Source organism: Nomia melanderi, chromosome 3, assembly GCF_051020985.1.
Source record: "Nomia melanderi isolate GNS246 chromosome 3, iyNomMela1, whole genome shotgun sequence".
Taxonomy (NCBI): Eukaryota; Metazoa; Arthropoda; class Insecta; order Hymenoptera; family Halictidae; genus Nomia; species Nomia melanderi.
In genome coordinates, this window is record NC_135001.1 from 20,639,276 (window position 1) to 21,113,652 (window position 474,377).

The 474,377-nt window shown below is 42.2% G+C and overlaps 16 protein-coding genes and 2 long non-coding RNA genes across 56 annotated transcripts; 10 read left to right on the plus strand and 8 right to left on the minus strand.

Moving 5' to 3' along the window:
• Positions 1 to 486: 486 nt before the first annotated feature.
• On the plus strand, positions 487 to 78,888 carry 5-HT2A (5-hydroxytryptamine receptor 2A). Of its 2 annotated transcripts, none has more exons than XM_031982082.2 (7): positions 487 to 1,967; positions 28,606 to 29,356; positions 31,025 to 31,313; positions 68,584 to 68,808; positions 72,205 to 72,511; positions 76,192 to 76,488; positions 78,076 to 78,888. In XM_031982082.2, exons 2-7 carry the CDS (start codon positions 29,051 to 29,053, stop codon positions 78,293 to 78,295), a joined length of 1,644 nt encoding a protein of 547 aa, XP_031837942.1. In that variant the 5' UTR covers positions 487 to 1,967; positions 28,606 to 29,050; the 3' UTR covers positions 78,296 to 78,888. The 2 variants fall into 2 exon arrangements, with proteins under 2 accessions (XP_031837942.1, XP_076221869.1); XM_076365754.1 differs by having other exon boundaries at positions 487 to 971.
• A 695-nt stretch (positions 78,889 to 79,583) lies between these two features.
• Positions 79,584 to 279,559, minus strand: HnRNP-K (Heterogeneous nuclear ribonucleoprotein K). 5 transcript variants are annotated; one of them, XM_076365867.1, is made up of 13 exons: positions 279,422 to 279,559; positions 220,495 to 220,552; positions 201,218 to 201,267; positions 172,105 to 172,220; positions 165,342 to 165,398; positions 160,229 to 160,272; positions 146,811 to 146,934; positions 145,796 to 145,906; positions 89,153 to 89,281; positions 87,473 to 87,902; positions 86,738 to 86,892; positions 86,474 to 86,643; positions 79,584 to 84,670 (listed from the first exon to the last, which is right to left on the minus strand). In XM_076365867.1, exons 4-13 carry the CDS (start codon positions 172,213 to 172,215, stop codon positions 84,643 to 84,645), a joined length of 1,359 nt encoding a protein of 452 aa, XP_076221982.1. In that variant the 5' UTR covers positions 172,216 to 172,220; positions 201,218 to 201,267; positions 220,495 to 220,552; positions 279,422 to 279,559; the 3' UTR covers positions 79,584 to 84,642. The 5 variants fall into 5 exon arrangements, with proteins under 5 accessions (XP_076221982.1, XP_076221986.1, XP_076221983.1 ...); XM_076365871.1 differs by having other exon boundaries at positions 146,862 to 146,934; positions 279,422 to 279,557; XM_076365868.1 differs by lacking the exon at positions 279,422 to 279,559 and adding an exon at positions 225,590 to 225,830.
• LOC116429319 (cytochrome b5) lies at positions 96,137 to 103,693 on the plus strand. 4 transcript variants are annotated; one of them, XM_031982133.2, is made up of 3 exons: positions 96,137 to 96,307; positions 98,570 to 98,881; positions 101,404 to 103,693. In XM_031982133.2, exons 2-3 carry the CDS (start codon positions 98,617 to 98,619, stop codon positions 101,538 to 101,540), a joined length of 402 nt encoding a protein of 133 aa, XP_031837993.2. In that variant the 5' UTR covers positions 96,137 to 96,307; positions 98,570 to 98,616; the 3' UTR covers positions 101,541 to 103,693. The 4 variants fall into 4 exon arrangements, with proteins under 4 accessions (XP_031837993.2, XP_031837998.2, XP_031837997.2 ...); XM_031982138.2 differs by having other exon boundaries at positions 98,570 to 98,875; XM_031982137.2 differs by lacking the exon at positions 96,137 to 96,307 and adding an exon at positions 96,711 to 97,202.
• Positions 104,656 to 105,960, plus strand: LOC143174367 (uncharacterized). Its single transcript, XR_012998214.1, has 3 exons — positions 104,656 to 105,210; positions 105,290 to 105,515; positions 105,592 to 105,960. It is a non-coding gene; the product is annotated as an uncharacterized LOC143174367 (long non-coding RNA).
• On the plus strand, positions 107,847 to 115,367 carry LOC116429320 (cytochrome b5). 4 transcript variants are annotated; one of them, XM_031982139.2, is made up of 2 exons: positions 107,847 to 108,219; positions 114,705 to 115,367. In XM_031982139.2, exon 2 carries the CDS (start codon positions 114,750 to 114,752, stop codon positions 115,140 to 115,142), a length of 393 nt encoding a protein of 130 aa, XP_031837999.1. In that variant the 5' UTR covers positions 107,847 to 108,219; positions 114,705 to 114,749; the 3' UTR covers positions 115,143 to 115,367. The 4 variants fall into 4 exon arrangements, with proteins under 4 accessions (XP_031837999.1, XP_076221987.1, XP_031838000.1 ...); XM_076365872.1 differs by lacking the exon at positions 107,847 to 108,219 and adding an exon at positions 108,339 to 108,556; XM_031982140.2 differs by lacking the exon at positions 107,847 to 108,219 and adding an exon at positions 108,916 to 108,939.
• LOC143174368 (uncharacterized) lies at positions 268,306 to 276,374 on the plus strand. Of its 4 annotated transcripts, XR_012998220.1 has the most exons (6): positions 268,307 to 268,962; positions 269,554 to 269,642; positions 269,754 to 269,938; positions 270,004 to 270,066; positions 270,281 to 270,397; positions 275,847 to 276,374. It is a non-coding gene; the product is annotated as an uncharacterized LOC143174368 (long non-coding RNA). The 4 variants fall into 4 exon arrangements; XR_012998219.1 differs by having other exon boundaries at positions 268,306 to 268,962; positions 269,754 to 270,066; XR_012998217.1 differs by having other exon boundaries at positions 268,306 to 268,962; positions 270,004 to 270,397.
• Positions 279,560 to 279,932: 373 nt separating the features above from the next.
• On the plus strand, positions 279,933 to 280,613 carry LOC143174346 (uncharacterized). Its single transcript, XM_076365749.1, has 3 exons — positions 279,933 to 279,945; positions 279,990 to 280,396; positions 280,470 to 280,613. Exons 1-3 carry the CDS (start codon positions 279,933 to 279,935, stop codon positions 280,611 to 280,613), a joined length of 564 nt encoding a protein of 187 aa, XP_076221864.1.
• Positions 280,614 to 280,781: 168 nt separating this feature from the next.
• Positions 280,782 to 285,612, minus strand: LOC116429209 (uncharacterized). Of its 2 annotated transcripts, none has more exons than XM_031981894.2 (3): positions 285,345 to 285,612; positions 281,133 to 281,336; positions 280,782 to 281,057 (listed from the first exon to the last, which is right to left on the minus strand). In XM_031981894.2, the coding sequence occupies exons 1-3, from the start codon at positions 285,437 to 285,439 to the stop codon at positions 280,790 to 280,792; spliced, it is 567 nt and encodes a 188-aa protein (XP_031837754.1). In that variant the 5' UTR covers positions 285,440 to 285,612; the 3' UTR covers positions 280,782 to 280,789. The 2 variants fall into 2 exon arrangements, with proteins under 2 accessions (XP_031837754.1, XP_031837753.2); XM_031981893.2 differs by lacking the exon at positions 285,345 to 285,612 and adding an exon at positions 281,803 to 282,925.
• A 7,001-nt stretch (positions 285,613 to 292,613) lies between these two features.
• Positions 292,614 to 296,677, plus strand: LOC116429284 (uncharacterized). The gene is made up of 5 exons (XM_076366175.1): positions 292,614 to 292,719; positions 292,976 to 293,369; positions 294,559 to 294,732; positions 296,140 to 296,361; positions 296,538 to 296,677. Exons 1-5 carry the CDS (start codon positions 292,711 to 292,713, stop codon positions 296,675 to 296,677), a joined length of 939 nt encoding a protein of 312 aa, XP_076222290.1. The 5' UTR covers positions 292,614 to 292,710.
• A 95-nt stretch (positions 296,678 to 296,772) lies between these two features.
• On the minus strand, positions 296,773 to 304,817 carry LOC116429359 (ATP-binding cassette sub-family A member 17). Of its 2 annotated transcripts, none has more exons than XM_076366164.1 (25): positions 304,669 to 304,817; positions 304,196 to 304,512; positions 303,452 to 304,102; positions 303,067 to 303,365; positions 302,588 to 302,987; positions 302,349 to 302,516; positions 302,072 to 302,259; positions 301,828 to 301,992; positions 301,662 to 301,770; positions 301,432 to 301,586; positions 301,202 to 301,363; positions 301,063 to 301,134; positions 300,845 to 300,983; positions 300,521 to 300,758; positions 300,286 to 300,445; positions 299,997 to 300,213; positions 299,421 to 299,939; positions 299,214 to 299,339; positions 298,908 to 299,126; positions 298,573 to 298,848; positions 298,196 to 298,494; positions 297,986 to 298,133; positions 297,702 to 297,912; positions 297,410 to 297,623; positions 296,773 to 297,332 (listed from the first exon to the last, which is right to left on the minus strand). In XM_076366164.1, the coding sequence occupies exons 3-25, from the start codon at positions 303,768 to 303,770 to the stop codon at positions 297,120 to 297,122; spliced, it is 5,016 nt and encodes a 1,671-aa protein (XP_076222279.1). In that variant the 5' UTR covers positions 303,771 to 304,102; positions 304,196 to 304,512; positions 304,669 to 304,817; the 3' UTR covers positions 296,773 to 297,119. The 2 variants fall into 2 exon arrangements, with proteins under 2 accessions (XP_076222279.1, XP_031838095.1); XM_031982235.2 differs by having other exon boundaries at positions 298,570 to 298,848.
• mi (cyclin E-interacting protein minus) lies at positions 304,742 to 307,897 on the plus strand. Its single transcript, XM_031982239.2, has 5 exons — positions 304,742 to 304,911; positions 305,371 to 306,103; positions 306,186 to 306,461; positions 306,533 to 307,034; positions 307,117 to 307,897. Exons 2-5 carry the CDS (start codon positions 305,379 to 305,381, stop codon positions 307,339 to 307,341), a joined length of 1,728 nt encoding a protein of 575 aa, XP_031838099.1. The 5' UTR covers positions 304,742 to 304,911; positions 305,371 to 305,378; the 3' UTR covers positions 307,342 to 307,897.
• On the minus strand, positions 307,632 to 319,215 carry tacc (transforming acidic coiled-coil protein). 4 transcript variants are annotated; one of them, XM_031982236.2, is made up of 6 exons: positions 319,075 to 319,215; positions 309,370 to 310,996; positions 308,942 to 309,246; positions 308,560 to 308,789; positions 308,178 to 308,489; positions 307,632 to 308,106 (listed from the first exon to the last, which is right to left on the minus strand). In XM_031982236.2, the coding sequence occupies exons 1-6, from the start codon at positions 319,183 to 319,185 to the stop codon at positions 307,911 to 307,913; spliced, it is 2,781 nt and encodes a 926-aa protein (XP_031838096.2). In that variant the 5' UTR covers positions 319,186 to 319,215; the 3' UTR covers positions 307,632 to 307,910. The 4 variants fall into 4 exon arrangements, with proteins under 4 accessions (XP_031838096.2, XP_031838097.2, XP_031838098.2 ...); XM_031982237.2 differs by lacking the exon at positions 319,075 to 319,215 and adding an exon at positions 311,689 to 311,850; XM_031982238.2 differs by lacking the exon at positions 319,075 to 319,215 and adding an exon at positions 311,361 to 311,496.
• Positions 311,966 to 327,691, plus strand: lft (Limb expression 1 family member lowfat). 8 transcript variants are annotated; one of them, XM_076366168.1, is made up of 6 exons: positions 311,966 to 312,120; positions 324,262 to 324,404; positions 324,500 to 324,842; positions 325,378 to 325,875; positions 326,069 to 326,256; positions 326,323 to 327,690. In XM_076366168.1, exons 5-6 carry the CDS (start codon positions 326,100 to 326,102, stop codon positions 327,141 to 327,143), a joined length of 978 nt encoding a protein of 325 aa, XP_076222283.1. In that variant the 5' UTR covers positions 311,966 to 312,120; positions 324,262 to 324,404; positions 324,500 to 324,842; positions 325,378 to 325,875; positions 326,069 to 326,099; the 3' UTR covers positions 327,144 to 327,690. The 8 variants fall into 8 exon arrangements, with proteins under 8 accessions (XP_076222283.1, XP_076222287.1, XP_076222284.1 ...); XM_076366170.1 differs by lacking the exon at positions 311,966 to 312,120 and having other exon boundaries at positions 323,669 to 324,404; positions 325,378 to 325,675; positions 325,824 to 325,875; XM_076366173.1 differs by lacking the exon at positions 311,966 to 312,120 and having other exon boundaries at positions 323,669 to 324,404; positions 326,323 to 326,669; positions 326,739 to 327,677.
• Positions 319,827 to 322,777, minus strand: CycE (cyclin E). Its single transcript, XM_031982240.2, has 3 exons — positions 322,627 to 322,777; positions 321,548 to 322,160; positions 319,827 to 321,469 (listed from the first exon to the last, which is right to left on the minus strand). The coding sequence occupies exons 1-3, from the start codon at positions 322,638 to 322,640 to the stop codon at positions 320,723 to 320,725; spliced, it is 1,374 nt and encodes a 457-aa protein (XP_031838100.1). The 5' UTR covers positions 322,641 to 322,777; the 3' UTR covers positions 319,827 to 320,722.
• An 8-nt stretch (positions 327,692 to 327,699) lies between the features above and the next one.
• Positions 327,700 to 329,450, minus strand: ClpP (Caseinolytic protease proteolytic subunit). Of its 2 annotated transcripts, none has more exons than XM_031982248.2 (5): positions 329,307 to 329,450; positions 328,773 to 328,940; positions 328,506 to 328,640; positions 328,014 to 328,404; positions 327,700 to 327,954 (listed from the first exon to the last, which is right to left on the minus strand). In XM_031982248.2, exons 2-5 carry the CDS (start codon positions 328,809 to 328,811, stop codon positions 327,800 to 327,802), a joined length of 720 nt encoding a protein of 239 aa, XP_031838108.1. In that variant the 5' UTR covers positions 328,812 to 328,940; positions 329,307 to 329,450; the 3' UTR covers positions 327,700 to 327,799. The 2 variants fall into 2 exon arrangements, with proteins under 2 accessions (XP_031838108.1, XP_031838107.1); XM_031982247.2 differs by having other exon boundaries at positions 329,161 to 329,307.
• A 230-nt stretch (positions 329,451 to 329,680) lies between these two features.
• Positions 329,681 to 330,138, plus strand: mRpL36 (mitochondrial ribosomal protein L36). Its single transcript, XM_076366174.1, has one exon. It carries the CDS (start codon positions 329,681 to 329,683, stop codon positions 330,074 to 330,076), a length of 396 nt encoding a protein of 131 aa, XP_076222289.1. The 3' UTR covers positions 330,077 to 330,138.
• Positions 330,139 to 330,957: 819 nt separating this feature from the next.
• On the minus strand, positions 330,958 to 339,692 carry LOC116429283 (adenylate cyclase type 10). Its single transcript, XM_076365750.1, is given in 29 exon segments — positions 330,958 to 331,509; positions 331,584 to 331,695; positions 331,773 to 331,912; positions 331,982 to 332,180; positions 332,251 to 332,540; positions 332,612 to 332,748; positions 332,824 to 333,165; positions 333,234 to 333,349; positions 333,409 to 333,525; positions 333,528 to 333,841; positions 333,901 to 333,982; positions 334,196 to 334,345; positions 334,658 to 334,798; positions 334,880 to 335,030; positions 335,087 to 335,177; positions 335,253 to 335,405; positions 335,533 to 335,624; positions 335,956 to 336,377; positions 336,462 to 336,586; positions 336,683 to 336,841; positions 336,903 to 337,030; positions 337,274 to 337,577; positions 337,637 to 337,852; positions 338,012 to 338,272; positions 338,348 to 338,471; positions 338,635 to 338,910; positions 339,043 to 339,210; positions 339,303 to 339,378; positions 339,591 to 339,692. Coding segments are annotated over 29 exon segments (5,322 nt in total). The 5' UTR covers positions 339,654 to 339,692; the 3' UTR covers positions 330,958 to 331,136.
• Positions 339,693 to 349,365: 9,673 nt separating this feature from the next.
• On the minus strand, positions 349,366 to 465,775 carry brp (ELKS/RAB6-interacting/CAST family member bruchpilot). Of its 12 annotated transcripts, none has more exons than XM_076366155.1 (24): positions 462,472 to 465,773; positions 413,613 to 413,762; positions 407,603 to 407,699; positions 404,916 to 405,043; positions 386,771 to 387,196; positions 376,027 to 376,038; positions 371,573 to 371,740; positions 370,032 to 370,199; positions 366,371 to 366,634; positions 364,831 to 365,196; positions 361,352 to 361,654; positions 361,116 to 361,268; positions 360,700 to 360,888; positions 360,489 to 360,628; positions 357,535 to 359,773; positions 355,694 to 355,951; positions 354,716 to 354,903; positions 354,570 to 354,627; positions 351,638 to 352,604; positions 350,858 to 351,426; positions 350,591 to 350,751; positions 350,378 to 350,525; positions 349,912 to 350,096; positions 349,366 to 349,500 (listed from the first exon to the last, which is right to left on the minus strand). In XM_076366155.1, exons 1-24 carry the CDS (start codon positions 463,255 to 463,257, stop codon positions 349,422 to 349,424), a joined length of 8,202 nt encoding a protein of 2,733 aa, XP_076222270.1. In that variant the 5' UTR covers positions 463,258 to 465,773; the 3' UTR covers positions 349,366 to 349,421. The 12 variants fall into 12 exon arrangements, with proteins under 12 accessions (XP_076222270.1, XP_076222272.1, XP_076222274.1 ...); XM_076366157.1 differs by having other exon boundaries at positions 404,916 to 404,971; positions 462,472 to 465,772; XM_076366159.1 differs by lacking the exon at positions 413,613 to 413,762 and having other exon boundaries at positions 404,916 to 404,971.
• Between the last annotated feature and the right edge of the window lie 8,602 nt (positions 465,776 to 474,377).

A 474,377-nucleotide genomic window follows, 5' to 3' on the forward strand; every position in this document is an offset into this window, starting at 1 on the left:
ACAATTAGGGTTAATTGAGCAACATGCGAGTTAAGATACAATACAATTAAAATCTCAATGCGATCTTATAATTCCTCTAGAAAAATATCAAAAGATCAACTGAACTATTCGTTACTTGTCACGGGGTTTTCCAATGAAGTTTTTTAAAATCTCTAGATGATAGTCGTAAACACTCAATTTTATGTTTATTTTGTTTTTCTATACTTTAAAGATACTATTAATTCAAGAAAGTCTTATCTCGACTACTTTACTCAGAATAACTGACAAATGCTCATTATTATTACTATACACACGGTGTGCAATCGGCCTCGAATAGTTTAAACGGGGTCCTACCGTACTCGCAAAAAGCGGAAGAAGAAAGAATGTTTCGTGCCTCGAAACGAAAGGAAGTTTTGGCGCGCGACGCAGCCCTCCCTCTCTCTCACCCTTCTCTGTCTCACTCCCGTGACCGTCGCTCAGCAGCTCGGTCTTCAGTGCGATCCACGCGGCCCGACCGCGAGGATGTGTTTCCGTGAGAATGTATGTCGATCGAGTTCCCATTCACTACCGCGAGAAACGTAAAACAACCGATCCTTTCTTCCCGAAGAGGCCTTGAAGAGAATCCTCCAACCAATCCACCCAACGTTGCGTCGCAAGCTGAACGTAAACGGTGATCGTCGAGGATTTCAAAACACGGACAAATCGATACAAACATCGGTGTAACGTTACTATTTTCAATGGAAAAATTTCTCTCCTCGGTATCGAAGTTCCTCGAGTTGCAACTTGGTGCATGCAACGAATATGGACACTTGTGCGTGTACTCCGATTCGTTGATCTCCGGGACAGCCTGCAGGTGTCACGGTTCCGGGCACTCGGACATTCCGGAACAGCATTCCCGTCGAACGAAGAGTTTCCATTCCGGGACCGTCTTCCAGAACGCAAAGAATCGCCGACATCCCGATCAACGATAAGACAATCTCGTAGGATCTTCGGTACCGAAATTTTCTTGTTCGCATTTCCGCGACGCCGAACATCCGTGAATTTCTGTTGCTCGAAACCGCGAACTTTTCTGTTGGAATCTCCGGGGAACTCGACGAAATTCTCGGAACTCGGGGAACCGCGACGGTACGGAATAAAACGGTTTTTACGATCGAAATTAACGTCGGGAGCTCGTTACGGAGGGAACACAATGGGACGCGTAGCTGTTCGAACTGTCCAATAAAACAATGATTCCGTTTCGACGCATTCTTAAGCAGTTATTTGTCTAACTCGAGATCCTTGATACACTAAAACAATACCTCTCTTACGAACCTATTTAATCAGATTCACGCGTCAACAGGAAACTCGAACACTATCCAATCGACATTGATTCCCAACAATATAATTTCCAACCAATTACAATCTCCTCGAACAACTACAACTCATTCTTCAACCGCATTCGTTAGCCATAACAGCGGCGGTGTCTGCGCGAGGGAAACGCGAAACCGGAAGTGAGCAGCAACGCGCGCGAACCGGCTGAAACGGATTCGAAGCTCGCGGCGAGCTCCGTGAATTGCCCGCTTTCGAGGCCGCATTGGAATTCAGAGGGACTCGAAAACGGCCCGGCATCCCGATCGGCGTCCACTCGAGACTTAATGAACCCTCTCCCGGCGATCCGTCTCGCGGATTCATACCTTTCGACGCGGTTCGGCCCGAGACACCGGGCAGGAGCGATCGTTACCGCGCTCCCGCTGGAATTTCGTGCTATTTAAAATTCAAATCGTCCTCGGGACACCGTGCGCCGTCGACCGGTACGTTCTTTCGACGGTCGATCATCGAATTAGGAGAACTTTCCAGTGCCGTGAGTTGTGATTCGCAATTTCGTCGGAGAAACAAAGTGTCGGGGTAGAGGACGACGTGATCGGCGTCGCGAAGAATTCGGGGAGGAGAGAGGAGAGAACTGGCGAAGTTGAAAGCCGCGGATCGACAGGAAGATAAGCCCGAAGAATGTGAGTAGGACGGTTCAAGTTATCCCGGGGCGACTCTGACATTTTCTATTCTTCGGCGCGGCGGTTTTTAGAAGCTGTCCTTTTAATCCCGCGGGAATAGCTGCCGCGACAACGGACCTAGGGAGAATATAAAAAGATTCTTCGCGAACGGCTTGTATTATAGCGATAGGCGAAGTTTGAGGTCGGAGAGCAGTTTCGAACTCGGCGTTGTAAGTTGGAATTAACCCTTTGCACTCGAGAGGTGACTCAGTCACCGCTTGATTCGATGCAAACTATAGAATTTGATATTTAACGTTAAACGCCACGTAAATCTTAAGTTTTCCCATAGAGTTTGTCTTTTGTAGCAAAGAAAAGTAGGAATTATGAATTGTTTGCGTTAGACTATCGACTTAGTTGCCTTAGTAAACATTTTAATTTCACATCGGTTGTCTTGGATGTTACGGTTGTTTTTTAGTCATTCGGAAGCGTCAGTCACCAGTGACTGACATGGCGCTTAAAGTGGTAATATTGAACTGTGTACAGTACATTGAGGCGGTCGAAGCAGCTTCGACCGAATGACTAAATAGCCTTGCAGTTATCGAGTTCCAGAAGATGTACAAACAATGGAAAAAGCGCTGGTAACGGTGTATTGATTCGGAACGGACATATTTTGAAGATTATTAAATCCATGTAGATATTTTCACTGAATTTTTTTTTATGACTTCAGTACCGATACTTATTGGACAAACCGTGTACATCGGTCTATGAAATAGACTTTGTCTCTCAATTTACTTGTGATTTTTCTTTGAGTTCGTTTAGAAAAATATCGTCTTTGTATAGTTAGGAAACGTTATTTCATTGGTTGTCTTATAAGTTACAAATTATTTTCTTGTCATTTGGATGCTCCGGTCATCGGAGATCCCGTGGCAGTCAACGTGTTAAGGAACAATGTTATTTTACGTCAATATTTCATATACTAATGGATTCTATTGAGTTTAATATCGAATATCAAACTTTTAGATAACTTTCGAGTACAAAGAATTAATACTCGTCGAATATTCGGAATATTTGATCATCTAATTTGAAGGAAAGGAAATGATGGGTAACATGGGTAATTTAATTGTAATCATTCTTATTTTCTTTCTATTGTTCGGGATAACTTCAAGTACACGAAAGATCGATAATCCATTTATACTTCGTTAACCGAGAAAATCCATTATTTTATAGAGTATTTACTTATAAACGTTAGCGAATGACTTGTAAAACTGAAGTACAGCCTCTTTTATTTACCTCATTCTCGTTTCGAGGTCGTAATCGAGACTACTTCGACAGTATTTCTTTTCTCCGTTAGTTCGCTCAAGAACGTGATTAATTCAAATGGCAAATGAAATTCAACGCAGCGCAGGCACCAGCTGGAATATCTTTCTATTCATCGTCCAGTAATGGCGAGGATTCTATCCTAACGAAGTGCAGCACCGCGAAAACGAATCTGTTGCCCCTTTATAACCCAATCTGGCCCGGAAGTACAAGCAATTTGTATCATCTCGTCGTTCATTCCTTTTTTGTGCTCTTGTTATCGATGGAAAAACATGGCGGCGCGCCTCGTGCACCGACGCGGCAAATTTTTGCGAAGCCCTCCGCCGCTCTGTGCACCATTTATATTTCGTTATTGCTGCATATTTCTTTTCGTAACAGAGAAGCCCTTGTATAAAATAGTTTTTACTTGAAATCAATAATACCAACGGAAAAGTGGTAGTTGGCTTTCCAGAAAATTGCACCGTTTGAATACGCAACGGTTGGAAATACAATGGCTGAAAATATTCGAGATTACGTACGTACGCCAGACCTTTCTCTCACTGAAACTTAGATTCTAGTTCGCGGAAAGTACACGGAACGTACCAAATTGAAAAACGATGAAGGGTACAGCGTAAGGTTCAATGTTCAACAAGTGTTGCGTCCAATTGTTCCAAAAGATGCCTAACGCTGTTCTACCGATGATAATTTATACGCGTTCCCGCGAACGCTGCAACCTGTTGACAACGCCTTAATATATTACCAGTTACTGAGCAGTTTCACACCGATCTAACATCAATATACACAATCAACTACTATAATTTCTTTCTTGATCTCGATAGGACTATATAATTATTCGTAATTTAAAAAAGAAGAACAAAACTCGATTATTCCACGCTGCGTTTAGTAAACACTATAACTGCCAGCAGAAAAACAATGTCGAATTCGGAACTGAAAGAATTGACATTTACATCCCTTACATTCCATGTCAAATCAAATCAAAATTTAATTATAGGTCAAAGGGTTAAAAAGCTCTCAAATCCCATGATGAATGTCTCTACTTATTCAGTGCGTTATCGATGACTCACGGAGATTAACCTCTTGCCCTACGAGTGAGACTCGTGAAGATTTTCAACATGACTCAACAAATATATATTACTCAGTTCATTCGAGTTCAAAGTAAATATCATTCCTCATCAACTATTATACTTAAAAGGAAATATTATTCTTTTTTTTCCAATAAATTATTAATGACAACGTAGCCGTATCGATCAGAGTTGAGAAATAAATCATAGGCCAAGGGGTTAAGTAGAGTGTCGCAAAGTAATGTACGCGTTATCTGTTTAAATCTCTAATAAATAGGTAACGAGGACATATGCTTGTCCTCTTTTCCCAATAAATTATTAATGACAAAGCAGCCGTATCGACCACGGTTGAGAAATCGTAGGCCAAGGGGTTAATCCCATCAAATCGGACACAATAACGTCGGTGAAAGTTAGATCACCCATAAACATGCCGAGAGAGTCGTGAAACGTTCATCGAAACGAGAGCTCGTCGCCTCGGTGGATGTTTTTTTATCTATCCGGTGCAATTGAACAACAGATTGCCAACCGAAAAGGACGTCGTCGCCATCTTTGATTAGCGGGGACGAAAAAGGACGACTTCAACTCGCCTTTCATCGCGCAAATTCGTCCCCGCCGCCGCGCGTAAGGTCACAATCGGATCGTGACGAATTAGTCGACGTTTCATGGGGGCGAAGAGGTCGGCGAGGACGATCGTAAAAGAGACGCGCGAAGAAAAGGCTGCGCCCTCGACGTCAATTCGACATCCATGGGATTTTAAGTGCCTCCACCTACCTGCGTTCTATTTGATTAACCGTGTCCGTGACGCGCAACGAAATTATATTTCCTTTGCCGGTGTCGAGACACCAATAAATAGCGTAGCCCGTGAGATCAAGCTTTAACCGGATCACGTTTAATGCTCTCCCCTCCCCCTCCCGTTCAACCCTTCCCCGTGTCTTCCCCCCTATCGATGAATCGTTCATCCTCCATCGGGAATCTTCCCGGAGACGCGCGGATGAGAATTTTATTTCTCCTCAATAGCGGAATCGGTTGTCGCAAAGGCATTCCGACCCTTGCGCAGATTGATGCAGAAATATTTTCTAAGTGAAATGCAAAAGGAATCGAGTTCTCGGGGAACGCTCGCGATTCGATTGTGGCGTACCGGTGGCACTGGCAGAATTGATTTATACGCGTTCGCATGATAAAGCGAATGAAACTTTATTCGAGGGTTGATTTGATTAGAATCCTGCGCGAGGCTTAAGCGAATTCGTTTATTTATCGGTCGTATAATAATTCTGGAAATATCGACGGTAAGAAGGTAACGGCAGTCGTAAAATGCCAAGTTCCCGAGATGGGCGCATTACAATTTCTTTGGGAAGTTCTAGGAAAGAAATGATCTACGCTTCAATGTAGCAGACATTAAGAAGTTTATTAATGCTCGCAGTACGTAAAACGCGAAAAGTTTCCTCATACGGAAGCTCGTATCGATGTCGTCAAAGCTTCTCGTAATTCTTATAGTTTGATTAATTGCTCGAAGAATCGAACATTCGGTGCCCGCCGAGGTCGATGCGACTATCCAATCGGAGCGTCGAAGGAAACCCGAATACAGGGAAACGAGGAGAGTCGACTTGGGATCTCCGATACGGAAGTCCAGCAAAGTTTCCGATATTTCATCGATCGCGCCGCGTTATGCAGGCCACGCCGCCGCGTCGCTTTGATCGAACAAACGCCAAGGGACTAATTAATTCAGGTCGAAAAGTGACCGTCACCGAATTAAATATTATTCGGCAGCGCGTCCACGCCGTTGCGCGAACGCAGCGAATTCCGTAAATTATCCCGCGGCCGATCCCGTTCGCGCGTGCGTTCGCGCGCTCGAATACGAAATTGCGCTGCGGCGCCGCGTCGAACACTCCCCCCCGCCGCGGCGCGACGTTAGTTATTGCACTGTAATTTTGTCAAGCCGGTGCCCCCGCTGCACGATTAACATTCACGGTTTGGCCGTGGCACGCGGAACCTCCGGAAAATCCACGAAAAGGTTCTTCCCTTCGAACGACGCCGGAATAACGGCCGCGTAAAGCTCGTAAACTCGTGCATAAAAGCCGGCCGTAAAATCGCCCGGATTTCGTGGTGCAACAGCTTTTTAACTTTGTTTAGGGGAAACCCCCGTGAGAAACGGACCGGCATAATGGCGCGATTAATTCCCCACTCGGCCTCCTTTCGTTAACAACGATCAGATTCGGCGGCCGGGTGTCATAAAATATTCGAGGATTAATCAGCGGCTTGATAAATCGCCGGGCGAGTCGCGGACGAGGGTAAATGGACCGGGAGCGGAACGAGCCGCGCCGGGAATTAATCGGGAACGCTAGCGGCGCGGGTTAACGTGGCTTTTTTAAAGTGCGGATAATTATTCGTTATCGGGTTGTCGGGTTCGCTGTTATTTCGTTGACGGTTGTCCCCCGTTGGATTCGCTTCGAGCGATTTCTTGTTGGGATTTCGTGGATTGGAGAGTTATTTTTTGTGTACGGGACATTACATTCGGTGGAATGAATTAGTTTATTTGAGATAGCCACCGCATTGCGGACATTTATGTAATTGTTGAAGACAAATATCATGTGGTAAGCCCAGCAAGTTGGGTTGGATACAATGTATATATTTTATACTTGTACGACTCTCACATTAAATAATTATTGTTTATTAAATATATTAATCCCCTTTAAATAATTATACATTTATTAGAATATAACGTATTTGATTAACACTAGGTTTACGGGCATTTATTGTACACTTCATTCTATTATTCCTAAAAGATTTGATGCTGGTTTATTTAGATTGTGGAAATTGGAGGAAATCGGCGTAAACATTTACAAAATAATAATCCTAAAATCCAATATGCGTCAATTTGACGCGTTCCGTAAACCTAGTGTTAATAACAATTAATATCAATTAATTATTAAATAATTAATATAAACTCTAAGAAACCGAAAGAGGTTTTCTATCCGAGCGAAAAAATTTTTCGTATATATGGCAAAGACCGAACATACTTAAAAAAAAAAATTGTTCGAATGAAATAAAATATAATATATATATATATTATTATTATTATTATATATAAAATTGAGGTGTCCTAAGAGAAATATACTAAAAGTATATACATAAGAAATATATATTATGTTAAATATGAAATTGTGTCCTTTGCAAACAGCTTCAGTTCGTTCGAACACACGAATCATTGAGAAATATATTGTGCCTCGCGAAGTCGAACGTATTGCAAATGCAACTGCATCCGCAGTCCAATGATAACAAATTGTTCTATAATTCTGTCCCTTAACGACTGTTGCCAACAGAACTATCAACCGACGGTGAAATCGGGCACACCGGAATTGGCCCACGTGTCGGGGGACGTAATATTCTCGAAAACCATTGGATCGAGAAACGCGGTACCGCAATTTATTTAAATCCGCTAAAACATTAACAGAGTCGACAGATCCGCGGGTATTACATATTTATTCGAAATCAGAATTTCTGATCAATCTCGCAGTCACCGGGCGGCGGCGGCCGGCGCAGCGGCCAGCGTGTTAATTCCCGGGATCACGGTGTCCGTCCGTCGGCGTATTCCATTTACAAACTTTGAGCGTCGTCGGCGGGATTTACAAACCTGTTCGATTGTTTGAAGCGTCGGTTTCGGCTCGTTGAGCAGGGAATTCGACGAAAGTTTCGGATGAGCGCCGTAGAATTTCCTTCTCGCCTCCTCCTCCTCCGTTCGGACCGTACTTCGAAAATCGAATTGCGACCTGCACCTACGAGCGAACTGGGAATTCCCATCGCGATAGGTTGTTACGTCCTGTTTCACTGTAATAACTATTTACATGTCATCATAGACGATTCTTCTTGTTCTTCCTCTTATCGTTACTATCAGCACTTTCATCTTCTTCATGTTTAATCAAAAAATTGACATACTCAGCCGAATGACAAAAATTTGTTTCACAAACATTCAGTGTTGGTCAAGTAAGGAACATTTCTCCTTTGGTAGTTGTGTTTTCGGATCTAAATAAATTTAACACTACAACTACCGAGTATTTAATAAGATTAATATGCAATTCCCATAAAAATTGTAACAATAGATTATTTTCAGTTTCTTCAGACATTCATTATAGTACTCAAATGAATCTATTTATTATCAAAAACATTTCGAATATTCAATGCTTCGAAGATATCAATAATTGCTAAACAAAAAATCGAAACCAGTCAAATAAAAAAAATTGTCCCAAATAGAGTCTCCAAAGGCCCCGTTTCCCAAGGTTTCCTTATTCCAAAAAGGAACTAAAGCAGCTTTAGAATAAAATTAACTAAGAATTCCAAGACTTCATATTTTCCTAGTTGGACAAGAACCCAACTGAATTCGGTAAATTCTCCCGTATGTTGTGGCAACGTAACAGGGTACACGTCGATCCAGAATTCCGTAGCTTGTCCGACGTTTTATGAGCTCGTTGGTAATAGAGGATTCGAAATACTCTACAGCAGCCTCTAGATCCGAATTGCCTTTGCTTTTATCCCTTTGTGATCGAAAGTGTTCTCGGGATTTCACTGTTGAACTCGCATCGACGTTTAATTCGATTATCCAATTTATTCAATTCGGAAATAAATCGAACGTTCGTTTACCTCAATTACAATTTACTCTCTTATTTGAACACGCTTGGAACACCTAAATTGTTGTATTGTATGATACAATCTTAACATTTCGAGTAATCGTGGTAATTAGATACAGCATAATTGAAACTGTTCAAATGAATTTATATTGGAATGAAACTGAACACCGTGTCTACCGAGTCAATCGAATCGACTCGATTAATATCAACATTAATTTCCTCTATCAATCGGTAACATACTTGAAAATCGCCTTTAACCTTCAATCTTCCTATTCCATAGACTTTACCTAAATTGCTATATTGCATGATACAATGTTAACCCTATGAGCAGAATTTTTGTTCACGATTATAACAAAATCTATGCAGTAGAAAATTAATAAATATCCACATATGAACACAAATTAATAATGTATTCAATAGTTTTAATAATCTCATCAAACGAATATATTTCGTAACTTTCAAGTTACAATGACGTGAAACTTTCACACCTGAGCATACAAAACTTGTAGTTAACTGATTACTTTATTCATCACTTCCGGTGCAAAATGAAATAAATCAACAAGATGCCAATATACTGATACGTGACTTCAAAGTTACACGAGCCTACAGAGGGTTAACATTTCGAGTAATCGTGGTAATTAGATACAGCATAATTGAAACTGTTCAAATGAATTTCCATTGGAACAAAACTGAACACCGAGTCCACCTCGACACAGGACAGCACAGCAAATTGCTCTCGAGAATAAAACAATCCGGCGAAGTATGTTATATGTCCGCGGTTTGCAGTAAAAACCGTAATATTGTTCCACGGGGAAATAGTTTTTCCTACCGTGTAACTCTTCCTCTCTCTCCTCCGCCGACTGTCCCCCTCTCTCCTCATTGGCTGATATTTTTCACGAGGTTTCATGTCGCGTTCGCTTCTCGCGGTTCGCGGGAAACGTTGGTCTCATAAAATTTTCACCGTTCAATGTATCAGATCTACGATCCGCCGCTAAAAGATCGTCGTAACTCGTCGCGATGACGAGTATCCAGTCGGTTCTTTGGTCGTTATTAGGGTCGTAAGGTCGGTTTTATAGGAAATTATGGCAGGGATTCATTTACTCGTTTACAACGCACCGTCCTAGAGGCACGGCTCGTGTTGCGCCACTTCATCGAGGAATCGAATGACGCGGCAATCGGTGCTCTGTGTTTCGGAGATTGTAATTGTTCGACTGACCAATTTAACTGATTAAAATTCCCTCTGTTTTGTGACTATTGATCCGGAACATGAGCGGGGTTCACTTTAAGCGTGAACCGCCGGCCGACAGACAACGGTATCGGGTCTGTCACTCGACCCTGTAATGAACGCTGCAATGCTAGTTACACGTTCAATCTACTTTTCTCGAAATACGCCATGCGAAAACAGTGGAAAATGAGAACCTGTCGGTCTGTTAGTACTTTATTAATCTGTAATAGAAAGTCGAGTCTTTACTTTCTTCGCAAGTTTAACACTAGAACTACCAACGAAATCAAGTGTCCAAATTTTCTTATACAGACTGGGAAATTTCAATAAATAAACTTTCTCAGTTCATAATAATCAATCAGTAAATAAACTTCCTATCTTCCCATACCGTAGTTTACATATTATCAAATAAATTTATTTAACATCTCAGAGAAACCATACTATATTTTTCTCATTCATAATAATCAATCAATAAATAAATTTTCTATCTTCCCATATCGTTTACATATTATAAAATAAATTTATTTAACATCTCAGAGAAACCATACTATATTTTTCTCAGTTCATAATATTCAACAATAAATAAACTTTCTATCTTCCCATATCGTTTACATATTATCAAATAAATTTATTTAACATCTCAGAAAAACCATACTCACTATATTCGCGGGAAAAGAGACTCGGGTCACTTCGATCTAGTTGATCCCACTAGTTCCAACGTTAATGATTGCTTACGACTATCAAATTTATTCCCTTCGTAAACGATGACAGCGGAGACCGCGCTGAACACGATCGTCCTCCATATTTTAACTTGTTTTCCGCAATTCGTACCAAATTACCCGGTTAACGGGTCAAGGATACCGTGTCTAGGGAAAAATACAGGGCGCGAGTGGTCTCGTAAGGAGGAGAAAGGGGGACGAATTGCCCGAATAAATGAAGGTAAGACAAGACAAATAACCGGAGGGCAATGGAAATGATTAAACAACGCGGGGACCGGGTTCAACAAGTAAAAACGCGGCAGTTGTTAAACGCGGAGCGACAGTATCGCTGTCATTGGCCTTAGTAACCTCCGCTGGTGTGTCATATCTCGTTATCGAGTCGTATTATTTTCCGTGCTCGGTCCCGCTAACAAATTACATCCGTATCACGCTCCCATCGGTCGATGTCCAATCAGCTGGGTCCAAGTTCTGCTCCCCGTCGCTACAGCTGAACGGCCGATGCACTTTGCCCGTGATACCGCGTGCGCTCGTGATACACATTCGCCAATCTAACGCACCAGTCCCGCGCTGCGATTCGGCTCGTTTTACGCCACAGCGTTCGCCTGTCGAACCTTTGCGATCGTTTGTGACAGCTGTTGTTGCATCCTTAAATATTGGAATGATTATTTATCATCGACTTCTGTTTCTGATTATCGTTATCCGCATTATTAACCGTTTGAGTGCTGTTTATCAGTATCAATTATAATTTTGTTACTATATTCTTCAAGAGATAGATCGAAGTAAATTTATTTGAATGTTACTTTTTGATAGTTTTTTGTAACACAATATTTGTGATCTCATTAGATAACTATTCTTATTAATTCTTTTGCATACACATCCATTTACTTCCGCATTTTTGGTAAATATCTACGAAAGTTTAGCATTCAAACGGTTAAGCCTTAGCATTTCAGGTTGTTTTGTGATCTATCAGCAACTGCACTAATTTTTATAGTATTCCTAGCGAAAATGAGAAATGCTATATTTCTTCGATCTATTTTTCTTCTTAGTAGAAAATTTGGGTGTACGGAAAATCGAATAATTTTATGGTGGTTTCTTTAAGATTCATTGAAATATTTAATATTATAACTGATGCATTGGAGCTTACAGAGTTCAAAGGGTTAAATTTTCTATCATATAAAATTTTCAATTTAATATTAAACTTAATATTTAATCAGAAAGTAATGAATAGTTTTACTGAAAAATATTATCGAGTTCAAAGGGTTAATACAAACATTACTGGTACTGCCATTCCACGAATACCTTTGCTGCTATTACCACTGCGGTTAATTACAAGAATCTGCTTTATACTGCAAACCATCTGACAATCCTACGTCTAATTGTCCAACATTTCCTCTTTCCAGTCCCAGATTCATTTCCCAAAATTCCTCCACCTCAAAACTAAAGCTCGAACAGACCAACGTCCAACACGGGTCAACCTAACCAACTAAAACAAATCACTAAAAATCTCAGTTCATATTCCATCAATCATCCGAGAACCCAACAAAATTCCAGAGAATTCTCCGTGTGTACAACAATCGTGATCGAAGAATGCCAATAATCGCCCCTGAATATTCCAGCTCCAATCCACAAACAAGCTTATCACGCAATAAAGTTTTACCGAATTTCGGCGAATAGTTCGGAACTCCGATTCGGGGTTGCGCTCGGAATTGCCGCGCGTCCGATCCGCTCGCGGCGCGGCGGATTTTACGAGGGAGCCGTATTGCGGCGAAACACGCGGCCCCGCTCGCGTCGCCGATTATCGTTCGAACGTTCTCGCGAAACGAAGTTGCGCAAACCCGCCGCGCGATAAATCGCGACTCGCGCGCGTGGCCCTTCGGCGCGAGGGATCCGCGGGCTTGTTAGTCCGTCCGCGGCGCGGCGGCCGGTTAATCGGAGCCGCTGGGAAATGTCTTCTCGCTCGGAAACGGGAATCTCGTTTGCGAAACGTCGCTCGCCGTCTCGGTAATTGCGAAAGTAATTAAACATAACGCGCGAGGCGCTCGGACGTTTACGGCAGGGAAGCCGGAATACTGGCGCGGTTTTTAATTAGAAATAACCGGAGACGGACGTTGAAAGACCATTCCCGTCTCTAATCACGGCCGCGGAACTCGCGTCCCGCCGATTCCCAGCTGCGAATCGTGGTTTTCGAATTAAAAAGGCGTATGTTGAGCGCGTGACTCGATACTTGATCCATAAACCGAAGCGTTATTCGAGATCGCACTTGAAATCGCAATCTCTTTCGCTTTGATGGGTCTTTTAAATGTTTTTCTTGGGATGTCACGTCTGTAATTTTGTAGATGTCGGGTTGTGACATCCTGGAAGGTCAATTTGGAAGCAGTATTTTTGTTTGACAGGAAACTGATATGAAAGAGTATTCAATATATTCGAATATATTTATGTCATACTTATATGTGGGTTGGATGCAATGAAAAATAAGAAAAATCTGTTGAACTGTACAGAAATGACTGTAAATGATTCCTGAGATTGAAAGAACTGTTTTTTCTGGTAGGATTGATAATATTGTTTTCCTTGGGCTGTCACGTCTGTAATTTTGTAGAAGATGTCAGGCTGTGACGTAGGTAGATCGGTTGCAAGAATGAGCATGATCGTAGTTTGAGAATTTCATTGACTTATGGAATATACGTATGATTGCGATATTTCTTGGTCAATTTGGAAGCAGTAGTTTGACAGGAAACTGATACGAGTGTTCAATATATTTGAATATATTTATATGATATTTATATGTGGGTTGGATGCAATGAAAAAAAAAATCTGTTGAATTGTACAGAAATGATTGTGATTTCTGAGATTAAGAGAACTCTTTTCTCTCGTAGGATTGGTAATATTGTAAACTGGGACAGTTTATTTGTCGTAAAAGGCAAAGACTTTTTCATGGAACTGTAAGAACAAATATGGTGGGTATGTAAAGGAGAATGGCGAAAAAAATGGGGATGAAACGTACTGTTCCGGTATTACAGATAAGTCGGCGGAAGTGGATCGTAAAGTTCAAACCGATCAGCAGTAAACAACGATCGTTCGAGTTCAGACTGGCCGAAAACAATATTTTTGGGTCAGATCCCCTCGCGTGCCTTCCCGCGATTTACAAAATTGCGTTTCCGAGACGTTGACAGATATTCCCATCGCCTCGCATGCTTCCGTACTTTTATTCCCACCCTAAAATTCGAATTGTCTACAGCAACATTCCACCATATGTTTTCGAAATCCCCATTTCTACAGTAAACCTAGGAATTCTCTAAATTTTGCAACAGCGAATTTGCATATTTCCTCACATATTGCATCCATAATTCCACCATATATTTTCGAAGTCCCCATTTCTACAGTAAACTTGAGAATTTCGAATTCTCCAAATTTTGCAACAACGAATTTGCATGTTTCCTTACACATTGCATCCATAATTCCATCATATATTTAAAAAATCTCCATTTCTACAGTAAACCTTAGTATTTCGAATTCTCCAAATTTTGCAACAGTGAATCTGCATATTTCCTCACACATTGCATTCATAATTCCACCATATATTTTCGAAGTCCCCATTTTTCTAGCAAAACTGAGAATTTTCACTGCTCAAAATGTTACAATAATTAAATTGCAATGTACTTATACATTTCACGCACGTAGCAACCATTTGTGAACCTCCTCTCCGCACGAAAAGAAGCTTTCAAAATTTAATTCATTTCAGTGGTTGATGATACATAAACAGACGATTTCAAGGTAATTCATTATTCTCGAAAAGATAACGCATCTGAGGGTTAATCGACATCACCGCACGTTACCAGAAATTCTGTACCGGGCCGCAGCAAATTAATATCGACGCGTCACCGCCGAGCCGCGACCATGTACATCCATGTAGCTGTATACGCGTGTACCCGGGGCAATGAAAGCTCGACCCGCGATTTCGGCCATGGGAAATTCATTGATTTCATTAGATCCCTTTGTCCCTTCATTGTGTTTGTATTTGATTCCGCTGTCCTACGCAGCTGTCCGCTTTAACCAGGACTAATCGCATTTTTAATCCGAGGAAACATGAAACCGAGCGAACTTTAACCTGTTAACACTAGGTTTACGGGCATTTTAGATGTAGAAATAGACAATCAGGATTTATATTCGTGTAATTGGATCAAAGAAAACCGATTAACATTTACCAAATAATGTTTATAAAATTCAATCTGCGTCAAATTGACGCGTTCCGTAAACCTAGTGTTAACTGTGGAATCTTTGAAAAATCTCTAATTGTAAGGGCAATAAAGTTAAACGATGAAGCATATACTTGTCAAACGAGATATGCACCTATGATATGTGTTAATGAAAAATTCAAGCAAAATGAAGAATTACGTGTTTATCGGAAGAAATAAGTAACTCATCGTTGAAAAACTTAGTATCATTTTGAATTTCAAGATGACGTGTATACTCGAACGCAGTTAACTGGTTAAGAGAATACCCAGAGCTCTCCACGTCTTATGTATACTTTAACAATAGAACTACCGAGCAGTTATATAGACTTTCTGAAATTTTTCTATCAAAACTTCTAGAGTGCATCGAGACTTTAACATTAGCACTATCGAGCATTTAACCCTTTGAACTCTGTAGGCTCCAATGCACCAGTTATAATATTAAATATTTTAATGAATCTTAAAGAAACTACCCTACAATTATTAGATTTTTCACACATCCAAATTTTGTACTAAGAAGGAGAATAAAAGATCGAAGGAATGTTATAGTACTTCTCATTTTCGCTAGGGATACTATAAAAATTAGTTGCAGTTGCTGATAGATGACAAAACCATCTGGAGTGCTAAGGGTTGATAATTCCGAAACAGTATCACGAATTGCTTTCCATTCGTTTTTCTGGAGAAATATGAAAGATTTCTTGTTAGACGGGCGCTTCGTGCCGACAGAATCGAGTTCGACGGATTCGTTTTTCTCTTGGTGGCGGACGAAGAAGTCCTCTCACCTCCTCCTTCGCCGACGAAACGGCAACCGGAGGAAGTGTCCGTCCTTTCATTACCCCGACCCCTTTCGAGTTTGCACTTGCAGCCACTGCTAATCAGGGTTGTTTAATTAGAGACGTCTTATTTTGAATGGATGGCTCCGCGGTCGATAGCGTGGGCTGTCTGGAATTTCGAGCGAAGTAGCTGTTCTCCTCATGTTTATAAATCATCCTGAATCGACTCCCCTTTGAGGAGCTGCCCTACGACCGTTTGTGACCTTTCGGAGCTGCTCCCCGGCAGAGCTTGCTCTACCCCCAGTAACGAGCAACGGCCAATGAGGAATTTCATTCCAAGACGTAAGAATTTTGAAATAACGAAACTAGGTATTTCACTTCGTACCAATTTAACAGTAGAACCACCGCACCAGTCGGTATGACTGCTTTCAATTCTCTTGTTTCGCAGTTATTGATATTTTAAAAGCATAGAATATTCGGAGTGATCTTGAAAATAAATAGCTTCACTTGAATATTATAACGAATGTCTGAAGAAACCGAAAACAAACGATTGATATGTAATCCCTACAAAAATTGTAACAATAAATTATCAGTCGTTTTAAATCCGTGGTTCTAGTGTTAAAAACATAGAATATTCGAAATCATCTTGAAAATAAATAGTGTCACTTAATTACTATAACGAATGTCTGAAGAAACTGAAAATAATCTATTACAATTTTCATAAGAATCACATATTAACCCTTTACACTCGGGAGGTAACTCTCACCACTTGATTTGACGCAGTAAAACTATAAAATATGATATTTAATGTTGAACTTTGTATAACGCCTCAATACGTGAAATAAAATAGCTTTTTTTTCTTAATATGCATTTATTCTCCCTTCGAGTTAATTTTAAGGAATATCGTCTTCACCTCGTCAACAAATGTTAAATATTTCTATCGACAAATTTCCGAGTGCAAAGGGTTAATCCTATTAAATTCCCGGTAGTTCTAGCGTTGAAAATGAAGAGAGGCAAGAGGGGACGTCCACTCGCGACGCTCAGTCCCATCTTCATTTCTTCACATGTAATTCTCCTTTGTTTCGCTTTGATCTTTCATTAAAGTATACTCTACGCGCATTCGTCCTGCGTTCGACGAGTACACGCTCCATTTTTCGATTTTATTTCGCGCAGAACCAGAGGTTTTTCCAACTGAATTCCACGGTTAACCGGTTAAAATGGAAATCCGAAAAGAATTGCGATGTGTAAAGTAACTAATGACACTTGTAGCAACTAGACAATAGCATAACCCAACAAGTTTCGTATCGAATCGTTAATAATTATTTCCAATTATCTTCGCTACGAAAGGATAAAGTGTCCGGTATCATAGAGAACGTTGAAAATTCTGGTGGCATAGTTGACATGTCGAGTTCGATTGTTTCGAGGCATCGCAGTCGGCGTATTTAGTTCGCGGCGTGCGCAATAAGCTCCCTAAATTCCTCCCTAACGTTCAAAGAAAATTCTCGCGACAGAGGCGGCGCTAATTAAGTTGAATCCGGCATGCCTCTATTCGGTATAGCCGCGTTCGTCTCGCTACGTAAATTAGTAACCGCCGCATCCCCCCGTAATTAATGCGATCAGATTCAGCGGCGAGCAGCTTTAAATCCCCGGCACCGCTGTTTCACGGTTAAATTGCGCCTCTGAGCAGATTGATCGACGTTCGAGCCGCTAATCGGTAATCCGTTCGAAGCATAACGACGTTTTCCGACTTTTCGATGCGTCCGATCGACACGCATTACCGTCTGTCTCGCGTATCTCGGGCTGATAATGACCCGGGGTGCTTACCTCGTTAGCCCGGGCATGACGAGTTTACTCGTCGGTTATAATCAATCGCGTTGTTCGATAATCACGTTGTTCCTTGTTGATTTAGATACTCGGGGAACGGTGAATCCGAATTGATGGCGTTTATGGATGAACTACTTTCCAGTTATACGAAATGGAAATCTCAAATTTAGGTTGAAATGAAATCTATGTGGCAAAACGATTTATAGAATACGACAGTTACTTGCTGACACCTCGAGAATAGTGAATCTAGTTTTATGATACTTTTGAATATATCACTTCTCAATGATCCAAATTGAAAGCTTGTATTTAGCTTAATTACTTAATTATGGAAATATAGAGAATTGAATTACTTAATTGTACAAATAAAGAGAATTGTATTACTCAATTATACAAACAAAGAGAATTGAATTACTCAATTATACAAATAAAGAGAATTGAATTACTCAATTATACAAATAAAGAGAATTGAATTACTTAATTATACAAATAAAGAGAATTGAATTACTCAATTATAGAAATAAAGAGAATTGAATTACTTAATTATACAAATAAAGAGAATTGAATTACTTAATTATACAAATAAAGAGAATTGAATTACTCAATTATAGAAATAAAGAGAATTGAATTACTTAATTATACAAATAAAGAGAATAGAATTACTCAATTATAGAAATAAAGAGAATTGAATTACTTAATTATACAAATAAAGAGAATTGAATTACTTAATTATACAAATAAAGAGAATAGAATTACTCAATTATAGAAATAAAGAGAATTGAATTACTCAATTATACAAACAAAGAGTAACGAATTACTCAATTACACAAATAAAGAGGCAAACCTTCCAAAGAATAAGATTCACGGAATAGTCATTCCTAATTGACGCAGATACGTACCTCAAGTATACCGAATCCAATTACGCGGTATCCAAAAATAAATTATTCTCCAGCTATCCTATACTATGAAAAGCGTAGAATTTCGGTTCCTTGATTACGCGAGTAAGAAAGGAGGAAGCTTCCAAGCAGTAAGGGGATTTACAGAATACACTGTTGCTCGTCGGAAAGAATCCCAAACGTCGTGTAGCTTTGACAGACGTGAGCAACGATAACGACGAACCCCGCTGGATCCCCCGATTTCTCGGGCAAAGCATTTTCTTCTGTCAATTACGCGGACGACGTTCGGGAGGGTCGCCCCGGGAAAGCGTAAGAAAGGGCACGGACATCGATTTCGCGGCGATGCGAAACGAAAAGAGATTACAGCTTAAAGTGAAGAATTACCGGGCTTATTAAAAATCTAAACTCCGTTTCCCGGTGAATCGAGCGACGCGCTTTCCAGCGAGTTTCAGCGTCGCGACGGGGAACATCCTGATGTATATTTCATTCCAGATCGATGGGGCGCGAGGACGGGGGTTCCTTTTGCCGCGAGGACCGCGCTTAACCTCTTTACCGCGCGATTAAATACCACGAGCCGGGACAAAAGAACCGTCCCCCTTTCACCTGGAAATAACAGTTTGAAATATTTCTTCGTGCCGCGTTCAACCACCCCTATTACGCCAGAAGAATGCGCCGCTTTTTTTGTTCATCCATCGCGCGGGGTGAATTCGTATGAAAGACATAGAGCCGGAGAAACGTGGAAAAATGGATAAATGAGAAAGAAAGACGTATAGAATGGAATAAGACATTTATGTGTACCGAGAGGGTAACAGGAATGAATGTATCTTTAAAGACAAGGCGAGGGAAGGATGGAATTGTGAGAAAATCTGTGGAATGGGAAGATTGAAGTTTAAAGGCGATTTTCAAGGATGTTACCGATTGATAGAGGAAATTAACGTTGATATTAATCGAGTCGATTCGATTGACTATTATTAGGTTAATACAGTTAACCCTTAGCACTCCAGATGGTTTTGTCATCTATCAGCGACTGCAACTAATTTTTATAGTATCCCTAGCGAAAATGGGAAATGCTATAACATTTCTTAGATCTTTTGTTTTCCTTGTTAGTGCTAAATTTGGATGTGTGAAAAATCTATGAAGAATCTTTCATACTTCTCGAGAAAAATGAGTGGAAAGCAATTCGTGATACTGTTTCGGAATTATCAACCCTTAGCACTCCAGATGGTTTTGTCATCTGTCAGCGACTGCAACTAATTTTTATAGTATTCCTAGCGAAAATGAGAAATGCTATAATATTTCTTCGGTCTTTTATTCTCCTTCTTAGTACAAAATTTGAATGTGTGGAAAATCTAATAATTTTAGGATAGTGTCTTTAAGATTCATTAAAATATTTAATGTTACAACTGGTGCATTGGAGCCTACAGAGTTCAAAGGATTAACCCTTTGCACTCGAGGAGCGCCTTACAGTCGCCACCTGATTTGACGCAACAAACTTATAAAACTTTCAATTCAAGATTAATCCTTTGCGAGCGATGTCGGCATTTCGGTGAGATGAAATGTTCATGCTTCGAAGACTAAATCGCAAACAGATGATTTAATTACTCAAACAGTAGGAGATTAGCACGTAGTTTCTGTTTTTTTTACTATGTGAGCGGTTGGTATATAATTTAGCTCCATCTGCTAAAGATGTTTATGTTTCAAAGTGTCAACACATAAAACATCGAAGTAAAGTTCTGTCTCTTAATTTATATAATATAATCAATTGTATTAGTTGCGAAGAATATCGTTAATATTTAATCAGAGAGTAACGAATATTTTCAATGAAAAATATTGTCGAGTGCAAATGGTTAATAGGTAACGGCAACTTCAGTATTTATCGAACAGACTTTGAAACAGTTCATAGCATCGTGTACGCGCACCGCTCGCGTCTATTTGCCACGGGAAACCATCCCGCTAATCGAACCGTGGACTCTCCAAAATCCGCTCGTGTTTTTCTACAAAGCAATCCGATCACGGTTTCACGTTCCCGGCTGTTTTATTCAGTACCAGCGGATCTAAATGTCAAGGGTCACGTCACTGATCCGCGGACCCAGCATGCAATCCTCTCGCGAACTTCGATGGAATAAATGCGCTGCCAGCTGTAATGATGCGAGTCATGTGCATATTTCTTTTGGGAAATCAATCTTTCGTTGAGTCAGCGGAAGTTCAACACTACGAACGCACGATTTTATGTAACAAAATACACGGAATGAAAGAAACGCGATATGTTCGCGAATAATCATCGTTCAATTGAATGAATCATATTGTTGGGATCCGGGTGAATGACGCGAAGTCCGATTCGTTAATAATAATTATATTTCAACGTATTCTCCAGATATAACACATCGAACGACGCGGAGACAATTTCGGACAGACCGTTAACCAACGGGGTTGAAAGAATAACTATCCTAGAGATTCCAATTCTTATATACTAAGCTTTTCGCTAAGGAGGGGATGTCGGTGACCCTTGGTACCCGATGACTCGTTATAGATAACTAGTCCTGGACGAGACATTTGTGTATTTTATCTAGGATTTTGGACTTGTGAAAAACATGCTAAGATATTTTGGACGCGGGTCTAGGACGCTTATCTATGCGTCGTTAGGTTGGTCATCCAACAATATTGATTTGGTCGGGGTCACCGGTGACTCCTACGGTATTTAACCTGTTAATGTCAACCCCGGTCACATTATTCGACACAGGAACTCGTTCGCGGCCGACTTTCGTGTCACGGTCCATTTCGGCCGGAATTTAATGCGCCGCCCTCGTCGACCGCCCCCTAATTCAATCAGCAAATCGCCGCGAACTTTTCTCATTTCGGCCGAGATTTCTTTTGTTTCCCGGCACGTTACTGACCGATTCATTTCCCTCCGTCGAAGAACGCCCCCGGAATTCCGCGTTCCTTACTCAATTACACGATTGTTCGCCGGACAACGTTGCTCGGCATCGTTCACCTGATTAACACGTTCGCACCGGCCACTCTTCGTAATTACAAGATTCCGCAGAATGCAACGTGACCTCTGTATGAAATATTAATGAACTCCGACAATGGAGTCTCGCCGGTCCGTCCGATGTTGCACTTTGAATACGAACGCGGAAAAAATTAATTGCTTTTCCTTACGCGGAATATGTTACGACGTAACGCTCGTTGGAAATGAAATTTAATGTAGTCGTCGCCGGGTGAGTCTAAGAATATTCGTCGAACGCGGGACGAATGCGCCTAGGTTATGATTTAGTGAAAAACCAAAGAAAATCAAACAAGAATTGCATGAATGAAAAAATAAACAATTCATCGTTGGAAGAAATAGTATCATTTCGAGCTTCAGGATGACGTGTATACTCGCCATAGCAATTAATTGGTTAAAGCACAGTAGTGTCTTCTCTGTTTTTCGGTATTCTACGTCTCGTTAGTTTGTAATTTTCATTCTGTTACTGATGAAACATTTCAAATTGACCCACACGTGTAAAAGACCAACGGTTCTCTAAAATAGAAAATTACATTTTGTTCCTCTTTGTAATTGTCATTCTGTTACTAACCAAACATTTCAAATTGACCCTCATATTTAAAAGGCCAACGGTTCCCTAAAATAGAAAACTACATTTTCTATTTTACCAGAAATTGTACCACATGTGGTACACGTTAATTTTTGTAACAAAACATTTTCAAGGGACACATGGTTAAAAATAGCTGTATTACAAAGCACCGAAAACATGAAGAAACGATATGAAATTATATAAAATTAAAAAAAAACTTGAATATAACTTAATATTTTATATAAAAAATCAATACAGTTCATAAGCAAAATATGACCGAAATTTCCCACACGTGTAAAAGACCAACGGTTCCCTAAAATAGAAAATTACATTTTCTTCCTCTTCGTAATTGTCATTCCATTACCAATCAAACATTTCGAATTGACCCTCATATTTAAAAGACCAACGGTTCCCTAAAATAGAAAATTACATTTTGTTACTCTTTTGAAATTATTCGAGACTTTGTTCGCTCGCCGAAGAGGGTACAAAGTGCTTTATGCCGCTCGTAAAACATGTATCCGGTAATATGGAGCATCTCCGCGCCGCCTACGAGACGCCGGGCACATTTTTATTTCGCCCGGAGAGCTTCCTTCGAGGGGCGGCTAAGTCGGTGAAAGGGTTGCGAGCAGAAATTACACGACTGCTCTAATTCGAGGCTTATCGATGCTCTCGGGTCGTGTCTCGAAGCCATACGAGAACGGGTTCTTTGTACAGGGCCACTTTCCGGCCAGAGATGACCATTCCCGCTTTTGTCCCTAAGCCGGCCCATTGTCCCAGCGACAACGCCACTGACTCGGGACAAGAATTTGTTTGCTCGCTGTCAAAGGAGCGAGGACCCTAATGAGGACCGACCGATTCCCCGAAGCGACTTCGGGCTGGGCGTGTTCCGTTAATCGCACGAAGCGGACGACGCAACGTTTTTTTTCCGTAGTCCGTTGTTCGCGAATAAATTCATTTGTTTAATGATCTTCGGTGGAAGCGCTTACGCAACTTTCGACTGTGGAAGTCAGGAAAATTTTTGGTTGATTAGAGGCGGATTATACGATTATTGTTGGTTAATAATTAATTATAAAGCGAGCAGGAGTGGAACTGTGTTGGTAAAATTATGAAAATATTGGATTGAGAAAAGGATTATCATGAGATTATCGTTGGTTAATCATTAAAAAAGTGAACAGCTCGGGAGAGTGCAATCATATTGTTGGAAATTATGAAAATATTGGATCGGGAAAAGGATTATGTGGCATGGGATTACCGTTGGTTAATAAATAATTTAAAAAGTGAGAAGATCGGGAGAGGGTGAAATTGTATTGTGGGAGTTATGAGAATGTTACACTCGCGAGTAAATGAATCATTATGAAATCATCGTTGGTTAACAATTAATTAAGAAACGAGAAGTTCTAAATATCAGTGTATAAGTAATTGACGAAATAAAATGATAATACTATTCACATTCTTTACCTATATACAATTAACCCTTTGAACTCTGTAGGCTCTAATATTGCACCAGGAATAATATTAGTTATTTTAATGAACCTTAAAGAAACTATCCTAAAATTTGATTTTCCACCTAGCCAAATTTTTTACTAAGAAGGAGAATAAAAGATCGAAGGAATGTTACAGCATTCCTCATTTTCGCTAGGAGTACTATAAAAATTAGTTGCAGTTGCTGATAGATTACAAAACAACCTGAGGTGCTAAGGGTTAATTAAAATTCTTTGAAGAAATACACCCTTCTGATATTGATAAGAAATTATAAATAATTCAGTTGAATGCTTTGGTAGTTCCAATTTTAACCCTTTGAACTCTGTAGGCTCCAATATTGCACCAGTTATAATATTAAATATTTTAATGAATCTTAAAGAAACTACCCTAAAATTATTAGATTTTCCACACATCCAAATTTTTTACTAACAAGGAAAATAAAAGAGCATTCCTCATTTTCGCTAGGAGTACTATAAAAATTAGTTGCAGTTGCTGATGGACTACAAAAGAACCTGGAGTGCTAAGGGTTAAAAGCGGCGCATAGACGTAGAGAACCGTTGCAGCGACGTATCCTTTGAAACGTGAAACAAATTTGTTTCGTTTCCCTGGAGGACTGTTCGTTCCCGATGCGAACCGCGGATTTTCATAAAATGTCCCGGAAGAAAGAGTATCAATTACGGGCTGGTTTCGAAACTTTTTCCCCGTGAGCCGGCCTCGGTTTCGTTGCGAGGGAAACTTCGGCCAAGTATCGACGCTGAAAAACGTGAAGCCTCGCGGCGTGCAACGTGCATAGTCTACGTGAAATATTATTGAAAGTTGTTACTGTTTATCAAGGCCGGCTATTCCGTCGGGATAAGATTGAAATTTATGAATACTCCTACTAGTAATTATTCATCTTTGTTACATACTGCCGACTGTGCTAACATTTGTTTGCAGCATTCGTTCCTTTTAGATGTTATTTACCACTGTTTTTACTGGTAATAGTAATAGTCATTTGGTTTTATTGTTTTTATATTTATCTGTTGCCTACTTACGACTATTGTTTTTTTAGTCTGTACTTTAGTGGTAATAATAGTTATTCGTTTTATTGCATAAATCCGAGGATACTTATCTTCACTGGAATCGTCAGTTTTATTAGATATCTATTATATGTTTATATAATATTTTTTATTTATCTGTTATGTATTATCTGTTATATACTATTTTCTATCTACTCTATCTACTCTATCTACTCTATCTACTCTATCTACTCTATCTACCCTATCTACTCTATCTACCCATCTACTCCATCTATTCTATCTATCCTATCGATTCTATCTATTCTACCTATTCTATATTTATATTACTCTTATATATCTATTGTATATACCATTTTCCTTGCTATACATTTGTCCCACAGAACACTAGATCCTCTCCCACGCTTATTCTCACATCACCCACGTCTTTTAACTTTCCTCCTGCTCCTCCTCCTTCCGTCCTTTCTGACTTGCCCACTCTATTACCTTCCTGTTATCTATTCTCTCTACTTCCATCTCTTACAGCTATAGAGAATGTTTCCAATATCGCAGTACAAAAGGAGCAAGGTTAAAACAGCGACTCTGCAATTTATCCGGCTCCTCCACCCTAAGCAGCAATTTCGCTCTATCTACCGGAGGGGTAGAGGCTAACAAACCGTGTTCCTCTCCACTTTGCTATATTCTTAAATCACTCTAACCTTGAGACGATAGCCGGTGACCACGTTACGCGATCCAGCAACCACTCCTCGCGGAGACGTTTATTCGACAAAGGCTAGTCAAAGCCAGAAATGGCCAGCACTCGTTGCGCAACGTCCGGCGCTGCCTTAAAACTGAGAGTACCATTGTTCCTGGAGGGTAACCTTTGCCAGAAGTGCCGCGTCTGGCCGCGCAGCTATTATCCCAGAATCTTTCAGCAGACCGCGGTCCGCTTACGGAACTCAACCGCCCTGAAATGTGTCAGAGACATTTTTCCGAAAATCGAGGCCGCGCGTTTCCGTTAGTTTCGTGGCTCGTAGATCAAAGCTTCGACTTAACCTCTTACACTTGCAAAGTGACTCAATCGCCACTAGATTCGATATTGAGAAATCATAAAATCTCGTATGCAACATTAACCCTTTGCACTCGAGAGGTGACTCTCAGTCACCACTTGATTCGATAGAATAAAACTATCAAGTGGAATATTTAATATTTCAAATGGAACTTTGCATTTAAGCAGATTGAATCGCAAACGAATGATTGAATTACTCAAACAAGAGGCCAGCGCGAAGTTTCTTTTCTATTGATTATGCAATTCGTAGATAATTAGTGAAATATTGAAATAAAACTCCTTCGTTGCTTAATTTATCTATGAATTATCGTTACATTAGTTTCAAACTATCGCCTGTATCTCGTCAGAAAATGTTGAATATTTCCATTGGAAAACTTTCGAGTGCAAAGGGTTAAACTTTGTATATCGCATCGATACGTGAAACATTTGTAAGATAATCTCAGCGAACGGAAAGTCTACCCCCATGTGGTAAATTAATTTTTTACGCTGAACTATATAGTGACTCGTCACATTGATCATGCAACTAAAGTTACGGCTAACATGTTTCTACACGCACAAAATTCGTATAAATCCTATTGTCCAATAATTCATTGTTACAATTTTTATAGCGATTACATATCAATCGTTTTGTTTTCGGCTTCTTCAAACATTCATTACAGTATTCAAGAGCTGTTTATTTTCAAGATCATTTCAGATATTCAATGCTTTTGAGATACCAATAACAGCTAAACAGAAAAATCAGTCATTTTGACTGGTACGGTAGTTCTAGTGTTAAAATCACATCGAGAAACCAACGCAGAGACAACCGAAGACCCGAACGCAATTGATATTTATTATCATTCGGTCGTCTGTTAGTTATCCCAGCGTTTCCCCATCCGCGCAAATTAATCTACGGTCTGCCAGAAATTCGATCGAGATCAAAACCCGCCGTTTATTTTCCTTCGAACGTAACGATGCGTTTCCGGGCAAGGTCGCCTTGTCCGCGTAAACACCGACGCGTCAGCGCCGATCTCGCCTCCGGGGAACGTCGGGCCGACGGGACGGGCGCGCGGGGGGAAACAATTTCCCCGGGGCGTACGTCCGGCGAAAGTTTAAGGAAATCCATAAATGGGGCGGCTTATCGGTGGCAATCATCGCGGGCCGCTTCCTCCTTCGGCCGGCGAAACGTGATTTATCGAGCGGCTTCCGGCCGGAGATACATATCGACACCGATGTCACCTTAAGCCCGCCTTTAACGTCCGATCGATCCAATATTATTATATCTGCCTCGATCCTTGGGCGACGCTCTTTGAATAAAATAGAAGCCGCCCGGATCGCGGGAAATATCTCGCCGCTTCCAGATTTCGTTCAAGGCTTTCCACTCGAGTTTGTGTCTCGCGCCGCATTAGCATCGATTCCGTCAACTATTTCTCTTCCCGCTGCCCCCCCTCTCGTACCTTCGCCTCATAATCCTCAATAAATATTCCATCCAGAGCGCCGAGAGGAACTTTGATGTCTAGATAAGACGAGCGCGGAGAAAGTGTCGGAAAGTGTAAGCGATCCGCTTCGATTCCTCGCTTTTGATTGAAAATATTTTTCGTGTTCATCTCGGTGTTTCGCGATGTAGATCATTGTTTCAATCGAGATCAAGGTAACTCCGGTTATGGAGAAGTTTATTCCGATGATATCTTGGCTTTTTAATTTACTTGTTATTTAACCAGTTAACTGTGGAATTTAGGAAAAACCTCTCGTTCGCGCAATAATATTGAAAAATGGAGCGTGTACTCGTCGAACGCAGGACGAATGCGCGTAGAGTATATTTTAATGGAAGATCAAAGCGAAACAGATGAATTACATGTTTATGTGAAAAAATCAAGAATTCATGAATTCGTGACAGCAGCCGGTAAAGTGTTAACCCTTTGAACTCGAGAGCCTTTCAGTCGCCGTTTGATTCGACCCAAGAGAATGATAAAACTTAAAATTCAATATTAAATTGTTATATCGAAGTAAAATAGTTCTGCCACTTAATTTATGCAAGATATCTCTTTCTGTTAATTGTAAGAAATATCATCGACGTTTCATCAGAAAATAATGAATATTCGTTAAGAAAAATATTCTCGAGTGCAAGGGTTAAAATATCGTATACTTCATTCCACATCCTGCCCAATGAATTTCATTCAAACATCGTAAACAAAGAAGCTCTCCGTTTCGCCCGTTGGTCACGTACAAAATTCATTCGCCGCCTATGGAACAGCACAGCAAACTATTCACCCGTGAATGACAATAACAGAAGAAACCGGAAAGATAACTTATCATCATATCCCAAGATAAATAACGAAACGAACGATCTCCAGTTCGGAAACAGGAAAATCCCAGGCACTTGCATCCGACGCGCGAATAAGTCGCCTGAAGATCCTTGCGATCATTCACGCCGTCGCAGCGCGTTGAAACGACTGACACGCGAACGGTTGAATATTTATAGATCTCCGAAGTCCGCCATGAATCTCCGAAGTCCCGGCAAACGACGCGTCCCCCGGAACATCATACTTCCTTGATCCCGGATCGCGCTCGCCCTCGGAAACCGGAAAAAAGGAGTAAAGGGCCATGAAACATTCGGACCGTCGAAACAGCGAAGCCTCGGAGGTCTCCTTCGGGAGAGGTCGTTGTAGTTTCGAAACGACCCCGGCTCTCTCCGGCCGAATATTTCTTGCTAGTCCGTGGGCCGCGTCGTTTCCGATTCAACGGCGGAGGTGTTCGGCGGGTCGGAAGGTCGGGGCGGGGACGGGCTCCATATCGCGGGCCGTGGGGTCGGGCTAATAATGCCGGCCGTGGGCGGGCGCGGGGGGACGGCGATAAATCGATTCCTCGGGGGAGAAGTTGAAACTGTCATCGTTTGTTCTAGATGGAGGAGAGGGCTGAATAATCGGCGGGCCGATCCCGGTGATTGCGAGTAGTACAGCCGGTCGTAAAGTCGGCCCTGAAGAATCCATAAACCGGGGTCTCCGGATCGGTGCCGCTGAATAAACGCGAGAAGCCGGCGGGCTGCGGGTCTTCTTGGTCAATTTCGAGCGCCGGCGCCCGGGATGGGGTGCGTTTTACGAGGCACGCGCCGGACCCGGAAAGGACCTCGTCTCGCGGCTGCTCGCTGTACTAAAGGCCCTTGAAGATCGGCGAGCTCTGAAGATCTTGGTCGATCGTCGACTATGCGGAGCTGCGATCGAGGAAGTCCGGGAAACTGGACGAGATAGAGCGTTCGCGGTCCGATGAATCGGTGATCTGATCTGGTTCGGAGGAGGACAGCTTCGGAGAGGACAAATGTAGCTGGGTTTGATACCGAGGACATCGAAATGGAGGGGAATTTGACCATGTGGACGGAGTCGAATTTGACCGCCATGCTGCACCAGGTCCCGTGTAATGATAGCTTCCTGGGGTGTTTAGAGGACTGTGGGCCTGGTTTGTTCGGATTCGATCATCTTTGCATGGTGGAGAGGGGCAGCTTCACGTCCTCCATGACGCTGCTCTGTCGGCCGTGCGATTATTCCTGCGACATGAACGTCTCGCTGGTACTCAGCGGCCTGGAGAGCATCGAGGGAGTGTTCCTGTCGAGGATACCGAGGTTCAGGGAGTGCAACGAGACTGCGTTCGGGAATCAGGTAAATTAGAGTAGGTGTACCGGGGATTGTTCCTGCGGCAAGCTCCGTTATTATAGAGATCCGGATAGATGTACGGTGCGTTACTCGCGCGAGCCTGCCGATGTGCATTAATTCTGTTATTATGGGACTGAGCGCGAGTGCGCGTTTCATCTTGCGCCTCTTCGTTTTTAACAGAACTACCGGGAATTTGAGAGGATTAACCCTTTGCACTCGGAAATTTCTCGATAGAAATATTTAACATTTTTTAACGAGGCGAAGACGATATTCTTTAAAATTCGAAGGGGAAACACGTGAGTCTTTGTACAATGCGTCGACGTGTAAAATATTAAAATGACAGCTTCTTTCTTTAACTTATGTACGATTTCTCGTTGAGTCAGTTTGAAAGAATGTCGTTGGTATTTCATTAAAAAATGTTGAGTATTTCTAATAAAAAACTTCTGGAGCGCAAAGGGTTAATAATTGCGGAACAGACAAATCGAAACTATAAAATTTGATACTTAATATTAAACTTCGTACAACGCATCAATTTGAGGAATATTCAAACAAAACAGCTTTGTCCCTCGATGTAAGTGTGATTTCTCGTCGAGTTAGTTTTGCGAAATATCCTCTCTATCTTATCAGACGTTAAAATATTTCTAATGCAAAACTTACGAGTGCAAAGGGTTAAGTCATAGACCACTCACGTGAGTAACGCACATATAACTATATTTCATCCAAAAATTTAGAATCGACTTAGAGTCTAGCTTGAATTTATGTACGAAATATTTATATGATACCAGCACAATAATCGGACACTACGAACGTCCATAAAATTAATCATATTTCACAACAATTTCACTCATCGAAGAACTCATGCCTTTTACGAAGCACTTTCTTAAACGGAGTACAAACGTTAGCGAGCCACTTGGAACGCGATTACCTCGACTTCCCAACGTTTAATTTGCCCCGTCATTTCCTCGGCGATTCGGTCCCACGGGTTCCCTGTCCCGTCGTCGACGGAAAAATCCCGCGACGACGTCGAGAACTCGCGAATTCGTTTACGCGGAAGATTAACATTCACAAGAACGAAGCTGTTGAACACGGGACTTACGTATCCGCGTCGTTCCGAGCGACGCAGTCGTCGCGGGAATGAAAATTCATTAATACAACCGGTACCACCGTCCACGCTCTTCCCGTTCCCGCGGGAATCGTCTTAATTAATGCGAGCCCCCGGATTCGAGCGAGCGAAACTCGGAGTTCGGGAGCCGGCGAAAAAATTTCCCCGCGAATCGAACGGAACTTCGTCCGTGAAAGTTGCGCCGCGCGTCGCTCCTCGCCGGGAGGATGTTTATGCAAATTTCATTTTTACAGGCGACTCTTCAAGAAAGTAAAGTTCAGGGAAATTTTCGCTCGCCGCGGTAATAGTTCCCGCTGATAATGAGAATCAGAAACTCCATTAGATTCTATTGAGTCCCCGTGCATCGCTGATTCTCGGGGAATCGCATAATGATCCCGGAATGTGACTCATCGATCGAGTTAACTATTCTCAATTTTTTCTCGATTTTTCATCGATTTCGAGAGAAAACCCCGAGAAACTGCGGGTTCGTCGGAGGCACTTCCGTGATTACGTCGGCTTGTCCGAGCGATGCGTTTTTCGCCGAACTTCCGACGATCTCGTTACGTTCGCAGATCTTGGAATGCACGCCGACCAACTCGACGACGGAGGATCTCGCCGTCTCCTGCTCGCACAGGTCGAAACTCGGCTCGACGGCGAGGGGCCGCCGATTCGACTGGAGCTTCCTCTTCGTCGCGGTGTTCATCGTGGCGGGCGGCCTGGGCAACATACTGGTCTGCCTCGCGGTGGGACTCGACAGGAGGCTGCACAACGTCACGAATTACTTTCTCTTGTCCCTGGCCGTCGCCGATCTACTCGTCAGCTTGTTCGTGATGCCACTGGGCGCCATACAGGGATTCCTGGGTGAGTTCTTGGTCCCTAGTACGGTAGACGGTAGATTAATTGGGGTTACCGTGGGATTTGCGAACACTTGTTTAGAGTAATTTCGGTTAATCGCCATTTTTCGATGAGTTTTCAAACACTGATACCGTAAGACTTGAATTAATCGGGATTTCTGACTGAATTCTCGAATACTAATACAATTGACCTTAGATTAATCAAGATTTCTGGTGGACTTTTTAGATATTTATTCGCAGCAATTTCGGTTAACCGGTATTTTTTGATGAGTTTTCAAACACTGATACCGTAAGACTTGAATTAATCGGGATTTCTGACTGAATTCTCGAATACTAATACAATTGACCTTAGATTAATCAAGATTTCTGGTGGACTTTTTAGATATTTATTCAGAGTAATCTCGGTTAACCAGCATTTTTTGATGAGTTATTGAACATTGATACCGTAAAACTTGAATTAATCGGGATTTCTGACTGAATTCTCGAATACTAATACAGTTGACCTTAGATTAACACGTTGAATGCCGCACGATTTCATGGCGGAAAATGCACAAAATGGAAAAAATTAAATATTAAATCATCCGATTGAATTGCATTACTATAACCGTACATCCATCTAGCTGAACGTCACCGCATCAGATAGTATTATTTATAATATAGAAATATTTTTCGAGCGAACTGAAGTAAGTCGATTAATTGGGATTTCTGACTGAATTCTCGAATACTAATACAGTTGACCATAGATTAATCAAGATTTCTGTGGGACTTTTTAGATACTAATTCAGAGTAATCTCTGTTAACCGGCATTTTTCGGTAAATTCTTGAACATTAATACACTAAGCCTTCGAATAACCGAGTCACAATTCGTCACGATCTAAATTAGTGAAAGTCTATTTCAATAGAATATCAATAATTTCGATTATCAGATAGTTTCCCAAAATCTGTACTATCAAACTTTACGAATATACTTTGAACAATTTCTCCTCAAGTATCTATTTCTCTAGGCAGTTAGTCGCCCAATTAAATCGGATAATTGAGACTCTACTGTAATTTGAGGAGGTTCTGAAATTAAATGGTAATAGGAGGAAGATGGGGGCAAAGGAATAGGGGAGCTTTTCGTCCGGGTTCTGTTATTTGACTCGTCAGTGAGGATTTCTAGCAGATCCCGGCTTGAGACGGTTTGACAGTGAGTTACGGTTTAGATAGAAATGTGTCGGAGACTGAGTAGAATCGAGGAAGGTGTTTAGCTTTTCGTAGTCCTCTAGAGATGCTGCCGAATCCAATTTTCTCCCGAGTTGTTTTTTCCTTAAATTAAACTAAACTCAAGTTTAAATTTCAAAATCTATTTTCTTCTCACATTTCTAAAGTGCAAACATCACTACAATTTTCTCAGCTAAAATTAAATGTTATTTTACTATTATCAATCGTTAAACTTCAAGATAAATACGTCAAACGTAGAATTCTCCTTCTCCCCAATATAAACGATAAAATAATTCTAGCGCAATTCGGAAGAATTCGTACTACAAAGGTTTAACCCTTTGCACTCGAAAGTTTTTCACTAGAAATATTCAACATTCTCCGATGAGATACAGACGATGTTCTTCGAAGCTAATTAACGAGGAAACATATATAAGTTAACACTTAGGCGACTAAAAAGAACTATAACTACAACCTCCTCCATTATCTTCAATTGAACTCATTCAATCAATTCGGTTAGAAACCGTGTTTTGTAGAAACAAGAATCGCATTCGATGAACTGCAAATAATCCGACTTCAAGACTTACTAAACAACAAAAGAAAAGATAAACAGAATAAAAGGCAATACGTTGCTAAGTGAAAAATGAGAGATCTCCCCATTCGGTTGGCTAAGTGTTAAGAAGGAAAGTTATTTTATTTCAATATTCCACATATCGATGCATCATGCAAAGCTTAATATTATATATTAGACTTTATAATTCTTAAATCAACTCAAGTGATGACTAAGAGTCACCTCTCGAGTGCAAAGGGATATTAAGCTTCGTATAATGCATCGAAACGTGAAGTATTGGAATAAAATGGCTTTGTTTCTTGATTTATGTATGTTCTCTCCTCAGTTCGTTTCAAATAACGTCTTACCGTAAAACGTTGAATATTTCCAGTGGAAAGTTTTCGAGTGCAAAGGATTAATAATTCCATCATTTCCCTACATCCTCACAGAAAGCAATCGAATAAACCTCGCTGGTGGCTCAATTTATTCCCGAGCAAACAGGGAAGTTTGCCAATACGTCTGCGTATGACTTACCGTCCCCACTTACTTCAAACGGAAACGCGGACGCGAGTCCGTGAATTCCGGAAGGCAACTTCCTCGAGAATCGAAGCCAGCGTATTAAAACTTTACTCCGTGCCGTCGGCTTGTTTGTTCCTCGCGCGGACCGCCGAGCTCGATACCCAATGAATAAAAATATAATATAATATTTTCGAATTCGCTCGGCGCCGGGGGGTTTCCGGTTAAAAGGAAATCGACGTTTCGGCGTCGAATATCCGACCGGCGCAAAAACACGGGCGCTCGGTCGACGCCTGGCTCTCGTCGGAAAATGAGCGACACCGTTCCCCGTTCGGCTCCGTCGGGATAAAACGAGAAAAAACCGCGACGGAAATCGGCGAAACAAAAACGCCCGAACGATCCGGCTGTTCCCAGTTTCTGGGCGGACCTTCAAAGGGGTCTGTTTACGCGGCCCCGAATTTGCATCGAACGCTCGGAGTTTCGGGACTGTATCGGATTGCGGCGTTCCCACCTTTCGCTCGGTGTAACGGGAGTATCGCGCGGTTTGGATTAACGCCAGCTCCCCGGCGAACAAAAGAGGAGCGATCGGTCGGCGAAATTCAAGTAATTACCGGGCGTTGGCAAAGTTTCGCGACAACGCGGCGGATCCGATTGGCCGCGAAATTTTACGCCTAAACGGGGCACCGGTGATTGGGAATGACTCGAGCCTCGTTCCAAGAAACGCTATCGCGCTGCGGAAATAGGAATCGATACGTATTGCGCATCAGATTTTTACTTCGGGGATTAAAGGTTGGAATGATCGAGGGAGATTTCTAGATTTGTTACGAAGTAGTGGGAATATGTAGTTTAGTTGGTTGAAATATCGTTTTATTAATATTGAATCGAATATTGTATTTATTGCTATGAATATTCGAGATTTTGATCGATGGAATATAAATCAAATATCGTTCGTTATGATTAACATCTGAGATTTAGGAAGATTCAGATTTCTAAATCAATTGTTTATATTCATACTTATTTATTGCTATTGATACTAGGTTTACGGGACGCGTCAAATTGACGCATATTGGATTTTAGAAATATTTTGTAAATGTTTACGCCGATTTTGATTGATGCGATCACACTGACATGTACCCCAATTACCTACTATCGAATCTCCAGTTTCCGCAATCTAAATAAACGAGCATCGATTCTTTTAGGAATAATAGAATGAAGTGTACAATAAATGCCCGTAAACCTAGTGTTAATATCCGAAAGGTTCTCGAAACTTCAGAATTCTAAATCAAATATCACTTCCAAGAGTAAATTCTTTTCCACTAAACGATGGACGATAACAGTACAGACCCTATATCTGTGGTATCGATGGAAAATAATTGTTTCTCATTGATCAGATACAAGCGAATGAGTCCGGCGTTTCGACTAACTGGCTGATACGTTGCCGGCGCTCAGGATTTAACCCTTTCGCGACAGCGCACCTGTACCATTTTTCGCCACTTTTCGCGACAGTGCAACTGACCATACTTTGTCGTCGTTCGAAGCGCAAGTGAACCATACCTCGCCACCAATGTATTTACAGCTTTACCTTGAGTTCGCTATTGAAATAAAATAATAATACAAAAAAACCAATAAGTAACTGCCGTATCTAGACAGCGTCAGCCGTTGCAAAATAATAAACGACTGTCGTATATAATCGGCGTCAGCCTCTGTTGACCAAAAAGTGGCTGCCCTATGTACACCCGTCGCGAAAGGGTTAAATGTCTCTCAGGTCGCCGGCGCTCAATGTGTTGAAACAGCCCGTAGAATGCAATATCCTCCGGACGATAACGTGACAAACTTAGACGCCGCCCGAGGAAATCGTTCAGTCTTCCGAACGGCGATTCGCTGGTCGGTATTTGCGGGATTAATTCTCGAAAATGTCCGGTTTCGGATGGTTCTCGTTCCCGCGGCGGTGCGATGCGAGGAATTCAAATTTCTGGGGCCGAAGGGAAACTTCGGACGAGTCGCGGGGGGTAATTGCGCGGCCTCCGGACGCGGGGGCGCACTCAACTTGAATAAACTCGGCCCGGGATTCCCGGTGCAGGGTCGAGCGGCCTCTCCGCGGTCGAGCCCGGCTTTTAAACATTTTTCCCGGCCGCCCGCGGACCACCGGCAACTTTGACGGGGCTGGCAACGTAGGATTTTTCCCAGAGTGAAAGTGTGTCGGGACGAATGCTCGGCATAGGTCGTATCGGGTGTCGTAAATTAAAGAATGCGAAGAGTGGGACGAATGCTTGAGAAACCTTGAGTGAAGGAAACTCGCGCGAAAGAATGCGCGGGCCTGAATGCATCGCCAAGGGTTTGCGAGATGTTGAGTTGCCAAAGAAAACGCGCTCGTGAGAGAAAGGAGAGAGTGGGAGCGAGGAAGAATCAGAAAGAAAAAGAGAGAAAACAAAGAGAATGGAAGAAAAAACGAGGAAGTGAAAGAGAGGTTGAGATTTATAAAAGTGATTAACATAATTGGAACGTACTTTGTAAGTCGCGTTCGTTAAGTTAACTACTTTCATTATATTTTCCTTCGTTTTCCCTTCGCTGGCAAACTCTTTTTGTTCATTGTGTAAGTTCCTTCGAGTTCGTTGCCCCCTTCCCGCGGTACCACGTGGGACTCCCCTAAAAATCATCCCGTAGTTTCCCGGAAGAACGGTGGAATTATAAAGCGGCGAACCCGATAAGTTGAGCGTCGACGGGGAAACTGGCCGGAGAACTTCGGAATCCGACGCGTCCGCGAACTTTCCGGATTGCGCCGCGCCGAAAGTGCTCGACCGTGCTCCGGGTATCGTGTCCGGTTTAATTCGCTTTCGATAACCGAAGTCCGGCAAACTGGAATAAGTCGAGAGTTCCTTCGAAGTCGATAGGAATGTCCGCTCGCCGACGGGGAGATCAATATTTTGTTTCGCTCGTTGTCGACGTCGTCGTCGTTTTTTTCTTAGCTCGCGTTGAACGGGGAACGAGACTGAGAGGGGATCGATGAAGTTGAAAAGCAAGGTGGAGAACCCTTTTGGGATGCTCGCGGTGGATTTAAAAGCCGGCGCCGAGATAAATATTATCCGACGACTCCGAGGCTCGGATTATTTTGTACTTGAAGCATTCTTCGCGACATTGTGAACGCTGCGCGCAAATGGGATTGAGCAAATAATAAACGTGGATTTATTCAGCGAATTACAGCGAGCCCTTTTCAGAACTGCTCTGAGGAGCAGAATTGAATGAGGTGAATTTCCTGATGAAGATCGCAAGGGCATTATTGGATTAATGAGATACTCCTCGATAAGTTGAGCACTTTCGTGGGATGTTTATGGGTATTAGCCTTTTGCTCGGTGATATATTTCATTATAAATATTCATTGCTTTCCGATGAAATATTAATAGTATTTTTGCAACGTAAACAGTAGAAAGTGTTCTATTTCAATACTTCATGCGTACTCTACACAAAATATATAATATAAAATAATATAATATAATATAAAATATATAAAATATATAAAATATATAATATAATATAATATAATATAAAATATAATATAATATATATAAATATATATAATATTATATATAAATATTTATATATTTTGTGTAGTGTACATGAAGTATTGAAACAGAATACTTTCTACCGCTTACGTTATATATATAAATATATAATAATATTATATATAATATATAAATATATATAAATATATATAAATATATATATATATATTATATTACATATTTTATATATAAATATATGAATACAACAAAATATAATAAAAATAATATTAACCTTTAAATTTTCTAATTCCGCTGCCTTGAATCAAACAGCAACTAAGCCTCCGATCCCAAGTGGTTAACTCTACCATCGGTCAATCAACTTTCCTCAAATCCTTCTCTAAAACCTCTAAGCGTCCATATCGAGTTTTCGAAAGACCCCTCCACTAATCTCCCAAATAATTTCCCAGAGAAGCATTCGTTACCCGAATAACTGTAAAAGACATATTCAAGAACGGATCATCTCGCCTCGCTCAGTTCCTAAACGCAGTTCGCGCGGAACGTAATCCAACTTTTAATGCAACTCGTTCTCGCGCGGCTCCTCGAAGACAATCAACGTTCAATATTCCGCCGACAATATTCCCCGGAGCACATGGTACGAGTAACTCCCGAGCAGACGCGTCAGAGTCCTCTCCAGCGCCTTCAATTATCTCGGAAACAGGTCGCTGCAAGAAACGCTTTCATTCTGCGCATTCCCGAGGCGAGTCGCCTACAAAATTCAGTTCCCGTTACCGTCGGCCGGCGTTGTTCGTCAAAGGCTCGAGGAATCCGCCGCCGGATCACAAAGGGCGGATCCGCGTTGATTAAAGACGCTCCGAGGAGGACGCGGATTCGGCGCAATCATAACTCGCGTCGGAACGCAGCCGATCGAATTAGATTAGAGCGTTCCCGTTCGCAACCGTTCACCGACTGTCGGTCGGATTTAATCCGACTTACAAATCCGGATAAACGTCGCGCGATAAGCGACGAGGGAAATGCGACCACCCCGCGGCGAAAGGCAGCTGGAAACATCGAAGTCGAGTCGAGCGATCGGAGGGATCGAGCCGCTGACAGACGATTCGCGTTCAGGTCGATTCCAGGTTGAGTGATAGAAAGGAGGCTGCGGCGCCAGGTGAACCGGAAGTAACGCGACGTCGCGGCTACGAAGTTTCATCCCTACAAAGTTTAGCCGGGAATTTACTTATTGGAAATCCGATGCGTAATTTATTCTGGATACTGGCGGGAACGCTTCGACGGGGAAGTTTTCTTTTCGCGATTGTGTCTCGGAGATCGGTTGTTCGGGAAGGAGGATATTGGAACTGTGGATCTTTGTTTCTGACAATTTTAACCCTTGACGAAGGTTGTTCGAAATGTAAGGAACTTTCAACGGACGAAGATGAATTGTATATCGATCACTCGAACAATGGAAAAATAGGAAACTCTTGATGTTTCGGTAACTGAATCATTTGTTTGCTATTCGGTGCTCCAAATATGAAAATGACGTCCGTTCGCAAAGGGTTGAGGTTCGCGTGATCTATAGATACGCGAAATATCGAAGTAGTCACTTAACTTGTGTGTGTTCTCTCGTTTGGTTCGTTTCGAGGAGTGTGTAACTTATTGCTAAATGTTGAATATTTCTAGTGAAATATGAAATATTCCAAGTGCAAAGGGATAATTGACTTAATTGATTGATAAAGTCAAATTTAATGGTAATTTTAGCTTAAACAGCTGAGATTATTTGGATGACAGTTGAACAGGTTCTTCTTCATTTTTGTATAAATATTATACAAGCGCATTTAGCAAGTCTCGATTCATTTATATTTAATTCACGTATTGCTGCATCGACTCGATTAATCAATTTTCCGATTTGAAGGCGAGTCGAATGAACGTCGCCGAACGCGTTAACACGTGCCGTGCATCGGAAATTTCGGTTATATTTTGCTTATGAACTGTATTGAGCTTTCTAATAAAATAACAAATTACATTCAAGTTTCTGGTCATTTTTATATATTTTGATATTGTTTCTCTATGTTTTCACTGCTTTGTAACCAGTTGTGTTAACCAGTTACCTGCGTTCGACGAGTATACACGTCATCTTAAAATCAAAATGGTAATTCTTTCAACGATAAATTATTCATTTCTTCAGATAAGCATGTAATTCCAGTTCGTTTTGCTGTAACGTTTTGTTAGAATATATCACAGGTTCTAACAAACATTGGCGTGTACCACATGTGGCACACGTGGCACGGAACGTGTTAATAACGAGGGCAAATCCAGGGAAGCGCGAATCTAAGGTAACCCTATTTCCTCGGTTCCGTTAACGAGAAACCAAACGTCGACCGTTCCCGTGCGCTCAGCGTTATCGGGACAAAGACTAATATTCGCGGGAACGCCGTGACTTGCGGTTCGAGGGAACGGCCATGGAAATTCGTGGAAACGAACGGAAGCGAAGAACGAACCGGAGAACTGGTCGCGTCACGGGGCGCGCTCGCTCGAGGCTCCGCGACCTCTCGGATTTCGTTCGGTAACGCGATCCGGTAGCACGAGTCGTCGGCGACGGAGAACACGGCGACGCGAACGAAAGTGCAAGGTTCACGGGAACGCGGACCGTGTCCGCCTCAAGTGATCAAGGTCAATATTTGCGCAGACCGTCCGTCCGCGGACCGAGGCAATCTACTCGCCGGCGAAACGAGAAAATTCCTCGATCGCTTTCGCACGTACGGAATATATTTAGATTGCGGATTGTTTATGAAAATTCGGATTCCAGCGCGGGATTGGCTGCAGTTTTAGAAATTCCGGCGGAGTTTCGATCGTTGATTATCGGGAAAACTCGATCATTCGTGTATTCTATACTTGGTTGAAGAGTTTTCATGGACACTATTAACTAATTAACTATGTTTGACGAGTATACGCGTCATAGAAATGTTAACACTAGTCAACTATACTCAACATAGAAATGTCAACACTGGTTAACACTAGAACTAGAAATAGATTATTTTCGGTTTCTTCATACGTTCAATATAGTATTCGAGTGAAACTATTTCCAAAATCATTTCGGATGTTCATGCTTTGGAGATATCAATAATAAAATCAATATCAATAAACAAACGAACCGGAAACAGTCGTTTTGACTGTTACGGTGGGTCTTCAATTTTAATTATTCATCGAGTAATGCTCATCAAGTTTCTCTTGAAAAGTATTATTTTAGCATTTACAAATTTCTCTATAAATATTCTTCAATTAGCTCAGATAATGGAGTTTCTATTGTTTCATTCGTCGCGTTATGAATTCTACTATGTGTGATCTATATTGTGCCCAGTCTATCAAGACTGCAGACTGATTCATTTTCTTCGACGGAGAGAACGTATAAGAAAAACAGCATCTCTGAAACATTTCGTATAATCCGAGCGAGATAGAGACATGCGAGGGGGAAATAAAGACAGAATAAGATAGAGAGGTAGAAGCGCTAAGAGTAGTCGCATCAGAGGTTTCTTACGCGCCTGGAAAATTTACTTCGGCCAGCACGTGGGATACCGCGGTGAGTTATTCGTTTCCCCGAGGTATTTGCACCGGTGAGAAACAGCGAAAAGTTCTGAGTCCGAGGCTCGATAAATGCCACGGCGAACACTGTCACGTCGCACCGAGTGCTCCTGGTTATTTTCCCAGTAGCCACCGCGAGGTAGTACCATTTCTTCGAAGAACTTCTATCGTAACTCTCTATCCATAGACAATTAACTATATTCATGTTATTTAAGTATTTTAACTAATTATTAGTAAACTATATTTTAAAACTCATTTCAAATAAAATATCGTAATAGCACAGAGTTATCGAGGAAAAGATGCGAAAGAAATTCGGAGTGCAAAGGGTTAATATTCTCCTCCACTAATATTCATTATTCTCTGATTAAATATCAATGATATCTTTTACAACTAACGTAAAGAAATACCTTGCATAAATTAAGTGACGTAACTATTTCATTTCGATGTTCCATGTGTTCGTACATTATATAAAATTTAATATTGAATTTTACAATTTTCGTGCTTCAAATCAGATGACTAGAAAGCTCTCGAGTGCAAAGGGTTAATAATTTTTCCTCTATCTCCGCTACAGAGAGAATACCTAAAACGCTGACGCCTTTCGTCAACGTGTTAACGGCGACACAAAAATAACCGAACGTCCCAGCGCACCGTTCGAATAACCCAACGGCAGACAATAGATAACTCTCCGATGGCGCAAGAATCGGCTCCACCGCAAATCCCACGGTAATCGAGTCGCTTGTCCGAATCGGTACCGCAAACTCTCCATGGAGATCCGTAACGAGATCGCACGAGGAACGCGGCGACTAACGAGGCAGCTCGCGGCGGGAACGACGACCGTACGTCGGCCGCGAAGTGTCGTTTTTACCTGGCCGAAAATCCGCGGCGGATTTCCATTTTTGACAAGCAGAAAAACCGAACCGCGCGCGGAGAGTATCGGCCGGTCACCTATAAAAACGAAATATATCTCAATTGCGGCCGGCGCAGCTGCTGCGCCCGCCGATCCCGTTTCCCTCTCGCTCGCTGCCCACCTGTCCTCTCCGTTCCTCCACCCTCCCCCGCGCCGGCAACCCCTTTTTTTCGACAGCCCCATTTATCAGGTTACAGCGGACCTTGCCGCGCGGATCCTCGAATCTCGCGGAAACAATAAATTCTCGGTGTTTCACCGCTGGAATACGGTCGCGCTCCATTTTCCCGCGGAGACGCGCTGATTCGCCACGACGACCCGCTGGGTCGAAGGGAATTAATCTAAATGAACGAAATTAGCGCAGTGTTTAAACAAGAGGGAGTCCTGCTGAGAACACTGGACGTTACATGCGAGGTTAATCTTGTTGTCTTCGTCTAAATTTGTTTCGTTGAGTATTTTATTTATTTCCAGGTGATCGATGGGTTATTGCCGTGTGTAATGGAATTGAGGGGTGAATGAAGAAGTTTTAGGTTGATAGTATTAACTCTTTGCATTTCAGAAGTTTTTTATTGGAAATACTCGATATTTTCTAATGAGATGATATTTTCTGAGATTGAATTGAGAAATCGCATAGCATTGAGGAAAACTATTTTCTTTCAATATTCTATATATTGATACGTTATACATAGTTTAACACTAGAAGAGGATTTAATACGACTGATATCTAATCCCTATAAAAATTCTAATAGATTAAAAAATATAAAATCTAATTTTATAATATTAATATTTTATTAAATACATATATATACTCCTAGCTCTCGATTACTCAAGATCCACCCTTTCATTATCTATAATATTGTAACACTATAATATCAACGAATATTCTTCGAATTCATTTTTCAGTCACAAAAGAACTCCAGGATATTCATCATTCTCGCGAATCTCCGTAGTTTTATTCCGAACCAGCCTAAAACAGGCTAGCTACAGGATGCTTCGCCGGTCAAATTCGAAAAATCGTGAAAAATCGTGTCCTCGTTGACGAGACTCGCCGAGTTCGCGAAAGAGCGGGACGCAACGCGGCTCGCACGTGTATTTACGCGTCTCGACGGTGAATAAAACGTGACCGCCGGACGAGAGAGCTCGCTCGCGCCCGCTCGCACGGTTAATTGCAATTTACCCGACACTACAGGTGAAACTATGAAGCGCCGTGACCCGAATTTCCCGGCGAGGTTTATAACGGGGCCACCGCCGCCGCCGCGCGCCGGTCATTATGGTGCCCGCCCGGCGAAACTTCGCCGGATCGCTTTGTATCGCGAAACTCGCGCAGTTTATGGGGACAGAACATTAGCACGTTCGCGAGCAACTGCGCGATAATAGGCTCCTATACATGTTTCATGTGTTCCGCCGGGCAGTCTTATCTGGGGAATGATTCAGTGCCGGGGACCTGTTAACCGAGCATGACGGGACCGTTTTTGGGACGTCGGAGTGGCCAACGTAGCATTCTGTAAGATTTTCAATGTGTACCGTGCAGGAGAGGTGTAATAAGGAATACTCTCGGTTTTAATACACTTTTGACCCTTTGCACTCGAGAGGTGACTGATTGGTCACCTTTGATTCGATATAATAAAATTATCAAGTCGAATATTTAATGGTTCAAATGGAACTTTGCACTGCTATGTGAAATATTGAAATAAAAGTTCTTCGTTGCTTAATTTATCTATTAATTATCGTTAAATTAAACTATCGGCTATATCTCGTCAGAAAATGTTGAATATTTCCATTGAAAAACTTTCGAGTGCAAAGGGTTAATCCATCCGAGATTTCCGAGAATTCCAGCGAGATCAGATGTTCATATCTGGAAAACTAAGTCGCGAATAAATGATTTAATTAGTGAAACAGCGAGATATCAGCACGTAGTTTCCTACTTTCCGATTAATTAAGCAATCGGTATATAATTTCACTTCATCTGTCGAAGGTTTTGTACATTTCAAAGAACCTTCGTCCATAAAAGGTTAAAATCCAGATACATGAATGTTGGGCATTTTTATTTTGTCCAGCTTAGCATTAGTAATAATTCAACAGTTTCTATATTATAAATAACGCTACCTAATGCGTCGACATTCAGCTAGATGAACGAGCAATAATGATAATTCAATCAGATGATTCAATATTATATTTCATCCATTTTGTGTAGTTTGCTCTATGAAGTCGTGCGGTATTCAACGTGTTAATCAGGAAATAGCTAATTGGTTTATCCTTCTAAAAGTTTAACACATGCTCGTCTGCGAGGAGTTCATACGTATAGAAACGAAATTTTGTTTGTGAAATTGATCATGGACTGCGATTATTTTTGTTAGAAACTAAAGGCAATTTTTTCAGCGATGGCAATAAATGTAAGACACGATAGAGACAGAACTTGAAAATTTCAGATTTAAAAAATAATTGTAACAATGCATTCGGACGTCAAACGCAAGAAACTTGAAGGAGAAATTTCCATTTCATAAAACTTTCGTAGACGCTAATTCGATTGCCAAGCGTAATAACGGATGATTTTCAAAGGCAATTTTTTCAGCAATGGCAATAACGTTAGTGACACGATAGAGGTAGAACCTGAAAATTGCAGATTTAAGAAATAATTGTACCGATGCATTCGGACGCGACCAGGGTACGTCAAACGCAAGAAGCTCGAAGGAGAAATTTCCATTTCATAAAACTTTCGTAGACGCTAATTCGATTGCCAGGCGTAATAATGGATGATTTTCAAAGGCCTGGGATTCTCTGTCCGTGTTCGTTCATTTCGAAATTTTCATAAGGTCTCAAGTATTCCGGTCCACGGTTTGAAACATTCCTCCGACACGCGATCGTCCGGGGGAATGAATTGAAGCCGACGGTTAGGCGAAGGCGGAAGATCACAGGGCACGGAACAACACCGTTGAATTTTGCATCGATAGGAGGGGAAGTTGGGTCCGGGTTAATTAACGAAAATTAAAGTGCACTTGAGAGTGTCGTTAGTTCGGTCTAATTTACTGTCCCCGACAGTTCATTTCGGCGAACACGACCGCCACCGTAATACGGGGAAACTTTCCATAAGCGGAAGTGGACCGCGTCCGGTCTCTAACGAACTGGTATGTGTACACCGAGCTAAACCAATATTTTCCTGAATAAACTATACTCCCTTGCGCTCCGGGGATCGCACTATCACGGAGACGATTATTCTCGGGTGCGATCATTCTCGGAAACCCAAGGACGGTTATTAGATTCCCGGAACGTAAGGAAATAAAGGATACGGAATATAGAACGAACCGTTTTCAAATTAACCCTCTGTAGTCTCGTGTGACTTTGAAGTCACGCATCAACGTACCGGGTTAAATTGACTTATTTAATTTTTTATTGCAAAACTTAAATTTTTGTACACGCAGGCGTTTACGTTCAACGTCGTTGTAACTTCAAAGTTACAAAATATATTTCAATAAAATTATTGAAACTATTGAATACATTGTTAATTTGTGTTCATACGTTGATATTTATTAATTTTACACTGCATAAATTTTGTTACATTCACGAAACAAAATTCTACGTCAATTTCTAATTTTTCCACGTGAAATTCAATCGCTTAATTCTATGCCATTTCCATTCTACACTTATAAATTAAAATTTAAAATTAATTAAAAATAAATATAGTACTGTAGTATAGTAAAAATAACTATTGTATACTATGGTATAGTATATACTATAACTATAGTTACTATAGTATAGTAAAAATAAATATATACAGCTAAAGTATTCTCGATAATGTAGAACTATGTTGACAGTCTCAGATATGTTGATATGATTAATTAAAGGTGATAATTGAACTCGTCTTGTCTAGGTAACAAACAGGGATACGCCATGAAGAGTACATAAACGGCAAAAGAGATTAAAAACGCTAAGAATACAACGTTGAATCAGAGAGAAGCTAATTTTCCGTTCCCATTCAGTTGAACGCGCGAATTTTAAACTGGCGTTTAAACGCAGAAGGATCTCCTCGCGAGCTGTTTGAAAGGTTTCACCGTGACCGTACCCAGGAATAACTGAACCCAATGTACATATAGAACGGCGCGCAACGATTTTACAAGCACCGCTTTCCGAATGAGCTAATTAATGAATCCCTGCGAAGGAGTTCGCATCAAAGGCCGACTGTTTCGATGGTAAGAGATTATATATAGTCTCACTGAGCAGTGTTAGCAGTTATTCTTCTGGGCGGGTAGTGAAGCCGGCGAGGGAACCCTTCGGGCTTCCATACACGTTCAAACTTAAGGCGATGCAGACATCGCTACAAACGATCGGTTTCTTCTAAAGTTTCGTGATACGTGTTACGCTAAAACAGAGTGAAATCGACTCAAATTCATCGTTTGTAAAATTCATGTTGATTTACAAACAAATCGCTCTAGTCTGATCCTACCGAAAGTTCTTTAATTTAAAGTCTTCTAAAGTTCAATGTATATGTTACGCTAAAACACAGTGAAATCGACTCAAACCTATCGTTTCTAAAATTCATATTGATTTACAAACAAATCGCTCTAGTCTAATCCTAGCGAAAGTTCTTTAATCTAAAGTCTTCTAAAGTTCATTATATATGTTACGCTAAAACAAGGAGTGAAAACGACTCAAATCCATCGTTTGCAAAATTCATGTTGATTTACAAACAAATCGCTCTAGTCTAATCCTATCGAAAATTTTTTAACCTAAAGTCTTCTAAAGTTCATTATATATGTTACGCTAAAACGAAGAATGAAAACGACTCAAACCCATCATTATACTATTATACTATATAATACATCTGTTATACTGTTGTGAGATTTTTAGTTTTAGCGACAACAAGCACAGGTATATTTGTATTTTTATTTAAATGGACTATAACTGATTAGAATTAAATTAAACTATTTATCTTAATCTATTCTACGCAATATTACACTGTTCCACGCTAGTCCACTCTGTCCCGATCCTCTCAACTCGCGAAACTACACTATTCTAGAAAGGCCTTAAAATCATCTTAACACATTGAGCGCCGGCGTTCAATGTGTTAAATACTAATCCCATCAAGACGGCGCATGATTTTGCAGGCCATCATCGGCCGCCTGCGAACCACCTGAGTTGAAGTGGCCTGGTCGTAACGGTCCGAGAATACCTGCGGTATCCGGCCTTACGCGTCGCACCCCACACTATTACACCATCAATTATCTATTGATGCATAATCCATTGTACTATTACAGTACCATGTTTATTATACTGCTGTACTATCAGAGCTTTGATAACTTTGATCTATTCTAAGATATTCTATCAAACCCAATTAACATTAGTTGAAGTTACTCAAAATGACTGGTTTCGATTTGTTTGTTTAGCAATTATTGATATCTTCGAAGCATTGAATATCCGAAATGATCTTGAAAATAAATAGTGTCACTTCAATACTATAACGAATGTCTGAAGAAACCGAAAACGAAACGATTGATATGTAATTCCTATAAAAATTGTCACAATAAATTATCAATCATTTTAAATCCGTAGTTCTAGTGTTAAAAGCATGGAATATTCGAAATCATCAAAATAAATAGTATCACTTGAATACTATAACAAATATCTGAAGAAACTGAAAATAATCTGTCACAATTTTTATAGGAATTACATATTAATCGTATTAAATGCTCGGTAGCAATTCTACCGTTAAAGTAAACACCGTACACATCTATTTACTCCATCTCCCTCGCCAGTGGTCTTACCGGGAAGTATCCACTGACGAGCGTCGATCAACGAATTGTACCGTTCTTCTGAACACGACTCGGTGGACAATGTCGGACACGGTAGCCGGACAAGATCGAATCGGTCCAGCCTGGTGGAAGGTGTCTCTCCGTCCTTCTCTTTCGCCATCGAACAGCCAATTCTCGCGAGCACCACTCCAGGCCGATCGAGTTCAAGCCACTTGCAGCGTATTAACGCGAAATTACGCGATAGACAGGCGTCACACTGGTTTCGCTGGAGAATTCGAGCCTCGGTCCGGTTGTCATGTTGTATAATGGATGGACCGCGGTCTCGGTAACGAGGACCGTCCTCCAATCTGGCCAATTTCAGTCCTCTACTGATAACTGTTCCGCGGATGATGATTTTGCTTAGAATACGAATATTAATTGTTTCGTATAATCTTCGACCAGGTGATTCTTTATTGTGATGTTCTTGTGATCGATCATAGATTCGACGAAGAGTTGAATTACTATTTAACATTCGTTATGATATTAACGGCTTAATTAACGGGAAAATATTCCTATTGGACACGGCTCTCACCCGAAAGTTAAAAATGAATGTAATAATATTCTAGGCCGTGAAAGCATCAAAGACTACTAAGGGCTTAATTGTACTTGTGTTCGATCGTAGATTCGATAAAGTACAATTAAGCTGTTAATATCATAACGAATGTCAAATAGTAATTCAACTCTTAATTATCTTAATTATCTTAATAAAATAGTAATTCAACGATTAAATATCGAACTTTACAATTTCGCCGTGTCGAATCAATCAAGAGAGGCGCCTCTAGAGTGCAAAGTTCGATATTTAATATTAAACTTTTACGCTGCGAATTTTTTTTACTTTTTTCATTCAATAAGTCTGTATTATTGTAATGTTTGATTTGAAATGCATTTTGGAAAATCGTTAGTTTATAGAAAGCAGTGTGAACAATCCTTTTCACTAATAATATTGAAAACAACATAAGAACGTAATATATTTTAAAGATATCTCGACAAAGAAGCACACGAAGAAAATGTTGAAATAAAATAGTTTTGTTCCTGAATTTAAGTGCGATTTCTGGAGAAGTCAGTTTCAGAAAATATCGCTTGTATCTCATTGGAAAATATTGAGTCTTTCCACTGGAAAACCACTGGAATGCAAAGGGCTGAGAACCAAGTATCGGTTGTCTTAAACGTTTTCTCGTTTATGTCACCATCATCAATCTTATGATACTGTACCAAATATTCCGACACTCAATATAGTGTCAACCCCTTGACCTATGATTTCTTTCTCAACTCTGATCGATACGACTACTTTGTCATTAATAATTGGAAAATGAGAAAAATTCTGAGCATGTGCCTATATTTCCTTTTAACTATAACAGTTGATGAGGAATAATATTTACTTTGAATTCGAATGAACTGAGTAATATATATTTGTTGAATCATGAAAATCTTCACGAGTCTCACTCGTAAGGCAAAGGGTTAAACTATAACGAAAACCAATATTCTTATTCAAACTTACACCTACTAAACAATAACCCGCTAATTAAACAACCAAAAGAAGACCCTTAATCTTCTCGGACCAAATGAAATCACACAGTCCCCACAACGAACGAAATAAACCACAAAATCATCCTTCCCGACTCGAACGCAGCGACGAAAATCCCAGGAACCGTCGCGCCGTGGAAATTAAAAATTTCAAGAACGCCCAGGTAAATGAAGAACCATAGAACGACATTTTCGTGGGAAATTCAAAGCGAGAACGGAGCATCTGGCGTCCCGGTTGCGCGCGGGAGAGCCAGCGGCGCGCACGTCGATCCGGAATTCCGAGCCGGAACAGGCGGATCGAGCCGGAACTTTCGATCGACGGGCCGTGCACGTACACGTGTCACATACGATTACACGTGAGGGCACGCGCCCGGCCCCCGTGTACCGTGTGTGTACGTAAATAAACGAGTAAATAGGAATTCTGCTCGTGCCTGCCGTACCTTTCGACCCCGTGGCCCTCTGACAAGCCGAAATTTTTCATTTTTCGGGGCTCGTCGCACGCTCCAGTTCTCAAAAGTGAAACCGACGAGAGAAAAAGCCAGAAAGGCCGAGCCGCCGACTATTTGTGACTGCGGGATTGCTCCCTCGCGACACCGGGCGCAATAGGAATTACAATAACTTCGATTCAGCTGGCCGCTGTAGCAGAGTCAAAGGAAAAATCGGCTCTCTGCGGTGGATAGGAAAAGATAGCTTTTCTAACTATGCCGCAGAGCTTGATATAGTTAGTGTAAGTTTCTTGAAAAGAAGGGTAGCAGTTTTTTTCATAGGAGTTACCTCTTTTCGGTGGAGAAAAGAATTCTCTGGCGAAGATAAGTGGCCAACCTAGATTACTCGGTTACGCTCATCGCCGTATTGTCGTTTCGCATCCTATTTTCTTAGATATTTTTTAACACTAGGTTTACGGGCATTTATTGTACACTTCATTCTATTATTCTTAAAAGAATTGATGTTTGTTTATTTAGATTGTGGAAATTGGAGATTTGATAGTAGGTAATTGGGGTATGTCAGTGTGATCGCATCAATCAAAATCGGCGTAAATATTTATAAAATAATATTTCTAAAATCCAATATGCGTCAATTTGACGCGTTCCGTTAACCTAGTGTCAACACTAGAACTACCGTACCAGACAAAATGACTGGTTTCGATTGTTTTGTTTCAGAATTATTAATATCTTCAAAGCATTGAATATTCGAAATGATCTTGAAAATAAGTAGCTTCACTTGAATACTATAATGAATGTTTGAAGAAACCGAAAACAAAGCGACTGATATGTAATCCCTATAAAAATTGTAACAATAAATTATCAATCGTTCTAAATCCGTGGTACTTCTAGTGTTAAAAGCATAGAATATTCGAAATGATCTTGAAAATAAATAGTGTCACTTGAATACTATAATGAATGTTTGAAGAAACCGAAAATAATTTATTGTTACAATTTTTATAGGGGTTAATAACACTCTGAACATGCCAATCGATCATTAACCTAAATCAACAAACAAATGTCAGTATCCATTTTTTACTGGAAGTTATCATAGAAAACGACATTACCCATGATGACCTAATATATTACTCCACGGGATCACGGTGCTACGGAAATCCGTAAGTTCAGAGGTCAGTAGAGATTGCTTCCGAACGATCCGAGATCGACTATCTCAGCATCTGTTAAATCCAGGAGCAATTCTCCGTCCTTCGAGGAGGCGAGAAGGGTCCGTAGAAGGAAAGTAAGGTAGAAAGGCTGATGCCCAGGGATTTATATAGAAAGTAGTCCCATCCAGCTCGATAATGTTTTTATCTTCAATCCCCTAAACATTCCAAATATCTTCTAACAAAGAACCGACTACGATGAAGATTGGATAATGGGTCACAAATCAGCACCGAAATGTAGCAATTACGAACGGGTTCGAAATGTTCCGGTTATCCAAAGTTTACCGTAACTTCGTTACCGGCAAGCCGTTTGAGCAAAATATTCATCCCAACTGCGCGCAGAGAATTAAAATAAAAACAATTGTTTACCTCGTTCCGGAAGGAGCGCGCTGAATATCAAACAGCTCGCGCCAACGTAAACACCTCGATACACAATCGAGTACGCGAGTCGTTTGCCGAATGAATATGCAAAAACTGGCGCCGGCGAGATTTCCGCTCGAGCGGGACGAGTCGAGTGAATAACTGATGTTCCTTAATTAGACCGTCGAAACGGGAAGACCTCGCGCGGCTCGGCGAAGATTCCCGCTGAAACCGTTCCGGCACTTCCGTATTCATTTCGCGACGGAGTCGGAAACAGGTTTGTTAATTGAAACATTTTTACGGTTTCCGTGGGGGCGAAGGAACGGCGCCCTTTGAACCCTCGGCAGCGAACCGGAGGATTTTCGCCGAGCGTCACCGTAATCTACCGCGCGCGGGAAAATTGAATCGGTCAGCCGTGGCGGAACGAGGAAACGGCCTGGAGCGTGCGCGAATAAAGATTTCGATCCCGTACGGATCACCGGATTACGGGGTATATGGGGAACAGAGGTGGTGCATGGCGGGACGTCCCCGTTAGGAAAACATCGGCGATAACTCAATTTCCACGACTCCTAAGGGCTAACCTGAACCCTACCCTTCCGCTGCCTCTGTGTTATCGTTGGGATAATTGCGTCCTTTTAATCGGGACTGCTTGTGCTGCCGCTTTTGGAAAACAAGATGGATATTAACCCTTTGCACTCGAGAGTGACTCACTCGCCACCTGATTGCATATAGTGAAACTATAAAATTTGATATTTAATATTATACCTCGTATAACTCGTCAGTTTAAAAAATATTGAAATAAAATTACTTTGTTCCTCAACGTACCTTGAAATAAAATTACTTTGTTCCTCAATGTACCTTGAAATAAAATTACTTTGCTCCTCAATAATGTAAGGGTTAACACTAAACCTACCAAACGGATCAAAATGACACATTCCTCATTTCTTCTTTGTGCAATTATTAACACTTTGCGCTCGGAAGCTTTTCGCTAGAAACATTCGACACTTTCCTATGAGACGTAGATAACATTATTTAAAACAAAGTCATTTTATAGAAATATTTCACATGTTGATTTCTTATGATTTCTTTCGCAACTGTGTTCGATGAAGATTATAGTTAACCCTTTGCACTCGAAAGTTCTCTGCTAGAAATATTCAACGCTCTTTGATAAAATATAGACGATGCTTGTCGCGACTAATGTAAATAATTTAATCGATGAATTAACGCACAAAGTAATTTACTTCGATATTTCACATAATGATGCGTTAAACAAAGTTTAGCATTAAACATGAAACTTTATAATTTTACTGTATCAAACCATGCGGTGACCGAGAGTCACCTGCCGAGTGCAAAGGGTTAATATTCGATTAAGAAATTAAAAGCATTCGACTATCATTCTGCGTTTGCTCTAGAGTATAGAATTACCACAGGTATAGAATATTTATGAAAATATTGCTAAACGAATGAAATTAGTTCGGTGAAACTGTTGAGGTGCGCCAGACGGTAAAGTAATCAGTACTAAAAGGGTTAATCCCCAATGGCGTAACTGTCCGATATGTATTGTAATAATGTCGCATGTATCGCACACAAACACACACAAACACACACACACACACACACACACGAAACAGAGCGACAGGGACAGTATCGGCGGCAGGGGCTAGTCGCCGGGACTTTAATCTACTTTCAGTGGAGAAACATCGACGCAACTTGTGTAGGGAAGGAGATATTTCATTTCGCAGGGGTCAACGAGTTCCCTCGTGAACCGCCGCCGCTCCATTGATCGGCGAAATAAAACAGTGACCGGTCCATCGATATCGGGAAGGGTTCGATGATGTCTGATCAATGGCTGGGAGTACTTACTGTGAGTTTAACCTACTTCTCCGTCGAGGAGCTTCGGGACGTTTTGTGAAAGAAAGAAGGGATTTCGTTTTACCGGAGTGGTCGAGGGTCTCTTGACGGACTATTACGCTCGTTTCATTCAGACTGTATTTTACTTTAACGATTCCCTGCCTGGACACTTGTCACCGCTGTCGGAGCATTCTAATGAAAGCTGAAGATCTCCTCATTTCAATAATCGAGGAACCTATTCTCCGTTCAAATCACGGAAGCTTCGGTTAACTCTCAGCGTCGGCGTTCCGTCGGTTCCTCTGAATTCTTCTTTCTACATTGTACGTGCTACCGTAATTTCTTAATGGCTTCGACTCTTGAAAATTCTTTACGGTTATCTATAACGCTAGGACTACCGAGTATTTAATACATTGCGTACCGGTAACGAGAAATCTTGTTTTCATATAAAGACACTTCGCTAATTACCACAGTATTGAAAAAGATAAATAGATAATCAATTCTAATTAAATTTTATATTTTTCAATGCTGTGGTAATTAACGAAGTTGCATAGCTGAGTGTCTTTATAACGAGGTTTCTCGTTACCGGTACGCAATGTGTGAAATACTCAATAGTCCTAGTGTTGTAGATAATCGTGAAAAATATATTACATAACAATATGATATCTGAGTTTTTCTATGTATAGTGACCTGAGTGAAAATTGCCATCACAATTGAGTTTTCTGAAAATTAGTCGGTACGCAATGTGTTAATACGATGATATGTGATCCTTATAAAAATTGTGACAGTAGATTATTTTCAGTTTCTTCAGACATTCATTATAGTACTCAAGTGGAACTATTTATTTTCAAAATCATTTCGAATATTCAATGCTTTGAGAATATCAATAATTGCGGAACGAGAAAGCTGAAACCAGTCATGTGTTAAATGGTTATGATAGAATCTCTTAGAATAAATCATAGTTATCAAATGATCAAGTTACCTCTGATAATATAGCAATATAATAAACATGATACTGTAATAATGCAACGAATTATCAACAGATATTTATTTTCAGAATTATTTCGAATATTCAATGCTTTGAGAATATCAATAACTGCGAAACGAGAAAACCGAAACCAAACATTTTAACTGGTGCGGTAGTTCCAGCGTTAATTCTGGAAAACAGAATGCATAAGTTAAATAATAAACGAATACTGAAGATACTAGAAGTTTAACTTCCTCGCATAAATGTCTCATTCCCTAACGTATTACTTTAGTCTCGATGTTCCGTTCAAAATGCACAAATTACTCTCGTAAAAATACATGAAACATACTCTAATAAAGTGAAGTCTCTGGTAGCCCTTCTCGCAGAAGGTCGATCTCTTTCCTCGAAATCAAGCTCCGCCTTTTCAGAAGCTCGTTCCCCCGCTTTAGTCATTCAGATTGCCCCGATACCGGGTTAGATTCGCCTGTATATTTTCGCGTCACGTCTCCGGTATTCCCAGTCGTGGTTTCCGGCGGCGGTGGAACGAGGCCGGCCGCAGAACCCTAAGCGTTAATGTCGGTGCTCTGCTATCCCCGAAAAGTTCGATTTCCAGCAGTTCGATACGTCCCGAACGTAACAAAATTCCGGGTAAAACAATTTGACATTGCTCTCTCTCGGCGATAAATATTGTTTCTCATCCCCCCGGCGCCGTTGATCGCGGTTCTCGCGATGAAACGTTTCCTCTCAGCTATTCTGTTTGCTTCCAGCGTGCTCGTTAATTAATCCCTTTTAATCTGTCCGGTGATTTTCTGGTCGTTCTAACGAGATCTCGTGAAATTTCACCGAATTACACCTTCCGGGCAACAGCAGCGATAATATTCTACACCGGAGATATCGCGTTTGCGCGATTAACGATTGCCGGAAAGTCGGCCGTAACGAAAAACGCGGCAATCTGTACGCTTTACTAGAACGCGATGCGCATTGAATCAACGTTAATGCCCGCCGTCGCGTGTAATCGTCGCGTCGCCACGTTCCCGCGAGTCCTATTATTATTGGCCGTGGGTAATTTAATCCAGTACTTACGCGGCGACTTTGCGCCGCGATATGTTAACCCTTTTGCGGACGAAGATTCTTTGAAATGTACGAAACCAGCAGCTGAAGTTAAATTATACATACCTGGCAAATCGTAGATACAAATATTCAATGTTATCGTTTGCGGTACTATCTGTTTTCGCGTCGTTTCGTTTTCTGCTTTACTTTTATAGCGTTCTGTATATTCAAGAAATTTTTCTCTGAAACAATCGCTATGATGAATTTAGTAGCCTTCAACTCCATTAATTCATCGTTTTCTAGATAACTTTACCATGTCAAAAACGAGTTTAACTTATTTAACAATTAACCCTTAGTGGACGAAGATTCTTTGAAATATACGAAACCTTCAGTAGCTGAAGTTAAATTATATATCGATTGCTTAAATGATAGAAGGAACAGAAATTATACACAGATTTCTTGCTGTTTGAGTAATTGAATCATTTGTTTGAGACTTACTCTTTCAAATATGGAAATTTCATCTCGCCGAAATGTCGACGTTCGTCCGCAAAGGGTTAACTGTAATTCGGATGCTGAACGTTATTACTATGTCCTTTTCCTTTCGATTTTAATTTACATCTGTTCCGATCTCCGCCGTTCGTTTGCATAAATTCGAAATTTAGTTTTGCGTTTGATATTTATGTTACGGTGGGCCACCTTTGCTTCGCTTCGCGTGTTTTCTTCTTCTCTTTCGATATTTCTCGTTCAAGGTAAGTATTAAACCGAAGAATAGAGAAACGAATCGAATAATTATACTAATTTGTAGTGGGCGAGATTTCTGAGGGATTCGGTAGCAATAGTTTCAAATTAAGATTAGATTTATTTCGAATTAGAAATTTGGAGAATTCATCACTCAAGGTATTCTACATTTCTGCATCATTTACCCGAAAAGTGCTAGCGTCGCTCTCAGCGACTCTTTATTTTTTATAGCAATAAATACAACAGAAGATATGAAAAGTTCCATTGATGTTTATCGCTATCAAAGATAAAGAGTCACTGATGACGACGCTGGCACTTGTTGGCCAAACTTCCAGCATTGGCAGTCTAAGGGTTATTCAGAAAAATGAATTCGACGTCTTTTAACCTCTGAGAGTATCAATTTATACACATTACCAGTCTAATTATTCTTATCACACCTGTCGAGAAGCTTCGGAAGACCTACAAGCGAAAAGTTCCAGGCAACTCGGTCCTCAGGAGTTGAACCAGTCAGGCGTTAAAAAAGATTGAAGTGGATCGAGATGACCGGCCCGTGTTTCGTCTATTTGGCACTCTGAGGCAGCTCCTCCACGAACACTTTCAAATTTCGACGCGACAATATGGAGGAGCGAGGTAACGGGCTCGTTTAATGGGTCGCTGGAAGGAAAGGAAGATTGAAATCGCCTCGTTGCGAATTACTCCTCGCGACCCGCCGCCATTTTCGAGGGCCGGCCGAATCATGGACGCGAGGGAACCTGTGTGCTCGATGTCGCTGAAGAGCCGCCCCGTGAAAACTGCGAGCGTCGATGGGGACCGAGTTTTCTCGCTGCTAACGAGCCGTCGAACTCCAATTTCCATAAAGTGCCGGCCGTTAAAAATCGATTATTTATTTTTGCTGGACCGGCTGAAGGCTGTTCCCAAACTGGAGGGCTGTTTGCTTCGATGATGAAGGACCGGCCGCCGTCGTTCGAATTATTAATGTGTTCATAATTATTTCTGCCCCTCTTCATCTCATGTTGTCGTATATTTAGATCAACGCGACACGAACTCGAGGCTAAAAATATTTCTCTTTATTCGTTGCTTGAGGCGTTGGTGGAAATAAGCTTTGAGACTTATGTTGACTATGTTTATGCACTCGATGTTTCAGCTTTTGATTTTTGTAAATGACGTTATTCTTCTTATTCCTTTTTTGTATCTTCAGGTGTGTCGTACCATTTTTATAAGTATCATTTATCATAAAGTTATTCTATATGAATATTTCACGTATCGATACGAAACTTATATACAACACTTTGTAATTTCGTTGTAACAAAAATGGCGATTAACCCTTTGCACTCGAGAGGTGAGTCACCATTCGATTTGACACTGCAAAATTATGAAATGAACATTTAGTATTTTAAACGAAACTTTCTATTGCTATGTGAAATATTCAGATAAAATAGCTTTGCTGCTTAATTTCTCTGTGAATTATCGTTGAATTCGTTTCAAACGATGTCGACTATATCTCGTTGGAAAATGTTGAATATTTCCAGGCAAAAGCTTTCGAGTGCAAAGGGTTAAGAGTCACCTCTCGAGTGCAAACGCTTAATCAGTTCTAACCCAGACTTATCTCCGCGAAACCATGAGTATCACATAAACTTCGAAATTCTCTATCAACGCGTTAAAATTCATAATCAAAAATTCGGAGGAAGCATCATACACAGTTTCTACCTCCATCTGTACACGTATTTCCACTCTACGTTGCGCCATTGCAAAATTAACGAGATCGCAGGAGAGATTGGAATTCTTTAACGGATAGTTGGAGAAGAATTTCGAGCATAGTCGGTAGTACCTTAAGGAAGCCGGCAAGGAGATGTATCTTTCATAACATTCGATGCTATAAGCTTGTCTGCCAAAGGGTGGTTTCGTGTAATCTCTTTAAAAAAACATCCCTCTAGTCGACGACCGCGATATATGATAATCCATAACGTTATTACCTTATTTCACGGCGGGCTCTACCAAGGGATAAACTTCCTCTTACAAAGGAATTTTCCGCGAGGCTCTGGCCGCTCTCGAAAACGTCCTGTCCCGCGCAGCCGTGGGATTCTTGCTGTTTCGCCATGGCTTTCGCTCCCTCAGGATACCAGCCGATGATCCGGGCCGCACAAAGACCGCCGGAAAATTCCATTTCGCCGTCGCGCAAGCGCCCGCCGCTTTTAACTTCGTCAACGGAGTTTCTTTCTCGCGTGCGCGAAATTATAATGCCGTTCTACGAGCACTAGACCTCCATTTCCACGATGTGACCGGATGACAGCGCCGCCGGTCGCGCGGACAACGCGCAAATTTGATCGCGAGGCCGCTCAGACTCCACTTTGCCTCTGGTTAGCCCCGTTTCGCGTGAAAGTAAAGACGGTAGGCGTGCAGGTGACGAATTTGGATTTTAATCCGTGGAAATTTGAATTGAGTGTCTTGTGAGTTTGGGAAATGACGCGTATTTAATGCTGGAACTGTCGAGTAGTTAGATGAATTAGAGACAAGTTAAATATGTTACTTTGTTTTACAAATTTTTAGAAATTCCTGTCTTAATTCGATGTATTCGATTCTGAATTGTCAACTCTTGATTTTTAATCCTCAACTCTCAATTTCCAGCTCTCAGCGCTCATTTCTGAATTCTCGACTTTCAACTTTCAATTCTCGACTCTCAACTCTCAGCTCTCAACTCACAACTCTCAACTCTTAGCACTCAACTCTCATTTCTGAATTCTGAACTCTTAACTCTCAATTTCCAGCTCTCAACTCTCAATTCTGAACTCTCGACTTTCAACCTTCAATTCTCGACTCTCAACTCTCAACTCTCAGCTCTCAACTCACAACTCCCAACTCTTAGCTCTCAACTCTCATTTCTGAATTCTGAACTCTTAACTCTCAATTTCCAGCTCTCAACTCTCATTTCTGAACTCTCGACTTTCAACCTTCAATTCTCGACTCTCAACTCTCAACTCTCATTTCTGAATTCTCAACTCTTAACTCTTAATTCCCAGCTCTGAACTCTCATTACCGAATTCCCAACTCAACTGCCAACTCTCAATCTTCCACATCGGCATAATTCCATTAACAATAAAACAAAAATTATCAAATTCCATTTCAACGCACTCAATAATTCTCCCGTGACTACACATTCCCCGTGGCACTTCTTTATTTTAATCCACATCCAAAATCAAATGCTCTATTCCCTTAAACAACTTAAAAAAAACCCTTACCTCTTTACAACCGAACTCGCAACAGTTCACTGGCAACAGCGATCGCGGAGTCAGCCTTCGACTAGAATCTATCTGATAAAATGATTCTTAAGCGGATCCGTGGCGTTAAAAATTCCGATCTCGTCTCCGTCGAAAGTGAACGTTGTCTCGGAAAAAAGGAAGGGGAGAGTGGGAGTAAGCGCAAGATGAAAGGTGAGGGGTTAGAGAGAAAGGGCCGGGGATAAACTCGGAGGGCAGATAATTTTTCCCGAATTACGGTCACGGATAACCGGAGCGCTCGGAGGCGGAGGAACGTTGTAGCTTTATTTGCCGAGAAAACTTCCCCTATTCTCGTCGGCGTCCCGCGAGTTTCGGCTAGACAAAGATAAGACGGATTCGGAGCAGGATCGGATATTGCGTCGAGTCCCACGGTCCTCCCACTATCGAATGCTCGATTTATCTCGCGCGAAACCTAACCCCGAACATTCCTGTCACGGAGACTCCCCCCTCTCCCGCTTGTCGCTCCACTGCGACCCGCGAACCTGTTTATTTCGTATTTCGAGGGAATATCGAATATTGTAATCCGGATTCGACGTCGTGATTCGCGCTACAGCGAGGGTGGTGATGGGATGAAACTGTTGTGCGCTGAGTGGGAAGATAGACTATAGTCGGCTGGCACTCCTTTGCCGTCGCTCGGCCTTTCAGAGATATTGCGGAATGCTGATTGTAGTGCCATTACTTTTCTTTACCGCTTAATTACTATTTATTCTACCTGGAGCTAAGGATTCGAGTTTGAGGAAATACCAACGGATCTAAATTAAATTGTGGTCGCTGTGGGCGTTGGAAATACTTAACATTTTCCAACTAGACGAAAATGATATTTTTTGAAATTAACTCAAAGAGAAATCGCAAGTTTTTATCCCAATATCTCACGCACCGATGCATTATACACGGTCCAATATCAAATATCAAATTTTATAATTTTACTTCATCAAATCAGGCGATTCTCAGTCGCTGTTTGACTGAACGCAACAAAATTGTTAAATGAAAAATTCAATATGAAATGTTGAATAAGGTATTAACGCATGTTTATGCAAGATGTTCCTTTATGTAAGTTGCAGATAATATTGTTAAACATTTCGTCGGAGAATAATGAATGTCTGTAATGAAAAGTATTGTCGAGTGCAAATGGTTAAATCTTCCTCCGAGCCGTCCCCGAAGTCTGATCGACGCTGAAGCGAATCTTCTCCCGTGCAAAACGCGTGTCATCGTTCGATACATAAATAATGCATGCCGGCGTTGTTCCCACGCACAAAGAACTCCCTTCTGTGACAAATAGATGAGATTCCCGAGGCTTTGCCGAGACTACCGGGACTAGATCGTCAGCGGGGGGCAAACGAGGTAGACGAAGATCGAGTTCACGAGGCAACGATTTACTAAACGAATTTCTCGTTTTATCTTATAAACCTGGCACACATACACGCGAGATTTAACACATTACTGGCAACGAGAAATCTCGTTTTTATATAGAGATGTATGGTATATATATTAAAATTAACTTGCAAGCGTGTACTGCTAGCACATAACATTCTCGAAACAGAAATTAACTCTTTGCACCCGAAAGTTCTTCCCTAGAAATATACAACGTTGTTTCAATGAGATATAAACGACGTGGGTTAACCCTTTGCACTCGGAAGCTTCTCACTAGAAATGTTTAACATTCTTGAAACTAACTCGAAGGGAAGTCGCAAGTATATCGAGGAACAAAGCTACTTTATTCCAATATTTCACGTATCAAGGTATTATACAAAGATCAACACTAAATATAGGTTTTTAAAATTTTATATTTCAGTCGAATCAAATGATGACTGAGAGTCGCCTTCCGAGTGCAAAGGTTTAACCCTTTGCGGACGAATGTCGTCACTTTGCCGAGATCTAACGTTCATGTTTGTAATATTGCAAATTGCATACAGTTTGAATGATTTAATGGCTCAAATAGCAATAGATCAGTGCGTAGTTTCCTCTTTCTCTATTATTTAACCCTTTGCCGTACAATGACGAGTGAGACTTGTGATGAAGATTTCTAAACTAATTTACCAAGAATCAATGTTATTCATTACCCACGGATCAAAACAAACAACTATATTATATTCAAACGAAACTTCCGCTTGAAGTAGAATGGAAAATTTTGCTATTTTTCTTTTAAATTACCGATAGTAAAATGTTGCACGAGCTCAGCGAAAATAAATAGTACGTCAAGCGGTTAAGCATCCGATATATATTTTGGAATCTGTCGAAGGTTTTGTGTTCTTTGAAGAAAGTCGCAGACAAATGATTCCACTGTTCAAACAGCAAGAAACCAGTACATAATTTCCTTATCCTATATTACTCAAGAATTCGACGTGTGATTTGGCAGAATCTACAGAAGGTTCTCAATACTTTAGAGAATCTTCGTAAAGGTGAATCTTCAAAAGTGACGAAGGAGATTGATGACGGTCCAGGTGGTCGGATCTTAAACGTTCACTAGAAAGTTCGACCGACGTAAAGATCCAACCGTTTTACAAGCAAGGAAATGAAAAAGTTGCGTCACCGATCTAGTCGAGGGGAACTGTTACAAGATTACGCGACTATCCAAGAACAGTGTAACGGTACACGAGAGTTCATCGTTGAATATGAAAATTTCGCGTACCTGCACTTGGGACACAAAACGGTGTCGCGGACTGCCGTCCGGAATATTTTCCCTGGATGTTCAACCTGACTAGCAAGAAGAAGTTTCTTCGAAGCGCGCCGCTGCCCGCGCAAGTAGTGCGAGTCAACGGGTCGAGCTACTGTACTGGATTTGACTACTACGTGTCGCGAAACATTCAACGGGACGACGAACGTCTTCGAGAAACTCTGGGAACGCGCCCGATGGAAATTGTAGGTGAATTTTCTGTCAGCGAGTTTTTTCTGGCCGCGTTTTTGGCAAGGACGGCATAGAGGACTAACGTGCGGAGAATGGCAATGTAATGCCAGCGGACGAATTGAACGGTTGGCGAGATGGTAGTGCATTGTAGGAATGTAACGAATTTACGGTGCTGAGAATTTGAATGTGTTCAATGGTTTGTTTGTCATTTATGAGTGTTAGTGTCATTTGTGCAATATCTGTAATATTAACGCTTACTCCAGATGGTTTTGTAATCTATCAGCAACTAATTTTTATAGTATCCCTAGCGGAGATGAAAAATGCTATAACATTTCTTAGATCTTTTATTTTCCTTCTTAGTGCAAAATTTGAGTGTGTGGAAAATCTATGAAGAATCTTTCATACTTCTCGAGAAAAATGAATGGAAAGCAATTCGTGATACTGTTTCGGAATTATCAACCCTTAGCACTCCAGATGGTTTTGTAATCTATCAGCAACTAATTTTTATTTAGCGAAGATGAAAAATGCTAAAATATTTCTTAGATCTTTTATTTTCCTCTTTAGTGCAAAATTTGGATATGTGAAAAATCTAATATTTGTAGTTTCTTTAAGATTCATTAAAATATTTAATATTATTCCTGGTGCAATATTAGAGCCTATAGAGTTCAAAAATTAAACTACTGTAAATGCAAGTAATATACAATGTGGTATTAATCAAAAGTCCATGTAATATCTTTTGCGAGATCTTTTCAGTAATAATAAGGAAATTATTATTACTAGAATTGTTATTAACTTAATATTATTATTATAATTATTTCTTATTATTTAACTTATTACTACTATCCTGTCAAAGACGTAACACGAATGGAAGATTTTTCAACCAGACAAAACAGATACTATCTCCGAACCGATGTTCGTTCGCTGCACCGGCCATCCGTGAACAGTCGTGCTCCCGGGAACAAATAGAAAAATCTGCTCACCCCGTGTAATCTGTACGAATGATGTGAAATAGGTCCGACAGAAATCCTCCTTGTTCAACTAGGACAAATATGTATAGCACAGGTTTTTAATTTCACGACAACGAGAAGTACGCATTCGCATCATCATGGACGACGGACTAGCCCTCCGTGCTTTTATTTTCGGCCAGGTTTTAATGAAAATCCCGGGAAGGTTCGCAAAGAAAGAGGAAAAATATTCACGCTGAAAACGACTGGCTCGTTGCGAACCTTTTATTTTCGCGTTCTACGAAAACCGGATAGGAAAGCGCGGCCACCGCGACGTCGCTCGTGTCTCGGCCGTTACACGCGATTCGCTGATTGGCCAAATCGGTTAACTCCACTTTCCACATTCTTTGATATCCAATCTTCAAACCGTTCGATCAGCTCTTAACCGTTTACATTTAAAAGGAACCTCCTCGTCATTAACCGTTTGGCTGCTGACGGATTTTTTCGGACATATGCCAAAACTGCGGCTCTAATTGCGCGTGTATGGAGAAAATGGAAAACACTTTTCATACAATAAACTCACTTATATTGCATTGCGACAACAACAATTTTTAAAAATACCATTTATTTACTTAAATGTGTTTTAACTCATGTGGATAAAATTAGTAAAAAGCACTTATAACTCACTGAAATTAACACAAATGATTTTTTATGATCCTTTACACGAGTGATTTGCTGTACAAAGCGCGTGAATTCCCTTTTTACAAATATAGCAAATTAATTTTGAACGAATAAAAAAGCGAACTCTTCGCAATTTTGACAAAACATGAGAGGAGCGCGACAGCGCTCTTCAGCAGTCAAACAGTTAAACTTGGTACTACAAAAAAACAGAAATACTTTTGGTCATACAACAATTGAACTCTACGAAGAATTCTTTTGCTTAAATTGTGGATTGTTTGCAATCGTTATTTACAACATAGTGGGTAATACTGTAAACATATAATCATAGAGTATTTCAAAATTTCCACTAAATTACAGTGACTGCATTGAAACTCTTGGTAGAAATGATAAATTCACCACATTTGACGCTGCACGTTTCTCTTCGTCCAGCATTTTCTTAGCCGAGATTAAATTCTCTCTAATGCACTGTGGAAAATTTCGTTGGACTGGCAAAATATTCCGTTCTCATGAAACGAGACCTCGCGCGGCTCTCCTCCTCCAATACTTCGCCGAGTTTGGTTTTCAGGCCGCAATTAGTCCGAGGTTGCCGGTTAGCCGTAAGCAAAAATTTCCACGGAGGCGTTATTAATTCGAGACTGCCGCGGGATACCGGCAACTCCGCGCCCAAGGAATTTCATTAGATACAAAATTATGCGAGCAAGTGTGTCCCACGGCTGCGCGGAACACGGTTACGCGTGTCACCTGTCGATCCACGGTATTGAGGAGCAACGAAGGCAACGGAGCACGCGTTCCTCGCCACCCTTGTGCTTCCAGACTCTGTTCTCGATCCATAATGTTCGTTGAAATGACTAACTTTAATGTATGTTCGATTCAGCTTTGCATATCTCGCATTCGTTATGCGTGTAATTCATTATTGCCTTTGTTGAACGCGTTTCGAGAATGCTGGTGTAATGTGCTTTATATAAATATGTTTTGAAATGAAATTATATTGAAAATAAAAATTTGGGAATATTTGGGTTGTAGTAGCATTGGAATGTCTGCCAAGATGCGTAGGTACAAAGGTGTCTAGATGCATAGATGCAAAAATGCATAGATACAAAGATGCCTAGATACAAAGGTGCCTAGATACAAAGATGTATAGATAGAAAGATGCCTAGATACAAAGATGCCTAGATACAAAAATGTCTAGATAGAAAGATGCCTAGATACAAAGGTGCTTAGATGCAAAAATACTTAGATGCAAGGATGTCTAGATGCAAAGATGCCTAGATGCCTAGATGCCTAGATGTCTAAATGCCTAGATGCCTAGATGCCTAGGTGCCTAGGTGCCTAGATGCCTAGGTGCCTAGGTGCCTAGATGCCTAGATTCCTAGGTGCCTAGGTGCCTAGATGCCTAGTTTCCTAGGTGCCTAGATGCCTAGATGCCTAGATGCCTAGATGCCTAGATACAAAGATGCCTAGATACAAAGATGCCTAGATACAAAGGTGCCTAGATACAAAGGTGCTTAGATACAAAGGTGCCTAGATACAAAGATGCCTAGATAGAAAGATGCCTAGATGCAAAGATGCCTAGATATTAAGATGCCTAGATACAAAGGTGCTTAGATGCAAAAATACTTAGATGCAAGGATGTCTAGATGCAAAGATGCCTAGATGCCTAGATGCCTAGATGCCCAGATGCCTAGATGCATAAAGATTCACAAATTCAAAGACGTAAAGATTTACAATTGCACATATGCACAAATGCACAGATACCACAACAATAATAATCAATCTCCGGATGTTTACGCAAATCTAGATTTTCCTACTTCGAAGCGCGTTGGACAGAGACGTGAAAGCATATTGAAACCATGCATTTGCAGGGACTACTCTATCCTTCGTTCCTATCGATTACCATACGTTTATTTCACCGAGACATCATCGAAACAAAGACACGTTGTGAAACACAGCGACCGCCCGTTGTCCGGCTCAGATATCCAGCGGAGATTGAATGAACCAGAAATGGAACACGACCGTCCGATGAAATCTCGATGATTCTGAGTCGAGGAAGTTGCTCAGCCCAGCCACGGAAACGCGATGCAACAGCTGAATTCGGAACAAAAACGACTGCCATGTAAACGAACCGCTGACGTTGACGTTCTTTGATGTCGCTCGCTCGCGCGATCGGTTCAGATCAACGAATCTACGCGTTATACCCTTTCGAGATGTCGTTATGAGAATCATGCGACTTTCGTTTTCATTTCTGTCGATGGCTCTCGGTTGCATTAAAACGATATATCATTTTGACTGAATTCTTCGAAAGCTTCATTCAACTCCTAGATTATATAACTTCCAACCTCTCATTTCTGAGTTCTAACTTCTAACTGAACACATTGCGTACTGGTAACTTGGTATGCAACTTTGCTGACTACTACAGCATTGAAAAAAATATTAAATTTAATTCGAATTGATTATCTATTTGAAATATATCACATAACAATATATCTGAACTTTTCTAGGTATAGCGATGTAAGTTGATCTCACTGAATTCTGTTTTCAATTCTGTTTTCTGAAAATAAATCTGTACGCGATGTGTTCACTTAATTGAACATTTAACCATCCAGATGATTCAACATTTTATCTACCAGTAACATTTTATCCACCACATCAAATTCAAATGTCTAAAATAGAAACTTGCAATTGAAGAATTAAATGATCTAATCACTAAAACATCGGTAGATTTCTTATTTCCTAATATTCACGAATTCAGTATTTCATTTAGTTTTCTATGCAGAAGACTCTTTTCCCAAAAATCCTCACCTCTAAATTTTAACAGTGATTAAAAGAAATATTTTATCCACCAATGTTCGTTCAACGGTCATTTCAACTTCGAGAAGCTTCGAAGGAGGAATGCGGGTAAAAGAGTACAAGATTGAAATATATGGTTCCCAGATTGATTGAACGCTTTGTTACGCGTCGTTCCGCGCGAACGGTACTCGCACTGATTGTAAATCCTGCGCGGAATATAAGAAGACTCTCACAGTGTCCGATTTCAGCGCGGTCCGCGACAACAGCGAGCACGTGTGACGCAGACTAGCCGGCGACGGGAAGCTGAACCTGCCACAGAAACTGTGTTTGCCGCTCCTCTTCGATCCGGTAAACAGTTTACCACGTGGACGGCCGTCTTCGCTGCTTGAGTCGTTTAAATTCGAGACAATAAAACATTATCGGGAAACCGTGGAGAAGATTCGACGTCTTATCTTCTTAACTACTTCCAACAACTTCGCGGCGACCTCCGTCGGAAGCGCCGACTGCTTCTTAATCCAATAACAACACTTATTAATTGCTGAACCTTGTTTCACCGTTCAACAACAATTTCTTTATCTTCCGGACGCTTCGACTAACTTCGCCACTTATTAATCAATTTGCCCTTCTAATTGCGTTAAGAGTTTGCTCGGAAGATCCAGATGTTTCTTACAATTCTCTCTTCGGTTTTTATATATTCTTTGTATTTTACCTTAACATGTTGTTTCGTTATGTGACATAAAAATTAGATTCTTCTCGGTATTGTTAAGACTCGATCCCTCGGTTCGTGGATCTCAGGTCCGGAGATAAACTTTCCGCGATCTTTACGAGCAACGAACGCGTTGTACCGAAGGAAAACGGGTTGAAAGCAGCGCATCAACGGCTTCCAGTTAATTGTTAGGTTATTACAAGTTTCCCGAGGGAAATACGATTCCTCTAACGTGACTCACCGCTGCCCGAAGAGCCGGGCAAAATGGCGGACCCGCGCGCGAGCAGCGGCCATAACTTCGCTCCACGGTTTCCCACAGATCTCGAGAATAACACATCGGGACCCGAAAACCGTTAGCCGGATGAATGAGAAAATGAGAAACTAAATGGATAAAGTCATCATATACTTTATTCATTTTATTAACCACTTAATCAATTCCTTGCCGCATTGTTTTCTTCATGACTAAATTCATTTAACTAATTTTCTCATCAATAACCTGCAAAAAATTTCAACGAATCTTCTATTTGCTATAAATGCATATTTTCTTTGAAGGCAAAATATCAATGATAACGTAATAATGTTTACCTTCGATCTTTATACAACAATCTAGCTTAATAAACAAACTATAAATCGCAAAACTAAATCGGAGAATAGGAGACGTTTCTTAATCTCCCTCGAAATTACTTAGCGAACTCGAAACTCCGAAATACCAGAGTTATTTACCGTGTCCCTTATCACGATGACAATTAATCGAAATCGAGAAACTGTTCTCGCCGCTAACGAGACATTGTGTACGGACATATCGAACATACCCGAAGGGTGAATGGGGGAAAATTTGGAACTAAATAGCTGCCGAGAGACTGGTGCGATAGCGGGAGAGAATTATTCCCCGATCGCGAATTATTCAGGACATCCGGCTAACAATGGCGTTCAACTAAGAAGCCAGGGTTCGCGCGACAGTCAGCGCGACAAACCGCAGCCGGAAGTTCCAATACGTTCTCAAATCAAATGTTTCTGAGTTTATTATCTTTATATTCGGCTCCTCGTATTTAACCACTTGCGCTGGAAATGAATTCGGAAATTTGGCTAAGTCTCCTGCGAGGAATTTTGTTTTTACCTATTTTACACTGATACGTACACTTATTCTATTTGTTAACACGTTCACACCGTGTAATTTCCACTGTAATCATTCCTTTTATTCTCATACGTGACTGAGACTCACACCGTGGTATTCGTTATAAAAACACGTGATACAATTAGGGTTAACCCTTTGCGGACGGAGATTCTTTGAAAAGTACAAAACCTTCAACGAATGAAGCAGAATTTCATATTAATTGCTTAAATAATAGCAAAAACTACATGCCAATCTCTTGCTGTCCAAGTGATTAAATCATTTGCCTGCGACTCAGTCTTCCAAATATGAACGTTTCATCTCACAAACATCGACGTTCGTCCGCAAAGGGTTAAATTCTAATAACACTATCCTTCCATTCTTCCAATTTATAGAACAAGTTTCAGTTTGTCTCACGTACGCGCGACATTCGCGCTCAATTAAATGCCCTTTCCCCGCCAAAGGAGCCTCGCTGAAAGCAGTCTGATTCGTATTCCATCGATCCCCGTATTTTTCCGCTCGAGCCTCGAGTTTCGCCGGAGTCGGGCCGGTTCCCTTGACAAAACCCCGGCGATACTTTTCGAATCAGTTCGATTCATATGAAAATCCTCGAATATTATTCGTCCCCGAGACCTCCGATCCGTCCGGCGTCCCTTCGGACGTCCGAGGCGGGACCCCGAATCGTAGATCCCCGAACGGGAAGCGCGATTCCACTGATTTACGAGGTCGGTCTCGGGCCTCAGCTGGATCACCGTTTTCTGTTGCAGGATACTGGCCGTTCGGCGTGATCTGGTGCAACGTGTACGTGACGTGCGACGTGCTCGCGTGCTCCGCGAGCATAATGCACATGTGCTTCATCTCGCTGGGCCGTTATCTGGGCATCCGGAATCCGCTGCGGACGAGGCACACCGCCACCAAGCGGATGGTCGGCTTCAAGATCGCGGCCGTCTGGCTGCTCGCCATGTTGGTCTCTAGTTCCATTACAGTGTTAGGTAAACTCTCGCCCCTAATCTTCCTTCGTTTGAATCCGGCAGCAGCTGATTTCCACGTTTAATCCCTCGTCTTACAACGAACCCACTCTGCGGCTCTCCGCGAGCTCCGGGTGTACAGAATGTTTCAAAAATACGTGTCGCGACCAACGTGACTCTGCATATTTCATTCGATGCGAAAGGATGTGAGGATCGCGAAATTCTGACCTTGAAAAAATGCTTGAAATGCATTGCTGCAAAGTGTTCTACTGCATTGTGGAAGTAAACTGTGAAATGATGCATTGGATTTTGACAATGAGTACAGGATCTAGCGATAAAGGATTTTTTACTAGAACTACCGTGTTAGTCAAAATGACTGGTTTCGATTTTTTTATTTAGCAATTGATGTCTTCGAAGCATTGAATATTCGAAATTATCTTGAAAATCAGTAGTTTTGCTATTCTTTAAAATTAACTCAGAAGAAACTGAAAATAATCTATTGTTAAAATTTTTATAGGAATCGCATATTAATTGTATTAAATGCTCGGTAGTTCTAGTGTTAACACTAAACTTTCCATCGCATCGAAGTGAAATCGATGGTGGTCGTGACGCCTTCTTTCGGAACACCCTGTATCTACATGGACCCGCGGAAAGTTGCAAATAGACTGCGGATCTTCGCACGAAGTCAGAATTTCCTGAAGCAGTTTAAAGAGACAAGGGTCGAATAGAAAATTCTCTCGGAGATCTTAACGAGGTGAAAATCAACTGGAAAGCAGAAAATTCGCAGTCTATTTGAAAGATGCAAGTCGCAGCTGTTAATGCACTTTATTTTTGATTCACTGGTAGTATTAAAGAATGCAGGTTCGTTTAACCCTTTGCGGACGACTGTCGACATTTCGGCGAGATGAAATGCTCGTATTTTGAAGAATAAGTTGCAGACAAATGATTTACTTACTCGGACAGCAAGAGATCATTAAGCATTCGATATATAATTCAGCTTTATCTGCTAAAGGTCTTGTATATTTCAAAGAATCTTCGTTCGCAAAGGAGTAAGCTTCGTAATTCAGGTTAACCCTTTGCACTCCGAACTTCTTTCGCATCTTTTCCTCGATCACTCTGTATTATTACATTTTATTTGAAATGCACTTGAAAAAATAGTTACTCTGTACAGAGCAGTGCAAACGATTCTTCTCGCTGATAATATCGAAAATAACATAATAATTATTTTTAAAATATCTCGACAAAGAATCACACCAATGAACAAAACTGATGTCGAGTCACGCTCGACATTGGAGCGCAAAGGGTTAAGTAAATTTCCCTACGGCACATTTTACAGAATAGTATATAAATAAATTAATTAACAAACCGTTGACACAAGCCTACTCGGAATAGATCGCTAATCTTACATTCAACGGAGAGCGAGCTCGAATAAAATTTCAGTCAAATAAGAATCTTAGTGCAGTTCAAAGTTGATCTCATCGCGCTTATCGGAGCATTGAACTTCAGAAAGTTTCGCTCGCAGATAACTGGTGAACGATAAAGAATGCCTGGCAGTGGCGTTATCGCGAGAGACAGAGATCGTCGAAGCAGATTCGAAACAGAGAACATCGAGTTAACTATCGCGAGACGAGGGATAAATAATTCATAACGCTCGCGTGAATGATACGAGGATAAACCCGATAAGACGCCTTTGTATTTTACCAACAGATTTTCCCAGCAATACAGTCAAACTTGTTTTTGTATGGTGGATAGGAACCGCATAAAAAAAACCGCGCAAAACATGTTCAGAAATTTACGAAATAGTGAGAAAGTGCTTTCAAACAAGATAAGTAATTAACCGTTTGAGTGCTGAGGAGCGCTATAGTTTGTCAGTATCAATTATAATTTTCTTACTGTTTTTCAAGAAATAAATCAAAGTAAATTTATTTGAATAAATGTTATTTTTTGATATTTCTTTTGTAACAACTGCAAGGAAGAATAGAAAAGATGTATCGAAATTTATTCAAGACAAAAAATTGAAAAAGTGTACAATTAAAATTTGATTTAAATAATTAATCAATTAAAAAATTATTTGATTTTTTTTAGCCGGTTTTTTTAAAAAAAACTGCGTTAAGGGATATTTTTAAACCATATCACAATAAACGTACTCATTATTTTTCATAGTAATACTGTTTCTGCCCACTGCACCTCCGAAACTTCAAAATTACTACAAAAAGGACTGCACAAAACAAGTTTGACTGTATTGCTCTCCCTCCAATCCTCTGCCTCTCCTTGTCGCTCTCTCTGTCTCCTTCTAATCGAACTTCTCTCCTTGTCGACGATTCGCTCCATCAACGATCTGTGATCCTAGTAAAAGGAGTCTAAAAGTAACAGCATGGTATGAACGGAGTAGAACGCTGAATCCTCTATCCTCTTCGCACAGTGATGCTATCCTCGTCTACATGCTCCTCGCATTATGTTCGCCTAGTCCGCGTTGAGGTGACGTAACGTAACAGGAGCGCATAACCGGAGCTAGTCGCCTAACCGTCCATCCTTCTCGCACGATCTTGTCTCCTTGTCTTCGAACCTCCACCGACGTCCTGTGCTCCTAGTAACAAAAAGTCGAATTTTGACGAAATTGCACAACAAGTTGTACGGAGTCGTATAGCCAGACGGCGCCGATGAATCTTGCCGCTCCGCGCGACGTGACTCGTGGTTCCAACGGCAAGAATCATTTGTGCGTCTGAGAAGATTAATGTGACTGTTTTCAGATGGATAATGTGTATAATTGAAAGTCATTGGAATATCACGCGAATAATAGTGACGCGTGATCGTTGTTTGAGAGTTGATTATTAATAATTAATGGTTCAATGATTCAGTAAGTTTATAGTCGAACGATTCATAATGATTCGGTAATAGTCGCTTAGGATTACGTAGTAGTTTAGACTGTCTATGTTCCGCAAGTGGATAATAAAAAATTGATTTATACGTACTTTAACCCGGTTGGCTGTCAACAATCATCGGCTGGTATCACGTAACTCACTAGCTGAAAGTATTATAAATGATTTTATCCGCTTCTCTTCTTCTTCTTCTTATTATTATTATTATATATACAATTGAGATTCTCTAATGGGCTTCTAAGCTTAATCTCGCTGTTACAATCTCTAAATTCATTAAATGATACCAACATAACGCCTTTGCGCTGAATAATTTAACCCTTTGCACTCGGAAATTTTTCGCTAGAAATATTTAACATTTTTCGACGAGGCGAAGACGATATTCTTTAAAATTAACTCAAAGGCAAAACACAAGTATATTAAGGAACAAAGCTATTTTATTCCAATATTTCATTATGTATCACATTCTATAGTTTTACTCTATCAAATTATCCACTCTCGAGTGGAAAGGGTTAAATGTCGTGACTGCAATTTTATTCCGCAGGTATAATCAATTCCGTGAACATCATGCCGCGTCCGAGCACGTGCGTGATAAACAATAGAACGTTCTTCGTGTTCGGATCGTTGATCGCCTTCTACATCCCCATGATCGTGATGGTGGCCACGTACGTTCTAACGGTGCCGTTGCTGAGGCAGCAGGCGCGTTTCGTCGCCGAACACCCGGAACGAAATCAGTTCCGCAGATTAGGGGGCAGATACGCATCGACCAAGGCGTCCACGACCACCTCGAGCACCGCGTCCCTGACCACGCGACACGCCTGGAGGATCTCCGGTGGCACCGGAAGCGACAGGTGAACAATTTAGAAGAAACTTAATGAGCCGCTGAAACAATAGCTCATTTAACGCTGAAACTACCAGACGGCTCAAACGACCCATGTCTGATGTCTTTTTTTTCCAATTAGTAGAAAGGTAACAAATCTCTGAGAAATTATTGAAGAAATTCATTTAGCACTATGAAAATTGAATTGTAAATCAATTAACGTCTGAACAGATGCACTCTTTGAGTTTCTATAGCGAAATTTTAAAGTCAATTGAACTGCTGGTAGTTTTAGTTTTTGTCTTCTTCTTGCAATTATTAGAAAGGTAACAAATCTCTGAGAAATTATTGAAGAAATTCATTTAGCACTACGCAAATTGAATTGTAAATCAATTAATGTGAACAGATGCACTCTTTGAGTTTCTATAGCGAAATTTTAAAGTCAATTGAACTGCTGGTAGTTTTAGTGTTAACACGTTGCGTACTGGTAACGAGAAATCTCGTTATAAAGACACTTAGCTATGCGACTTCGCTAATTACAGCATTGAGAAATATAACATTTGATTCGAATTGACTAAACAGTGTTAAACAGATGTCTTTTATTGTATGGACACTCGTTCAGCAATGACCATGGTAAATATCTTGTGTTTGTACACTGTTTAAAGTTCAATCCCTGATTGTCTTACACGTATTCGTCTATCAAGCTTCGTATAACCACGAAGAAACGAAAAGATGACCGGTTACCAGGTTACTAGGAAAAGCGAACGCAATTTCGCAACCGCGAGGACTATGCGGCAACGGCGCTGGAACGCCGGTTTATGACACGTCCAATGACAGTCCCAGAAAACTGACGCGAGACACACGATCGAATGAAATGCATCGAGGAAGACAGTATTCGGCAGACTGCTACCGTGACGGACCGAAGTTGCGCGAAATTATATTCTTGTCCAGCTGGCATTCCCGCTTATTCGATATTCCGAGCGTCGCGCGCGGCCGGATTTGCGACGATAACTCCGTAAATATTGACTGTCGGAGAAATGTATGCGGATGAGAACCGAATAACGCGCCGGCGAAACAGATTTCCAGTTATATCGGCAACAGTCGGTATTTTAAACGCAAACGCGATTCCCTGGCAGCGAGGTTCCTCTTTCGTGCGAGGGAATTGCGCATCGGTGGATACGAACGCTTCGAACAGTCAGCGAGGAATAAAACTGAACTCACTTTTTAAATATTATTGTCTGATGGAATCGTGACTGGAATTGTATCCGTTGATATCGAAGGATGAACGCGTGGACGTATCGGAGCGACAGATACCAGTGAATCGATCACTTTTCTAATAAGAAACAGTAGTTTTCGATTTAACTAAGTATCGAGCTGTATAATTCGCAACCTCCTTCGTCTGATAACTGCTTGCAATCGAGACATTTGATTCAACTGAAACTATAACATTTGAAATTCAATATTAACCCTTTGCGGACGAATGTCGACATTTCGGCGAGATGAAATGTTCACGTTTGGAAGACTAAGTCGCAGACAAGTGATTTGATTACTCGACAGTTAGAGATCAGCACGTAGTTTCCTTTTCTTCTATTGATTAAGCGTTTGATAGATAATCTAGCTTCGTCTATTGAAGGTTTTATACATTTCTAAAAACTTTTGTCCGCAAAGGGTTAAGGTTTGAATAAGGTATCAACGCATAAAAAACATAGAGCTAAAATAGTTCTGTCTCAAAACTTACGCGAGAGTGTTCTCTATGTTAGTTGCAAATTTTATTATAAACATTTCATCGGAGAATAGTGAAGAGAGTATTATCGAGTGCAAAGGGGTAAACGTATCAGGTGTTCCAGGAATGGTGGTACAATCGTTGATCGGTCCCTTATTCACTCAAAATCCTTAGTTAGATCAAATTGTTGGGACACCTTGTGCGTAACAAACGCCAGAAGCCGGGCGAAGCCAAACCGCAGCTAAATTTCACTGTGAACAGGACCGACGGTACATCCAGAAGTCCAAGCAATTCGAAACTGGTGCCGAAAGTGGATCATGCCACTCTAACGACAGATAACATCGTCTACGAAACAAGAAACTTCACTCGGAAGTTTTGAGGCTGCCGTTTAACCTCAGACTGCCCATTCTCTGTCTCGAATGTGATCTATAATTCGCTTTTAAATAGCCTTTAACACTTGATTATGTTTGTAATGATAATTTTCTGAGCAAAAATCAGTGCACCGGGAAATGATCTATTGTATGAGGTGGGTCATGGAGAAGTAGCCTGCTTCCGATGCGGGCGCCATGTTTGGAGGCAGTGTCGCGAGACAAACTGCCAGTCAAGCCCTTTGAACTCTGTAGGCTTCGATATTGCATCAGGAATAATATTAGATATTTTAATGAATCTTAAAGAAACTACAATTATTAACCCTTTGCACTCCAAAGTTTTTTACTAGAAATGTTTAATATTCACTGATGAGATACAGATGATGTCCTTTGAAACTAATTAATGAGAAAACATGTATAAATTACGAAGGAAAGTTATTTTATTTCAATATTCCATATATTGATGCATCGTGCAAAGCTTAATATTATATATGAGACTTCATAATTTTGCAAATCAAATCGAGTGGTAACAGAGTCACCTCTCGAGTGCAAAGGGTTAAATTTTTCACACATCCAAATTTTGCGCTAAGAAGGAAAATAAAAGATTTAAAGAATGTTATAGCATTTTTCATTTTCGCTGGGGATACTATAAAAATTAGTTGCAGTTGCTGATTAATTACAAAAAAACCTTGAGTGCTAAGGGTTGATAATTTCGAAACAGTATCACGAATTGCTTTCCATTCGTTTTTCTCGAGAAGTATGAAAGATATTTCATAGATTTTTCACACATATTGTACATCGCGTTTGGAAGACGACGTTCATTTTTGTTGCTCGTTAATCTTGTCATCTTATCAATATATTTAGGTGCTCCTCCACGAACCAACTTGTAGAATATCCCGGAGTAGCCGCGCAACAGACATCATAAACGAGATTGGCCTTGCATTAACGTGTCACCGAGTTACAAGTGACGAAGGTGGATTAGCCTTGGAACACGAATGGCTATTTGCAAATGCAAATGGGGGCCGGGACAATTCGGCCGGCCGAAATCGCTGAAAATTCCTCGTCGGGTTGATATTTGACCCTATGCACTCGGAAATTTTTCACTGGAAATATTTCAAGATTTCCTAATGGGATAAAGACGATATTTTATTAAACTAACTCGAAGAGAAATTACACGTACATCGAGGAACGAAGCTATTTTATTTCAATATTTCTCAAATTGATGCATTATACAGGGTATAATATTAAATAAAAAATTTCATAGTTTTACTGTATGAAATCAAATGATGAGTAAGAGGCACCTTTCAAGTGCAAAGTTTATATCTTCCTAAATCTCAGATGTTAATCATAACGAACATATTTGATTTGTATTCCTAAATCGGTCGAAATCTCGAATATTCATAGCAATAAATACAATATTCGATTCAGTATTAATAGAACGACATTTCAACCGATAAAACTACATCCTCCCAATACTTCGTAACAAATCTAAAAATCTCCCATCGATTCCAACTTTTAATCCCCGACGAAGTAAAAATCTCATGTACAACACGTATCGATTCGTATTTACAGCGCGATAGCTAATTATACACAAAACTACATTCGAACAATTGATCTTACTAGGTTTATAACGGCACGAGCGAAGGGCAGATCACTGGCAGCGAACGCAGTGGCGACGGAGCAGAAGGCCAGCAAGGTCCTAGGTCTAGTCTTCTTCACGTTCGTCCTCTGCTGGGCGCCATTCTTCCTCCTGAATATCTTTTTCGCCGCGTGCCCGGAGTGCCCGGTGCCCGGTCACGTCGTGGACACGTGTCTGTGGCTGGGATACGTGTCCTCCACCATCAACCCGGTCATTTATACCGTCTTTAACAAGACATTCAGGGCGGCGTTCATCAGACTGTTGAAATGCAAATGTTCTAGGTAAGCCAGTAAAATAAGACAAGAAAAGATCCACTGTTGCCGAGCAATTCTTCGCCGTTGTTCGATGATCAATGATACTTTTTATGTTTCCTTTGTGAAACTGAAACAGAATGGATGCCAGGAATCCTATATGGTTCAAGTCGATACGTATGGCCGAAGATAAATGACAGAGCAAGTCTCGCATCGCTACTTCCTCTGTAGGATAGTTCGACGGAGTAATTAATCATATCGAAAGCAAAAACGGATTCGTTTGGCATCCACGATTTGATCGATCCCTAAGATCCGTCGTGAACGTTTGGAACTAATCTAGAAATTGAAACTATTCGAAATTGTATAAACGAAGATAGTAATTATTTGAAGGATAATGTTTCATATTAAATCTAATGAAACCTACTTCTGTTTGTTCGCTGGATTTGCTCTTAGAAGAATGATTCAGCATAATTTATTAACACTGGAACTACCGAGCTTTTAATACGATTAGTATGCAATTCCTATAAAAATTGTGACAATAGATTATTTTCAGTTTCTTCAGACATTCATTATAGTGCTCAAATGAAGCTATTTATTTTCAAAATCATTTCGAATATTCGATGCTTCGAAGATATCAATTTATCGAAACCAGTCATTTTGACTGGTACGGTAGTTCTAGTGTTGACCCTTTGCGCACGAATTTCCGCATTTGAGATGAAATTTTCATATTTGGAATGCTAAGTCACAAAGGGGTGATTTAATTACTCGAACAGCAAGAAGTCAGTACGTAGTTTCCTTTTCCAATTATCTAAGCAATCGATATATAATTTAGCTTCATCTGCTAAACATTTCCTGTACTTCAAGGGATCTTCGTCCGCAAAGGGTTAACCCTTTGCACTCGAAAGTTTTTTACTAGAAATATTCAATATTCTCTGATGAGATACAGACGATGTCCTTTGAAACTAATTAATGAGAAATCACATATAAATTAAGAAGGAGAGTTATTTTATTTCAATATTCCATGTATTGGTGCATCATACAATGCATAATTATATATATAAGAATATAATTTTGCAAATCAAATCAAGTGGTAACTGAGAGTCACCTCTCGAGTGCAAAGGGTTAAATATGACTGCCAACCAACGATATACAGTTGAATATTGAATATCAAATTTTATAGTTTTACTACATGAAATCAAGTGGTGACTGAGAGTGACCTCTCGAGTGCAAAGGGTTAACCCTTTACGCTCGAAAGTTTTTCACTTGAAATATTCTATACTTTCTAATTTGACATAGACGAGATTCTTTAAAATGAATTTAACAAGAATAGTATATAAATTAGGTAAAGAAACTATTTTCTTTTAATATCCCACGCACTGATGCAATATACAAATGTTAACGGTGAATCCGATAATTTATAACTTTGCAAATCAAATCAACTGGTGACTGAGAGTCACCTGTCGAGTGCAAAGGGTTAAAGTTCCTACGCGAAACAGAGTTTCGTTATGACAGTGTAGACTGTGAACGCGTTAAAAATTGCATCATCATTGTTTAACTTTCCACGATGCGCGTGTCAGCTCGTTAACGAAGGTTCCCGGTGGGAAAATATTTTTCCAGGCTGGCGAGACCGGAGAGATATCGCTCGGTGACGGAAGGTGGACGCAACGCGATGAGCCTGTGCACCCCGACAGCCCTTCCCCTAGCCATTAGTCTTCAGGGTACGTCGTTGTTGACGCCGACGCCGAACCCGACGACGACGCCGACGTCAGGAAGCTCGTACGTGACGATGATGCATCGGGAGCCGAGATTTATGTGCCGCGACACGCCCCCGTCGTGAACGCGAACGCCGTTCTCGAGTAGAGTGCAAGATGCTTGCGCTTTAACGGTGCCATTTTTGTTCCCCCTGCCGAGAATTTGGAAGTTCTCGTCGCGAAATGTTTCGAGGAACCACGAAGAAACGTCTATTTCACCTGCGACCCGGTAGAGTTGATCGATTCCCACGAACGTCTGTGAAACGATCGACGAACGATCGATATGAACGGACGCGAGACATTTGGGTACGTAATTAGGAAGTCGCCGCGGGCGTTGCTGGTCGAACGACGAAGGATGATTCAAGAGAGAACTGTTAATAACGATCCTCGAAAGTCACTTTAATTCTCAACACGAGTATCCCTGTGCCCGAAGAAGCTCGACCTTAATAGAAAACTCAGCTGCGAACTGTGTAACCCGTAAAGTACCATGAATGTATCTCGATGTGATCAAAGGACGAATTACTTTGTCGGAACTGGCCCTCACCCTTTCGGGGATGATTCTCTGGAGAATAGACAAGAGGAGGGAATCGTTCTGTACCTATTGTTGTTGAACCAAAGATTAACGATAAGTTCAAGTGTACGTAGAGAGGGTATCAAAGAATTGACGAAATAAAGTAACTTTAACTATCGACAGTCTTCTTTGAGATCATTATTTATAACTACCCTTCGTCGAAGATCCATTCCTCTCTGTTCGATATTAACCATTCGAGACCGATTGCACACCGTGTGTGCAATAATGACACTGGAACTACCGAGCTTTTAATACGATTAATATGTAATCCATATAAAAATTGTAACGATAGATTATTGTTAGTTTTTTTAGACATTCATTATAGTATTCAAGTGACACTATTTATTTTCAAGATCATTCCGAATATCTATGCTTTTGAAATATCAATAACTGCGAAGAGAATTGAAACCAGTCATTCCGACTGGTACGGTGGTTCTACTGTTAAATTGGGACGAAACTATTTATTTTCCTATTTGAATTATTTAATATTTAGAATGCATCGAATTTCCTTTAACACCAGAACTACCGAGCATTTAATACGATGAATATGCAATTCCTATAAAAATTGTAACAATAGATCATTTTCAGTTTCTTCAGGCGTTCATTATAGTACTGAAATGATACTATTTATTTTCAAAATCATTTCGAATATTCAATGCTTCGATGATATCAGTAATTGCTAAATAAAATAATCGAAACCTGTCATCTTGACTGATACGTAGTTCTAGTGATAATATCCTTATGTCCTCTCCTAGGAACCGTGTTCGAAAAAATCCATCTCGAATATATTAACAAACACGAAATAATCATTCCCATTTCGCCTTCATTTGTACTAACTTTTATTTGACAAATAAAAAGTATCCATTACAAATAATTGTAAACTGTATATCTTATATAGTACACACATCGTGATTCGAGTTTTTCGACTCTCGTTCTTTCTTTCTTTCTTTCTTTCTTTCTTTCTTTCTTTCTCTCTCTCTCTCTCTCTCCCTCTCGTTCACCCGTAATATATTTTCATTAAACATACGCTAACTCACTCTCTTTCTCTCCCCGCGGTTCGACCGTTCATGGGTCACGGTCCAAACTCTCTATCGCCTCCCGAAGGGGTTGTTTTCCTGATCCGCGCGCTTACACGCACACAAAAACGCACCTAATTCTCTCCCTCTCACGCATTTCGTGTGTGGGTGTGTACAGCTGTGTCCGTCTGCGTGTCCCCGTTCGTCTGTTTCTCAAATTCGCGAGCGAACGTGATCCTTGTCGCGAAATTCGCGGCCGAAAGCTGGGAAAATGTTTTGCACCCCCGAGCGACCGATATTATTTCACGGTCCAGCGGATCGCCATTTTCCATTCACTTCTCATCTCCGGGAAATTCCTGAAAACGATGGATCACCCTATTCGCGGCTAAACGTCGCTCGTGCCTGCAAAATACCGTCCAATCATCTTCACTGCTGGAGTTAGGGGTGTACGAGAACTCGGAAATATGGGGGTAGGAATTTTTTGGAGTTAGACAGGTCCGGAAGATATTGTATTTCGAGACTGGAAAATATTGGGATCCTGAAATATGCTTCTGGAATAGTTTAGAATTCTTCAATGTATACCAAGGTTGGAAACAATAATGAAACTGAATTAATTAAATTAACCCTTAGCACTCCAATTTGTTTTGTAATCTATCAGCAACTGCAACTAATTTTTATTGTATTGCTAACGAAAATGAGAAATGCAACATTTCTTCGATCTTTTATTTTCCTTCTTAGTACAAAATTTGGATTAAAATCTAATTTTAGGGTAGTTTCTTTAAAATTCATTAAAACATTTAATACTATAACGATATTGGAGCCTAGAGTTCAAAGGGTTAATATCCCATTGTATGTCAAAACAGTTCTACTTCGTTACATGAAATTTGAAAATCGCGTAGGAACACAATATTAATAAATTCCATACTATTACGCAAAACATAGAAAATGTGATTTTCATAATATTCATCAGGCAAAACCATCTATAAAACATTCTATTCTCGTTATATTTAAAAAAACGTAAATTCTATAAGAAACGTTTTGAAAGTAGAAATTCTGGGAATCTATATTTTCAGGTCTCGAAATATCTTCAGAACTTGCCTGACTAGTACTAATTACTTTATCCTCTATTTCCGAGTCGTCGCACGCGACGAATACGAATCAACGAGAAAATCAATTTCAAGTTCCATTTGTCGCGGTCGCGATTGAGAAACAAAGAAACGCGAGCCACGCGACTATCAGAGACAGGAGGATGTGTGTCTGTATGTTTGTGTTGTGGCTCGATCGTTAAACCTAAGAGAATGGTGTAAGGGTTGAGGGTTGGCTCCAGGAACCAAGGAGTCGTAGTTTCATTGAGATGCGTAAAAAAATGCCCTTTGTATATAGCGTCACCCTGGCAAGGAGGGACTCTGGTTTCTATCTTATATACTCATTTTGTTTTACTCGTTTACTCGGTTTCATTCAATGATCTCTTCGCGATGGGACTGAATTGCAGCATCGGGGGATAGAGGAGAGAGAGGTAAGGGGTGCTGCGAGATTTCCTCAGGCCACGGCGTTGCCCTTCACCTGTTAACTGGGAAACGTTTCCTCTTAAAAACGTATGAGCTCTTCATTGGCCAAACCGAACTCCGTTTGTTGAGTTTTCAAAAATTCTATCGTCGAATCAGTTGATTAGTTCTTCGAACTTTTACATTTAACCTGTTAACTGTGGAATCTTGTTTGAAAAATCTCTAATTGGGCAATATAGTTAATGAAGCGTATACTTGTCAAACGCAGATGTTCACTTATGATATGTGTTAATGAAAAATTCAAGCAAAATAAAGAGTTACATGTTTATCTAAGGAAATAAATAATTTATCGTTGAAAAACTTAGTATTATTTTGAATTTCGAGATGACGTGTATACTCGTCGAACGCAGTTAACTGGTTAAAGTTCTTTATCTGCGTTCAGTGCCACGAAATAATCCTTTGGCCCAAAGTTGCAATAATGGTAAAGGTAAATTTAAAGATATCTCATGTACGATAAAGTAAAGTAGATTCTACGTTCACTTGTTTTCCCGTTTAACACTAGAACTACGTACCAGTAAAGATGACTGGTTTTGATCTTTTGTTTCGCAATTATCTTAAAAGCATTCAATAATTCAAATGATCCTGAAAATAGTTTCATTTCAATACTATAATGAATGTCTAAAAAACTGACAATCTATTATTACAATTTTTATACGGATTACATATTAATCGTATCAAATACTCGGTAGTTCTAGTGTTAGAGAAATTTATAATCACTGTATAATATTGCATTACGTTTGAATAACTTTTCGTGGAGTTAATCGATCTGGCTAATGAGGAGTACATATATCGAAGGGAAATTTTCTTTATCTTGCAAAGAACACGAATAGTTTGTCAGCGAGTGAACAGAGGAGATAAATCATTCTCGTGTAACACAGGTCAAAGGTGAATCTTCCGGTACTCCGGTTAACAGGTTCCGGAAAGGAAAGAGGACGAGTTCGTTCTTTAGTTTAGGTCGGCTCGTGGACTTCTCACGCGGCACACATTCGTTCCGAAAATACGCGATTCGGCGTGCAACCCCTGAAACGGTACACCCTGTACAGGTCAGACATCTTGGACACGAGAATCTTCAGAAATGACGACAGAGTTGCATCGATGACAGAGAGGCGACGTAACGTTCGCTCGTTACAGAAAAATTCATACGAAAATGATTGAATACAATCGATTTATTCGGGACTCAAGGAATTCGGTAATAAAAAATATCATCATCAGGCCTTAGTTTCGTTTAGTTTCGATTTCCTTCGCATCGGCAGTCGAACGCGCCCAAGCACGTAAACTGCGAGTAAAGAATAAGACGAACGATACAGGGTGAAAATCGATCACGCCATTCTGCGTCGTTCCGTTTTCCAACGACAACTCTTATCGCTGACATCCCGAAATTCGACAACTGTACAGACGACAGGGTGTCCCCTTTCAGGCCTATTAGACCAAGTATTCGATGTTCGATACGGTAAACTTGAACAACAGCGAACGGCAACGGTCTCGTCGATCGAATTTGAAAAGAAACGGATTCCTTGGTGCCGCTTAGTGTCGCGAGACGTCTCGACTCGTCGTTCTTCAAGTTTAGCGTTCCCAGTGTGGCTTCTTAAACATGTACTTTGTTTTTTTTCTCTTTTCTTTTTTAATAACTTTCTATGCACAGTGTCAGACTTCGTTGCAAGTTGATTCATTTCATTCCATCCTTCCGTTCCTCAGCGTCAATATTCTCTTTTTTTTTTTGATTCCATCACACCGCGATTCGTCAGCCCGATGGTGCTTCCTATATATTTTCTCTTTCACGCTGTTTTATTTTTTTTTTGCTCTTACTATAATCCTAGGACACTTAACGATTCTACCGCGCGAAATTAAGGAGACGCTCGGTATTAAACGCGCGCTCGATTATCTACGAATAAGGGGTGTCATTAGTACAAGAGACTTGGGGGAGGGGAAGTGGAATATAATTAATGCAAAAATTATTCTTATTGACAATCGTACAGTAATCATAATAATTATAATAATAATAATTATAATAATAATAATAATAATAATAATCATGATGCAACAGCAGAAACGTGGTACGTGGCGATTAAGGAAAGGGAAAGGATATTTGTTAGTGGTGTCGTACGTTCTCTCCATTCTTCTTCATCTTCGTCTTTACTCTCTTCATCATTTCTATCTTTCCGTCATCTTTTTCGATACTCTTCTTTTTTTTTCTCTCTTTCTTTATATGTATATACAAAATTTCTTTCGCGTACTACAATAATCCTATCTGGGTTTCTTTGTCTCCTCTCTCGGCGGGTCCGTCCCTTCCTTTGATTTAGCCGCAACATTTTCCACTGATTCTTAGCTCATCGGCCTTCAACCCTTTCGCTACGGAAATCAACGCGTCACGGTGGGTAGGTTTCGAAATTTCTTTTTTTCTCCGTCGAAGCAATTCCTCCACAGTGGAATACTGCGCGCGCGTGCGAACGTTTACGAATTTGCTTCGTAAGCCGATGTTGTACTCCGTACGATTACGTGTATACACGCATGATTACCAATGCGTGTACCGTGTGTGTGTATATATATATATATGTGTGTGCCTCGTGTATGGATATTAACCACTCGGATATGGTTCCCGTAGCGAGAGGCCGAAGAAAAAAATAGTAGACAATGATGTGTGCGCTTTTAAAAGTCATTTGCTCAGGAGGACCGTCACGATCCCGACGGTCCCGGTGAATCCTCTGATTAAAAGGGGATTGACAAAAAAAAAGATAAACGCGAGTGGGGGGAGGGGAAAATAAAAGGGGGAAAAAGTAATTATCAAAGCTCGTCCGGAGCCGTCGACAAAAAGTTACGCGGTACAAAACGATCGAAAAAAAAGACAGGGCGGGGGGCGGGAAAAAAGAGAAACGCATACGCGAGAACGATGATTCTTTTCTTTTTTTTTGTAGGCGTGCGAACGGTGCCCTTTCTTTGGCCTTTTTTGGACGAGGATCGTTGATTCTCAAATGGGACAGGCGCGGAGCCAATACATCTCGTGTTGTTCCGGTTTTCTTGACGGTTATCGACGGGTTCATCGAATACAATGGAAAAATTCTGATCTCTCCTTGGTTGTGTGTGTGTCCCGGTCTTGACATTTCTTCCTGAGAGAGGCTTTATTCATTCGGCGACGCGCGAGCTGGGCGCGCCTTCGTTTATGGTTCCAGTATCCACTTTTCTTTTCGTTTAGTCGCGCGAATATGCTTGCCCGTTTGCGAAGTATCCTTAAAAAAATTACAAACGCATCTTTGGCTCCCCCCGAATGCTTCCCTCACCACGTCCTAATAATGGTCTGCATTCTCGTGCACGCTGCAACAGAAAACACGGGAGACTTGTAGTTAGACTGACAAGAGTACTCGGATGAATTATGAAAAAGATCCGTGGAATTAAATAAAACAGCCTCCTGTTAACTGGTCTAAGTTCACACTCATTTTCTAACAATCTGTAATTTTCTCATTTGTGATACGAAACATAGTGATTTTATCAGTCGACTTATTTTAAATGGTTAATTCAAACTACAATCCATACGAATGCTTACTGATGAAAATTTGCCGGTTAACGGGGTAATCTACTTAGCGCTTAGGTATTATTCAGAGATTACAATAGTAATTCAATGTTATGCATAAACAAAAATAAATGGGTTTTACATCAAGGAATATTTAAAAGAAACCAATGAAACATTACATTCTATGAAGACGGATATCGAAATGTGAATACTGGTGGCAAATGGAAAACCTAACCTATGCTGACTGTACTGTAGCTCTTTACTTTAGTCACTATACACTGTACAGAGAAAACTGTCCCTAAGCTGTACAACAGAAAAACAAGTGTCGTATTGAGTTCGTCGAGCAAAACGGATCCGCAGGGTTGATGTTAGTTCCAAAAGCAGGTCTCGGAAGCCGACGATCGCGAGTGCCTTCGTAGGATGATTAGTGATTCCTTGTTACATCGAAAGTAGAACAACAAAATCACTAGTCTTCCATACAACGGCACTCGATTTAAGTCCCCCACTGCGTTGATCTAGTAGATCTTCGCTTCTCTCTCTCTCTCTCTCTCTCTCCCTCTCTCTTAATCTCTTTCCCTTTTCCTACAGCGTTTCCTCTCTGACAGCTCCATTCCGATTTTGTTCCTCCACCATCGCGCGAATGTTACGCATTTTTTTCTCTTCTTCGTTTGGTTAGTGGATTTTGTGTTAATTTCTTCGTGCAGGATGGAGACGACACGATGCGCTCCGGCGCGGCGATGCGTCAAGCGAAATTAGTTGCATTGGCTGATGTAAAACTTGATAATGATATGCTGATTGTTATACATATTATCGGCCATGACAAGCGAAAGATGTTAATTGTGACATATCGGCAATGTTATCTGAAGCGTATTTCCGTTGAGTTGCGGTCGCATGTACTTACATTATTATGAACACAGCAGATACAGATTGATTCAGAGTGCTAAATAAGGACGAACGAATTTTAACCTGTCAATTTGTCATTTATACTCGAATACATTTTTCTATATTTATCATTATAGCGTAACTGGTTTTGAGAACATTCTCATTTATCTCAACGACCAGACTCTGACAGATTAAATTTCGTTTCAGGAGCTAACTTGTTATCTAACGCATTATCAAACACACGCTCGGCACATATCTAGCTTAAATATTTCACTAAAAATCTCAACGCTCGTTAACTGAAATCATTTTTTCATTAATATTCTGTTATTATATAACTTTGAACTTTGAATGTTACACGAGCAACACTGTCGTAGAGACTAGGCAAACACTGATCGATAAATTTCATACATTGATGCAAACATAGTTTCTTGCGTACCAGTTTACCATAAAATTAAGTCGAATGGAAAAAGTTTCCCTAATCAAGCGTTCTGTCTATCTAGATTAAAATAAAGACTCTCGGAATTCTCACGTTGCTTCTTAAGTTCTGAAAAGTCATGCATGCGTGCGTAGGTAAGAACGTGTTATGAATAAAACACCTGCATTTTATTACTCAATTACGTCTATAGCTCGCATTTTAATTTCTAAGCGTATCTTCTGCGGTCGAAGCATCACTTAACAGCGCTGCCTAGATAGAGGAACGAGAATGTAACGGAACAGATAATAACCTCTGCTGGAGCAGGTACTGGGCCATTTGTATCTGACTGGGTAATCCGGTAATGGTGATGATACGATCGTTGCTACCAGACAACGGCTCGTCTATAGTAATACCAGCACCACTGTCCGATCTGATTTTCCGGATTCTGGCACCGCCCTTGCCGATAATGGCACCGGCGAGCTGAAACACACACCGAACAGACATTAGCTACTGACAGACTTGTCTACAGCATTAGTGACTCGTACACAGGATTCTTTAACTGTTGTCCACTTACGTCTTTGGGTATGGTGACCTGGGTGCTAGTCTTGCTGCCACCCATGTTGCCTTGGTTGCCCTGGTTATTGCCACCCATTGGTGGGCCACTCATACCAGAATTCCCTCCACCGCCCAAACCATTTGGTGCTCCTCCTTGCATGCCCCAGCCATCGCCTAAACAAAGTACAGGAATTATTAAAATCATATGATCATTATGATAACTACATCTAACTGTATTAAAACCTAACCAAAGCAATAAACTCAAAATACTGACATGTGGGAATAATAATAAAGTGAAACATTGGAACACTAATTTAGTAGAAGACACTATAGAGCCAAGAAAAGACATACTATCAACTGAAGGATTTTAACAATATATTTAAAACAATGAAGCTTGCAAGAGACAAAACTATACAAGAGAAAGGAGTTGACAAACATAACAAGCTTCAATAAACCTTCAATATATTAACTCTGTGCTCCTATGTCGAGCGTGACTCGACATCAGTTTTATTCACAGGTGTGATTCTTTCTCAAGATATTTTTAAAATGGATTATATTGTTATGTTATTTTCAATATTATTAGTAAGAAGAATCGTTTACACTGCTCGCTAAATATCAAAATGATACTGAGTTATCGAGGAAAAATTGCAAACAAAATTCGGAGTGCAAAGGGTTAATAAAAAAATAAGACAAAACGCTCCGAGAAACTTCGTGGCATTCGTCCCTTGCGATTCTTCAAGCTCGATCTCCTTACCATTATAGTTTCCACCCCCGTAAGGTGGCGGGCCGCTTCTGTTGCCGCCGTATCCACCTCGGCCACCCTCGTAGCCTCCTCCGCCGCCGCCTCCGCTGCCACGATTGCCCCCGAAGCCGCGATCGGGCGGCCCACCAGACATTCCACCTCCACCGCCGCCACCGCCGCCTCCGCCACGGGGTCCACCCCTAGGTGGTGGCGCAAAATCGCGATTCCAGTCCGGTGCAGTGCTGCGGCTGTCGTGTCTCGGTATCATACCGCCGCCGCCGCCACCTCCGCGGCCACCGCCGCCACCGCGACCACCCGGACCGCCGAAACCACCCCCTTTACCCTGGCCGCCCTCTCCGCTGCCATAACCGCCGTAATCGTCCGCATAATAGTCGTCGAAGTTGTGAGGGTCATAGGGGTTGTTCACACCCTTCAGTGGAGACTAAACAGAAATAACAATGATGAGAGTTTACTTCGCATTAGAGAATTTGTTTGCAATAAATAGACCTTGGATTTTAGTCAGTTAACTGTGTTTGACGAGTATAAGCGTCATAGAAATGTTAACACTAGAACTACCGAGCATTTCATGCGATTGATGTGTAATCCCTATAAAAATTGTAACAATTTTCGGTTTCTTCTAACGTTCATTGTAGTATTCGAGTGAAACTATTTATTTTCAAGATCATTTCGAATATTCAATGCTTTGGAGATATCAATAATAAAATCAATATCAATAAACAAATGAACCGAAAACAGTCGTTTTAACTGTTACGGTAGGTCTAGCGTTAATGAGTTAACTGTGACGAATATACACGTCATCGTGAAGCTTGACATGATATTAATTCTTTCATGAATTCTTGATTTTTTCAAATAAACATGTAATTCTTTTGTTTCGCTTTGATCAATCATCGAAATATACTCTACGTGCATTCGACCTGCGTTCGACGAGTACACGCTCCATTTTTCGTTTTTATTGCGCGCAGAACCAGAGGTTTTTCCAACTAAATTCCACAGTCAACTTGTTAATTGGATGCTAAACAACTTTTTTGGATATTTACAAAAAATGCGGAAGTGATTGGATGTGTATGCAAAAGAATTAATGAGAGTATTTATCTAATTAGATCACAAATATTGTTATTACAAAAAGATATCAAAAAATAACATTTATTCAAATAAATTCACTCTGATTTATCTCTTGAAGAATATAGTAAGAAAATTATAATTGATACTGATAATGCGTTCATGGGAAATTTGAAACTGCTAAATTGCCAAAATCCGCAAGAATACATAAAACATTTCCATCTCGCCCGGAATTGGTAAATTATGTTTTATAACATTTGCAAGGGGGAACCATCATTTGTCGTTCTTCTATCTGTTTATAAAATTATCAATTTGCATGCAGATTAATTATATACGACGGATAATCAGCGATGCCGGAGGCGCAGCGAGTACGCACGAAAGGAAAAGTGAAATGTACGAAAACGGAACACAAATGGTTAATGAACTTCCGTTAACATTTACAATTAGTTTGAATTGCAAAGGAGCCTTTGTTCTTTCGCTGAATTTCCCAATACTAGGAGAATCAGCTGCAATTTCACTTTGTAATTCGATTTCATTCGCGAACGCTACTGACGTTATAAAACGAACGACACGGAATCCGATAAATCGGTGACATGAATTTCTCGAACTTACAGTTTTAATAGTTGCGATCAGCTCACGGATGCACTCTATGCACGTGTTCGGTTTCCCGCAGATACTGATCAAACGGTCGGTGCTGTGAGGACAACAGTGCGAGTATATTTTAATCCTCGCGCCAGTTTTCTGTAACAGAAACAAAAATCGACATTTAGATTGATCATCTAACAGACACGAAGAAACGCATTTGCTTTGCTTATTTATAATATTATCATATTTATGAGTGGGTATATCATCGATAATTACAGTGTGCAGCGGTAATTATTTCTCAATCTCCTCGTTACAGTGCATATCTCCATTTTTTACACAATGAAATATAACATAGTTTACAAGAAGAACTTTGGATCGATCACGCACGTGCACGTCACAGCTCAGGACGAGCAGATTTAATCTGAGGTGCTCCGAGGCGGAAAGGTTAAGAATACTATCTACTGGGGCGTGTTAACACGTTGACTGCCATAGTCATCGATGACCGGTGATTCCGAATTGCTTACAAACGGTTGCAATACATAACACGATTAACACTAGGTTTACGGACGTATTGTCCGGTTTACTCTGTTGTTCCTAGAAAAATGTTCGATCATTTAGATCTTGGAAATTAGGGATTTAATATTAGGTTATTACGATATGTATTCTTGTAACTGCATCAACCAAAACCGACATGAACGTTTGCCAAGTAATGTTTATAAATTCAGTATGCGTCAAATTGAGGCACTCCGTAAACCTAGTGTTAATATCGAATGTTTAATACAATAACTAGATAATAGCATAACGTAAGAATTATGATATTATATAATTAATCATTGTTTTAAATTAAGAGTGCCTTCATTAACCCCAAGAAGCATTGGATTTTACTTTTTTCCAGTTTGTCAAGCATACCTTATACTATGCAATGTTATACGATAGCGCATATCTTGAAAGCATTGTAATGAATGCAACATGTCAAGTCAACTGACACTCACAGCGCAAACAATTCATAGAATGAGCAACTAGATAACAATCTAACGTAAGTACAATGCCAAATGATTAACATCTGAAGCCATGAACTGCGAAACAGCGCAAGTCAACCAATCAACATTTCCAGAAAATCAATTCTTTTCATCTTCGTCCACTCGTTCACAATCTATTTTATTCATGTCCGATTTTTATCGATGCAGGTATCGGCAACACATACACCTGCGTCACGTGTACACTTTCAATATAACGTGTATATTTCGTATCTTTCAAGTTACAGTGACGTTAAACTTTCATGCCTGAGCGTACAAAAGTTAACTGATTACTTAATTTTATTTAACACTTCAAGTGCAAAATGAAATAAATCCACAAGATGCCAATACACTAACATATGACTTCAAAGTTACATGGGCCTACAGAGGGTTAATTTCAAAGAACATAGTCTTCGCCTCGTCAAAAAATGTGAAATATTTCTATCGAGAAATTTCCGAGGGCAAAGGGTTTACGACTCATACAGACAACGTTAAAAAGTGGACTGTTCTGGAATTCATAACTTCGATTATTTCTATTGCATAATTCCTCTTAATCTCCGACGCGAAAGAATAAACGATACACAAGACCCCAAGCTGTCCGTGTCAGTCGACGTGTCAAAGATCACGGGGGAGTAATTTCGCGTCTTATCGAGACACCGTGGCGCACCGATCCGATCCGGCGAAAGTGAAACCTCTCGTCGCGTTCCTCGGCTCGATAACTCGCGCGAGCAATTGCTGGCCGACGATGGGCGGATCGCGTGCCACGAGTTGCTTAAACGGTCGAGAGAGCCCCCTCCATCCGCCCGCCGGCCGTCAGTCCGCTCGAGATCGTACCCTCGGAGACAGGGTCGGGTTAAAGGCGGTGAACCTGATCATTCGGTCACCTTTAATCTCTCTTTCGTCCCCCTGCGCTCGCTCGCTCGCTACCCCGTCGGCCGGCCGACGCGTGTTCCGCTCCGGGGAACGCTGCGAACAGTCCCGATGCGATTATCGCGCCGAAACCACCACCCACGCACCCCCGAGAAAACGAAATACATCGTGGTAACTAAAATTAGCGGTCGCTCGAGCTACCCGACGAATCTCGCTAACTTCGAGACTCGTCGTGACTTTCAACCCTACCGCTGTTACTCCTTGCTCTACATTTACTTTGGCAGGAACGTTCGAGGTGACATTGTGGTTTATCGCGAAATTTTGAAAATTATTTAATCTTCGAGTGAATTTCATTTGTCGGATTAGGTTATCGCGTAGATAACGCGGATTCTCTGTACTCCTTCGGCTGTTGACGAGAATATTTTTATCATCTGATTATCGTGTATTGATACGTGATAGGCGATGGAGGAGGATAAGCGGTAGATTAACCCTTTGAACTCTGGAGGCTCCAATATTGCACCAGTTGTAATATTGAATATTTTAATGAATCTGAAACTACCCTAAAATTATTCGATTTTCCACACATCCGAATTTTGTACTAAGGAAAATAAAAGATCGAAGAAATGTTGCATTTCTGATTTTCGCTAGGAATACTATAAAAATTAGTTGCAATTACTGATAGATTCCAAAACCATCTGGAGTGCTAAGGGTTAAACAAGAGTTCTATTTATATCAATTCTTAACCTCTTAGGCACGATGCGCCACTATAGTGGCTCCCTCGCTACCAATATATCAAACATCATACCCAATCATATTACTAATTATTAAAGTAAATTGTTAAAGTTAAATTACGTGTATCACATCTTTAAGGAAAATGATAATTTCAAAATTCAGCCGTGACTAAGAGGTTAAGTATAAAAGAAGTGTACAGAAGACATGATTAATTTGCATCATTTACCAGGAAATTCCGAGTTCCAATTACGATCAATTACGAAAGTCGCCCTTAGCCGTCAGAGTGAATTTTAAACTGGGTAATTAAGGTTGACTCGTGAAATCTAAAATTTAATCGAATTTTTTTATCAGGGTTAACGTGAATTATATGCCGTCGTAATGGGGATTGTTAATTGAACAGCGCCGCGGTGATCTATAAGGTTTTTAACGTCAGACTCCCACCCCGTTTGGAAAGGGGGCCGTGTCCCGGCGAACTTTGAAACAAAGTTGGGTCGCGTGATTTTTTTCCCGGGGGTTGTAGTGTTATTATTCGAGGCGATAAGGGAGCAGAGAGATCGTAACCGAGCCGCGAAACGGTGAGGGAAGTCGGGGGTGATGTAAAGATAACGCGGTGCCCCTTGTTGTTAGGGGCCTAATGGCACGTTTCGCGGCACGGGGAGAGGGCTCGATTGCTTCGAGCCCAACGATAATCGAGTCGAAGGAGTTTCTTGGAAACAACGGACCGAGTAATTTTTCAAATGCTCCTCGCGATGGCTTCCTGGTCGCTCCCGTTCCATCGCGGTTTCGTGTCGATCGATGGCCAGCAACTATAACCCTTTGAACTCTGTAGGCTCCAATATTGCGCCGGGAATAGTATTCGATATTTTAATGAATCTTACGGAAACTACCCTACAACTATCCCTTTGCACTCGAGAGGTGACTCTCAGTCACTTGATTTGATTTGCAAAATTATAAAGTCTTATATATAATATTTGCATGATGCATCAATATATGGAATATTGAAATAAAATAACTCTCACCACTTGATTTCATACAGTAAAACTATAAAATTTGATATTTAATATTGAACTTCGTATAATACATGAATTTGAGAAATATTCAAACAAAATAGCTTTGTCCTTCGATGTAAGTATGATTTCTCGTCTAGTTTCACGAAATATCCTCTCCATCCCATCAGAAAATCTTAAAATATTTCTAATGAAATACTTCCGAGTGCAAAGGGTTAACCCTTAGCACTCCAGATGGTTTTGTAATCTATCAGCAACTGCAACTAGTTTTTACAGTATCCACAGCGAGAATGAAAAATGCTATAACATTCCTTAGATCTTTTATTTTCTTTCTTAGTGCAAAATTTGGATGTGTGAAACATCTAATAACCCTTTGCACTCGAGAGTTTTTCACTAGAAATATTCCATATTCTTCGATGAGATACAGACGATGTTCTTTGAAACTAATTAACGAGAAAACATGTATAAATTAAGTGTGATGCATCGGTGCGTGAAATATTAGGATAAAAAAGCTCTGTTCCTCAATTTACCTTTGATTTCTCTTCGAATCCATTCAAAAAAACCTCGTTTTTGTCTAGTTAGGAAATATTAAGTATTTCTAACGAAATACTTCCGAGTGCAAAGGGTTAAGCACCGACAGAACCGACTTCCCGAAGCCCGGACCCGTTTACGGCGCGGACCGTAAGCTTCTGCTCGAACTTCCAACAAAACCGCTCAAACGAGACCCTCCTCTTCGCCTTCGGACGCAGTTCAAGCGCAAAAAGATCTATTCTTTGTCCGGGCAGAGCGGCGATTAACTTTCGTTGCACTCGAGTCGCTTGCTACTTCCTGGAAGCGCGGGGAATCGCTTGCGAAAAACTTTGCCGGCAGCTGCCGGGAGTAGAGAGGATCTTCCTTTAATTGTTTTTGCGGAAATTGCGGCAATGCTTCTTTCTATGTAAATTCCATTTCCCCGTTAACACTGGAACTACCGTAACGGTCAAAATGACTGGTCTCGATTCTTTTGTTTAGCAATTATTCGTATCTTCGAAGCATTGAATCATCGAAATGATTTTGAAAATATATAATTTCACTTGAACACTATGATGAATGTCTAAAGAAACTGAAAATCTATTGTCACAATTTTTATAGGAATTGCATATTAATCGTATTAAATGCTCGGTAGTTCTAGTGTTAATGGAAATTCGATGTATTCTAAATATTTTACTATTTCAATCACTAACTATGCTATGTTCTCCGAATGTTTTCTAACACTAGAACTACGTAGCAGTCAAAATGACTGGTTTTGGTTTTTTTATTTAGCAATTATTGATATCTTCGAAGCTTTGAATATTCGAAATGATTTTAAAAATAAATAGTTTCATTTGAATACTACAACGAATGCCTGAAGAAACTCAAAATAACCTATTGTTACAGTTTTCATAAGAATTGCATATTAATCGTATTAAATGCTCGGTAGTTCTAGTGTTAAAAGCATTGAATATTCGAAATGATTTTGAAAATAAATAGCTCCACTTAAGTACTATAACGAATGTCTGAAGAAACTGAAAATAATCTATTGTTAGTTTTCATAGGAACTGCATATTAATCGTGTTAAATGCTCGGTAGTTCTAGCGTTAACAGGAATGTAAAGAAAATAATTGAAAAAAAAAGCTCTTAAAATCTTCAATTTTCCTATCTCCAGCCGAATGTTTGTATTATAACGTCGATGAAATACAACCGACAGAAATTAAATCTTTAATTTCAACGAGGAATCTGTTTTATCAATTAAACGCGAGGATTTTTAAGCTGACTGAAGCCGAGCGGCGACGACGAGTTAACTCGCTCTTCCCGGCGAAAGGATTAATTCTGAAAGAGTTAAACTGGACGGAAATCTCGTCGACGTTAACGATTCTAAGATTTTCCCAATCAGACTCCCCGGAGACTGGATTCCACGGGCAACGAAGTTACGATACTATCGACCCGGTGCGATTCGATTATATTCGACCGTCGGGAGCCAGTTAAAACGGCATCAGCGTCTACCTCGATTGGCTGAGACAACAACGACCGTCTATAGTTTAATCATTAATTAACGGAGCGCCGAAGAATCGGGAATGAGGAAGCAGAGGAAATCCGGAGGTGGAAAGCTTGCTGGAGAGAAGAATTTTTAAGCGGAAACAATGAAGTATCGAATTTATTTATCAGCTCTTAGTAAGTTTCAGGAAAACAGGGAAATCTAAGAAATTGTAACGTCATCGTTAGCACTGTAATTTTTTTTTATCAAAATCAGAAGAATAGGATTTTTGAGAGTTAAAACTTTATATCAATTTTACTCGCAATTTAGGAACGATCAAAATAGTTTTCACGATCTGAATAAATTGTGAAATAGGAATTTTTCAAACGGTACATTCTGGTTCGTCTGCTAGATCTAGTGTTGTTTTGATTTTTTTGTTCCGCAATTATTGATATCTCAAAGGCATTGAATATTCAAAATTATCTTGAAAATCAGTAGTTTCACTTGACTACTATAATGACCGTCCGAAGAAACTGAAAATAATCTATTGTTATAATTTTTATGGGAATTATATATTAACCCTTTGCACTCCGAAGTTTTTCACTTATAAATATTCTAATTTAAATTAGAAACATTCTATACTTTCTAATTTGACACAGACGAGATTCTTTAAAATGAATTTAACAAGAATAGTATATTAATCGTCTTAAACACACGGTAGTTCTACTGCTAAAGAAGTGAAACTGAATAAAAACGCATCCATAAAACACAGAAAAATTCACAGCGTCGAAAATTCCAAGTTAAATGAACGTAATAAAATGAAAAACCCCGAATTACCTCTAGTAGTAAATGATTCAAAAATTAAAAAATATCGAGTCCCCGAGTAACATTGTTATCAACCTGTTAACTAAAGAATCGTTATTCGACGAAGCATCGACGAGTTCGCGAAGCACCGAGCACGGTTCTTCGACCAAAAAAAAAAAAAAACAGGAAAAAGAGCAGACTAAAAACAGAGGAAAAAGGAAAACAATTTGTCAGCGGCAGGGGGCAGAGCGTCATTGTCCAGCCGGCGGAGTATCGCGTTGCACGGCAAACTCGATGCTTAATAGGCGGCGCTCATTAACCGGGGAAACCTTCTGCGGTTATTTATTCGAGAGCGACGAGGGCGAATGATAATTGCCGGATTTTTGTTACTTTTCCCCCGCGGTGGTTCCCCCCGGGGGCGGTGTAAACGGCGCGGCAACAACGGGGCCGGCCGTGCGTTGACAAATTGAATTCGCCCGGTGCCGATAGTTTAATCAAGGACTCATTGATCGCTGAACGCAATTTCATTCTGTGCAAATGAGTGTTGACCGCCGGTCCATGCATTTTCATGAAATCATTATTAAGCGGGACTGCGGGATACAACTTCGGAAACCGACGCAAAAGCTGTTGAACTGTCCGCCGTCGGGGATACTCAGTACGACGTCGGGCCGCGATCGGTTAAGGTCAATCGAGGGAAATCATTTCGCCGCCGAGGGGACACTCAGTGCGCACTCAGGGAAGTGACCGAGTGGGAACGCAGGTGAGCTTATCTGGCCGAGATTAACGGACTCGATCCGCCGTAGAATCTGGGTAAAAGGTTTCGGGTGTTTTCGACGTTTTTAGGTTAAACAGTTTCGGCGAATTGGCCCTTTAACCGGTTAACCCTTTGCACTTCGAAGTATTTCGTTAGCAGTACTTCATATTTTCGAACTGGATAAAGACGATGGTTTTTTTTTAATTCAAAGAGAAATCACAGGTAAATTGAGAAACAAAGCTTTCTTCGTTATACATAGTTTGATATTGAATATTAAATTTTCTAATTTTCCTGCGTCAAATCAAATGGTACTGACGGTCACCTCTCGAGTGCGAAAGGTTAACTGTGTTCGACGAGTATACACGTCATCTTGAAACTCTTAACCCTTTGCACTCGAAAGGTGACTCTCAGTCGTCACTTGATTTGATACAGCGAAACTATGAAGTTGAATATTCAGTGTTTTACATTAAATTGTGTATCGCAATGTGAAATATTTAAATAAAATAGCTTTGTTTCTTAATGTATCCGTGAATTCTCGTTAAATTAGTTTCAAACAATGTCGTCTGTATTTCATCAGAAAATGTCAAAGGGTCAATGCTAACATTTCAACGGATTATTTATTCTTCGAGACAAACGTGTAATTCTTCTTCGCTTTAGTTTTTCATTATTTGATTTTATTGCGCGCAAAGAGAGTTTTCAAACTGAATTCCACACTTAACTGGTTAACTGTCGAATTCAATTCAGGAAATCGTTCCTAAATTATACGAACTAGAACATTGTTCCTGTTATTTGTTGTTACTCGTAAACGCTTTCAATTAGAAATGATTTAGAGATTCACAGTTACGGAGTTAATAGTTGACTTTATACTGAGTCATCTTGCTGAAGATTTTGAACTCGATGTGTGAGTATTGTTCAAGTGATGTAAAATATACTTTAATACACTAGTAAGCATCTTTTCTTGCTGGGAGATTATTACAAAGCGAATTAGCAGCAGCATCATCGAACAAATAAAGGAATAACGTAACACGATTAGAAATGGTATACTAGATGATTGGAATATTTGGGAAAATTACTTTCTAAACCATCAAAATCAGTTTCCTCGTCCGTCGATTCTCGAATACTTCCAGAGCACCTAGTATATCGAGAACACCGGTGAGTCCGCGTAAACCTGGAATTTTCAATCGGAGACGTCGCGCATCACGATGACGGCGCATTCCTTCCGGCTAGACAACTCGTTTGAAATTCGTTGAATAACAATTTTCACGGAAAATCTACTTCGACATAGGTCCGAGGAACGTTGCAACGTATCGTACGCGAGGAAACTCGTCGACGGCCACGAGAAATCGAAAGAGTTGGCCTAGAAACGAACTTTCACGGTCGAGAGGGGGGCAGCGAAGAATAGAAAAGGAAGGTCGCCGATCAGACCTCGGCTAAAACCCGAGTCGGCTTTTCTTCTTCCGGTGTCAGTCGTCCCAGTTGCTGTTTTCCCTTTTAAAACACGGTGCCCGCAATGTTATCGCGATCGGGGCTCGAATAGAGGTTCGGAGAAGTGTCTATCGCGCTCGAACGCGGAATATTTGTCTCCCGATGAAACCTGCCTTCGTTTCGAACCGTGTCGCCTCTGTTCGCCGAAGTGTCGCCTTTCTGCGTGCTGATCTGGAGGAATTCGTTTCATTCGTTAACGCTAGAACTGCCTATAAATTTGTGCAATTTATTTACAATTTCATATGAAGATTGTCGGAGCACGTTTCTTGAGATTTGAAGCGAAATTTATTTTGGTGTTTCCCACGAAGGGATTCTCGTAATTTCGATAATTGTGAAATAGAAATTTTCGAACGGGTCATTTTGATTCAATTAGTGATTCTAGTGTTAATCAACGAATCACGAGATAACGGAATTTAACACTAGAACTACCGTACCAGTCAAAATGACTGGTTTTGGTTTTTTTGTTTCGGAATTATTGATATCTTCGAAGCATTGAATATTCGAAATGATTTTGAAAATAGATAGTTTCCCTAGACTACTATAATGAATGTCTAAAGAAACTGAAAATCTATTGTTACAATTTCTACAGAAATTGCATATTAATCGTATCAAATGCTCGGTAGTTCTAGTGTTAAATATTATCGAATCATATTTAGCCCGGAGAACGTCACAGTAGAAAACAACGATCATCGTGATAAGGCGGTTTCCAACGATAACTACTTTCGATTGGGAAATTTATCGGGCGCAATTCCTCGCCAAGTTTCCTTTCCTTTCTGCGAGCAGATTCGGAGGACTTCGATCGGGAGGGAAGAGATCCGGAATTTTGAGAGATGTCGAATGTGTACACGGCGGAGGAGGTGGCCAAGCACAATCGCGAGGGTGACCTGTGGATGATTTACAAGGACGGCGTGTACGACTTGACGAAATTCTTCAAGGAACACCCCGGCGGGGAGGAGCCGCTGTTGCAGCAGGCTGGAAAGGATGGCACCAAGTGTTTCGACGATATCGGGCACAGCGGCGAGGCGGTGCAGCTGCGGGAGACGTATAAAATCGGCACCGTCACGGGCACGATTCCTGCTGGGTCATCCGGTACTGGTAACGCCACTTTGCGATACGTTCGATGAGTTTAACTCTTAACCCTTTTAGTGCCGGGCGAAAAATGGGCACCCGAGCGAAGATAACCGGACGAATTTACTAAGGTTTGGGAAGAAGCTCATAGAAACCAAGATAAAAATGATATTAATTCAAAAAGCAACGTTCTCCTGCAATGAAATTAAACCATTTATAATGTATTATAAATTTATTTCGAGATAGAGTTCTCCAATGCGAATAGTAAGGCGCTATTGGATGAACGATATATCGTCGCTGGCACTAAAAGGGTTAATAGTCCTATGTCGAGTCAGACATTGTTTTTCTCGTGTCGATGCTTAGAAAATAATTCTACGTCAATTTTGAATTTTTACACGTGAAATTCAATCGCTCAATTCTATGCCGTTTCCATACTACACTTCTAGAATTGAAATTTGAAATTAATTAAAAATAACATAGGACTATGTTACCGCGATTCTTCTAAAAAAATGAGAAATGTCACCAGTGTACAGCTAAAGTATTCTTGATGATGTAGAACTGTGTTGACAGTCTCAGATGTGTTGATGTGATTAATTGAAGGTGATAATTGAACTCTTGTCTAGGTAACAAACAGGGATACGCCAACATTCTGTTTTATTGCAACCTCTACCTGTTTTAACAGTTTTTTCTATATTTATTTGTAGTATCACAATTGTATTTAAAGGTGACATTTCAGTCACTCCCAAATATTCTTGAATAAATAAATAGAATGTCGTATTAAGCTGTAATTGAATGAACTAACGTCGACGTGAACCTCAATCTGAGAAACCAAGAGCACTTCGGATCGCAAAGGGTTAAAGATTAGAATGTTTTTTCCTCTTTTTCTTCTACGTTAGGATTTAACCTTCTGCGGTCTGAAGTGCGTTCGGTTTTCCGCTTGGAATCGGTTAATGCGAGTTAAATTCCACGTGTCGAGATGTTTTTGTTCGTTATACATGCTAGATTGTTTTGAAATGTACTACTCTGTAAGAAATGATTTCTAAACGAAAAAGTATCTGCGAGAAATATGTAAGGAAGTTAGTCACGAGATATTCTGAATTAGTGAATTGGTCGCTGGAACAAATGGTTCATTCGATTATGGTTTAACGTGAAAGTTTATTCGTTTATTTGACACGTCTCAAGCGGAAACGACTAAACTCGTTTAGTGCACTGCTATGAACGAGACTTTTCATGGACACGGGGAAACATACATTAGAACCCACCGTGGGAACCGGAAAAAGGAAAAATACTTTGCGACAATGTCGTGTGTGCTCCGTGAAGGAAATATGCAATATAACGCGGTGTATATGTAGATTTTGCAATGTACCTTCGCACAACGGAAAGTGCTTTGGAAGATATCACACTTGAAAACATTATTAAATTTTTTATTTTCTTAGTTTTCGATTTTTGAGAGTATTTTAATTTTTCCAAAGTGGATAAGGTTTAGAAGTTTTATTAAAAATAGCTATTTCGCGCAGAAGTAATTTTGTGAATTGCAAAAAGTTGCTATATGGTGAATGTTTGGCAAGGAAACACCCGCTTGAGACGTGTTAAGAACGTTTGCGCACCTTTTAAACCTCCGATCAATCCTTCGTGATTCGCGAGAGAAAACGTTATTCCATTATTCAGTAGGTCTAGTGTTAACCTTCGCACTCTACCGAGATATTTGAAACACCAACTAAGCCCACTGTGAAATGCGGTATATGCTGAGCAGCGTCATATTAAACAATAATAATTGATTCTCTTTAGAATCGTCGATAGACTGATTGTACAACAGCTACAGTTTTTCAATTAACCCCTTAACTTGTACGCTCGAGTTAATTCGAGAAAAGAAAAAAAATCGTTTTATTGATATTTATCATTTACACGGGATTGTCAGCTATAACACTTATTTATTCAAGAATAAAATATAGCCTTTTTCCAGGGAACAAAAGCGCAGTAAAATTGATTTTTTTTTTGGCCGGTTTTTTTCAAAAAAACTGTGCATTAAGGGGTTAATCAATCTGTTTCTTTGGTAGTGCGAAGATTGATAGTGGTAACATCACTGAGATAGAACAAGTCAGGTAGAAATGGCCCACCCTTTAGAAAAGAACTAAAGCTTCACAGATATTACTGACACCTAACGAAAAATCAAATTTAATGAAAATTAATATACCTATGCAGAAAGTATAGTTAACCCTTTGAACTCGAGGTCTCTGGAGCAGAGCCATTTAAAATTTGCCGTTATGAACTGTAAAATTATCTTCAAATATATTATAAGATTCATATCTATAATCTATGAAAAATATTAAAAGTCTATGACTTTTCTTTTCACTTTTCCATTAAAGTTCCTTCGAATTGCTGGTAATATTAGTGAGAGAGCTCTGAGTGCAAAGGGTTAAATAAGTCATTCCACTGAAAAAAAAATTCAAAATATGTGACAATTTATTTTACGACTGTCGAATTGGAAAAATTGCTCGACAATTACGGTCATATTAAATCGTGATCCAGAAACCGCTTTCTGTCCCCAGGTGTACAAAACCCGACGATAGACGACGAGAACTGGGAATACAATTCGCCGGAAGATAAATCGTCCTCCATACTTCCGGTGCTGCTCGCAGCCGGCGTCGTCATCTACGCCTACATAATTTATTGCTTCTGGTTTTAATGATGACGCAGAAACTTCGTTCGAACGGAGCAACCGCGACATGAACAAATTCAGAATCACGCGGAGACGGTGCTATTACTTGTATGCGATCGATTTTTAGAACAAAATTATTGTTGGAGAGATTAAACAACAATGGAAAGAAAGGAACTGTCCCTGTGTGCGTGTGTTTATCGCGAATGCGTCGATAATGATCGATAAGTAGATTACGAATATTTATATCTCGCTGTGATGAGTATTAAATCGATTAAACTCAACATTTTGTTTTTAAATTCAGCCAATTGTAAAAACAGTTTGCGTAACAATTGATTCCTGTCAGCTTCTCTTGTTACTGGAAGCTGATGACAAACTGATTATGCTGTTTCTAATCGTTTCGAATAAAAAATCTGAAATCCACTGAGATCAGTAATAAAATTAACCAATGAGTATCCACGTCGAACTCGGGACAAATACATTTAATATATATGTATATATATAAAATAATAATAATAATAATATAATATATAATACATATAATAATATAAAATATATAATATATACATTAATAGAAGAAGCTCAAGCAAAATGAACAAAATTTACATGTTCATCTGAAAGTCAATAACTAATTTAAGTTACCATTATTCTGAATTTTAACCGGTACACGCGCGTGAGTGCTAAAGTTAGCTTTCACTGTGTTGCAAAATGACATCAATGCTACAATATTTAAATTTCTAAGCCACATTATCGTGCATTTAATTTTAGAAAACCTTCATTTCTCGAAATTATTATGCACTTTAACCCTGGAAGTACCGCATTTATTGCCTATTTAGCTTCGCGGTTCATTAAAATTTTTACCGTTACGATAACAGGTTAAGATAACTTTTACCTCGAAGATAGAACGAAATTCTCGACCGAATAAACAAACGTTCATTTATTTTCGTAAACGTCAGCGATCGAACGATAACGTTACACAACGATGTTTCTCTCGCGATAAGACAATGTACCCCGCGAAGGATCTGATTCTTCCATTCGAAATTCGAGTCGAGGATCAGTGAACTTTCCGAAAGAAGTGCGGCGATCGGACTGGTCAACACATTGAGCGCCGGCCTGATTTTTAGTCTATCGTTTAATTGCTAGTCCTAAATTAACACTAAAACCACCGAGCAGTTCAACTGACTTTTGAAAATTTCGCTATAGAAACTCCAAGAGTGCATCTGTTCAGACTTTAATTGATTCACAATTCAATTTGCGTAGTGCTAAATGAACTTCTTTAATAATTTCTCGGAGAAACATTTGTTACCTTTTTAACAATTGCAAAAAGAAGACATCATGTAACATTCTAGTGTATAACACAAATCCAAAGTAAAATTTACAAAATCCAATCCCTTATTCTCTTCTGTAAGTTAGAAATTTTCGTTTAACCGATGTTTAAAAATGCATCAATATTATCACCGACGCTCGCGATTTTTCGAAGACGATCCTGTCTTCGTTTCGAACCGTGTCGCTTCTGTTTACGGAAGTGTCGCCTTTCTGCGAGCAGATTTGGAGGAATTCTTTGTATTCGTTAACGCTAGAACTGCCAAAAATTCGTGCAATTTATTTATAATTCCGTATGAAGATTGTCAGAGCACGTTTCTTGAGATTTGAAGCAAGATTTATTTTGGAGTTTCCCACGAGGGGATTCCCATGATTTCGATAATTATGAAATAGAAATTTTCGAACGGGTCACTTTGATTCACCTAGTAATTCCAGTGTTAATGAACGAATCACCAGATAACGGAATTTAAATATCGAATCATATTTAGCCTAAGGAACGTCACAGTAGAAAACACAACCGTCATCGTGATAAGGCAGTTTCAAACGATAACTATACTTTCGATTGCATCCGGGAAATTTATTGGCCGCGATCCACGTTAGTTTATCTCGCAAGCAATTTATAACCTGCCAATGATCGTTAGCGTTTTATATCGCCGGGCAATACATATAATTTATATAAATTTATGCGTTATTTTGAATTGAAGATGAGGTTTCTCTATGCGCATTAATTAAGAATCGAGTGCAGACAAAAGCGAATCGCGGGCGATGAACTTTCCTAGCCTAGTTTTCGACTTTATCCTGCAAGGCAAAACAGGAAATTACGAAATAAAGTGGAAAAGGAACATTTCGAATGATTTGTAGTCGATTGAAGGAAGAATTGAATTAATTCCTACTTCCAATAATTTTTCCTATCACGGTGCAATTATTAAGTGAATATAAATGCGTTGTATTATATTAAAATATAAATACTTTTTTCCGGTCATCGGTGACCCCACCGTCGCAGTCATGTTAATAACACTGAATAAAATACACGTTTATCTTCTAAAGTATCATTATTATATCTGTTTCTAAAACTAACACCAGCTTTCCTCTCCAATATTTCGTGTTCCCTTGTACCGACAAACTCTGTTCGCGCGGTTTTCACGTAAATCGAGGGTCAAATATCGTTCGTCATTTAACCCTTTGCACTCGAGCGGCGCCTTGCAATCGCCGTTTGATTTCACCGAACAAAACAATCAAATTTAGAATTCAATATCAAATTTAATCGACACATGAAACATCGAAATGAACTAGTTCTGTCACTTAACCCCTTAACGGGGGAATGCGTGCGTGAGGACATTATGGTGAGAGACAGCGGAGAACATTTTGTATTTTTACGTGTTGTCCATACTGTTTCCTAATTCTCTTTTTACCGAAGATCCACCTTTTCAATATCTATAATAATAGTAGCCCCACTATAAACTTGGGGCTCATCCGGGACTATACATGCGACAGGGAATACGAATGATCAAAAAATGAATTTGCCCTATAAAGGGTTAATTAAGTTGTATTTTTACGTGTTGTCCATATTGTTTCCTTATCTCATTAAATACATACATATTGTTTCCTAATTCTCTTTTTACCGAAGATCCACATTTTCAATATCTAATAATAACAGTCACCACTATAGCATTAAATATCAAATTTTAGAGTTTCACCGTACGAAATCAGGTGGCGAGTGAGTCACCTCTCGAGTGCAAAGGGTTAACACCGTCGCGTCGAGCGTCCAAATGCCTATGCACGGTAGCATACGAGTCGAATGCAGTCGCATGCGGGACCTGCATTAGCCGCATGCCGTGATGCACCGTTCCCGATCAATAGTTCGGTTTGATTTCGCGTTGACGAGGTCCGAATGCTACCGACGTTCACCGTGACTCGCGGAACGCTGTTACTTCGGCGGACTTTCCGTCGGACCGCCGGAAAAAGAACAAATGGTAGTCGACTGTAACCGGCAAAACCTATTCCCGCGGGAACCGTTAGTCGATCACCGGCTCGAAGGGAAGAAAATTACAACTTGTTCTTCCGGCGAATACCTCGCTTCAGAGGAAAAGAATTTTTGCAATTCCCGGTGGTAGTGAACTGTACTTCTTTTTCTGTTTGAATTTTTACTTTGGACATACATGAGTTTATTCACGAGTCGAGGTCATTAAATACAATTCCGGAATGTTATCGAATTTGAAACGGTTAATCGATTCTTTATGGATGTATTATAATTTCATCAAATTTTTCTACTGTCGTCTCGGTGGAATTGATCGATCACAGAAGCTAAGAATTTTTGCAATTCCCGGTGGCAGCAGAGATTACAGGTCTCCTCCGTTTGCATTTTTGCTTTCCATATGTACGAATTCGGAAGCCTTCGTAATAAACGTTTGTCATTGCTCATGAATACATTCATCGTACCATAAATATATTTACAGGCCAATTATTCGTCTACACGCCTTCCAAAACCGACGGTAATATGTAGAAGTTAAAATTCGAAACAGTTGCGGAACAAAAATATATTAAGAAGAGATAGAAAAAATTCTATGCGAATTGTTGAATAGTTCCGAAAAATAGCTTTGTCGAAAATAGCTTTACATTCCGCTGAATTTCGATCGCTGGAAATTATTCAATGGAACCTGTGAACAAGGTGACGCAAGGATGGTACATTTACATAAATATATTGAAACATTGATAACTTTATCTTGTACAATTTTAACAACCCTTCAGACTGTTACAGAAACCGCGAGCGAAAAACTGCGCGCGATTCGCAGAAGAATTACGACCTGCGCATTCCTTTATTGCCGGATATGCATTTCAATAAAAAAAGGAGAAGACGGTGATGGTGGTTAAATAAAAATTGTTTCGCACCGAGTCGAGCGGCTGGGAACACCGATAAGACGAGAGGATGATGATCGAGCACTGTCGATATCGTGACTTCATTCCGAGAAACTGGTACTTTCGATCGTGACGGAACATAATCGGTTATTCGATAATAGAGATATCAATTTTTCGATATTCACTGCGAGAATTAATTTCGATCTTGATACACGATGACGATGCTCGTTGTCACATCGGTTGTCTTGTATGTTACGATTGTTTTTTAGTCATTCAGAAGCGTCAGTCACCAGTGGCTGACATGGCGCTTAACGTGTTAACACGTTGAATGCCACGGGGGTCACCGGTGACCTCCAACCAAATCGAATTAGTATAATTCATTTCAATTGACCCTTTGCGGACGGATGTCGACATTTCGACGAGATGAAATTTTCATATTTGGAAGACTAAGTCGCAAACAAATGATTTAATTAGTCTCCTTTATTTATTTAGCTTCCTATTTTCCTATTAATTAACCCTTTGCGGTCCGAAGTGCTCTTGGTTTTTCAGTTTGAAGTTCACGTCGACGTTAGTTCGTTCAATTACAGCTTAATACGACGCTCTATTTATTTATTGAAGAATATTTGGGAGTCATTGAAATGTTACCTTTAAATGGTACAATTGTGATACTACAAATAAATATAGAAAAAATGGTTGAAACAGGTAGTGGTTGCAATAAAATAGAATGTCCTTTGAACATTGAAATTAACCTTTGAACTCCCATATAATCAAAGATCATACCAGTCGCCAGATGATTTGATTCAGCAAAATTATAAATTTTGGGATTCACCATTAACCTTTGTACACTACATCAGTACGCGACATATTACAAGAAAATACTTCTGTTACCTAATTTATATATAATTTCTTGTTAAATTCATTTTAAAGAATCTCGTCTATATCAAATTAGAAAGTACAGAATATTTCAAGTGAAAAACAAAGAGTTAACCCTTTGAACTCTGTAGGCTCCAGTATTACACCAGTTACAATACTCAATATTTTATTAATTATTAGATTTTTATTAAAACATCGAAGGTATGTTATAGCATTTCTCATTTTGACTAGAGATACCATAAAAATTAGTTGCAGTTGCTGACAGATCACAAAACCATCTGGACTGCTAAGGGTTAAATATTTCTAACGAAATACTTCCAATTAGAAATACCATAAAAATTAGTTGCAGTTTCTAACAGATCACAAAACCATCTAGAATGCTAAGGGTTAAATATTTCTAACAAAAAACTTCCAATTAGAAATACCATAAAAATTAGTTGCAGTTGCTAACAAATTACAAAACCAGCTAGAATGCTAAGGGTTAAATATTTCTAACAAAATACTTCCAATTAGAAATACCATAAAAATTAGTTGCAGTTTCTAACAGATCACAAAACCATCTAGAATGCTAAGGGTTAAATATTTCTAACAAAAAACTTCCAATTAGAAATACCATAAAAATTAGTTGCAGTTGCTAACAAATTACAAAACCAGCTAGAATGCTAAGGGTTAAATATTTCTAACAAAATACTTCCAATTAGAAATACCATAAAAATTAGTTGCAGTTTCTAACAGATCACAAAACCATCTGAAATGCTAAGGGTTAAATATTTCTAACAAAAAACTTCCAATTAGAAATACCATAAAAATTAGTTGCAATTGCTAACAGATTACAAAACCATCTGGACTACTAAGGGTTAAATATTTCCAACAAAAAACCTCCGAGCACAAAGGGTTAACCATTCCGTAGCTATCATTCAAAAATCCTCTTACAACGAACGCCACGCGCGTCTCACGAATCCATCTCGTGACGCAAGCTAGAGAACCGGTGTGACAACGAGTGGGAGCGAAAGATGATAACAGGGGGGCCGTTGGTGGGGCGAGGGATCCAGAGGGCGTAAGGATAAAGCTGGCACGGTAGTCCAGCGAAGCCAGAAAAAGGCGAAACCGCCTTTTTCCTCCCACTCCGCGTCGCCCCTTCCACGATCCCGTTCCTCATCGGCAGGCGTCCTTCAACAACCCCCGCGACCGCCGCAGAAACCATCGGCGTCGCTGAGGAGAGGGTAACCGTACTCCCCTCGATTTCCCCGATCTGGCCACATTGGCTACGGTCTGACCTGGATCGTGGCAGTGTTTGTGCCAGCGCAGGCTCGCGAACAGCCCGTTTAGAGAACATCTTCATTCGCGTTTTTGATTCGTTCGTCCGCGTTTCCTCGTCTCTATCCCTCCTCCAATCTCGATCTCGCACTATCTATCTATCTCTATCTCTCTCTCTCTCTCTCTCTCTCTCTCTCTCACTCTCCCTCTGTCTCTCGCGCGCAAACCCACTCTTTCTCAGTGGCGTGGTTCAAAGAGCGCGCAAACCCACTCTTTCTCAGTGGCGTGGTTCAAGGAGCGCGCAAAGAAATTCGCGAGCGGATCGACGAGCGCAGTCAGTCGAGAGACGATCTATCGAGAGCTAGTGCGTGTTAAGCGGACGAGAAGTTAGCCGAAGAAGGTACGTGGGAAGAAGCGCGGCACGATTGTCCGCGCTGGGAGTGAATAAAAAAAAATGGGCAGACCGTGAACCGAGCGGAATTCCAGCCGCGAGAGCCTCGAGCGCGCCGGCGAGCAGCAGCGGCCGTGGCGCTTCGGTCGGCGGCCGAGCGGAATCGATTAATCGGATCCAAACGGGTTCCTCCGGAGGTTTTCGAATTCTCTATTCTCGACCCGCGGCGGTCTCGGAGATTCTATTCTCGATAGAGCACGGCGACTTCTATAGAACGCCGCCTCTGTTTGCACGAGCGTCGTTAGGTGAAAAAAGTGTCTCGGTTCGGGAGAGATTTAGAAAAAAGGTATAAACAGAGATCGAAGGTGTCTTGAGTTCGTTGTAAAATATTCTGAGATTGTATGTATAGCGAAATGAATCATGGGGAAGGCGGACGAATTTTCTCGAATAGCTTCCTGTTCGCTGAACCGTTAAGCAATGCGCCCGTGAACTTTGCTAGGTCGATGTTTAGAGGTTGGGGGGGATTTATAATGATCTAGCAGCGGCGTTCCTGTTAACGGTCGGAATTGTCTCTGTTTGGTGTCCCATGGTGTTCGAGTCGCTGTGTTCGTTGGCTAGTCAGGAGTTTGCGCGTTCCTCTTTGTTCGCGGCGGAAGGACGCGTCGCGTGACTGCCGGGCACGCTTTCGTCTCTAGCGGAGAGCTAGGAATCTGCTTTCCGATTGCCAATGTGACTAACAATTGATGATATATTAAAATTACGCTGTTGAAGTCTATTAAAATTGAAATTGAGTAACGGTGGGATTCGTTTAAACTATGATTATTCAGTTAATGTTTCTAAGAATCGTACGTAATTAGTGGTTGCCTCGATCGCGAGCGATAGATAATGAGACAATATAAATACGGTTCAGTTCCGTGTAACGTGACGGCGCAGTCGAGGCCGATGTAGACAGTTTGTTCAGTTTGTTACAAGGCTGAAGTATTTGATCTGGTAGACGCTGTTTCCGAGCTGCGCGATGTTTTTAGCCGTGACGCAAGTAATTGAAGTACGCTCCACGAGCACAATCATTGTTGATAAGGCTATCAGTGTAATTTCAGATTACGGTATTTGGTGGAACGATGTTCGGTATCAATTCGAGCTAAATGTTATGTCAGTTTAAGTGTGTCATCGGAATACGAGAATTTTTAAATGTGGATTCTCGTGCGAACTCTTGGGAGCAATTATTTTGCTAAGTAGAAGACTCGTTGGAAACAAAGTAACGACGGCACGAGATAAATGGCGCGATTAGATTAGTCGGTCGGTAAACAAAGAATAACACGAAAACAACTGTTCTGACATAAGAATTCCATTGAACTTTTAACACTAGATTTACGGACATTTATTCTGTAGTTTATTCTATTGCTCCTAGAGAACTACGTGTTCGTTTGTATAAATTATTAAAATTGCATAATTGCGCGAGTCGAGATCGACTTAACCGTTTGCGGACGAAAGTCGACATTTTAAGATGAAATTTTCATATTTGGAAGATTAAATTGCGGACAAATGATTTAGTTACAGCCAGAGATCATCGAGTAGTTTCCTTTTTCATATTAATTAAGGATTTGATATATAATTCAGCTTTATCTGCTGAAGCTTTTGCATATTTCAAGATATCTTAGTCAATTCTACAAATCCAATGTCTATAACCTTCCAAAACCTTCGAAACTGAAACGAAGGTTACTCGATTACATTTTCACTTCAAGCTCCATTGGCAACGAAAGACAACGACTCCCAAGATTCGGTCATCTTGCTGTAATAATCCTGCATAATCTAAACACAATTCCATCGATTTTTAACCAATCAACTTTCCATAATAAGGGGTTTCAGTCATATAAATAGATATCGCACACGCAACAGTGAATTTTTTTTATCTCGAACATGACGAGGCAAATGTCGAAGATAGCGACTTCTCCCGGCTACTCGTATCATAGTTAGAAAAACGAAGAATCATCTTACAGCACAGGCCGATTGTGCAATCTCCCTCGGCGACCTCCGAGTAATTGCGCTTCACGTGTTAGCATCACTTAGGAATCCGTCAAAAAATAGTACGCACTGGTAATTGAATCTCGGCTGCTCGAAAAATCGTACTTTCATACTTTGCTCTTCATTTCACCAATGCAATGCACTCAATGACAATGTACGTAATAGAGTTTATCGACTCTCGATTCAGAGTAAACGAACCAACCTCTTCGTATTTTTTCGTGATACCTGGCAAATCGTAAATACAAATACTCAATGTTATCGTTCGCGGTACTATCTGTTTTCACATAGTTTCGTCTGCTTTATTTTTATAGCGTTCTGTACATTCGAGAAATTTTTCTCTGAAACAATCACCAACTCCATCGATTCATCGTTTTCTCGATAACTTTACCATATCGAAAACGAGTTTCACTTATTTAACAATTAACCCTTAAGATTCTTTGAAATATGAAACCTTCAGCATGAAGATAAATTATATATCGATTGCTTAATAGAAAGAAAATTACACAGATCTGTTGCTGTTTGATTAATTGAATCATTTGTTTGCTTACTCTTACAAATATGGAAATTTCATCTAAAGGGTTAACAATGACTAACCCTTTGCACTCGGAAGTTTTTCACTAGAAATACTTTAACATTTTCTGATGAGATAAAATGGATATTTTGTGAAACTAAGTTGACGAGAAATCACGCGTACATCGAGGAACGAAGCTATTTTATTTGAATATTTCTCAAAGTGATGCATTATAGGAAATATTAAATATCAAATTTTATAGTTTTACTGTATGAAATCAAGTGACTGAGAGTCACCTCTCGAGTGCAAATTAAAACATTAATTGTTGATAATATGAATTAAATATTAACTGTCATCAAGTTACAATCGCTATTATCTATATATAACCATATATTATATTTAATTATAATTATATATCTAAATTTAGCTATAACTATATATTATCAAAAACTCGATTAACCGTTCAAAAGTAATAAATGAAATGCGGATAGATAAAGCGTTAATGTATTCCGTTCACCTTCGCGGAAGTGCTATCCGTTCATGGTTAAATGCGTATTACGCCAATAACGCGTGAAAAACAGTAAGCAACGGAAGGTCGGCATCAATAAAGTATATTTAAACAAACTTTTACCGTCCGTTGGCCGATATCGATGGCGTTTCCTTCGTTGACCGTTCACCGACGCGATCGGACACAGGTTATATAATAAAACAGACGAGGTACGGCCGTTTATTGCCCGTCGCAAATAAACCGTCCGCGTAGAAACAATAAACTCGGGCCGAGAATGGATTTACATTAGGCAAAAGGCTCTCGAGAGGGCCAACGATAAAATCATTGAACGCAAACGCGCGAGCGAGTACACACACACCTGTCGGTATCGGTTATTTGTTGAAAGGAACGATTCGCTGACTAACAGAACAAACAAGATACCGACACGTTGGGAGGCGGTATCGATTCGACGACAAACACGAAATTAACATTCCGATTGATACTCGGTGAAGGTACTCTTTTATTATACGCAAATGAGAAGTCGCCGATGAAATTTTTAACGCGTCAAGCGCCGTTTCACCGGTGTCCGAGTCGAAGCGAATTGTGATCAGTCAATTATCAGTATTACGAATTTCTAGAATTCGCAATGTCGAGTCATTTTTCGTTCTTTTAGTAGAATGCTAGTAATGTGTTACGCTATTTTCAATTTTTTTAGTGGAGTGCTAATAACGTAGTCCTACGTTACGCTGGTAAATTTTAGGAAATGTCACGAATGTGTTAACACTAGAATTACTACGGATCAAACTGACTCATTCCTAAATTAATTATCAGATGCTTTGAGAAATTACTAAAGAAACTGATTGAATAATATGCAAACTGAATCATCAGTGAACACTAAGGCTACCGAACATTTAATACGATCGATATGCAATCCCTATAAAAATTAGAATAGATTATTCTCGGTTTCTTCAGACGTCCATTATAGTATTCAAATGAAACTATTTATTTTCAAAGTCATTTCGAACATTCAATGCTTCGAAGATATCAATAATAGCGAAACAGAAGAAATGAAACCAGTCATTTCGATTGGTACGGTAGTTCTAGTGTTGAAGGATAGCTATTTGAGGACGCTTCTCTATTGTAAATAATGCTGTTCAATACGGTGACACTCAGAGAGATAAATATGCGATAGTACAATACGAATAAAAATTCGATCGAGTGAATGTATGTTTACTTTCTGCGTGTTCGATGCGTAACGGCAGTGGAATCTGAATTTTACGATCTGTAGTAACGGAATCACTAATAATTGATAGCAATCGAAGGCGATTTAATACACTCAGTTATGTAAAGCACTAACTTTTTCTCCTGTTAGGTGAATCATGTTTACTCTAACGTACGATCTTACGATTTCTCTGTGTGACAGAAAGGACTCTGTACCTGTAGAGTCACATTGACTCGGATAAAAGGGGATCCTTAATTGCGGAAATCGATGACGTATCTACGCTACGCATTCGTGTTCGTGGTTTTCTTATATTTATAGGATTTGTAATAATTATCCCAATGTTCCGTGGATGTAAGGACTCTCTTACTATATTAACACTAGATTTACGGGCATTTATTCTATACTTTATTTTACTGTTCCTAGAGAACTACTTGTTCATTTATATAAATCGCGAAAATTGTAGCTTCAACACCAGAGTATTCGCTTAATTGCACGAATCAAGATCGACTTAAACTATTACTAAGTAATGTTTAAAAAATATATGACTAAATCATTTGATTGAAATGCGTTAATATTACTACACGTTCGTTTAGTTGAATGTCACGATATTAGGTAGCATTATTTTTAATATAAAAACGTTTTCAAATAATCGTCGTTTCATTGAAGGAACTATGGTAATTTGATTTGGTTCGTTAACACATTGCGTACCGGTAACGAGAAATCTCGTTGTTATACAAAGACACTTAGCTATGCAACTCCGCTAATTACCGCGGTATTGGAAAAATATAAAATTTAATTCGAATTGATTATCTGTTTAAGATATATTACACAACAATATATCCGAGTTCTTCTATGTATAATATAAGTGGACCTCAGTGAAAACTGCCATCACAATTTTTCTGATAATTAGCCGGTACGCAATGTAACATAGCTAATTTTCAATTCGATATAATTTTAGACCGACACCAATCACATTTAGGTCATAGAAATTGAAGCAGATTGTCTAGAAGACTGCAAGCTAATTGTAACAAAAGCGTCTAGATTTTCAATGTAAACCAACAAATATTTGAACTCTTAGAAGTCTGCACTATCCGCAGAAAATTCAGTGGAGTACACAGTATTCAAATGCAAACTATTTTACAACGTCGCTCCCAACACAACGATCAGTAAAGTCATTTCCAGTTAAACGTCGTTTATAAATAATGAATGACTGGAACTAGAACGTGACTCGACTACTCCGTCGGTTTCGATCTCGTGAAAAATCAAATTAGTTTTCACGCGCGTATGTCTCGCCACAATTGACATGAATTGTGTTATAGTGTTACATCATCAGGCTGAATCGATTACAAATAATTTACACCTGCGTTAGTTTAATTGATCCTTGGAGGTGTTAGTGATAGAAGTATACTACCACGTTGTCGAGAGAGAAAGATCAGGAAATCAAAGTATACTCTAGTAATTCCAACCTTGATTAACTTCTCGTCTAACATCAAATGTAATTTAATATTATCCTTGAAATTAAATGTTATCTTTCTTTTCTAATTATTCATTAACGACACTAACTCTTCGAAAACAACATGAATATAATTCGTAAGACAAATGGTTGACTGAAGTAAAAAGTCCCTATCAAAATTACAAACAGAAATTCTCCCATAGAAACTAATAGTCCATCTATCGAGATTTCAATTGATTTATAATTCAGTTTGCCTATCGCTAAATCGATTTCATTGCTCGTTCCTCGGAGAACCATCTGGTACCTTTCCAATAACTAAAAGAATTTGAACATTCATCATTTCGATTTATCTAGTAACTCTAGTATTTAAAAAATATAAATATGAAATATACAAAACAGATGAAGCTAAATTATACATCAATTACTCGAGCAATAGAAAAATAGGAAACTACGTGCAATCTCTTTCTATTCGAGTTAAATCATTTATTAACGACTCAGTCTTCCAAATATCTTAAAAATATAAATATGAAATATACAAAACTCTCAACAGATGAAGCTAAATTATACATCAATTACTTAAGCAATAGAAAAATAGGAACATACGTGCAATCTCTCTATTCAAGTTAAATCATGTATTAACGACTCAGTCTTCCAAATATGAAAATTTCATCGAAACGTCGACATTCGTCCGCAAACGGTTAACCCCCAGCCACAAGATCAACGCATCCCTTATATCAAAAACTCTCAATTCTCCTCAACCTCAAAAAAACTGAATCTAATTACATCATTCTATTCCCAGATAACCCTGGTTGATCCTTGCCGAGTCTAAGAGCAAGACAACACGATGAGCAAGAAGTACACGAGAAACGAAGTCGAGACAACCGGAAAGCGTGGCACGGAACAGACCCTGATCATCCTGCACGACAAGGTGTACAATGTGGCGAGTTTCCTGAACGAGCATCCTGGAGGCGAGGAGATCCTGCTGGATCACGCGGGCAAAGACAGCTCCGAGGACTTCGACGACGTCGGCCACTCGAAGGACGCCTTCGACCTGATGAGCAAGTACCTGGTCGGCGAGCTGGTCGACTCGGAGAAGGCGAACAAGAAGCCGAAGGAAGGCTGGAAGACCACGTACAACAAATCGACGTCCCTGAAGAAGGACGAAGCGATCCATCCACTAGTAATAACCGGCATAATCGGCGCCATCGCCGCCCTCTTGTATTACTTGTACTTATAAGTCGCGCCGAAGCAAACTGGACTCGTGTTCCTCAACTCTCTCACTTCCGCTGAAAACCTCGAAACGCAACCTCGCGACTGGGTCCGTGCGAACCTTCACGCGAGTTTCTTAGACCTACACGGTGTTTTCGATGCCATGGCGCTATACGATGCTATATTCGTCTCTTCTGGACGGAAGAGTTGTCAACGATTCTCGGAGACCTGTATGAATAAAGTTCAAATTGTACATCTTCGACTAATTCAATGATTTAGAGTTTAAGTTGCTTTTGTCTACGGTTGTATAGGTGAAGTTAATTGCGAGTTGATGAACTGGCACCTGAAGTGACGTAGTATGAACGGTTTCTTATATAACAGTGTCATTTACCTTTTGTGAACATCGGAAGATTTCGATTCGATTTGGTTTCATTATGGCGGATTAATGAATAGAGATTCTACTTATACAAATGAGAGCCATGTTATTCTCAGGTGCTTTCCATCGAAGCGCTGTTTTTCTGATTGTGCATCATCTGTATTCTCTAGTATATTCTCGTATCGAGGTCGATGCGTCGAATGTCTACTTCGATCGTGAAACAGTCATCTAATCCACATATTTTAATTTTCATGAGTGCGTCTAATTAAACGACTAATCGTGCTTGTTTCTGTAATATGGGAATATTTGTTCCACGACAAGCGTTCGCTTCCTTTTTATCGATCTCATTGTCAACCAAGACCAATTAATCTCTATAGTAGTTTATTACGCAAAGCCTTATGCTTTCTCATGTTCCAGCGAACATGAAATCGTTGAATAATCTACACCTTAAAATACTTAACTCTTATCATCGCGATAATACACTTCTACACGAATATTCCAAAAATCATCCAGAGTTACATACTCCTCACAATTAAACTATCGGAAGCATTAGACTTAAACTGCTTAACACTAGATTCACGGAACCCGTCAATTTGACGGATACTTCTTTCAACAATGTTTAGTAACAGTTTAAGTGTACATTCGTGCAGTTACACGAATACGCAATACTTCGGTTTCGAAGCTACACGATTTACACGAACGAGCACGTAACTAGGAACAATAGAATAAACTGTAGAATAAACCGTAAATCTAGTATATACATCGAGTTCCGCTAATTGAAAAGCCAAGAAGAGAATCCAAGAACCGAGGCAATAAAGCCGAAGGCAGAGCAAAGAACAAGATCGACTTTCATGGAAATAATTCGCGAAACGACGCGGCGCGACGTTTGACCGGTGCCGCGGCCGCAAGGGCTCGTCCCCCGGCCGCGGTTCGAATCGTTAAATCAGTCGTTCCCGAGCGAACCGTCAAGAAGAAACCCGAGCGGGCATTTGCATCCGAATGGCTCGCGTCGCGAAAGCCTCGTTACAAGTTTTCAATGAGCGGCGGAGTCGGGAAAGCGACGCGATCCGATCGATAAGGATTCCCCGAGTCTCTTTCCTCCTCGCTCGAGGAGGTCCCGCCTCTTACCCAGACTTCCCGGAGGAGCAAGCGTACCGTGGAAGATCTCTCCCGTCGAGGTGACTTCCTCCCGGAATTGTCCCTCGAAATTTCGCTAATGCGCCCGGAACGCGCGCTGTCACCGGGAACAAATTGGACGACGCGGGTCACGTACCGCGATGGAAATTAATTTAAATCGTCGGCCGCTCCAGCGATCGACTTCGATCGAATGCCGAACGGATGGAAACAGTTGCGCCGGATGGCGTGAAAAGACTTGCACTAGTGAAGGTGTATCGTGGATTGCTGAGATTCGCGCGGGAATTTGCTGGAACATGCAGGGAATCGTTTGGGATAATTCTATGGCAAGGAGTGTTCTTTGTTGTCGAGAAGTGAATCTTTAACCCTTTGCACTCGAAGGTTTTTCGGTGGAAATATTCAACACTCTGATAGGATACAGACGATCTTTGAAACTAATTGATGAGGAAACATATGTGAATTCAGGAGGAATGTTATTTTATTTCAATGTAAAATCAAATTTCGAAGCTTGTTATTATATATAAGACTCTATAATTTTGCTGTATCAAATCAAATGGTGACTGAGAGTCACCACTCGAAAGTTTTTCAATGGAAATATTCAACACTTTTTGACGAGATATAGGTGATATTGTTTGAAAGTAATTCAACGATAATTCATAGATAAATTAAGCAACAGAGGTGTTTTTTTTCAATATTTCACGTAACAATGCGAAGTATAATTTAAAATATTAAATATTCAACTTTAAGTTAACTTATATCCTATAAGTTTTGGTGTGAAGACATTCGCAAAGAAACTTGAATTTCCTGAAAGTGATGTCTGTAATCGCTTGTTCTTTTTAAATGGACTTTGTTAACTTTTTTGAAAATATTTGTCCTGATTTCAATGAGAAAAGAGAAGAAGCATATTTCCTGGCAGTGGATAAGTCCGAAGCCTTCAAACTCGAGGAATTCTAAGACTCAAGAGGCAGGAAAAGTTCATGATAGTTTCAACTTTATAGTTTTGTTGTATCGAATCAAGTGACTGAGCGTCACCTCTCGAGTGCAAAGGGTTAATGCGTCAGCTACCGCCTGAGGTTATATATAGCTGCTGCTACTTGAATTTTTTATTCAAAATCGGCATTGTTATGTAAGACAGAACCTAAGCAAGACGAATCGCACTGAAATAAGACTTCAGTCCACATTATATCCAAAGTACACTTCCAACTTCTCGTTATTTCTTTACGAAGAAAACATTCAAAATTCTTTCTCGCATTTTATCATCAATGTCCGAACATTTTTGTGTTGCACGAAAATACTCTATAAATAGGAAGCCATTTCGTCGAGTATTCAGCACCGACAGGATTAAAGGTAACATTCAAATCGAGTGAATCGACGGTTTCGACTTCGTTGCGCGCCCGAAAGCCAGAAAACGGAGGATCGCGGATCGTCGCAGCCGACTAATTGGAAAGAAGTCGAAGGTGTTAACGAACCGGTGCGGATTGTCGGGATCAACTGGACCGGGAGAATTTAACAATGCGCGTAAGGTCGCTAAAGGGGTGTAGAGCATCGAAGGGAGGTCTAGGATGAGTCCGAATGAAAACTGCCGGTCCGTGCGCGGTTCGGTTGAACTATGAACGCCGACGAAAGCACTGAAAGAATTCTATTCGTACGATATTCCTTAGTTCAGCTGGAATAACAAGTTCATCTACTCATTCGAACTGTTGCTAACGAAGACAAACGTGTTGCCTAGAATTTCATGGATTTATGGAGATGACTGTGTCAGTATCGAAAATACGAGCGAAAGAAACTGAGACTATCAGATTTAACCCTTTGCGGACGACTGTCGAGATGAAATTTTCGTATTTGGAAGACTAAGTTGTAGACAGATGATTTAGTTACTCGAACAGCAAGAGATCATCGCGAAGTTTCCTTTTTTTATATTAATTAAGCATTTGATATATAATTTTATCTGCTGAAAGTCATGTATATTTCGAAAGTTAAAACAGTGGTAAGCTCGTAAGACATCAATTAAACCCACAATCTTCAGTCCAGCGAACTTGTCATCTTTCTAGTCCACAGTGACACTGATTTCCTTCAATTTCCGCCCTGAACTCAAACATTTCTCAGGGAATGAACACGCGATCGATGAGAAAGAAGCTAAAGCAAGGAAGCTGAAAGCCGACTCTTAACACTAAAACTACCGAACAATTAAACTGACTTTCTGAAATTCCTGTATAGAAACTCCAAGAATGCATCTATCGAGCCTCTAATCGATTCACAATGCAGTTTGCGTATTGACAAATCAATTTCTTCAGTAATCGCCCACAGACAGCTGTTGTCTTTGTAACAATTCCAAAAAGAAGAAGTCCTAGTTTTAGTGTTAAGAGATCCAACGAACCCAAAGGTTAGCGTCGCGAATTCGAATAGAAACACGCTAACAATCGCGTAATATACTTGTCGGGACTTCGCCGTTCGCGAAACCGGGAAGACCATACACGCGACGATAAGTAATTGAATTTCCAGGAATAAATAGAGCTGGGATCGGTGAATCGCGAACGTAAACAGGTCTCGATCTCTCCGCTCTCCATGGGAAAGAGGCGAAGGACGGCGGAGAGGGGTAGGTAAAAGCTTCCGAAGAAAAATAAGGATAATTGAGGAGACGAAGGAAAAGAGAAACACAGACCAGGAAGCTTCGGGAACGAGGAGAATCGATCGGGTCGGGATCGATCCCTGCTTCCACCGTCGAATCAATGCCGCCCACCACCTCTCCGACCACCTGCCGGCCCCTACTCCGTTCGGCATGTTTAATAATGCCTTTCAACCCTTTGCGACACAAAGAATCCCCGTTCGTCTCTGTTGATCGTGAACAAGCGACCCGTTGTTGATTGAATGCCAGACATCGATCAAGAGGGAGGGAGAGAGAGGGAGTCTTTTATCTCTTGAACTTCGTTCATAACGCAAAGACGGCTCCGGCAAAAGGCGCGTCTGCGAACTGTCTTTCCATAAAGGAATACACTCGGAATTCTATTTCCATAAAGGAGCGGAAGATCGAATTAAAAATTGGTAAGAGAAGAGCTGTTCGTTGAATCATAGATTCCAACGCGTGCTAGATGAAATGGGATACGATTGATTGACACGTTGAATGGCATACGATTTTATGGTACGAAATACTCGAAATGGAAAAAATAGAATATTAAATTATTTGAGTGAATTGTATTAATATTACTGCGCGTTCATTTAGTTGAATGTCACGAAATTAGGTAGCATTGTTTGTAATATAGAAATGCTTTCGGATAACCATCGTCTCATTAAGTGAATTATAGTAATTGGATTCGGTTGGGGGTCACCGGTGACCCCCATGGCATTCAACGCGTTAATATAGTCGGACTGGATGGGGACTGTTCCCAAAAGCGAGTCACCTTGGAAACTACAGTATTGGTTTGGTAAGTACACCGTTTGCTTTGGAAACTACAGTGTCGCCTCGTGAACTACGGTATTGCTTTGAAAATTAGACTATTCACCCGAGGACTGAACTATTGCTTTGAGATTTAAATCGCTGCTTGGAGATTTAACTATTGCTTCAAGATTTCGAGCATCGCCTTGTAAGATATACTATTGTCTGAAATCTGGACTATCGTCTTCTCATCCGAAGTATCGGCTTCGAAACTGTAGTACCGCCTTGGTAATACCATCCACCTGAAACCTACGAAACCTACGAAACCTACGAAACCTACGAAACTTACGAAACCTACGCAACTGCCTCGGAAACAATACCGTCGCCTTAAACTTACGATACCCAAGGAACTACAATATCCACTTAACACATTGAACGCCGGTTAAATTTCAGCTACTAAAAACGCGAGCGTCGATGATTATATCGATACATTTTTAAACATCGATTAAAGCAAAATTTCTAACTTACGGAAGAGAATAAGGAATTCGACTTTGTAAATTTTACTTTGGATTTGTGTTATACATATCTCGAATGTTACACGATGTCTTCTTTTGCAATTGTTAAAAAAGTAACAAATGTTTCTCCGAGAAATTATTAAAGAAACTCATTTAGCACTACGCAAATTGAATTGTAAATCAATTGAAGTCTAAACAGATGCACTCTTGGAGTTTCAATAGAGAAATTTTCAGAAGTCAATTGAACCGCTCGGTAGTTTCAGTGTTAATGTAGGACTAGCAATGAAACGATAGATTAAAAATCCCGCATTATCGCAGGGTCGGCGCTCAATGTGTTAACTCAGGGTTAATTAAGTTGTATTTTTACGTGTTGTCCATATTGTTTCCTAATTTTCCTTTCGCCGACGATCCACCTTTTCAACATCTATAATAATAGTAGCCCCACTATAAACTTGGGGCTCGTCCGGGACTATACATGCGACAGGGAATACGAATGATCAAAAAATGAATTTACCCTATAAAGGGTTAATTAAGTTGTATTTTTACGTGTCGTCCATATTGTTTCCTAATTTTCTTTTTACCTATAAACTTGGGGGTCATCCGGGACCACTACATATGCGATAGGGAATACGAATGATCAAAAAATGAATTTGCTCTATAAAGGGTTAACGGGGAATTGAACGTAAAGGAAGCGAAGAGAGGGGAAAGGGAAGAAGGAAGCCGGATAGGGAGCGCGGGGAGAGATGAGGAGGGAGTCGGTTTCGAAGAGAGTTCGGTTGACCGAGCGGAAGTGGGCTCCGCGAAGTGAACAGATGGCGGTCGGTCGGACAGGAAGGGCAGAATGCGGCTTTCCACATGTGTCACCCGCTCGGCCGGGCCTGCGCGACCCGGCTCGGCCCGGTAAACCGCATCCACGAGAAGAAAGCAGGACCGTGGAGGCCGGCCGGAAGTCACGCTCGCGATGATTAACCGCACGGCCACTTTCTACCGGAAGCGGGGAGGACGGGACGGGACATGATCGGAGGCGCGCACGGATCGGCCAACAATGACTGGCGAGAACACGGCAATTAGCACCCTGGACGAGGGGGGAGGCATGCACCGTTGCACTCGCCACAGGTGTCGGGGAAAACTCGGTGTGCGCGCACTTTTGTTCACGCAACGCGGCCTACGGTAATTAGGCGAAAGCGTGCCGCTCCGCGCACGCGCCCGCGCCTCGGTTATTTTCGTTTCGAGCCGATCGTTCGTTAACGCGTTCGGTTTCGATGAGAAGTGGCTCCCCGTGTCAGCGAATTCACATTTCTCCTTGGAAATTGTAGGTTTGTTTTTTAATGTTGGATTTACGGATGTTTGTTCTACAGTTTATTCTATTGTTCCTAGGAACGTTTATAAATCGAAGATTGTAGCAAACCAGAGTATCGCGATGCGTGTTCGCATGATTGCAAAATCGGCTTGAACTGTTTTTTCGTATTTGAAAAAACTGAAATTTTCATGTTTGGAAGACTAAGTTGCAGACAAATGATTTAGTTACTACAGCCAGAGATCATCGAGTAGTTTCCTTTTTCATATTAATTAAGGATTTGATATATAATTCAGTTTTATCTGCTGAAAGTCTTGCATATTTCAAGATATCTTCGTCCGCAAGGGGTTAAACTATTACTAAATAACGTTTAAAGAATTCGTTATCCGTCGAATTGACGGGTTCCGTAAACCTGTTAATTAAAATTTCAAGTCTACACGAATCCAATGTCTATAACTTTCTGAAACCTTCGGAACTGAAACGAAGGTTAATTGATTACATTTTCACTTGTATTTCAAGTTCGATTGGCAACGGAAGAATGACCGTATACATATTAGAAATACTTCAAAAAACAATTATTGAGAATTTTTCTCGAAATTTTCCTAGATTCCTTGTTTCATGGTGGCACCTATTTGTGCCAACCGTTCCTGCAACACCATAAGGATCAAAATGGCGAAGTTCCTGTAATCTGACCCCTAATAAAAGTGGCATCTATCTGTGCCATCAACCTATAAAGGGTTAATCCAACTTATGCTCTTATATTTTCCAATCAATAAAGATAACCATATCGAACTTGTAGGGAAAATTCCGAGTGTTCGGCCATCATGCCAGTTGGTAGGTTGTCAAAGTAAATTGTTGATTGTTGATTCACTTGAAGTAAATGCTTGATCCTTCGATTTCGATGCTCTTTCAGTTATAGGGAATTTAGGAGTATAAGATTGCACACTTGTAATATTCATTTATTTAGCTTGGAATACTCTCGATTCTACGTTCTTGAGTCGAGAACGTAAATTCCTATTAGGAGAGATCGTGCCGTCAACCTCGGCCGTTGATACTTCGTGAGCGAAAGATGACAGAGAAAAGCGATAATAATTTTCGAAAGTGATAACAATTGCACTTTTCGCGTTACGAGTACGTCGTTTCGTAAATTCACCGCGCATTAAATATAAACGGAGCGACAGAACGACACTTCCATCCTCTTTTCATTCTGCCGGAAACGAATTCGATCCGTCGACGGAGAGGAGCAGGTGGTAACAGGTGCGCGAAGAGGACATGCTCGAGCGAGGCTGAAGCTTCGACTCTTTCAATCGATCCGAACGAAGCGGGGAGGCAGTCCGCGTTTCCCGAGCAATTAAAATTCATAAGACGCGCGCGAGTCTCGTGTATTTCCCGGGGAACAGAAGGGGGTGAGTGTCCGAGGGGTTGGGAATTCGACGAAATTCCCGCGCGTCCTTGCCGTGAACGAAGCTTCCCCGTGGACAGTCTAATATCGCTAAAAGCTTTTTAATAAACAGTCTTTGAGCACACTGGTGCGGCTGGCTGCTTACGTAAGAATACGGGGACGGGGGTGGATGTCTTCTCGTCGGGAGACTCTCACCCCCTTCGCGGAACACGGCCGGAGAGATTGAATGGGCGAGCGTCGATTCCGGTACGCTCGACCAGAACTGAAAAGCGAAAGGGAAACGGAGAAAGAGGAAATTCGGAGAGACAGGAACACCAAAGAAATCCGTGACGCGCGGGCTGGAAAGAAATGTAATTAAATGGAGCACGGTTAACGGGAGAAACGGGGAGAGCGATGGCAGAGAAATAAATAGAAATTAGCGGAGGTCGAAGCGAAGTGGACAGCGAGGGACAGAGAATTTTAGAATGTCGAAAATCGGGTTCGTTGGAGAAGGGTTGACACGTTAACCCCTTGAAGGACAATGAGTGAGACTCGTGATGGAGATTTCTAGACTAATTTGACAATCGATGTTATTCGTTACCCACTGAGCAAAGCGAACTATTTTGATATTATCAATGTATTATCTTCAAATAAAATTTCCACTTGAAGTAGAATGGAAAATTTTGCTACTTTTCTTCTAAATTATATATAGTAAAATGTTACACGAGCTTAGTAGCGAAAATAAATAGTACGGGGTTAATTCTTTGTACTCCAAAAATTTGTCACTAGAAATATTCAATTTATTTTTATGAGATACAGATGACATTTTTTTTAACTAACCGAACGAGGAATCTATTCACAAAATAAGGGGAACAATGGTATTTTATTTCCACATTTCACGTATCGACAGATTACTCAAGATTTAGTGTTAAATAGGAAATTTTACAATTTTGAGGCACCAATCGAGTGGTGACTGACAGGCACCTTTGGAGTGCAAAGGATTAACTGTCACGAGAATCGAGTGCATTGTGTAATATCTGGTCATAATTTCGTTTCGTGGAAAAAATGAATGATACTGAAAATATTATTGATCACTTGGTATGAAAATTTTTACGTTACAATATTATCTACTTCAGTTTTCAATAACTACTACCGTTAGATGTTCGTGACGCTGTCAATCCTACGGTTCACACAAAAAAGACGGAAATCAACGCCGCAAACGTTGCTCAAAGTTACAAAACAAGGCGCTGTATACAGTAAACTATTCCAATCCCCTTGTATCAATATTTTCCCTAGATTCGCTGAATTCAACAGGCCACTATACCCAAGATAGCCGCCGAAACCTATCGCAATCATTCCCCAAGCAATTCGGTATCTCCAGCCATCGCTGACCATCGCGGAAGAGTGTTAAACGTGGCAGGCCTCGCACAAAGAGAGCGCTGGAGCGCGATGGAAAAAGATTCCAAGAGAGGGAAGAGTTTCAGCAAAAAAAAAGAAAAAAAAGGAATCCTGACACGGGGCTAAAGAGAACGCGGGAGGGTTAGAAGGGAAAAAAGAAACCGAGCAACCAAGAGAACCCTGGACAGGCCGCGGGGGGTGGAGCGGGGGATGAAAATGTCGAGCGAGACAAAGAAAACGGAGGGCAATGGGGAAGAAAATCATAAGCCCGGAGAAGACGAGCCGAGAGGAACGGAACGACCGAGGGAAACGCGAGAGTTTACCTTTCGCGAAACATCGCCGGCGGGTCGGCGGACGGACGGACGGACGACGGAAGGAAGGAAGGACGGAACGTATGAAAATGTAGCCGGCGAAAGGGGTGGTGGCTCGTGGGGCGGCCGGTGGAGAAAGAGGGTCGCTGTTTATTTTACGAAGTAGCTAAGACATACGATATTGTCCCCGGCAAAGTGGTCCGGGGGGTTACCGGCTGGTTCCCTTTTCGCGTCTACGCCGTTCCTGCCAACCGCCGCCGTCGCCACCTTCCACCCCTTCCGCCGAGTTCCATTCCGCCGGCACGACCCACCGCCCCCCCTTCCTTCTTTTTAACTCGGCTACCCCCCGGATGGGAAGGCAGCTTTTCTGCGAAAAGCATAAATTGCCGGCGAGAATTATGGCGAAATGACACGCGAGATCTCGGTTCGCTTACCTCTCGCCTCGACGCCACCCCCCGATCGGGGGAGGAGGAAAGAAACGGGGGGCTGGGAGGCTTGGAGGAAGAGGGATCCACGAAGTCTTACGTGAGCGGTTTTGCTCGCGCCAGGCGACCTTCTGTCGCGAGTCGGCGTTACATAATTGCACGAGAGAATCGTGTCGGGCGCCCCGAGCGATCGCGAGCGCGATACAACCGAGGATTATCGGCTAGGACTGTTATTTCCAGGCGTTTCGCGCCGCCAACTGGCGAGGTGGACGGACGGCGAGAGGACTGATTAACCCCTTATCTTGAAATATCGTGTGGGACTATTGAAAAAGGCGGCTACGGCTTGAACGTTGGTGTCGTTCGACTGGTCCGAATTCGAAGGAATATGGTTGCTTTGTTGGTAATTGGTATGGGTTGATTGGTGGGTTTTCTATTATTAGCACTGGAAGTACCGTACCAGTCGAAATGACTGGTTTCGATTTGGTTGTTTTGCAATTATTGGTATCTTCGAAGCATTGAATGTTCGAAATGAGTTTGGAAATAAATAGCTTCATTTGAGTACTATGACGAATGTCTGAAGAAACTGAAAATAATCTATCGTTACAATTTTTATGGGAATTGCATATTAATCGTATTAAATGCCTTGTAGTTCTAGTGTTCAAAAGATGCTTCAAAATAGAACTTCAGCATTACTTTCCTATACTTAACCATTTCAACTATTTTAATAATTCAGTATAATATTAATATATTGAATATTGTATAAATATAATTGCATAGACTACAGGTCACTGAGAGTTTCAGTTATCTACTAGAAACTAAGTTATATGAACACATTAAAAAGATGCTTTAAAATAGTTCTATTTCAGTACTATAATGAATGTGTCATGTCACTAGTGTTAAAAGCATGGAATATTCGAAATGATCTTGAAAATAAATAGTGTCACTTGAATTTTTATAGAGATTACACATAAATCGTATGAAATGCTCGGTAGTTCTAGTGTTAGTTGGTACTGGTATAAATTTCATAGTGATCTTAGATCTGAAATAGGTATAAGTTCCGTACTATTTTTAGTGATTAAAGACAATATCACGTATAATTTCGAAAACAATCATACAGCAAGGCGTGAATGCTCGATTCCCGATGATTATACCGCATTTCTATGAATCCTCTAAACTCCCAGGGCGATTTTCACTCGCGAAACACGTTTCAGTCCTCGTCTCGCCTAACGCGGAACGAGCGCAGCGCGGATCGCGTTTCTCCCGAGCACCACGAATAACTTACGAATTTACGGCGCCTCGTTCGACGGAAACCGAAGAATTTTTACGAGGTGAAAAAATTTTTTTTGTTTTATTCTGAACGTTCGAATGAACAGGGGACGAGAGAGTGCGGGAGCGCGAACGGCGGAAACGCTCTCCCTCGGAAGGGGAAACCGATAACGGGGCCCTCCGTGAAAGATGGCTCGTAAAAGGAGCGGTTTCCCTCGTTTTCTCCTAGCCCCAGCCGGAAACATTGAGAATCCGCGGTCGCTCGCTCCTTCGACTTCCATTCCCGTTCGTTCTCGCCACCTACTCGCTGACTGATCGCCTCGTTCGAGCCAATGAAGCGAGTTATACGCGGAATTCCAGGAATTCGGGTTAATTTGCTCCATCAACCGACTGATTTTTCGATCGAATTACCAGCTGTCAGACGCTGTTAACCCCTTGCCTTGCAACACCGTGTCAGATGTCGCGGCGAAGATTTTAAACGGAACCCGACGAGCAGAAATATTACTCGCTCCTCGTGGATTCGAATCGAATATTATTCTTCTGGTAGTTGTAATTTAAAGCAAACATTGGATGTACCTAGAGTTTCATTCTTTCTCTTGGTAAATTATTAACGATAAAGTTGTATCGATTATAGCTGAGAAATAAATCGTCGAGACAACGGACACCTTTTGCACAAGATTTTGTATACTCCAATAATGGATATGCAATAATAATAATGAGCATTTATCAGTTATTCTGCGTCAAGTAAAAATAAGACTTTTTTGAATTAATAGTATCTGTAAAGTGTAGAAAAACAAAATAAACATATCAATAAGAAAATTGAGTTTTTATGACTATCATCCAGAGATTTGAAAAAACTTCACTGCAAAACCTCGAATGGGTTAAGTAGAACTCGCTTCCGTTCGACCTGACTAATTTTCTGATTAAACAAATAAGATGACGAGCGGAAGAGGAAAGTTTGAATATAGGTTAATCGAATCGTAGAACAAATCCTGATCGCGACTTCAGGGATCCGTTATTTCCATTATGAAATTAAACGACTCGCCGGACGACATTTTTCTATCTCGATTTCGAATCGTGTTTTCCCGGAGATCTCCGCCGCGGGAGCCTAGAAGGCGAAAACCTAGAAGGCAGAAACCGTTCCGCGGCGAAACGAGCAACGGGAAAACTCTCGACAACGGGACGAAAAGTATGGCTCGCCAATTACAACCTGTTTCGCAGAAAACTTCTCCCGGCCCGGGAGTCGCGTCCAACAATAACAAGGAAAACAAAAGGGAGGTCGAAAGAAATCACTTAAGAACTCTCTCCTCTCTTTCTCCCCCTTGGCCGGGAAATTTCCAACTACGTAACTTCAATACCAACGGAGAAGGAAGGTAAAGAAGGGACAAGAAGAACCGAAAAGGAGAGAGCTCGAACTTACGGGAAAGATTACCCGAGGCGCACGTGTTTCATCGAACTACGTAAATCATTCCTGAAAATTCGAGTACTTAACCCTCTTAGTACATTATAGCCGATGTGCCGGCGTTTTAATTTACCGACATTCTTCCTCCTTTTTCCCCATGAAATTACGTGCATTTTATAATCAAAACAGGAAGAAATGAAGTTAACTTTAGCTTTAAGAAAAATGGCAATTTTAACTCTTTGCACTCCAGAAGTTTTTCACCGGAAATGTTCCATATTTTCTAATGAGGTAGACATTTTCTTAGATTTTCTTTCAATTCGTAGATTGATGCATTATACGAAGTTTAATATTAAATATCAAAGTTTACAGTTCTGTGTCAAATCATTTGGTGACTTGCCTCTGGAGTGCAAAGGGTTGAAAGGTCTAACACGCTATCGCAAAATAAATTGTACGATATTAAGAGGGTTAATTCACGGGAAACTACTGAATCTTTCCACTGATTACTTTTCTAGCGTCTTTTCCAACGATTTCTCGTTCCTCTGTTTACGCTCTCGTGTTTTCCTGCGTTCAACGGCGAAAAATATGCTTCTATCAGCGTACTTTACGCGTTAGTCGCGTGTCTTATCGGCGAGCCCGATCAGACCGCTTTTCGCGTTGAATTATGCTCACGTGAGCCATAAAACTGAAAAAGTTGCCCGGTTAAAAAGTGAAACGACTCGTTAAATCGAGCCACGTGAAAATCAGGCTGCTTAACTCGTGGAAATATCGGGCCGAGCCATAAACAACTTCCGTTAGACGCGACAAAGATGATTCAGCGACGATTAGACGAAACAATGAAACCACTGGTTAACAGTTGTCACAAACTATGAATAAAGGCGTAGTACGTGATAAAAAAAAAAACACCATGCCAACTTAATTCTTCACAGTACCATAATAATGTAACTCGCAATAAAACAATTCACGAAACTTTCTTCGCGATTTATACAGATGTCTATCGGTAACTCAACGAACAATCGTTCGAGTTATTCCGATTTCGTACATTTATCAAATAAACAAGTTTCCTTCCGTTAAATCAATAATTAAATAGGTGATTAACCTCTTAGGCATTGGAATCAAGTTTTTGATGATTAACCCTTTGCACTCGAAAGTTTCTCACTAGAAATATTCAACGTTCTCCGATGAGACAGACGATGTTCTTTGAAACTAATTGAGAGAACATGTACAAACTAAGAACGAAAGTTATTTTATTTCAATACTTCATATGTTGATGCATCATAAAATTTAACATTATATAAAAGACTATAATTTTGCAAATCAAATCAAGCGGTGACTGAGTCACCTCGAGTGCAAAAGGTTAAATTATAATTTTTCTTAAAGATATGATGCACTTCACAAATTTTCACTGGAAATACTCAACAGTTCCTAATGAGCTCCAGACGAGATTTTCCAAAATTGAGTTGACAAGAAGTCGCGCATACATTGAGGAAGGAAACCATTTTCTTCCAACATTTCATATTAATGCATTATACAAAGTTGAGTATTAAACCTCAAACTTTACAATTTAGCTGTGTCAAATCAATTATTGGCGCCTCCGGAGTGCAAAGGGTTAACTTTAACAATTTACTTTAATAATCAGTAATACAATCGGTTATGATTATCGAATTTTTGTTCATTATAACAAAATCTATACACTACAAAATTAATAAATATCCACATATGAATACGAATTAATAATTTACTCAGTAGTTCCAATAATTTCGTCAAACGAGTATATTTTCTAACTTTCAAGTTACGCAGACTTTCAATCCTGAGCGTGTAAAAGTTCAAGTGAACTGATTCCTTAATTTCATTCACCACTTCGAGTGCGAAATGAAAGAAATCAACAAGACGCCAATATACTGATACGCGACTTCAAAGTTACACGGGCCTACAGGCGGTTAAGAAGAAAGGAAATAAATCAAAATTACATACCCATCGCGGCGAAAAATCCCGAGAAACACCGCAATCCGAACATTGTCCGCGCAGCGATCGCGATCATAACAAACGGGGGCACACGAGGGTGCGAGGATCGAGGGCCGGCAGGATCGAGTAGAGAACGCGAGGCACCGGGAGGGAGAAAGCGAAGACCCTCGCGCGCGGACGACCAGCCGAGAACTGAAAAGGCAGAGGGTTCGAAGGACTGTCATGCGCCCCTGATTCCGTTTCGGCCGCGGTTCAGACTCCACCCACCTTCATTCATCCACGAAGGGAATTACCGGCGGCTGCTTTTCATTATTCGGGTCTTAACGTGCAGCTTTGCCTGCATCGCACGGCCCGGAGCTAGGACGGACGCGTCCCTCCCCCGCGAAAAGGGAAAGTTGCGTGGCCTGCGGTGCCGGGACCTTACGGGGGGAGGGGACACGCGCTTCCGGCCGGCGCCGAGTTTCCTGCAACCTATCCTCGGCTTGTAATTTCCGAATTTTCGGGTAACCCCTCGGTGCACGATTTTCTTCGGAATTTAACCGTTAACCCTGAATCACTGATCTGTTGCGAAAATATGAATTTCGCCATATTGAACTGTTAATGCTTTGAACTCCATAGGTGCCTCTCAGTCGACATTCGATTTGGCATAGAAAATTATGAAGTATAATATTTAATGTGAAAATTCATTGAAACATGCGAAACCTTCGACATATAAAGCTAAATTACATTATTGCTTAGTTAACACGTTGAATGTAAAACGATTTCATACAGTAAGATACACAAAATGAAAAAATTATGATATTATATCATTTTGAATTGCGTCATTATGATTGCACGGTGATCTAGTTGAATGTCACCGTATTAGGTAGCATTATTCGTAATATAGAAGTGTTTTCAAATAACCATCGTTTAATTGAGTGAACTATAGTGATTCAATTTAGTTGGTCACCGGTGACCCCCGTGGCGTTCGACGTGTTAATAGAAAAGGAAACTGTCTGATCTCTTGTTATTCTACTAATTAAATCATTCGTTCGCGAGTTAGTCTTCCAAGTATGAGTATCTCATCTTATCGAAATGCCGACATCCGTCCGCAAAGGGTTAATATGTGAAACATTTAGATAAAACAGTCTTTTCCTTTATGTACGATTTCTTGTGAAGTTTCACGAAATGTTGACAATATTTCATCAGAAAGTATGTTGGGTATTTTTGGTTGAAAATTCTTGGAGTGCAAAGTTAACCCTGGATCACTGGTCTCTTGCCGAAATAATCTGTACAAGTGCTTACTGGTTTAATGTAGTTATTTAATCTAAGGATAATAGTTTCAGGGAATCTAAAGGAACCTTATATTCATTCTAAACAAATATTCATCTTTGAAGGTAAAATATTGATACTTTGACTGACTGAGTACATTCTGTTTCACATTTGACATATAAAAAGTAGAGATCTAGTCACGATTTTAATGTCCCGTTCCGAGATCACAAAATGTTCCTAACATAACGATAACGCGAATACACGAAGAGAAGCCGATGAAACCGTCGAAAAACTGACAACCTCATTGAAGAGCACAGCAGGGCTAAAACAGTTTTCTATTTCTCCAAACCGAAGAGGAAATGGGTATTCGGAAGCCCTGGCCGTCGACGCAGGAAGGCTCTCCGAAGCTGCGTTGCTAAATCGAGCTTCCAAAGGTGCACGATCAAAGTCGAAAGGTATCTGTTTCCACGCGGAAATCGAAAGTGGACGGAAAAAGTCAGCTGGCCGGTCGGTGTCCGTTTACAAAGGACGAAGAGGAGAAGAGAGGGAGGACACCTTCCAGGAAGGCGGTGTGTCCCGGAGGGTAAAAAAAAAAGCGGGAGACGGAAAAGTGTCGTGGCGACTCGGTGGACAGCAGGATCCGACGGCAGTTTTCAAGGGGTGGCAAGGGGGAAATCGGAAGGAGAAGGTGCGGGCACGTGAAAAGCTCTTGTTGCCGCGTGTCACGACGTCCGGGGAGGAGGCGCAACCAGCTGCACCTGGCGTGGCAGCTGCTCGAAGCCGTCCGTTACCTGGCTCGCCAACACCTGTTCGGATTGCGTGCCGCGTGGACCCTCGAGAACTGCCCATAGCAACACATGTTGCCGGAGAACACGAGAAAACCGGGAGACCCGGTATTAAGGAGGCCGCCCGGCGGCGTCTGTTTTGCCTCCGCGGGAAGGGAGGAAGGGACTACCGGCGATAACGAGAATGTACGGAGGACGACCTATGGTCGACTAAGATCGGTCCTAGAGAGTTTATCGATCGTTATTTGTGACTGGAAATACTTTCGTCGGGAACTTTCGTGGATTAACCAGTTAACACGTTCAGTGCCATGTGTACCATGGTATACGACAATTTCTGAAAGGAAATATTTTTGAGGGACACATGGTCACGAATGGTGGTTATAAAGCAGCGAGAACATAGAGGAACAATATCAAAATGTATAAAAGTTAATAAAAAGTTGAATGTAAATTAATATTTTATGAAAAAAATCGATACAGTTCGTAAACAAAATATAACTGAAATTTCCGTAGAATTGATTGATTGTTACGTGGATTTGGAATTTCAACCGTTTGAGTCTCACGGGGTTTTGCGGAAACCCGGTCGAAAAATGCCAATCGACGCGATCGCGCTTCTTACCTTTCGATTTAGAAACTGCATTACGCTTTTCTATTTTAAAAAAAAAAAAACAAATTTTAAATAGCGCGATCGTTACATTTCTCCAGTTTTAGGTAAATAAGCTTCATCTGATTCTACGAACCGACAGACTGCCACTTTTGAACAATGTCACAGAGAACCATCGCGCCGCTTGGGAACGGTTCGAAATCATTCAGCCTGAGACAATTATGCAAAGTTTCATTTCAAGCTATTGAAATCTTTGCAACCTCAAATGTTTTGTAAGTTAGGAGTCAGATATAAGTACAAAAGTTTCTATAACCCTAGAACCACCGTACCAGTCACTTTGACTGTTTTCGGTTTCCTCGTTTCGGAATTACTGATACCTTAAAAGCATTAATTTTCGGAATGATTTCATAAATAAATAGTTTCACTACTATAATATTTGTCTGAAGATACTGAAAATAATCTGTTACAATTTTTATACGCGGTAGTTCTAGTGATAACCTAACGAACCCTTATAACGCACGAATAATCTACAATACAAAACTACATCCCTCCACGAAAGAAATCCCGAACAAAATTCGATTCCTCGAAGCCACCGTTATCAGTTGCTTAAAAGAAAGGATCCTACCAGCATTGTCCCATTTCCGAAACAGATATCGCTGCAAGCGATACAGCGATCTATCCCAGGTCCGTCCACGTTTTTATCGTTTTGCGCAGCGGTTCATAATAAAAATTCTCCCACAGCGTGGACAGATATATGCATAATGAAATTGCGGCACGAATTTATGGAACCGCACGTTGCAAATTTTCGTGCTCGTCTCCCGAGGGAGCGGGCCGGCCCGCTCCGAGGGTTCGAACGCGAATTACCGGCCCGATAGAATCGAGTGTCGCGTCGTTCCGTTTCGTTTCGTGTCTCTGGCAGTTTTTTCGCGGTCGCCGCTGGCCGTTCGCGTTTGCTATCGGGCGCAGACAAAACCACGACGCCAGATAATAAAGGCCTCGCGTGTGCATAATTATCCGCTGCACTTTCCCGGAATTAATTTCTAGCTTCCCCGAAAGAGAACCGTTTTTTTCCCCCTGCAAGCGTGCGGCTCGCGATCCGTTGCACGCTCGGTTGTGCGGCGTTCGCCGTTGACGGAACGGGAAAAGAAACGCACCCACGACGCGGAACTCGAAGCTTTTTGCTTCGACTTCGCGGAGAATTCTGTTTTAATACATTGAATGGCTAGTTTTCGGAAAATTGAATTCTGATGGCAATTTTCAGTGAGATCAAGTTGTAGTACTATGTAAACATTCAGGTATATTATTATGTAATATATTTTAACCCTAAGGATATAAATACTGATTGGAACACGAACATGACAAACCGGTGGTCAATCAGAATCGCAGCATGGCACGTTTTAAACCGTTAATCAGAGAATACATTAACTCGTTATCTCTGATAGCTTATAATTTTCTTCATTCAGCTGCTAATTTTTGTATTTTATTCCATCATAATCGATATCAATCACGTTACTTATTTCAAATCTTCTCGATTCTTCATGAATGTTCATTGTAGAATGTTTAACTCTTAGCACTGCGGATGGTTTTGTAATTTATCAGCAACTGCGACTAATTTTTATAGTACTAGCGAAAATGAGAAATGCTATAACATTTCTTCGATCTTTCATGTTCCTTCACAGTAGAAAATTTGGATGTGTGGAAAATCGAATGATTTTAGGGTGGTTTCTTTGAGATTCATTAACTCTCTATAGGCTCATGTAACTTTGAAGTCACGTGTCAGTATAGTGGCATCTTGTTGATTTATTTCATTTTGCACTCGAAGTGGCGAATAAAATGAAGTAATCAGTTAACTTGAACTTTTATACGCTCAGGCGTGAAAGTTTGTCACTGTAACTTGAAAGTTACGAAATATATTCCTTTCATGAAATTATTAAAACTATTGAATACATTGCTAATTCGCATTCCTATGTGGACATTTATTAATTTTGTACTGCATAGATTTTGTTACAATCGTGAACAAAAATTCGGCCCATAGAGGGTTAAAACATTTAATACTATAACTGGTGCAATATTGGAGCCTACGGAGTTCAAAGGGTTAAACAGATCATCAATTCGAATGAAATTTAGTATTTATGGAAACGCTGTAATTAGCAAAGTTGCGTAGCTAAGTGTGTTTATACAAAAACGAAATTTCCCGTTACCAGTTTGCGATATGCTAACAGTGTTACAGATGTCTGTGCAAGAACGGACCATTCTACTTGGAATCTTGCTCAGTTTAATTTCTATTTCCTCGCACAATGCTGCTGTTAATACATTGGACAGACAACACAGTGCTACGTTATTTGAAATTCTCTAGAATCCATTACGACGTACTTCTACGTGACTTTTAACTTTCTTACGAAAATGCTAGAGTCGTAATTCTATGCTATTCTACAATCTCTAGAATGCTGGTTAAAATCTGTAGCCAAGTATTGACTACATAGTTTTACCATACATTCAATATATTCTTACTCTGGCAAATCACATGCCGTCACGAATGTGTCAATAGCTTATATAATGCCAACGAAGTTTACACCGACGATGACAAAACATTCCTAATGTACCATGTAACTCCTTAGTATGCGCAACACATGAAATATCGTACCGTCACGATGATTGCGAGATAAAATATAATGAATCCTGACGAGCTATCGTTAATCCTACTACAGTCATTATTTCATCTACAAATTCGAGACATCATTCAAAAACCAGAAGCACACTATCTTAAAAATTGGAAACCATCTCCGACAAAATGACGCAGATAACTCGAAGACAAAAAGTAAACTAAAAAAGTGAAAATTCGATTGGTTCGAAAAATCCAAAGAACATAGCCTTAACACTAGGTTTACACTAGGTTTATATTCGTTCATTTACATTTTGGAAGTTGTAGATGTAGAAATAGACTCAGATTTATATTCCCGTAATTAAATCAACGAAAACCGATCGAAACATTTACCAAATAATGTTTACGTAGGCATTTAGATATAAAAAAAACCTTTTACGAGCCTATAGTAGCAATAAAGCCCAGGGACCCATTGCTCGTCGTTTTTCGTTAATCCGTGGATTGAGCCCAAGGCAGGCAATAGCTACGAATTTTCTACCTGCATGTAATTTAAAGTCGAGGCGATCCTTGGGGCTACTGCTGCTACGGTCGTTAGAAATTTCCGAGTCTCCGGCTGACGGAACCAACCGACGGACCGCTGGCGGGGAAGTAGGGTTTTCCCAATTTTTGGGAATCCTACCCACGCGTCACTCCCCTGCCACTAGCGGAGAGATATATATTGTACCGACCAACCATATTCATTGTACATTTAGAAATTGAAATATTAGATTGAGAAACCGTAGACTGTCACTTCTTTCGCGCTCCCCAAAATACGGTTTTCTTTCCTACATTTATAAAATTCAATCCGCGCCGAATCGACGCGTTCCGTGAACCTAGTATTAAAAAAGCAGCATTTTCAAAGAGACTTTTATTTAAACCGTCCAATGAAGACCTCGAGCGGTCAAAGAGATTTCCGTTTGGCTTCGGTTCCCACGAACCTGTTCAGAGGAATGGATATCCGAGCGAACGCATTCGCAGTCAATTTGTCGCGTATCCTTGCGTTGCGGACTGTGCTCGGAGACGCGTGGAATCGACGATCGAAAAAGAAAAAAAACGAATTTCCAAGTCGGCCGCGACAGGAGCGGCCCGAGGGAGCGTCGCGTGTGCACTCGCACCGGTGCGTGTGAAAACACACTTTCCCGATGGAACACGCGGCCGGCCGGTTCCTCGGGTGCGTGCGCGCTTAATCATTGGCTGCGCGCCGCGCCGAATCGACCGGGCTCGCCTCTTTTCGCTCGCCTCGGATAGGAGCCCCGATTATCGGAACCTCGGGCGGAATGAACTATCCCGTGGAACCGTGAACCGGTTCCGACGACTGACTCAACTGCCACCGGTGGACTAACGACTGCGATCTTTAGACAAATTAACCCATTCGAGGCGGATGTTTTTTTTCGAACACGGTCCCCGGGAGCGAAGGATGTTATTATTATTATTGCACACACGGTGCAACCGGTTTTATATCTAGGAAATCAATTGCACACGGTGTGCAATCAGTATTGGATAGGTTAAGAGTTTGAGGAATACGATTGGAGAAATATAATTGTAATAGAGTCGTGTGTTTTGAAATCTTGACGGACTGTGTAACGGCTGGTTTTGAGGAAACTGAATTGTGATGGCAGTTTTTATTGAGGTTAACTTATATTAGTGATATTGTATTGTTATGTAATGTATTTTAAATAGATGTTTAAATCATTTCGATTCGAGTTTAATATTTGTTTAGATGCTGTGTTGAAATGTGAAATTTTCGGCGAAATCAACTTATATCACTATACATAGAAAAATTGAGATATATTGTTATGCAATATATTTTAAATAGATAACTAGTTCGAATGAAATTTTATATTTCTTTCAATGCTGTGGTAATTAGCGAAGTTGCATGGCTGTCTTTATATAAAAACGAGATTTCTCATTCGTTTTCTACTTTTTTGGTTTGTAGATTTTGTGCAGTTTTTCACTTTTGAATTTCTCGTGGAAGCAGTTTTCAACCACTTAGAGGAATTTCATTGGCAACAGGATTCATTAAATACAATTCGTGAATAATGGTTACATCGGGAAGTGCAGCAATTATTATTATTATTAAAACATAATAATCGGGATTATTAAAGTCACATTAATATCGCACAATGCGCGCCGATCGTTATCTCGTCCGGCGTTACAAAGGCCATTAAAAGAGACCGTTTTCTTTCTTGCGAGCTTCAACTTCACTTCTCTTCACGGCGTCTTTGCTGCCACGCTCTGATTTTCTCAAGAAATTTGTTATTTCTGCTCGTTAGCTTCTCTTCCTAAGAGATCTTTATACATTCCGTAATAAGGAAGCGACGTCATCGTCGAGTTGTCTCTTGACTTCCATGGTTTCCGAAATATCTTGATATTTGACTAAGTACAATTTCGGTAAAAACATTGCAATTTCTCGAGTTACAGCATGAAATCATCGACGTACACTTGATGTTCAATGGTTCCTCCAGTGACAAGTGCAAAATTTTCAAAATAAAACAATAAATTCAATCCCACTCGTTATATAAGGCAAAAATGTAAGAAACGACTTATGGAGTCCAAAAATAGTTTCTTCAAACTTCGTAACGAATCTAGATAGAATATCGTATGATTTTTCATTACACGGGAGTTCGAAGGTCAATTTCTTTAGCGATCTGTTAACCCTTAACAGTCTTATGTCGAACAATTTTTTCTATATTTATTTGTGGTATCACAGTTGTACCATTTAAGGGTAACATTTCAATAACTCCCAAATATTCTTGAATAAATAAATAGAGCGTCATATTAACACTTTGACTGCAAAGTAAAAACTCATCGAAACTCGTATGTAGTTGAAATAGTTTTCCTAATAAAACAGAAACTAAAAAATCGAAATTTTTTATAACGGTTGCTCTACTTTCTTATATTTTATGTATCCAACAGAATTCGATACATAGGATACGTTACTAAGAAAATGAATGTTTAAGTTTACGTAAAAAATGGCGTCACCGAATTTGGGTGACGTGGCAGATAAAGTATCAAGCTGTAACTGAACCTCAAGGTGAGAAACCAGAGCACTTCGGACCGCAAAGGGTTAATTCTACGGAATAACATAAATCAGTTCCATTTTAAAACAGAAGTTTCATCACTGTATCCAACCTCAGCGCAAGAAATACCGAAAGCTGGTCGCTCGAGTAAACGACGCCAATTTCTTATCCGCTCGAGGCGCTGGAAGGCGGGAGGGATGATCGCGAGAGGGATTCCATGTCATTACCCGCCATCGATTCGCGATTCCGGCGGCCGGACGGGCGAGAAACAAGCAATTCCCGTCGTATCGTGGAGCATCGGTGGGCCAAGAGGGAAGAGGCGACGCGAGCTCGCAAACAACCAGTTTTATTGCTCCGAGCGGAGGACCGAGGAGTATCCCGCGGTGGGAATTCCGCGAGGTATCACAATAAACGAGACGCAACGTCTCTCCAGCCGAAACACTCGAAATATTGCACGCGTTAAGAGCGCTCGGAATAGCGTCGGAATAGCGCCGGTTATTGTTGAGGGAACGACCGCGAGGGAGCGAGCGAGAGGAGGCGCCGATCGACGACAGTGTCGAGCACAAAGCAGCGGCAGCGGCGCGAGAAGGGGCGAGGGGTGGAGGGGAACGCGCGGAGACACGCCGGAAAACAAGGAAAACGGATCGGGGAACCGCGAGACCATTAAAGTTGGGATTAAGTTCACCGCCTGGCTGACACGTCGCCTAACTGCCGCCCCTTCCCGTCGTGCCTCAGAAACCAGGGGAACACACCTATAGATCCCTTTGTTTGCTGGGAATTCCGCGAATTCGCCGAAACCGCGCGCGCCGCTCGACCTTAATCGTGGAGAGGGAACGATCAGACGCTGGGAATCGCAGGTAAGTCGAAGATCTTCGAGCGTGGAGACGAGTATATTGTAGAATTGGGGTGTCGAATCGTTGATGGATCGTTTTGTTTCTGGTATCGATTGATCGTCTCGTGACTGGATTGACGAGTGCATATCGGTGCCTGCTTTAGCTTTGACCAAAGCAAAGGTTCAGAGGTTTCATTAACCCCTTGTCGTACAATGAGTGAGACTCGTGATGAAGATTTCTAGAGTAATTTGAGAACGATCGATGTTGTTCATTGTCTACGAGTCAAAGCACGTAACTATTTCGCTATCAATGTATTAAATTCAAATGGAACTTCCGCTTGGAGTAGAATGGAAAATCTTGCTACTTTTCTTCTGAATTATATATAGTAAAATGTTACACTTAGTAGCGAAAATAAATAGTACATCAAGGGGTTAAGAACTTGATCAAACCCAGATCTCGCGATACAAGATCTCTGCTACCGCTAGATCAAGAAGCACTGATCCCATTTAACCATTAGGATGCTAAACAACTTTTGTCGATATTTACCAAAAATGCGGCAGTGCTTGTGCATGCAAAAAAACTAATAACAGTAGTTATCTAACGAGATCACAAATATTGTGTCACTACAAAAAATATCAAAAAATAACATTTATTCAAATAAATATACTTTGATCTATCTCTTGAAGAATATAGTAAGAAAATTAGAATTGATACTGCTAAACAGCACTCAAACGAATAACTTCCGATAGTTTTCGATGAAAATCAAGTTTGCAGCACGTATCTCGCGCGTCAACGAAGCGGATGGCGAACGATGGAGAAACATCCTATGGGACGGGAATATCGGATCCAGGAATGAATCGGAAGGGTTGAACAGGACGATAACCACCCCCTTAAACCGTTCCGGGAGTAAACCGAAGGCGACAGGATGAAATCTTCGGGTTACACGGGAAAAAAGGAATCGATAGAGTCACCCATCCCATCGCGACCGGTCCCGTCCCGTGCCCGTTCCGCGCTCCCACCGACTGCGAGTCGAAATAAAACGAGCAGCGACGTCGCCGAGTGGCGGTGCCACGTCTTCATCCCTCCGCCGCGGCGCACAGAGAAGAGAGAGGAGAGAAAAGGGGTTGTCGGCGCGACGGCATCGTTTGCAGCGGCCGCTTTTCATTACCGCCGAGCGCAACGTTTCCTCCGGTTTTTCGCCCGATACGCGCGCGGCTCGCCGGGCTCTTTCAACGTGCGTTTTCGAGTCCAGGAACGGGGCCAGGATGAACCGACGCCGATTCGAATACGTTCCGGCAACACCTGCACCCTGTATCCACCTCCTTCGTCGCTCCGCGCGAATTCAGTTCGCGGAACAACGCCGATGGAACTCGGGAATCGTGTTTCCGCGATCATTTAACCCTAGGCACTCAAGGGTGTTTTCTAATCTATCAGCAACTGCAATTTTTACAGTATTCCTAACGAAAATGAGAAATGCAACGTTTATTCGAGCTTTTATTTTCCTTCTTAGTACAAAATTTGGATGTGCGGAAAATCTAATAATTTTAGGATAGTTTCTTTAAGCATCAGTCAAATATTTAATATCATAACTGGTACAATATTGGAGCCTACAGAGTTCAAAGGGTTAAACACTGAATGCTACAATCATAGAGAATAAGGAAACTGTGTACTGATTTCTTGCAGTTCGGATAGTTGACCCTTAGCACTCAAGGTTGTTTTCTAATCTATCTTTTATTTTCTTTGTCAGTACAAAATTTGGATGTGTGGGAAATCTAATAGTTTTAGGGTGGTTTGTTTAAGATTCATTAAAATATTTAATATTATAACTGGTGCAATATTGGAGCCTACAGAGTAAATTTCGGGAATGACGGACGGTAGCTTTTCTGGAGAATCACTGCGAAGTCGATCGATTCCTCGGTATATAACGATGGTTAACACGTTTGACGATGATTTCTCGATTGAACCTATCTTAGATAGATTAAATATTAGGTTTTATTTATCTTCCCTTCTGTTACTTCGTAAGTCTTGAAGTGGCATTAAATACAGTTCTTGTTTTTACAAAATACAGATTCTAACCGAATCAATTGAACTCGTTCAATTGGAGGTAACGGAGGAGGCTGTAGTTATAGTTCTTTAGGCGGTCTAAGTGTTAAGGATTGTTTTTCGGTCTGAGGATGCTATGGTCTAAGCCTTCCACTCTAAGGTGTGGAATTTCGTTTCCGTCGTCGTGATCCCTAAGAAGCGCTCGCGAGTGTGTCAAGATCGTGGGATGAAGGGACGAGGCGGGGACGGGGGCGGCGCCGACAAAGCTCGGAAAGTCACGAGGCTCGAGAGGCCTCGGTGCGACTCCGTCCCGGGACAAAAGGTCTGCATCGTTCGGTTTCGCCTCTTCTGAACGCGAAAACGTAACGAGCCACTTGGCCACGTTGCATATTCCGCCCGTCGTGACCCGGCGGGGCCCCCGTTGTTACGTAAAATCCACCGCCCCGACCGCCCCGACCGCCCGACCCCGCCATTCCGACGAGAGATCGCTAATTAAAAGCGACTTAATTGTCATTTTCGACTGCTTTGCTCGCCGGCCCCATTCAACCGGCTGCTCGTTCGCTCGTAGTTTAACCTATTTCCTGATTTCATCGAAGGGAAACGACGACACTGCGCGGGTGTGATTGGTTTTTAAACGAATTTCGTTTGTAAATCGCTGGGAATGTGTTTATGGAAGTTTCACGAGAGTCGTCGATAACCTTTGGTTAATTATCGAGGACCGATACACGCGTCGAGAGAGGAGAAATTAATTGTGATAAGCCAGCGCGTTTCGCCGTCGATATAACCGGTGTGTAACGATGGAAAATTGTGGACGCTCGTGAACGCGCAATTAACACTAGATTTATGGAGCACGTTCGTTTAATGGATATTAAATTGCATAGATATTATTCGATGATTGACCGATTACGCCGGTATGCATTCTAATGCTGTTTTCGAATCTCTAGTTTCCAGGATAATAATGAACGTCTATGTTCTTGGAAACAAAATGATACGCTTTAAACCTAGCGTTAATGATACCGAGATCATAGAAACGATTATTATTATAATCACTGCGATATTATTCCTAGAATACGACTAAAAACTTTACATTACCAAAGCTAGAACAATTGTAACAATTAATGAAGAGTAAAAATATTTACCAACGTAAGATATAACACCAAGTCGCTAATAATTAATTTTAAAACCATTTGTGCTCCATTAGAGATTCATACGATTAAAATAAATGATACTACAAAGAAGCGGTCAAAATTCTCATGGCACTCGTCGCGTTAACGGGAAACCGTGCGATTTTAAGTCGGCGAGTTACGCTTGCTCGCATTTCTCGCGATCAAAGCTAACTGTCCCGAACATTCTAATTAATTTTTCCATTAGCATCAGTTAATCCCATTACAGATCTCTCTCGCTCGCGATCAAAACGGCGGCGGCGCCGCCGCTGTTTCAAAGTTCAACGCGGGAAGGCGTGGCCTCGCAGCGCCAAGACGGAGAACCGACGGAGCAATTTTCCCGTCGTCCTCGCGGACGCTGAATTCCAGATTTATTAGCAGTCGAGGCAGTCCGCCGCGAGCGACGATTTAATACCGACGATCTCGAGTTTAACCCAGTTCCCCGAGTTAAGGCGGAATCGACGCTGCGCGGCGCATAAAATGCGACCGAAAAGAAGTCGCGGGGATCTCCCGGCGGAACTATAAATTGCCACGGATGAGCCTCGACTTCTAGAGGCCTTGGCACGCGTCGAACGTGACTGTCGCCGGCGACGTTAGTGAATCTGTTTTCCAGGAAACTCAGATTTTAACCCTTTCCACTCGAGAGGTGACTCTCTCTGTCATCACTTGATTTTGTGCAGTAAAACTATGAAATTTGATATTTAATATTATACTTCGTGTAATGCATCAATTTGAGAAATATTGAAATAAAATGAGTTCTTTCGTTCAAGTTCAGTTGCTTCATTCATGTGAAATTTCTTCTTAAGTTGATTTTAAAGAATGTTACTTGTATTTCGACAGGAAACATTCAATATTCCTGAAAATCTTGAAGGATTAACCCTTTGCACTCGAGAGGTGACTCTGTCATTACTTGATTTCATATAGTAAAACTATAAAATTTGATACTGAATATTATACTCTGTGTAATGCATCAATTTGAGAAATATTGAAATAAAATGAGTTCTTTCGTCCAAGTTCAATTGCTTGATTCATGTGAAATTTCTTCTTAAGTTGATTTTAAAGAATGTTATTTGTATTTCGACAGGAAACATTCAATATTTCTGAAAATCTTCGAGGATTAACCCTTTGCACTCGAGAGGTGACTCTGTCACCACTTGATTTCATACAGTGAAACTATAAAATTTGATATTTAATATTATACTTTGTGTAATGCATCAATTTGAGAAATATTGAAATAAAATAGGTTTGTTCCTCAATGTACGTGTGATATCTCTTTGACTTAGTTTCACAAAGTATCGTCTTTATCTCATCAGAAAATGTTAAAACATTTCCAGTGAAAAATTTCCGAGTGCAAATGGTTAATTCATCACAGAACACCGCGATTGGTGAGTCAGTAATGAATAAATAACCAGGACGAACGTTGCGTTAGGTTCTTTAACTAGATTTACGGAACGCGTCGGTTCGACGCATTGAATTTACGTTAATTGGTAAATTGTATGAGTTTCGTAAGCATCGGTTGGTAAATTGTTTGAACTTCGATCGAGATTGTTCGGTAAATTGTTTGAGTTTTAAACATCATATGATAGTTTATTGGAATTTTATGGAGCTTATTTGATGAATGTTTACACTGATTTTGACTGGTGCAATTACACGAATGTATATTTTAACCCTTTGCAGTCGAGAGGTGACTCGGTCACCACTTGCTTTGACGCAGTAAAATTACAAAATTTGATATTTAATATTGAACCGTGTATAATGCATCGACGCGTGCAATATAGACAAGCAAAGCTTTGTTTCTCAATTTACTTGTAATCTCTCTTCGAGTTCATTTAAAAAAGTATCTTAAATAACTTCAAATTTTCAACATCTATATGAACGAATACTTGCCTGGAAACAACAAAATAAAGCGAATAACGGACGTCTGTAAACCCAGCGTTCGCACTGCGAACAGTCGACAGCGAGTCAAGCTGTTGGTATTAAAAGCGAAATTTTCGGGAAATTTGATCGTTGCATAGGACAAAAATAAACAGAAAACCGAGAATTTTATTCTCCTCGCTCGTTCGGCGAATGAAGAACGAGTGAGACGATTCTCAGAGGTTCTCTTTGCGCGATACAGAGAGATCACCGGGCGAGTGACAACAGCATCAAACGTGCCACTGTCTCGTTCTAAATTTACCGAGACGATTCACGCAGAAATTTACCTATGAAAACATAAATTTGCATAAACTTCCGCGATTTGCGGGCGCAGCCGTTGCACGCAATGCGAGCAGCTGCTGTACGTTTCTAGGAGTGTCCCCGCGGTGATTTGGCGCGACGCGGCGCATTAGCGTCGTCGTATCGAGGCTCGCAATCAAAATTCTTTAGCTGCGTCAACGGATACGCGTAACGATACGGTTGAGAGGAGTTTAAGGGGCAACCCGATGCACGCCGACGCGTCGAACGTGACGATCTCGCCGGCGGTGCTGCCGCGGCTATCGATTACCGATATATTATCGGTATCTTATTCATAGTTAACGATATATCGTTAAAACGTCGTTAACAAATCCGCACGGTAGATAAATTTTGAATCATTTCAATCGCCGGCTCTTGTGATTAACTCTTTGCACTCGAAGCTTTTTCTCGTTGACAGCAACTGGATGTAATTTTAATAGAGAAACCAAATTAACATATAAGTAAATGATACAGTTACGAGAAGAAAAGTTATAGATGTATTTTACTGTCTTTTATCGATTATAAATATTATATATTTTAAAATTCTACAGTTTGTAATAACAAATTTTAAATGACTCTGCTCCGGAGTGCAAAGTGTCAATGCATTTTATTTTCATCGCTTCCATTCGTTTCAACGATATCTTAACACTAGAACTACCGTAAAGTCAGAATGACTGGTTCCGATTTTTTGTTCAGCAATTATTGATATCTTCGAAGCATTGAATATTTGACATGATTTTGAATATAGTTTCATTTCAGTACTATAATGAATGTCTGAAGAAACTGAAAATCTAAATAATAATAATAATATGCTCGGTAGTTCTAGTGCTAAAGGAAATTTGATGCATTCCAAATATTTCACTATATCAATCCCTAACTATGCTATGTTCTCCGAATGTTTTCTAACACTAGAACTACGTAGCAGTCAAAATTTCGATTGTTTAGTTTCACAATTATTGATATCTTAAAAGCATCGAATATTCGAAATGATCTCGAAAATAGCTTCGACGTGAATACTACAAAGAATGTCTGAAGAAACCGAAAATAATCTATCGTTACAATTTTCATACGAATTGCATATTAATCGTATCAAATCGTAGTTCTAGTGTTAACGATATGCATCGAAACATCGATACCCGAACTTCACTGACGTATCGAAATATTGACGAAACGTCGACACCTTCGTTGCACCGAAATGTCAATAACGTTCCGATAGAATCGGTATTTATCGCCAACCGAATCGTCAGTCGCACCTGTATCGAGCGGGTTACACGGATAGGAAAAATGACTCACCTCTCGGAGCTCCTTGATCTTTAGCCCCCCTTTGCCGATGATGCATCCGGCCTGGCTCTGATGCACCAGCATGCGCACATCGATCTCATCGCTGCCATGTCGGGACCCATTCTGGAAATTATTTTCGAACCGTTAGCGCGTCGTCGCATGGCCGGCTTAAGGCTGTTTTCATCGATGCCTCTACCGCTATTCTTGTATCCTTCGTGTCGCAGGCAATTCGACCGGTCGAGTGTTTCGCAAAGGAGCATGCACCGGGGGACACGTCAGACGATTCGTCTCGACAGAGCTTTGCGAAACACTCGGAGAATCGAAGATTCTACTCGATCGTTACCTACAGTGGCGAGATACTTGGAGTCATTTCGTCGGACGGTTCAGTGGGAGTCAATTTTCTACTGATGGTCGAAAGTATGGGACTGTTGTGTCTCTAATGGTGGACACGCTTTATTGGCTTGTCAACGTACACTTTGCTTGCGCCATTTTCTTTGGAAGTACTATTCTCAGATTAAGATACTTCGAATGGTTTATGATTGACCTGTAGTATGCTTTCAATCTTTACAAGATTAACAGTGGAAAGGATAATTTCGAAGCCAATTACGCCTGATTTCCGGCACTTGAATTTCATCGAATTTCCACAGGTTATCTCCTTATCTCTAGTTAATTGAGGTTTAGGTTTCTAATCAATAGTTAATTGATTAGATGTTTCTACTTTCGACCAGTAACAGTGTAATTCACATTCACGTTCAAGTAAAGATTTTTCCACCCGAAGACCACGTGGGAAACAATGTGAAATTAAGACATCAATAGCATTGACTCTCAAACATGATCGCCACGCTCTACCGCTAGCTACTTCACTATATCAAGATATCAAGAGAAAAAGAAACACAGGCAGTCGTGTCTAAGTGGCAATCAAAGTGAAAGAATTGAAAAAAGAAAAAAAAAGAATTAACAAACCAAAGAGGTTATGAACGAATATATAAAGAGTCTAACGAAGTAAGAAACATGTGAAAAGTCTCACGATTGAGTCATTTCTTTTCCCGTGTGATCCTCTTCTGGTAGCAACACTCACCTCCTCGAGATTAGGTACGACCTCGTTCAACACCTGAAGAACGGTGGTCAGATCCGAGCTGATGGTAAGCACCCTAGAATCAGAAAGACTCCAACAATTACTCAGGTCCCCGATGATACCGCGATTACTTGCTACAGCTTGCTCTTTCGTGTCTTTTCTCTTTTCCCTTTTCAGTTTTCCCCCGTTCTTTCCCGCGAATTCCACGGAGTCCTCTTCCTCGCGGAGAATCAACCGCGAAATCTCGTTTGCCTGGCTCCTGTATGACGCGAGTCCCAAATCTGCTCCATTTACAGAATCGACTAACCAATTTCTCACTTTCAAACTAATCTTCAAATTAATCCTCCAATTTAGAATTCCTTCATCCGATCAACCGAATTCGAAGAAATTTGCCTCAGAAGTCAAGAATCTACATTTTCATTCGATGTAATTCAAATTTTAATCATTCGAACTAGAATAAAACAATCGTCTTCGGCACCTGCAAGTGTCAAAAGCGGCGATTGCATTATTAACCAGAAGTTTAATGATAAAGACACTCGAAATATTTCAAACGAAAACGTACATTGTTTAACTTCCGAGTTCGTTTGAATTTCGAATGGGAACGACTTCGAATTTTCCTCGAGCGAGACGAAGGTTGACCGCAGCTCGAGTTTCTGTTTCACGAACGATCGGCCGCTTCTCGCCTCCGTAGAGCTCCGGGTTCGAGCGGAACGTGGACCGAGGCACGACGGGAAAGAGCCAGGGGAAACTTCCCGGGGTGCCTCCGAAGATAAACACGGAACTTTCGACGCGGCGCTGGTCACGAATCAACTCGGAGGTGGTCCACCTCCGTCTGCGACTCGGTTCTTTTTTTATTTCGTACTTCCCGGGAACGCGTCGAGTTTCCGGGTGACCGATACCGAGAGCCGTCGCCGGCGACAGCTCGATTTTATCGTCTCCGGCCGGTTTCTTTTATGATCTCGAAACACACCGCGGAGAATGGAACTTGCAACGCCAAGAGAGATTGTACTGCACTTTTAACATTTTAAAAGAATCCTGTCGAAAATCTCCGGGAGATTAAAGTTATCTCTTCAACCAGGCTAACTATTCGCCACAGTTTGTATTCCCTTAATCCTATTAGCGGCGCTTAATTAAATTACCTTCGTTTATTAGTTTTTCATTATCTTTAGCGGAGGATACGAGAGAAGCTTTCTGTATCCACTAGGTGGCAATTATTAAAAATACTTAAGATTCCCAGAGCGGGAGTGCTTCTAACGAATTGCTCGATGACTCTCATGTCTTTGTAATTAGTATTCTACATTTAATACTGATTTTAGTAACCTCAGATCAGATACGTGAATTTGTAGAAATTTATCTCTTTGACGTTGCAAGTTGTCAATGCTAGAACAATTGACTCAAATTGACCTTTTCCAATTTTTCTATTATTTACAATTCAGTTTAACCCTTTGCACTCGAAAACTTTTCACTAGAAACATTCTTATGAGACGTAGATGACATTTGAAACGAATTAATGAGAAAACACGTGAATTAAGAAACAGCTATTTTATAGAAATATTTCACATACTGATTATATGAAACTTAATATAAAACATTGTAATTTTGTGATATCGAATCAAACGGTGACTGAAGGTCACTTCTCGAGTGCAAAGGGTTAACCCCTTGCCTTATTTCTTTCGCAACTGTGTTCGATGAAGATTATAGTTAACCCTTTGCACAAGTTTTTTGCTAGAAATATTCGCTCTTTGATAAAATATAGACGATGTTGCGACTAATGTAAATAGTTTAGTCGATAAATTAAGGGACAAAGTAATTTACTTTGATACTTCACATAATTATGCGTTATACAAAGTTTAAACATGAAACTTTATAAATTTACTGTATCAAACCAAGTGGTGACTGAGGGTCACGTCTCGAGTGCAAAGGGTTAAATCAATTTCTCCGAGAAGCATCTCTTATAAAACCAGAATGAGATAAAAATCAGGTAAAAATTGAATAGAATCAATTATATAATTGAAATTCAGGAATAAATAACTTCCGATCCATCCGATAATTCTATCGTTAAGTAATTTACTTCAATATTTCACATAATTACGTATTATACAAATTTTAAACATGAAACTTTATAACTTTACTGTATCAAACCAAGTGCAAAGGGTTAAATCAATTTCTCCGATAGTATCTCGAGAAGCATCCCTTATAAAACCAGAATAAGATAATCAGGTAAAAATTGAATAGAACTATATAAAGTAATTCAGGAATAAGTACTTCCCGATCGATCCGATAATTCAATCGTTAGAAAAGATCAATTCGAATACCACAACCGTATACCAGCGACAACGAGGAGGTAACGAGAAGCCGCCGAAAGTATCTCCAGGATTATCGTACCAGGCTCCGTGTTTCGCGGATTATTCCCCACTCGAAAGGGGGGGAGAGCATCGAGAACGGTAGGGTTGCTGTAACCGTAACTGTATATTCACTGATCGCGATTCAATTAATCACGATGACGTCCGCGGTTCAAGAGCGCTCGAGCGGAACAGGATCAAGCTTCCACTTTCCTGCTCCCACTCGGTCCGGTATAAATTCCCGGGCAAGTTTTTCAACTTCGAAACCGTCCACGGTTTATCAGCGGAATCCGCGGCCCGTTCGAATCGAGCGCTCTTTCGCCTGATCCTCGTTCGAAAACAATCGCGTTCTCTTGATCCTCTTAGCCGAGACCGGAGCTAGGATCACTTTCGTAACCCGATTCTGGGCCCCGCGAACGGCCGGCCGGCCGGCACTTCCGGCTGCAGCGTGGTTATTGTTAACGTTAACCCTCAATTGACAGGGCGGCCGACAGGAGCACACAGGTTAAGACAATGCCCCAGACGAAAGGAAATAGAGGAAACGGTTAACCCTTAGAGTTCGGACCTTCCGGGGACACCAGAGGCGGGTCAAGATGGTTAGATTCCTTTGTCGGTGATCTTGGAATATTGTTCAACACGTTGACGCACGGTTTGTGAAACATCTGCACCTCTGGAATACTATTTTTCTTTGGAAATATATTAACCCTTAGCGCTCCAGATGATTTTGCAATCTGTCAGCAACTGCAATTTTTAAAGTACTAGCGAAATTGAGGAATGCAACGTTTCTTCGATCTTTTATTTTTCTTAGCGCAAAATTTGGATGTGTGAAAAATTTAACCCTTCGCACTCGAGAGGTGACTCTCAGTCACTTGATTTGATTTGCAAAATTATAAAGTCTTATATATAATATTAAGCTATACAATAATCCTTGTTATTATATAATAATCATTATATTATATAGCTTAATATAATGAAATTAATAATTATAATATGATATATTATAAAGTCTTATACATAATATTAAGCTTTGCACGATGCATCAATATATGGAATATTAAAATAAAATAACTTTCCTTCTTTATATATGTCTTCTCATTAATTAGTTTCAAAGGACGTCTGTATCTCATCAGAGAATATTAACCATTTCCAGTAAAAAACTTTCGAGTGCAAAGGGTTAATAATTGCAGGGTAGTTCCTTTAACATTCATTGAAATATTTAATATTATAACTGGTGCATTGGAGCCTACAGAGTTCAAAGGGTTAAAGTTTCGTTGCTTCGATGAAGATTTCAATTTTAGAGAAATGTCTGATTTTGAATAATCTTTCCAGTAGAAACCTCGGTGAACACATCATTTAATTCTCAGTTTATTTATCGAGTTGAGGTTACAGGAGAATTATCGTAATCTGCGTCGACGTGTTAAAATAATATTTTCCACTTTTCACGTTAGTGCGATTGAGAATGAAAACAGAAGCATCGTCCTCGAGGATCGAGTGAAAAACCAGCCGTCTCCGGTGTCCGAAGGTTAATGGTGTATCCACTGTCTACCCGAAACCTCGTGTGATCAACGTTTCCACAGTGTGCAGCGGCTTTCTCAAGTACGACCCATGGTACACAGAAAGCTGGACCGCGCCGGGAACAATAAGTCGAATTTATTGTTCGCCGGGCTATCCGTTCATTGTTCCGTTGTTTGTCGAGCGGCGGCGAGTTAGCGCTGGGCTCGACGGAAAAGACAGTCGCGTGTTTGGTTAGACGGGACGTCCCGCGGACGTCGCATCGCAGCCAATCACGGGACAACTCGGTTCACCCCTACCAATTGAGGGTTAACCCTAGAAGTCCTGAGGGGGAGGTTCGTCGGACTCGAAAAGGTATTACTTCTCTTGCGGCGAAACTTCTGAAACTATTGTTTAACCATAGCCAATCGTCATCTGGTGATTTCTATTCTATCACTTCTTAATTCTTGCGCCTTGTTTGTAACAAAAATATTATTTCACCCTTTGCACTCCAGAGGCGCCAAGTCGCCAAATGATTTCACACAGGACTGTAAACTTTGATATTTAACACTAGGTTTACGGAACGTGAGAAATTGACGCATACTGGATTTTAGAAATATTATTTTGTAAATGTTTACGCGATCACACTGACACGTACCCCAATTACCTACTGTCAAATCTCCAGTTTCCATCTAAATAAACGAGCATCGATTCTTTTAGGAATAATAGAATGAAGTACAATAAATCTAAACCTAGTGTTAATATTCAACTTTGTATAAATCAATGTACGAAATATTGAAGATAGTTCTCTTCCTCGATGATGTGAGATTTCTTAATTCAATCTAAAATATCGTCTGTCTCAAAAAATACTGAGTACTTCCGGTGACTTCTGGAGTGCAAAGGGTTAACCATGATACTCGATTAATAACTGAAAACAAAAGTATACATCTGCTTCGAACTCTGCTATAGAAACAAGTACATCAATTTACTACCAGCACTATATGTTCACATACATTCTCCCATTAAACATTTAATTGGTTATTGGTTAGACAAGTTACGTCAAGCCATTCTCTGCCAGTACCGAATAATTCCTTCGTATTTCCAAATTCCAACTGCTCCACATCGAAGCACATTTAAATTCGTGCTGGCGACGCGACCTCGCCGAACATCGGTACTATTAGCAGCGAATGGATCAACTGTACAAAGCGAACAAACATTTCCCACATAAACACGAAACAAGTAAAAATCCCGCGCTCCCCGTACAGCACACGGAACGTAATTCTTTATTCAGAATTTTCCCCGCAAAGAGAAAGTAGCCGGCGTTCAATGTCCGAGGGTTGTACGAGCCACCCCTCAACAGTTGCGGGGTTAATCACGGGTTCCTCGTTTCGTCACGCGACCATCGGCGGGCCTTGCCCGATGACGCGGCCCCGCTTCGGGTAACAGTTTTGTTAGTCGGCGCTCTTCTAAAACCGTGAAAGCGGCCATCACCAACTAAAGACCTCCCCTATTCTCCCCCAGTTGTTCGACGAGCGACAGAGACACACGCACACACAGGCGGACACGCGCGCGCGAGCGCGAGCGCACAAGCTGAAACGAAACGAAGATGCTCCTCGATTTGTTTGAGGCTGTCACGCCGAGAAATGCTGCGATAAGCGTTCCGAGTTTCCGGATGAAAGCTGTGTCCGTTACGAATGATTCCTCTACGTTTCTCTAGCATTGCTGGCATCATTAGTTTGAGGTTCGACCGGTTGGTCACCTTGCTCAGCGTTGTAGATCGATGATTAGCAAGTTTTTGTTCCATTTTCATTATTTAATGGTAAAAATTGTAACAAAATTCGGAGACATTTTCGGCATAGTGATCCATGGCTGAGAATTTTTTGAGCTTTTTTGTTGTAAATTCTTTGCGGACGAATGTCGGCATTTTGTTGATAAGGAGAGTGCAAGGTCACCGATTTCGTTGAAACTTTGCGTATTGGTAGATTTGGTTCTCTCGTTGCATATTGGTAGAATTGTATTCTGTACAGAATATTACCCTCGCGCCATTATTCAATTTGGTGATTATTCTGATTAATTACTTATTGACGTGATAAATTTTTAGTAACGAATATCTAAAAAATTGACGTGATAAATTTTTAGTAACGAATATCTAAAAAATTGACGTGATAAATTTTTAGTAACGAATATCTAAAAAATTGACGTGATAAATTTTTAGTAACGAATATCTAAAAAACTATTGAGTATCTGCCCTTATAATGGTATATATCCACAAACAGGAGAACCAAAACTACCAATATGCAAAGTTTCAACGAAATCGGTGACTCGAAGACCTTGCACTCTGCTTGTGCGATGAAATGTTCAGATTTGGAAGAGTAAGTCGTGGAAAGTGACCGAATTAGTCGAACAGTAAGAGATCAGCACGTAGTTTCCTTTCTATTAATTAAGCAATTGATATGTAATTTAGCTTCATGTTGAAGGTTTTGCATGTTTCAAAGAATCTTCTTAATTGATTAGCTGATCAGCATACGTTTAACCTTTTAGCTACTACACGCTACAACAATGACTTTCGCGAATATATTTTTGAACGGATTCTTTCTGTCACCGATAGCTGTGCAATAGTCTAATCTAACGTAACTGCACAGTGGAAGATCCTATCAGTCTCAAATTGCAGTGCTACATTTATGATAAACTATCGAAGGCTAGTCCCGTAGCTAAAAGGTTAAATAGGAAACACTGAGTTTAGCTACCCGGTATCGATGAATCCTCAAATCCCTGATGATGCCAGCTGCAATGCTAACGAAACGTCGGGAAATCATTCCTAATGGACATAGCTTTCATCCGTAAACTTTGAACAGTTATCGAAGATGCTTCTCGCGTGCTCGCCGGAAGGGAAGGAACGGTCGAAAGTCATCGCCTCGAGAACGAAGCTGACCGGTTCGTGTTCTTTTCGTGTGCGTTCCCGCGGAATTTGCGATACAAAAAAGAAAACAGACGGAAGAAGAGAGACAAACAAAAAACGGAAAGAGGAAAACAAACAAATGTGTATAGATCGTATTGGGCGGACCGAGCGTGTGGGACGCGCGTTCGACGATTGTGGCGCGTCGTCGATCGCTGCTTGGAAAATCGTGGACACGATCCTCTTTCTCTCTCTATCTCTCTTGGCGAGGATTCGCTGAGATCCTCGTGTAACTGAGGCGGAAAGGGAAAGTACCTTGCTCGTTTCTGGGTCGGTGCGATCTGTAGTGATGCTATTTGAAAAATGTTTCGAGGCAATTATGTTTTGGAGAGTATTTGACGTCACTTGTAATAGAATTCGATAATTTCTAACACTAGAACTACCGTGGCAGTCAAAATGACTGGTTTCAGTTTTTGTTTCGCAATTATTGATATCTTCGGAGCATTGAATCTTCGAAATGATTTTGAAAATAGTTTCATTTGAGTGCCACAATGAATATCTGAGGAAATGGAGAATTATCTGTTGTTACAATTTTTATGGGAATTGAAAATTAATCGTATTAAATACTCGGTAGTTCTAGTGTTAGAGGAAATTTGATGCATTCTAAATATTTCACTATGTCAATCTCTAACTATCCTATGTTCTCCGAATGTTTTCTAACACTAGAACTACAGTACCACTCAAAATGACTGGTTTCAGTTTTTGTTTCGCAATTATTGATATCTTCGAAGCATTGAATATTCGAAATGATTTTTAAAATAAATAGTTTAGATCATTAACTCACTCGGATCACGGAAGACTCTATACTTCAATACTAAGTCATTCGAAAGTCCGAGAATATCGAATCGTACTCCAAGCAATTCAAATTTTCCAGTATATTCGAAACAATTCAAAGCCTCGGCAAAACATCACTAGTGATCGCCGATGAACGCGATCACCGAACGAAGAATTGGACCCTCGATCCACGAACGCGACCGATCTTTTCATCATTCTGTTCTTTTCTCTTCTTTCTTGTCTCGTTGATCGCAGAGGGAAATCGCCGATCAGAGATCGCGGAGACTGGTGGTCGCGGAACGTCCCGGCGCGATCGAACGACCGAATTATCCCGGAATCACCGTAAATTTCAAACACGATACGCGTAAGTTCTCGCGCGGGAACATCCCCTTGAATTCTCGGGGAACGCTCGCGAATAGAAATCGCATTAAGGCCGGCTCCGAGGACTTTTATAGTCGGCCGATAAAAAAATTTACCGCCCCGGGCACGCGATGTCCCGGCACGAAGATAAATTTCTTGTTAGCATCCCGCGTGTGTCTCCCGGCCGGACGGGGGGCTGGAGCCACCCCTGCGACTCGTCGGAAAGGGGTGACTCCTAATTGCTTCGAGATCGAATTAACGTCTGAAAAAAATTAGCAACGAGGAGTCGGTCACCGCGCGCGACTTCCACCAGTCTCGCGGGTAAGCTCTTTGAGCTCCGTGCGGAGGCAACCCCGTCTGGGGGGGTTGGAAAGCTCGATCCCGTGGTCCGTCACGTTCATCGACTCGGAGAGAAAAACGCGAGCAGAGAGTGGCGTGCGGCGCTCGGATCCTTTCGCTGCTGAGCACATCCATCGGCTCGGACAAACGCGACTCGATTTAAGCGGAGAACTTCTGATGCTTAGCGAAAATTAAATAGAGGCTTTTTCGAGAGCAATTCGTCTACGATTGTATGAATAAATTATTGACCTTTCGGTTCTTGATACTAAGCTGTTGTTTGTAGTATTGCTCTTTCAAGAATAGAAAATTGCGAAACAGGAAATGTGATTCGGAGCAGATCTATGTTCTGATTGACTGGAAACGCTTTGAATTTCTACTAATCTAATTAATTGCTACTGCACTAATGAAAATCTTGAAGATCTCAATGACTAATATGAAAGAAACCTTCTTGTCACAGCGCAGAAACGAAAGGACCGAGCATCACGCCGGTTATACCCGCGCGCGTATCGCGAAGCAGGACGGTAATGACTTTCGACTCGCGGTGACTATTCGTTAATCGCATCACGGCAGCTCTCTGCCAGGATGGTCGGTGGTGACAGAGCCGTACCTAGAAAGTAAGCGTGATAATATTCGAGACGTTAAGCGTGGAATCGGCGGCTGCCTCGTTCCACGGATTAGCATCCGTGTTAACCACAACAAAATTAAAGAGACAGAAAACAGAGACTGTGAAACAGAGAGAGAAAGAAAGAGAGAGAGAGAGGTAGAGGAGAAAGAGAGGCAGGAAAAAGAGAAACAGACAGACAGACAAATAGATAGGCAGACAGAAAACACAACGGTGTACATATCCCCGACACAGAACAAGTGAAGTGTGTGTGTGTGTACGTGTGTACGTGGTTTCACCGCGAGTGTGTGTCGGGAGTGTGTTCGACGAGACGATCGCGAGAAACGAAAAACAGAGGCGGACAGACAGACAAGTAGACAGACAGACAGACAGACAGATAGACGGACAGACAGATAGACGGACGGACAGACAGACAGAGAGGAGAAATTCGCTTGATAGAAGGGGTAAGAAAACAATGGTGAATGGAGGAGCACTGGGTGAAACGTATGTGTCCGGTGTATCGAATCACCGTCCGCGCTCGTTCAATGAAATCATGAACGGGAACGGCTCGCAGACGGAATACAGGATGACTCTGCGTGTCCTCGCGGCTGTATCGATCAAGGAAACTGCGAGGCTTCTCTCTGATCCTCTAGAATTCTTTTCGCGACGCGCTAATAACGACTTCGATGACTAGACTGCGGATGTTCCTACGAACGACGGTTTTTATGAACTTATGGAAGTCGATGCGGGATAAAAAGCTGTTTACACGATTAAACGGCTGACATTAACGCTTTGCGGATCGAGCTGACTACAGGCGACATCTCGTTGACTCGTTGATCTAGGAAAACGAGTTGGATGGTTCGTAACACTAGAACTATCGTAACAAAATGACTGATTTCGTATGTTTCATTTCGCAATTATTGACACTAGGTTTACGGGCATTTATTGTACTTCATTCTATTATTCCTAAAGGAATTGATGCTCGTTTATTTAGATTGTGGAAACTGGAGATTCGATAGTAGGTGATTGGGGTACGTGTCGGTGTGATATCAATCAAAATCGGCGTAAACATTTACAGAATAATATTTCTAAAATCCAATATGCTTCAATTTGACGCGTTCCGTAAACCTAGTGTTGAAAGCACAGAATATTCGAAATGATTTTGAAAATAGTGTCACTTGAGTGCTAACGAGTGTCCGAAGAAACCGAGAATAATATTGTTAGAATTTTTATAGAGATATCAGTCGTATTGAATGTTCGGTAGTTTTAGCGTTGACTATCCTCATACTTGTTTCTCTATCGTGTCAGGTCATCTCATAATATTGCTTCTCAGGGTTCCAAACAATTGATACTTACGTTCGTCTTTAACCTCGTAAACTCTTTCTCATTCCTCGATTAAATTGCTATTGCCTACTACTTTCGCTATTTTCTATTACTTATGGGATAACCTGATATTCAGTGTAAACCTATAAACATCCGCCGTCTACCGATGCCATCGCGTTAACCTACGCACCTCTGCAACAAAAAATGGTTGAGAACAAAGGTTTCAAGGCGAACTGAAAAAGAAGGTTAAGGGCAGCGAAAGGCTCCGCGAACATCCGACGAAACTCGACCGATCTTTCAGCTGTTCCGTGCGCTCGCTGCGAGACCGCGGCCCGGCCGAGACGCGTTCCGTTGCGTCGAGTTTCACGGGGAAAACCAACACCTCGGAACGGTTTCCCGAGGCCGGGGCAAAAAGCGTCCCGGCGCGAAACACGAGAAACGACGCGCTCGACCTTCCGCTCGTGTTCGCGCGAGTCCTCGAAGTGTCGTCGCTTCTTTCTCGCGGAATTAGAGGAGCAAAGAAAAGCCGGGAGCAGAGTTTCCAAGAGAAATAGGTTTCCCCGGTTAACGTCGGGAAAGCGGCGACCGTTGAAACTTTCCCGAACGCGCGGAGGGACGCCGGTGAAACTGGGAGACCGATCGCGTCGGAGGTTTCTCGGCTGTTCCGTGATCGAGACGGAAAGGAAACGCATCGATCCCCCGACTCAGCGATTCTCAAACTAGGTACCCCGTGGAGTTCCGTGGAAAGATTGCTCTGGGTCACGTGTATGCTGTGAAATCTGATGATCTGTGGAGCTTCGTGGGAATTATGTTTCAAAAGATAATTACGATGGAAAATGGTTTTTGCTAATATTACTATAAAAAGCGTTTCGGATGTTTTATTTCTCGTATTGTATGCAATGTGCGCAAGTTTTCCAAAAATAAAAAGTCCGTCTACTGATCTATCGATTGTTAATCAATCTTGAGTAACGAAATTCTATCAATTTTTGCAGTTCTGTAGCTTTAATTTCGATGGTTTCTCCAAATTTCTAATGCATATGACGTGCAATTATCGCAATACAAATATTCAATTAATAATATATAAATAATAGTGTAATTTATTGCTTTTATAGCTTTTGTTTTACTTTGTTTCTATCGCTATACTATGACTAAAGCTTCGTGTACTTGTTTAAGGTGGTCTCCTTATTAAAGTACGCTATTTACAAACACATGCTCCAGGGGATACAACAGCACAAAAGATTGAGAATTACTGCCCTAAGTGGTCGGACGGTCTCGGGAACTTCCATGGAACTTTCCCTCTTCTTCCAGGTGTTCCCGGGGACACTTCGCCCGAAGGTCATCCCGCCTGCCGGCGCTCGGATCCGGTTCAAATTCGGACGGGAGCAATCTCCGGTCTGGCTCCATCCGTCATAATCATTCTCTGGGAACTCCCGCGGGACCCAGCCGCGCGCTCCTGTTCCGAGCGCGGAACCATTCGATGCTCTCAATCCGCGTGCAATCCCTTCGCGGGGATTCCGGGAAGGAACGGTGAAAGAGCCGGCGAGGAGAGCGCGGTCCTATTCGCAGCGTTGGTGAAAGCTTCGGTGTGCTATCTCTTCGCGACAAAATCGTGGAGGATGGAATTTGATCGGACGAAAACTGTCTCTTTCTTGGAAATAGGAAGTTTATCTCTGAAGTTGCCGACTTTCGAGTGAGCACTTGTCGCGCGATTTGAAAGTGGAATGATAAGGAATTGAATGTTTAAAAATGTTGAACGTTAACGTTGTTGAGTAATATTCAAATGAAATTTAGGTGAAGCTTTGAATATCTTTTAGTCGGAGATATTATTGAAGAAAATGCAAGTGTCATAGAAATGTATCTTTTGATCTACAATTTTCTAACACTTGTATTTTTCACGAAACTTCGATAACCAAGGAAGGCACAACGAAAATTACTATCTATAATATGATCTTTACACTGAAAACATGAGCCAGTCGGCGAGTTATTCATTTCGAACAATGGTTAGTGCAAAGCAAATGTTACAGGTATATCGGTAGGCAGATCTTTCAACCGGCGATTTGCAACTGAAATTCCAATTACCAAGAAAGAGACACGGAAAGTGACAATCTGCACGAGGATCTCTATACAGTCTATCATTTTGTCGCGGAGCGTAGACAGGGACAGAAGAGAGTAGTAGCGATCTGGGTGAAGGATAAAGTGAAGCAGAGAGAGAGAGAGAGAGAGAGAGAGAAAGACAAGACACGTCGGGGTAGAGTGATCTCCGATCGAAAGGGGGATAGACGGAGCCGCGGAGAGCGAAAGGACACGCGACCACGTGACGGCGAGGCAGGTGTAGTCACGATAGTCGAGGATATCGCGCGTGTTCCTTGGCGAAAAGCTCGCGATACACGGCTAGCTCGGGCTCTCCCGCGATGAATCATCGCGCGAGAACGTCGGCGAGGACACGTACAGGGTTGAGAGAGGTTTTGTGAGAGACGAACGCGCGCGAACAAAGACACAGGCGTTTAAAGACAAGGCAGAGACAGGCAAAGACAGGTACAAAAAAGGAAGAAAAAGAAAGAGAACGGTGAACGTGAGACAGAGTAGAGAGAAAGAGAAGTATGTATATGTATAGAGAGAAAGAGATAAGAAATAGATACATCGAGAGAGAAATAGAGAGACAGTAATAGAAAGAATGTAGAGAAAGTGGTAGATTAAAGGGGGAAGATGTAGAGAGAGAGAAAGTGAGAGAAAGAGAGAGAAAGAGAGAGAGAGAGAAGAGAGAGAGAAAAAGAGAGATAGTGAGAGAAAGAGAGAGATAGTGAGAGAGAAGAAAGAGATAGTGAGAGAGAAGAGAGAGAGGCTGAGAGAGAGAGAAAAAGAGAGAGAAAATGAGAGAAAATGAGAGAAAGAGAGAGAGAGAGAAAAAGAGAGAGAAAGTGAGAGAAACAGACAGAGAGTGAGAAGAGAGAGAAAAAGAGAGAGAGAAATAGAGAGAAAGTGAGAGAAAGAGAGCGAGAAAAAGAGAGAGAAAGAGAGAGAGAGTAGTGTGTGAGAGAAAAAAGAAAAAAAGAGGACGCTATCGTTCGGTTAAAAAATAAAAAAAGACGGCACAGCGATCCGTATTATATCGGCGCCTTTTTAGGTATTCTTGTAATTAGAGACAAAGAAAAATAAGACATTAAGTAGTGGTGTTGGTCATTACCGTTCGGGTCCGGGGCAATCGGGTACAATGATTGAGGCTTTGTACTGTCGGGCCGTGGTAGTTGGTGGTTGGTTCATTGGTGGTGGTTGGTAGTTGTTGTCGATTGTTGGTAGGGTGGTCCATTTGCCGATCGAGTCAGGGTCCGTCGTTCCGGGCAGGGCAACGGCAGGGCAACGGCAGGGCAACACACCAGGGGGGCAACGCCGGGGTTGGGGCGGGGCCAGGGCACAAATCATCAACCAAGTTAGACATCGCGTCTCTCACGGCTGGATTAATTTTCGCGGCTTAATCTTCTAATAATCCCCCACACCCACCCACTCTCTCGCTTACGCTCTTCTCCTAAAGACCTTCCGTTTTCCCACCCGCTCACCCCTACACCTAGAAACAACCCTTGTTCACTTTCGCTTCCATCGAGTCACGCCGCAGGTTGGAGAAATGTTTGCGCGGAGCGACCGACCGCGCGTTGGCTTGCTTGATCGTTGAACGAATCACGTTTCGTTCGACATCTGCGGAGCTATGCCAAGTATTGGCAAACACGGGCGAACGTTGGCGAACATCCACGAGCATCGGTGAATAACTGTTCACCGATGCTTGATTAGTTTCCGTCATTTGGCGTTGAGACTTGAACTGCCAAGCAATTGCAGTGATTTATTATAATTCCTCATTGAAATGAAGAAAGGAATTATAACAATCACGAAATATTTATTTTGACATTCCGGTTCGTTCGGTAGTCTAATGTTAACTGCAGAGTTACTTTCCTCTAGCTTGCGCGATGCGTTCAGCCTGTTTGCCAAATGTAGGCGTAGCGTTATCTATAAAAGTCCTATGAGAGGCGGAGCTAGGCCACTTCCGGCACACGATAAAGTCTACAATCTCCGCGACAGAAATTCGTTTACATCCGAATACGTCTTTCGCGGAAGTAACAACATTGTTGACTCAGCTCCGCCGCGGGACAGTGAAACGGAACAACGGAGCGTTGCACGTTTGAAATTAATCAGAGAGGAGGGACCGAAACGCGCTGTTCCGAATTCCCGCGCGAGACAACAGAGGCCGAACCGCATTAACTGTGTCGGATCAGCTCCGCCATTTCCGCGTCCCCGTAAATATCCCGCGAACCCTTCCGAGACGACCTTCCCGAATCGAGACCGGCTGAACCGTAACGACGATCCCAGTAACGTTTCAATCGCTAACGAACTCGCTTAATCGCGGTTAATTGAAGGAACGTTTGAGGCTCTAAAATCGTGTAGAACTGCAGGACTGTTTCACGCACGGAATGTCACATCTCGCGTTTTCTCTGTTGAAATAAGAATTGCACTTCAATGCAACTGATCTGCTCCTCTAGAATCATTCGTAGTTACTAACTTCTGAAATTAAACTTGTAAAAATTCTTAAACGAGAACCTATAGAATCCAATAACATTCAGGAATACTTATTTCATAAGATATCTAGTTGCTAATCTGAAAAATTCTTTTCCATGCAGTAACATGCAGACTAAAACAGCTAATCAATCTCAATGAATGCAATTTTATAGTTTCAGAAACTCTAGACCAATCACTTCGACTGCTAATTCTAGTGTCAACACTGCGCAGAGTAGCAAGGCATACTTGCCCAATCAACAGAGAAAACGCAGCCTACACCGTGTGCAAAACGCTCCTATATCCTAACAATCTCCCAACGTAATCACTAAATCACTCCGAAATCGTCGAACGACATTCGTGTTCAAAGATCCTCAACCATCAAGACAGCGCGAACCGAGTCGCTCGCAAAAATTTCTCCGACCCGGAGCGTCCCGATTCTGTGAAGCGTCGCGCGACCTTCCATCGTGATCGCGGACTCGCAGGGGTGAAGAAAAGCCGGGACAAGAAGGTCGCCCCCGGAGAAACCGCTGCGCTTTTCCCCGAGATTTTCCCCTGACCTCTGTTCGAAAGCAGCCAGGTGCCGCCGCGGTGTACCTGGCGTTCCAGCGTCGGGGTCACGCAGGTGCGTCACGAGTCGGCGGCGCGACGAAACTCAGGCTAACGAATGGCCGGTCGACCGATTATTTACGACCGGCGACAAGATCGAGTGGGGATGACTGGCTCGCGTTCCGTTAATTTCCCGCGTACCTATCGACCCTCTCTCTCGCGCTGATCGCGCCGATATTTATGCTCCCCTTTCTGCGCGAACGCAATCGGCGCGCAGCCACGAGCGTGCGTCTCGACAGTTCCGACACCGTTCCGATCGTAAACTCGGCTTCGTTCGGTTCCAACCCCTCGGAGAGCGTATTACCATTCCGCGCGGCAGATTCTTGTGGAAGGAAAGAATTGTCGCGTGACGTTCGGGCACTTCGTTGACTCCTTACACCGCGATTTAACACGGGTCGAACAATTGCTCATAGGATACGTGAAACACAAGACTACCCGTGCCTCTCGCGCTCGTAAGATTCGCACGAGCTGGATTCGTCTTACGTTTGGGTCGTAAAATGTACGAGTCTCGCAGGCAGTTACGGTGCAAGGAGTCGAACGAATATCGCCGACGAAAATGCCTTCCTTCAAGCTTCTGCCTTTTCACTCGCGTCGTTAACGAAACTTTTATAGCGGACATCCAAGCCCGATGGAATCGGGCGAAAAAAACGTAGGTTTATCGATAACAGTAACGATGATGGAACGCTAGTACAATGGTCTTCGGGGGGTTCGACCGATGTTTCTGAACACGCGACATCGACCGGCGAATTCCCCGAGAAATCAAGCGAACGCCAACCCGCGTCGAGCCCACTCGATTTCATCCCCAGATCTCTCGTCCGCGTTTCGTCGCGCGGATCGGACTGCCGATGGGTCTCGGCGTTGCGGAAAAGCGATAGTAATGATGGCAAGTGACAGCGACAAGAGTGAACGAACTGTGCGTACGACGGAGGCGCGCGTGGTCGGCGGACAGCCTCGCCGAAGAAGCTTCCGCGCGCCTCGGCGATCGGAGCCGAAGCTCGCGTCCTGCGGCCAGTTCGACCCGGGAATCGGTGACCTGTTGTTCGGACAGCTGCGTGGAGGTCCGATTGTTCGGTTACGAGAGACGCGACCGTGAAGCCGTTCCCGAGCGAGAAGCTCTCTCTCGAGGCTGGCTTCTTCCCTCCACCGTTCGTCGCGCGGACGAGCGTCACCGCCGCGCAGACCTACTTTTATGGTGTTCCTTCGGCCATTTGGTTCGTGCAGGGTGAGTCCCTCGCGGCGACGGCGTCTCAAGGACGGCGAAAAAAGAAAGAATACATCCGCGCGGAAAACAATCGGCGTTGCGCAACCGTAAAGCCCGTTACGCGCGTTAATCGAATTGAATTGAATTGCCGCGATTATGGCGACTACTTTTGCTTCTCGGATGAGATTGCACTGCCCACTTCTGAATCTTCTGGATTTTAATATTCAGCTGGGATTCCGTTTGAAGCATGAATCTGTTCTAGTGTTTGGAAATGTGAGTGCTCGTAGAATCATTCGATTGTCGGTTACTTTGAAAGTTGATCTTTTTATTTACAGATGGAATTTTTCCCATTGCACTCGAGAGGTGACTCTGAGTCGCGCTTGATCTGATTTAGAAAATCATAAAGTAATGCATATAATATTAAGCTTTGTGTAGTCATTAACCTTTTGCACTCGAGAGGTGACTCTGAGTCGCCAGATGATTTGATCCAGCAAAATTATCAATTTTCGGATTCATTAACCTTTGTATACTGCATCAGTACGTGAGATATTACAAGAAAATAATTTTCTTATCTAATTTATATATGATTTCTTGTTAAATTCATTTTAAAGAATCTCGTCTACATCAAATTAGAAAATATAGAATATTTCAAATGAAAAACTTTCAAAAAATTTGATACTCAATATTGAACTGTGTATAATGCCTCGGTGTGTGAGATATTGGGATAAAAAAGCTTTGTTTCTCAATTTACTTGCGATTTCTCTTTGAGTTAATTTAAAACATGTCTAGTTAGGAAATATTAAATATTTCTAACGAAATACTTCCGAGTGCAAAGGGTTAATGCGTAACATTCAGGTAATTCTCTCATTAATCAGAGAATGTCATCTACGTCTCATCGGAAAACGTTGAATGCTTCTAGTAAAAAACTTCCAATTGCAGAAAGTTGTTCGGTAGATTCTACTTTCAAAGATTCAAGTGTCGAGGCGAGAGAACTCAGGAAAAATCGTTCAGCGGATATTACGCGCAGAAGCTTCGCGTAGACAGCGCAATTTAATGTTTCGCGTCGACTTCGTGGAAGTCGTTCGCAGGCAAGATCGGAATCGTTTGATTAAAGGCACTTCTGAGCGAGTGCGGAACGGGCTTTACTCGCCGACACTCGTGCCGCATCATTAATCGACCGTTCAGGGTCGAATGCAGCGGCGAATCACGCCCACGTGTTCCGTGAGACCGCAACCGTCTTAGATGCGCGTCGCGTCACACGGAATCGGCTGCCCGTGACGAACCACGAGCAACGATTCGAAACGACGATAAAAAGAAAATCTATATGTACAATTAAAAACAAAAAAAGAAAGAAGATTCGTCGCGGACGGGCATAACAGCAGGAGACGAAGGAAACTTTCCCAGTTCAGGAACCAAATGTGTGAGAACTGACGGTGTGGTACGTGCGTGGAGTATGTGGCAACGAAACGATACGATACGAGATAAGAATGACCATCGAACGTTCACGCGAGATCCTGTTAACGATCCGAGAAATAAAAGGAAGATCGCATTAAGCTTGACCTTTTCATCCACACACGTGTCTATAGAAACTCGCGGAACGGCGGGTGATCGGAGCCGAAGATCGATCTTGGCGAGGGATCGCCGATATCGAGACTCTACGCAGGTCTACTCGTGTAACTTCGCGGCAGGTCGTTTGCGAGACCGTGGCTGAGGAGCTCGCGAAAATGAGGATCGTTTGATCTGGATTAGCCTCTACGGAGTCCGTCGTTGATCCTCATTCTCGCGAGCTTCGTAGGGTCTAACGTGTTCTAAGCGTTTCTCGTTCTCTTCTTCGTCTTTTTCTTCTTCCTCGTCCTCTGCTCTATTTTCGACCGAACCGAGCAGGGGGGGAAGAAGAGAACGAGACGACGGAGTGTGTAGTCGGCGAACGGAAGAAGCAACAGCTTACCTGACTTCTAAGTTTGGTGATATTCTGGCCACCCTTGCCGATTATCGAACCGGCCACCTGTAACAAAAGATTGTCACGCTGATGAGTTCGCCGAGATATCGTTGCGATACGTCTGACGCGAAATCGCTTTAACGCTAGGTTTACGGAACGCGTCAAATTGACGCATATTGGATTTCAGAAATATTATTTGGTAAATTTCAAACGGTTTTCGTTGATCCAATTGCACGAATATGAATCCTGACTGTCTATTTCTACATCTACAGTTTTCCAAATTTAAATGAACGAATATCAACTTCCCTGGGAACAATAGAATAGACTGTACAATAAATATTGGATTTTATAAACATTATTTGGTAAATGTTTCAATCGTTTTTCGTTGATCCAGTTACACGAATATGAATCCTGACTGTCTATTTCTACATCTACAGTTTTCAAAATTTAAATGAACGAATATCAACTTCCCAGGAACAATAAAATAGACTGTACAATAAATATTGGATTTTATAAACATTATTTGGTAAATGTTTCAATCGGTTTTCGTTGATCCAGTTACACGAATATGAATCCTGATTGTCTATTCCTACATCTACAATTTCCAAAATTTAAACGAACGAATATCAGCTTCACCAGGAACAATAGAATAAACTGTACAATAAATGCCCGTAAACCTAGTGTTAATAAACAGCAAGTTCTTTCCACTGAAGTAAATATTAATACAGTCGCACGAAGTTAAGCCGGCCTGCGACGTACGGGTTTCACTATTAACACATCGCGTACCGGCTAATTTTCAGAAAACTGAATTGATGGTAATTTTCACTGAAGTCAACTTGTATCACTATACATAGAAAAACTCGTATCATATTGTTATATGATATATTTTAAACAGATAATCGAATCGAATCAAATTTTATATCTTTTTCAATGCTGTGGTAAGCAGCGAAGCTGCATAGCTAAGTGTCTTCATATAGAAACGAGATTCCTCGTTTCCGGTACGCAATGTGTTCAAATTTCGAAATAGAAAACGCGTACACAACATCGAACTCATTCCTCCACGGCTGAACCAACCCTTAGGATCTGACGGCGGTTGAAATAAGCTGGTCAAACAATTTGTATAAAATTGTAAACAGAACTGTACAAAGAACGTTGTGTAAATAATTATGCAGATGAGCACCCCTGGACCCACCAATATAATAGAATTTTGTGCACGCGAATGCTGAATTCGTGTACAGCGCGTGTAATCGTACGAAAGAATCACCGAGCAAATAGAAGATACAAATGGAAGAGTTCAACGCGATAGGGTATGCATGCAAGATAAATAGATAAGCCCTCGAGAAAGAGAGCAACGATCCTACAACAGGTGTTCGCTTCTTGCACTTCCATCTGCTCTCGATTATAAACTAATTCCCGCAGCGCCGCAGGGTATTATCCCGCTTATTATCGATGAATAATCATATTTCACTGGGCCGGCACACGCAGGGATCGGCACGAGATCAGAAAGTGCTCGCGGTGAACGAAGGATCGACCTCGACACAAAAGCCAGCCGGAGCGAGGGCGAAGGGGTTAATCTGGTCGCGCGTTTCGTTCTCGTTCCTCGTTTTTCGTCTCCAGCGAAGGCGATCGGTTTCCGTGGGAAACGGGCTCGAGGAATCCGAGGGGCGAGGAACGATCGGGAAGGTCGATCGATAGTCTGGCCGATTAACGCGTTGACTGTCCAACCGGATATTGTTGTTAGCTTTCTTTGACATGTTGAATGCCGCACGATTTCATACCGTGAAATACACAGAATGAAGAAAATATGATATTAAGTCGTTTGATTGAATTGCATTATTATTTCACGGTCATCTAGTTGTATGTTACGAAATTAGATAGTATTATTTGGAATATATAAATGTTTTCAAATAACCATCGTTTAATCGAGTGACCTATAGTAATTCGATTTGGTTGGTCACCGGTGACCCCCGCGGCGTTCAACGTGTTAATGACGAAGCAGGGTCTTGAATCTTTTACAGAGGCACGCTTGTAGCTGATAGTTCATGTTAACACTAGGTTTACGGGCATTTATTGTACTTCGTTCTATTATTCCTAAAGGAATTGATGCTCGTTTATTTAGATTGTGGACACTGGAGATCCGATAGTAGGTAATTGGGGTACATCTCAGTGTGATCGCATCGATCAAAATCGGCGTGAACATTTACAAAATAATATTTCTAAAATCCAATATGCGTCAATTTGACGCGTTCCGTAAACCTAGTGTTAACGAAAAACGAACTTTCGAAAATCGAACGTAATCGAATGTTCATTTCATTTTCTCAAATATATCGATTATATATCTTACGAAAAACCACAGGTTGTAAAATCAAATAAATCGTCAGCAAATATTACAGTGACTATCACTTTACATTGCTATAATTCACATTGCATAATTTCACCCTATATTTGAAAATCGAACGTAATCGAATGTTCGACATTTCATTTTTTCAAACATATCGATTATATATCTTACGAAAAACCACAGATTGTAAAATCAAATAAATTGTCAGCAAATATTCCAGTGACCATCACTCTACATTGCTATAATTCACATTGCACAATTTCACCCTATAATTTTACCATAATTTCCTATATCAGTTTCACCATAATTCCACCGTATACTAATTTCACCGCAATTTTATTCCATATTAGTTTTACCATAATTCTACCATAATTTTCCTCTGTATTAGCTCTACTATTTCACCGTAACTTCATCATGATTTTACTCTACAATTTTATCTTACCGGTTGACAATGCGTAACGATAAAGTCTGAGCCGAGCCGTTGCGACACGGCGCGCAATGGTTCGCGCAACCAGGCCCGATAATTACATTCCGTCTATGGTCCAGCAGCGAGCAAGCATGCGCACGAAAGGAGCCCGCCGATCGATCCCCGCGTCGATCTCCGGGACCGATCGACCCTGACACGCCGACACAGGCTCGTTTTCGCGGAGACCCGAAAGATTGCGTAGCCGACCTACCGACGCGATGCGATGCGATGGATCGACATTGTGCCGGATCGCTGGCGCGCGACCGCCTCTCGGATCGCGATCGCGATCGAGGGAGGATCGGGAGAGCCTGACAACCGGAACGAAATGAAAAATTGAACATCAATGGGCTCCTTTGTCCGGAGTTTTCTCCGCCTTTCACGGGAATATTGTTCGGAACAATGATCATCTTGATCTATGCCCAGCCAGGATCGTTTTGTTTCGATCCAATCGCGTCGTGCGAGTCGAGCTTCATTTTTATTGGGCCACTGAGCATGAAATGATATTCCGCTGGGTACCACTCGAACTACTAGGGGCTTCTTTCGAGGCACTTCAGCGAAGTAGTGATTTTTTATGTGTAGGGCTACTAAAATAAAAACTAAGTCCGTAGTCAGGTTAAATATATTTATTACGCGATGTGGCTCTAACGAGGAACGGCGACTAACTAACTTTTTCTCGGTTGCTTTTCTAAGAAGGAAACCTCTTCAGACGAGGGCGTACGTGATCCAGATCCTGGTGGCCCCCTTGGTCATAAATTAGTAATGGGCCTGGTCTATCTCTCAGGCCCCCAAGTATTGACACGCAAAGGGCGAAGTAGTGATTTTTGATGATCGATTTCTCTTCGAGTTAGTTTCATAAAATGTTGTCTTTACCCAATTAGGAAATTTTGAAATATTTCTAGTGAAGAACTTCCGAGTGCAAAGGGTTAATTCTTGTGTAACACATCGATGTATGAAGTATTGAAATAAAATGAGTTCTTTCGTTCAAGTTCAATTGCTTGATTCATGTGTAATTTCTTCTTAAATTTTAAAGAATGTTATTTGTATTTCGACAGGGAACACTCAATATTTCTGAAAATCTTCAAGGATTAACCCTTTGCACTCGAGAGGTGAATCTCAGTCACCACGTGATTTCAACAAAACTATAATTTGAAATATTAAATATTCAACTTCATAGTTTTGTTGAAATCACGTGGTGACTTTAATTTGAAATATTAAATATTCAACTTCAAAGTTTGCATTGCTACGTGAAATATTTAAATAAAACACCTCTGTTGCTTAATTTACCTATGAATTATCGTTAAATTAGTTCCAAACAATATCACCTATACCTCGTTAGAAAATATTGAATATTTTCATTGAGAAACTTTCGAGTGCAAAGGGTTAATACTCAATATACGAATATAATTACCACAATTCAATGAAAGTTTCCGTAAAACCTAACAACGAAGGCTTTAAACAAACGATGCTTCCATTGAATTTCATTGGTATTCTCCTTCCGACCTCCTATTTCACCGCGGATGTTCAACACTGAACTACAAACACGCGAATTTGCATAAAGATCCTCAAACACTGTCCGCGATAAATGAACCGTCAATAATCGTACTGTGAAAACACATAACGGTCCGCCTCGACGCGTTAAACAAGCGACAGTCATTGTTGGTTCCCGGGGAGAGAGAAGGAAAAACGGGAGAAAAATAAGGAACAAAGAGAAAGAAGCTGCAGACAGTCGGAATTTTCCTGGTGAAAGAAAGTCGAAGGAAACCCGATAACGGTCCGCCGAGCGCGGCGACAATGACCGGAAGAACGCGGCATCGCGAGGCTTCGCGTTCGCCAGCCGCCAGCTTTTACCGTAACGGAGCCGCACGCGGGATGAGGAAGGAAAAAAAAGGGAAAGGGAAACAGAGAGGCTATCGCCGGAAAAAAGGACGCGCGGAGACACGCTGCACACGGTGCTCCTTATGAGGCCGGGGAAAACGATCGACGATGTTCTTCCGTCTCTCGTTTCCACGCGCACGATCTACGTGAATGAATTCATTGAAGGAAAAAAAGTAACAATAGACACTCAACGCAGTCGACACTAAACGTCGAATAACCGGTTTAGAAGTTTCATTGGAAAATTCTGCGTTTTCTGTGGCTCGTTTGACCTTTTGCACTCGGAGGTTTTTCCAAGGGAATCCAATCGATCACTTTTCTACCAAGAAACAGTGGTTTTCGATTTAACTAAATAGCTCCACAATTTGCAACCTCCTTCGTCTACTGACTTCTTGCGATCGAGACATTTGATTCAACTTAAACATTTGAAATTCAATATTAATCCTTTGCACTCGGAAGTTTTACTAAAAATATTTAATTTTCTGATGAGATAAACACGATATTTTGTGAAACTAAGTCGAAGGGAAATTATACGTACATTGAGAAACGAAGCTATTTTATTTCATTATTTTTCGAATTGACGAGTTACACGAGATAGAATATTAAATATCAAATTTTATAGTTTTACTGTATGAAGTCATGTGGTGAGAGTCACCTCTCGAGCGCAAAGGGTTAATTTGAAATCTAATTCAATGTTTCTTTCCTTTTGGTTCCATTAAGAAAAATTCACCGTCTAATTTGTTTACTATCACTTGGTAACGTATATTTGATATATTTAACCCTTTGCGGACGAATGTCGACATTTTGACGAGATAAAATGTCTGTGTTTGGAAGACTAAGTCGCGAACAAATGATTTAATTAGTGAAACATCAAGAGATCAGCACGTTCTTCCCCGTTTTCCTATTAATTAAGCAATCGATATACAATTTAACTTCATCTGCGAAGGTTTTCTACCTTCCAAACAACCTTCGTCCGCAAAGGGTTAATTAACCCTGCTACGATCCCCGGTTCATCTACAATTCTATTATCTACAGTTCTAGTTACAGAATCGTGTTACATGGAAACGTCGCGATATCTTGCGTCGTAGACAGGTCTTGCTCAATGAACTGATTAGATAAAGTAGATTCAAGGGAACTCGAATATTGTCACATCAGCTTCCACTGAAACAGTAGCGCGGAACGAAGAAGAAAAAGTGGACTGCGGCGGCCGAAAAGCTGCCTTACGCCACTGGTTTCTTCCCTGTCACTCGATTAAACGGTGGTTATTTGAAAACATTTATACATTACAAATAATGCTATCTAATTTCGTAACATTCAACTAGAATACCGTGCAATAATAATAATGCAATTCAATCAAACGATTTATTATCATATTTTCTTCATTTTCTGTATTTTACGGTACGAAATCGTGCGGCATTCAACATGTTAAAAAAGCGTGTATACACTTTAAAGTTATGTTTGAAAAACGAAGTTATAAACTTTTACAATGTCGGAGTGCAAAGGGTTAAACCATCGAAGTTCCCTCTCGAAACCAAGGAAGACCAATATACAATTAAAATATTCCATAATTCATTTGTTCACCTTCAACAGCTCCTCCACAGGACGAAGCAATCGTATTGGTGCAACAAAGCATAGAGGCACGCCGCATTGTGCGCCTTATAACCGGGGAAAACGCTCGAGAAGGTTCTTCCGTGTGTCGTTCACACGTCCGAGAGAAAACAGCTAACAACCGATCGTAATCTTTCCCGGGGGCTATCGGCCGAGGATCAATTTCCTCGAATTAGTCTGCGCTTTTGCCAATTTCAAGAACCGAGAAACACACGCTCGCTCCTCAATATTCATTAACCGACGAAACGCCGCGGCTCGGCCGTTGGAAATCCCTTTCGAAACTCTAAAAGCGGCGAGGAATTGGAAAGTACACGCTCAGTTTCACCAGAAGTTAGAAAGTACTCTAAGCAGTTTCTCCTTGCGTCTTGACTTCGGAATTTGCATAACGGACGACCCGTTAAATATTTGATTCTCGAGAATTCGACGCGTTTCTTCGCCGGTTTTCATCGATATCGTTCGAGAAGGGGGCACGACGAGGCTCTTACCTTGCTCGGGATCAGTAGACGAAGTTCATCGTCACCCTGTCTGTAACGCTTGTGAGGACTTGTCGGTCCTCCGGAGCCTGTCATAGCGCCTGCATCAGCTTCTCTCTTCATTATTCCTGCAACAGAAACGAGGAAGACGTTTAGTTGACTCGTTCCGAACGAATGTCCGTGGAATCGGTGTTCTATGGTTAGCCCTTCGCGGTTCGAAGTGCTCATTTCTCACTTTGAGGTTCACGTCGACGTTAGTTCGTGAAATTCTTATATGAATCAATTGCATTTGTTGAATGAATGAAATTTCAACAAATGCATTTTCATAGTTCCCATAAAAAACAATGGAAATCAAATAATAATGAATAATCACTGCTGAATGGATCTGACGTTAACCCTTTGTGGTCCGAAGTGCTCGTTTCTCACTTTGAGGTTCACGTCGACGTTAGTTCATTCAATTACAGCTTAATGACGCTCTATTTATTTATTCAAGAATGTTTGGGAGTCATTGAAATGTTACCTTTAAATGGTACAATTGTGATACTACAAATAAAATTCACCGTCTAATTTGTTTACTATCACTTGGTAACGTATATTTGATACATTTAACCCTTCGACGAATGTCGACATTCCGGCGAGATCGGATGTTCGTATTTGGAAGACTAAACTCGTCTGTATCTCATTAGAATATATTGAATGTTTCCGGTGAAAAACTTCTGGAGTGCAAAGGGTTAATATTATATATAACACTTTGTAATTCTGTTATATCGAATCAAATGACCGAGGGTCACCTCTCGAGTGCAATACGTTAAATTCAAGGTACAACGAGCGCAACCCACTTTCAGCCGAATCCCTCGATCAGAAATCGATCTCCCCCATAAACTACCCCATACGAAAATTTGTCAAAGGTTATTCCATTCTCACGCATCGACAGGTCCCTCGAAATTGATCGAATCACGGCGAAACCGTAAAACTCCCCTCGTGTTTTGGAACAGCGGAACGGAAACGGCGAAACGCGCGTGCGCCCCGGCCGGTAATAAACCTCTATAAACTCGCGTCGCGTTCGCGTAACTGTCCGTCTGCGGGGACGGTTTGTAATTCATTGTCCGTTAAATCGGCCGGTTCGATTTAATGGCGCGGAGACTGCAGGGAAACTGATGGAACGCGACGCCCCCGACCGACATATTTACGACGGAAGGACGGACTCGGTGTCCCGGATGCGCCGGTAGACTTATCGGTGAACCGGGATTCCCCTGGTGACACAGAGAGACTCGATCGCTTCCGATATTTTTACCGCGGGACCCGGTCACGCGGAAACGGCCATTAATTCGGGCCGCGCCGACGATAATTCCGAGGGCGGCGCGTGCCGAGGAATCCTCGAAACGCCGACGCGCTCGCAGAGATTCATGGCGCAATTAGGCGTCACGAGTCTTGCCCCCGTTCGCGTTCGGAATTGGAGAAATCTCTTTGGATGGTGGTTGTTTCAATGGGACGCTACTGCGCCGTGAAGCTGCTCGGTGATATTGAAATTTGAATTTGGAACTGGTGTTCTAGGAGATTGAACTTTGGGAGTGGAATTCTTAAACGTTAGATTTTGGAGTTAGGATTTTATAAAGAATAGAATATAAAATTAGAATTCTTAAACGTTAGAATTTGGACTTCTTTCATAAAGAATGGAGTTTAAAATTATAAATTTTAAAGATTAGGATTTGAAATGGGAATTTTATAAACAATAGAATTTAGAATTAGAATTCTTAAACGTTAGAATTTTTACTTAGAATTTAATAAAGAATAGAATTTAAAATTAGAATTCTTAAACGTTAGAATTTGGACTTAGGATTTCATAAAGAATAGAATTTAGAATTAGAAATCTTAAAGATTAGGATTTGAAATGGGAATTTCATAAAGAATAGAATTTAGAATTAGAATTCTTAAAGATTAGGATTTGAAATGTGAATTTCATAAAGAATAGAATTTAGAATTCTTGAAGATTAGAATTTGAAATGGGAATTAAAGATTAGAATGCGGGATTGGAATTTGATAAGGACTAAAATCTCACCGCACAGAATAATATTAACAATAAAGTAGAGCTTTGATCGTTCATTGAAACGCAGAGATGTTTTCCCTCGGTTATATATTTAATTTATAGAATTAATTAACGGAGAACGAATGCACCGAAACAGAGAGACACAGGTAAACCCGATTTGCACGCGTAAATCGCTTCTCGGACGGCAACGTTCACCGAGCGAAGAATGAAAAAATTAATTCGAATAATCGCGAAAAAGGGGAGCAGCGCGAGCCGGAGGAGTACCAAAGAATTGAATTACTTAAAGTTGGCAAAGCCCCGACGGTACGATTCATCGACGGAGGAGATGATATTATGTTTGTGTAGCGGCTTGAAAAGGACAGAATGTACCCGTGTTCTGGAAGAGGCGAACGAAGTGGGATTGGTTGAATCGTCGGGCCAGGGAGCCGTGGAAACGACGATAATTAGGCAAATTAGCGACGCGGAAGGGAAGAATGCGGGAGTAAACGATCGAAATCGGGCCGCGATTTGTCCGCCATTCAGAAATTTCAATTACGCCGGGTAACGAGGTCGCTTAACACATTATCGACCAATGGAGAACTCCCGTTTCTCTTGACAACGCGTTGCCTTTTCATATCTTCACCTTCTATCTACCTCTTATTTTCTTTGTAGCCAAATTGCATAAAATTATCGTTATTAATTATTTGCCTTTACCCACTTAACTGCTGTTATTAATGCATTCACTGTTTCAAATGTTTAATTTCGTGTGAGTTTCAATTCGAAAAGGTTACTAATCTCTTGGGAAAATGCTGAGTTGCCAATGCGTTAACACTAGAACTACCGAGTATTTAATACGATTAATATGCAATTCCTATAAAAATTCTAACAATAGATTATTTTCAGTTTCAGACATTCATTATAGTACTCTAGTGAAACTAGTTTCAAGATCATTTCGAAGATTCAATGCTTCGAAGATATCAATAATTGCGAAACAGAAAAATCGAAACCAGTCATTTTGACTGTTACGGTAGTTCTAGTGTTAACACTAGAGCATTTAATACGATTAATATGTCATTCCCATAAAAATTGTTACAATAGATTATTCTCCATTTCTTCAGATACTCATAGTACTCAAATGAAACTATTTTTTTTAAAAATCATTTCGAATATTCAATGCTTCGAAGATAATAATTGCTAAACAAAAAAATCAAAACCAGTCGAAATATGAGTAACTACTATGATACATTGATATCAGATCTAATGCTACTATGGTACATTCATTTGAAAGCTAACGTATCCACTATGTATCCATTCAAAATCAAATACAACTACTATGGTGTACCTACAGGGAACACAATGGTGGCAACTAATAATAATAGCCGCACGCGAAATTTCACGTATCTATTCAAGCTCAAATATAATTAACACGGTAGATCCACGGGGAATCCAATCGGACTATTCGTAGTCGCCGAGCATCGACAGTAATATGTACCTACGGACCGTCCAATGAAGCGAAAAATATTACGAGCCATTGTAATTCGAGTCCGCGAAGTGGACAAATTGGAAATGGGAAAACTGGAAATTGGGTACGACGGTGTATAATACCCTGAACACGTATTCGAAACGTCGATACGCGTCAATTCGAAGCGTCGCGCGCGCGACGGACGGAGAGGGTTCATCCTCTGTATTCTAATATAGCTCGGCGTGGTCTGGTGGCTCTTAATAAAAGCTTACGCAAGAACTCATTTGGCAATAAAACGCGTACTAAAGGACCGTCGTAAAACCCGCGTTTTAAACGGCGACGAGGCAGCCAGCGCCGGAACGCGATAAGATTACGAGAGTAACGTTATGACGTCATAGAAACGGAGCAGTGAAAAACACCGGTACCGCGAACCTCGCAGCATCTCGCGAGATGAGTGTCCATCTCGGCCACGAAACTCTAGATACATCGTGATTCGCGATTCCCATAAACGAATTCGTGCGGGGGAAAAGAGTTTTATATATGCGTATCTCAACGGGAACGATGAATTAATCCTTTGCTTTGTAATATCCAGTCGTACGCGTTTTAAAGTACATTGTGCGTAGTGAATAAATATTGACTCTTTGAACTCTGTAGGCTACGATATTGCACCAGGAATAATATTAGATATTTTAATGAATCTTAAAGAAACTACCCTAAAAGTATTAGATTTTCCACGCATCCGAATTTTGTACTAAGGAAAATAAAAGATCGAAGAAATATAGCATTTTTCATTTTCGCTATGGATACTATAAAAACTAGTTGCAGTTGCTGATACATTAGAAAACCATCTGGAGTGCTAAGGGTCAAAGAAATCTAAAAATATACTTGTAACACCAATGATAATAGCAATATATTTGTAACATAATATACTCATACACATATATACTAAATCCTAAAGCGACGAATAAACTCATCTTCCTCAGAAAACTAGAGACTAATAGTTTAGCAAAAATTCTTTCAAAAAATAACTATAGAACTCTCAAATCGAGAAATAAATGGATCAATAGAGCTTCCAACTATACAACGTAATATGCGTTCAACATAAGAATCATAATAGCAATATATTTGTAACATAATATACCTATCAAAAGAAATCCTAAAGCAAAGAATCAACTCATCTTCCTCAGCAAACTAGAGACTAATAGTTCAGCAAAAATTCTTTCAAAAAATACCTAAGAAACTCTCAAATCAAGAAGTAAATGGCTCAACAGAGCTTCCACCAGTCGCTGATAACAATTAATCGCGAAATCGGGAGAATAATTTGCACAAACAGGCCTCCGATTGATCCTCGAGCGGCACGAGCGTAAAGATTTTCGGGCGTACGGTGTCGTCGCCTCGAAAACGAAGCGGGACGTGACGGAGACGTTCGCTCGTGCGGTTCTAACGCGGTAATACGCGTTCAGCATAAGAATCGGGAACGACGGAACGCGAGTCGCATACGATCCCTCGCCGATGAACAATAAAAATCCCGTGACTCGACCCAGTACCGGCTCCTTCGTTACATGCTAATTAACGTTCGGCTAAATTACTCGTAACGTCGGTATGCGCAGATATGGCTCGGGCGTTTCATTATTCCCGGTATCTTCGTAACGTTCCCTTCCTCGGGCGCGTTTCGTTTCGCGGCGAAACCCTGGACAATTAACGATCCGCCGATTGCGGGAACCGAGATTAATTTTATCCCCTTCGAAGGGAATTGCGTGGAACGGTACACCCGCGGCCCGAACGCGTAACCACTCGTTCCGGAGAGAAACGATTCTTCTGATGTATTTTCCTCCTGCTCGTACACAGTTCTCACTTTTCCTCGCAATTCCGCGGCGAACCTGCGAATTCACGTTGCTTTACAAACTTCATTTCGTTGAAACGCTTCTTTATCTACTGGGCAGAGATATTTGCTTCTGTAACTGAAATTTCCGAGACCTGATTTTTCACCTCCTCGATAGCTGAAGTAATCAGTTGATTACATTGGAACTAAGAGGTTTGCGTGTTATTTGAAAATTAATTGCGTAGCAAGAGTGATTAATACGAATTTCGTCTCTAGCATTGTCATTTATGAAGTTATCAAAATCAGTCAGCAATTCCTTAACCCTTAGCAGTCCTAAGAATTAACCCTTTGCGGACGAATGTCGACATTTCGGCGAGATCAAATTTCCATATTTGAAAGAGCAAGTCGCAAACAGATGATTCAATCACGCAAACAGCAAGAGATCTATCTATAATTTCGTATCTCTCTATTACTTAAGCAATCGATACATAATTTAACGTCATCTGCTGAAGGTTTCCTATATTTCAAAGAATCGTCGCAAAGGATTAAGAATAACAACCACAGTGAACAGTTCGCGATTAAAATCTTCCCAATCGCGGAGCAACAATAGCATTTAAGCGAGGAAACTTTCGTCGGGCTGAAATTAACCGAACACCGTAGGCGTAATTATAAGCAGCGTCTTCTAGTAGAGTCTTTTAATCCGACAATTAAGTTTTCATGCGGCGAGCGAGCGAATCGTAATCGCGGGATAAATAATACAGCCTCGAGCCGTGGATAAAGGCGGTTTCCACGATTCCGTCGACGCGAACGGTCGCCTGGAAATTGAAAGGACGGACGACGAGCGTCCAGAAAAAGGTACGCGCAGTCCGGACGGACGGACGAATCGATACCGGCCAGAGACCGACCGCGGCACGCGACGTTAATAATTTACCGTGGCGATTCGCCGGCGAACGGTGACCCGCGCGATTCGCCGTTTCGATTTCATTGCGGCCAGCGCGAACGCTCGCCGCCCGCAACGGAAAAAACCGCAAGAAAAACGCGCCGCCGGGGGACCGCGTTCGTTCGCGGCTCGTTAAAGAATCACGAGACACGGAAGTCCAGCTAGAAATGGAATCGAGTGGCCATTCTTCTATACGCCTTTGTCTGCAGTGTCTCTCTGGATTGGTGCAACATTGTTAATTCGTTCGTTTATATTATAATATTAGAATAATTTGGGAATTGGGGACTGATTGATAAAAAGGGGAATTCGATAACTAGAATTTAGTGGCCGTTTTTCTATACGCCTTTGTCTGCAGTGTCTCTCTAGATTGATGCAACATTGTTAATTCGTTCAATTATAGTATTAGAATAATTTGGGAATTAAGGATTGATTGATAAAAAAGAAAATTCGTTAACTAGAATTTAGTGGTCATTTTTCTATACGCTTTTGTCTATAGTGTCTCTCTAGATTGATGCAACCTTGTTAATTCGTTCATTTATATTATAGTATTCGAATGATAATTTGCGAATTGAGGATTGACTGATAAAAAGGGAAGTTCATTAACCTGAAATTTTCAAGGAGACTGTTAAAGAAGCAGAAGATCGATGCCTGCGATATATAAATTGTGCAGCAAACAGAGTGGAATGACCATTTCTGTGTTCGCGTTTATTTGCAACGTCTATTTCGATCAGAGCAATCTCATTACTTCGTTCCTTCATCTCCAAGCTCTATAATAATAGTATTCATGAACTGTGGACAAATCGAAGGCGCATTAAATAACGGAATCCTCGAGAATATCTTTAAATAATCACGAAACGCGAGGCTGTCACGGAAACCGCGTTGGAAACGGAATCCGACCACTTTTCCGTTCGCTGTTGCAACGTCTATCTCCACCGCTGCAACCTTGTTAATCTGTTCCTTTATAGCGTATCATTACGATAATGGTAGTTCATAAATGATAGGACGGCCGTTCGAAAACCTGTTAAACAAGGAAACTCTAGGCGAAACCGTAAAGGTACACAAGCAGGGGAGGGTAAATAACACACCGTTCGCGTTTCTCTTCCAATTTCGTTATTCCGAATATTCCCAAGCAACGACCAGCGATAAAAGGAGCAAGCGAACGGCGCGCGGAACTCTGAAATCCTACTGATTTCCTTCGAATTACCACAGATTCGCGAACGCATAACGGTAGCTTCGTTTCGGCATTACCCAGAGCAGCGTCTGCGATTATATGGTTGAATAATAACGCGAAGCGTACAACTGCAACAACGCTCGCCGGAGGATCGTTTAATAGAACGGTAATCGTTTCGAAGTAACGCTGGTAATTGCGACGGTTGCTGCTAAGAATCCTAGATATAGATAAAAATATCTTCTTCGTTCTCCACTTGACATGCTTCGCGTTCTCTCACGGTCTAATCATTTCCGATAATTGTTTTCCTTTCACCCGTTTGCTGTCTTTCGTCCATCTATTCTCTCGTTTTCCTACTTCGTTCGGTTCCACTCTATTAATTAGAGCTTACACTCTGCTCGATTGTTTCCTTCGCATCGCGTGGTTACGTTTGATCCATCCACTGCCATTTGACCATCTTCTCAAACGTTTCCGGGATTTTAACCCTTTGCACTCGAGCGGTGACCTTCAGTCGCCATCTGATTTAACTCTCTGTAGGCCTGTGTGACTTTAATATTACTAATATTTTCTTATACATAGCTGCATTATAAAATATTCTACTACAGATACAATAAACTAATACACCGACACATTTCTCTTCAACTCATTTTAACGTATCAACTACGGTTCAACTATCCTAACATACAGAATTCGGCCCATAGAGGGTTAAATTTACAAATTAAATTTCGTATACTTGTCGATGCGATGTATAGATATAGACTATATACAATACACATAAATCTAACATTCTCTTATACATAGCTGCATTATAAAATATTCTACTACAGATATAATAAACTAATACACTGACACATTTCTCTTTATTTTAACGTATCAACGCACTACGGTTCAACTATCCCAACTTGTACCTTCGCGCAAGAAACACCGAAAACCCCGAAGTTCCAACTATTATTAAATAATTTACCGTACTGTTCGGCGACGCGAACGTTACACGAGACACGTCTGCAGACAGCGGTCCCATTTTCCGTGGTCGCGTTCGAGCAACGTTGAATATTAATACTGCCGAGGCTCTTTCGCGGTGAATTCGTTCGCTTTGACAACGTTGTTTACCCGACTCGTTGCTCGTGCCTCTGCCCCCCTGACCCCCCGATTATCGACTTTCCGTTAAAAAACGCGAAAGCAATTTTCCCGGGGCAAAAGCGGCCTGTCGAACAAGGAGAAACTTTTTCGTCCTGTCGATATTTTCCGAAGGATAACTCGATGAATTCGCGCCGTGCCCCGTGATCGATCACGAAACGATGAACGCGATTCCGGCTCTCTGCCTTCCTCTCTCTTTCTCTCTTTCTCTCTTTCTCGCGGGAACATACTGGGCGCGACGCGGAACGGAACGCGATTATCAAATATTTACCGAACGATTTCGTAAGACTTTCCGCTCTATCGTCTGTTTAAGTTCTCGGATGGGGCTCTCATAGATACAAACGCGTTGAGCGGTTAGAACACGCATCTACTGGTCTCTTTACGGCCTCCAATTTCAAGCCTCCATTAAACCGAAATTTGTTTCTCGAAACTGTTCGCATCGATTGCGTTTGTAGCGTAGCCCTTCGGGTGCCAACTTCGCTGAAAGTTTCTGCAAATAACATAGCTACCGAAGGAAAATGTTTACTGTACCTTGTACATGTTTTGGAAGATTCATAGAAATAGTAAAATTTTTATAGACAGTTTCCGGAAGATAAGCATTTCTCGGTAAAATTGCATCAATTCTCGAAAGAATTTTAGCTATTGCAAATGGAACTCAAAGCGTACCTTTTCAATATTCTATGAATTTGGAATATTGAAACAGTGGGAACAGGTACTCTAATAATTTTCTTATGGTATTCGAATTGAGGAATGTTCTTAGTAAAACGAGACCGCGACTAAATTAGAAAAAGTAAACAAAATGGTGCTGGAAGATACAACGACCGGATCGAAGAAGACTCGAAGAGTGTAATAATTTATATTATTTTCTATGCGTTTGACGCTCATACGAATTTTCAGTGAATAATAAACTGGATATACAATAACAATAGATATTGACTCTTTTCTATGATACTTTTAAATCACTGAAACTACGCTAAAATAGAGGTGCCTCTCACCATTTGATTTCATACAGTAAAACTACGAAATTTTTTATTTAATATTATACCCTGTATAACGCATCAATTTGAGAAATATTGAAATAGAATAGCTTCGTTCCTCGATGTACGTGTGATTTCTCTTCGAGTTAGTTTCATAAAATGTTGTCTTTATCCCATTAGGAAATCTTGAAATATTTCTAGTGAAACATTCGTCCGCAAAGGGGTTAATCTACGAACAAACGAGCGCGAAGTTTCTCACGAGACACCGTGTCGCGACAGATTGAAAATCTTTTCTCATAGTTTTCTACAGAGGAAGGGTAAAGAAAATGATTTATTTTTACAAGCGCCGCCATGTTTTCAACAAACAAGCGGGCGTGCGTGACCAGGCAGTGTCGTGACACGAACTCCCAAGGACCTCCTACGTTTCCTGGCCGTCCCGCCATTACTGGAGGGGTGAAACGGGGGCGAAGCAGTCGATCGTCGTGCTCGTGGGTGGGGAAAACGAATGATAAAATAACGGAGAGGAGAGGGGAGGGGTGCAGGGGCTAGTTTTCCAGGTAACGGGTCACGTGACTGATCGAAGGAACTCGCCGGTTTTTTTTCATTACGCTACTAAATTTCCAATTGCAGCGTTATCTATGTATGCACTGCTGCTGCTGCTATTTTCGAACTCGCTGCCCTGCGTCATGCAACAAAGATATTCGATCGAGACAACGGGGTGAGTCACACGCTCGCTCGCGCGCATTCCGAATAACCATCGCGCCTAGGAATTGCCGCGCGACACTATTCATTTGCCTCTTTTACATTTTGCCCTCCGCATTTTGACGTGACGTGTGCACCGACGGAAGATTGATGCGTGGTTTTTATCATTTTTAATTAGGAGTCCGATGCATAACTCGGTACTCCGAGAAAGGGGTTGTTAGGAATTTAAACGATTCTCATCTGCGGAAGGTTAAAACGAGAAAGCTTTCTACGGATGAGAATTGCTTCAATTTTTAACAACCTTTCTCTTCGAGTACCGAGTTATGGATGGAACGCTTAATTAATTTACAGGTTTGGAATTCGGAATATCGAAACTTGTCGCTTCCGACCGTGTATGAAGGATTAATATAGAATATAGAATATATGGAATATATAGAATATAGAATATAGGATATAGAATATAGAATATAGAATATAGAATATAGAATATATAGAATATAGAATATAGAATATAGAATATAGAATATATAGAATGTAGAATATATAGAATATAGAATATAGAATATAGAATATATAGAGTATAGAATATAGAATATAGAATATATAGAATATATAAATATAGAATATATAAATATAGAATATATAGAATATAGATTAATATAGAATATATAGAATATAAAACCAGGTATATAATTAAAGGAAACGAATCACGAAAATGAAGCACACCTATACATTTACTTATAAAACCCGAATATTTCCTCCTTGCACACCGGCCACGCTCAAACCAAGATCGCAACCGACAAATAACCCATTATTATAAAACAGGGGTGTCGATTTCCGATCGAAGATACTTCATCAAAAAATCAGTCGATCCAAAAATCCCATTTTTCTGTCCAGTGGAGAGAAAACTCCTCGGCACCGACATTATTCGCGAAAAACCGTGCCCGTCTGGTTGGTTTTTCCGGCACGCAGCCTCGTTCGAGCATGAAAGGCCGGGCAACGGGTGGCGGAGGGGGCGGAGGGGACGGGAGAATGTTGAAAAGGGGATGAAAGGGGGGTGGAACAGGGGCGCCGCGCCGTAGAGTCTGCATTGGGAGTAGCGTGAGGCGCCGAAGAGTCCACTGCCGGCAGCGGTGCATCAACTAACCAGTCCATAACCAGTCCGCACGCCACTCGTAAGGGTCGCCGGGGCTGATATACAGGGAGACACGGGCGGAGGGCGGCGAACGAGGCGGCTGCGCAGGGGCGGGTGCCAGGGGAACGCCGCAATTAGGAGCGACGACCAGCTTGAACTCACTGAACTTGAGCCGAGAATTTGAACTTGATGAACTTCCGACGCGTGTACGCGACACCGACGCTTTCCACCATGGCGGAGGGGCCAGAATTAGGGGTTGATTCGATGACACTGCTACGGTACTTTCATGTTTCGCTGTTTTGAAATTATTGGATTTACTTCTATTTACAATGTATGTCTTGTGAGTTTCGTTTTGCTTCGTTTAGAAATGTTGGAGATATACATATTTATATTTGTGCTTCAATTCTAAGCGTAATTGAAACTTCGTAAGTAACTTCGAATCTAAGTGAACCTCCCAAGTCTCCACGTTTCGCTGTTTTGAAATTATTGGATTTACTTCTATTTCCAATCTATATCTTGTGAATTTCGTTTTGCTTCGTTTAGAGAGATATACATGTTTATATTTGTTTTATAGAATCTGTGCTTCAATTCTAAGCGCAATTGAAACTTCGTAAGTAACTTCGAATCCAAGTAACCTCCCACGTCTCCATTTGAAATTCTATATTTCCCGACTTCCTTCGAATCTAAATCACCTTTCCAGATCTTCAATTTCGACGCTATATTTTCTAAGTTCCTCGTCACTTCGAAACTCCTAGAATCTCGGACTACGCAATCACGCTAACGTGATTTACAACTTTCACGAGCAGCGTCTAACGTAGCAATTCATCAGACGCGAGCATCTAATACTCGTATCGATCATTCGTTGGCTTTAACAAACATACGCTACCGTTGAAGCAACAATTATACGGATCGAAAGCAATTACCGCAGAAGAAAGCCAATAATTGAAGCATCCGCGCGCGCGCGCGCGTGAAAATGCGGAAATATATTCGCGAGGAAGTCGAATCTCCTTTCTCCTGGGAAAGAGGAAAAAACGAATAGGAGGATCCTTTCAGTCGTTCCTGGATTCCGTCGAATATACGCGTATACACAGAGCTCGGCGTCCTTTCAGACGCGTCAGCGAACTCGATTTCAATATTTGCCGGCGTAGATTCAGCCCCGCGATAAATTCTAATCCGCAGCCCCCGTGTGTCGCGTGATCCGCATCCGCCATCGCGTCGAGCCGCCGCCCCCGTCGGTAGTTTCTTTTCATTCCGGCGGGACGCGTCTCACTCTCTTTCCATCGGTGATGCGTGCCAGATACACGGGCCCCTTAATCGCGGCCGGCGTCGCACTCGTAATTACCTTATCGGCGCCCGTAATCATGCAAATTCGAGCCGGTCGCGGCTCGTAATCTAACGAGAACGCGATCATTTCGCGACAACTCCGAAGGGTGACGCCGAGCGATGCCGCTCCCAGATGAACGTCCATGGAAAGTAACGCTTAACAGTAGGATTACCGAGCATTTAATACGATTAATATGAAATTGCTATAAGAATTGTAAATTTTTGTTTGGAAATTCTTGAAAGAGTAATCAGTATTATTTGTTTCTTAATTTGTTGTTGTAATTTATAGTATTATTCCATTCTTCTGTTCAGATATCGTGAATTTTCTAGGAAAATCAACTGATTAGCACTAGATCTACCGAGCATTTGATACGATTAATATGCAATTCCTATAAAAATTGTAACAATGGATTTTCAGTTTCTTCAGATATTCATTATAGTACTCTAGTGAAACTATGTATTTTCAAAATCATTTCGAAGATTCAATGCTTCGAAGATATCAATAATTGTTAAACAAAAAAATCGAGACCAGTCATTTTGACTGCTACGTAGTTCCAGTGTTAACACTGGGCTCACGAAGCGCGTCAATCCGACGCATACCGAATTTTCTGAACATTATTTTGATTGTTGCGATCAGACAAATGTATATTCTGTTTTTCTTTTTATCCTATTTTCTATATTCAATTTGTTGTGTGATCCAGCAACTTTATGCAAAGTTTTAGGAGCATTAGAAACCTTTTTCGTAGAAAAATAAATTAAATAATGAACTCTTTAGTAGAAAACAAGGAAACTATTCATAATTTACATAATTAAATTCTTTCTTACAGATTCTAGGCTCCAAATCCTCAATTCTCGTTGGTCAATCAGACATACCAATTACACAAAGTAAAGCGGATAACTTCGCTTAAAACAGAAGTTTAAAATCTTCCTCTCAACGTTTCTCACATTTCACACGCTGTTACACTACTGTAACCGCAAAAACAGAATACACTACTTCGTCGAAGATTGTATTCAAGTAATCACCTACTAGAATTCTACACAAATAATTTACCCAGTCCTCGATGAAATTCCAACCCGATTGGTTAACAACAGTAATCAAGTAAACGAGAAAAATTCCAAGACGTATCATCTAAACGGAATACGTTAGCCAACGCGATGCGGAAGTTCTCCAATCTCGAGGTAACTCGAGCGCGAAACAAAGTGACGATAGGTATCGAGATGTCGAACAGAGGGAACGTAACAGGAGCAACGTGATCGCGGCGGCGCACGCAGAGGAGCCGAAACTACTCCAATTCCCGCGGAAGTTCGACGAAAGAGGACCGCCATGAGAATCCGTGGAACGCGCGGCGAGACGTCGCGATAATTGTAGCTCGCCCCGGCGCCGCAGTCGCGCGGGTCCAAGTAATTATTTCGACGTCGCGCAGACGACGGATATCCGGGATAATTGCGGCGAGCGTGACAACGATGCCGCGAGCCTCTTACCCCGAAAATTGCTCGGTGCCGGCGGAAACATCAAGTTTGCGTGCTCCTCGCACACGAGACCGCCGATTCGAGTCTCAAAGGACTCGGCGCGTCCTTTTTGCGGGCTTGACGTCCGTTAACGCCGAATTGAAGGGAGAAACGACACGGTGGTTCGTTAATTCGGGAATGTCCCATTGTAAGAGTCTTGAGAGATCATTACGATTTATTCGTCGGCCACTTTGAACGCGGATCGTGGAAATTTTAGAGCTCGGAGAGGTGCAGGCTGAGGATGAATGTAGACTTTCTTTAGCGATAGACTTTGTTTGTGTTGTGTGTTTTAATTCCTTGACAGTTGAAAAACCGGAAACCGGTTAATTTGCAATTGAACTGCAATTGTATATTTCAGAGAATCTTCGTCCGCAGAAGGTTAAAGTACACTCATTATTATTCTTTATATGATTCAACACTTTTTACTTCTTCGTTCTACCAATTATTATGATTGATATTTAAATTTAATACAATTGATATTTAATTTAGCTTCACCTGTTGAGAGTTTTGTGTATTTCAGAGAATCTTCGTCCGCAAAGGGTATACTCATTATTCTTTATATGATTCTACATTTTTGACTTCTTCATTGTATTAATTATCGTGGATCATTAAGAGGTATAATAACTTGTTTCTCTAGGAAATTGACACTAGCGATACAAATTAAGAGAGCTACCATAGGTTCTGCGTGAAACTCTTAGCACGAAGCTAGTATGGCGTAATATAATCGCCCTAAGACAAGGGATCAACTAGTCTCGGTTCACACTCGAACGATAATCCAAAAATGTGTTCACATAATCAGCGGTACCGACCTTATCTCGCAATGAACAGAAAGAGAAGAGGGGAAAAAAGCAGGGGAAAGAGGGAAGAACGAGAGAGAAGCCGGCGTTTATCTGCCAGCACATCGAGCGCGACTCTCTTTCCACAACTGGCGGCCGTCTAATTAGGTCAACGAAGCATAAGCGACTAGCATCGCGTTAATTCCGATTAAACGAGCAACGTAATTGGCGCTGTGTTACGTGGACCCGTTACGCTGCGCGTCGAGCAAGACGCTCGCCTGTTACGCGACCGATTTTTACCGCTCGCGCCCCGGAAAACCGGAAATTGTCGCGGTTCAATCAGGGGTTGAAAAAATCACGTAAGAAGACACAATCAGCGAGACCGTAACTTCACTGGTAAAAAGTCTGTGACGTTTAATTAAGCGAAGATAAGCTGTTTTTCCAGTAACCATGAAATGTTCTTTGATTGCATGGAAGACGTGGCAATTATCTTAAACGAAGTTGCTCAGGATAGCTGAAGATTATTGGTATTACTACCTGTTCAAAGTACATTATAGCTTATATTCATGTATTATACTTTTAACCATTTACACTCGAGAGGTGACTCTCAGTCACCGCTTGATTTGATGCAGTAAAACTATAAAATTTGATATTTAATATTGAACTATGTATAATGCACCGGTGTGTGAAATATAGGGATAAAAAAGCGTTGTTTCTCAATTCACTTGTGATTTCTCTTTGAGTTCATTTAAACAAACATCGTCTTTGTCCAGTTAGAAAATGTTTTATACATATATAAAATATTACTTATTAATATTAATATATTAAATATTAATATTACTATATATTACTTACATTAACCCTTTGAACCCTGTAGGCTCCAATATTGCACCAGTTATGATATTAAATATTTGAATGAACCTTAAAGAAACCACCCTAAAATTATTCGATTTTCTGCACATCCAAATTTTGTGCTAAGGAAAATAAAAGATCAAAGAAATGTTGCCTAATTTTCACTGGAAATACTATAAAAATTAATTACAGTTGCTCATTACAAAACAACCTGGAATGCTAAGGGTTAACCGATTATTTTCTAAACTGATTGCGTTTATTAGCGTATATTTCGCTTCCAGTTAACCGAATCGTTTCATTTCTCCGAGAACTCGAAAAAATTCATTTTTGCCAGAGAAACTCCGATATTTTCCCATTGTCCACGGCGCACGCGAAAGGGGCCATAAATCCGAGTCGCAGCCGGGGACGAAAGAAGCTTGTTTACCGTTTTTGCCGCGACACTCGCCCTTTCATTCGCCTCCCCGCCCCTCTTACTCATCCCGGACCACCTTTTCTCTCTCCAACCCCCCAGTGAACCTCTAACGACCCTTTCCACAGGGGGTTTTCCTCTCGCAGTTTCGTAAACCACTCCGCGTCCATTATACTCGCAATTGATTTATCCTTGGTTTACAAGCGGAAGACCCGTAATCTTGTTCACGTTACCGGCTTACTTACGTCGAATTGTTTATTCGCCGGTAACTCGTGCACGCTCATTTTCTTAACCACAGCGGCATACGTTTCCCTTTCCATTTCCCCTCGAGTTTCTTGAACCTTTCTTGGGAATATTTCCACTTGTCTTGGTTCAACGGAGACGACTGTAATTGTCATCCATATTCCCAGCATTATTGTTCGTACCTTTTCTTTCCACGTATCTTGTGCGCTTTTTCTTCCTGACTTCATACACTTCTACATTCCATTCCAATAAATAACAGACCATTACAGAATACATCTCTCAAGATTTCAACTTCTTCGCGTTTTCCATTCGTATCAATCCAACGAAGCTGCCATTACAATTCTAACCGTACCATTCGTACCCTTTTCTCCACTTATCTGCCTTCCCTTTCATCCATTCTGTCCCGCACCGCATTCCCATGCTGCAGTCTAATAAATAATGTACGATCCCAATACGTTTCCCCGTCGCTCTCTCGTTAACGATTCGTCCAGGCGTCCCCGGACCGCCTCGCCGACCCCTCGTCTCGAGCGATTCCCACGGAGCGAAGTACGGACCGGGAAAAATCGTCATGAAAATCCGCATGAATATGGAGGAACGCACGCGAGGGCAAACACTCGCGCGTCTAATATTCGAGCGGGCGAACGGAAATCGAGCGGAGCGCGCCAGCCGGCCAGGTGGAGAGAGACAGACCGATTATTGGCTTCGTCAGTGACTAAACGGAGTTGGCTTGGAAATTCGACGCTTGACGTCACGCCGCCTCGCGGCTTTCCATCGGCGTCTTTAAATAGAGTGATCAATGATACCGCTGATTGGACACTCGCGAGTCTCGTCGCGGATATTTACGCGTCGACGTTTTCCCGGGGAGAATCGGCTAACGGTGTGCGCGACACGCTCGTTGTTTACCGTTTCCGCTCGCGGTAAACACGGAATATTCGAGCCGCGAAAGGGACGAGATAACCGGCGAAGGCTAGCGGCAAAGGTTAAGATGTGGCAATACGGAACGATAATGCTCCGAGGAAACGAGTTTCGTTGCGATACACTAGCCTGCGAAAGAGAATTCGAAACGTTGGAACGTTTGACCCTTTGCGGTCGAAAGGTTTTCATAGGAATGTTCAATATTCTCCGATGAGATACGGATGTTCTTTGAAACTGATTGACACTTCGACTGCCACGTCACCTGAATTCGGGTGACATTTTTTACAGAATTTTCGGCTCTTTCCTGTCGTTTTATTTCGCGTCGAAGGCTCTCTCGCCGGCCGCCAGCGACCGAGCTTAGACGACTGTCCGCGAGCATGAGAAACTCCGATCCTGCTCGCTCCAGGCTTCCTGCCCGGAAACCTTTTCGATAAATTGTCCTGCAGCCTGCCGGGAGGCTACCTTCGCTGCTGGCTTCGTTAGTTGGTAGCTTTGATTCCGCAAATTTTTTTAGACGTTTAGGAGTAGCTTTCTGGTTGCTAGTAGTTAACACTAAAACTACCAGAGGGTCAAATGACCCCTGATGTCTTCTTTTTGCAATTATTAGAAAGGTAACAAATGTTTGTCTGAGAAATTATTAAGGAAATTCATTTAGCACTACGCAAATTGAATTGTACATCAACTAATCCTTAGCACTCCAGATGGTTTTGTAATTTATCAGCACTAAAACTACCAGAGGGTCAAATGACCCCTGATTTTATTTCAATATTTCATGTATTGATGCGTCATACGAAGCTTAATATTATATATAAGACTTCATAATTTTGCAAATCAAATCAAGTGACTGAGTCACCTCTTGAGTGCAAAGGGTCAGCCCTTTGCGGACGGATGTCGAGGTGAGGTGAAATGTTCAGATTTGAAAGACGTGGAAAAATGATCTAATTAGTCGAACAGTAAGAGATCAGCACGTAGTTTCTTTTCTTTCTATTAATTAAGCAACTGATATGTAATTTAGCTTCATATGGTGGTTTTGTATGTTTCGAAGAATCATTAACCCTTTGTCGAATGTCGCCGTAATCGAGCTTCGATATGTAAACTATAAAATTTGGAACGAGTAACTTAATTATCCAATTAACGGAAGACTGACATATTGTTCTTTTTTCTTTTGGTACTTGATTACTTCCATGTATAATTCGATTTTTTATAAAATGTTAGAAGCTTGGGACAGTGCGCAGAGTTGAAATTGTCACATTTGTTTCAGTGATCTTCATAGTTACAATATTCTATTAAAACAAATCGTCCCGACAAAAGGTTGAGCGTTAAAAATGTGCGACGGTGTTGATGGGACAGAGCATTGATGAAATAACATTTATACGCCCGGAGCAAGGAAACGTGAGTGGCAAACAATATTTTTATATGAACTACCGTTGTTGCATACTGATTGAATTATGAGTGAAAACTTTTCATTTCGTGGTTTTCGCTTACTTTCGTTTAGAATGAAAATGTTACGTCGCCGGCGGAAGTTCCGCTTGTGTTTTCAACGACAAAAGTTGCCTTCGGAAGCTCGCGGAGCTACACCGAAGCGAATTATTTATTTACCGGGTCATGATTGAAGTTTCAAAAACCTAATCGAACCTGCTCGGACGAGTCGAAGTTTCGTGGTAAAATTCTAAAAGACCTCGCGTTCGCGCGTCTCGACGTCAACGTCTCTCGTTCTTTAGTCGGCAAATATCACGCCGTTAGTTTGTTCAGCGTCATCGTCGCAGTTAGCGAGAAATAAAGCAATTACCTGCAAATTACACGAATCATCAGATACTAATCCCTTCTCTCACGGTTGCAAAGATTTATTATTAGACCGTAAATCTTCGTGCCTTTAACCCTGCTGCGTTCTTCAATTCGTTAAGATACCATCAAGAACACATACACTAACAACAATTTCCCTCCATATTTCCTAAATTTTAAGGCATTTTAAAATAAACGGCGAACCAATTCAATTAAAAAAGATTAAACAAACACTACAATATTAAACAATAGATAAAAAGACTCAGAACATTCGCAAGAAACGCAAAACATCTATTTGTCTTCAAGCAAGACTAAAATAATAAACATTTTTCCAATAAGTTTACTTCCTATAGTTTACTTCCACGGCAAAATATTCTACCGAATAACAGTAATAACTAAACAATAACTAAATAATATCTGAACATTCTAACGAAAATTCAAAAACTTACATTATTACATCCTCCAAATACGGAAACTTCATCATAACAAGAAAACCAAGAAAATACCTAAAAAATATTACAAGGCTGTTCAATCTTCACCGTGAAAATACATAGATATCTCGGATTTGTCGGTAGGTTAGAAAATCGGCTGTAGCGTTTAATCCAAGAAAAACGATTTACCTTGCACTGGACGCCAAGTGTTCTCACATAAGAATGTGGACACAAAGAGAAGAGAGTCCACAGTCTATCGGCGATAGGATAAAAGCGGAAGTCTCGCGACGGCAGCGCGCAAACAGCCGTTTGAAAGCGGCCATACAAACACGGGGCCGGCTGCGCCGGTCCCGCGATCCTCGACGGTCGACCCCGCGCAACGGAAACCGGGAGTACCGCAGTTGACTCGCACTTTCCGAGCAAATAAGACAGTTATGTCAACACCGGGTCGTCCGCGCAGCCGCGCGCGGCAATGGAACCGGGCGGAACCGGTTGCAGCGTTCGCGGATCGCCCGGGAAAACGAATTCACGGGCCCCCGAGAAGCGACTTCAACGCGAACGTCTGATCCGTTCTGTACACAGGGAGGATCGACGTGTTTGGACACCTTATATTACAGTAATGAACGTACGCGAGCGACACGCACGTCGCGACGCTCGGCAAACGGTGAAACGCGCGTCGATGATTACTTGGTAATTCGGATCCCTTGGTTCTTCGTGCAATTTGAATTTGATGTAATGTTGCGAGAAATTGGTAGTTTCTTAATATTCGGACTGGAATTTAACCCTTTGCGGTCCGAAGTGCTCTTCGTTTCTCACTTTGAGGTTCACGACGTTAATTCATTCAATTACAGCTTAATATGACGCTCTATTTATTTATTCAAGAATATTTGGGAGTCATTGAAATGTTACCTTTAAATGGTACAATTGTGATACTACAAATAAATATAGAAAAAATTGTTAAAACAGGTAGAGGTTGCAATAAAATAGAACGTCAAGTCTGATTCGACATAGGACTGCTAAGGGTTAACCCTTTGTAGACGAATGTCGATATTCCGGAGATGAAATTTTCATATTTCGAAGACTAAGTCAAAAATGATTTAATTACTTGAATAACGAGAGATTAGCACGTAGTTTCCTTTTGTTCTGTCAATTATAGAATTGATATACAATTTAACTTCATATGTTGGAGGTTTTGTACATTTCAAAGAATCTTCGTCCGCTGAAGCTTAATCCGGTTCCCTAGGATTCGCTTCGCGACGAATGAATCGGCGATGCGCGATCTGGTGCCATTGGAATTCATATGAAAATTGAAGGTAGCATCGTGAATATGCTAGAATCGGTTTTGCGAAACGAAAAGTCAAGTATTGATCTGAACTGTAGTTGAATCGAGGTTTGTGCATCCGCGCGATTGCACATTGTATTTTATAGATTCAGGAAGCTTCGGTGATTCTCTGGTGATTTTATATTAACCAGGTATCCACTAGTTTTCTATTCTCTCCTACACGATTCATAATATTCTCAATATAAGTCGCGGATATCTCTTTCGATCTTCGCTTTAACGTTTTCCACGCTACAATTTGCAAGTTAAACATTTAAACCTCTTACACTAATACAATTCTACAAATCGGATTGTTTTATTGTTTCATGGAAGATTCTCTTTGATTCAGTATTACATTAATGAAATACACACGGTTCCCACACTCGTCAATTAACCCTTTGCACTTGGAAATTTCTCAATAGAGATATCTCACATTTTTTGACGAGGCGAAGACGATATTCTTTGAAATTAACTCGAACGAAAAGCACAAGTATATTAAGGAACAAAGCTGTTTTATTCCAATGTCTCGCGTATCGAGGCATTATACAAAGTTTAACATTAAATATCACATTCTATAGTTTTACTGTGTCAAATCAAGTGGTCACTGAGAGTCGCCTCTCGAATGCAAAGGGTTAACCCTTAGCACTCCAGATGGTTTTGTCATCTATCAGCAACTGCAACTAATTTTTATGGTATCTCTAGTGAAAATGACAAATGCTATAACATTCCTTCGATCTTTCATTCTCCTCAGTACAAAATTTCGATGCGTGGAAAATCGAATAACTGTAGGGTAGTTTCTTCGATTCATTAAAATATTCAATATTACTGGTGCAATATTGGAGCCAACAGAGTGCAAAGGATTAAATCATTTTTTTGACTTCGAAATATGGAATACCGTGTTATATGAAATATCGAGTTTCCCGTAAACGCATGCAGAACCGTAGTCCATTCGTTACTATAAATCAAAGGAGCACGGATCAGCGAGTATCGGATATATCAGGATTTCAGGATCGCTGCCGTTCGGCGTTTCGCGGAGCTCGAGGACGATCCTGTTCGGCCCTCGTGGCGCACAAGGAGCCCGACAAATGGGCGAGGACTCCGGCGCGTCTTCTCAGTGGCGGCGCAAATTAGCGCGGTCCGAACAAAGCGGAATCCACGCGTAGGTGCGCGGATCTTGTAATTGGCCGGCCAGTTCTCGTTAACACGTTCGCCGGGGATACCCACCCTGCTGATATTAATAGGGTTATTAAGTTTTGGAAGGACCTTGCGAACAATAATGCGTAACAGACGTTCGAGGACGGGGGCAGGTTGAAACGCTGAGTCGCAGTCACTTTAACCTTTTGCGGACGAATGTCGACATTCCGAGATGAAATTCTAACAGATTATTTTCGGTTTCTGTACGTGGTTACCTTATTTTTGATATCTATAGCGAAATTTTCAAAAGTTAATTGAACTGCTCGGTAGTTTTAGTGTTAATGTAGGACTAGCAATTAAACGGTAGACTAAGAATCCCGCACTAGAACTACTGAGCATTTAATACGATTGATATGTAATCTCTATAAAAATTGTAATAGATTATTTTCGGTTTCTTCGGACATTCATTACAGTATTCAAGTCAAAGCTATTTATTTTCAAGATCATGTCGAATGTTCAATGCTTTTAAGGTATCCATAATTGTGAAACAAAACAATCGAAACCAGTCATTTTGACTGGTACGGTAGTTCTAGCGTTAATATTAAATATCAAACTTTAGAATTTCGCTGTGTCAAATCATTTGACGACCGAAAGGCGCCTCTGAAGTGTAAAGAATTAAGTAAAACTGCACGTACGAACAGAAGAAATGGGAAAATAAAGTAGAAGACCTATGAATTAGTAATTTTATCTATGATAAACCCTATTACCGGTACAGATCTACGATGAATCACTTCAGCAACTTTCGAATAATATTACTATTATATAGTATCTAGAATTCTTAGCGTAGGTTAAAGTATTTTTAAGAAGAGCGAATGTAAGGATGAGTGATTTTATGTACCTACATATAAGTTGTATAATTTGTCTCCACTTCCATTAATATATCTACTTCATTCATTACCAAATAATATTTTTCGTTCGAGTAATGTACAAGAGTATATTGCATTTTCACTTAAGATAAACATTTTATGTACCTACATATAAGTTGTATAATTTAAGTCTTCGCTTCCATTAATATATCCACTTCATTTTATTTTGACTAATTCTTTATTAAAATCTCCATATTCTACAAATTATAATAACAAACGGTAATTATAATAACGGATTATATGTTTTCGTTGACTGTAAACAACAAAGCTCTCCCGTAAGCGTCCGTGCACCTGAACTCACAGAACACTCTCGGTTTTACGGGACGGCGACGTAACAATCGTCGCCGGAGAGATCCCGGCCGACAGCCTCGCTCCGGTTGTCCGTGTAAATGGAATTGTTCAACGAGCCAGTAATTCACGACCGAGCGGGCAAGTAATACGACTGATTCTTCCCGCGCTCCACCGGAGCCTGCGCCGTGTACGCGTATCACCCGGCAAGGACATGCCAGGGTTAATTCGTACTTCTGCTCGTCACGCCGATAAAGGATCGATCCGATTCGAGCGGAGATTGCAGGATAAACGAGGTCTGGCGAACTACGTTCTCCGTTTTACTTGACCCGACGGAGGCGAACCTCTAAACAGAATTCGTTCGACCACGGAAAAATGGTTGACTGATTCCTACGAGCGGTTCGAGCTAGGGAAGCTGCTTGTATTTAACCCTTTGCACTCGGAAGTTCTTCATTGGAGATATTTTAGGATTTTCTAATGAGATGGAGAGGATATTTTGTGAAACTAAGTCGACGAGAAATCGTACATTGAAGGACAAAGATATTTTGATTGGATGTTTCTCCAATTGATGCATTATACAGGGTATAATATTAAATAAAAGATTGATTATATAATATTAAATAAAGAGAAATTATACTTAGATTGAAGGACAAAGATATTTTGTTTGGATGTTTCTCGAATTGATGCATTATACGAAGTTTAATGTTAAGTACCAAATTTTATAGTTTTAGTGTATGAAATCAAGTAGAAAGGGTTAACCGTTAGATGGTATTGTAATCAGCAACTGCAGCTAATTTTTATAGTATCTCTAGTGAAAATGAGAAATGCTGTAACATTTCTTCGATCTCTTATTTTCCTTCTCAGTACAAAATTTAGATGCGTGGAAAATCTAATAATTTTAGGGTAGTTTGATTCATTAAAATATTCAATATTATAACTGGTGCAATATTGGAGCCTACAGAGTTCAAAGGGTTGAAGAATGCTTAGCTGAACGTGTCACGGTGAAACTCATGGCGGGATTTGCTTGAGAAGCATTGTTTTTTCGCGAGAAAGCTGTTTTACTCGTAAATGAGAGAGATTTGCATATGTAAATACTTCTGTACGCGAAAGCTATTATATTCTCCGCGAGAAAGCTAATTTTTTCAGGATAAAGCTAATCAATATTTTCGCGGAAGTATTACTCTACGTCTCGGCAAGAGAGTTAGTTGAGTTTTCCATAAGCATGTTAGTCAAGTTCTCCACAAGAGAGGTACTCAATTTCTCCGCGAAAGAGCTATTCATTTTCTCCACGAGAGAGCTACTTAATTTTTTCACGATAAAGCTAATCAATATTTTCGCGGAAGTATTACTCTACGTCTCGGCAAGAGAGTTAGTTGAGTTTTCCACAAGCATGCTAGTCAAGTTCTCTACAAGAGAGGTACTCAATTTCTCCGCGAAAGAGCTATTCATTTTCTCCACGAAAGAGCAATACTCAATTTCTCCGCGAAAGAGCTACTCAATTTCTCCACGAAAGAGCAACACTGAATTTCTTGTTGAAGCTACTCAATATTTCTTCACAAAAAGGCTACTAAATCCTTTCGAGAATATCCCCATTACATTCCTCTTTCCTTCCACGAGAGTCGGAACCGTCCAGCATTAACATAATTATCACTGCATCTGTAATGTTACAGCTGCTCTGTCCCCCGAGAACCAACCAAGTAGCTTTCTCATGGAGCTTCCTTTATAACTCTCCGTAGAGGCAACCCGTAATCTTTCCAGTTTCCCCAAGTTCAAATTCAAACTTCAAACAACACGTTCTTCTACGGACGGGTTTGAATTCAGATTACAGTTATCAGGAACGGAACGTCACCTGCCTAAGCTACATAAACAGTATTACCGTGACTCTAATCTCACAACTACAAGGACACAGCGAGCAAACAGTTAGACAAGCTGCTATCTTTCGACGACGCTGACGCGAAAGAGAAGCACGATTATAAGCGTAACGTAGACGAGCTCATTGTCAACCCGCTTCGAATTAAGTATGGTAACCGAAAGCGTCTTTTATCATCGAGGACACGGTCGAAAGGAATTTCATAACGCCAGAGCACTGAAAACAGAATACCGAACCTTTAACGCTAGAAAATGTTTCACCAGAAATATTCAACCTTCTGCGATCAGATACAGACAACATTCTTCAAAACCAATTAACGAGAAAACATAAATTAAGAACCGAAGCCGCATTACTTAAATACTCGAGATATCGATGCATTAGGAGTTCTACTTCAACTTTATAATCTGTACCAAATCTCGAGTTAAAATACGATCTCCGAAGGAATCTCTGGAATACCGTAACGGAATTGTTAAAAAACGAGCACAGTCCCGAAGAACCGCCGTCAAGATAAATCGAAACGGCACGACAGAAATTTCGTTCGAGAACGAGCAGTTCCCGTTACAATGGCGGCTAACTTTGGCGGTCAGCGGAACGACGATCATCGAACGGAACCGAAAGTACGGAACGGAACGGAACGGAACGTAGGATCGATCCATCCGCGGCCACGTGTTTTCTGCGTCTGACGGTTCAATTATTTCCATAAGACGAGCATCTAACGAGCTTTCATGTCAGCGTCCGTCCGTCCGCTTTCGCTCGCCGGTCGGCCAGGCTTAAAATTAGATTCTACGAAACGAACAAGCCGGAAGCGAAGCGGCGAGGGAGCCGCACGAAATTTATTTAGCGGGGTATGCGCGCGCGAGCGCGCGCGTTCTCGGATTCATTCATCGCGAGCGAACTCCGAGGTTCCCGGGAAACCGTTGAGAAACTCTGGACGCGAATCTTTCGTATTTTCACGAGATCGAGGGCGGACGGTCGAGAGTATTTTTCCCGGGGAGTTTTACAATAAAATTCCCTCCGGCGGACCGGACGAGATGTATTTAAGAAATGCTTACTGCGGAGACACGACGCGGGTAGCTGAGAGCCGCGAAGAGACCATTGATAACTAGGGGCCGCTGACGCAGGACCGAAATATCGTAAACTGGGGCTCCTGCTTCTGCGCACCATGTACGAACGAATTTTCTCGTTTATTATTGAGCAATCGATGCTCGGGGACTCGAGAGCGACGCGCCTAAGGTCCGCGGGGAAAAATGATATCGTTTACATTCAGGTGACGTACGAGGTGTATGGGTGTATCGACGATTACGCGGCGAACATCGAGATGCATGAGTCACTTTTAACACACCTGTTCTAAGTAGGTGAGCGTCGCGGCTATTGTGAGCGGAGGATCAATCATGCAAGCATCCTGATCGTTATCTGTGCCATGTGATTTATTGAATTGTGCCGTGCCGCGGAAGGGAAGATCGGGGAATCAATTGTAGTGAGATTATTTGTAACTGATTATTAGCGTCTGATGTATGAAAGATATAGCTGGTAACAGAATCTTTCATTACGTCTACATAACTGATGCCCAATTTGAATTATAAGTACGAACTAAAGAATATTTTACTGTCCAACCTACACGGAGCACCGAATGGAAAATATCAGAAAGAGAAAGATCGAAGTGCAAGTGAGGGATTAACCCTTTGCGGAGATTCTTGAAGTATACGAAACCTTCAGCAGATAAAACTGAATTATATATCAAGTGCTTAATATAAAAAGGAAACTTCGCGATGATCTCTTGCTGTTTGAGTAACTAAATCATTTGTCTATAACTTAGTCTTCCAAATACGGAAATTTAAAGTTAAATTATATATCGATTACTTAATAGAAAGAAATTATACACAGATCTCTCGCTGTTGAGTAACTGAATTATTTCTTTTCGACTTACTCTATCAGATATGGAAATTCGATCTCGCCGAAACGTCAAAGTTCGTCCGCAAAGAATTAACCTATCAATCAATCACTACAATGCATCAAAGTCCTCGAAACAATAACCCTTAGTGTTCCAGAAATCGAAAATCACCGAACGAACGCGTTCGCAATATCGCCGGGTTCATCCCCAAGCCTAAACCGCGCGAGATTCCAGTAACGGTACGATCGGCCGGCGTAAAGTTCGCGAGACCGTCGAGAGAGTATCGCTGGCGTTCCTTGACCCTGCGACGAGAACCCTCGAGCCAGCAGCACGCCGCGAAGGGTCTTTTATCCGTACGCTAACCCGTCCGTCCTCCCCCTGCGGCATTCCACGCTTAGACGACTTAGAGAACCAGCGAGCAAGAGCCGGAGCGGCGAACGAGCCCGCGCTGGCGCGGATTCGAGCGGATCGAAAGAGGACGGAGCAATAATACAAGGCCTGCCCTTGCCGGAGCCAAGGAGTAACGTCCTGTTACACCAGTCTGACCACTCTCTCTCGCCTCCCTTCGCCCTCCGTCGCGTATCCTTGCTTCCCTTGCTCCCTGAGGCTCTTTCCTGTCGTTTTATTTCGCGTCGAAGGCTCTCTCGCCTTCTCGCCGGCCGCCAGCGACGCGCCACGCTTAGACGACCGTCCGCGAGCATGAGAAACTTCGATCCCGCTCGTTCCAGGCTTCCTGCCCGGAAACCTTTTCGATAAATTCTCCTGGAGCCTGCCGGGAGGCTACCTTCGCTGCTAGCTTCGTTAGTCGATAGCTTCGATTCCGCAAATTTTTTTAAACGTTCAGGAGTAGCTTTCTGGTTGCTAGTAGTTAACACTGAAACTACCAGAGAGTCAACTGACCCCTGATGTCTTCTTTTTGTAATTATTAGAAAGGCAACAAATGTTTCCCTGAGAAATTATTAAGGAAATTCATTTAGCAATACGCAAATTGAATTGTACATCAATTAATCCTTAGCACTCCAGATGGTTTTGTAATCTATCAGCAACTGCAACTAACTTTTATGGTATCTCTAGTAAAAATGAAAAATGCTGTAACATTCCTTCGATCATTTATTTTCCTTCTCAGTACGAAATCTGGGTGTGTGGAGAATCTAATAATTTTAAGGTAGTTTCTTTGATTCATTAAAATGTTATAATTGGTGCAATATTGGAGCCTAGAGAATTCAAAGGAGTAGAAGTGGCTTGATCTATGGTTGTAATAAATGCATTCTGCTTGTTGGTATGAAACTCTATGGAATTAGGTGTGAAGACGCTTGGGAATTTGATAGCAAAGAGAGATGAGAATTTATAAATATTGTACCAAATTACTAGTCTAGTAATAAACAGCTTAATCTATAGATTGTGTCATAAATGCATTCTGATTGTAACTTAGTGTGAAATTCTATTAATTAGGTATGCTGGAAGGCGTTTGAAATTTGATAGCAAAGGGAGCTGAGAATTTATAAATATTGCACCAAATTACTAGTCTAGTAATAAACAGCTTAATGTATAGATTGAGTAATAAATGCATTCTGATTGTAACTTAGTATGAAATTCTATGAATTAGGTATGCTGGAAGGCGTTTGGAATTTGATAGCAAAGAGAACTTAGAAATACTGGATCAAATTACTAGTCCTCGAAATAGCTGTTTAACTAGGTAATATTTAGGGTTAGCACAGTGACTTTCAATCGAATGATCAGATTATCTAAATGTCCCTGTGTTCAAACTTTATTTTAAAGGACCGATGTTGCTGCGCCTCTAACAGCGTCCAACAGAAACGAATAAATAATTCGCGTTCGAGAAACTTTATTTAGCGGAGGGTTAAACCGTCCAATTTCGGAGCGAATTGATTCAGTATTCCGACAGAGCGTGCACGCGGGTTCGAACGGATCGCGAAACGCGCTGGCGTGAGTCGCTCGGGACGAGCCGAGGGGAACCGAGCGTTCCTCGCGTGTCGTCGTGGAGCGCATTCCTCGGACGCGTGTCCTGCATGCGGAATGAAACCCGCGGCTACATTCCGGCCGCGGCAATTCGAAAACTGTTACTCACCGATAATGGTGTTCGCCGGTGCAGCCTCCGGGATGGATCGGCAGTGAACCCTGCGCAAACAAAACAAGCATTCGTTTTAATCCTCTTCGTTCGCTGCTGCAAGTGGCAATAAACCACCTCTGACCACCGAAAAACACTGCGCACTTCGTTAAACTTCGTACACTGTTCCCTTTTGGAGAAACGTTTCGTTCGTTTTCTATTTAAATTCGAGCAGACACAGCTGGAGATGGTTGTGTCTGTCCATACACTTTGTTATTTATCATTGATTCGATAATCGCTTGATATTTAAACAATTATTACTCTTTTTCGATAGATTTAGATTCACGAATCTGAGAATTTATAACTTTTCAAGATTAACCCTTAGCACTGCAGGTTGTTTTAGAATCTATCAGCAACTGCAACTAATTTTTATAGTATTCCTAGCGAAATTGAGAAATGCAACATTTCTTCTATCATTTATTTTCCTTCTTAGTACAAAATTTGGATGTGTGGAAAATCGAATAATTTTATGGTAGTTTCTTTGATTCATTAAAATATTTAGTATTGTAACTGGTGCATTGGAGCCTACAGAGTTCAAAGGGTTAATAACGCTCAGGTTCAAATTGCTTGACAAATGATTTGCATCTTGGCTTGGAAAAGCCGAATAAAAATTCTAGAATCCGAAGGGAATTCTCATCGAGTACAGCAAAATATTTCATTCGAATCAACTTCGAATTCAAATCTCCATCTAAACAATCTCCTTCCAAAAGAGTCGCAGTCACAGAATCTTGAAACGAGAAACGAGTTCAAAAATCCTATATCTCTATCCTTCAATACGCCGCCACGTCCTATCGCGAATTTCAACTGAACGACGCATTCTAGCCTTATCGGAATCTCTTCTACACGTCGATCGTATCTAAGAAATTCGTAAACGCCTCGTCCATTATCGGACTCGTTGCTTAATCGCAGCGACAGATTCGCCGTAAAACCTGCGTGTCCACGCGGTCGACTTCTCGCCGATATCGTTCCAGTCTATTTGCCAGCTATCGTTATCGCGCCATGAATCTTTGCGCGCGCTTTACGAACCCGGCCGATCGCCTTCGCGCCAGTCCCACGCGGTCCGCCAAACCGTCGACCATCTCCTGGCGCATTCTCCGCGATCTCCCCACAGTTATGCAATTTCACGTAACCGAACCAACTATCTTCTAGTAATCTTAAACTCGATACTCCGTGACAACACCCGGGTACCCTCGCTTTCAACGATTCACAGCGATCACTGCACTCCTAGCCGAGACCACGTGGTTGCTAACTAATCCTCCGATCAACGAATCCTCCACTGTCCCTAAAATTCTCATCCGAAACTTTGACAATCCTACTCCTTCCACACTGGTGACGAACGTTCCCCGTCGTTCTACCGACAAACAAAGGTGACAGTAGCGAAAGAAATTCACGCGCGCTCCAACGATCGAAACACCGAGGTAGGTCAGGGCCAGCGGCCAAGCGAGTACCTTAAACAATCCTGCGTGGCGTCGCGACGGCGTGTCCCGCGCGACCAAGGTGCCCAGGTGAGAGAGGAACGGACAGACGGACTAGCGGGGACGCGATTTCAGAACGGAGGCTCGCCGCCGAAGCAAAAACCGGCACTAGACGCAGAACGCGAGTAAAGTTTGCGAAGCGCGGCGAGCCCTGCTTCTTCCGACGAGTAGTCTACTCCTTCGACTCTCCTCTGCGCGGCTCCCTTCCACTCACCCTCCTACTCCTCCTCCGCCGCCAGCACTCGCGGGTTTCTTCTACCTCTTCCTTGATCGCGAAGAGGAACGAGAGGAACGCGCGGTGGGGCGCCGAGCGCGCCGCGAGGAGGGAGAGCTGTAGCGATAGAGGATCGGGGAAAGAGAGGATCGAGGTCGGAGAGAGAGGGTTATAGAGCAATAGAGGGACAGGGAAAGAGTATCAGCTGAAAGATGAAAAGAGAGAGCTGGACAGAGGAACGAGGAGAGGCTCGACTGAAGTGAAAGAGAGAAGAGAACTATAGAGGAACAAGGATCAGCAGTGAAAGACGGCTATAGGGCTATAGAGGAACGAGGAAATAGAGGATCGGTTGAAGGAGAGAGAGAGTTATAGAGCAATAGAGAGAACGAAAGAGTATCAGCTGAAAGATGAAAAGAGAGAGCTAGATAGAGAGACAGGAAAAGAGTATCAGCTGAAAGATGAAAAGAGAGAGCTAGATAGAGGAACAAGGAAAGAGAGGATCGACTAAAGTGAAAGAGAGAAGAGAACTATAGAGGAACAAGGAACGAGAGGATCGACTAAAGTGAAAGAGAGAAGAGATCTATAGAGCAACAAGGAAGGATCAGCAGCAAAAGAGACGGCTGTAAGGCTATAGAGGATCGAGGAAATAGAGGATCGGCTGAAGGAGAGAGAGAGTTACAGAGAAATAGAGAGACGACGAAAGAGTATCAGCTGAAGGATGAAAAGAGAGAGCTAGAAAGAGGAACAAGGAACGGCTCGACTAAAATGAAAGAGAGAACTATAGAGGAACAAAGAAAAATCAGCAATAAAAGAGACGGATATAGGGCTATAGAGGAACGAGGAAATAGAGGATCGGCTGAAGGAGAGAAAGGGTTATAGAGCAATAGAGAGGACGAAAGAGTATCAGCTGAAAGATGAAAAGAGAGCTAGATAGAGGAACAAGGAAGGATCAGCAGTAAAAGAGACGGCTATAGAGCTACAGAGGATCGAGGAAATAGAGGATCGGATGAAGGAGAGAGAGAGAGCTGTACAGAAAGAGAAAAAAAGGATCGACCGAAAGGGCGAAAGAGAGAGGTATACATCGATGGAGGAACGAGGGAAGACAGGATCAGCGAGCGGATGAAAAGAGAGGGCAAGAGTCAGAGGGACCGGGGAACGGGTGGAAACGCACGCGTGTGTGCGTAAGTGCACTCGGCCGCGAGCTGCAACGTGAACGAATAATCCGGATGCATCCGCGAGGCGAAGGAGGGCGCGGGGGGTGGCTACGAGGGGAGAGAAGTCAATGAACGACTTCACCGCAATCGCCACGCGGCGAGAGAATTTCACGATTGCGGGCTTCTCCCTCTGTTCCTCTCTTTCTCTCGCCGTGTGTCAGCGTCCCTCCCTCCGCCGTGGGCTCACGGCGTGCTTTTCCCACCCCCGACAGCCTCTCCTCTCGCTTTCCGATCGAACCGCGCCTCTCGCAATTACATAAACGAGCTTTCCCCAAGACCTTCGCGTTTTTCTATACCAGCAGCGCGGGTTTCATTTTGGATGGACTGCCTGCCTGTCTGTCTGCCTGTCTGGATGGATGTCTGCATGTGGAACCAGACTCTGTGAGATTAAAAGTGTTCGACCTAACGATGCCGTTCGAATGTGGACCGTCTGCTTGATAACTTCGATTGGCTTGTGTTTCGACTGTTGTGCCTCTCGGAGAATCGGAGAGTAAATTCGTGTACTGGGTTTAGGGATTAGTTCTGTGGGTATTCTTCTGTTTTGTCACGTGGTGACACTTTGCACTCGGGTGTTTCTTACTAGAGATATTTAACGTTTCTTTACGAGGCGAAGAGGATGAGCTTTAAGACTAATTCGAAGAAATAACCGGTACGTTGAGGAACGAAGCTGTTTTATTCCGATGTTTCACGTATCGAGTCAGTGTACGAAGTTTAACTTTAAATGTCGCATTCTGTAATTTTACTGTGTCAAATCAAGTGGTCACTGAGAGTCGTCTCTCGAGTGCAAAGGGTTAACTAGAACTGGAACTACCGAGCATTTGATACGATTAAATGTAATCGCTATGAATATTGTAGTAATAGATTATTTTCAGCTTCTTTAGATATTCATTATAGTACTCCAGTGAAACTATTTTCAAAACCATTTCGAATATTCAATGCTTCGAAGATAATAATTGCCAAACAAAAAACTCGAAACCACTCATTCTGACTAGCTCAGTAATTCTCGTATCAAAGATGCCAAGCTTCAAAATATAAGAGAATCGAATAATTCAGATTCAAAATTACGTTACTCTTATTCATCTTTCCATTTATTTTCAACAATCTAATTTTCGTAATTCTTCACCCAGCAAGCTCTCGCGAATAATTCACCCACAGCATCCATCCTGCGCGAGACACGGGGCGTGGAAAGCTCGGTTAATTAGCCCGATAACGCCGATAACGCGCAAGCAAATAAAGCCAGCATATAAACCAGGTTTTACGAGTTCCGAGAAGACGTGGACTGTCGTTGCGCGAAATGCTGGCCACGGTTGATCCACGTCTGCGAGCTGTTTCTGGATCAAACGCGTCGCGCGGGAAACATTTAGGATCCAAACGGGCTGCCTCCTCCGTCTCTGTCTTCTCCCTTCCCATTCAGCGAAAAAACTCCGGCGAATTGACGACGCGCCCGCGAGCCTCGCCCACAGACAAGTCATTCCACGAGATCAAAAGCCGGGGACTGGCACGGCAGACGCTCGCGGAACTTATTCATTGAGCAGAATTCGGCTTCCTCGAGAAACTATCCAAGAATTCTGGTACCGGTTTCAAAGCGTCTCGCGGCGCGAGCTTCTCGGGACAGGCTCATGAAAATTCATAATCTAGAACGTTGTCTTGGAAAAATGATTATTAACCACCGAGTACCTTTGAAGACGGTTTCAATCAAAGGATGACAGATGCTTTTCGTCGTACGTTTCTAGTATAGACACGTATAAATTAGCTTAGCTAGAAGATTAAGAGGACGTTTACCGGAAAACTGTCGAATTTCGAGAACCGGACGGATGATGAATGTTGCTTTTGATCTTTCCTCGTGGAAGTCTATTAGTTTACCACGAGGATGGAGAAATTATTGCCAAGTATTCCTTGATGGAACATTTTGTATTGAAGTTTTTTTAAAAATCCCTTTCTCGCTTCGAATACGATTACTACGAGGTAACACGCTTACAACATTAATACTAGGACTACCGAGCATTTAATGCGATTAATATACAATTTCTATAAAAATTCTAACAACAGATTCTTTTCAGATTCAGACATTCATTATAGTACTCTAGTGAAATTATTTTCAAAATCATTTCGAATATTCAATGCTTAGAAGATAATAATTGCTAAATAAAAAAATCGAAACCAGCCATGTTGATTGCTACGTAGTTCTAGTGTTAGAAAACATTCGGAGAACATAGCATAGTTAGAGATTGAAATAGTGAAATATTTAAAATGCATCAAATTTCCTTTAACACTAGAACTATAGAGAATTTAATACGATTGATACGTAATCTCTATAAAAATTGTAACAATAGATTATTTTCAGTTTCAGACATTCATTATGGTACTCTAGTGAAACTATTTTCAAAATAATTTCGAATATTCAATGCTTCGAAGATAATTGCTAAACAAAAAAATCGAAAACAGTGATTCTGATTGGTACGGTAGTTCCAGTGTGAAACGCGATTTTTCGTAGACGTGATTTATCATTTGCCAACAGGAAATCTCAAAAGATAAGCTCATCCCCTAATTGGACGTCAAAATATTAATGCAACAATCGAGCAAACCGCGCGTCGAGGCACGCCATAATGCATCTCCCAGTCGCTGGGGTTTTAGCGCGTTAATTAGAAATTTTAATTCCGCCGCTCTCCGTGGGACGCGGCGGATGATACGGGCGCATAAACGTCGGGCGGGCCGCTCGTCGCTCAACGTCGGCCCTTAAATTACAGTCGTAATCCGCGTCGCAAATTGAAACTACCGAAATACGTTCCGTCATTAATGCGCAAACTCGTTCCGCAGACCCCATCGGATCCCGATCGCGGTTACCGGCGCATAGTGGAGCATTTTCCCCGGAGAAACTAGTCGGAAGATCAAATTTTACTTCCGGCTAGAACGAGTAAGATTTTGTTTCTGTATTCCTGAACAGTTGTACAAGTGAACTGTAACATTGCTTTTCCATAAACAGCAATATTAAACCTTGACTGTAAGGCGCCCCTCGAGTGCAAAGGGTTAATAGTAATAATTCTTATTCATTAACCCTTTGCGAGAGGACGTCGGCATCTCGGTAAGATGGAATGTTCCTATTTCGAAGACCAACTCGCGAACAAATGATTTAATCAGTCGAATAGCAAGAGATCAGAACGTATTCCTTTTAATTCTATTAATTGAGCAGTTGACGTGTAATTTAGCTTCATACGTTGAACCCTTAGCAGTCCTATGTCGAGTCAGACTGAATTTATAAGTGCACTGATAATAAAGCGCATAAGAATACAGATGTAAGTTGTGAACGTACATATATAGTGAAAAAAAAGTAATTTCAACCCTTTGCACTCGAAACGTTTTCTCATTGGTATTACCAGCGATTTCAAGCAATTTTAATAGAGAAAGCATATTAACATATAAACGAACGATCGCATATGAAAAGAAAAGTCACAGATATTTCATTGGTCTTTATCGAATATAGATATAAATGATATAATATATTTAATAATAAAGTTTCACAGTTTGTAATGATAAATTTTAAATGACGGAGCCCTCGAGTTCAAAGAGTTAATCAATTCAAAGGGCGAACCGTCCGGATCGTTTGAGATCTCAGCTTTGATAGACTTTCAGCGCTGATCGTTGATCGTTACATTAATCATTAAAAATTGAAATATAAAGAGATCAAACTGAGATAAGAAATATCCATCACCGACATAATTACTCACGGAACATACATCGACACCGCCAAATTCAAATTGCACTTAATTGTTCCCGTCTACAAGCATGTAACGTAATATCTGACAGCTGTTTCATTTACTTTTATATTTTCTATAAATTAAATCGGTTCTCGCAACGACGACACTCCGATTTCCATAAGAGAGCCGAGAAACGAGAGCAAAGCTGCCGGGAAAAACACGATCGCGCCAAATGAATCGCGCCCGAAATTTCGGGATTAAATTTGAATCTCATTCAACTTTATCGTACGCGAACGCTCGGATGTTGCGACAGGATCTCCGAAAATACGTCCCTACTCTTCTCCTTTTCCTCTTTCCGCTTCTCTTTCTCTTCTCGTGTCGCCCACGCGTCGAGGAGACGGCGACACCGGTTCGCGAGCGCTCGAACCGAGAAATTCGTTTGGCATCGGTGACTAATTCAGTGAACGGTATCAACGATGTGGCGAACGTTTAATCAATTATCCGTGCAGCGTTCTTCGCGATTAAAATATCCGTGAAATTGATTGACTTCTTTCCTTTCGACGGATCGCTGTATTTAACACTTCGACTGCCACGAATACGGGTGACCATTTTTAACGTAATCTTGAACATTCGTTTTCTTGGTGACGTATCGAGCTAAGTTTATTGAATGTGTGAGATGTAAGGAATGTAGTAAAGTAATCGTTACAAAGAATCTTACCTCTTTAGTTTTTGCTTTATTGAGAGAACTGATTCGATTGCATGGGAGTTTTGGTGGTTATTTACTCGGCAGTCAAAGTGTTAAACAGTTGGCTTGGAATACGCGTAATTAACCCACTCCAGATGGTTTTGTAATTTATTACCAGCTGCGACTAATTTTTATGGTACCTCTAGTGAAAATGAAAAAATGTTGACATCCCTTCGATCTTTTATTTTCCTTCTCAGTAGAACATTTGGATGCGTGAGAATAATTTTATGGTAGTTTCTTTGATTCGTTAAATATTCGATATTATAACTGGTGCATTGGAGCCTAGAGTTCGAAGGGTTAAATTCAGTCAACGCTAGAACTGTCGGCGAACAGTCAAGCTTTCATCAATTTTTCTATAAAAAAGAGCGTATCTATCAGGATCTCGATTGATTATAATTCAATGTAAGTGTTAATTTCTATAATAGTTTTTCAGAAAATCATCTTTCCAATAATTGCAAAAGGATAATTCCACTTTGATATTTTCTATTTCGTCGCACGCCATGTAACGTTGTATTACCGAAAACAAGGCGGATTTATTATTTCATCAGAGATTATCACCTAAATATTGCAAAATTGAATAACCACTCACGAGTCGCGCAGTCGTCGATTAAATTCCAATCCGAACGATTAAAAATTCACCGCGTTTACTCGAACGGTTGCGCTTTATTTGAATGATTTATAACTCGCGCCGCGCTACGTGACAGGGAAACTCGTCCATTGGACAAACGCTGGGACCATTCGATTTTTCAGCGGGATTCCGTTCTCTTGAATAAACTATTTACACGTTCGAATCGTCGCGAACCGGCGTGCGATTTCACGAAAAACGTGAGCGCGAGTGATCAGTCTGGCGGCCGCGAATATCGTCGAAACATCGCGACAGTATCCGATAGCGACTGGGAAAACAATCCAGCTGCGGTGTTGCGGCGACGAGCGCGATCGAAGGAGAAAAATAGTGGCCGCAACGGTTGCGTCGTTGCTCAACGCGCGACTCCGGCCGCGAAATTCTCCGCTCGGGAAAGACGAACGAGAAGATACCGGAGAGAATCGCGATTAAAATGAATAAATTCATTCGGGAACGCCGCGACGAATTAGTCGCGAACGATTACTCGCGTTTTCGAAGAATGAACTGTCGAGAATGGAAATTCGATGGGATTCTACTTTGTTTCTTAACGCTAGGTTTACGGATCGATTTGACGCATACTGAATTTATAAACATTACTTGGTAATATTATCTAGTTGGTTATTCTATGAATTCTTTGCGCTGTGTCAGTTGTACTGACATGTTGCATTCATTGTAATGCTTTCAAGAGATGTGCTATCGTATAACATTGCATAGTATAAGGTATGCTTGACAAACTGGAAAAAAGGAAAATCTAATGCTTCTTGGGGTTAATGAAGAACTGTTAATTTAAAACAATGATTAATTATATAATATAATTCTTACGTTATGCTATTATCTAGTTACTCGTTGTATTAAACATTCGATATTAACACTAGGTTTAAGTGCGTCAATTTGACGCATACTGAATTTATAAATTTATACTTGGCAAACGTTTATGTCGGTTTTGGTTGATGCAGTTACAAGAATAATATAATATAATAGTTATAATATTAAATATTTCAATGAATCTTAAAGAAACTAAAATTTTTCGATTTTCCAGAGATCCAAATTTCGCACTGAGAAGGAAAATAAAAGATCGAAGAAATGTAGATCGAAAACATTTCTAATTTCTGGAAATACTATAAAAATTAGTTGCAGTTGCTGATAAATTACAAAACCATCTAGAGTGCTAAGGGTTAACAGCCAATTAGTTGAAATACGATTTATTCCATTAGAATTGGAACGAAAGATTTAATCGGCACTGCTAAAGTCTCCACGTTATCGAAAGAGAAAAATGAACACTGTGGTTTTAGCTGATAGAAGCTGGAAGGGACGAGGAAGACGCAGCAAAGGGAATAAAGCAAGAACAGCAATTCGAGGGACCGTTTAAATGTTTTTGCACTAATTAAACGGGTAACCCGAGCCACGGTGTCTTCGACTATTCACCCAACCGCACGCACTTGTGAGAATCCCCTGGCAACGAGAATCCTTCGAGCTTTATCGAAAACTGTTTGCTTAACGACGACACAGATTTCTAAGGACGGTAATGGTCGTCGACGACTGGAAATCTTGGAAATTTCTCACGCAGAATATTAAGACCGCATTTTCATGCTATAAAGAGACGGAGTGCTTCTATTTAAATTATATTCTCCAATTAAATTTGTGACGAGTTTCGAAACACGAAACTTTACTTTAGTGTAATCAGTATACTAAAATTTAAAATTTCCATTCAAATAAAAAATAATTTCGTCCGGAATCCTAGATTTAATAGATTTTGGACGATTTTATAGTACTCAGAGTAGTATAAAATAAATCCACAAATAAGTCTATCACATCATAATAAGCACTATTGCAAGTTTACCAATTGATATTGTGATCAGATAGCGAGCAATAAGGAAACCATTAAAAAGTTCATCTAATTGGAGATGGAGACAGAATAAACACATAACGTTCGTATAAATGATAAAGGTAAACCTTTCAGATTTTTCTATCGGTCGATCTATAAATTTGATTTCGCCCAAATAATTCCAGAGACAAGCTCTGTACGAAACCGAGCCGGAAGAGCCTCGAATCTGATTACCTAACCCGAGAGAAGCCGCAGAGGCTGACTAAGAAACCGATGAATCATCTCGCGCAGACCTCGTGGCGAATCGCATCGAGGCCTAGAAGAAACGAAGCACGACGGAAACGACTAAAACAAGATTAAAAGATCTTGGTTCAATGATCGCGATCTAACACCACAGAACTGCCTAACACAAGGCGAGCTTTAAGAGGATTATCAGAATAAGACGACGATGAACATTCTTGTAGAATCGTTCCACCTAGAACTCGTAAATTATTCCGAGGCTTGGAAGAAGCCAAGTTCTCCAGGATCAACGCAAAACGGAACAAGGAATTAATCGACTGTTGAATTCGCAATCTGAAATCAAACTATTCTAGTATCTTTCATAGTTCTCTTCAAAATCGTCTCATTTGGAACTAGCAAAGCAAGCTGTTCCAAGGCTTTCAAGAAGCCAAGGTTTCCAATATCCAGCACGGAACAGAACACAAAATCATAAAGATCATTGAGATCATCATCTAAAATCAAGCTGTTCCAGTATCATCCTAACTTTAGAATAAATAAAGATACAATAGAATCTCCTTAAAATCGTCTCACTTGGAACTACCAAGCTGAGGCTTGGAAGAAGCCAAGGTCTCAACATCAACGAGCACGGAACAGAGCACAAAATCACAAAGATCATCGAGATCGTCATCTAAAATCAAACTGCCCCAGTATCAGCCCAACTTTCGAGAAGCCAGCAGTGGACAAAGACGCAATGGAATCTCCTTAAAATCGTCTCACCCAGACCTCGTGGCGAGCTGCTCCGACGACCAGACCGAGCCGAGTTCTTCGTCCATCAACCCGACCGTGACAAACGAGAAAGAATCACGAACAGCCGAACATTAACCACAAGCCGGGCAGCACCAAAGAAACAACCGGTCGATCACAGGGTCGGTCTTCCGCGAAGTCAGCTATCGCGCGAAAATCTTCGAGCGGTCTGACGCGTTGCGACGACGGATCTTCCCGTGAAAGTTCCGGGGCTGCTGCAGACCTCGTGACGAGTTGTCCAGGCTCGGGGCGACCGCGGCGGACTCGGAGGCGAGATCTCCTCCCGTCGACGTGGAGGAACGCGGCGCTAGAGCGGATCGAAACCGGGAATAGCGGCGATCCTCGGGGAACGTACCTCCTGGCAATGGTCCGTCGCGAATCACCGTGTTCCCGGTGGTGGTGCTCGCTGCCCGACGAGACTCCGGCTACCGCAGGAACCGCGTGCACCTCCGCTCGTCCACGGTGCTCACGGGTTCACGTATGCTCGCACGCGTAACGGTTCGCGCGGTGCGTGACATGCGTGTCGCGCGCGTATGACGTGGCGTGTGTGCCGAAGTATATTGATCAGCTGATGGTCGGGTGGATACTGGGCCGCTTCGCAGAATTCACCATATTGTTGCGTCAGCGCGCATGCGCCGAGCCCTCTCGCGTCCCTTCGTTCTCCCTTTTCGTGTGCTTCGACCCCTCGCGAGAGCGGATCCGCCGCCCCTCCGCGCCGCCGGTCTGCCGTGCTCCTTCTCCCTCCGTCGTGTTCCTCTTCGTCCCCTTTCCCTTTATTCCTCATCCCTGTCTCTGCTTCTCCGCTTCATACTTCCTTCTCATCATCCCTTTTTCCTCTGCTTCTCTTCATTCCGCACTCTCGTTCCATTTTTCCTCGTCCCTCTCCCTATTACCATTGTCCGATGGGAAACGTCGGGAGAAAGAGGTTACACGAAGAGTCCGGGGGATGAAGGGGGGTGTGCGTGAGCCGGCGGAAAATAAATTCGTGACTTCTAGACCGCGAACGCGCGCCGGTCAACAACGCGGCGCGAAATCGATGCCCGGAATACCGAACCGACACCGTTACGTAATTTCCGTGCGTACATCCCCGCGACTGCGAGGCTTTCCACCCCCTCCCTCCCGTCATCTGTCCCTCATTATGCGACCCCTCGCGGCGTGTCGCGAGCCGCAGGAACGTTCTTCGAAAGTTTTCGGTGCATCCGATAGATTGCGGATTCAGTATGCAGGCGATTAGAGGGGAGGTCTTAATGGGTTTGCATAATACAGGGTGTATCCGGAGCAACCGTCTATTTTTCCGAGACGAGGAGGGAACCGAGTAATCTTGATGCCGCGGTAATTGTAAAAGGTAGTTCTGTGCAGTGCGGTTTCCTTGGTATCGGTGAGCTTTACGTAATGTCTAGTGAAGAAATTAATTCACTGTGGATAGTGGGTAATTGATTAAACACGGCGATAACGTCGTAGAAAATTTATCTATATTCGCGAAATTTAGCAACTGGATAATTGGGAGGCAGATGAATAAAAGGGACGGATTAATTGGTCTCTTCCGCGTATCGATTGAAAAGCGTCGACTATAATTTGTTTCATTCGTCTGGCACAGGTGTGCTAGGCCACAAAGATCATTGATTCGGATGATGGCGATGGACTGTTCTATTATTACGAATAAGGGATTATATTCGAGCTGTCGGTCACTTCTTTCCGATATTACATCCTTAGAAGACTGCCTAATCCAATAGCGATTGACGTATCATAAATCTCAAGACGGCGCGCAGCAATGAAGGGAGATCCGCTAGACACGCGACACCCCTGGGTCTGAGCCCTTGCGGGCTGCCCCACGGCGGATTTCACCCTCGCATGCAGTGCAGTAGCTATCAATCTGTCAAGCGATGGCTTTGGAACTGGAAAATTGTCTCTTAATTTGTCGGCGGGCTTTAGCAACGTACTCATTCTTCATACACTATACCCTAACGGTTCCATACGCAGAACATTCAAAGAAATCGATTTACTTAAGTAGCACTGTCCCATTTAGAGACGGAATACATTTGGTTTACTCGAGCTCAGAGTTCTACTTAACTAAAAACTGAAATGGTACAAAAAGCATGCACCAAATTCTCCCTATATCCAACAATTCTCAATATAGATCCCATATAAATAAAACAGATCTTCTCTAATCCCACTAGCTCCACAGATCACTGTCCAATTTAGGTAGCTACTTCGATGGTCTTCAAGGAAAAATATTTAATTAGGATAAATTGAGGGATGACCCACTTTCTATAAAAGAACCATTACAAGTACCACCGACGCTTAACAAAAAGAACAATATATTGTTGCGATACATAATAAACAAACTGGTCGCTAAGTAGTTGGTCAGAAACGAAGACAAGCGAGTAGTCTTCGAGCGAATAAAGACGTATCGAACCAGACATTGTACAACATTTGTATATAATTGTAAATAGAACTGTATAAAGAACCTTGTGTAAATAATTATGTCACGAGCGAGCTTCCCTAGACCCACTCAATATTTATGAAAATAAATACATACAAGAAGACTCGATACACCACTGAAAAACTATTGAAAACATAAATCCTCAGTCTAAATGCGGTTAGGTCATCCCACCCCGAGTCACCCCATTCCAATGTCCTCCGGAACTCCTATTCTACCCCCGTTCTACTCTCACACCTACTCCGCGCGAGGCGCACGCGCGTGCTCGCAACGAGACCCACACACGCGCGGTTACAATTCAATTTCGGTGGAATTATAAATTTAACAAGGCGGCGGCGTTCAACAAAGCTCCCATGACCCGTGATTTCCGTCGACAGGCTAAAAATTAAACAGAGCCCGCGGCCCGCCGCCGACTAATTAACAAAATAAGCGTATCCACCGCGGAGTCCCGCGATTCGCCGGCTGCCGGGTGAACCAGTTTCAGCCTGGGAACAAAAGCTTTCCGGTTTCTTTCCCCGCGGCCGAATCACGCCGCGTAACTGCAGTCCTGCGCGGCCCCGTTCGCGCGAACCGTGAAACAAACCGGTGTTCCCGCCGACGACGGATCACCCTTTTCCCTTTTACGAGCGCGTGTCTCCGAGCCGCGAAGCGACGCGACATGACGCCTCGCCGAGCCGCCCGTTTTCATCGCTGTGTTTTCCGCGGAATCTTGTAACGCACGCCGCTTCGAGGGAATTACACGTCGCGTTCGCGGCACCATAAACTCGTTAGTGTCCGTGGCAAGCGAGGTAAAGAAATAACACCGTGTTCCTGCGGGTTCAGTTTGATCGTTAGCCGGGATTAGGGAAACAGGAGACGGGAGGAAGACGAATGAGCTGGAAAGAAGGGTTTGTGACTTTTCGTTGATTTTATCTTGACAGCTTACTTCGAGCTTTAGCTCTTTTATTCATTAACGGCAGAACTACCGAGCATTTAATACGATTAACCTTTTGCGAAAGTTTTTTAATAGAAATATTCAATAGTCTTCGATGAGACAGACGATGTTCTTTGAAACTAATTAACACTAGGTTTATGGGCGTTTATTGTACACTTTATTCCATTATTCCTAAAAATTGATGCTCGTTTATTTAGATTGTGGAAACTGGAGATTTGATAGGTAATTGGGGTACGTGTCAGTGATCGCATCAATCAAAATCGGCGTAAACATTTGCAAAATAATATTTCTAAAATCCAATATGCGTCAATTTCACGCGTTCCGTGAACCTAGTGTTAACGAGGAAACATATAAATTAAGGAAAGTTATTTTATTTGAATATTCTATGTATTGATGCATTATACAAAGCTTAATATTATGTATAATTTTTATGGTATTTCTAGTGAAAATGACAAATGCTATAACATTCCTTCGACCTTTCATTCTCCTTCTCAGTACAAAATTTCGATGCGTGGAAAATCGAATAAATTTAGTAACGAACGAATATTTAGTAATAAGTTGAACATTTAATATTTCAAATTAAACCTCACACTGTTACGTGAAATATTGAAATAAACCAGCAGGGTTAACCGGAAGAAAGCGAAGACGAAAGCTGAAATTTACGGTGCGCATAGAAAATAGGAAACACTGCATGTAAATCGAAATTTTGCTTCATCTCCCCGGAGTGCTAGAATCTTGCGAGAGCATCCCTCGATATTTCCTGGGAAATTTTCGCTGGACGTTTCAGCCGCCTGCCGCGATTCTCATCCCCCCGTCGCGGAAAACTCGAATCAAACCAAGTGGAATTCATCCCATCTACAACGAGGAACGCCGGGACTTTTCATTTCGTTAGCGGCGCTCTTCGATACCAGTTGAAAACTAGTTTCACCCTGTCCGAGGCGAATCGCATTACGAACTTGACGCGACCGCTCCTCCAGCTTCCACCCACCCCTCCGGCCCCTCCTCGCCCGCGCCGAGCAATTATGCGTCCTACGACTCGCAAAGTGAATTTTTTCCGGCCGTGTCCGAGCCCGTCGCTTTTAATTCCTTAACAGTTGAAAAACCGGAAGCCGGTAAATTTGCAAATGAACACTCCCGGGGAACTTCCGCGCCTTGCGTCGGAACTCGCATATTGTTTGGAAACTGCTTTAATTGCAAATCATCCGTCATCGCTTTATCTGATATAGTATGTAGCTTTTTGTGACAAGTTTTTAAAAAATATTTCTGTTATCTATGATATGTCCACTTTATGGTATTCTTATCTCTGATGTGCCTATTTTTTAATATTATATTTACTTCCGTTACTAAACTCGTTAATATTTTACTATCGACAATTTATAAGAAATACAACAAAATTTTCCATTCTATTTCAGGTGGAAATTTCATTTGAAGATAATACATTGATAATAACAAAACAGTTGTTTGCTTTGATTCGTGGGGTTAATTTGATAGCTTCATCATTTTAATGATGTCTGTGACCAGAGGTACAGAATATTGGAACCCCGGAATGTCTTGATGCAATGGTGCAATTATTGGTCGCAAGATATTTGTAGAGAAAGGGAATTAAAAGATTGATTAAATATACGCTTCATAAATGTAAGGAATGGCGAATTAAATATGCTTTGAAAAATCCATTGAACGAGTGCTGCGGCGCATAGCTCATTCTTTGTTCCTTTTGAAGATATAATTGGGCACGTCGATTTTTCGGGACTCGTCTCCCGGAAAAATATTCCGCGAGCTCGCGACACAGATTCGCGGAACGAAGAACCTCGTTAACGACGAACGCGCGGCGTCGAGAGGCTCGCTGAATATTCGGGATCTGCGGGATCGGGAACGTTGTTAACTGTCCGCCGTTTTCCCTTTCTTATGGAAATTAACTGTCGTTACCCGAGGCTCGTGTAGTCGTCGGGTAATGGCGCCCGACGATCCGCCGACCGAAAGAAATCGGGACGAGATAAGGAAAACAGAATCCTGGATGGAATCCGGTGAATCGCGCGGAGCGCTTTGGGCAATATCTTTCGGTGGTACCGAAAGAACCAGACAGCTATGATCTCCGAATTCCACTTCTCGAAAAATTCGAGGATTCCTAAGTGCTGACCTAGAAAGATAATATCATTGGAGTTTCTAAGTTCTAACTTTAGTTCTAACTTTAGTTCCCAGTTTAATTCCTACTTTAATTCCTACTTTAATTCCAATTTTAATTCCAATTTTAATTCCAACTATAATTCCAACTTTAATTTTAACTTAATTCTAACTTTATTTCCAACTATAATTCCAACTTTATTTTGAACTATAATTCCAACTATATTCAACTTTAATTACAACTTCAATTGCAACTTTATTTCCAACCATATTCAACCATAATTCCAACTATAATTCCAACTATATTCAACTTTAATTCCAGCTTTAATTCCAGCTTTAATTGCAATTTTATTTCCAACTATATTCAACTATAATTCCAACTTTAATTCTAACTAAATTCAAAAGCCTAATTCTCAATTTCCCTACTGAATTATCCTCAAGACCATATAAACTTCTATTTTCCACAAGACTATCTGAGAATTCCTGTACCAAAGAAACTCTACGAATCGATCTCGATGTACACGAAGAACACTAGATAAACACAGGGCAGGATCGAACGAACCAACGACCTGACTGAAAGGAAACGGAGAATGTATGACCGGTGAAGGAAGACGGCGTGAAAGATGTACAAGTTGCAAATGAACTTTCTAACCGTTCCATTCATCCGGCGTTACCGTGAGAACGCCTTGCATCGCGCGTACAAGAGAAGAAGCGAGCGGAGGTGGAGGCTGTTATCTGTTCTCATTTTTCTGTTCATTCGAATGCAGGTTGCGAGACCACTCGAGCAACGGACGCGTTATCTTCGTGTGATCGGCGGAGAGGAGGAGAGCGTTTCGAAACGCGGCTGCACCGCCGGCGGAAACGCGGCAACGAGAAAACGCGAAAACGCGGGTGCGCCCACGCGAAAACCCGCCGCGCGTTTTGACACTGGTTAGCGTTTCGAAAACGGGAACGATCCTTCCGGTCCGCCCCGTACGCGATTCTTTTGTTCGATTCGACGGCCACTTTATACGGGACGCAAGTAACAGTATCGCGATGCGTGTCTGTTCTTGCCTCGCATTTTCTACTTACGGTAAGCCCGAACGTGTAGCTATTCGTGCGAAAGAAATTTATCGAACTGGATCTTGCGTGAAAAATGTTGCTCCAATTTTTTTCATCCACTGCGTGGGAAATCACGGGTCTTCCGGTAGTAACAGCTTTGAAAGTACCTTCTATCCTTCGTTCCCGCGTTTTTCGTGCAATTCTTGATTTGTAGCAATGACTGATAGTGATTTGTTATTTTATTCGATTATATTGTTACTTCGTTATTTTGTTACAGTATTTTATTACCTATTTATATTTCTTGTCTAATCGTTATTGATTCAATGGTGCAACATTGATACTATAGTTGGCTGTAATAGTGATTTGTTATTTTATTTGATTATATTGTTACTTCGTTATTTTGTTACAGTATTTTATTACCTATTTATATTTCTTGTCTAATTGTTATTAATTCAATGGTGCAACATTGATACTATAATTGGGTGTAATAGTGATTTGTTATTTTATTTGATTATATTGTTACTTCGTTATATTGTTACAGTATTTTATTCCCTATTTATATTTCTTGTCTAATCATCTTTGATTCAAAGGAGCAACATTGATACTATAATTGGCTATAATAGTGATTAGTAATTCTATCATTTGATTATATTGTTACTTCGTTATTTCGTTATATTTCTTGTCTACTCGTTATTGATTCAAAGGTGCAACATTGATACTATAATTGGGTATAATTACATTACCAGTGGCAGTCGTTACTATTTGCCACGAACCGGAAACACAATTCCCCGGAAACATATAGAGAGACGAGACGGGAGAACGGTGCAGACCGCGACGGAGGAAAAGTTGGAAACACCGGGGCCAAACAATGGAGATGTTAATCGTTCGTTATCGGGGGGGATCACGGTAAATGGAGAACAGCGCGAAACCGGTGTGTAATTAACAATTAATCGGATAACTCTCCGGTATTCGTCGCGACCGGCATTCATTTGCAATCCGCGAAGGACTACGGGAGACAGTCTCTCCGCGCGCGCGTCTTTCTCAAAGAGAGAGGCTTAATTAGCGACCGCGGAGATACCGTCAGAGAACTCCTCTCTCGTTTCCTTTTCAAATGAATCGACATTCTTCGAGACGTTTCCGAATAAAACACAATCGGCCCATTGTCTGCTGCGCCGAGTTTGCTTTCGGACTCTGTTAAAAGTGCTTTCGTTCTCGTTTGGACAGGACTTTTAATTATTCGAACGAAAAACAGATGTTCTTTAACAGTATACTGATGTCAATACATATTCACCCATATGTTTGGGGAAATGCTGAACTTGCTTTATTTTATATTTTACTTTGGAAATTTTGGAAGAATAATCACTAGTACTTATTTCTTAATTTGTTGTTATAATCCATAATATTATTCCATTCTGTACAAATAGGTATCACGAATTTTCTAGTAAAATCAACTGATCAATACTAGTACTACCGAGCATTTAATACGATTAATATGCAATTCCCATAAAAATTGTAACAATAGATTACTTTCAGTTTCTTCAGGTATTTATTATAGTACTGAAACTATTTATTTTCAAAATCATTTCGAATATTCAATGCTTCGAAGATATCAATAATTCCTAAACAAAAAAATCGAAACCAGTCATTTTGACTAGTACGGTAGTTCTATGTTAATATGTTAATAGATACTTATAAGCGATTCGTACTAAAGATTTATACTTTCCACAGTATTTGTAATGTCCCATGATCCCCATACTCCGTTTTCCGATTAATTTTCCCACCGTTCACTCGCTTTTAACTTTTCTCAATATTCCACCTAGTATTCCTTCAGTTCTGCCAGCCGAGGTAAGTCAATGCCAATAAAAGAAGAAACGAAGATAGAGACTCACCTTCGGAGCTACCAGCTATGCTCGCGCTCGCGACGACCTCCTGAGGGATTAGAGTTTCCTGCAACAAACAACACCGCGGAACATTATACACCGTAAATAGAGCAACAATCTGGGATTTAGAGGATCGGGGCGCCGGGACGTCTTAGAAACCCGCGCAACACTGAATCCGACGTAAGCAGCTAAGGTGACCACGTTACGTCGCGAGAAATCGATCTTCTTCGCGTGTTTAACAACCTCCGGCGCGCGTTCGCGTTCCTTCTGCCATTCGATAACACCGCCACCGTGAAGATCGTCGGAGCGATGCGGTTATCCAAAACTTTCAGAGCTACACTGTGCCTAATAGGAAAGTTTCGCCGGCGAAAACTTTCGCTATCACCGCGGGTAGCTTCGTTAGGAGTCAAAGACGCACTGATACCGGTGAGCATCGAGAATTAACGATTACCAATGGCTTGAGAAGCATCGGTGATCACTGCGGATCTTCATAGAATTTCAATTTTCTCTTTAAACATATAATCGGAGAAACAGAATTACGATGGGAAATTGTTTCTCTTCTTGAACACTATGAAGACAGCACTTTAGATATTTTATATTTTTTGTATTGTATAACTTTGCACTTCCAAATTTTCCATTGATATATAGAAATCTGTAATTCAGTGATCAATCTTTGACTGTTCACAACAATTAAAAAATACGAGAATAGGGACGTAAGATTTCTAAATGCCATCTGAAGCAGACCTTCTCACTTAACAATTGAATAATGTAATCGTCCGGCAGATCAATTAACGCTTTGCACTCGGAACTTCTTTACTGGGAATACTCGAGATTTTCCGACGAGATACAGACGACATTGTTTGAACCTAATCTAACGATAATTCTCAGATCAATTAAGCAACAAAGATATTTTACTTACATACTTCACATAATACAAAGTTTAATTTAAAGTACTAAATTAACCGAACCGGTTAACCGAACATTTTCCTATTGGGCGCAACTTTCACCTAAAGTCTCTATTAACTACAACCTTCCAAAGTATAAAACCAACAATCCCCCCGCTCTCTAAAACAAAGCGTGATACCTTCAGCGGAACGAAAAGAGATCAACACTAGAACTAGCAGTCAAAATGACTGGTTTCAATTGTTTAGTTTCACAATTATCGATATCTTCGAAGCATTGAATATTCGAAATGATCTTGAAAATAGCTTCGACTTGAATACTATAACGAATGTCTGAAGAAACCGAAAATAAACTATTGTTAGAATTTTTATGGGGATTGCATATCAGTCGTATTAAATGTTCGGTAGATCTAGTATTAAAAAAGATTCGATGCATTCCAAATATTTCACTATTTCAATCCCTATTGATATCTTAAAAGCATTGACTATTCGAAATGATCTTGAAAATAGCTTCGACATGAATACTATAACGAATGTCTGAAGAAACCGAAAATAATCTATTGTTACAATTTTCATAGGGATTACGTATCAATCGTATTAAATCCTCGGTAGTTCTAGCCTTAACACTTTGCCAACCAAATGGGAAGATCTCCCACTTTTCACTTAGCAAAGCCTTTTATTCTATTTATCTTTTCTTTTGTTTAGTAAGTCTTAAACTCAGATTATTTGCAGTCCATCAAATGCGGTTCTTTTACAAAACACAGTTCCTAACCGAATTGATCGAACGAGTTCAATCGAAGATAACGGAGGAGGTTGTAGTTATAGTTCTTTTTAGGCGGTCGGCTAAGTGTTAAAAGGGGGAAGAAGAAGAGAGAAGAGGAATGGCCAGAGAAAGCTATTACCCACTCGCGAGCGCGAAGTCAACGACGCTCGTTTTTCGTCGGGGAAGCTTCTTGGCGCCAAAACAGCGCCGGTGTCCGCCCGACGCGCGCGCCAGCCGCTCGATAATGAAATAACTTAATTTCCGGATCGGCAAACACATAGATCAGCCCGTGTCGCTGTAAAATATGCGACGCAGACCGATGGGAAAGCGTGTTAAAACCTCCGAGCGCCGTGTAATCCACTTTGCCCCCGGTCTGATCTGGCGCGCGCGCTCGCCGGGAACGCATGGCTCGCGTGCTCGTCGAAACGACGATGAATAGTTAATCGCAGCCCGGCTTCCGGCGGGCTACCGATTTACATAATACTACAAGTCCAGGAATAAACTTTTTCGGCTTGGGAAAGAGAAAGAGGGCGAGCGAACGGTAGACAGAAAGAGACCACCGACCGGGAACCATCGGTGTTAGAGAGAAGCGGGACATAGGAGCCCTTCGGCTCGGCTCGGTTTTACCCGATTGGACGACGAGGAACTCGCGTGCTCTCTGGTCAACGGAACCGATACCATCTCAGGCGTCTATTCCGTTTTTTCCACGCGCCGCCCGCTACCCATTCGTATCAGTTATAATCGTTGTACCGGTCACTGTATTTCGTGAAACGGAACGACGCCGCTTCGTGAAATATTTGGCAAACTAACCATTTGCGATCGAGGCGCCTTACAGTCGCCACCTGATTCGACGCAGCAAACTTATAAAATTTTTCAATAATTTCATCGAACGAATATAAATGTTTTGTGACTTTCAAGTTACAATGACGTTAAACTTTCACGCCTGAGCGTATGAAAGTTAACTGATTACTTCATTTTATTCGCCACTTCGAGTGCAAAATGAAATAAATCAAGATGCCAATATACTGATATGTGACTTTGAAGTTACATGGGTCTACAGAGGGTTAATTTATAGAAGTCGCCACCTGATTCGACGCAGCAAACTTATAAAATTTTCAGTTCAATGTTAAACCTTGTGTAATGTGTCAACACATAAAACATCATTGTGTTAGTTGAGAGAAATATCGTTAATATTCAGTCAGAAAGTAATGAATGCTTTTAATGAAAAATATTGAGTGCAAAGGGTTAAACCGAGAAATTTCGTTGGTTGCATAAAGAAGATACGATGGCCGTTTGAAATAAGCGAAGATCGTGATGATTGCGTTGAAAGTGGGAGATATATTTATAGAAGATGGTATGGTTGCTAAAGACTGGATGGCGAACGTTGAGATTTTGATAAATAAAGAGGGAACCAAGGCTGAAAGCTGATCGATTGAGTTCCAATTTGATCGGATGCCGATAAAGGCTGACCTCGCGTGCTGGGGTTTAAAGGGTGAAAGGGAGGATTGATTTTAAAGAAACGAGCGGAGAAAAGGGATACGCGAGTTGTCGGGAATGACTCTTGGTTCACCGAGTCCTCGATGGACAGTTAAGTGTGGAATTTCATTTGAAGAATCTCTTATTGTCGCAATAAAATCGAATAATGAAGTGTACACTCGTTAAATGCGGGCCAAATGGATTTGAAATATATCTTAACGAGAAACAAAAGCGAAACGAAGAATTATATGTTCGTTATATAAAAAGTTAGCACCATTAACCTCTCAGTAGATTTATAATTAATATAATTGTAATTTATATAATTTCTCAGTAGAAATATTTGGACATTTTCTGATGAAATATAGACGACACTAATTTAACGAGAATTCACAGATAAATTTAGCAACGAAACTATTTCATTTAAATATATCACATTGCGATACACAGTTTAATTTAAAATACCGAAGATTCAACTTCATAGTTTTGCTGTGACTGAGACTCGCCTTTCGAGTGCAAAGGGTTAAGAGTTTCAAGATGACGCGTATACTCGTCGAACACAGTTAACTGGTTAAGAAAGACGTCACTCGAGATGAACAGAAATACTTTGTTGCATCATAATTCTTCTAAAACGTGGAATGATCGATTAGTATAAAAATGAATCATGCAATAAATTCCTGTTACTCGAACACAGAGATTAGAATATTCACTACAACGACAAACCCAGATACGAAGGACGATTTACTAGCACCAACTACGATTTCGTTCCTGTATCGTGTCCCTTACCCAAACAAAATCCAGCCCGACACTCTCCTACAACATACTTGACACCGATGTAGATCCAATTACGTAAAATCCAAGGATTACCCGGGGATTACAGTCCAGCAGAAACGAGAAGTTGAAAAATCACCGAAAGGTGAGTAGCTAAAGCCGAGAGGCGAACGAGCCGCAGCCGGTAGCCGGCCGAAACGGCGCGGTGAACGTCGAACCGTGAGTAGACAAACTCCATAACCAACCAGCCCAGATTTCCTTCGCCGTTCCGGGGCACAAAAGGGATCCCCGCGGCATTTCGAGACGGGAGAAGAAAAGCTGGGCGGCCGTGGGGCGAGCGAGCGCGCGCGTGGTTCCCGGTCTATCCAGTCCACGAGCCGCGAAATTAGACGAGTCGAGGAATTCGTCGGAAGGAGGAGAACAATCCGGGCTAGATCCGCCGTTGGAAACACCGGGAACACGGCGCAGGGGGTAACAATAGGGCCCGGGAGCAACAAAGAAAACCTAGACAAAGCTTGTGGGAAGAGGCTCGCCGGGTAGAGCTAGCTGGGAGCTGAGTGCTGGTTCGGTTCCGGTCGAAAGGACCGGGCTGAGAGGGCCAAAGTGCGCGCCAACGGAGGAACAGTGATGAAACGATATAGCAAACGTGTCTACCAGAAAGACAGAGAAAGAGAGACAGGGAGAGAGAGAGAGAGAGAAAGAGAGAACTTTGGTGCAGATCTACGCAAACACGCGCCAGCGATAGACGCTGGCGGGCGATGGTGCGTTCCGAAGCAGTGATGAGCTACCCTGTCCTCTACTTATACAGATCTTAGAGAAATAAACATTTCACTCTATATGAACCGTTAAGTCTCTATCCCTTTGGACAGTTGTAAATGAGAAACTCTCCAAATGCAAACGTTAACAAGTTTACGAAGCTGACAGACGCTAACTTTACGGAATCTGATGAGTACCGAATTTTACGAACATTGTCAAATGTGTACGTCGACTACTCTAATTGCATTCGTAAATCCGTAATTCCCAAATCTAAGTAACCAAACTCATCTACGATACAAACTACAATAAACGCCCGCAGACCTAGTATCAATGTATATAACTTCGACCTGCGGACGATACTAGCTCCCCAATTGTCTCCCACTAGAGAACGAAGGTCGTTCGCCACTGCTTTAGAGGATAGCGTGAAAGAGAGGCTTACACAGGACACCCGGGAAGAGATGGAGAGATAGAGAATCCAAATCCAAAGTGTCGAGGGAGAAGAGGAACACATCTGCAGCCGGGGGTGTGCGTGTTGTCCCTCCTCGCCGTGACCAGGTACCAGGTACAGCGACGACGTCGACCACGACGACGACGACGACGAAGAGGACGACGTAGCCGATGGCCGTTGTCCGCTCGAAGAGTCTCGACGTCCGTTTGTGGGTCTCGGCGGCCTCGAACTGGCCTCTTATCCCCGGTATCGCCCAATCAAAAAACCGGCAGCACACCGTACGCCGATTGGTCGGGGTACGGCCACCGTGAACACTGCAATTGGTCAATCGGCCCGAGTCACCCATGGTTACCGTTTGCATCAACAACGTCTACGGTCGATATCACCACCTTGGCTACCTTTGCCTCGACGCGTTACCTTTCGTCTCTCCCTCGGCCAACCCCCTTTTTAACCCCCCACTCGCACACAGCCGCACGTACACCTCCTATGCGACCCCGCGCGATTAGCGACTATAACCTCCAGCCGGAATTCTCGAGGGCAACCGCTCTTCTTCGCTTCGACCGGCTGGCTACCTTCCATCTTCTTGCGGCGTGCTCTTAACCCCCGAAAGATAGCTTCTGGTGCTTTGGCCCGGAAACTCTGTTCTCTCTGACTCTTCATGGAGGTAGCGAATAGATGAGGGAGATCGTGATTGGAAATATGGTTGGTCCAAGAGCTAGGACTTAACACGTTGTGTTGGATAGGTGACTCTCAGTCACTGTTTCATTTAATATAACAAAGTTGCAAAGTGTTATAGTATTAAGTTTTGTATAATGCATCAATATGTGAAGTATTTATATAAAACAGCTTTGTTTCCTAATTGACGTAGATGAGGGAGATCGTGATTGGAAATATGGTTGGTCCAAGAGCTAGGACTTAACACTTTGCACTGGAGAGGCGACTCTCGGTTGCCACTTGATTTGATATAGTAAAATTATAAAGTCTTATGTATAATAGATGTTGAAGTAAAATTGCTTCTCTGAACTCCTAGTTTGACGAGTATCACTCGTGATCTCAGGACGAAACATGTTACGAGATATCGGTGGTTGCAATTTTGACCTGGATTTTTCGGCTAAATATCGTCTATATCTAATAAAATGTTGAATATTTCTAGTGAAAAACTTTCGAGAGTTTCTCTGTTTAGGTGTCTCGCGGTAAGCTCCTGGTAAATGAAATTCTAAGGCTCTACTGATACAGTAGCTTCTTTCATTCGTAGAAAGACAACGATGCCACCGTTCCCAAGACTGAAGTACGAATCTAGCTATACACTGAAATCTCACGAAGACATTCCTTTATCAGAAGCATAATATCCACAACTCGAAGCCACGCAAGATCAAAATGGACCGAGCACGAATGGAGCGTTAATAGCTCATAGAAATCCGTAACTGCTTCCATTCTCCGGTCGATTGGTCTTCATTAATTTGCGCTGAACTCAATGAATCGGGTAATACGAACGCAGATACGATTGATCCGCGTTGCATAGAGCTCGAACAATTCCGCGGTAGCGAAAGGTCGTCGAGATCGGCGCGGGACGCGAATAGAAGAGCGCGAAGGAACCCCCGAAGACGGGCACCGCGAGCGCAAATAAAACGGAGAGAAAGAGAGGAAGCGTACCCGAAGATCGATGGTCATCGGACAGGCGCATTGATATTCGCTCGCGATCGCGTGATAAATTATCCGGTGCTCGGTGGCCGGCTGAATCCATGACCATGAACCAACACCCACGATCTATACCCGAGAGTCCAGGCTATTCTCGTCTCCTTCGTCTCGATCTTACGGTATCGAGTTCTCGCGGTTCCCAGGGCTGGAGTTCTCGAAAGTCCCCGGGGACCATTTGTCGGTGAACGCGTGAGCGCATTCAGTCCGCGGCGCGTCGAATTCCGCCACGGAACTGGCGACAAAGTGTGTTGCGTCGTCGGCTCCCTTTGAATTATCCGACATTGTTTCGCCGTCGGTTTCGGAAGCGATTGTCCCCGTCATCGATCGGTATCGCTTGTTTCAATTGTTCGCGTCGGTGGAAAATGGGGTTTTATTTGAATCTTGTTGGGACTTCGGGAAGATTGATAGTAAAGTGTTTTTATATTAGAAAGCTTGTTAACGACATGAGTACCATGATCGCTGGTGACCCCAAAAATGATTGTTGGAAAATATTTTCATATGGATAATTCATCTGAAGCGATTTCATTTGCTAAGATAACTGTGCAGTAATGTTCAGAAATTGCTTCAACGTTTCAAACTTACGTTGCCTCTAATTATAGCAACTACTTAAGCATCGTCTACCATTAATCTAAAAAAGATGATCTCTAATCAGGTTGAATACCGACCAACTCTAGCACAGAAAATGAAGAAAATATAATATTAAATTACTTAATTGAATTTCGTTATATTCTTCATTTTCTGTGGTTTGTAGAGTTGGTTGTTATTCAACGTGTTGGATCATCTTTTTTAGATTTATAGTAGATGATAGTTGTTATAATTAGAGGGAACGTAAGTGTGAAACGTTGTAAGAATTTCTGAAGATATTTACAGGTACACGTCGAATTAATCAACGTTATTCGCTGCATCCGATACTCGTCGATGTTAATGTAAATTCTTACCCGGCCGAAATTCGTGTGCCGGCGCGTATTTGTGAGCTGGCCGGAACAAGCATTGAAATATCCGCCGCAACTTCCATTCGCACGGCTCAAATTTGCTTCGGCGATTGAATTCCCAATTATGGGGGAATTGAGATTCCAATTACCAATAAGTGAAGCGCAGTGATTCAATATCGCTATGAAACCTGACCACCGCGATTCTAACTTCAGAGCTGGAAGTCCGTCCACGCTAGTTCCTAGCCGTCCGGATTTTTTTAGCGAGATTTCCCTTTAATTCGAAAATTCGTAATGAGTCTAATCTTGCTGTCGATGCTCTATCTATTTCCGAAATATTCTCGAAAAAGTAGATGCAGCGTACAGTAACGATTTTCTACTATCTTTTTGAAGTTCAAAGTTATCAGATTGACAAAGGGTCTTTTTTAACACGTTGAATGCCATGTCACCGATTCCCAGCCAAATCGAATTGCTATAGATCATTCACCTAATGCGGTGCCATTCAGTTAGATCAACGTGCAACAATAATAATGCAATTCAAACAAATGATTTAACATTATATTTTTCGCATTCTGTGTATCCTACTCTATGAAATCATGTGGCATTCAACGTGATAATTCTCAATATGACGTTTATATTATAATGTACTAATAATCTTCAAATTCCATTAAAAAATGCGACGAGACTTTCTGTCTATTTTTGAAACATCAAATGCTAGATCGATATGTTCCTTCAATTACAAAATCAACATTAGAAAAACCGAAGTACAACATGTAGAGGAAACATACAAACATCTCCAAGAATAAAAAAATTCTCAAGAATTTATCCCAATTCTTCAATCTATCCCAATATTCATCGCCTAGTCTACAAAATTTGCTCCAACACGTTAACCAGCTCGCACAGCTCATCAGAACTTTCACATTCCAAGGAACAGCGGATAATCAATTTGAAATTTTCCGTAACGTCCGTTTCCATTCGATAGGCATGCAAATGATTCGAGCAGCGATCACGCGAAGGAATTCCGATCGAAAGCTTTCTGGCAGGGCGGCGGCGGGATGGTGGAAAGTTCGGGGAGAGTTCCTGCCGGGCGATCGCTCGCAGAGATGACCGAACCCTGTTTTACAATCGGCGCGCAGTGGGGTATTTGCCCAATCTGGACGGCCAAAATTGAAAACGGGTTCATTTCAGATTTTAACAAAAAAAAAGATTTAGTACGAGAAGTTCATTTCATGCACTAGAAATATGCACCATTTTCTGATGGGATACAGATGATGTTCTTTGAAACTAATTGATGAGAAAATATACATGAATTAAGAAACAAAGCTATTTTATATAAATGTTTCACATATTGATGCGTCATACAAAATCCTTCGCAGACGAAGATTCTTTGAAATGTAGAAAACCTTCGACAGATGAAGCTGAATTATATATTAATTGCTTAAATAATAGCAAAAACAGAAACTACATGCTAATCTCCTGCTGTCTGAGTAATTAAATCATTCGCTTGCGACTCAATCTTCCAAATATGAACGTTTTTTACTTCTGGATGCGAATTTCAACTCAACGTTGAATTTGTGGATGTAAAAATAAATGTGCCGATTGAATTTTGCTTCTGGATGCGAATGTTTTTCAACTCAACGTTGAATTCGTGGATATAAAAACAGACTTTTCGGTGGAATTTTACTTCTAGACGCGAATTTCAACTCATTTTACATACACTAATACGAAAAGAGACGAACTATTAAGTTTCAAGTTTATGAATTCTTAAATTGGACTTTTTCAAATGAACTTCTAGCCGCGCAGATTGAGCAAATGACCCAGTATACGTCGGGGAAACGATCGCGAGAAGAAATCGCGGAATCGTGCCGCGAAGGGACAACAATGCGACGGAGCGGGGGCCAGAGGCTGATGACCGGAAAAGGGTGAACGAACGGAAATCCCGGGTAACTTCTCCGAGAAAGGGAGAGTGGAGAACGAACCGAGAAACAAGGAAGAGCGAGAGAGCGACAGCGAGTAACAGGAAGAGAGAGAGAGAGAAAGAAAGAGAGGCGTCGAGGCACAAGGAGAAATGGCTGTCGCAAGAACGCCGCGAGAATTCATCGTCCCGGTAGTCGCTGCTGCTCCGGCCTGCATCCGTGAAACGTCGGGAACGTCGTCGACGGCGGTTTATACGCGACGACCCCATTCCTTCCCCGGCGAAACAAATTTTTCTTATTCAATTCCGGTTCCTTTATCCCCCGGCTTTTGCTCTACTAGATTCTCTTTCCACTTTGTCGTTTCACTTTCGAGCGTAATACAGATTCACCTTGATGGCATCCCAACCGTTGAAGCCCAACCTCTATCGCTACGCGTGCATAGAATTCACATTGTTCCGTACGCTCGATCATATTTAGCAATATAGAATTGAACATTTCATCCGGGGAACGAACGACCGATCGGTTAATAGACGCATTATCTTGTAAGACTGGCCAAGGTTAATAAAACGGCATTGTTGCTGTTATTACCGCGCTGCGGATGTTGCGATATACCAGGAACGACGAAGTTACGGGCACGCCGAGGGATTAATTGAAATAAAATTCAGCGCGGATGTTATTTATTTCTCCGCCATTCAGCGGATTCATTAAACGAGGTAACGAGATCCTATTCAATTCATCGTCTCGCAAATAAGCCCATAGAAACGCGAGTTCGCGTAACTATCAGCGGCCGCGATTATTCTTTCCATTATTCCAATTTAGCCCGTTCCTTCCCTCGGCTTCGGAAAAAAATCACGGACGTTTCGAGAATCGTCGCGACGAGCGCACGTAGAATTTCGGAACTTCTCCGGAACACCGGCTTTCGCGCGGAATACGAATTCTCGCGGAGAGAAACAGGTCCATTGTCCCGGACGACGCGGGAGAGCCGGCGGACCGAGCCGGATTCCGCGGAATCCTCGGGGAAAAAATCCTTGGTCGGATGCGGGGGCGGGGAAGGATATCGGCGAAGAGGAAACGTCGCTCGCGGTTAGGCCTGGTTCGTGGCTGGTCGAAGGAAAACCGTCCGAGCAATCTTTCTCACGGCCCCGGGGCATCCTTCGACCGCAGCGGGGTCGAGGGATTGCGCGCCGCGCGTCGGAGGGAGAGAAATATTATGGGAAGCGACAGAATGGAGAGAGAAACACAGCGGAGGGAACAAAACAAGAGTTAGAGGACGGCGGCCGGAGGAGCGCGAGAGACGGAGACAGGGAAATAGAGTCAGGGACAGAAAGCAAAAGTTGGAGAAGGTTGCAAGATGGAGGGGAAGACGACTCGAGTAAATAAGGAGAAGTAACGAGTAAGGAAGAGAGACGTGGGATGGAGAGAGAGAAACCGAAAGCTGGATAATGAAGCGAGAAAGATGAGGAAGGATGAAAATCGAGAACTGAGGCTGAAGGCAAGAGTTACGTAGAAGTAGAAATAAAAAGCGAAGGAAAGAAGAGGAAAGTGATAGAGAATGGACGGCGGAAGCTAGCAATGAAGAGTAAAGATGGAAAGGCAAGAGCAAGAGTTAGGAGACAGGTAGCGGAGGTAGAAGCCATTACCGAATAGGGGCTCGTATCACCGCCTCGATTTCTTTTGTGAAAACTCATTGTATTTACCATGCGCGGCGGCCATTGCGAAATCTTCGGAAGCTGGCCGGGAATCAGCCTGAGAACGCATCGCCGTCAGAGAGTGAGTAATCGGGCCATTCCGCGTCGAAATCGCGCGGTCCCGAAAGAAGCGCGATGCCTCGGCCAGCGAGCTGGCGGAAGAGCTCTGCTTCGTCAGAGAAATATCCATCGCGCGATTCATTACTCATCGCTGGGGCTGGTATCGGCGTGGCCTGCCGCGCGAACCACTACATTTCGGTCCGTGGATGTGTCGCGTTTATTGCGTGCCGGAATGCCTTATCGGGACCACCGACACAGAAAAGGGAACGGCTGATACCGCACGCACGCACGTACGACTAATCTCCGTTGGCTTTTCCGACTGTGCTCGCGACGCACGTAAGTTCGGGAGTACGAACGTGTTACAACTCGAAGAATTGAATTGCGAGGCACTGCGAGGTCGCTTGAGTCTACAATAGTACTCTTAGTTAATTACTTTATGAAACTGAGAACGGAACAAATGTTGAATGGATGGAATTTGTGTTATAGTATCGAGCACACCGAAGCATTAGGGAATACATGGTGAGAATAAACGTTGAAACAGATAGTTTGATTGTATTATATAACATTATAGAGAATAACATTATTTAATGATTCGGTCAATTAACCCCTTGAACTCTGTAGGCTCACTCAATATTAAACAAATACAGTCCACTTTCGAACGAGAAAAGAAGCCTTTTTTCATCACATCTATCTCACATAAGGTTAACTCGGCGTGTGAAAGTGTTACGCCACGTCCACTATTACTGCCTGGACAACATGCACGAACAAACGACATTCGAATTTTAACCCTTTGAACTCTGTGGGCTCCAATATTGCAGCAGTTCTGATATTAAATATTTCAATGAATTTTAAAAAAACTACCTTAAGATTATTGTATCTTCCAAATATACAAAATCTGTACTGAGAAGAAAAAGGTCTAAGAAATGTTATAATTGTTAATTTTCAGTAGGACTATCAAAATCTATATGGAATGCAAGGGTTAATACTTCAACTACACGACTAAATTAAAATCCCAATAAACGCAATCACAGTGTACAAAGTGACGCGAGGCAGTCGATGCATCTGCCCTCTAATCCCAGCGTTAAACGAGACCTTCCGAGCAGATCCCGTCGCCTAATCCTTCCAACCGTCTGCCACCCCGCGCTGACCCATTTTCCCTCGCCGCCCCAATCGCGGGGCACCGAGGCACCCGTCATTAAGCGAATTTCCATCGGTATATCCCATTGCTTTTCCTCTTTCCGGCGTACTATCACCGCTTCGCATCGCGTCGGTCATGGAACAATCCAGAGAGCGAGAGAGAGACCCCGCGCGCACGTACAGAAAGCCACCCCCTCCCTCCGGCTGCACCGTCGCTCGAGCGAAATAGCACACACGACCGTACAGTCGTCGAACCGAGAGGGGGGCGCAGAACGGAGAGCGGTTATGGTGGTAGAGTCTGTTCGTGGTATCAATATTTTACGGGGGCACGTTCCTCCATCGATCGCAACTTCTCTGCATAATTAATCGCGCCTTCGACCCCCTTTCCTCCGGGTTGCTCGCTCGCACCCTCCTCCTGTTCGCCCCCGCGCGCCCCACTTTGTCCTTTATTTTCCTCCCTCGCCACGCGCCACCGGCGAATCTTACGAATCGAATCCGCGACGGTAAGTTAAATGGATTTCGATCGAATCCCGCGACCCCCCTGGGAGCTCCGGCGGGGGCGGGGGAATCGGGAAATCCGGGCTCTGCCTTCCGTCCGACTTAATTCGCCGCGTGACGTTATGAATGCGTAAGTTATTGTATCGGGGGGAACCTCCGCGAAGGAGGTTCGCGTCGGTTTATCGTTTTGCCTTTCTATTTCTCGTCGGTTTTGTTTTCTTTCGGCGGAGCAAGAAAAAACGGAGGGTGGGAGGCGGAACGTGATGGAGTATGATGAATGGGGAAACGGACGGCCGCCGCTCCGCGAGAACGAGTCGACGGTCCACCGCCACTCGAACCGACGGGGATTGATTAACGGACGACTAACTGACAGACACCCGTGGACCGAGGATTGAAAAACAGCGCGTTTAAAAAATAGCACCGGGAACCGCGGTTTTCTATTTTCGCGCCTCGGACGGGAGAGCCTCGGTCTCGGGTTTACGAGGGAATTCGGTTCGGCGGAATCTTCGGTTCGGATGGAAACGAGGACAAGGAATATTATTTACACTGGCGCGACGAGACGTTCGGAAAAGCACTCGCTCGGAATGGGAATGAAGCAGTCGTAAACATGCGAGCTCGGAATTATTGAATTTGGGGGAACTTTCGAAGGTCAGTGATATTTCTTTGAATATATTAATGATTGAAGACAAACGAATAAATATAAAATGGAAACAATCGTAAAATGAAACTATTATGTTCAAGCAAAGTCTTTTCTACGTTAATGCAATCCGAAGCGATGCCATACCAGACGAATGAAGTGCAATGGCGACGAAGCAGCTGAAACTTGCTGTGTAAAATCATCCGACATTCAATGTAGTGAATACTAAATGACGTAGAACTGCGTCAACGGTAGAATATCGACAGTCTTTCGGAAGGCGTGGATGGGAGATGGATTCAATGTTTATGAACCGATGAAATCCGATCGCGATTCGAGGGCTTGGAACAACTCGCGGGAAATCACCGTGAAGAGGAAATCGTCGCGCGCCGGAGTAGGAGAAAAGGAGAAAAGAAGAAAAGAGAAAAATTGAAAAAGAGAAGAGAACAAGAGCAGAATTGAAGAAGAGAAGAATGGAAGCAGAGAAGAATTGAAGCGGAGAGGAACTGAAGCGGAGAGGAACTGAAGCGGAGAGGAACTGAAGCAGAGAAGAATTGAAGCAGAGAAGAGAATTGAAGCGGAGAAGAATTGAAGAGAAAAATTGAAGAAGAGAAAAATTGAAGAGAAAAATTGAAGAAAAAAATTGAAGAAAAGAAAAATTCAAGAAGAAAAAAATTGAAGAAGAGCAGAACCAGAAAAGATGAAAGGAGAAGAAGAGGAGAAGAACGCTGCGAGAGAAGAAAAGCGCTGATCGAGAGGATGCGGGAAGACGTTCAGCCAAAGCCGAAGTTCAATATTTAAAGTCGGATAACCCAGCAGCGAGGGGGAGAAAGGAGGGCAGGTGGCACAGACCCTAAAGGTCTTCCTGGAGGAGTAATGCCTCCAACGAGATGCAATGAATAAATTGGATTTTCGGGTTGGATCGTTCGAGGATTCGACGGTCCGGGAATTCGATCGATCAAACAACGCCGACAATTCCATTTCACAGCCGCGGCATCTCTCGTATATCGCAGCCTCCCTTGAAACGCGTATTTCACTTGGAGCACGTAGATACAGGCGCAGACATGGATACAATCGACTCTACTAGCGAGTTAACAACATTGCCGAGTCGTGAAAAGTTAAAGGTTTTTGTATTGCACTGGAAACGGTACGAGGACGACGGAAGTTCGATAATTAATTATGAACGACGAGAAACAAGAATTTGAAGGTTACCGTAATGGATGACAATACTTGCGACTGTATATTAGTTTATTGTTAGTTTCAAGGAATCAGTTGATTTAAGAACATTCAATTATTTAGCTTCGAAATTCAGTCTCCTAATTTTAAATATTTTCCCACTGTCATATTACTTTACTCTGTTTAACACTAGAACTACCGTAACAGTCAAAATGACTAGTTCCGGTTTTCTTGTTTCGCTATTATTGATATCTTCGAAGCATTGAATATTCGAAATGACTTTGAAATTAGTTTCACTTGAGTACTATAACAAATGTCTGAAGAAATCAAAAATAATCTATTACAATTTTTCACCGATCTCTACTGCTTCCAACACTCTATTTTCAAAATCTATAACAACGACCGCAATAGAAAATGACATCCTTAACCCCTTGCCGTACAATGACGAATGAGACTCATGATGAAGATTTCTAGACTAATTCAACAACCATCTATATTATTCATTACCCACGGATCAAAGCAAACAACTATTTTCCTATCGTCATTGTATTATCTTCAAATGAGATTTCCACTTAAAGTAGAATGGACAATTTTATTGCACTTCCAAATTATCGATAGTAAAATGGTACACGAGCTTACTGGCGAAAGTAAATACTTCAAGGGTTTAATAAATACAATAAAAACCACTACATCCTACATTTCACACATGTCCTCAACCCCGTGATATCCCGTGCAATTCACTTTCCCTGAATTCAAATGTCACACTCCCAAATTCCCCATGAAAGCGCAAAAATCGAGTCCAATCCTGAATATCAAACGGAAAGGAACAACAGACACCCAGCCGAAGTATATTCACCCCAACGTGTCTCCGTTCGCCAACCGGCTATTAACTAAATACCCGGGACAGCCTCTTTCCGCAACCCCCTAAAAACAATCTCCCTCTCCGGTGCGTGCAAAAAAAGAGCCGGTCTGACGGCAAAGCAGAAGATCCGACGTCGAGTGGCGTGCATAATGAAAGATGGGGGCGCGGAACGGGGCCCGCGTGACGTTGGATTGGCAGCGTTCGGGCCTAATTCAGGTGTCGCCGTCGGGAGGCGCGCGGGAAACTGTAATTACACGGCGGGAAAAACGTGGACGGAGCCAGCAGGTACGGACACGGGGGGTTGAAAGCGGTGCTAGGCGGGGCGGTGGCGGGAAAAACGGACCAAACGCGGAGAGGGACGAAGAAAAACGGACAAAGAATGGCAAACTACTGTGGGACGACGCATCTGTCCGAGCATATTTGATATCCGCCACCCCTGTTCCACGACATCACCTCCTTCGACCTCTTCCGCCGCCCTCCCGCCCCCGCGTTCCACCCTCTCTCACTTTAATAACTGCTCTCGCCGCTCGCCTGCACCTCCCCTCGCCCCGTCGCCTCTCGACCCGCGTCGCGGTTTCCCTCTTCGTCCGTCTACCTGTTCGTATCCACGATGTCATATCCCCGAGTCGAATTCCTCGCCGGGACGGACGAGTCGCGAACGCGGCGAGTGCAATTTGACCGGAGACGCGGAGGACGCACGGAAATAATTCTAGAAAAGTATCGCGTAATTGGCATGCGAGAGGAACGAGTCCGTGGATCGAGCGAGGGTGCGCCGAGTTCCACATTTTTTTTTCATGGACTTCTTTGAAGTTTGCGGGGCCTCCGATCGAAGCGAATTAAACGCGTGACAGGTTGTATTGCGGGTATCGTTCGATCGGGGGATTCTTGTATACGGAAATTTTATGATTGGATTTGTTTGAATGGAATATTAATAGATTGAATGCCGGTTCGATGCGATAATGCGGGATTTTTATCGTTTAATTGATAGTTCTATGTTCGTGGAACATTTTAGATATGTATAACACAAATCCGAAGTAAAATTTAAAAAATAGAATTCCTTATTCTCTTTCGTAAAAAATTTTGGTTTAATCGATGTTTGAAAATGTATCAATATTTATTAGCATTTATGGTAGCTGAAATTTAGCCGGCGTTCAATGTGTTAACGTTCGAGTCCCACTGGATTACGCTCTTCTATTTTTATATAAAAGAATGTTAGTGCGATCATTCTATTTTTCCATTTCTAGAGTAATAACGAGAATAATGAATGAATGAAAAAAATAGTTAATGCGTAAACGAGTCCTGTTATTTTATAGAAGGTGATTACCACCACTACTTTAATTTTCTTATTTTCCTTATATCGTTTGTTAAATATTCCTCAAGTTAATAGTGGCCTGTTCCGTGCACGATAGTTTCAACTTTAAGATATACAAATATTTCTATTCTATTCCATTTCTAACCGATTTTTGTATTAATATTTCAAATGTATAAATAAATCAAAGAAGAGTCGAAGAAAACCCTCTTCAAACGCACCGCTTGGGACTCAAACAATTAATGCGTAAACGAGTCCTGGTATTTTATAGAAGATGATTACCACCACTACTTTAATTTTCTTATTTCCTTATTCTATTCTATTTCTAACCGATTTTTGTATTAATATTTCAAATGTATAAATAAATCAAAGAAGAGTCGAAGGAAACCCTCTTCAATCATCGACTCCTTTCTCCCACGTTTCCCGCGTATTCACGATTCACCGCTCATCAATCCTTAGTGCGTGCGCGAGTAATTACTTCGGCCGGCGACGTTAACAATTCCGATAGAACAATTTTCCGCGAGGTATTGTAATTGATGGTGGATTGGCTGTTTCGCCGGTGGAACGCGTCGAACGGCGCCGATCCGCATTCGCGGAGCGAGCGCCGGGGCCGACCCATTATCGATGGCCAACCCGTAATTAGGAAAGTGCAGATGCAAAGGACTGTGTGTCGGCTCGAATCGTCGGCTAAGTGTTCCGCGACGCGATCGATCGTCGGGGGCCGAGAACGCGAGGATGTCGCGCGTAACGAGGCCGGTTTACGCGTTTACGGAATGATATCGCGGCCACAGCGGCGCGCATCGCGATGGACTAATTACGCTCCACGGAAAAACTATTCCGTTCTACTCCGCTCGGACTGCGGTCGGGTCTGTTCGATAATGCACCGGTCGCGTGGTTTCATGATGCGAGTGTTGTAACACGCTGAGAATGAAGCAATTCCCTTATTGGGAGATGAATAGATTTAACCCTTTGCACTCGAGAGGTGACCCTCTGTCATTCGATTTGATACAGCGAAACTATGAAGTTGAATATTTAGTACTTTAAATTAAACTTTGTATTGTTATGTGAAGTATTTAAATGAAATTTTGTTGCTTAATTTATCTGTGAATTATCGTTAGATTAGGTTCAAACAATGTCTATATTTCATCAGAAAATGTCCAAATATTTCTACTGAGAAACTTGACCGGCTAATTTTTGAAACGCAGGGCAACATAGAATATTGCAAAAGCTACACATTAAAAGTTATGTAAAATATATGTCCAAAGTGTCGTTTCAGTTCACCATATATCAATAAAATGTATTGAAGTGTATTTAGATTATTTCACTTTCATATTTAACACTTTAAAATAAAATATTAAAACACACAAAATGGAAAAGTATAATATTAAATCACTGGTTTGAATTGCATTATTATTATTGCACGCTGATTTAGTCGAATGTCGCCACATTGGGTAGCATTATTTATAATACAGAAATGTGTTCAAATATCCATCGTTTAATTGAATGAACTATAGCATCTCAACTTGGTTGAAAATAATAGATTAAAGAAATGTTATAGCATTCCTCATTTTCGTTAGCAATACTATAAAAATTAGTTGCAGTTGATAGACTACAAAACAACCTGGACTGCTAAGGGTTAATTCACTCGACTGAATTGCATTATTATTATTTATTTATAATACAGAAATGTGTTCAAATAACCATCGTTTAATTTAACGAACTATAGCATCTCAACTTGGAGGTCACCGGTGACCCCCACGGCACTCAACGCGTTAATTACGGAATAATAACAGGTGACATGCAGTATCTTCCGCGTGAGATTACCGGTCAACGATACGTCGATAAACTAGAGCAAAGAGTCATCGATCCCCCGAATACCACGGCGAGCAGCTTCAAAACAATAAGAGACTGATAACATTAATTCGAGCTTCCTCGCACAAAAAGCTCGCAAACTCCTCAGCGTCGTCTTCAACGGCGCCGGCCGCGTTTCAGGGGGGTCTCGAGTTCGGGGCGCGTCGACGCGAGCTCGACGAGCCCGCTTAATCTCGCATCCGCGGCGGAGTTTCGCGCGAGCGTGCTTCAGAAAGGTGTGGGCAAAAGAGTCGCGGCTCGCTCGCGTGGGAGGCTAGATGCAAGAGAGCGAAGAGTCGCGGGAGGCGCATAGGCGTGTACCGTGTGCTGAAACGTTGCGCAGAAAAAAAGCGGAGAGGAAGAAAAAAATGAAAAAACGCGTCAAGGACGCGTGCGTTCGAATACGTCGCGTTGGGCAATCCGCGAGCGCCGCGATGAAAATGGCAACGCGCGCGCCTGCTCGCCGGGAAAAGAATGTTCAGAAGCGGCCGTTTCGTAACGGCGAAAAGCGAACGAGCGCGCTCGGCATGGATAAATCGTTTGACTCGAACGCGCCGATCGCTTGACTAATCGCCCAACGATGACGTGAGCTTCATTTGCAAGACACTAGAGAATCGCGGCTCGTTTCTGTCCGTAACGCGTTCCCCGAAGGAGTTCTGCGCCTATTGTGTTCCACCTTGACACGATACGCTTGTACTTTTCCGAGCTGATTTTGTGCAACCAATGTGAAGGAGCTGGTGGCATGTTTTCCCGGAGGAAAATTGTTTCTAGGGATTGTATTGTCAACGGAGTTTAACATTAGGTTTACGGAACTCAATTTGACGGATATTGAATTTTTTAAATATTAGATGGTAACAGTTTGAGTTGATTTCGATTCGTGCAACTATGCGAATACGCATTGCAATACTCTGGTTTTGAAGCTACAATTTTGGTGATTTATATAAACGAACACCTAGTTTTCTAGGAACAATTGAATGAAGTGTAGAATAGACGTCCGTAAATCTAGCGTTAAGAACAGGCAGAGAATAGAACAGAGATTCGACGTGTGGGTCTCGAAGAGTTTTAACCCTTTGCACTTTGTGAAACTAACTCGAAGAGAAATTATACGTACATTGAGGAACAAAGTAATTTTATTCCAATATTTTTTAAATTTGAGCTGTCATGGAACGAACTAACGTCGAACCTCGAAGTGAGAAACCAAGAGCACTTCGGACCGCAAAGGGTTGAAGATCAAAATGTAAAGTCGCTGCGAGCTGTCCGAAAGCAGGAAGTTCGTAGGATATCCGCAAAGTGCCTAAAATTTGAGGCCAAGCGAATTGGCCGGCTCAATGGAGCAGCATGGGGCGAGTAGCATACATAGGAATATCCAATTGCCAGGCGGAACGTAACACCGGGCGTTGGCAGAACTGCGCGCGCGGGAACCGTGCCGAATGCGAGAGGGTGCGGCTCAAATTTTAACAAGGACGCGGCCGTTAACGAGCGCTTCAATTAAAGCCGATATAAGTGCGAGATGACCTGAAATTGCACGAGTCGCCCACTCGATGGCGAATCGCGCCCACGTCCTTCCTACCCGCCACCGTTACCGACGATTCGGTTCGCCGTACCCTGACCTGCGACCCTTCGGAACACTCTGCGCTGAATTTCAATGAGACGCGAGACCTAACCTATGGTAATTAACAGAACTACCGGACGAGTCGGAATCGCCCATTTTGGGATTCCTAGTTTTGCGATTATTTACACGTCGCATGGCATGTCGGTCACCGGTGACCCCGAGCAAATCGATTATACTTCAGTCAATTAACACGTGCACGTGTACCACATGTGGTACACGCCAATTTTCGTAGGAAAATATTTTTTATGGATACACGGTCACGGTGTACGTTGCAAAGCAGTGAAAACATGAAGAAACAATATCAAAATACATAGAAATTACCAAAAACCTAAATGTAACTTATTCTATTGAAAAAATCAGTTCATAAGCAAATATAACCGAAGTTCCCGTGGCACGGAACGTGTTAAACGGTGATTAATTTATTACTTGTAATTATTTTTTATAAATAATGCTATCTAACGCGGTGATATTCGGCAAGATAAACATGCAATGATAAAAGGATTCAGTGGAATAACTTGATATTATAGATTTTTTTCATTTTATGTATTTTGTTACGAAATCACGCGGCATTCAACGTTAACCCTGCGGACGAAGATTCTTTGAAATATAAGACACATCCAGAAGATTAAGCTAAATAATAATTGCTTAATTAACAGGAAAAGAAGGAAACTATATGTTGATCTCTTTGACTAATTCAATCATTTGTTCGCGACTTGGTTTTCGAAATACAATTTCATCTCGCTAGAATGCTGACATTTGTCAACGAAGAGTTAACCCTCTATAGGCCGAATTTTTGCTCATGATTATAACAAAATCTATGCAGTGTAAAATTAATAAATATCCACATACGAATACGAATTAACAATATATTCAATAGTTTCAGTAATTTCATCAAACGAATATATTTTGTAACTTTCAAGTTACAATGACTTTAAGTTAACTGACTACTTAATTCTATTCGCCACTTTGAGTGCAAAATGAAATAACAAGATGCCAATATACTGATACGTGACTTCGAAGTTACACGGGCCTACAGAGGGTTAACAGACAGGTCAAAACAACCAATTCCTAGTCGACCGATTCCCAATGATTGAAAAAATAACCATGGATACATTCTCATTTCATCACTTTCGTAGCCATTTCATCATCCCGAATGCTGCATCATAGCATGTTTATCCTACTCTCATACATCTCGTGTCGAATGCGGATATACTCAATTCTGTTTCCAGCAGAAATCGATACATTTCACTTCCTGCAACACTAACGTCGCTTAGTTTTCGTTTCAACGTCACTCGTGGCAAATGATACTCATGCCGAAGCACGCAACTTCTCGACGCGCATCGCGAACAAGTGCTCGAGCACCGAATTGCTTAAAACTCATGGGAAACTTCGGTATCGAGCGCATCGCTGGTAATTAAAAAAGAACTCCAGCCCGCGGGCGTCCGGGAACGCTGGACCGGCGATCAAAGGGCAAAGGTACACGCAGTCTAGCCGAAAGGGCAGCGAGAGAGGGGATGGAAACGAACGGAGAAGACATCGTCGAACACGCATGCGAATCCGCGGCCCCATTCCCGTCGATTGGCTCCGGTATTTCAATAAGAATCTCTCTCACGGTGTGCACCGTGTATCCTCCCGCGCTCGCGAGTTCCGTGTGCACGCAATATGTCGAAGGTCGATGTACCGACGCCACTGGAATTATCTTTCGACGTACGCCGTGCATTTTTCGGGGATTCAAAGTAGGATGAGTCTCTTTGAAAGACGCGCACAAGGGACGAGCGAAATGTGTAACCTGATTACTGCGGACTTTTATGCAGTTGCAGCGAATGTCGATGAAAATTCGAACCAAATTCGGGAAACTGAGATGTTCAAACTGTTGGAGATTAATTTAATATTCTCCGATTGCCAAAAATATTGAGATTCTGATGATTGTTTTAGTGAATTAGTTTTTGAGATTGTGAATTCTATGAAGATTCATAGACTGCTGATTAAATATTCTTGATGTTTAAATTACAAATGTTTATAGCATTTGCAAATTCGTAAAAAGATACCTAGTACAATGTTAACTGTAATGATCAATTGTGGAAAGTAATAGGTAATTTAATTAACAGTTACATTACATTAACTCTGCGGTCGGACTTCATGCTTCTGCACTCTAAAGCTCGCATCGACGTTATTGAATTTAACGGTAATTTACCATGGTACATTGCTATAGAAAACACTGTTAAGTAGATACTGGAATAAAATTACAGGTCGAATTTCATTTGACACTAGACCGTCGGTTAACACTAGAACTACCGAGCATTTTATATAATCAATATGTAATCCTTATAAAGATGGTAATCACTTTTTCGCTGCTTCATCAGGTATTCCTTATACTATTAACACTAAATTAAACGATGCTTATTAGCAAACAATTCTATATTGTAAATAATGCTACCATTTACGGTGACATTCAGTTTGATGAACGTGCAATAATAATCCAATGATCAAATGATTTAACCCTTAGAACTCCAGATGGTTTTGTAATTTATCAGCAACTGCAACTAATTTTTATAGTATTCCCAGCGAAAATGAGAAATGCAACATTTCTTCAATCTTTTATTTTCCCTCTTAGCACGAAATTTGGATGTGCGGAAAATCTAATAATTTTAGAATAGTTTCTTTGATTCATTAAAATATGTAATATTATAACTGGTGAGATATTACAGCCTACAGAGTTCAAAAGGTTAATACTATATTTTTACCATTTTGTGTATTTTGCTCTATGAAATCGCGTAAGTGCATTCTTGAAATCATGTCGGACGCGACATTTTTAAAACATCAATAACTGCAGAATAAGCAAACTACCACCCGCCATTTTGTCGGGTACAGTATATCTAGCGTGAACAGAGCCACGTCCCTTTGCGCCGCAGTATGCACCAGAGGACTCTTCGTGTTCCCGCTAATTTCCAGCGAATAAATAAATAAAGGAAGAAATATTCCCGGTATTTCCCCGGGATATCAGTGGCCGGCCGCGTATCTCGCCCGGAGAGGCCACGATACCGGTGTGTCCCGCCGTGAAAGATAGAACCTCCCCTGAATTATTAAGGATGGCGTGCGACTCGCCGCTGTCCTCGCGGGCGGCGCGCGGCCAGCCGCCTCTCCGTCTGCCCGGTCGTTTCCAGTAATGCCTTAATGTTACATCAAACGATCGGTTCCCCGTGAAACAGAACGAATTGAATCGAATCGAACGCACGCGCCGGCCCCACCTCCTCCACGGCAATTTCATGAAATGCACTTCCGGCATCGCGCACGGACTACCGTGCGCCTTCTACCGCCTATTTTTTAACACCTGACGCGGTATTTTTACCTTATACAGACACGTCAGGTGACACTTAAGTGTAGGGTGCTATAGCTTCTCTCTCCACCGACAATAGAGAATAAGGAATGTGTTTGAAATAACCATCCGGAAGGAAATAAAAATTGTATTTGTTAAGACGTCGGATGTGTGGAAGGTGATATGGAAATTTTGATGTAATAATATCGAAATGATAGAGTATCGACTGCATAGCAAAACGAAATTTTACAGATATTTACTTCGGAATATTTATTGAGATACTTCTTTCGAGAGTTTGGCATGTTTCAGAGAATCCTGAATCCCTGAATGTTTAGTCAATTTTAACACGTTCAGTGCTACGTGTACCACATGTGGTTAATTTTGGTAACAAAATATTTTTAAGGGACACATGGTCGAGAATAGCTATAAGTTACAAAGCGAAAATCTCAAGAAACGATGTCAAAATATATAAAATTAAAAAAACTTGAATATAACTTAATATTTTATTTAAGACCTGGAAACAATAGAATAAACTGTACAATAAATGCCCGTAAACCTAGTGTTAAGCATCAAAGTTTAGTTTTGCTGTATCAAATCATTTGGTGACTCAGGAGCTCCTGGAGTGCAGAGTTAACTGATAACGATCTCTGAAATGTAAATTCGCGAAGGAAGTGTTCTAACGAATATTTTCAAGTAAATAATCCGCAAGATTTAGTTGGCGACGCGAGCGTTCCTTTGAGGAAGCGATGTATCTGACTGCGCGACGGGGATGAAAAGGTACAGGCAAATTAGCTCAGGATTTCACGAGCCAATCGTCGATCGGCAGGGGGATGAACGACAAGTGCAGCAAACGCGAAAAAGGAGATCGAGGCAAACGGTGGAAAAGCGATATCCGGAAAATTCGCGACAAAGTGGCGAGGAAAATCGAAATCCATGCACGCAGACCGGCCGGGGGATGTTCGGTCGCGGTCGGATCGATAACACGATGCCGAGGGATGGCGGAATTATTGCCAAGTCAGGATACTTGTGACGGGGCACGCGGCGCTCGTCGTTCGAGTGAGATCGACGCGATCCGAAAAGTGCCAGGGAAAAGCTTAAAAGGCAGACTCCGGCGAAATGGCCGACCTAAATTCCGAGCACGTGTAGGGGTAACCGTTGGCTCACCACCCCCGTCGACGATCGCCGGATTCTACAAGCTTTAGGCGACGCTAACAACAAGATTGCAATAACATCCCTTTACCGCCGGCATTAAAACCTGACCCCTAAACGTTCCGGTGACTTTGGCTTGTATCAAGAACACGCGTCGACCTCTGCTGAACCTCCCTTCTCAGGAAAAAATCGTGAAACAAAGTTTACTTGCTATTTATGTTATAGTAACTTAACAATTTTGGGCGCTCCAGAAAGAATTTATACTAAACTATATTTATACTGAACTTTATATTAAACTTTGTATAATGCATCAATGTACGAAATATTGAAGGAAAATAGTTCTCTTCCTCGATGCATGTGAGATTTCTTAATTCAATCTGAGAAAATGTCGTCTGTATTTCATTAGAAAATATTGAATATTCCCGGTGAAAAACTTCTGGAGTGCAAAGAGTTAAATATTATAATACCTAAACATATTGTAATACCCAAATATTGTAATACCTATAATTTGCTCTAAATTTTAATTATATTCAATAGTAGATTTTAAAATACATGCATTAAAAATAGATCATGGACTATAGACTGCAATATAGACTATAAAGTGAACTGTAGTCGTGCACTATGGACTTAGCTAGAGATTATGGACTGTATTATGGACTACACGATAGTCGATAGTATAATCAAATTCTGCTTAAAATATTCCCGGTGAAGAACTTCTGGAGTGCAAAGGGTTAATGTTTGGTGAAGTTCCAAAATGATAAGTATAAGGGTTAGGAATGTACGTAGACAGGTAAGAGGTAACTAAGAGGTCTCTTTAAGGATAAGACGATAGTCGAGAAGCAGACTGCGAGGTAGGGCACGTAGTAATTGAAGAAAGATGGCAGGACGTTTGAAATCACAATTGTCAGAGGCCGCGGACCAACAACGGAAACGCTCTTTGCACACCGAAGGGAGGTTTAAACAGCCGCCGGGGAATTTTTGTATGGAAGCCGCGGCAATGCAGTCTCGGCCCAGCCGAGTTATTTACCCGCTCGAGACAACTAAAATACGAGGGTAAACCAACCCCCGCCGGTGCTTGTATACTTGCCTGGCAAATTAACTGCAGAGCCGCTTCAATTACAACGACCTTATCCGCGCCGCTGTCTGACCAAAAAACGGAAGATCCATTTCAACGACCACGTTTCAACGTCTACAATATCCGAATTATAGTTTAACCCTTCGCAGACGAAGATTGTTCAAAGTATACAACAATTTTTGCAAATTCTGCTAAATTAACCCTTAGCACTCCAGGTTCTTTTGTAATCTATCAGCAACTGCAACTAGTTTTTATAGTATTCCTAGCGAAAATTAGAAATGCTATAACATTTCTTCGATCATTTATTTTCCTTCTTAGTACAAAATTTGGATGTGATAGTTTTAGAGTAGTTTCTTTGATTGATTAAAATATTTAATATTATAACTGGTGCAATATTGGAGCCTACAGAGTTCAAAGGGTTAAGCCATTTGCTCACAACTGGGTATTCCAAACACGGAAGTTCGATCTCAGCAAAATACCGACATTCGTCCGCAAAGGGTTAACCCGCTGACTGCGAGTCAAATTTACAGGTTAACCCTTTGCACTCGAAAGTTTTTCACTTGAAATATTCTATACTTTCTACTTAGATATAGACAAGATTCTTTAAAATGAATGTAACAAGAAATCATACATAAATTAGGCAACAAAACTATTTCCTTTTAATATTTCACGTACTAATGCAATATACAAAGATTAATACTAAATACCAAAATTTATAATTTTACTGGATCAAATCATCTGGCGACTGGGAGTCGCCTCTCGAGTGCAAAGGGTTAACATTTACAGTGATTCGTCGAATGCACCAAATCTCTCCGAAATAGATAAAACACGAAAGACTGCGAAAGCAATAACAGTGATACAGATTGCAACGTTCTATTTTCCGTTTTATCAGATGAACTACTTAAATTTTCGACGATATCTATTAGCCGCAACTTGGCAGTGAACGCTGCGGATCATCCTTCGGAGCAGAACGATCCTGCGTCCTACGAACAGTCCTGTACACGTCGTCGTGTCGCGCGAGCTTTATTCTCCTCGGAAGAAATAAAAGTTTCGCCGGCTGTGACGGGGGTCGTTCCGGCTTTTTACGATCGCGCGTGAGAATCCTTTTTACTAGCGGCGATGCGGACACGCGGAAACACGGTTCCGCTCCCGGTCCGCCGAGTATGAAAATGAGGATTGACGGCATGGCCTCCCATTCACGACGAAACTACTAAAGTGGTCAGTGTGCCAAGATCATACGTAATGACTAGAATTAACATTTCAAAGAGAATCTGGCACCGGTCGGCGGCTACGAGAGAGAGAGAGAGAGAGAGAAAGAGAAAGAAGGAGGGAGAGTGGGGGAGGAGCCAGACGCCAGCCCATTATGAATCGAATACTTTCATTCCTGGCTCGCGACTTTGAATACCGGTTCGGGAGGCTCGTTAGAACGACGTCTAGGAAACCATCGTCGTCCGTACGCTCTGGGAACCGCGAGGAAAGTGTCCGAACTACGGAATTTGTCACGGAGCTGTGCTCATTTCAAAGAAGATGAAAAATTTCAAAGAAAGGAAAACGACGTTTTGAAAGAGTCTATTACGAGTTACTCAGCCGTGCAACTGTTCCTACGTTTCAGCTGGTTACGGGTAGTTCCATAAAAAGTGTGTACCAGTGTCTATTCCGAAAGCGAAGGAATTTCATTGCAAGATACCTACATTCCTACTTAAAGAATTTTATGCTGTTACTTTATCTCGAGAAATTCCGAGGATATACATATCCAATACAAAGAAATGTTAGAAGTATCCATGGCGTACTGAAGTTTTTCAAACAAAGTTCATTATAGCTACGTAGGAATCGGTGAAGTCGAATAAATAATGAATAAAACTAATACGTATCAGTGTTCGTTTGCTGCCTCCATTGGAGCTATTCCAATTCAACATTCGAGAATGTTGGCTCGCGTAAATCAAAGGAAACTGACGAAACTATTACAAATGATCAGCCTACGCTAGCATTCTCTTTACATGAACTGTAAACACTATAACCGATCAACCACTTATAAATTATAGCGTTTCACCTATAATCTTCCCATTTTCCCACTTTCGTGTTCACAAAAACCCGCGTTATTTAAAGAACCAATACAGTTCATGAGCAAAATATGACCGAAATTTCCGTGGCACGGTGTTAAACCTTTGCACTCCAGAAGTTTTTCGCCAGAAATATTCATCGAGGAAGAGAACTATTTCCTTTCAATATTTCGTACATTGATGCATTATACAAAGTTTAATATTAACACTAGGTTTACGGAATGCGTTAATCTGACGCAGATTGAATTTTATAAACATTATTTGATAAATGTTTTAATCAGTTTTTGTTGATCCTATCACACGAATATGAATCCTGATTGTCTATTCCTACATCTACAATTTCCAAAATCTAAATGAACGAATATCAACTTCCCAGGAACAATAGAATAAACTGTACAATAAATGCCCGTAAACCTAGTGTTAAGTATCAAAGTATAGTTTTGCTGTGTCAGATCATTTGGTGACTCAGAGGAGCCTCTGTGCAAAGAGTTAACTGATAACAGTCTCTGAAATGTAAATTCGCGATGGAAGTATTCTAATGAATATTTTCAAGTAAATAATAAGATTTACTTAGCGACGCGCGTGTTCCTTTGAGCAAGCGATGCATCTGACTGCGCGACGGGGATGAAAAGGTACAGGCAAATTAGCTCAGGATCACGAGCCGATCGTTGATCGAGGCAAGCACCGAAAAACCGCCGCGACGAGTACCGGTATCGAGAACAACGAAACATCTTGTTTACCGATCGAAAGCTTCCCGTTTTTCCGCGAGGCCGACCTCGCCGGTCGTGGCTCTTGTTTCGTAATTCCTCTCGATCGAGAGGAATGTGGGCGGCGAGCGCGACGGCGCTCGCAGGTGCAGCGCGCCGAGGGCAGCTGCGGGTGTCCCCGTTTCGCAATCGTTTCTCCATCTTCGACGACCTTGAACCTGCCATTGCACGGCCTTGTGTCAACCGGCGGCGGTTCCTCTCGCTCTTTCGCGGCCACGAAACTTTCGCTTTCACTTTCGATCGTGTTCCAGCGCACGAGCGCGCCGCCGCGTGTGTCCTTAACGCGCGGAGAAAAAGGGAAGGACGCGTGCTGCAGCGATCGCCGCGGGGCGCATGTGTGAACGCGGCCGAACGGCTCTCCGCGCGGATTTCCATCTCGCGAAACGACGTGGAAACTGCGTCTCGCGTTCTCCCGTCGCGAGCCTGTTCGCCGCTGTCACCTTGATTTTCCTTCATTTTTCCTTGATTTCCCTTGATTTTCCTCGTCGACGCGACGGGGGGAAACGAGATTCTTTTCCTGTTCCCCGACGCTACGGTCGAGTGGAACGCTCACTTCGGAGTCCGCTGGATTTCCGTGGCAAATTCCTTGCGATTCCTCGGGAAAATGAATTGCATTCGGTGAATCTAATTTCGCAGATGGAATAAGTCGGACTATTTATGCCGCTGAACTGGCGAGTGTTTCTACTTTGTCGGAAATGGTTTAGATACGAGGGAAACCTGGGATCGTGAGCTAATTGCAGAATTTTTTATTGGGTAGATGTCGTTTTTAGTTGACGCCTCCTATATTCCACAATTAGGATAATAGTACTGCTATAGTGTAAGCATAGAAATCGACAAAAAATTAATTTCTTGTTTAACACGTTAAGCGCCACGAAAATCACAGCAAAATTATAGAGTTTGACATTTAATATTAAACTTTGAACAATGCATCGACATGTGAAATATTAAAATAAAACAGCCTCTTTCTTTAATCTATGAGCGATTTCTCGTTAAGTCGCTTGGAAAGAATGTCGTTGGTATTTCATTAAAGAATGTTGAGTATTTCTAATGAGAAACTTCTGGAGTGCAAAGGGTTAAAAGGAAATATAGGCATAACATATGCTTAGGATTTTTCTTTTTTTTTCAATAAATTATTAATGACAAAGTGGCCGTATCGATCAGAGTTGAGAAAGAAATAGGCCAAGGGATTAAACCTTTGCACTGTAATTGTGATTTTATCGTAAGAATTTATAATCAAAAACATATATTTGTGATTAATGAGAATTTCGAATCTGAATAAATATGAATATCGATTATATATTAAGTCAGAATGGAATAATTTTTTATTGTTAACCCTGTGAACTCTATAGACTCGTCGTTGGTATTTAATTAAAAAATGTTGAGTATTTCTAATGAAAAACTTCCGAAGCGCAAAGGGTTAAATATCTTCAATTAAATTCAAGTGTTAGCACAGATACAAAACTAGAACATCCTTCTGATCTCAAAAAACGCATTGTTCTAATTTCTATAAAAAGTTGGAAATAAGTCAGTCTGATTGCTCGGTAGTTTTCGCGTTAATCATCATTTGCCATGGAAGCCGGCTCGCAACCGACGAACACCGCGCGGCCGCGTCATCGCGAGCGTCTCGAAAAGCTCCGGCAGGATCGAGAGAGAGATCGTGCGTGACGGATGAAAGCGCGCGGGATCGACTCGCGCCGCTCGGATCAAGATAGATCGCGGAACGCGTGCCGATTATTCAAGGCTGTTCTTTTTCAGGCCATTCATCGGCTCGGTAAACACGGCCAGACAGCCATTACTGTCGGAAGCCTTTAATTGGAGCGGGTCGACGAAAAGCGGGGAAACCGCGCGCGGCTCGTGTATTTGCGGCAGAGTTCCTTGCGACCATCCCCTGCAAAAAGCACAGGGCACGCCTCTCCGCTAATTAGCGTTAATTACTCGCGTCGGATAAAACCTGCCGCATTGAATCGGTCCGATTGCCCGCTGCGACAGTTTCATTGTTTCCTCTTCCTCCCTTTTCATCGCGAACCCTCTCTCACTCTCTCTCTCTCGCACGCGCTGACGTTGTTCGCATACCGCAATTGTAATTATTAACCCTTTGCAGAGGAGAGGTGATTCAATCGATATTTGGTCTGACATAGAGAAACTGGAAAACTTTATGTTCAATACTCGGATATGTAATGTAGACGTGAGATATTGAGATAAAATATCGATTGGTTCGTGTATTGTTTATGTTTAGTAGCAAAAATTGCATCGGTATTTCATTGGGAATTGCTGAAGTTAATTAACCCTTAACTCGGATGTTTCTTGCTAGAAATATTTAACATTTCTTAACGAGGCGAAGACGATGTTCTTTGAAACTAATAAGAGAAATCAGTACATTGAGGAACAAAGTTGTTTTATTCCAGTGTTTCACGTATCGAGGCATTATAAGTTTAACATTAAATATCACATTCTATAGTTTTACTGTGTCAAATCAAGTGCTGACTGAGTCACCTCTCCAATGCAAAGGGTTAATAGGAAACTTCGAATGATCGGGAGAATTGAAGGGTTTGTGATTGACTAGTTGCAAAGATATACTTTACTATTACTCTTATTTTCATTGTAATCAATGAAGAAAAATTGCTAGCACTTCCTATCAATGAATCAGTTTTCAGAGTGTATTTCAAATAAAATGCTTCGAGTAATGCTGAGTTACTGCAACGAAAATATCAGAAAATCCTCAGTATATAATACTAAGGGTAAACTTCTCTACGCTGAACATTTTCCAAGTAGAATTCCGATGAAACGTTCGCTGAAATGATCTCGGGGACGAGAGTGATACGAGCGGAGCATTTGAAATGCATTTAGAAGCAACGCGCGATGATAGAGGTCCAGCAATGGTGCAACCGGTCAGTGAGGGTCGTAGCAAGGACGAGTGTGCTCGAAGGGATCAAGGGGCGGAGTCATCGGTACGGAATGATACGCTAATTAACACGGTCGTCCGGCCGCGGACACCGAATCACCGGGACGTAATGAAAATCGGTCGATGTCTAACCAACCGCGCGGAATCTTATTAACCCTTTGCACTGCAGAGGTGATTCCCAGTCGGCACTTGATTCGGTGTAGAAAAATGATTAGGTTGGCCAGAAAATCTTGTTCTTTTAGTTTCCAACAGGGTAGCATCATGTCGAATGAGTGCAAGTGCAGTAAAAGTTCCCATCAAAGCTGGTTTATTTTTGCTGTATAGCGTGTAGCATTCGATTGACAATTTATGGGCATTAATGATGTATAATATTAACAGTTTGCGGTCGGACGTCGGCGTTTCGGTGAGATGAAATGTTCAGATTTGGAAGACATGGGAAAATGATCTGATTAGTCGGACAGTAAAAGATCAGCACGTAGTTTTTTTTCTTTCTATCAATCATCATTAATAATTCAATTGATATATAATTTAGCTTCATATGTAGAAGGTTTTGTATGTTTCGTTTTGTAACGTTTTTTCATTCCAGCAAGTCGGTAAATAAAGTGTTAAATAAAGTGTTAATCAGCAACTGCAACTAATTTTTATAGTATCTCCAGTGAAAATGAAAAATGCTATAACATTCCTTCGATCTTCTATTTTCCTTCTCAGTACAAAATTCGGATGCGTGGAAAATCGAATAATTTTAGGGTAGTTTCATTAATTCATTAAAATATTTAACACTATAACTGGTGCAATATTGGTACCTACAGAGTTCAAAGGGTTAATTTATACGCGAAGCAACGTTAAGTCAGTTGGAAGGAACTCCGCGTGTGTCTCATCGGAAAATGTTGAATATTTCTAGCGAAAAACCTTTGAGCGCAAAGGGTTAATTACGTTCGCGGAGACGATGAATGCCATTTTATACGGGGGGGTCCGCCGCTAATGACGCGGTGATTTAGAATGAAAAGAGATCGCCCCGTCCGGCAACGACACGCGTGAGATGACGGGGAAACGCGTAGTCGACTCCGCGCGATGACTCGGGAGACGAGCCAGCCGCGTGTGTGTCCCCAAATGCGTGGCGCGCTCAATGATCCCGCGCCGGTTTGAAAGGTGATCTCGGAACGAGGCCGGCTCGCTGGAAAATGCTTAAACGCCGGACAAATTGCGATAATTGCCAACCCGTGAAATGTTAATGATCCCGCTAGTAAGGGGGGGGATTAATGACGGCCGCGTACGCGAGTCGTTCTTTCAAACCGAATGGGAAAATACTTGGGAATCTTGTTTCTCCTTTGTATCTTTCTTTCACAGAATGACTCAGCTGAGAACTTCTGTTTTGCAATTACTCGAATAATGAACATGCTTTTGTGAATAATTGTAAAATAAGCTTGTGCGTTTGTTTGAGCAACGACAGAAGGCGCCGCGTATCTCGTGAAACGTTATTGCAATTTCTCGAAGAATCTGTAGATAGGTTACTCTAATTGCTCGCTAGTGTTAGTGTTAACCAGTTAACTGTGATGAGTATACACGTCATCTTAAAACCCTTAATGGTGCTAACTTCTTCAACGATGGATTACTTATTTTTTGAGACGAACATGTAATTCTTCGTTTCGCTTTAGTTTTTCGTTAGGATATTTTAAGTGCTTTTGGCCCGCATTTAACGAGTGTACACTTCATTATTCGATTTTATTGCGACAATAAGAGATTTTCCAAACTAAATTCCACACTTAACTGGTTAAGTTGTCTTCATCGGTTTTTACGAGGAATTATAGATAGGTTACCCTGATTGCTTGATAGTTCTAGCATTAATTTCCTTTTCTTTTCGAGATCATCCATCGAGTCTCAAGAGAAGCCTCTTCGTTTTCTAGTTTTCCGGACTTTCAATTGATACATCGAAAAAGGAGTGCGGCTGTTCGCCGCGCCAGACAGAGAAAAAAGTTGTCCTGGACGAACGCCAGATCGACAAATCACGGCTTCTATTCCCGTCTCAAGATCGACTCGAGGAAAAAGTGTATCTGCCGTGGCTCTTTAAATTCAACGATATCCAACTGTTTCCAACCCTCCAATTTCCAAATCACAAGTTAACAGTTAGCGAAATATTTATTTTCCGAAAAATTAAACCGTCAACAAAGGCCAAACCTGTCTAACAATCGCAGTGAAAAACAGCATTAGAATGCACACAGGCATTCGCGTATTTACACGGAATACGTGAATTTATTACAGGTATTCGACCTCGAATACCTATGTAGACACCAGTAAAAGGAAATTATCGCGATCTGTTACGATTTATTCGACGATAACTGTAATTACCATCTAATTTACATTTCTACGGATACACGGTCGGAATGTAACGCAAGAGTCTCGGAATTAATAATAAACAAGGAAACTAGAAGTGGAACGGGCATAAATACCAGTACCAACGACAGGTGTTTTCCAACGACAGTTTTCGAATGATTCCTGAATTTTACGAAAAATATTCTGGCAACGCATCTGTTGTTGTCGTTGCACCCTGTTATTACGCTCTGTGCGTTTATCATGCCACGGTTCAACGATCTGTGTTACGATATCATTAGTACTTAAGAGCTTACAAATATTACAGTTCACGAGCCCCTGAACCATGGCCTTTAATTAATTACACCGATAGCCCACATGCCGGGCAACACATTCAAATATTCTTCGGTAAGAACGAAACGGTTCGGTAACTTCCGACGATATCGACCCTTTGCACCTGAAGAGTTAGAAGCACTGTCATTTTCCATTTTGCCAGAAGTTTTTCATTAGAAACACTCCACATTTTTTCATGAAATACCAACGACATTCTTTCGAACTGACTTAACGAGAAATCGCACATGAATTAAAGAAAGAGGCTGTTATATTTTAATATTTCACATGTCGATGCATTGTACAAAGTTTAATATCAAATATCAAATTCTAATTTTCCAGTGTCAAATCAATTGGCGACTGAGGCGCCTACGGAGTGCGAAGGGTTAAAGTTTGTCAATATAAACTGTAAAATTAGATCGTTAAATACATTACAACATTTGTATGTATAACCAACGAAAAAGAATTTGCCAATATAAACTGTAAAATTAGATCGTTAAGACTAGGTTTACGGGCATTTATTGTACACTCCATTCTATTATTCCTAAAAGAATTGATGCTCGTTTATTTAGATTGTGGAAACTGGAAAATCGGCGTGAAGATTTACAAAATAATATTTCTAAAATCCAATATGCGTCAATTTGACGCGTTCCGTAAACCTAGTGTTGAATACATTACACCATTCGTATATATAATCAACGAAAAAAACAGTAAAAAACATCTACTTCTCTTTTTACTCAGATATCGTTTATTTCCTCCAGTTGCTGGTGATACGACTAAAGAAAAGCTTCGACAAAGGGTTAATCTTTGCGAAAGATGGCAAAGTCTTCTGAGGACTTCAGGGGTGGCAACTTTTGGGGTCTTTGGAAAAGCCTATTCATTTATCTTTCTCGATCGTATTTTGGACAGTAGTTCCGGAGATTCTGATCTACTTTTGAAAGCCGGGGGGAGCGACTTGCAGCTGAAGTTGGTCAGACTAAGCTCGCCGGATAAAATTCCTGGAAAGTTGAGTGAAAACAGACCCCGGCGCAGCCGTCCGAGGATTAAAGCAGCGAGGCGGTCGCTTTCACGAATCGTCGACCAAGATGATGTCACTAAACTCCGGCCGATGCTTCTCGCTCCATTAACCAGGGAAGTTCCCGGTCTAATTTCAACTATTTAGCGACGCGGGTTGCATAAAACATTATTACTCCGGCAAGTTTACGGGCCGGCCGTAGTTGTAACTAGCTGCATGAGTCTGGGGGATTTCTTCTTCCGCGATAGTTCGCGTGTATAGTCCGAGAGAGTTTCCGGCTGGAATCACGCTTCAAAAATTCCCTGAATACTAGTATAAATTGTGAAGGTAAAAGGGCAACGGAAAAATTTATGCGTAAGCGTGTGGGCATAAATATCGGCGAATTTCTTATCTGAGAAATATAGAGGCATTCGGGTTACTCTAACCGAGAACGACAAAGAGCCGTTACACGTACGCGCTATAAAACTTCCAGATCGATATCTCTAATCGCTCCAAGAAAAACAGCTTTAAACTTCCCGGTTTAACTCGACGACATTCGCGTGCTCCTCGGCCCGAATGACCGCAACTTTATTAAAGCCTCAAACTTATTAGCCTCCCGCCGTTCCAACTTTGTTGAAATACCAACGAAATCAATCAAGAAAACTGCGAAGAAGTTCGACCTTTCGAAGACTGCAAAGTGATAACGCTGAAAGGACCGCTGTCGCTATAAAACGCAACCCCTTCTCGCGAGACGCAAATTACGAGTAAACCTTTTGCACTCAATTTGGTAATTAGGACTTTTTATCACACGATTAACAATCTTCTGAGAATCTCTACAGTACTGAAATAGTTCTAATTTAATTCTTAATTAAATTAAGTTCTTATAATTCACCATTTCTTATATTTATGAAGCGTATATTTAATCAATCTTTTCATTCCTTTTCTCTACAAATAACTTGCGATTTCGACTAATAATTGCACCGTTACATCAAGATATTCCGGGGTTCCAATAATTTGTACCTCTGGTCACAGACATCATTAAAATGATGAAGCTACCAAATTAACCCCTTGCCGTACAATGACGAGTGAGACTCGTGAAGATTTCTAGACTAATTTAACAATCAATGTCGTTCATTACCCACGAATCAAACGAAACAAATATTTTGCTATCAATGTATTATCTTCAAATGAAATTTCCACTTGAAGTAGAATGGAAAATTTTGTTTTCTTCCAAATTGTCGATAGTAAAATATTACACGAGCTTAGAAAGTAAATAGTACGTCAAGGGGTTAATAAGATTAACCCTTTGCACTCGGAAATTTCTCGATAGAAATATTTAACATTTTTTGACGAGGCGAAGACGATATTCTTTAAAATGAACTCGAAGGGAGAACAGAAGTATATTAAGGAACAAAGATATTTTACTCCAATATTTCACGTATTGAGGCGTTGTACAAAGCTCAACATTAAATATCATATTTTATAGTTTTACTGCGTCGAATCAAGTGGTGACTGAGAGTCACCTCCTGAGTGCAAGGGGTTAATATGTGATTCCTATGAGAATTGTAACAATAGATTATTTCCAGTTTCTTCAGACATTCGTTATAGTATTCAAACGAGACTATTTATTTTCTAGATCATTACCAATATTCAACGCTTTTAAGACATTAATTGCCAAACAAACAAATCGAAACCAGTCATTATTTTTATTATTATTATTATTTTCAAATGAAATTTCCACTCGAAATAGAACGGAAAATTTCACTTCCAAATTGTCGACAATAAAATATTACACGATCTCAGAAAGTAAATACTACGCCAAGTGGTGTATATCTGAATTACAAATTCACCCCTAAGTTCACGCCAAAACGAATTACGACATAGAAATTCCAAAATTCCCAGGCCTCGACTACAACACTTCCACCTCCATTTCAATCGCACACAGTTTCACGTACAGCTTTACATCGAACAGTCACGAACGAATTTTCAGAAACCCCCCGCACAATGGAAATTCGACTCATGAATGCGAGCCACCCCTCCGAACTAGCATCGTTAAAACAAATCGAAGTCCCAGCGGACGAAGCACAAACGGTTAATAGGAATAAAACGAGTACAACGGGAGGAGCAGCGAGCGCGGTGTCTGGTTGCCCGTGAATATTCAGTCGCAGCGGGAGTCGCGTCGAGTTGCTCAAGAAAATTGCGACAGCGAATTCCTCGCGAGGAGCAGCAGCCAGCCAGCCAGCCAGCCGCGCGCGCTCGTCGTCCCTCCGCCGTTTCCCTTTTTGATTCGCGGCCCATCCCCCTCCGCGGACCCGTAGTCCTTGGAGCCGCGCCGCCGTGTACTTTTACAACGATGGAATGCAGCGATTGCCGGTGTCGCGAGCTCTTGATCTAGGTCTACCGCTCGCGAGCGACCGCGGATCCAGCGTAAACATGTCGGGCCCCGTAAACGGCCGTTAATACCCTTCTCCCTTGCAAATTGCTCGCTCGTGCCGGGCTGCCAACAATTCCCAGGATTCCAGAACCGCTCGCTGGAATCGCTTTTATCCGGGGGGGAGGAGGAGGAGGAGGAGGAGGAGGAGGAAAGGGGAACGGGAGGGGTGAAGAGCTGCGTTTCTTCGAGACAGTCCGGTTGGGTCAACAGGTTCAGCGCGCGGCGCGTGTAATGCAACCGTTCCTGATCTCTCGTCCTCCGGAATATCTCATCCCTTAAACCCTTAACCCGGGGAACCGCGAGTTAAGTCGTCCTTTGTGCGATATTTATCCGCAGCCTTCGACTATTCCCGGTTCTCTTATTTATCCGCCGGGAAACTCTCGAGCGCTCGCCGCCGTCGGCGTACGTCCGGTTAATAAGCATAAATTATGGAATATGGAGAAGATTATTACGAAGATATTTTTTTCCCCCTCCCGAGCGAACGGGAGAGGATGAAGGGGATAAAGGTGGCCGTTTCGGGGATCATTGGGCGTTAATATGAAATCGAAATTAATTTCGCGCGCGCGCCGTCTCTCTGGCAGAGAGGCCCGGGAATCGGCGAGCGTCGCAATAAAATGAAAAATTTAATAAAGTCCGACGGAGATTTAACGTTCCCCTTCGGCCGGCGAGCATGTTTACCGAGCCGCTAACGTTCTAACTCCCGTACTCGTCGGCCGATTCGTTGGACCGTAAATTTGCATAAACATCCACTTGTCTGATCGTAACGTTCGCGGGCTGCGGCCGGTAGCTATAAGACGAACGGTTACCGGCCGGCTGCGGGTCTTTACGCGAAAACGGATCTTTCATGGGTAAATGATAAATACTGTGGATTTACGGAGTACGTACGGTTCGATGAAAATATAGTAAATACTGTGAAAAGCACCGTTTTCCGGTGTGCGCTTCGTGTAATTTCGTATTCTCGAGTATCAAGTGAATACTAAAAATTCGCAGACTAGTTATTTCCTCTAGTTGCTTAAGAAAGATCGTTCAGGAACCTACAGAGGCTTTCCATCGAACGATAAACAGTTGAGACGATGGTAAATCGTAGGAGCCGCGGCCCGAAACGTGAATCAAGTTCGTGATCGTCAGTTCCGAGAGCGCGCGCAACTTTATTACGCCCGCGGGGGAGGAAAATTAATTAACAGCCGTATAATCCGGCAGAGAAGTAGAACCCTGCCTCGTATAAACGTCACGGAAACGCGTTCGCGCGTGTTTACGGCACGCGGCGCGACGAATTTCGAATAACTCGGAGATACCCCACGGTGCGTTCTGCTCTGGGAAGCGAACGATAATTACCCGCCGTGGAAAAATGCTTTGACAGCCGTGGAACTGTCTGACGATCGCCTTCTTCGTGCGAGAACCGTTTCGAATGCGATCTCCTTAATCCTCGCCACGCGATATCGAATCAGAGTTGACGTCCCAAATAGAAATTGGAGGAACGAAGTACCACTCAATCATTTTGAGTTCAAATTAAATGCTAATTTTGTATTATTAATTGGCGTGCTCTAAAGTAAAGATAGATGTGAATGGATTCGGAATAATTTACTTCCGGATGAATGATTGACACTTTGGCCTATGATTTATTTTACTCCGATCGATACGGATACTTCATTAATAATTTATTGGAAAGAGAAATATTCTAATCATATGATATATCTAGATTTCCTTTTAACCCTTTGCACTCGAATGTTTTTCATTAGAAATATCCAACATTTTCCAACGAGATGTAGACGATATTGTTTGAAACTAATTTAATAATAATTCACAGATAAATTAAGCAACAAAGCTATTTTATTTAAATATTTCACGTAGCAATACAAAGTTTCATTCAAAATGCTAAATATGAATATTTTTAATTCAAAATACTAAATATGAATATTTTCAATTTCATAGTTTTGCTATATCTAATCAAATGGTGACTGAGAGTCACCTCTCGAGTGCAAAGGGTTAAGTATAATAGTTGAGGAATAATATTTACTTGGAATTCGAATGAACTGAGTACTATATATTTGTTGAATCATATGGAAAATCTTCACGAATCTCACTCGTTGTAGGACAAAGTTAATAGCAAAGTTATATAACGAATCCAGAATATTAGGAATATTGTTTCAATAGTGCCCCATCGAATCATCTTTCTCCTAATATAGACATCACATAAACATTATATACAATTGTACATACACATATATTCCTTGAAAAAACAGCATCAAAACTACATTTCGCTTAGCCTTTCTAAAGGTCGAACATTTCATAAATTGTTCAGCAATGCCTTTGATTCGTCTGATCGAACCATTCGTCATCAGAAGACGAGGATAATCCTAGGAACTCTCCAATTTATTTCCCACCTTCGCAGTACAGCACCGGTGCTTCATTTCACAACTCGATACTAAATGATACCCGTACACGTTGAATTCAGTTTGAGATCTTCGCCACAAGCTCGGCACGAGGGCAATGAGGCATAAGGCGAGGGGTTAATCTCTGCGGTCCGACCGAGCCCGAGTCTTTACGAGCGGAGATGTTAATCACCCGGCCCCGAGACCGCGGTCCGTTTACGTGACAGAGATAGGGAGACGGATAGCCAGGACGAGCTTTTTCCGAGCGTGGAACTCCTGCATAACAAATTCGAACTAGTGGCACATTGAGTGATTTTAGAGAACTTGCGTCGAAGCGAAGAGGTCGCAAAGACGTTAACACGTTGAATGCCGATTTCATGGTACAAGATATTTCAAGTAGAAAAAATATAATATTGAACCATTTGACTGAATTGCATTGGTAATATTGAACCATTTGACTGAATTGCATTGGTAATATTGAATCATTCGACTGAATCGCATTGTTAATATTGAATATTTTGACTGAATCGCATTGTTAATATTGAATCATTTGACTGAATTGGATTATTAATATTGAATCACTCGACTGAATCGCATTGTTATTATTGCAGGTTCATCTGGCTGAATGTCACCACATTGGATAGCATTATTCACAATATAGAAATGTTTCGAAATAATCATGGTTTAATTGAGTGAACTATAGTAATTCGATTTGGTTGGGCATGGCATTCAACATGTTAATGTCTTGGGCGCTATCGAAGAATGATAGCGAAAGGGTTTCAGGTCTAATCGGTCAGTTTTCATCTTTCCCAGTCTCATGTTCGATAGCGATTTGATATGAATCTATCTGCTAGATCACTTGATGGCTAGACTGGGGAATTCGGATAATCAATTAGTTTCCATTTTGTTTCGCCTAATTTTCTGTTGATCTTGTTATACCAATAATTATATCTATTATACTAAGTAGTTAAAAAAGGAATCGATTAACACTTTGACTTCCACGGTGGTCACCGATGACCGGAGCTTTCAAATTACAAGAAAATAATTGTGACCTAAAAGATAATTGATTTGAATACAAATTTTCCGTAAATAACTAGATAATAGAGTAATAGAATTTTCATATCAAAGAATTAATAATCCTTGCTTTGCACCTTCGCTATAGAACGAATAAAAATAAAACATAAAACACAAAACGCTGTTTTCAGTGACAATCAACGTGCTAAAGAGCACTATCTTCAATTTCGAAAAATTCGAAGTAAACAGTCGATACTATCCCGACCCATCGTTGACAAACGTCGTCAAATAGCATTCCACAACGAATCCCCGGCAATGACAGCGATCGTAACTATCAAATTCCTATTCCAACGTTTCCCGCGACCGGTTGTTGCGCAATCCCCAGCGTTACCTAAATTCCGCCTAAAATCTCGCCCAATCGTTGTCGTCGGCCATACTGTCGGCCGTCGCAGCGCGGGAAACGGGAACGTTTTACGTAACGCGCCGCGTGCCGTTCCGTCGATCACCGTCACAACGTTCGAGAGAAAAAGAAAAAAAAAGAACGCGGCACCTGTTACCGTTGCGTAATCCCTCTTTCACGATTACGCTTCCTCGCGCCGCTAGAAAATTACGGCGTAAACAAATTGCACGGTCTACGGCGAAATTCCGCGGCCCCCTGGGAGACTCCCACGGTTTGTCAAACTCGCGCGAAAAATCGTTATAACGGGACCGTACGGGGAGAACGATCGCTGAAAACGAATCCAGCTCGGAATCGAGCGCCGCGATAGACCGAGTGTTGCGCGGAAACCGAGCTCTCCCGTGTTTACGCGGCCGATTCCGCGGCGTTTCGCAACCGATCCGAGGGAGGATCGAGAGAAACCCGACGTTGCGAGCCGAGATTTCGTTATCGCGTTCGCGAATATGATCGTGTAACGACGAAACCGTTCCTAGCGGAACCCCGCCCGATCTCAATTGGAAATTAGAGAGGCGATCATTACGATAAATCTGAACTTTGCGGCTTCGGTTTTGCCCGATGAGTTCGTCCTGATATTGCGCAATTTCGTGTGACCGGTGATCGGCCAATATAAAAATTCTCATTTTCGTTGGCAATAATATAAAAATTAGTTGCAGTTGGTAGATTACAAAACAACCTGAAGTGCTAAGGGTTAATTCACTCTATTGAATTGCATTATTATTATTGCACGTTGATTTAGTTGAATGTCACCACATTGGGTAGCATTATTTATAATACAGAAATGCTTTCAAATAACCATCGTTTAATTTAATGAGCTACAGCATCTCAACTTGGTTGAAAATAATAGATCGAAGAAATGACCCATGCCTAATGTCTTCTTTTTGCAATTATTAGAAAGGTAACAAATGTTTCTCCGAGAAATTATTCAAGAAATTCATTTAGCACTACGCAAATTGAATTCTAAATCAATTAAAGTCTGAACAGATGCACTCTTGGAGTTTCTATAGCGAAATTTTCAAAAGTCCAAGTGCTCGATAGTTTTAGTGTTAACTTGCACGTCGGACGATTTTACGGTATAAAACGGGCATAACGAAAAATATATTATTGTAGACGAGTAGGTTAATATTGATGTAAACTCCATGGATGTGCGTGCAGATGTATAGGTGTAGCGTGCGTGTATGCGTTTTGAATAAACGCGAAAAAAAAGATATTTAAAAAAACGAAGTTTGCGTTGACAACGAAAAATATATAAATTGTCATCGTTTAAGTAAACGTCTATAAAATTTAATTAAATCGTGTGATTACACGTTTCCCTTACTGAACGTGATCGGTACAGTTATTTGTAACACAGAAACGTTTTCAACTACTTTAATTGATTGAATTACGTGAATTCGATTTGACTCACCGGTGACCCCGCGGCATTCAATATGTTAATGGTACCTCTAAACCCATTAAATCTTTAAATCCAATTCAATAAGCCTATAAACCTTCGGACCTAATACACCTAAGGCAATCTAAACGAAAAAAAAAAAGTGACGCGTAGCAATCTACGAATCGTTAAAATATTTTTCCCTCTAACAGAGCGATAATATTTCCGTCGCATAAATAAATCAAATCAATTTGCGAATTGTACCTTCGGTTATCAACCCCTTCGTGACCGGAGGGACACGTCCCACTCGACTATTCGCGCAAAAATCGATCGCGATGTAACATGCATTGGAAACGTGATGATCCGCAGATAAACCCCGTATAGAAGAACGATAAATCCTGGGGGGAGGGGGAAAAATAATTCGATCACGAAAGGCTCGTATAATTCTGAAATATCGCTCCCCGGACAGTTAACAGCGGGAATTCGTGCTCGTTTTACTGTGTCCGTTGCGAGGCGCGTTACAAAATCCGCGGGGAGCGCGACCGGTGAAAAAAAAAAATTGCGCGCTCGCGGAGGAAGAAGACGTGCTGCAAACCGCGGAGTCGCTTCGATGCCTTATCGGGTAAACTGGCCGGCCGTTTCCCGTTTCGGTCGCAGGCGGTTTCAGATCTGTGTCATTTACACATCGCGGCGAGTTTCACTTCGCCTAGGAGAGGCGTTTTCCTCGAACGGAACACAATCACCGCGTGGCCTAGCTGGAAACGCCACGAAAGTCAGCAAATCGATGACACATTTCCACGCTCGCGCTTCACGGCTAGGGGTGAACTTTCTGTACGGCCCCGTGTTTCATTCGCGATCGATCGATAACAATCGGGGAACGACGGATTTTATGCGTGTATAAAATGCGCGGTCGCTCGAATTCTCTGTAGTACGTTGCCAGTTTCGGCGTTTTGCGTACTGAGAATCTTAACTTTTTTGGACGGAAGTTTTTGAATAGGAAATATTCAACGTTTTCCGACGAGATACGGTCGACATGGTTTGAAACTAATTTCACGATGATTCATAGATACATTAAGCGACGAAGCTGTTTTATTCGAATATTTCGCAGTGCAGAGTCTGATTTGAAATATTAAATATTCAACTTTATAGTTTTGCTGTGTCAAATAAAGTGGTGGCTGAGTCACCTCTCGAGATGAAATGTTCAGATTTGGAAGAATGAGTCATGGACAAATGATCTAATTAGAACAGCAAGAGATCACGTACTTTAATTTTTTTCTATTGATTAAGCAATTGATATAGAATTTAGCTTCATGTGTTGAAGGTTTTGTATGTTTCGAAGAATCTTCGTCCGCAAAGGGTTAAATAGCTTTCCTGATGAAAAAGATCTCGTTATCTTGTCTATAATGATACTAAAAGAAATTCTCGTGTTACTTGAGATGATTTATTGCTGAACGTCAACGGTTGTAGAAATTGAAACGTTCATTCACAAATTCTTAGCTATCGGAGATCATAGGCCTCCAATCATAAATCTTCAGAGAATTGAGTAACAAGTTAAATCAAATAGGTACTAGATTTTAACTGACTAATCTCATTAAATAAATATCTAAAAAGTGATATTATGTGGCATCAAGGACAAAGATTTGCAAATCAGACAAATTTTCTTTTTCTCAATTATTCGACTCGCAAGCACTAAATTACACCACGTATTACGTATGACAAAACTCAAAAGAAAGGGGGAAGAAGAAGCCAGTAATTACACTGATAGTTAATTGACGAGCAATGCGTGCAAGTGGTCAACGAAAAGCGTTCATAAACACGGCAAACGAATGCACACGCACCGAGTCGGCATCGGAATAATCGTATGTGCGCGGAATCGATGCGTGAACGGTCCCACGGATTAATTATTCCGCCGGGATTTGCATAAAATGCGGGTTACTTTGGCCTCGATGGTTTCCAGTTTTTGTTGCATCCGACGCGAGACAACCGCGTGTCGAAATCGCGTTTCCTTTTCAAACGTGACCCGCGGGAGAAGGAATCACTCTCGACCGGCACGCGCTCAACGCTGAAACTACCAAGAAATCGAACTGATTTATTAACACTGGGTTTACGGAACGCGTGAAATTGACGCATATTGGATTTTAGAAATATTACTTTGTAAATGTTTACGCCGATTTTGATTGACGCGATCACACCGACATGCACCCCAATTACTATCGAATCTCCAGTTTCCACAATCCAAATAAACGAGCATCGATTCTTTTAGGAATAATAAAATAAAGTGTACTAACTCTACTAACGCATCACCGATACCTCGATTGACTTAGGATTCAATTAACCCATTACAAAATCAATTTCTCCGGTAATTACTCGGAGAATTATCTGCTATCTTTTCAATCGAAAGAAAGACATTAAGAATCAGTTTGATTCATCTCCGACAGTTCTATTATTAAATGGAACCACGACGTTCGATTAACGTCAATTTATTAACACGCGATTTACGACTTACTTAATTCGCAGATAACCCACACGATCGACACATTTCATTCCGGCGATGGTTCCGCCGATTCTTCGCAGACGCGATTTATGATCGATACGACAGGATAATAGCCTGCCGAAGTGGGGTATAAAATATCCCCTTTTTTTATTCAACTTTTTACGTCAAACGGGATCACGCAGCAGGGCAATTTATTTCTCCCTTCCTCCGCTCTTCTGGTTTCTCGAAACATCCCGGTGAAATATTTCGCTTTGTCTCCGGCCGATTTAATTCACGGGCCCGGCTCGCTTTGAGAGACGCCGCCGGGGAGAAAAACTTTTATTAACAAACATTTACTTTATAATAAAACCTTTTTTGCGGCCGCTTATCCTCCCGATCGTCGCTCTCGCCCGCTTTCCCTCCATTTCTGACGAACGGGCTCGCGAGCCGCCGTTGTCGTCCCTTTTTCGCGAAAGACGCCGCTCCCGGCGCTGACCTTGGTCAACGCTGCCCATTACGCCATTCGCGCGCTGCAGTAATGTAATTACAGACGCACCGGGTGAGCTTTTTGCGCGTCCCGCGACGCATCGATGCGTCCCGATGCGTCTTCGACGGCAGCCGCGAATCATTCTCGATCATCGATCGCGTCCCACCGTCTCGACGGTCGCGACGCGGCGTAAATTAACTGGTTAATTGGTGGTTCTTCGGACACGACGTTTTATAGCGGCACGAGTGCCGAGCGTTCGTTGTAATGAAACGTTCGGTAAGGCGACTATTATTTCGAGGCTAACGCGATCTTTCTCTTGGTAAACGAACGAGTCGATTGTCAGTTCCGTGAATGCATCTTTCGCATTTGCGCGGAACATACCTTGTTTGAGCCAGAGAAATTTCTCTTTTAACGCATTATGAACCTTTTACGAGAGGTGAGTCGGTCACCACTTGATACGACATAGCGACATAAAATCTTACAGACGAGGAACGTCGTCTAGATCTCGGAAAATGTCCCATATTTCAGAAACAACTTGCGAATTCAAAGGGTTGACACTAGAACTACGTAACAGTCAAAATGACTGGATTCAGTTTCTCTGTTTCGCAATTATTGGTGTCTTCGAAGCATTCAATCTTCGAAATGAATTTGAAAATAAATAGTTTCACTTGAATACTGTAATGAATGTCTGAAGAAACCGAAAATAATCTATTACCACAATACTCATAACGATTACATTTCAATCGTATCAAATGCTCGGTAGTTCTAGTGTTAATAACGATATTGCAAACTTAATAGCAATATTACAAATTTAATAACAATATTATATAGCGATACTGTAAATTTAATACCAATATTATATAGCAATTATACTCATGGCTCAGTAAATCACTTAGAATAACATATTCCAACAATTCCTCGTAGAAGGAAAAATAACTAAATTCCTTTTAACATACCTCAACCATCGAAAAGCCTATAAATAGACTTTCGGTGGTTAATTATTATCGGCGAGCGTTCGCCTTAATTATCTCAAGAGAGCGCAAGAAAGAACATTCGACTCGTTCTTCATTAGCACTAGAACTACCGAGCATTTAATATGATTGATACGTAATCTCTATAAAAATTGTAACAATAGATTACATTCAGTATCTCTGGATACTCATAGTACTCAAGTAAAACTATTTCCAAAATCACTTCAAATATTCAATGCTCTTCAGATATCAATAACTGCGAAACAAACAAATCGAAACCAGTCATTTCGCCCGGTACGGTATTTCCAGTATTAGAATTCTGCAACGGTAACTAGTTCCAACATTCACAAGGAAAGCACGTCAATTAATTGTCAAACCGACGAGAAACGAAAATGGCAGTCGGGGAGGGGTAGGGCAATAATGACGTAGCATTAAAAAGCAGGAACGGCTCCGAAAATAACGTTGGGGGCAGGGGTTCGAGCCATCCTTCCTCTTTTCCATTGTTTTCCGCGCGGAGACACGGTGCGTGTCGGTAGCCACGCGTGCTCGCGTGACCGCTTGTACGTGCGTGCGGGCCTCACGCTGCAACCCTTGCCGCCCCCCGAGATCCGCCCCCGGCCGGCGGTTCTCTGTCGTGGACGGAGAGCCACGCGTGTGCCGGTGGCTAATGTTTGCAGTCACAAGTTGGAAAGTTTTGTGACGGTAACCCCGAACGACCGGTTGCCCCGGTAACGCTTTGTTGTGCCATTGTGTCCACCGCGGAGGGGAAGGAACCACCCCTCTCGGCCCACCTCCACCTGAGCTCGACCTAACCCCGCGGCTTGACCTAGCCCAAACCGTGCTCCGTCCGTCTACCGCCCCCTCCTCTGCCTCTTCGCGGCCGGAGAACGGACGAGACGGGGTTGCATTTCCCTTGAAACTGTCCGCCCGTTTCCCGGGGGATGTTCGATTGCGCGGCTTCCCGAATTATGAATGATGGGGATCGATGCGGTGGATACTCGCGGTTCGTTGGCCAGAGCAGTCGGAAACGAGAGAAACTCGGAAAGGAACTTGAAAAGAAACTTCGAGGACGACAATGTGGACAGGACTGACAGACCACGTGAATTTTGTACAGAGCAGCGATGTACACATCCTTGACGTCGGTCAGTTCGATTGCTGTATCAGATTTTGTCCTTGATTTTGTCGGAACGAGGGGTGGTTGGCGAAAAGGAATTATGGACGAAGAGAACGAAGGAGAGGTTTAATGTATGGTGAATCGAGAAGCAAGCTTTTAAGAGGAAATTGAATAAAGGGAAATGGCAGAGACATGGAGGAAGCTCTAGAGAGTTGTGAATAATGAAGACTATCTCCGAGGAATTATGAGTGAAGAGCAACTGGAAGTACTTGAAGTAGGGGATATGAATTAAACCTGGAAGTTATAGTTATTGGGCAAGTGTGAAACGCTGAGAGTAAGATGGAGAAATATAACGGAGATTAGGCGATGGTAATGAAGAAGGATGAAGCAACTGGACTCCGAATTGGTGAGTGTTTTAACCCTTTGAACTCTGTAGGCTCCAATACTGCACCAGTTGTAATATTAAATATTTTGAATCTTAAAGAAACTACCCTAAAATTATTAGATTTTCCACACATCCAAATTTTCTCATTGTCGCTAGGAATACTATAAAAATTTCTAGAATTTCTCATTTTCGCTAAGAATACTATAAAAATTAGTTGCAGTTGATAGATTACAAAACAACCTGGACTGCTAAGGGTTAAAATATATTTCGAATACTATAAGTGTGATACGCTGATGGTCGTTCATGGAAACAATTTTTACTGAGAGATTAATACTAAAACTAGCAGAGGGATCAAATGACTCAAGCCCGATGTCTTCTTTTTGCAATAATTAGAAAGGTAACAAATGTTTCTCTGAGAAATTATTAAAGAAATTCATTTGGCTCTACGCAAATTGAATTGTAAATCAATTAAAGTCTGAACTGATGCACTCTTGGAGTTTCTATAGCGAAATTTTCAAAAGTCCATTGAAGTGCTCGGTAGTTTTAGTGTTAAAAGCGTGAGGCTACAGATCTTTTCAAACGAATAGAGAACTATAACGTTTCTCTTTTCAGCGTTTCCTAAAAGCAACAGATTCCTCGGTTACGTCACAGCACTGTTGATTGTATAACTGATAAGCCGGAATCTATTCCTCATTTGCAAGGTAAGAATGGATCCGTTGTTAACTGCCTCTAAACCGCACGCATACGGATCGATCTGAATAGCACAATGGTATGGGCAACAACGTAATCAGTGATTTAATTACGACACGCAGGCCAAACGCTGTCGGGAGCAGTTAACATTGCGAGAAAATAATGCGAGCGTTCCAGCGGTGAAGAAAACGCGAGAGGGACAAAAGGAAGTCGCGAACAAACGTCGGATAGTCGGTGATGAATTGACAGAATTATAGAATTTATCGATCGTTGCGGCTGGCTCGCTAATGGCCACCACATAATCAAGGTTATTACAGGCTCAAGCCTGAATCAATTAACAGATGGAAGCAATATTAGTGTTTGGAATTACAGGTCGTTGGAATTGGTTCTGCTTCGACGCCGATAATTCGAGGAAAAAGTGGCTGCTCGTCGAAGGTTTGAAGATCGATTAGAAACCGATATGTTTTGTCACTTTTTATTGTCGTTCATTGATTTTATTTCGAACGCGAGATCATGTCTTACGAGTACTGCATTTTTATACGAAAATACTGTGTATTCTTGCATTAAATCATTCCTTCTAATGGGATCAAGAGGATCCCACCAAAAGCACGTAAGATCATCCCCTACAACCCTCTTTCATCCCCTTCAGGACAGCTAAGCCTTCCTCCGAAATCTTCTTCCCGGAATTCTCAATCATAACGCAGTAATGTGCGAGGCATTTCACGATGAAAGAAATACCAGGAAAATCTGCAATGTTTGCTCAAAGGTAAGTAGAATCAGTGAGCAATGAACAGACGCTTTAACCAACTTCTAGGCGGTAAACGGTGACGAAATTTCGTTGAAAACAACTAACGCATTTGAGATCATTTAACCCTTTACACTCAGTCACCACTTGATTTCATGTAATAAAACTATAAAATGAAATATTGGGATAAAAAGCTTTGTTTCTCAATTCACTTGCAATTTTTCTTCAAGTTAACCCTCTATAGGCTCACGTGACTTTGAAGTCACACATACCGGGTTAAATTGATTTATTTAATTTTTTATTGCAAAATGACGAACGACATTAAATAATTAACTTAAACTTTTGTACACACAGGCATTTACGTTCAACGTCAGTGTAACTTCAAAGTTACAAAATATATTCGTTACAATGAAATTATTAAAACTACTGAATACATTGTTAATCTGTGTTTATATGTTGATATTTATTAATTTCACACTGCATGCATTTCATTACAATCACGAAACAAAATTCGGCCCATAGAGGGTTAACTTAAAAAATATCGTCTGTCTAGTTAGAAAATGTTAAATATTTCGATCAAAATACTAAAAGGGTTAACTGTGTGCACTCCAGAGGCGATTCTCAGTCATCGATTCAACGCAGAAAAATTACAACAGGTGAGATTCAATATTAAATGTCCTGTAACGTGTCGACACGTTCGAGTAAAATAATTATTTTCCTTAATGTATGCAAGATCGTACTTTGTATTAGTTGGAGAAAAGATTATCGGTTTCGTCAGAGAATAATGAATATTTATAACGGAACACGTTCTCGAGTCCAAATGATAAATCGCGACTAACGAATCGTTCGCCTTTTAAAGTTCCTAGCTTAACCCAGTTTCTAATGAACACTGTATAATTATCACCCTGTTTATATTTCTATCGCGATTGTCAGGGAACCTTTCGAGCGAAGATCGCGAGATAACGCGTCCCGATACGAGGAAAAACGTGTTGAACTGATAACGGCGTGCGATTCAACACGCGCGGCGAAAATAATCGGTCTCGAGCCACACTGGAACCTCGATTGTCCAATGTAGTTTGATGACTAACAGTCAAGAGTAATAGATGTTAGAACGGAAGCTTGTCAATCCTTTTCCGACGAAAATTCTTCAAAACATGCGAAACCTTCATCAGATTAAGCTAAATAATACACAAATTGCTTAATTAACCCTTTGCAGACGAATGTCGGCATTTCGAGATGAAACGTTCATATTTGGAAGACTGAGTCGGAGGCGAATGATTCAATTACTCGGACAGCAAGAGATTGGCATGTAGTTTCTGTTTTTGCCATTTAAGCAGTCAATATAATTTAGCTTCATCTGTCGAAGGTTTTCTACATTTCAAAGAATCTTCGTCCGCAAAGGGTTAAGTTTTATACGACGCATCAATATGTGAAACATTTATATAAAACAGCTTTGTTTCCTAATTCATGTATGTTTTCTCATCAATTAGTTTCAAAGAACATCATCTGTATCCCATCAGAAAATGTTGCATATTTCTAGTGCATGAAATGAACTTCTCATGTTGAATCTTTCTTTTTTGTTAAAATCTGAAATGAACCCGTCTTCAATTTTGGCCAGATCAGGCAAATACCCCACTGCGCGCCTATAACATATAATTTAGCTTCATCTGTCGAAGGTTTTCTACATTTCAACGAATCTTCGTCCGCAAAGGACGAATTATTCCGATGCTCGCATAGGAATACATATCGATGCTATTTTTCGAGAAACAATTGCTCCCACTGTTCTCCCTTCCCAATTTACCAGACCGTCTTTTGTTCAAATCTTTTAAGCAGATGCTGCTTCCGTTAGTTTGAAACTGTCTTTCGCTGCCTTCCTGCGTCACTCGCCCGCGCCAACCTAACGATGCGATAAATATGCGGCCGGCAAAGTGTTAATCGAGGTCCCGCTGTAATTCGGAAGTAAACGTCGCCACGCCGCGGATCGATGAGGAAGAGCCCCTCTTGTTGCGGATGGGCCACGTCCGCATCGATTCTCGGAACGGGACACCGTCCGCCCCCCGAACGCCGATCGTTCGATCTTCCGCTCCCCGCGATAAATTCGCGGCGAAACTTCCAGGCGAATCACGTACCGCGGATGAAACAAGCAATCATACGACGCCGCCTATCACTCTCTCGAGTGAACGTGCAATTTAACGCCGATCGACTCGAGATAAACATTATTAACCCATTCTTTCGCGAGTAACTAAGTTTACGGGACACCTGGCAAGTTATGGGGGATATTGATTCTATTGTGGTTCTGGGTTTAACTAGACAATTGAAATGTTATGCAGGGTTTACGTACGATCTCAAGAACAAAGCAATTTTATTTCAATATTTTTTGAGTTGAGTTAGACGAGGTAGAATATTAAATATCAAATTTTAGAGTTTTACTGTGTGAAATTAGGTGATGAGTGAGAGTCACTAAGGAAACCTTTGCACTCGAAAAATTTGTCACTAGAAATATTCAATTTATTTTTATGGGATATAGACGACATTTTTTTAAACTAACTTGACGAGGCATTTATTGGCAAAATTTCATTTAACACTAGAACTACCAAGCATTTAATTTAAAATTGCAACAATAGATTATTCTCCATTTCTTCAGATATTCATTATAGTACTCAAATGAAACTATTTTCAAAATCATTACGAATATTCGACGCTTTTAAGATACAATTCCGAAACAAAAAAACCGAAACCGGTCATTTTGACTGTTACGGTAGTTCTAATATTAACCCTTTGCACTCGAGAGGTGACTCTCAGTCACCACTTGATTTGATTTGCAAAATTATAAAGTCTTATATATAATACTAAGCTCTGTATGATGCATCAATATATGGAATATTGAAATAAAATAACTTTCCTCCTTAATTTATATACGTTCCCTCTTTAATTAGTTTCAAAACATCGTCTGTATCTCATCGAAGAATACTGAATATTTCTAGTGAAAAACTTTCGAGTGCAAAGGGTTAATCTAAATTTCCCAAATTTCGGGAACCAATTGGTAAATCTGATGCAACGATGGTGCAACTTAGAATGAGTTTTTAAATTGTCATAAGAACAATAGATAGTATCAGTAGGCAGATAATATTTTTGCTCCGATTACTGTATCTCATTATTTGCACCTGCGCATTCAAATATAACATTGCATAATCAAGCACGGGAAATGTTCGTGGAAGAGAATAGGAAAAATTCCAGTTCCCCGAAGCGGAATTTGTCGCGTAACCGTCGGCTCACCTTCGATTATACGAATTTCTCCGTCGGCTCACCTTCGATTATACGAATTTCTCCGTTGTATCACAACACGATAGGAGCACCCGTAACTCAAGGACACGCTCGTTAGCGCATAAAAGCGCTAATCCACAACCTCGACGGATTACGTGGCTTTTCGACTAGCCGGGGGAGCGTGTTTCGTCGCGAAACCTATTCGTCTACCGATTCAAATTGCATAATCATCGGTCTCCTACGGTAAACTGTTTACTCCGCGTCCTATTATCCGTTTATTAAAGGAATCTATCGTTTCCACGCGCGCGGGAATGAAAAGGAGCTACAGGCAAACAAGATACGTGTAGAATAGTCGATGTAAAATGTCTTAACCCTTTGCACTCGAGTTTTTCATTAGAAATATTTTAACGTCTCTCGATGAGATAGAGAGGGTATTTTGTGAAACTAACTCGACGAGAAATCACACTTACATCGAGGGACGAAGCTATTTTGTTTGAATATTTCTCAAATCGATGCATTACACGAAGTTTGACATTAAATATCGCATTCTATAGTTTCACTGTGTCGAATCAAGTGGTGACTGAGTGTCACCTCTCGAGTGCAACGGGTTAATAATAGGAAACTTGAAAGGATTTGTGATTGACTAGTTGCAAGGGTATAATTTACTAGTGCTCTTATTTTCAATATAATCAACGAAGAAAAATTGCTAGCACTTCCTATCAACCAATCAGTTTTCAGAGTAATTTTTTCATTCTTCCCTCGTCAACGTTGTATTGTTACAATACTTATTTGTGACTTAGCATTCCAAATATGAGAATTTCATCTCGAAATGCCGACATTCGTCCGCAAAGGGTTAAAAGATAGTTTGCAAATAGCAACGTGAACGATTCTTTTTACTAATATTGAAAATAATATAATCTATCTTAAAAATATCTCGACGAAGAAGCACGCTTCGAATAAAACTGTCGTCGAGTTAACATTAACGATTTTCCAGTCAAAAAATTCAACCCGTGTTATTTATAGACTTATATCTGACCTATAAGTTAAGCATTGCTAAAAGATAAGCAATATTTTATCTTGGCTCCGAAGAATGTATAATTTCGCTATTCATTCGTTCACACTCGAAATCTGCATAACGAGTCAGGCTCGTTATTTTAATACAACGAGTTAACGGCTTTGCGGATACAGAGAAATGAAATTCCTCGAGAATAATGAACTGTAATACGACCAATCGATACACTGTTCCCGTTTATAACTAAGTGAATTATTTCCCTGAATAATTTGGAAATTCTCTGATTGTTAACCCAGGTTCGCCTCTTGTATTCCCATGGTGACTGAAGTAATTTCGTTTCACATTTTGTTCTAGTTTTCCAATTTCCATTGTCCATGTCACTGTTAACAGTGACACTAAAGATTGTATAAATATTATAGGTTTGAAATATTAATAATTAAATTTGTACTCGAGGGCTCCGATGCAGAGATTAAAATTTGCAATTACAAACTGTAAAATTTTGTTATTGAATATACTACAACATTTATATCTATAATCGATAGGAAACAGTAAGATACGTCTATGAGTCTTTTCATGCGCGTATTATTTATTTATATGTTAATAGGTTTTTTGTATTAACCCTTTGCACTCGAGAGGTGATTCTCAGTCATTTCATTTGATATAAAAAAATTACAAAGTGTTATACATAATATAAAAAAATTACAAAGTGTTATATGTAATATAACAAAATTACAAAGTGTTATATGTAATATAACAAAATCACAAAGTGTTATACATAATATAACAAAATTACAAAGTGTTGTATATAATATTAAGTTCCCCATAATGCATCAATATGTGAAATATTTCTATAAAACAGCTGTTTCTTATTTGATGCACGTTTCATTAGTTCGTTTCAAATAACGTCCACGTTTCATCGAAAAACTGTCGAATGATTCTAGTGAAAAGCTTCCGAGTGAAAAGGGTTATTACTTCGAGGTGCTGGTAATGTCAATGAGAAACAGCTTCGAGTTAAAAAATTCAGCGGCCGATGAAACAGGAAACCGTCATAATCGAGTGAAGCGAAGAATTATAAATAAATAATAACCCCTTGCACTCGGGACTCTCAGTCGCCACTCGATTCGATACAGCAAGAAGAACTTTCGAGTGGAAAAGGTTGACGGTCTAATGAACGTTGAATCCTCATTGTTCTAGAAAACCTCGGCTAGATGTAGCACCGTGTCGCTCGCTGTCCAACAACAACACGAGACACTGCCGCCGGAGGAAAAACATTATGCAAGAGCGCACATGATAACGCGGCCATTGTGTCACTTATTACGGAACGGTTTCTCCCGTGCACTTGCGCGTCTCCCGGAATGAACTTCGAGCTGGACAATTCACAACCGTCTGGCGGACAACGATGAGACTATCGAGATTCGATTTCGATAAAATCGAGTGACGATCGAGAATTCGTCAGTAAGAGTAAAATAAACAGATAACTGACCGACAGTTTAAATACGAACTTTTAATCAGAAATAATCGATAAAGAGGTCGTAAATAAAAAAAAACAAAACACTTTTAACTAGGTAGATATAATCGAAACGATCGTTACGATAAACCGTTAACGGTGAATTCGATGTTAACCTTTGCACTCGGAAGTTTTTCGCTAGAAATATTTCAACATTTTCTGATGAGATAAAGACGATACTTTGTGAAATTAATTCGAAGGGAAATTATGTGTATGTTGAGGAACAAAGTGATTTTATTTCAATGTTTTTTGAATTGACTTTGAATAGTAATACTCATTCTTTGATAACAACGGCAAATGATGTTGAAAATAATTATTGATGATTTGGTGTTACAGTAGTTATATTACGCTATGATCTAGCTACTTATGTTATTAAATATTTTTAATTAAAATCAAGCTTCTTATTGTAACTGTTCTTCGGCAATTTGGAAGCTCCAGTCATCGTGGCAAAGTGTTAAATATCAAATTTTAGAGTTTTACTGTATGAAATCGGATGGTGAGTGAGTCACCCTCGAGTGCAAAGGGTTAAAACTGTTTCTAAGAGTTAAAATATTTGTTGGTTTATACTGAAAATTTAGACGCGTTTAGCGTGTTACAATTAGCTTGCAGTCTTCTAGACAATCTGCTTTAATTTTTCTATGACTTAAATGTGATTGGTGTCGGTCTAAAATTATATAGAATTGAAGATGAACTTTACATTGCGTACCGGATAATTTTCAGAAAACTGAATTGTAATGGCAATTTTCACTGTCCACTTATATTACTATACTTAGAAAACTCAGATATCATATTGTTGTGTAATATATTTTAAATAGACATTTAAATCAATTCGAATCGAATTTAATATTTGTTTAGATTCTGTGTTGAAATGTCGTGAAATTTTCAGCGAAATCAACTTATATCACTATATATACAAAAACTCAGATATCATATAATTATGTAATATATTTTAAATAGATAATCAATTCAAATTAAATTGTATATTTTTCCAAAACTGTGGTAATCAGCGAAATTGCATAGCTAAGTGTCTTTATATAAAAACGAGATTTCACGTCACCAGTACGCAATGTATTAACGTGTCATACGCTGTAAGAATATTTTCCAGAATATCTTTGTATGTCACGAAAGCCTGAAATTCCGCAGTCTATTGATCAAAGAGGGGCTCGATTTATCGCGGGTAATAGACGTGAGGCGTGTGCGTGTATATACTTACGTTTATACGAATAGAAGTCTGCGGGCGCGTTCAATCGTGACAAGATACAGTGTACGTTATTTTAACCGTTTGGATGCTAAACAACTTTCACGGATATTTACCAAAAATGCGGAAGTGATTGGGGTGTATGCAAAAAAATTAATAAGAGTAGTTATCTAATGAGATCACAAATATTGTGTTACAAAAAAATATCAAAAAATAACATTTATTCAAATAAATTTACTTTGATTTATTTCTTGGAAAACATAGTAAGAAAATTATAATTTATACTGATAAACAGAAGCGCCTTTGAGCGCAAATTAACCCTTTGAACTCTGTAGACTCCAATATTGCACCAGTTGTAATATTAAATATTTTAATGAATAAGAAGACTACCTTAAGATATACAAAGTTTGTACTGAGGAGGGAATTAAAGGTCTAAGAAATAACATTGTCAATTTTCAGTAGGACCACCATCAAAATTGATAGTAGTTGCTGACACTATGAAACCACCTGGAGTGCTAAGGGTTAAATTACTTTAAAAAAATATCATCTATAATCTCATAAAAATAAACTGAATATTTCTAGTGACAAATTTTTCGAGTGCTAAGGGTTAAATTACTTAAAAAAAATATCATCTATAATCTCATAAAAATAAACTGAATATTTCTAGTAACAAATATTTCGAGTGCAAAGGGTTAAAGACTCCTAACCTCGAATATATTAAACCCTGCCTCTTCGAAACCGCTGCAAAGTATGCAAACGCGCGGTAAACTTCCGGAATTCAGTAATCAGTGACGCGACGCGCGGAAAAAATAAATACAAGGTTTAACGTTGTTATCGGACTCGGTGATCGCTCACATATTCGAATAATTAACAGAGTCGAACGGTTCGTTACATCTGATTCGCGCCGCTCGAACGAAAGGGAGACGAAAGCGGCTGCAATCGATAATCATTTACAAATATTAATTCAGGCCCGATCAATCGCGTCCACCGTCGTCCCCGCTAACAAGGGATACACAATCGAGCGGCATTGTACGAGAGAACCAGCTAGCTAGCCAGCGGCGCCGAGCAGACAGCAAGCCACGGCTATGTAAATCCAGTTCTTATCTGCCGCGACGGCGATAACGCGTATAAAAATATCGGTGATTCGTTTGCATCCGTGTGCAGCCCGTTTATCGTTCGCGCGACGCCAGATGACGTGAAAAGAAAATAAAGGATCCCGACACCGGCGTCCACGGACGCATCGAACACGTTCCAGCTAGTCATGGACGGGCAAATCTACACCTTGACCGTTACGCTGACGAGTCCCGTTCAACCGTCGACGCTGAGTTCGCAAACGAAAAGCGTACGAAGCCTACGGTTCGGTTCCCTGCTCGTCTCGTTTAAAAAGTTACTATAGCAATGTGTACCCCTAGAACTCTGAACTCTAGTGAATTTTTTTGCTGTACACAGCTCGATTCGTACGCATTAACGTTGCTTTCCTTCACGCAGATATTGCGAAACATTGAGTAAATTCCAGAAAAACATCGGTATTTTCTGTCGACCGCTCGAATATTCCTGAATATTATTTAACGAAGTTATTCGTTTAAATGTCAAGACGAGAGTCTCGACGCCGATGCGAATCGGAGCGCGTTATTTAAATAAAGTACGGTCCACTTCGGCGGACAGAGTCGCATGGCCGAAATTATTGACTGGGCACGGGGGTCAAGCAGAAAAATCCGCGGCGCAATATCGGCGCTGGAAAAACGGCGAGCTCGTAAATCGCCCATAACCTCAACGTTACGCCGACGCTTTCGAGCGAGCCGAGTCGTTCGCTCTCGAAATTCCGACGAGACCTTGTGGGAAATTCGACTCGGACGAGGTCCGAACGGCCCGTGTACACACGGCTTGACCACGCGCACGGGAGAGGGCTGACTAGACGCGCGAGGGTCGGAAACTAACCCCCAAAAAATGTACACGTACTTCCCACCGGGACGAGGCGATTTACGTGTTAAACGATCGCGAATAATGGCGCGCGCGTACCGCGCACCGCTCGCTCGCCAACGGGGAACGGAATTTTCGACTTACCCGATGCGTAGAGGAATTCCAGAACTCGGTAACACCGGATCAATTCCCACTCACAAACACGAGACTTAACAGCAATCACGGTACAATGGCGAACAGCGGCCGCGTAGCGGGGACTGAGCTAATACTCTTGCCATCTAGCGACCGTTACGGCAAATTATCGGCAAAAAGGGGCGATCCGATTGGCCCGCGCCGACCAATGAGGGAACGGCGTCCGTTTAGGCGGGAACCGCTTGGCGCGACGTCGGCCATGTTGTTTTGCTGGTTCAAACAGGGCGAGGGGCTACAACAAAAAAAATGGATCACGATAATGGGAACGTTGACGACACGAAGATCGGTATTACAGATTGAGAATAACTATTGATTTTAATACTCTGCTATGGGGAATATTTGTTTCCCTGTATTTTCTATGATAAATGTGTTTATGGGTAAAGAAGAATGGAATTGTTCCAATCAATTGCTGATCAATGTTTTTGTCTTTTATTCTTACCTGTTATATGTATTCTATTGTACCATGTGCCTTTATGGTATGCAGAACACGTTGTTATTATCAAAATGCATGTTTAAACAGTGACGAAATATGATGACGATCAGGGAGCTTTAAATTACTGTGATTTTCGTCAAGTGGATAAAGAAATAGAAAATATCAAGTTGAATATACAGGAATCTCGTGATGAGTATATGTCTGTAGAAACAGAGATTTGCGAAGTGAACCAATTGAAAGATAAAGGATTGTTTATATTAAAGGACACAGAAAGAAAATATAAAGAGTTACAGGAAGAGATGAAACAAATTCATTGTGAATATATAGAATGTGTTAAAAGGGTAAACTCTTATGACAAAGTTGTTCATAATAAAATTGAATCTCTGACGTTGCAAAGGGATAACTTGAAGAAAGAACTGGAAGAGCTGCAGGAACGTACAGAAGACAACAGTAAAAAATTAGAAGAAATTAAGAAAGCAATCGTTATTCAAGAAGTATGTCCACATATATTTCAACAGATCTTCAACGGTTTTATTCATTAAATTTATGTAGAATACTTTCCTTTAGAAAAAGAATATGGCGCTGCTTCGAAAATTAAAGAAAATGGCGAGCAGGAAGAAACTATCACCAGACATGAGGGAACAAATAAATGCAGTGTTTAGTGACTCTAGAATCACTAAAACGAACGTCCCTAATCAAACTATCATATAAAGAAGATACGGTACTAATTACATATCCTTATTTACAATATCCTAATCCTGAGATAAAAACTCTACTAATTATTTAATAAAATCTCAATTCTTCATCCCGCGCGGATATTATCTTCTATGTACATATTTATACACACTCCTTGTGCAATTACTATAATTGCAATGCCTCATCATTGCTTATTCATGTTCCAGGAACTTCAAACATTCCTCTAGATACTCCAGCCTGTTCTGTAACAATTCAATTGCGTTCGGCGTTCTATTCAATGATCGCGTTATGGTGTCGTGTAGGGCGTTTATTTTCGACCTCCTGTCCGAAATATTCTTCATTAACGTTGCATTCTCTTCCTCCATTTCGTTCACTTGTTTCTCAAGCAGCTCGCTTTCTTCCTTGATCGTCTGCGCGTCCAAGGATCTCAAATGCAGAGCCACGTTCCCCGGTGGTCTCCTGAAACAGCGAGAACTCTGTTAACGACAGGAAAACGCATAAAAATTCCAACAATTAAGTACTCCTACAACTCACCAAGCCTCTCCATGTACAGAGGAGTCCGCGTCAGTCAATTTTGCAACTTTCTCCAGTGATTCCTGTAAACTGCCTTCGCTCAATATATTTTCCAAGTCGTCGATCATGCCATCCTGCAGTTCCTTGATCATAGCCGCGTGCAGCTTCTGCGCAACGTTCGGTTTCGATTTCAATATCGTGAGAATGTCGGAAAAGGTCTCCTTACTGTAACAAAAATTTCAGCTGTCGATCAGTTGCCCGAAAACTCCGAAGCGGTAGCAATTACATGGAAAAGATAACCGTATACCATTATTCCCTGTTTAAAAGGTATATTAACCTCTGTTACGACATAATGGCCCGTGACGCAATCAGAGTTTCCGTTACACATACATCAACACACGTTCACCACGAGCCGAGAATTCTAATCCTACACTTAACGCTCAAACATCGATGGCTTTTAAGAAAATTAAAATTCTATTATGCAAACTAACATTTGCTCTATCGAATTTCTCTTAGCCGCTGGCTAAACCTGTTAACTTAAACGTGTAACAGTAAAAATAACAGATTACTTCAATTTTCACCATGTGCTGTCTAACTTCAGCAATTTCTACAATTCTGTATTGTCTCGTTCCTTTGTAATGGTTCAAATTTTTCAATGGATATTAATTTTTTGAACATTATTTAGTAATACCTCAAGTCGATCTTCATTTGTGCAATTATGCGAATACGCATTGCAGTTTTGAAGCTACAATTTTCGCGATTTGTATAAACGAACATGCAGTTCTCCAGTAACAATAGAATAAAGTATAGAATAAATGTCCGTAAATCTGGTGTAAATATGAACACAAATTTCATAAGAATGTTTTATTAAAACGCGAACGGTAGCGTCGAATTTGCGGAGGGATCTAATATGTACGCGGTGTTGCGTGCTAAGGCAGCTCGAGCGAAAAACGTTCCTTTTATGCCAAACACCTGGCCAGGTAAACGTGTACTTCCGTGAACGATCCACACGGTGTTCGGGCTCTCTCTCTCTCTCTCTCTCTCTCTCTGTGTGCGCTGCAGCGGCTCCGCTATCGTCCGGAATCAAATTTTTTCTTTGTTTACCGCACACAAAGAAGACCTCGTCGCGGTTGAATGGGGAGAACCAGTATGTCCCGGCAACCGAATCCAGTTTTGTAGTATTATAATAAGCATACAATGGCAACACGTAATCATGTTGCACAATTTCCGGTATATATTTTTCGTGCGTCATGCGTTGATTAATAAACGCAAATAGCCCCCTTTCCGTAATCGTGAAAGTATCGATTCTATAAGCAATTTTATTTATTAACGGATGTTACACTCCATAGAAACATATAACACATTGTTGCTGAGAAAAAAAAATATTGATTGCCTCTTGCTTTCTAAAATCGCTGGTTACATAAATACACCATGTATACAGGATCTTAAATAAACGTTACAAAATTTCCAAGTACAAGTTTATCTAGACAATAAAATTGAGGATTGCCAAAGGTACACAATATATTTTACATTGACACAAAACATGAGCCATTATCGGCGGCCATGCTGGCGTACTGCTAGTTGTGAAACGATCCTCGAATCGGAACTTTCTCGAAAGATAATCATTGTAATTTAAAATGTAATTTAAGATCAGTACGATCGATCTAAAGCTTCGTGAACTATTTTGACACAGATAATATCTCGGAAAATATATTAACGGTCGACAGCGAAATGTCGACGGTTTATGAATAATTCCTTCTCTCGCTGCGCATTATCGTTCTCGTGGGAACCGCGTGGAATTACGAGAATAAAGGCAACACCTTCGATTTTTCCCTCCGTTGTTGTTTCACGCGCACCCGATCAGGCCGGGACTGGTGCAATTTGATATTAACGCTACATATTTGCATTAGTCCGGACCTAACCGAGCGTGCCAATTTCCGCTCGATTTCTTCTCGAACGCGCCTCCGCCTGGTCAGAAGTTCCTGTGAAAATGGAAGAATATTCGACGATTCAGATTTCACATTAACCTTGCCGCTGTAAATAATTCGCTACTTCAATAAGCTCGTCGTTGCTAGTAAAAACTTACTAAACAAATATTTACGAAAACATTACCTACAGCGTCGCAAAAACGCAATTGAATCCGTTGAATATTTCATCGTGCAGCGTAAATAATATCGCAATACAAACAAACGCGCGCAGTATCAACCGAGCGACCAAGGAAAAATATCCAACTAGAAACACTGAATAATAAAGCGAAGGAAAAAAAACGACGACGAATTTTGTGCGTAACGATAACGATATCGGCAACGAAAATTCTGTTGCAAAGTCGATCGAGGCCGAGCGCGTAATGTCCGTCGACCGGTGTTCCGTTCGTCGCCGAATTATTCTAACGTGGGAATAACGGAGAGCAGAAGCACGCACGATCTCTGCGACACGCACTGCACGAATGATGGGAGCCGGCCGAACACGATGGTGACCGCGCACCAGGGGCCCTTTGTTTCCTCGAACACTTCGTGGAATTCCTCGAAGGTCGACTGGTGTGTTGGGTTTCAAAGACCGACAATTTCTGGGAAGCGGAAACCGAATTTTTCAAGGATCGAACTCGAAAATCGCGTCGGCCACCGCCGACGCCGACGCCGGTCACAGCCAGTAACCGGCCGCTAGGAACAGGGCCTGGCAAACGTGTTGTCAGACAATTGCTCGGCCACGTGAACGACCACAAATTAACAGGCGAGTCACAGAGGCCAATGACATCGAGTAACAGCATCGGTCGTTTGGGTCATCGACGACCCGAGCCTCCTCCTCCTTCTCTCCCCTCGGCTGTTGATAAATGAATCGCCGCGGCTCTCTAACCCAGAGTTTTTTCAAGTCTGGGTCACGACCCTTCAGCGAGTCGCCAAATGAATAAAACGAATCGCGACACTCGGAAACATATGTATTTACATAGAACAATTTAGACTGAGATGCAATCAAATTTTCGGTATTGCCTGTGCTACTGGTTAATAGAAATGTTATAAAATATACTGCAATTATTTCTGCTTATTACTGGAACTGATAAATCGTTAATTTGTCTCGCGTATATTGGGTCACGATACAAGATATGCTTGAAGAGACATGGTTAAAAATATTAACCCTTTGAACTCTGTGGGCTCCAATATTGCACCAGTTATATCAAATATTTGTTACGAATCAAAGAAACTAAAATTATTAGATTCTCCACAAATTTTGTGCTGAGACGGAAAATAAAAGATCGAAGGAATGTTATAGCATTTCTCATTTTCAGTAGATGCCATAAAAATTAGTCGCAGTTGCTGATAAATTAGAAAACCAATCTAGAGTGCTAAAGGTTAAACATTCGTGAAGAATCGAAAAGATTTGAAATAATTAACAACGTGATTGATATCGATTATGATGGAATAAAATAAAAAAATTAGCAGCTGAATGAAGAAAATTATAAGCTATTACAGATAAGGAGTTAATGTATTCTCTGATTAACGGTCTAAAACGTGCCATATCACGATTCTGATTGACCACCGGCTTGGTTTGTCGTGTTCGTGTTCCAATCAATATTTATATTCTTAAATATACAAACAATCTTGACCGTGGTCCGCACTTGACACACTTCACGTTGGCAGTACTGTTATTGTATGGGCTTCCACGAAAATAACATAACCAGAAACGCGACTGCACCCTGTCCTAAATAGATGAAGTTCCTAGGAACAATGAATCATGAGCCGTGTGATTCATTCGATATTTCCAATACCGACGACATGCATAAACTCCTATTTCACCCTCCTATTAATGAAACTAACGACAGTCACGCACGTAACGGCGGTATTTTTTACACGGGTAAAACTTTTCACTTTCCTCGATTAAAAGTTTCAGTCGCCTTAGAAAACTACCCCGATAATAACCTCGTCATTGTTTAATTAATATTTTAACAAATGAATACCCTCATCTGTAATATGTAACTTCCTGTCGTACTAAATAATCTCGCGTGTTCGACATTTAAATTTCTAGATTAATCGAATGTGCGCATGCGTTTGTAACGTCTAAAAGAACCGCGACTGGTGAAGCAATACACCCCATAACCTCTAAAATTGACACCATTAGAGCGTACTGTTCGGAACTCGGTATTCCATGTAACGTTTCAAATGGATTTTTGAAAATATCGCAACCGTTAGTGGCATTTGAGAAACTGGTAATCGGAGCTCAAGACACAACGCTACTCACCTAACCGATTCCGCAATGTTTTTGAACCTGTTCGATAGGGCGAGTCGAAATAGAAGAACATTATTCGGGTGCCTGTGCTCTTGATCCTCCTCCATACTCGACGGCGCAACGCGTAATTACTGAATCCTCGAGTTTCGGTAACCGAATATTTCAACGAAAGCTGGCCATAACGGTTCTTGCATTCTACAGAACCCGAACTTCCACTTTCGCGTCTCAAACTGTTGGGAACAATTCGAATCGTTTGAAAGTGTGTCGGTAGGCTCGGCTAGTTCTCAACGCCGTCCGTAGATGGCGGCGTCAGAACCGAAGCCGTTCGAACGAAGCGTTGCCAACCTTTTCCCGGGTAAAACAGTAAATTGGATAACCTGATATTCAAATTCGAAAAAGGGACCCGTCATTTTTCAACTTGGCAAATACATTCAATACCTAACAATGCAATTCAAATAGATTTGATCCCCTTCGACGAATCAAACTTTTTCAAAAAATCCTTTTGAATCCTTAACGAGATCTTCAATTCAAACATTCAGCAATAAACTATCGACACCAAAGGAAAGCGAATAGGTTGCTCAACCGAAGCCACTTCACAGCGACAAAACACACTGGCAATTGGGAAAAGGAGAATTGAGGATGTCGTTTTCTGCAATAAAAAAAAGCAGCCGGATCGCGCAATAACTTAATTCCGCCTAATTAACGTACCTCTCAAATTATACACGAACGTTCCGCACTCCTAATCACCCGTATCCCTATTAATTAGACGCGGCCGGTTGTCGAAGCTAATTAGAATGTGTCTCCTCGAGTGAAATCCGTTAACTGTGCGAAACATGAAGATTTGTAATTGACACCTGGAATTTTCAAACTCGAAGCGTCTCGCATTGCATCATCCCTCGCAACCATCCATACAGAATTCTCAGAAATCGAATTACTATGTTATTAGAAATTGCACGAGTACAATTCCATCGACTACCTGCGCAGGGGTACATCTTCGATCGGCGATATCCGATGTCTCTGCGGCGAGGCGCGACGGATCCGTCCTTATATCCTCGGGCATCCAAGGCGAGCAGCTCGCGTCCGGATGCCGGCGCTACCTACGCCGCGCAGAAACTGTATCATCATCCACCTTCATAGCCTAGGGCTGATTCAGAGTGCACCGGTTGGTCGTGTAGCACCCCTACCCGCCTGCAGCCGTAAAGGTCACGCCGTCGACGGTGTGCAGGAGAGACTGTGAGCCGCGCGGATTCTCAAAGTAGCTCGCGCGCGTCGGCTCGGGTCGACGCGATGCACCTCCGTGTCATTATGCAACCGGACTGCACTATATTTTCTTTCCCCGGGTCGAGCCGAGAAGGCTCGACGCTACCGTGCGCACCCATTCACTCGATCGCTCCTCCGGTTGGGAGGAACGTTGCGCGTCGCGCGCGAGATCCCATCGATCCGCGGAATCCCGGATGAGGAGTATATCTCCCCGATGGTTTTCGAGTCCGCGAGCCGGCGGACCAATTATCCTTGGGACCTTTGACAAAAGGCGTCCCCGCCGAGACGCGTCTTCTTTGTTCTCCTCGCCCTTTCGCCGACCTCACCCCGCCTCGATCGTTACTCCGACATTTCGCTACCCCGCGGGCGAGAACGCTTAAATTTTACATACCGCCGCGAAGAACCATGATCGTCGACGGCGCACGCTATCCTGGATGAAAGTACCGGCGAGTACTTAAAAATTCCCATGTACGAACACCTTGCGTCAGTTACCACATGAAATTGCTAGTCATGGTTTCTTTTGCTTCTTCTTCCTCTGCCTCGGTGAACGTGGATTTCTTGTTACGTGGCGGGTACGATTTTTCGACTCGCGCTCACCGATTCGCCGAGCGACGACAGTCTTTGTTCGTGAGCACTAACACGAGGCTTCCGTGCGCGCTTAGCCACGTCCGTGAACGTTATTACGCCTTTATGCACGCTGATAGAGAAATAAGTAACCCGCGACAGCTTACAAACGCGACGCTAATTACAATGATCAAGATTACGTGTAAAGGGCAAGGTTCAGCGGCATTGTGATATATCTGATCCCGATCGTCGGGAGAGATGCGCGACGCGACTCCCCGGGAGAAAGATAAAGCGACGAATTGACCCTCTAAGTCTTGACTCAAGGATTTTCGCAACGGAGATACCTGTCGGCGCGAGTCGTTTGCGTCTTATTTCGCATCGACGATATCCGCACGATAGACGAGGACGCTTAGACATCCCGAAGTTTATAGTCCCGATTAGTTACGTCCAACCGTATTGACAAACAGCAAATTGCTATTGAAAACGGGATGAGGAAAGATGAAAACCGACCCCACCGCGCAATACGTCTTTCGAAAAGCAAACTGTGGCGTCGACCGTTCACCGGCGAGCATTCAAAGACGCGCAGTTCGTCAATTCGGGGGGGATGATTGATCGTGTTACGAAAATGAATTTTCCCCGATAGCGTCCACGCGATGGCTCGCCTTGTTAGCATCGGGAACGTCCGTCCATCCGCGCTCGCCTCAGTTGCGTCAGGGCGCGCAAGAACCGCCGCGACCGCAGAGTTTTTTCCTCTTTCCTCTATGTACCGACCTCCGACGCGGGGCTGTTTCGAAATGGTACGATCATCCGCGGCATCGAGGTCGTAACAAAGAAAGCAAGACAGATACGCGGACCGGCGCAGTGGAGGGAAGACGCGTGCAGTCTCCCGAGTTCGGGATCATTATTCAATAACGACGTGCGAACCCCGCTTCCGTGTATTCTCGCTCGTCGCTCGTCTCCGAACCGCCGCAGGAATCCGCGGCACGGAGAAAGTCGATTGGAATTGTCCTCTGATTATTCTGATTACGGTAATACGCGTGGTGGGGCCCGCGAGATCATTTCTCTTTACACGACTTCGCGAACACGTACGCGCGGGCGCGAGTTCGTGTAACCGGGCGCGATGCGCGCGTAACAGCAATTAGCCAGGTCATCAAGTGTAGACGAGCAACCGGCGTTTCTTAATCCATTATGGCTGAACCTTCTCTGCCCCGAATGTGTAGAAATATTCGCCGTGCGCAGATGTCCCGGCACACACGAAACTCTCGGCCTTAAATTACGCGGGGCAATCATCCTCGATGTCTGTCCGACTTCTATTCCGAACCGTCGATCCGTCCGATCGATAGATAATTAAACGGAAAATGCCAGGGTAACAACACCCACAGAATCCCCCTCGGTTCCCTTAACTATCGCGAAACAATGAAATCCGGCTGAACGATGCTTGTCCGCGTTCGCGTAATGATGCCGGAATATCTGGCATTTATTGTCCTCGCTGATCTAACCGTCTCAGTGCCGCGGGTCTTCTAAAATCCCGTCGAAAAGGATCCAAGCTTCTGTCTCTAACTGGATAATGAAAGGAATGAACATAAATAATTAAGTACACTCTATCTAATTCCACGAACCGATGGGCTACTTTTGAACGCCGCAACGAGGCGCCATTGCGCCGCCACTCAAAGTTTAGACTCTCTGATTCACCGGGAAGTTCAGGCGCAGTGCTTGGTACCTACGAAAACGAGGTTAACAAGGAACTTGGTACTTTTACTTGTTCCCCTACTTAGCGATTATGAATGATACTCTGTACAAGGGGAGAAAAGGAGACAACCCACGAAGATGGGGTCCTTACTTCAAGGATAATACCCCCTAGGCATCCTTAACTCCTACGACCAAGACAAATAGCTCGTCGATTGTAACACGCTTCCTCTCTCCCATGATTCTCCCATTTTTCAGACGCGGTCTACCGATCCAGTGATACCCTGAGCGAACGGTACACGTTCGTTCAACCCTCCGACGTGATCCGGAGGCGCAACTCAATCCCGACGAAACATCGCGACTCCTTATTCGGCGTTTACCGCGGGGATCGGGTGTCTCTGTTAGGAACGGCCGCAACGGAACACGGACCACTTATTATACCCGGCTAGGATCTCGCTCGTCCTCAGCGATCCTTTTTTGGCGACAGCGGCCGACGTCGGGGAGCAGGCGCACACCCGCCGACGATGCCGTGACAGAACGTTCCGCCGCTTCATGAAGAAGCGTTTCTCCGCTCTGAACCTCACCTCTGGCATAACACGAGCAGCAAAAGATAGATGAACGCGCGGATAGCACGGCAAAGGGCTGGGTCTTCTCAAAGCGTATCGCCGTCTCGAAGCGTTCGGTGACTCGATCCGTTTAGAAAGCATCGCTCGCCGGTGCTCTCCTCTCTCGAGAGTAGTGCAGGGTAGGCACATTGTCCCGAGCGGCTCGCGGTATCCTATTATCGTGGCTCCGGCTCACGATCGCCCTGTTTTTTTCCTAGCCGGGCCGCACCCCTGACATCAACTAATCCGAACAGCTGAACCGATCCCTATCGATCATTAGATCACTCCGGTTTCACTGTATCCTGTCCGTTGCTGTTTCATCAGGTAATGAACTTTATTGAATACAATGTTGACTTTTAACACGCTCGGCGCCGTAAATATTAGATTATCGCGTACAATGTAACTCGGGGAGAAATGGCCCGCTCTGGTTTAAAGGGACTAAACCCTTTGCGCTCGAGAGGTGACCCTCGGTCACTCGATTTGATACAGCAAAACAAGTAGAATATTTAGTTTAAATTAAACTTTGCATTACTGTGTGAAGTATTTAACTGAAATAGCTTTCTGCTTAATTTATCTGTGAATTATCGTTAAGTTTCGAACAATGTCGCCTGTATCTCGAAAAATGTTCTTTCTGTCAAAACTTTCGAGTGCAAAGGGTTAACTCATAGACATTATTGAGACCTAATAGAAAAACTTATAAAAGTAAATACACGTAAGTAAAATAGTCTGTTATTTTAATTTAGCATTGTCTGTTACTTATCTTTCAAACGTGTGCCGTTTAATCGCGATCTCGTAAACGAGATTCCGCGAGAAAGTGAAGGAACTGCTTTACTTTTCATCGAAGCACTGTTCCTCTCTTCCTGGATCGAATGAGGGTTGCTTCATACGTCCCCGTCAGTTCAACTCGGTTATTTTAATCGCGAGAGCACCGAAGGATCCCTCATTTATTTCCTCGTTCATTTACCTGTACTTTAAGAACATTCGAATGAAACTATCGCCGATATCGATGCGTCCGAGTGACAGTTACCTGTAAAGAAAGCCACCGAAGTCCCGATGCACGATCCGTCGAGGGGATGAATCGTGGGAATCCGGCGATGATGCTGACATCGTCGTTCCATCGGAATCCCCGATTCCGCGTGCCGATTGCCCGGAGAAATCTGCGAAGACGTTTACAGGCCGAATGGATTACTGGCGATGGTTAGATAAGCGTAACAGACCTCCAAGTGTCAGCCGGCGAACGCGCCAGGTCTGAATTTGAACAATTTAGTAGCTGATTAAACGAGACACGCATCGGGTCACCGGGGGCTACGAAGCTTCCATACTGTCTGTCAGTCTGTGTTTCGAAAGCAAGCGAGCGAGCGAACGTTTACTCGACGATCGGAGCATCGACTGGCGGAGGGGTGTGGATCATCTCCATGTTCAGCGATTTCTATTTCACCTACGGAATGGTAGCAGATCTCCGGATTGTCACAATGGCAGATCCAGACACAGGCTCGGCGCCATAAATCGATCTTAGAAATTAAAGGGTTTACATAACCGCGAGAAGCGCTACGGGATCGGCCGTTGGGGGAGTGCGATGGATTACCTCATCGGTTCAGGAACTTTCTTTCACAAACGCTTATTATGAGCCTCATAGAAAGAAAGTACCGGCCGATTACGTAAGACATTCACTCGCCCTTAAGGCGAGACACGCGAAACACTATGTAACGATTACGATGACGGCTCTGAACGCGTGATGGTTCTAATCTCCCGATCGTTTTGACAGTAGGTGATGTACGGACGATTGGCAGCACAGACGGTGAACCCGTGAAATTAGGAACGGTGATTTTCAAAATGAAATTAATGGGAATCGCGTTTAAGTCGAAGCATCGGTTGCACACCGGCTTCTAGGCGATGGGAGAGGCTTCCTCGATAATTGAGCGAAACTCCAGCTCCGTGGGTCTCGTACATTAACTGTTAACAACTTTTACCGCGAGTCTCTTCCTTCGGATACCCTATTCTATCCCCGTCGAACGAGCGGACGGTAATAACCGCAATAAATCTCAGCGTGAATTCTGAATCACCGTCCCGAAATGAAGTCGTCGAGCGGACAGGACAATAGGGGGTTAATCGGTAGAACGGCGTCGGGATCAAGGATCCCGTTCCCAGATAGGAAACCGATGATCGAAAGGATCCTCTTCAGGGTGCATCGAGGAGCGACGCGATCGGTGCGCCGAAAAGTTGAACCCCAACACAGAGCGAGAGGCGAGTCTCAACGGAGAGGCGATCGACGGGTATTGGCAATCGATCAACGAGGATCGAGGAGGTGACCCGAGGTGGATCGTTAAACGACGAGTTACGTGCCGATCGGTAACACCAGAAACGATTTGGAGCGGCCCTTCTCTAATACGTACACGATCGCACACCTAGATGCACCGTACGGTCGATGCGCAACGCATCTTCGTTGCGCAATGATCGCGAGCGGTTGCCGTGGCTCCGCGTTGCTCTCCATAAGCCAGCTATCGGTGTAGCGGACGATGATGACCCCGCGATGTCGGACGCCGAGCGACCGATATAATTACAAGGAGGAACGCACCGCGCGACTCGGGATCGTGTCTGTTAGCTACGCAATCGGGGATATCAGAGACGCGAGCGTGCTCTCGCGCCTACGAACTCCGCGCTCCGGCTTCGCTTTTCTCTCGAACGTCGCGGAGAGTTCGTCCTTTCCCGTAACCGTTCTTTTTCCGTCCGCGGTCCCTTCGCCCGTCCGTGTTTCTCCCACATGCCGGCACCACGGTTCACTTTCATGTCGACCCGATTAGCCGACCTTCAGGTCCGACACGAGATGCCCGCCGATCTGTATCACCCGGCTTGCGCAATCGCCCCATCTCGCCCCGCCGTCTCCCGCCGGGCCCGAGAGTACTCATCTTCGGCCGCCCTCCGGCCCCTCGGCGTCCTCCTCTTCTTCTTCTTCCTCCACCAGCTCCATCGACGATCGCCGTGCGAATCGTTCCCCGTCGCTCTCCCCGGGTTCGCGAACTTCGTTGAGGGACACGGCGCACCGGGTGTTCACCGGGCCCGACGAGGTTGCTCTTCTTGCGCCGCCGGGTGGGAGGAAGACGATCCCCCGGATCGGTATATAAGTACGCTCGCTCCGACCTGAATCCGTGCAGACCAATTATTGCCATCGGTTTGGCTATAGAACACACGTTCACGGCTGTGCGACGAGTAGCAAACGACGAGGAGGATTCGCGTTCCCTGGGGGTCCGATTCATTTCGGCGAGATGAGATCGGTACGGCTACCCGAGCAATACGGTCGACGGTGAATCCTCTCGACTTCCGGTCGCGAGTCTCGGACACGCGAGCCGCCGGCGTCGCGTCGAGAGAGTTCGCCGGGAGATTTCGATCGATTTCAGAGTTAGTGAATTCGAGACGCCAGTGTGCTCGGGATAACTCGCCAGTGATCGATCGGGAGGAGCCGGTTGGCTAGCTTAGATTAAGAAAGAAAGTTCTACCAGAGGTATCTGATCTACTCGTCGCTTTTGACAGCTCGCTGTGGCGGTACTGGCCGTAGCTGCCACGTGTTACGCGGCCCGACTGGACAACACTTACCTTCCACCCGGTAATGCGGGTAGCGCAGGCGGCGCCGGATTGATCCAAGCTCCGAATCGAGGAGCCGGAGGTCCTGGCGGTCCTGGAGGACGAGGACCAGGCGGACCGGGTGGTCCAGGAGGTCCGGGTGGTCCGGGAGGACGAGGACCAGGAGGACCTGGCGGACCTGGCGGACCCGGAGGACCCGGAGGACCCGGTAGACCGGGTGGACCAGGCGGTCCTGGCAGTTACGGTGGCGGCGGTGGCTTCGGAGGAGGCGGCGGTGGTTCCGGAGGCGGCGGATTCGGTGGCAGCGGTGGATTCGGAGGCGGCGGCGGTGCATACGGCGGACGTGAGTATTAGCTCCTTCCTAAAAGAGGAAACTTTGAATACCCGTTCAGAAAGAGAATTTTCTATCTAGACATTATCTTTGCATATCATCGAGTAAGGTAGTTATTAAAGATGGTAATCTCCGTTGCTTCGAGTTCGCCATGTGAATTTTCCCAGCATCTCGCTCTTAAATGTCTTCCACTTAAGTGTCTGATTTGCTAACGTACATCTTCGACGCAACCGTGATTCGGAACTGAAAAATAATTGTGAAATTTACACACTTCGGTAAGAAGGAAAAATGATGAGGAAAGTTCGCGTGGAAGTTGTATGTACCTTGCCGCGACATAATGACGGAGAGAAACGATAATATCCGGCACCTGGAAAATTACATAGCAAGAGACACCCGCTACGACGGAGTTACATCAATTATGTAAAGTATGCCGTGGAATTAGGGCCCGAGCAACGAAAGAAAAGTGAAAACCGCTGACGCGGAATGCCTAATCACACCCGATCCCCCCGAGGCGCTCGCGTCTAATGAAGACACACTGACGTCTGAGGACGGCTATATCTCAAGTACGATTCGAAGCCGGTGAGAATGCGCGCGGTTGCGAGAATCAGAACGCATCGGAACATCTCGTGTCGTTCCCTTTGTGCTGAGTAATTAGCCTCTATTCAATTACGAATTAAATCTCGGGTACACGGGACCGCGGATTTCTCCAGTTGCGTGGCGCAACCCCTAGATTCTATGGATCGCACCGCCGATCGATAACGAGCCGATTCATCGCGAATAGCTCAAATGCCATTCGATGGGAACCATTCGAAAATCCCTGCGGCGGATCTTCGGTTGTGCAATGAGCATAATTTAATCTTATTTTTCGTTCTTGGGAACCTTTCAAGTTTCGGAATTGGTTCCATTCGTGTATCGAACTCTTACACAACGTCTCCTAAAACAGCCCGGAGAAAAACTCGAGCAATGATGGAAAATATAAAATAAATGAAAATGATATTTTTTTGGAAAAACTTAACTCGTTTCGCCCCACGAGCAATTTTTACTTATATTCGAAGAAACTTTTTCTCATTGGAAACACTTTGAATATGTTTAAGTTTTTTGGAAATATTGCTATAAAGTACTACTAAAATGGAGCAAAATGGGTTAATGATCAACTTAATGAATGACGATTGTTTAATTTCGCTTCTAATTTCCGTTTCAGCTACTGGTGGCGGCGGCGGCGGCGGCGGAGGTGGACCAAGGGGAGGACCAGGTGGCGGCGGCCAAGAGATTCCCATCATCGCGTACAACAATGATAACGGCGGGGATGGCAACTACCAATTCAGCTACGAAACAGGAAACGGTATCACTGCGCAGGAAACGGGCCATCAGCAAGGTGAGATCAGGGCCACTCGCAATACCCAACGACCATATCCCGAACTCTTCTTCGCGGTCCGTCGCAGCCATGTTTCGGTGTTATGAATTCCTATCCATCATCACGTTTGACCTCGAATCCTCATTACAACAGACTCGGTGAACGGAATATAAGTCAGCTGCTCCTAACATGTGACTTCCTTCGGAACGACTCCGATTTTTGAAGATTAAGGCCTCACGCAGAAGAATAGCTTATAGTAAAATGTCGCAGTGACAATCATTTTAGTATAGACAAAATTCCCTTATCCTTTTTATGGGATACAAGAACGTATCCCTACTTTTCCAAAATATTATTTTAAAAACGTTATTTTGTCGCGAACCACTCATTTGGTCTAACACAGGCTTTGTTCTGTCCATACTAACTTAACACTTCGACCGCCTAAAAAGAACTATAACTCATTCAATTGATTCGGTTAGAATCTGTATTTTGTAAAACCGAGAACCCTATTTGATGAATTGCAAATAATCCCACTTTAAGACTTACGAAGTAACAAAAGAAAAGATAAATAAGATACAAGGCAATACGTTGCTAAGTGAAAACTGGTAGATCTCCCCATTCGGTTGGCTAAGTGTTAAGGGAATGGGATTTACAGGTAACCACGGATAAGAAAGCATCCCTTGTTGCTTGAATTGTTCATAATTGTCGCTACACAATTTGTCCGAGTTGCTGTTCCTTCGAATATCAGGATTGATTCGTGTCAGTGAAGAGTAGGAACGGCACGACCAAAGCGTGACCTTCTTCCGGCTTTCGACAGACTCTCGAGCAAAACTTAGTATTCCCATTTCGGTTCGTGATGAGTGATCACCAAACAATGATTGCTCCTAACTAGCTGGAAAGCCGCAAAAACGTCCGATAGAGTGACGCAATCATCTCGACCGCTACCTGTTGCGTCAAACGCCATGCGTTGTTCTGGTATACAGGTAACAGGGATGCGGTGAGCGCGGTGTACTTATTACGGTGCTCCGCGGTACTCTAAAAAACCGTGTCCCAATAAATCTAGAGGGAAAAATCGTTTCGCCATTTTCTCTCCAAACACTCTGCAGTAGTTCGCAATAGGAATCATAATTAATGTTTACCTCAACGTTTATGTCCCTTTCCACTTCTATAAATCTGTCTTGAGTAATGTTCTCTCACTAGTTCTCTTTTAATTGATCTGGAAATTACATTAACTCCATAAGATTTGATTTATACCTAAATTTTCAGTCAATACAAACAGTAAAATATAAACAGAATATTTAGATATCTAGTATCTTTCAAGCTGAATACTAAGTCCTTAAGGGACCACACTTTGAGTATATCATTCCCAGAGTGATAAATCATGTCGATTATCCATTACATAATATATTTCCGCATTACCCTGGATTTCAGGTAACGGGGAAGCGGTGAGCGGATCGTATTCGTACACAGGACCCGACGGTGTGCAGTACAGCGTTTCCTACACCGCGGACGAGGAAGGCTTCCATCCCCAGGGCGCGCATCTCCCGACACCACCACCGATCCCACCTGAGATACAACGAGGTGTCGAGTTAGCGCTCGCCGCCGAGGCCAGAGGCGAGAATCAAGATACATCAGGGGGTGGCGGTGGTGGTGGTAACGGAGGCGGCAGAGGCGGATACTCCCCAGGGGGTGGTTACGGTGTGTTTCATCGATGATAATCTTTCGGGAACGGTTCCCGGCTCGAGTTTTATCGTGATTGGCGCGGTATAACGGTAATCGAAAAGTTTATCGATGCATTCTAACCGTGTGTTTCTGCTCTCTGAACACAGGAAACGGCGGCGGCGGTGGCGGCGGCAGTGGCGGCGGCGGCGGAGGCGGCGGAGGCCGAGGAGGAGGCGGTGGCAGCGGCGGTGGCTCGTACCAAGGTCCAAATTCATACCAAACAAGCTCGGGCGGATACCATTATTAGATAACGACACCGTAAAAGTCATTGCGTATTTACACGATCAATTCTGTTCCATTACAGTAATCGTATTTAATGGCGGATTTATGTACATAAGAATATATCGTTTATGTAACTTTTTTATTTATACAAAATACGAGTACTCTCATTTGAAATCGTCGGCCCTCTCCCCCTGTATCTCCGTGTGTTCTCGTTCACGGGCGACACAGCTTACGCGAGCTTCGATTCGGCGGTTATATTAAAAATAAATATTTATACATCACATATACACGTTTCGAGAACGGGAAAATACGTTGTTATTTATAGTTACGAATACAAAGTATCATAAATACAGTTGCACGGTGAAATATGCATATAAATACTTACATGAAATAGCATTTTTCAAAGATCCGCGGCGTTTAAACCTGAACGGTAATATTCGAGAAATATAACGTCGTTTTTACATGGTTTATACAATTACTGTACGAACTGTATCTTCCGCCGGTTTTTCGCTATCCGACAGTTCGGACCCTCTGGCGAATTGGATGAACAGCTGCTCCAATGTTGCCGATAACACAGCATAGTCCTCGATGCAAGAGTATCGCATTCTCAGATTGTTCATCGTGGTGTACATTTTCTCCCACGTCATGCCGGTGTTACTCACGTGGTAAGCAATGAAGCCCTTCAGGGATAAAGAATAAAATGTCATCATTCGCACTTCCAGTGTATCGACATTTCAGAAGTATGTAGAATGGTTACCAAATTCTCGTCTCTGATTTCGCACGCTAGAGAAGACACCATGACGTTCTTTATATTGGCTACGTCGTCATCCGATCGGTTCGGATTCAATTTAATGAGAATATCGTAACCGGCGCCGAATCGTTGCTTCAATTCCTGACTGGCACCGATGCAAACCAATTGACCTTTCACCATAATGACTAGTCTATTACATAGAGCCTCACACTCCTCCATACTGCACAAAGTTTTATTTTACGCGAATTATGATACAATGGCTCTCTAATAATATAAATTACCGGGTCGAGTGAAATACCTGTGAGAAGTAAGTATAATAGCTTGTCCCATTGCTTGGCAGGATTGAAGTATATTCCACAACGATCTCCTGGCAGCGGGATCAACGCCTGTTGTTGGTTCATCCAGCAGAACAAGCGTTGGATTTCCTATTAACGACATCGCAATGTTCAAACGTCTTTTGTTACCGCCGCTGTAAGTACTGCTCGGTTGAGACATGCACGCATTCAAATCTGAAACAGCATACACGATCAAAAGGATCCATCAAATAATCTTTTGAAATAAGTACATGGATACGTGACTCACTCAGTCGATTGATCCATTTATTGACCTCTAAGTCTACTTTTGATTTGGGTATACCACGAAGCAACGCGAATAAACGGAGATGGTCAAACGCGTTCAAGGAACGGAGCAAAGCATCAGTTTGTGGACAATATCCCATTTGAGCAAGATACTGTAAAGAAAGAAGTAATTCGTGAATGCATGGAAAGGAAATTATATAATCATTAAAATTACCTTCTTTCGATCCGTATGAATATCTGATTTTCCTAAGTACATGGTTCCACTGTTCGGTATTTCTTCACCAGTTAACATCCTGAATGTGGTGCTCTTTCCAGCACCGTTTACACCAAGCAGTCCGAAGCATTCGCGTTGCTTCACTCGAAAACTGATTTCTTTTACCGCCATTAATTTTCCATAAGATTTGCTGAGCTCGTAAACCAAGTACAGACTGTCGTTGCTGTTCTCTGGACTTTCCGAGTAATTTGAATGGGTGATATTAACTGCTTTGGAATTTTCTATTTCATTTGTCGCGCCTAAGGGGAATGTTATTCTTTTAAATATCATGAATGTTATTAAATATCGTGAAATAGTGTTTCATAACGCCATACCACGGTTTCTCAGTTTCCTGATCTCCATTGCAACAGCATGTTTCTCTTTCTCCACTTGTTCATCCTTTATATCAGTGGGACCTGTGCTTGTTAAGTGCTTGTTAAACAGTTTAACATATAATTTATTGAAAAATCCCTCTTCGAACAAAATAAGCAAAACGAAATATATCAACGGTGTCACCGACAAATAAATTACACATTCTAACAAGCTCATATCGTCGTCCTCAGTTTTAAAATAAGACAACTGATTTTTACAATCTCCGTCTACGCAGTCCAGCCCTGCAAAAAACATGTTATTAAAATGCTACGAACGTGAAAAATCGTTAATTTATTCGTACCACAACAGATATCCTTTAGGCCAAGGCAAACAACATCTAGCAATCGATTTGGCAATCGACGACACCTCGCATTTTGAATGGCTACATTGAAAAACGATAATTGACCATGGAAAAGGCTCACGTGAGGTATCAAACGGAATAATCTCTTTTGCATCATGTGCAATACTTTCAAGTTATCGAGGCTATGGATCACTTCGTGCAGAACGTACTGCAATAAGACTGAAATACAGTAACATACATTTTATTATCCATTAACATTAAAACCTCACGCTGATGCAATTATAGTGATAATTAAATATAACTCACCAAATCCAACAGGTGCAAGACTCAATATAGTTACAACACTATTTCTCGATATCCTCGAGAAACTAAAGATATAAGTTATTAACAAAGAGTTGATACCAAAGAGTAATAGCAGTAGTATCATTGTTACTGAAAACAAAAGCACAATAATTTCTCCAATAACTGAAGTACATCTGAGATTCGACTATGCTTAATATTCTACTGTCTTACATATTTCTATCCTGTAGTACAAACGGATATCCAGTATAACATCCATGAAATAAAATCCAAATACAATAATAATTACAGATGCTGTATAAATTATGAGGTCAAATGTGAACATGGTGCACCAGTACGACACAGATGTAACTCCAGTCATCCTTTGCAATTGTTTCATTTTAGTCTCTGTTTCTTGAAAGGGGTGAACGACAAAAAGTGCCACAGTTGGAAAGAAAAAACAACAAAATATCAAGACCCGACTTAACGATTCCGTTTCTGGCACGTAAAACTGCGTGGCAGAAAGACTGCTTGGTAACCGCTGGCTCGATACACGAATCGAGTATTCCTCGCCGGCAACGCTTTTGATCAATACATTTGATAAAAGGTTCATAGTTAATGGTATACTATGAATTGCAATTCCAGAATAAAAACCATTGGCATACAACGATCCATCCGATATATTAAATTCCGCAGAAACGATATAATGGTTGCGATAATCCGAAATACTTTCAACAGAGTGGTTCAATAATGCTAGAAAGAAAAAGATTTTTACAAGTGACCTAAAACTAAATCGTAAATAATATTCACCTTGCGTAACACTTGTATTCTGTATCACTTCCATCGAAGATCCGCCAAAACTTTCTACCGCGCTTTTGTAATATTTACCGAAGGTAGCATTTTGGCTTGAATACAAAGCTTTGGAATTTCTGTACATGCCAAGTTCTATTGGAAATATGTCTGTCGATTCATTTGGTGTGTCGTAACTCAAGCCCATTAATACAACCGATAAAATTGGGAGAAATAACTGGAACAATTACATTCGCTATTAAATTCCGAAATGTTTGCAACTTAAAAGCGTTGTACTCGTGCAACTTACCGTGAGTAATGTATTGCTTAAATTTTTGAAAGTATACGTCGCTTTCTTATGGTAAAGTGCTAAAATTGTTTGCATGTATAGATTCCAACCTTCTACTCGTTGCGATGGAGGACAAAATAATTCATTTAGATATTTTCCATTATCTTCCTTTTTAATAACTCTAAAAAAGGAAACAATGGATTGATTTTTCTCTGAATGGTTTCATAAAAGTAAAACACATTCAACAATAACATACTTCAAGAATACTTCTTCCAAGGTGATAAGCGATACACTAATTCCTGTAACACCCAAATTCTTTTTCTCATTTTCCACATTGTCTAAAGATTGTGGTAAAGTTTCAGTGTGAGGTACACTTAAAACAATTTTCTCGCTGTCCACATTCACGGGCTGTGTTCTTGGATCAAATTTACTTATAACTTTATCAGCGTTACACCATGATTTAGTTGATAATGTAACTTCAATATGCCCGTAACCTAAAATTAATTAATATTTTAGTTACTACTGTAAGGTAAAATAATTTATGAAATACACAAATTCTAAATATAATGATTTCACTCACCGTACTGCTTCTTTAAAAATAATGACGTGCCATAACATTTTAATTTGCCCCCGTGTACTATTGCAATTCTATCTCCCAAAATATCAGCTTCCTCCATATTGTGAGTGCTAATCAAAATTGTTTTCTTTCCTCTTATTTTCTGCATAAAATTATTTATGATATTAAAATTTGCATACTATATAATACACAAGTTATTCTTACTTTAAATAGATTCTTACCAATATGATATCCCATATGTCTCTTCTAGTTTCAGGATCCATTCCTGACGTAGGTTCATCCAAGATGATAATCTATATAAAATAAATTCGAATAAGACATGTTCCATGCAAATTTAGATTAATGTTAATAAATCCTTACACTAGCATCGCCAATAAGAGCCATTCCAAGACAAAGCCTTCTCTTTTGTCCACCGGATAATGTGCTCGGCAAAACATTTCCTTTATCACTTAATTTTAATTTCTCAAGTAAAGTTATAATGTCCTGTTTAATCTGTTTCCTTGTTTTAGTAGAACCTTTTAACTAACATGCCACAATTAATGTTTTTTTATTAAGTCCAATAATATAAAGTTAATTATTATACTACTTACTAGACCAAAGAATTCCAATTGTTCAGATACACTCAGATCTGGGAAAACCATGTTTTCCTGTGGGCATAAGCCTAAATCATTTCTAATGACTGGTAAATGGGTTTTAATGTTTTTACCATTTATAAGAACCTTTCCTCCTGTTGCACTTATTACTCCTAACAAAAAGTGGATAACAGAAATGACTTACTGAATATATATACTTTTCATAAAATATATGGTAAAATTTCTACCTGTTATAATAGACATAAGTGTAGTCTTTCCAGCTCCATTATGGCCTAATAAAGCTGTTATTTGACCTTTATATAAATCCATTGAAATTCCTTTTACAGCTTGGACTGTCTGTAATATAGTTATCATATAGTAAAAATAACAAATTTTAGTGTAATCAAAACATACCGTTCTTCTTAAATAACTAGTTGTATAAGTTTTCTTAAGGTTTCGAATCTGAATTCCAGGAGTAAGTGCACCTTTTGTTACTGGTTCAAAATTTTCGTCATCTATACTATCATAATCAAAATCATCCATATCTTCATCAAGGTTTACTTTATTTTTCTTGATATACTACAAAATAGTCTTTATCATTAGAATGTTCATGTCACATATTTATAAAAATATTGAATAAAAATGTCGGAATATATACTTTCAAAAAATAAAGTGGATCCTTGCGTACTCCATATTTTCCTGGAAGTATAGCATTAATATATAAAGCAAGTGTAAGATGTAACATCAATCCCAGCAGCGAAAAGATTAATATACATCCAACACATCCAGAAGTATTATACTGTATATCTCCAACAAGAAACATATTTGACCATTGTATGCCAGTTACTAAAAATCAGTATATTTAATATTCTATTAATCTATGCACAATACAATTGAAAGGTATTAAAGTGACTATTAAGAAATATTTTACATACGTCTTGTTTCATATATGTTCACCTCTTCTAAGAATCTAAATAATAATATATTTGGAAATAATATTCCCAAGCCAGGTATTACAGAAAAGAGTTGTTCTTTTATTAAATTTCCATGGAGTGAAAAAGATGCAGTGTAAATAACCGATAGTGTTATTGTCACAAATCGTGCTGTAAAAGAATTGTAAATGAACTACTGACATTCATTAATTTTATATGTATTCTATAAATGTGGAACTTACGTTTCGAAAAATAAGCAGCAACATGCATCCCAAATGATATTAAATGTGCCACGTGTACTGTAAGTATTAACCAGAATATAAAAGAATTACTGTAATGCAGATATGGCTCTACATTATCAGAAAATGTGTTTTCAAATAATACTGTTATTGGTACAATGTAAAAAATACTAAACAGTATGCCAGTAATTAACCAGCTAAGTAAATTTTGATAATGTTTCACACCATTCATTGCCATTAAAACGTTCACACCAATATATTTTTCCTTTGTCGCGTAATTTGTTTCCATACAAAGTGGAATTAAAAAAGCAATAACTGCAAACATACATATTACCAGTCTTAGTATTATATCGGATGAATCTATTCTAACATGAGGTGGATAAGGCATCCTCTGTATGGACACCTAAAATACACATTAATGATTATTCACATTGAAACAGTTTATTACAAGCTAAACTGATATACTTCTTAGTTTTTAATACCTTTATATCAGGCTTTGCATGTACTGCTGTCAGATTTACAATAGATTCGTCAACGCACATTTGCAACTGTACAAATGGTATAGCATGAAAATATAAACTATGCGAAGTATATGATATTTTATCCAAGACATTTTCAAACAGTATACGTGGAATGTTCAGGGCATGTCTGATTTTGTACCTTATATCACTTGTATTATATTGTTCAAACACAAGAGCTAACATCTTAATAGTTGGAAGCTTTGCTTCTAAAACTGTATAACTTTTTATCATTTTATCTTCGGATGAAAATCCAAAAACCTCTGTAAAACATAATAATATTTATAGTATCATTTAATGTAAAATGCAGGAATTAAATGAAGTATTAAACGATGAGCATGATAATTACTTTCAGCTGGTAATTTTAGACACATCCGAGTGTCCTCTATAATCTTTTCTGTATACTCATTTTGTGGCATGTAATAGAGATATGTATATCCCATATTTATATCTGTTAGTTCATCTGTGTCTTCCAGAGGATAATAAGTATTTTCATTAATTACTTGAGGTGGTTGAACACTAAAATCTCTTACAGCTTGTATTAATACAAATAAGGTAATTGGTACTAAACATTGCAAAAATACTGCTGACTTCCAATGCCTAATTCGCACCAGCAGATTTTTATATAGCAACAAGCCAAAAATTCTAATTCCATTTGCCATTTTCATTTCCAATTCTTATTAATGGTTCTCCTTAGAAAAAATGTCTAACGTTGAACAATCAATAACATAGTATACCCTTCAAGTATACAAATCGGCCGTTGATATTGAAAGTTCATGAAAGTACTATGAATAAATAATAATAATTGATGTGTGAGTCAGCTTATAAGCTGAATATATGTTCTTGTAGAATACAATAATCATATATATATCAACCATGAAACCTTAACAAATAAACTGTCATTGTACTTATTAAATTCCTCATTAGTGACAAATTTATTTAAATATAAAAATGTTTCTTCAATCCTTTTATTAAATAGTGATTGTCATAATAGAAGTGACTAAAACACAAATTGTAAACATATTATAAATGGCATGTACAACACGGTGAAGAAAAAATATACAAAAAATGAGTTATTTAGTTATATACGTACCTGACAGGTATGTCATGTCATTCTTATTAATTACATGTGTTTACGAATGCATAAAAACATTCATGTAATATTTCAACGAACGTTATAAACTTCGAGGACTATGTTATCACTGGTTGTATTTTTATGGAATTCTGTTATTACCACCGAACGAAATTATCAGTCCCGAGTACTTTAAATAATCCATATTCATTGTCATCAATCATCGTTCTATAACGTACTACAAACATCTAACGCAAAATGCATTCACTAATTTGACACGCAACCCTGTATGTATACAATTATGTGTTCAGCTGCGTTTTCAATCATCGGCCATATTTCTGTAGATAATTATGACAGATAATTTTATCTCTTAAGACTTAAGACGTTAAATGTCATATATAAGAACTAAATTAACGAATTCAGATCATATTTTTAATGAGATTTAGCGAAGGTTACGAATAGGAAGTTAACAATTATAATGATTTAAAACATACCTTAAAACAGGGGTGTCTAAGCGTTGTACGTGAGCACTCAGTTAGATGCCCTTGCTTAAATTAAAACATCTAACACAGAAGTCCGCCTTAACGTTTAAAACGTGTGTCGTCAGTTGCATGACGTACAAGCTGCCAGTGTTGTGCATAGCAAAGTGCCTGAATTAGAAGGGAAGCAAATGAATTTGGCTTTCAGCCAGTGAATTATCGAGCGAAGAAATTTTAAACGTCGATAGATTACAAGACGTGAGTACCCAAAAGATTCTGCGCTTGGTATTTGCGGGAAAAATTTTTTTGTCTACTTTGCTTTAAAATGCAATACGTGATACCCCCTAGTCTTATCATAAGTATCACAAAGTAACACCTTAGATTTTGATGAAAGAGCCGTATATAATTTATATGCTTACTAATGCGCAATTAAAATAGAAAAATAATTTAAACAATTGCACTGTTTCGATATTATCATGTTACTCTTTTAAATATCTTTCCGAAAGGTTAAATAACGTCCGTTATTGGAACGAAGCCTTACACGAAACTTCGCGTTAGTAATTCAAATAAAAGTATTTTTATGAAGAACGAATATAAAGAAAATACTGCTCTAAACATGATATGAAAGTAGGAATAGACTAGTGATTTCATTTAAATATTCAACAGCAAAATGATGAAGACAGCACTTTGTTTTCATAGATTTGTAATCTTTTGTAGACAATGCCATGGATTGCTGTTATTTTAACAGAAATGGAAGTTTTGAGACAAAAAGAGAACTTCCAAACATTTCTAGCCCAGAGATGTTTAACAGCGACGATGAAGATGATAGACAAAACGATGAAGTAATAGAACATGAGCCAGAGGCAATACCAATTAGTCCTGAGAAACCTTCTCAAGCTGATTTAATTGCTAAATCTGATAATAATTTATTAGGCAGAATTAATAAATTTTTGAGCGGAATACCCCCACCACCTAAGCATACAATTTGCCGAGCTGACTGTTCAGAACTTTTATTACGTATTTATGAAAATAGCCATCTCTTTTGGACACCAAATGTGTTGCCGGAGAAACAATCGCGACCTGATGTAAACCAAGATTCTCCAGAGCAACAGAAAGAAAATATCAGTACAAATAATTCTGTGCAACTCAGCAGAAATACACCTAGAAATTTATCTACTGCTTTTGATGCATGTGATCCACAATGTCAAAATAATATTAGTAATAATCTAGATACAAAGGATGTTAAGAATAATATTTGCCGTGATAATTTTAGAATAGAACAAGTAGTTCCTACTAATAAGAAAAATATATCAGACAATCAAATAAGTACCACAACAAAGTCTTTGAAAACTGATCAAGAGCAATTACTTCTTTATCATACAGTCAGTGAAAAAGAAGCTGCCAGTTTAACGTGGCCTGAAGCATATTTCCACAAATTTCATGAAATTTAGTAAGTGTACAAATAATTTGAATGACTTGTCTAACAACCTTTTTTTTCAACAGTGTTTTCAACTTTACTTCAAAACTTTCAGTTATAACAGAAATAAAGCTATGGAGGATTTCGAAAATTTGTCAATAAAATTATACCAGAGATACATAGGGGCTGAAACTCAATCCACTTGTACTGTTTGGTTCTCCAAGCCAGCACCAGGAAGCGCCAAAAAACGAAATCTTTTAGCTAAACGTGATAATGGTCAAAGTCCGGGGAAAAGACTAAGTCATTTAACGCGAAGGCGGAGAACATTCTCTAGTGCGAATTTACAAGGACTAGCGCTCAATAATAAGAAAATGCTAGTGTTAAATATTAAGTATGTACCTAGGCTTACAATATCCTAGTTCAGTTTGAATTACATATTTATTCTGGTTTTCTTCGACTTAGGAAACCTACTATTAAGAAAGGTAAAAGTCCACGGGGAAAAAGTCCTCGCTGTAAAAGCCCGAGAGGGACCCCTAGGAGTTCAACAAAGAAGAAAGTAGCTCGAAGACTTGTTTTAGACGGCCCCAGTCCTTTGAAAGCGAAAGTAGAGACATCAAAGCGGGCCTTGTTTCAAAGTCCTCCCTCCGATAGAGCCGGTCCGAGCAAGATATTGTCGAGTGGAACGAATGCCCAGAGTATTAAACGCGCATTATTCAGTAGCGGGTCAAAGGAAAATAATGCTGAAGCAATGCAAAAGATAGAAGAGTCCAGAAAAAGGAAAAGCGAAGAAGAATTGGAGGGGCCACGATTCAAGTGGCCGAAAAGTTTATCTTTCGATTGCACTCATGAAATGCATAATAATTCTGCAACCGCATGGGATAGACATTCATCTAGTAGCATAATCGACAAAAATAAAGTGATTTCAAACGAGGGGAAAACAGAACTTAGCGATACGCATAGGAAGGTGCGTTATTTTTAAAAGTGTAATTAATCTCTCTTCTTCTAAGCATTATAGAGTATAACAAAACATTTACCTTGCTGTTTAGAAACTACTGTGGGCAGTAGCAGAGGCTTTACGAGGGAAAGGGATCGGCATGACTCATCCGCAATTCAAGCAGTATGCTACGAACTTAGCGCGGACCATCAAGAAATATATGCCCGATCTCGAGAACAGAAATATTCCCCGCAAGCCAGGGAGTACGAGTGACCGGATGTTGAAACTAGCGAAACATCACGTTTTATTCATAATTGAAGCGGGTCCAACCGACTGACAATACTCATTGCTGCTAGACACAAAGAAACTGACTCAACTTTACACAAAGTTTACATTATTTAAAGTACAAGCGATCATTGGTATGTTAAGATAGCATATGCACGCGAACGGTGACTTTTATTTAACAAAGTGTATAGTGAGATAAAATTTGATGAATTGTATTATAATTGAAACTGCACGCGAAAAATATTTCGGAGTGCGGGTACGTGTGACTGTTCAAAAAAAAAAGGAAAGTGGTGTTTGTGAAGTATTAGATATTTTTTACTGCATAAACATAAATAAGAGAGGTTGTTTTAAATATGCCTATTTTTTTATTAGCGGTAAAATAGTATATATATATATATTTCACAACTTATAAATAATTAATAAAAGGTGCTTTTTTTTAAAATAAAAACGTAATTTGCAATTAATTTTAGAAACAACGCATGTATACATGTACATATATATATATAATATAGATCCTTCATATCTAGCATACGGTTGTGTCTAAAACATCAAGGAGGGCGAGTAAAAAAATAAAGACTAATCGCGTTTGCAGCCGCGATACTCGTTTATTTATCGGCATTTTTATTCTGCGTTCTGGTGACCTACCCTGGCGATCACCTCATCCAATATTTGTGTCAGTTCTTTGTTTTCTTTAGCCTTCTGTTCAACCAGTTCGGCCAGCGAGTTACTTTTAAGCTCTGCTTTCCTTACCATAGCATGAAGCTTGACTATTTCATCTTCGTGTTGCTTTCGTATATTCTCCAAATCAGAATTAGCCCTAAAATATTGATTAAATCAATTTATGTTAACTAACGGTACGCTGTGCTTATACTTTGTAGATGAACATACTTCTCCAACTGAGAGGCGGCATGGTTCTTCAAACTATCGTACCGCGTTTGTAAGCATTTTATAGTTTCCATATTTTCCTGGATACCTTCTCTTAACACTATCTCATTATTTTTATATACCGATACGACTCCTTTCACCTTTTCGTATTTTTGATGTACATCGTTAAACGCAGCCTCAGTGTTCGACAAATGAACGTTCGTCGCTTGCAATTCTTCCTGTAGTTTCGCCTTCTCTTGCTCGAAATTCGTGCGGTCCCTTTCTCTCTCCGTGAGCAGTCGACTAATCGATTTCTCATATTCCTCGACTACGACCCTAAAAAGGATACGCAAGTTACTTCCACTGTATTAAAAATGCAATGTCTCACAAGTAGCAAACAACTTACGTCATCTGAGATGTACTCTTTACCTCCTGAGCCATTTGTGTCTGTAACTGATTAATTTTCTCCTGGAAAGCATTTTTCTGCCTTTCCAATTCCGCCTTGTGATCCTTCTTCTGTTTCTCCAGCTCTTCTTCTAATTGTAACACGGTTGCTCTCACTAACTCCAACTCCTTGCTCATATTAACATCATTCATGAGCGGTGTGTCTGATTTTGGCTCATCAGTAGCCTGTTCCTATATATATGCGTTTTATTACTTACTAAAATACTATTACTACTACTACTGGCAGCAAATTCTTGTATCAATGAATCGTTTTATAAAGATCAAACTATTCCAAGTGAATACTTTCTGCCAGTAATATTCAATGTACTGCAACGGTTACTAACGATTTTCTCTTTAGGTTCTTCCATTTTTGGTGTCATGCCTGTGGTAATGGGACTATAAAACAGTAATCTGTCTATGGCCGCTATAGCAGGATTACGTTTTGGTGTGCAGATGCTTGGCGGTGGGCTCTCGGTTTTCCCATTCTGTTCTTCGTCGTTAATTGGTTCTGTATTCCCTTGGGGTAACATGCTGGTATCCCCCACCAATGGGTCGAACTTCACATACAACGATTGCGCTCTGAGACGACTTTTGGTTCTGGAATTACCGTGGGCTATCAAAAAATCGAAGCTCGTCGGATCTTGAAATACTGCAAATGACAATCACCGTTGTAATCCTTACAAAAGCGTTACAAATTAATCATTTCACTCGTCGGCAATACTAATTCTACGAATTCATGAAACAATATTCTTCAAACAAAAATGGTACTCACTGTCAGAAGTTGCGGTAACAAAACGGTCACTTTCTTCTGGGAGTTCAAGCGAGGACTTGAAAATATCATTTGCTATCTGCTCAGCAGCCGACTTTAATTCATCAAAGTTTGGTTGCTCGATGTCAGTAGGCAATGCTAGCGTAGTGCTTTGCCTTTGAGGCTTGAATTCGTTATACTGCTCTTCTACCGGCACGATCTCGGCATCCAACAATGCATCTTCAAAAGTTAACGTCCTATCTAATTTTTCATTGGAAAGTTCTTTGTCCTCTTTTACCTCCTTCACAGATTCTATTACATTTATCGTCTCTAACACCTCTGGAGCGTCCACAAAGTCATCAGACTTAACTTCTTCGACCTCTTTCTCTACTAAAGGGGTGACAACCACCTCGAAGCTATCTACCTTTGGAGTTACTACAATGTCGCTAACAATTTTCTCGCTTTCAGTCTCTACTGGCTCGCTGGTCTCCAAGTTCTCCTCAGTTTTCTCAGGCGTTCTTGGTAACAAGAGAGAAGTCTCATTCAATAAGTTTGTGCAGCTCTCCCTACTGATCGCGGCATCACAGAAGTCGGACGAAATAGTCCCTAGTTCCTTATTAATATTATCCTCGGTCGCTGGGTCGACGTTGTTCGATGAATTCTTGGGCTGCTCGGTGATCGCGACATTCGAGTCATTCACGGGCGATAGAAGTTCGGCCAATGAACTCTTGTCAGCCTCACGAGCATCGTTCTCGGACTGTCGCGAGGAATCTGTTATGTGCAACGAGGTCAAGGTCGGTAGACTAGGCAACGATAAGTCCTCCACATGTTCCGTAAACGTCGACACCGAAGTTACAGAGTCTAACGCGGCGCAGGGTATAGTATTTACAATTACAGAATCGGTCCGTATCTGAATATCCTCATCTACGACCAGCTTCTCGGTTCTAGACGCATCTAGGCTCGGAAAGTCGGACGACAGGCAAACCGTAGAATGTAAGTTAGACTCCTCTGTGCTGAGCGGCGGCAGTGGAAGCTCCTCGACGTCGTCGAAGCTGCTGGTCTGAAGGCTAGGAATCAAGTCATTGTTCTCGCTGGGAGAAATCGGTTTCTCCGTGGGCTCCTCTGTCTGTATCACAGGCGTCAGTAGAATCGGTCGATCCTGAAGGTCCTGCGTGAGATTGACAGCCGAACACGAACCGGTCTCGATAATCTGAGTGACGTTACAAGACTCGACCAGCGAGCTGTCGGTGACTAGCTCCCTCGTGAGGTCAGCGATCGGCTCGTCGGTGGCGGATGCGAATGTCTGATCCTGACTGAGGTCCTGCGTGTCCTGGAGACAGCTGTACGAGGTGTCCTCGTCGTTGTTGATCTTGATCCCCGCGCAACCGTGAATCAGATCATCGACGTCCGGTATAGTTGGATTCGCATAGGAGGTGTTCGATATCTGGTCCGGGCTCTGGGGCACCGAATCCGGGCATATGCCGCTGCTGCTCTTTGTGCTGAGGGTGCTGCTGAGGCTCTGGAAACTGCTCGCCGAGGACAGGGACTCTGGGACCGAATAACCAATCGATCCGACGTCGGCGAACTCCCGAGCGAAACGGACCTTCACCTCATGCTCTGCTGTCTTCTGTAGCGAACTGTCGTTGCCGCTCTAATGGACAGAAAACGAAAATTCATTAGTCCTGGTCGAACAGGGAGTGTTCTCGAAGTGTCTCCCACCGACCGCGAAACTTTACACGTGTATAGAGCAACCAACGAGACAAATCCTTTCTTCGGTAGTAACTCGAACTTAGCAGTAACAGTAGAATCATTATTAAGGTTTACACTGAACACTGTATATTCTAGTGAATAAGTTCTAGCTGAAACTTCCTTTTAACACTAGGTTTACGTGCATTCATCGCATAGTTCGTTCTATTGTTCGTATTGCATCAACCGAAATCGACGTGAACATTTTCTAAACGTCATAAAACTTCAGTTCGACGCATTCCGCAAACCTACTGTTAAAATCGAGTTACCATAGTAAATCAAGCGTATCCCATCGTCAGTTGCTTCAGAAATCCGCGAAGCTCTACATAGGAGGGGAACGCTGCAAGAACATTGCTAGCGGGTCTAAACTATATCGGTCGCGCAAGAACACATCGGTGCCCAATGTTCGTACAAAGATTACACGTCACACCTCTACGAATCCGTAGAAATCGCGAGCACTGTTCCGTTCCGACCATTCGATCCGCGAGGCGGTCTTAAACGAGAGTTTCTCGCGTCGCGAGATACGCGGAGAGGAACAGAAAGAGAGCGGGATAAAAAGAGAGAGTAACTCGGAAACTCGAATCAGACGCAAAATACCGGTGGCGTGGGCGACGTCCTTGCCGGGATCGCGGCAGCGCGTAGCAGCAGCTTATTGATGTATTCCATGTTCCCTGCGGAAAACGCGGGTTCTACGTTCGCGTGTCTCGCAGCCAGTTTCACCGTTCACTGAGCCGGATCAGCTGACGTTCGAGCGGCGGATGGCCGCGGATTTCTTTCAGGAATTGCGCAACTTGTTCACCTCGCTGCGACTAATTATAAAATATAGGGGCGGAGAGAGAAGGATTTTGTTTTGCTGAATCCCGCGCCAGTCCCTCGGCCGCGCGCGTACCCATGCCAAGAACAGTTATGAGCGGGCCGCCGCTCATAATGGTGCGGCTCGCGTACTCCGGGCAAAAAACCAGCTCGCTCGATCGCGAACGGCCGGGTTCCCCGCATTCTGTGAACCGATCGACGCCGATCCGACAGGAGGTAAGTCGAAGGAAGTGATCTCTCTTCGCCGGGCGGAGCGATCGGTGCATTTCCAAGGCTTCGCGTTGCGTTAAACCGTTGGCAATCGGCGGCTGTGGCCCGTGTGGAAACTCGGTAGATCGTATCGATGTCTTGATACCAATTCGCTGGCAACGGCTTGCAAATATAGATGCTGCCAATGCTTCTCACGCTGTTCTCCATTCTGTTTTCGTCGAGTTACTCGAGTAAATCTAATTTTTGCTCCCAGTTCGTTTGTCACTTCTTCGTTCGCTTTAACGCTCCTCTGGAACTTAATTCTTGAGAACTGTTTTCGATGACGGTGCACGATTGATTTACCTTTGAAACGGGTCTTCTGTTGTTCTTCGAGATACGTTGATCTTATACGGACATCCAAGTTAACGGTCGGAGGTTGAGTAGATGATCTTGAGACGCAGGGGAAAGGCTCTCGGAAAGAAAGTCCCTAGGAAATATTAGGATCAATCATCTTGTGGATTGTTGTGGATCTTGTACTCTGTTCCTTGCGTGTATCGGGTAGGCAAAATAAAATACGAAGAATTCGTCCGCGAGACGAGGACGTTAAGCGGACACTGGTTCGGACAGATCCGCGAGTGATCTCTATCTAGCGAATTTCGAAACCGGCCGACCTTTGGTCCGGTCTCTTGTAATTATTCGACCGTGCGTGCCAGTTCTCGCGGAGTTGTTAGTGTCGACGAAATGTGTATCGCGCCGCAGGATTACCTTGTGAACGAGATTCCCCATGACTTCCCGAAGGACCTCCGCTTTCGGCTGCCGCTGTCGGCAGATTTCGGGGCCATATTTACGTGCGGGTCCACGGAACCCCACGCAGCCTTCGTTGCTTCCCCACCTTGATGCCGTCACCCCCTACACACGCTTATTTTCGACGGCACGGGACGTCTCTCGTCAGCCATTCACCCCTTTTCCCGTCTTTGTGTGTTTTCTCTTCGTTTTTAGAGCCGGCGACCGTTTACTCCAGTTTCTTTCGGCACTCGCGCGCTTCCCTCTGTCCTCTTCCTGTACGCCGTTCCTCGAGAAATTAAAAATATCCGACGTATCGCGGGTTCAGTGACATCGGCCGAGTTATCGGTGTTACAATTATCGGACGCTGATCCGTCTAATTTATTCGAAACCTGTGGATTCGTCAGCCGTTCTTAACTCTTGGCCTTCGAGAGACGACTCTCGGTCACCGCTTAGTCGCCAAATTACAAAGTAGAATATCAATATAAATACAGAATATTAATATAACAAAAACATAAATAAATAAAGTAGAATATTAACACGTTGAATGCTATGGGGACCACTGGTGACCCCCAAGCGAATCGAATCACTATAATTCACTCAATTAAACAATGATTATTCGCAAACACTTCTATATTATAAATAATGATACTCATCACGGTGGCATTCAGTTTGATGAACGTGCAATGATCCAATTCAGTCAAATGATTTAATATTGTATTTTTTCCATTTTGTGTATTTTGCTCTATGAAGTCGTGCGGCGTTCAACGCGTTAATATAATATAAATATTTATATTAAACTTTGTATAGTGCATCGCTATGTGGAACATTGAAATAAAATCTTTATCTCATTCGAAAATATTGCATACTTCTAGTGAAAAACTTTTGACTGCAAAGGGTTGAATATTCTACGTTATTTTTCAAAAGAATAACACGGTACAGTCGTATCGCTTTGATCTCATTAGCGAATCTCATCGCTTCGGTGATACGGTACAGTCATATCGGAACAGTTAACTGGGATGACGTACTGGTACGCCAATGACTTGGTCATCACAGATGATCAAACACAGACTATTGTTCCATTCAACAGAAGCATTTTATTTCGTTGAACTCTATGCCATACGAATGATTATACGAGTTCGCAAGAATTATTTCATTGTTTGCTGTCCGTATCAGCTATTCAATATTAAACCGATGAAGCTTCCATTGATGCGAGGAATGCTCGTATTTATTACTTTCGATTGAAAGTCCGAACCACGTGTCCGATCCAACGTTACGTGATAAGGGACTCACCGACATATTTTTTGCAAAGGCTCGGCAAGGACTCGAGATCAATTAATATGCAAAACGAACGCCGATCGCGTGTTTAGACAGTTTACTATGCCTAGTGGCCGAGCCAAGGCTGCACGCGACCGCTGCAATTGCGAATGCGTCGACGCTGCGACAGCAAAAGGAGATCCCGGTGTGGACGCAACAAATTAGTCGACGCGTCGGGTCTGCCGGGGAACGAGACAATTAAACGCATATCGGCGCGTTCATACAGATGGAATGACAGTCAAGCTTCTCGGGTTACGGCTAATTACCGCTCGCCCCGTTCTCTACCAGCTGGAATAAATGTCGATCGGAGTGGCCCAGACACGTAACGATTTATCGCGTGGCGCGTTGTGCAATTTTATTTCATGCCGAATGTTCGGCCGATAATCGTTTTAACGAATTAGTGTTCTCTATTGTAGAACGAAATGAATTTTTCGGTGTAACTTGGAGAATTATTTGCATCTTTTAACCCTTTGCCTTACGATACTGCGCCAGAATCGTGGTGAAGATTTTAAACAATTTAACAAGCATAATTACTAAATTTTTACGAATTCAAATTAAGTATTATTCTTTTGTTATCAATTATTACACCAGAGCAAACATAGACTGCATAGAAATTTTCTCTTTTGGTCAATAAATTAACGACAAAGTAATTGTATCATAGTAGAGAAATAAATTACAGAGCAACAGGTTAAGATAAAAATTCTAAGAAATTTGCGTCATTTATCCTCAAGGCTTGCAGTCTGATTAACACTCAACGAAGAAACGTTATCAATGAATGAAAATTCAAGTAGCAACACACATTGGTTTCCATTGTACAGATAAGAAGTTTTATCAGCAATCGGAAACTGACCGACTCTGCTCTTTATCAGACTGTTAGGCATTCCGCTATCCGGTGGTTAACCCTAAAAAGTCTAAACCCCGAAGACAAACCAATCTTCCACGCATAACCATTTACTTCTGATATCTATTTACAAAAAAATAACGCCTTTTTAACATAAAAATCTGCGGTATCAAATTCTTTCCTAAATTATTCTAGAGAGAGTCGAGGTATTTTGTCACGGTGGGCTAAAGAAGTCTCTCCCCGTCTAACCTCACATTAAGCCTCCCAAAAAAGTCAACCCTAAAAAGTCTAAACCCGAGAACACACCAATCTTCCATGCATAACCATTTATTATATACAAAAAAAAATAATGCGTATGTAACCTAAAAATCTGCGGTATCAAATTCTTTCCTAAATTATTCTAGAGAGAGTCGAGGTATTTTGTAACCGGTGGGCTAAAGGAGTCTCTCCCCACCTAACCTCCCATTTTAGCCTTCCAAAGGTTAACGAGCGCGAAGCAGGGAACTTCGACCGCGGACTCGCGAGGAATCGATCGAAGGAGGTGCAGAAGAAAGGTTATGAAATGTAGGCCAGAAGTGGTTTAACCCTTTGCGGGCGAACGCCGACATTCCGGCGACATGAAATTTTCACGTTTCTAGCACTTAGTCGTAAATGATCTAATTACTAAAACAGCAAGAGATCAACACGTAGTTTTTCCTATTATTTAAGCAACCGATGTACCATTTAGCTCCATCCGCTGAAGGTTTTATATATTCCAGAGAATCCTCGTCCGCGAAGGGTTAAACGGTGGACAGAATTCCCGCGCGGCGGGACAGGTTGATCGGCGCCGACACGGCGACTTGAAATTATAAGGACAGAGCCGCGGGACCGTGACGTGTACACGGTGCGCTTTTACTTGCTAATCCACGGTGTAAAGCGAACGCGTACACGGCTGAGCACACCGTTCGCGAATCGTGGTGGGCATTCGAGCAATCGGTGGCAGCAATTCCCCTCGAAACCCGAGGAGCCGCGAGCTCCTTATTCGGCGCGTTCTTGACATCGTCGCGGAGAGACCGCAAGCAAGCAACACACACACCATTGGCATGAGTCATTCCCATCTGGTTGCGCGATGACACAGACAAAGGAAAAGAGAGAGAGAGAGAATGACACCTCTCGAAGGGGTGTGTCTCTCTCTCTCTCTCTCTCCACCTTGATACATACAGATGATTCGATTAAAAACAGCTGTGTCCCGAGCGGAAGCGCGATCCCTCATTGAAATAGAAATCCGCGAAGAATTCGTACCGTCTAGAATGGACATCTCTGAACTGTATGTGTACCAAGGGGTCACGAATCACCAGTGAACTGGGATCGATCCTCCTTGGTCACTAGCCTCTGGGTGAGGACACTTCCGGTAGACAAGGAACAAGCTAGAAAGCCGAATCGAGATACAGTTAGCGAAATTCGTAGGCCCATTACTTACGGCCCTGCGACTTGACTGTACTCCGTGACAGAATTTCGTCGATTCTCGCCTAGAAGAATGTCTAGCTTCCGAGTGTACTCTAAAGTGGCCAACGCAGACGCGATACCCGTCCGATTGAGACTGATTTCGGGTCCTATGGACCTCCGAGTCGGATGGAACGAAAGCTGCGTATGGACGTTGAATCGCATTTCGGTCGTTCGCAATCGATAGCGTCGGACGTTCGAAGGAATCGAACGGAACGCGACTAGCTCTCGCAAGATAGCTCGTCTGCGCCGCGACGAATTTTTGCCGGAGAAGACAGCCCACTCACCGAACCTGACGATCTCGACCAGGAGGATTACATCTCTCCTCTCGAAATTCTAATATTAGCGCAGAGCATTCTCCAGTCGATACTCTAGACATCCACCACTACCACTGGCTGGCGGGCGCGCGAGCGGGCACCAAACGTGGTGCACGTACACGGTTGTGCGCGGATGTGTGCACGCGACCCGCGATACAATACACTTGGCGAAACGCTGCAGCAGCGTCACGGCTCACCTTTCCACAGGACGATTTCGCGGTCTAACGTGGTGTAACAGGCTTCTCTATCGAAAAGAAAAACCGCCGGCCACGGGAGAGTCATCGCCACCGTACTGCCACGATGATACGCGTACCGATATAATACACTTCTCCTCTACCTCCTTTAATACCGCTGTTCGAACGTCGGACCGCGCACACGCCGCACGGGCATTACGCTACAAAGATCACCAACTATGGAAGAAGCGCGGTGGGACGCAGATTCGAGGCACGCGAAGCCTATCTACGAACGGAGTGGCGCTATCTGGAGTGACACGTGGACACCCTTTAATCAAGTCCTCCGATGACACGACCGGTAAATTGATTTACGATCGATCGATACGGAAGATCGGCGGTCTTAACCTTTCCACCGATTATCGACCCCTTCGCCGGGCGAGGACGGATCGGTCTCGCTTCGGGTACTCTTTTAGATCCGAGGTAACGAGCGGTCTACGGATTCTACATATTCATCGCAGTTATCTACTGAGACTTTATCAGAATAAGTATAATGGGAATCGTTGGTAGAAGGATTTTTATTCAATCCCGATTTCCCCGTATTAATATAATTTTCAATTTGCGAACATTTGTATCCATAGTTTGGTAATGAAATGCTTAGAGAATGCAGGAAACGTAACAGCGTTACTATCTTGAGCTATCTGGATAATTAGCGCGCTGGTGCAGTCTGTACGCTTTATAGACAATTCTATTAATTTTTGCGATATGCATCTGACGCAACAAGAATTCTGAATATTCTCTATTCCGTTCTTGATAATCAACACTTTCTCCCGAACGGAGGTAGCTGAACGTTAAACGTAATTCGAGAGCGAACGAACTTTCAGTGCGCCAGATTAGATTAATTCGATAAGAGACAACACAAAACGCTTCAAATTTAATAACATTTCTTCTTCAGTTTAGCGGATAATGGCGGAGAACTGTTGCGAATGTTTTCTCCGCTGCAGTCAACGATCCGTTTGAATTGATAAAGTAGATCTAATTAGTCTGGGCTATGTACTAATTTCGTTACACTTTCACTGCAGCTAAAGAAAAAAAAAAAGGTTAACCTGTACGTCGTATCTGAAAAGAAAAATCGACAGCGCGAAGCTGACTCGTTTCTCAATCGGTGTGTACGCTTCGTCACTTCCGTGAACGCGAACGGGAATGCAACGACTTTTTCACGGCGCGAGTAGAACCGGTTCAAGGGGTAAACCAGTTTTTGCTTGGCGCGCGCGAAAAATGTGAACATTTTTTCGCAAACATGTCGCAAGAGGTCTACGGCCCCGTGTTAATACGTTCGGTAACTGTACTTCTCTAAATTAATCATTCGCCGTGCGTGACAAGTATCACGATATCATTAAATATAAAGATAATATATGTACAGTTACGCGAGGCGACACATACAAAGCATTAAGAACCATTTCCACGAAAACTGTCAAGGGTGGGGGACAATGAAGTATCGTACGTCATATAAGGGTCCAATGGGCCTTAACCTATCAACAGTAAAAGACGAGTCGACTCGTTGTTATCTTTTCATTCTCTCGTTGATCTAACTAATAATTCTTTCATTTCATTACACTATAGCTCTGCATTGTCGTAAACTACGTTGCTCTTGTTTTGAATCACGTTCTTCGTAACGTTGAAAAAAAAAATATTTTGAACGCTCTCTCTTCGTGTACTTCGCACAAGCCACACGGCGGACGCATGGTTATCGCTGCTCATTCAACGCAAATTCATTCCGTGAATTCTTCGCGAGCATGCGTTCTTTTTTGGCCGTCAAATAAATGCTGCCGCGCGAGAGACGAAACTTATTTTCGTTTCAAGGTGCTCCTGGAGATTCAGAGTTTATTTATAGGGATTCTCCGGCTGTTGGCGAGTGTTGGCAATAAAGGCAGGCGGAAAGGGCGGGACGAAGAGAAAACAACCGAAAAAAGGACGAGAACGTCGAACCTCTGCGAGTGTCTAGGTATTCGAGGTCATGTGTACATAAAACCGAAAGATCGAATAGATGAGGAACGAAGAGTACGAGTACCTTGAAATGAGACGACTGCATCGGAGGCGAATTGTGAAGGGATGCGGTGATTTCGCGAAGCACCACCCTGGTTCCTTCACGAACCGAACTGATGCTCCTCGGACTTGACATCCTGGCAATATCGCACGAATATTTGTTAAACAGTCCTTGTTGGGTTCATTAAATGCATTCGCCGTTACACTATTGACAGACGTGGGTTCACCGAAAATCACTTTGAATTGCGACGCGTTTCGTATCCAAATCGAGAAACACTTGAAACGATCAGCGTCAGCATTCACGTTCACTCTTCACGATGTTGGAAACAAAGGGGCTTCCTCTGGTCACGAATTCCCGCCAAACTTTAGAATCACCTTTGGTCGATTTTAACGGCAGTTGTCTCGATGCGATATCAGAGCGTGAGAACAGCTTAAATTCGGGAAACGAAACGCAAAAATTAGTCGAAGTCGCCAGCGTTACGATGTTAAACTCCCAACCGCTTTCTTAACGGCTGTCCGCCGTTTGACAACTTGAATGCGAACGGGACGACCAATCGCAACGCACCTCGCAGTGTTTGGGTGAATCTCCACGGCGCTACTGTGCCGTTTTCGCGGCTGATGATATCGATACGATGTATCGATCATTTGTTGCGCGGTACGCGATTCTTGACTTCGAAATTCCGTAACGATATCGTGGTAAATCGCATGTTTTTTCTCCGTTTGGTGTATCGATTGGAGTATCGCGTGATCGGTAGCAGGAAAAGTTTTCTATTTAAATGTGAGATTTACAAATGTTTATTGTCAAATTTTTTTCATACAAATGTGAATAAACCGCCGCGTCACTACATACAAGGCAGTGTAAATCGATCACGAAGTTTCTTATTTAATAATTAGTAGTCTTATCCTTCGCTCATACCAGTCATTCATCCCCTCGCACCTTCGTCGCTGCTTTCTTTTTTTTTGTTTACTTATTATTAGTACCTCACAATGTACATATACATAAAAATACATTCACCCGGCTCAGTAACGCATCATTATAACAAGTTGCGTTAAAATAAAGCGAATTATATAAAAGAATACTATTCACAATGCTCTCATTTATCTTGAAACTAGGTAAAACGGTTACTTTAAGGACACTTTTGCAAACGCTAATTCAAATTTCTGGCAGTAGTGATAGTTGAATCACCTTGATGTATTAACGTAATGCATTTCGTTTCACTGCAGGGATATAATCACAGAAATTAGCCATTGGCTTCTATGTAAGTTTATGTTCCTTCACATAAGGCACTTTTCGTATTTAAACGTCTATAATAAAATAAGTAGCATTAAATTAACTCTGTACCATTTCTGAACACTATAGAAAATGGTTAACACCTTGTACTGTAAATCTTACTATAACAAATAAAAGTCCCATTGCACGAAACAACGGACTTAAACGGGAAGCACCGTATTATTTACGACAATGAACAGCGTATACTGTTATCACCGTGCACTAATGCAATCCCATGGTTTAGTAGCACATGTGCATGTTTACACATTGGCAGTATTATTCGAAGCAATGAAATGATACTTCCTAAAAGACATATACACTACAGTGCCTAGTAAAAATCATTCACCAACAGTTAGTAAATGAAACACTTCATCGTTCACGCATGAAGTGTGCATGTGTTTAATTATGTATACGGATGCAATTGCGGTGGGGGACGCGACGGCGTTGTAGAATTCTTCTGACTACTAGATGGTGGAGTTAAGAGGCCACTTTCATTTGGGCTTTGTCTTCCAGATTCGGTATTCGAATCAGATTCATTTGTATCAGTGCATGGTATCTCATCAGCTAATCGTTGTTGTGCCCTTTCTAGCATATTTAAGTCCACTACGTGTGTTTGGATACGGTGTGATTCATCCATCACTATATTGGGCACTGTTGCCCTGAGTCCAGATCCAGAGTTAGATTCCACAGGTGGTACTGCTGACCTTAAAAGGAACTGTGAACCCTCTTCTGCTGTTGTTATTGCAAATGGATTAAGCCATTTGACACAGGGTGCAAGTTGCTCCCATGGAATACTTGACACCCTTAGGGCACATTCCCTTCCTTGCGTATGATAGATGGCTGCTGCTGCTATATGACTATATGGAAACTTCAAACTTCCTTCATCCAAAGTAGCTAGATCTAACAGTTGAGCAGCTTGAGAGTACTGTAGACCTCCATATTGAGGATAGATAAAAGCACTTGGTCTTGACCAATCACCCGATTCAATTTGCATATAAATATTAAGCCAACCAGGTGCTGTCACAGGGGATAAGTTCCATCCAAGACCTTTCAGTATTATCAATTCTTTTCCTAAGATTTCTTCTTCTGTACAAGCCCCGTCTGTGACATATGCAAACTCTGCTATTTTGGGTGGATATATTTCTTCGACCTGCAATAAAATAATAAATTCTGTTAACCCGATTACTCAATAAAAAATAATCAAATAAAAGAAGAAAAAAATATAAACCTTGGCAGCTATGAAAAGACATGTGATGCCTATTAATTGCAATTGATTTTTAGGGACATTTTGATGAATGGACAAATATCTGTCTATATAATCCATTGCGAGGTAATAAGTTTCCCTATGTAGCTTGTACACTTCACAGACTTCGATTAACCAATCCAATAAAATTGCTCTCATACGTGGCTGTAATGTTGGATGCCTTTGGAACATTTGTGGGTTCCTTTGGATAACAGTCTTCTGATCACCTGAACACATGTGAGACCACACTTGAGAGCCATCAGCCCAAGGAAACGAAGGTAAAGGACTAGGTCTGTTTGTGACATTGTTAGATGACGATGGTGTCAAGAAACAAGTTGCATTTCGCAGGTCAGACCATGTGGCTGGCTCTTGTTGCTCTTTCAGTGGAGACACTTGATGAGGTGTACATGTATTTTCCAATGAATGAACTGAATGACATGATTCTGTACATGATACATTTGATAATGCTGGTATTTTACTAGGTGGGTATACATTCTCCGAGTCCTCAGAGATTTCAGTTGTACGCCTTTTACGTTTTAAAGATTGTATTACCACTTTGCCACCTTGCAAATAAGTCTGTGATTTCTTTTCCTGCAAACTAAACAGACCAAAAGGATCATTTTTTAAATGTTATTCCTCATAATCTATAATTATATATTTGCAGTTAAAAAAACGAAGTGTAACATTAAAATAGAATCGATCAAAACATTTCTAGATTCCAACTAAAAAAGGAACGTTATAGCATGTCTAATACGTCTTTTGACCTTGTACGTATCATATGCATACTTTCTATACTGCTTTGTACACTCGTCAACAGGTCAGAAAGTAATAAATAGAAAATGTCGCTCGTATTATTTACCAGATATTGGTAAAACGTTCAAGAAGCGAGTGTCCAATGAAAAAGGTTATACACGTATATTTAAACATTTTTTTTTCACTTACAAACCGTGCTAAATTGTTTAAATCAAGTGAAACATATTCTTAAAAATCTGGAAGTGTCCCCGACAAAATATCCACAGAATAGAATGAAATTTTCAAGACCAAATGGAAAGACTTTTGCTCACCTCGTCTGTGGCATCTTGTTGCAGAATTGTCGACGTGTTCAAGAAATATTTCCAACGGGAATGGGCTTTTTTAATTCGCACAGGGGCTGGTCGATACCTCGATAGAACCTCCGCTTGGTTTTCGCAGCGTACGCCCGTGAATTTCCCCAAGAAAATCGACGAAAAGTGAAAGAGCGCGCGAAGCTTACACGCACCCGATCGCCATAATGCACGTATACTCGGCTACGTTTGATTCGATATTTTATATTATAACTTCTTATTACTGGTCGGTTGCGTAGCACGAAAATTTCTTGGAGTCTTTTTCGATATTATTTCCAGCCTCGAAATATCACAGAACGGTGAATCTTGGGAAAAATAAGGGACGTGGAAGTCGAAGCGCGGGAGACCAGCGCGCGAAACGATGACCAACCCCTGCTTGCAATCTGCCACTGTCACGCCCTCTATATATATACCATAACCTCAAATAGCCAAAAATGTTACAAATTTCGATGAAGTAGTCCCCTGAAGGTCCAACTATTTCATTCCGGTACGGAAACACCGGTGCATTTACGTATATCCAGTGAATTTAAGGGTTGCGGAAACACGGTGCAACGCTGGCGTCGTTGGACAGACGCCTGCGTATCGCGGGGCTTTTCTCCAGTAAAATATCACGGATGCCCGAGTAAACTGATATGCATTATCCAGGAGAAGCGTGTTTTGCCACGGCGATATGATACATTCGTATTAAAACGTGAAATGTCGTGCATAAACGATACATAGATCCGAGGAGTCGCTGCACCCACGCGTACTGCGCATCTGTATTTCCCGCTCGATTATACCACAACTTTTATGAGAAATCTACGAAAATATCGTCGCACTGGAACACACTGTGCACTGCTCACTCGGTCCCGTTACTCTGTTCCGTCGATAGAGGTGTGTGGGCACAGAATAATGTTTTTAATTCGCGAACTCGCGTTTACGAATGAGTTTCGCGGGAACGCCAAACCAGTGGGCACCGGCCGTATATCCGTGGCGCTGCTGTGTAATCGACGCGTGTTTCCTATTGGCCGTTACGGGGAGCACAGCTGGCGCTCAGCTGATTCTCAGGCAACGCACACAAGCTCGGGTCCAATGCACGCATGCACTTATGCCTGGACCACGCGGGAAATGTGCGCGCGTAAATTGTTAGGCGCGACCGTAAGCCATAGGAAGTAAAAGATCATCCTTGCCACGTATCGTGACTACCCTGTGTCTTGCAAATTACAGACTTTCGCGTTTTCTGAAGTATACGAAATGAATCCGACGAACAACGCTTTAGTTGAATAATTCAGACGAATAATTTCGAAAACACTTTAAAAGCGTCGTAATTCGAGAACAGTTTATTCCCGTCTTTAAAAAGGTAAACTTAAAAAGTACATTTGAAATAGATTGGGGAACAGTATTCTTTTCTTATTTTTTAATAAGCTACTTTGCAAAGATGGCTAAATTGTTAAGCAAACGTATAATTTATCATGGAACATATGAAATAGACGGTTTGTTGATGATCATATTAAATTAAGGCACTCGAAATTTCGACTGCGGGAGTATAATGAGGTCAAAGTGTGTTTCATTGTTTATGCTACGATACTATCAAATAATTATTATTACCAATTGCAGAATGATAAATAGGAGTAATATTGTTTACGCGCCCTTTTTTATTAATAAATTATTCCGTTAACTGGATACAGTTTCAAGAATGTTCATAATATTTTATTCACTCTTGCGGCTTTAAGAGAAATTCTAATGTCTAAATTGATCAGGTACATTTCTATGTAAATGATTATATTTTTTAGTTTCAACAAATTTGGAAAAGTACGAAATGTTTACAATACATGTTTAATGCTTTAATTTACAGGGTAATGAAGGGTAAGGCTTTTTGCCACGGATGGCACTACTAGATACATCCAAGTGAAGTCACGTGTCGGTATTGTTTGTTTATCAATCTAAGCGTTTCACCGCGGATGGCGTTACTGGTTTTCTGGTTGCATTCACCTGTCGGTATCGTTTTTCTACTAGTTTAAGTGTTTTGTTATGAATGGCAGCACCAGTCAAGGCGAGTTACTTTTTAAGAACAAGTAATTCTTGCCATTGTTTATCCTGTATCGAACCGTTGCAGCGGCAAGATTTATTTCCAACTATACTTACCATGGATCGAACGCGGATGATTTCTCAGTGATTAATATTATTTTCTTTATGCGGTACGTCAGTATTTCTGCACGACATTAATTCATGCTGCTTTAATTTTGAATTTTAGTTTTTACAAAGTAAGAGTTCTGTAAAAGAGTACTAAACAATTGAGTTTTCTGAAACCCCTAGAATCCCCATCAATAGTCGGATACATTTTATGAAATTACATTTATTTGCAATTACTGCGTTTTAATTTACGTTCCTTAATCTTTATTTATAATCCTCGGTTTAGAAGTTAACATAACTTTTGAATTTATAGAACTATTGTTGTAATTATATACATATTTTACTATATATTTTCGTAAGACAAAAAAATACATTTCATATTAAGTCTAATTATATCCTCTTCTGTGATTAATTACTTTCTACATTACATAATGCATTAAATATTATGACATAACAGAATTATCTCTTTAATTGATTAATCTCGACTTATCGATGTCAATTCAACATCTGTCATGACTGTATTGCAATTTACATTGTCTCTTAAAATGAAATGTAGATAACTGAGTAGTTTCTAAAATAATTCAATTTCTTTGAGGATAGGAGGAAAGAAGAAAATCAGAGGCTATAATAGTTAAGATACAGGCTCCGCGTAGAAGGAATCCGACACTGTTTGCGGTAGAAATCGTTCACGATCAGTTGGCAAGCCTCGATGATAATTATCGGCTGTGACATAGAACGGGGTGCTGGAGGAACCAAGACAGCCCTGGTTTTCTGGAAATCGTCAGCGGTCCGGGGCCATTAAACGCATTATATGTATCTTGCAATTTGATCCTGCAGCGCTCGGTTCGCCGATCGGAGAGTAATTTACGCGAATTCCTGGGTATCCGGGTCTCTGCAGGTGGGCCTCCTGGGTTTCTTCTCGCGTCTGATGCCTTCGGTGTCGCAGCAATTGCTGCACCATTTCGTTGCTAGCACGGCATTCGGGGCCTGTTGGACCGAACACCTGAGAAAGACAGTTCTCGTTAACATTGTCACGTTGATTTTAGCTACGTACGTAAGAACCGTCGCAGCACTTTGTTTATGTCTCTCTCTTAAAAGGTATTCCATAGATAATCTTCATTTTGATTACAACACTGAGAAAAAAACTCTACTTGTACACTGTCAATCAGTGTTCGTTTTTTTAGAACTAAGACTTTATTTACTTAGTTTGTGATTTATGTATATCATCGAGTACATTAAATCATAATGACTCGTATATTAATTATATCCTTTATCCCAATTGTACTCATAGGACGTAAATGTACGTGAGCTTGTGAAAGGTAATGCAGGGCATAATGCCGGTTAAAACAAAATCCCGTGTTCCTGAAAATATGGGTATAACAGGAGGACTGGTAGATGCTAGGGACAAACAAGTATTAAAGGAAGCTGTGGATGCTGTTGTTAATAGTTTTGCGAAACACACACAAGGCTATGGAAGAGGTATGTTGCAAATTGTTTAACTTAACTTATATTTATACGAGCTAAACATTTTGCTCATTCTTACAGTGAACGTGGTAGAAGCTCTGCAAGAGTTTTGGCAAATGAAACAGAGCAGAGGAACAGAACTGAGAAACGGAGCTTTAGTCATATACGAATCTGTACCTGGTACCAGTCCACCTTACGTTTGTTATGTAACTCTTCCAGGAGGATCTTGTTTTGGTAGTTTCCAGAATTGTCCAACCAAGGCAGAGGCTCGCAGATCAGCAGCAAAAATTGCTTTAATGAACTCTGTTTTCAATGAACACCCAGCAAGAAAGATAACAGATGATTTTATAGAAAAAGCTGTTGCAGAAGCAAGAGCCAGCTTTGCCAAACCCTCTGCAACGTCCAATGGAGTTGGTAATCAAGCGCAAGTATGTTGTCCGTTCATTAAAATGTGCAAACTGCTGTTAGCTGTGTATTTATATTACTCTTATTTGCAGGGAAGTGGAGATGAAAAAGAGGATCCAAACACAGGAATTGGCGCATTTCGTTTTATGTTAGAATGCAATCGTGGAAGAACAATGTTAGAATTTCAAGAATTAATGACAGTCTTTCAATTACTTCATTGGAATGGATCATTGAAGGCTATGAGGGAAAGACAATGTAGCAGACAAGAAGTGGTTGCTCATTATAGTCACCGAGCCTTGGACGATGATATGCGTAGTCAAATGGCATTAGATTGGGTAGCGAGGGAGCATGAAAGTGGCGGTGGCGTTGTCGCCATGGAATTGGCACTAGCTGAGAGAGAACTCGAAGCGGCGCGTTTAGCTGGAAGGGAGCTTAGATTTCCTAAAGAGAAAAAAGACATATTGATGCTTGCACATGCTCAGGTGTGCCCTCAGTAATTTTAAATCACGAATCGTGCGATTCAAAAACATATAAGAAACTAGTTTTTCGAAAGCTGGTATTAGGGAAATACATGTTTTTTTTTTACTGACATACAATGTCGTTATACTGTGAAATGCTTTATCGTTGTCTAGCATCGAGACACGTAAACAATTCCGTCCTTTTTATGAAGTATTTTTTGGTGATAATAGACTGTTATTGGGATAATAAAACACGACTAAGTACTGTTAAGAATACTTTAAGCGAATAACTGCCAATCATTAAATCAAAATTATTCATAATTTGTACATACATACGTTTTGATACAAATTCTTGTCTTCCATTACTACTGTATGCAGTCTTTCTCATATTAATAGCATTACATATAAACGCTTGGTGATATATTGTGCTTGCCAGAGAAATACTATCAAAGTGATTTGAGTAGTTTGTTATAAAAACTCATATGTTTGTTGCATACAAAGTCACCATTCCATATTTTATATGTGCATAATGTTCATGAAACGTGGGCGTAATGACTGTACTGTAGTGCAGTTATATATACGATATAGATTGTAATTGTTTTAAAAATATTTTATTGCTATCTTTAAATATTGATAAATATATGTTTTAATAAAATTTCGTAATTTTAATTAAGACTTGTTTCTCAGTCCTAGCACTAAGATTGTGTAGTAACTTCAAGAGTAGTATCTTCTGATTTTGTCTCTTGGACTTCTTCTTCTTCTTGCATAGGATGCGCTAAAATTTTATCAATTATCCCAAATTCCTTTGCTTGTGCTGGACTCATGAAATTGTCTCTTTCCATAGAACGTTCTACAAATAAGCATATATTCAGTAAATCTATTTTACAAGAATTTCATGTCTTCAAGTACCTATCTTCTCCAATTCCATCCCTGTATGTTTTACATATAAGTTGTTTATTTGCTTCTTAAGTTTCAAAATTTCTACAGCCTGTATCTGTATGTCTGTAGCTTGACCAGATACTCCTCCTGAAGGTTGATGCGTCATAATTCTTGCATTAGGTAATGAATGACGCATGCCTTTTGCTCCTGCAGCCAATAATAAACTTGCCATGGAACAGGCCTGTCCTACACACCATGTTGAAACAGGAGGAAGAACATATTGCATGGTATCATATATACCAAGACCTGCCGTTACACTGCCTCCAGGTGAATTAATGTACATATGGATTGGGTTTTTACTACTTTCTGATTGTAGAAATAATAGTTGAGCTATTACTACAGAAGATACACTATCTGTGATCTATAAAACAATATAGTACTTTATTTATATGTTCAAATTTTCAGATTATATAATATTCTAAACAACATAAATATAATAAAAGGTCTTATTGAAAGATGTACCGGTCCCATTAGACATATAATCCGCTCTTTTAAAAGACGTGAATAGATATCATATGCTCGTTCACCTCTTCCACTTTGTTCTACTACAACAGGTACAAAATTTAAGTACCGATGACTGATCTTTTGAGTAGAAACCTGAAATAAAACCCCAAAATATTTTGCATAAATATAAATAAGAAACATTAATGAATAAGTTATTTACATAGTTATAAGAAATAATGTATGAAATAATGTAAATATATATTATGTTTTTTTACGTATACTCACGGGAATTTGTAATAAATTGTTTATCCTTCGTAATAACATTTTGACCGTTTACAAATTACATAAACCACGTATAAATTCACTACGATACAATACGATGTTTAACATAACAAATTAATTAATAAATGTATCGAGAATATCTTGTAGAGGAAACAAGAAATACAATATAACCTAAACAAAAAGAATTAATTATCACACTGTTGATCAAATGATATCAACAAAAACACATTTCAGTGATTGGTATAATTAAAATGATTATTAAATTAAAAAGTAGAGAACAATTCCTTTTATTTAATATGTTATTTTATAGGTTAATTGTTCGTGTCATTCATTTTTTTATGTATTTTTGAATTATTTAATGTCAATTTATTTTTTATATAATAAAACTTACTATTTGCATAAATTGAAGTATTCAACTGAAAAAATCTTTCTCAAAGATTTAGTAAAACCAACTTGTTTCAAGCGCAACATAAATAGAACTGTTATTTATGCAACACATTACATTTATTTAAGTAGGTGAATTAGTTTGATACTAACTTGTTCATTTTAAAATACTCAATATTACAATAAGACACTTCAAAAAATGACTTCTTGTGCATCTACAAAATAGTACATGTGGTCAAGGCTTTAATGTTCCGTGGTTCTGGACGCATTTTGATTGATTGTAGATTTAATTAAAAAGTAATAGAGTTTATCACGTTGTATTATCCACATTTTATTCAATAAATACATTTTCGTAAATTCAAGTGTTGTCAACGATTATTGGTAAGTTACATTATTTTTATACCACTTAAATTAAAATAACCTTATATTTTTGTAATTTCAGTATCTTGCGTGTGTTGATATTGATAATGAAATTGTTGGTTCTATAATATTTTTCATAACTATGTATGAATTTGTTTATAGGTAAAATGAGTGGATTTTCAATGTTTAAAACAATATGTCAAGGTATACGTTTTATTGCACCAAAGATATTTTCAGTGGAATCAACAGCTATTGCAGCTCGTACAATGTATCATATGAGTACTAAACAATCAGTAAATAATCTGCCAAATGTATTTAATAACAAAATTGCTTCTGGAAATCTGCTTCAGACAATTGTACCCATGTATAATGTTGTCTGTGGCTTGAAGATGAAAACGATTTTACATAGAAGATGCAGAAAATGTTTGTTTAAATGGATAAATGGTAGATTATATGTAAAATGTAAAGCACATCCAAGACACAATCAAGTGCAGAGACAAAAGAAGCCTAAGAATACTTGGATATTAACATTTGCTTCACAGAAACCAATACGTGATTGGTAATGTAATATCTTTTACAGATATTAATTGTATTATACAACAAAATAAAATTATTATAAGATTAATCTTGTATTAAATTTTCTATAGTCTAGTAAAATATTTCTAGATATGCAAGTATTTATAGTCTTTATTTATTATATTACATCATGACATTACAATTTTTAATTAAATTATGTTAATGTCGCAGAGGAACGAACAATGCTTGAATAACAAAGTTTAACATCTGTAAGTGCTAGATGCTGTAAATGGAACAAATTCAATTTTTTTTTAGTTGCAGACATATACATATGTTCTGAGCATATATAGTGTAGGCAAAATATTATAAATATCTTACTATATGGAGGACTTGTGTAAGCAGAACGAACATTACGTAATGTTGTAAGTGGCTGATATTTATCATAGTATAACATATAAGACAAGCTACCACTGTAAGGAGCACGAGGAAAATTAGAGAGAACTGCATAAGGGGCACATATTGCAGGAAAACAAACCTAGAAATGTTACTGAGTAGACTATATTGTAAAGCTTTCTTAGAAATTTAGGCAAAACTTCTTACATTTTGATTATCGTTACATACCGTGCAAGATCTAGTAGGAACATTTACAAAAATTGTTGGATCAGTTATCGGTGGTTGACAATTGGGTGAACAATTAGGGGAATATGAATTATATGGTTTAATTCTAATCAACATAACGAAAGATTAATACCCGGCGTTTCATTCCCATTTTACTCATAACAAAATAAAAAAGCAGTTTACTTACGACATGTTTGTAATGTATATGTATATGTTCCCTGCATTAGGATTTTGATTTCTAATTATTTTATAGAATAATTCACCCGGAATCTAAAAAATTTGACGATCGACTCACGGGCATATCGTTTGTTACACCATTGCATTAAAATCACAATTGATTACAAAAACAATGCAAAATTCTGATTAATTTCAGAGGGAATTTCGAAAAGTTGCAAACATATGTTTAAATGTTTCAGGGATATATAAATTTAATCGGTTGCAATTATTTTAGCATTCTATTTTTATATATTCATAATTGTATACAAAAAATTAGTCAGGGTGATTTGGTAAGGGAAATGTAAAGATGACCATGTTGGATTCATTTGCGTTGATCTCAGGCCACTCAAGATTCAATTTACCCTCAAAAATTTCCTTCCATCTGTCTTCTTCCACGGTAGATATGCCTACGGACCAAACCTGCAAATGTACAATTATTACTGTACTTTCTGAACAATTACTACACTGTACGAAGGAGAAACTAATGAATAAATCATGAAAGAGAACCTTCTCGAAATAGAGTACCCATGTATAGGCCATTTGATTGTCCGCCTTAAAACATATTCTTTTTAATCGTTTCAGCAACTTCATTGCTGCACCTTTCCGAAACTTTATCATGCAATAATAAGCGCTCAGTAACATGTATCTGTAATAATGCAAAATCATTTTATAAGTCATTGTTTCTTTTTATTATATCATTACAAGAATCGATATCCTCACCTAGGAATTGCAATTTTAACGATCTTAGTCATCTTCTTCATCTTCTTGAACACACTTTTTATCTCCGACCGAGTACTCGCTGCGTCAATGTTCCTGCTGTTTAATTTGTGCACTGAAAATATGAAAGTACAATGTTTAAACATTCATATTAAAATTACAAACGAACGGTTTAACCCAAAGTATAAGCACCGTATAGGATAAGTAGACCCTCGAGCTTTTTCAAACAAGTAATGGTTGCAGCTACTATATGTTCGTCCATTATGGGTATATCGTTCACGCTTTTCCTCTCCCAAATTTTCGAAGCCTCCCATTGTTGAGTTCTTATACACCTAGAAAGAAATATTGTTGTAATTGCATCAGACAAAAAGATCGAAGGGGATGACCCGAATAAACCGTACCACAGCCACATAGAGACGAAGTACCGTCTTTCCGCTTCCGGGTCGTGCAGGCTGATTATCGACTCACCCTCTCGAAGGTAGTACTGTTCGCAGGTTTTGAAAGAAAGAAGCGTGATCCCAGTGTCCAGTTGCAGGTCGGCGCAAAGCGCGTAGTACCAGGTGCGGCCAGATTTGTCCAGATCGTTGTTGGACTCGAACTCTGTCGTTTGCGGAACGTTTCGAACCGAATCGTGGAATCTTCGGAGTGTCTAACCGACATTCATAATTACCCAGTTGCCTTAACATGGCGATCGTTTCCGAGTGCCGACAGGAGATCATAAGTAGGTGAGCCAACCGAGGCATGATAAGCAGCTTCAAGAATCTGGACCCAATCATAGTGGCCATTCTGCAGCAGATGAAGCCGATCTTCACTGCTTTCGCGATCTGTCCGTTTATCCATCTGGAGAAGAATATCCCCGCGTAAAGTTGAGCGACCAGGTTCAGGTCTTGAGGCTCGATAGCGTCCTTGCTCTGTCTGCAGATCTCAAGGGCCCTCTTCTCTAGAGAAGGTACAATAGCCCTGCGGAAATCGCAACAGGCTCTCTGCTTCATAACGTTCAATCTGATTACACCAGGTATCCAGAGTCTGACCTGTCCTGATACATATGCGCCGTAATCAGCAAGTTGGTGTAGGACGTGGTCAACGCGAAGAAGTCCCTGTTGGTTTCCAACGCGCAATTCAAGCCCCAGATTGCTGCCAGCCGCGCGTGTTTCTTCATGCCTTTGATCTAACGGCGCACGCCAACTTTAGGTTACATTCGTTCCAGTATCAAACACGATGCTCGTCTATACGAATCGATTACCCTGAAGAGATCGAACATTTGCGTCAAGCAACTAGCCAACTGCTCGGTGTAATCTGCGATCTGCGTCAAGCTGTCCTCCGTCGTAACGTAGTCGTCGCGAAGTTCGAACTCTCCCGAACAGCCCAGCTTCCACCTCAGTTGGATCAGCTGCGTGATAGTCTTGATGTCGATCAGGAATTCCATTTTCGGGAAGCTGTAGCCCAAACTGTGCAGCGCCGTCACCAGGACTTCCTCGGCCTCGACGAGCGATCCGCTTTCGAGGTAACACTGTCCGAGCAGGGTCTGAATTTTCGAATTGATGTAGGGTAGAAAAATCATTTCGTCCTCCACTGATTGGAACAGCTGCGGACATCGAAGTTTTCAGTTAAAGTAGTCAAGAGATTCTCGCACGTTTGCCACTTTAATTATACCTCAACTAGGATGACCTCGCTTTCAGCCAAGAGTTTCCGAGCTTGCGGTATGTTGAAGGTCATCAGGCAGACCTCTGCGAACTCCAAAACGGCGGTCATCGTCATTTCAGTTTTCCCTGATCAAGGAAGTTCAAGGTTTTACGATTCTTAGGGTCATCAATCGCGGGGAACGTACCGATACCGCGACAGTGGTCCAACATTTGCGTGTACACCGTCATTAATATTAGGTCGCACAGGCAATTACTGAAATCCACGTTGGAAAAAGTAACCGTCGGCCTCCTTTCGATGCGACGAAACAGGTTGACGCAAGAGAGCCATTTCTTGCGATCTGTTGTTCATCGATGACGATCAAAATCGAGAAATGAACGAGTGGGTATGTTTGCCTACTTTTCTCAGGTTCTACAACGTCATGCAGCGTTTCGAACTCCACGCTGTCGAATATGTCCTCGATTACAGTCGGTCTTCTCAATCTGTCTTCTCTTTTCGAGGCTTTCCCCAATAACTTTGCGAACTGGCCCTCCCCGCAAGACAGGCAACGTTTCGTGTATTGCTGTAGATACTTCAGTGCTTGGTTGTGCAGCTCCATTTTCTGGTTCTCCGTGAGCAATCTGAATCACGTATGAGATATTCGTATACAGCTCGTAACAGTGGAGAGAGTGCTACCCACCGATAGGTTGTGTCGCGAAACATCGTCATTTTGAACCTCATCAGACCGCAGGAAGCGTACCTCGGCAGATCCTGCAGCTCCGCTATTGAAATTCGTCTTTTTAATAGTACGTGTCTAAAGTAGACTACGGTTGTTTATACAAATTCTCATTTTTGCATATAGTTCGATGAAAATTGTGTTGAGAGAATTCACTGATTAGAGGATTTGTTAAATCCGTATTCATGGAGAACACCGTGAATGTGTAAAATTTATGATGCATTGACGAGAAATTCAGAATTTAACGGTCCGTACGCACGTGGAATAGTAAGACCAATGCAGTTGCAGAAAATTCCCGTCTCTGAAGTAGGGTTCCGCATATTCTGGATAAATATTATCGGCCCCGAGTAGCTGGAGAAGTCACCGGTAGCGCACCCGAAGACTCGTATCTCGAATAATTTCGAGACAGCTGAGAGAATTAAAGAACTGTGAACCAGACAATTTTCCATCGGTTTGTTTAACCCTTTGCACTTGAGAGGCGACTCTCAGTCACCACATGATTCGATACAACAAAGCTATGAAGTTGAATATTTAATATTTCAAATTGAAGTTTGCATTGCTACGTGAAATATTTAGATAAAACATCTCTGTTGCTTAATTTATCTATGAACTATCGTTAAATTAGTTTCAAACAATATGACCTATATCTCGTCAGAAAATGTTGAATATTTCCATTGAAAAACTTCCGAGTGCAAAGGGTTAATTTCGAACTAATAATTACCGAGTCCTATTTCCCTCTTCGCGGAAAGATTCATCAGGCTCTCTAGCATGTGCCTGTTGACAGTCTCGCCGATGACAGACGCACATTTCAGAAGGAGTTGATCGAGTGGCGTCAGGGAATCGAAGAGTTTCAAGATCATGACTAAATAGTAAAATATTCCTCGCGTCATTTGTGAATTAACGGTACAGTTGAGTCAACGCTGCGACAAGAAGGTATTTTTACCATCCATCGTGATTTCCGTGTCCACGTCGTCGTATATGAACTTGTTCGAGATCTTGCAAACAGCGATCAAAGTCTCGTCCGTGCTGGAAGTCGTTTGCTCTTTCTGCGAGTCCCTGATATTGATGTCCTCTGTCAGCGACATCATGCTGTCCTAATTTAAGTTTCGGTGGTGAATCGGGTCATCGATTAGAATTGTAGAGTAATGCAGAAAGCACGAACTTTGAAGCTCGATCGGTACATCTGCCATCTGTCCTTGCGTTCTTCGTCCATGGCATCTATGACCTTCTCACTTGTAAATCTGATGGCGAAAATTGAATCGTGTAAGTATGGGAAACCCAGTTATCGCGAAGGTAATGCTGTCGTTCAAGTGTACCTTTTCAACATGCTCACAGGAGGCAACACGTAGCCTTGTTGAGTGGCTTCGTTCTTGCTAATGATGATTATTTCCAGCCCACCAGCTTGCAACAGGCTGACTAAGTAGCTTTCGATCCAGCCTGGATTACCGAAACTCTTCTCTTGTATAAGTCTTAAAAAGAAAATTGTTTAGAAGCAAGTAAATCAAAGATAATTTTATCAGATATTAACACAAGAATATTACGGTAGTTAACGAGTTGTTCCTAAAATCCTTTCAAAATTCTTTTCACGCAACTTACTTCTCCAGCTCCGCAGGCAGACCGTTCACGTTCAGCGTTTGACAAGCGAGGCCCGCGTGGAACCATCTGTCTATTCCGTGAAGTTCTATGATCTTTTGATAGGAAACCGAATAAAAGTGGTTTAACACATACGTTATTAACCCTTTTCACTCGAGAGGTGACTCTCAGTCACCGCTTGATTTGATACAGCGAAACTATGAAGTTCAATATTTAGTATTTTAAATTAAACTTTGTATCGCTATAGGAAGTATTTAAATAAAATAGCTTTGTCGCTTAATTTATCTGTGAATTATCGTAAAACTAGTTTCAAACAATGTCGTCTGTCTCGTCGAAAAATGTTAAGTATTTCCAATGAAAAACTTTCGAGTGCAAAGGGTTAACAAATAAATAGTTACTGTAGATCAATTTTAAAACTCGAGTTACCTTCGTTCTACCCAGGACATTAGGATGAATCTGAAATTCGGTTCCAAGCTTCCTGCCAATGCCCAGCACGTAGAAGACCGTGTCTTTCTTCGTGAGGACGTCGAACAGTTGTAGGGACTCCTGGTCGCTGTACTCGGCGTCATCCATGATCATCACCGAGAAATCGGTAAAGCACACCTTCATCAGTTTCAACAGAAACTTCCGCAAGATCTTCCACTTCTCTGGCTCCGTTAAACCGTTGTATCGGCGTGTGATAGGGAAATGAACATTAAACGGCTGATTCAGGGCGCAGAGGAAATAGGACTGGCGCACCTTGCCTAGCCGATGGAGCAACTTATCCTCGCGTTCCTTGCGCGTCGACGAGACAGAAAAAGCAAGGGACATTGAGAATATCTGGTGAATCAGGCTGTACGGGGTCTGCACTGGAAGACACATTGTTTTTTCAATAAACAATACCAGGCGGAACATTATCTTGTTTCAAGTGTTTTTTTCTGAATAACGATGACTTGAGAAACAAGTGTCAACCTTCGCATTATCGGGTCGTAACGAAACGTAGTTGCTGTGCACTCCAACTGGAACGTTCTGCACGAACTCGTCTAGTAATTTTGTCTTCCCTATTCTTGGCTCACCTCTGTGTGCAATTGCAAGTTTCAATGGCCTACTTAGTTAGTTTCCCAAAAATCAATGTTTAACAATGAAGTGTAATAAACGTGTCAGGAGTAAGTACTTCACGATCAGAGTATTGTATTTTGGTCTCAAGCCACGACTCGCTTCGGACTTGGCAGAATAGTCCTGTAGCTTCGACAGCATCTTCTGGAACCTCTCTACTTCAGGTTCTCTACCCAGCAACGGATACTTGTTCCACACCAGATCCGTCACGCTGTATCTGATCAGGAACCGCCGATCGATCTAACGTTTTCCAGGAGATTCATCAAAATCGAACTTACTTAGGTTGCTCCTGAAACTCGTATATCGGTCCCACGTTCGTGATTCCTTTCAAGTACCTCGGTTCCTGCAGGATAAAGTGTCTGGCTTCGAGGTGGGAATGAAGGAAGCTTTCTCTGTCGCAGACCACCTGAAAGCCGCGTTGTCTTTGCAAACTCAACAGTTTCGGAAGGTCTCCGATCTGTTGTACTCTTCGTATGAGATTAACACTAGGTTTACGGGCATTTATTGTACGGTTTATTCTATTGTTCCCGGGGAAGTTGATATTCGTTCATTTAGATGTTGGAAATTGCAGATGTAGAAATATACAATCAGGATTCATATTCGTGTAATTGGATCAACGTAAACCTAGTATTAAGAGAATTTAGCTCACTTTGTCCCGATAAGCGACCATGAGCCTCGCTGCCTTGTTCACTGGCATTCCGATGACAGTGTACTCCCTTCGCAGGATATGACCGACGACTCCGCAGTACGTCATGCCCGTGGTCACGCTGACAGTAACGGATTTCACGTTGTCCAACGCTGTGAGGGTGGTTCGTAACTTGGCTGCGCATTTCAGGCCGATCTGGGACTCCAGCTCGTGCTTATCGCCGCGCAGACCGAACACGCAGAGAAACATCAGGTCCTTGTCGAACAGAGACGTCTTGTTGACGCATCCGTGCATCCCGCCGACGATCCTTCGCCGACGAATCATTATTATCACGCGTTCGTTAGACGCGAAGACGCTGACAGCTACATGCAAACCAGCTTGTAAGCCGAGTTGACTAAGGTGATCAGCGTTCTTTTGCCTACGGATGTCGTCAGAACGTTGATGAACAGGATCACCACTTGTCTCATTTCCGTCAGGTACTCCAGGGGCTCGTCCATCTCCACGGATCGAATCACTGGCCTCAGCATGTAGCTTCTCAAAGCGTCTTTCAAGCGAGCCTTCGCTATCTTCACCACCTTCGGTCTCACTGGAAAACGGTCTCCATATTTGTAACCTCCTCGACGTTCGTTACGTTACTTACGAGTGTAATCGATTTGTCGAAATTTCTCCCCTTCTAAATTGCCACCCAGGCTGACCACCACCGCGTCGGTCTCGGAATCCATCACGGTCCTGGAGACGAACCTTGAATCGTAGTACTCCATGCGGTCGGTGTCTTCCTCTTAATATATAACAGAGAAATAAAGCAAAGGAGAAAACAAAGGAATCTGTTGATTTGAAGCTTTACCCTCGGTGCTGGTGGGATGCTCGTCTTCCCTCGAGTGATACCACGAACTAGTGCAGGCTATGATCAAAGTGTGCACGCCATCCGGAAGCGTTTCGTGCACGTACTCGTTCGGATTCACCCATTGCCAGCTGCTGGGTGCAACAAGAATGTCGCCACCTCTGATAGAAAATTGATTTTGCTGAAGAACTATTGGTGTCTTCATTTTTAACAGCGTTAAGTGATCGTGTCATTACCGGCAAAGACCTTCGGCAAATTTCACGTCCCACACTGGTTTACCGGTGATAATGTAATGGGACATGGTCTCTGGGTCTCCGATAGATGTAAAGTAAGTTCTGCCGGAGGCTATCGCTAATTTTACTATTGTACAAATGTATTAAACGCGTTACAAGAAGGAACGATAATGATTTGGTTTCAATGATCAAAAAATTAACTTTTTAATTTTACTTATTTACTGATATTACCAAATAAATTAGATCATTAGAATAAAATATTGCTATCAGAATTTTGCCTTGGTACGAACCTTTGAGCGTGACACCAACGTCGGTATCGTAAGTTCCAAAGTGTTTCTGAATGATGCAGGCGGTCTGCATTGCTTCGATCGCCAAATCGCGCATCATCATGCCATCGCTCAGTTTCCACATTACTATGAACGCGTCACCAGAGAATTTCAGCACGTCACCGTTATGAGACAGTATTTCCTGTACCATCGCACCGATATAACTGTTCAGCGTTTCCGTTAATTTCGATGGCCCGCCTTTACCTGTCTTCGTGTACTTCTCAGCGAGATCTGTGAACCCTATCGTATATTTCGTTTTTTATACAATCTTTGTCAAAAGGAGAACTTATGCGTTATGAGCCTGGATTGAAGTCTTTTCTTTTTCTTTTATTTCTCTTCCCTGGGAAATAGCATTATTATTGAATTACATACCTGATACGTCACCAAGCATCAAAGTGGTGTAGTACATTCTAGTCTGATAGTTATCATAATGATCGAGAATTTCATCAGGACACATAGAAGCGAATATTTTCGTATGCTGTTCCAGTTTTATCTCCATCGTGCGTACCCGTCGTTTCTCATCGACTTCTGTGTGGTTTCCTTCAGTGCAACGAAAGAATCCTTAATTAAGTAGCGATGTAACGGGTGGCCAGTTAAAGTGGTTATCAGTTGACGCGGCTATCTAAACTTACCCCCTAGTCGTATCATTTTATGAACATCGTGCCGCAGGTCCCTCACCGAAGCAGTGTAACGCGGAGACGTCACATTCTATTGTTGCATTAATCTTTATTCGTTTATTACCTATTTCGATCGAATCTAAATGTACTATATAAACTGTATCCTTCGAAATAAAGACAAAATCGAACGATCACGAAGCTATCTTCAGAGCGTAAACTTCTATCCCAAAGAATCGACTCGATAACGAAAGTATTTCTGAATTTCAGCTACAGTATTTGATTAAAAGAAAGATTAATTTTCACCTGATAAAACGAGGTGGGTCTCCTCTTGGCTTCCACGGAAGTGGATTTACCGTCATTGAACATTGCGTTCGCAGTGACTGCGTCTGTACAGCTTCACAATTGCGATTCAACTAAAGATAGTCGCGTATTTGTAATTGCTTAGAACTTCAGACTATTTATCATTATTTTAGGTACATGAACTCTGTTCGTTTCGATTGTTACGAGGTTTTGCGAGGTTCGAAAAATGAAAGACACGTATATTTTCTTCGTTAAGTGTATTTATTCAACTGAATTGCGAGAGATCTATAAACCAGAGTTCTGGAGAAGGGTTGTCGGCGTTTAACAATGAATACACTTCTCGTGACAATAGACAATATGTGTTTATTTAATAGTTTCGCTATATAGATACTTATATGACTTGTCGCTCTAACAGATCGCTGCCTACAACGTGACGGCCGAATTTTATTGTGCCTGGCCCTACTATAGTTCCTTATTGTGCTTGAATCTATGATGGGTCGACGTCATCTTTGGTTTACTCTTAATTATTCATGTTTTTTTTCCATCTCTCTTTCCTCATACCGTCGGATGTCAGCTAACAATTGGATTATACTCGGTATCGTTCCTTTCTCTCTTTCTCTCTCTCTCTCCCCCTCTCTCGCTCTATCTCACTCTTACCCTCTCTCTCTCTCTCTCTTTCTCTCTCTCACTCTATCTCACTCTCACCCTCTCTCCCTCTTTCTCCCTCTCCCCCTCTCTCACTCTATCTCACTCTCACCCTCTGTTGCTCCCTCTTTCTCTCTCTCCCCCCTCTCCCACTCTATCTCACTCTCACCCTCTCTCACTCTCTCTCACACCCTCTCTTCCTGCTTTTCTGCTTTTTTCTGTTCGCTTTAACATCTTTTCCTCCATCTTTTCTTTCTGTCGAAGACGTCGCGACATGCGAAATCGAGTCTCGCGAATGCAGGAATTCGTTCTTGCGCGGGTTCTGTATGTTTTTTCGTTTTCCTTTAACTACGAAAAGTAATGACATTCTCCTCGGGCGAAACGCAACGCACGCATTGATCCTTCTACCGCACGATCGATGAACACATTTGTCTCGCGTTTTTCCGTGTACCTTGTCGCCAGAAACATCTTAATCGCCGCAGTTGGCCGATCTCGAGTGGTTTTCAGCGTACGCGAAGCGAGATAACGCGGTAATATTTTACAACATACAATTTCGATCGAGTTTCGAACTACTCACGCGTACATGCACACACGCGCGCACATTCGTTTCGCACACTCGCATACATACACGCCAGCACCCGAAATGAACGAAAAGAAAAAATCTACTTAGTAAACGTGTTCGTTCTCGTCCTCATCGAGCGCTAATCTATCGTCGAACGTTACTGTTCGCGAAGTTATCAAAATCCATCGAAGGAAAACGTCGCCACGAGACGTGTTCAGTTGCTGGCCGACAATGGTACACCCTAAAATTATCCAATAATTAGAAAAAGTGAACGAGCTGCGACGGCTTTCGTGCATAACCGCCGTCGACTGATAAATTGTTGCAACGTGATCCGAATCAAATATGCGATAAATCGTACACAAAATATGTCCATTTTTTTTCGGTTTTTCTTAATCTTTTTTCTTTTGGTGGTTGCTGTTCACGATCTCCCAATGCAGGAACGAATCCTCACAAAATTGAAACGCCCTATTTCAACTTTTTCCTCTTCGGTCTGCGACGAACGACTAGGAGGACCCGCGTTGAATCTCGTGCACGCGTGCTCGGCTGCGTTTACACACGTGTATGTATACATTAATCGTAATATTCCTATATAGTACGCTTCCTTCAATTATAATGTACATGTTGGTTCGCCAGAGCGAGCGCACGCGAGTCCCACGAGATCAGCGCGCGGGTAGACCCGCCATCTTGTCGGCCCGGCCTCCCCGCATTCGGTGCTCCGATCCGGTGCTCGCGATCTATCAAGAAAACGCGCGATACCCGATCACTTCCCGCGGGTCAATGAAATCCGAATCTCCTCGAAGCAATGCTAATTTAATGGATTTCCGGGGTACATTCGTTGTGATTTCTATATTATTCTGTTCCGGCAAGAAAGAAGAACTCGGGGGAGGCCTCGTTCGAATCGCAGACGGAAGATTCGGTTCAGACAGACGTGTGAATACCGCCGCAAGAGACACTCGTTTCGCGTAAATTACTACTTGTTCCTTCGTTTTCCACTTGTTCACCCCTTTTCACAATTTTACGACAAACGTGACTCGTTTATATAATGGCACACAGCATGGCAGTTGCAACAATGTATTTCAATAAAACTGTTTACTTGTTTTTTTTTTTGTTTTGTTTCTTCTTTATAGTTTATCTTAGCTTAATCGTTAAACTTACTTCTAGCCTCGTCGCTTCACCTCACCTATCTTGCTCCCGTCGCGACGATGATCGCTGATCGGGGATCCTTACGGATATAAGGGTATTATTTAAGGATACTGATACATCCTTATTGTCCCGCTGCAGCCAGAAACAATCGAGAAGAAGAAAGGTTGTCGCGTTACGGCAAGGGGCCCCGATCCCGTTCATCGTCGCACGATCGATTAATTTAAACATCGCAAAGACTAGGCTTGACTCGCTTCGATCCCGTCTGCGCCTTCTCGCTTTCTCTCACGCAGCTTTCTCGTTTCTTCTTCGCTTCCGTAGTCACGCATGCACACGGATACGCATTATTATCGTATTCCTCTTTAGGTATGTACACGCGATCGAGAGTTGTATTGCATCTTTAATTAACGTTCGAACAATCCGACGTTTTGCATCGTAAACATGCCTCTACGCTTCCTCGTTCCTCGAGTTCTTCCATGTTCCCATGCTCGCCTCTTCTTTCTCTCGTCAACATTCTCTCACACTCTTTCTCTCGCTTTCTCTCTTTTAGATTCTCTGTTTCACTTAACGATTAAACACGTAGAAATTGGAGAATAAAAAAAGGGGGCAGGAGGAGTCACGTCGTCGCGGCGTCGATTCCGGAAGGACTCGCGGCTCGATCGATTCCCTTCTCGAATTGTCAGTTTTCTCGCTGATTTTGCTAACCGATAGGAAGATTGTTAAATAACGATGGAATCTGTTGAAGTTTCTCTGAAAATCTGTTTCGTTACGGCCGCGGTTCCAACGTGGACAGACGTGACGCCGCCACGGCTTTCCTTACGCAATATTTCACATAAAAACGTTTTTTCATCGTAGATATTAAACAGTCGAGTCGAAAAATAATATCGAGACGGCCTCGTTCACGCGCTCTCACGGTTTAACTCGCTCACCTCGCTATGCATTCTCACTCAGTGTGTTCCATGGAACAGTCTCAGCTTAGGATCACTCGAGCCCGGGACCGAACCATCGGATTTCCGGTGGGGGTTGCGCGGCAACGGCCCTGTTACCGATCATTTTGCCCTGCTCGTTTAATTCGTTACGATCGACCCCAGGGATTCCCGCCGTTCCTTTTGTTTGAATATCCGACACACGTTTCGAGGATAGACTATTTGAAATGGAACGAGTCAAGCAACATCGAAGCATCTTCTCGTGCATCTTGCTTGGCGATTTATCCGTTAAACAGTCTTAAGATTCAAGACAAGTGTTTCAATTTGCTCGAAGCGATTAGTACATCCTACGGTTACAACCTCGTTTTAGTTATCTAATTAAGACGGGTACGAGATGATAAGTGTCGGAACGATTGTTTTAATTACTGATCGGTGGTGGAGAGTCGAACGTGTTCGGACAATAAAGAGTGCCAGTAGTACTAGAAGATTCGTGAGATTCGAAGAAAAACGTGCCCTCTGGCCTTCTCAATATCCTCGAGCGATCGAAAGAAGGACTTTTCATTTTATGTTCGTTTTCTTTCTTTTTTTTCGTTTTGTTTTGTTTTATTATTTTCTCCCATTGTTCATTGTTCTTCACCGGCGTAACACTCACACGAAACACAGTCACTCTTCTTTAACAATTGTGTCGATTAACGATAATATTAATTTTTTTTTCTGCTTAGCTATATAATATGTATATAATGTAACACGATGATATAGGCTTGATATGACGGTGGCACACGTTTACTAACCGTTTCTTTTTATTCTTTCCATCTCCCTCGCTACTACTTTCTCCTAGTTTCAGTCCTCCTTTGCCTCTTCCTCGATCCGGCGAGCAACGATCACGCGAACCGCCGTACCGCGATTTGCGAGAATTTCAATCACTAAACGAACACCCTACCCTTTTCCAAAATCATAGGTAACGGGGACAATGAAAATCTAAGATCCAGAGGTAAGCGAAGCAGGCCAGCTTCGTACGGAGATTGTGATATCTTTGATTATCGTGCGATGGCTGGTACAGCCCCTTGGTTCGATTGTCTGAATTAATTCTTCTTTTTAACCTGTCAAACGGGCTCGGGAGAGCAAGATTAATTGTACGAATAATTACGAACAGGCAGAAATCAACCAACGTAATTTATCTCTCAACGAGAACAGTAGTATGAAAATCACACCAGTAGAGACATTCGCTGTTATAAATGCAGAAATATTTATGTAAATAGACTAAGGAAAGATAAAATGTTCAAAGAATATAGCAGATTAAACAACCGGTTCTGCACGATTAACAGGTTAAATGTTTTCGAACGAATACGATGAGGGTGTTCGTTCCCGAGGTTCCTCATAAATTAAATTTCAACAGCTAACATTCATCGATTTCGTACAATATATTTTCTCGAAATTGCACGGTCGTTTTCATCTTTCACCGTCCGTTGGGAACGAATCGCGAAGCTTTGGGAGCGTTCCGAGCGCGATCGAAGCCGGAGACTTGAACGGCCGCGTAGGAAAGGAGCCGGAGACCTGAACGCTCGCATAGGAACGGAGTCGGAGGGGTTCGGCGGCGGTCGCCAGGGATCTTTCGTTGCGGACGGCCTAGATCGAGGCAAGAGGTGACGGAGGAACGTTTCCCCGACCGAATAAAGGTCGACGACTTAATTTCCGACGTTGTTCCGTCGGCCACGCAAGACAGAAATACTCGGACGATTTGTTGCTCGTTAACGCGTCGACTACCACGGCGGTCATCGATGATCGGAGCTTCCGAATTGCTTGGAAACAATCGCAATAAGAAGATTAATACCCAATAAAAACGTTTAATACTTAGATAATAGTGTGACATAGAATACCAAATCGTTAATAATCATTCTCAGTACCATTTATCTTTGCTACAGAAGTATAATATTATACGAAACGCTAAAGATTCCTGTGGTAGTCGACGCGCGAACGACGATCGCCTGTCTCGCGCGCGGATGCGATGCCCTTCGATTCCGGCGTAAAATCGAGCTCGAACTAGTAGCAGAATCGCTCGTACATAAATTGGTACAAGTATCTCGCGGTAACTGGGGGATCGCGGGTCAAAGTATTCGCGTCGCGCGGAGATCGAACGGACAAAAAGTTTTGTCGTGTACCAGCAACGAGAAAGAGCGCGATTATCCACGAATTTATAGAGAGCATCTTCTTGCGTTTTCAGTATTTCCTCAAAGTATTAACGATAAAATTTTACACTTTCAACATGTCACTTAATTCTCCGTACGGCAGACACGACGATATATGTATAGATTTATTTATATATATAATATGTATACAGCGAGCGAGGATCAGGGCGAAGCGCGTCTCTTCTCTCATCCTTCTCTTCGACGGAAGGGAAACGCGACACGATCGACGTTTCCGTCAGCTACGATCGCGCCCTTTCAACTTTCTTCGAACCTCTTGTTCGTCCGAGTACGCGCTTCGTCCCCGTCGCTCACGGATTTGTTCAATTCGCGACGGTAGCCCGGGATACTCGAAGCTTGTTCCGCAATGAAACGATGTCCGTGGTTCTCCGTCTTGCAGTGTTTCCCTTTTCTCGCACGGAATCCCGGGCCAATCGCACGGTGTGTCCGTGCACTGGCGCCTAGACGGTTCGCATGTTTAGCCTGCGCTTCGACGCTCCAGAAATTCGATTAGCGAGATATAATCTATGTATACACGTAGTACAGGTATCTCTCTAGACTAGCTGTTCGGGTAAACCGAGCGTCGGAGACTGTTCCAGCCGCTACGCTCCGGAGGAGAGATGGCGGGAGACCGGAAGGGCCTACAGGCTACTGTCGCGTCTCTTTCTTTCGGCGCGACCGTACTTCCCGTGTCAACGATACTACGAGAATTCACGGCGCAATGGAGAGAAACGTAACCGAATACGAATTTCGAGCACCGTGAAACGAGTCTGGGTTCGAACTAACCCTAACTTCTTCGCTCCAGGGTCTCCAATGCTCGGTTTAGTCCTAGGATCCTTAACACGATAAAAGACAAACGTGCGACATCGATGAATCCGAAAGCAAATTCGTCGATGTTACAAATTTGTGTTCCACCGTACAGAGGACTCTGCACGTGGGAGTGGGTACAGAACCGGAAGCGGACACGGGTATGGGCGGGGCACGACTAGCGGCGGGGCTATCGAAGAAACGTCGACGTGCTTATTTACAAAAAGGACCTGTCCCGCTCTGATCTCGCTGTTAGTGCCTCGCGTTTCAGCATTCCGATCCCCAGTGTCCCGATGCGTCGACCGTTCTCGCTGCACGCCGACCATCTACCCTCGACAAATTGATCCTACGACCGACGTGACAACGATCCCCTATCTCTGGGACCTGTCCCGACTGCTTCCGCGCGGAAGTCGCCGTCGCGATCGTCATCGTTGTCCCTCGAGAATACGTCCTAGCTCTACGGAGAGACATCCGTGTCCCGATATCATCCCGGAAGGCGATCAGCACCGGCACCGTGTCCCCTCGGACGCGTCCGCGCGTCTATCCAAATCGGAGAACGAACTTCCTGCCGGAATTACGTGTCCTCCTCGCATCCGGGACGATCGTGTTTGGTCGCTGTCTTGGATGCGTTCTCGACGATGCACGAAGAAAACTTGTATGTTTTAGTCAATTCTCGTTTTCGCCTCGTATATTTGTATATATAGAGATGTGTATATATATAATATATATATATGCATATTCGACGAATGAAAGGAAAGCAGAAGACATCGGCCACGCGGGCCAGATAGAGGCAACGGTAAATGTGCAGTTTTCGCGCGTTTTTCCAGCGTTACACTGTTTCGTTATAGTTCTTTCTCTACTGAATGAATTTTATCGATTGAATTACAAAGGTGAGAAATCAACTGGGTTAATTATTAAACACTTAATCTGCGGGCGATCGCGCATGAAGATACTTGTAACGTCTTCAGCTTACATTGGTTGATTTAAATGATTCCTTTCTACTTTTGCTCACCTTTGGAGAATCCGTATACACGAGGGTATGGACGAAAAATCACGATTCACTTTAAAGCACGGGCGCTTGGAAACCGTTCCGTTACCCGCGGATTAAGCGTTAAAAATCAAATAGGAAAAGCCGTTAAACTGCACATGTATCGAGACAACGTCAGTTCTTAACCGTGTCCACATCGACTCACCATGAACGGTGTCCTCGCCTATAGGTAATACATCTGCCAACAGTCTCTATAAATATCGTTCCAACGACGAACGAGGGGTTCGTAACAACATTATAAACAACTACACGGCTCTGTCAACGTAAGTGATCGAGGCTTGAGAAACTATATGGAAGTGGTACCCGAGGCTGGGTTAACGGTCACTATACACTCCGTAATAATCGTAGCTCGAGTAAATACGAATGGCGATCGAATATCGTTCCTATTAATTAGACTACAATCTGTGTACACACGCTTTAACCCTTTGCACTCGAAAATTTTCCGCTAGAAATATTCAACGTTCTCCGACAAGCTACAGACGACGTTCTTTGAATCCAACCAATGGAAAAACATGGATAAATCAAGATGCAAAGCTATTTCATACCGACATCTCACGCATCGATGCATTATACAAAGCTTGATATTATATATGACCTTATAATTTCACTATATGAAATCAATCGGTGATTCGAGAGTCACCTTTCGAGCACGAAGGGTTAGCAGCGTTCACCGGCGTGTCCTCTCGTCACGTATAATATTATATACACACGTACACTCGACGTTAACTATTTAATTCGATGAAGATCCATTCTCGCGTGGCCGTGAGCAACGTCACACGGTTTCTACGAGCGACTCGACGGAACAACTCTATATAAAACCAGATAACAATCACGACGACGAAGATTCAATTGAAAAGTGGATCGACGTATGCTTCACGACGCGCAACGCGTCGGCCTCGTTTTCTTCGTGCGTCTCGCCCGCGCATCGCAAGACCACCGAGCGACGCGCCAGATCCACGAAACGTTCGTTTATTGTCATCTTGAAAGCTAACCAGCACCACTACTCGAGTCTCCTTTCCGCTAATCCTCTCTCGGCACTCTCTCTCTTTCTCCCTCCTCTTTCTCTTTTAAACTTCGAAACAACTGGCCCATTCGCGCACGCCATTACAAGGACAATTTACACAGGATCCTCATTAATTCCCTCATCGATCCCTTGGACCAGCATGAGTGCAACGACTCTAGTAATTTTTCTCGGCTCCCCTCGACCTAGAATTCTACCGCTCCTTATACAACGACGATCTTTGGACCCGTGACGAGAAATCCAAGAAGAAAAAAATAAGGAAAAAGGGTTTTCTAGAGCGAACCGCTCCTATTCGCGGAATGACTACAGCCGTTCAGGGTTTTCGGCTTCTCTGTCTCCTCGATCGAATCGTTCGGACTATGGAGCTCGAACCGATCGACAACGGGAAGGGGTACAACGTTGCAGGAATACACGGTAGGTGTGACGCAATGAATGTTCGTTGATCGATCTACTTTCCGGTTCAACGCGCCTATCCGCTACAGTCGGATCTGTTCGATTTAGAACGAAAGCTGCTGGTCTCGCGCCGTGTTCACGATCTCCACGTGTTCTCGCGTTTCGCGTCGACCGTTTCTCGGTTGCCGGTCACGAAACTCGATGCTTGGGTCAAAGAGCGTTCGACGAAGTTCAAGATTCATGCCTCGCTGGAGACGGAGCATCCCCGGAGGACTCTCGGACATGCAATCAACTGGTCTACTGGAAAAACTATCTAGATTCTATTGTAACAAGTATACCGATCATCCGTGGACGCTCCGTTTCCCGTTTCTCCCGGTCATCGAACGGCGACCACGCTGTCGGAATGACCGTCGAGTTTCGCGACGCTCTCGCGGGATCGCGTCTCGTCCGAAGAACGGAAACCGTGAACGCGTTGCACGGACACCTCTGTCCACACGTTCCGTCGCCGTGACGGCGCTCTCTGAAGGTCAGAGAACGTATCCCACCGCCTCCGAAGAGGACTCTGCCGATCGACCGGTGATGTCTCTTCTGGGAAGTCGTAGTCGAATGGCCAGCCCCGTTTGCGTTTGAGTTTGTTTCAAAGTTTGAAACGAGGCTGCCACTGCCTCGCGGATCGATCCTCCTTCGTTGATCTCTTGGAATATCGCAAGGGCGACGTGCTCGGATGATGGTAGTGTGATCGGAATGACGGGTGACGATGAGAAACGAATGATGACCGCGAACGATGCGATTTTTTTTTTTGGTGATTGCGAGTGATTATTGGTGAACGGACACGTAGATTTATGCTGTCTGTCGGTACTGTCGCTGTTGGTGTCGATCAGGTATCTCTCTCTCTCTGTTCGCTGTTGATTTCGTTTTTTTTTGGTTTTTTTTGTTTTGTTTTTTTGGTTTTGCTAAGACTCTAGAAATGCTCTAGACTGCCTCTACGGTTGCGTGTGTGTGTGTTTGTGGTGTGCACATGACAACATCGAAGAAACGAAGAAAGACCGATAGTTTTGCCTTTTTTTTTGTTTTCTACACCGTAATTGACCGTAGCTGGCCTCGAGTACTTATCTGCTATCCTGCTGATCGAGCTTTGCCTGATCTCGCCTGCCTTGCGACTCCGATCCTTTCGATGTCTTCTTTCTCCTGAGAAATCACAACGTGACGCGTTAGTCTAATTGCTTAGAAGTGCTAACTTATCGGTTCGTAAAATAGAATAGAGTTTATTCATTTGTTTCCTTTTTAACCCTTTGAACTCTGTAGGCTCCAATATTTTAATGAATCTTAAAGAAACTACCCTAGAATTATTAGATTCTCCACAGATCCGAATTTTGTACTAAGGAAAATAAAAAATCGAAGAAATGTTGCATTTCTCATTTTCGTTAGCAATATTATAAAAATTAGTTGCAGTTGCTCATAGATTACGAAACAACCTGGAGTGCTAAGGGTTAATTGTTTATTTCTTTTTATTACTCGCTTTGAGATGGGAGAATGAAACGATCACACTACTTAGAATTTTCTTTATGTGAAAACATGTAGAGTATTTGATGTACTCACGAGTGATCGCAGCTGTTGCCGTTCGTTGTTGCTGGCCTCGGGGAACCCGAATCGCTGCGACAATCGTTCGATGTCCTCTCTTCCTCGTCGTCGGATGTCTCCAAAACTTTCGTGAGAAGCTGCGGCGTTCCTTCTGAGCCGGTTGAGCTACATTCCACCGACAACTCGATGATGCTTTTCTCGTCCTGAAACGTTGGCGTTTCAATCGTTATAAACTAGCATTACTTAGCCGATTAAGTGAAATAACCATTATAACTACACTGACGATCTTCAATTCAAACTTTCAATATAATTAAAAAAACAGAATGTTTTTCCTAAGAAATACTATATACTGCATCTTGAGTATTTTATATATTTTTCCATCTCGCATGCATTCTGTGCAATTCTGCACTTTCAGATTTCTCGTGAATGCATAAAACTCCACAGTGTAGTTACAACTGTTATTACAAAATAAGTCGCAAAGCACCTCTTTTTTCAGTGTGTCCAGCAGCCTTTTCCTATCTGCTTTCAGCTGCTCAGCGTGTTCGGACTGGGCTGCGTTCTTGATTCCGGACAGCTCCAGCAGAGCGAGGTGCGCGTCCTTCTCGGACACGGCAGCCTTCAGAGCTTCTCGCCTGGAATTCAACATACAAATGTTGCACATTGATCCTCCAGTAACGGAGTCTCCCAAGCTACTCACTTCATTTGCCGCAGATCCTCCAGCTGTACGGTTCTTTCCTCGGTGAGTTTCTCGAGCCTCGTTTCGTACTTGTGCAGTTTGGAGAGCAATGGCTGGCAAGTGATGCACTTTAGCGCCGAGGCAGACTGCATCGACGTTATCCTTTGCTCTAACTTAGCTACCTGCAAGAAACATCGTGAAGGCTTGTTATAAACGTGACTCGACGCGCAATGTTAGGAGATTTAACCCAGTGCAACCTATTTGACTCAATTTGTATTGTCCTCTTACTCTTTGCAGGGCTTCCTTCCTCATCTTCTCCTCATTCCTCGACTTCCTCTCACTGTCACTGGTAATGACGACACTCTCGCGGAGGGCTTCGCTGAGCTCCTCGATCTTGCTCCTCTTCTCCGCCAACTCTTTCGACATCTGTCTTTCCTTGTTCTCCTTCTCCTTGATAATGTTCACGAGCTCCTCGATCTGTTCGAGGTCGATCCTCTCGTTGAACGCCCTCTCCAAAGAGTCCACCTCGTCCTCGAGCTGCTGAATCCTCTCGTCCCTCACGCGAATTTCCTCCTTCAGGACCCCGATGTCGTCGTACTCGCTGAGCTCTTTCTTCAGACTGGCCACCTCCTTCCTCAGCTTCGAGATCTCGTCCTTGCTCTCGACGATCTGCTGCTCGTACGCCTGGATCTTGTTGTCCTTCTCCGAGATCGCGTGCTCCATCTTCTTCATCTTCTGCTCCCGCTCGCGCAGCTCGCCGTTGCCGTCCATGATCAAGCGACTGCACGGCGCGTCGTCCGGTATCATCGTCGTCCCCCTATCTTCGAAGTTTCGGTGATCCTTCTGAGCTTCTTTTCCTACAAATTTATTCCGTTAAACGCTCCGAACACTACGAGAGTACTCTAAAATGCTTTCAGGAATTCTAGATATCACAGGTCATTCGAAAGTGAAACTTTTCCCCTACGCACCGGTATTCTTGGATTCTAATTAACTTAATGTTCGTTTCATTTCGGTCGGTTACAGTGGAAAATGAGCATTTTCGATCCATCCTCATCTCATCGTCCTTACCTCGGTGACTCTCCTCAACCTTCAACAGTTCCTTCTCCAAACACCCAACTCTACTCTGCAGCTGCTCGATCCTGCACTCGCGGTCCTGCAGCTTCATCTTCAATCCGTCCACGTTGTGCTTCCTGACGTACTCCTCCAACTGCGTGACCATCTCCTCCAGCTCGACGATCCGCTCCTGATCGATCCTCGACTTCCTGTCCTCGCCGTTCTTCTGAATCCACCTCTCCAGCTCCTGGACCCGCCTGTTCCCGGCGGCGACCTGGCAGCGAAGTTCGTGCAGCTCCTTCACGTCCGGGTTCTGCTTGAGAAAGTCCTCGAACTCGGCCACCGTGTCCTCCAGCTCCTCGATCCTCCTCGCCTTCCTCTCGACGATCATCTCCAAGTCTCGAACGCTCTCGGTGTCCGCGTGCTCCCTGAGGAAGTTCTCGAGCGACTCCATTTCCTGCTCCAGCTCGACGATCCTCCGATTCTTCGCCTCCATCTCCTGTTTCCAGGACTCGCCGCCCTCTTTCGCTCTGCACTCGTTCTCCTTCGACCGCTTCGACTTGGACGACTGACCCTCCTCCCTCGCCAGGCTCTTCAGGGACTCTATCTCGTCCTCCATTTGCGCTATCCTTTTGCTCTTCGTCTCCAGCTCCCTCTTCCAGGACTCCTTCTCCTCCTTCAGCTCGTCCATCAGCTTCAGACTCTGCGTGTCGCCGTTGTTGCTGTCCTTGACGGGCTTGCACGCTATCAACTCGTTCTCCAGCTCGGCTATCCTTCGGTTCTTCGACTCGAGCTCCTTCTTCCAGCCCTCCTGCTCTTCCAAGCTTCCGTTTCTCGCGTCCTTGATCTTCTTGGCGCACGTGTGCTCCTTCAGCAGCTTCTCCAAGGAGGATGCCTTCAGCTCCAGCTCCGTTATCTGCCTGTCTCTGGCGTCCAGCTCCCTTTTCCGGTGGTCTCCGGTGTATCTCGTGTTCTCCAGGTCCTGTGCGTGCGTGCGTCGGTGCGCGTGGACATGGTCGTGACGTGGTCGTGGTGCGTGCGCGTAGGCAACGGTAGAGTGGAAACGTAACGAACAAAACGTGAACGGAAATGAACGAAAGAAACGGATTTTCGTTGTGGGGGGAGGGACGGGCGAAAAGTGGGGAAACTTGCGGGGATCAGATTTCGTGCTGAACGACGTAATGGTGCGCCTCCGAATGAGTATGGCCGCGAACGTGCCACGAACCGGAAGATCTTTCTCTCTGTTTTCTCTCCTTTGTTCTTCTGTTCTTCCGTTTATGCTTCCGGTCATTCTCATAGCTATCTTCGTGCTACTCTTTTAATGATATCCTCACGTTCGACGTATCCATTGCGTATGGCGTACGGTATGTTCGAAAAACCACTACCGATAATCTCCTTGGCGTTACAGCATTTTCCTTCATGTCGTTTCCTCCTCTGTCTATCGTGTCTCTCTCTCGCTCTCACACTCTCTCTCTCGCTCTCTCTCTCTCTCTCCCTGGCTTCTTCGTTACATTATATCGTGAAATTTCTCTGTATACATTTATATTTATATATCTACATACGTATATCTCTGCAGCGTACGTGTATATATACATGTAGATTACATGCGTCTGTCTTCTTTCTCCGTAAGTATTTATACATGTATATACATATATATATTAATATATTTATATGTATGTATACGTATATATTTATATATATATATGTATATTATCGCAATCGGTAAATAATTAATATTATTGTTGCCGTTGTCCTCTCTCATTTTTACATTTACATTTATATTTATATTTATATTTATATCTATATTTATATTTATATTTATATTTATATCTATATTTATACTTATACTTATATTTATATTTATATTTATATTTATATTTATATTTATATCTGTATTTATATTTATATTTATATCTGTATTTATATTTATATTTATATTTGTATTTGTATTTGTATTTGTATTTGTATTTGTATTTATATTTATATTTATATTTATATGTATATTTATATTTATATTTGTATTTATATTTATATTTATATTTATATTTATATTTGTATTTGTATTTATATTTATATTTATATTTATATTTATATATATCTATATTTATTTATATATATATATTTATATTTATATATATATCAATAATTATTGTTATTATCGTCATTATCTTCCCGCTAGAATTATTAAATACGTTAACAATGGTCGCAGGCGTTACGTAAAATAATTATATATCTTGACGTGTGTTGTCCATCAGGCGAGTCAGTACGATCCTCTCGTCTTAATTAGTTTCGTAATAATAACGGTTCGTGTACTTGTAAAGTTTCCGCTTAATATGCAAATTGTACTAAAAAGAACGGAGAAGGCGTCCCCAACGAAAATCGACCTTAGAAGAAGCTTTTTAGGAATCCGGCGGGACCCGCCTGCTTCTTTGCCGCATCGTCGGTGTCAACGTCGGAGACGCAGCACGTCGTTCGCAGCGAATTTAGGGGATTCGGAAATAAGAGGAATGGTAGAAACACAGACAAAAAGCACAACACAACGTTCAAGCATGCGAATTACACGTGTGCGTGTCGTGTCCAGGGGCAGCGTGGAAATTCAAGAAGACAATGTGGTTAGTCACTCATGAACAAAGAGAGTTCGAAAATTAGAATTTGAATTGTACGCTAGAACCACCGAACAGCTCAAATTGAACCACTTCAAAATTTATATTCCACAGTTATTATAAATATGATGATGCGTTTGTCTAAAAATTACAAAGCTTTGTACATTTGTGCAGACGATAGAAATTGCTCGAAACCTCAAGGAAGGTACTCTAATTTTTCTGAACAATTATGACTAGGTCATTCCAACGATTCGGTAGTCCTAATGTTAAGAATTTCTAATTAAGAGTTAAGAAATCGATTTCAGAACTGTAGAAAATGGAAGAGTCTCGGATGGTGTACTGACCTCTTGTTGCTGTGCAGTTGCGGCTTGTTTCAACTTGACTTGTGCGGCTTTTAGTGCACTGCGGACAAAGATGGCGACGTGTTTAATAAACGACAAGACAGCTGAACCCTTTGTTCCGTGGAGCACGTGTCGGGCTAGATACTTACTCTTGAAGTTCTCTGATTTGTCTCTCTTTCGTATTTTGCTCCTCTTGAGTCATCTGCATCAGCTGCAGTAGCCTCTCGGTCTCGGCGGAGCTCCTGGTCGACTCCTCTTTCGCTTTCTCCATCTCCTTCTCCGCTGCCTCGAGAGCCTTCTGCATTTCCGCCAACCTCTTGTCCGGTGACCCACCGCTCTGCGGGAACAGAGGGAAATTAAACGTGATTCCACGCTTCCGCGTGAACCTCTGACTCTACAACCGTGACAATAGCTTCGCGGAATCGGGTCAGAAAACTTTGAGAGTGTTCGGTAGTCTGGTAATCTAAAACCATGGAATTTTTCATTGATCTTGTCGTTATCATTTCAAGCATTCTATACTCAACAATTCCCCAATAGTAGGCAGGTATTTCTAAAAGTTTTTGGAAATTTTTCATTGATTTCGTTACCGTCATTTCAATCATTCTATACTCAACAATTCCTCGATAGTAGGCAAGTATTTCTAAAAATTTTTGGAAATTTCATTGATCTCGCTACTGTTATTTCAATCATTTTATACAGAAACGTTCCCAAAGAGGCATCAATTTCTAGAAGCCTCGGAGCAATGGATCTCTTTCAATAATTTTACGAAAACTGGATATTTGTATCTATTCGTTTTATCAAAAAGAAACGATTCTCAAAGAAGTAACTAACTCGTGCATTTTTAACACATTGAGCGCCGGTCCCGCAATAATGCGGATTTCTGGATATAACGAATATGCAATTAAAATGTACTGTTTAACTAAATTATACACCGAATGCTTAAACAATAGCAAAGAAGGCAGCTACACACTGATCACTTGCTATTCAAGTAATCAAATCATTCGTTTGCAACTTAGTATTCCAAATACGAACATTTCATCCGATCGAAATGTCGACGTTCGTCCGCAAAGGGTTAAATGTCTCCCAAGTCGCCGGCGCTCAATGCGTTGAGACGCAAAGTCGCTCACCTTCTGTAACTGCTGCTCCAGCTGGTCCATCTTCGCTTTCCGTTTCTTCAGCTCCTGGTCGAGACTTTGGAGCGTCCTCTCCTTCTCCTCTATTGTTCTAGCTTTCTGGTCGACGGACTTCGCTCGCTCCTCCGTCTGCCTTCTCTGCTCGTCCACTTGGCGTTTCTGTTCTTCTAGGTGTCGTCTCTCTTGGGTAGTATCGGCTCCAGGTTTCCCGCCTCCAAGTTGGAGTTTCTTGGTCGCCTCGTGCAAGTCCACCTGCATTGAAACCGGAACTCGTCAGTGCGAGGCTCGCCGTGCGAATCAGCTACAGCTAGGCGGAATCTCAAAAAAAGCCGCGGTCATTCTACGGAGTCATCGCGCGCATTGCTTTTGGGGATCGCGAGGTTCAGCGGGTTTTTCAGCGTGAACTTGACGAACTAGAGGGCTCGACCCTCTCGACGGGTGAATCGAGAGGCGCGAGCCGCGCAACGGAAAACAAAGTCGCACGCACAGACGACGAGCCGATTGCTCTTCCGTAATCGTCACGGCGTACTGTATATGTACAAATACATACATAAGTATGCAGCCGGAGGAAACAGTGTTCGTACGCTGCTCGTCTTCCCTGTGAACCGTTCGAGAGTTTCGTCGAGAATAATTATTTCGATTGGATTTATTCGAAACGGGTTTCAAGAGGATGATCTTGAATCCGATCGTCGACAGCGAAAGCGAGCAACGTACGAGCGGTTTTCTCTGCCAGCGTATACTTGCAAATAAAAACTGTACAAGATGCAAATAATCGTACGAGAACAGTCGTTCTTTCGTCGTTAGGCGACCGCTACAGTGCATGGTCGTGAAATCAGACCAGGATAAACAACGGAACAACAGCTTACAAGAATAAAACGTTTTAAAGACAATATTATTCGCGCGACACGGGGGACGCTACGGCTCCCGTGTAATACAATCGGCCAGCTCAAACGAACGCAAAACGATCCCGTTAGGCTCGCTCGTCTCCCCGTCGTCGCCGACGGCACTGATAACAACGACAAACGTAACATGATTAAAAAGACAGTCGAATAAAAGGCGTAACACAGTCGAACAAAAGGAACGAACGTAAAATAGAGAGCGTAAATGAGCGCGGAATATATAGCTGTGAGTCGCAAAATGGCGTTTTGAGGGGGATCGGTGGGGGGTATGATGAATTCATTGAACACGGGGGGATGAGATATAATGGTGAAGGCGATGCTGCTTCGCTGTGAAGTGTGACGGACGCCCCGTGATCAATACATGTACACGCAACACAAGGATGAGAATGATGTGCGAGTGCATCGTATTTCCGGTCGAACTGTATATACGTATATATATATGCATATATATATACACACAACGATTGTCGCTCGATCAGTTCTATACGTTTGTACATATAGATCTCTATCGTTTTCTCGGTTTCTATGTATATATATTTATAATTTATTATTTTTTTTTTTTTGGCTTCTATCATATATATATATATTTTTTTTTTTTTTTTTGTTTGCGGCGTGTTATGAGCTGTAGGCGAGATTCTGCTTCGTCGACGACGAAGGCAGAGAGAGGCTGCGGTTGAAATGAGAAGACATAGAGAGACACTTGAGAGGCCTCCGCGGCGTCGCGACGTGTGCGCCGGCCAGCCGGTCGACGAAACGGGATCGGCCGACGGGCAAAGAAGCGACGACGACGGATTCGGCGAACGACAATGCAGTCGTGATTCGTGCAGAAGTTTCGGTTCGTGCGGTTGGTGTAGGCGAACGAAGAAGAAGAAGAAGTGTCGTGGGTGAGAGTGCGAGCGCGAGAGTGCAGGCGAGCGAGCGCGGGTGCGTGCTAACCTGGGATTTCTCGAGTTCCTGGCACAGCATTTCGATCTGCGCCTGGAACCGCTCGCGCTCGACGGCCTGGTCGGCGGTCTCCTTTCGCGCTCGTTCAAGCTCCTTCCGCAGCTTGGCGGCCTCCTGGCCGTTCTGCTGCGGCTGCTGCTGCTGTAGCTGCTGTAGCTGCTGAATGGTGGTCTGCATCTGCTGGATCTGCTGCTGCTGGGCGTGCAGCTGCCGCTCGGTGGTCTGGATCCGCTTTTGCAGCTCGGCAGCCTGCCGCTCGGCCGCGTCCGCGCGCTGCTTCTCCGTCTCGCAGAGCTTCCGCCATTGCTCGAGCTGCGCCTCGCTGCCGCCGACCGACGCGTCCCTCGAGGCGAGCTGCTTGTTCAGCTCCTGCACCCGTGCCTCGGCCTGCTCGGCTCTCTGCCGTTCCTTGGCCTGCGCCTGGTTAAGATTCTGCACCTGCTGCGACAACCGGTGAACCTCCCGCACCTGCGCCTCGAGAGCCTCCTTCGCGGCTCTGTCCGGCGTCTGTGCGTGGGCCCTCTGCTGCTGGAGCTGCTGAAGCCGACGAACCTCCTCCCGCTGACGCTCGAGCTCGACCTCGTTCGCGTTCAACTCCTGCCGGAAGTTGACCAGCATCTCCTGCGACTTCTCGAGCTGTATCACCAGCTGATCCCGTTCGACCTGCAGCTGCTTCGCCTCCGCCTCGAGCTTCTCCTTCGCCTTCTCGATCTTGTCCCAGTGTTTCTCCCGGTTCTCGAGGATCGCCGCGTTCTTGTCGCGCTCCCGTTTCGCGATCTCGAGCTCGTGCTGTAGACGCGCCATCTCCTCCATCCCGACCATCTGCTGGTGCTGCTGGTGCTGCTGTTGCTGCTGCTGCTGCTGCTGTTGGACGCGCCTCAGCTCCTGCCTGAGGGTCTCCCGTTCGTCCCTGAGCAGCTGTATCTCCGCGATCACGCGTTCCATCTCCTTCTTGTTCGCCTCAGCCGCCTCCTGGTACTTGGCGGTCTGCATGTGCGTCTTCTCGAGCTCCTTGGCCAGCCTGCCCGCCTCGAGCTCGACCTTGTCGCGCGCGTCGATCGCCTTCTCGAGGCTGGCCCTGAGCCGTTCTACCTCGATGCTCGCGCTCTCCGATCTGGTCTTACCGTCGGTCTGCATCAGCCTCTCCAGGCGGGCAATCTCGACGCGGAGCTTCTCGTTGCCCGCCTCCAGGGCGTCCGCTTTCGCCTTCACCTTGTCGTGACGGTCGCGTATCTTCTCGGTCTCAATTTTCGCCCGCTCGATCTCGCCGCGATTCCGTTCCTGTGCTGCGTTCGCCTTGGCCGCTTCGTCGCGCGCCCGCTCGAGCTGAAGCTGCGTCTCGTGCAGCTTCGCCTCGAGCTCCGCGTGGCTGGACTGCGTCCTCTTCAGCTCCGACTCTCGTCCCTCGAGACGCTCCCGCAGCTTATCCACCTCCTGCTGTAGCCTACTACCCTCGCTCTGCCACTTCTCCTGCTCGTACTGGTATTTACCTCGCACCCCCTCCGCACGTTCCAGATCGGCGCGCAGCCTCGAGGCGTCCTGCTCGGCCTTCCTCGCGCGCTCGAGCTCCGCCAGCGCCTTCTCCAGACGGTCGCGGAGCCGCTCCACCTCCAGCTTCGCGTATTCGTGCTCCTCCTTCTGCCGTTCTTGGCTTTCCTGGTACTTGCCGAACCTGGCCGCGTACCTCTCGCACTCCTCGCGCGCGCTCTCCGCCTCGACGCGCAGCCGTTCCGTCTCCCCCTGCGCTTTCCTGACCTCGGCCTGCTGACGGTCGTGCTTCTCGTACATTTTCTCGATCTCGACCTGCATCCGGGTCAGCTCCTCCTGCGTTTTCTCCGTGGCCGCCTGCGCCTTGTTCAGCTGAGAGTGCGCGCGGTCCAGCTCGAAGCTGATCCTCTCGTTGTCGGCGACCAGCTTGTCCCGCTCGTTCTGCAACCGGCGGACCTCGATCTGAGACTTCTCGTAACGCTCCCGCACCATCTCCAGGTCCACCGTCAACCTCTCCAGGTTCTCCTTCGACTTCTCCTCGAGCTCCTTCGTGCGGTCCAGCTGCAGGGCCGCCCGGTCGTACAGCTCCTGCACGTGCGCGATCTCGTCTTGCGCTTTACGCGCCTCCTCGCGACTCTTCGTGGCCAGCATCTGGTGCTTGTCCGCCTCCAGCTCGAGCCTGTCCTTGTCCGCCTCCATCACCTCGATGCGGTTCTGTAGCCGGTACACCTCGCTCTGGGATCTGTTACGGACGTCATTCGCTTATTGACCATTCGTTCGATCCTCTACGGTTTAGACTGCGCGGATGTTTACGGTAATTCATACTTTTCGTCGCTTAACTATCCAGAACGGTGCATCCTTTGCACTCAAGAGGTGGCTCTTAGTCACCACTCGATTCGAAACAGAAATCTTATAAACTTCAACATTGAATATTAACCCCTTGTCCTACAACGAGTGAGACTCGCGATGAAAATTTTCAACATGATTCAACAAATATGTATATTACTTGGTTCATTCGAATTCAAAGTAAATTCCTCTGTAATCAACTATTATACTTAAATGGAGACATAGGCATAACATATGTTTAGAATTTTTCTCTTTTTCCAATAAATTATTAATGACAAAGTAGCCGTATCAGAGTTCAGACAGAAACAGACCAAGGGGTTAAATAACTCCAGAATGCATCGCTATGTGATATATCCAAATAAAATTCCTTTGTTCCTTAATTCATTCGTGAATCACAAAAAATTAAATATTTCTGTCGAAAATCTTCCAGTTTGAAGTGTCAAACAGTTTCCTATTCAAAATCTTTACTTCACTCCGGTTTTTGAACAAGCAAACGCTTCAAACGCGTAAACATCCGTTGTCTAAAGATAGTGTGTATACGTAAGATCGATAACTTCGAACATCGCCGATTGAGGCGAAACAAGGGGCATAGAGGAATCGCGATCGTTTACCTGTCATACTTCTCGCGCATCTTCTCGAATTCCTTGTTCGCGTTCTCTCGGTCCTCGTGCGCCTTGTTCATCGCGTTCTGTGCTTTCTCCAGCTTCTCCTTGATTATTTCGATCTCGGTCACGGCGTCGTCTCGCTCGAGCTGCCCGGACAAGCGAAACACAACGAGATAGAACGATAAACCAACTCCACGGAACGGATCGAGATACTTACCGTTACCTTCTGGTGAGAGTTGTGCACCTTCTCCCATCTCTCTTTGACCAGCTCGAGCTCCGACAACAGATTCTCCTTATCGCGTTGCAACTTCGCCGCCTGATTCTGCTGGATGTCTATCCTCTCGTGTAGCTTCTGTATTTCCTCCTGGAAGCCGTCTCGCTCCTTCTGCAGTCGTTGCATTAAGATCTGCCAGAAATTCACAATTCGAAGCGTTAAATCACAGGAACTTGACAAACGACTTTCAACTTGAAATAAAACAACTCATAAAACAATGAGCAATTCAATAATAATGCAATCTAATAACCACACTACCGATCTTCGTTCATTCGTGAAAATTCTACAGTGTAGAATTGGAAATAAAATATCTAAAAAATAGCTTTTATATTTTCTGTGAAATTATGTTGTGTTCTCACCTGAGCTTTCTCGTATTTATCTTGCAGCCGGTTCACTTCCAGTTGAATCGTTTCTCGTTCCTTCTGTATCCTAGTCGACTGTCCGAGGGTCTTGTCCAGTTGGCTTTGCAGGTTCTCGAAATCGTAGTTCTGTTTCTCTCGTTCCATTTGCATCTGTCCGGGACAAATCGAGTTTCAGCTCCGACCGTAATCAGAATGCTTCGTCGTAACCAATGTTCCTTCGATGATCTACTCACTCTGCGGATCTCCGTCTGCGACTTGTCGAGTTTCTCCTGAAGCTTGTCCATCTCGCTCTGCGTCTTGTCCAACAGATTCTGCAGCTTGTCCTGCTGAAGCTGCGACTTGCCGAGGGTGGCCTGAGTACGCTCCAGTTCCTCTTGCACCTTCTCGAGGTCCGCCATCGCCTTGTCTCGTTCCGAATGCAATCGGGCTACGGACGCCTGTGCGCGATCGTACTCGTCCCGGAGACTCTCCTGTTCGCCCTGAGCGTTCTCCAATCTCGCTTTCAGCCTGTATACCTCGCCTTGACTCTTTTCCACCTTGAAGAAAGCACGGGAGCAACGTTAAAAACGGATAATTCTAGAATGAATCGCTATGTGAAATATTGAAATAAAATTCTTTTGTTCCTTAATTTATTTGTGAATCACAAAAAATTCGTTGTTGACGATAACGTTCCCGATATTCTCCATCTTACTCGCGATTGAATCATCTGATAACGAATAGGGTAGTTCTGGGTTAGACGGCCTGATCTAATTTAGATACTCAAAGATATATATTTTCAATTGTTTTTAACACTAAAACTACCAGAGGGGTCGAATGACCCATGTCTGATGTCTTCTTGCAATTATTAGAAAAGTAACAAATGATTGTTAGAGGGTTAACTAATGTATTCACGATAATAATATTAATCGTGTTATCACAATTATTCATTGCACGCGATCTTTGATCTCATAATTCCAGCGAGCAAACTAGAATCGGGATGGAATTTACTAATCTCCTTTAACTTTGTAACATACCGCTACAAAATTAATCTTCGGAGACCCCCGCCGCCTTAATGGCGCCGCCATTAGGGTAACTACACGCGTGCCACCTCCGATCCGATATTAATACGCAGTCGATGTGTTCCCCGTTTATCACGTGACGCTAATTAAAATCCATTTCTCCTCCACTTAGCGCAAGCACCGCATCGTTTGTCTCGCAGTGGCCGCAATTTCGTCAACCACGCATTTTCGCGACGACCCGACACGCATGTAGACTAATAAAAACATAGAATATCCGGTAATAATTTCAAAATGACTTAAATCATTCGTTCCGGCTAACACCCTTTGCAGGGTAAACACTTTGCACTCCGAATTTTTGCATTTTCCCTCGTTAACGTTACTTACTTTACTTGAAAACGCATTTACTTTACTTGAAACGCATTTTAACTCTTTGCGGACGAAGATCCCTTGAACAGGAAACGTTTGGCAGAACCTAAATTATACATCGATTGCTTATTTGTTAACACTTAGCCAACCGAATGGGGAGATATCCCACTTTTCATTTAGCAACGTATTGCCTTTTACCCTGTTTATCTTTTCATTGAAGTGTACAATAAATGCCCTTAAACCTAGTGTTAAATACGGTTCTTGTTTTTACGAAACGTTTTCAACTAAATTGAACGAGTATAATTGAAGATAATGGAGAAGGTCGTAATTACAGATCTTTCTAGGTGGTCGCCTAAGTGTTAAGACCTTCTACCTCCGTGCAGCTAGTACTATCGATCCCCGGCGGCGAACCCTTTTTTTCACCAGCCCGTATATAAAAATAACGTCGATAAATACGAGTATCAGCTCGAACAGAAACACCGGGAGCATCCTGGAACGGGGATGGGTCGGCCGTAAGAACGCGGCCGCGCAATTTTCCGGACACTTAGCCGGCAGTTTCATTACCGGTCCGTTTCGCGCCGTCGACAAAGCCCGTAAGAACGTAGGCGTGATTGGAAATTAGATCCAATCGGCGTGCGGCGAACGCAGCGGGATCGGGGGATGGATCCGGCGGTTCGATCGCGATTAAAGCCGATTGTTCCCTCTGCTCCGGGGAGCGGAACGAACCTACCGAGCCGATTCGATGGTCGATTAATCGCTGCGGTAAGACCTGCTTCCCATTTGTTCCACGAGGAACTGGTCCGGGACGGTTCCAGGCGTGGTCGCGCCGCGGTGGATCTTTCAGACGCTTGTCAAGGAGGAAGTATTTCCGCGCGAATTTCACGCGGATTTTCTCGTTCACCAGTCGGCCAGTGAATTCGAAGGATAATTAACCCTTTGCACTCGAAAGCTCAATGGAAATATTCAACATTTTCCTAACCTCATTAACCCCTTGCCCTATTTATTTTTCAGCTATGATTGACACAACTACTTTGCCAATAATTTATTGAAACGAGAGACAAATTTTAAGTATATTCTATGCTTATATTTGCTTTGAATTATAGTAATTGATAATGAAAGGATAATATTTGTCACAATAATTGACTGATATTTATATCTGTTATGTTGTGTTTGAAACCTTCACCACGAGTCTCACACGTTATTGTATAATATATAGATAAATTAAGCGACAGAGGTGTTTTATTGAAATATTTCACGTAGCGATGCAAATTTTAATTTGAGATATTAAATATTCAACTTCATAGTGTTGTATCGAGTCACGTGGTGACTGAGTCACCTCTCGAGTTCAAAGGGTTAATTCACCGTTTCCTTACTTCTTCACTAATCATAAAACCCTGGAATTCTTCAAACAATTCCAACATAGGTACTTTATTATACCCTGCTCACTGAGATTGCAGTGTAATCGTCTCGTTCTGTAACTTTTAGAATAAACTTTGTCTATCGTGCGTTTCCATTGCGTTTGCTTTACACAGTGGTCTATCAGCGTAAGTCACGTTTGCGTTTCAAGTAGTTTAAAAGAGTATTTATCGTTAAAGCTTTCGGCTGATGAAGCAATTGGGGCACTGTCTGCAGAATAGAGTCTTAAGTACGAAAGTAGCAACATAATTGCATCATTAAACGAATGTTTAAGCAATAGAGACACTCGGAAGTTTTTCACTAGAAATATCCAACACTCTTTAATAAAATATATACGATGCTTGTTGCGACTAATGTAAATAATTTAATCGATGAATTAAAGGACAAAACTATTTTACTTTGATACTTCACAATAGCGACGCGTTGTGCAAAGTTTAGTGTTAAACGTCGAACTTTATAATTTTACTGTATCAAACCAAGTGAAACCAATTTAACGACAATTCACGGATAAATCAAGCGACAAAGTAATTTCATTTAAATATTTCCTATAGCGATACAAAGTTTCATTTAAAATACTAAGTATTCAATTTTATAGTTTTGCTGTATCGAACCAAGTGATGACTGAGTGACTAAATATTTCACTATTTCATTCCCTAACGATCAGTCTGAAAAAGCCACGGGGGAGTACGCTAAATTTTAACATAAATTTTTTGTCATTAATAATTTAACCCTTTAAAATGCTGGTCTCGTGCACCGATGTCGACCAAACGAGAAGTTCGCTGTCAGTCCCTAGAATCCACGCCGCCCAAACGAAAAGTCTACTGTCAGTCCCAGGGACTGACGCCTTGAACGGAAAGTTCACTGTCAGTCCCTAAAAACGTCCGAGAGCCCTCGAAGAGCGCCCCGTGGAATGAACCGAGAACGATAGCTACCTTTTCCTGAAGAGCAGCAGCCTCAGCCTTGATTCTCTCGTTGTCAGCCTGCGTCACCCTGAGTTCAGCCTGTGCCCTTCTCAGCTCGTGGATCCTGTCCATCTCCTGACTGGAGTTCAAAGTGTTCCTGCCGTAGGCGGACTGCGACCTCTCGATGTCGTGCCTGAGTCTCTCGTTCTCCAGCTCCAGCCTGGTTATCCTCTGCTTGGCGACCTCCCAGTCGGCGCCGCTGCGACCGACCTCGGACGCAGCTTTGTCAAGCTCGGCCTTGCTCTTGCCCAGCTCCGACTGCGAGCTCTCCAGCTTCGCCTCGAGCCTGTCCTTTTCTGCCTGCGCCCTCTCCAGTCGGGCACCCAGTTTCTCGACCTGTGGACAGTGTCCAGCCACGTCTCAGTTTTGGCCTAGGTGACCAGCATTTCCAGCAATTTGCTTCTACGTATAAGGAATTCCTGATCGATAGACCGTGGACTCTAAGTAGAACGACTTGCGAGAGTTCCCTCGCCTTCGTGAAGTTTCGCGATTTTTTATGGATAGGATCGAAGGGTTTTGATGAATCTCTTTGAATCGTACTGGTGTAAACAAGGTGGAGTCACTGATGCTGGAAGATTAATGTGTAGGAGGATTTTTGATGCTAAGAGATTCATTTATCGGAAGATGTACAATGGTAGGAGGTCCATCGTAGAATCTCTAGTACTAGAAGGTTAATCTGTTGTAGGATTTCTAATGCTAAAAGATTCATTTATCAGAAGGTCTACAATGGTAAGAGATCCATCGTAGAATCTCTAGTACTAGAAGATTAATCTCTAATAAAACGTTAGAAGTCCTCGTCAGCGAATTAACACTAGAACTACCGTACCAGTCAAAATGACTGGTTTCGATTTTTTTCTTCAGCAATTATTGATATCTTCGAAGCATTGAATATTCGAAATGATTTTGAAAATAGTTTCACTAGAGTACTATAACGAATATCTAAAGAAACTGAAAATAATCCATTGTTACAATTTTTATAGATTACATATCAATCGTATTAAATGCTCGGCAGTTCTAGTGTTAAAGGAAATTTGATTCTAAATATTTCACTATTTCAATCCCTAACTATGCTATGTTCTCCGAATGTTTTCTAACACTAGAACTACGTAGCAGTCAAAATGACTGGTTTCGATTTGTTTGTTTCGCAGTTATTATCTTCGAAGCATTGAATATTCGAAATGATTTTAGAAATAAATAGTTTCACTTGAGTACTATGATGAACATCCAAAGAATACATACATATCAATCGTATTAAATGCTCGGTAGTTCCAGTGTTAATCTTACATAAATCGTGCAAATTTGTAGTCCTCGGGTAATCAATATTTTCTAATTTCCTATTCCGAGTTCAAGTTAGTCGAAGAACTTTAAACGACAGAATTCCATCGAGGTAGCAAACGTCTGGTGCACCGTGCACCATGTCTAAGGGGGTTAATATCAAAGTAAACCGTGTTCCCGGGCAAGTTATACGAAAATACTCTCGAATGATTGGCAGGGGATGAGGGAAGCTCACCTCAGACTCGAGAGCGTGAATTTTCATTTTGTACTCGGCGATCTCCCTCTCGTGTAACTCCCTCTCCTCCTGCTTCTCCTGCTCCGCCCGGTCCCTCTGTTCGCGTAATTGCGCCATTTGCTTCTCCTTATCTCCTATCGCCTCCTCGAGGCTACTGAGCGCACCTTCGCTGCTGCAGTTGTGCGCCTGCATCGCAGTCAGCCGTGCCCTGGCCATGTCGACCTGGTTGTCCTTCTCCTTCAGCAGATCCTCCAGGTTCTCGATCTGTCAAGTTACAACCACTTCGCCGTGAGCGCTCGTCCTCGATCGCTTACGGTTAAGACGATCAGAATGGGAACTGTCGGGTAGCGAACACTTTTTGGGAACGATAAGCGTTAACCGCTTGGCTTGGAATTTAACCCCTTAACTTGTACGCTAAACAGGCCAAACTGTGAAAATAATGTGAAAGTAAAGAAAAAAAAATCGTTTTATTGATATTTATCATTCACATGGGATTGCAAGCTATAACACTTATTTATTCAAGAATAAAATATAGCCATTTCTATGGAACAAAAGCGCAGTATATCAAAATTGATTCTTTTCGGCCGGTTTTTTTCAAAAAAACTGTGCGTTAAGGGGTTAATCTACGCGAATTTAACTTGTTAGCTGTGGAATTTAGTTTTCAGAAACTGACTAATGAGAAAGTATATATAAATTAAGAGACAAAGTTGTTTTAGTGGAATATTTCATGTACTGAAAGTTTTTCACCAGATGGTCGACGTTCTTTGAAACTGACTAATGAGAAAATATGTATAAATTAACCTGTTAACTGTGGAATTTACTTTCAAAAACCTCTCGTTCTATGTGCAATAAAATGAAAAATGGAGCGTGTACTCGTCGAACGCAGGACAAATGCGCTTAGAGTATATTTTAATGAACGACCAAAGCAGAACAAAGAATTACATGTTTATCTGAAGAAATAAAGAATTCATCGTTGAAAGAGTTAGTATCGTTTCAAGCTTCAAGACGACGTGTATACTCGTCAGACACAGTTAACTGGTTAACTTTGCAATGTTGAGGACACAGTGTCCTCGATGAAATAATAAATGTATTCTAGTTTCGTCGTGATTATACAAGGAAAATGTAAAATACGTTGAAATGATTTTTCTGAATTTTAGCCAGTCACGAGAGTCATTCCAAGCTAAGTGGTTAGTGGTTTGAGGCAGTTTTTCAATGATTTAGTTAATGTTTATTATATTTGGATAATATCGATTAGTAATGTTAATTGTTAGTAATGTAACAGGATTGTTAATAAAGTATCTTTAAAGTTTCCAACTTGCATTTTCATCGATTATTACAGGGACGTCGAATCGATGAAGAATGAAAGTTTCACAAAAAGGATAAAAAGCGTCGAAAAGCTGCATGGAGGATTGGAAATTCTTGATGACAATAGTAGGTTAATGACACTTCCATCAGGATTGGAATCTGCGTTTATTACGTGAATTCTCACTTACCTGCCAGCTCGTCATTAATCTTCCCAGACATCATTCGCAACATTTACACAACTATTCTCACGGTAACAGCAACTAATAATCAACGGTCACTGCAGGAAAGAACAAAAACGTGAAAGAAACGTTCCCCGATGCAGCGTCGGAAGGAAAAGAAAATAATCACGAAGCGGTGGTTCGTTCGGTTCGGCGCACCGACGATCGATGAAGGTTCGAAAAGGATCTGAGTAAAGGAACGGTCTGGGTCCATCATCGATCATCGCTGGAAAGACGAACGAACGTGAATTGCGTGTGCATTGGTACGAAAATAAAGGCAGAGTAACGAAAATCAATGAAAAATCACGCAAATTAAGGTTGTGAACGGCTTTATTGAATAAAACATGAATACATAGGGGGGGAAAAGAACTGGCCAACTAAAGGTGAGCGAACTTAAAGGATGACGTGTGCGGGGTTTGTACATCAGCGATTACATCGACTACGAAAAGTGCGCGCGAACGAAACATAATTAGAACAAAAATTCCGTCTCACTCATACCAGTCGACCGCATCGTGCGAGCGCTCGCTAAAGTGCTTCGACCCCGGGGCTGGCTGGCTAATTAATCGTCGGGCGAAAACCACTTTCGACTAAGCTGAATTAATGAACGGGGGATCAGAGAGACCGGTGACGATTACGCTTCTTTCGCGGCGCGTGCTGATGACGCGGCTCGATTAAATTCGGTTTTAGCCAGCCCGGTCGAACTTTACTCTATATACCTTTCCATTTCTCCTTTCTTCGGTCGCGGCGCCTCCTTTGCCAATTAAGGGACTCGAGGCGCCGGTAATTGTCACACGGAATTAATCGACCGACGCTTAATCGCTTCTAGGGGTGGCTACTTACGGGATATTTACTCGAATTTGGCGATTCGAGGGGAATACTTGTGGATGGAAAGGGAAGAATCGTAAGTTGTAGGTTTCTCTTGTTTAGAAATAGATCGGTTTGAAATTTGGAAGGAATTGAAACGTTACTTTAGACATAGATGAATTTGGTAGCTCGTGGAAATGAAAGTATTACAAAATTGAACCATTCAGATAGTATTGAATAGGAAAATAAAATATTTCAAGTGTCGTTTAATAGAAAAATGAAATATTTCAAATCCTTTAATAGAAAAATAAAATATTTCAAGTTTCGTTTAATAGAACATGAAATATTTCAAGTCGTTTAATCAAAAAATGAAATATTTCACGTCGTTTAATAGAAAAATGAAATATTTCAAGTCGTTTAATCAAAAAATGAAATATTTCAAGTCGTTTAACAGAAAAATGAAATATTTCAAATCCTTTAATAGAAAAATAAAATATTTCAAGTTTCGTTTAATAGAACATGAAATATTTCAACTATCCTTTAATAGAAAAATGAAATACTTCAGACATTAAACAAAAAGATAAAATATTCCAATTGCCATTACAAGGCTTGACAAAATCATCTCCTTCCCAGAAGCAGATGCGCATTTCTCTTTGACGTCCCGATTGCGTAGAAAATTAGAAATGTATTTTTCAACTCACGATCCGCGTTCCCCTCGCGCGAGGGACCGAACGAAGGGTGAGTCCCTCGTCCGGCGCGAACAATCGTCAAGGTCCGTGAGAACCGGGGATAACTGCGAAGTTCGATGATCGACGCCGCGAAGAATACCCCCGGTAGATATAAACGCTCGTTGACGCATGTTTAACCCGTAATTGGGGCGAGTGTTCGTGATTGATGAAAGTTTCATTTACACCGGTGTCCATTACACCGGCGCACGGTTCAGCCATTCATTTTCTTGGCACAATAACTCGCTGCAAAGTTATCCCCGCTCGGCACGGACCAATCGATACAAAGGAAAAAGGGGGATGAACGGGTGACAAGTTGAGATAGCGACCCCTAAATAAATCCAGCGCGGAGAGCCAGAATTAGACGAAACGTAATCCGACTGCACGTGACTGTAATGACTCGAATGTAATTGTTAACCGGAAGAATTGCCTTCTGTTATCGACAGCTATCCGATTCATCTAAATTGCCGTTCAAATGATAGACGTCAATTACAGGAAGCGCCTCGCGAGGTTCACGTTTCTCTGAATTCTGACGGTGTCCGCGTTGTCTGAGGATCGGCCATTGAAGACCGGCTACTGGAACGATTGAAAAATTCAAAGAGCACTCACCTTACGCTGAAGCACGCTGATCTTCCTGTCCTTGATGTCCATGTGATCCTTGAGCTCGGTCAGCTCCGTGTTGATGCGGTTCCGTTCCTGTTGCGCCTGCATCGCCGCCTGCGTCTTCTTCTCGATCATCCGGTTCTTCTCCTCGAGCCTCTGTCGCATTTCCTCCACCTGGGACACACACACACACATACACACGTGAACATTATGCGCCAAGTGACTTTGACGTCCCCGCATCGCGCGCGATGCCACGCATGCACGCGACCACGGACAGTCCAAGCGAGAGCAGGACGGAGGAGCGAGGAAACGCGAGCGAGAGAACGGAGGAAGCTTCGAACGACCCAGTTTCCTACTGCCCGGCCCCTGAGTCACCCTTGTTACCTACCCATGAGTCCGATTCTCTGGCTTTAGACACGATACGATCGGGAACGCCGCCGGACTCGATTCCTCCGGCAACGAACGAGCTTACGGCCCCATGCTCCATCCCCGTTCCCTTTGAATTGCTCCTATGAATTGTAAATCGTAATAGGAAGAGGGCTCGAGGATACTACTTTGGAAATTGAAAAGGATCGAAGCAATTTCGCTTGGACTGTCGTCGATTCTAGTGAATTCTAGCTGTACGATGCAACCGTCGTTTACACTTTGTTTCGTGATATCCTAGGAACGAACGTAGCATTCGAATAAGAACATAGTTCCTTTCTTTATCAAATATATAACAATGAAGTTACTATTGAAATCAATCGTAAGATAAACGGTTAGTTTCAAATCACTATGCAATGACTTCGTTATATTGCAGGGTAACTTACAAAGAGATGACCCATTTTTTTAAAAGAATCATAAGTATCACTGATAATAAACAAAAAGAAGTATTTTCGCGAAGCAAATACATATCCAAATACTTTCCTTTGCACTAGGAAATATTTCGTCAGAAATATTTATTATTTTCTAACTAGACACAGACGATATATTTCGAAATGAACTCAAAGAAAAATCGCAAGTGATTATTGAAACTATTAAATACATGGTTAATTTGTGTTCATATGTGGATATCTATTAATTTTCTACTGCATAGATTTTGTTATAATGACCAAAAATTCGGCCCATAGAGGGTTAATTTTATTCGCCACTTCGAGTGCAGAATGAAATAAACCAACAAGATGCCAATATACTGATATGTGGCTTTAAAATTACATAGTCCCACAGAGGGTTAATAGAAACTACTACAAACGAGAGTCACCTCACTCAGAATTACTCTACAGAAAAGAAATTCATGCTACGAATTTGCTGCTAGAAAAACGAAACGTTCAGCGACCAAGTTTCAACACTAGATTTACGGAACCCAATTTCACGGATATTGAACTGTTTAAACATTATTTAGTAACAACTTGAGTTGATTTTGATTCGTGCAGTTACGCGAATATGCAATGCTATAGCTTCGAAGCTACAATTTTCTCGATTTATATAGACAGGACGCGTAGTTTTCTAAGAGCAATAGAATAAAATGTAGAATAAACTAGTTTCAAGGAGAACGAGGTAGGACTCACGTCGGCCTGCAGCATGTTGTAGTGTTCTTCCTTGGCGCAGAGCGACTCCTTGAGCACGGTGATGTGCCGCTGGTAGTCCTGGTGCTGCTCCTCGAGGGTCTTCATCTTAGCGGACATCCCGAGCAGCTCCTGATCCCTGCGCTGCACTTCCGTCCGTAGCTCGTCCAGCTGCGAAAAGATTCGTCGTCCAGGAGAGGATCAGTCCGCGAGCACGGATAACCTCGACGACGACGAGAACAACGAGCGACGAAGGCGGCGTACGCCTGTCGTCCCTCCGTCCTCGGCCGAGCACGACGACGGCCATGCCACCCCCTTCGATTCCTCGCGGCCGGACGCGATCGCCCGTGAAACTGGTCGGCCATTTTCGTTCCGTGCCGCCGACTATATGCTCGACTTGCTAATCGCCTCGCGAAATTTCTGCACCGGTCCAGTTCACTCGTAAAACTTTCCTCGAGCTTCCATCGTCCTGCGTCGGACGGCTTCCGGTCCGATCGCATCCGGCGCCTCCATGTCGTGACACGTTAACTGGGTCATTCCTCCGGCGCTCCACTCGGTTCTTCAAGAATGCTAATTCATTTCCATTGTATCTCAATGATCTCTCGTCCGATTTCCTCTCGCGTTTCGAGATCGCGATTTAGAAATGAACTCTTGGAATAATCGCCGCTGAGGTCCTTGAAGAATAACGTTTCGAAGTGGTTCACGAATTACACGGATGATACGTGAATATTCATTTAACCGAAGAATTCCCCTGTTCAGCGACATCATCGAAGAGTTCGAATAAGATTCAGTTCCCAGTCCTTAACAAGTTAAGCGCCACGGAAATCTCAAGCGTTCTCCCGTAGTTTTTCTTTTGCAAAGAAAAGGAACAATTAATTATTTGACGTTACAATGTTTGCATAACGCTATTACCAGCGTAATTACGTTAGTAAACATTTTCGTTTCACATCAGTTATCTTGTATTACGATTGTTTTCTAGTCATTCAGAAGTGTCAGTCACCAATGACATGGCGCTTAACGTGTTAAATTCTCATCGTATTTCATCTGCATCTTTCGTATCACTTATTCTTCCGATTAACAGTTCGGGATTCCATGAGTTCTTAAACATTTGGCGCCGGATGGATCGTCGTTCATTTCTCAACGAAACTTCTCTTCGGGGTCGATCGAGGTTCGTCGTCGTACTCGGCCGGGACTCGTATACTGAGCATGCAGCGATATCGAGACCAACGATTACAAAATTACAAACAAGTGTTTCCTGCGTGTATACGAGAGATACATTGATACGTGTCGAACGTGTGTGTGGTAGGGGAGGGAGCTAGGCGAGGATCCAAGGAATCTCGGGAGCCAGGTATAGATCAGGACGTATTATGTAGATATATAAATATAAATATATATATATATATATATATACACATATTTATATATATATTTACTGTGTCTCTCTCTTTGATTTTCGTGTACGTACCTACTATGCTCGTCTGATCTACTCTGGTGTCGGCAGGCCGCGTGAGCGATCCCGTCGCGAGCTCTCGAACGGTCGCGAGAGCTAGCGGCGGGATCGTAAGCAGAATTTACACAGCTAAACGTTTCACTAGCTAATCAACTAGCAGAGTACGCAGCGTGGAAGAGATATCGCGGCCCTCTGCGCCGCTGGTCGAAGCAAACGTCCCAGTTTTGTCTCCGACACTTCGTTCCTCGACTTTCTTTCGGATTGCAAGCTCGATTCCTCAATTTCTTACTCTTTTCACTTAGATGTTTCGTTCCTTCGAAGATAATGTTGCGCTTGAGAAGTGCATAAGGAAATGGCACTTTTGGTAATATTGAAGTGATCTTCGATAGGTTTCTTACATTCCTCTGTCCGTGTTCCAAATATTCTATCTGATCATCGACAGGTTTCCGATGCACCCAAATTACAAATTCCGATTACTGATCGAAAATATAACAGTATAACTAGAAGCTGAAGCTTGTGATTGATCGGTTAAAAGGAAATGGGTGCAACAGAACCGTCGTTCGAGTCGTTAAAGCACACCATCTCAAACTCAATTAAACTGCGAACGTTTTCATGCCCGATTATCCAACGAAAAGAGGGAGACAAGCGAATGGAAAGCTGTCGAGAGGACAGCCGGAAGATTGAGAGTATCCTCGAAAAGGGGATCACCGAGTCGAGAAGTCGATGATGAGGCGTTAGTCTCGCCGAGAATAGGGGATTCCCGGTTCACTCGCGTCGAGAAGAGTCTTTAACTCGCCTGATTTCCAGAGTTTTCGTTGTACCGCTGATAACAGGAGGACAACGCGTTACTTCGACCAGAGGCCGGGCCAACAGGACGTGCACGCGCGCGTATCTCACTTAGTTGCCCAATAAAAGCAGGATCGGGAACCGGCGGACCGATCGGTGGAGCAAAGAACGGCTCGCCGCCGATCGATCGTCGATCCCGCGCCTCTCCAGCGTTCTATGTCGTGCCAAGTAAGAAACAGAGATCTCTACGTAGAGCCGATTGTGCGGAGCGACCGACCGATCGCTCGCAATCGGCGTATCGTCGTCTCGGGGTTCCTCATCGACGGCCACGAAGAACCACAACATCGGTCGGCGGTTCGAGTTAAGTCAAGTAACGTGGTAATCCAAGAGAATCAAGAGATAAAAAAATGAAAAATAAAGGAAGACAAGAAAAGAATACAATGTAACTGTAGTTAAGTGCTACGTGACTATCTACGATCATCGTTAGGCTGCACACACACACGCACGCACGCTGGAAAGTCTCGAACGGAGGCGACCCGCTTTTCGCCGGGTCTTCCGACGGTTTTTGGCGTCCCCGGGACTCGGCGAAGGCGGGACGGGTCCGGAGATCGCTTTCGCGTGGGTTACGTGGATGATTGCGAACAGTCAGATCAACGACTCACACCAGAGAAAGGGACAGAGAGACAGAAACAGAACGAAAGAGAAAGGAAGAGAGACGTCGGGGTGGCTGAAGATCGAATTGATTTGTAATCGTAATCGAATTGTTGATATTAATTTGATTTGTCTGTACTATGTTTATCTTTGTCCTTTTACTCTTCCTTTTCTGTTGTCAATTTACACAGAGTGTAGAAATTAATTTTAATCTACTCTGAAGGAGATTTAATTCTATTCGGAAAGCAATCTTACGTTCTCTAATTTATGAAAATTAGAATGTTTGTCAGTTCCAGCGAACGTCATCGGGACAAAGGTGGAAGGTCGCAGAATGAAGTAGAAAGGAAATATTGAAATTTAAAGTTGATTTGTAACTGATCAATGGAAACGGCACTGATTTCATTTCCAGACGTCGTACAATTATTTTGTATTCAGAGCAGAATGCTCGTGTAATGAACAAATATATTTCTCTATCCCCTTGTTCGAACGATTTCACGTGCGTAAAGAAAATCTAGATTCTCTTTAAAAAAAAAGGCAAGGGGTGGTTTCAGTTTGTTAAAGAAATTCCGCGATAACGAGGGGGTCAACTGCGCGGCGAGAAAAGATTTAAGGAAGAATAATTAGAATAACCAGTTCGGATGTTCTATGAAAGTTCGACAAGTTCGGTATTGAATATTGAAATGAACCGGCGCGAGCCCGGGGAGAGAAGTTTTTACCGCCGCAAGTTTCGATTAAAAAATCGGAAAGCTATAATTCAATGTTGCCGGCGGAAAAAGTTCGGTTTATCGTGACGCGTTTGGAAAACCAACAAAAAATATGGAACAAAGTTTCTCATTGAAATATTTCACGTCCTACCCCGGTTTCCGCGAGTTTCCTGTCCTGTGGGAGTTCGCTGGCCACCCCGACACAGAGAAACGTAAGTAGAAGAGAGAGCGAGAGAGAGAGAGAGAGAGAGAGAGAGGGAGGGAGAAAAAGAGAGAAAGAGAAAGAGAGAGAGTGAGAGAGAGACTGAGAGAGAGACTGAGAGAGAGGGGAGGGAGAGAGAGAAAGAAAAAGCGAGAGACTGAGAGAGAGGGGAGGGAGAGAGAGAAAGAAAAAGCGAGAGACTGAGAGAGAGGGGAGAGAGAGGGGAGGGAGAGAGACAAAGAGAGAAGGAGAAAGAGAAAGAGGGAGAGAGAGGGGGGAGAGAGAGAGAAAGGGAAAGCGAGAGAATGAGAGAGAGAGAAAGGGAAAGCGAGAGAGTGAGAGAGAGAGAGAGAAAGGGAAAGCGAGAGACTGAGAGAGAGGGGAGGGAGAGAGAGAAAGCGAGAGAGTGAGAGAAAGGGGAGAGAGAGAGAGAAAGCGAGAGAGTGAGAGAGAGGGGAAGGAGAGAGAGAAAGCGAGAGAGTGAGAGAGAGGGGCAGGAGAGAGAGAAAGAGAAAGAGAGAGAGTGTGTGTGTGTATGTAAGAAAAAGTGTTACTACGGAACATCGAAACACTCCGTTACATAATACGGTAATCACGTAGATGGAAAACGAAGGATAGGTGGTGGCTTGGAAGTGCTTCTTTGTCGGGTGAAGAATATCCTTACCTCCTCAGAAAGCTAGAATATTGGGGCACCACATTTAATAATGCTTCGCTCACCACGAAGGCCGCCCAACTCCGCCACCCCGCGCGCCAATCAATCTAATCGTTAATCTCCTCGTCGTAAAAACGTTACGCTCGGAGATCGATGCGTTTTAATAACCAGCTGACCACGTCTCGAAGTTATCTCGAATGCGATATTTAAACCTGTTACGCGTACAATTCGCGGTTTTCTCTACGCGATGTTACTACGAATTTAACATTCATATCTATCGCGGTGCAATACGATTACGATTACTGGAAGAGATCGATTACATTTCCTTCTATGTACATTGTAGATTAAACGTTACACTGTATAATATAATACGAGTTACTAAGTCAGTTCGACAGGTTCCATTAACTTTCATTACTACCGATAAATCTTCATTATTTCTATTCGGAAATGTTCATTACTTCTACCGATAATTTCGCTATTTCTACTCAACCGATTAACGAAATTGAAAATCATCTAACTGTAGTCTAGCGAGTAGTCGAAGAATGATTTCTACGGATTAACATCGGTTTCACTCTTATCACCTATCACCGAAGAGATTCACTTTCCGGAAAGCACCTCGAAACGGTCCAGTCTAATTAATCGAAGGGGTGAAACGATTTTCGGGATTCCACCGAGGCAGACGGACATTATTATTACCGCCGCGTTACATTTAACGTCGTACAGCTCGATCGATGAAAGGTGGTCGCGGGGTGGAGCTTCATTTACCACGGTCGGACGTGATCAGCTTTCCCCGTTGCTTGATTTATCCCGGCCCTTTAATTCCGGTCACGTAAAAATTTATTCCGGCCGTTCGCTCGGACCGGCCGCGTTATTAACGACCGCGGGCCGCGTTTCATTTTCGGCCGTCGTTCGGTTTCCGGTCGGAACGGGGAACCGAACGGGCTCGGCGGAGTTGGGGAGTGCCATCCATTGCTGACTTATCGCTAACTTAGCTCTAGCTTAAGTGCTAATGATGGTGTCCTTACATGACTATGCGGATGTTGAAATTTTGGGGATGTTCGGTTCTCCTTTCTATTCTAATCAATATATGTACAATAGATAATAGAATATAGATCAATACAATGGAATGGAATAAATGTAATAGATTATAAGACAATGGAAGTTAAATAATATTCTTATAGAACCGAAGAATTAGACTAATTTTGTAAAAATAATTAAATTTGATCGAGGATAGACATTTTGGTGAACCGAACGATCCCCGTTCCGATCGCGAGGAGCTCGACAGGCCGGCAGTCAGCCGCGAGACTCGCGCTCGAACGATGGCGATGTACCCGAGTGATGTTCGTTCCTTGTTTCATCTTTTCTTTTGAATAATCTTTTACCTTATATATGGGAAATCGATCAACGAGACGACAGACAGCTAGATGATGAGAGGATGCGTCGAGTTACGATTACGAAGTTGTCTGCGTGGCATGCAGCATGCATAAACACAGGTCTAGACTTCTCGGAGACTCGCATGCGGCACTCTAAACTATCGTCGGATCGAGCGGATTGCGCCGGCGGCCGGGTGAGATCGTGATCGAGGGTGAAACGATGGGGGCCGGCGACGGTTCTCGTCGGAAACCGACACGTCTCGCTCCGCGATCGTGGAGGAACTACCATCGGTTAGCGATTGGTTACATAAGAGTCACCCTCCGGTTGGCGATATCCTCTTTGATGGTCGCTCGAACCTCGTAAACCAACGGCGCGAGACGCGTCGAGCGAGAACAGACACGAACAAACACGAACGAACGCGACGAACGTCGAAATTCTTAACGCACCAACCAACGGATCCCCTATTTCTCCTTGGCGACGTCTTCTCGGATCTACGCCTTCGTTTACGTTACTCTTTATAATCGGATTGAAGAACTGTCGCTGCCAGATCGTTATCGTTCGAAACGTCTGCGATTCGTGAGTAATTTGAAAAGGCTGCTGCGCGCTCGTGAAAAATGGTGGCCGACGTACGCTTAGTCGCTAACCGGTCGGCAATGTAACGCGAGTCTGACGCGGACGTTCTGCTCGCCGAGTGAACTCTCTGCGATCGCGCCTCGTTTGATTCGCTTCTAAATGGCTACGGTATAGAGAAGACGAGATAGCAGACAGTCGCTGGTTTCCGACTCTAACGCCGGGATTCCTTGTTATCGCGCGACCGGCGAATCGTTTCGGGACGCGTCCGGTTCGGCTTCGTTCCCCTGTTCGCGTCGACGAACGCGACGGCGGCTGCTACGCTCTAATCGTTACTCTACCGTGGAAAGATACACTCGGCGTGGGAGAGAAACTTCACTTTTCAACTTCTACGTGACTACACAGAATATATGCTTCGCTACTATGCTCTATCGTGTTTGTACTTTGTGATGTGTTTCGGTGGTATTGACTTCGACACGGACCTGGTTCAGACCTGTTAACCGGGCGATGGAATACTTTGCTCACTTCTAACTTGGAATTTTTCGCTTGAAACTTTTCGTTGAAACTTCCGTTGAAACTTCATGATACTAAGCGTATCGCCAATTCGAATACTTTGAATAGTGAGTAGATAATTACTCGAATAAGGTTTTATTGAACTGATTACCTAGTCATTGATGATTTTGTACTTTTCAACTTTTCGTTGAAACTTCCATTGAAACTTCATGATAAGCGTATCGCCAATTCGAATACTTTGAACAGTGAATATATAATTACTCGAATACAGTTTTATTCAACTGATTACCTAGTCATTGATGATTTTTATCTTTTCGTTGAAACTTTCATTGAAACGTGTCATACTAAGCGTATATCCAATTCGAATACTTTGAATAGTGAATAGATAATTACTCGAATAAGGTTTTATTCAACTGATTACCTAGTCATTGATGATTTTTCACTTTTCGTTGAAACTTCCATTGAAACTTCATGATAAGCGTATCGCCAATTCGAATACTTTGAATAGTGAATAGATAATTACTCGAATAAGGTTTTATTCAACTGATTACCTAGTCATGATGCTGAATTTAAGTTACTTCCGTTACTCGAATACAATTTTCAGCATTGATCCTCTTCTCTAATCGCATTTCTCGATTATTCGAGGAGACTCTTCTATCTAGTTATGCCTACAATATTATTACTGATGTATATTTTTCTGTTAATTGACACTTCGACGAACGAATCAAAGCAAACCATCAGGATGACTCCACTGCTCCTGGCGATTCGTGGCGTTTATATCCTTGTTAAAGAGCCAGCGAAGTTACCCAGCGAACCAGTTCTAGCCGCCTCACCCCGTAGCGGCCGCTAGTTAATTATACAAGCATTCTTAAAGCGTACTAAAATGAGCTACCGGCTGATATAACGACCCCAATGAAATATACATGCCGAGTCGCTCGAAACCAGCTCGAAATATCCGGCGCAGCTTGAAATATTCGACCGGTTGCAAGTCAGAGATCAATTTCACGCGGAAGCTGGAACGTGGATCGAGTCTACATTTTGGCTCGACCACATTCACAAAAAAATGATTTTAACCGCGTGTGAAAGTTTGCAAATTTCTCTATCAATGTTTGCTTTTGTCAATTTAATTTATACCTATATGTAGGAAGGCTAAATGACTTAGATATAATAATGTTAACTTTTGGCACTCCAACCGATTTTATCAGCAATTCCAAGCTATTTTAACAATTCCCCTGGCGAAATTGAAAAAATGTTCTAACAATTCTTAATTCGAAAATCCGCGTGTAGCGAATGCAATGATCGGCAGTGTCTTCAAATTTTCTCATTAAAGTATTTAATGAAAATTGTACATCTCTGATAGAAGAATTTCCCGGTTAACAGGTCAAGGGTCCCATACAAAATGACCTGTATACAAATACAGAGGTACAGTATCATTGTTAGCTTAAAGGTTTTGTACAGGTGAACGTGACGACGCCAAGGAAGCCCGGCGAAGCTCCGTGTCTCTGGCAGCGATTGCTGCCGGGTAGAGCCAGAAACCGAGAGACTCTCCGATTGGTTCGTCGTCTATGAAAGTGAGTCTTGCGAGAGTCGCGTCGAATAATCGCGTCTCATTTCTCTCCGAGGATCGGAGACAGTTATGTTACAGGTTTCGGTTCTCGGAACGGTGAACGCAGAATCGAAACAAAGAACCGAAGAATGACAGTTACAGAATCGATATGTCGATTCTCAGAGTTCCATCTAGCAACGAATATAACACTGTCCCAATTCTCCATATCCGTTCCACTCGAAACCGATAAAACACCGGTCCGAAACACCTCGACCTTCGATTCGACGCGACCGAGCGGATACAAGCGGGTAGCCGTCACTTTCACGCGGACGAGCCTCGAACAGTGGTTCTACGAACGTGTGTGAAACGAAAAACGTGTCTGGTCTACGTGGTCCGTGTCCCGGACGCATGCATCATGCTTGAAGGGAGCGAGAGCGCTCGTTCGCATTCGAGGATACGGTTCTACGTAACGTCAACGACGATCGAACTGCGGCGAGCTAGCACGGTGCGCGCGATTCCGACGAAACGAGGGATCGGCGATGTTCTCGATGATGCCGGAGAGAGAGATGATGAAGATGATGATGATGGTGATGGTGATGAAGATGGTGATGATGATAATGATGACGAAGAAAGTCTGAATGGAAAGTCCTCCGACCGCTCGGTCCGATGATCGATGGCGCGAGTAACCGGGATCGATGAAGCGATGGACGGCCGCTTCCCCCGATCGGAACGATCTCGAGGCGATCGAGGAACGAGCGCGCCGCGTGGTGATGTGGGTACATGTTCGATGATGTATGAGATGGAAGGTGTTAAAACGGCGATCGATCCTTTTCAGCCGTGACACGCCGGTGATCGTGAGATTTTCGAGGCTTGCTCGGTGCCGCGGCCAGGCAAAGATCAAAACGTGACCGGGTCGGCGACACACGTGGCGGGTGGATGCGAGCTTGATCGTTGGCAGCGCTACCGTGACACAACTACTTCGGGCTAGGGGGCGGAGTGCGGGGATGCTGGTCCGAAGGTGCTCGGGATGTTTCGGGTGTTAGTGTCTCAGCCGGGTGCGAGCAGCGATCCTCGGGGATGAGCGGGACGATTCTGCCGGCGGGGCAGAATCCTGTCGAGTTTGTTGCGTGCGGGATGGACGCGTGAGAGGCGTGGCTGATGGCGAGTTGTCAGGTTCCGTGGTCAAGTACCGTGGGCAAACGAATCCTGTGGGGTGTCTCGTTTTCGGGGATGATCGTGATGGTGAATGATGGGGATTTCGACGAAGTACACGGGGCGGCTCAAGAAGGGACGCTCGAATGTCTTCTCCGTCTGGGCGAATGTTTGAAGCGTAGAATGGTTTAGAGAAGGGTGTAAATAGACCTTTTTACGATCACTTCTGCCTGCGTCTCTAGAAACTCATCTAACGGTTCATAATGTTCGTATACCAGTGACCTAAAAGAGGTATTTACGACGCCTCGGTTCTACAACCATTCGAATTACACTGGAAACATTTCTCGTACGAGAGAAGACACTCGAGCCTTTCTTGGACACCCGAGTACACTGGATGCGAGTACCGAGCGGGACCAGGGAGAAGGCGAGGGGTTCAAGCTGGATCAGAGAACGATTGAACGCAATCATTCTTTCTTTCTCTCTGTGTCGTTATCACCGTCGTCATTGTTCTTTTCTTTAATCGACCTCGTCCTCGTCAGCTTTCGCTCTGGTTAGCCGTCACTGACGCACCCTTGACCCGGGACGAACGGGACTCTGAAGGATGGATCCGCGACAGGGTCAGCTTCCGTTCCGTTCTTTTCGCGGTGGCCCTTCAGGGTCAACGGGGAGAACACTGGAGTCCACGTGAACCGGACGAGAGGAGGATCCGGGAGAGGGGAGCGGGTCGAACCAACGGGGAAATCTTCGATCGTCGGCCGGACGTCGTCCTCGTTCCCCGATTCAGTTTAGTCGTCCTCGCGGCGCCGGCTGCGTCGAGGTATCGAAAGGGGAACGGTCTCACACACACGCACAGGCACCACGGGCGGATAGAAGCGACAACAGGGCGCGCGAACGACGGGAATCGTTCCTTCTCCTCTCCTTTCCTTCCCATCCGCGTCCTCTTTCTCTAGCCTCGTCGGCTTCTCTCCTTTCCTCGCGAGGCCGCGTGCGACCGCGCCGCCAACCGACCGCTTCCGGGCTGCCGGCGAGCGCTAAGAGGATCAACGGAATTGCGGGACGCTCGTTTTCGTTCGGGCTCGGCGATCGGACCTTGCGAACGTGCTGGAGAGTCTCGAGTCGTGAAACGTCATCGGCGCGGTACGAACGTCGTCATCATCGTTGTCGTTGCTGCCGTCCGGAGATAGGGGATGTCCTCGGTCGCTACGGTTCCATCCTCAGCCACGGGTACACCGGGATCTGGGCTCGGGGGTGGGATCATCCCTCCGGGACAACGATTAGGGTGTACCTAGCTCGACCGCAGCGGCTCCGCGACACCTTCCACGATCCGAGGAGCACACTTGCGATTAGCAACGCCACGCGCGAACGGCACCGGGTCGACATCCGTCTTTTGGCTTTTCCGTAGGGGATAGTGGTCTGGTTTCAGCCAAAATGAAGCTACAGTCTCTGTGCCGTTTGTTAACCTCTTAGGTACGACGCGCCAATGTAGTGGCTCCGTCGCTACCAATATATCATAGATCATACCCAATTGTATTACTAATTATTGAAGTAAACTGTTAAAGTTCAATTATGTGTATCATATCTTTTAGAAAAATTATAATTTAATCGTCGAAAACTTCATTCCAATGTACTTGAGTAGAAAACAGCGCAAAATTCAGCCGTGCTTAAGAGGTTAAGAGCACTAACAAAAATCTGTATATAAACGGTAGCTTCACTCTGACAGAATTTCCATGTTTTATTCCAATTTTATTGGCTAAACGTTTTATACTCGCGTGGAATTCATATATATTTTCGTATCGTTTATTCCTATGCTTTCGAATAAACATTTCATTTAGTTTGGCGTGCTGATGAATCAGAATTTATCGTCGGAGTTTCTGATATTTCGATGGTCTGTAAATACTACTCGTCCGATATAGGTGATTTCCCTCTACCGCGACACGCTTCAATGGCGTTCCCATTCGAACCACGTATAGTCAAAAGGCTGACGATAACCTTCCATTCGGCTGCGGCGTTGCGAAGTGTCAACCCTTAAGCGGGAACGTTCCGCAGCTCCCCGCTGGACGATTCGGACGTTCGCGAATCTCCTAATTTATCCTTGATTGCCAGTAAAAAAATAAAGACAGCCGGGACGTCCGAATTCCGAGACGCTGAACGACGCTGCCGAGGGTGGTTTCGGGTGCGGCCGAGCTAGGTACGACGGCCGAACGGGGAACGACACTTAGGGGATACTTCGACGGCACGGGGATGGCGAACGTCGAGGTTAAAACGCTCTCAGCTACGAAAATATACCGTTGGAAGCTTTTTCTCTCGTTTTCTCTACGCACTGTACACGCGCGTTCCCTTCCGCTCGCTTCTTCGGCTTCTTCTGCAGCGTTTCGCGCGTTTCTCGCGGACCACGTGGACAGAAGGGACTCTACGTGGCGCGGACTGTTTTGTGAACGTTCGTGCGAAGGCCACGTGCTCTTTCGATCGGTCTCTTTGGGGGAAGATGGGTCCTAAAGGCGACGGGTCTGTGCCGACCCGAGTCCTCGAACGACTCGACTGTCAAACGATCTCTCCTCCATCTTCCCAGAGTCTGTTCTCTTTTCTTCTCGTCTCTTTTTTTTTCGTCGTTTTCTCTTCTCGGTATACTTCCTAATCCTACCGAATCTACGTGCATTTGAACGTCCCTTCGTCGCGGCTCTCTTTAAAAAAATATCTCGTAATACTCGCGTGGGGCATGGCTAAGGCTACGTTTCTTGTCGACAGGTCGAATTCGGCTGTGAGCTGCTATAAAGACCTACCGGAGATCTCCGGCGAACGCTTCGCTGAGAACCTTCTCCCGGAATCGGCCGGAAGAACGCGTTTTACGCTGCGCGTACACTGGATGCGAATTCAGGCGAACCGACGTGCTGACGGAGTTGATACGTTGAACCAGTGAAAAACTTTTGTCCTGGGAACTTCGAGGTTCGACCTTGAGGGGTCAAGCTTGAAGCTTCGAAAGCTGGATTCGAAAATACAGTGAACTGCGAGATTCTATTAACCCTTTGCACTCGAAAATTAGATATATTCCTCATTCTCTAATGAAATACCAATGATATGTTTTATAATTGATATTATTATAAATAATATAGAAATCAAGGGATATTATACTATTTTAACGTATCATAGATAATTACGTTAAATGAAATTTAATATTGAAAACTTTGTAATTTTCCTGTATCAAACCAAATGGCGGCTGAGTCGCCTCTCGAGTGCAAAGGGTTAAAAAATTAATACTTCTCTCAAAGAAGGAAATTCCTGCCTCATGAAACGCTTTGAAGATTGAACCTCGAGTCCTAGGTTTTATAATTTTTTCCTTGTTTTTATTTTATATTTATTTGTTTAATGATCGATTAACTGCTAAGGTTTACGAAGTTAACGTAGAAGCTCGCGCAGAAAGAGTCAAGCGTTAGATTTCAAGTTTTATAGCATCAGTTGTGAGCTTTAGTTTTCGATACGATTCGTTTTTAGAACACCGAGTGGAAGCAAATACGTGCACGAATTCCTGAGAATGTATGCATAGGGATGTTCAAGTACCTCCTCGTCAAGACGCGAGTCCGTTGGAAAAATGCATCCCTTGTATCGCAGCTTCAGCGTCGCGCGACAAGCGGATCGGTGATCGGAACAACCTGTGTGTCTCCTACGCGAGAACGCTCTATCTAATCGGGATATTCTGTATAACTTCCAACATCTATAGAGAATCCAGAATTTCAACAAACGTATAACATCCGCTAAGGCCTACAGATTAGGTACGCACAGTTGTTTTCTCGGGCTCTACGCGCCGGGAGCTACCGATTAATGACTTTCTCATTGACTTTCTCGCAGACCTCCTCGAAACCCATCGCTGGGGCCCGTCGGTTCGCTCGGGAAACGAACAACGGGGTTGTCTCGGGTCGGTTCTTCTCGTTAAACCTACGACGTATTCGTGTACGTATAATATGTGTATGCATGTATGTATGTTCCATGTACGTGTGTCGCTTATTTTTTGTTCTTTTTTCTCTTTTTTTTTTGGTTTTTCTTTCTCTTAAACAGGTACAATCGAGTCAAAAAATAGAAACTCTGCTGTCCGATAAGAAAGGGATGTCGGGAGGTAAAGAAAACAGGTACGCTAAACACGGTGCCGCGATCGCGCGTACGAGCTGGCGAGAAAGCGAGACGAGTCCGCGCGTCGGTGCATGGAAGAAACGAGTCGTTCGGCGAGAGGACGAGAAGCGACGATCGCGTCTGATTGGAAGGGAGAGCACAGGCCGCGCGTCGAAAGTATAGAAAAATAAGCGTATCGCGTCTCGGGCCAACCCCGTTCGAGTTGGCCGCCGACGGGACGATTTGCTGGATCGAGTGTGCGTTTGATCGGTAGCGGTCGGGAAAGAAATGGACGTTCGTTTCTCGGACCTCGTTCCGGTTCCGGCTGGCTCGTACGGCGCGCCGCGACGCGACGGTTTTCGTTCGAAGAGAAGACGAAAGGAATCGAAAGATTCTCGGGACGTATCGAGCTAAATGATTAACGACGACCACGCGCGTCGCGCGGCTTCCTGGCGATGAGGTTGTTGCTTAGGTTTTCCCTTCGTCTCTGACAGTGTGACCAGGTAACAGGCAGACACACAACACCTCTTCCAGTCGCAAGCATTCGCTTCGTTCGTCTTTCGCTCTCTCCCATTCTCACCGGTATCGACGATGTCGATCCTACACGGTCGATCGATCGACTTGCTCGCGATCGTCGCGCGACACCCTTGCCTCGTCGGCGTAAGGATGAAAGGTACCTCCACACGCACGCGCACACAGGTTTACGCATACATATATAGAAGCGCTTGCTCGTCACACGCATTCTCTCTCTCTCTCTCTCTCTCTCTCGCTTTCTTGCTCTCTCTTCCTGGACACCTATTTGAGAGAGATCGGGTGTATAAGGGGTACTCACGCGGAGGAAGAACCTGCGGCGCGCCAGGTCCGGCATGACGCGACAGACGATAGATATCCGTTCGGACGTCCCTAGACGGCGTCGTTCTTTTCGATGCGCACGTTGTTGATGAAGAAACTTACTTGCCGTTTGAAGTTCATGTCGTGCTTGTTGAAGTTGTGCGCGTGCAACGCCAGCGCGCCCTGCGCCGCTGGCTCAATTTGTTTCAAGTGTTGCTGCATTTGCTGCTGATGTTGCAACTGCAGCTGCTGCTGCTGTTGATGATGAAGATGAGGCTGATGATGATGGGGAAAGTGGTGGTGGTGATGGTGAAGCTGATGGAGATGATGATCGGCGTAACGATCGGTATAGGGATTGACCACGCCAGTGGTAGCGCCCGACGAGATGCCGGCCAGGCACGAGGAACCGCCCCCACCTCCTACGCCGCTCATGGTCCCACCTGTCGAACCGGCAAGCAATGAACTGGTTAATGCCGTGGACGACGTGTGACCATACGGTACCAGCGAGGTCATCACGGACGGTCCCCTGGCCAGGGCCAACGTGCCGGGCTGCTGTGAATAACCACCACCCATGGCCGTCACCAATCCCTGTCGCATTTGCGATTCGATACCTCCCGCGGCTAGATTATTATTATTATTAGTTTGCGCTTGTTGCTGTTGCTGTTGTACCGATGATGATTGTTGCGACTGTTGCTGCTGATGCTGTAGACCACCGCCGCTACTCGGAACGGCGGTCGCTTTCAGCAACTGCTCCCTCAGTCTACCGCCGCACTCCTTGATACGCTGTAACTCGGCCTCCAGCAATGTCACCTGCTTCTCTAGGGTCTGTATGCGCGCGTCTTTAGTCTCCATGATGGCCGTCAGGGTGGTGCTACCGGGCACGCCGCCTGGAACCGCCACGCTACCCCCAAGGACGGTACCGCCGTCGCCTCCTCCACATCCTCCTCCACCTCCTACTGCACCACCTGATACGCTACCTAGCCCAAGACCCGCGCATCCGCCCGCCACAGGTGCTCCGGACGACGCGGTCGAAGCGTACGCCAGCTCCAGCTGCGTCTGGAGGCTCTTCAGGCTCTCGTTCGTGGCTTTGAGCTCCTTTACAACACAAGCAATAGGGGCACGGTTACACTCGTCGACGTGTTTTCCGCCCGTCTCGTGTCTCTCTAGCGAGCGTGCGAGGGTTTTATTTTTTGTTTGGATTCTTTTTTTTTTTTTTGGTTTGTAATATTTTTTTTTTTTTTTTTGGTTGTAGTATTTTTTTTGTTTTTTTTTTTTTGGTATTTTGTACTTCTACATTTTTTTTTTCTTGGTGTGATGTATGCGGTTGTTCGTAGAAGGGAGATGTATTTTTTTCTACGGTGGTCTCTGTCTGGTGCGGCCTCGCTAACGCACGAAACCTGTCCCGTTGTTCGCGCGTGAACTTACGTTTCTTGGATAGATTTTTGTATGGGGTTGCCTTTTGGGTGATCCCCTTTTGTTATCCACTGCACGCGTGTTGGGTATGTTTTTCATTAGGAATATACCAATGTTATGGTAGTAGCATAGTACAGTAAAACCTCAGATATTAATTAATTATAAGTTCAGAGGAAAAGTCCTGCCTTCGTTCACCGATTCTAATTGTACACCCAACTCCAATACTTATAAGATCAACTACGAGGACTCGAATCACTGAAGTGCCAAACACTACCATTTTCGTTGCTTACAGTCGACACTAAAACCCTTCTACCGATTAACACCAGATTTACGGAACGCGTCAATTTGACGCAGATCGAATTTTATAGACATTATTTGGTAAATGTTTCAATTACACGAATATGAATCCTGATTGTTTCCACATCTACAACTTCCAAAATCTAAATGAACGAACACTAACTGCCCCAGGAACAATAGAATAAACTACAATAAACGCCCGTAAACCTAGTGTCAAAACTCCAATCGCGTATCTATTAAACCAACCAGCTCAAACAATACTCATATCCCGAGACCAACGAATCTTTCAAATCATCCATAAAAATCCCAACTCCAGCCGATCGGGTTACGCCTAAATCAGGCGAGCGCGCTATCGATCCCAATCAAAGATTAACCGATCTCTGGTTTATTCATTGCGATAGTTAGAGGCCCGTCGCGTGCAGTGGATCAATACATAGAACTGGCACGCGGTTTCGCACGGGACAGTCTCGAGGAAGCGCAAGTGGCACCGGCAGCGTCCCGGTTGACGAAAGAAAAGCGACGTTCCGCCGAGCTTCCTTCCTCCTTCAACATCCCAGCCGGTCAAAAATTTAGTGCGCTCCATCCGATCGATTGACTGACCAGTTGATGTGTCCCGAGGCGTTCTCATCGCAAATTCGCCGTTGTCAACGACCGACGACGAGTCGACGAACGATTCTGAATTCGCGTCGATCACCGATGACATCCACGATCGTTCCCATTCGTATATATATCTCTCGTATCTCTCTTATGACACGAATCGTTCGAAAGGTCTCTGCCGATCTCCCGCGGCCGCGACTCCCGCGATCGCAAGGTCACTTGAAAACGAACGCTTCCGGCGGTCCCCGCCGGTTCCCAAATTTTGCCTGAGCCGTCTTCGTACGATCGTCTCTCTCTCCACGTATATGTATATATGTATATATATATATATATTTTTTTTTATTTTTTTCTCTCTCGTGGTTTTCTCTCGGTAACACGACGATCGCTCACGATCGCTCCGTTTCCCGCCGCGTCTATCTCGCCCTCTCTCTCTCTCTCAGTCTCTCTCTTACTTTCTCTCTCGCTCTCTCTCTCTCCCCACGGCAGAACGATCCTCTTGCGGACGCCGGGCGCCGCCGCAGTTCTTTCGCCCACCGCGACGTACGGCCGACATCGTTGTCCATATTTCTGCGCGCGGCGTTTCGATGACACGTTTTTCGCCTTTGTTCATCATCATCATCATTGTCTTTTTTAGCTTTTTTTTCTTTATTTATTTTTCCTATCCTTTTTCGCCCACCTTCTCTCTCCCTTTCTCTCTCGCTCCATTCTCTCTAGCGCATCCTCTCCCTCTCACTCGCACTCTCCCCCTCGCGCTCTCACTCTCTCTTTCTCTCTCCCTGCAGCTATGCCGTACACCGATCGCACGGTCGTCGCTGAGATATAGCAAGGTCGTAACGAAACTTTCAGCTTACGTCTGTCGAGTGCAGCATTGATACATAAATCTTACTCTAAATTTCTGTATTCATCGCCAGACAAATTTTCATGAATTTCTGGGAAACTCGAGAATGTGGAATTCATCACGATAAGAAATATATAAAATATCCGAGGTACAGCGATTTTTATTCCTCAGCGAAAGCTACTATTCTTCCAAACGATCTCGTATATCTAAAACTCTCGTGATTATCGATTAACGTCAATTTCAGAATATCGAACTTAAAATCCCAGTGCCGAGGTAGAACCTAAACTCGTCGGAATCGGTTAGACACTAATTGACATCGCGATTCTAACCCCATCGGAAGCGTCGATCACCGTTCCGACTCCCGAAGTGATCGAATTTCTGTCAATGCACTTATCGCGCCGATGGAGATCCGTCGATCTCGACCGATCTTACAAATTTGCTGTATCCTAGCGGCAAACCGTGAAGCCGATCGGCGGTGCGAGTTAAAGAGCGTGCTCTAACGATGCCAGAAAGGTCGTGTCCGTGACAGCGGACGAAATTCGGATCGAAACGCGGCCACGTCGCATGGACAAGATGAGCAGACGCGAGCAATGCGTATCCACGGCCCGTCCCGTGGAGGAGGGTGCGATTTCCGTCGTTCGACGATCCCTCCGCGCGGTCCAAGTCGAACGGTGTGTCGCCAGCCTAGCCGTGATACGTGCAAAACGGGGTCGGACGGCGGGGGAGGGGGTGGAGGTATGTATGCTGGACGTGTGTGATCGAATCGATAGTGCCGAACGCGATATGATGCGGACAAGCGATCGCTTTGCCGGTGAAGATGGACGATCCGTGGATACGCATTTCGGCGAACGTGTATGACTATGTGTACGATGAGATCTACCGATGGTCGCAAACCGACCGGCGAGTTCTGGAGAATGATTTAACACGGTCGATACCGGTGTTCGCAGCTATTATTACTTATTCGAGTCAAACGAATCGTTTAATCCATCTGGGTCGTCTAAAGTTTCCAGTTCTGTATATGTTCGGATAGAAATTTTATTTTTTGGTTTTCTCTTTTTAACAATAGAACTACCGAGCATTTGATACGATTGAAATGTAATCGCTATGGATGTTGTAGTGATAGATTTTCGGTTTCTTCAGACATTCATTATAGTATTCAAGTGAAACTATTTATTTTCAAATTCATTTCGAATATTCAATGCTTTGATGTTACCAATAATTGCGAAACAGAGAAACTGAAACCAGTCATTTTGACTGCTACGTAGTTCTAGTGTTAGAAAACATTTAGAATGCATCGAATTTCCTTTAACACTAGAACTACCGAGCATTTAATACGATTGATATGCAATTCCTCTAAAAATTGTAACAATAGATTATTTTCAGTTTCTTCAGATATTCGTTATAGTATTCAAGTGAAACTATCTTCAAAATCATTTCGAATATTCAGTGCTTTGAAGATAATAATTGCGACACAAAAGTGAAACCAGTCGTTTTGATTGGTAGTTCTAGTGTTACTAGAACTACCAAGTTTAATACGATTAACATGCAATTCCTATAAATATTGTAAGAATAGATTATTTTCAGTTTCTTCAGACATTCAGTATAGCACTGAAATCAAACTATTTATCTTCAAAATCATTTCGAATATTCAGTGCTTCGAAGATAATAATTGCGAGACAAAAGTGAAACCAGTCATTTTGACAGGTAGTTCTAGTGTTAATAAGGAAACCGTGGAACAAAGAGATCTCGACAGTTAAAGTATTGAAGTCGTTGCAGCTTTCAATGGGACGCATTAACGCTACAACTAGATCATTCCAGATCCTTCGTTTGCAACTATCGAAAAAACAATGCTCCGTGAAATGAAGAGATTGTAGCGACAGATAAACTCAAATATAAATCTCAATGAATATATTTGTACAACTTCCGTAAGAAAATTCCAAATCAATTCGATTGCGCAGTTCTAGCGTTAATTGGAATTTCTCGAAGAACAGAGATCGACAACGCCGGTAGCGAACGTGTTAATTTCGTAATGGAGTCTCGATGACGATGAGATTCAACGATGTTTTTCCGTGACGCGACACCAACTGCCAAGTGCAACACGATGGCAGCGGAACGAGCCGAGGGAGGGGTCGGTTTGCGACCGCCGCTCGTCGGTGAGACAAACACAAGAGGTTTTAATAAAACGGTAGAGGATAAGACAGTAGATTACGCGAGGATAGCGACGTCGTATTATCGCATGTCGCACCAGGTCGGTGCCAAACAGTCGCAAAGTCCTCCCTTGGGCCTGTGATCGGATCGGCTTGACGCGACTTGACGACTTTCGGACCGTCCCGCTGCTCGTGCATCGATTACGACGATTGGCCATGATAGCGGTAAGTCGTGATGGGCAAGAACGTGTCTGAGACGTACAAGAACGAGAAGAGAGAGTATATATATAATATAAACTGGCCGGTGAGAGAACATTCAAAGGTGTGTCACAGCCGAGGTCATGATCAAAAATCAACAGAAAAATCAGAGACAGATTAATTGTGATATATATTGGTACAGATCGAACAGAATGGTGCATTTTCATAGATATGTATATACTACGTATATATATACTTGTATAGATATCTATATCGACGTTTATATAGATATTTATACAGATATTTATATATAGTACATATAGAGAGAAAGACAGTTGGTGTACGGAATTTACGTGTGACGTAAAGAGGACAAACACATTCTGCAACGTGTGATAGAAATATACATATTTAAGAGTTACCACTCATTCGGGCGTGTGTGTGTGTGTGTGTATGCTCGTGTACACGGGTCGAGTTCGGTGTTAGGTTAATTGCACTGAAATGGAGAAATTGATGACGAAGGTTTCAGGCGAATTTCTTGTGAATTTCTCTTGAGATCTCAGGATTTGAGAGTTTGTTTATATCGATGTGAATGGTTAATGGAGAATTTCTTAGTTGACGTGTTCCAGGATTAACGCGTAGAGCGACATTTTCGGCTGCCTCGGCCGGTGTACACGGGTCGTGAAGAATGGGGCTGTACTTGAAAGAAAATGATCGTATGAAAATGGTTCTCTCACGGGACGAATCAAAAGTCTCGTACGGTCCGATGCGGCTTTTTATGTTCCAGCTTGTGCTCGCGGAAATCGAGCCAGGCTACGTTCAAATCAAATGTTCACCCTTGTCATTACGTTTCTAGATCGTTTTAGACCTTTGCACTCGAAAGTTCTTTGCTAGAAATGTTAGATATATTTTCTTACAAGGTGTAGACATTCTTTGAAGCTACCTGAAAACTAATTTGAAATACAGAAATGAAGTTATTTTACGTATTACGTGTTACACAGAGTTTAACCCTTAGCACTTCAGATGGTTATGTAATCTACTGCAATTTTTATAGTATAGCGAAAATGAGAAATACTATAACATTTCTTCGATCTTCTATTTTCCTTCTTAGTGCAAAATTTGAATGTGTGAAAGATCTAATAATTGTAGGGTAGTTTCTTCAAGATTCGTTAGAATATATAATATTAGAACTGGTGCAATATTGGAGCCTAGAGTTCAAAGGGTAAACCCTTTGCACTCGGGGCGCCTTACAGTCGCCACCTGATTCGACGCAGCAAACTTATAAAATTTTCAATTTAACATCAAACCTTGTGTAATGTATCACCACATAAAACATCAAACTAAAATAGTTCTATCTCTTAATTTATAGAAGATAATCAATTGTGTTGCGAAAAATATCGTCAATATTTAATCAGAAAGTGATGACTATTTTTAATAAGAAATATTGTCGAGTGCAAAGGGTTAATATTATATCCAACCAATTGGTCACTAAATCACCTCTACAGTGCAAAGTTCCCAATACTCCAAGAAATTTACAAAAATGCATAAATATTTGCATCGTTCCTCCGAGGAACGCGATCAATCCGAATACTTGTTGCTCAATTTTTCCGCGTCGAACGTGCATCGACGCCGAGAAACGCGTCCGATCGGTAAAATTCAAATGATTTCAGATCCGCGAGTCGAATATCATGATGGCTGGCTCGATTTCGAAGGAAAATCCGTCGGTTCCGCGCAGTGCAAGGTGCATCGCGGTGCAGCGTGACAGTGATCGACGCGGGTTGCGCGCGTCCCGCCGCATATTTTCCTGCGTCTCCGTTGCGACAATCGATCAGAGAGCCGTGCCCGATTGAAATATGAATTTCCGTGCCGGTTTTTATCCGTCCGGCTCGGCGGGTACAGTTTCGCGCCGGGAGGTTTAATTAAAATCATTTTCAATCGCGCGGCGCGCGTCGCCGTTTCTCGATCGCGAATTTCAATTATTGAGTCCCCGGAAGGGTGCGAATTATTTTGCCGCGGCGGGCATCGGGGCGAATCGTTCCGCGCGCGGGGGGCCGGGAAATCGATGGAGGACGGCTTACGGGCCAGGAAAATACGCGGCGCGCCGGACTGGGCGTGACTTTTGACTCGATTTCCGGGATCGTGTGGCATACATACCGTGGCGTTCCCGAAGGCGCGATCTCCAGCAGGTGTATACACGCAACTGTATATACGCGCATGTAATATTTCTATGTACACGTCGTTCTCTATCGAAGGTGCGGATATGATCACTGAATATCGTCGATTTCGCGCGAACGAGCCGGACGAGTTCGACTTCTTCCGTTTCAACGAAACAATTTATACCGAGTCTCTCCGGGAATTAAGGAAGATTCTACTGTGCTTGAAATTGTGAGATTATAATAGCTTGAATTTAATTTTCACCCCTTGTCTCGTAATGCTGTTTGCTCGAAGATTTATAACTGAGTTTGATAGATAGCTTGAGTAGTTGCATTGATTAATGTATTATTTCTTAACTAAATCATATTTTCCTCTATCAGGATTTCCTACCACTGAAAGTGACTTGAAAATATTGACATCTGCTAAGATAACTGAGCACCCTGTACATTATCGAGTGTCCATCCTCAATATCGAATCTATTATTCAATTATTATATTATTCAGTTATTAAATTTAATCGAAGACTCTACCTAACTTACGAAAGAAGTAACGAGACAAGGGGTTGCTATAAGTTTCAAACGCCGATTTCTCGGCTCCCCGCTCGATCCGGTCGAGTCGCGCGAAATTCCTCCGTCTGACGCAAAGAATGGCAGGAGTGGTTAGTAGAGAACAACATCGACGGTCACTTCGTCGAAACGACTCGATCAGCTTACGCGTTACTCAACGTCGGGCTTGCGGGGTTTGGTGGTGGTGACGGTGATGGTGGGGATCGGGTGTTGTACGGTTGTCCCCTCTCGGTTCGATCGATTCAACCGGAGATTAACGTGTGTGAAGTGTACCTGTTGGGTCCTCCCTTGCCAGGGCCTGGATCAGGGAAGAGGTCACGTGCATTGTCTTCCGCCACTAATTGTCGGAGTATGTCGAGGAGACTTAAACCGTGACGGTGGTGTCGGACTGTTGTTGTCGTGTCGATGTTGTTGTTGTTGTTGATCAGAGTTTTCATGGCGTTGGTGATGATCGTGACGAAGATGATGATGATGATGATGGCTGATCATGTAGTTGTAGTTGTTAGAACTGGGGTGAGTGACGACAGGGGTGGATGCGGGCGTGATTATTCCCCCCCTTAAAGAGGTTGCTAAACGTCTTACCACCTACACATCCAAAGCAGCTCATTCCACGCATTCCAATCGCAGCACATTATCTTTTTTCTTTAAATTCTTATTCCTTTCGTTTCCGTTAGTACACGACACGTAGCCTCTACTCATTTTCGACTTTTTGCTTGTACACGTTCCACGATCGGTTGTCCCTTATCCGGATGTCCTCGTCGACGTCTCGTTTTGTCGTCTTTCGATCCCGCGTGGTGCAAAGAGAAAGATGGGGAGAGACAGAGGTGGAGAGGCATACAGAGGTAGAAAGAAAAGGCAACTCAGAGAGAAAGATAGATAGAGAGAGAGAGAGAAATAGAGAGAAACAAAAGGATAGAACTGTCGTCGGTCACGCGGATAGATCGCGGCCGGCTTAAACGATCGGGGAGAGAGAATCTGCGGTGCTCTCGAGTGTTCCGTTTTTTTTTCTCTTTTTTTTTCTAGGAGACCGATGTATCCCGGTTCGCATGCTTTGTCGGGGGATTGCAGACACGGCTTGACATACTTCATTAGCATCCGACGCATACACGTTCCATCCGTTCACTGTTTTCGTCTTCTCGTCCCGTTTCTTCGTTCTCGATCAACCGGTTAACGTCGCAAAACAGAAGTGGCTAACAAGCATGCACCGTCAAAATAAACATCCCTCTCAAGTGACTCCGACGGAAACCTCTCGTCGAGCGCTCTAAGTCCTCACGTGAAAACGTTCCAAACGGGACTCCTCGATTCCCGTGAACCGTGGCGCGTCGATCGCAAAACAGAACAAAAAAACATCTCTCCGATTAGAAACAAGGAATCGTTAGTCCCCCGCCGAGAACCAAGACGGACGTTCTCCGTCCACTGCGATGCCTGGGTCCGATCGGACCCGTGCTCGTCGATTCATCGTTGAACAATTTACATTCCTCTTGGAGACGCGACGATCTTCTTCGAATACGTTCCAATTTGGACTTCTACCTGGGTCAGACCGGACCCGGGCGTCGCAGGCCGAAGGTAACAGGTTCGCGAACGTGTTTCCTGTTCGGGCGAAGTTACAGTGCCAAATTTCAAGCGCGACACTTTATGAATCGCATGACACGAATCGGTTCATGTTCTTTTTAATGAACTTCATCGAAGCATCGTGAACGAAAGATTGTTTGGTAATTATTTTAACGTGCCGCCTAACCGGAAAGCAAAGCAGGAAGAGCTCCGCCTCGAACGCGTCGGAGAACTGTGCGCAACAAAATCCGAGGCAAACAAAAGAGGAGAAGAGACCAGACAGCTACCGGTAATCCCGATTAGAGGATCTGCGAGTCCCGGGGTTCGTGTTTCGCGGAAACGAGAAGTCGTCTGTGTCGGCGCTGAACCAAGGATCCCGTGAACGGAACACCGACGACTCGGTCGGCCGAAGCTCGACCGTCTCTAGAGATGAAGTATGTCAGTCATTGAACAGGGGGGTTGGAATCAAGGATCGAACGGGTACCGAGAATAGCTATTTGGAACTGTTACGTATCAGTTCCGACTGAAACGGTTACGAGGAACTAGGGTTAACTGTTATTAGGTATAACCGTTCTACATCGGTTCTATATCGGCTCTATAGCTATTAATCTTCTGCATTTCGGTGCTGCAAGAACAGTTGTAGAACCGATATTGAATATAATATCTAATATAAACTATATCGATACAATAACCGAAACCGAAGCTCGGATACACCTAATAATAGTCTCGACTCTAGATCGGTCCGATATTTCAACCGGAACCGACGTAGGGTTAACTGTTATTAGGTACAACCGTTCTACATCGGTTCTATATCGGCTCTATAGCTATTAATCTTCTGCATTTCGGTGCTGCAAGAACAGTTGTAGAACCGATATTGAATATAATATCTAATATAAACTATATCGATACAATAACCGAAACCGAAGCTCGGATACACCTAATAATAGTTACGACTCTAGATCGGTCCGATATTTCGACAACCGGAACCGATAGCATAACCGTTCCCAATCCCTCAGGACAGAGTCATCGAAGGTGAAACGATCGGGTATCGGAGAAAGAGTTGTGGCTGCGGGACGGTGCTGCTAAGATCGCACGGGCGAGAACAGTTTTGCTCGGCGAGACACGATCGGCGAGGCGCCTGGCTCTCGGTGCTGGTGCAATCGTTTTCGCTGCGGTGCTTGTCGGCGTGTCCGGGCTCGGCCGACGAGGGGAGTGTGTACAGGTGCGTGGGTCGGCCGGTGCACGCTTCCGTTTCGGTGCGAGAAAAAAGAGAGAAAGAAAGAATAAGAAGAGTGTGTGTGTGTGTTCTGTACGTGTGTGTGCGTGCGCGCGTGTTTTGCGACACGACGAAGAATCCCGGTCAGGGTGATGGTTGGATTGCGTGCTCTGTCCGGCTGATAGAACCGAGTGCGCGCTCGGCCGCGACGAGCAACAATCATTCTCTGTCCTCGTTTCAAGCGCGATTTCTCCCTCTCGGTTTAAAGAATCCGTGAATGCCGCTCAAGCCACGTAGACTTCACCTAAATCCTAGATCTAACAGGCACATACACGAAGAAGATGCAGGGGGAGCGGTATCTATCGTGGCCGTGGCTCGGACGCGAGGCTGCCCTGGAATTTCGTTGCGCTTCTCTGTGACTTTCGACTTGTGACCCTTGCCGCGCTCGTTAACCGCTCGTAGGATTTTATTCGTTGGTTGGATCTGATTGATGACAGTACCAGGCGAGATGAAATGACGTATTTGAATATTTCCGATTGATTTATTTGACCCCTTGCCTTACGAGTGAGACTCGTGGTGAAGATTTTCAACGTGATTCAACGAATATATGTATTACTCTGTTCGTTCGAGTTCAAAGTGAATATTATTCCTCTGTAATCAATTATTATTCTTAAAAGGAAATATAGGCATAACATATGCTTAGAATTTTTCTATTTTTCAAATAAATTATTAATGACAAAAGGAATCATAGACCAAGGGGTTAAATTGGAGAGTTGAAATACATTTGTATTTTTCTAGTAGAATAATGAAATAGAAAATATCTTTTTGAATGAAAAATTGAGAAGTTTTTGTATCTGCCTCTTTCTTGTCGAAAGTTTCAAACGTCAAGAAATACGCTTCCAATTCGTATAAGGAATTATAGATAAGACACTTTAACCCTTTGCAGACGGATGTCGGCATTTCGATAAGATGAAATATTCATATTTGGAAGACTAACTAACAAATGATGTAATTAGTCGAATAGCAAGAGATCAGACCGCAGTTTTCTCTTCTTCTATTAATTAAGCAATTGACATGTAATTTAGCTTTATATTTCGCATGTTTCGAAGAATTTTCGTCAAAGGGTTAATTGTTCGAGTTCTAATAGCATTCGAAAGGAATCTTTTATGCGAGCATACGTTAATTCAATAACATTGATCTATTAAATTCAGTTACAAATCTTCGCCGCGAGTTTCATTTGTTACACAGCAATGAGTTAAGCATGTCCGACTTGTGAAAGGATATTCTACTGGACCCTGAATTCAATACCGACGAGCCATCCAACCGGATCTCGTCTGCGCGTGACCGAAACATTGACTGTTCCGTCAGTAAAACAGTTCCCCTCGCGTCTGATCGTTACAGAATGATTCCACTAGTTTAAACCGTGTTTACCATTAACGAATCGAAATACCTAGTGAGATATAATTCCACAGTGGAGCAGTTTTGTTCGCATTTTATTGTCCTTGAAACTAGAGTTATACTCGTATACGATAGCAATTCGACGGAATATTCGGAAACAGAAGCTGGATTAATTCTCCCGATACGCGTAGAGCATCATAAGCCACCGGCACAATAAGCCGGGATATTAAATTCTGCTCGACGCGCTGCCGTTCATCCTGATTCAACGACATCAAAGCCGGCGTCGCGTCGTTTGCGCAGAATTTATCGCTTCAATCGATCATTTCGTATAATAAATTAGAACCGTGGGCGTGAGCGTTAAACCTCGAATGTCTTGGCTGATAGCTTTCGCGCCGAACCGGTTTAATAGAATTTTATCGGAAATGCCAGACGGTGATAATAAACATATCGAAAATTATACGATCTTATATGAAAAGATATCGACGCCTTGGAATTCTCAAAGGCTGCCATTCGAACAATCATTTTATTCGCCTCCTTGGAATTAGATTTTTCATTCGCTAACTTTTTCCTTATCAAAATTGATCCATGTAGCTTCAATTAAACCAAATACCTTTTTCAAATACCACGATTCCTCTAAATCAAGGCATATAAATCTGTATTTATAATTTTATAAATTTATAATTTTAATTTATAATGTAAACTATCAGTCCAGTATAATATTCCTTTCTAACACGTTGACTGCCACCTTCCAAATTACAAGATAAAAATCAGCTCGTAAGATAACTAATGTCGAATCAAAATAATCAATAGCGTAAGTAACTACACAATGGTGTAACGTAAGAATTGAGATATAATTAATAATTTTTCCTCTTTATCTTAGCTACAGAGAGAACAAGTAACGCATAAATCGCTGTCCTTCGTGGCAGTCAACGTGTTAGTCGCTTCGACTACAGTACTCGATCGATTTCTGCACGGTTGAATTTTCCTGGATGATAATGCAGTATGTAGAAACGTTGCGGAAGTATTGTTATAACACAGAGATCCGTTGCAACATTGTTCCAGGGCGACTTGGCGTCCTCGCCGAGACTATACGGCGTTCAGCTACGAACTCGTACGAGTTTTCGGGATCGACTACAACTGTTCTAGCACGAATTACGTGAGGTATGCGAAACAAGATGGCGGCGGTGCTCGTGGGACAGTGACAACAGTGACGATATAGATCTGTGCTATGTGACTGTGGTAGCTGGAGTCGGGCGAGACAGGGGGAGGCAGCGACAGTACAATGCTACGAGAACAAGCGTTGCTGTGACACCGACGGGAACCGTCCAAAAGCTCGCGTTTTAGACGTCTATTTCTGGGAACGCCCCGCCTTACGCTGGCACGTACAAAAACGACGAAAATCGGACGATTGCGGTACAGTATTGACGGTCCGGTCTAATTGGGCGACGTTCAGATGAATGGAGACGAGAGGAATTGTTCGAAACACGGTAGATCTTCGATTATTCATATTTATTTTTTATTAGTCCAGACCAAAGTGGTTCAAACGATCAAATACTTAAGAACGCAGTTCGGATAATAGAATGTTGCAAATGAGAACGTATCACTGGTTTAAATAATCGAATGTTTCATCGAACAGAACAGTAGAGCATCGATTATTCATATTAACTTGAACTTCGTTTAGATAATCAATATATCGTTTAGATAATCAATAGTATCTCCGATTATCTGAACTAATCTAGACCAAAGTGCTTCAAACGATCAAATACTTAAGAACGTAGTTCGGATAATAGAATGTTGCAAATGAGAACATATCACTGGTTTAAATAATCGAAAGTTTGATCATCGAACAGTACAGTAGATCTTCGGTTATCCGAACTAAGACTAAAATAATCAAGTAGATAATTCGAATAATCGAACACTGGAATAAACGAGAAGCGATGTGCCACTCAAGCACGTATTCGAGAGTTCGGTTAATCGAGGTCTCACTGTATGCATGTACAAGCTCGTCAATTCGAATAGCGAAAAAGTGTTTCATCGTTCGTGCAAAATTGGTCATAACGAGCGACGATTGAAAATTATCGCTCTAAAACAGAGGAGAGCTCCGTCTAATTTTTTCCCTTCTCTGTCGCGTCTCCATCTCTGTTAGCGCGGATTCAGATCGGTGTGAATGCAGCTCGTTTCGCGATAAGGGCAACGTGTTCCAGATATCGCCAGAACGACGGAACCGCGGCGCGAGCGAACGGGGACTCCCCGGAACACCGCTGTTGCTTTTTTATCTCGGCGAACCAGTGAATCGTCGAGTTTCGGGAGGAGTTCCTTTAAATTTCGATCAGCGGGACGACGGCTGTTCGTCGACGTCGACGCTTTCACGGCGGTTTTGGACGATTCCGCGCGATGGAACGGACGAGGAGGTGGCGCGATCGGTGACACGAGTGACGGGGTACACTTGGAGGCAACAATGTGCAGTTGTAGATCTGGTGGTGCCACGGCCTGGAAGGTTATGGTGAATTCAAGCTTTCGTCGACGTTTCATCGCTGCAGTTGGCTTTACCAGGGGTCAAAAACATTGATACTAATGTGCACCTAGGAAGGTCACTGATACATTGATCAATAGTTTTTAATTGCTCAGCAATTAAACGATTGACGATAAGAATGATCGGCGTGGAAAGTTGTTTTAGTATTTAAACAATAGAAACTGATACTCTGTTTCTGTTGATGTTCATGAATGAAGTCAGCTGCAATGATGGCGAAACGTTGGCATAACTGTCTTACACACCGCTTGCAGAAAGATTCAATTCACCATAATGTGCAGATGCCTACACGGAGATTGCTTTCTCCACTGTGATTGGTCTATTGGCTCCCCCACTAGCTTTGCTCCTCCCATTGCCGTGCAGTGGCTCTCACGCTCGGTGTTTCCGGGCGCTATCGTGTTTGCCGTCACGAGAGAGCTACTGTGTCGCGCCTAGAGGGTGCTTTCTCGTGGAATTTGCTCTAGGTGAGATCCAGCGAGATTATATATAGAATTCGAAGGCCTACTTTCGTCAGTTAGGTAGGGTCTTCGGTGTATGCAGGGGCGGATGCAAGTTTCTTGGAATATGTTTCAAATAGATTAGGAACAATATCGTGTACAGAGATTTCGGAGATGAATATTCTTTAAATCATTGATATTTTCCAAGCTGGAGTCGCTTTTGTTCGTTGGATCAATAACCTTTTGTACAGTCAAGTAGACTCATACTTAAACGATTATTACAAGATACCAAAGTTACGTTAACATCTGAATGGGATAAACCTTCCATTGTGACTTGCCAATCGTCAACGTCCACTCGATTATCCATTGATATCAACGCACAGCAAGAAACAATTCAAAGTGTCATTTAACGGGAACTTCTCTGGCAGCGAACGTCACCGACAGAATCAGCGTCCAAGCATTAAATTCTACCTTCAATCGTTCCCATTCTACGCGGAGAACAATGAAGAACAGATCGACGCTTCACAGCAGACGCCTATAAACGTCGATCGACGTTGACAAATCGCAACGAACGTCCCACTATTCCAATGGTAACGTAACGTCGACGTATCCGGGTACACTTGACCCGTAGCAAGTTGTTCAACTGCCCACAAGCTAAAAAGTCACAAGTGCAAGAATGGATTCCTCCATTCAGATGCTTTATTGAGCAACTGTAGTTACTGTGGTTTTCTCGTAAGAAAACTTATACATAAGATTCAGCTATAAAACTGTCCAGGTATCGAATTTATGCATTCAGAAAACTCAACTTTTTCAGGAAAACCAAGGATCTACAAGATCTCAAATCTCAAGACAACGATCCCATACATAATTGCATCTCCCCAGCTTTTCCAAACCCTTTCCCCACTTCTTTAACCCTTTGCGAAAAGCAAAGACATTATTGCGTATGAAGCTAAATTATATACCAATTACTTAATTAATAAAGAAAGAAAACTACGTGCTGATCTTTTAGTCTTCGACTAATTAGATCATTTAGACTTAGTCTTCCAAATCTGAACATTCCATCTCACCGAAATGCAGTCCGTCCGCAAAGGGTTAAGTTTAGGTCTAAAGACTGAAGGATAAACTACTAGTTTTTCAAAGCGAGAGATACGAACACAACTCTCCATTAATAAGATCGTATATTGTACATTGAATTTTATCCAAGAAACTACAGTCCAGCCAATGCTTCGAATTCTTTTCTTTCTGAAAACGATTTTCTAAAGCCACCTCGACACAAACAGTTGCAATTATTGCAAAATGTTGCAATTATCACTGTAGTATATTTCAGTAACATACTACATATAGTTCACTGTACTATATTTCCTGGAAGCCGATACTCCTTGCCGTGCACTTTCAGCTCGCTAGTAGTCGGACAACTTACGAGCAGTAAATTATACTACGGGTTTGCATTTCGTCACCACCAAGTGTACGCGTGCGTGGGCGGTGCTGGTGATCGCGGCGACACGCGTGCCAGGAGTCTCGGGGCCGTGTGTGTCTGTATATATACCTCTGGACGTGTGTTGTTCGTGTTTGAACGTGGCTCTGTCCGCGACCGGAAGCGTCGCAATGGGGAAACGCAAGAACTGGAAGGATCACCGACGTTCAGCGGGGTCTGTCGGGGCGGGGGGAGGCTTGGCTGTAGGTTTTGCTTCTCGTGCGGTCGAGAGGGGAAAGCGGAGCTACGCTCGCGATCACGATAACTGCGATCTAATCCGGTTCGAGGCTGCCGCCTCGGCCATACCGTACCTTGCACGTGTGTTCCGTGTTTTGTCGCTTTCTCGGGGAGGGAGTAGAGTAGAATGGCTCCGGTGTAACGTAATGCTCGTGCGAGATTCGTGCGTTCTCGGGTTGGGAACGGTCGTGGACATCCTTAAGGTTTTGTGTTCTTGTGATCTTTCTTTTAGAATTTTCTGTCTGAAGGATTTAGCGACGGGGAGACTATATCACCGATTCGTTAAATTTTACAAATTTGAGAACTCGTCGAATCTACGATTTTCAAATTTCCAGATTTCTGCATTTCCGAATGTTCATATCACTAAATTTCCAAGTTTCCAGATATCTAGATTCTCGAATTTCCAAGTCTCCAGATATTTAGATTCTTGAATTTTCAAGTCTCCAGATAATTAGATCCTTGAATTTCCAAGTCTCCAAATCTCCAGATCCTTAAATTTCCAAGTCTCCGAATCTCTAGATTCTCGAATTTCCAAGTCTCCAAATCTCTAGATCCTTGAATTTCCAAGCTTCCAAATCTCTAGATTCTCGAATTTCCAAGTCTCCAGATATCTAGATTCTCGAATTTCCAAGTCTCTAAATCTTTAAATCCTCGAATTTCCAAGTCTCCAAATCTCCAGATCCTTGAATTTCCAAGTCTCCAAATCTCTAGATTCTCGAATTTCCAAGCTTCCAAATCTCTAGATTCTCGAATTTCCAAGCTTCCAAATCTCTAGATTCTCGAATGTCCAAGTCTCCAAATCTCTAGATCCTCGAATTCCCAAATTTCCAAGTCCTCGAATATTCAAGTCTCCAAAACTAACTTCCCGAATCTCCAAATCTCCAAGTCTCCGAGTCCCAGAATCTCGAAACATCGAAATCTCGACATCTCGACATTTCCAAATCCCGAAATTTCCGAATTCCTCAAATCCCCCGAATTCTCCCAATTCGCAAGAACTGAACTGCAAGGAGGACCGCGTCCGCCTCCCAACCTCAGGAAGAGAAGCGTCGCCCGAGAGTACGATCTCTCGCATCCCCGGGCGACGATTCGTTGTCCCTTTCTCCGGTCGCGCAACATGGCGTCGGATGATCACGGATACGGCATGATTACCGAAAGGGGGTGGACGATCGGGGTTAGGTTGTAGGTCGGCTGGCGAGCGGGGCAGGGCGGGCTGGCGGGCTGAGAAGCGTGAAAATGGCACGCGCGTACACAACAGACTGAAAAAGCCGCTGGCAGCGCAACGTACTCTCTACTTGATCTGCAGGCAATCAACCACTACTACGTAATTAAAACACAACCAGTGGGCAGCGAGTTCGAGAAAAGAATCGTTGACGTGTCCCCTAACACACGCTGAGGCGCGCGAATTTCACGTACGTGCGTACGCGCGTCCTCGTCGCGCGCTCGCGTTCCGACGGACGCGCGTACACCGTCCATTCAATAATTTCTTTTTTTTTCTGTTTTCTTCAATCGATGAACGATTCAAATTTTCGACATGATATGTATATATATATGTACACTGATGAGCGTGACTAAACCGTCGATATAAGTGATCGTGATATACATATATAGAAGAAAGAATGATAATAATAATAATAAGAAGAATAAGAAGAAGAAGAAGAAGAAGAAGAAGAATAATAATAAGAATAGTAGTAATAGTGATAATAATAATAATAATAATAATTTATGAATATGAATATGCCGACATGGGTAGAAATAGCTTAAGGACCTGCTTCTGGGCCATCGATTGCATCTGCTGGAACATGATCCTTTCCTCCTCTTTTCCTGGAACAGCAGAAAGCAACGAGAAGCTCTTGGGGGGTCTGCTTGGTGTCCAGAGTTTCGGACGGTCTCTGTCTGCGTTTCACGATTTTAACAATTAATTTTATTTCTCGTCATTTGATCCCATTTTCAGTTCGTGTGATAATGGGGCGACGGGTGGGGGGCCAACTGGAATCGGAGAGATTAGAGGACAATGGATACGACGGGAGTATAAAGAGGGGTCAGGGGAAGAAGAGATAGGAGGCGTGACGATGATGGAAGCTTTTTGCTCGATATGAGATCACGGATGCTATGCGATGGCAGAGAAGATGGCGAGGGCGATGGGGTGCGGGAGTCAATGGGGGTCCACCGTGGTTGCAGCGGCTTCCTCGAGTAACACAAAAATCCCAACCCTCGCGCGACGAGGTGAAACGTTGCACGGTTTCAGACTTTAACCCTTAGCACTCCAGGTGGTTTTGTAATGAATCAGCAACTGCTATTAATTTTTATAGTATTCCTAGCGAAAATTAGAAATGCAACATTTCTTCGATCTTCTATTTTCCTTAGTACAAAATTTGGATGTGGAAAATCGAATAATTTTAGGGTAGTTTCTTTGATTCATTAAAATGGTTAATATTAGAACTGGTAATATTGGAGCCTACAGAGTTCAAAGGGTTAACGAATAGAAATCTCACTGAATTTTTCCACGTCGAAACGAAACATGCATCTATCATCAAACGTTAGAGCAAAATTGACGCGTAATTCTGTAAACGGAATCACCATGGAATTCCTTTCTTTTCCCAATGAATGATTCTATAGAATTCTATCGAAAGAACTCCAGGCGCGAGAGGTTAATTTCCCTTTTCTCAAAATAATTTTAGAAATAATTAAAATTAAAGAATAATGTGTGAAAAATCTAATAATTTCAGGGTAGTTTCTTTAAGATTCATTCAAATATTCAATATTATAACTGGTGCAATATTGGAGCCTACAGAGTTCAAAGGGTTAACGAATAGAAATGTCACTAAATTTTTCCACGTCGAAACGAAACATTACGCATCTATTTATTCTATAATTTTAGAATGTCATAAACACTCCTTATTACTCCAAGTATTCCTATTCCTTGAAACAATCAAAATCTAATTGAATAGTGCAGCGGGGTAAAAGTTCACCATTACATCTCTACGACTAAGTGCCCGGCGATCTATTCCGAATAACACGGGACCAATTAACCGTGTTACTCGAGGGTCGACTGTATTCTGATATATTCCCGTTGAACTGTCGTCGTGCATCCCCTTCGTGTCACGAGCACGTCGGACACAACTGTCGGGAAGAAGTTCGAGCGTGATAATCCCGTTACCGTGTCCCTCGAACGTTAGACACTTTTTTCCCGCATTGTTATTTTCGTTTGCCTGCAACGGGGTCGGAACAACTTCACGTCCGAGGAGCTCTACACGCTCCCGTATTTGTTTCCTCGTATTTATTATAATCAATCAACGTTTTATTTCGGTATCGGTCGCGCGTCGATGGTTTTCAGGGCTACACGTCCACGGGCGTTTCCGGCGAGCGTCGAGCGGTCCGCTCTCGTCGTTCCCATTTTTTTTCCACGATCGTTAACACTCGCGGAACGCGACACAATCGATGTACACGAAATCTCGTTCTCTCTTCCGGCGTACGAAGCGTTTTTTCTCTGTTTTCTTTTATCGTTTAGCAGATTTTCGCAGGTATCGCGGAGTTAGAAACGTTCCGTTACTCGAATTCCGGGGCGTTAAAGCGGTTTCGAGGCTTTCGGTCGAGGCGTAGGGTTCGTTACTGTCGAGTTCTTTGGGAATCAGTTCTTTCGTCCTTCTTTCGGACGCACACGGCCGGTGAATGTGGCTAATCGTTCGCCCGTGGCTTCGTTGGCGAACGAAGTGCGCCGGGCTAAACGATTTCTCGTTTTGCATCGAATGATGGGCTGATTCGCTTGCCAACCGGTGTTTAGATTGTTCATCCACTTGGATTGAAAAGGAATGAAATTACAATGAAAAGAATTGCATTGAAGTATTCGTGAATATTAAAATTGGATTGTTCATCCACTCGGATTGAAAAGGAATGAAATTACATTGAAAATTGCACTGAAGTATTCGTGAATATTCACTTCTTCAAGCTAATCAAAAAATGTTCGTTTCTATAGACTTGTTTCTATCTCTAATCAAATTAAAGCAAATAGCACAATTTAATCTTCTCTTTCAAATACGAAATCATTTCCGGCGGTCGACAAGCGAATCCTGGATTCTAGGGACTGATCGGTTAAGACTCTGTCGAATAGCGGTGCTAATGATGTCAAGGTATCTGTTGCTATTGCACTAGGCTTCGCACAGAGGTCGGTAATCGTAGAATGATGCGCAGCTTGGCAGAGAATCGGTAAAGGACGAATGCTCTTTTGGTCCTTTCTCGCTAAAAAGGTGAATGTATCAGCGAATGAGACCGCGAGAGGGAAGCCAAAGCGAATCGATGGAAGAATAGAGTTTCGTGCGCATCGATCGGACACGGATTCGCCTCAGCTTCCTTTCGCGTTGAGATCGTTGCGCGCGATCGTCACCGGAACGACGCGTCTCACAACGGAATGACAGCGTGTGCGTGGGGAGAAGAAATTCGAAAGGAATGCCTCACCCATCCCCTTGTTTTGGAGCATCTCGAGGAGCTTCTTGATGCTTTCATCCCGAGCCTGCAGCGTCTGTTTTTGCGTCTCTATTCTCAATTCCAGCTCCTGCAACAGAAAGAAGAAGCGCAACGGCGCTCTGAGTAATATCCCCCATGCGGAACAGCCTCCGCGGCCTCGTTGATTAAACCCGCCGGAATTTATCGCGACCGCGGACACGCGAAAAAACGATGTCGCGTTTCCGTGCCGCGCGGTTACGGGACCTGCACGGAAGCACCGGGTGTCGAGGCTGAATCGATTCAAACGAAATCGGAATTAACACTGGGATCATGGGTATTTATTAGTTTGTTCTATTTTTTCTGGGGATATTAATAGTTAACACGTCTCTCAATTAATCGGCTTTTTAGTTAATCTACTTCTAATTCAACACTGAGTTTATGAACGTTTATTGTATGTATATTCTATTGTTCCTAGGAATATCGGTGTTCGCTGATGTAGACCTTGGAAATTGAAGGTTTGAGGATTAGGACACATGCTCGTGTAATTGTATTAACTAGAATTCACGTAAATGTTTACTGAATAATTATAATATTCAATGTGTGTTCAATCGACGTGTTCTGTGAACCTAGTGTTAAGGAGTTAAGGAAGCACCAGGCATCGAGGCTGAATCGATTCAAACGAAATCGGAATTAACACTAGGATTATGAGTATTTATTAGTTTGTTCTACTTTTCCTAGGGATATCAATTGTTAATATGTGTCTCAATTAATGGGCTTTTTTCCTTTGGTTATTCTACTTCTGATTTAATGCTAGGTTTATAAACGTTTATTGTATGTATGTTCTATTGTTCCTAGGAATATCGGTGTTCCTGATGATCTTGGAAATTTAAGGTTTGAGGATTAGAACACAAACTCGTGTAATTGTATTAACCAGAATTCATTTAAATGTTTACCGAATGATTATAATATTCAATGTGCGTTCAATTGACGTGTTGTAAACCTAGCGTTAAGGGGTTGTGCTATAACTTAGAAAATTGAAAAGTTTCAAATACGTTAGTTAAATATGTTAGTCTTTCGTTATAACTCTATTATACTAGTAATATTACAGAACGCTGTGTAATTTGAAAAGACGTCAGATTGCGAAATAAGAAGAAACTTCTTCGTTCCGCGGTAAAAAGTAGAATTGCCTCGTATAAACGTCATTCACGGCTGCGATAACTTCGTTACTTGCCGTTCCCGTGAAATGTTTCCGTGGAAAAATTGAAAGACCGATAGCGGCGAAAGTGGGAAGACTGCGAATCGAGAGATGCACGCGGAAAGTATATCGACCGGGTAAACGAGGAAGGCGCACGGTTTTCCAGCGACGGTGTCGGTTGGAAAAGGAAACGAGGGATGGCCAGCGGGTGTCTAATTCCAGACTAATTACGTTGCCGTCGTCAAAGGGGCGGTCTAAATTCGTTACACGGGCGTCAAGCACCCGGCACTATTCACCGGTGATGCGACACGAATCGAGCATTTTCCGGGAAGACAACTCGTGCTCCATTTCCTTTCTTCTCTATTCGTACGACCCAATCGAAAATAGTCTCGCCACGGTTTCATTCGTTGGAAAATATAGTCTCGAAGAGGACAGATATTTTAATTCAATTTTCCTAGCGTGCCATTCTTGATTCTACCGAGGAACACAGAAACATATAGATAACAAGGTTAGTCAGTTTTTAAACGTATAATAATAAGCTGAAGATTGAAAGCGTAGGCTCGATGAAAAATTATGGAAAATGAGATGAAGAGAATGAAAAGAGTGCAAGAAGATCAGCTAGCAGCAAGCGTAACGATTAATGCCACATTCAACTCGTTGCATTACGATATCAACCTCGCGACAGACATTTCAAGTAGAATAGAATTGAGAAATGTAAATGTTAATTCTGTCAACTCCAAACGAAATTTGATTGTTCTGTTATCGATCAAACTGCGGAGTAGACGCGGATATAGGATCAGGGAATTCTTTCCTTTTTCTAACGAATTGAACAATCCCATTGTTCTGCGCAGTTAACACACTGAATTTCAGCTAAAATGCGAGCATCGCTGATTATATTGACACATGTTGACACAACTACTGAGCATTTAATATGATTGATATGTAATCTATAAAAATTGTAACAATAGATTATTTTCAGTTTCTTTGGATGTCCATCATAGTACTCAAGTGAAACTATTTATTTCTAGAATCATTTCAAATATTCAATGCTTCAAAGATATCAATAATTGCTAAACAAAAAAATCGAAACCAGTCATTTTGACTGCTACGTAGTTCTAGTGTTAGGAAACATTCGGAAAACATAGCATAGTTAGTGATTGAAATAGTGAAATATTTAGAATGCATCGAATTTCCTTTAACACTAGAACTACCGAGCATTTAATACAATTAATATGCAACTCCTACAAAAATTCTACCAATAGATTATTTTCAGTTTCTTCAGACATTCATCATAGTACTGAAATGGAACTATTTTCAAAATCATTTCGAATATTCAATGCTTCGAAGATAATAATTGCTAAACAAATCGAAACCAGTCATTTTGACTGCTACGTAATTCCAGTGTTAAAAGAAACCATAGTACAAGGGATTGATCCATGTACAATTAATCGTGACCACATTTGCTTCCACGATATCAGTGGATGAACGATAAGAGACACATTCGTGGTAATCCGTGTTACACGTGACGCGATTAGGAACGGAACGGGACGATCGAACCGATTGTCGCGACAAAAGGCGAGACGGTGAACCGTGCAGCGCGTGGAACCGATGGACCCGGACCACGATCGCCGGATTCGATAATAAAGGCCGCGGGGACGCGGCCAGAAAGCGGCTGCATAATTTGGCGCGTGGCCAAAGGCGACCAGTTGCTTCCAGTGCGTTGCACGTTTGACCCGTCTGCGCTCGGCGATTTGGCCGCGGCCGCCGCCGTTCACCCGTTCGCCAGAAATTTCAATCGACGACCGTCGATCGGACGGATTTAGAAACGGTTCTTGAACTTTCCTCTGCTCCTGTGCCCCTGTCGCGACGCGCAGCGCGGTCGATACATCGTCGCGATAAGATTGCGCGGCGTTCGCTCGACTAGGCTTCGGCTGTCGGAAATCGGGGGAACTGCGTTCGGTAATTGCGCTTTGAATTATTATCGTGTATCAGGCATTGGTACGGCGCATTTTGAACTATAGTGTGCTAACCGATATGGTAAATTTTGGATTGGCGCAGTGTAGCAATTAGTGTAGTTGACTTTGAGTTAACATGGTGTAGTAATCGGTGTAGCGGGTTTCGAGTTAGTAGCATAGTAATCAGTAATATTTGAATTAGGGTAGTGTAATTATTGGTACAGCAACTTGCGAGTCAGTACAGTATAATGATATCGATATATCATCACATACCGGCGTATCAAAGAATTAGAATTAGCTTCAACAATGCATTATATCAAATATTTAAAAAATACCCAACAATATACATACGAAATAAACAACCTCAAACCACTTCCTTTAACCCTTTGCGGACGAATGTCGGCACTTCGAGATGAAATTTTCATATTTGGAATGCTAAGTCAAAGGGGTGATTTAATTAAATAGTAAAAAGTCAGTACGTAGTTTCCTTTTTCAATTATCTAAGCAATCTTAACTCTTTGCACTCCGTAGGTGCCCCTCAGTCGCCAACTGAGTTGACACAGCAAAATTATAGAGTTAGACATTTAATATTAAACTCTGTACAATGCATCGAAATGTAAAATATTAAAATAAAACAGCCTCTTCTTTAATTTACGTGCGATTCCTCGTTAAGTCAGTTTGAAAGAATGTCGTTGGTATTTGATTATAAAATGTTGAGTATTTCTAATGAGAAACTTCTGGAGTGCGAAGGGTTAATATATAAATCTAAATACATAATTTAGCTTCGTCTAAACGTTTCCTGTACTTCAAGCGATCTTCGTCCGCAAAGGGTTAAAAAACCGATCGCCCGATTAACTCAATTTGACGCAGATTGAATTTTATAAAAATTATTTGGTAAATGTTTCAATCGGTTTTCGTTGACCCAATTACACGAATATGAAACCTGACTGTCTATTTCTACATCCACAATTTCCAAAATCTAAATGAACGAATATCCCCAGGAACAATAGAATAAACTGTACAATAAATGCCCGTAAACCTAGTGTATTAAATATCAAAGTTTACAATTTCGCTGTGTCAAATCATTCGACGACTCAGAGGCGCCTCTGGAGTGCAAAGGGTTAGCTGATAGTAGCCCTGAAACTTAACAATGTTCCGCCAAGAGAATTCCACCCAAAAATACTCGGAATAATATCCAACGGCATGCTTCAAGGAACTTCGACGTTTGTTTGATGTTAGCCCGACGTTGCGATGGAACACGGACTCTCCCGTGTAAACGCGCGGAGTTAATCAACCTTACGAATTCCACGCGAGCTATCATTCCTGGAATCTCAACCCGTTCGAATCGTTCCGATACCGGGAAGGCGCCGCGCCGCGCCGCGCCGGTTTATTTGAACGCGATCTAATTCCGGTCAGCGGCGGGAGGCAACGCGGCCGCGTGTTCCGTGGCCGTTTATTGATCCGGCGTTATTCGAGGGAAACCGGGTCCGGCGCCGCTGGGCGGCGGAGACTTAACGGCGTTATTGCGGCCGGAGCCCGATACCCGTTGCCAACATTTCCGGAAGCGTCCGCGCGCGGCCAGACAATCGGTCGTTTACCTCGCCCAAGACGCCCAAACCTCTTGTCTATTTCGGTTGCGGGAGGTTCCGCGCGACGATCCTCCGCCGTTCGCGAAACCGCCGCCCGCGCGCGTGCGCGCGCCCACGGGATCCCGATTCCTGGCCGGCGAGTCGCTTGTTCCGCTGTGAAAACGTTGATTAAACCGGATCCACGGGTCGCCCCGCGGCTTATGCAGCCGCCGATTATTAATCCGAGGGATAACGCGATTACCGCTCGTCGTGCCACCATAATCGGCCCCCTGAACGCGCAACTCTGCCTCGCTAATTGCTACTCTTCCGGGAGACCGGTTAACACTTAGCCCTCGCGACGCTAAGGACGAATATCGCCGATGCGAGCTTGGAACCGGTCGCGACTCTAGTCGATTCGCGATGCGATTTTCCTGTCGGTGTTCGCAAGGATCGATGCTTCACAGGATGCTGGTATTGTTGGATTAGAAAACAAAATGATATTTTATTCGTAACAAAGGCTCTCGTGGTGTGCGCGTAAATCGATGGTCAGGTGTACCATTCATTACTACGAATAATATATTCCCAGCATTTCAATATTTCCTTGAAACTGTACATTCCCTTGTTGGATGACCAACCTAATGACGCATAGATAAGCGTCCTAGACCGCGTCCAAAATATCTTAGCATGTTTCTCACAAGTCCGAAATCCTAGATAAAATACACAAATGTCCAGGACTAGTCATCTATAACGAGTCATCAGGTGCCAAGGGTCACCGACATCCCCTCCTCAGCGAAAAGCTTAGTGTATAAGAATTGGAATCTCTAGGATAAATAGTTATTCTTTCAACCCTGGTTAACGGTCTGCCCGATATTGTCTCCGCGTCGTTCGATGTGTCATATCTGGAGAATACGTTGAAACGCCGAAATATAATTATTAACGAATCGGACTTCATTCACCCGGATCCCAACAGTATTATTATCGTGATTCATTAATCGTAGTAATAATGTAATCGTAGAATTCGGAGATGCGAACGGTAATTTGTCGAGGTATTTGTTGTGTCGATGAGTCTGTTGGATTTTAGTTTGGACTCCATTTTCTGTTCTGTTGTGAATCTTGTGTTTTGTATGGTATTATCGTTGTAATTCTCGAAGGTCTTGTTTGAAAAACTGAAGCAGTGTATCCGAGAAGGTCCTGTTACCGCTCGAGAGATCGCGACGACTGCTTCCATCGAAGCGGCGCGTCCCTAAACGGCGGCGTTGGAAACGTACAAAGCGTAGAGGAGAAACGAAAAGCAAGCTCCTTACCTTTATCGTGTCCCGAAGTATGGCGATCTCTCGCGTGAGATGCTCGTTCTCATTGTACAAAACTTCCATTTGCTGCTGCATCTCGACGCTCGGCCCGCGCATCCTCATCCTCAGCTCCTCTTCCAGCTGGCGCACCATCATGCTTTGCTTCTGCAAAACGGGGAACCGTTTTCACGGCGTTAGGAAAGCGAAAACACTCTTGTCCGCGCGACGAACCAATTCGGCGTCCGTCGTCGGAGGTTCGTCGTTGCGTTCTCTAGACGTCGGATCGACGGGCGATTCCGACGGATTTCCGGGCGCGGCCGGGCTCGTTGCCCCCTTGGAAAATACACTTTTACGGGAATAATTGCACACTCGACGCTACGCGGAGCTACTTCAGCCATGAAACTGATAAGCGGATCGATAAAAGTGCCGACGCGACGCTGGCGAACGATCCTAGTCGAAGGGACCAGGCTTGTTTCTCTTGGTGCCGACTATCCGCGGGTCGATAATCTTATTCCCCGCAGGAGAACGCTAGAATGTCGTGTTATTCCTCCGAGGAACTACCCGTTAACTGCCGCCGCCAACAATAACGCAGGTTTCATTGCGTCGCGTGAAGCATAGCTCAGATTACAATGTTAATGTTCCTGCAATACTCGCAAATGGAGCCGCTGCGCGCTTTACTCCGCGGCTCGGGGCAAGAATAATGCAGTCTGATTAAAGGCGGCCGGGGAAGTTAACGGAAGCGACGCTAAACAAGGGTCGGCTTGTTCGATGTTTCAGCGGAAAAATGAAGATCGATAGTTGTATCGTTCGTGCGTATCTGACGCTATCATCGGTGTTAAGGGACGTTGGAAAACTGAGAAACTTTGACACCTTGATTTTATAGACGTAGTTTGTTCAATTAAATGTACCTTAAGTAGGTATGGATTTAAAAATTCATTTTCTCGGTGGAATATAAGACGAAGTGAATTTTCGTGCATCTATGAGATGTAAGGAGGTTGAGAGAGAAATTGACGAGTAGAATCTTGATGTTTCATTTGACGGTTGTCGCAGAATCGCAGAATTTCTGTGAATTGTCGAGTTAACTCGTGACATTGTTATTTTTAACAAATCGACAGAGAATACCATAAGAATCGTCGAATGATTATTGCAATGGGTCGTTCCCAAAGACAAATTTTATTGGGAAAATTATTTTAATCGTATGAATGATTCGACGAATAATTCGATGGTTGTTGCAAAACTGCAAAATTTCTGTGAACTGTCGAGTCAACTGGTCACTGAAATTATTTTTAATAAATCGATACAGAATACCATAAGAATTGTTAAACAATTATTGCGATGGGTCGTTCCCAAAGACAAATTTTATTAGGAAAATTACTTTAATCGTATGATTGATCTGACGAATACCAACTCGATGGTTGTCGCAAAATTGCAAAATGTCTATAAATTGTCGAAACACCTCGTGAAATTGTTATTTTTAACAAATCGACATACAGAATACCATGAGAATCGTCAAACGATCATTGCAATGGGTCGTTCCCAAAGACAAATTTTATTGGGAAAATCACTTTAACACGTTGACACCCATGCCCTTTTTTAAACGGGGTCTTAAAAAGCGCCGGCATCAACGTGTTAATCGTACGATTGATTCGCCGAATAACTGGATAGTTCTTGCAAAATTGCAAAATTTCCGTGAACCGTCGAGTCAACTGGTGAAGTTGTTATTTTTAAGAGAATACCATAAGAATCGTCAAACGATCGCTACAGCAGATCATCCCCGCAGACTTCATCGCAGGAGGACGAGTCTCGAGCAGACTAGAAACCGGTGTCTCTGCAAAGCGTGCCGCAAAGCGCGCCGTTCATAATCATCCGGTCGGCGCGGTCGCGGAGACACTTCGTCGGCCTCTGGCTTTGTAGAACTAACGTGGCATTTACACGCGTGCCCGCGGACCCTCGCGGCGTCGTCATTAACGATAGCTAACGAGCTGAACCGGAAGGAGACCGTTGGGCAAAATATCAGCGAGAGTACGGCGGAGCACGAGCGAAATTCAAGCGGACAGAGCAGAGCGGAATGAAAGAGTGCTGCGAACAATATCGCGCGAAGGGAAAAGGAAAGGATAGCGTACAAGGAACGGGATTCGAATGAAAGATCCAGGGATGTAAATAACAGACCGAGTAGACTAAGATGGTACGAAGCGCGGGACGCGCCGAGGAAAAGGGAAAAGGAAGATGATTGGAAAATGGGGTTGGTGGACGGTGAATTAAAGGAAAGAGGAAACTCTCCTCGCGAGTTGGGAGCAAAGTATCGGGTATGTGCGAAAGTTCCTGCCCATTCGGCTGGAGGATCTTTGGAAGTAAAGGAAATTATGGCTTCAAAGGAGTATTGCGGTGGTTAATTGAAGGGTGCGGCTGTGTGCTTGGTAAAGCACACAGTGAAGTATTTTCATATTATTTTTATGTTATTTTTATGTTATTTTTATGTCATTTTTATATATTTTCTGAACGTTTAGAGTCTTTTGTTTAATGAGGAAGGACTTGTGTATGTACCGAATATTTTACTTTATTTGGTAATAATGTTATTCGGTGCTCATTTTATAGGCAAGCCTGATTAATATAAAATATACTTTTCAACGATTTTACTTGAATCCTCAAACTAGCAAGAATTCTTGTAGGTTTTCAATATTGTATTTTATGCGATACTAATGTTACTGAGTGCTTATCTTACAAGCACGTTCAATTAGTAGAAAATATACTTTTCTAGACTGTTAAACTCTTTTCTTTAAAGCAGCAACAACTTGTGCGTATGTTCAATATTTTATTCTATGCCAATATTACTGAATGCTCATCTTACAAACGTTCAATTATTATAAGGTATACTTTTCTAGAATGTTACTTGAACCCTTCTTAAAGCAGCAAGAACTTCTGCATATGTTCAATATTTTATTCTATGCCAATATTACCGAGTGCTTATCTTACAAACGATCAATTATTATAAAGTATACTTTTCTAGAATGTTACTTGAACCCTTCTTAAAGCAGCAAGAACTTTTGCAAGCGTCTAATATTATAAAAGACGCGCCGGTAAAAAGTCGGAGGCGATAGTAGAGCGAAACAGGAAGGAAATATCCGAGGCTGGAGCGTAAAGACGGTTGAGAAACGGCGGAGGAAAGCTTTCCCGAGTCCCGGGCTCCGAGAGGAACACGTACAGAGATCGAACTTCCGCTGAGATATTGACTTTGCCCGCCTGGGAAGGTTTTGTACGCTGCACCGCGGATACAACGCGCGTCCTGGAAAGATCCTTTCCAGCCACCGTAATCGTTTTTCACCCCGAAAACGGCCGATTCCCATCCCCGTTCCGACCGCAGCTCCGCGATTCGCCGCAATCTTATTCCACCCTGCGCCATTCTTCCGGGTAAACAGAACGAATTTATGCGGGGCCACTTCGCGCAAGCTAATACGATTTCACTCGAACAAAGGAACAAAGCGTTGTCGGTTAATGCTTGTTTCGAACGTCGTTAACCCTTTGGCCTATAGAATATATACAATATATAGAAATAAATATATAGAATATATAGAATATATAGAAATAAATATATAGAATATATAGAAATAAATATATAGAATATATAGAATATATAGAAATAAATATATAGAATATATAGAATATATAGAAATAAATATATAGAATATATTTCTCAACTCTGATCGATACGGCTGCTTCGTCATTAACAATTTATTGGAAAAAGAGAAAAATTCTAAGCATATGCCTATATTTCCTTTTAAGTATAGCAGTTGATTACAGAGGAATAATATTCACTTTGATTTCGAATCAACTGAGAAACACACATATTTGTCGAATCATGTTGAAAATCTTCACGAGTCTAACTCGTTGTAGGTCAAGGGGTCCCTTTGCACTCAAGAGCTGACTCTCAGTCACCACTTGATTCGATACACAAAACTATCAAGTTGAATATTTAATATTTCAAATGGAACTTTGCATTGCTACGTGAAATATTGAAATAAAACTCCTTCGTTGCTTAATTTATCTATGAATTATCGTTAAATCAGTCTCAAACTATCGCCTATATCTCGTCAGAAAATGTTGAATATTTCGAAAAACTTTCGAGTGCAAAGGGTTAACATTGTAATAGAAATGACTAAGAAAGAAACGTCCAGCGTTGTTTCTCAATCAGAAATGCTAATAATGTAAATCTAACGATGAAAAAGCACTTTTCCCCATCACTTTCGACTGTAAATATTTAAACTCCCTCTGCGACAGTTATTAACCTTAAAAGATTTCCATTGTCGACAAATCTCAAATTCCTTTATTCTCCACTGTCCTACTATCTCAACATAACACTTTCAAATCATAGTAAATCATTTCAGCTCAACGTTACAATATTATTCGCCAGCCCGTTATCACAAAGTATAGATTCATTATTCACGTATAATATCCAATATTCCGAACTACAAAGTCCACTCTGCATTACACATTATTCTTCATTAAACCTGCATTTCGCAGATTAAACGACGTTGCATCATCGCTAAACGTTGCGACCATCGTTAAGAGTCCACGCATCGACGAAACGTTACCCCTCATCCCCTCGCCACTCCGGTGCGTGCAGAGATTACCATTATTATTATTTCAACAAGCGGCCCGTAAGCCATAGCGTTAACGAGGGTTTACGGCGCAACATGGCGTAGCGAGGCTGCGAGATTCGGTGGGGACGACCTTCCACCGGAAGCAGAGGCGTTCGATAACGCGGATCGACCTGATTTCGCGTGCGAGGAGGCAGCGTCGCCGACGGAACGCGCTCGGGGGGGTGTGCGGAGGTCGAACGGCTTCCCCACCACCGGACGCCCGACGTGACGTCAGTTACCCCCATAACGAAATCACCCCGCGAGAAGCCATGGCCGAATTCCCTTGTTCACCGCTAGCCTACTTCTCTCGCGCGGGGCCAATTGATGCCCTCGCGCGCGCCGAATCCCAGGATTTACGCGTGATCCTGCCATCCTCCCCCTTCGTACGAGGACCACGGAACCACAGGATCATACCGACAATTGCGGTGCGATTAGAAACAAGCTGGATCCGCCGCGGAGTTCGTAGTGTCGGTTGGAAATGAGGAATAGAGGTTTCATTCGGTTATTTTTATATATCGAAGAAGTATCGTATTCGTGGACTAGGTCCGTTTTATTATTATAAGCCAGATGTAATTCGGAACACAAGATTGTACTCACAACTGCGGTGCGATTAGAAACAAGCTGGATTCATCGTAGAGTTCGTAGTGTCGGCTGGAAATGAGGAATAGAGGTTTCATTCGGGAATACATCTTTCATGTAAAAGGTTTCAAACTCCATCGATTAAGGCTATCGACACCAATCATAACTTTCCTTCAGATATCCAGTTTTAAATTTACAACTGACTAATACAACTGTATATATCTCAAATTTTAGAGACCTTCGATTCATCGATACAGTGTCAGTGAACGAAACAAATATTAGAAAAGGAAGAGAACTATATTATATTTCGAAAGACAGTATAAACTCTTCTGAGTCACAAAGAATTTGTTTGATTCCCAGATGTCTAACGTGAACAAATGTAGTGTCTAGAATTTTTAGCGTAGGTTAACTACGCTAAAACTATGAAATTTGTTATTTAATGTTATACCCAGTATAATGCATCAATTTGAGAAATATTGAAATAAAATAGCTTCAAAATAGCTTAAATCCAACTAACAGTATACAACTGCATTCATTTAGAAAATTTACTTTCTGCGAATGAGAGTTCATCGTTTTAGTCCACTGAAATGTTACAAGAGAAATGCGTTGAGAAAATGAAATGTGAATTACATGTCTTTTGAACTAATAAACCCAAGTAACAGTACACAACTGCATTCATTTAGAAAATACAGCCAAGATACCAATAACACTTTCAAAGAATGCCGAGCCGACATTTTCGATTAATCTTCACGGAATGGACTCCCATAACAGTTGAGCCACGATGACCAGGGCGCACCGTAAAACGCGATGCATTCGGGGGACGGTTAAAAACGTCTCAACGTTCATGACGGTCCGTATCTTCGCTGTTGGATTAAGCACGCCGGGTCTAGACCCTCGTTCTCCCTCGAGGGTCGGCCGTCCTTCCACTAAAACGGACTGTATTACGCAAGGGGGCGCGGGGTGAACGTTTTATTACAGTCTGTCTCTCATTGTTCGTCGCGGTTCGGCTGTTTGCACGGTGAAGTTCGTAACAAGGTTCGCGCTGCGAGGGCCGTATTCAATTTAGGTCACGCGAGATAACGCCGTTTCGTCGTCCGTTCCTTCGTTTATACACCCTTTTCATGAATTCCGTTTGTTTACCCCCGCGAACACCCCTGGCGAGGGAGCGGGCTCATTAATAAATACGGATTCCTCGAAGAACCGGTGAACACAACGCGGATATCGTCCCATGATCTTCCCTTAAGAAAACGCGCCATTGTCGCGTCAACCCTTGGCTAGCTTGACCACCAACCCTTCGTTACGGTATCTCGTTGAATGACAATAGTTTCGTCAACTGGTGTCTTTCGTAAACGCGCAGTCTTGTTCATAATCGATGGACCGTCTTAGGCTTTATGGTATTAACCCTTTGTACTCGAGAGATTCTCTTTGAAATGAATTTATTACGAAATCACATATGAATTAAGGAACCAAGGCTGTTTTCTTTCAATATTTCGTAACGTCGTAGGCTTTATGGTATTAAATACTCAGTGAGAATTTATTAACCCTTTGCACTCGAGAGATTCTCACTTGAAATATCCAGTACGTTCTAATTAGGTGACGAGACACTTTGAAATGAATTTATTAAGAAATCACGTATGAATTAAGGAACTGCTTTTTTTCAATATTTCACGTATCGAGCATACAGAGGGTAATTAATACTAATAAATACTGATTTTTAGTAGTTTAGCGCGGAGAAAAGAACAAAGAACGCTCAGCGCGTGCAACAAAAAGACGGCTGTCCTCGAGAAAACATTTGACATCTGTCATTGAAAATATACTTCATGCTCATTCTCGACAAACACCGTACAAATTCTTGGCCAGTGTTCGCCATGAATCGTTTTGGCATCGCGTCGCCGTCCATTAACTCGGACGCGGCACGGCCGCGTTGTTTTCACGACAGGGTTACTCGGGCCCGATGTAAGAAGAACCGCCGCGAGATAGGGTTTACGCGATCGTTAATAGGATCTCGTCTTAAGAGGGCTTCGTTTAAACTTTAAACCCCCGCCCCTCCCCTTCGTTCCTCCTTTCTCCGTTCGCCCGTCTTCTTCTTCGTTCCTTCCTCCTCCGTTCTTCCGCGTTCGATCCGGCCGCGTAAGTGTGTCGATGAACGATACCAATCGCACCCCCGAGATCGGGTTCCGCGTCGAGGGTTAATCGAAGGCTAATCGTTTTGAAACCAGAACACGCGACACTCTGTAACCGACACCCGTCCCCGCCGCCCCTGGCCGATCGCAGCGACGCGCCCTGGCATCCCTCGAGGGATACTCCAGCTATTTTCCAGTTATTTTTCATTTATCAACCCTAAAAGGCAATGACGCGGAAGGCTCTCCCTGCGAAGTATTATTATTTTCTCGATGCACTATCTCTTTCGTCCGAGGGACTCTATTGTGAAATATTCACGCTTAGACGAGTTATAAGAGGAAATTCAAGTTTGGGGGCAGCAAGTATGTTTTATCGAATGTTTTTGTGATAATAGAAATCTAAATTTATAATTTATAATCTAAAATTTTCTAATTTCTTCTGTTTTAATTTTTGGGATTTTAGATAGTAACTGTAGAAATTATTATAGGTAACAGAGTAACTATCATATTTGAATCGATAAAAATTAACCCCTTGTCCTACGAGTGAGACTCGTGAAGATTTTCAACGTGACTCAACAAATATATATATTACTCAGTTCATTCGAGTTCAAAGTAAATATTATTCCTCTGTAACTATTATACTTAAAAGGAAATATAGGCGTAACATATGCTTAGATTTTTCCTATTTTTCAACTAAATTATTAATGACAAAGTATCGATCAGAGTTGAGCAATATATCACAGGCCAAGGGGTTAAGTAGAGTGTTGCAAAGTAATCTACGCATTATCTGTTTAAATCTCTAATAAATAGTTAACGAGAACATATGCTTAGAATTTTTCTATTTTTCAAATAAATTAATGACAAAGTAGCCGTATCTATCAGAGTTGTAAAAGAAACCATAGACCAAGGGGTTAATAGATAAAAGATACAAATTTAGAGGAACTTACTAGCGACCGTACAAACTGATTTTCCAAAGAACTCTCCAAAGACTACTCGCCCAAACTAAAAGTACCAGCTTACTCTTAGAATGTGTAGAATCCCACAAACAAAGTCGTTACACGCAAAGTTCTCGATGGAGACATCACGCGAGGGAGCGATCAGCGACGAAATTCGGCGTCTTCTTTCCAGCCCTCGCCCTTGTCGCGGAAGGGGATCGTAAAACTGATTTCTCGGAAACCTCTCGCGAGAGTTTCCCTCGTGACATGATAACGAGCTTCCGAGAATAAGTGAAATGGGTCGCGAGATGTGGCGTGTGTGTGTGTCGAGTCTCGCACCGCGGCTCTTTGATTTTCCGCGGGGGTCGCTGCACGACGAATCGATCTGTTCCCGGCTGTGCATGTATTTTTATAATTCCTCATTCTTTACCGTAAGACACACACATATACATAACTCGTTAGATATGCATCGCGCGCGGCGTGTCGCGCGCCCGAGACGTTTACGGCGTCGCGATCGTGAAACGTTCGCGATACGAAGGCCGAGCGTGATTCTTTCCTTCGGGAAGTTCGATAAAGCCCGTGTTTATCGCTCCGCGAGTGCAAAGCCTGCCGGCAATCTGATTTATTTCGGCGACACGACTTTCGAAGCTCGCGGTTCAGTGTGATGAGGCGATGTCGGGAACCTCTGAACCATCACCAGATAGCACGCCGGGACATTGCCGTTGTTATTTCGAGATAAGGGCCATCTGGATGCATCCGAGATAGCGATACCTTCTTTAAGATCTTTTTCGAGAGCTCTGAAATAGATCGGAGGAGTTTAGAAACGATGCGGATGGAATCGTCCCAGCTTCGACATTTTATTCAGCGAAATTAATTTACTTTAGGGATTTTCTGAATGACAATTGATTAGGAAGTTATTATTTTTGATTACTGAGAGAGAGTTATTACCTTTGATTATTAATGAATTTTTAAATAATCTGAGCTCCCGATACCTTCTTTAAGATATTGTTAGAGAGCTCTGAAATAGACCGGTGGAGTCTGGAAATGGCGATATCCCCATTTCCAACGCTATCTACTGAAGTTCAATCAATTTTTGATTGTATGACCTTTATTAGTTAAAGAGGTTAACGAAGAAGTTAATTTTTATTATTAAAAGTAAACGAGACCATTAAATACTACCAACTCTTCATTAGGTAGTACGTTAGGATATCGTCTGTTATTTCGAGATAAGAATCACCTAAATGAATTCAAGCTTGCAAAACCTTTACAAGCTCTCAAAAATTTCCAAACTGGAGCAGAAAGGAATACAGAAACTTATCCAATCTCCGTGAATTCCCTTTCTTCACCTTCTCACAAAAAATACTGCAAAACAGGGTTAGAAAAAGTAACATAAAACAGACTTAGAAAAACCTCGTATCAAACACTTCATTGCACAGAACCCAATTAATTTTTTGCCTGGCGATCTTTTCCTCGACGAAGAAAACCGATCAAGAAGTTACTAGCCTTCATTATTAAAAATAACGAAGACCGTTAAGCAACCTCCGCTAAGTGCAGCGTCGGGGGTATAAAACTCGAGCCACGAGAACGGAAGTAGCGCACCGCGTCATGAATACTTTATCCGCGTAATTTTAAGTACAAACAAGTTTCGCCGATGGGCTCGGATAATAAGCGTCCACCGTGGAAATACACACCGTAGGGAAAGAGATCTCGCGGCCGTAGGAATCGAGGAAATATTTTAGCGCCGTCGCTAAATAGAAAGACGATGAAATTTTCATCGTTTCCGCGGCAAGGGCAGCAGTTTCGCTCCAGTTACCCGCGAATGGAAGTTATAAGCTAATTGTACCACTTATTCCTCGGGTCGGCGTGCACCGGTGTGCCACAATGACCACGTGCTATGTCGAGCGCACGTATTCAATAAATTTCCCTCGCCGAAAAGAGCCGGGAATGGCCGCCGCCGGCGGCGGCGAAACGGGACGCGGGAACGTTTTCTTTAACGCCGGTGAAATATAATGGCAGCGGTGTCGGCGTCGTGGTAATGGCACGTTTAAATGGAACGGTGACCCACATGCGCGGCCGGAATGGGGTCAGAGAAAATCGCGGGAATTGGGTCGCCGGAATTTGCATCGCTCGGAATCAGCGTCGCGGTTTTACGCTCCCCGTTGTCCTTCCCGTTTGACGTCATCGATTTCCGTGCGCGTCGCCGGATTCAATCCCCGAAACTTTGTTCGCGAAATAAAACGGAGGAAAAACGAGGAACCGGGGAGAAGGGAAACGGCCCTGGGAAACTCGGTGGGTCCCGAGGACCGCGAAGCTCGAGTTGGGGAATGGTTTTCTATTCGGGGAACGTGCTCCCCGTGGAACACGAAAATCCAGTCCCATGCTGGGGCAGTGGTTCTCTAAGGTGCGACTTGGGGATTGAAACTGGTGAGGAAATTCGTACCTGTGGTTATTGGAGTGACAAACTGGTGACCCTTTGCAGTCGAGAGGTTTCAGTTATCACTTGATGTGGTATAGTGGAAATATCTAATTTTGTGTGGAATATGTTTTGTATGGTATCGATATGTGCAGTGTGGTAATAAACTAGTTTTGTTCCTTAATTTCTTGTTAAGTTTGGAAAAATGTTCTCTACATCTTAGATGTTAAATATTTCTAGATTAAAACGTTCGAACTAGTTTTCTTCCTTAACTTAACCCTTTGCACTCGGCAGTTTCTCATTAGAAATATTTAACATTTTTTTACGAGACAAAGACGATATTGTTTGGAACTAACTCAAAGGGGAATCACAAATAGATTGAGGAACAAAGCTATTTTATTCCAATATTTCACGTATCGGGGTATTATACAAAGTTTGATATTAAATATCAGATTTTATAGTTTTACTGCGTCAAATCAAGTGGTGACTGATAGTGCAAAGCGAAATTATCAAATTTTTTATGGAATATTATGTTTTGTGTGATATATTGATATGTGCAATGTGGTAATAAACTGGTTTTGTTCCTTAACTTAATTTCTCGTTAGGTTTGGAAAAATGTTCTCAGTATCTCATCGGACGTTGAATATTTCTAGATCGAAACGTTCGAGTCTGAAAGGTTAAGACGTATACTCAACGCTGCATTCATATACCTTTATATATATCTGAATAAGAGGTAATATATAATTGAATTTTATTGCCACAGCTCGTAGCAGTAAATTTTCACGAGCTGCCACTGAATATCATAATGCATATCGAGACCACTTTTCAACAACCTTTCGAGTTTATGGGTAATGAGCGCCGCGAATAAAAGAGTTTGAGAACCATTACGTTGGAAGCTTCTCCTTCAACAGTGCAGACACGTTTTCCATCGACGTTATTCATCCCGCGACGACGGAGGATCGTTAGGATCGGTCGTAACGACGGAAGAACCGAGTTTGCCGACGAGGAAAGTATCCGATCATTGTCAATATTTTGACAACCGTTCACGTGACCGTAATGAAACTTGGTAGGTAATTAGAGGAGACCTCTGTGTATGTACCTGGGCAATCGTAGCCTCGAGAGGCAGGTCACTCTTTAGCTAGACGTCGTTCAGCAAACGTGTAGCACTGGCTAACCGTCGTATTTGCGATGGCCGAGTACCGTGTTCTTCGTAGTTTGCGCAGGTTCTTCAGTGAAATATTGCGTTACTATAATTCAACGGATAGTCTACATTCTAGACTTGATTGCCAATGACTGGTAATTACTTTCGAACACGAAGAACATACGTGAAAAGGAAATCTCAGATCTGGGGCGACATTAACTCCATTGCATTGCGATTGATATCACAGAAATTACTTTACTCTGCATAATCACTGAATACAGAAATCAATTATAAACACAAAATTATAAAAATTATCTACTTAACGTATACATTTGTTCCCTCTTTATTTACTGTCGAAAATACAGAACATCTACAAACAGGAAATCTCAAATCTGCGGCAACATTAACTCCATTGCATTGCGATTCATTTCACATAAGTTACTTTACTCTGCATAATCACTGAATAGTGAAATCGATTATAAACACAAAATTATAAGTAATACAAATAAAATTATAAAAATTATCGTATACATTTGTTCCCCTTTATTTACTTTCTAAAACACAGAACATCTCCAAACAGGAAATCCCAAATCTTAGGTAACATCAACTACGTAAAATTCTGATTCATTTCGAAATTACAAAAATCACATATAAAATTACAAAAAAATTATCAACCCATTGGTTTCCTGCGTTCAAATGGCCAAAACGATGTTTCCTCGGACAAGAGATAGGATTTAAATTCAATGGAATCTTCGCTACGTGTTCGACGCGTAAGGCGAAGGGTTGAAAGAGGTTGTATGACGATTCCAAAGGGACAATAAAGATCTCAAAGGGAGCAGTTCGTAGAGGACTGAACCGCGATTGCGGCGCGTTCGTTATTTTCCTTTTTACATCTTACATCGGGAACAGGCGCGTAGGTTTCGTTGGCGGAGGAGACGATGCCTTTCGCGGCGGGCGGCCCCGCCTGGCGAAGCTCGGTTCTCGGCTCGGAAGATCGATCTAAGGTACGTCGACCCCAAGAAACCGAGGGACTGGTTTCTACGTTTACGTTCTAATATCGGGGCTCGCGCGACTTTCCCCCCGTACGAGCTCACGGCGTTCGTGAATCACGAGGTTCGCAGGAATTTCGCTGTCTGGGTATCGACCTGAAAAGCTCGCGCTCGCCGTTCGAAATGAATTCTTTAGCAGTCTCGAGGAGTTGGTGGGTGTGGATGGACGGACGGACGGATTGCGCGCATGCAAACAACCCGTGTCATTGTAGGAATTATTTTAAATGGTTAACCATGGAATTTAGTTGGAGAAACCTCTTTGTAATGTATTTTAAATAGATAATCGATTTGAATCAAATTTCATATTCTTCTGAATTATAATAATACAATTTTTCTAAGGACGATAGGACAGACTTAGTTAATTTAGTGTCAATCGATTAATCAGTTAGCTGTGCATCACGAGTATATTCGTCATGCGTAAAGAATAATTAATATTTCTTATTAAAATTGAAATTTTGGGAAAAACTAAAATATACTCGTAAACGAGAATTTTCAAAGATTCAGAGACAAACACGAAGTAAAATGAACAGAAAGAAACAAGTAAAGTTATTATGTAAAAGTATAGCTATGTTTTTTCTAATTGTTGCTTTATTTTTTGTTTGTGGTTATGTATAGTAGCTAAAATGGAATAGAATAATATTGTCTCTTTCCAATTATAGTCGTTCCATCTATATGTCTTTTAACTAAATTAACTAAATTATTTAAGTATCTAATGCTAATACAAATCTCACTGATTCTAAATAGCAGTAGAGGTCGCTAAGAAACGAGGTCCGTGTCTAATCTACCTCAAATTTCACGGAACCTCTGCAAACAGTCTTCTCTGCACACCAATCAAGGAAAATACCAAAGAAATCACAACACAAAATACTAGTTTGATAAACGAAATTGGTATCAGCAGCAACTTATACTTATATTATTGACATCAAATCAAATGGGATTATTTTACAAAAACCTCCTCTGTTCGATTTCGATTTAACCCTCTGCGAACGAACGTCGACACTTCAGCGAGGCCAGATGTTCGCATTTGCAACGCGAAGTCGCAAACGATTTAATTACTAAAACAGCAGGAGATCGGTATGTCCTTCCCCTTTCCCAATTATCTAAGCAATCGATCTATAATTAGCTTCATATGCCGACTTTCTATATTTCAAAGAGTCTTCGTCCGCAAAGGGTTAAAAATCCACGCGAATCTTCTCGATACCTCACAATATCGAGAAGAAGATAACACGAAAGAACGATTCTTCCCTCGAACAACGTTGAGTACGCGTTCCATTACACGTGAGACGAGCGTGGTCGCCGAGACCAGCTAAAATCGTAGTGTAGAGGGTGTAGAGTACAGAGCACAGAACGGCGAAGGGGTGGAGCGAGAGCGTAGGCCGAAGTTCATTCATAAAAAGTCGAAGACGAGGCTTTCGAGTTTAGCAACTTCGAGAAACTCTCTTCTCCGACGGAGGCTTTTAACGATCGCCGTCGCGGCGGGGGTGGCGCGAGCTTCGTCGACGAACGGGGAGGGGGTTGGTTCGATGTAGGAGGATGAGGTGGAGGAGGAGGAGGTGGCGAGCCTTGGGACGATCGTGGCCCGTTTCACCGGTAAAAAGTCTTCCATCAAAGTGTCCGCCTTCTCTCTGTAACCCCTCACCCCCCTTCGACCCTCCCTTTGTCGCCGAAGTCAACGGGGCTGTTATCGATCGACCGTGAGAGGGCCTTTGTCGTCCGAGTATCCTGAAATCCGTTTCGGGATTTAAAGCCAGCCAGCGCCGAGCCGATTTCCTAGGCATCCCTCTTTCTCTCGTCGCATCAACCCCCTCGCGGAACGAGACGGAACAACGAGACACTTCCGGTGCCCGGGGACATCGGTGGACCGATGTTGGACTTTCGGCAGATGAACCAATTAACCCTCTGTAGGCTCGACTTTGAAGTCACGCATCGATATACCGAGTTAAATTGACGTATTTAATTTTTATTGCAAAATGACGAACGATATTAAATAATTAATCAACTTAAACTTTTGTACACATACGTTTACGTTCAACGTCACTGTAATTTCAAGGTTACAAAATATATTCGTTTCAATGAAATTGTTGAAACTATTGAGTACATTGTTAATTTGTGTTCGTATGTTGATATTTATGAATTTCATACTGCATCAATTTTGTTATAATCACGAAACAAAATTCGGCCTATAGAGGGTTAAAACTGACTCGGAGTTGCTGGAAGGTTGTATTAAAAATTGTTCGGAGTGCAAAGGGTTAATAAGTGGCATACACGTGATAAATGTGTAATCTCTGATACAGAAAAGAACATTCGACTGTTTTCTTTTTTACGAATTAGCCTATGAAAGTGTGTATTTATAGAAAATGGAATAACCACAGTGTAATTATTAAGATACCCGATCCAGGCTGTTATTACGATGAAAGTTATTCCCGTTATCGCAAGACCCAGCGACTCCGCGAACGCGGTATCTAAAATTAATTAGTTCCCGAGTATGGAACTCGTTAGAGCCCGGAGAAAAGTATAAAGGGGTAAATCGGATAATCATTATTCAGCCACTCCACCGTCGAATAACGATCCCAGGGGGTGTGTGTTTAATAATAGAACTACCGAATAATTAGACCAGCCAATTTAATAATTCCTCGTCGCAGTCGTAAGTGGAATACTTATTAATAAAATAGTCTCTCGTCCAAATCGAACACACGTTTCTTCTAATTTTTCTCTTCTTGAGTAATCTGTCGATAGGTGAAATGATGAAATAAAATACCATTGTTCCCCTTATTTTCTGTATAGAGTCTTCGTTAAGTTAGTTGAAAAAAATGTCATCCATATCTCATAAAAATAAATTGAACATTTCTAGTGACAAATGTTTTCGAGTGCAAAGGGTTAACCACAAGAAGCTCTAAGCGCATATTCAATCTCTATTGATAACATTGTGTTGTCCATATTGTTTCTTTATCTCATTAAATACATACATATTCATTCCTAATTCTCTTTTCACCGAAGATCCACCTTTTCAATATCTAATAATAGTAGCCCCACTATAAACTCGGGAGCTCATCCGGGATCACTATATTATCAACTTGAAAAGTCTACTTCCGCCCCCACATTTGAACGACTGCAATCTTCCGTCCATCAGCGAGCAATATTTTCCCATTTTTCCCGCTTGTTTTTGCGTAGCCCGCGTCGCACCGCTCGTTACAGGTATCGCCGCTGTAATCCGCGGAGTGCACTAAAGACGCATGATTATTATTACGTTAGGGGCCGGGAGTAGGGTCGTAATGGACGGACAATTTCATCGATCGCGCGGAATATTTATGCCGGTCGCGCGCACTCGGCACGGTGATTCAGTTTCGCGCTCCGCGGCCGGCCGGTCCGCGAAAATTGCTGACCATCGATTCGTAAAAGCGACAGTTTCGAAAGATGAACGCTGTAATACCGACGTCGGGATTCCACCTACGACGGGACTCGTCGTTCGCGTCGAGCGACGGATTGATTCGGTAATTGGACGCTCGGATCGATCTGTCTCTCGCTGCGCCGCGGGTTCAATTGAAAATATGGAACTTGATTTCAGTAACATCGACCGCTTGCTACGCTACATTGCGCGGAGCTCGAGTGCCGGGTAATAACTGCACTGTGATTCTATGTTCTCTCTTTTTCTGGAGACTGGGTTCATCAACACTGGAACTTTAACCTTTTAGCTATTGCACCACTGTGGCGGCGAGATTCTTGTCATCGATAGATGTTATATTGTAGGCTAATTTAACACTATGGGCAGAATTTTGGTTGAGGATTATAACAAAATCTATGCAGTAGAAAATTAATAAGTATCTACATATTAATACGAATTAACTCGGAAGTATTTCGTCAGAAATATTCAACATTTTTTAACTAGACACAGACGATATCTTTCGAAATGAACTCAAAAAGAAATCGCAAGTGAATTGAGAAACAAAGCTTTCTTATCCCAATATTTTACACACCGATGCATTATATACAGTCCAACATTGAATATCAAATTTTATATTTACTACATGAAATCAAGTGGTGAGAGTCACCTCTCAAGTGCAAAGTCCCGATTTTCTAGGAACAATAGAATAAACCGGACAATAAACGTCCGTAAACCTAGTGTTAAATATTTCTAGTGAAAAATTTCCGAGTGCAAAGGTTTAAAGAAATTGATTTATCAATAAAGCTGAATTGTAAATCAATGAAAGTCTCGATAGATGCACTGTTGCTAAACAGTCACTGCTAAAAATTCGAATACTTCGAAAAGTCTTTCTCCTCAAGGGGTTAACCCTTTGCACTCGAAAGTTTTTCAAAGTTACATGAACTCAAAGAAAAATCACAAGTAAATTGAGAGACAAAGCTTCTTTATCCGAATATCTCATACACCGATGTATTATAAACAGTTCAATATTAAATACCAAATTCTATAGTTTCACTGCATCGAATCAAGTGGTGACTGAGAGTCACCTCTCGAGTGCAAAGGGTTAATAAACTGCGGGTACTTAAGAATGTATGGCCTACTAGCGAAGAGTTTCTGCAGCCTAATGGTAACCATCGTTGTTTTATTCACGACAGCGCGCGCGATAATTGAGGCGAGCGGAAGCACGGTGAATAATTCAACGGTGACGCGTGCGTAAGGGTTGTAACGTCGCTTTGGACGCGTGTAATCGACGGTTCTTTATACCGTTTGAATCGACTCGACCGCCGCCGGGGCGCGGGGTGGCAGGGTTAATCTCCGCGGCGATTTAATCTGAACTAAATGGAATTAAACGAAAGGGAGCTTCGTTAAACACGAGCTACGACACCGTTCGAAATAATTGTCTTTCGCGATTACCGAACCCGAGACCGCCTCGCTTATCGAAGATGTCGCGACAGCTTGACGGGGTTTACACCTTATCGATTCTTGCGCCCGGTTTGCGGAAGGTGAACGATCCGTTCTCACCCCTTGTTACTGGCATTTTACTCCCTGGAAGCTTGTCAATTCATTCTTGATCAGTGAACTCGAAGGGACGAGTTCAATCGTGAATTCTATTTAACTTCACTTGTCGTTGTCAGCAGCGCTTGATTTTCTACGCAATTTGAATAGTAATTTTCATATTTTTTTGTGTTAATGTGATTAGCTAAGAATCTTCAGTTTTTTGCTTTCAGGTATTTAGTTAATATTTTTCACATTTACTAGCGGTTAGATAATATGTTTTACAATTTTGTTACATTAACACTAGCACTACCGAGCATTTAATACGATTAATATGAAATTCCCATAAAAATTGTAACAACAGATTATTTTCAGAATCATTTCGAGTATTCAATGCTTCGAAGATATCAATAATTGCTAAACAAACAAATCGAAACCAGTCATTTTGACTGCTACGTAATTCTAGTGCTAAGGTGTTAGTATGATAAAAGTTTCACGGATTCGTGAGTGTTTTTATGAAAACAATTTCCCGCTTAACAGACAAAAATTGTTGTTGAAATTAGCCAAAGAATGTGTTCAGATTCTTAACTCGTTTTCGTCGATAAGATTTAATGTTCCAGCGTCAATTAATTATTTCACACCTGTACGAGCTATATAGATAATCGAGGATTTATAGAGCTATACATTTTTAATTAGCTTAAAAAATACCGAAAGCGCGAAACGATTAAAATACATTGGTAACCGGCGGTTGAGATAAACATGCTTGGCAAATTTATTTGCCGCGCCACGTTTAGAATACTTGCCCACGCTCCCTCTATTCGTGTTTATCCGTTGGATTTTTATCTGGACATAATATTTTCCAACAGCTTTCTTTATCTGACCGAGTCCCCGAATAGTCGTGGTTAAAGTAGAACCAGATTTGCATTTCGAGGCCACGGTTTATCATGGCTTTTACCCTTAAACAGGTTATAGTGCTTCGTTGATGACGGTTTCTCGTTCCGTATCGTGCGAATAAAGGTTCTTATTGCTAACCTAACAGTGCCTTAAAGATGAACGATTAATGCTCTTTCGTAGTAAACTTTTTAAAAGCAATATTAGTAGCAATGTTATAAATTTGATAGCAATATTACAAATGAAATAGCAATATTAGATAGCGATATTGCAAATTTAATAGCAATACTATAAATTTAATAGCAATATTAGAAATGACATAGCAATATTAGTAGCAATATTATAAATTTAATAGCAATATTAGAAATGAAATAGCAATATTATACAGCGATATTGCAAATTTAATAGCAATATTAGAAATGAAATAGCAATATTAGATAGCAATATTGCAAATTTCATAGCAATATTACAAATGACATAGCAATTTTAGTGGCAATATTATAAATTTAATAGCAATATTAGAAATGAAAGCAATATTAGATAGCTATATTGTAAATTTAATAGCAATGCTATATAGCGATACCACAAATTTAATCTCAATGCTATATAGCGATACTGAAAATTCAATAGCAATATTATATAACAATTACACTCATGGCTCACTAAATCACTTAGAATAACACATTCCAACAATTCCTGCTAGAAGGAAAAATAACTAAATTCCTTTTAACATACCACAACCATCGAAGAGCCTACAAATAGACTTTCGGTGGTTAATTATCGGCGAGCGTTCGCCTTAATTATCTCAGGACAGCGCATCATGGCGGACGGCGATCGGGGTTATACTTTCGGCGATTTAAAGCCGCCGCGGATCCAACACTCGTCCTGGCCGGGCGCAATTAAAGTCGGCATAATAAGCGAAGAAGATCGGAGAAGAGGCGCCGGAGCTCGGTGAACCGTGGCAGGGTTTAATTAGATCTGAAACTCGCCCCCGCGCTTTCCGCGCCCTCGCGGTGCTTCCCGGTTTACGGCTCGCAGTAAAATTTGATTATCCACCGGCTAAGGAACAGCCTAAGTTTCCACGGCGAATGAAACGGAACGAAACGAAAGCGCTAATTGCGCGAGCAATAATTGTTAGGACGCGATTTACCGCCTGCATTTTTCCCGGTCCTCGAATTGCGGACGGTGGCGTCTCAGTCTGATGATATTTGTGCCTCTTCCATTGGATTGAATAATTTAACCCTTAGCAGTCCTATGTCGAGTCACATTGGACTGTAGGAACGTGCTGGAGAAAGGATGGAATGGAGACAGATTGGTTGAGAAATTGGGAACTTGATGTGTTCACTGTTGGATAAGGGTTGAGAATTTGTGACAGTAGCTTTGTTACAACTGGGATTTGCTTGTTGTTTGAGGGAATAGAAGTTTGTAATTATTCGGTGGGGAATGGAATGGAATGTTATGTACGATTATGAAGCTTATTTGATAATACGCGAACTAAAATGTTTAAATTTTAGTAGATGCGCGTTAGTTTTTGTAGGAAAGTTTTATAATATTAATTTGACTGTTCTAGTGCTAATCTACAAGCGTAGAATTGGTTAATTAACAATATAATTAACCCGATTCAGACGCGAACTAGTAATTACTAGTAATTAATCTACTCTTGATATTACAGTTCGAATACGATACGAGATATTAGAGTAATATTTGTAGAAAATTAATGTAATGGTAACCATTTAATCGAGTTAGCCTTCGCTGCGAACCCGTCGTGAATTACTTATTCTTCTGAGTGTCGATCAATCCCGGTCGCGGCGTGAGTTAACGAGGGTGAACGCGGGGATGGACTCGTCTCGCGGATCAACTTATTCACTTAAACCGAGACGACGTGACCTGGACACGTCTAGTATAGGTGTTAAACCCTCGCATCTGCTTTAAAGTTCCAAATTTAAACGATAGGGTTGATAGCAACATTTGTTAAGCTGCTAAGAATTTTAATTGAATGATAATAACATAGAAACAGCGTGGCTGCAGATAATTAACGTCATTTTTAATTTAAATATATTGTTATACATATAATTGGAATTTTAAGAAACACAATTTGAAGAAATATTAACAATTTTACATTAAAGATTTCAATTATCTGAAGAATTGTTTTTCAATACTGAAATGAAACGTTTGTAACACAAACAATGAGTTCAAATTATTAACAATGGCGAGTTAGACACACATTAGCACAATGACAGCCAGTGCTCGCGATGTTCCCAGTTACACAGAAACCGTCAAAATTTATATTCATTTTTAATTTAAATATATTGTTATACATATAATTTGAATTTCAAGAAACATAATTTGAAGAAATATCAACAATTTTACATTAAAGACTTCAAGTATCTGAAGAATTATTTCTCAATGCTGAAACATTTGTAACACAATGAGTTCGAACAATCAACAATGGCGAATCATACTCGCCACAAATTAGCACAATGGCAGCCAGTGCTCGCGATGTTCCCAGTTACACAGAAACTGTCAAAATATATATTCCATTACGAACGTACAGCCGGTGTATTGGTTTCTAATTCCGTGTTCCAGCATTAGCAATGTTTAAGGGGTAGCACCGATGATACGCGATCGGTCCCGCGAGGCGGAGGGCAGCCCGGGGAGCGGAAAACGCGAGTGCAACCCTTCATTCCCCGCGCGCTGTAGTACGAGGGTCGAGCGGACGGAAAGAGACGAGAGAGCGATACGGGTGAGTTGAAACGGTGCACGTGTAAAGGGGTTGGAACAGCGAGAGGCGGCCTATGGAACAGTGGCACAGCGGGGCGGGGGAGAGCGAGCGAGACGGAGGGTTGAAAGCGTCGAGTCGAGGGAGATGGAAACAGGGTCACGCGGAGTAGGTGAAGAAGAAAGGAAAGAGGCGGAGGGGAAGGGACGTTGTTTCCGCGAGAGAAAAGAGGAGGAAACGAGGAAGGAGAGCGCGGACGAGTGCAAGGAATAAGAGAAAAAAAAACGAGGGAAGAAAGAGAGACGGTGAGGGGGCGAGTGAATTGAGACGAGAAGTTCAGAGAAGGGTGGCGGAGGGGAACAGAGGCGTCTTGTCGAGCATGGCTAAAAAGAAAGTGGAACGGAAAAACGGAGGCCGCTGGAGGGAAAAGATAAAACGCGCGATGGTTCTGGAGTTCGGGGAACTGGGGCGAAGGGGTTGCACGAATTTTCGGGGGAATGTTGTGGAAGGCTGGCAGAGGATGAGATAAAAGATAATGAAATAACATTGTTCGATGGAAGGGGGCGGAAAAGAAATTTCGAGTGGAAAATGAGAGAGATGGGAGAAAGGAATTGTATAGGGAAATGGAAAGGGTTGGAGGAATTTTGGGAGGAATTTGGAGGGGTAAGGGATACAGTAATGTTTCTAGGAAGATAGGGGATGAAGAAAGAAATTTGAAGTGGAAAATAAGAGACATGGAAGAAAAGGAATTGTATAGGGAAATGGTAAGGGTTGGAGGAATTTTGGAGGAAGGTTGTGGAAGGGTAAGGGATGAAGTAGTATTTCTAGGAAGATAGGGGATGAAAAAGAAATTTGAAGTGGAAAATAAGAGAAATGGAAGAAAAAGAAGTGTATAGGGAAATGGAAAGGGTTGGAGGAATTTTGGAAGGAATATTGTGGAAGGGTAAAAGATGAAGTAATATTTCTAGGAAGATAGGGGATGAAGAAAGATTGAAGTAGAAAATATGCAAAGAAAGAGAAATGGTAGGAGGAAATTGTAGAGATAAGAAAGATAAGAATGAAAGGGGATGAAGAAGAAATTTCAAGTGGAAAATAAGAGAAATAGAAGAAAAGGAATTGCATATGGAAATGGAAAGGGTTAGAGGAATTTGGGAGGAATATTATGGAAGGGTAAGTGATGAAGTAACATTTCTAGGAAGATAGCGGATGAAGGAAGATTGAAGTAGAAAATAAGAGATCCAAGAAAGAGAAAAGAAATGGTACGAGGAAATTGTAGAGAAAGATAAGAATGGAAGGGAAGATAACGTCTTTACTGCATCCTTTTCTTTGTCTTCTTGTGTCTTGATAAGTTACTTCTCTTCGCTAATTATGCTATTCAACGAACAATGTTCCATTGAATTCCACGATGCGAACGACAACGATAATAAGAGAAAGGAATGATCCCTTTCTATCCGAGCTATCCGATCGAAAACTTCTTCTAGATTTCAGTCGGAATCGGAGCGCGATTTCGTGCGAAACAAGAAAACTTCTCGCTCAGCTCCTGTCGGGGGAACACGCTCGCGCCCCGAGGCGTGCCGTTTCCTTCGATCCGCTCCCCTAAATCGATTTCCGAAAAAAAAACTAATCCAATATCCGTCGCGAGCCGATCGGAGAACGAATTCTCTGAACCGTGGTGGCGCGACGGGTCTCGTTCGCGATAAAACTAACCGTAATCGAGACTCGAAATCGATGTGCCGGGGGTTAGAGTCGAGAAATTGCGGCGATGCATCAACCGTGGCAATGGTAATTATGTTGTCGGGGTGGAAAACGGGCTGGCCGGCGCCGTATCTGCCGCGGCGATCGGTGGTCGAGCAAAAATCGTGCTCGTAAAGGGCTGCTCACAGCGACGAAGGCAATTTTCATCCCTTAACCCTTAAAATGCTGAGTCGGGTCCTATAGGGAGCCCAGAAAGTAGTTTCCCTTAATAATTTTGTCCGTGATTTTTTCTAATTTTTCATATTTTATGTATTTCCCCTTTTTTCAAGTATTGCGGATGATTTGTCTATTTTAGAAACATTACCCTTATTTTGTTTTTAGCTATATTAGCTATATAAATATATATATATATATAAAATATGAAAAATTACAAAATATTTACAAAATTATTAAGGAATAATACTGTCTGGGCTCCCATAGGACACCACTCAGCATTTTAAGGGTTAAAGGTTTCGCCTTTGGTAAGTCGATGAACATTATGACTTCAGAATATGGTAATTAAAAACAACGAATTGCCCATAAATTATTGTCTGTTAAATCATTACTCTATTATAAATATCAAAAGTAGTTTCTTGGCAAATTACTACTCACTATGAAGACAATAATTGTCCATTGGCAAATTATTGCTTGTTATAAGAATAATAAATTATCCTTTGTCAGTCTTCAAATTATTATCTATTAGAAAGATAATAAATTCTTCACTGGTAAATTATTGCTTCTTATAAGAATAATAAATTATCCTTTGGCAATCTTCAAATTATCATTTATTAGAAAGATAATAAATTCTTCACTGGTAAATTATTTGTTACATTATTATTCATTCTATGGAAAAATGTGATTTTCGAAAGGGTTGTTTATCGAGTATCTACAGAGAAGAGCTTCCACAGGGGAAGTCTCGGAGGCGTGTAAACTATGATTACGAGGGAATTGATCCTCCGAGCGTGACCATCGCGAGTTACTTAGATCACGACCTCCGCACTCTGAATTTCCGGCGCGCTTCCGTGGCAAATGTGTAACCACCTTAAAAGAAGAACGGCACGCGTGCAGGTCGAGCCCAGTGCTCGCCGCTGATATCTCGGCGTGTCCCGGTATCATCGGTCTCATCAAGCGCTGCGCATTTATAGATGCGGTACACCTGGTTATTTATAGAGTCCACGATTCGATTCGCTCTAAGCATTCCCCTGGACGAATCGAACTCTTTTCCTCAACGGAATCGTTTCTTTAACGCTAGATATACGGGCATTTGTTGCACACTTCCTTCTATTATTCCTAAAAGAATCGATGCTCGTTAATGTGTAATATAGGTCAATGGACCAACGAAGATGTTTATTTTATCTATCTGGTTTGTAAGACCAGATATTTTTTGTAACTTGGTTACACTGGCGTACCGAGTAAGTTTTAAATAATTGACAAGGCTTGGTTAGATTTATCGGACTGTGTGTCCCTGTATTTTCTTGTTGATAACACTTGTCCTAATACTATGATGACACTGCGATATCGCTGTCTTGATAAACTCTGGCTAATCTGTACAATCGATGCATTATACGAAACTTAATTGAAAATGCTCAACGATGCCTTTTACACATTAATCTTGCATGAATCTTGATAATCTTGTTGAATTACGCATATTAGACTGTTTGGAAATGTATCACTCCATGCAGAATGATCAACAAACGAAATTAATGTGCACATCTGCGTAAAATAGGTAATGAATCTCTAAATTCATTTCCAGCACAAGTGGTTAATTCTTAGCACTCGAACGTCGACTTCGAGGTTTATCTGAAATCGAGAGCCGCGAATAATTTCATCATTCAAATCATGCGAGATTAATACGTAGCCTTTTATGATAATTCAGATTTCGATACATAATTACATCTTTTATGGAACGAGTTTACAAGCGTTCGAAAAATTCTCGGCCGCGAAGGGTTAATGTTATGCACGAGAGTTTATAATTTCGTTATCGCGAATCAAGGTGGCTGAGAGTCACTTCCCGGGCGCGAAGGGTTAATTTCCGTTAAAAACACGATATCCGTTCCGTGTTCGGGCGCGATCGACTTTCCCTGGCCGGTTTTACGAGTACCAACCCCCGATAGACAGAACTGATGCATCGTCTGGCGTTCCCACGGCCGACATCGGGAACCACTAAACCGCGATCCCCTTTACGGCGTTATAAACCATTACAACCCTGCGCTTCGCTGCTCGTTTACGAGTCCGGGCTCGTGCATCCTTCCCGATAAAAAGCCAGGACCGCCGGATAAATGAGCGATACTAAAACTCGCGTAAACGTCCCTTCGGAGTAACTACGTCGCTCACGAGGACAAAACGAGGGACGCGATCGCGAGTGTTCGAAGGGAATTCGTAACCGTTTGAGTAGCAGCAAATGAAGTTTATTTTCTTTTCTAATTATTTATCTTTGTTACTGAAAATAAGAGAAGCGTAACGGTCGCGTTATTTGCAGTTTCATTGTAGAAATAGAAAAGGATAATTCAGTTTTTGAATTGAAATGAAAGGTGAGCGATGGTGAGTATTCGAAAGGAATTCTTAACCGTTTGAGCAGCAGCAAATGAATTTTATTTATTTTTTCTCCGAATTATTTATCTTTGTTATTGCACGCTTAAAAATGGAAAAGTGGAACGATCGCGTTATTTGCAGTTTTAATGTAAAAATAGAAAGTGGTAATTCAGTTTCTGAATTGAAATGAAAGGTGAGCGATTGCGCTGCTTGGCACTTTTCGACCGGGATTTCGCAAAGACCCGTGGCATTCGAAAGGTTAAAACCTTCGTCGGATCTCCGCTCCGGGAGTTATTTGGGAACGAAACGTTCCCGGGGATGTATAAAAAAAGAACACGTTGCTGCTTCGCCTGGAGAAGTATTTCTGTAGTTTATTGGGCCGGTGAGTGGCACGTCGATCATTGATTATTCAATTGCCGGTGTTTGTGCGACTGCTGATCTTCTGGGGATTGAGATGCTGTAAAAGGGATCTCGTTAACGGTAAGAGAGGGTTAACCCCTTCAGTGGAAATGAGTCTCGTCCGCACGTGTTCTCCGTGAGAATTGATTTCGTACGTTATTCGTTTGCCATATCGTAAGTAAAATAATCTTATTTTCGTAGGTATTAATTAAACTTGAAATATTACTGTTTTCTTTAAATTGTGTCTATAAAATTGGAACGAAACTGAGGAACGTAAGCAGGGACATCTGGGTCGAAATCGTAAAGGGTTAAGATGAGGTTTACTATGAAATTTTTCAGTAATCCTGCTAATCTGTTCTAAATATATATATAGTGTTACTTTATACAGTAAAGTTATAAAATTTGATATTTAATATTATACTATGTATAAGGCATCAATTTGAAAGATATAGAAATAAAGTAGCTTTGTTCCTCGATGTCTTTATCTTATCATCAAGTGTTCAAATATTTCTAATGAAAAACTGCCGAGAGCAAGGGGTTAATATAGTGTTATGAGATATTAAATGTTAATATATTACTTAGTAGTTAGTTAGTATATAACATTATTCTTTAAGTAGTAATTAGTATTATCATTTAATACTATTAGATATTTTATTTTAGGAATAATATAATATTATTTAATAGTAGCGTATCAGAAAGCTGCCTATCTAACAAATACCTAGCTAATATAAACTAGTAAAAACAATTCATGTTCCAATAACATTGAAAATAATATAATAAAATAAAAAGATATCGCACTCGACAAAAAAGTGCAAACGGTCGAAGCAACAATACACACAGAATCCAAAAAAGAAGTTCTACTACTTCTCTCTCTCTCTCCCCCGGCAACGTACACTTTTCTCTAATACAGAAATAGATAGTGCAGAATCATCAGTGACACGTAACGAGTGACAACTGCCATTCCCAGCCCTCCTCCCAGCCGAATTGCAGCCGAACGTTAATCAGCAGTCGGCCGGCTCTGGAGTGGTCGTAGAAACAGGTTTTTCACCGATGCTGCTCGTAAAGGCGAGGATTTCGGGTCTGGGAAATTAAAGCGCGAACGAAAACGGGACAGACCGGGTTGCCAGTAATTCCTCGTCCGTGGGTAGCGTCGGCTCTCGCCCCTGTCCGTCCGGCGAATGCGGGTCGCGGCGGAAGAATAGAACGTCACCGATAACGCCGGCCGGAAGCATCGATCGTAAAACGCCGAATAAGAGTGGAGTTTATCGTGTGTCCCCGGTATAACCCAGATGTCCCGGGGCATGACCCAGATATAGGCTACCGGGGCGATTTTTCCTTTTTATTTTTCGGCTTGACGGTGTCCTCGCGTCTGCTCGCGCGAGGATCGATGGGAAACGCGGTGTTAACCTTTTACGCTTGGAAATTCTTTTGCTGGATATATTCTTCCTTTTCTATTGTAATATCGGTGATACGAGTGATCTTTGTTTTTTATCGTTTGATTTGACGGCGTCGCGTCTGCTCAGGCGAGGATCGATGGAAAACGCGGTAACCTTTTACACTCGAAAATTCTTTTGCTGGATACATTCTTCTTTTTCTAATGGAATATCAGTGATATGGGCGACTTATGCTTTTTATTTTTTGATTTGACTATGTCCTCGGGTCTGCTTTTACACTCAAAAATTCTTTCGCTGGATATATTCTTCCTTTTCTATTGTAATATCGGTGATACGGGCGACTTTTGCTTTTTATTTTTTGGTTTGACGGTGTTGCGTCTGCTCGCGCGAGGATCGATGGGAAACGCGGTGTTAACCTTTTACGCTTGGAAATTCTTTCGCTGGATACATTCTTTCTTTTCTAATGAAATATCAGTGACATTATTATAAATCAGATAGAAATCAAGGGATGCAAGTATTCTATTTTAACGTTTCATGGATCATTACGAAAAATGTATAACGTTCTCTGATGAAATATAAACGACATTTTGGTTAAACTAAGTTGAAAGATGATTGTCATTCGCCTATTGAGTGCGAAGAGTTAATCTCAATTAGGAAATGATTTTGCATTGCTACAGAGTTTATATGTCGAAGGTTTGCCTGGTGTTACTCGTTGCGTAAAAAGTGAAGTAGAAACGGTCAGTCATCAACAGACGCGTTAGCAGATCGCCATTCGATAAGACGCGTGCTCGACAGAGTTTCAAACGAGATTATCTCGGAAATGAAATGAATTTATAGGGGCATGTATTTATAGAGACTTTTGTTCTTTCTTTATCTAATGTCACTGGTGCTTCATTACTCCTCGCATAATTGTCCTATAATTTCACCATACTTAGTCCGTACACCCCTTGTTTCTACACACCAGATCGAAAACCGTTAAACATACAGTTGTATCTACATCCGTCATCGTTAAGAATTTTCTAGCACAAATTTGCACAATGCCTGCAACTTTTTCTGAACTTGCATTCATCTTAATACATTGTTAACACTAGACCTACCAAGCGTTTAATACGATTAATATGCAATTCCTATAAAAACTGTAACAATAGATTATTTTCAGTTTCTTCAGACATTCATTATACTACTCAAATGAAACTATTTATTTTCAAAATCATTTCGAATATTGAACGCTTTGAAGATATCAATAATTGCTAAACAAACAAATCGAAACCAGTCATTTTGACTGGTAAGATAGTTCTAGTGTTAATCAAGTACAATGCCACTTCAAACTTCTCTCTAAAGCAAATATCTTCTAAAGCAGCTACCGAAACTCTTCAAATCGACAGAGTTGTTCACAGTCACTCAAGTTTACCGAGTCAACAAGCATATCTCGATTTTCATCGTTTCCCAAAGACTTTCCTAACGTGTACGCTATTACCAATCATCATTTCCTCTTGATTCCCGATTGAACCTTAGCAAAGGGTCGAAGTTGAAGGGTGGGGACGGGCAGGATCGATCGAACGTGAAGCGAACGTCAACCGAACGTCGTGGTTAAAACCGGAGACGGTCTGTTTCGTTTCTGGTTCGAAAATAAACTCATCCGTCGTCCGCAGGATTCACGGGCCGCCTCGTATTATCGGAAAAGCGAGTCGGTGAATCACGTGAACGGGGTCGGGGCGGGGGGAAAGGTTCCCAGCAGCTGTCGCGTCCTATCTTATCGCGCACATGTGTCGTTCGGCTCCGTCCCAGGGCTCGAAATGAATTTTCACGGAAAATGGCGGAGCCAACAGTGCGGGGACACTGCGATGCCAGCGAAGTCGGTTGACAGGCTTTCACCATAACCGCTGGAATACTAGAATCACTGAGTAACTGGTATGAGATGTACTAGACTGGGATTTTTTATGCAAATTCAAATTTTTGAGAGTAAGTAGAGAAACAGAATTACTATAGAAAACAATTTCACCTAATAAGCACTACAAAAAGCGTACTTTGAATGTTTCATATATTTTTATAAGCTTTATGCATTAAGGGAATTTTGTGCTTTCGAATTTCCCATAAATGCATGGAAATGTAGGGGTTGAAAATTTTCTATAAATGCAGCGAGGTGCTTCCAGATTTCGCACGAGTGCATTGGAATTTGGAAGTTTCAAATTTCCCATCAACGCTTCGAAATGAACAGATTATCTAGTAATTAACATGGATTTAACAAGGAATCATGTATGAATTAGGTAGAAACTATTTTCTTTTAATGTCTCATGTACTGATGCAGTACAGAAAGGTTAATGGTGAGTCCCAAAATTTATAATTCTGCTGGATCTAATCATCTGGCGACTGAGAGTCATCTCTCGGGCTAACCCTTTGCACTCGAAACTTCTCATTGGTATCACCATCAATTTCAAGCAACTTCAATAGAAAAAGCATATTAACATATAAATAAACGACACACGTATGAAAAGAAAAGTTACAGATACACTTAATTGGTTTTTATCGAACATAGATACAAATGATATAATATATTTAATAATAAAGTTTCACAGTTCGCAATGATAAATTTGAAATGGCTCTGTTCCGGAGCCCTCGAGTTCAAAGAGTTCATATTTATCCGGAGTTGGACGGACGCAGCACGCGCGAGACGCAGAAATTTCACCTCGAATGCTGCGTGTTTTTCGAGCGTCGCGACGCGACGCGGAGTTCTTTGTTGGCAGTCCTCGTTCCGCGACGCATTTTTCCATCGGCCTGTGTGTCTAGCGTAACAGAAACGTTTCCCTCCCCTTTCAATCCAAAGGGAATCGTTCTGTCGTGACGCGACGAGTTTCGTTTGAAAAACTGATTCGTCGGGGACGACGATTCATCGCGATCCGCGGTTTCTTTGTAAGATTGAACGTTTCATCGAGGTTTTCGACCCGTTAGCTGTTCCGTTTATACTTCAAATTATTACACGTTCCGCGACTCAAGATGCATTTCTCATTAATTTTTCTAGGCTAATTTGCACCGGTTACATTTGCATCGAGTAGAGATTTTCAAGATACGCAACGTACCAGTTCTGCTAGATTTCAAACCGAATATAGAGCTCATTAGCATGCAGCGATAGTTTAATCCCGAGGTTGTTAATATTCAGACTGATGAATGTTACGATGTACCGACGATAAAATAGTTAATGCGCGTAGTTAGAAAGGGAACAGCACAGTCCGAGCTGGTTATACCGGGAGTTGGAGATATAAGAAAATTGTATGTGCCTCGAACGCGTGAACCCCGCAGTCTAGCGGTTAAAGAGCACGAAATGTATGGCGTCGTGCATAGAAAGCGCAGCGTCGTGTGTATAACAGGAATGCCGAAGGAAATTGAATAATTTTAGATACACCTCGCCGCGGGGAAGATAAAAGAGACTCGACTGAAATTAACTGCGAGTAGGTATTTTGTCTGGAGTTCGTGTTTCGCCGGCAAGAATAGCTACTTCGCCCGTCGATAATTCATGTTTTCTTGGCGTTGCAATTTTTATGCGCCGCGGTATAGAGAGCAGGACGTCTGCCAAGTCTAGAAGCACGAACAACACGCGGCCATTAAAAATTCTTTCAGTAATGCCCGCCACTTCTCGTTCCGTTGAAAACATGAGGCGCTCAACTAGCCGCTTACGTTTATTACTGTTTCATTCGCCAGGTGTGAGCGGAATGTTTAGCGGTGTAATTCGCAGAACTTTATGGGAGTCAGTTTAGGACGTGAAACTTGGGAATATTGCACTTTTGCTTGTTCGTTAACCCACACGTTGAAATGTTTGAAATTCTGTCGCACCTGCTGTGTATTGCGAATTATTAGGTACTGTGACGTGGAAAGTCGAATTTTTAATGAATCTCTTTCTTGGAGCAAACAACTAGTGTTAGTTTTGATTAATAAAATATCTATTTTAATTAAGAAACCAATTCTGTTTTCTCTTCATTTACGGCAAAAGGTGAATAATTGTCGCCAAGATCCTTCTCTCAGGCCGAGTATACTCAAAAATCATTTTGTCACTAGGAGTGTACTCGTTATTATACAAACGTTCATCCTTTTCAGACGACGAGTATACTCGTCATTATACAAAGATTGGCCGTTTTATTATCACTATTATACTCGTCATTATATAAAAATTGAACGTTTTATTATAACGATTACACTCGTCACTATACAAAAATTGATAGTTTTATTATAACGATTATACTCGTCACTATACAAAAATTGATCCTTTTATTATCACTATTATACTCGTCACTATACAAAAATTAATCGTTTTCTTGCAACGATTATACTCGTCACTATACAAAAATTGACCATTTTATTATAACGACTACACTCGTCACTATACAAAAATTGATCGTTTTATTACAACGACTATACTCGCGATAATAAAAAAATCTCACTTCCTCACGACGAGTATACTCGTCACTATACAAAAATTGATCGTTTTATTATCACTATTATACTCGTCATGATGCAAAAATTGATCGTTTTATTACAACGAATACACTCGTCACTATACAAAAATTGATCGTTCTATTACAACGACTATACTCGCGACAATAAAAAAACCTCACTCCCTCACGACGAGCATACTCGTCAAACGTCGTGAAAGGGTTAAGGAACAAACGGAACGTTCCAGCGCATCGATTCCGAAGCGTACATGCTCGCGTACCGCGAGCCGGCTTAGCATACACGGAAATAACTCGACGGGTCATCGCATTAAGTAATCTGACACAGATTACGGGATCGATATATCCGGGATTGATCTGTCCCCGTGACGGTCGCTGCGACTTTAACGACAGTCCCTTTGAACCGACGCGGCACGTTGATACAGCCGCGGTTATTATCCCGGGCCTCGTTAAGGGCGATTCCGTCTGAATGGCGGACGGAACAAGATTTCACGAATCGATCGGCCGTTATCGGCGCGCCGCGGATGCTTATGCAAACTTACATTTTCCCAGACCGGCGTACATATCTCGGCTCCGCGGCGAGCTTGAATTTTATTCCCCGCGTTCGCCGGCTCGCGCGGAATAACGAGCCGCACTCGTGTCGCGCGAGCGAATAATAAGCAGCGAAAGAACGAATGGAGTAGGTACTGTTCGAATTTTTCAAATTATCCGAGATATTTGCCGCCGTTGTATGCGCGAACCACTTGCGCTCGAAAGTTTTTCACCAGAAGCATTCGACGTTTGTCTGGTAGTCGACGTTCTTTGATACTAATGAGGAAATGTATATAAATTAAGAAGCAAAGTTGTTTTAGTGGAATCTTTCATGTGCTGAATGTTTTTCGCCGGAAGCATTCGACGTTTCACTGATAGTCGTTCTTTGAAACTGACTAATGAGAGAATGTATATAAATTAAGAAACAAAGTTGTTTTAGTGGAATATTTCATGTATCTATGCGATATGTGAAGTTTGATACTGTACATAAGATTTTACGATTTTTCTATGTGATCGAGTAAGATTGAGAGGTATGGTGGATCTTTATAAAAGCACTTTATATCATATTCGTGAGATTAACTTTTTGCACTCAGAGGTTTTTCTCTAGAAATATTTTAACATTTTCTGATGAGATACAGACGATATTTTGGAAACTATCTCGACGAGAAATCACACATACATTGAGGAACAAAGCTATTTTATTTCAATATTTTTAGTCAAATATTTAATTTTATAGTTTTATAGTATAGTTGATCGAGTGTACATACTAGATGGAAATAAAGTGTGTACATTGATATTTACAGGAATCTTTTTCGAAAGAAAATAGCAGAAATTGATTTTCATAGATGAACGTCTGGCTTCGAATTATAAGAGCTGTTCCGATATAAATGCATTTTCAGATTGGTAGTCAAACAGGGTGCGTAAAAACGATTAACTAATCGCTGGAAAATAGTGTACAGTCGAGTGAAAATCATTTTGATTGAATGTACGGCGGTGCACCGATGAAATCGGTATTATTTGCGCGCATTCGATTATTCACTGGTGCACCATTATTCGCGATTAAGGAGATACGTCGTATTGTGTTGTAATACAAACACATTACTTTTGTATTATTAGTCGCACGAGGCAGTGAAACGACAGTGCTGAATTTCAATTGAGAGTGAAATTCATACAATTAAAACACGTCCATATTTGCTCTGAAATTTATTCACGTAACCCAATGAATTCAAGTGCATTTATAGCGAAATTCTCGTAGCTTGGAGAACGAATTCCATTCGGATAATTCGCTCATTTAAATGAAATATACAAATTAATTGTCTGACTTTCTGTTTAAGAGAACAATAATTTCAAGTTGCGGCTCGACAAAGTAAGGGAGATACTAAGCAACTTTCGACGAGCACTTTCAACTTTCATTGCATCTTAATTACAACCGTTTCATTCTTACGACGAACCGTTATCAAAAGCCTTTAATATTCGCTTTATCTAGGTAGCAACGCGACGTTTCCTAAAATTAATCCCCACGATAATAATGGCAATAAGAAGACAGAACGGGGGAGAAGGAGAGCAACGCGGACCCGCACCGCAAAGCTCGCGCCGTTGGTACAAATAACGCCGGGCGAACACACTGTAAGCCACTTCCTCATTAACCCAGTGCTAGCTTATGCGCACACATGCCTTCAAAGCATGATTTATAAGCGGTTAGACTCGTGGCCTGGGATGACACGCATTCACAGCGCGGAAGCATTGTGCGTCATGTCTACCGATGGATACGAAATTCTACGCTGCCGGTGCACGGTAGGAACATTCGGTCGTTTCTGTATGTAAATCGAAGAACTTTCGGTAGAATCAAGATAGAGTAACCAATTTTGTCTATGTTAAAGCTGAAATGTCGTAGAATCTGTGGACAATACGGAAAATGTGTGAGAATGAATTTTAATCTTGAGAAAATTGATCGAAGTTGAGATTTGGTAGAAAAAAGGAAGTTCAATCGTCGAACTTCTGTTCGATGTACCTCGGGTTATTTTAATCACGGAAGTAAATCTTTCATTTAATCATTTTACTGTTTATCGAGTGAACCTATTTTTATAGATTTGGGAATGATGGATTCAAATCTGATTATGGAAATCGAGCGCGCGTTATAATGGGAAGAAGCGAAATCTTTTTATCAAATATTGCCTTTAATCAATTTTCCCAAGGTCGACGCTTATTCATCGCGCTTTTCGCGTATCTTTTCTCTATTGTGCAACATTTCAGCTTTACTTTTTTCAGAATTCATCGCCATATCTTTCTTGTACACAAAGTTCTTCGATTTCGATACATGAATGTTCGAATATTCCCAGTGCGCGGCGTGTCGGCTGCATGTTCTCTGCTCGTTCCGCGAAGAAATTGCACCGTACAAGCGGATCCGAATGAAGTCACGGACTTCGAAAGAAACTTTCACAAATGGAAATCCACGGGGGACACTTCTCGATCCGCGGACTATATTCCAGCGCGAACTCTGCAAGTTTTTTGATTGCTCGATGGCCGGAATCGAGCGGACGGCAACGGGAACGCCGGGTTCGGATACCGGAATACCCTTGTTTTCCTTCTATAATGGGAATTTCACGCAAACCACTTTGCAATGAATACTGATTCGGCATTAGACCGCGGGAGTTCATAAGAATATGGATTTTTGTTTCAATCCGCGGAGATTGAATTTACCCAGAAACTCGACTGCTTTACCCAGAGCTTCCAGCGTTCAAATCAAATTTATTTCTATTTGGAACTCCATTACGAGTCTTACTCTTAAAACCTAGAAATCGAAATCCATCGGAAACTCCGTTGATTTATTAACGGTCTCAGCGGAGTCGCAATCAAATTCGTATCCAACTTCTCCGTAAGTTAAATACAATTTTTAGAATCTTATTACCTCCACCGTTCTTCAATACTCATTCCTCAAAAAATATCAAGAGATGAAAGACGCAAGTTAAATGAACTCTCATTTATAATTCCGCAATCTTCCATATCCAAGACACGGAGTCATCACTAAACTTATCACCAAACATTTCTCAACACCGCAATAAAGACAGAGAAAGAGAGAGGAGGAAGAGAAGCTCGCGAGAATGCCGTACACGTCGCGTAAAGTGCACGGCACACGTCCGTCTATATCGATCGGCCTAAATATATCGAGGCGGATTATTAGAGAGAACCTATGCCACGCGGTCTAACTATGGCACGACCGCATTGTTCCTCGGGGTTACAGTGTAAACGTGTCTCTCGCGGACTTCGAAAATAAATCGATCGATCGGCGGAACCACGCGTGCTCCGGCAGACTCCGGATCTCCCCCGCCCTCCCCCGCCGGCCGTGTCGCCGCAACCGCCCCTCGTCCCTTGAAACTTCGAAAATTTTCCGGCTATGTATCGCCAGCCGACGCTGCCGCGGCATCGGCGACGTAATATCCGAGGGCGAAGGAACTTTAATATTCGCGAGGGGCGGGCGTTTCCGCGGTCCCTCATCGTCTCAATTTCCTCGCCGCAGCTCGCCGCTGAATTTGCGTTTATTTCGCTCGGAAGACGGCCGCCCCGGCGAGCTCGCGGGGAACCGCGGGGCGCGGGGGAATTCGATCAACGGCGTTCCAGCAATTTTCGGTAGATTAATATCGAACGTTTCTCGTCTCCCTCGGCCCCCGGGGGATGCGTCGGCTGGGGGCCGAGCGGACGAGCGGCCCGCGACGCTAACCTATTTTCGAATTGAATTCCGAACGGAGCCGACCGCCACAAAGGGAGCGTTACGTAACGAGACCGTTCGGGTTCGTCTTGGAGAGGATATCGGAGGGTCGCGTCTTCTGGGCCTTCTTAACGCGAGCCTCTCGCGCTGCTGCTTCCTGGACCGGCTAAGGAACAGCCTAAGTTTCCACGGCGAATGGAACGAAACGAAAGCGCTAATTGCGCGAGCAATAATTGTTAGGACGCGATTTACCGCTTGCATTTTTCCCGGTCCTCGAATTGCGGACGGTAGCGTCTCAGTCCGATGATATTTGTGCCTCTTCTATTGGATTGAATAATTTAACCCTTAGCAGACCTATGTCGAGTCACATTGGACTGTAGGAACGTGCTGGAGAAAGGATGGAATGGAGAAAGATTGGTTGAGACATTGGGAACTTGATGTGTTCACTGTTGGATAAGGGTTGAGAATTTGAGACAGTAACTTTGTTGCAACTGGGATTTGCTTGTTTGAGGGAATAGAAGTTTGTAATCCGTGCGAAATGGAATGGGATATTGTGTACGATTGTGGAGGATAGTTGAAGAGTTTTATGGGATTAACCCTTTGCACTTCGGAGGCGCCTTTCAGTCGCCACCTGATTCGACGCAGCAAACTAAAATTTTCAGTTCAATATTAAACCGCGTGCAACGTATCAACGCGTAAAACATGGAAATAGAATAGCTCTGTTCCTTAATTTATATAAGATAATCGCGTTAGTTGCGAAAAATATCGTTAATATTCAGAAAGTAATGAATATTCGTAATGAAAAATATTGTTAAAAAAAAATAAATCATTCGTGCAACTTAGTATTCCAAATATGAACGTTCCAGCTGATCGAAATGTCGGCATTCGTCAAGGGTTAAAATTGGTCATTAAAAATGTGAGCCATTAATTCAATTAATTCAGTGGAGTTTGCATGTTAAACCTGGAAAATTTCCTGTGCAGGAATGTCAGATTTATGATGAACCTAAGATACGTTTGAGAACCACTGCTCCGTGACCACCAGAATATGAACAAGCTGCAGAACTTCAGATACAGTCCTACCATCGAATAACGCGCACTCCCCTATCAATAACATTTCCCCTCGGGTGCACGGAATAATACGGCAAGTACAGTGATTCTAAAGAACCAAACTTCCCCTTACCAGTTGACATTGTCTTCTATTCGTCCAAGTGAATAATGCCGAAGCCACGGTTACTCGATTCAAAGGGACAGCTAACGAGGACGAGGCTCGGGTTCCGTTTTTCCTCGGCCTGGACTTTACACGCTCGCTTTCTTTAACCCTTTAACTTCGAGAATGAATTCACGAAAAATAATAACACTAGAACTATCGGTCTAGTCGAATTGATCCATTTCAGAATTTTTATTTTGCAAACGTTCAAGTTATGAGAGAGATTGTAAAATAAATTTGTGTATTTGTACAGAAACGTGTTGTTCTAATTTTTCTAAAATGAAACATTAGGAATTTTATTGTAAGATAAAATATTACAAAATTTATTAGAAATAAGTGACTCCAATTTCTCGGTAGTTAAAATTCTAAACCTTTTTAATTTAAATCTAGAATTACCATTAGATTTCTCTATATAAACGAAGAGCTCACTAAGAATCGAATGGCAACAGTTTGTAAGCAAACAACCAGTCAAGTTTAGAACACCAGAATTTATTTTAAGAAATTTCTCGTGGGATGTGTCATGAAATCAACCGAGTATACACTTCGAACGCTGACATGTACCAAGATAAAAAGCGAAAACGAAATAAACGTTGAACGTTTACGCCTGCGTATATGAAAGTTTAAGTTGAGTAATTATTTCCTTTCATTGGTCATTTTCCGGCAAGATACTCAATAAATCAACCTAACCCAGTATATTGACTTCAAAGTCACACGGGTCTATAGAGGGTTAACGAAATTCTGCAGTTTCTTAAATATTCAACATCGAATTTTTAGACGTCGAAATAAAATAACATATTTTAATGAAAGATCAAAGCGAAACAAAGAATTACATGTTCATGTGAACAAATAAAGAATTCATCGCTGAAAGAATTATCGTGTCAAGCTTCACGATGACGTGTATACTCGTCGAACACAGTGAACTGGTTAAAATTACTTCGGGTTTCAAGAAGATCCGAGTACACTCGTGAAGCGTAGTTAACTGGTTAAGGGGTTAACGTGTAAGAGGGACAAGGCGAGAGCAGACGTCGGAGCCAAGACGCCCGCGTAAAAACGAGACGACCCGCGGCCGGGGAATCTCGTTTCGTCAGATTGAAAGGAATCTGAAGAGCGTCGTCCCAGACACGCAGGGGACGGAAACGGAACAATAAGTTGCCAGTTGTGGGAACCGGCGCGCGCCAGACTCTCCGTCCGCGTCTTTTTAACACGTTCATGGGCTTCGAGGGTCATCCGAACCCCCTCACCTGTGCACCCGTTTTGTGGGTTACATATTGTTCTCCGTGGAAAAATGAGAGGCTCGCTCCTGGCAAACGGGGCGCACGCCGCGTCTGTACGGGGTGCTGGAAAAAAGGAGTCTAAGACTTCCAGAGGCTCGCCGCACTCGTCGAGGGCAGTGAGAAATGCTTAATTAACGCGGCTTCTGAAGTCCCATTATGAAAATAAATTTCTGTGCGCTCCACGTTTCGTTCGTTATGAAATTTTTTGGGGAAAACTCCGGTAATTCGCGTGTCTATTTTATTGCGATTCGTTATTGTTATTAGACGGATTAACTTGTTTGAGAGATATTTATGTTCTTGGTGTAATTATTTATTATTATTTGGAAAATGGATTTTAAGATACTCGTATTTTATTTCGAATTAAATTAAATATGATTGTATGATTCTATGATTGTGTGATTGTATGATTGTATGATTGTATGATTCTATAATCTATAATTCTGTAATTCTATAATTCTATAATTCTATAATTCTATAATTCTATAATTCTATGATTCTATGACTATAATTCTATAATTCTATAATTCTATAATTCTATAATTCTATGATTCTATGATTCTATGATTCTATGACTCTATAATTGTATGATTCTATGATTCTCTGATTCCCTGATTCTCTGATTCTCTGATTCTCTGATTCTCTGAACCTCTGATTCTGTTTCTCTGTTCTCTGACTTTTTGATTCTCTGATTCTCTCTTCTCTGACTTTCTGATTCTATGACTCTATAATTTTATGGTCCTATAACTTTATGATTCTTTTATTTCAATTTTTGTATTATTACTTAAGGAATAGATCAGTTTGAGATCAGATTTTTAAAACTATAGAATCTGATATTTAATGTTGAACTTTGTATAATGCCTTGACACGTGAAATAGAATAAATTAGCTTTGTTCCTCAATATACTGGCGATTTCTCTTCGAGTTAATCTCAAAGAATATCGTCTTTGCCTCGTCAAAAAATATTAAATATTTCTAGTAAGAAACTTTCGAGTGCAAAGGGTTAATCCTTCGATATTTCTCGATGCATTAGAGTTTTGGAAAACCGATTTCCAAGGTTTCGAAGGTGAGGGTTCCTCGTTGCCGGAGTCGGCACTGAACGACAGCTGCGAGTTCGGACGAATTGAAGCGGCGTGCGCGAGCACCGACTGCTAAAGAGACCACTTTAACGATATTAAGTTATGAACAGAATCTCGCGGCCAATGGTATTACGTAGCTTGTCCCGGTCTTCCGGCGTCGAAATCAATTTATACCGTGCCGACGCTACTTCTCTCGCGATGGGAATGCGAGGAAAGATCAGCGCCGAGTGCGTGAACTCGCAGGAAACGGCACGGAAAATGGAACGCGTGTTTCGGAGGGTATTAAATGCGGGTACTCCCGAAATAAACGCGTGGAACAAAGTTTGACGGCAATCGAATCTCCAGCGGAGCGATCGAGTTGTCGGATCGCTTCCCCATCGAAACGGGAATATGCGATATGGGTCAGGTGTGACCGCAAATTCAGTTTGGGATCGCACTCGATGAAGGAGAACCTGACGAGGATTCCTCGCTGGAGATTCGACGCGTGAAAGGAACCGTGGAAGAAGTGGCGAGCCTCTAATTAACTGCTTCATTACTTTGACCTCTTCAGTCTGCAATTTTATTTTATGTAATCCTACGAATGTTTCGTTGCTGTGCTTGTTATTTTGAGAACAGCTTCTTAAGTAGTAAAGATAGATTGAATTTTCTATTTTGTCGTCATTTGACGTTGTACGTGTTGAAGATGTGTTAGGAGAGTATATACACCGAAGCGTTGGATGGATGTCATTTGTATTTCTATGATAAATAATTTTTTCTCTCGAATTATTCTATAATTCTATGATTCTATAATTTCATAACTGTATGATTGTATGATTGTATAATTCTATGATTCTATGATTCTATGATTTTATGATTCTATAATTCTATAATTCTATAATTCTATAATTCTATAATTCTATAATTCTATAATTCTATAATTCTATAATTCTATAATTCTATAATTCTATAATTCTATAATTCTATAATTCTATGATTCTATGATTCTATGATTCTATGATTCTATGACTCTATGACTCTATAATGGTATCATTCTCTGATTCTCTGATTCCCTGATTCTCTGTTTTCTGACTTTCCGATTCCCTGATTCCCTGATTCTCCAATTCCCTGATTCTCTGATTCTCTGATACTCTGATACTCTGTTTCCCTGATTCCCTGATTCTCTGACTTTCTGATCCTCCGATTTTCCGGTTCTGCGATTCTACGATCACCCACAGGATCCATACTATTCAACGAGACACTCGTCTCAACTCGGAACCGCCAGTTCATTCAAATTCCTCCAAGACAGTAAAAACTAATTGGATTAATTAGAATTGCTAGTTGCACGCGACCGAGTGCACAATAAAAAGCGAAGCGTCGCGGCGGCGCTCGGCTCGTACCGAACGCATTAGCATAGTCTTCGCATCGGAGCGAGTGCCTGTCGGCAACTAATTTCTCATTCGGTAGAATCCATGTCAAGTGAGCAATTACAGCGGGAGGGGTTGCTGTTCCACGCGGTTCCTCCAGACAAACGCGGAAAGTGACGCAGACGCAACGTATCAAACAGAATATTTAATACCGTTGGCTTCCGTTGATATTTCAACGCTCCCTACCCTCCACCCCCTCTCATGTTTCCCCCGCGCCATTATAATTTCCCGTCTCTTTCGCGCATTCGTTCACCCCCCGCGACCTTTCGCCTATTTAAATGCGACCCGGTGAATCCTTTATCCGCCGAAACGATAAAAAAAGACGTCCCACCCGCCCTTCCTTCCTTCCTTCCTTCCTTTGTACCCCCATTTGTTCACTTCCGGTGAACGTCTGCTTTATCTTGGCTCAGTTTGCCCGTCCTATTTCATTTCGTCGTGTTCCGTTTCGCCTCGCCCATTGTCTAACGCGAATTATGCACAATGCTGCTCATTAATTATTCGAACCGGGGGATATTTTATCCTTTGCCTCCCTTATAGAACGTAAATACAGGGTGTTCCTCGGATCGTTGTAACGCTAGGACCGCTGCGGTTCTAATCATTCAACTAAGATGAAAACGTGGAATAAAACTCGAGAAGATAGCTAATTGCATCGTCCGTAACGAAGGTTTATCACACTAATTATCAGTCTTCTCATGTATCAGAACCAATTACGGGAAGCACCGTAGATCCCATAGTCACCGTGAACCGCTCAGTTCTCACAGAAATGCAAAACAAACTTTAACCCCTTGCCGTACAATGTGAGACTCACGATGAAGGTTTCTAGACTAACTTAACAACAATCGATGTTATTCATTAGCCACGGATCAAACAAGTATTTTGCTATTATCATTGTATTATCTTCAAATAAAATTTCCACTTGAAGTATGGACAATTTTGTTCCATTTCTACCAAACTGTCGATAGTAAAATGCTGCATGAACTTGACGGAAGTAAATAGTATGCTAAGGGGTTAAACAAGAAATTGTTAAACCTAGTGACAAATCCTTCCACTTCGCATTCCACATTTTCAATTACTCGAACGCTACCTAAACCGGCGGCGGATCAACGAAACAAAAAACCAAGACACCCCAAAAATCGAGAAAGAGTCGGAATCCTGGCTCCGTGAGAACGCAGCGAACCGCGGGGGTTTAATTTCCGCGCTTTACGCCACTTTGCTTTTTCGGCGGCGCGCGGGGATGCTGAGAGCGAAAAAAGAGGAACGGAGAGGCGCATAGAGTGAGAGAGAAAGAGAGAAAATAGGGGTGCGAGGTATCGCGAGAACGATAACATTGCGAAAGCGCCGCGGCATTTTTTTACGACCCACTTCCGGAGCACGCCAATTTCGAGGCGAGTCGTGTGTACGTGACCCGACAGAAAAGGAAAATTAATTCCACCCCCGCCGGCCTCTCTGTCTCGCAGCTGCCGCCATCGCGCTCGGTTTTCAGCCGTTTAATGCGTTTTTTCCGGCTTCCATTCCGAAGTTTCCCGATGGTAATGGAGGGAAAGGGGCCGCGAGCCGGCTAACAACGGGGACGAACTGTTGATCGATCCCCTGGATCCTCCGCGGGGAGAAGAATGGAGGATTATTCGTTTTCACCCCCCGGGGGAAGCGCAGGGGGCGCGGGTCACCAACACGGAAGAGCCATTTTCTACAGCCTTATTCAAGGATACGGTCCTTGGCTCCATCGCGAACTGTGCCGAGTAATTTCTAGGGCGGTTCGAGGTTATTTTGGCTCTCGGGTCCTTTTCACTTTGACAGAAGATTTTCGGCGCACCATCGTTCTTTTAGCGATCAAAAAGTTGAAAATGGAATATTTGAAGCTTTCGGGGCGGAAGTAATTTTATGTGGTTCCTAGAGTGCTATTCTCGTTATATGGAGAGTAACTGTAGAAAATAGATTTTTTTAGTTTATACTGTATATTGTAGCGAATATTGATGATATTTAAAAAATGAATTCCTTAACACTAGGTTTACGAGCGTTTATTGTACAGTTTATTCTATTGTTCCTGGGATGTTGATGTTCGTTCATTTAGATTTTGGAAATTGTAGATGTTGAAATAGACAATCAGGATTCATATTCGTTTAATTGGATCGACGAGAACCGACTGAAATATTTACCCAATAATGTTTATAAAATACAATCTGCGTCAAATTGACACGTTCCGTAAACCTAGTGTTAATTTGCAAAGCTGCTACAAGATAAATATTAACCCTATTAACCCTTTGCACTAAATAATTAATAATAATAATAAATAAGATGAATAAAATTTAGTGATCAGTTAACTTAAACTTTCATACGCTCAGGCGAGAAAGTTTAATGTCATTGCAACTTGAAAGTTACAGAATATATTCGTTTGATGAAATTATTGAAATTATTGAACGCATTGTTGATTCGTATTCATACGCAGATATTTATTAATATTGTACTGCACAGATTTTGTCATAATAATGAACAAAAATTCGGCACATAGAGGGTTAAAATAAAACAGCCTCTTTCTTTAATATACGTGCGATTTCTCGTCAGTTCGAAAGAATGTCGTCGGTATTTCACTAAAAAACGTTGAGTATTTCTAATGAGAAACTTCTGGAGTGTAAAGGGTTAAAGAATCCATGAACCACACGAGGTCCTGCAGCGATGATCCATTAAGATCATCAGCGAGGGATATAAACTCCATTTAACACCAATCCCCGCACGTAACACCTCGGGAACACTGTTTTGCATAAAGACGCGCAGTTTACCAGCGAATCGCCACCCAGCCGCCGTCTAAACCGCCCTAATTAACCGCGTCCACCGAGCTACGGCTCGTAAACGACAAGTTCTGGTCCTGAGACAACGTTCACGTCGGCCCGGTCCGTCGCGACCCGATCCTCGATGGGACGCGCGAGAATTATGCAATTTCGCGGCTCTCGCGGAGGAACGTCGCGACGACGGTGCTCGTTTGATCCCGAAGCGGCACGTGTCGCTGTCGACGTAAGAACTCACCGCGGAACAGGCGGACACGTCGGGCAAAAACGGAAGGAGAAACGTGGGCAGACGGCCAGGGAATCCGACTCTCGACGAGCGTTCCGCTGCTCCCGGTGGCAATGACTCATCGGCCGGTGTCCGCCATCGCGGCCAAAAATATGCTGGCCAGAGCAGCAGATACTGACGGAGCGTGGCGGCAAACATTGACGGATGGCGCGCGGCGGCCTCCGTTCGACCGTCTCCAGTCGGACGATTTAATTAAAGCAGTGCAATCGCCTGGATCTTCCGGAACGTTCCGTTCGCGGCTCGATATTAACGCGTTCGGCGGGAATCTCGAATTCTTTACGTGATTTGTTCCTTCGTAGCGAAGTAGGAATGATTATACTTTTACTTACTAAATTATTAATAATAATAATGATATTAAATAAGATGACTTCTGTCGACTAAAAATATTTAATAATATAAATAAGTTGATAATAGTATATTGTAAGAATTCTGATGCCGAATAATTAATAATTGTTCCCATTTACTTATACTTTTACTTGCTAAATTATTAATAATAATAATAATAATAAATAAGATGACTGCTGTCGACTAAAAATATTTAATAACGTAAATAAATTGATAATAGTGTATTGTAAGAATTCTGATGCCGAATAATTAATAATTGTTTCTATTTACTTATACTTTTACTTACTAAATTATTAATAATAATAATAATAATAATAAATAAGATGACTTCTGTCGGCCAAAAATATTTAATAACATAAATAAGTTAATAATAGTGTATTGTAAGAATTCTGATGCCAAGTAATTAATAATTGATAGATTATATATAGATTATATAGATATAATTTTCTCCTTCTCCCATTAGCAGTTTCAGAATCGTTATTATAACTTCGAAGAGTCGCCATTGCCACGGAATTCAACTCCCTCCGTGCCGCTTAACGAGTCTTGCTCGGTACACGTGATCGTAATCGAATGAAACCCGAGCAGCGCCGCTGCAGAGCGCATCAGCGAGAAAAATTGCGTATCATCCGCAAGCCACGATGATACCCTCGTCATTCAGTCGACACATTCGAGCCTCGTCTTCACGTTTTTTCCCATCTAAAGTCTGAAAAGTTTACGCGGAGCTAAACGTCCAACCAAGAAACCGTATCTCCCATCTCCGGCCAACTTGTCCATAAAGCAACTTAGACACTTTCGCGTTTACAAGCTTTGCCCGCCGGTAATCTCTTTATTCACTTGGGAAAAGTTACGTGTGCTCGGCATTGTCGTGATCTCTCTGTTCCCTATTCGCCTCCCGCAGCTTCTAAATTTCCACAGTCAGCCGCGGAACTATTCAAACGCCTTCAAATGAGATGTTTATAGTGCTCGGGAAACTTGAGTTTTATTTTCGAGACGTGGAACACCCCTTTAACGCGTCGAACGCCGCACGATTTCGTGGCGGAAAATACACGAAATGGAAAAAATCAAATACTAAATCATTCGATCGAGTTGCATTACTATTGCACGTCCATCTAGCTGAACACCGCATTAGCATTATTTAATATAGAAATATTTTCGAATAACCATCGTTTAATTGAGCGAACTAAAGTCGATTTGATTGGTGTCACCGGTGATCTTCCCCAGTTCCTAAATCTATATCTCATTCGATTTGTAAATCATCTCGAAATTTACATCAGCCGTTAATTGGCTCTCCATACTTTCAAAATCCATACGTTCATCGCTTTCCATAGTGTAATCATTGAAACTAATTGCCTCTTCCATTTCTAAATTTCAACAGATCTGTGCGATGCTCCACTTCTAACCTCGATAACTCGAAACATCGAGATTCCGCGTTTCAAGTCCAAAGCGCTCGAGAACGAATGCTCTCGCGGCGTTTAATATCATTCGATCTCGACTGCAACTTACATTCGACACCGTGCACTTTAACCCCAGCATAGTTTCTAAATTTAACCGTAACACGTTCGAGTCATCCATCGCAGCAGCGGGAAACGCCGAATCTCGGCCGCTAATCGTTCCCAAAGTACGCGATAATGTCGTTATTATTATTTCCAGCGATCGGTCGCGTCGCAAGACAAAGTTCCCTGGAAGACGCGTGACTTCGGCCGACATTATATAAATATGCGACGGGCTTCGCGAACAGCTAACATATTGATCCGAGCTCCGGCGTCCTCGAGGGCGAGCGGGATGCGTGCGTACCCCCGCGCGCGCCGCTCGTTCAAGGAAACGCGAAGAAGAATTCCGGACAAGCCCCGACTTAGAACTTGTTGCGATGCCGATTGTGAATGGTCCGGATTCTTCCGTTGGCGAACGAGGTGGGACGAGGCGGGGCGGGGGCCGCGGTCGTACGGCGGATCTAATTGAATTCCGTCGTCGCCGCGGCGGTCGGTCGCGCTCGTCGTGTGCAGTTTAGTAATAACGATAATGCTAATGGTAACGGTAACGATCGTAAGAATACGATACTCGGCGGAAATGTATGTAGGCGTTATAGAAACAGTAATTCAGATTTGATGTAGAGAATTTTTAACATAAATAAGGAATTTATCGCTGGAAGAATTAGTGTCATGTTTTATGATGACGTGTATACTCGTCACGGTTAACTGGTTAACAATGTGTTCGACGGTCTTAAGAATTTTATTGAGACGAATATAGTTTGTAACTTAAGTTGAGTAATTATTTCACTTCGTTGGTCATTTTCCGGCAAGAAGTTCGATAAATCAGTTTAACCCGGTATATTGACTTCAAAGTTACACGAGTCTGTAGAGGGTTAACGAAATTCTACGGTTGGTTAAATATTCAACATCGAATTTTTAGACGTAATAGAATAACATATTTTAATGAAAGATCAAAGCGAAACAGATGAATTACATGTTTATGTGAGAAAATAGAGAATTCATGAAAGAATTATCATGTGAAGCTTTACGACGACGTGTATACTCGTCACGGTTAACTGGTTAATAATTTCTCAGAGAAACATGTTACTTTTTAATCATTGCAAAGGCAAGAAATCAAGAATAGGTCATTTTGACCCGTCTGGTAAGTTTAGTGTTGAACTTTTAATTCAGAATTGTAGTTAACACTAGGTTTACGGAACGCGTGAAATTGACGCATATTGGATTCTAGAAATATTATTTTCTAAATGTTTACGCCGATTTTGATTGATGCAGTCACACTGACATGTACCCCAATTACCTACTACCGAATCTCCAGTTTCCACAATCTAAATAAACGAGCATCGATTCTTTTAGGATTAATAGAATGAAGTGTACAATAAATTACCGTAAACCTAGTGTTAAACGTTTAACGCATTGCTGACCGGTCAGGAGTTAACTCGTGATCGCACTGGGATTGGCTATTTCAATTTTTGAAGCGCAGGGCAGTGAGATGTTGCAAAAGCAGAATGTTGAAATTTATTTAAAAGATATGCCCGATTTTAGGTTCCAATTCATTAGATACAATGAAGATATATCGAAGCTTAGATTGTTCCACTTTTGGATTTAATTACAGAATACCGGTGACATAGCTTCTGCGTAAAATTGTCGGTCAACAATGTGTTAAGAGTAAATAATAAGGTAACTCGGCGAATGCACTGTGAAGACACCAGATGGAAACTTGAGAGATGTGCAATAATGGTAACATTTATCGATGCAGAAGTGAAGACATAAAATATTGAAGTTTAGAGGTTCGACTGTAATAGAAACAAAGCTGAGGAAAAACAGACGTAACGATAGTAGCAAAACTGAGGAAATAACGAACGCGGCGAAGTATGGGGCAAATGAAAACAAAGATGAAGAATATCAGCTTTGCAACGCGAAGCACGGGTTCTTTAAGAGTTTTAAGAACGAGAAAACGAGTCGATGTTCTTGACAAAGAGATTAACACGGTTAACCATTGGAATAATACACGGAGCAGGGTCTACGGTTCCGGGGCTTCCAATGGGCGCGTTGAAATCGAAGAAACAACGGAAGTTTCGCGGAGGATCTCGCGGAAAACGCTCTTGCGAATCGGTGGCTCCCCCTTCGGGTGCGCATTTTTGGCCAATCGATAAGCACACACGGTCTGTTACGAAGTGTCGGGGGAAAAAAAGGAAAGTACGTCGGGGAGAAAAACGAGTCCTCGAGTAGCGCACGTAGATCGATAGCCCTCCGATGACGCGGGAATCCCGGTGAAAAACTCGCGACCCGATTTCGCCCCGGAATCCGCGCGGATCGTGGAAAAAGCAATTGCAGTCCGGCCGAGACGATGATTTCAGCGATGCACGTTAGAAAAACGGGGAAAGATCGCGATCACAAAGAGCAACGCTGGAAGCGGTTCGACCTAATCGCTTCGACCTAAATTCCAGCCGCGCGCGGACGTCATCGAGCGAAGGGGGCGAGGAGGAGAACGCGCGGAAAGGGTGTCGAAACGGGAAGAAAGAGCCCTGTGCGCGTGTTCGCGATCGAACCGTGATCAAAATCGCGTACGCGCGTACTGGGAGAACCGATTTTTCGAAAGGGAACAAAGAGAAACGCCTTGGCCCTCTGCGCTGCGAAGCCTTTGATCGTTAGCTACCTCGACGCAGCGAAATTCTAAGCTTCAGCAGCGAATATTACATCTAATACGACACCATGCGATTTAAACGAAATATCTCTATCGCTCGACTCGCGTGCGGTACTCTCGGAAAGCGTAAAATACGTGATCGATGAAGCGACTACCGAAAAAGAGGCCGTCAGAGCGCAAAGGGCTGCGACGCGGAAGCGAAAAGGAAAATCTCCGCAGCGCTAACTGACCTGGTTCTCGGAGTTGAGCAGCTTCAGCTGTTCGTTGATCAGGCTGTACTTGGTGCTCTCCTCCTTCCTCAACGCTCTCTCCTTCTTAAGCTCGGGACTCCAGAAGGTCTTGATGCTGTGCATCGAGCTGCCGAGCTTTTGGTTCGTCAGCTCGAGCTCCTTCTTGAGGTTCCCGAGCTCTCGTTGGAGATCGTTGTTCTGGTGCTGCAGCTCGCCGATGTAGCCGCCGCTGTCCCGCAGCATGTGCGGGTTCGGGCTTTGCCTGGCGGAACGGGAGCCGTACAATTCATCCTCGAGGTAGAGGCCGCGGTCCCGGCTGCGTTCCCTTGGGTCCCTGATCGGCACGAACTCGCGATCGTGATCGAGTATGCCCGCTGACGCGCGATCGAGGCTGGTGTACCTCGCCGACATGCCCGCCGAGCTGGACATGGCGGGTCTCGAGGCGCTTCTGGATCTGTGATGTCCGCCCCCACCGCCCCCGGTTGACATACTCCTGCCCCTCTCCTCGAGCATCACGGGACTGGCGAGGTCCTCGTCGCGGGAGTAGTACGGGCTGCCCAGCTGATGGTGATGGTAGCTGCCGTATCCGAGGTGCTCCGGCGAGTTGTTCCCGCTACGGGTGCCTCTCTTGCGACCCAACGGACTGCCGCGACCGCTCGCGTAGCTACGCGACGGGCTACGGTCGACGGTGGGCAGCTCGCCCACGCGACGACCGCTGCGAGGCGAACGCGTGCCGCCTCCCGGCCCGACCACTCCGCTTCCGCTCGAGTACGGATCCCTGGACATACTTCTCCTCTATATATCGTATACGCGAACTTTTATACTACGAGCGTCGTCCTCCTCCTATATTCTAGACTCTATAATCTTCTACTTTCGTTCGACGCTCTTGGCTCCGTTCGTTCGCGTTACTCCTCCCTGGCAATTCCGTGAGCTCTCCTTTGGTCACAGATGAATTCTGCTCTAATCTTCTTCGTCAGTCTTGTTAGTTTGTCGCGTGGTTCTTACGGTATCTCGGTACACGTCTTTCGTTTCTCTCTCTCCGTGTCTTCCGTTTACGGAATCGGTGAAAAAATTTGGTACCCCGTTCGGCTTCGTTGGTGATGGCTACTAGAGCTAGCTTCGGTGACGATGTGATTACTAAATGATGTGGACGATCGTCGAGATCCTTGACTCTAAAATACCCGAATCTCGGTTTCTAGTTCTATTGTCCGGCGGATGTCGGCCCCCCGTTCCTCCCCCCGCGGCTATTACCTATCGACGGGCGAGCGAGCGTCTGTTCGTCATCTCGGACAACGTCGTTCACTTCGCGGGCCGCGCGCTGGTTCGCGCGCTGGTTCGCGCGCCGGCGAGCCGTTCTAATCTACGCGTAAAGAACGTCGTCGCGCGAGCGGCGTGCATCAGGCAACGCCTAGCGCGTAGTCGATCGGCGATGGCTCGGCTCGAGCATCGCGCCCGATCCTCTTCGGAATCCCGTCCTTCCTTCCTTCCTTCCTTCCTTCCTTCCTTCCGTCCGTCCGTCCGTCCGTTCTCCTCTTCTCGGAACTGTGCCCGACACGCGTACGCGTTTCCTCCGCACGCGTGGCTCGCGGGTTGTGCTAACGTGTGCGTGAGGTCACGACCCTCGTACACGGCGATCGATCTTTGACCTTCTTTCGCCGGCAAAGCCCATCGAGTGGCGGAGATGAATCGAGAGAGATCGCGAGGGGTGGGGTGCGAGAGCCTCTACCTGTCTGTCCGTCTGTACGCGCGTACGTGTACGTGTACGTGTGCGAACGTGTGAACGTGTGCGCGCGGTGAGGGGTGTGCGCGCGCGGGGGGCAGAGAGAGAAAGGATCTCCCGTCGTTTTTCCGTCGAATCGCCGCTCTCTCCGGACCGATATCCCCGTTTCCCTCGTTCCTCCTCCTTGTTCCGGTGCTCCCGGTGTCTCCTTCTTCCCTCCTCTCTCTCTCTCTCCCTCGTCCTACGGCGCCGGAGGACCCTCAGGACGAGGGTGAGTCCCGGCGATCGTTCCGAGTCCCGCTGCCCCTCGGCGCGTGCGTGAGTGCGCGCGTACGCGAGAGAGAGCAGGTATGTTACACGCGTATGTTTACCGGCCGCGTATCTACTCGCGGCGCGGCGTCCCCGTTTCGCGAAACCCGCACCTCGACTCCCTCCTTATCGATCTCATCCTCGCTTCCGTCTCTTCTCTCTGGTCCCCGTCGTCTCGTCTCGTCTCGTCTCGTCTCGCGCTTCGCTCGAGCTTCCTCTCTTCTTCCTCTACGCCGCCGATGTCCCCGCCGTCTCGTACGCTGCCTCCGCTTCTATTTCCGCCGGCTCCGCCGTTCCGCTCCTCCTTCCGCTCCCCCTCGTCTCACCGGTTCCAGAGTTCCTCGCCGAGAGACGACCAAGACCAACCGATCCAACCTACCCGAACCTTCCACTGTCCACCATCCACCACGACTTGGCACCGCCACTTCCGTGCACTCGCCACGGTCTCTCTTCCCGTCCTTCCTCTTTCCGCTCGGTCTCCTCTCTCTCTCTGTCTCTCGATTCCTCGCGTGCGTCTCTCTCGGCTTCGCTGTGCCGCCACCAGTCGCCGGCGCGCACACCTACGCACCCTCTTCGTCTCTCGCCGCGTCCGCCCCTTGACTCGCCCCGTTCGGCACGCCGTCTGTCTCTCTCGCCCGGAGCCGTCGACCGGCGTTTCCCAACAAATCCTTCGCTCCCGCCCCGCGGCCGTCCCGTTTCCAGTCAACTCGAACTCCGACCGGACGCGCGCCGATTACGCGCGACCCTACGAGCAAGCGGCGCCGGGAAAGCCGGTTTCCCCAACGGAGCCGTCCAGCCAAGCCAACCACCTCGCTAACGGAGAGCCGCGCCACCACGGAACCGCGCGCACTGACAGACTACTCTAATGTGAGCCGAGTGAAACACCCTTTCGCTTCACCGCCGCCGGCAGCCTGTCTCCCTTTCTCTCTCTCTCTCTCGCCCTCTCTCTAGCCCCCTGTCCGTCCGTCTATCTTTGCTCTCTCACTCCGGCGCGCCGCCACTGCCACGACCACCACCATCCAGCACAACCACCCGCCCGGCGACGCTGTCAAAGCTCTCTCTATCCCCCCGTACACGAGCCCCGTCGCGTGTACGCACGCCACTACGAGAACTCTCACCACCAATGCCGCCACCACCACCACCACCACCGCCAGCAACCGGCCGCCGCTACTACTACTAGCGCCGATTAAAGTCGACCGCGCCGGCAGCGCCCTCCGACGACGTCATCGGCGACGTTTACGACCGACTACTACTATCACGACACCGGCGCGGCGCGGCGCGACGCGGCGCCTTTCGCTCGATTCCGCTACGAAACCCACCCCCTTCCATCCCGACGGTGCCCTACGGCCCTCCCCGCCGGATGGATGCTCGGGACCCCACCACCGTGGTGGCCGCCAGCGCGTGAACCCTCCCTATCGCGCAGATCCAAGCGGATCCATGATACGCGCAGCATCGCTGGATTTTCGGACCAACGATACTCTCTCTCCTCTGTTCCACCACCACCCCTCGCTGTCCCCCCGGTGTGTCTGGCCTTTTCTTTTTCTTCGGTTTATTTGGACACCGGAAATCTTCGAGCATTGTTAACTTGGGTAATTGTTCTGGGATTGTTGAATCAGGCGGACGCCGATTCGTCTTTGTCGTTGTATGTACGGTCGTCGGTCTGCGGGAAATGTGGAAGGGAGTTTAGGGCTGTCGGGGCTGCTTGAGGTAAGAATGATGATGTGTCGCTTGAATTCGGGGAATGGTGAACTAGGGGTGTTACCTGAACAGTCGAACTGTCGAGTCACGCTGAGTTTCGGAAATGATTTTGCTGTGACTAAAACGATGCGTCTGAATTTTATGTTCGAGTAATTTATGTAATCGTTTCTCTGTGAAGCGTCTGTTGTCTTTTCGATGGTTGTAGATGTATTCAGAAATAGGTCATTTTCAGCCAGTGTTAAATGCGTACGTACCGATACTCGAGTCTGCATATATAGAGCACGGAAAAATATTTCACACACATTCCTTACTGCACTCCGTGTTTGTGTTTACGGGGTGGAAATATCTTCGCAGCAGGGGATGAAACGTCTACTTGGCGAAATATCATTAAAATTAATGGAACCAGCTATATCCGTCATTTTTCAAGATATTCCATAAAACAGGTTTTCCGCGTTCAACTCTAGAAACGGTTTCCACCTCGTAAATATGAGTATGCGTGGCCATAAAAAATACGAGCGGAATATTCTCAGAAGCTCTACATCCATGAAAAATTCCATTAAAACCTATGCATTCGAATTGGACCATACACTTACCTAACAAAGCTTCCTGAAATAAGTATTTTTATAAATCTCCGCAGCACCCCTAATACAATCAGATTCCGTCTAACTTTCTTCTCCAAATAATCAACAAACTTGAGAATCTATTAACCCTTTGCACTCGGAAGTTTCTCATTAGAAATATTTTAACGTCTTCTGATGAAATAGAGAGGATATTTTGCGAAACTAACTCGAAATCACGCTTAAATTGAAGGACAAAGCTATTTCTCAAATTGATGCATTATACGAAGTTTAATATTAAGTATCAAATTTTATAGTTTTACTATGTGAGTGAGAGGCACCTCTCGAGTGCAAAGGTTTGAAACCTCCACAATCGCAACGACAAAGCTCAAAAAACAATTTGCTCCACCCAGCTTTCGAAGATCGAATCGGCACAGATAAATCGGAATTTTTAAAATAGTATAGGGAAAAGGAGGTTCCACTTCTCTCCGCTATCCTCCTTTTGTCATCCCGTTTATGTTCGCTGTTAAAATTTAATGGGATAAGTTTCTCGGGCCGTTTCACTCCCGAGAAAAACGCCGCGAGTGGAAAAGGGGGTCGAACCACCGTTTCGGATCGGCGAAATTTTTGTTTATGGGGTGCGCGGGTAAGTTCAAAGAGTGGAAACAAAGGAGGACACTCGCGAGAACCCCTATCGCATTCCGCCGGTGTCGCCTTTTTTTATCTTGGACACGAGTGTCCTCATTATAAAGCTCTCGCGCGCGTCGGGGGTGACTTTTTTCCCCCTTAGTTTTCCCTCGAATAGCAGTCGCATTCATTCATCTTCTGGCCGGCATTCCTGTTTGAAGGACGGCCTGATTCTAATTCTTGACCACCCCGGACACATCCCCCTTGACCTCCCTCGTTAGAATGTGGAACGAGTCATTTCGTTAAGCTGTCAGGTGGCTGAACCTTGAAATATTTGATTGTATTTCACCCCTTGCCGTACTATTTACTTTCGCCACTAAGCTCGTGTACCATTCTACTATCGATAATTTGGGAGAAATGCAACGAAATTGTTCATACTTCGAGTGGAAATTTTATTTGAAGATAATACAATGATAATAGCGAAATAGTTTGCTTTGATCAGTGGGTATGAGTAACATCGATTGTTGTTAAATTAGTCTAGAAACCTTCATCACAAGTCTCACATTGTACGGCAAAGGGGTTAATCAAGTTGTTCTTAAAGTTAATCAAGTTGTTCTAAGCTCGTGTACCATTCTACTATCGACAATTTGGAAGAAATGCAACAAAATTGTCCATACTTCGAGTGGAAATTTTATTTGAAGATAATATAATGATAATAGCGAAATAGTTTGCTTTGATCAGTGGGTAATGAATAACATCGATTGTTGTTAAATTAGTCTAGAAACCTTCATCACGAGTCTCACATTGTACGGCAAAGGGTTAAAGTTCCTTTCGTTTTGTAAATACGCCATGGATACACTGTACTTTATATTTTATATGGTGTTACTCGATTTTGCAATTCATTCTGATCTTCTTCCATTTCTTTTTAACCTCACACTGTCGACCTTCTAAAATTCCCATCGAACTCGATACGAGAGATGAAAGAGTTTTATGGTGCAAACTGATATTTTCTCGTAAGATATGGAAAATAAAAATTCCTGTGTATATGGACGTAATATGTATACATGTTCTGTAAAACTTTCAATAAATTGTAGTACTCAATAAAGGTGTATGCAGACACGTGCTCAATTTCAGGTATAGAACGCGTTTTTATCTACATAACACGACTCTGTCGTCGACCTGGTGTACGACATCGCAATCAATGAAGCTACGATTCACCGAGCAGTGCCGTATCGATTCGAACGTGGCCCCTTGGCAGCCGGGCTCTCGCGTAATCGAAATCTAAAATTTCCTAACAAATTTATCATGCAGTAAAATATTAACATTTCTATCTCCCTACAATCCTAACACCTATAATCATTTAAAAACTCAGAAATCTAAATATATTAAACGTCCATTAGTTTCTCATCTCCAATTCCTAAATTATTATCAACATTTCTCTATTGATATCTGTTCGCTCAATAAATATTTCCAACAACTCTCAGTATAAGTACAGCGTCGAATCTATAGTTCCCACGACAAATACCGCAGCATCCCTTAATTTAATTTCACCACCGCATCAAGCTCTTGCCCGTAATTTCCCAAATTCCCAGTTCCAGAGGGGTCAAGAGAAAAGCGTCCGACCAACGACCCGCCGCGGAAAAGTTGGAAATCGTTGTCGTGGCTCGCGGAAGACGAAGGAAATGCGCAAGCCCGTATTTTACGATCGTCCGGCGTGGCTTCTTTGATAACACAGGCGTTACGAAAGCTTTCCACCCTCTGGACCCCTCGGTTTTTCATTCCTCCGCGCCGCGAGCTAATCTCCGGGACGGTGAAAGGGCGAGGGGAGGGGGCTCCGGCCACTCCGAATTTCGAGTATCGTTTAATAAAACCCTGTTGACTCGACGACTTACGGATCCCGGAGGATCCCTCAAATAGAGGGTGTCCCGGAATATAAAATGAGCTCTCGGTGCCCGGACTCATTGTCCCCGACCCCCGTTTTTACGTCTCCGTCGCGGATCAGGCCGAGACGGACAGATGTTTAGCCTTCGACGAGCTCGCTGCGAGACGAACGGCTCGTTATTACGTTAACTGCACCGGGGATAATTAATTCAACCTCCACACTCGTTCGTTCGCCGCAATTGCGTGAACTCGCACGAATAATTCGCGCGGACGTTTTTAGCGTCTCCGCGGAGGAATATCGGAGCTGTCTTAACCCTTTGCACTCTGTAGGCTCCAATTATAATATTAGATATTCTAATGAATCTTAAAGAAACTACCCTAAAATTATTCGATTCTCCACGCATCCAAATTTTGTGCTGAGAAGGAAAATAGAAAATCGGAGAGATGTTATAGCATTCGCTCTCAATATTTTATCACTGATACTCAGAGATACCAGAGTGTTCGTAATTTTCCGATACAAATTTGCAGAGTATTCATTAAAATTTTAATTATACTTCAGTCTGCTCATTGCTGAAAAGGTATATTTGATAATTTCTCAGTTTCTCCGCGATAATGGACAGGAGATTCCTTTGCTTCTCGTAAATTACTTATAGCAAAATACGTCAAACGTTCGCCGAGGCAACCATAATAACAACGTTGTAACTTTGACGTTACAACTTTTGCGATGTTGCAACGTTAACAGCGTCGCAGCGAAGCTGAACGAAATGCAGTTAGATTACTACATTATTTCCCGAATTTCTGCGTCAAACGCGAATAATAACGGAAAACCCGATGAAGCTATGAAGTGCAATTAACCCCTTGCCTCGAGATTCCTGTACCAGCCGCAGGTATCGCTGATCCACCCTCGAAATCCTAAGTAACCCGACGCTCGGAGGACTCGCGTGGATCACGGAGAGGATCATCGAACGAAATTCGTTGATGGATCGTGTTGAATATTTATTTGTAGAAATAAACAACGCAGTTTGAAAAGCTAAATGCATATTTATTAACCGTTAATATATGTATATAATAGTATTAACGTAGATTAACCCTCAGCACTCCAGGTTGTTTTGTAATCTATCAGCAACTGCAACTAATTTTTATAGTATTCCTAACGAAAATGAGAAATGCAACATTTCTTCGATCTTTTATTTTCCTTCTTAGCACAAAATTTGGATGCGTGGAAAATCGAATAATTTTAGGGTAGTTTCTTTGATTCATTAAAATATCTAATATTATAACCGGTGCAATATTGGAGCCTACAGAGTGCAAGGGGTTAAAGTATGTAGTACGGTGCTTCACAAGAACTGAAAAACGGAGCTCGGTTCAACGGTTGAGCTTTTTGCTGAACAAAGACGGCTGTCCTCGGGAGAACATCTGACCGCGAAACAGAGGACTGCAATGGATACCTCGCGGCCATTAAAAATATACTTCACGCTCACTCTCAACAAATCTCAACTGCAACAGTTCTGTAGTAACTTTGAGATTTGTATCAGAGGTGCAGAAACAGTAAGATTACTATGGAAAATAAAGAATACGTTTATCGAGACACGGTTTAACCCTTTGAGGATGTAGATCGTCGAAATATACAAAATCTTTTGCAAATTCTGCTAAATTAAACACGGAATGCTCAAATCATAGAAAGTAAGGAAATTGTGCACCGATTCCTCGCTGTTCGAACAGTTAAATCATTTGTTCGAAACTGGGTATTGCAAACGAGGAAGTTCGATCTCAGCAAAACGCTGATGGTTCGGCTGTGACTGTCTGCAGCCAGCGATGGGGCACTTAATTTATGGTCCACCATCGGGCCACGTGCTTTAAGCACTTCTTAAAGGAAACAGAACCGAATCTCCTATTACAGATTCGGAGAGATCGCCTTCTAGCACAAGTTCCCGCGGAAGTGGGCGCGATGATGCACACGGGTCACGGGCAGTAGGAAAATTCTGCATTCAATGCAAATGCGTCCGTGCATTGGAGCGAGGCCCGCGACAATGGACGTAACGCAACGCGCGGCGATTTAGGCTCTATTCACACTAACGGTCAACGGTACGGTGAGATCACGATCGGCTACAGTCGACGATCGAAAACAATAAAATTCCGTGAATTATGTATATACGCATTTCATTCCTCGTTCGTTCAGTGAAGAGAACTACATTGCAATAAAAAAACGACAGCTTTAAATCAGATGTTAATCGTCGCAAGAAAATCGAACTTTTCACGCTGCAGCTTCATTCGGTTCCGATTTCCATTCATGTCTTCATTTCTTGCTACGAGTCGCATTATTTTCTGATGTCACCGCGATGGAGATTTTAAGCTTTGATATCTAAATTCGAAGGTTGCGAGTGGATGGTTTAATTATTCGAGTAACGAAAGACTGACGTGCAGCTTTTTTCTAGTATTTGAGACTTTGATGCGTAACTCTGTTTTATGGAAAAGGTTTTCGGAAGTTTCAAGAATTCTCGTCTGCGAAGGGTTAACCCTTTGCACTCGAGAGGTGACTCTCAGTCACTTTATTTGACACAGCAAAACTATACAGTTGAATGCTTAGTATTTTAAATTAGACTTTGTACTGCTATGTGAAATATTTGAATGAAATAGCTATGTTGCTCAATTTGTCTGTGAATTATCGTTAAATTAGTTTCGAACCATGTCGGCTGTATCTCGTCGGAAAATGTTGAATATTTCCTGTCCAGAAACTTGAATATTTCGAGTGCAAAGGGTTAATTGTTCGTTAGCCACGATTCTTTTTGTCAGATGATCACTGTTGCCGATCAGACCTGCGAACCGACTGGATAGTTAATAAATTTTGACATAACTCTACCGTACCGCCAACTGCGAATGCGTTAGCAACGATTACGACTGGATCTGACTTGATCTGACCGTTGATCGCTAGCGCGAGAAACAATCATTAACAGGTTCGCCTCTCGAACGACGACGCGTCGCGTTGTTTGCGCGAATCGGCCGTCCTGTTAAACTAATCAGTTAATCATCGAGAGACTTAATTCGTTCGACAGATCCGAATCGCGATTTTGTTTACGATTACGCGGGCATAAGACACTCGGCGCGTTCGCAGCGCAGCGTAATCGTAACGATTCATCGGCGTGCCACGATTATTCGAGCGATCGTCGACCTTTGCACCCGGCTGCTGCCGCGCTGCCTCGATATTGCCGGCGATATCGCGAGCGGATCGCTGCTCTCTGCCTCCGACTTGTTCTCCAATTAATTTAAATGCGACGCGCTGGCTGCGTATGTCTTCGAATACGAATGTCTGCGCGTTTTTGGCGCGTCGTCGTTCGTAGACTCCAAGTACCGAAGGAATCGTGCCTGAGTGTCTTTCTATGATCTATGTATAATCTGAATTTAAGAGACAGTCGATTTTAACCGTTTGAGTGCTGAGGAGCGCTATAGCGCTCTTCTTGTGTTGCACCAAAATTGCGGAGAGCGCGGAGGCGCTTCTGTTTATCAGTATCAATTATAATTTTCTTACTATATTCTTCGAGAAATAAATATATATATAATAATATATATAAATTATTATATAATATAATATATAATATAATATAATATAATATAATTATATATATAATAATAATATATACAATAAAGTAAATTTATTTGAATAAATGTTATTTTTTGATATTTTTGTAATAACACAATATTCATGATCTCATTAGATAAGTACTCCTATTAATTTCTTTACACACCCGATCACTTCAGCATTTTTGGTAAATATCCACAAAGTTGTTTAGCATTCAAACGGTTAATGGATTAAAACGTGCGAGCAATCAAATTGACTGGTACATTTAGGAAAATGTGTCTAACAAAATCTGATTTCAATGATTTCAATTCACATGTTGCTTAATCAACTCGTTTCACCCTAATCGGACCACGATGTGACTTTGAATCGCATTTGAACTTTTTACTTAAATTTTTTGATTGTTTCATATTGCATTTACAAAAGTTTCTTTGGCTTTAAAAATTTTGGTCCTATACACAAAAACAATAACATTTTAATCATTCCTTTTATTCTCATACGTGACTGAGAGACATCGTGGTATGATTCGTTATAAAAACACATGGTACGTACACAATATATTTGAGTTTTTTTATACATAGCGATATAAGTTGATGTTGAAAATCAGCATCCGCAGAATTCGGTTCTCTGGGAATTAGCCGGTACGCAATGTGTTAATTGTCAATGATTAGATTAGATCCACTTGAAACCGTAACTGAAGCATCGAAACAAACTCTGAACTTTCGACCGCTTATCTTTGGTCAAGTAAACACGTTTCCCTTCCTATAACGATCAGTTTGGTCATCGATACAGAATCTACACTTTCAACTGCTTATCTTCATCCAAACGAATTGTTGTTCGTTGCTCGACAAATCTTCTTAATAGATAATCAGGAATCAAATTAATTTACAAATGCCGGTAATTAGCAAAGGGGCACAGCCAAGTGCCTTCCTTTCCGAAATCTCTACGCTAGATCGCCAGCATCTAAGATCAACGGAAACCTGTAAATACACGTCCCTTAGACCACAACATCCTATTCTAAAAATACCCGGTATCTCGGTAGAACCGCGATACCGTCGTAGTCCAATGATCCCAACGTGGAACGGTTTCCGCGGCAGTGGCCGTCGAAAAATTCCTATCCCGTGTCACAACGTACCATCAAAGATTAAGATCCTCGCGTAACGATGCGCCGTCCAATCACGCGACGGCGTCGGACTCCGCGGGAAGAATAACACTTAAGGACACGTACGGTCCAACGATTCCTACTGTACTCATCCGGACAGTCGCCGTCCAGAGCTTTAGTTTTTCTATTTCATCTGACTCCTCGTTCCTTACTTCGTTCTTGTTTGCTAAAAGCCGGTTGTTTTCAGTGACAACCATTGGATCGATGCGAAAGTTTCGACGTTTTTCTATAAGAAATAAAAGGAGCTCTCCGTCGTTCGCTGGATAAACGAATAGTAAGAAAGAAGAAGGAAGCGTTGTTTTACACTAGAACTATCGTACCAGTCAAAATGATCCGTTTTTTATTGTTTAAACCTTTTTGGACGAACGCCGACATTTC

Bases quoted from the DNA above. Each gene is read 5' to 3' on its own strand.
- 5-HT2A (XM_031982082.2), top strand. From the start codon at position 29,051: ATGGAGGGGAATTTGACCATGTGGACGGAGTCGAATTTGACCGCCATG. The intron at 29,357-31,024 runs GTAAATTAGAGT...TTACGTTCGCAG, and splicing joins AGACTGCGTTCGGGAATCAG to ATCTTGGAATGCACGCCGAC. The intron at 68,809-72,204 runs GTAAACTCTCGC...TTTATTCCGCAG, and splicing joins TAGTTCCATTACAGTGTTAG to GTATAATCAATTCCGTGAAC.
- LOC116429319 (XM_031982133.2), top strand. From the start codon at position 98,617: ATGTCGAATGTGTACACGGCGGAGGAGGTGGCCAAGCACAATCGCGAG. The intron at 98,882-101,403 runs GTAACGCCACTT...TTCTGTCCCCAG, and splicing joins TGCTGGGTCATCCGGTACTG to GTGTACAAAACCCGACGATA.
- LOC116429320 (XM_031982139.2), top strand. From the start codon at position 114,750: ATGAGCAAGAAGTACACGAGAAACGAAGTCGAGACAACCGGAAAGCGT.
- HnRNP-K (XM_076365867.1), bottom strand. From the start codon at position 172,215: ATGAAGAGAGAAGCTGATGCAGGCGCTATGACAGGCTCCGGAGGACCG. The intron at 145,907-146,810 runs GTGAGACTTTTC...AATAATTTCCAG, and splicing joins GGAAAAGAAATGACTCAATC to AATGGGTCCCGACATGGCAG. The intron at 84,671-86,473 runs GTTATTATCTGT...TTTCTGTTGCAG, and splicing joins CAGTACCTGCTCCAGCAGAG to CGTGCACGAGAATGCAGACC.
- LOC143174346 (XM_076365749.1), top strand. The intron at 280,397-280,469 runs GTATGTCCACAT...ACTTTCCTTTAG, and splicing joins AAGCAATCGTTATTCAAGAA to AAAAAGAATATGGCGCTGCT.
- LOC116429209 (XM_031981893.2), bottom strand. From the start codon at position 281,966: ATGAAATTTGTGTTCATATTTACACCAGATTTACGGACATTTATTCTA. The intron at 281,337-281,802 runs GTATTACTAAAT...TTTTTGTTACAG, and splicing joins CAAATGAAGATCGACTTGAG to TAAGGAGACCTTTTCCGACA. The intron at 281,058-281,132 runs GTGAGTTGTAGG...TCGCTGTTTCAG, and splicing joins TCTGTACATGGAGAGGCTTG to GAGACCACCGGGGAACGTGG.
- LOC116429284 (XM_076366175.1), top strand. The intron at 293,370-294,558 runs GTGAGTATTAGC...TTTCCGTTTCAG, and splicing joins CGGCGGTGCATACGGCGGAC to CTACTGGTGGCGGCGGCGGC. The intron at 294,733-296,139 runs GTGAGATCAGGG...CCTGGATTTCAG, and splicing joins GGAAACGGGCCATCAGCAAG to GTAACGGGGAAGCGGTGAGC.
- LOC116429359 (XM_031982235.2), bottom strand. From the start codon at position 303,770: ATGAAAATGGCAAATGGAATTAGAATTTTTGGCTTGTTGCTATATAAA. The intron at 303,366-303,451 runs GTAATTATCATG...TATGTTTTACAG, and splicing joins TCTAAAATTACCAGCTGAAA to AGGTTTTTGGATTTTCATCC. The intron at 298,134-298,195 runs GTAATTTTAATG...CTTTCTTTACAG, and splicing joins TTCATACGGATCGAAAGAAG to TATCTTGCTCAAATGGGATA.
- mi (XM_031982239.2), top strand. From the start codon at position 305,379: ATGGATTGCTGTTATTTTAACAGAAATGGAAGTTTTGAGACAAAAAGA. The intron at 306,104-306,185 runs GTAAGTGTACAA...CAAAACTTTCAG, and splicing joins CACAAATTTCATGAAATTTA to TTATAACAGAAATAAAGCTA. The intron at 306,462-306,532 runs GTATGTACCTAG...TCTTCGACTTAG, and splicing joins ATGCTAGTGTTAAATATTAA to GAAACCTACTATTAAGAAAG.
- tacc (XM_031982236.2), bottom strand. From the start codon at position 319,185: ATGTCAAGTCCGAGGAGCATCAGTTCGGTTCGTGAAGGAACCAGGGTG. The intron at 308,790-308,941 runs GTTAGTAACCGT...GCATATATATAG, and splicing joins AAGAACCTAAAGAGAAAATC to GAACAGGCTACTGATGAGCC. The intron at 308,107-308,177 runs GTATGTTCATCT...TCAATATTTTAG, and splicing joins GCCGCCTCTCAGTTGGAGAA to GGCTAATTCTGATTTGGAGA.
- CycE (XM_031982240.2), bottom strand. The intron at 321,470-321,547 runs GTTTATATTTTT...ATTTTATTGCAG, and splicing joins GTCTTTTCATAGCTGCCAAG to GTCGAAGAAATATATCCACC.
- lft (XM_076366168.1), top strand. From the start codon at position 326,100: ATGCAGGGCATAATGCCGGTTAAAACAAAATCCCGTGTTCCTGAAAAT. The intron at 326,257-326,322 runs GTATGTTGCAAA...TCATTCTTACAG, and splicing joins CACACAAGGCTATGGAAGAG to TGAACGTGGTAGAAGCTCTG.
- ClpP (XM_031982248.2), bottom strand. From the start codon at position 328,811: ATGTTATTACGAAGGATAAACAATTTATTACAAATTCCC. The intron at 328,641-328,772 runs GTGAGTATACGT...GTTTTATTTCAG, and splicing joins ACAATTTATTACAAATTCCC to GTTTCTACTCAAAAGATCAG. The intron at 328,405-328,505 runs GTACATCTTTCA...ATTGTTTTATAG, and splicing joins TTATATGTCTAATGGGACCG to ATCACAGATAGTGTATCTTC.
- mRpL36 (XM_076366174.1), top strand. From the start codon at position 329,681: ATGAGTGGATTTTCAATGTTTAAAACAATATGTCAAGGTATACGTTTT.
- brp (XM_076366155.1), bottom strand. From the start codon at position 463,257: ATGTCCAGGGATCCGTACTCGAGCGGAAGCGGAGTGGTCGGGCCGGGA. The intron at 360,889-361,115 runs GTGAGAACACAA...AATTTCTGGCAG, and splicing joins ATAAATACGAGAAAGCTCAG to ATCTTAATGCAACGACTGCA. The intron at 349,501-349,911 runs GTGAGTACATCA...GTGATTTCTCAG, and splicing joins GGCAACAGCTGCGATCACTC to GAGAAAGAAGACATCGAAAG.